The 525504-nt window shown below is 39.2% G+C and overlaps 3 protein-coding genes and 1 pseudogene across 4 annotated transcripts; 2 read left to right on the top strand and 2 right to left on the bottom strand.

The window, feature by feature from the left end:
• Nucleotides 1-28666: 28666 nt before the first annotated feature.
• ENKUR (enkurin, TRPC channel interacting protein) lies at nt 28667-54466 on the bottom strand (the record flags this gene model as incomplete). Its single annotated transcript, XM_079699832.1, has 5 exons — nt 28667-29158; nt 35112-35255; nt 43962-44185; nt 49470-49615; nt 54390-54466. 5 exons carry the CDS (start codon nt 54464-54466, stop codon nt 28985-28987), a joined length of 765 nt encoding a protein of 254 aa, XP_079555958.1. The 3' UTR covers nt 28667-28984.
• An 8146-nt stretch (nt 54467-62612) lies between these two features.
• THNSL1 (threonine synthase like 1) lies at nt 62613-64972 on the top strand (the record flags this gene model as incomplete). Its single annotated transcript, XM_079699578.1, has 1 exon — nt 62613-64972. The coding sequence occupies exon 1, from the start codon at nt 62741-62743 to the stop codon at nt 64970-64972; it is 2232 nt and encodes a 743-aa protein (XP_079555704.1). The 5' UTR covers nt 62613-62740.
• A 98535-nt stretch (nt 64973-163507) lies between these two features.
• GPR158 (G protein-coupled receptor 158) lies at nt 163508-471159 on the top strand (the record flags this gene model as incomplete). Its single annotated transcript, XM_079701301.1, has 11 exons — nt 163508-164409; nt 194669-194774; nt 313952-314054; nt 330059-330282; nt 371668-371736; nt 432497-432606; nt 446373-446611; nt 458551-458689; nt 464317-464422; nt 468764-468910; nt 469675-471159. 11 exons carry the CDS (start codon nt 163508-163510, stop codon nt 471157-471159), a joined length of 3630 nt encoding a protein of 1209 aa, XP_079557427.1.
• LOC307050818 (THO complex subunit 7 homolog) lies at nt 356844-357497 on the bottom strand (annotated as a pseudogene). Its single transcript has one exon. The product of its transcript is annotated as a THO complex subunit 7 homolog (transcript).
• Nucleotides 471160-525504: the final 54345 nt, after the last annotated feature.

The following is a 525504-nucleotide window of genomic DNA, read 5'->3' as shown; positions in this document are numbered from 1 at the left end:
CCCCGCGGGGACCCGCGAGACCCGGGCTGCCCGTGGCTCGGTTTTTACAGGAACATAAGGCGTGCCCAGGTCCCCCGCCTCCCTAGGTCTGTCGTCCCAGCTTTCAGGCTGACAAGGTCCTTGAATCCTTCCTGCTTTTAGGCGCTGTTTATCCCAAGTAAATCCGCGAAAGAGCCTGCGGTAAAGGATGTTCTCGAAGTACGGCTGTGGGCGAAGCTATGATGTGTTTTTAAAATCCTCGAACTGCCCAGCCAGGAGGAGTTTGAAAGAGCCGTGCGGTGGCTTATCCCTGAACCATGCCCGCAGTTACAGGATGTGGACTGGGAAATAGGGCCTTTCCTTTACCCCTTTCAGGGCGAAAAAAAGAGAGAAGTTTTGACACATCATCTACTTTCCCACTTTTGTAGGAACGTATGGTCAGATTTTAACTGTTTCAGGTTGCAGCTTAAAGCCATCGCTCTTCTCAGATTCTGAAGCCTTCTTTTATGAATCTTTTGTTAATTCATCCCTTGATCCCAGCCTTCCCCGGAATGAGGGTCCCGGTTCTTTGTCTGTTCCTCAAGGGCCCTGCTCTCCCTTTATATGCATTCATTGCCCTGGTCTTTTCCCTCCCGCCTCATCCTTTGCAGCCCCGCTCAGGTTTGAAGCCCCGAGCTGAACTCGGGCCCCTCCGAAAGACTATCTTGTTCATCTTCGGGTTCTGGCACAAGGGAGGGAGAGGAATGTTGATTTTGCTTGGTTTGAGGGGAAAATGGTTATCAATCAGTAATGTCACTCTGGGTTGGAAAAATGTTAGTCATTCCGACATGGCCGTGCTCAGCCCTGTTTGTCCTCTCCTAAGTGCCAGCACGTGGAAGGAAGGCAGCCTCGTGGATTGCTGAAATTAGGTGCTGTGCTTGTGGACTGGCTCCCATAAACTGGGTGACAGTGTTTCTTGCACAGGTAAACATTTTCTCTCAGTAAGTGTCAGACGTCCTTGTTTCGGGCCATTTTTATAGTCTGACCTCTTTTCTCAAAGGTGAGGGACCATCTTCTATTTTCATTGTCAAAGACCAGGCCCAGGAAGCATCTTCACAACCAAAGTCATTAAAACTTCCAGAAACTGAAAAGTGGTGATCCAACTTTAGAGTTCAGAAGACTCTTCTGGGGAGGCAGCCACCCGCCTACTCGGTAGGTTTTGGTGGAGAAGCTCTGTGTTCAGACTCAGACATCTGCACCAAGACACTCAGGTGAATGTGATGCAATGGTTCACCAACCATGCCTTAAGGAATCCCACTGTCTTACTACTGCAAAATCAAATTTACCCATAGGAGGCTCAGTGTTGGTACATGGCCTTAGGGACAAGAAACTTCAAACTAGGTTACAGATGTAGCTGCTCTACTGAAATCAAAAAGCTACTACTGGGCTTCCCTGGTGGCACAGTGGTTGAGAGTCTGCCTGCCGATGCAGGGGACACGGGTTCGTGCCCCAGTCCGGGAAGATCCCACATGCCGTGGAGCGGCTGGGCCCGTGAGCCATGGCCGCTGAGCCTGCGCGTCCGGAGCCTGTGCTCCGCAACGGAAGAGGCCACAACAGTGAGAGGCCCGCGTACCGCAAAAACAAAAAAAAGCTACTACTGTGTGCCCAGCCCAGGCACTGTGGAAGATGTAAAGGATATGGTAGATAAATCTTTTCTTAGAAAGGCCATTAATTAAATGTAAAATCCAATAGTTTCACAAGAAAAAAAAAAAAAGTCACTTACTTGAATGACAACAGGAATCTTAAGAATGCACAATCAAGAACATCCCGTAGAGACCCATAGGACATCCTATGAAGGATACAGAATGATGCACAAATCGTTTTTTAAAATTCAATTCATTTTATTTATTATCTTTTTATATTTTGGTAACATTTTGTGTGATCTAGTTATACTTCTATACTTTGGACAGCATTAATGTAATACAATATACATTTGCTATCACAAATAGCATTTGCAAGAACGGATGATACCCAAGAATAACAAATCATTTGTCCAGACTTTACTCTTAATCTTGCATATGAGGACTCAGAGGCAAAAATTCTTTTTAAATTTCAAATTTCTGTTATGTGTCTAGTGCAATGGCTTCAGACCAGGATTCTGATTTTTCTAGCATTAATCCATATGACGTGAGCCACTGAGGCTAAGCCAATTACATCCATCAATATGCCTCAATTTTCTCATCGGTAAGAGGGGCAATACATTTCTGCTCTACTGCATATGAAGATGAGATTAACATGAGCTAACATGCAAGAGAATCCTTTGAAGAGTGCTATAAAACTGTAAGGTGTTATTAATTGGAGATGCTGTGACAATGTGTGACCAAATGTTTATAAAGTTATTTGATGGGAAAATGACAGGGTAATTGCCTTTTTAAGATAGGTGTAGGGTGACCAACCACGGACAGTTATAATCTAGGGACAAGATGGGACTGGTATGAGAATGGATACAGTAGAAAGAGAAAATTATTAAAATAATGGAATTTTCCATAAAAAAGGATATTTTAGCTCAGATTGTCCATTTTCTGATACTCCCTTGAAGAAGCTGTAAGCATAAAGATGTAGATCTTTACAGAGTTAATAACCAGTAAATATACTTGCATTTTTTTGTCCTTCTCTTAATCCCCTTTTAGTTGGAGGTTCCTGCATTTTCAATTCCGAAACTGTCTAGTACCATTACCATGGTGTAAACACAAATATTTATGTTTACCTGAATTCTCCACCAGGCTAAAGACTTTGCCCTAAAAGTATATACTAACCTTTTGCCAGTTTGGTTAGTTCTTGACCTTTTGCCAATGTTAATCTGTTGTTGAAGGAGTGATTCAGTCTATGTGCTGAGTTGTTCAGAGCCAGTCACTCAGTGACACCAGATTTGAAATCCGGAAGGGCATTTAGTTTTTTGAGTCCTGAAACATGAAAATAAACAAAAAAACGCTCAGCCTGGGAATTGTGTTGAAATCCATAAACATGTGAAACTTAGTGACTCAGATTGTTAGTCACAGAGTAACTGATTAGAGTCTGGATGAAATCCATTGTGAACAAAGGCCAATAATAATGATGATGATATTTTGCTTTTTCTTAGTGCAGAACAAAACCCTTTACAAATGTTACAAGTACAAAAAAAAAAAAAGTGGCAAGATACTTTCTTCCAGATATTCAGGCTAAGTAAGAATCTTGCTACCTTTCAGGTACTTTTTTTCCCCCTCAACATAAATACAGAAAAAAATATAGTTGCAAATAATTGTAACACACAATAACTTAAGCAAAAGCCTAATTAATATTCAATTAGCATAGCAAGCCCTTTTTCCTGGCTTCTTGTTTGAAGCAGACTGGATCCCATGCGTAGTCTTAGAGTAAAAAAAATAATGGCTCCATAACGGTTCTTACAAAGAAACCCAGGAGCTACATTCAGAATTATGTTTTGCATTATTACACTTTCACTGGTAATTAACCACTGAAGAACATGGAGGATAAATTTGCCTGTTCTTCTGCAGTAATGTCAGGCATGAGTAGTATCATCAACAGTAAGTGCTGGGCTGCTTCAGAGATATCCTCCCACTATCTCCCCATCTGACCGGAACAGGAATTGGATAGCTTCAGAGTAGAGGAATAATGTGTCCATGTGTTCCTCCAGATCTCAGAGTCCTGGCAGGCGACCTCAACTCTCTTGGCCACCAAAAAGCAGTCATTGAAAGGACACAGCTGCAGGAACTAGAGGCTAAGGACTAAATAAATCCATAGTGCTGGAGGCACAAGTCATGTACATGACCCTAACACAATACCTTGTGGTTATGAATGAACGGATTAGCCTCTAATGGTGCAGTGGCAGCTTATGCAAAATTAATTGGTGCCTCAGCCAGTGCCAAGTTTCTAATGGAAAGATGTCCACTTCACACACACACACACACACACACACACGCACATACACACACAAAACAAGGAGACCTTAGTTGATGAAAACTTTTGCTGGTGTGGGGAGACTAAGGACCAAGTGGAATGGGAACTGAATGTTCTCTTGGCTGAACATGGATTCTCTTCAGGTCAGAGTTGATATACGAAACCCACCAGCAATATCCCAGGAACTGATCCAGTTCTTGCCAGGTTCTGGGTGGTATTTTAGGGTCGAGGTGGGGGGAGCTTGAGAAAGAGGCTGGGGAGAAGTAGTTTGAGGTCTGATGTCTCACATGGGAAAAGAGACTGAGAAAGAAAAAGAGATTTGGACACGGACATACCTAGAGAAACACTTCCCAAAGTGTGTTTCAAGTCACTTCTCTCTTTTTAAAATAAATTTATTTATTTATTTTTGGCTGCGCTGGGTCTTCGTTGCTGCGCGCGGGCTTTCTCTAGCTGCAGTGAGCGGGTGCTACTCTTCGTTGTGGTGCGCGGGCTTCTCATCGCGGTAGCTTCTCCTGTTGGGGAGCGTGGGCTCTAGGCACGTGGGCTTCAATAGTTGTGGCACATGGGCTCAATAGTTGTGGCACGTGGGCTCAGTAGTTGTGGCACACGGGCTTAGTTGCTCCACAGCATGTGGGATCTTCCCGGACCAGGGTTCGAACCCATGTCCCCTGCATTGGCAGGCAGATTCTTAACCACTGCGCCACCAGAGAAGTCCTTGATTCACTTTTCTTTATGCTTGAAAAAGATGTTGTGACTCATTAGGTTTGAGAAACAATGAGATAAGCAAAGCTAAACCCTTCTATCTTGTGGAATGCCTGGGAGCCTTTAATATGCCAACATGCACTGTCAATATCCAAGAAGACTGTAGCAAAATGGAGTGTTTCCCAAACTTTTTGTACCATGCAAACCTTTTTAGAGGGTGTTTTATAAAAGTTTAAAAAAATTACATTATTATAAATTATTTAAATTTATACTTGTTATCTTGAAGTAAGCAATTTATATGGTCTTAAAGATACATCTGAGAGGACTAAATATTTAAAATATTGTTTTCCAACTATGCACTGGGGTTTTTTTTCTCTTTAAAAACATGCAAAAAGAACTTAAATGGACACGGCTAAGGCCTTTCTCAACCTCTGAAAGGCCATGACTTTGCAATTTATGCCATCCTTCCAGTTGACATGGAACTTGTCCTAAAAGACAAGGAACTTACCCCCATGCCCACCCCCATTCCCTCTGCCATGCATACTTTCTTTTTTCCCCCAGCTATGAACAAGATCAGCCTTCAGAGTAGCAAGAAAGAGGCAAGGTATCTCATTGTGGCAATTCCCTTTGGTCTCTTTCAGTGATAGTGCGGTGGCTTCCAAAGGCCATTGCTTTGAGACACTGCCAGCATATAGGGTATCCAGATGAACCAAGTGGCAAAGTTGGGATGTGATATAGCAAGTCATACAAGGGCCTGGGCATACTGGGCTCGTGGTTGCTTCTAAGGAGCTACCACATCCAGGACAATGGGAATCTATTGCCGTGCCCACGTTAATAGTCCTGTGGTTTGTACTTGAAGGAGCTGAGTTCTCTCTGTGTTTTCTACCTCGGGATCTCTAACTACACTCACTACCTCAGCTGCACCAGTGGGATTCATGGCAAATTGAACTTGACTCACAGACGGTCGAATTTGCTAAGTTTTAGTTACTCTTGTTCATAACTTTTAATTTTAATTTTTTGTTTTTGTTCCAGCTTTATTGAGTATAATTGACAAATAAAAATTGTGTATATTTAAGGTGTAAAACGTGGTAACTTGAGATATACATTGTGAAATGATTACCACAGTCATGCTAATTAGCACATCCACATAGTTATCACATAGTTATCTTCGTGTGTGTGTGTGGTGAGAACACTTAAGATCTGTTCTCTCAGCAAATGTAAAGTGTACAAGATAGTATTATTAACTGTAGTCACTGTGCTGTATATTAGATGGCCAGAACTTATTTGTCTTATAACTGAGAGCTGTACATTTTGATCATTTCCCAATTTCCACCTCCACACCTTCAGTCCTTAGAAACTACCACTCTATTCTCTGCTTCTGTGAGTTTACTTTTTTAGATTTTATATGTAAGTGAGAGTATACAGTATTTGTCTTGTCTGTCTTATTTCATTTAGCATACTGTCCTCCGGATGCATCCATGTTGTCAGAAAAGGGAGGATTTCCTTCTCTTTTATGGCTGAATAATATTCTACTATATGTATATAGTGGAATATTATACATATATATGAAATAAAATATAATTTATATATAAAACAGGATATGTTGTATATTATAATGGAATACATAACATAAATATAATCGATAACATATAATATTACATTATATCCCATTAGATATAGGTAAAGGTATTTCACATTTTGATGAAGATTGCATTGAGTCTGTAGATTGCCTTGGGTAGAATGGACATTTTAACAATATTAATTCTACCAATCCATGAACAAGGGATATCTTTCCATTTATTTGTGTCTTCTTCAATTTCTTTCATCAATGTCTTATAGTTTTCAGTGTACATATTTCTTTCACCTCTTTGGTTAAATTTATTCCTAAGTATTTTATTCTTTTTGATGTTATTGTAAATGGGATTGTTTTCTTCATTTCTTTTTCACATAGTCCATTGCTGGTGCACAGAAACACAACTGATTTTTGTATGTTGATTTTGTATCCTGCAATTTTACTGAATCTGTTTATTAGCTCTTAACAGTTTCTTGGTGGAATCTTTAGGGTTTCCTATATATAAGATCATGTCATCTGCAAAGAGAGACAGTTTTACTTCTTTCTTTCTGAGTTAGGTGCCTGTTATTTCTTTTTCTTGCCTACTCTGGTTAAGATGTCCAGTACTATCTTGAATAGAAGTGGTGAGAGTGGGAACGTTTTTCTTGTTCTTGATCTTGGAGAAGCTTTCAGTTTTTCACCACTGAGTATGATGTTAGCTGTGGGCTTATCATATATGGTCTTTATTATGTTGAAGTACATTCTTTCTATACTTAATTTGTTGAGAGTTTTTATCAGGAAAGGATGTTGAACTTTGTTGAACGCTTTTTCTCCAACTATTGAGATGATCATATTATTTTTATCCTTTACCTTGCTAATGTGGTATATCATATTTATTGATTTGTGTATGTTGAACCATCCTTGCAACTCAGGCATAGAATTCACTTGATCATGGTGTATGATACTTTTCATGTGCTGTTGAATTTTATTTGCTAGCATTTTGTTGAAGATTTTTGCATCTATGTTTATCAGGGATATTGGTTTGTAATTTTCTTTTCTTGTACTGTCCTTATCTAGCTTTGGTGTGAGGGTAATGCTAGTCTCATAACCAGAGTTTGGAAGTGTTTCCATCTCTTTAATTTTTTAGAAGAGTCTGAAAAGGATTAGCATTGATTCTTCAGTAAAAGTTTGGTAGAATTCACTAGAGAAAACTTCTGGTCGTGGGCTTTTCTTTGTTCGGAGATTTTTGATTACTGCTTCCATCTCTTTACTCATTACTGGACTCTTCAGATTTTCTATTTCTTTATGATCCAGTCTTGAGATGTGTATGTTTCTAGGGACTTATCCATTTCTTCTATGTTATCTAATTTGTTGGCATATAATTATTCATAGTAGTCTCCTATGATCCTTTATATTTCTGTGGTATCAGTTATGTTCCCTCTTCCATTTATAATTTTATTTATAATTTTGTTAAATTATTGTATTATAAAATTATTATTTTATTTATGTTATGTATTTATTCTTTTTTCTTGGTTAGTCTCACTAAAGGTTTGCCAATTTTGTTCACCTTTTCAAAAAGCCAACTCTTAGCTTTATAGATCTGCTCTAAAGTTTTTCTGGTCTCTGTTTTATTTATTTATGCTCTTCCTTGCTATTTCCTTTCTTGTGCTAACTGACGGCTTAGTTTGTTCTTCTTTTTCTAGTTCCTATAGGTATAAATTTAGGTGTAAATTTGAGATCTTTCTTTTTTCTTAATGTAGGTATTTATCACTGAAAAATTCCCTCTTAGAACTGCTTTTGCTGCATCTCATAAGCTTTGGTATGTGTTTCCATTTTCATTTCCATTTCATTTGTCTCAAGATCTGTTTGATTTCTTCTTTGATCCATTGGTTGTTCAGGGGTGTGGGTCCGCAGTGGTGTTTCATGATGTTGGTGGGCCTGTTACCAGGCGCTCAGGTGGGCATGGATCCTGTTTGGTCTCTGGGTGGATGGCTCCAGGACCTTGGTCAGTAGGGCTGGTGCTGGGACAAGTGTCCACTTCAGGGTCTGCAGTTGGGTCTGCAGATAGCTGGCCTGTTGTCATGTACACAGACAGGTGTGTCTCCCACCAGGTTCCTGGGAGAGATCCTGCTGGGTCACTGGTCAGATCCCTGTGCATGCAGGACTGCCCTGGACCATGGCTGAGAGGGACTGAGCTGAGATGAGAGGCTGCTTTATGATCCACAGCTGGAATTGAGGTCTGCAGGCCTGCTTCCAGGGGCTTGGGGAGGCATGTCTCCTGCTGGGTTCTTGGGTGACCTGAACTGCCTCTGGACCATGGCTAAGTAGGGCTGGAGCGAGGTCACAGGGCTGCTTCAGGATATGTAAACAAAGCAAGGTCAGCAGGCCCACCATCAGGAATGTGAAGGACCACGTCTCCCATCATGTCCCTGGGTTGTCAAGACTCCTCTCAGACCACGGCTGAGAAGGGTTGGAGCCAAGTTGTAGGGCCACTTCAGGCTCCACCATCAGACCAAGGTTGGTGGGCCTTCCTCCAGGGTCACTGACGGGCATGGGTCCCTGGGTGCGCAGGACTACTTCTCGATTGTGGCCCAGAGGGACTGGAGCTGGGTCACAGGCCACTTCAGGGTCCACAACTGGGACTGAGGTTGGCAGGCCAGTTATCCTCCTGAGTCCCTTGGGGAATGGTGCTGTTGGCAGGCCCAAGGCCAAATGGGGCTGTAGCAAGTCCACAGGGAGAAGAGGCTGTTTCTGGGCCTGTCACTGGGACCTCGGTCCGTGGGCCTGCCGCCTGGGTGTGGGCGTGCCTTCTTAAAACGGCCCTCGACAATCTTGGGCCCCATCAGGCTTTCACAACCTCTTACCTGGATCCAAAGCTCCCACAAAGGCACTTTTGTCTGAGGATGACCAAATTACTGTTGTTGTGGGGGACACAAGCGGGGGAGCTCTCATTCTGCCATCTTACTGGCCTATAACTTTTTTAAAAGAAAATTAAAATGTGTTTTTTCATTTGAAAATTAGTATGTGCAGATTATTTTAAACTGGAAAATACAGAAAAATAAGAGTACAATATAAAGGCATTTTAAACATGTTTGGTATCTTCTAATTTTGCGACTCTGGGAAGTTTATCTTACACGGTTGTGACTAAATGCTTACTCTATAATGCCCTGCTTCTCTGCTTCACACACTAAGTAAAATAAACATATAACTCAAGTGTTTTTCCATGGTATAGTAAGCTCTTTATAAATATCACTTGAAATGGCAATGCCATCATTTATTTAACCATTCCTCAATATATTTTTATTACTTCCAAATTTTGATTTTATAAAAACATATAAATAACTATGTTTGTAATAAAATATTTATATGTATTTTAACTATTTCTGGAGGATAAGTTCTCTAGAAATTGAATTCCTAAGTTATAGGATGTAAATATTTTAAGGCTCTTCATATATGGTTCTAAATTTAGCTTGCAATATTAATGTCTTTCTTCAATGGAAAATTATAGTAAATCCCATGGGATTTTTAACTGAACATGAATAAAATTTTATTGCAAAAATACTTTGAGGTTTGAGGGAAGAGTATTAGCTAACATATGTTAAAAGCTTAGTAATTGGAACTAATAAGAAAAGCCTGTTTGAATTTGTGATTAATTCTTAACTATAGACTACTATAAAAACAATGTGCTTTTATTGTTGTAGTCCATAAAGTAATACCTAGACTAATGAAAAGTTTATGGTACTCTGTTTTAGGCTTTTGGCTCCAAGTCAGGCAGACTCAGCTTTAAAATCAGACGCCATCACCTACCACCTGACCTTGGGCAAGTTTCTTAACGTCTTTGCCTTATTTTCTGCACCTGTTCAGTGAAGATAATGTTAGTTCCTGCTTCTTAGGGTTATTGTGAGTCTTAAATAAAATAATGTATTCAGAGTACCAGATACTTAAGGAGTGCACAATACATTTTATCTATTATTAAAAAAGAATAATTTTAAATGGAATTCCTGGTCAGTTAGAATTTCTGCATTAATAAACAGATCAGTCGAAAAGTTTTAAGTAAATAAACCTACACTCTATATCATTTATAGTTTCTTTATGTAAATGAGCTAATATTTTCCATGAAATTATAATTCTTGTGTTATCAACTTTATATATATATATATAATCTATATATATATGTCATCTATGTAAAACAAAAGTAAGCTACAAGAAAAGCCTCTGTATAATTAGCACAAATAGTAATGGAATCCGAATTAATTAAGAGGTCTATTTTTTAATTTATTGCTTTATTATTTTTTATTTTATATTAGAAAGAAAAAAATTAGCTTGACTTAATGCTCTTCATGTTTGGAATATGAAGGACAACAATAAAAGTTAACTTCAAAATTAATGAATATACTTCAGATAAGTTTCCATCAAACATAAATACATTGATAATCTCAATATTTATAACTTACATCTAAGGAACAAGTATAAATGGATCAAATTTTAAAATCACTTAACATTTTTCTAATTTTCTCTGTAAGGAGCAATTGGGGAAAGTCTTTTAGTGGAAAGTTGCCCCCTCAATGCAGGACTGGGCATTGCATTAGTAATTTGGGTGAAGCCATGCTCTGTTTCTACAGGCCATTTTTAGATGCTATTTGGTTGCTGTGGTCAGTGGTTTTCTTGCTTTAGCACTCACTTTACCTCAAATTCTCCACTATTTCTGAGCTCAGCAAAACTATCATGATCCTTTTGAACTCAAAGCTCAGGCCAACTTTGTCATTATCTGAGTTTGTCTCTTGGCTTGAGAAATAACCTTCAGATTTTTGTTGGTTCATACCAAACCCACACATAGCAACAACCCTAAAAGTCGCACAGGTGAGATATTTTCAACACATCTTTAAGTTAAGATCATTTAAAGAAACAGGCGGCCAGAAAAATCTAGTTTGTATGATAAGGCCAAATGCGTAACCAGGAAATAATTTCTTTCTCACTTTACAACTGATGTCAATGGCTTTTTATTCTCAGATTTTCAGCATGTTCAGCACAGTCAGTCACAGAATATACACCCAGGTCACCTTTTTTACAGAGAATAAAGGAATGAGGGATGACTCAGTCTTCTCTATGAGTCTGGGGATTTTGCCAAAGCTTAAGTGATATAGACAGACTGTCTCAAAAATCATAAATGTCATACCTGGACTTTGTACTCATTACCTTTTCACCTTGATAGTCAAGTTCTATCACCTTTTGTATTATGTTTTCTTTTTTTCTTACCTGTGAACTTTCTGCATTCTTTATCAACATTTCTTTTTTAAGTTTTAAAACTAGTTTGTGTTTCTGAGTTCTTGCTTTCAGCATACTTCTTGGATTCAGGCCAGTTGTCTAATCAGATTGAATTTTTTAAAATAGCAGACTTTTAAAAATTATAAATATTGAAGGGCTTCCCTGGTGGTGCAGTGGTTGAGAGTCCACCTGCCGATGCAGGGGACACGGGTTCGTGCCCCGGTCTGGGAGGATCCCACATGCCGCGGAATGGCTGGGCCCGTGAGCCATGGCCGCTGGGCCTGCGCGTCCAGAGCCTGTGCTCCGCAATGGGAGAGGCCACAACAGTGAGAGGTCCGCGTACCGCAAAAAAAAAAAAAAAAAAAAAAAAATTATAAATATTGAAAATGGTTACTGAAATTGTCATTTGAGTAGTTGTTCAGAAACCATTTTGTGTTAATTCAGAAAACTTGGAACATAAATTTCCAATGATTGTTCTTATTCTTAGAGAGATCAGACATTTAAAAGTCTTTTTTCCAAATCTTCTTCCACATTTTCTTCCCTTTGTAAAAAAAAAATAAAATTAACGAAAAGGAAAAATCAGGCCTAAAAATCAAACCATGAAAAATGATGTAAAATAACAGACAAGCAAAAATCTCAAAATCTGGCTTGCCTTTGCATAATGAGAAAAAATAGAGAAAGAAGACAGTGGAAATAATTATCTAAGCCCAGTTTATGAACCTGTGAAAATTAACAGAGAATACAGGGAAAATGTTCTCTTCCCACAAAGCTCTAGGCAATTCCACTGTGCTGAGATTCCCTAGGTTTGGAGGCCTAGAAGATTTTGCCAGGGGTGTGCCCAGGTACGTAACTCCCAAGCATTTTACCAGGTCTTAGACCAGGGTTTCTCAACCTTAGCAATATTGACATTTGGGGCCAAATAAGTCTTTGTTGTTGGGCTGTTCAGTGCATTGTAGGATGTTTAGCAGCATCCTTGACTTTTACCTACTAGAAGCCAGTACCACTCCCAGTTGTGGTAATAAAAATATCTCTAGAAAGTGTCAAATGTCCTCCTGGAGGGGAGGAAAGGACAAAATCATTTCTAGTTAGGAATCACTGTCCTAGAGTAATAGATCTTATGCTGGTCTCAACTGTTTCTACTCTATTTTGAAGAGATAAAGGAAAAGGTTTGTTTGATAGCCAGTAGACCCACAGCTAATTAGTCTGTAGCCCTCTCTCAATGGAATAATGTGAGAAAAGTTTGTGGGAGGGTTTTCTTTCTTTCATGCTTTCTGGAATAGAGAAACATAACCAAACACAAAGAAAACATTGATTATGTTTCAGACATAGAGAAATATAAATCAAAGCTTGGGTCAAAAAGCAAAATCAAAACTTGGTTTCTACACTTTCTCTTTATTATGGAGTCTATCATTTTCCATTTTTTCTTAGTCCTTCAAAATGGAAATTTGAGTTTATAATATTAATAGACTTAGGGAGCTCCCTGGCAGTCCAGTGGTTAGGACTTGGCACTTTCACTGCTGTGGCCTGGGTTCAATCCCTGGTCGGGGAACTAAGATCCCACAAGGCACGTGGCATGGCAAAAAAAATTAATAGACTTATAGGATTCATTAATATTATTTCCATCTCATATAAAGAAAGGTGAGTTTCAGGTGAGGCTGAGCAACATAAAGACTTCCCAAAGTACTGCTGTTTTAAATTCATGAGGCTTATGGCAGGATATGGAAATAAGCTTCTCTTCTTCTCTTCTTTTTAAAAATTTATTTATTTATTTATTTATCTGGCTGCCCTGGGTCTTAGTTGTAGCACGTGGGATCTTCGTTGCCATGTGCGGGATCTTTTAGTTGTGGCATGCGGGATCTAGTTCCCTGACCAGGGATCAAACCCAGGCCCCCTGCACTGAGAGTGCAGAGTCTTAACCACTTGACCACCAGGGAAGTCCCAGGCCTGTCTTTAATACAGAGCCACCCATGCTAGGCTGAGCAAGCTACTGCACAGGTGAGTCACAGCACTGCAGTCTGTGCCCTGCCTCTGCCACTTACCGCATGGCCTTGGGACTCACGACCTTGAGATTCAGTTCCTCCACGTGAAAGATGAGAACATCCATGATTCTCTGATGTGACTGTTGGAATGATTACATTCGTATCAGGATCACTATCACTTGTATTATTCTTCTTTTCCTCCATCCCCTTCCTTCCTCTCCGCTGTATCTATTCCTTGCACTCAGGCCCTCAGGGACCACAGCCCTCACATACTTGGTCAGCCCCGATTCTGAGCCCCAGCACTGCAGAGGGCTTGCCAACTTATCCAGGGTATTTAGAAAACGAAGACTGCATGCTTCATAAAATTAACTGAGAGCTCTGTCTTTCAATTTCTTACTACTTAAAATGGTTTCATTAAATTTCCAAATGTTTAGATGTCCATGAACATAAAAAATCAAGTTCTCTGTGAAAATAATCACCAAAGTCTTAGCACTGGGGCAGGAGGAATATTAGAAGTCATCTGGTCCAGCAGGGATTCCTGGCCTATGGTCAGGATGCTTTTACTGATGGCTACTCAGCCCTTTGCAGGCACCCCATCTCATTTTTGAGAAGTTTTAATTACTGGAAAGTTCTGATCTTGCCTGAACCTGTCTCTTGGGTTTTCTTCTGGAAAAACATCGAGTGCATCTCCTTCTTTATCCACTAATGAGCTACACAGCCCTCAGCAAGTCATACATTTGCTACATTTAAAGACTTGATATGTGAATTTATCAAATACAAAGCAATGAAACTAATTCTATAGGTGCACAACCACCTTTGTAATTAGAGAAGAAAAATGAAACATGCAAAATCCTTAATACTTAACTGGCTAATAAAGGAGAGACCCCATTGCGTGTGGTATATGCAACTTTCTCATTAATTTTGAAAGCAGTGCCGACTTTCTCGTAGGCTGTAATGCCCTCCAGTTTCCTTCCTTTTTTCTCCCAGTGCCTTGGGGCTTTTTCTGGACACTTTCTTCTGAGACACTTTCCAGCACCCACTGAGCAGCCTATGCTGCCAGCCTGGTTCCTGGGTGCCTTCTCCATATGGTGCAATCTCGCTCTGTTAGAATGTGCCACTTCACTTACACTGGCATTCAAGTGGATGGACTATGGTTCAAGAAAGATGCTGGAGTTGAAGTGGAATCTTGGCGAGGTGTACGTCATTTACCCTTCAGGTGCCTGAGGGGATGCCTCTATTAATGGGCATCCACACTCTCCCCTGTCAACACTTCCACTGCCAATCAGTAATGGTGCATTCTTGGACAATTACCTAACCTCTCTGTGCCTCAGTTTTCCAGTTACTTGAAGAGGAGGAAAATCATACTTAACCATAATCATAAGGTTATTATGAGCATTAAGTGAATTTATTTAAGCACTTAACTAGTAACTGCTATATATGTTTGCTATCATTACTATTTTAGAGAAGCAAATGTGGCAATATCTGTTTCTCATTTTACTGGCTATTCATGGCTTTGAAAAGTCATGTAATAATTTAGCTTTTGGGGGGGCTAATTTAATAAACAAATTTACTCTTTACTGTGAGCAAGACCTGCTGCTTTGCCCACCATAACAGACCCAGGAGATTTAAGATTTAAGATTCCTTGGGTACTGCGTTCAATTCCTGCCTCCAGAAATTCAGAGTCTTCTTTTTCTGCTCTGTGTGTGTGTGCACATGTGCATGCTTGAAAAAGTGGCAGAAATGGATCCAGTTGGTCTGAACTGCCCATTCCTGTCATTACTCTGCACAATGAAATTCTGTGATTTCTTTCATCATGTGCAGCTGGTACCACCTTGTCTGCCTCTGAGGTATGCCATGCCCAGATATGATGAAAGGCTTTGGCTCTTACAAAGGAGAATAAACCTCCAAATGAACTGAATACTTATCATGGAGGTAGGGCATGAAAGATCATGAATTCTGTCTTTTCTTTCAGTTAAGCCCTAGTATTTCTCATTGCATTACTCTTTGCTTAATTCTACATTTAGATCCTTGAACAAAAATTTTACAAGAGACTTTTCAGCAGTCTATGATCCTGACCCTTCTTTATGCCCTAGAGTAATGACGTCTGTATACCTTTGTGTAAATATCTATATATGTATATATGTGTGTTATATATATCTCAGCTGACTGAATAATTACGGCTTCACACACCCAAGACTGAAAGAAATTAGCTGCAGCCTAAAAATATAAGAAAATGTAGTAAAGTAATATATAGTCTTCTAAAAAAGATTTTAACCAGAGATCAGGCTTCTAGTATTTCTGGCCATCAGCTACATCATCACTGGGACACTGAAAGAGTGGAAAATATGGGTGGAAAATGTTTTTACCTTGTAGATTTTTAAACCCACATGCTGTTAAGATCCTGGGCTCCCATTCCTTCTTCCTTCTTATCCGGATATAGGGAGCAGGGTGTTCCCAGGCCCAAGAGGAAGAAGAACTCCGTTTTCTTTCTCTCTCACAACAATCCTTTTCCGGGGCTGATGAACAAGGAAAACAAAGCATAAGCTGAGCCGTTCTGAGGTGATCCTGCCTGTGAGGTCTGAGACTGCACAAAACTGAGGTCTTGCAGAGCCAACACGGCAAACTTAGAAAGCAGGAAATGCTTTCTATGTCTTCCGCCAACCTCTTTACACAGATGCTGACACGCTGTCCCTCATCAAGCAGCTAATATCCTTCGTAATATCCTCTGCCGTCCACGCTTCCCCGGACCTGCCCTGTATGGTATAACTGCGCACCCGCGCTTGTTTTCAGTCCCCTATGCTACCCTACTCTCTTACGTGCCTTCTGACTCCTTCTATTGGGTCCCTCCTCCCTGTTTGGATAATCTAATTCAGAAGTACCCGATAAAACATGATGGTGGAATTTCAGACACTGTCACAGGTTGATGAGAGGGCAGGATGTTTGGAAACCCATAATATCACCTAGGAATCCTGCACATTCCACAGGGTTGACCTGTACTCAGGGACTGCTACCTTCATCATTACTGTCTATAAGTCATGTTTGCTGAGGATGGGGTTATGTGCTTAAGATATTATGAACATTTTTCCTAATTCCTCTTCTATCACAGAACTATAGAATCCACAGATCTCTAAGTAAGCTCTGGACCAAAATTCACACACACAAAAGGAAAGATAAAACAAAAAGGAGACCATAATGCAAAATCTTCTAGCGAATACTAAAAATTGTAGTTCTGATGTATTTGTTTCTTTGCTTTAATAAGATTGTAGCATATAATTTTTTAAATAAATTATGTATTTATTTTTGGCTGAGTTGGGCCTTCGTTGCTGCACGTGGGCTTTCTCTAGTTGTGGCAAGCGGGAGCTACTCCTCATTGCAGTGGCTTCTCTTGTTGCAGAGCACGGGCTCTAGGTGTGCGGGCTTCAGTAGTTGTGGAGTTGTGGCTCGCGGGCTCTAGAGCACAGCCTCAGTAGTTGTGGCGCACGGGCTTAGTTGCTCCACGGCAGGTGGGATCTTCCCAGACCAGGGCTCGAACCCGTGTCCCTTGCACTGGCAGGCTGATTCCTAACCACTGCGCCACCAGGGAAGTCCCTGTAGCATATAATTTTTAAAGGGAAAAAACTCATAGAGGGTAATTAATTTGAAGAAAAAAGATGGAGAAAGTCTCGTTTGCAAAAATACAAATAAGAACTGGGGTTTCAGTGATATCAATACTTACAAAAACCCTGGAACTGATTAATTTTCTCATGTGGAAGGACATTTTAGGCCATTATTGACATTTATCCTTTCTTATCATGAGCATTCTTAAATCATTCCCCAAGGAACGCTATAATTTTTCTGAGAAACTTTTGCATCATCCTAAACTTGCATTTTCTAAGCTTGATTGCCTTAGGAAAAAAACCCACTCTCTTATATCATTTTTGCATAGCAACATCCCAAACACAGCAAACATGATGAGACATGGAAAACAGAAAGAGTCTGGGAGGAATACAGCCATAGAGGGATTGGACATGTATTCCCAGAAGTTACTTGAGGACTGTGTTGTTCTCCCGTTGACAGCTGCAGGGGCAAGACCCATCCATGCTTCTCATTTCCTCAAGCTCTTCCTTAGCAATTCTTCCAAAGTTTTATTTTATTCTGAAATCAGGTGAAAATGGGGGAAAATATCAATCTTTATTGAAGGGAGAAAATTCTTTCAAGATGATGTGTATTCCCACAAGGTTGGGCTGCATATTTTAGAAGTATAGTAAGTATGCACTGTTCTACAACAGTTACCATAGGAACAAAACTTTCCCCCCCATTAGATGGTAGAGTAATCATGGTAGTAAGTTTTCACAGAAATATCTAAGCTACACAAATTAAGCATCGGTTAGGAGTCAAATCCAACAGATTGTGGATTTAATAGGCAGGTGTTACAGAGGGAGGATAAGAGCTCTAAATATAAGGGGAAATGTTTGCACATCGAATGATCAAACTGTAAGTTTGCTAAACTAACCATCAAAGTGGGCACTTTGATGCCCACTGCTTTTTATTCTGCTCTAGTTTCCCAGGAGGGCATCACCCCAGCTCTCAGCTGAAAGCCATGCTAAGCAATATCAAAGAGGATTCTTACAGCCTGGTTCCTAAGAATTATTCTGAAAAAGGGAGCAAATGTGACATACCACTGCGTAAGTGGATACTCGGGGTTCTGTGAGCAATGGGATGTGTTGAGTGGTGTAATAATCGTGGATGCTTCCACAAAGAGCTGGGTTTGAGCCGGGTTTTATTTTTATTTTTATTTTTTTTGTGGTATGCGGTCCTCTCACTGTTGTGGCCTCTCCCGTTGTGGAGCACAGGCTCCAGACGCGCAGGCTCAGCGGCCATGGCTCACGGGCCCAGCCCCTCCACAGCATGTGGGATCTTCCCGGACCGGGGCACGAACCCGTGTCCCCTGCATCGGCAGGCGGACTCTCAACCACTGCGCCACCAGGGAAGCCCTGAGCCGGGTTTTAAAAGAAAGGTAACATCTAGGGGGTGGTGTGATGTTTTAGAAGAAGGGCTACTACTATATTACATCTACTTTAAGATGCATATTTTTCACATCAAAACATCTCTGAAATGAGGCTGCCTTAGAATTCATGGTATCTCATAGTCACTATCGACTAGGTGCAGTTGTCATGTTTCATTATACACACATGAGCAAACTGAGTCATTGTCACTTCAGCTGAGTTTTTGTCCATTGTTGGCTCTCTATATATGTCCATTGTTGGCTCTCTATATATGTTGAGTTTAACTGACATTTATAAATGATTATACTACTATTTGTCCTGGAAATGAAAAGTTTTTGTGTCTACAGAAAAGCATGGAAACAAAGCAGAGATATGGGCATGAGAAGGATGAATAAGCAAAATATGATCTTAAGAATATGCAATAGTAAAGTTCAATGTGTAAGGTGGAAGAGGGGATAAAAAAATCACACTACACAAGACCCGCATAAGAATACTGGATAGCAAGTGTAATAATTTTAGAATTAGTTTTCTCTTAAACATTTGAATAAAATATCTTGAACACATGAATTCTAATGTGACTTTTAAAAGAATCTAACCATTTAAAATAGTTTTTAAAAAATCTCTTTTAAGATAATTAGCCTCAATGTGTGTATTAAAGGGATTGTAATAATAAAATATCAATCTGAACACTCACTATAATTAAGCTCCATTTACATGAAAAATACGTGAGTCCTAAAACAATACCCAAAGTGCCATATGATGAATCAATGTCAGATAACTGCTTAAAATATACTTAAACTTATGAGATATTACTAGAAACACAAGACTAAATGATGCTAGAATAATGCGTTTTTTTACAAAGAGGATTATTCTCTTTAAGGCCTGTGGCTTATATTTTTACTGTATGAAAAGTTTCCATTTTATTTAATTTTCAAAAAGTGTATGGGTCAACTGTCATTAACTTGTTTGGCTAATTCTGAAATAACTAGAAATTTTGAAAACTTGGAACCTTGGCACATTATTTTTTACGTTATAAAATACACTTAGAAGAAATAGAGTCTTTTAAGCTTTACTACTGTATTTTAAATCCCCAAAGGGTGTGTCACAGTGATTTTTGGAAAAGCTATGGGTGCACTGAAAAAGAACTACAGCAGTTTAATGATATAGCAAGATGATGTTCCAAATTCTAGATAATTTTATAATTTGAAGCCTAACTCACCAGTCTCACTGTCTACCACCCACATACTATAAGGCCTTCATGTTAGTGCTGGACACCATCTTACCACGTGGGTGGCAGCTGCCTGTCATCTCCATAATTCTGAAGAAAAGCCAGGGAATTTGTTTTAAAGTGTTTGTCCAGATGGAACCACATGTGACCTCCAGGGTGCTGGGCCTGAATCCTAGCCTGCTGGCTGTGTACAGCCATAGAGCTTACCCAGGAGAAAATTTCACTGTCTCCTCAAAGCCAATGAAGATAAAAGAAACCTGTGTTAGTCCAAAAAGCACAGCTCATACATGTGGGAATTGCACAAGATTAAGGTTTGTCCTTTGTGTTGTCCTCAAAAAGGCCAGGAGATAGAAAGGAAACCAGACAGCTGCTGGGTCCCTCTGTTTTGTTGCTTTCCTTGCTTAAAAGAAACTTTGAATCCTATTGGTGAATAGGGGGCCTTGAGCCTGTAATAGCAAACTCTGGTTATTATGTCCACTTAGGTGATACAAGAACCACATCATTGGAACAGGATCCTATGAAAGGTAAGACTTGACAGACTTCTGAGCCATGAAAGGTCCAATTCCTTTTAATAGTCATGAACAGGGTGGCATAGGCATGATAGGAAAGATTCTTGGGCAGGCTGGGAAGCTGTTGACCCTTGTTATTCCACGGCAAAATATTTGGTAAAATTGTCTCTTGTACTGTCAGAAGAGAAACCACATGACTTAGCTACACTCTCAAGGGGGACTGTTTGTAAAAACTTAGGATATTGTGGTGGGTCGACTACTCCTTGTTTTTAACAAGATACTAAGGAAGAGGAGAACTCAGGCCAGTTTGCACAGAAAGATGGGAGTGAATAGAGTTAAGGGAGGTTCTCTGAATGTGGCCTGCAATCTAAAGTTAATAAATGTGTAGGCTTCCAATGTTTCTAAGAAAGAGAAGAACACCAAACACAGGAATCAGTAGACTCAATGCACACCCCACCACTAGGAAGATGAAAGCAGATCTCAGATGGCTGCAATGAACCCAGATTGGAAATTCAACATGGTGTGGCCAAGGACAGGGCAAGGTCCCATATCCATGGCCTCTCTTCCATCCAGAATGAACACACAGGCATAGTGAAAGTCAATAAAACCTCTGCTTTCTTGATGGAACCTACAGATAATGGCTGATAATGAATGATGGGACGATAGAAAAGCTATTCCTTGCCTGAGTGCTTACACTGACTATATGATACCTCTCTTGGCAAGAGTCTTCTGATCTCCACCGACATAACAGAAGAAAACCACATATCTGTTGAATTGGAGTAATTCTCCTATAGACACATATATCATTACTTTTATCTTACACACATATGCCTAGAGTATTATTTGGAAAGTACACAGAGGCTGGTCACAGTGGCTGCTTCTGGGCAGGGAGATTCAGTGGCTACAGGAAAGAAGCATGAGGGAGACTTACTTCTCCTTACTCACCTTTGGGTAGTTATGAATTTTGAATTTTTGACCATGTATATACATCACCTATTCACTCACACACACACACACACAGAGCAAAATTTAAAAGAGTTTCTAATAAAATTACAAGTGTACATACCTTTTGACCTAGTTATTTTACTCCTGGGAATGATTTTCTACAAATATAGCCAAATGCATAAAATGAGGTAGGTTCAAGGTCAGTTACTTCAGCATTGCTTTTAATAGGAAATACTGAAAAAACTTAAATAACTTAAATGTCCATCAATAGGGTGCTGGTAAAATATATTATATACACCCATACAACTTAATACCATACATCTACAAAAAGGAATGAAGAACATTATGTACTGATAAAAAACGAGCTTACTAACTGAAAAGGCAAGTGTTATTGTGTGCTCTTAGTTGAGTTTTTAAAAAGTGAGAGAAATATGTATGTATATATAATATACATAATTAGGTGTATTTCATGATATATATGTATATATCCATCCATGTAAATATGTACATATATCATATATATACACACCCATATAGGTATATATACATTTATACATCCATATATATACATCCATATATTCATTTGCTTTTTTTTTTTAATTTGATTTTTTCTTTTTCTTTTTTTTGACCACGCTGCGAGGCTTGCAGGATCTTTTATATATATATATATAAATATATATATATATATATATAAATTTATTTACTTATTTTATTTTTGACTGTGTTGGGTCTTGTTGCTGCACGCAGGCTTTCTCTGGTTGCAGCAAGTGGGGGCTACTCTTCGTTGCGGTGTGTGGGCTTCTCACTGCGGTGGCTTCTCTTGTTGTGGAGCATGGGCTCTAGGCTTGCGGGCTTCGGTAGTTGCAGCACGTGGGCTCAGTAGTTGTGGCTCGCGGGGTCTAGAGCGCAGGCTCAGTAGTCGTGGCGCACAGGCTTAGTTGCTCTGTGGCATGTGGGATCTTCTTGGACTAGGACTCGAACCCGTGTCCCCTGCATTGGCAGGCAGATTCTTAACCATTGTACCACGAGGGAAGTCCATTCATTTGCTTTTATATTTCTGAAAAAGTCCATAAAAAATTGAAGCATTGGCTGTCTCAGGAAAGGAGAACTTGGTGGTAGAGGTTCAGGGGTGGGAGGAATGCTTTTTATTCCAAAAGAATTTCACAGATGTTTTCCACATCAGCAGCATCATTTAGGTAAGTGTATACCCTAACTTCACAGACAACACTCATCTGAGTGCCTAAGTGAAGGCAGGTAAACAAACAAACAAACACCCATCCAGTCTCATTTCCTATAGAGGCAGCATCTTTTAGAATAAAAAGTCTGTATCTAAAGGCCATATCTGCATGTGCAGTTTAAACAAATTATTATGTGCATGGTCTTTTTACACCAATCCTGTGAAACATTATCTTTAGTTTTCAGGGATAATTAGCCTTAACTTAGTCTGTTGCTAATGTCAGTTCTTTCTCATCAAGCACATTATGTGTGAAGAAAAAAATGACCTCATTCAGTTTTTTTTTATTATGAAGACAAGTTTTTTGTTTTTTGTTTTGTTTTGTTTTGTCCCAGATACCGTCTAAAAGCATAGAGGCTCTGGCACGGTCAGAGAGAATCTTCTTCTGTAACTGGAACCACTCTTTCTAGCTAAAGGGATATTATCCCATTTCTTTTTAAACTCTTCTCCTCCCCTCCCTCTCCCTGTCCCTTTCCCTCTCTCCTGTTCTCCCTTCCTTCCTTTTTCCTTTCAGCACTAGTTTTCTAGAGAGACCATCTACTTAAAATCCTTAGAGTGAAGACACACTGTGATTGAAAACCTCAAATGACTATTATTAAGAAAATTTTCATCTAAAAAGATCGGAAAACAAGTGATGGTTTTCACTTAACATTTTTTCCAGTTTGTCAAATGGTGGGTTGAGCTGAAGAGGGCTGGTGAAAATCATTGGCTCTGGATCCTCTAACGATTTTCTGCATTCTGATCAGTCTAAAGACCAAACTTCTGCTTAAGCCAGGTTGAAAATAGTCATATAGTTTTATCGTGATAGGTCATTAGAACTGGGAGGGTGAGACAGAATCTAGTTCAGTTTGCTTTATAGATGGATCTAAGGTTGAGGAACACTAAGTGATTGCCCAAAAGGTCACATACCTTACTGTCAGAGTTAGACCTGCTGATTTTTTTCACCATAGCACATCAGAGCAGGAAGAAAGAAATGCTCCAAAAAAACTACCTTGCTCTTTTTGTCCCTTATAAATGTTTGTCTCCAACTTGGAGTAATCAGTATTTATGAATAGACCACCTTCTGTGAAATTAGATTGCCCTCTTAAGAGTTAATTATGATATTAAGCAGCATTGGCTTCCTTAACTGTTGAAAAATGTCCTTGAGCTGCTGAAAAGTTTCCTTCACTTTGGTAGTCGAATTGTGTTCATGTGGGCTGTATTAATGGGCACCTTAAGTCATATGCTAATTTTGGGACATCGATCAATGAGATTAACATACCTAGAGGGATAAAAGATTTCAACATAAGAATTTGGACTGCAAATATAAAACAGGAGCGGAGGACCCCATATAGAAGCTGACCTGTATCCTGCTCAGAGCAGGGAAGAGGAAGGCGTGGCCAGGTGTTGAGAATTTCATTCCCATTGTCAAAGTTCTACCTTAGGAAAAGGGTACTCCTTTCTTGAATTTTCTTGGCTTCCTGGTTTTCTTCTGACCTCTTGGGTCGCTCAATCTTTCGTCTCCTTGCTCCTTCCTGCTCTCCCATCTGACTTCTAAACACAAGAGTTGATGGGAGCTCATTCACTGTCTCCTCACTCAATTCTTTGTCCCAAGGTGATCTCATTCACGTTGCTGAATTTCAAAATTTATCATTCTACCCCAGATCTCTTTTCTGACTCAAATATCTACCTACCTATCTAAATTTCCAACTAGATGTCACAAGATTATCATAAATACAACATGTCAAAAATCGTATTCGTGGGACTTCCCTGGCCCAGTGGTTAAGACTCCATGCTCCCAATACAGGGGACACGGGTTCGATCCCTGGTTGGGGAACTAAGATCCTGCATGCCGCATGATGTGGCCAAAAAAGAAAGAAAAAGAAAGAAAGAACACTAGCTTAAAAATTGTATTTTTCATTCTTCACCATAACCTCCTCCAATCTGCTCCTCCTTTAGATTTTTCCACCTCAGAAAATGGCGCCCTCACTGCCCAGTTGCTCAAATCAGAAATGTAGCTGTCGTCCTTGAAACCACTCTCTTCTTCTCCTTTCAATCCATCACCAAGTTACATTTTTATTTCTTAAATATTTCTGGAAGCCAACAGCTACTCTTTGCCTTCACTACCACAGCCTTGGTCTATACCACTATCTTCTTTACCTGGAGGACTATGATGGTCTCCTAATTAGTCTCCCCACATTCATTCATTCTTCCACTTTAATCCATATAGCAAGTGATCATTTAAAAATACTCTTTGGGGGCTTCCCTGGTGGTGCAGTGGTTGAGAATCCGCCTGCCGATGCAGGGGACATGGGTTCGTGCCCCGGTCCGGGAAGATCCCACATGCTGCGGAGCGGCTGGGCCCATGAGCCATGGCCGCTGAGCCTGCGCGTCCGGAGCCTGTGCTCCACAACAGGAGAGGCCACAACAGTGAGAGGCCCGCGTATCGCCGAAAAAAAAAAAAAAAAAAAAAACTCTTTGGGACTTCCCTGGTGGTCCAGCAGTTAAGACTCCGCAGTCCCAACACAGGGGGCCTGGGTTCGATCCCTGGTCAGGGACTTAGATCCTGCATGCTGCAACTAAAGATCCCACATGTGGCAACGAAGATCCCGCGTGCTGCAACTAAGACCTGGTGCAGCCAAATAAATATTTAAAAAATAAAAAAGTAAAAATATTTTTCGCATTGTGCCACCTCCCTGCTTAAAACACACCAATGGCCCCTGCTTCCCTCTTCATCTTCACCTTGCACCTTTCTCCCTTCTCTAAGTACTATCCAGCCCTAATGGCTGCCTTCCTCCTATGGGATCAGGGTTTCCTGCCCCAGATCCTTTACACATTTTATTCTCTCTGCTTGGATTCTTTTTCCCTCCACAATATTTCTCTTCCCCATCTCTCCTAACTTTTATTCATTTAGTCTATTAAGACTCACTTTAGTCTATTTTTAAATGTCAGATCCTCAGAAATACATCCCCTTAACTATAAAATCTGATTTAGGACTCACTTTATATTCCCTTGCAAAATAGCCTTCTATTTTTTTTTCTTACCAATCACTAATTTCAATTTCTAATTATAGATGCATTTGTCTGATTACTTCTGTCTTCCAACATAGTTATTTTGTTCACTTTTCTACCCAGCAATCAGAACAGTTCCTGGCGCATTATAGACAGTTAGTATTTGTTGAATGACAATGAATGAGCTTTGTTAGCTGAAGAGATTTTTATAATCTATATTACTATTTTTTTTACTCTGTTCTAGCCAAGATGCCCTTTTGATTATGATTTTTCTTCCCACATAGCTTGATAACTAGGAGAGAACACACTGATCATTTAAGAGATAGCTCTTAGTTTAAAAAGTGACGTTCACAACACCCTTTCATGATAAAAACACGAAAAAAAATACCAACAACTAGGAATAAAAGGAACTTATCTCGGGCTTCCCTGGTGGCGCAGTGGTTGAGAGTCTACCTGCCGATGCAGGGGACACGGGTTCGTGCCCCGGTCCGAGGAGATCCCACATGCAGCGGAGCGGCTGGGCCCGTGAGCCATGGCTGCTAAGCCTGCACGTCCGGTGCCTGTGCTCCACGACAAGAGAGGCCACAGCAGTGAGGGGCCCGCGTACCGCAAAAAAAAAAAAAAGGAACTTATCTCAACATAATAAAAGCTATATACTAAAAACCTACAGTGAACATCATGGTGAAAGACTGAAAGCTTTTCCTCTAACATCAGCAACAAGGCAGGGATGCTTGCTTTCCCCACTTCTATTCAATGTAGTACTGGAAGTTCTAGTCAGAGCAACTGGCAAGAAAAAGACATAAAGGCATCCAAGTTGGAAAGGAAAAAGTAAAATTATCTGTAGATTATTTGATATTCCATGTAGAAATCTCTAAAGATTTCACACACAAATAAAACTGTTAGAATTAATGACTGAGCTCAGCAAAGTAGCAAGATATAAGGTCAACACACAAAAGTCAGTTGTATTTCTATAAACAATGAATGATCTAAAAAGGAAATTACAAAAACAATTCCATTCACAATAGCATCAAATATACTTAAGAATGAACTTAACCAAGGAGGTGAAAGACTTGTATAATGAAAATTATAATATATTGCTGAAAGAAATTAAAGAAGACAAAAATAGATGGAAACACATCCCATGTTCATAGATTTGAAGACTTAATATAGTTAAAATGTCAGTACTACTCAAACCAATCTACAGATTCAATGCAATCACTAGCAAAATCCCAATGACCTTTTTTTGCAGAAATAGAAGAACCTATCCTAAATTCATGTGGAATCTCAAGGGACTCCGAATAGCCAAAACGATCTTGAAAAAGAAGAAGAAGACTGAGGATTCAACACTTTCTCATTTTAAAACTTACTAACATCATGTATAAACATTAACTCAAAATGGATCAAAGACCTAAATTTAAGACCTAAAACAATAAAACTCTTGCAAGAAAAAACAGGATAAAACCTTTACAACATTGGATTTGGCAGTGATTTCTTGGATATGACACCAAAGGCACAGGTAACAAAAGAAAAAATAGACACACTGCACACTTCATGAAAATTGAAAAATTTTGTATATCAAAAGGCACTATCAATAAAGTAAAAAGGCAACCCACAGAAGAAAATATTTGTGAATCCTATATCTGACACGGGATTAATATCCAGAATATATAGGAAATTCCTAAAACTCAACAACAAAATCAAACAATCCAATTAAAAAATGGGCAAAGGGCATTTCTCCACAGAAGATATACAAATGGCTAATAAGCACAAGAAAAGATACTTAACATCACTAATCAGTAGGGAAATGCAAACCAAACTAAAATGAGGTGCCACCTCACACCTATTAGTATGACTACTACCAAAAAACAGAAAACAACAAGTGTTGGCAAGGATGTGGAGAAACTGGGACACTTGTACAGCATTGGTGGGAATGTAAAATAGTATAGCTGCTGTGGAAAAGAGTATGACATTTCCTCAAAAACTTAAAAATAGAATTACCATATGATTCAGCAAATCTACTTTTGGATATATACCCAAAAGAATTGGAGGCAGGGTCTCTAAGAGATATTTGTATACCTATGTTCATAGCAGCCGTATTCACAACATCTAAAACGTGGAAGCAACCCAAGTGTCCATCAACAGAAGAAAGGATAAGCAAAATGTGGTATATACAGACAGTGGAGTATTATTCAGCCTTAAAAAGGAAGGAAATTCTGCATAAATGAGAATTTATCATATACAGTTGACCCTTGAACAACATGGGTTTGAACTGTGTGGGTGTACTTACACGTGGATTCTTTTCAATAATAAACACTGTGGTACTACACAATCTGTGGTTGGTTGACTCTGAGGATATGGAACCATGGATATGGAGGAACCAAACAGACAGAGGACTAACTATAAGGTATATGCAGATTTTCAACTGTGTGGAGGATCAGCACCTTTAGCCTCTTCATGGTTCAAGGGTCAACTGTACTATTCTTTATTTTATATCTGTCCTAAGGTAATAAAGGAATAAAGAAATGACACCTAGACAGATATGTGAAAAAAAGTTTAAAGTGAGTTTTCAAAAATATTTGTATATAAAAATTTTTCTTTAATGAAAGTTAGCTTTTCTACAATGCTCCCAAATTCCGTGTTTGTGAAAAAGCTTGAAAAAAATTATCATTTTTTTCTGTGTTGCCAACAGGATAAAAATCAGTGTAAGCAGTAAAAATTGTTATTGCTCTGATATTTTATAGTTTCACATATTTTACCAAATTTCTCTAATTTAAAATTTCATAAAAGAATCTTCTCCTTCTTGGACATTTATAGGCTCATTTATTTTGAGTTGAAGACAGCTCTACTTACATAAACTTATTGCTTAATAAATTATGTAACCTTACAAATAGAAACATTAGAATTCACGAAATAGAGAAAGCCAAAAAGAGAAAGTAATATCCATTTTAGTGAAATACACATAGTAAATTATGGAATAAAGCACCTGGAATAGCAGTTTTTAGAAGCTGGATGTCAGGAAGAAGGCTATTCTCTTCAACAATCCTTAGTGACACAATTTATAAGTTGTCTCCTTGATTTTATGTTATCTTCTTAATTTTTCTTCCTCCAAATGTAAACCTCTCAGCCTATATATAACATTATGGATATTGAAAATATTTATAGCTGTGAATAGCTGCAAATGACATAGGCTACCAGAAAATATATGTAATTTTTGGATCTCTGGAATAATATGTAGAAAATACTTCAGAGTAGTAAAAAAGCTTACACGACTATTTCCAATTCAAAATACTTTACAGTTTTTAACCTTGTATTCCTTGTATTACGCAGTGTAGAAAAAAATGTGAAGTTCTGAGTGTTGACTTTATTTTTCAGGGCCCAGAAATGAATGTTTATGTGAAACAAGTACATAATAATAATGAATTATGCCATCAAACTGGAAAACCTAACATCAAATTTTAATCAGGTTATACATGGAAACCCTGATGCTGGTGAAAAAAAATTTTTTTTTCTCTATGTAAGTAAATAATACAACTATTCTTTAAACATTGCCTAAGCGTTTTGGTAAAGATTATTTTTATACTCTTCATGGTATTTTACTTTTTGAAAAAAACTTATGATTTAATTTCTATGTTTTCCGTGGGTTTTTTCTATGTCAAAATGACTATATTTTTAAAAATCCACTATTACTTATTAGCAATATAAATAATTTTGTGCTTTTCGAAGACACCAATGTCGTGTTCCAGCTGCTTCATCTCTTCTTCCAGCTTCTGCTTGCGAATCTTCTTTGATATGGAGTCGATGAAGACCGGGAGGGACTGAAACTCCTTATGTACTTCTTCCCAGTTCTTTTTCAGCCCCTGCAAATGGTAAAGAAAACTGTACATAGCAAAGTAAACTGCAGAAGCAGAGTAAATAGCAAAGAAAATTGCACTGGGAAGGAAAAATGTAAACAGGTAAAGAAAGCTGACAAAAATAACTAAAAAATGATATGTGTTTATCAAGTTCTTGGCCACAGTAACAAAAAATACTGTACAGAGGCCAAACCCTGTCCTTGATTGTGTGCTCAATTCCCACTGGGAATATTTATTTTCTTTGTTTTTAATGTTACTGTACTTGTTTTTACCATCAAATACGTGTATGCAGAGTTATGAGTAGTATGAAACTAAGCTCATAGCAAATGCTTTGGTAAAAACAACTTAGAGTTGATGTCCCAAGCAAAAAAAACAATTTTGAACAGGAAATTATTTCTTATAAAAATTTACATTTTTTTCTTTAGAAAAAAAAATATTATCCTCATTCTTCAACAGAGAAATCACATCGAAACACTTGATTCTGACTTACATGGCCATGTTTTCTTATATCTGACTAAATGGAATTGTATAAAATGCCAAAATTCAATTTTTTTTTTTTTTTTGCGTTCCGTGGGCCTCTCACTGCTGTGGCCTCTCCCGTTGTGGAGCACAGGCTCCGGACGCGCAGGCTCAGCGGCCATGGCTCAGGGGCCTAGCCACTCCGCGGCATGTGGGATCCTCCCGGACTGGGGCACGAACCCGTGTCCCCTGCATCAGCAGGCGGACTCTCAACCACTGCGCCACCAGGGAAGCCCCAAAATTCAATTTAACAAAGGATGATCTTTTATGTGTTTTCAGTATTAGAAAGAATTCTTCCTCCATATAGTTAATGGATCTATACTTCCCATTAATTTATTCTAGAAATGACTGAAATATCATTACATGTAACACATATGCTAATTCAATAATGTAAGTTAACGTTTTATGTTCTCAGAAACCAACAAATTCAAAATTAGGAATCTCTTAGGAGCAATAAAGCTTATTTCCATCTCTGCACAGTTATCATTTCTTATCACAAGGCACTAGAGGCTCCATTGACAAAATGGTCTTAAACTAATTGAACTCATGCAATGAAATTTTATAAATTGACACTTTGTTATTCACTATGGGTGCACAAATCATTTTATTTACACAAAAATGAAAAGTAAAACTGAAAGTAAAATTTAAAATATTGCCTGGGGCTTCCCTGGTGGCGCAGTGGTTGAGAGTCCACCTGCCGATGCAGGGGACACGGGTTTGTACCCCAGTCTGGGAAGATCCCACATGCCACGGAGTGGCTGGACCCCATGAGCCATGGCCATTGAGCCTGCGCGTCCGGAGCCTGTGCTCCGCAACGGGAGAGGCCACAGCAGTGAGAGGCCCGCATACCGCAAAAAAAAAATATTAATAATAAAAAAATAAAATAAAATATTGCCTGGAAATTATGATCCCTGACACACAGATGGAAAAACATATCCCATGCAAATGAAGACCAAAAGAAAGCTGGGGTAGCTATACTTATGACAGAAAAAACTGACTTTGAAACAAAGACTGTAATAAGGGACAAAGGGCGTGACATAATGATAAAGGGGTTGGTACAACAAGAGGATATAACATTTATAAATATTTACGTACCCAACATAGGAGCATCAAAATATGAATGCAAATATTAACAAATTGAAAGAAAAAACCAGACAGCAATACTATAATAGTAGGGAACTTTAATATTCCACTTACATCAATGGATAGATCATCCAGACAGAAAATCAGTAAGGAAACATCAACTTTAAATGACAGGTTAGATCAGATGGACTTCACAGATATATATAAAATTTTCCATCCAAAAGCAACAAATACACATTCTTCTCAAGTGTACACAGAACATTCTCCAGCACAGATCATATGTTAGGCTACAAATCAAGTCTTAATAAATTTAAGAGGATTGAAATCATATCAAACATATTTTCTGACCACAATGGTATGAAACTAGAAATAGACCACAGTCTATTAAGTATGCAATAGCATTATGTTTAAAAAAACAAATACCTTAATAAAAAAATACTTTACTGCTAAAAAATGCTAACCATCATCTGGCAGTGCAGGGTTTCCACAAATCTTTAATTTGTAAAAATCTCAGTCTGTGAAGTACAGTAAAATGAAGTGCAATAAAACAAGGTATGCCTGTACCCTAATGAAGTGGGATTTATTCCAGGGAGGCAAGGCTGGTTCAATATTCACAAATCAGTCAATGTGATACACTACATTAATAAAATAAAGGATAAAAATCATATGATCACCTCAACTGATACAAAAAAGCATGATAAAATTCAACCTCCATTTATGATAAAAAAAAAAACTTTCAACAAAGTGCATACGGAGGGAACATACCTCAACATAATGAAGGCCAAATACAACAAGCTCACAGCTAACATCATACTCAATGGTGAAAAGCTAAAAGCTTTTCCTCTAAGATGAGGAACAAGACAAAGATGCCCACTTTTGCCACTTTTATTCAACATAGTATTAGAAGTCCTAGCCAGAGCTCAGGAGTAGCATAATTTAAAATTATTGATTAAAAAAAAAAGAAAGAAGATATGGTCCTTGAAAATCATGGCCATACATTTAGATTTATGAGAGAATTAGAAGTGTCTCATATAACAATACCTTCATAATAAGCCCTCACAGTACAAATTTAATCTTGTAAACTTTTCGGGGAGAAAATGGTTTATTTCCACCCTCAGGTAAAAATGACTACAAGTTTGGACACACTTTATAGAAAAGATTTGTTGAGAAAAAAGGCCACAATGTTGAACATTTCTTGAGTGAGATTATATCAAGGATTTGGGAAAGGGAAAAGGTAGAAGCGTCTTCTACATTTTAAAAAGAGGGGGATGGGTTAACACAGTTCTTAATAGTGTATGAGAAGTATTCCAATAAGAAGTCCTCAAAAGAATTCTGTTTTTCTATAGCCTTTCATTATGAAATGGGAATATGTTTCCACAGTGCTCCACAGGGTTGCCTATTGCAGAGAAGAAATCTATGTATTTATACACTTTGAAATATCAAAGGTTTTTCATAGCTCCTTGGGTGATCTTTCCCTATTCTTTGTGGTCACAGCAGCTACACGTTTTGCAGTATTTCTTTTTAAAGTATAGTTTTCTTTATCTTCCAGTGTGTACAATAACATTTGGATCAAAGTCCACCTCTAGGGATGGGAACTAAATGTGATTGATATTTCATATTATACCGAAATAGCCTCTTAGCGGTTTTGTGGTTATTTCATCTAAAAAAAATCTTTTATCCACTGCAGCGATACTGATTTCCCCTTATCTTTATTTCTTCATTTTTCTCTCTTCTAGTTTAATACTGAAATAATACTGCTAATTGTGGAAAAATTTCACATAGGGAGAAGCGGTCATAAAATAATAGGAAGTGTGTTCAGGTCCATGCTCCTCTGCTGCCACCCCCATCCATTCTCCACCTCTGGTTCTGCGCTGTGGCTGAGGTATTTATTCCTATGGGCTGCTCCTCCCCCAGCGCTGCTCCCTCCAGCCTCTGCCTGAATTCAGCCAAGGAAGGCACCGGTGGGAGGAGAGCGAGCTTGGGGCATTTCTTCCCCCATCCTGGACATCACCTGGACACGACTGGCCCTTGCATCTGTGACTACAGTGCCTGCCGGGGCCCCTCTTCCAGGCTCCAGCTCCCACCCGGCTCTGGTAATGCTGTTTCCTGCCCCTGCCCTTCCAGCCCAGGGTGGTGGTGATTCCCACTGTCCCTAGTCCTCAGTGTTCCCTGTTGGTCCCCTTAGCCCTGCTTCACTTCTGTAAATAGTTCCTTTGTAAATTCTCTTCAGAATCCCAGCCTAGTAGGTCTTCTATCCCCTGCTGGATCCCGGGTGGGAAGAGCTTCCTTCTGTCACCTCTGATGCACGTGCTTATCATGTGGTAGGAAAACACGGGCCTGGGAACTGGTCGATGTGAGTTTTAGTCCCTCTTCAGCTACTTGATAATGTTGTGACCAGGGGCAAATGTAAACCAACCTCCAAGTTCACTGACAGGAAGGACCACGTCTGTTTTGCTCACAACAGTATATCCCCCAGGCTGGGTACAGTGAGTGGAACATGGTAGATTAGATGTTCAGTAGATGAATGAAGGGATGAATGAACAAATGTGCCCACTTAATACTGATATATTTGCATTTTATATGCTCATCTGTGAAATGAGAAGTCTGGAATAATTAGACCAGATGATCCCTTCCTGGATAATGAGACTGTTATTTTATGAAGAATGAGCAGAATGTGCCCTCCTCAGGGACATATGCCCATCCTGTCATAGAACTACGTGCAACTCTTTACCAGGGAAGCGAGCAGGGCTCAGGGCTTGTCAGGAACAGAGCGCGTGGCTTCGTTACCATGGCAGCTACACTACCCAGCTAATAAGGCATCCAAGGGAGGGTCAGCTATTGTCTATCAAAGTGTCTACAAAGAAGCTCTGTAGTGACCACATCAGGAAGTTGAGGGCTGCTGACCCACTAAGGACGTGCCCGAGGGAAGAGCCTTTGCCTTCCCAGGGAAGTTCTTCCTTTCTTTTCCTATTTTTCTTAGATATAAAAACCTGGCTTTCACAAAAGCATGTATGTTTTAAGAACGGCAGAATCTGATGGAGGGAGGGAAGGAGGGAGGGAGAGAAGGAGGGAGGGAACCAAAGAGCAGTGCTTTTCCTGAAAATGACCGGCCGAGTTCCACTTCCACGTGGGCCAGCCTTCTTGCCTGTCTGTCTTCCTTCCTTCTCTCCAGCGCACCATTATTAATCACCTGTGTTTACACTGGGCACTAGGTTAGGCATTGCAGAGATTGCTGGCAACAAAGAGACAGGGTCCCTGCCCTCGGGCCACTCCTGCTGTCTGGGATATCCTCTTACTCTGCAGTTTAAGGCACAGCTAAAGACCTACCTACATCCTGCACTGGATGTTCATGCCTGCGAACCTTATAAAACATATGATCTGTACACACACACCTTTCTATATGTACATATATACGCAGCACCTCTCATCAATTAAATTACAATATTATCCATAGCAGAAATTTCATTTTATGCCCCTTGGGGCTTAGCATGATACTCTATGCAGAACAGACATTTAATAAATGTTTATTGATGATTGGGATGACACTGATAAAATGCTAAGATTTTATAACAGCATATGAATCCATTTTTCAATAGAAATTAATGTTGTAAAAATAGGTTTTTTTTCTGTTTTGAAAAGGTCACTAGAAATGACTTTGTAGAAAGCTTTCAAAGTAACAAAACAATGAATAAAGTACTATTTTTACCTCTGTAAGAGAACACAACTATAGAACAGTGTCAGTAGGTGCTTAATAAATACTCTCTAAAGATGATGGAGCAACGGTGCTCACATCCCCCAATATTTTAAATGCTTCAGATAGAAGTCTTGCATTAAAAACTCCAGTGTAAGTGTCTTTAAGTCTGTTTTACTCCAAATAAAGAAAACATATGTAAAGCCTAACACCTGGTTATTTTAAAATCTGGACACTTGCTTATAAGAAAAAAAAAGTTGGTCTAGGGACAGTTTCAATTATTCTAGAGCTCCACCTAGTGAAAAATACCTACCTTATGGATATTATTTTTGAAAAATTCAGGGGCATGGGGATGAAAATCAAAATGCTTTTTTACTTTATTTATGCACGTTCGTTGAAGGAGAAGCTTAGCTTGCTTATGACACTACTTCAGGAAGAAACAGAAGCTCACCTAGCTGGAAACAAATTATTATTCAACAATCCCTATATCACAACTTTTTGCTCTCCCCAGAGAGCCAGCTTTGTTGCATGCAGTTGTCACTATAAGCAAAAGAGAGTGTTCTGATTTCAAAATCAAAGTGCTGGCCTTAATAATCACTGATGGTGGACCTTTCTTTCAGAGATGTTTTAAAGAGTTACACATGAAGGTAAACTACAGACGCTTACCTGCAGAACTGCCTCCCTTTCTTCATCAGATAGCCTCTTCATAGCTGCTTCCCTGAGGTTTTCCTGGATATAGTTATATTCTTCCTGGGCTTTCTTCACTTCTTCATTTCTCTTACGTATATATTCAGGCGTGACACCATAACCCTGGTAAGGATTTTTCAGGAAAAAAAAATCAACATCCTGAAAGTAATCTTATATATGTGTACATACCAACCAATGATTAGGAGCAAAAGAAAAGTTACAGACCTAAAGCCTTTGCGCAAAACACTGCAAGTTAACAAAAGTCAGTGATTTTTTTTTTTCCTATTTGGAACTAGTTGATTCTGGTCATTTAAAACCATCTGTGCTGTTATCATGGCTGTTTGTTTTCCCTCTTTTGAATGTTCCCAGTGTCTGTTCTTGGCTGATGACTTGGCCCTTACTTTACCCCGAAGAACTGGATTTTCTTTATTTCTTTTAGGTGCTTCAGATTTTACCTTGAAATATCTCAAATATCTTAAGGTCTCTTGTGCATGATCTCGTTTAAAAAAAAAAAAAAAAGGAAGATAAATGCTTCCAATGCATTGTAAGAACAAACTCTTAAAGATACTAGGCACATCTGCTTTAAGAAAAAATTGACGTGGGCCCCTAAGGTTGTTTTTGGAACTACAAAATACAATCTTAGGCTCCTGGGCTGCTTACAAGGACTGACAGTGAAGCAATCAGCTATGATTCTTTCAAGTTAGTGAATGTGTCGATACCCCTGTGTAGAGAAACAGAACTACTCCCTGTTCATTCTTCAAATAATTATTTGAGGATGTACTTGGTGCTAGCTACACTAGTGAATAAGAAAGGCAAAGTTTCTGTCCTCATGGAATGTGCATTCTGTAGTGAGAGGAAACTCACCAAAAATAAAGTATAAAATAATATATATTAAGTCCTCCACAGTAAATACAGTAAGAAAAAAGAAAGTCATGAGAGCTATTTGAGATAAATAAAGATGTCAGAGAAGACCAGAGGGCAGATAGCAGAAGCAAGAAGAACTACAATCCTGCAGTCTGTGGAACAAAAACCACATTCACAGAAAGATAGACAAGATGAAAAGGCAGAGAGCTATGTACCAGATGAAGGAACAAGATAAAACCCCAGAAAAACAACTAAATGAAGTGGAGATAGGCAACCTTCCAGGAAAAAGAATTCAGAATAATGATAGTGAAGATGATCCAGGACCTTGGAAAAAGAATGGAGGCAAAGATCAAGAAGATGCAAGAAATGTTTAACAAAGACCTAGAAGAATTAAAGAACAAACAAACAGAGCTGAACAATACAATAACTGAAATGAAAAATACACTAGAAGGAATCAGTAGCAGAATAACTGAGGCAGAAGAACGGATAAGTGACCTGGAAGACAGAATAGTGGAATTCACTGCTGTGGAAGAGAATAAAGAAAAAAGAATGAAAAGAAATGAAGACAGCCTAAGAGACCTCTGTGACAACATTAAACGCAACAACATTTGCATTATAGGGGTCCCAGAAGGAGAAGAGAGAGAGAAAGGACCCGAGAAAATATCTGAACAGATTATAGTCGAAAACTTCCCTAACATGGGAAAGGAAATAGCCACCCAAGTCTAGGAAGTGCAGAGAGTCCCAGACAAGATAAACCCAAGGAGAAACATGCCGAGACACATAGTAATCAAATTGACAAAAATTAAAGACAAAGAAAAGTTACTGAAAGCAGCAAAGGAAAAATGACAAATAACATACAAAGGAACTCCCACCAGGTTAACAACTGATTTCTCAGCAGAAACTCTATAAGCCAGAAGGGAGTGGCATGATATATTTAAAGTGATGAAAGGGAAGAACTTACAACCAAGATTAGTCTACCCGGCAAGGATCTCATTCAGATTCGATGGAGAAATCAAAAGCTTTACAGACGAGCAAAAGCTAAGAGAATTCAGCACCACCAAACCAGCCCTACAACAAATGCTAAAGGAACTTTTCTAAGTGGGAAACACAAGAGAAGAAAAGGAACTACAAAAGCAAATGCATCACAGTTAAGAAAATGGTAATAGGAACATACATATGGATAATTACCTTAAACATGAATGGATTAAATCCTCCAACCAAAAGACACAGGCTTGCTGAATGGATACAAAAACAAGACCCATATATATGCTGTCTACAAGAGACCCACTTCAGACCTAGGGACACATAAAGACTGAAAATGAGGGGATGGAAAAAGATATTCCATGCAAATGTAAATCAAAAGAAAGTTGGAGTAACAATACTCATATCAGATAAAATAGACTTTAAAATAAAGAATGTTACAAGAGACAAGGAAGGACACTAAATAATGATCAAGGGATCATTCCAAGAAAAAGATATAACAATTATAAATATATATGCACCCAACATAGGAGCACCTCAATACATAAGGCAACCGCTAACAGCTATAAAAGAGGAAATCGACAGTAACACAATAATAGTGGGAGACTTTAACACCTCACTTACACCAATGGACAGATCATCCAAAGAGAAAATTAATAAGGAAACACAGCTTTAAATGACACAATAGACCAGATAGATTTAATTGATATTTATAGGACATTCCATCCAAAAACAGAAGATTACACTTTCTTTTCAAGTGCATATAGAACATTCTCCAGGATAGATCACATCCTGAGTCACAAATCAAGCCTCAGTAAAGTTAAGAAAATTGAAATCATATCAAGCATCTTTTCTGACCACAACGCTATGAGATTAGAAATCAATTACAGGGAAAAAACCCATAAAAAACACAAACACATGGAGGATAAACAATGCATTACTAAATAACCAAGAAATCAAAGAGGAAATCAAAAAATACGTAAAAACAAATGACAATGAAAACACGACGATCCAAAACCTACGGAATGCAGCAAAAGCAGTTCTAAGAGGGAAGTTTACAGCAATACAAGCCTACCTCAAGAAACAAGAAAAATCTCAAACAATCTAACCTTACACCTAAAGGAAATACAGAAAGAAGAACAAACAAAACCCAAAGTTAGTAGAAGGAAAGAAATCATAAAGAGCAGAAATAAAAGAAATAGAAACAAAGAAAACAACAGCAAAGGTCAATAAAAATAAAAGCTGGTTCTTTGAGAAGATAAACAAAATCGATAAACCATTGGCCAGACTCATCAAGAAAAAGACGGGGAGGACTCAAATCAATAAAATTAGAAATGAAAAAGGAGAAGTTACAACAGACACCGCAGAAATACAAAGCATCCTAAGAGACTACTACGAGCAACTCTATGCCAATAAAATGGACAACCTGGAAGAAATGGACAAAGCCTTAGAAAGGTATAACCTTCAAAGACTGAACCAGGAAGAACTAGAAATTATGAACAGACCAATCACAAGTAATGAAATTGAAACTGTGATTAAAAATCTTCCAACAAACAAAAGTCCAGGACCAGTTGGCTTCACAGGTGAATTCTATCAAATATTTAGAGAAGAGCTAACACCCATGCTTCTCAAACTCTTCCAAAAAATTGCAGAGGAAGGAACACCCCAAACTCATTCTATGAGGCCACCATCACCCTGATACCAAAACCAGACAAAGATACTACAAAAAAAGAAAACTACAGGCCAATATCACTGATGAATATAGTCAAGAAAATACTAGCAAACAAAATCCAACAACACATTAAAAGGCTCATACACCATGATCAAGCAGGGTTTATCCAGGGATGCAATGATTCTTCAATATATGCAAATCAATCAATGTGATACACCATATTAACAAATTGAAGAATAAAAACCATATGATCATCTCAATAGATGCAGAAAAAGCTTTTGACAAATTCAACACCCATTTATGATAAAAACTCTTCAGAAAGTGGGCATAGAGGGAACCTACCTCAACACAGTAAAGGCCGTATAAGACAAACCCACAGCAAATATCAGTCTCAATGGTGAAAAACTGAAAGCATTTCCTCTAAGATCAGGAACAAGACAAGGATGTCCACTCTCGCCACTATTATTCAACACAGTTTTGGAATTCCTAGCCATGGCAATCAGAGAAGAAAAATAAAAGGAATACAAATTGGAAAAGAAGAAGTAAAACTGTCACTGTTTGCAGATGTCATGACACTATACATAGAGGATCCTAAAGATGCCACCAGAAAACTACTAGAGCTAATCAACAAATTTGGTAAAGTTGTAAATAATTACATAATTAATGCACAGAAATCTCTTGCATTCTTATACACTAATGATGAAAAATCTGAAAGAGAAATTAAGGAAACACTCCCATTTACCACTGCAACAAAAAGAATAAAATACCTAGGAATAAACCTACCAAGGGAGACAAAAGACCTGTATGCAGAAAACTATAAGACACTGATGAAAGAAATTAAAGATGATGCAAACAGATGGAAAGATATACCATGTTCTTGGATTGGAAGAATCAATATTGTGAAAATGACTATACTACCCAAAGCAATCTACAGATTCAATGCAATCCCTATCAAATTACTAATGGCATTTTTTACGGAACTAGAACAAAAAATCTTAAAATTTGTATGGAGACACAAAAGACCCCGAATAGCCAAAGCAGTCTTGAGGGAAAAAAACAGAGCTGGAGGAATCAGACTCCTTGACTTCAGACTATACTACAAAGCTACAGAAATCAAGACAATATGGTACTGGCACAAAAACAGAAATATAGATCAATGGAACAGGATAGAAAGCCCAGAGATAAAGCCACGCACATATGGTCACCTTATCTTTGATAAAGGAGGCAAGAATATACAGTGGAGAAAAGTCAGCCTCTTCAATAAGTTGTGCTGGGAAAACTGCACAGCTACATGTAAAAGAATGAAATTAAAACACTCCCTAACAGCATACACAAAAATAAACTCAAAATGGATTAGAGACTTAAATGTAAGACTGGACACTATAAAACTCTCAGAGGAAAACATAGGAAGAACACTCTTTGACATAAATCACAGCAAGATCTTTTTTGATCCACCTTCTAGAGTAATGGAAATAAAAACAAAAATAAACAAATGGGACCTAATGAAACTTCAAAGCTTTTGCACAGCAAAGGAAACCATAAACAAGACGAAAAGACAACCCTCAAAATGGGAGAAAATATTTGCAAACGAATCAATGGACAAAGGATTAATCTCCAAAATATATAAACAGCTCGTGCAGCTCAATATTAATGAAACAAACAACCCAATCAAAAAATGGGCAGAAGACCTAAATAGACATTTCTCCAAAGAAGACATTCAGATGGCCAAGAAGCACATTAAAAAACTGCTCAACATCACTAATTATTAGAAGAATGCAAATCAAAATTACAATGAGGTATCACCTCACACCAGTTGGAATGAGCATCATCAGAAAATCTGCAAATAACAAATGCTGGAGAGGGTGTGGAGAAAAGGGAACCCTCTTGCACTGTTGGTGGGAATGTAAGTTGATACAGCCACTATGGAGAATAGTATGGAGGTTCCTTAAAAAACTAAAAATAGAATTAACATATGACCCAGCAATCCCACTACTGGCATATACCCAGAGAAAACCATAATTCAAAAGGACCGATGCACCCCAATGTTCATTGCAGCACTATTTACAATAACCAGGACAAGGAAGCAACCTAAATGCCCATTGACAGACAAATGGATAAAGAAGATGTGGTACATATATGCAATGGAATATTACTCAGCCATAAAAAGGAACGATATTAGGTCATTTGTAGAGACGTGGATGGATCTAGAGACTGTCATACAGAGTGAAGTAAGTCAGAAAGAGAAAAACAAATATCGTATATTTCCATATAGGTGGAACCTAGAAAAATGGTACAGATGAACCAGTTTGCAGGGCAGAAACAGAGACAGAGATGTAGAGAACAAACATATGGACACCAAGGGGGGAAAGTGGCAGGAGGGTGGTGGTGGCGGGATGAACTGGGAGATTGGGATTGACATGTATACACTAATATGTATAAAATGGATGACTAATAAGGACCTGATGTATAAAAAAATAAAATTAAGTTAAAAAAGAAAAAGATGTCAGGGAAGACCTCTCTGAGGAAGTAGCTGTTGCAAGATATGAGTCATTAAAACTATACACAAATATTCTGGTTCTTCTCCTTCTAGGCACTTGGTATGACAATATTTTCCTGCTCCCCTTCAAGTAAGATGCAGCCATGTGACCTGAATTTCCCCGTGTGAGTAGATGAAATGTCCTTTTTGGGTAGAAGGCTCATGAACTAATGGTTGACTTGTCATGTTCTTTTTCTCTCTGGTATGGTGATGGGTGATGTTTTGGGTTGTCTGGGTCCTGGAATGAGGACAAGAAGCAGAGCTCCCAGCAATCCTCAATGGACAGGTAGCACAAGCAAGCAATAAAACTTAGTTGCTTTTAGCTACTAAAATTTGGGGGTTGTTAACCACAGCACAACCTAACCTAATCCTGACAACAAGGGATAGAAATCCTAGCTACAAATGTGTTCTGGAAAGTTGCAAAGCACTATACAAATAGACTCTAAGAGCTCAGTATTCTGGTAAGTTAGTTTCATGGTAACCAGTTCAATCCATTTCAGGAAACACCGAGGGCAACACCTCATTTCAGCTCAGTACAATCACTGAGGTTCCCAATGATGACTGTGTAATCACAAGTGATTAAATTATATTTGGCATACTCTGCTTAGGAAAAAGAACTACCTCACAAATGGGTAAAAGCTGCAGTGATCTGAAATATTCCCATGTGCTGGATCATTGAGGGCTAATGCATACTATTAATATTAATAATTGCATATATTATAATATCTGCTCTTTACTGAACTTCTATTAGGTACCAGGTATTGTGTCAAGTGCTTAGTATATTTCATATCATTTAATCCTCACCATGCTGTGATAAATCTAATAACTTGTTAAAAATCACAGAGTTAAGTAGTGGCAGAGTTAGAATTTGAAATGCTTGTCTTCCTATTATTGCTATGTAACTTAGGCAAACATCCATGCTTCAGTTTGCTTACACAAAATACTCTCATGGCACAAATGGACATGTAATACTTTATTTGGAACTAAAACATGAGGTTCATTCACTTTTAAAAAATGGCCTTGCCTTTAAAAGGACTTACTATCTCACTTACCAATAATAGATTTTAAAGCTTAACTCAGATAAGTAGAAAGTAAGTTGAGTTAGTCCTTCGTAAGCCCTGACTGGTTAGCCATCGAGAGTACACTAGGAGCAGAGAATTTGCGTGGCTTCGTAGACAAGCACAGGTAGACTAACCTCGTATTTTTCTGTCTCTGTGATAGAGACTCTCAATTTCCTGCTCAAGGCAGAAAATGTATTGAAGTGGACAGCTTAGGTGGAAGGCAGCCAGTGTGGCGGTTTGTGGCATGACCATCAAAGGAGAAGGGTTTTTACGTGATGGTAGAGAAATGATGGATTGGAAATGGCTTTAAAGAGCCAGGAGAATGAAATTTCTGCTTTCCCACACCCTATGGGACAAGGACCCTGAAGAACCTCCAGGGGCCATAGAAGGAGGACGTAACCAGAGAAACTTGAAATCTTTCTAAGCATGAGCTGTCAACTCCCAGATTCCTACTAAGGTCTTCCAAAGGTGTCTCAGCCAGCTGAGGGACAAGGGTTTCTCAGGGAATAAGTAGTGTTCTCTGACAACAGCCTTGAGGTTCCTGTTTTGATGGTGAACAGTCATTGGATTCACCATGGTAGATCATTGGATGACCTCAGTACAAGCCCCTCTTACATCAATGTTACAATTTCCTCTTTTTCTCTTCTTTTCTTCCTTATTTCCTTCCCAAGTTATTATTATACATTATTATTCTTTAGAATTTTGTACTCATATTATACTATGTGTGTTTCCAGCACTTTTGTGCTCTATAAGTATGCAAAGTAAAATAGGTCTTATATAAGGTATTTTTCAAAAGCTTTTTAAATTTTAAAGTTCTATATTTAAACTGCTAAACCCAAGCTTCTATAATTTTCAACAATGAAATTATATGCCTATCTGATAAGCACCTTTTCAGATAGAAATGAAGGTCCTGAAAAGACTAAATATTGTACAGTACTTTCAAGGTCTGCTTTACTCCAAACCAAACACAAATGAGTTCAAACTGAAATAGTACTGTGAATTATTTACAGTACACTGATAGGACGGATGGTTCTAAAGTTGTTTTCCTCTTCATTTCTCTCATTCTGTTAACAAGATAATGTAAACTAATGACTAAATCTTAGGATCTTCTGAAAGGTTATTCCTTCTAGATTTATAGTAACAACTGTGCTTCTAGTGACAATTCCACCTCACCGAAAATGAGTACCTTTTAGAGAATGTTTGCTACAAATGTTAAATATATTAATAATTGAAATTACGAAAAACAATTATAGTTTCCCTCTACTGAACTATATGTTGTTGTTCATTCCAAATTCTCTGTAATTTCATCACACTAGATTTGGACCAAACACAGACTTCAGAGGAATGAGAACTGGCAATCTAGATAATTTGTCCAGTGAGAGCACTATTTTTTTTAATTGAAGTACAGTTGATTTACAATATTATATTAGTTTTAGGTGTACAACGTAGTGGTTCAAAATTTTTATAGATATAAACTCCATTTAAAGTTATTATAAAATGTTAGCTATATTTCCCTTGTATCTTATTTATTTTATCCATAGTAATCTGTACCTCTTAATCCCCTACCCCTTTCCAAACCCTTCCCCTTTCCATCTCCCCACTGGTAACCATTAGTTTGTCAGTGAGGGCACTATTAGTGATAATACAGACAATCATTATAATACCGTATTTAAATTATCTGACTATCAGATCTTATTAATATATCACAAGGCTACCTTTTTATTGATGTACTTTGGAACTAGTCCTGAAGTTTCAAGGTCATGCTTGTCTCCAGTTCTTTTGTCAACATAGATTGGCTTAGGTTTTTTAGCCACTCCCATAATGACATCGGCTGTATTTGTATTTATAAAATTTTTTTCACTCTGTATTCCCATGACTGGATGGTCCATCCTCAACGGCACAGGAGGCTTTCTGGGCTCATTCCATTCAAACTTTTTTTCTGTTAAACATAATATTTCCTTGTTAATATTAAACTATAAATGTGGCTACTCAGTACTACTTATAGCATCCAGATATTTTACCACTAGTATATTAGAGTTTTATTAATAATATATTCAAATATTTAAGATAAAAATCAGTAATCATAAATGCAAAAAATTAAACGTGACATAATCAATTAATATGTTGATATGTCTCTTGTATATAAAAATCTAAGGGAAGCAAATGAACACCCCAAATCATATGCTAGCTAAAACATTTTTATTAGCTATAATAAAAATATTTTCTTATAAAGATTTCAATGACAAATGTTCAGTATGCCCATTGAAAAAAGTCCAAATAAACATTAAAACTTTTTTCTGAGTACCTTCAATATTATGAATAATTGCCTCTTCAGAGGAAAGTTACTGTAAAATCACCAAGTAAATAAATCAAACTTGATGTATCTGATGTATCCAAGAATCTGTGGATGTTTTTCACTAAAACTATTATTATTATAAGGTATAAAAATCATGTAATAGCTATGTACCTAACATGCAGCTTAAGAAATTATAAATGACCAATACTACTGAGGTTTCCTATTCACTCCTCCCTGATTACAGCTCACCTCCTAAAATAACTGCTATCCAAAGTTACTTATCTCTACCACATTCTCTTCATTAGCAGTAGATGAAACTGGCCATTTTTACACAGTCTCTTTGACTTGACCGTTCCAACTTATCTATTTTGATACAGCCACATCAAAGTGGTTTGTCAAAATGTTAAAATGTAAAATAATTACACTTTATTTCCAAGAACCGAAGGCAACAACTATCTTGACAAAACCTTACTCAAAGGCTTCCCTGGTGGTGCAGTGGTTAAGAATCTGCCTACCAATGCAGGGGACAAGGGTTCCAGCCCTGGTCCTGGAAGATCCCACATGTCGCAGAGCAACTAAGCCCGTGAGCCACAACTACTGAGCCCACGTGCCACAAGGACTGAAGCCCACCTGCCTAAAGCCCACCTGCCTAGAGCCCATGCTCCGCAATAAGAGAAGCCACCGCAATGAGAAGCCCACGCACCATAACAAAGAGTAGCCCCCGCTCGCCACAACTAGAGAAAGCCTGCGCGCAGCAACGAAGACCCAATGCAGCCGAAAACAAGTAAATTAAATAAATAAAAAACAACAATAAAAAACCCCACTGTACTCAAATCTTAACCCCATCACAATTACTATGGACTTTGACTTTATTCATTTCTGTACTGTTTGAACTTTTAAATCATTTTATATAACTTTTATTATCAGAAAAAAACAATACTTATTATTAAAAGTTTATGAACTGGATTAATCTCTTATTATAGGCTGAATTGTGTCCCCCCCGCCATATTCATACGTTGAAGCCCTAAATGCCAGTACCTCAGAATGGGACTGTAGTTGTACATGCTTTTAAAGAGGGACTTAAGTTAAAATGAGGTCATTAGGGTGAACCCTAATCCAATATGACTGATGTCCTTGTAAAAGGAGGAAATTTGGACACAAACACACACAGAAGGAAGCCATGTGAAGACACAGGGAGAAGACAGTGATCTATAAGTCAAGGAGAGATGTCTCATAAGAAATGAATCTTGGAAACATCCTGATCTTGTTTTTTTTTTCATTTGTTTTGTTGTGTTATTGGTTTTGTTTTGGGGTTTTTTTGGCCATTCCGTGTGGCATGTGGGATCTTAGTTCCCCAACCAGGGATCAAACCTATACCCCCTGCAGTGGAAGCTCAGGGACCACCAGGGAATTCCCAGTTAGACCCTGATTTTGGACTCTAGCTCTCAGAATTGTCACAAAATAAATTTCTGTTTAAGCTACCCCATACCTGTTATGGTAGCAGCCCCAGCAAACCAATATACCCCCTGATAATTCTACACCCCCCCCAGGAAACATTATAAAGGAGGTTTTGAATGTTCACTTATTCATTAATTCATGCAATATATTTTTGTTAAGCAATTACTATGTCCCCAGGTAATGCTCTAGGAACTGCGGGTACAGGAGTGAACAGAAGAGACCAAGTCCCCTTTCTCATGGAGTTTACATTATAGTGGGGGATGAAAAAATAAAATATAATATGCAGACTATAATGTATATATTAGCTTGAACTATATGTAAAATTGTTTACTGTTTTTGACCTACAAAAATGGTTACCTTCTTCCTATTTAACATACTACTGAGATGTTGTGAGCATTGTCAGAAATTGAATTAGGGAGTTCTTCCAAAGCCCGGAGCAGAGAATAAGCCTGTTACAACCCAAATAGCTCCCTTCTACCAGATACACCCAAGTCAGGTTGGGTATATCAAGTAAGGTTGACATAATCCGTTTGCCTAAAAAACCAGAGGCATACATCTTACAGATGTTCACATGGGAAACATTTAGATTCCAGATTTAATTATGAGTTGAAAGCGCATGCAAAGGACTCCCATAACGATAGCTTTAGAAATGCGATTAAGAGGCAAAACTGAATTCTCAGAAAATGAGGCAACAGTTTAGAAAGACTGATAATTCATTCTTAGTTGAGTAAGTATATTATAAATCTTGGTTGGTTGTGTTTATGCACCGGATGGAGCCTAAAGCCCACACCCATCTTACCCTTATATTATATCTATCAATATCTAAACATCATATTTTTTTCATCCGAGCAGTAGGGGTTGGCAATGTGGGGTGGCTCGGAAAAAGGGGCGAGGATGTCTCTTTACAAATTATTCGGTGGTAATGTTAATAAGTCTGAAAGCCAAATGACTGGGTTTCTTTTTAGGCTATAATAAAATGGCAATATCAACACGGTCTGTAGTCATGCAGATGTTCTACTACTTAAATTTAGAGAAATCTTCTTGTACCTGTTAGGTATTTTTCAGTGTGTCTAGCAAATTATTGTGTTCAGAATGGCAGAATATTCACCAAGAGACTGGCAGTAGCCTTGGCCTATATTACCTTTAACTTTGTCTCATTGGACGGGGCTTTTAAAGCTCTTGCAATGCCCTGAATTTCTTAATTATTCTTAAGGCCAATGAAATTTTGTGTTTGTTTTGCCTTATAATGTTTATAAGAAAAGAGACAGAATTCTTCCCTTTCTCCTTATTTGAAACTTAGGATTTATACAGTTAGGTTATGTAATATGCTTAACCTTGGAGAGGATTCATGAGGACCTAAGTAATATCATTGGTTCTAAGGCACTTAAAGTATTAAATTCCATTTTAAGACTTTCCAGTGTTCTCAAGTGCTTTTGGGTCACAAAATAACAAGACTCCACTTAAGGGAGTTACAAGAGAGGCTTCTGAAGACATGAATTTCAGCATGAATGTTGTATTTTCAGACTTGCTTCTTTCACCTTTCCCAATAATGCCCTCATCCTCTGTCACGGCATGAGGGTTATGAGAGAGGGTTGTGCGACACATAATATTGTCATAGGGAGAAGTAGTTTCATTTTTGTCAAAAGGCACACCCTAGTTGGGCTTGAGATATTGCATTATTTCCCCGATGCCAGAAGATGGGAAGAGGCTTTTTTTGGGCTGTTGGGTCTTCATTGCTGCGCGCGTGCGTTCTCTAGGTGCGGCGAGCGGGGGCTACTCTTTGTTGCAGTGCGCGGGCTTCTCATTGCGGTGGCTTCTCTCGTTGCAGAGCTCGGGCTCTAGGCGTGCGGGCTTCAGTAGTTGTGGCATGCGGGCTCAGTAGTTGTGGCTCACGGGCTTAGCTGCTCCATGGCATGTGGGATCTTCCCCAACCAGGGCTCAAACCCATGTCCCTGCATTGGCAGGCAGATTCTTAACCACTGCACCACCATGGAAGTCACCAAGGCTAACTTTTTAAAATAGATAGACTCATTGCCCTCTTCTCTTTATTATCTGAAAACATCAGGGAAGACATACCCAAGATGGGAAGAAGTTGCTTCCATGAATACCAATAACAATTCCTTTTTCATCCACTCTCCACTTACCTGATGGCCTTTTCCCTTGATATCCATATTCTCTATGACCACAATTGACTACATAATTTGTGAGGCCCAGTACAAAATGAAAATGTGGGGCTCCTTGATAAAAAATTATTAGGCATTTCAAGATGGCAAAAGCAGAGCATTAAACCAAGTGTGGGATCCTCTGAAGCACAGGGCCCTTTGTGCCTGTACAGGTAGCATGCCCAGGAAACTGGCTCTCATTCATGAAGGCTCCTCCATTACATCTAACTCTTTCATTGTCCTAATGGTCTTAGAGATCGGAGAGAGTTAAAGCCCATACTCAAGGCTAAAGTGAGCCTGATAGTTGCTTCGACAACTGACAGTAATGGTTGTAGTTTTCATCTCTTTCAGAAAAGACCAGACAGGGTTTAGATGCTGAGCTATCTTGCCCACTGAGGTTTAGAACTCTTCTTATGATCATTGTTATTGAAGTCATATAGCTAGTTATGAAGATGGTGGGGCATGTGGTGCTGGAGGTGGGGTTTTATCAGATAGTCCAAGATGTAGCTCAAGATGCTTGCACCATCAAAGGAAAGTCTATTTAGGGGGCAACTTGGCATTCTCCACTCTCTTTTTCTACTACATTGTGGTGTTTTTTGAGAACTTTTATTTAAAATATTTTTTCACTGAAGTATAGTTGATGTATAATACTGATATTATATAAGTTACAGGTGTACAATATAGTGATTTTTAAAGGTCATACTCCATTTATAGTTATTATAAAATATTGGCTATATCCCCTGTGTTGTACGATATATCCTTGTATCTTATTTTATACATAACATTGTACCTCTTAACCCCCTGCTTCTGTTTTGCTCCCTCCCTCTTCCCTCTCATCACTGATAACCACTGGTTTGTTCTGTGAGTCTGCTTCTTTTCTGTTATATTCACAAGTTTGTTGTATTTTTTAGATTCCACACATACGTGATGTCATACATTTCCCTGGCTGACTTATTTCACTTAGCATAATACCCTCCAAGTCCACCCACATTGCTGCAAATGGCAGTATTTCATTCTTCGTTATGGTTGAGTAGTATTCCATTGTATACATATACCACATCTTCTTTATCTATTAATCTCCTGATGGGCACTTAGGTTGCTTCTATGTCTTGGCAACTGTAAATAATACTGCTATGAACACTGGGGTACATCTACTATGTTCTTGACTTCTGCTTTCTCCTAGCCTCTCAAATTCTGTTTAATATGAGGTAAAGTTGTTATCACTGTAAACATTTAATATTCACAGACAAAATAATTTTAAATTATCTGCTAACACTTTTAATATTAAAAAGAGTGATAAAACCTACTGGGTGGTAGAGTTTTTTCCTTTGAATGTTTCTTCAGGAAATCCTTTGGAGAAGGTACTTCAAGTTTTGCTGGTCCCATAGTTTTCATTGCAGTTTTAAATTTTTGCTTGTCATCTTTTACAGCTGCCTTAAAAACTGATACATACCTAAAATTAAAAGAAAAAGTTGTAGCATTTACATTTCTAGTAAAAACTATTTAAAGTTTAAAAAAAGGATATACATTTCTAATTTATATATATCTATATTCATTTGGAGATAGCCATAAAGCATAATTACCTGAATTATCTGAGCCCTGTCCATCAGGCTTAAGCAAGCTACATGGAACCTTTGCCCTAAGAAAAACGTGCCAGGATCAAGATGGTCATAGTATTTCCTTATTATCCTTTGAATATCTGTAGCATCTACAGTGATGTCCCCTCTCCCATTCCTTATATTGGTAATTTATGTCTTCTCTCTTTTTTTTTTTTTTTTTTGCTGATAAGTCTAGCTAAGGGCTTATTAATTTTATTGATTTCTTAAAAAACCAGCTTTTCATTGATTTTCTTTAATGTTCACGTTTTCCATTTCAATGATTTCTGCACTGATCTTTACTATTTATTTGGAGTTTAATTTGCTTTTCTTTTTCAATTTTTTTTTTTTTTAGTTTCTTAAGGTACAAGTTTAGATATTTGACTTTAAACCTTTATACTTATCTAATAGAAGCTATAAAATTAAAAAATACCTTTTTAATTCCCTTCTGATATCTTCTTTGGCTTAGGAGTTTGTTTAGATGTGTTTTGCTTAATCTCCAAATATTGGGGGATTTTCCAGATACCTCTTTGATTTCTAATTAATTTCTACTGTGGTTAAAGAATATAATTGTAAAATTTCAATCCTTTAAGATTTTCTGGCACTTGTTTTATGGCACGAAGCATAGTCTATCTTGGTAAATGTTCTACATACACTGGAAAAGAAAGTGCACACTGCTGCTGTTGGCTGGAGTGTTCTATAAATGACAATTAGGTCAAACTGGTTGGAAGTATTTTCAAGTGTTCTAATAATCATTGAAAGAGAGATGAAATCTCTGACTATAATTGTGGATTTGTCTATTTCTTCTTTTAGTTCTATCGGGTTTTGCTTCATGTATTTTGAAGCTCTATTAGTAGGTGCATAGCATTTAGAATACCTTCTTGAAATACTAATCTCTTCAATATTATGAAATAATATTCTATATCCCTTTTAAAATTCTGTACTCTAAAAATCTACCCTGTCTGATATTAATATAACCATTCCGCATTCCTTTGATTTATGGTAACAGTATTTTTCCATTCTTTGACTTTTTACTTACTTGTGTCTTTATTTTTAAGGGGATTTTCTTATGGAAAGTGTAGAATTTTTATCCTTTCAAAGGGTTTCATTTCTTTGGTGTATTTAGACCATTCACATTTAATGTGATTTTAAAAATATGTTTGTGTTTAAATTTTCCATCTTGCTATTTGTTTTCTACATACCCCATTGCTGGTTCTTCCTTATTTTATTCTGCCTTATTTTTTGTTTTTGTTTTATTTTGTGGAAGTTCTAAGGTTTAAAATATACATGTTTAACTGATCACAGCCTACCTTCAAGTATTATTATGTCACTTCACATAGGACATGAGAACCTTACAAAAGAATACTTGCCTTTACCTCTCCCCCACCTTTATCCTAATGTTATATGCGTGTTATGAAACCCATAATTCATTGTGATTACTTTCCCTTTAAAAAGCCAAATAAATTAAAAAGAAATTCAGAAATAAATTTAAAAAGAAGAAACTTTAATATTTACCCATATGTTTACCATTTTATGTGTTCTTTATTTCATTGTGTAAATCCAAATTTCCAACTCATACCCTTTTCTTATGCATTATGGACTTTTAAACTTCTGGCTTCCACTGTTTCTGATATCTTTCTTCCTCTGTATGTAATGTTTCTTTTTTCCTTGGCTGTTTTTAGGATTTTTCTCTTTATTACTGGTTTTAAGAAATTTTATGTTAATGGCCCTTGGTATGGTTTCCTCTCCCTCCTCCTTCTCCTTTTCCTGCTCGGGGTTCATTATGATTCTTGGATTTGTGGATTTAGAGATTTCATTAATTTTGTCAAAATTTCGACCATTATTCAAATATTTCTTCTATATCTCTCTACTCTCCTTCTGGGATTCTAATTACACTTGTGTTAGGTTGCTTGATGTTGTCCATAGCTCACTGATTCTGTTTTCCTTTTCAGTTTTTTTTCCTCTCATTTCCATTTTGTATTGTTCTAGTATTACTATGTCTTCAAATTCAACAATATTTTCTTCTTCAGTGTCTTAGCTGCTGTTATTCCCATTAAGTATACTATTTTCATTTTAGACATGGTATTACTTATGTCTTCAAGTTAGATTTTGGGTTTTATTTACCCTTCAATTTCTCTCCATATCTTGCTCATGTTTTCCTCTGCCTTTTTGAACACATGGAGAATATTTAAAATAGTGGTTTTAATCTCCTTGTCTACTAATTCTCTCATTGATGTCATTTCTTTGTCTGTTTGTATTGACTGATTTTTCTCTTGGTTATACATTGTATTTCTGGGTCCAGGAGCTTTTAGTCTATTTCTGATTTGGCCCTACTACTAAGGCAATATATTTCTGAGGGCACTACTCAATCCCTTGCATCTTAGGAGGAGTTTCCACTCTGGTTGATGGGAATATAAACTTTATCTGGCTCTGCTGCCTTCTGTTGGTTATTTCCCTGGCCTTGGTAGTTTCAACATATGAAAGTACTGTCAACCAAAGACTTCAGGGAAATTCACCTGCATACTTCTATAGTTCTCTATATATGTAGTTCTTTCCTCTCTAGCACTCTTGTGCTGTGAACGCTACCTGCCTTGACCACCTCAAACTCTGAACTCTGTTTAACTCAAGGAAACTGCTGGATTTTGTTTTAATTTCTCTTTCCTGGACTTTTGTCTGGAGATTCTCTCCATAGAGTATGTTGGGACAATTGTAGGGCTTGTTTCCTTTCTCTTAGGGATGACTGCTCTGCGTTGCTTGTCCAGTGCCTGAAAAACCATTGTTTTACATATATTTTTCTGGTGTTTTAGTTGTTTAAGGTGAGAGGGTAAACTCCACTCTTGATTGGAAGCAGAAGTTAAGCTATACCACTTTTAATACTTTGTATTCTCATCTTACTATGTAGGTAAGTTTGGGTGGAGAAACATTAAATTGTTTCTTGCTTTTAGAAGACTTTCCTTAATCATGAACTAAATGGCTGGGAATTAATTATGGTCCAAACTGAATGAGCTCACTAGATACCATCAGGAAATAATGTTCAATCCAAATCTGTGCCTTGAAATTCCCATGGAAGTTAGAAATGGCAGATATGATCCCTTAATAAAATAACTTCCTCTGCAGTAAAAAGGAGTGCGTATACTCTCACCTTTTTAAAATTTGCAATCTTGTGATTCATTACACTATTTTGTGTGAGTTGAAAGCTTACTATCCGTTATAGAAAACAAGATATTCTATTCTATATGAATAATAATTTTTTAATTTTTCCAAATTACAAAAATTTTTTAAAATGATGAAACTAATGTAATGGTATATGTCAATTATACCTCAACAACAGCAAAAAGGAATAAAGATCTAGGTTCCCTCCATCTCCTCAATTCATTTTCCAGAAAAAATTATGTTTTCTATATCTCTATTTATGTATGAATTGTAACTTGATTTTTAAAACTTAATATCGGGGCTTCCCTGGTGGCTCAGTGGTTAAAAATCCGCCTGCCAATGCAGGGGACACGCGTTCAAGCCCTGGTCCGGGAAGATCCCACATGCCATGGAGCAACTAAGCCCGTGTGCCACAACTACTGAGCCTCTGCTCTAGAGCCCGCGAGCCACAACTACTGAAGCCCGTGTGCTACAACTACCGAAGCCCACGCGCCTAGAGCCTGTGCTCCGCAACAAGAGAAGCCACCGCAGTGAGAAGCCTGCGCACAGCAACAAAGAGTAGCCCCCACTCGCCGCAACTAGAGAAACCCTGCATGCAGTAATGAAGACCCAATGAACCAAAAATAATAAATAATTTTTTTAAAAAATAAAGAGGGCCTCCCTGGTGGCGCAGTGGTTGAGAGTCCGCCTGCCGATGCAGGGGATACGGGTTCGTGCCCCGGTCTGGGAGGATCCCATATGCCGCGGAGCGGCTGGGCCCGTGAGCCATGGCTGCTGAGCCTGCGCATCCGGAGCCTGTGCTCCGCAACGGGAGAGGCCACAACAGTGAGAGGCCCGCATACCACAAAAAAAAAAAAAAAAAAAAAAAAATAAATAAATAAATAAATAAATAAAAAATAAAAAATAAAGAAAATGACAACTTGGTTTAAAAAAAAAACCTTAGAAACGATCTCATGCATTTATTTTGTTTCACCAATCAAAAAACTGAGGCTCAGAAACAAACAGGAATTTATATTTGACAATACTCTTGGGGAAAAAAAATAAGTATTATCCCTTTATAGAGGGAGCAGCAGTGTAGTCAGGAACAAAACAACGAACTCCTGAAACCAAGTTTCAAGTATCCTAACACAGGATAATAAAATTGTGATTTTCTCTTTTGAACCATAAGAAATTTCAGGCTATGTTGTATGCCACATCATACACGAACAATTAAATTACAAACAATCACACACGTATTAAAAGGAGGCTAACATAAGAAAACGGCCCTCTCACAGCACCAGGCCGCCCTCTCTGTGAATTGTGAGATGCTAAATACTTATATTTTGCAAATTCCTTTAAGAAGTTGTCATCCAAGGCTACTTCATTGAGACAAAAACACGTTATCTCGTTTTGAAAGTGATATGATGCTTATTTAATCCTGAAATGGAACAGTAATTCCCCACTCTTGTTTCAAGCGGTAATCTTTGCTTACCCACGTACCTAGGAGGCCGGGGAGGTTCCTTCCAGTCACTGGGTATGAGGTTATAAATGCTCTCAGAAGAGCACACTGGATCCATGGCCACCAAATGAGTCCTTAAAACTACTCAGCTTTTTTCTCATTATACCAATATCTCCATCCCTTTCTTCATCGCTTCCCCTTTCCTCTCCTAATCTCTTGCCTTCTCAAGGAACTAAGGCTTCTCTCTTTCACACAATTCCCCTTTGACGTCTACTTAGCTGTCCTCTCTTGGGAAGAAAATAAAATATCTCTTCTATTACTCTTGGGATCACTTAGCGTTGTTGACGGCGCGACTGCCCTGGAAACAGTTACTAGGCAACGGGGAAGTGGAAGGTGGCCCTGCAAACTACCTTTCCTCTCTTCCCTCTCTCTGCAGCTCCTTTTCTCTCAGAGAAGTTCAACCTAAAAACCAGTTTATATGTACCTTTGGGAGTAAAGGGGTGAAGAGTGGCGTCCCCTTAAAAATGTTGCTCTTTCCTGTTTCTGTATATTTGGAGAAAAAGATAAACTCTAGCAGAGACACGTGCTGCATCGAAGCTGGCGTGCCGGCGTCACACAATAACATTCTTGTGCGCAGGTGCCAACCCGGTGGGGGCGGGGCGAGCGGCTGAGGGCACGCTGACGCACGTCCGACGTCGGGAGCGAGACGAGGGAGGGAGGAGCCCTAGGAGCGGAGCCGGCTCAGGTGGGTGGAGCGCGGGACGAGTCACTTACCCGGTGCTGGGCTGCTGCGGCCGTGGGCGCGGCACGAAGACGCGGAGGCCGACCTCGGCGCAGGCGCAAAGGCCGCTGTGCAGGAGCCTAGTGGGCCTAGCGAGGCCTGGGCTCAAACCTGTGGGCCGTCCTGGGCGGGCGCCTGAGGTGTGGGGTTGCGGCCCGAGGCGGCACTGGCGGCTCCCGGACGCTCCTTCCCATTTCCTTTCCTTTCCCCCGTCTTCTCAGTGTGATTTCCTTGGTGAGTTATTTGAGGAGAAAGGGAAACTGTAGAAACCAGTCCGTTCCCATCGCATGCCTTTCCCGCTCCGTGCCTTCCCCTTTGCGCTGCTCGGCGGTGATCCCAGCGCTCTGTCCGCGCCCGCCTTCTCGGCTGCTTACGTCCCGGGCTCAGCCCTGCCGCCACCTGCGCGGGCGCGCCCGCGCCCTGCCGTCCTCCCGGTTCACCTGTCACGGCCCGTCCTCCCCTGGGCCACCTGCCTCCCTTTCTCCTGCACCTCGCCCCTTCTCCGCCAGTTTACCTCTTGATCGGGCCCCTCCTCTTAGGTCTTTGTTTTTTAAACGAGAAGCCTAAACCTGACGGAGAAGCCTTTTAAACGGGCCCTTGAGTTGTTGCCTTTTTTTTTTTTTTTTTTTGGTGTCCCTTTTTGAAAACGATCTTAGAAGAGGTTTTATTCCGTTTGAACCATTTGGTCTTCCGTGAACCTACTTATTCGCATATGACTGCTGAAGGAAGCTCACCATCCCGAGGCTTTGAAAGACATTTTGGCAATACAGTTTTGAACCAACCTTAGAGAGGCCACTCTGCCCGAAGGGACTAAGGATGCTCCAAGATAAGAGAAGGCCAGTTTTGGTCATCTCACTGCCAGGGTGCTCGGTGGAGGGATTAAAGCAGCCTGGTGGGGCTTCCCTGGTGGCACAGTGGTTGAGAGTCCGCCTGCCGATGCAGGGGACGTGGGTTCGTGCCCCGGTCCGGGAGGATCCCACATGCCGCGGAGCGGCTGGGCCCGTGAGCCATGGCCGCTGAGCCTGCGCGTCCGGAGCCTGTGCTCCGCAACGGGAGAGGCCACAGCAGTGAGAGGCCCGCGTACCGCAAAAAACAAACAAAAACAGCCTGGTGGCTTGGTTACCTTAAAAAGGTTTGCTGAATGTGTGGGTCCTTATCATCTTGGGCTCTTAGTGAATTTCATTAGCCAAGAATAAATTTAGTTTTTTCTTATCCAGTTGGTCAGGTTTTTATTTTTTATCCCAGGCGTTTAACAAACATTTTACTTCAGATGATCGGCAGCTTGTGGGTGATGCTCCTGTTCTTCACATCGGATTTTCTGTTTTGAAACAAAACAGTTTATATGTATATGCCACTTTGACCTTTTCCTTTCCACTTTTGAGTATTTTACGTTTTGGGGTTTTTTGCTTAGCATGTATAGAGAAGAATAATGTTCTCTATATATGCTAAGATTTGAACTAAGGACTCAGAATGATAATACCGTTAAGCCAAGTGGACAGTCATTGGCCAAAGTTTATAAATTTTCTAACTAGAAGGAACGCTTTGGGACTGTTTATGTGAATCAGTTCCTAAAAGAGCCAATAAAGGCAAAGCATGATTTCTCCAGTTAGTAAGCACCCACTGGCTTTAGCTAGTCTTGACTTTCTGCTGTTACTGAATACAGTAATTTCACTGATGTCAGTATATTTATTATGGTTTTAAAAATACTAAACAGAATTTAAGGTCTCAATGTAGTGTATTCAGTGCACCGTCTTAATGAAGTTGTTAAATCAGTTGGAAAGGAACTTTTTTTCCTTTAGATACTTGGTCTGTAATTCTTCTTGCATTTTGAAAGTATGTTTACAAAGAATGCATTTCTAATTTTTATAATTCCCTCAAAATGGCAGTCCTGTTCAAGGAAATGCCTATGTTCAGTATGTCCACAGAGAATTAGTATTGGTGTACCATCAGAGGTTGTGAACTTTTTCTGTAAAGGACTAGATAACAAATATTTTAGGCCTTTGCAGCCCAGATGGATCCTTTCGAAACTACTCAGCTCTACCATTATAGCTCAAAAGCAGCCAAAGACAATACTTAACAAATGAAAAAAAATGAATGAGCAAAGTTTTGTTCCCATGAAACTTAATTTACAAAAATAGGGGTGGGCCAAATTTGGCCTGTGGGTTGTAGTTTGCACAGACCCCTTATATGAATGAATGGTTGTACATACAAATTAGGTTTTTTCTCTAAGTATTATTTTAATCTACTTAAATGAATAAAATGGGCAGAGGTGGGAATATAAATAGGACAATTGGGAGGAAAATAAACCCTTTCTAAAGACATATTCTTTACAATATTTTTCTAAGTTATAGAATTGCAAAGGGTACTTAAAGAGGCTTTTGAATTAGATACGCAAGACCTTAAAAGATATCTAAAAGCGTAAGACTACCAACAGGAAAGCCTTAGTCATCTTGATTCTAAGATAAAGGCAAAGATGAGTGGTGAACTTGGAAAATGCTTTGATTGTAAGACCCCTGTGATTACCACATGGCACTGAAGTGTGGTCCTTCCTCCTCGCTGTTTCAGTCAGCTGACTGACTGAAGGCTTGTTAAGAGGATTTTTACTTAGTAGTCAGAAGCAGCAAAGCTTCTAACCTTCTGCTGGTTAGTTTATATCCTAATATATTTGCATTTTTTCGTATTATGGGAAAACAATTTATTGTAAAAATGCAGTAATTTTTAAGGAATTTTTTAAAAACCTTAGAATGTCTTTCTTCATAAAATAGTGGACTAGATTTAGTCATCCTTAGAAATGTAAATAGAGATTGTATTAAAACAGGATGACAAGTATAATCATGGCATAAATATTTTCAAAAGTTCATTGAACTGTAGCCAGTTCTCATCATGAAATAATTTTTGAAGTGCTATGTCTTATGTTTTATTTTGGGAGAGTAATAGCAAATATTTTAAATGGGTAACAAATGCTAAATCATTTTCACTAAATAGATTTTGACAATTTCCCAGAAGTATTCTAGGTAATTTTATAATGGAATTGAAATTTTCTGGACTATTTTGGAAGTAAAAATTGATAATGGGTTTAATATGATTTTGGCTGATTATCAATCATCTAGTGGTAAATGTAGAAAAATATCACTGTAAATAGTTTCCTGAAAATTAATATGTATTTCTGTTTTAAAAGTGTATAACTTTGTTATCATTCTTAGGAAATAATTTAAAAACCTTTAAAAAAGTGGTTTCTGTACTTTTTTTCCTTGAATTCTTCAGTTTTGACCAACTTGCCACATTAAAATTGTTAAATTTCATACTTCGAGGTCACACAGTACTTAAATTAATATGTACATGTGGACATTCTGTTTTTGTTTTTTAAAGTTCTTGCTGTGATACTGACACATCACTGCCTTTCCATTTATCTATTTGAATGGCAAGTGTCTTTCATGTCAAAAAAGTGTCCATTGGAACTAGTGGATCAAAAAACTCCACTGTAAGTGATAAAACCTATTTAAAAATTATTAATGTATAATGGAGTGGTATATATCTTCTATCCCCTGAGAAATTAGAGAGTTTACTAAAATATTTTTGTGTAGAACTTGGCTCTACAAAAAATACTTGAGAACATCAATGATTCAGTAAAACCTGAGCACTTAATGATCAAGAGATTTAGTCTTTAAGTACTGTTTTTGTTTCTTGACTCTTATGTGATTGACTTGCATTTAATTTGAAATAGTTTTGTTCTTGGGCTGAAGAAAAATTGCCTATTCATAACCCCTGTACTGAAAAACGTATTAAAATATAAGTAAATGAAAAAGTCTAATAGCATGGCTTTGAATCATAAAGGAAAATGATATGCAGTTGGTCCTCACTTTTCACAAGTTCTATATTTGTGAATTCTGCTAGCTAAAATTTATTTATAACCCAAAATTAATACTTGTAGCACTTTTGCAATCATTAATGGTCACGTGCACAGTGGTGAAAAATTTGAGTCATGAGATATACATTCCAAGCTGGAGTTAAACAAGGTGATGCTCTGCCTTCTTGTTTCAGCTCCTACTATAAACAAGTGTCTTTTTTGAATTCTATTTAAGTGCCACATTTTTTGCATTTTTGTGCTTCTAGCTGGTGATTTTGCTGGTTAAAATGGCCCCCAAGCAGAGCGCTGAAGTGCTGCTCGTGTTCCTAAGGCACTAAGGCCATGATGTCCCTTACAGAGAAAATGTGTGTGTTAGATAAGTTTCCTTCAGGTGTGTGTTAAAGGCTGAGTTCAATGGTAATGAATCACTATGTATATATATTAAATAAGATGTCTTTAAGCAGAAACACACATAAAACATTACGTATTGATCAGTTGTCAAAAATGTTGTGACCAGAGGCTCACAGGAACCTAACCCTGTACTTCCCCTAGGAGCAATGGTTCAGTATTCACTAATTCATATTCATGGGGACGTGATAGAACATAACTACCATGAATAATGAAAATTGACTGTATTACCTCTTAAGTAAAAATGCAGTTTCCAGATAAATGTTACATGCTGTGGGCATTATTCCATCTTCTCTTGTCTTTCGGCTTGCTTGCAGTGGATGTTGAAACCCTAAAATGAGTTAGTGGCTAAATATTACAAAATTTAGTATGTAGCTTCTTTAATTTTCTTTAAAACTGATAATGTTAGAGCACTTAATACCTGCCTTCTGCTAGTTTCAGGAAGATTTTTATGGTGAAGTAATATTGATACAGAATTAATAAGTTGAACTGTCACAATTTTCTACTTTGAATTCATATAAAACAAAGGAAGAATAAGGTTACGAAAGATAAGGTGAAAGATAAGGTGAAGTTAACATGCATAATGTTTGTGTTACAGTCTTCTGCTTTTAATGGAGTTGATGTTAAGCATTGTAGCAACCAACATAAAGTGGAAAAGATCAGATAAAAGATTTAATGTCCATAAAAACAAACCAGCTACTCAGGTAATACACAATTATTACCAATATAGACCTCAGAAAGTTATGCATTGGGAACTGAAAAAGAAGACACTCTGTGATGTTATAAGCAAAAGCCACCTGAATAGGAGGTTAATCAGGCTGTTGTATACAGTGTCCTCAAAATCATGTATTAAAGAAGAGTTCCAGAATAAAAGTAGTTTAATACAAGAAATTGCTGATAGGGTTCAAGTGTACAGTTCTCTGATCCTTGGTTTGTTTCAAGGGAAAGGATTAGACTGTGCTTGACAAAACAGTTCTTGATTCACGGATGAGTACCCCTGTTTTCTCTGAAGGTTTATAAACAAACCAAACCATAAAAAAATGCCTAGCTTTGTGCCTAGATATTTTGATTCAATTTATATGTTTTTAGTCTATTGTCATTGAGTGACAGTGGTTAATATTACTATATAAATGGTCTTATGTGCCAGCCACCATGCTATGTGCTTTGAATTTATTATAAAATCATTTAAATAGCCAAGAGGTACCCATGTGTGGCAGACACTTTGCACTTTTTACAGGAGATATTATTGCATCTAAATCATGTAGTGATTCAGATGGATAAAACAACCTAAAAGAGTAATTCAGATACTCATTTCATAGCTTCAGTCCACTGATCACTAAACATACAGTTAAATCATTGAAAGTTTTAGGTGTCATGTGCAAGATTTATATTTATCATTTGGTTATGTTGTCTTATATATTGCTTTGTGGCAGAAATTCGGTACTGTCTAGTAAAACTTTTTTTTTTTAGTAAAATTATTTTTTATCATAAGAGGCACATATTGGAAAAAAAGATAGTATTTTAATCTTTTAATAATAGTTTTAGGGAACCATGAAAAGGGTCAGTTTATTATTTTTCTGTACTTAAAAAATTTCAGATGGACATTTTAACAATAGACTGTGTGGAATTTTATGATACTGTTATGATTAACTTGAAATTTTTTCCCTTATAGATTCCACTTTTTGCAAAGATGGCTTTGCCTCAGCATCCACAAACTCTTCACCTAAGATTGGTCCCTGTGTGTCATATGTTTACAAGTCAGTGGGAGTTTAGCACATACAAGCTGAAAAGCCAAATAAGGAAATGTATTCCTTCTCTTAAAAGTTCTAATTTAAGTTAAATTCAGTGTTAGCTTAAAATAGTTTAAATGTTTTATTAGAGAACAGTTTGCGTAGCATAGATGATCAGAGTGGTAAATGATTGAAAGTTTTCAGAACATGTCTAAACGTATGATCTGACATTTAATGTGGCTTAGTTGCATATTGGTTCTACCACAGAACACGTGAAAAGCTCCACTACATGTCTGTAAAGTTACTTTAGTCAATTTAAATAAACATTGCAGCAGTTATTAAATGGTACTTTACATATGACTAAAACTTTGACTTGTCTTGCATACATTTGTGTTTTAATGGTGAGTATATTTCCAAAGACAGGGATTTGACCAGTATGGGGAATTACAGAGCTTCTCTGGATGCCAGAATAGTTTGTCCTTTTATCATTGGAAACATTCCTGAGTTTCTTTGCTATCACTCTGGAGTCTGGAATTTGAGTTAAGTCTCTCCATTGATGATGTTTATAGGACAGAAATTAAAGTGATGGTCCCATGCAGAGAAGGTTATAGATATGGAGCCTTTGACTTTGCTGCTGATTATCAATCTTTCTTAAGTATTTGCATAGTGTTATATCTTTCACTGGCTTTTTTTAAGGCCTTCAACATGAAAAATATGTAAGAATGATTCTTAACAGTGTGCATGTAAAAGGCATGTAAGAAAGAAAATGTCATACCTTTGCCCTATAGTTTGGAAAATTATTTAAGCATCTGATTTATTTATTTTATAAGCAAATATTTTATTCTGGCTTCTTGTGAATTCTTTGACTAAGAAATTTATGAGTAACATGATAATCTATCAATATTTTCATATAACTAAAGAGAAATTAAATATAAAGAGTATTGTTCAGCTTTTTGAATTGCAAGTAAATAGCATTCCAACTCCAAATAATCCTTATTTACATGGGTTATAAACCATGAGACAATTTTCATTATAGGAAAATACTAATTTGATTTAGTATCTTTTTGAAAAAGCATCTATGATACGGCACTTTCTTTTTTTTTTTTTTTTTTTTTTTGCGGTATGTGGGCCTCTCACTGTTGTGGCCTCTCCCGTTGTGGAGCACAGGCTCTGGACGCGCAAGCTCAGCAGCCATGGCTCACGGGCCCAGCCGCTCCGCGGCATGTGGGATCTTCCCAGACCGGGGCACGAACCTGTTTCCCCTGCGTCGGCAGGCGGACTCTCAACCACTGCGCCACCAGGGAAGCCCAGATATGGCACTTTCTGAATAAAGTGTTGCTCATAGTTACAAATTGTTAAAGTTTTGATTACTCAATGTCTTGAGACTTGAAAAGATTGTTAAAAGGATAATATGAAATAAATGAGAATTTGGGTTCGAATACTTTTTTAAATATCCCATAAATTTGGAAGAATTTTAAACAGTGTATGTACTGTGGGCATGGTTATACTTAATGCTATTGGGATAGTCTTTTGAAATTAGTAACCAAATGTCTTTTTTGTTGTTTTTATGTTTGAAAGGGCCAAAGCCAGTTTTTAGGTTGGCTTGCGCAGAAAAGTGAAAAGAGAATGCTCCACTTTAACCGATGTCAGCGTCTGAAACAAATAACTCAGAAATGCTTTTCTAGTACACATGTGAAAACGGATAAACATGCACAGCTATTTCTTTCAAGAACCTTTGCACTTGCAGAAATAAGGAAGTCATGGCACTCAATCTACTCTCTTGTTGGAGACAAAAATATTATCCTGATGGGACCACCCGGTGCTGGGAAAACAACAGTAGGCAGAATAATAGGTCAGAAACTAGGTTGTTGTGTCATAGATGTGGATGATGATATCCTTGAAAAAACCTGGAATATGAGTGTGTCTGAAAAATTGCAGGATGTTGGTAATGAGCAATTTTTAGAAGAGGAAGGAAAAGCTGTGTTAAACTTCTCTGCATCTGGAAGTGTGATTTCCCTTACTGGGTCCAACCCAATGCATGATGCTAGCATGTGGCATCTGAAGAAAAATGGAATAATTGTTTATCTGGATGTACCGCCAATAGATATAGTTAGTCGTCTAAAATTAATGAAAATAGATAGGATTGTAGGTCAGAGTTCTGGAACATCTCTGAAAGACTTACTTAAGCTTAGAAGACAGTATTATAAGAAGTGGTACGATGCTCGTGTTTTATGTGAAAATGGGGCTTCCCCGGAGGAGGTAGCTGACAAAGTGCTGAATGCAGTTAAAAGATACCAAGATGTGGACTCAGAAACATTCATTTCCACAAGACATATTTGGCCTAAAGACTGTGAACAGAAGGTCCCAACAAAATTCTTCAGTGAAGCTGTGACTGAGGGGTTAGCTCCTGATGGTGGACTTTTTGTTCCTGAGAAGGAGTTTCCAAAATTAAACTGTGGGGAGTGGAAAAGCCTTGTAGGAGCAACGTACATAGAAAGAGCACAAGTACTCTTGGAAAAATGTATACATCCTGCTGACATACCTGCTTCCAGGTTGGGAGAAATGATTGAAACTGCTTATGGGGAAAACTTTGCCTGCTCAAAAATTGCCCCTGTCAGGCACCTGTCAGGTAACCAGTTCATCCTGGAGTTGTTCCATGGACCAACGGGATCATTTAAAGATTTGTCTTTACAGCTCATGCCCCATCTTTTTGCACACTGTATTCCACCAAGTTGTAATTACATCATACTTGTAGCCACCTCAGGAGACACCGGGAGTGCAGTCTTAAATGGCTTTAGTCGTCTTAGTAAGAATGACAAGCAAAGAATAGCTGTGGCCACATTTTTTCCTGAGGATGGAGTAAGTGATTTTCAAAAAGTGCAAATAATTGGCAGTCAGAACGAAAATGGATGGGCAGTAGGTGTCAAGTCAGATTTTGATTTTTGCCAGACATCTATAAAAAGGATTTTTCAAGATTCTGATTTTACTGGCTTTCTTACTGTGGAATATGGAACAGTCTTAAGTTCAGCTAATTCCATAAACTGGGGCCGACTGCTTCCCCAAGTAGTTTATCATGCTTCTGCATACCTTGATCTCGTTAGCCAAGGATTTATTTCTTTTGGAAGCCCAGTCGATGTGTGTATTCCCACAGGAAACTTTGGTAACATTTTAGCAGCAGTGTATGCCAAAACCATGGGAATCCCTATTCGAAAATTTATTTGTGCTTCTAATCAGAACCATGTTTTGACTGATTTTATAAAAACAGGACATTATGATCTAAGGGAAAGAAAATTAGCACATACCTTTTCACCAGCAATTGATATTCTCAAATCTTCAAACCTGGAGCGACATTTACACTTGATGGCTAATAAAGATGGACAATTAATGACAAGATTATTTAATCAATTAGAAGAGCAGCATCACTTCCAGATAGAAAAGACTCTAGTTGAGAAAGTTCAGCAGGATTTTGTAGCTGACTGGTGCTCTGAGGGAGAGTGCCTAGCAGCTATTCACTCTACCTACAATACTTCCGGGTATATTTTGGATCCACACACTGCTGTTGCAAAAGTAGTTGCAGACAGAATGCAAGATAAAACCTGCCCAGTGATCGTCTCATCTACAGCTCATTACTCAAAGTTTGCACCTGCTATCATGCAGGCTTTAAAGATCAAAGAAATCAGTCAGACTTCATCAAGTCAGGTTTATTTACTGAGTTCATACAATGCATTACCTCCACCTCATGAGGCTTTATTAGAGAGAACAAAACAGCAAGAGAAGATGGAGTGCCAGGTCTGTGCAGCTGATGTGAATGCCCTGAAGAGTCACGTGGAAAAACTAGCACAAAATCACTTCATATAGAAGTTTTCTGAGTAAAAAAAATGTTCTGGTGATAAGCATACAATAATAGATCACAAAAGTTGATTTGGAATACAAATAACATTTTGTTTTTTATGTAAATATGTATGTCTATATGTAGATCTGTTATCTTTCGGAATTTCAATAGCCTAATCTCTAGATCTGAACATTATACCTACACATGCTCCTTGGATCCTTAATCTGGAAGTGACAGAAAGGTAGCATAGTGCACAGACCCTTGTGCTGTGCTTTGCACTCATGAGGGATATATCAGTTTCTACTCCTCACCCCCACTTTTAAGCAGACCAAAATGTCTGGTATTCAATTTGGCAATTAAAATATTTAAGCATAGTTGTTACGTAGTACATCTGTAACCATTACCAGTTCTCTATTGAATAGAAAGATAATTTACCACTCTAATGGTTAACTTCTGTGGAGGAAGTAGTAAGCTCATCTATTAAGAAAGGGCTAGTAGTGTTTTTGACTCTCCATTTCGGACTTGTAATTAATTATGTGTATTCTACGCCACCCAGATTAGATAAGTGCTCTGGCCTTCACTCCCCTTTGGATATGTATAGTTAAGGTGATGTAGTTTGAAAACCAAGGCATAAGATTTAAATCCACGATGTAATAATCAACAGAACTACTTAGTAGTGGATACGGAAATAAAATTATGTATCTATTTCAAGAGAAAAGCTTTCCAACATTCAGAGTATTTGAATAGTCTTCATGGAAGTATGTTTCTAGTTCTACCAGTTTTCCTGTATTATTTGGACTCCATTCCTATATAATTTGTCGATTGTCTCTCTTTTCAATGAACATTGTCTTTTTTGATAACTAAAATCACATACAGTTGATGCACATATTTAGTTTTTCCTTGTTTGTAGTAACAATACATTATAAATGTGATTTACATTTGTGAATTTCCTGGATGTTTTATTTCTGAATTAAAGATTATCAGTGAAAGGACCTGTTAGTGTAATGGACTACTCTCAACCACAAGATGGCATTCCTAACATAATTTGTCTTTGCTGATAACATTCTGCTTCATTTTCTGGGAGAACTACCTCCATAAAGAAACATATTACAAGTTGTCAAGAAAAAAATGTAATTGTTCAATGAACAGAATCTGTTTAAAAAATTAAACTAATTATGTTAACTTTGGATCTATGGCTTCTAAAATGTATATTTTAAAACCAAAACTTGAAAACCAAGAGCCGTTACAAGAAAATAATGGAAGATTCAAAGTTTACTTATTCACATAGGTCTTAGTTATTTTATCATTTGCTTTTAAGGATATTTGTTTCGGTACATGGTATGTTTAGAAAACGCATGTAAATTTTCCTGTGTGTATGAGAATGCACTATTTTTCTGAAAGTGGGAGGGACAGTGTTTAAAAAAAATGACATGGGGCTTCCCTGGTGGTGCAGTGGTTAAGAATCCACCTGCCAATGCAGGGGACACGGGTTCGAGCCCTGTTCCGGGAATATCCCACATGCTGCGGAGCAACTAAGCCCATATGCCACAACTACTGAGCCTGCGTTCTAGAGCCCACAAGCCACAACTACTGAGCCTGTGAGCCACAACTGCTGAAGCCCGTGGGCCTAGAACCCATGCTCCACAAGAGAAGCCACTGCAATGAAAAGCCCGTGCACCGCAACGAAGAGTAGCCTCCACTCGCCGCAACTAGAGAGAGCCCGCCCAACAAAGACCTAACGCAGCCAAAAATAAATAAATAAACTTATTTTAAAAAATGACATGATTTTTGCCCACAAGAACTGTAATTAAGGAGACATGTAAAATTAAATCATGTATTGATACAACACGGAAGAGTTATTGCAAGATAGGTCATGAGTAAGTGAAAAATGATAGTCAAGAGCTGTAGGATTACCATGGACCAGTCAGAAAAGGCTTCACAGAGGACATAGAAACAGAGGTAAGTCCTGAAGGATGGCAAGGTTTTCTAGGTGAAAAGGAAGGGGAAATACATTTTAGGCAGACAAAGGAAATAGGTATGGTGAGTTGTTCAAGAGGGCACCTGCCTTTATCTGTGGTTGGTTTGTTCTCTGTCCAAAACTTATTTCATGCCTTCACTTTTTCTTAAAACCAATGCTAGCTGTTCCCTCTCAGCTAAAAACCTTGCCTCAGTCAAGAGGAACAAGCCAGCAGTGAAGACATGGTTTCCCACCACCAAATGTCTAAATCTGCTGTACCTGTTTCTCTCCTCGCCTGCCTCCCGCTGGGTTGAATTGGGTGGTATTCCTTCAGGTGTGTCTTGGCTTCTGTTCCCGTCAGGGCACTCACATCACTTGCTTCATCAGTTCTCTCCTCTGCTGTTTCTTCAACCTCTCCCCTCTGATGGAACCTTTCTTTCTATGCCATTCAGATGCTCTATTTTCATATAAAGCATAAGAGCAAAACAAAACTCTAAACATCCACATTTCCCCCCATCTACTCTTTTATTTCTTTACGTTCCATTCAAGACCAAGCCTCTTCAAAAAGAGTTGTCTGCATATATGGTCTCCACTTTCTTACCTCTCATTTTCTCCAGAGTATGTAAAGTACACTTACAGTTTAAGGAGGAATAATAAACAACCATGTGCCCCACACCTTGCTTTAAGAAGAGACCATTCCTCATCTCTGACACCCACTGTGGCTCCTCTTTGATTATATTTACTTCTCTCCCTCAGAGATAACCACTATCCTAAAGTTTCTCTTCATCATTCCCTTGTTTGTATTACAATTTTGCACTGTTTAGTTTTGCCTCTTTTTAAATTTATGTAAATGGAATCATACTATATATATTCTTCCATGACCTTTTATTTAAAAACTTTAAAATTCATCCATGCAGATGAGTGAAACCATAGTTCATTAATTTTTATGAATGTATAATATTCTATAGTATGAATACCATAATCTATCCATTTGCCAGTTAGTGGACATTTAGATTGTCTAATATTTATATGTTCTTGTATCCAATAGGTATACTGTTTTGTAAAATTGTGTTGAAGGCTAGTGAAAATGGACTTCCAAACATTTGTGATTCTTTCTAATGACGTAAAAATAGATTTCATATCTTGGCTGTATTAAAATAAAAATGTATGGTCTGTTTATGATATGAAAAATTATTATCAGTTCTTAGGCTATGGTTATAATTTCTACCTTATCTTTGAAATTATTTTACCACGTCAAAAACATAGTGAACTTGTAAGATTTTAGAGAATAAAGGAGATTTTTAAATTACATATTAATGAAAATTGTAAAATATTTTTTCATCAAAATAGAGTTTAGAAGGTAATAAATTGTTCTCTTTGAAGTTTTTGTTAGATTTTAATAGCAACTCATTTCAAAAACAATCACGGCAAATACTGTTTCTCTCAATCCATTAAAAATTGCCATTTTTCAAAATGGAAACTTTAAGATAGATATTCCAGAGCTCATAAGAAATGTTAAAATAAGAAAAAAACGCTAGGAATCATTTTGAACAGAAGTTAAAAACATTTTTAAACAACAACAAAAACTCTTCTTGGCACTCTTTAAGGCACAAATATCAATGCACGTTGATGTTTAAATCACTCAATTTTATTTCAGATTAAACTAGGCTTGCTTGTATTCATGGCAACATTAAACTTTAATTTATAACTATGTGCCCAGCAATAGGTTTTCTTTTGAAGCCACATAAAAAAATACTGTTTGGGGGCTTCCCTGGTGGCGCAGTGGTTGAGAATCTGCCTGCTAATGCAGGGGACACGGGTTCAAGCCCTGGTCTGGGAGGATCCCACATGCCACAGAGCAACTAGGCCTGTGAGTCACAACTACTGAGCCTGCGCATCTGGAGCCTGTGCTCCACAACAAGAGAGGCCACAATAGTGAGAGGCCTGCGCACGGCGATGAAGAGTGGCCCCCGCTCACCGCAACTAGAGAAAGCCCTTTCACAGAAACGAAGACCCAACACAGCCAAAATAAAAAAATAAAAAAAAAAAAATACTGTTTGGGGTATACTTGACAGCACATGCCCCAGATTTGCAATCCATGTTGTAGTATATCATTTTCTTTAAAATTAGAGAACTTCTAGGTTTTCAATATTTTTTAAAAATATTTATTTATTTATTTAGGCTGTGCCAGCTCTTAGTTGCAGCACGTGGGACCTAGTTCCCCAACCAGGTATCCAACCCAGGCCCCCTGCACTGGGAGCGTGAAGTCTCACCCACTGGCATGCCAGGGAAGTCCCTCAATATGTTTTGTTTGCAGCACTTACTATCTCATGTTCTCACTGAGTCATTCACTTGCTTTCTGTGCTGCTGCTGGTCTTTTCATCTGACATTTTTGTCCATTTATGCCTTACTTTTTTAATGACTTTCCTGCCATTTTAGTGGTCCCCAAAAGCAATTCAATGATGTGACCTGGGTATTGTTTCTGGTGCCAACCTCTAAAGTTGATTCTCTGGTTTTCTGGAGATTCTTTGGTCCATTTATTATCTTTTAATAAATTTTTTTAAATTTAAGCTTAAACTTGTTCAGAGTAACTTCTGTTATTTGCAATTAACAACCCTGCTTAATACAGTTCTAAGTGATGATTACAGGTAAAATTAGTGAGATTGGCACCAAGTGATATAGAGTAGTTAAACATTTTTAGCTGGGCAAAAATAACTTAAAGCATTCGGTGGAAATTGACTGGTTATATACAGTTACAGGAAAGAGTATTGTATATTTTATTATTATTTGTAATTTTTGTGTTCTACATTGTTTAATCAATAGAAGTCTTAATAAACTTATGTATACACACACACACTTTTTTCAGAGAGCCATTTATTACTACCACACTGAATATATGGCAAACACATGACATTACCTTTCTAAAATCTTAAAATTTTGGAATTGCAAAACATTTAACCCATGGGTTTTGCATAATGGATTGTTAACTTGTTCATTTTAGCACAACACAGTTTCCTAATCTAACAGAAAAGATATGCAAGAAAATAGCATTTCTACTGGATCAAGTGGCCTGGTTAAAATGATTTGACATCCTGGTTTGACAAGATTGGAGATTATTCATATTTGTTTTGAATTTTACAAGGTTCAAATCAAATAGCAGAAGTTTTTAGAAAATAATTTTACTTGCCCTTGATATTACCTTTTTTTTCTGGGACTCTCTCTCCAATCTGTTTGAGATTTTAAATATAATTGGCTGACATAATATTTAAACAACTGCCAAATCAACATGGGTCATTACCAGAAAAAACATCATTTCTTGTAAATTCCACATCTGTTTAGGGTTCTTCTCTATTAAAGTCATGTAACTTAATCCTAAAAGATCTGAAAAGCTTATTTATTCACAGTATTCTGTATACTTTCCAGAAAAAGAGTCAAGTCAAAAGGTACCCCCTTTTCCCTTCAGTGTTGTAGCCGACTATGAAGAAACAGAACGTCTTTCTCTTGAGAAAAGTTGAGTATAATAATATTTTACTGGCAAAAGAAAGAAGGAAAATATTAGTTTAAATTGGGTCAAGAGCATAAAATGTCTACTGGCCAAAAGTCATACCGAAATGAAATTTTAAGGAGAAAACAATCAAAGCTAAAATATCCTTTGAAATATGCAGGTCATTCTTATCAAAGAGGAAAAAAATACATGTAGGAGCTTTATAACTTTGAAAATGATTACACATAAATTATTTGATTTTCCCAAGACCTCAGAAAGGGACATAGTGCCTTAATGCAGTCACCAGAGTGAGAAGTGCAGAAATTAAATTTTGTTCAGGTCCACAAAGTTTATCAGATTTAGAGATTTTTATCTTCCGCTAATCACACTTATAGAAGAATTAACATAAACTAAAATGTACATTTATTGATTTATAATGGTTGATATATCTTTCCAGTGACCACATATTTGGTTTTCTCCATCTAAGACTCTCCATCCCTTTTAAGAAGATACCCTGGAAATAGTAGTTTATTTGGTAAATATGAAGTCAAACCAAAGAGAGAAGGATAGTTTTCAGGGATGTTTCACTCACAATTAACTGTAGTTATCCCACAATATAGAATACCTCTTGAGTGAACAGAATATTCTTACCCGTTTGACTCAAGGTCATTCTTCTCTGGACGGTGCTAAATATACACTGCTAACTCTTGATCTTTGTATCATCATCCTTCCAGATCACACACTTTGAGTGAACATGTACCTTTTTCAGATTTGTAACAAAACAAAAAATCATAGTCTCAGTCCTTGGGAAGCTTATGGAGAACTTAGGCAAGTAATTCAACTTATTACAAGATCATATGATATATGTTATGATCAGAACCAGCCAGAAACATGGTGTACCCTGAGAAAGCTAGTTAGATATTTGGTTCCCCTTCAAACTGATGTTCTTTAAGCATTTGTTCCACTTTCCTTTTGGGGAGAGACCACAGTTTTTGCACAGACCCCACCACCACCACCACCACAAGCACAGTGCAGGGAAGGACAGAGAAGGACACCTATTGGCAGAGGTTCCCTCTCCTGGGCTGTCCTAAGCAGCTCAGCTTGGACTCCTAACTTGCATACCTTACTAGCAAAACAAAAACATGGAAACTAACCAAACTCACCCTCTTTGAAAGGCAGTTTAGAAATCCTTTATTGTTATTCAAGCATATTCTTGGGTCTTCTCACCTTCTGATTCCTAGAGCCTTGTTGAAGTAGTCCTTCTAAGCACCAGTGGTATTGATAAACACTACATCCTCTCTCTGCAATGTTCCTAACGACGTGTAAATCTTTTGAAGACTGGTGCCCTGGACAACTGCCTGGCTGGCTCTTGCCTAGTCTGCTTCAGGCCATGATCATGTTTTAGACCTGGGGCTATGGATGGGAGAGAGTCATCAGACTGAGGGATTAAAGAAGGCATTCTAGAAGAGATGATCACGTGGGAGTCAAAGTTTAAAAGTCAAGTGGCAGTTATGTAGGTGGATTGGTGAGCAGAGGAAACAACATGGTGGCAAGTAGGGACGTATCACTCAGCTTGCCTGGAACAAAACATGTATGTATGGGGTTGTGAAGATGAAGCTAGAAAATCAGGCAGGATCCATGAGTTCACACGTTTCTGAAAGCTATGAGATATCACTGAGGAATTTTAAGTAGAATACCATAATTAACTCTTTATTTTATAAAGATCATGCTAGCAACTGGGTGGGGTGGGGGGGATTAGACTCACAGACCTGAGACCCATTAAGAGGCCAGAGTATAAGCTGCAGTAGTGGAACCAGAAGGAGTATTTTCAAGAAATACTTAGGACGTCACTTTATAGGATTTGATGACAGATTAAATGAGAAGGGCATGGAGAAAGATTCAAGTTTGTAAACTAGAAGGATGGTTTTACCATTCACAGAGATCAAGAATATAGTAGGATGAGCAGACTTGGTGATGAATAGAATGGAGAGGAAATGGGGATGGTTTTGCATGCCTAACTCACTAGACACTTAATTTTCACTCTAATTTTCCATCACATCTTGAAATAAATAGTCTCCAAACCCTCTTCAAAGAAGAGAAAGTGACTCACTTACTAATGAAAGCATGTGGGGATTTGGAGAACTTTCACCTCCAATCAAATGCATCTCTGTTTCTCCCCTAACACACACCCAAACCTGTCTTGCTCTTCTTTCCTCCTGTCTTTCCTTATCATGTTCTACTAAAAATGCTTCCTAAATCCTGCCCATCTATTTGTCAACATTTTCAAGTTGCAAATCAGAATTCACTTCATTTAAATTATTCCCTGAGCAACCACCATTCCTGTTCATTTTAGCTTTAGCATTTATATGCTCTTCCGTAGTTAACTTGCTAAAATCCTGGCTTTCTTTCTTATAAATATGTATCATTTTTAAAATTTATTATAAAATTCTTTACAAGTTCAAATTCTTTGATATCAGCCAAAGTACCAGTGTATTATTGTCTAAAGGATAAAGTCTTAGTTAATTGACTTCTTGGTACACTTCATTCTGATAACTGACAATAAAACAGATAACACAATAAATTATTGAATTTTAAGCTTGTTGGGCAGCCTTCTATATGTAATGGAACATTTTGACTTGCAGTCACTTTCTAAGGTACAGAGTATTATAGGATATTTCAGATTATTTGTGGGTACCTTTTTTTTTTTTAATCGCTAATTTTTTTTTTTTTTGGCTGCGCCTCTCAGCATGTGGGATCTTAGTTCCCCAACCAGGGATCAACCTGTGCCCCCTACAGTGGAAGCACCAGGTCTTAACCACTGGACCGCCAGGGAAGTCCCTGTGGGTACCATTGTTGTTCAATATCTACTCACAATTCTTTGGTTTGTTTTCTAGGGTAAGGTGTCACAGGAAATGGTTTCCCTTTAAAAGGAGTTGTTTTACTTTTTTGGTTATCAGGAAAGATGATAGAAGTCTGATAGCTGTCTGAAGGTTTCCCATGAAATTTACACTTTAAACAGACATGGAACAGTGCTGTGTCCCCACTTCCCCATGTTATAGTGCTGCTAGCACATGTTGGATCTCCACTTTTAACAGTAAGGGAATTAGGCATTAGACATTTGTTTAACTCTTAAGAAACTTAGGTTTACATTTAAAAGATACTCTTATTACAGTATCAGTGAGTACCTTTCTGATCTGTACAGGCCTCTATTTTTTCATGTTTCTTAATCTTAATCTCTTAATCTTAAAATTGGTATATACTTGTTATGGGGATCTGGTAAATTGATGTATGTGAGAAGATTTTTAAGTAATACATCATATTATTCTTAGGGTGCTGTAAAAAAAAAAAAAAGTACATTGAAAAACAGGGACTTCCCTGATGGTCCGGTGATTAGGACTCTGCACTTTCACTGCCATGGGCCTGGGTTCAACCCCTTGTCGGGGAATGAAGATTCCACAAGCCACAAGTGGTGTGGCAAAAAAAAAAAAAGATATTCTTAGGGTGCCATTATGAATACTGCCTTAAATTTTCAGAGAACTGAGAAGCACATTGATTTTTTTTTATTTTTTATTTTTTTAGTAGTAGTTTTCTTTTCTGAGAACGATTTAATGCATTCAAGAAAAATCCCTGCAATCCTATTAGGTTGATTTCTGAAATGAATGCCAGTTTTTGACACTGGAATAGAATGGGACAATATGATCTTAAATGCACACTTTTGTTTCAAACTGTTTTTTTTTTCTTTCAGTAGTTCATGAATGGTATCTGTTTCTCATAATGTCAGTGATGTGGAATGACCTGGACATTATTTCCAGAAATTGTTTAAATCAGTCTTTGGTTTGATTTAGCACTGATGAAAGCTTTGCTCATCTTCTCAGCATCCTTTTTTATCAAGAGTAAAAGGATTAAAAAAAAAACTGCAAGAGGATGTGGAGCAGTGCTTAACCAATGCTATGGAGGGGTGTTTATTAATTATTAGGATTCAATCTGGCTGTTTTCTCTTCTTCACAGGGGAAATGAGAAATCTCCTGGTGGTACAATCAAAATGATACGAGAAGCCATATCTTTGCAAAGCCAAAATGATCTATTTAAAACTTAGATACATTGTATCAAGTCCAGAATTAATCTCACTGACACAAAAGAGGAATTCACCATCAATAGTATCATGGGTTTTTTTTTAAATAGATCTTCATTGGAGTATAACTGCTTCACAATACTGTGTTAGTTCCCATTGCACAACAAAGCGAAACAGCCATATGCATACACATGTCCCCATATCCCCTCCCTCTTGAGCCTCCCTCCCACCCTCCCTATCCCACCCCTCTAGGTCATCGCAAAGCACCTAGCTGATCTCCCTGTGCTACGCAGCTGCTTCCCACCAGCCAACTAGTTTACATTTGGTAGTGTATGTAGGTATCATGGACTTTTGATGAGAGCGTTATTTCAATCATTAGAACTACCACCTCCATTTTCTTGTGTGGGTGGTAAGCTCTAATTCCATAATTTAAAGGTTGTCTTGCATCTTACCATCTTTATAATATCCCAGAGGTGAAAAACTTTTCCCGTATGCATTATAGAGGCAGTTCTGAAGCTGGATCACCTGTATCCAGGCCCTGGTTCCAAAACCAGTTTTAAGACCCTGGGAAAGTTACTAAATCTTCCTGTGCCTCGGCTGCTCATCTAGAACATATGGATAAAAATACCTGCCTGGTTGGGTTGTGAGAACAACATGAGATAGTACATATGAAGCACCACAATCCTTTGCTTTCTCCAAAAACATGACCCTTCCAAAGGCTGAGCCTAAAATAATTTTGTTCCGTAAAATACTGAAATCTCACTATACCTTTCCTTAAACAGATTGACTTTTTTTTTTTAACCAAATTGCTGTGTCGTATTCCAGCCAAAACATTTATTTACTGAAGTGCCCAAAGGTCTTTAAATTAAGTCATATATGTTAGTTTCAATATCCTAGAAATTCACAGTGTTTCAGTAGAAGCTATTTTATTTAGGTGGAGAAAAAAATGACAATTTGTCATTTTCAAGTTTCAGCCAAATCAGTAGACTCTCATTTTGCTTTCTGCCAACTAAAATTAGTTTTTGGCAACAAGATTCAGGGTTATTAACTCTGAAGCTGCTGGCGGTTTAAGTTTTTATCTATCCAAATTCTTATAGTTCAGGGAACAGAAAAACCCAATTTTTCCTCTTATAAATTTAATCCAATGTGAACACAAATTTTCAAGTTTCGTTCAGGGATGCCAATTCTTTTCGTGTTCAGTTTTTCCACGACGAAGCTCCTCTTGGATGCTAGTGAACAGGATTAAACCTCAGGAGCATGTGAGGCCACCTGAAAGTGCCGCATTGTCTTGTAGTCTTTCTGGGTCACTCAGTATTTGATTATCCAGACTAATTGTGGGCAAGGAAAGCATGAATAATCAAATTGTACAGACAAGCTCTTGTATCTTATTTTGGCTGACGGCTTCATCCTTCTTCTCAAACCTTTTTTTCCAGAAGAGCTAACAAGGAAAGTAGAAGCTTTGTTTCCTGTCTTTGCTTGACTTCCTCTGTCCTTTCAAAGAAATATTTACAAATGACATGATGTCTTCCTCCTAAGTGTCCCCTTCCCAACCATAAAGAAGTGGCATCAACAATATGCCTAGGTAGTAATTCCCTGAAAAGGTGGACTTGCGTGTTCTAGAACTTTCTGGTATAAAAAGGAAGACAGAACTTAAGCCTGAACTTGGCTTCTGGCTTTTTCTTTTCTTGATCATTTTCCAACAGTCTTAAAGACTATTTTCTTCTTTCTTCCCATTACAGGATTTTTGGCACCTCAGAAGTAATAATGGAAATAAACATTTAACAGATGGTCCCAGCAGTTTCCCTGACATACACGCATAGTACAAAAGGAAAGCATGTATAATGGAGTTGATTAGATCTTATTTTATTTGTCACAGAATATGTTCCTGGTCACATTTTTCATTTTTTTGTTTATGCTTTTTATTTCCGTGGTCCCTTACACACAGTTTCTGAATCATTTCTCAAGGTCAAGACCCTGTTCCTCCCTTTGCCCCCTCTCTGCACCACAGAGAAAGTGTATCATAGTATCAGCACAAATGGCTTTGCCACAGCAGCTCTGCAGAGGTTAGGGAGTGTTCCCACATCTGCCTCTGGTTCTCTCGTGAAACCAGAGGTCATAGGGTGGAAGTAAGCCAAGGAAATATTAGCAACAGGGGGAAGAAAGGAAAGAATTGAGAGAATATGCTAAGGGGTTTTCACTGATAAGTGGGAAAAAAAAAATCCTAGGGTAAAAATGTCAGCCTCAGGTAAGAGGGACAACAAATACTCCTGGGTGAAGCAGTCTGTGTGTTCATATTCCCACAGAACTCTGTTGGGTCCCTTCCTGAAAGTTTGAGAGAGGTCACTAAGCTGTTGAAGCGAACAGGGCAGAAGCAGGGGTCTTGAGGGGCTGAGGACAAATCCAGCTCACCTTTCTGCATTAAGACCTATCCTGGTGATCCTCTGAAATGAGACTGTAATTCGCCATTGTGACACCTAGTGGCTGGCAGCTGTATCTGCATCAGCAATGTACACATTTATAAAATAATGTTTTTTGTTTTTCTGTTTTTTTGCGGTATGCGGGCCTCTCACTGTTGTGCCCTTTCCTGTTGCGGAGCACAGGCTCCAGACGCGCAGGCTCAGCGGCCATGGCTCACAGGCCCAGCCGCTCCGCGGCATGTGGGATCCTCCCGGACCGGGGCACGAACCCGTGTCCCCTGCATCGGCAGGTGGACTCTCAACCACTACGCCACCAGGGAAACCCTAATGTTATTTTTGATTTATAAAAATGGAAAGGGGCTCCCCTGGTGGCGCAGTGGTTGAGAGTCCGTCTGCTGATGCAGGGGGCGCGGGTTCGTGCCCCGGTCCGGGAAGATTCCACACGCCACGGAGTGTCTGGGCCCGTGAGCCATGGCCGCTGAGCCTGCGCATTCGGAGCCTGCGCGTTCGGAGCCTGCGCGTCCGGAGCCTGTGCTCCTCAACGGGAGAGGCCACAACAGTGAGAGGCCCGCGTACCGCTAAATAAATAAATAAATAAATAAATAAATAAATAAATAAATAAAATGGAAAAAAAACTTACCTTAAGCTGCAAGATCACAGTGTAATCACCCGAAAACAGAGCAGAAAGCCAGTTGTCTTTAATCACTGATTTGAAAGCTACATTTCTTAGAATTCTTAGAAAGTGCAGAAGCAGGTGGACAGAAATGTCAAGTCCTTGGCAAGGTCCATTACTATTTAATATCTGTCGTAGAGGCTAATGAAATAAGTGAGAAAACGTTCCCTTAGTTTAACAACTTGATAAGAGGAAGGAGACAAAAAGTCAACCTCAATCAAGCCTTCTCACCTGGAAAGTAACGCAGCAAGTATGCTAATAAAGGCTAACTTTTGTAGGTCCTGATAGCAGGTGGCCTCGCTTGAGCCTTTCAAACATTTCCTTCTTCATATCTCCTTGTTTAAGTATTAAATATTCTTATATGTGTGGGATGATGCACAATACTGACTGAACATTTCTAAATCCTCAGGAATACTCACCTAAGTGGATACATTTAGACTGATAATGGGCTTAATAAAGTACTGGAGAAAATGAAGTGGGAGGAATCAAATTTTCAATTAGGTGCCAATTTTCTGTCATCTTCCACTCTCAGTGGTAGAGGCAGTGGCTAGCTCAGTGAAACGAGGTGACTTAAAGTTCACAGGACAGTCATAATAATATTAACAATATTATCTTCCTTTTTTTTTACTGTGCCAAAATTTAACCAATTTTCTATTGTTGGACAGTTTAAAATATTTTGATTGTTGCAAATTAATAAGCATCCTTGCACATAATGCTTTGTACCCAGCACTGATACTTTGTTTTAAAAGTTATAATGAAATATTTAAAACACATACAATACAGAAATCATTAAAAAAACACTTGCGTACCCAGGACTCTACTCAAGAATTTTTTAAAAACTCTAATGGCTTTTTAAAAAATTATTTATTTAATTTATTTATTTTGCTTATATTTTTTGGCTGCGTCAGGTCTTAGTTGTGGCACATGAGATCTTTTTCATTACGGCCCGTGGTCTACTCGGGCTTCTCTCTAGTTGTGGCATGCCGGTTTTCTCTCTCTAGTTGTGGCGTACGGGCTCCAGAGCGAGTGGGCTCTGTAGTTTGTGGCACACAGGCTCTCTAGTTGAGGCATGTAAGCTCAATAGTTGTGGCATGCAGGCTTAGTTGCCCCGTGGCACATGGGATCTTAGTTCCCCAACCAGGGATTGAACCCTCATCCCCTGCATTGGAAGGCGTATTCTTTACCTCTGGACCACCAGGGGAGTCCCTACTTAAGAATTTGACCTTTACCACTACAGTTGGAGCCTTCACGCATTCTTCTCCATCCCATCTCCTTTCTTATCCCAATGGTAACTTTATCCTGAAGTCAGTGTGTAACATTCTCCCACATTCCTTTATACTTTCACTACATGGTGTGTATCTCTAAGCCACACATATATTAACTGGTTAATGTAACTTTCTTGATTGCAAATGTAATGCATGCTCATTGTGGAAAGGTTGGCAAGATAATGAGGTACAAACAGAAGTATAAATAAAAATACAAACAAAATTGTTGCCCCAAACACATTATGAAATAGTAACCATTGTTAGTATTTTTATCTATTTTGCTCCTCTTATTATACACTTTACAAAATCAATTGGGTTTAAAACAATTGCTTTAAAATGAATGGGGCTGGGACTTCACTGGTGGCGCAGTGGTTAAGAATCTGCCTGCCAAAGCAGGGGACACAGGTTCAATCCCTCGTCGGGGAAGGTCCCACATGCCGCGGAGCAACTAAGCCCATGCACCACAACTACTGAGCCTGCACTCTAGAGTCCGTGAGCCACAACTACTGAGCCCACGTGCCACAACTACTGAAGCCAACGCGCCTAGAGCCCATGCTCTGCACCAAGAGAACCCACCGCAATGAGAAGCCCGCGCACCGCAACAAAGAGTAGCCCCCGCTCGCCTCATCTAGAGAAAGCGCACACAGCAACGAAGACCCAACAGAGCTAAAAATAAATAAGTAAATTAAAAAAAAAAATGAATGGGGCTGTTGCATTTACAAGGTGCTTTTGTTTCCTACCTCACTCAGTTCCCCCGCATCCCTGTGAAGTCGGTGATGTACTTTTATCTCCATTTTAGAGATGAGGAACAGAGGTCCTGAGAGATGAGTCAATATCTGAAGTTCTCTCAGCTCTCTCAAGTGAAGGAACCAGAACTCACATCTGGATCTTTGGATTCGGAGTCCGGTGGTTTTTCTGTTATCCTAGTGTCACCACCATTCTCCCTCACTGAGATCCCTAAGAATCAGTGATGGCCCTTCCATCTCACTCTGTCTCCCTGCCCTCTCGTGACGTCTTTTTAGTTTAAGTGCCATCTTTATCTTAAATCAATTTTGCCTGTGTTCAAAAGTTGAGTGGGGAGAAGAAATACAGTGTAATTTACCTTAGAGGCCACATCTCAAAGAAATGGTCCTGGTTTTCAACTGTTACTGCTGTTACCCAGCTTTCTTCCCAGCTTGCATTCCAAGTAGAGGCACAGCTTTTACATGATGTTATCAGAAAGGCCCACGCTTCCAAAATATGCTTCAATTACTCCTATGTAGTAGAATCTCTCTCCGTGGACATGAGCTCCAGGGAGCAAATAAATTGGCAAAAAAAAAAAAAGTGGGGGGGATTTCCATTAAGATGGCTCTAGATTTGGTCTAAGTTGGAATGTTAACAAACAGAAGATTCCACAGAAATACTGATGATCAAAAAGTTATCTTTTTTTTTTGCAGGGGGGGAGATTTTATTATATTCCTTTTTGCCTGGTTGATAAAAGGACACGTGGTTGATAAAAGGCTCTTTTATGTATCTTTTCAGCTGCTCTTTTTTTACTTTCATTGAAGACATCTCCAAACATTATGATTCATCTGTCTATTCCTGCAGCACTGCCAACCTTCTTTTCTATTAGAGAAATTCCAGTCACCAACTAAAGCATCTCTAGCATGGCAGGTGTGAGAAAGACTCTGGAAATTCTTACGGAATAGTTGTTTTCTGGTGGCGTCAGTTTTATTATATTGCTCATACACAGAAGTTGAGGATGTTACATCTTTATCCACCATCATCATTATAACACGTGTCAGACAGTACAGCATAACCACCACATTCCTGGTACTGTCTTTAGACTCCTTTGAGGTAATTGTTATCTCCATTTTTCAGTTGAGGAAACTGAGGCTCAGGGTGGTTAATCAACTAGTCTGAGTTCACCTTGTTAGTAACAGTCAGAGTCAGAATTTGAATGCAGGTCTGTCTGCAAAGAGTGGTCCATTTGTGAAGCGCTTCTGTCACGTGCCATGTACTATAAGCTATACAGAGGTGACAACACCTGCCGTTACCCCAGGAGATCCCAGTTCAATGGGAAGAAAAAGACACACAGAGAAACAACTGCAGTGCAGACCCAGTGTGTGAATTGTTTTAAAGAAGGACTAGAAACATACCGTGTGAGCCCAGGGGAAAATTAACTCATATTTGGGGGAGGGTTAACCCATTTGGGGAAAATTAGGGATTGGAGGAGGGCCTTGAAAAGATCAAACTTCATCAGGTATCACTATGGAGTAGTTCCCATAAAGAGAACATTATAAATGTAAGTCTGGAGTTGGGAGAGTATGTCGTTGGTATTTAGATAATTGTAAGTGGCTACTGCCAGCCCCTCTGCCTGTCCTCTATCATTCAAGTTTTTAAAAATTTGTTTAAATTAATTTTTATTGGAGTATAGCTGCTTTACAATGTTGCATTCGTTTCTGCTGTACAGCAAAGTGAATCAGCTGTATGTATACATATATCCCCTCTTTTTTGGATTTCCTTCCCATTTAGGTCACCACAGAGCACTGAGTAGAGTTCCCCGTGCTATACAGTAGGGTCTCATTAGTTATCTATTTTATACATAGTAGTGTATATATCTATCATCCAGTTTTAAATAGAGCAGGGATTGGTTCTCACCTTTGACCTAATCCCACCCTGATTAGAAATGACAGAGCCGACCAATGACATCGAAGGCAGGCGGCAGGAAAGAAAGCTGTGGCCGGCAGATTGGGGGAGCGGGGCACGTGGCAGTGACCACTAAGGCTCGGAGACCAACCAGCTGCTCTGAGAAGCCCCTGCCCACTCCCTCCCCACGGCCCAGGCTTCCATTGCCAGTTTCCCCTTTGTAACTTATTTTTCTATTTAAAAGGACACTTGATTGACGTTCATTTTGTCCTTGTGTCTGTACAAAGTATAAAGAAAAACGTGTATAGCAAATATCATGGCAGCTTTCAACCCCTCCATGAGGGAGGAGCCTTGTCTGTTCTGTTCACTGCCACACCTCCAGGGCCTAGACCAGAGCCTGGCACACACTGCTTGGCCAAATGAATGTGAACACACACTTACCGTATGAAGCTCTGTATGGTGGGAATGGAAGAATATGCTGGCTAGTGCTGACATAAGGAGAGATGGGAAAAAAGTCCTGGATGAACTGGACATGTTTCACCATTTTGCCTAGGGCAGCCTGGTGTGAGTTTTGTAGGGCTGGAGGTGATAAAACCCTGTTACCAAAACCTGGCTGTCCCAGGTGAGTGGGCATCTAATATATGCAACCCTTTCATCTGCCCAGGCCTCTCTGCTTCCTGAAAGGAGAAGCCAAGGTACTAGAACGCTGCTGAGTTTAATGCAAAGTGATGCCAAGAAGAGGGCTCCCCTGGTGGCGCAGTGGTTGAGGGTCCGCCTGCCGATGCAGGGGACACGGGTTCGTGCCCCGGTCCGGGAAGATCCCACGTGCCGCGGAGCGCCTGGGCCCGTGAGCCATGGCCGCTGAGCCTGCACGTCCGGAGCCTGTGCTCCGCAACGGGAGAGGCCACAACAGTGAGAGGCCCGCGTACTGCAAAAAAACAAAACAAAACAAACAAAAAAAAGTGATACCAAGAAGAGAACGCAAGGTGACTCGGAGTCTAAAACTGTATTGTGCAAACAGACAGGGTGCCAGTCTCCTGGGTAAGAAAGACTCCAGAGGAGGAACGCTGGTCTCTGCTCTCAACATGCTCTCCAACAAAAGGCCAAAGCAAACCTCCACCAGAATTCAGTCCAGGCGGCCCTGATTTCTCAGATAGATCACCAGCAGAAACACAGCGCTCACGCTCAGCAAGTAAGGCCTACTGAGGACAAAGCACTTGCAAGCTTCTTAGCACTGAATGAGCTGAAGAAGCCATTAGCCCCGCCCACGTGCTCCCCAACCAAGTACACAGACTCACCACACCAAAGCCACGGCGCCCTTTTCCCAGGAGGAACGTCTCCAACTTCTGTGGTCTTAAGTCACAAAGCTTGAGTGGTGGTTGAACTTGAACCGAATGGTAGGCAGTTCACTGTGTTGCCAAAGTAGACAGCACCCCAGGGGTGTGAGGATGTAATGCAATGATTCTGTCAACCTTTCATGTTTCTTTCAATGAGACAAGAGGTCTCTCAGGTCCCCTAATGGGCTGGCTGCCCAGATGCAAGATCTTCGAGAATGTCAGTCTTTGCTGGGGAGCCACCTCCAGGCACCTGCTCTGTCTTCATGCTCCATGGCAACTGAGCACCACGGGAAGCTCCCAGGCGCCTGGCCTGTCTGTGGCTGCCAGACGCGCCCAGCTGACGAAGAGAAACCTCATCCCAGGCGCGGCGCTGAGAGTGACGTCAGGGTGCCCCACCCTCCAGCCACCTTCCCTGCTGGGGGCGGCCCCCTGTCTGTACCCGGGCTCTGGGGGGAGAAGCAACAGGGCAGCGGGCGGCAAGGCAGACGCTCCCAGCAGGAGCGAGCTTTCTGGTCCTGTCAGGCCAGTCTCGTGTTCCCCACGCATTTCCAGTTTCACCGAGAAGAGGAAGAAGCCTCAGTGAGCTACGAGCTTTGGGCGAGCTCTCCTTCGGCCTTTTTGCTTTTTCCTCACATTCCTGCTGAGCGGACAGGAGAGGTAACTCAGCCTGGTTTCTTCATAGCTGTTCTGGAACGTTTGAGGAAAACCTTGGGCTTTGCACAGCCGCTCCCTGTGTGGGAAGTCTCTTGCACTTTTTTTCCTTCTATTTTTCCTCTTTGTGTCCACCCGCCCAGTATGCTGTCCTGTTTTCTGAGGCAGGAATCTGTCTGCAGGCAAGGAGGCAAGGTCAGGGAGTTGATGGCACCTCTGGCAGCTGATGACGCAGCGGGCCTGGCCTCATCTGTTAGTAATCGTCGACACCTGGTCCAGAGGCATGCGTTAGCAGTCGTGCCCACCTCCATCAGGTCGCTCTCAGGCCTGGCCAGAGAAGGCAGGCCGTGATTCACATCATGGCGGGAGAGACCCAGCCACTCGGGCTGCAGGGAAACGACAGGAAAGGGAGGGCCGGGAGAGGAGGGCGTCTCTCTCCGCATCCCCCCGCCTCCTGCCCCACCTCAGTCTATTCCACAGCCCGCATCCCACCAGGCAGGCCCCTACTCGGCGTCCTCATAGGCTCCGCCCCTGGGGGGGGGTGTCTTCCTCTATAGGTACCTCCCTCCTCACGCCTCTGTGCTTTTGCATGCCATTTCCTCTGCCTCCAGTGCTCTTCCTTCAAGTCTACATTGGTTTGGTCTTGTGCTTCAAAGCCCAATTCAAAAGTTTTCTCTCTTTGGAAACTTTCCTCTGTTCCCCTTTGCAACCGGGAAGCCCCTTGGGCAAATCCACGTTCTGTAAGGCAATTATTAGATTGTCACGGCTTTTGTATCACAATTTCAGCAGATTTGGATGACCTGAGGGCAGGGACTGCTCCTGGTTCATCTTCGGATCCACTTTACCAACCAGGGGCTGGCACATAGCAGACACTCACTAAGTGTCCATGGGCTGATTGTGGATCGAAGCAGACATACTGTGCCAGGGACACAGGACGCTGACTTAATAGGTGGATGATTTGAGTCCAAAGTCTGAAATTCTAAAGAGTTTGCCATCCTCAGGCCCCTATAAATCTGTTCACTGTTCCCAGAAAGATCCTCGCACATATGTGGTGGTAGGAGGGGTCCTCTCACGGGTCTCCAAGCGCAGGGACTGCCAGTTGCAGGGTACAGCATTAGCGGATTTCCTTGGCCGTCATGTGTGCGCCGTGTCAGTAAGAATTTATAAACTACCTACTCAGTGCTCAGCTTTACAATAAATGAAGTGGAGGATCCAAAAGAGGTAAAAGATATAATCTCTACTCCTATTGACCATAAGGACAGTGTGGCTGAAATGAGAACACATCAGTCAACATTGGCCCACCCATGGTTGCTCGGGAGAATCACTAAATGTTTTTAAATAAAGAAAATCCTGCTTCTAATTTCCCTGGATCTTCCTATATGCTCACGTTAGAAACAGCTGGACTGAAAATCAGCGCTTGCATTTACGAGCACCTGCTCTTGAATTTCAGCTCAATGTGTTGATTCACCAGGCAAGGTGGAATCACAGGATGGAAACTCTGGTTTTGGCAGGAGGGAGGGATGAAATGGAGTCAGAGAATTGTCAAGAGATCCTTAGAGTAGTTCCCGCAGGAGATCGCCGAGGCTAGAGGAGGCTGCCACGAAGAGAATAAAATAGAAGTGGGGGACAACACGGCTTTTGTCAACCTCTCCTAAGACTACACACAGCTCTTGAAGGAGGAGGGAGACTGGAATTGTGCCGGGATAAAGAGAAGGTAGCACAGAAATGGAACCCCAAGCAAAACAGGGATTCTTCTATCGCTGAAGGCTGACGTTACATTTTAAAGTATATGTGCTCAGGTTGTGTTTAGACTCTATTTGGCAATATTCAGTTTGTTGGATGCTCATTTGCTTTGATGTATTGCCTATGCTTCCTGGCATTGGTGATTAGCTCCAAGCATCCAAAGAAACCAAGAGCCACTATTTCCCAGAATTACTTCATCATTAATATTAATTTGTATTAATTAGTTCATATTTATTATCATTAATTTAATTATTATCATGTCTGATCTTGAGTTATCCTACTGGGCCTGCATCCAACAACAACGATGGGTTGTATTTCTAAATAAGAACTTGCATTTTAAAATATTGTTATTGGGACTTCCCTGGTGGCGCAGTGGTTAAGAATCCGCCTGCCAAGGCAGGGGACATGGGTTCGAGCCCTGGTTCAGGAAGATCCCACATGCTGCGGAGCAACTAAGCCAGGGCACCACAATTACTGAGCCTGTGCTCTAGAGCCTGCGAGCCACAACTACTGAGCCCACGTACTGCAACTACTGAAGCCTGCGTGCCTAGAGCCCATGCTCCGCAACAAGAGAAGCCGCCACAATGAGAAGCCCACGCACTGCAAGGAAGAGCAGCCCCTGCTTGCCGCAACTAGAGAAAGCCCGCGTGTAGCAACAATGACCCAATGCAGCCAAAAATAAATAAATTTATTTTTTTTAAAAAGTACATTAAAAAATATTGTTATTGCTTTTTAAAAATATCAAATTGTTGCAGAAAACACAGGCAATCCATATAAAGATATGTATAAATACATGTACCAGAATTACTTATAAGCTCATAACCCCGAAGTAATTACTATTAACATTTTATTGTCCCCTTTTGGTGTTGTCTTAATGTTTGTGTGTATGTTTTACTTATTTATTCTTGGCATATGCATTCTTTTTTTCTTCAAATAAGAATCTTTCTACCCTCTCTTTTTGCCTGGGACTGGGAGTATATGTAGGAGCGGGTGAGGAGGAAACAAATTCCACCAGAAAACTGAACTTTGACCCCCTAGGACTAGACCTCTAGCCCTCAAGTACTCCTAATTGCTCACCTCTGTCTTCTTAGTCCTGGAGGAAGTTTGATTCCTAGGCTTGCTTTTCCTGCCCCTGGTCCCATCCCCCAGTCCCCACTCTGTGGGCCTAAGGGAGTTGGGAGTGAATAGACTTGGTAGGTAGGGGCTACTGACCTCATGAATGTTAGAACTGATCCTGATGGAGACCTAAACCTCAGACGACCTTTGACCTGCACGTGGGGAGATGAATTCTCCGTGACTCCTGAAGATCCTTCAGCATCTCCTTCCTTGGGGTCATACGGGTGTGTTGGAGCTCAGGGTGGACCAACCCAAAACATGCCACAACGGCATATTGACTATCTTGAAATGAAGTCGCTTGAGAAGCAGCCAATGCAAGAAGGAGAACTGACCTTCCTCTGTCCCTCTGAAAGCAGGACATCAATCTCTCATGAGAAAGGTGCCCTCACTGCATCTGGAAGTAGAAGGACACCCTTCCTGTCGGAGACAGGGAAAATCGGCGGAGAAGCCGATACAGACAGACGTGGTTACTTTTTTTTTTTAAGGGAACTTTATTTTTATTTATTTATTTATTTATTATTTTGGGGGGCTGCGTTGGGTCTTTGTTGCTGCACGCAGGGTTTCTCTAGTTGCAGCGAGCGGGGGCTACTCTTCATTGCGCTGTGTGGGCTTCTCATTGCCGTGGATTCTCTTGCTGCAGAGCAGGGGCTCTAGGCACATGGGCTTCAGTAGTTGTGGCACGAGGGCTCAGTAGTTGTGGCTCGTGGGCTCTAGAGCGCAGGCTCAGTAGTTGTGGCACACAGGCTTATTAGTTGCTCCGCGGCATGTGGGAACTTCCCGGACCGGGGCTCAAACCCTTGTCTCCTGCACTGGCAGGCGGATTCTTAACCACTGCACCACCAGGGAAGCCCAAACGTGGTTACTTTTTAAATTGACTACCCCAAGCCCAAACTCTGTTTAGATTTTTCACTAATCGGGCAGCCAAAACCCGAGTTTCTTTGTCCTGTGAATTCCTCACAAACTTATTGTTCCTTTGTCTAAAAAGTATAAAAACTGTCTGCTTTGGCCACTTCTTAGGTCCTGTTTCTATGAGACAGCCATGTACATGAATTAACATTTGTTTCTTTTTCCCTGTTAGTCTGTCTTTGACGTGTCAATTTCATTATTAGTCCAGACACAAGGACTCAAGAGGGGTAGAGGGGGGAACTTCCTCCTCCCCAACAGATAGTTCAAATGGAAGCTCAGAGACTCTTAGGGGTTGAAAGGCCTATGTGTAAGGCGTCTTGCCCAATCTGCCATCCAGTATAGGAATCCCCTCTCTAGCATCCTTGCCAGCCAAACATTACCAAGAATAAGGAAATCAGCGTTGTTTATGCCACCACCGGACACTCCAAAGACCAGACAATTCTGTTTTTATTTTGAGCTAAATTTGATTTGAAATGAGATGAAATTATAGAAAAGGTATTTACTTTATTGTGATTTTTTTTTTTTTTTGGCTGTGCCACATGGCATGTGGGGTCTTAGTTCCCCGACCAGGGATTGAACCCGTGCCCCCTGCAGTGGAAGCGCAGAGTCTTAACTACTGGATCGCCAGGGAAGTCTCTTTACCGTGACATATTTGCTGTCCCAAGATATTTCTATCTTAGGCTGCACTGAAAGATACATAGTTTTTTAGGGAAGGGGAAGGTCCATGTTCCTCCTGAAATTATATACAAAACCATGTATGTGCCTATGTGGTCTTTCATTGTTTTTCTGGGAATGGGGGCCAGAGCTTTCATGGGATTCTCTCAGCCCAAGGGTCCCACAGGGCTCTGTGCCATCTCTGAAGTGCTGTGTTAAGTTGATTTTGTCACATGTAAAAGAAAGACAGACGGGATCTTGCTCAGATCTCGCTCAGAGGAAGACATACTGACACCCCTGCCTGGCCTGCTTGTTGCAGGGGTGCCAGAGCTTCGTCTGTTTTTAGCCCAGAATAAGCTCCCCTTCCCCAAGCAGAGCCCAGAGACCGTGCCTCTCTCTCAAGGCCAGCCACGTGGAGACATGATGCCGTCGGAGCCTTGGTTTCAGATCCTGTTCTCATTTCTCAGATGTGTCAGCCTGTCTGCCTTGAATTCACGTCCGTACTTTGGAGCTACGGGGAAGGCGTGAGGGATAGTGGTCGTGTTTGTAGGGCCCAAGTGTGTCACGAGGGTTTTCAGACAAAGGGGTACAGAGGCTCACGCATTCCTAAGTCATCCGCACACCCGGTCAGGAAAAGGAAATGACTAGGCCACATCACTCAGAGCATGTCTCTGCTCGTCGTCCAACACACACACACAAAGGGACACTTTTCTCTCCTGTCTTTAGTAGCAAGCCCTATCTAAGGGCTACGTCGTCTCTACGTCGATTTAGTTTGAAATATTTTGGTATAATCTACATCCTGCAAGTAGTGAGGAAGCATCTGAAGTGTCTGAATCAGGCACCGACATTCCAAAGGTGGTTAGTTAGCATCTGAAATGCCCTAATTAGGGATTGACACTTCAGAGGGGGGTGACTTAGCACTTCAAATGTTATTACTGAAATCTACACCACAAAGGGTATGTTCATAAGCATAATGGATGTTAGGAGTAAACTTTTCATTGGTGGAATGGATGGTATTCAAGTCATGCAAACTGGCAGCACCAGGTCGCAAATAAAATAAAGGTAAACAAACTAAAGCCTCCATATGTAAATATACTCTTTTTTTTCCTGTCCTGTGTGGGATCCTTCAAGAGGTTTCATAGCTATGGGATTAAATGCAAAATACTTAACTTAGCAACTCTGCAAGGCTTGGCTACAGCCCGTCTACGCATGTCAGCGACCCTCACTTCTGCACATACTGGTTTTGCTTCAGATGCACAGTCCCACCTGTGTGGCTCACACGGGCAGTCTACTTCCCTTCTTAAGACCTCCTCATATGCTGTTTTCTTGGCGGGAGGCTCTCTCCTAGACAGAGCTCCGCTACTTGCTGTGTGAACTTGCTTAAGGCACTGACATTTCTAAGCCTCCACTTTCTCATCTATAAAATGGACGGGGAGGAAATCACTCTCTACAGTATTGCTAAGGATTAATGAGATTATGTCTATAACAGGTTTAAATGGGATCATTGTGGTTTTTTATTAATCACCTAGCTAACTCCAAGTTGATCATCAAAACTCATCTCAAGTGTCTTTTTTTTCTAGGGGGTTTCTCTAGTCACCCACCCCCAAACCAAGATAATGTGTCTGTGCTCTAGGCTTTCACAAAGTCTGGCCAACCTCTGTGGAAGTACATACCATACGGTATAGTAAATTTATTTTTATGCGTTTATCTCTACCTAAAACCATTAGTTCTATAAGGGCAGGAAGTGTGTCCCCCTCCCCGTTTTTTTTAATGTCCCCAGTGCCTAGTATATAATAGATACTCAATAAATATTTAATCAGTGAATGAACAAGTGCATGAATGAACTAATTAGGGATGTGTGGCTCTCTGCAGAGACACCTGGGAGGGGCTTTGAGAATTACCATCCAATGGTGGAATCCGCATCATGCAGAAGAGGAGTAAACCAAGTTTGATTTGCTCAATACATGCAAGCCCTTCTGTGACTTGAAAAAATGGAAGGAGCCGCCTCAGTGGTATTTCTTTCTCCAAAGTTATTTCAACAGAGGTTAATAACAAGGCAAACTGAATTTACCCACAGGATAACGTTATCTGACATTATCTGACATTCTATGAAAATTCCACTCGAGAAATAAAGTTTTGTGAAACATTTTCAAATGACTATTTAGGCTTTATTGCATATTGATTCTATATCTTAATATCCTTAACTCTTCTCCTAAGTATACGTTTTAGTTTTCAAATGATCTGTATCTCTTTTTGATCAGTTCTATTACTTATCCTATATGGAGCTAATATCAAAGCCAGTCTTATTGATAGGATGACACATTCTGTGAGACTTTTGCTTGGCTTTTGGGAAATGGAGGTAGAGTTGTAAATTATTTGCATCACACTGTTGGGTTTTAGGTCCATTTACTGAAAGCATAGGGATGGCAGAGGAGGCCATATTGGCTTTAAGACCAGAATGACTTTAAACCAACAAGGGCTTTAAAACCAAAAATCAAGTATCTTGAGCTGAACTAAACCTCTAAATTCAGTGTTATTGAATGTTGAAAAAAATGTTAAATTTCCAGAGAATAGCCAAACCCCAAATAAATCCAAAGCCAGAGATACTTTTTCCAATTTGCAGTAGCCATATTAATCATTGAATGGGGAATATTTTCAAGCTATAGCTTGTGTACAAGCTTCATGTAACCAGGCAATTCCCATGTTCCCTCTGGGGCAAGTCTTGCTTTCTTTAGGGGCTTTCCACTAAGTAGACAGTTTGTGAATATGTAAAAAAAAATAGATCTAATCTACTCATCAAGAATGATCTTGTCTTTTTATTGGCAACACTGGATTAAACATTTAGCAATTTTTCCTGAGGCTTTTTTTGGAAAAGTGAAGAGACTCATATTACCTTATGAAAGAACCAGATCACTCTAAGTATTTATATCTTACAAGCATTTTTCTTCATTACTTTATACATTTTTCTCTGCATCCATTGGGCAAGTGTCTAGAATAGGATAAAAGCTATGCCTTAAGACTAAGGTGGCTCTTTTCAGCACCAAGTAGAATGAAGACCAAAATAAGCAGCTGAAATGTGATGCTTTCTGTAGAATAGGTTTGAATAGATTTGAGAATTATTTGGCTCCCTGTTTTGGTCAGATGAACAGAACGTTGGCTATATCTTGACTCCACTTGTGGCCATGTAGGTCGGGTTTATTGATGTTCATTCCTAAGAATTTTCCTCGGCTTTAACGAAATATAAGTATGCTATTGTTCTTACGATGTATGTGACAACTGGTCACACCTTGTAGATTGCATTAGGAAGACCAAAATTCCTGTCAAAAGCCCACGAATTACTAAGAGGCATCACAGCCACAGACAAAAATAAGTCATTATAAGTTTTCTGTAGGTATTTCATTATCTGAAAATAGGTACCATATGGTGCTTAGGACAGGCTCATGATAAAGTTTACTAAATTTCTTAAAAGATTTCATGTTGCATAAAGTTGATAAAAGACTAACAGTCTCAATCTCATTATACCAAGATTCCATTTGTATTTTCTTTTCTAATTTTCCATGTCAAAAATAGAGTGAATAAAATGATAGCAAGCATCTCAACAGCTGGATAGTGAAATTAATCTTATAAGGGTGCCTCACTCACACCTATATGTCACTATGATTGTTTAATGGAATAATTTTAAGGAATACCAAGGGAATATCAGGCTCACAGTATTTTTAACTAGGGAAATAGCATGGACTTTAAAAAAATTCTCACAACTGTATTTTACAAATTCTCACCTTTTTTGGCCTTGGATACACTTAGAATTTCATTTCTTTTTTGTTTGTTTTTTCTTTTTTTTTCTTTTGCGGTACGCGGGCCTCTCACTGTTGTGGCCTCTCCCGCTGCGGAGCACAGGCCCCGGATGCGCAGGCTCAGCGGCCATGGCTCACAGGCCCAGCCGCTCCGCGGCATGTGGGATCCTCCCCAACCGGGGCACGAACCCGCGTCCCCTGCATCAGCAGGCGGACTCTTCAACCACTGCGCCACCAGGGAAGGCCCAGAATTTCATTTCTTGTTTAAAAGATTCCGCACTTACAAAGCAGGAGGAGGAGGAGAATGTCAATAGTCAAAGTCTGGCTGAAAATTAACCTTAAAATCCTATAAGTCTATACGAGGAACAATGTCATGTCTCTGAATTTACAACAAGTGCCCTGGAGGTAGTGCTTAAGAGGTTAGAATTTTCTTAGATTAAGCAATCCTGTGAGAATTCTAAGATACTGGCAGATGTGAGAAAGTCAAGTATCTGAATTACTTACCACTTCTCTTAAATACTGAAATCAACATAGCCTTGAGCTTTAAGAAGATATTCTGAAACCATGACCCATAGGATTAACAGAGGCTGGTGACTAGCAAAAATTCTTGAGCCTGTTTTGCAGAACAGATAAAGCAACAGCTTGTTAAAAACCCCTCTGCTTGTAAACTGCCTTCACTGATTAAGCCCCCTTTAGTTATTTCTTTATTTTCTATTTTCCTCTCTTTAACTGCATACCCTCCAAGCTTCACATAGCCTGTGGAATGGATCACAGGGCTCCTTAACCACCTCTATGGATAACACCTCTGACATATGGGTTGCTATAGTAACAAGACTTACGTTGTTTTTTAGGAACTTGGAGTCAGCTTTGTACAGGTCAGGCTAGTTAAGACGAGTTGGGACCACCAACCTTAAAACTGGGTCTTCAATAAATGACCTTCTGACATCAGAGGGCCAAAAACTCCACTGTCAGGTCATGTTAAGTGCCTCCATTTTCAAATATGCATCCCATGAAGAAGCACGTAACCCAGGTACACCTGCGTAGAACACCGATTACCTCACTTTTTCCCTACCTCCAACGACCTTTCCCCATGCCTAAGACCACCTTGCTTCTTTATCCCATAAATACCTCTAGCACCTCACCTTCAGGGAGGCAGATCTGAGACTTGTTCTCCCATCTCCTTGTTTGGTTGCCTTGTAAATAAACTCCTTCTCTGCTGCAAACCTCAGTATGTCAGCGCCTGGCTTGCTGTGCGTCTGGCAAACACACCTGGTTCGGTAACAATTCTGCATAATGCAACGTTTGGGGAAAAAATACATCAGTGTATCAGTGTATCTCTAAGCAGATACATATGCAAAATGAATCAGCTCAGGCACCATTCTATAGGGTATGAATTAAATACTCTGCTCATTCAGGGCACTATGAGAGTGACCACATATGCCATCTAGGTCCTCCCCATTTATTTACTGTTCCTCAAAAATATCTTAAGTTGAATACTAAATAAGCAACCTCACCCCACTACTGAGAAGCACTTTACTCTGTGGTGGTTCTTTGTGTTCTTCTACCATGTCCACTACGGCTATGGTAGTATTCCCTTTACATTTCATTGTTCCTTAAATATGTTTATTTATCTTGATGTAGTGCCATAATATTTAAAGTAGAAACGTTAATAATTTCCTTCCCTGGAATGATTTTCCCCGTAAAACCAGAAACAATTTTCAAGCTCAGGAACGTACAAACTAAATTGTCTCTGTAAATGTAGAAGACCATAATGACCTCCTAAGTTACTTGCGCAGCTGTATGCTTTAAATAGGGCTGGGAAGAGGGAGGTTGGAATGGGGAATCTTTGAAAACAGCATGGCAACCTCCACTGATTTGGGGACCTCTGGGCATACCCGAGCAAGTTACTGTTCCATATATGCCACAATACATATAAAGTTAGCTTAGAATGGCAATATTCAGTGCACTCTATTGTATTTTTTGGCCCCAGAGAGCTGAGATCTCTTACCCAGTTTTGCTGGGCAAGAAAGCAAAAAGAATATGGGGGAAAACCGCTCGAGGCTCTTGGCTACAAAACAGTGGCTGAGGTGAGGTTAAAGTGTGTGTGTGTGTGTATAATCAGATTTTTAATAACCCTTTCTTTAATTACAATGGTACTCACAGTGATACGTACAAGGTAATTTTTTCCATTTTAATGAAAGAACTGGGGATATTTACTTTGAAAAAAAATGGAGAACTGAAGGATGGTAAGGATGGTGTAGAAGGGACCAGATGGATGTGTTCAAGAGGAAAGGTCTGTCCCATGGCAGAGGGATCTGACTCACCTTCAAGGATATAGGGATGCTAAGGGCAGAGTGAGAACCAATGAGTAGATGTCATCATAGTGGAGAATATTTTAGCTCAAAATATGGACAAACTTTCTACCAAGTCAAGCTGTCTGAAGCTGATTGACTGAATGGTTACTTTTCAAGGACTCTGTAAGGAAAATTTACGCATCAGGTGGAAACGGCCTCTAAGATTTCTTCCAACAATGATGTCGGGGGAACCTATTATTCTAAATCTAAATGATACTTGCTCTCTGCTGAATTTCCCTCTGAACTAAGTTCTTTCAAAACCTGGGACAGAGATCAATTACATGGCTCTTAGAAGAGTGGCTTCCTAGAAGACTCACTTTTTCTTCAGCACATCCTAAAGCCTTGAGTGTGCTACTCAGTTGACTAGAGTAATCCAGACTAAGTATGACTTAGCCAGAAGCTTCTCTGAATGTCTCAAGGGAGACAAGATGTATCTTTGGCCCAGGAAGGTCAATGACATTCATTACATTAACACATTCAAAAGGGAAAATTAAAGATGAGGAAGAAATATGTGTGAACTCAACATCTTACATTGTTTCATCCACCAGTAGAACTCAGGCAAGTGGCAGATGAGCACATAATGTAATAAGAACTAAAGTTTGTTCTAATAATCTCTAATATTGCTGGAATGTCTATCATTTCACAGTATTGTTTAATTTTATCTTCAAAAAACTTTTATGAAATAGGTAGCTATTAGGCTCAGTTCTTAAGCACAGAGATGTTAATTATTACCCAAGCATGAACAACCAGTAAATGCCATAGCCGCAATCAAAACTCAGGTGTGCCTCCACTCCGACCGTCTTAACTACTATCTCAGAGGAGACTGGGGCCTCCCAAATATCTTGGATGCCTGCAGCCCAGGTATCCCTGAATCAGGTTCTCTGCGAAACATCTTCAACCAAGACCTTGAAAGGACAGCATCAATCCTGGATCACACAATCCCAGAACTATTTTGAACTTTGGAAACAATGGGTACCACCTATGTATAAATAATCATGTATAAGGAGGAATTGAAGAAATTAGTAATCTGTGATTATTTGAATTGCATGGGAGAAATTTGAAGGAGTAGACCAGTATCACACATAGGTGAAGGTGTACTATTGAATTGTATTCGGTAATATAATGTTCTTTATTTTTTCTGAGGACAAAATAAAGACAATTTTGTGAGAAATGGCCTAGATCCAATACGAAGAATTAAATTCCCGGAAGAGAAAAATTGTAAAACTTAGGAATAGATTACCAAGGAAAGTTGCAACTTAAAAAATTATTCACCTCTATGGACTAATTTGTGCTTTGACTACTGGAATGACTACATGATACTCAAAAACATTCGGGGCTTCCCTGGTGGCGCAGTGGTTGAGAGTCCACCTGCCGATGCAGGGGACACGGGTTCGTGCCCCGGTCCGGGAAGATCCCACATGCCGTGGAACTGCTGGGCCCATGAGCCATGGCCTCTGAGCCTGCGTGTCCGGAGCCTGTGCTCCACAACGGGAGAGGCCACAACAGTGAGAGGCCCACGTAACACAAAAAAACAAAAAAAAACCCATTCAGTAGGGGGAAAAAGCTAAATTGTTGTTTACTATCACGTAGTCTTAAAAATCAAAAATATATAATTTTTTTCTTTTGAACTAGTTATTGAAGAGAAAACTAGGACCCATCTCACTTTTCCCAAATGACTGTGCTGTGACATCAATGGCACATTGCAGAGCAATGCGTGTTCACAGTTTAGGTCTTTACACTTCGGTTGGCCAGTTTCTGAGGTGGAAGATTAAGTAGAGGCTATTTGGGTTGAGCCTCCTGCTGCCTCTTGCTGCTTTTGGATTATGGATCCTGGTGCTCAGATAAAAGGTATGATTCTCTCCAGTCCATGTGCTAAGCCTTTGTGGGTGAGCAACACGTCTGGCTCTGCCAGCAACACAGATAAATCAACACTTAAACCTTCGGGAAGCCATCGAATACATAATGTTCCCTTGTTGATTCAATGATTCTTTCATTCCAGGACGGATAAAACACTAAGTAGTACTTTCCAACATGAAATTTGGATGTCACCCAACCCCTTGGAAAAGCTGACAAATCTGCCCCCTGGGAGTTGGTACAACTTTGCCAACACAAAGAAAGCGAGATCTACAGGGGACTTCCAGCTTGTGGCAGTGTGTCCAGAGGCTTTTCCTGACATGCTCTCTGAGTTGAGTCTTTGTTTCTCTTCCTGTAAAACAGGGTCAATGAGACCACACGTACGAAAGCGCCAGTAACCAGCTTGGCTTGGTAACCAGCCAAGTCCAAGAGACATGTTATGTTAGGTATTGGTACAATTATTGGATTTCCCATTGATGGGGCATCATTTTACAATTCTGATCAGATATACACTGTTGAAAAATTGCCTTCCAAATTAATAATAATCCCCAATTATCTAGCCTTTACTATGTGCCAGGTACTGGGCTAAGCTCATTAAAATACAAGATATTGTTTAATAAAGATCTTGTTTAATACTTATCCCATAGCTAAGGTAGTATTATTATCTCTAATAATAAATGTATTTATATTTATTATTAATTTATAAATGAGAAAACTGAGGTTTAGAGAAAGTGAATAATTTGCTCCATGTTATAAAGCTTGAAAGAGTTAGTAGGCATCTGGTCCACATTTGTCTGATGTGTTATGTGAGAGTTCTACTATTGATTTAACTTTATCTCCTGCACTTCCAAAAAGGAAGGACTTTCATTCTGGTGAGGTGGGAATGGATCTGAGTGAATGTCCATAGTAGCTTCCTATCATGTTCAGCCACTGCTCTCTGCCCAGCATCTCCCCTACTCTGTGCATCAGGTCATGGCCTGATACTTGCTTGGTACTGTGGATGCCATGGGCGGCCCCATCCAGACCCTCTTTCCCAGCCAGCGCACCCATCCTGTAGCTGCTGTGACCCACAGCTGCCCCCATGCTGGGGGCCGCTCCATGCCTTCTGCTCCAGCCAACGCGGCACCCTTGTGTAGCCCCCACACACACCCTAGACCTTGGCAGCAGATGGTGGATGGGCACAAGCCAGCCCCCTCACTAAAGATGGGGCCTAATTCAGGTGGGACTTGTGCTCCACAGTGTCCCAGTGGCAGCCATACTGAAGCTGGCCTCCAGCTAAGACTAGATTGTTGCTTAGCTTCCCCCTCCACCCGCAGGCGAACTCTTTCCCCTTCTTCCCCTGTCCTGAGAGCAAGAGGCAAGAAGTCACTGGAGCAAGAATCCCCATTTTAGGCTCTGCTTCTAGGAAACCTGAGCTAAGGCAGCTGGGCATTGTTGAGTTTTTCTATGCCTTGTTCCTTACTTCTTACTCAAAGAATTCCATGCCTTTAAAGCCTTCATCTAAATACATTTTCTCCCTGAGCTTATTTAGGTTATTTTTGTTGTTGTCTGGAACTAATCCTGGTTTCTTTGTTTTCATATGGGGGGAAACAAACCATCTTACAGTGAGTGAAGGTGTGATGTTACGAACACTTGTGATGGAGGAGTTGCTGGGATGCAGTTGTTTCTGTGATCTAATTACTGACATAAGAAATGGCTTAATACCGTTTATTTGCATCCCTGATTCTTGTCCTATGTTTACACACTTGTTGAGATTCCTTCTCAGACAACCTACCAGATAGTTCCTACTTGGTGTATGTGGTCACTAGAGCACTAAGTCCCTGTGACTGCCAGGCATAGAAAGGACAGTTGTCTTTTTCCTTCTCACAGTGTCTGAAATGTCTTTTTCTTCCCTCGGGGACAGCACCTTCACCTTCTCATGGCTTTCTCTCTTCCTTCCCTGCATGCTTGCTCCTCAGGCTCCAAGGGAGGCTGTGGCGACTGCACTGAGGCATGACGACCAGGCTCTTATGTGTTACCCTGAAGCAACAACACAGCACTTCTTTGAGCTGAAGAAATAAATAAAATAAAAATGCACTCTCCAAAGGGACCAATCTTACAATGTGAAGGAGAAGTTTCTCTGATAAACAGGCACAGTATTGACTGTGGAGGGAAAGTATCTGCGGAAACCGCCAAAAGGATTAGGCATTTCATTTCTACTAGTTAATCATTTATAATTGTAAGCCTAGGCAGATCAGTAAGATCCACCACAAAGAGATAAGAAAGTTGGAAAGCAGCAGAGGAACACTTACAAGTTCAAAGTCTCGAGGTTAGTCTCTGTGGCCAATGCAGTCATTTCATGGTTCTGGTTCCCACCCCCCAACCCCATTTTGGGCTACGGGTTGAAGGCAGGGTGACGACGACAGGGAAGATGATTTCAGGTTCAAAATGGATGGCGCCAAGTTCTTAAACATGTTGCCGTGCCTCCTGACACTTAGGACAGAACTCTTTGTCTTCCACAACTTTCCCTGTGTTTTTAAAATAAATTTATTTATTTATTTTTATTTTTGGCTGCACTTGGTCTTCGTTGCTGCGCACGGGCTTTCTCTAGTTGCGGTGAGTGGGGGCTGCTCTTCGTTGCGGTGCGAGGGCTTCTCATTGTGATGGCTTCTCTTGTTGCAGAGCACGGGGTCTAGGCGTGGGGCTTCAGTAGTTGTGGCACGTGGGCTCAGTAGTTGTGGCGCATGGGCTCTAGAGCGCAGGCTCAGTAGTTGTGGTGCACGGACTTAGTTGCTCCCTGGCATGTGGGATCTTCCCGGACCAGGGCTCAAACATGCGGCCCCTGCATTGACAGGTGGATTCTTACCCACTGCGCCACCAGGGAAGTCCCACAATTGTTGTTTAGATTCCCATAGATAAATAGAAAAATCCTAGGTACTTATTCACATGTTTACAGATATACTAGTCAGCCATTCTAGTTTTCTCACCTCTTTCTTCCCATTTTCCTTCGATACACTGTCTCTCTGGGTTGCCCATAGTCTGCAAAAATCTTGGAAGGAAATTAGCTCTAAGAGAGACTTTCTGTGCCTGGAAGAGATACCTCTAAGCTTTCTTTCAAATTGTAACATATGCTTGAAACACCCGCTCATCCAGGTGGTAATTTCCTGCTAACGTCACTTTACCAAGTAATGGTCCCTTTCTTCCATGCTAAATATATTCGCTCCATGGTGTATAATGCAAATGTCTTTCTATATATAAAACACCCAATCATAGACACCTGCAAATGACCAAATGAGTTCTATGAAGGACAGAAAGCCATTTAGAGCTTATTAAACATTATTTGGGCCATTCATAATCAATGTGAATTGAGCTGAGCAGAGTAAAAATAAAACTTTAAATGGTAACTAATTTTTCTGTTCTCTCTGCCTTGCAAAGCCATCAAAGCAAAGATCTCAAAGTCCGTGTATTAATCTGTCTCTTATTAAAAGTGCTTGTTTTCATTAGGCAAGGTCTTCAATAATATCATTCTTTTTTTTTTTTTTTGATTTTTGACCCTGGAGAACAGTGATTGGCTGGGCCCAGTGCTGCCCTCTGACCAGGGAGGGAGGTGAAGCAAGGCCTTATAGTGACAAGGTAGTAGTAGGACAACAATTGTTTCTCAGTCTTTCCTTCCCATCCCCCTACTCACTCCTCACCCGCTCCCTGCAGGCCTGCCCCTCAGTTCTCCTGTCAACCATCCCTAGCTCTTGGTTAGCTGTTAAATCTCCCTTTTTCTTCTGATAATCCCAAAAAGTCAGCTATCACTTTCCCCTGGACTAATAGTATACAAAAAATTCTTTCTGATTATAAAACTAATAAATATTCATTTTAACAGGTTTTGGGGGAAACTACAAAAATTAGACAAAATGTAAGTCCATCTGTAACTCTACTTTTTAGAGATATTGATCTCAGGATTTTGGTGCCTTTGCTTTTTTCTTTAATTAAAAAATCGAGATCATTTTTTATATCAGAACTCCAATATGCTGTTTTTCACTTAACACTATTTGGTAATCATTTCTCATGTCATTAAAATTATATTAAAGCATGATTTTAAAGTTGTCATCATATCACATCCTGTGGCTTCATCATAGTTTATTCTGCTGTTCCCTTGGTATGGAGCCTCTAGTCCCTTTCCGATTCTACTATTGTAAATTATACTGTAACATACTCTCCCCCCACATATCGGTAGTGTTTTTTAAAAATTTATTTATTTTATGTATTTATTTTTGGCTGCGTTGGGTCTTCGTTGCTGTGCACAGGCTTTCTCTAGCTGCAGCGAGCAGGGGCTACTGTTGCGGTGTGTGGGCTTCTCATTGTGGTGGCTTCTTTTGTTGCGGAGCACGGCCTCTAGGTGCGTGGGCTTCAGTAGTTGTGGCTCAAGGGTTCTAGAGCTCAGGCTCAGTAGTTGTGGCGCACGGGCTTAGTTGCTCCGTGGCATGTGGGATCTTCCTGGACCAGGGCTTGAACCTGTGTCCCCTGCATTGGCAGGCGGATTCTTAACCACTGCACCACCGGGAAAGTCCTAGGTGGTGTTTTAATAGGGGATTCTTGAAGACTCCAAGGAATGTCTCTTTAACACAAAACTGCAGAAACTGGTTACAGGAAGGAGTTATAATTTTGAAGGGAAAAGAGACTTCATTTTCTTGCTAAAAAGGTTAACTACCTTTTGTGGCTGAAGTCGGAGACAGATGAAGCAACTGCTGGTTTTCACTTAGGTAGGATGAAAGTGGGGTGAAAGTTGACCAGTTTTCAACTAGTAAATCGAGTTCACAGGCTTCCTAGCTTCTACTTTCCATACAGCGTTTGAAAATGGAAGTGAGGCTGGCCCTTCCGTGTGTGTTGATGTCCACTGTTCCCATTGCCGACTTCAGACACACATGACATAGCCCTTCAGTGATTGTTTGTGGAAGGAAGAGCTAAGTCCATGAATTAAGTGCTCTTCAAAGAGAGGTATGTCCAAGGCAGAAGGGACACCTTCGTCCTCTCCCAGCTTCCATAGTTCTGTTTCTATTTCAGATGACTGCAGTTTGGGAAGTTCTTCCCTGTAGAAATCCACAGAAGGACCCTGACTCCCCCTAGTGGATGTCAGCACTAAGCAAACAGGCTGATTCTCCCCTGCGAGGTCCAGAAGCCAAGAATCCGTGTCCTTAGATGCCCTTCTGAAATAATGGCAGCTGTGTTTCTGAAGGAGACTCTTCCCACTCCATGGAAGTTTTTGTCTTTAACAGGCCATCTGTGTCAACTGCTGCCACAAGACAAGACATCGGGGGATGTTTTTTTCCTTCAGGGCAGTATCCTGGCCTCTTTTTTCTTTTAATTAATTCAGCAGTCTCCTGGGTTGTGCTTCTTTTTCACCAGTGTTAGAAACTTGTTACGTCCAGATTCATTTTCTGCTGTGTCATGAGCTAGAGGCCTTGCAAATATGAACAGAGCCCAGAATAAAGCAGCTGGGAACGTGAGAAGATTCAGATAAACTATTGGAAAATGTCATAAAATCACATTCTTTTGCTTTCCTGTAAATGTAAAATTTTAGGAATGTTGAGAAAAACAAAAGAGAATATTACAAGGGTTACCGGCAAATCACTTATTGAGGGCCATGTCTAAAGCCTCCATGGTATTATTTTTCAGAATTTAGCCAATCACCTCAGATAGCCATGTTGCTATTTTAAGAATGAACTGAGAAGCTTTCACACATGAATTGTCTAAATCCTATATTGATCTCTTCATGAGCTTATAAAGAAGTTGAGCTATAGCCTGATGAGGTGAACTGGTATCTGGTAAAGAACCTACCTACCTACTTACGGCCTCCCTCCCTCCTTGCATCCTACCCACCTATCTATCGCCTTCCTTTCTGCCTGCTTACCTACCTACCTACAGCAAACTGCTTGAAAGCTCTGAGTCTAGATTTTATTTGCAAAATTAGAGGATTGAATTAGATGAGATGTAAGCAGCTCTTCCAGTTATCATCGGCATGAAAAAAACAGCACTTAGCTTCTTCTTAGAGAGCAATCTACGAGAAAGTTCCTTTCCTCCCACCACCATTATTATTGTTTGCTTGTGATCTAAGGCAAGTTTGAACAGCAAAGCAGGAACTATTTCCTTTTTCTAATTCCTGGCCCAAGTGTCCCCTGAATAGGTCACTTCTGTTGCGCCCAGGGGGTCTGAGCATCTCAGTCTGCACCCTGACAAGCAGGCAGCCTCTAGCATTCCATGTGTAGTTGCAGGGGGTTAAGAAAACCGTCCCCCATGTCATGGGAATCTCGAGACCGAGACTGCTGTACTCAAATTCTTTGCCTTTTATTTAAACTGAGATCAGAGCGAACACTATAGCTCTGACCTGTGCAAATACAACAAGCACTTCAGCCCAGAAACAGTTTTACCTCTTTTATTAAATTGGGCTTTCAGTTTGTGTTTGAAGAGGAGCTATTTATGGGCTTGCAAACAAAGTGCTGGAGGAAAGGAATTTAAAGGATGTCCTTGAGCAAATTCAGGGGGTTTTATTTCAAGAGGCTAAGCTTCATATTAACCCTTTCATCTCCTGGTGCACATTAACTCCATGCTGCTTCCCTGGATGCCTGGGAGAGATGAGTGGTCCCGCAGTCTTGAGAAAGTCACTTCCTCAGTGTGCTGGCTCATACCCTGGAAAATGAGAGGGCTGATGGTGACCTCCTGACCACAGGGAAGGAAGAGAAGTTCAAGATGTGCAGGTCTGCTGTGGGGGAGATGGGGCCCGGTGACGGTGACTTGCTGTTTCCAGACCTTAGTCATGGCTATCTCATTGAAAGAATGCATGAACTTAAAAAATAATGATAATAAAGTAGGCTACTACTGCTTCGGTGTGCCCGATGTAAAGTAAGGCTATAGTTGCAGATTTTATAAATCAATCTGTTGGACCAAAGTGCAATTAGCCAGGGTGGAGTTAATGTGATCACCTGCAGATGACTCCTCTGGCTCTTGAGGTGTAGACAATGGGCACTGTGATTTCACCTTTGTTTTTAGTCTTTTTTTTTTGCGGTACACAGGCCTCTCAGTGTTGTGGCCTCTCCCGTTGTGGAGCACAGGCTCCGGACGTGCAGGCTCAGCGGCCATGGCTCACGGGCCCAGCCGCTCCGCAGCATGTGGGATCTTCCCGGACTGGGGCACGAACCCGTGTCCCCTGCATCGGCAGGCAGATTCTCAACCACTGCGCCACCAGGGAAGCCCTAGTCTTTTCTTCTGCTTAGTCATTTGACATCTCTGGGTTAGGGAAAGTAAGAAAATAAATCTTTTATTTGATCACTTGGTTACCTTTTTAAAAGTCGGATGGAGGAGGCAGTTGAATCTCCCATCAGAACAGGGCAGTACCGTAATTCCCCAAATTCTTGCACGTGATGTTAATAGAGTAGACTCCAGAAAAAGGGTTTGTGCTCAAATGAACTGAGTTAGCATTTCTCAGTGTGAACAAAGTAATACCTGTTCTCACCGGAACCTCGGTTGACCCTGCTGCTGTGTCATCCCCTGACTGGTGACAGAAGGAAGGAGAGCATCCTCGTGCCCCCTGGCACTTGGACTTGGTTGGAGTAAAGTGGCAGGTCAGTTGCTAGGGAGTATGTGTCTCCTGATCAAATGACTGGACTCCAGTGCTGAAAAAATGGCTGCATTCAGAGTTGCAGGCACCCCATCAGGCATTATCCCCTGCCATCTCTCAGGCTGCCTGGTATACCTTCTGCCACTGCCAAGTAGCCCTGGACAAGAGCGCCCTGTCCTGGGCCCCGTGTTTAAGAAGACCCTGCCCTGGCTCTCTTCCAAAGGGCCCGCCCAGAGCCCATCTTCTTTCTAGACCTGTGGCTCTCAGAACGCGGTCTCCAGAACAGCAGCATCACATCATCTAGGAATGTGTTAGAAATGCAGATTCTTGGACCCCAATCAGAACTACTCAATCAGAAACTCTGAAGGACGGGGCCAGCAATCAGTGTATTAACAGCCCTCTCGGTGATTCTGTCTGCTCCAGTTTGAGAACTGCTGTGCTAATCTGGATCAGGCTCTGGGGTCTAATACCCGGAGATTCCCCTCTCAGGTGGCTCTGGGCCCCCTCCAGGGCTTGCACAGGCCTCTTCCCCTGGTCTGAGGACAGATGTGCCTCCAGAGGCCAAACGCAGATCTTGGAGGAAGAGTGGGAGACAGAGTTTGAATGTGGTGGGCTGGGTTGTTCACAGTCATACCCCACGTACCTAAGTCATTATGCAAGTACATGTTTCAAAGTATGAGGATAAAACATACTTTATTTTACTAACATACAGTCTGTTAGTTTGACATATCTTTTAAATATTTAGATATATAGTAGGCAGGCCTCCATTTTTCACTCTTATCCTAGACTCTGCAAATGTTAGGGTTAGTCCTGCTGCTAAAAGTCTATTCTTTCATTTACCAGTTCATTCATTCATTCATTCATTCATATATTATTTCTTCATTGATGTTCTTTCTCTGATGTGATGTTATCATCATACCTTTCTTTACGTTAATCATAGTTTCCTTTCCTTCACTGAACAGATTTATAAGGGCTACTTTGAAGTCTTTTTTTTGTTAATTCTACCATCTGTTTGCTCTCACAGGCTGTTTCTGTTGCCTGCCCAGGATCTGGGTCATAGTTTCCTGTTTCTTTGCCTGTCTTGTAATTTTTTGTTGGAAACTGGACATATTGTAGCGACTCTGGTACTTTCCTCACTCCCCTGCGCAGGGGCTTGTTATTGTTATTTGCCAGTTTCATTTTTTAATGATTGGCTGGATTGTTTTAGTGAAGTTTCCTGCGCGCCCCCTGCCCTCCCACACACAGTGTTAAGCCTCTGATACTGCTCCTAGGGAAGCACAGCTTTGGGGGTGCCCAGTCACCCTGGGATGGGATGGGCAGGTCTTCTCTTTCCCTGACCACACCCAGCTATTAGGCTCCACTACAGCTGGCTGATTAATCCTTCTATTATTTTCGACAATACCCTAGAGGCATAAATTGCTCTAGAGACAAATTCAGTCACATTCAGGTTCTCTTGAAGGAAAAGTTCCCAAGGTCACTGGTATTTGTTCTGACCCCAGGAGGGGTCCACCAGCCACCTGCATCCTCAACTCCCTTCTGAGAATTAGCCAACCTCCTCCCAGTTACCCCTACCACAATGTCCACTGTCCTTGAGAGCTCTTAGGCTTGAATTTCTCTATACTGTGGGGCAAAAATAAGTCAATTCCTCTGGAAAGAGGTGAGGATTTATCAGTTTTAGGATCTGTTTCTCCCTCCAGGCAAAATTTCTGAGCCAGGGCTCTGGAGCTGGGAGCAGGGACAATGCACCCCTTCTTCAGCATGACACCCCCATTTGAGTTGTTGACTGCTTGCTACACCTAGCATGAACCACTGCCTTACAAGCTGGACCCGGAGTGATAGGGGCCCCAGGATTCTCAGCAGTATTGCACCCAGGGTAAAGCCTACCTTCCATCAGTCGGGGCTTGAGGGAGGCCCCACCCCTCCACGGCACTTACCCACAACTTAGCCTCAGCAATAGGAAGTTGAGGCTGGATGAGAATGCTGATGTCCTGCTGCTCCTAGGAAGACAGGCCGCCAACTGGGAGCTGGGGGGAGGAAGCCCTGCCACCTTGGCTCCACCAGCCTAGAGGAGAGTCTCTTCCTCACTGAACCCAGAGGGCCAGGAAGGGAATGGCTCAAATACCAGTGACTCCTTTTGCTTAATGAATTTTCATAGATTTTCTTGGATAGATGTTTTTTTCCTTTACTGTATGCCCATTTCTAGGGGTTTTACTTATTTATTTATCTATTTAAATTATTTATTTATTTTTTGGCTGCATCAGGTCTTAGTTGTGGCCCGCAGCATCTTTCGCTGCGGCGCGCGGGCTCTTCCTTGTGGGGCGCGGGCTCCACAGTGCACAGGCTCAGGAGTTGTGGCGGGCGGGCCCAGACACCCTGCAGCATGTGGGATCTTAGTTCCCCGACCATGGACCGAACCGACGACCCCTGCATTGCAAGACGGATTCTCAACCACGGGACCACCGGGGAAGTCTCTCTAGGGGTTTTAAATGGCTATTTAAAAAAATAATTTTCACCAATTTCACTGGGAAACAAGTCTGCAGAGGTCCTCATGCTGTCATGGTGGAAACTGATCTTTGTCTAAATTTATTGGGACATTTCATATTTAAAGTCTTTTAGCGCACCTTTTTGAGATTGTTTTTGAGTCACATTTATGAGTAATAAAATAATTACCTCATTGTCAGACTTCATATATAATGGAAGTGTAGTTGAAATCATACCCTTTAGTCAAAACAGCACTCTCGTTTATTAGTCTTGGTAATGTTGGACTGCGTATCAGTTTGAATGAAGAAAATATCAAACACCGAAAAAGAAAAAGGAAAAATGTTTCATTTCATATACTGAATTAATTTCCCCATCAAATTAAAAAAAATTTTATTTGGACATTCTACTGAGCACCTACTATGTGCCGGGTACTATACTAAGTGTTGGGAGTACAGTAGTGAACCAAAGGGACACAGTCTTTTAAGTTGTGATCTAACCAAATGCTTGGCATATGGAGGGATGTCAATAAATATGTCAAATAAATGTATGGATGACAAAAGTGTTTTTCTTTGATTTTGGTGCATTGGTTTGTTATTTACAGGAGGTCTGAGAAATTCCTGGAACATCTTGCTAGCTGAGTTTCTGGACATTTAGAGGCACTAGGCGTGTTATGAGGACAATAGCCTTGTTCTATCACGGAGTTCGCACAATCTTCTTCTAACCCCAACTTTATGAAAGAAGCACAGCTGGCAGTTGCCATCATTATTCTCTGTTATTTTTTTCCTTTGTCTTTGGGGACCTTTACTAAGGGTTAAATGTGTGCCCTTACCACACGGCCACAGGCTTGGTGACTACAAGGGCATCTTCTTGGCATGGTCCTGGCCAGGAAAAGCCCTATTTGGGGTTGTGCAATCTCAGAAGACCAGCCTGTACTCATTTCCTTGGAATCCTCTAATTCACGTTTTCTTGCAGCATCCGATTATGTCCTTTCCAATGACCCACGAGGCTACATCTTCCTAATAAAGTTCTCTTAGGGAAACACATCAGAAATGCTGGGGCTGAACTGCGGTAAGAGGAGAAGTGTGGTGTCCAGTCCCAGAAAACCCTTGCTGCCACGCTCTGACCCTTGCATTCCGTGAGTGGAGGGGACTCTGATCAGCTGTCCTGGTGGGTTTTGTTTAGCAGGATGAGGCTGAGGGCATATTAGAGTAACTGGGGAACTTTACCAACATATCTGCAGGCTCTGTGTAGGTTGACAAAGCTCTCCCTAGAAACACAGATTTAACTTCAGGGAATTAACTGATGTCTCTAGAAGCTTGCAGGTCAAGACTGATTTCAGTCAATTCCCAAACAAGCATGGCCTGTCTCCAGCTCACTGTGTCTCTATTTCTGCTCTGAACTGAGGTGCAACTAGACCCAGTGATAAGTAAGTTATTTCAGTGCCATGAGAAGTGCTAAATAAGCAACCCCGGAGAATAATGTCCTCCACGCACAAATGAGGGCGATGAGTCCCTTCCTGGGACTTGAGAAAGCCAGGCTAAGAGCGGTTAAACTGGCCCTTGGGCAAACTTTTCCCAGAGTGACCAGGGTGATCGCGTGTTCATATGACTTTGTTTTTACATAAAAGCAGTTCTTCAAATGTTTTGACTTTTCTAAGAATATATACTTAAGTCAAAAAAGCTACTTTGTCATTCAGATACTCACTTAATTCATTCAACAAGCACTCATTAAGGGCCAACTATGTGCCAGACACTGTCTAAGCACTAAGTAAACGAATAAGATCCAGTCTCTGACTTCCGGAATTCCTGGCTAATAAGGTTAATGGAACCATATGCATGTAATTACTATTTGAGAACATATAGGGAATGACAGAGGAGTCTCAGGGAATATAGAAGGGATGGACCTAATTCTGACTGGGTGAAGTGTTTCCAGCAAGGCTTCCTGTTGGAGGTGACTCTTAAATTGAGTCTTTTTTTTTTTTTTTTTTTTTTTTGCGGTACGCGGGCCTCTCACTGTTGTGGCCACTCCCGTTGCAGAGCACAGGCTCCTGACGCGCAGGCTCAGCGGCCATGGCTCACGGGCCCAGCCGCTCCGCGGCATGTGGGATCTTCCCAGACCGGGGCACGAACCCGTATCCCCTGCATCGGCAGGCGTACTCTCAACCACTGCGCCACCAGGGAAGCCCTTAAATTGAGTCTTTAAAGGTGAGTAGGAATCAACCAGAGAATGGAGGGTTGGGTAAGGGATTGGGGTATAAGGTCAACCTATACACAGACACAGAGGTGAGAAGCCTCATAGGGTGTTCAGAGAACTACAAGAGCTGGGTTTGTTAGATCATTAAGAGCAAGAAGAGGGACAAGAAATAGATGTGCTATCCTGGAGGGCCTATGTATGGCTCATTAAGGAGCCTGAACCTTTCTTTCTAGGCAAAGAGGAGCTACTGGAGCATTTTACACAGCGAGGGGCATGGTCTGACTACTGGCCTTGGGAAGGATGGGTGGTGGGACTGAGGACAATACTGAAGGCAGGGAAACCAGAAGGCTGTTGATTCACAAATGGATAGGAAGGGTTAGATTTGAGAAACAGGTTGGAGTTACAGTCTGAAAGAACTGGAGACTGACTGCATGTGGGGATGTGGGAGGGAGTAATCAGTGCCGGTCAAACCCAGGGTCCTACTGCCAGCCTCACCTTAGGAGCGTGGTGATCAGCTACCTGTGTTCCCTCCTACTGCCCCAATAACTTGGATTGCAAACCACAGAACTTGGAAACCTACCTTTTTATGTCTTCATGTCTTGAAATTCTTTTATTTTCCCTCCCTGAAAACCCCAAAATAAAATGTAAAGGGACTTCCCTGGTGGTCCACTGGTTAAGAATCCGCCTTCCAATGCAGGGGACGCAGGTTCAATCCCTGGTCGGTGAACTAAGATCCCACATGCCTCGGGGCAACTAAGCCCGGGCGCCGCAACTACCGAGCCTGCACACTCTGGAGCCCGCGTGCTACAGCTAGAGAGAAGCTGGTGCACCACAACGAAGATCCTGCGTGCTGCAACTAAGACCTGACACAGCCAAATAAATAAATAAATACTTTTTAAAAAGTAAAAAATGGGGGCTTCCCTGGTGGCGCAGTGGTTAAGAATCCGCCTGCCAATGCAGGGGACACGGGTTCAAGCCCTGGTCTGGGAAGATCCCACATGCCATGGAACAGCTAAGTCCATGTGCCACAACTACTGAGCCTGTGCTCTAGAGCCCATGAACCACAACTACTGAGCCCACATGCCACAACTACTGAAGCCCGCAGGCCTAGAGCCCATGCTCCTCAACAAGAGAAACCACCGTAATGAGAAGCCCACGCACTGCAAGGAAGAGTAGCCCCCACTTGCCACAACTAGAGAGAAGCCCACGCACAGCAACAAAGACCCAACGCAGCCAAAAATAAATGAATAAATAAATTAAAAATAAATAAATAAAAAGTAAAAAATGAGTAAGAAGCAAATATCTTTAAATCTGTTAATGTGGTAGCTCAAAAAAATTGTTCAAGTTGATGAACTGAGATCTTTATAATTATGATTGGATTACATAAGAGTATAGTTTGGGGACATTTTTCTTCCTCTGGGGACTTTTCACATCTGAACCTTTTAAAAGAATTTTTTTGTATTTTTTTTGAGGGGAGTAGATGAAGATGGAAAAGCAAAGGTATGTTGCCCTTAGCAACGTGACTTGAGCTAGCATAGCACCACTGAGCAAAAAGAACGACTTAATTAAAGGATACGGACTTGCAGTTCAAAGTCCACCCACTCTGGCTTCAAGGACCATCCAGAGGTCAGCATTTCAAGACTGGAATAGAAATTTGCCTTAAGTTTAGGTTGTCTAATTAATTAATTAATACAATAAATGTTCTTTAAGCACCTTCTACATACAGTACACAGACAAATACAGTCTCTGTTCTCCTGAGGTCATATTCTAGCTGGAGGCCTGAGGGAGAGAGAGGGAGAGAGAGAGAGAAAGGAGAAGAAGGAGGAGAAAGAGGAGGATGGGAGAATTTCAGACAGTGCAAACGCTGTGAAGAAAGGAAAACAAGATTAATGAGTGGAGAAGGACTAGTGAGTGAGTGGCAGGGCAGAGCTGGTCTGCAGTGGGTGCAGTGCTTTCATAGTATGATTTTAGTGCCCTAGATTTCCCCATGGCATTACTGGCTTGACATCTGAAGTGGATCACATTTTAACAACCAGCTCCTCTGTGCAACAAAACTATTTTCAGTAATAATTGTAAAATTAAAAGAAGAATAATAACATCCAGAAAAGAAACATAGTGGAATTTCTCTCTCCTTGTTATTAATACTCAACAATAAACTGCAGCAATTGCTTACAACTTAGACCAGCTAAAGATTTTTTTGTGGGGGGAAGAGGTATTTTATCAATGACATTAATATTGCTGGCTCGGGCTTCCCTGGTGGCGCAGTGGTTGAGAGTCCGCCTGCCGATGCAGGGGACGTGGGTTCGTGCCCCGGTCCGGGAAGATCCCACATGCCGCAGAGCGGCTGGGCCCGTGAGCCATGGCCGCTGAGCCTGCGCGTCCGGAGCCTGTGCTCCGCAACGGGAGAGGCCACAACAATGAGAGGCCTGCGTACTGCAAAAAAAAAAAAAAAAATTGCTGGCTAAGGTTATAATAAAAGTAAACCAATCTTGGTCAGATTTCTTATTGTTTTTAAATTCTCTACCGACAAGGTGCCGTCTTTTTGCCTGTATCCTGGGCTCGAAGGGCTCCCTGATTGGCCACGGGATTTTCCCCAAACTCTTCTCCCTCCCAATGACCTGGTGTTTAAAATTTTCCAGTTCCTTTCAGGTTGGTGAAAGGCTTTCAGGATGCAAATATTCTGTAGTAGTACCGCTTGGTCCTCGTGGTAATTTTCACTTTAATCTGAGTTTATCAGCGCCTATCCTGGGAGTTTAGTCAGTCATTCATTTATGACATGTTTAATCATCCCACAATATGGGCCAGTGACTATGGCTGGGCCGTGTCCTCAGGGAGCGCAAGGCCTTGTGGGCAGACGCATGAAGCAGCAATTGACATTCAGCGTGATCATGGCTGGGTGTCTGCCTGGCTCTGCACAGAGAAGCCACCGCTCTGCGAGGGGCTGATGGAGGGGGTGCTAACAGAGGAGAAACACCCCTGGGGAAGTGGGAAGCCCAGGCTGCCGAGCAGCATCCTGAGAGCCTGCGTTTGCAGCCAAAGGCACTGTGACTGCCAGCTGGGCCTCACTGCAGAGGTGGGTTCTGTAGGCGCTGGATATCCTGAAAAGACTCATTTCCGCTGCTGTTGGGAGACAATGGAGAGGAAAGTGCCTCATTAGCATGGGGAGGAGGGACAGAGACTTTGTGCGAGGCTCTGGAGGAAAGGCAGGACCACGCCTTCCTTCACGAACTCCCCCTACCTGCCCAACACGGTGACGCGATGCTCTTCAGATTCTGGCCTCCTGAGGGGGGCTTTGCTCTGATACGTGGCATGAGCCTCCTTCACACGAATTTCCCATTAATTAACACATTAACTTCCTCTGCATAGACAGCTGGCGAGAGTTCCCATGATCCAAGGTAACTGAACTGCCAAACTGCCCATCTTGTGTCTGCTTTGCAAAATGTGCCTCGTCTGAGGTTGGTCTTGGGTAGAGAAATGGCTTCTGGGACACCCTCCCCCAGGAGCTGATTTTCTAAGATGTGGTACGTGAATGGTTGATGTCAGGGAGCCCTACAGGGTGAGGCCCAGAGCTGGAGTGAAGCCAGCTTGCCTTGTTTTATGAATCCTGGAGCTGTTTTCTTTGGGGCAGTTGGGGGAGACGCAGAGGAAGTGGTTTAAATCAGAAAAGCCTAGAGAAGTCCTGAGACCAGTCATTTGAGGTCGGTGCCGGGCTGGACTCTGTGACCAGGAGCGTGGCCAGGAGGGAGTGGGTCAGGCTCACTAGCATCTGAAAGCAGGGGTGGGGAACTCATCAGCAGCCAGGCTCCCCACAGCTCCAGAGCGGGGGAAAAAGCAGCAGAGAAAGACAAACCATCAGACCTGCTGCCTCCTCCTCACTATCATAAAGCAAAAGGGAGCTGCCTACTTGATGAAGGCCGAGCGGTCCAGTAGAGAGCGATGATGTGGGTGACATGGACAGGGGGCATTTTCTGGGCCTCGGTTTCCTCCTCTGAAATACGGGTTGCTCTTCTGGTGTCCTGAGGTCTCTCCTCCCGTGCTGAGAAGCAGCCTTACAGTTCAGTTCTGCCCCGGGGTGGAGGGCAGAAGGGGCTTCGTGGGCTAGCTCAAGCCCAGGGCTATCTCATGTCCTTCAGTTCCGATGAGCAGAGAAGCACTCAGTGGACTTGACTGTCATTTTATTCATGAAGGGCTTATTCTTGCACGGAGATGACTGCATCTTAGGGCTTTAAAAACAACAATGCGTAGCCCTGGCTCTCAAGGAGTTCTAACTGTGAAAACAAGACATATACCTGTGACAAATGGAAAACCACTCAAGACTGCAAAGCAGCTTCCGAGTCCTCATAGGGTAGCGTCAAGTGCCAGCTGAGTGTTCAGAGGCACAGCCTCTCAGAATTCACAGAGGGACTGATTACAGCGTGATGATTCACGGCTCAGGAAGCAGCCACCAGGTAACGTTAACAGAGCTCTTCGGGGGGAAAATAGAAGTGGCAGAAGCTGGAAACTAAACTAATGAGGTCAAGGTCATGGAAGCCATGTCTTCTAACAAGGATTCAAAACGTGTTCCTCAGCCACACGCTGGGCCCGCTGTGTTGGGCCCGAGGCAGGGTGAGAGAAGGTAGGGGGCCCATCAGGACTGGCTCTTCTGATGAATGGAATGAAACTGCAAGGGCTGTTAGAACAGTGCCAACCTCCTGACCCTACAGGCCTGCTCACAGGACCAGCCTCCCGCCCGCCGCAGCGCTGTCTGCACTGGCTCCTTAAGGGGCCCCAGGCTCACTCAGTCCAGCCCACATCAAAGGACCCTACGGTGGGAAGTACAGCCAGGTTCCACTGGGGCTGAACAAGTCAGGACCTGAAGGTGTTCTCCCATCTCTGCAGGACACTCAGGTGCATCTGGTTGGGAACCAGCTCTCTTGGTCTCTCAGCTACACCGTCTGGGATGATCGTCTCTAGGTTACGATTCTAAGCCTCAAGGCAAAGCACCTCTTAGCTCATCTTGGGTCCCCTATCTAGTTCCGATTCCATAAGCTGTGGTCACAGGACACCCTGTCCCTTCAGCAGGGCCTGTGGGGAACAGCCAGTTTCCAAAGAAGGGAGTGTGGACAGAGCTTTTTCTCCAAGAAGCAAGATCAGAGCTGGTCTCATCTTTTTTTTTTTTTGTGGTACGCAGGCCTCTCACTGTTGTGGCCTCTCCTGTTGTGGAGCACAGGCTCCAAACCCGCAGGCTCAGCGGCCATGGCTCACGGGCCCAGCCGCTCCGCGGCATGTGGGATCTTCCCGGACCGGGGCACGAACCCGTGTCCCCTGCATCGGCAGGCGGACTCTCAACCGCTGTGCCACCAGGGAAGCCCCTCATCTTCTTAATTACCCACAGGCAGAACAGTCTCCTCTCTGGCTAAGCTCTCATAGATGAATTTCTGAGGCCAAAAATCCCATCTGAGAGTCTTTTCTGAAGCCCCAGGGCCTAGGACCAGGACTGAAACTCAAAATATGGAACATTTTCAATATTCTATAAACTTTGTAAACGGTGGCAGTGAATGAATGGTCACTCAGGGTCACATGGCTAATGAAGAGGGCAAGAAGTCAGCACAGAGGGTGACGCGTGTTTGCCATTTTTTCCTAATGCCGTGTCCCCCACCCAGCCCTGGAGAAGATCAAGATCCTCTGGCTTTAGAGCCGAGTGGCATTTGCTATGATATTTATTTTCTTCACACACATCTCCTATTAATTAACACAATTCTTCCTCAGCACAGAAGCTGGCAGGGACCTGCAGGGTCAGAGCACTTTGAACGACGCCAAACTGCATCTTGTGCCTCATTGGCATGATGGTCTGCATGTGAGGGCTGGCCATCCAGCCCGGATGCCAAAGAAGTGACACTTGGCTTCTGCTTTGACGGGAATCTCTCTACCTTGCTGTTCTTTCCCCAACACTAAGTTTACTCTTGGCCCTTCCCGAAGTTCAGGACCAGTTTGCACTCATGAATAAGCCTGTTGTACAGGGAAGGAGTTATCTTTCGGAGCAGGGTCCTGTCACATTCAGCCCCTGCTTTGGGCGGGTCGGGGCAAGTGTTAACCATTGACCATTTAATAGCAACTCCATTTTCGGTTGGTTTCTGTTTCTAGTACACGCCCCCCCTCCCCCCGAATTTACTGAGTCTCCATTTACAGAAGGCCGTCTTGTCCTTGTCATGGAGTAGACGTTGGTGCCTGACCTCGGACTAGCCTGAGTACCTTGAGTCCTCCTTCTCATCATCCTTTTGGGGAGCTGTGCTCTCCAACTTCACAGATCTGTTTTGCTCTGAGTGAAAGCTCATTGTCTTAGGCACACTGCTGTAGTTCACATGATTAAAGTCTGGATTACTTTTAGGGGGAGGGTGGTGACTGGGTAGATTGCAAACTCTTCTAAAAAATCAAAGAAGTCCAAGGCTTCCCTGGTAGCACAGTGGTTGGGAGTCCGCCTGCCGATGCAGGGGACACGGGTTCGTGCCCTGGTCCGGGAAGATCCCACATGCTGTGGAGCGGCTGGGCCCGTGAGCCATGGCCGCTGAGCCTGCGCGTCCAGAGCCTGTGCTCCGCAGCGGGAGTGGCCACAACAGTGAGAGGCCCGCGTACCGCAAAAAAAAAGCGTGTTGAGAAGGGTTTATACAGGACACTCAGTTCACCCTTCTGGAGAATGTCCTCATTTGGGGCATTTAAGGGAGGTGAGGTCACGATCAGGTGCAGAGATTCGCAGGGGCTGCGAGGGGAGGCATCTGGTGACTTTTGAGTGTATTTGGCTCCGACTGCAAATGCGTTTTAAAAATCCCCTTTTAAAAAACACAACTTTTCATACTTATAATCAATCACAAAATACAAGATAGTGCTTTTTTGGATGTGTCGTGGATGTTTTAAAATTGTCAGAGTTCTCATAATTGTTGGCTGTAAAAATCTGCATGGACATGTGTTTTTTATTAAGACATAACCTCACACATCATCCATTCATCACACATTACTGACTCTGCTCTCTCTATTAGCAGCTGGGAAAAGAAATGGAAAGTTGGATTGGAAACAAATTTATATGCTCATTTAGCTTGGTTAATTACCTGCTGAAATAATGTCCCCAATTCTTAATGGGTGCTCCCCTTGATAGATAAGGCAGCTGCCCGAGAGGAGGTGACGGCTCAAAAAGGCACCTGGCTTATGATAATGTTTGTCAAAAACAGGACAGGATAAACCGGGTTGGAATGTTCTATCTGCCAACACACTAGATGCTGCCAAGCTTGGAGGGAGCTGACTGACAGCCTGTTAAAACTGAGACTGCTTACATAATAATAGGACCATTTTGTATTCTTTTTTTTGGTTTTTTTTTGTGTTTTTTTGTGTTTTTTTTGCGGTATGGGGGCCTCTCACTGTTGTGGCCTCTCCCATTGCGGAGCACAGGCTCCGGACGCGCAGGCTCAGCGGCCATGGCTCACGGGCCCAGCCGCTCCACAGCATGTGGGATCTTCCCAGACCGGGGCACGAACCCGTGTCCCCTGCATCGGCAGGCGGACTCCCAACCACTGCGCCACCAGGGAAGCCCTACCATTTTGTATTCTTGATAACGCTAATGTAGGCAAAGTTACCAGTAATACATCCCCTTAGAATGCCCTGGACATGAGGGCGGACTGTGAATACCAGAGAAGCTGAGAGCCTTGCAATGGATGGAATCTGAAGCTCTCTGAGGGACTGGGCAGGATGCTTACATGTGATTTTTCAAAATTTTAAATTATCCATGTTGTGCTTTCAGTTCTATTAATTGACACGACCACTGTCAACTTTCTGAGGCCACCTCTAGTTTGCACTGGTCTTTTTTTATTTTTTTAAATATTTATTCCTTTGGCTGCATTGGGTCTTAGTTGCAGCACTCAGGATCTTTAGTTGCGGCATGGGGGATCTAATTCCCTGACCAGGGATCGAACCCGGGCTTCCGGCATTGGGAGCACAGAGTCTTAACCACTGGACCACCAGGGAAGTCCCCGCACCCCTTTTTTTCTAATGCAGATCTCATCTAAATGGTATAGTACACATTTCTGGTTTTTAAAAGTCTGCCCCACGTTGATTCAGAGTGTCTCCATTTTCTTTTCTTCAAGCACTCCAAAGTTCCTAAAGTTCATTTTACTAAGTTTCAATCACTTACATTCCCAAGGTTGCTGGGAAGTATGTTGAAGGTAGACAGTGTCCTTCCTCATTTTGGAGAGGGGATGGATCTTGGGGTACAGAGAACTTGTTACTTCCACCCAGTTGGTATTGGAGCAACAGGTAGAATCTGCTTCTCTGATTTATAGTCAACGCACTTTTCATATTCCCCTCACTAGGTCAATACTCAGTGACGCCTAATTAGACCAGATGAACTCGGGGCACAGAGATGGAGTCATCAGTTGGAGCCAGAGGAGGGATGCTGACATCTGTTTCAGATGAGGTCAGGGAAGGGCTGCGCTCAGCTCCACCACGCCTCGCAGTGCTGTCGGCTACCTTTCCTTCCAGTTCTTTCTTTTCCTCAGTCGCCAGACAGCAGTATTCACTAAGCTCCTGATGAGAGTTCGATCTTACCCGGCCAGTTGCTGCTCTTCGAATACAATAGAATGTTAGAGTTGACAGTTACCTTAAAGAAGAGCCAGCTCTAAACTTTTCAACTTATGGAAATTTTACGAGGAACTGGACCCAGAGGGTTTAAGCAACCTGCCTGGAGAGGCTGCAATTCTCATATCTAGTTAGTAGCAGTGCCTAGGCTGCTACATGCGTTGATTTTTCACCTTTTTTTGTTTCCTAGTGGTAGTTACTATTACTGCTAGCTTTGGTTGAGCACCTACTATATAACAAGCACTACACATGCTTTTAGTCCCCACCACGATCCTCAAAATGGGCCACATTATCCTCAGGACAGTATAGTCCAAAAAGGAATTAAAAACTACTCGTCCACATCAGGATTTTTATAAATTATTGTAAAAGAGAGCAGACAAATAATAATTTATACACCTAACACACAACAGCAAGAACAACAATAGTAACAGCTAACACACAGCACTTATAATGTGTCAGTTCTATTCTAAGGGCTTTATACATGTTAACTCATTTAGTCCTCTGGGTAACCCTATTAGGTAGTTGCTATTATCCCTGATTTACATATTAGAAAAGAAAAGCACAGAGAGGTGAAGTAATTTTCCCAAGGTCACAGAGCTGGTAACTGATAAAAATAGGATTTCATTCTGGGCTGTCTGGCACCAGAGCCCATACTCCCTCAAGTGATATTTATATGTTAATTACTATTAACTGTAAATAATGAGTAACATCTCTGACTCAGTCTCAGCTCAGAAACCAAGGGCCCGTGCGTCAATCCGCAGGGAAGCCTTCAGGGTCAGCCCTAGAGTCTGAGCTGGCTCTGCAGCTTGACCTCCAGTCCCCTTACCAGCATGCCGACCAGGAGAAGGGAAGGAAGCCTCTTTCCGTCTTCAGAGAGGTTCCAGCTTGTTTCCGGACAAACAGGCAAGAAATTGAAAGCTCAGTGTCCACAGAGGTTGTATCTATTAGCCTGCCCCAGAAACTACTTAGGGAGAAGGTCTGATAAGGGATAATAAGTTTTCTTGAAAATTCAGTGTGGTCTCTGCCTGGCAAGCATCTCATCCTTCCCGCATACTGTCTGGCAGAGGTGAGGCACGTGGCCTCTGGTACAGCCAGTTTGGCACACCCATTCATACCGGGGAGGGGAGAAAGCACATTTCGAAATAGTCTTCCCATCCCCTTTCAGGGTCCTGCCTGCCTTCCAGGTGGTGAGGGCTCTCTGCAGCCATGGCACAAACCTTTACCACTAGGGGGCGCCTAGACAACTCAGCGCGCTCCCTGGAAAGGGGCCCTTTCGGGACGCGAGCAGGGTTCTCTGATAGAATGGATTCCTGGTTAGGAGCTGTAGGTTATGGTTACAGCTATGCTAAGCATAAACATGGGGAAATGCTTCTATAGGATTAAATGAGGGCAGCTTGAGTCATTCCAAGAGACTCAGCAACTCTGGTAGCCAACTCATGCGCCCTCCCTGCCGCCAACCTAGCAGGCCCTCCCAACCCGCAGCCCCAGACTCCCACTTACACGGGCAGCTCTCTAAGCAGGGGGCGGGGTGGGTGAGGTTGGGCGTGCAGATACAGCACCCCTCCCCCCCAGACCCCCACACCAGTGTTGACTGGATTACTGGTGGAAGCAGCCATGTTGGAGGCAGGCATCACTCTTGGGATCACTGACTGCATGTGGCTTTACAGATGTTTGGTGACTAATTAGTTGGCTAACTTTTCTTTATTTCTCTCACATATTTGTCCGTGTCCTTTCCTGTTCCAGCAAAAACGATGACAATAAACCCAAGGAACCAGCCCTGGGAGGAAACCAGCAGGAATGCTGAGCAGGGCTGGAACTAGGGTGAGGCAAGTGAGGCATTCCGGCCGCCCTTTGATTGCCTGAGCCTGAGAGCAATGCCCCTTTTTACATTGTGCCCCAGGCAACTCTCTAGCCTCCCCCCTAGTCCCAGTCCAGAATTGCCATCGTGAGAGGTACCCAGCAGCACTGAAAAACAGCCAGCTATTTGTTTTTTCTTTCTTTCTTTTTTCTTTAAATTTTATTTATTTTTGGCTGCGTTGGGTTTTGGCTTCGTTGCTGCGAGCGGGGGCTACTATTCGTTGCGGTGCGCGGGCTTCTCACTGCCGCGGCTTCTCTTGCAGCGGAGCACGGGCTCCAGGGAGCGGGCTCAGTAGTTGCGGTGCGAGGGCTTAGTTGCTCCGCGGCATGTGGGATCTTCCCGGACCGGGGCACCAACCCGTGTCCCCTGCATCGGCGGGCAGACTCTCAACCACTGTGCCACCAGGGAAGCCCTCTGCTACTCTTTTAACCCCCCTTCTCTTCACCTCCAGCCTCCTAAACCTATGGCTCTTCTTGCTCTTTCCTATTTGGGTGTTGGTTGATAGGGATTAGTGAGAACTTCCTAGCCATGGGCCTCTACAGTAAAAGTTGCTAACATTTATTCAGTGCTAACTATGTGCCAGAAATGCTTCTAAATGCTTTCCAAGTGTTGGGTCACTTAATTCTCTCAACAATATTGTGATGAAGCTATCCATTTTACAGATAAGGTAACTGAGGCACTGAGAGGGGAAGACGCTTACTCAAGGACACAGTTAGCAGATGGTGGAGCCATAGTTTGAATCCAGGGAGTCTTTACTCCAGAGCCTGCACTCAGACATCACGACTTGCTCAAGATACTGAAAACCTTCCGCGAGGCTAAACAGTGGATTATGAGTTTCCAGGGGACTAAGAGGGGTTGTGATTTGATGTTTTTAACAGAGAATCCCTAAAATCACAAGTGATGTCTATTTGGCAGACTGGCCAGGCCTTAGAGCTTACTGCCTTTGGCTTACATTTGAACAGACTGCTGTTCTGAACAAACGGTTTGGCATTTTTTTTTTTTTAATTTTTTATTTTTTGCTTTATCACAAATTTAATCAGTTATATGTATACATATGTTCCCATATCCCCTCCCTTTTGCGTCTCCCTCCCACCCTCCCTATCCCACCCCGCCAGGCGGTCACAAAGCACCGAGCTGATCTCCCTGTGCTATGCAGCTGCTTCCCACTAGCTATCTACCTTACGTTTGGTAGTGTGTATATGTCCATGCCGCTCTTTCACTTTGTCACAGCTTACCGGTTTGGCATTTTTAAGGTTGGTTTATTACATCTCTAAAGACTGGATTCACTTATATCTTATTCCTGTTCTGATCTGGTTCCCAATACATGGCTGTGAACTTGAGAAGGGAGGAGTCTCTTCTTATTCATCTTTGTGTTTCCACAGTCTCCAGCCCTTGGGCTTAGTAGGTGCTCACTAAATGTTGGTCCATTGGAATTAAACCCCTTTAGTCTGTATCAGCCACCTTGAATTATGGGCCATGGTAAAGGTGCCCCTCTGGGACCACGAGGTAACCCTGTTCTGCTTGCCATTGACCTTTTTTCTTTTTCCCTGCACACAAAAGCAGCATTTTTGTCTTTATTCAGATTTAATGTGTGTGCGGGGGTTGGTTCTCTCTGAAAACTACAACAGAGAACATATCATGCATTTTTGGTTTCTCTACATCTTTTGAATGTATGAGTAGGAAGGACTAGAAAATTTACCCTTCATTGCTAATTGTTTGCCTTCAATTTAAAGAGTAAACTAAATCCTGTTATTCTAGCTCAGTCTATTTTATCTATTCTTTCAGATGCTTTCCTCTGTCATATCTTTCCTTTTTCTCCCTGTATCATTTTTCTTTTTTTCTTTTAAGTTCTCAGCACAACCTCCAGGCTTGACTAGCATTTCTATGTGCTCTCAGACTCCACCGAAGAAGAGGCAGATTGCTCTTCAATGATTTTATTATTTTAAAATTGTTTATTTATTTATTTACCTATTTTTTGGCCATGCTGCCAAAAAATCGGGGATCTTAGTTCCCCGACCAGGGATTGAACCCGGTCCCTCAGCAGTGAAATTGCACAGTCCTAACCACCGGACTGCCAGGGAATTCCATCTCCCTGTATCTTTTTTTTTTTTTTTTGCTATACGCGGGCCTCTCACTGTTGTGGCCTCTCCCGTTGCGGAGCACAGGCTCCGGACGTGCAGGTTCAGCGGCCATGGCTCACAGGCCCAGCCGCTTCGCGGCATGTGGGATCTTCCCGGACCGGGGCACGAACCCGTGTCCCCTGCATCGGCAGGTGGACTCTCAACTGCGCCACCAGGGAAGCCCCTCCCTGTATCTTTTTGTGAGCATTGCAGATCATTCATTTTGTACAACTTCTGACCCCCACCTTTTTGACAAACTTAATATCCATGCAAACATGAGTTTAAAGATTGAGGCACATTGACCAAACTCCCTAATCCCAGGCATCCCCGGGAGGCTACTGTCTCTCTGGAGCAACCTTATCTCTGAGAGACCCTAGGTTCCTGGAATAGGGCAGATTCTGCTTCAGAAAGGAAATTCAGTCATACTCAGAACATCCTGGGACCATCCCCTAGGCCGACCCAGGGCAGCCAGGGATCTCCATTCCAAGGCTGGCTCTGAGCAGATCTGCTCCTCTCCAGATCCGCGCATGAAGCGGACTGACCTGCCGCCTGTGGGCATTCCAGCCCGTGCCTGCTGTGGACAGCCTCACTGTCTTCAGACCTCTCTGCTGGTATGTTTCCAACACTTTCACAAGAAAATTCCTAAATCACTTCCTCCATGTGGCCTTCCTCCGATCAACCCCAAAGATCTGTGAGTCCTCCTTTATTCTGTATCCCATCATCATCTAAATCCCAAAATTTAATTAAGGATTCTCCAGACTTCTTATTTAGAATCTTTTCTGAAATAAATGGATTTGTGAGGATCTGGAAGTCATATATAAGCTTTCCTACAGTTATAGACTTTTAAATTTAAATTTAAATGAAGTTTGGCTTCTATATTATGTTGATACCTGTGAATCTGTTGCTTAGTATCAATAAAAGCTCCCCAGACTCTCTGAGTGTGATGCTTTTCTTTCCAAAGGCACAGACCTAGGCTTCCTGGTGTTGTCCTTCTGTATTAGCTGTGCTCAGGTCAGTGGTGATATCAGCAGCCTGCCCGGGGTGAGAGTCTCCCTAAAAGGGACCCCAGAAATTTATCTACCTTTCAAGAGGCTCCATCAGCACCCAGAAACACTGTACCCTATCTCGAAAGGCATCAGTCCTGCTGCTCTGCAAATTAATGTCCTCCAGGCCTCATTTTGGCAGCGTGGGCCCTGGAAGTCTTTCTGTGCTGTACTTCTGTAGCCTTCCTTGTTGTGCACCCGCACTGCAACCTCTGTAACTTCCGCTTACTTGGCGCTGGGATTTCAGGACCTAGGAATTTTCCATGATGTCCTTCTACACGCTTTTCATCGGCAGGCCTGGGCTGGCATGTCACACAAGGCTAGCTCCTTCAGCCAAACCCCTCTCTGTTTCTTAAAGGCTTTGCTTAGTCAGTGGCAACTCCACAAATGCTGGAGGGATGACTCAATGCATGGGAGCGTGCCCTAAATACTGCATTTGAAAGTGATAGTTTTCCTGAGCTTCTCATGACAATGATTAATCTCTTTGAATGTTTCTTTATGCCTGTGAATAGCTTATCGAAACGGATTAAGCATCCTTTTATGCACGTTCTTAGTAATGTTGGCAATATAGTTCTTTTTAGTTTGTTATGGAAATAACCCAAATTGGGAAAGGTAGCTTTAAAAATCCCCCGCTAACCAAAGCATGATCAGTTGGGAAAAAAATTTTGAATTCTTTTCTTTTTCTTGTGAGAGGCGCGGGAAATAATAGGAAAGGGAAAGTGGGGAGCACCACTCACCAAAAAAATATTTTAAGAAATGTGCTGGCTTCTATTTCAGGAAGGTTTACATCAACACTGTTAACACAGACAAATGAAGGAAAAGGAAATGTGGATCATTGGTATTGGTATTTTTCAGAAAGGCTGATTGATAATATTTTCTTGTATTTGAGATAATCAAGGACAGAAAGCAATGTCACAGGATGTGAATTACTCCTCATGACGGTGAGGAATGAACTTGATATATGGGTGCCTATTTTCTGTCTGTTGTACAGTATGTCTGGGAAGTCCCTCCCATACCGAGTCCTTGGTCTTTCTTCCTCTGACCCTTTGACATGACTTTGACTCCTTATTGGCAGGGCCTTTTCCTAAGATTCTTTTGCTGATAATCCAGTCATGCTGTTCTCACACAAAGGCGAGGGCTAGAAATAGGCACGTCAGGCTATGACACAGCCTTCCTCCTCCTTTGAAGGGGTAATGACCTTATTCAAGATGCTTTTATTAGGTCTTCTCTGCAAGTTACCGGAGAAAAGTCATTGCATTTCACACAACCATGCTGCCACTTCCAGTCTGGGTGGTTCTTCCAAGTCTCGGTCAACCCCGTTTTACATGGCTGAGGCACGGTAAGAAGTTGGACAATGAATTGTAATAACCTGGCTGATTTCTTACTTTGATTTAAAAAAAAACAAAACTAATTATTATTATTTTTTTCTGCCTGTAAAAGTAGTCATTCCGACTGTAGAAAATACAGGGAAAACATAAAGAATAAAATTAAAATCCCACAAAATATCATTGTTATTAAATTTTGGTATTTTTCCTTCTATATCTTATTTTCTGAAGACAAAAATATAAATACTTGACAAAGTTTCAGTATATGTATATATGTGATTTCTACTATAAGATTGGAACCATGTTCTGCATATAATTTTGTATCCTGCTTCTTTTCACTTAGCATTAGAAGGTGGCATAGCCTGCTGTCTTTAAATATGCCTCATCAATGTAATTTTTTTAAAAAATTTATTTTATTTATTTATTTTTAGCTGTGTTGAGTGTTCACTGCTGTGCGCAGGCTTTCTCTAGATGCGGCGAGCGGGGGCTACTCTTCGTTGTAGTGCGTGGGCTTCTCATTGCGGTGGCTTCTCTTGTTGCGAAGCACAGGCTCTAGGCACACGGGCTTCAGTAGTTGCGGCACGTGGGCTCAGTAGTTGTGGCTCACGGGTTTAGTTGCTCCGTGGCATGTGGGATCTATCCGGACCAGGGATCGAACTCGTGTCCCCTGCGTCGGCAGGCGGATTCTCAACCACTGCGCCACCAGGGAAGACCAGCAATGTAATTTTTAATAGATGTACAATACTCCACCATATATGACTGTACCAAGAGTTATTTAACTGCTCTCCTACTCGCAACATTTTAGTTGTTTTTATGGTTTTTACTAGGACAAAGCAATGATAAACAGCCTTTAGGTAAACCTTATTGTGAACCTCATTCCCTAGGGTAGATTTTTAGAAGGATAACCACTGGGCCAGGTGGTAGGAGCCCTTCTGAATATGTGAAAAAATATATATGCATATATGTATGTCCTGCCCAGTTTCCTTTGAGAAATCTCACCTGCCATGTATGAGCTCCAGTGCCACTGCAACTTCATTAGCACTGTTCGTGTGTGTGTATGTTTCTGTGCATGTAAACCTACCTCAGCAAATAGATAAAATGATATAGATAAGAAGATATGGTGTCTCATTTTTTCAAATTAACATTTTTAACTTGGCTCTATTGAGATATAATTGACATATAACTGATGGTGTCCTATTTTAACTTGCATATTTTTTAACTAGTAAGGTTGAGTACTTTTTTTTTTTTTTTTTTGCGGTACGCGGGCCTCTCACTGTTGTGGCCTCTCCCGTTGCATCCGGACGCGCAGGCTCAGCGGCCATGGCTCACGGGCTCAGCCGCTCCGCGGCATGTGGGATCTTCCCGGACCGGGGCACGAACCCGTGTCCCCTGCATCGGCAGGCGGACTCTCAACCATTGTGCCACACCTTTCGGAAAGCCCAAGGTTGAGTACTTTTACTTTGATACTTGCATAGATCAAATGATCAGCCATTGACCTGAATTATATTCATTTGCCCAGCAGGTTTATAAGGATGTTAAAATAAGATTTGTATATATATATTTGTCTTTATGTTCCTCTTTATAGCAGCTGATACAAAACTCGCTTTGCCTATTCAGGAGTGGGTACTCTATATGTATGCTGAGTCATAACCACCTGAGTAGCTCAGAGAACAGTAGTTAAAAGCATCAGCTTTGCATCAGGGTTGGCTTTGGGCCAGGTATTTTCTACTTATTCCCAAGATACCTAACTTCTCTTAGCCTCAATTCCATCAGTGGCTAAGTGGGCACAACAATGCCTACTTCACTGTGTCATGCAGATGAAAGAATTTATGTAGCACAGGGCTGATACATAATAAGAACCTGATAAATAGTAGCTGTCACTGTGATCACTGATGAGCATAAAATGTCATCTGCCGCTAGCATCTAGTACTAAGGTCACTGCATTGTATCTGTCACTCTTGGGCAATAAAATGATGGTGAGATAAATCTAATTTCTTCTTCTCATTAATGTAGATTTAGCCATGTGGCCTGTTAGCTGCTTTGATTCACAACCCACCTCCATCATGTTTCAAGTGATGCTGTTTTTCTGAACCCAGAAGGCAATGAAAATGATCCAATGAGAGGAAATGCAATAAAAAAGATCAATCACCCAGCAAGATACCAGCAGGCACCTATTAGAATGGCTAAAATTTAAAAAGACTGACCATCCCAAGTGTTGAGGAGGACGTGGAAGAAACGGAACTCACATGTACTCCTGACGGTATAATCATTCTGGAAAGCAATTTCGCAATTTCTTAGAAAGTTACCATACACGTACCATATGATCCAGTCATTTCACTTCTAGGTTTTTACCCAAGAAAAAAGGAAATATATGCTCACACAAAGACTTGTACACAAATGTTCAGGCAGCTCTGTGGGTAAGAGCCCCAAACTGGATACAACCCAAATATCCATCAACAGATGAGTGGATAAACAAATTTCAGTATATCCATACAATGGCATACATGCAGCATTAGAAAGGAACGAAGTATTGGTACACAAAACAACATGGATGAATGTCAAGATCATTATACTGAACAAAAGAAATCAGACCCAAAAAAGTACATACTGTCTGATTCTATTCATATAAAACTTTAGAAAATGCAACTGAATCTATACTGACAGAAAGTAAATCAGGGGTTGCTTAGGTGTGGGCCGGGCGGCGGTGTGGGGGCAGGAAAGGAAAGGAAGAAGAAATGACAAAGGGGCACGAGGAGACTTGAATATATTCACTTGATTGCACTGATGGTTTCAAGGGGGTGTACACACATCAGAACTTATCAAATGATACACTTTAAATGTGCTCCACTTATTGTATGTCAATTATACCTCAATACAGTTGTCTCAAAAAAGACCAGTCAATTATATACTGGTGTGTTTTTTTTTTTTTTTTTGCGGTACGCGGGCCTCTCACTGTTGTGGCCTCTCCCGTCGCGGAGCATAGGCTCTGGACGCACAGGCTCAGCGGCCATGGCTCACGGGCCCAGCCGCTCCGCGGCATGTGGGATCTTCCCGGACCGGGGCACGAACCCGTGTCCCCTGCATCGGCAGGCGGACTCTCAACCACTGCGCCACCAGGGAAGTCCTATACTGGTGTGGTTTATTCACTCTTCACTCATTAGTCTCTGGACATGACTAGTAGTTATGATAATAAACCTCAGGTCTCTGACTCCAAAGGCTGTGCTTTAATTGGGTCACATACTTCTTGTTACCAACAGCGTTTGGGATTCTTGAACTCATGCCTTTGGCTCCTAAAACAGCTCTATTTCTATTCATTTTTCAGTTCTTTCATAGTTCAGATGAAATTTTAATCATATAAATCACATACACGGGGCTTCCCTGGTGGCGCAGTGGTTGAGAGTCCGCCTGCCGATGCAGGGAACACGGGTTCGTGCCCCGGTCTGGGAAGATCCCACATGCCGCGGAGCGGCTGGGCCCGTGAGCCATGGCCGTTGAGCCTGCGCGTCCGGAGCCTGTGCTCTGCAACGGGAGAGGCCACAACAGTGAGAGGCCCACATACCGCCAAAAAAAAAAAAAAAAAATCACATACACGTGCGTAACTTGAATTTTAATATTTGAACCTACTGTTCTATACTACAACTACTCCCAGCTCCCAAGAAGCAAAACCCAGCTATCTGAATATTAGATTATAGTTAGTTGAGGGAGGTAACTGAGGAAACTCAAGAACTGAGACAGAAACAAGGAAATTCAGTTCAAATGCTTCCCGATGACTGAGCCACTGCCGAGAGGGACAGCAACTGTCCTCCTGTTTTCTTCAGCTGCTCCTTTCGGTCCTCCTGCTTCATCGGTGCTGTCCTTTCATGGAAAAGAGCCACTACCCAGTTTGTCCTTACAGATACTACAGGAAAGGGCTGGGCTCCCAGGGATGCTTCTGACCTAAGACGGACGCTCCCCATACAGCCAGAGTGGGAGCCCAGAGCTGGACTGGCAGCAGCGGGCTCCTCTGCAGCCCGTCGGCTTTGCTGCTCTCCCTCCTTCATGGTTTGGTGGGCAAGGAATCAGGTTGCCATGGCAACTTCCAGCATCCATTTCAGGCTAGAGGGAACATTCCCTAAGGCTCCTCTCCATCTGTGTGTCCTTGACGATTTCCCTGCCTTGGTGAAGTAGTAGGTGGGGAACCACTTCCTCCAGGGATCTCCCCCAGCTCACCGATGGTATAAATGGGCAGGGGAACTGCATTGCCATGGCAGCAACTCCTCCACTTCTTCCATTCGAAGAAAGTCTGGCTCAAGGGATGTGCCTGGTGCTCCCAATGGCAAAGTCAGCAAGGAAGGAACTGCATTATCTTAATGGTTTCCACATGCTCCTTCCAAGAGAGGGGTTGGCTTTGTGGGGTGGATACTGGGGGATGGGCAGGGAGTTTGGCTGAAGAGCCCTGTTCCCAGGGACCTCACTGCCATGACAACATCCCCAGCGGCAGAGACTGGGCAGGTCTCTCACCAGCTAAGCCCTGAGGTCACCTTTCAAATCTGTTGTTTGTTCTTCTCTGCTCCCTTTTCTCTTTTTCACAACCCCCAGGGATTCTGCTGGCTTCTCCGCTCTGGATTCTTGAGATCACTGATTATGCCTTCCTCGTGCCCAAGACTAGTTTCAGGGTAGGCTGCAGTCTTTGCATACATTCACCTTCCCTGATGTACACCAGAATTCCACAAAAAAACCTCCTTTGAAAGAGGCAGGCTTTGTATGCAAGAACATGGGGATAGAGGGAATCACAAGAATAATAACCACGGGAAAGTGGAACTACTTCTGTTCATTGTAACTGTGTCCAGCCGTGGGAGGGCAACCTTCCCTTCAGCCCTCAGACTGTCTTCCTACTCTGGACTTGGAGCCCTTGGTGGGAACAAAACTGGCTTTGGTGTTCAAACATCAGGGTTTGAATCTTGTTTCAAGCGATTCCTACCAGCTGAGAAGTCACAGGTGAGTCACATACCCTTTCTGGGTGTCCATTTTCTTATCTGCTGAAGGAGAAAGCAAAATGTCTTCTTTGGAGAATTGTGGTGAGGACCAAGAGAGGCAATCGATACACAGAAGTACTTTGTTCGTACTCAGGCACTTTACAAATCTTCATAATTTTGGTAATTTTTGTTCTCATGGAGCATTCTTAATTGATTGGCTCAATCAATTATTCATTCAATGAATGGATTAGGGAGCGCATTCTAATACTTCCTTTAAGGCAGGTTACAGTAACCTCCAGGAGGGTCACTGTCCTCATCTGTACAATGGGATAACCACAGTCTCAAAGTATGATTCTGAAGGTTAAATTAAGTACTGACTGATAAAAGTATACAGCAGTGCCGAGCAGAGTACCTGCTCAATTCATAATTACTCCTATCGTCTGCCAACTACATACTCTTCTCAGTTTCTCCTTGGAAGTCTTGAGTCATGCTGATGTGACTCGGGTCTGCTTGTGATGCTCTCTACCACTTGGAAAGGCCTAGAATTAGCAAAGAAGGGTTGGGGCCAGGAAGCCCCCACTGCAGATAGTGACACTGCCCAGGACCGGGGGTTATTTGAGATAACCAGAGAAGCTGTAATACTTCTCAACTCCCTTTATATCCCATGGAGGGTTAGCAAATTTGGCCGTGAATGTGCAGCAGGCACGGACTGCTTTGGGGGAACTTCCCTTCGGTTGGTTGCCTCTTCTTCCCTTCCTTGGGGCTTTCTGTCCATGTGGACCAAGGGTCAACCCCTCCTGCTGACACCCCCCAGGACTCTCACCCAGGCCTGCCCTTCCTCACGTGGCGCCTCCAGCTCTCAAACCTTCCCTGGGACCACCTCCCTCCAAGCTTACCTGACCCACTGTCGGCTCTTCCTTTTAAGGACAACTCAGTGTTCAGCGGTCTAATCAGTAATTTATAGGTAAGACATTAAAAAGTAATGAACACTTAAAACACCGCCCCTCCCAGAAAGTATTTTTGTAGTTCGACTGGGGCTTTCAAAGGCTTCACTCCTAACCCCTTAGTAAAAACATTCATATCTACATCAGCCTGTGGTTACTGGGCCCTCCCCTCCCTGAACTTCCACTAAATTTAGAGTATTTTAGATTTCATTGTGCTTTAATTAGCTCACGTGCTAGTGTGTTCTCCCCAATGAGATTATAATTTCTCGAGGGCAAGACATTTTTTTTAATACTTCTTGATACACTCTCCTCTGACCAGTACTGTGGAGCATAAAGTAGACTCTCAGTAAAAAATGTGCAATTGAGGGCTTCCCCGGTGGCGCAGTGGTTGAGAATCTGCCTGCCAATGCAGGGGACACGGGTTCGAGCCCTGATTTGGGAAGATCCCACATGCCTCGGAGCAACTAGGCCCGTGAGCCACAACTACTGAGCCTGCGCGTCTGGAGCCTGTGCTCCGCAACGAGAGGCCGTGATAGTGAGAGGCCCGCGCACCGCGATGAAAAGTGGTCCCCACTTGCCGCAACTAGAGAAAGCCCTCGCACAGAAACAAAGACCCAACACAGCCAAAATAAATAAATAAATAAAAATTTTAAAAATGTGCAATTGATTTATAATGGTGAGAATTTCCTCAGCCAAAAAAATGTCTTCTCATACACTGGAGTTACATTTGGAAAGCTGAATTCTCTTAAACTCCTGATTGATTCTAAAAACAGCTATTTTGTGGGTTCTGTCTCTACATTCTTTTCCCTGAACAACCGCACTGGGATAATTCTATTTAAGTGAGGACATCATTTCAAGTGGAGTGGTTTTACCAGCGTTCTTTTGATGGCTTTGTACAAATTTATATCCAAAGAGGCAGTTGTGGACGTGCAAATATACTTTATTCAAACTGTCTAATTATTTCTGATAAACGATTGGATATCTTAGTTCCGGAAGCCCAGGTTTAAAATAGGTCCTATTAAAGGAAGTGATGCATAATGGAATTGCATCTTCTTTATTGATTAGATATTTTTAAGATGTTTCTTTTGCTCAAAGCCAAAGGACAGAAATATAAGAAAAGCATATTCTAAAACAGTTAAATCAGAGAAAAATAGTGGGTAAAGGAAAAATGAATGTTAAAATTAACTACATTGTTTCAGTTTGTAAAGAACGCTTTTTTTTCACTCTCAGCAAAAGGCAGGCGAGAGTTCCTCACACATAGGGCCCCTCCAGAAAAAGGCTGTGGGCCTTTGGCTCCCCTAGGTATAAATTAAGAAAATGTTAATAATATCACTCTAGGGGACTGTCATGGGATATATAAGGGTAGAGCTGTTCTCAAAGGTAACATCCAACATACCAAATTCTTTTTTTCTGAGGGATAAATTAAAACACCCTTTGAAAAGCAGTGCTCACAGGGTCAAAGTAACATCCCCTGTACAGCTAAGGAGCCTGGTTTCCTCTGAGGGCTGTTTGCATAATTAAGTTAGGCTCAGTCACACCACCCATGAAAGCCAGGTGAGGGGGACTCCAGCATTAGTTTTCCTTTCAGAAAATCGCTAGAGGGAGAGTTGGGTACCTTGGGCCATCATACAGGGACAGAGACTAGGAAGGGAAGAGACATGGCCCCTCTTTGCCCTGGTCCCCATATTCAGAGGACACGGGTGAAGGACCTGCAGTGGGTGCTGTTGTCTGTCACTCAGACCCCCAAACCCCCCTTCAAGACAGAGGCATTCTGTCCCTGGTTTCCAGGGGTGTTGGCTGTTTGAAAGTTCACAACTGAGTCCTTCCCAGGCAACTACCAACAGCTTAGGAGAACGGCCTTGCCCCAGGTCTGGCGCTCTCTCTGCGGGGAGCTGCATCCTGTGCCTTGTTGATAAGAGACAGCCCCCTCCTCAGTGTGGGCCCTGAAGGTCCATTCAGCTCCACTGTTCCCTGTGTGATGACTGCGAGGGCTGCACTGAGACCGCACTGCAGGTCAACCTGTCCGCCTCCCAACCCTACTTCTTTCCCTCCCTCAGGAGTGTTGATCCTGAGAGCACTCCCCACAAAGTTCCTCACACGGATCTCTTTCCTGGGGCGCCAGAACTAAGATAGAACATCTTTTCAATCTTGAACATCCTAGTTCAAGAGACTCTTCTACCAGGGAAGTTTACCATAAAAACTTAGGCTCTTAAAATGTGATAGGGCAACGTTAGCTAATTTTACAAGAGGAAATGAGACCCAGAGAGACAAAAGGACTGAGGTCCCACACAGACACCGCACTATGGCCAGGTCCTGACCCCAGCTGTGAAGACTCCCAAACTGGGGTTCTTTTTTTTTTTGCGGTACGCGGGCCCCTCACTGTTGTGGCCTCTCCCGTTGTGGTGGAGCACAGGCTCCGGACACGCAGGCTCAGAGGCCATGGCCCACGGGCCCAGCCGCTCCGCGGCATGTGGGATCTTCCCGGACCGGGGCACGAACCCGTGTCCCCTGCATCGGCAGGCGGACTCTCAACCACTGCGCCACCAGGGAAGCCCCCAAACTGGGGTTCTTATCCAGATCGTGTGGCCACTATGATATCTCCTCTATGCAGGTGGCAACTGACATGCTCCCTTCAGAGAAGAGAGCCACACGAGATACTGAACCACGAAGGGCCCTGCCCCACGCCCAGAAGGTGTTTAGATTTGTGTTGAGAAGGGGCTAGAAGGAGGTGTATTGGTTCCATGGCCGCTGATCTTCCTCCAATTTTTTCTTTTGATGTTGAGGGGGCTATGTTAGGAAGCAGGTAATAAATGTCGCTGTGATGAATGAGGAGCTAAAGAACCCTCCAGGCTTCTACAGCTCAGCTGGTCCCATAATAACAATCCTGGCAAGGAGGGCTTGCTGCCAGAGTAACAGCAGTAAAATCACCCTGAGCTCAGGCAATCTGCAGAGTCAGTATGTGTACAAAGCATCCCAATGATTACACTCTTATTATTTAGTGGCTCATTCTTACAGAATGCTTTACAGGGACTGATTCATTTCCCCAGAGATCACTTACCAGCTTATTGCCTTCTTTTAGTGAATGAGTCTGAATCTTTCCAGTTTCGAAGGGTCTACCTGTGGTGTACGTCGTTGCTTTCCTTTCTGCCCAAATACCCGGGCCCCTCCCCCTCGCTTCCTAACACATTGTTTGTGGGTGGGACTGACTCCTGACTACCTCAACCCTCAACCAAAGTGGGGAGGTCCTGAACCAATCAACATATTCTCATCCCTTTTCCCATGGTGACTGGCCTAGAGATTACCTTCTTATTTCTAAACCTATGTCACTCAGCCCCTGACACACCCCTAATCTAATGATTAGTTCCGAGGGGTATGAGAACTAAGTTGGGTCAAATAGAGTGGAAGACTTTTCGTGGTTGGAGAAATAAAAGGTCCCTTTTCCTCCAAAATGGTGCCATGTGGAAACTGGAGGCCTGGGAATGATGTATCCATCGATCCATCCTGTTTTAAAGGAGTCTAGCCTAAGTTGAAGCTAACACACAGAGGAGAGCAGCGTGGAGACAACTACCACGGCTGTGCTGGAGTGATCAAACAGCATCTGAATTTCACTGTATCTCTGGACTTTTCAATGGCACATGCAACTTATGTTCTTGAGTTGGGCTTTCTGCTTCTTGCAACCAAACACATGTCACTGTACATGCTTCCTGTAGAGGCTACTTCCTCTACATTGGCCTCTCTCCTATGCAATCCTAAGCTGGACCTTCCTAGGGAAGAGCAATTCCAAATAGGAAATAAAACCCTTGCAAAGAGGAAGTTGAAGGACTAGCTCAAAGAGCATCCATCGATGGATTTTACCCCATAGTTTTGGCTCAGCTTAAGCTGGTGCTCAAGGCCTCAAGCTGTAGGTCATGTATGTTGACCTGTCCAAATATTGGCCTTTCCTAAGTAGTTTGTAGTATCTGTGAGGGCAGGGGCGATGGATTATATGACTTGAATGTAATCCTACAGTGCTGGATAAAATGTTTTGCACCATATAGGTGCTTAGGAAATGAGAGTTGAACTCAAGTAAATTCAGCTCCTGTCATTGCCATCAGCACATCTTCTAGAAGTTGGGGAGTAAGGACACTCCTCACAACACTGTCAAGTTTTGGGGTATAAACTTCCTTGGCCAGACTCCTCCCTGTTAAACCAGCTGCAACTAGCACAGGGTCTGGCCCAGAGTAGGCGGTCAAATATTTGTTGAATAAATTCACTTTGAATCTGTAATCACAGAACTTACCTGGTCACTTAACAGTTTTGAATTGCTTATTTGATATACTTTGAATCAGGCCTCTTTAAAAAGTCTAAATTGTGCTATGTCTGTATTTGACTGACTTCGCTTTCTGTCCACCAGCTGTTACTCTGTCATTTCACTCCAAAGACCAAGATGCAGTACATTGATGGAGGGGCTGATAGACAGGCATTTCTAGAATGAGGGAGGGATGTGTGTGTGGGGGGTGAAGGTGATGGTGGTAGTGGGGAGCACTGGTGGAGCTATCTACCTGCAAGCAATATTCCATGGAAGTGGCCCGTTGCTGACTGGATGATTGTTCTGCTGAAGGAGAAAACGTATACAAGGGTGCCTGCTGGGCTGTAGGAGGTGATAGTTCTCTAAGCAGTTGGTAAAATAACTCAGTCATGATTAATATTGAGTTGGGTAAGCTGTTTTATTAGGTGATAATCATCTTCTCCGGTATAATCTTATCTTGGCAGAGAACTGCCATAGCTTAGCGAGAGGAAGAGTGGTCTCTCATGTTTATCAGGCTGAACAGCAGAATAACAAGGGTTCAGGGAAGGCTCCTTGTTCAAGACTTTTTGCAAAAACAAGAAGAGTATTTTCTGGAGAAAAGTGACTATGATTGGCCAGCGGGGAGTGTTCTGAGTCTGATGTTGATGTGCCCTGGCCAGCTGGTCTTCAGGAGACCTGGCATGGAGATGTCTTTGTGTGAATCTTTTCTTTTTTTAAGACTTTTTTTTTTTTTTGATGTGGACCATTTTTGAAGTCCTTATTGAATTTGTTACAATATTGCTTCTGTTTTATGTTCTGGTTTTTTTGGCCACCAGGCATGTGGGATCTTAGCTCCCCAACCAAGGATCGGACCCATTAAGGCGAAGTCTTAACCACTGGATCGCCAGGGAAGTTGCGTGAATCTTTTCAAAACATGCATAAAGCTGTGGCTGCCCCTTGCTGTGACTACATCCCCAGTGAGATAGAGCTGCTAACCAGGTTGGTGCAGAGTTTGTCTAATCTGGTTAAGAGTATCTATCTGAGCTCATTAAAATGTAAACAAGATATACCTTGCTGTTTAAACAACATCAGAATTTGTCTTCCATCTGACACCCAGAAAAGAATCTACCCTGGATGTACCTTGCTTCTTCCTCTGAATTCTCTTAGCTCTCGTGTTTCACCTCTGCTCTTTCCACTGTTACACTCTTTGTCTTGTCTGCTTAATTCCAAGCTCTTGTAGGGCAATTCTTGCCTGATTTACCATCGCATCCTCCATAACGTGTAGTGCAAGGGCTTTTGGATATTAATTAATATTGAATATTAATTAATAGTAATGCTGGCAATAATTAACATTTATCGATCCCATACACTGTGGCCATGTGCCAGTTTCTGTGATTTATCTCTATTAACTTAATTCTTCCAACAACCACTTGAGATATGTATTTAAAATTAAAATTCCTGTTATCTGATGAATTGACTAAGACACAGAACTGTTCACTAACTTCCCAGTGTTCACACAGCAAGTATTTGACCAGGCCATTGACCCTAGAACCTGTGATCTTAACCTCTATACTATATAATAGTTGATGAATAAATGTATGTTGAGTGGTGAAGACTATTTGACTCCAGATCACAACAAACTTGGAGGATTCCTATTGGTTTTTAGCAATTTTGAGCATTATTTAATCTGGACGATTTCCAGGAGATCAAGTTAGGATGAACCTTTATGCTTATTCATTCACTCATTCAAATATTAATATTCAAATATTCATTCATTTATTCAATAGGTATTTATGGAACACAAAATATGTGCCAGGTATGAGGATATGAGAGTGAACAAAAGAAATATCGTCTGGGTGCTGGTACAGCTTACCTTCAAGTGGGAGTGACGGTGACAAAACAGTTATACTAATAAACATGTGAATTACTACAAATTGAGGAGTTTCTCTGAAGGAAGAAGATACTAGCCCCAGAGAGCACATAACAGAGGAACCAGACAGACCAGGGCCAGGTGTCAGCAAGGCTTCTAGGAAGAACGTATCTTTTACCTGTCTTCTGAAGAACGATTAGAGGGGGAGGACGGGAAGGAGGATAGGATGGGTAGGTAAAGCATTCTAGTAACTAGTCAGAGGAAACAGCACATGCCAAGTTCTGGGCCAAGAGAGATACTGGCACCTTAGGACCTAAACACTAACCCTGGCCACAGTGAGTGAGCTCACTCTTTAAAAAAATTAACTATAAATTTTTATATATATAAACCTTCTCACCTTCTCCTATACATATATAATATGACAAGAGTTGAAATCATATGTAATATTGTTCTATAAAGGGCCTTTCAAATTTAAGTAGAAAGTGAACATTCTTCATGTTTATATATCTTATGATTTTTAATATGCTCCATAATTTATTTAATAAATCCTTTAGGTATATACCCAGAAGTGGAATTGCTAGATCATATGGTAGATCTATTTTTCATTTTTTGAGGAACCTCCATACTTCTTTCCACAGTGGCTGCACCAACTGACATTCCCACCAGCAGTGAACAAGGGCTCCCTTTTCTCCACACCCTCACCAACGCTTATTATCTCCTGTCTTCTTGATGATGGTCATTCTAACAGGTGAGAGGTGATCGCTCACAGCGGTTTTGACTTAATTATTGCTACAATGGCAGTCATATTGCAATATAGAAATGGGTCAAATTAACATGTTTACGTTTTAAATTTATACAATGTTATATGTCAGATATACTTCAATAAGAGAAATAAATCTTTTAATGTTGTATATTTTTTTCTATTTTTTCACTATTATAAAAACAGTAAATATTTTTGTATAAAACTGTTTTGGCATATTTGTGATTGCTTTCTTTATGTAAACTTTTGTGAGCTCTGGATACATATTGCCCAATCTTCCAAAAATGGTTATACCAATTTATAATTCCACAAATAGTATATGATTATCTATTTTACCCCTTCCTCACAAATCTTGGTGTTTTCTCTTTTTGATTTTAAGTCTTTACTAATACAAAATGAAAAAAATGGCATTTATTTTTATTTTTTAATTTTTTTTTTTGTTCTCTTGATTACAAATGAGATTGAGTTTTTACTCCATAGAATGATCAGCCATGTGTGAATTAGCATTTGAATGTTTTGAGAATAGTCTCTCCAGACTGAAAAAGCCCAACCTCCCAGGACCTTCTGTACAGATGACAAACCAGGTTTTGGCCAATTTCTATATGATCCTGAAAAAAGATATAATAATCAAACTTTTCTATTAAAAGAGGAATAAGGTCATATTTGGTACTGAGCTTCTGCTTGCAGCAATTGTCTCCATCATCTGCCCCCCCTTTGCCTGAGAGAGTTCAACCTTGCTAGAGGTCACTGCATCGAGTATGGTACCTCCCAAGTTGGTTTGCAGAGTAAGGCACGCCAGTCAAAGGTCCACATCCAAGGTCAGAAGACAGGAGAGGAAGGAAGTGAAGGAGGTGGGGACGGAGACTAGGAAGGACAGGGGAAAGGAGGAAGGAAAGCAGCGAGGAAAGAAAGAAACAGATTGCTGAAAATACATGCCTGTTTGCCTCCACTGTCTATTTCTCCTGCCCCTTTGATGGAAGGGCTCCCATTCTATGTAATTCCTTCCTAGACACAGTCTCAGTGTCCCTTTTAGGGTTCTCCTTCTCAGCCTAGTCTCTGAAATGTCTTTGTTCTCTTGTCTTAACTTTGTAAAGCGTTCCCAAGACAGGATCTATTCTCTCTTCCCATCTCCCTTTCTGAAACCTTTTAAATACTCGCTTGACTAAAGTCAGCTCTTCACTTTTCCATTTGAGAAAGTTTCTTCCTATCTATTTCTCCTGACCAGCGCTGTTTAGGAGGCTTGTGCTAGAGCATCCCTCAGTGTCGAGCAGACAAAGGGAAGCTTGTGGGTGTTGGGGGTAGTGCCAGAGAACAGAACCCCTTACCACCGTATGCATCCTGCCCTGTGCCTGCCTGACTTGGCTTGGCTGGAACCCTGCCGGTGCTTTGTAACAGCTTGTGTATCCTCTACTTCTGACAATTTTTTTCTCGTGTTCAATTTCCAAATACATGCCCAGGGAGTCCCCAGCAGTAATTCCCCTGAGTCACGCCTTTCTTTAATTTTCACATTTCTCTTAGTTTCCAGGATCATTCATTACTATGTGCCCCCCATGCTCCCCTCCCCCATTTCTTTCTCCCTGTCGGTCAGGGGTGTGAGCAATGGCTCACGTCCTCTCCGGTCCCTCAGGCCATCCCTGGCCTCTGATGCGTCACTTGAATGACACTGCTGACACCTACACAGTTCTAAAAGTCCTCCGTTAGTCATTCATTTGGTCAGGGCTCTTAAGGTCCTTTTAAAATTCATAAATTCTCTCTGGAAGGTGGCACATCTAGCTATTAGTTTTTTTCATCAAGTAGGTTCAGAGAATGAGGCCATGAGGTGATTTTTAATAAAGAGGCTTGGGAGGTATGAAGCAATAGCTTGGAAGAGATGCTTCAGCGAGGCCTAAGCAGCCCTGCAGTGGTTCCAGGAGGAAGCAGGAGGTGCTGACAGCAGTGAAGAGTGACTCCAAGGCCAAATGCCAAAGAAGACGGGTGGGTGGGGACAATCATTCTGTTGCTGTCCTTCATTTCTTCAGACTGATTTATTTTGGCAAGGTGGCTTCTAGGTGACCACACAACCTATTGCCCAAACTGGGACACTTTTGAGGGTGAAATGGGGGGAGGTTGCTCCTAAAAATTATACAGCATGGACAGTTGTAAAGAAGATTGTCCTGGGAAAATGAGGACACATGATCCCCCTGATTACCGGAGGTACTGGAAAGGAATCTCTCTGTAAGCTCTAATGGGGAATTCTGCATTTTCCCCTAGAAGTCAAATTAACAAACAAACAAACAAACAACTCTGCTTCCTCCTCCCAGGTCCACACAGAGTCACAAGACAATTATTCATCTGAATGTTTAAAATGCACGGATTCCTATTTATGTATTCTTGGTTCAAAGTAAAAGGTGAAATATGAAAACAGAGGCAGATTGGGGGGTGAGCTGTGAAGGGCCTTGAGTGCCGAGCTGAGGAATGTCAACTTAATCCTGTGTGCAAAAAGAAACTGCCAGGGGAAGGGTGCAAAATCCCACCCTGGCGTACAGAATGGATGGATATAGCAAACACATCGTTAGCGGAGATGCTTTTGACAGAAAGTGCCAAGGATGTGAGTGACAGCGGAGTGGAGGACACACAGTGAGGACGCTACATTTGAGAGACTGTGGAGCTTGAATCAATAACACTTGGTGAGTTACTGGATGTGGTGAATGAGGAAGAAGAAATCAAAGGTGACTCAGGTTTCCAGAAAGACTGACTAGACGAAGGGCAAGGCTATATTAGCCCAGATCAAGGACGCAGGAAGACGAACAAGATTGGGGACAAGACATTTCATTTTTTTAATCTAAAATTTAAAGAATGTGTATTATGTGCCAGGGCTTTGCTGATACTTTACATGCCACCTCACTTAATCTTCTCAACAGCCTTCGGAAGGAAGTCTCGTCGTTATTCCCATTTTACAAAGGAGGAAAAGGAAGCGCAGAGAGGTTGAGAGCCTCGCTGTGGGCAGCCAGCCAATGTGAGTGGGGATGGGGGCCACAAGAGCTCTCGCCCTTTAACTATGCCCACCTCTCTGAGATGCACTTGGAGTATGTTGAGGGGGTGGTGATCTGGGGCTGTCTAACTGTTGGTATAAATTTGGCAGATGAAAATCTATTTCCTTTTATGATTTGTTTTTCTTTTCATTCCACTTAGGTGAGTATTTATGAAGGCTTACCTTTTCTTTCTAGATTATAGCCACTATTATGTCACATCCATGGGATGACTCCAAAGCATTGATCTCAGTCCCTGACAAACAGTTGTATATCTTCAGCTGTCTGTTAAATTGAGGATCTGTAACTAACTAGCTGCATTAACCTGGAACAGTCATATATCTTTTCAGAGCCTCAGATTTTCCTTGGCTGACAAGAGGTGGTTTGAAGTTGAACATCTATAGTACCAGACTTTAAGGCCTAGGAGAAGCCTTAGCTATCTAGTTATTGATAAAACCTCTTTACTCTGCCTAGGGCTCCTATAGTTATAACTTGTGCTATCTAATACAGTTAAAGTATATACAATTAAAAATTCATTCCCTTGGTCTCACTAGCCACACTTACATGCTCAGTTGTCACATGTGACTAGTAGCTACAATAATGGACAATGCTGATATAGAACATTTTTATCACTGCAGGATGTTTTACTGGATGGTGCTATAGACTAACCAACCATCATGTCTAAAGCCCAAATTATCTTCCTCTCCATCAGCTCAAACTTCGTAGTTCCTTTGTCTCATAGTAGCACATAACACCCTTGTTATGGACTGAATTGTGTCCCTGCCCCATCCCCTACCCCAGGTTCATATGATGAAGCTCTAATCCCCCCTCCCCAGTGTGACAGTATTTGAAGATAGAGCCTTTAGGGAGATAATTACGGTTAAATGAGATCATAGCGTGTGACCCTAATCCAATAGGACTGGTGTCCCTTTAAGAAGAGGAAGAAATCTCTCTCTCAGCATGTGCACATGGGAAGGACCATGTGAGGACTCAGTGAGAAGGCAGCCACCTGTAAGCCAGGAACAAAGGTCTCACCAGAAACCATCTGCGATGGCACCTTGATCATGAATTTTTGCATTTCAGAACTGTGAGAAAATAAGTGTCTGTTGTTTAAGCCAACCAGTCTGGTTTTCTGTTATGGAAGCCCAAGCAGACTAATACAACCATTCTCTAGGAAACCCAACCTCAAAATCCAGGTATGAGGAAAAGGGATGCCTACTTCCAGCCATGCCTTCATATCTTAACCTAACGCCCTTTTCTTCTGTTTTGAATTGATTCTTTTCTTTTGAATATTTCTTCAATGTTCTCCTTCCTTTCAATTTCCACTAACCTAGCATCATCTCATATCTGAGGTACTGAGCTACCTAGCATCATTTTTCCTACTACCGCTCTCAATTTATAAATTAACCTCACTAAAAGATTGTTTTCATTTATGTTATCTTTTTGTCATAAATCTTCAGAGGTTCTGGATAAACTCTGGGTCAAAGCCCAAACTTCCTATGCCAAGATTCACGGTGTGGCCACTATCTACTCCTTTTTAAAAAATTTAGATATAATTGACATATAACATTATATTGGTTTCAGGTGTACAACATGATTCAATGTTTGTCTATATTATGAAATGATCATCACGGTAAGCTTAGTTAACATCTCTCACCAAACACGGTTACAGAAAGCACATTTTTTACTATACACTCTTAATGCCTCCCCCTCAAGCTGCACACACTCTGAACAAACTGACCTTCTGACTCATCCCTGCCCTTTTAACAACCACTGCCCCTGCGCCTTGTTCCAGTGTCTTGCCCCAGGATGGAGGCGAATCCTGCTCTACATTCTGACCCTTCCAACTACTCACTGTCCGTCATCCATCATTCCCAACATGACCCACAACTCCCTCTCTTTCCTCTAAACTTTACTCATCATCATCAGCGACAGCATCACAACAGACATTACAATAAGAACACTTTACAGAGTGGTTACTATGGGCCAGCAACTGCGCTTAGGAGTTTAATTATTTTACACAATTTTTATAAAAACACTATGCAATCAATATCACTGTTACCATTTATAAATGGAAAAACCGAGGATCACATTGCTCAGGTTATGGCAAGCCTTAGCTTAACCCTCTTTGTTACACTCTCTCCTTAACACTGATTTGGGGCTTGGTGCCAGAATATTTACCTTTTCGAGCACAGATCTTGTTTCCCCTACTAGCCTGGAAGCTTCCCAAAGGCAAGTTCTGTGTCTAACACACTTTATTCAGTCATCAAAGCAGATCTCAAGCTGTGCTGGTTTTTGTTCTACTTACCTTTCTGAATCCCATCCCTCTGAAGGTTGGCATTCCGCAAATATCAGCCTGAGGCCCTCCGCTCTTCTTGCTCTATACACTTCGCATTGTAATTTCATGAGCTCTTGGCCCCATCTCCAGCTGTACACGTGGTCAGACCTGCCTGGCCGACTCCTCTGGTAGAGAATACCTGTGTGGAGAGAAAGGCTGAAATCCATCAGGAACACTGGAACTCTCTTGTAACCTCTGGCAGGGCCAAGGCTAGGAGGAGGACACCCTAGGAGACCCCTAGGGTGCAAAATTTAAAGAGGTGCTCACTCAGGATTGTTGACTTGCTGACACTGCACTTTCATGACCCTGAGAATGAGTCCTGGCCATGACCTCTGGGGTAGGCCTAGGGAGTATGCTTGGGACACCAACAGTGTCGGATAGTCCCAGAGCCCTTTAATGTTTTTTCTAAGAGAATACATTTTCCCTTATAGTATCATTAGTGCTATGCTGGGCTTTCCCTTTATTAGATATTAAGTTTCTTGAGAACAGAAACTTATTTATCTCTCTAACCCTTCCCTACCAGTGCTTTATAACACACCAGCCACTCAAAAAACTGGTTGTGATGTTGAACTGAATTCCCACTATTTTTGGCCGATCTCCACTGTGGAAGCCTGTGTGAGCGCTCCCATTCCCTTTCCCCCTCTGAGTTTCATCCTGGACCAGCAGAGATAAAATCTGTAAAAGATTAAGGGGCTAAAGGGAATCAGTGGTGGAACAGGCACAGGAGGTAGCAATTAAGGAACCAGAGCCAGGGCAGTGGTTCTCAAAGTGTGTTCCCCGGATCCACAGTCAGCCTCACCTGAGAACCTGTTAGAAATGCAAATTCCCAGGCCCCACCCCAGACTTACTGAGTCAAAAACGCTGGGAGTGGGGCCCAGAAGACTATGTTTTTATCAGCCCTCGGGTGATTCTAAGCTGAAGAATGATCAGGTAGTGAATCAACCTTAGGGCAGGAAAGGATTTCTTGGAGCTAGCCAGAGGGAAGAAACTGTAACCTTAGAATATTAGTCTCATTCAGTAGCAGAGCTGAGAAAGCCTAACCTTGGGGAATGTGGTTCTATTAAAGAAAAAAATTGAAATCTGAGATGCTTTTGACATTAAAGAGGAGGGTTTAGTTTATAGAGAGTTTCAATCTGTAAAATAAAAACTCAAAGAACGAAAAGGATCCTGAAGAGACTGGAGTGTTAGGGGACACTCAAGATGAGACAAGCCTGGACTTCCCTGGTAGCACAGTGGTTAAGAATCCGCCTGTCAATGCAGGGGACATGGGTTCGAGCCCTGGTCCAGGAGGATCCCACATGCCGCGGAGCAACTAAGCCCGTGCGCCACAACTACTGGGCCTGCACTCTAGAGCCCGCAAGCCACAACTACTGAGTCCCCATGTCACAACTACTGAAGCCTGCGCGCCTAGAGCCCGTGCTCTGCAATGAGAAGCCACGACAATGAGAAGCCCGTGCGCCACAACGAAGAGTAGCCCCCGCTCACTGCAACTAGAGAAAGCCCGTGTGCAGCAACGAAGACCTCACACAGCCAAAAATAAATTTAAAAAGTAAATTAAAAAAAAAAAAGATGAGACAAGCCTGCTCAGAGGAGAACCAGATGTCAGAGCATCACACAAGCATGGCAGGGAACCAGAGCCTGGCACAGATGACTCTCACCCAAAATGCAGACAGTCTTCAGTTTGGTCCCTATAAAGACACAGAAGAAATGGTGGAGCTTGAAAGACTGGGAGGAAAGGATGTGTTTAAGACTGATTTTCAGAGAGAAGAGAGGAACTTACATGGCAGGCTTCACTTAGGACCAGGAATGCAGTGAAGCCAGTACCATTCATGCCAGGCTCATCCAGGTATCCACGTGGGGGAATTGACTCTTCCCAGATATTAGGCTCTGTATTAGTCAGACTTTTCCAGAAAACGAGAGGGGGTGTGTGTGTTTGTGTGTGTGGGGGGGGGGCGGGCAGGGGGTGCGCATGCACACAAGAGAGAAAGATTGATTTTAGGGAACTGGCTCACATGACTGTAAGAGGCTCTGTGAGGCCAAAATCTGATGGAGTAGGTTGGCAGGCTGGAGACTCAGGGAGGAGATGCAGTTCAAGTCCAAAGGCACTCTGCTGGCAGAATTCCTTCTTGCTGCAGGAGGGAGGCGTGGGGTGGTGGTGGTGGTGTCTGTCCTGGTCCTATTGAGACCTTCAACCGATTGGATGAGGCTCACCCACACTATGGGGTGAGCCTCATCCATTAAATGAATTGATCAATTAAATAGTAATCTTATTCAAAAAAACCCTCATAGGAACATCCATAACAATGTCTGACCAAATATCTGGACACCACGGCCCAGCCAAGTTGACATATACAATTAACTACCATGGGCCTGCACCCAGGAAAGCTGCCTGCTACCAGGCTGGTGGTAGGGGTGCCAGTGGTGTGGTATGCTGCTATTGTGGTGGACAACCCAGAGGGACAGAGACCTGACAGGGAGCTCCACACTAAAGGATACACTACTTTGTGATCAGTCCATTTCTATTTATAAGCTGTGTGTGTATAATACTCTAGTTGGAGGAAAGGAATGAATTATATAAATTTCTACAAATAAATCAAGTAATAATAATTCCTTAATTATTTGGAATTATCCACCATATCTAAAATGTTAAATGTATTTCCCCCTACCATTGTCTTACTCAAGGCTGTCCTAATTTCTAGATCCTCTCCCTCAGCATAATTTGAGTGCTTTTTAGGCATTTCCTGATTACTCTTCATCCGTTTTGATTCTATTTTCCTTGCCTTATTTATCTCCTTATTGTCTATAAAAATTAACAGGCGTTTGGATTCTTCCAATTTTTTTGTTATTATGAATAATATTACTATGAACATTTATTCATAAGTGTTTTGGTATATATGCCCACTCATTTCTGTTGGGGATATTCCTAAAAGCGATATACATGCACATGCTCAATTTTATTAGACTATGTAATACCAGTTTCCTCAAGCTGTGTGTCTGAGAATTCCAGATGCTCTACATTTTCACCAACACTTGGTAGTGTGAGTCTCACCACTCCAATGAGTTTAAGATGAGTGTTTTACTGTGGTTTTAATTTGTATTTTCCTGAGTAATAATAAGTTTGAATTCCCTTTCATTTGTTTGCTGGCCATTTTGTCTTTCTTTCGCGGGGTGGGGGAGTACCTATTCAAGTCTCTTGCCCTTTTTTCTATTGGGTTGTCTAACTTCTTATTGATTTTTTGGTCTTTCTTTATATATTTTGTACACAAGCCTTTGTAGCTTATAGTTATTGTATAGTATTCTCCTACTCTGTGGCTTGCCTTTTTACTCTAAATGGTATCATTTGATAAACAGAAAGTCTTAATTTTAATGTGGTCCAATTTATCAGTTTTTTTCTTTATGGTTAATGCTTTTATCAGTCTTTTTCTTCATGGTTAGTCCTGTTTAAGAAACCCTTCCTTAACTCCAAAGTAGTGGAGGCTCTGTTATGTTAGAAACTCTCATAGAAATTTTAGTTTTTACCACTCACATTTAGATATACTCTCACCTGGCATTAATTGTATGTAAGGTATGTGTCAATGTTAATTTTTTCCAATGTGTTCCAGGTTGAGTTCCCTAGGAAACAGAATCTGGGCTATTGAGGTTTGTGTGCAGGAGTTTTGCTGGTGTAAACCTCTCAGGTACAATCTGACAGGGAGCAGAGGAAGCAGGATTGGGTGGAGGGAGACTTAAGCTGTGGGGATACAGTTGCATTAGTGACCTAAGCTGTTCCCAAGGGGCGCTCTTGAACTAGAACGGTCCTTCAGAGACCAATCTAGGCAAGGGCCAGGACTTTGCATCCTTGCATAGACCAGTCATTGGACGTGGGGTACCCTCAGCGAGAGAGAGTAATCTTGGGTGATGCAGCTGTCTTTGGCTAAGGGAAATTCCCAGAGCGAGATGCAGCTGTGAGCCGTGAGCAGCCACCTAACTTTCCCAGCGACTGGGAGAATGAGTGCCTCTGTCCTGAAGGTGCATCTGAGTAAGCCAGTTGATTCAGAACAATTTATTGAAAAGATTATCCTATTACACTGTTTTGCAGTGCCGCCTTTGTCATAGATCAAGTGACCACATGTGTGGGTCTGATTTTGAACTCTATTCCGTTCTATTGGTCTCTTTGTCAATCCTTGAGGCAATACCACAGTTGTCTCAATTACCGCAGCTTTATCTTAAGTTTGGATATCTGGGACATTTTGTTTTTCATGATTGTCTTGGCTGTTCTTGGCCCTCTGAATTTATATTGAAGTCCTCAAACTAGTTCATTAATTATCATATATACAAAATGTCTGCTGGGTTTTTGATTGGGTTTACACCGAATCTATAGGTTCAATTAGAGGAGAACTGACATTTTCAAAACACTGATTCTTGTAATTCACAAACTTGATCTATCTCTTCCCCTATTTTGGTCTTTAATTTCACTAAATAATATTTTGTAGTTTTCTGTGTAGAGTCCTTGAAAATCTTTTCCCTTCCTTTTTTTTTTTGATGCTGCTATAAATTTTTTTAAAATTTTCATTTTCAAACTATTTATATTGGTATAAAATTACAATTGACTTTTGTATATTGCCCTTGTATCTGGCAACTTTGTTAAACTTACTAATTCAAATAATTTGTAGATGATTTTGGATTTTATACATGCTTAATTATGCTGTCATTGGAAAATGACAGTTTTATATCTTCTTTTCCGCTCCTTATATCTTTTAACTTCTCTTCCTTACTATAGGAGCTCTGATTTAATGATGATTAGACTATCAGGTTTAATAGCCGTAGCAGGTAATTATAGCACAATTTATTTAATCAATATTTGATTAAAGGGCACTTAAATCAGTCCTCTCTTTATCATAAATAATACTGCAATGAGCACTGTTTTACACACGTTTTTGTGCAGTTGTCCCATTCATTCCTTAGAATGTATTCTGGATTTCTTGGAATAGTCCAATCAACAATTAAATTAAACACATAGAAATATATTTAAAATACTTCTAAAACAATATATGTGGTTATCAGACAACCATGCATTTTCTTAGTAACTTCTGTTTTGAGTTACAATGGGATGGGATCACACTTTTACAGAAAAAAGTCTAGGGTCTTGAAATATAAATTTAGAAAAAGTATTTTTGTGAGATGTGAGCATACCTACTCCTTTGTATTTGCGTTCTAAGGTACTCTGACTCCCTGGGCTTCATATAGTCTTACTGTATTTTCATAAATCTCTTTCATAGTGTTAGAACTGCCTGATCTCTTGACCTAAATAAAAATGCATTTTTCAGGCTTCCCTGGTGGCGCAGTGGTTGGGAGTCCGCCTGCCGATGCAGGGGACACGGGTTTGTGCCCGGGTCCGGGAAGATCCTACATGCCGTGGAGCGGCTGGGCCCGTGAGCCATGGCCACTGAGCCTGCGCATCCGGAGCCTGTGCTCCGCAACGGGAGAGGCCACAACAGTGAGAGGCCCACGTACCGCAAAAAAAAAAAAAAAAGGATCTCATGGTTATCACAGAGCGTTGGAAAAATACAGAAAAATAAAAACTAGGAAAAAAATGCATTTTCCTTTGATATTGCAAAAAGAAAGCAGAGAGGAGAGGAAGAGAGAGAGAGAAAGAGAAAGAACAAAAGGGAAAAAAGGAAGTATAGATAAACAACTTGAGACCTTAATTCCTGCCTTGCCACTTCAAGGTAGTAGACTAATTCACTGCCTCAGGGCAGTTATGTGGCAGGTGGAAAGCAGAACCATCTGCAGGATGTTCCCAGCTTTGTTTCAAAACATTTAATCCCACTGAGAACAATAATTCCCCAGAAAAAACGTTCCCCTGGTCTAGTATTAGAAGAGGTTCATAGAGACACAGCGACCCAGGTCCTGTTTATAGAAGATATGTTCCAAATATTGCATGGAGCACACCTACACTAAAAAATTAATTTGTTGTTTATCTGAAATTCAAGTTTAACTGGAGGTCCTCTTTTGTGTGTGTGTGTGTGTGTGTGTGTGTATGTATAATTCCCCCTAAATCTGGCAACCCTAGATCGCAGGCACTTCAGAGCTCAGCTTTGCACGGGACAGAGATTCCTGAGGCCCATGTGTGGTCTGGAATGCATCAGAGAGCCGCCAGGTCTGGGTCTATACAACCAGGAACAGCGGCTATCTTGGTAGTAAGTGGAAATAAACAGATGACTGAGGACCAAGCTCCCGCACCTTGTCACTGTGCAAAGCCTTGGAAACCTGGTCCGATCTGGTATGGGAGAGGCAGATCTTTCCAGAATGTCTGAGGCTGAATTTCTTTTTTTTTTTTTTTTTTTTTTTTTTTTACGGTACGAGGGCCTCTCACTGTCGTGGCCTCTCCCATTGCGGAGCACAGGCTCCGGACGCGCAGGCTCAGCGGCCATGGCTCACGGGCCCAGCCGCTCCGCGGCATATGGGATCTTCCCAGACCGGGGCATGAACCTGCGTCCCCTGCATCGGCAGGCGGACTCTCAACCACTGCGCCACCAGGGAAGCCCTGAATTTCTGATTTGCTCATTGAGATGAAATATTCAAGTAACAATTTGTTTCCTAGAATATTTAAAAGCCATAATCCATTCACATCTGAATTTGTAAACCACAATTATAACCTTGTGATGATACAAAAACAAGAAACAGAAAAGTCTGTTGCTTCAAAATCTGGGTGATTAGCATCTTGACTCTTGCTTCCCAATGGTCAGAGCTCAAGAAAAGGCTTTGTCTGTGTAGGTCAGGAGCGGAACTAAGGATTCAGGGGGAGGCGTGGTGACAGCTGCCTATTCCTGCGTCTAAATACCTCCTCATGGTGCTTCTGTTTTCCCCTCCGAGGTGTCTCTGAGTCACAGAGTACAGGGCATGAGGCAGAGACCCGTCCAGCTCGGCCCGCAGGACCTGCACCCACTCACCCTGCTTACCCATGGGCGGCACTCCCGCCTCCCACCATTGGTCACAGAGAATGTGGTCATGACCAGGACCCGCAAACTCAGCCCAAATGAATGAGGTTCCCCAGGGAGCTCTGTGTGGACGTGAAAACCACCCCCAAGTCCTATGTATTGTTTATTACTACAGAACTTTGACTCCAGTTCCCATGCTGTTCTTCTGATCCTGGTGAATTCAGCTGGACCTGAGCTGTTGGGAGGACTCCCTTTTGTTCTCTGTGACTTAAAAGCCTAGCCTGAAGGCAGCCAGGCTGTTTTCTTGGCCATTTTTCTCCTGGCTCACTGCCTAAACTTTAACGCCTTACCACTCCTACGGTAAGAAAACAAAACGAAAATGAAAACAAAACACAAAAGTCAAATCTAACCAGGAAAAAAGATAGCTTATGAGAGATAACCTTGAGATCTTAGAAAGATCCAGTGCAGCCAGGCCGACCTGCTGCTCATTGCTACTCACCCACCCTACCCCCTGCCTTCTGATTTCCTCTTGACCTTTGATTGGAGGCTGTTTTCATTGATTTCTTCTGGTGAGGATGCTGGAGAAGAGGTGCTTCTCTCACTCAGAAGGAGATCCTGGGCCCATATTTTCACTTCAGCTGCTCAAATGACAGGTTTAAATAAGGATAAAGAATCCAAAAGAGGAATTCAGGTGGGTACATCGTACAGAGACAGGATTTTATTTATATCCTCTTCACTCTTCATGCTTCGAAAGTCTACCCATCAGCACTTTGGTTCAGTGTTCTCCTGTTCCTTGTCCCAAACCTGCCCCCATCTTAGGAGGGAGTGGGTGCGAGGGTGGGGAAAACCCAGCTTCTTCGATAGATATTGTAACACAAAGCCAGTGAATTGGAAGCAAAAACCACTGCATCATAATTTGCAGGAAGCTCTGTCCTGGTTTTTAGGAATTCACCAATTCCGAACTCATTGGCAGCATAGAGACCTATTTCTGGGCTTTTTAAAAAAAAATTTTATTCATTTATTTATTTATTTTTTGGCTGCACTGGGTCTTTGTTGCTGCACGCGGGCTTTCTCTAGTTGTGGTGAGCGGGGCCTACTCTTCATTGTGGTGCGCAGACTTCTCATTGCAGTGGCTTCTCTTGTTGTAGAGCACGGGCTCTGGTGTGTGGGCTTCTGTAGTTGTGGCACGTGGACTCAGTAGTTGCGGCTCGTGGGCTCTAGAGCACAGGCTCAGTAGTTGTGGTGCACCAGCTTAGTTGCTCCACGGTATGTGGGATCTTCCCGGACCAGGGCTCGAACCCATGTCTCCTGCATTGGCAGGCGGATTCTTAACCACTGAGCCACCAGGGAAGTCCCTAGGCTTTTTATTATTATTATTATTTTCCCCTGAAGCTACTCTTTCCATAACCTCCAGGTCAATTTTAGAAATGAATTTATTGATGATCAAGGAACTGGTGTATGAAGTCTAAAATCCTCTGCCTGGGGCTTCCCTGGTGGCACAGTGGTTGAGAATCTGCCTGCTAATGCAGGGAACACGGGTTCGAGCCCTGGTCTGGGAGGATCCCACAAGCTGCGGAGCAACTAGTCCCGTGAGCCACAACTACTGCACCTGCACGTCTGGAGCCTGCGCTCCGCAACAAGAGAGGCCACGATAGTGAGAGGCCCGTGCACCGCGATGAAGAGTGGCCCCTGCTTGCCACAACTAGAGAAAGCCCTCGCACAGAAACGAAGACCCAACACAGCAAAAATAAATAAATTAATAACTCCTACCCCCAACATCTTCTTTAAAAAAAATAAATAAATAAAATAAAAATAAAATAAAATCCTCTGCCTGTATTTAAGAGGTATCCTGATCTGGCCTTTCTCATTTCAATTCCTAATTTAGTTGGAATGTGTTAAGTAGTAAAAAGCTTAGCTTCAAGAAAATACCTGGAAGTAAGAGTTATTATTCTGCTGCACTGAAAATATGGCTATTCTTCCAGGTTGCTTGTATATCTATCTAGCTGTCTTTCCCACCAGCTCTCACTAAACTGTAGCTGGTTTCCACAGTTTCCTGATATTTGATAAACGCCCCACCCTCTCCACCCCCTTCCCAGGTAGGGCTTCTCTCTGCTGTTATCAGAGAGAGATCTGACCTGATACCTTTGACTTTTAAATGAACACTGAAATCAGCCTCTCTGGGGCATCTCGCTAGTTTCTTCTTTCAGGTACTATGGGACACCTTCAATCCTTTTTAGAGAAGGAGGACTGGAGCAGTGCCCTGTGCCCTTCTGGCAGGAGAGAAGCTCATACACTTTACCTTTTCTCTCTCCCATCTTTTGTCTGAGGGAATCCCAGAAATAGCTATGATGGTAAAATATGTGAACGGCTTACTATTTATATCTGGTCTTCAGGTGCCATAATAATCATAATACATATAATTAAATACGTCCAATTAAGTTGGTGGTAAGTCTTATCTCATTTCAATGTTACTGTTTGTATTTGAAAATCCAGGATAGTTTCATCTGGAACCGGCTGTTCTGTCATTCATCAGAACTGGCTTTCTGGAGAATTCCGTTGTGCCTCTGTGATCATGCTGTGCACCCCATGCTGGAAGCTTCACTCCCCTCCCAGTGGGAGGGCAGCTTCTCATTTCCTCAGCCTTCTGTTCATGATTTATGGATCAGATGGAGGATGATGTTGGCTCCATCTGGAAAGTGGGTCAGGCAGTCTTTGAGGAGACACATCGGAAGTCTTGAAATAGTGCTCTGGATACAGACTCTGTAAGTAGAGAGACTGATATGGAAGAGAAGAAAGGGCTGGTCTCTCCGGAAGTGAAATCAGATTTCCCCTAGAGTGGACTTCGTCAAAGACAGAGGCTCAGCACAGTTGAAGGCAGGCATTAAAAACTCTTCCTGATCTCAGATACCTCCCTCAGAGCCCTGTGTGAGCACCCAAACTGGCCACAAGTAGATTGTTGGCCATTGGGCTAAGTCAGTCAGAAAAGCTGACTGTGTTATGAGGAGGAGTACTATCTTGGCACCTACTAGAACAGTTACACCATTTCTTTGCCAGACTTGTCAGTCCAATGAGTTGCAAAGGGTTAGGGGTACCCTATCCCATTCTCATACCTCCCCCCAACCCAAGGAGGTCAGCCATCTCCCTGAATCCTGTGTTCATAATCTCCTTGTTTTTATTTTCATCTGTGTGAGGATAACACAGTTTATTCATCTGTTCTCCTGTGGACAGGCATTCAGGATTTCCAGGTCTGTGCTGTTTAAACAGTGATGTTATTAACATTCTTGTATATATTATAGGGTACACATGGGCCAGAGTTTCTTTTGTGTATATATCAAGAGTGGAAGTGCTAGACCATAGAGTAGGCGAATGTTTGGCATTACTAGATAATCCAAAATTATTTTCTAAAACGATCATACTAATTTACATTTCTACCAGCAGAGCATAAGAGGTTTTGTGAATCTGCATCTCCTCCATCCTTTCCACAACCAGTGCCAACAACTTGGCATTACTGGACTTTTAAATTTTTGCCAATCTATAGATACAACTCATATGTCTCGTGTTTTGATTTGCATTTCCACGCTCACTAATGAGGTTGAACATTTGCTTGATGTGTTTACTGGCCATATATGTTTCTTCTGTTTTGAAATTTCTGTTCATGTCTTCTGCTCATTTTTCAGTTGGGATATAAGTACTTTAAACTGATACATAGGAACAGTGATTTTTCTAAGGAATAGAATGAATTTTTAGTCTAAAATTAGGATTCTACTCCCAAATGAAGTTGGCACACATTATTTTATATATTAATATTATTCTTACTCTAGGAAAACCTTAATTGCATCTGAAGTTCAGAGGGTATGAATGGGCAGCCACATTCCCGACCTTTGGAAAATTACAATCCTGAATTCAACAAGTTTCAACCATCTCAACCATTATCATCCTGCTTTCCCCATCCACTTCTAGTCTAAACCACCCTTGTCTCTCACTTTGACTAATGCAACAGCTTCCTAACTGGTCTCTCTGCTTCTATCCTTGCCCTCCTCAGTCAGTCTATACAGCAGCCCCCATGATTTTGTTACTCCTGTCAAAACCCTCCCATGACTTTCAGTTGCCCTTGTAATAAAACCAAAACTCATTGCCACAGTGCAAGAAGCTCTATGTGATTTGATTGTTGCCTTCACTCTCTGTCCATCTTTCCTTGACCTCTATCCACACAGAAATTTTTGCTGTTCCTGGGACAGACCAGGCTTGATACTCTTTCAGGGGTTTTATGATCATTATTTTCTGCTGGGAAAGTTGTTCTCCTGAGTCTTCCCATGTATCGGTCTTTCACACCACTCACTCTCCTGCTCAATGCTGCTTAACCAGAGGTGCTTTCCCTGACCTCCAATCTCTATATATCTTCTTATCCCACTTTATTTTTCCTCACAGTACATATTACATCTGAATGTAAGTGCCACAATGGTGGAAACTTGACTTGTTTCCTGCTGCATCACTTTTATATAGAATGGTGTCTGGCACATAGTGGACCCCCCAATAGGTATTTGTTAAATAAAATGAAATAATAACTAATATAGATGAGAATGCTACCCAAAACTTCTTCGGTTGTTCACCTAGACGTTCACAGACAGCATTAAATCAGCATAGGTAAACCATTATCATACAGAATCGGTTCTAAGAACTAAGATGATTCTAGCTAGAATCAAAGGCTGATTCTAGAAAATCAAGTCAATTTTGGAGAATACCTAGAGTTGGTAGTTCTTCTTATTTTTTTTTTTTTGCGGTACGCGGGCCTCTCACTGCTGTGGCCTCTCCTGTTGCGGAGCACAGGCTCCGGATGCGCAGGCTCAGCAGCCATGGCTCACGGGCCCAGCCGCTCCGCGGCATGTGGGATCTTCCCGGACCGGGGCATGAACCCATGTCCCCTGCATCGGCAGGCGTACTCTCAACCACTGCGCCACCAGGGAAGCCCCTCTTTTTTTTTTTTTAAACAAACTTTATTAGGTACCTTTTACATATCACCAGTTCCTAGTGTAAAACTCAAATGATTTTAAATAACTTTACTGAAAATAACTTTACTGAGTGGTACAGCTATCATCAGCTTTAGAACATTTTCACCCCCCTCAGTAAGATTCCCTTGTGCCCATTTATAGTTGATTCTTTTTTTTTTTTTTTTTGCTGTACGCGGGCCTCTCACTGTTGTGGCCTCTCCCGTTGCGGAGCACAGGCGCGGACACACAGGCTCAGCGACCACGGCTCACGGGCCCAGCTGCTCCGCGGCATGCGGGATCCTCCCAGACCGGGGCATGAACCCACGTCCCCTGCATGGGCAGGCGGACTCTCAACCACTGCGCCACCAGGGAAGCCCCTACAATTGATTCTTATTCCCATTTCCAGCCCCAAGCAACCACTAATCTACCTTTTGTCTCCATACATTTGCCTTTTCTGGACATTTCATCTAAATACAATATGTAGCCTCTGTGTCCAGCTTCTTTCACTTAGCATAATGTTTTTGAGCTTTATCCGTGACATAGCATGTGATGGCAATTTGTTCATTGCTATGGCTGAATAGGATTCTACCATATGGCTGTACCAAACTGTGTCTATCCATTCCCCAGTTGATGGACCTTGTCCATGGTTTCTGGACTTTGGTTATTGTGAATAAAGCTGCTGTGAGCATTCATGTGTGTGTCTTTGTGTGGACATAATGCTTTCATTTCTCTTGGGCAAATACCTAGGAGTTGTTGGGTCACATGATAGTTTATATTCAACTCTTTTGAGAAACTGCTAATCTGTTTTCCAAAGTGACTGTGCCACTTTACACTCCCACCAGAAGTATACGAAGGCTCCTGTTTTTCCACATCCTCACCAATATTTGTTATCATCTGTCTTGTTTATTATAGCCCTTCTAGTGGGTACGTAATGGTATCTTGTGGTTTTGATTTTCATTTCCCTAAAGACGAATGATGTTGAGTATCTTTTCATGCACTTATTAGCCAATCGTATATCTTCTTTGGAGAAATGTCTATTCAAAGTGTTGGTAGTTCTTAAAGGTCTTAAAGGAGAGGAAGCGTATTTGTGGAAGTTTTCTCAATACACAGAATTAACTTCTACAAAGGCAGACATAGGATGGGAGTGTGCAAATTACTTATAAAGGAAGAGTGTAAACAGCATAGCTTTGTTAGAATGGAGTATCTCCAAAATGTAGTGGAGGACTAGTGGGATGGGCAAAAAAAGTTAGTAAATGGCCTTGAATGCCAGGTTGAGTAATGCAGTGTGAGAGGAGTGGTAGCACAAAGAGATTGGATTTTGATGCCTAAAAGAAGTACTTGGGTTAAATATGCATGCACTAGTTTTCTTGTTTGTGGGGACATAACAGGATATATTCCTCAGTCTATTATAGGACTGTAAGAGAAGAATAGATTCCAATGACCATTTGGTTCATTTGTCTATCCAGGCAGAATTAAATATAACTCATTTCTGATACATGGATATAGTTTCTACTGGAGATCACAAATTATTCTTCAAGGAAAGATATTCTCTTCTGCTCTTGGCTAATCCATTTCAATTAAAAACAACCTTGACATTCAGAAAAGCCTTCTTATTGCTTTCTTATTTTTATTTTCTTTTCTTTAATAAATTTATTTATTTATTTGGCTGTGTTGGGTCTTTGTTGTTGCACGTAGGCTTTCTCTAGTTGCGGTGAGCGGGGGCTACTCTTTGTTGCGGTATGCAGGCTTCTCATTGTGGTGGCTTCTCTTGTTGCAGAGCATGGGCTCTAGGTGCATGAGCTTCGGTAGTTACGGCTCGTGGGCTCAGTAGTTGTGGCTCACAGGCTCTAGAGTGCAGGCTCAGTAGTTGTGGTGCACGGGCTTTGTTGCTCTGAGGCATGTGGGATCTTCCCGGACCAGGGGTCAAACCTGTGTCCCCTGCATTGGCAGGCGGATTCTTAACCACTGTGCCACCAGGGAACTCCCTCTTACTTCTTTCTTCACTTTTAATTACATTTTAATTTTTTACTCTCAAATATCTGATTTGAGACATAAAAACTAACAGTTGAGACAGTTACTTTTCATCACATTTGGTCTTCATGATACTGCAGATTCTTGAAAACTTTCTCTTTTTAGCCTTTGTTCCCTAGTCTGCTTTCTCTATGCTCATGAAGAACCCATCCCTCTGCAGACGCTGTGATAAATGATGGCCATATAGACTGGAAGCCAGCCCCATCACCCAAGAACATTCACTGACACAGTGAACAAAAGGAACTGAAAGCTTCTTGTGCCAAAACTTCTCTAAAATTCTCCTGCATTTGAATAGGGAGCTGTTGGTAAAGACCGGGCAAAGTTTTCCCTGAAACTATTGATTCCCAAGGGTACATCAAAAGGACAAGTGGAAATGATTTATATATGCCACAGGATTCAGGCTTCTGCCTCAGACCTACTTAAATGCTAGTACCGAAAGCAATCAAAAGAAGACACTTCTAAGTAAACGTCAGTAACTACCTCACAGGTATGGACGTTCTCTCTTCCCTTTCCCTGGGGACAACCCAGACTTACAGCTAATCTGTCATTGAGCACTTACTGTCTGTAAGAGGAGGAGAAAGAGGAGGAAGAGGAGGAGAGACCAACTGACCACAGATTAGATAGGAAATCTTTTTTTTTTTTTTTCTGTACGCGGGCCTCTCACTGTTGTGGCCTCTCCCATTGCGGAGCACAGGCTCCGGACGCACAGGCTCAGCGGCCATGGCTCACGGGCCCAGCCGCTCCGTGGCATGTGGGATCCTCCTGGACCGGGGCACGAACCCGCATCCCCTGCATCGGCAGGCAGACTCTCAACCACTGCGCTACCAGGGAAGCCCTAGATAGGAAATCTTCAAGTAAATTTCTTTGCCTCCTTTTTTTTTTTCTTTAGGGATAGCAGAGGTCTAGAGGAAACTTTTTTTTTTTTTTTTTAAGTAGGCATAGATAATTTTACTGTTAAAATAAAACGATAGATTTGCAGAACTGTTTTGTACCTGGATTCATACTTAGGTTTGTCATTTTCTTAGCCTGCGGATATTCCTGAAACATGTGCAGTGATTGTCTTCTTTCACTACATTTTGTTGGCATATATTTCCATGTTATGTTTCTTTGTTTTCCTTTTCCATACAATCCCGATGTTAAGATGATGTCTGCAATTTCAACAATATCAATGTTACTGGATTAATTTCCTTCAAGTACAGTTTATAAGCAGCTTACTACTCTAAACTTGTTCTTTATAAGTTTGTTTGGATTTACAAGTTTCTGCTCTTCTTCAAGGAGGCACCGTCATTAGTTAGTGTATCCTATGTGTGCATGATCCTGGGCACTTGAAGATCCCAACTTTCAGAAGCTTCTGTGTTCAGATGGAGAGACAAGTCCATCATGAAGTAAACTGATCATGAAGTAAACCCCCATTACGCCCAAGGTAATATGCTGATGAAAGCTACATCATGAATTATAACAACATATGGGTACATATGGTGTGAGGGGCTTCCCTCCAGCAAGGGAAGCAGACAAAATTGAGCAAAGACAAAAGAATCCATTTCCCATCTTTTGCTATCCATAAAGTCCATATTTTGCTCAACTTTGTTTCAAATTTTTTGGTTGTTCTTATTTCTTAATAAGAAACAGAGATGATCCTTGTATTGAATGGAGTTGAGCTTTGAATAATTAATTTGGTGTGATTTTTTTGTGAAGGTCATATTGGTCCTTTCCTGCACTGCTGAATGTCAGGTCAGTGTCATGGGACATTGTTTGGGGAACTACTTCGCCTCAGCATGTTCAGGATTCTCCTAACATAAATGCCATTTCCTGGCATTTTCTCCCCCTGTGGTCAGGAAGTTCTTCAAGTGTCTTTAGTTTACAGAACCATTTTGTGTGCTTGGGGGTAAGGGGATTAGGGAAGCTAGCAATTTGGGTCAAAGCCCTAGTGACTCTATAGATGATACTGTGTTTGCACTTCACTGGGAATGCAAGAACAGCCCAAGTCATGACTTCACAGTGAAAAACAGAGGCGCCGACTCTGGAAAGAGCAGGAGTGTTGTCAGAAGTGATACTGACAGGGAGTAAGAGCTTTAAGGGTAAACTGGAGGCAGATGAGAATAAACTGCTAAGTAAAAAACATAAACATCTTGAGTAAGCTTTCTAAGTTAGAAATAGAAATAGTTTTTTTTTTCTTGCTAGATTTCAGGCATATTTTCATCCCTTAATTTGACTTTCTCCTCCTTCCACATTAAATGGATGGAAAAGTGTTACCAAAAAGTCAGGGATTATAATGATGAAAAGCACATCTCAGAGCAGTGGTTCTCAAAGTGTGTTCCCTGGACCAGCAGTATTAATATCACAGGGGAATTTGTTAGGAATGCAAATTCTCAGGCCTTATTCTAGACCTACCAAGTCAGCAGTTTTGGGGCTAAGGCCACTAATTTGTGCTTTGACAAAAGTTCTCCAGGTATATCTAGTGTGTATCAACATTTGAGAACCACTGGTGTAGTGATTAAGGGTATGACATCTGGAGCCAGATAGCTGTAGTACTTAGGGCAATTCATTTGTTTGTTTGTTTCCCATCTGTAAAATGGTAGCTGTACCAAACTCACAGTGTGGTAATGAAGACTAAATGAGCTAAAGTGTGTAAAATCCTTAGAGCAATGCCTGGCCACTGTAAGTGCTATATAAATGATTAGGTGATGATGATAATCTCTTTATAGGTGTTATTTTCATTTTTTTCCCCCACAGGGTACATTTCACAATTTACAGCACAGCTTTTTGTTTACCAGGAGAGCTTCTCCCCTATTATCTTAGAGTTATTTTCCATGGCTCAAAGCAGCGTTTCTCAGCATGTGTTCCATGGATCATCTGCATCAAAACCACCTGTGGTGCTTATTAAAATGCAGATTCTTAACTTCCTCCCAGACCTAGAGCAGTGATCAGAATTCTCGAGTGATACTTCTTCACCCAGAAATTTCAAAACCACCACCCCTGGATAACAAAGACCATGATCTTCATTTTGCAAATGGGAACATGAGGCACAGGGGGTAGCATAAGCTCAGGGAAATCCAGAATCTCAGTAAGACCAGGAATAAGAACTGGATTTCTGATTTTGTGTTATATTGACAGATTATGCTGCTTCTTTGTGGCTTTATTTGCTTTATCAAGAATTTGATTCCAGTTGTGCCACTTGTTTACAGAGACCTAGCATTATTTAACCTAAAAATAACATTTACATTATAAATCTAGAACTATCAAAAATGATGAGTTCCTGAAAAATATACCTGGACCATTATCCATCACTCAGCTAAAATTGTTTCAGTTGTGGCTGTATCTAATACATCACTTTTTTTTTTAAGTTTTCTTAAAAATTAATTAATTAATTATTTTGGGGGGCTGTGCTGGGTCTTCGTTGCTGTGCCCGGGCTTTCTCTAGCTGCGGACAGTGGAGGCTACTCTTCGTTGCAGTGTGCGGGCTTCTCATCGGTGGCTTCTCTTGTTGCGGAGCACGGCCTCTAGGTGCACGGGCTTCAGTACTTGTGGCTCGCGGGCTCTAGAGCGCAGGCTCAGTAGTTGTAGCGCATGGGCTTAGTTGCTCCGCAGCAGACGGGATCTTCCCGGACCAGGGCTTGAACCCATGGGCCCTGCACTGGCAGGTGGATTCTTAACCACTGCGCCACCAGGGAAGTCCCTAATACATCACTCTTATATTAAAGATGAAGCAAAAGGGCTCAGAGAGGTTGAGGAAATTGTCAAAAGTCACATGACTAGATATCAGCAGTGTGGAAATTAGAGCTTGTTCTCCCAACTGCCAATCCAGTGTCCTTTCGCCATATCCCACTGTCCTAATCCTTGCTGATTTAAATGATTTAAAGGAGCACTTAAATTTTAGAAACAACTTTACCTATACTGCTCACATAAAATCTGGTCTCAGCAGTTTTTTTTTAACCTCCTTTAATTTCTTTTACTTAAAGATATGCTAATATCACATCTTCCTTTTTACAGTAATGACAAATCAATAATATACTGACAACTAATAACTCAAAGCTCCACTGCATAATGCTTTTTCATCAGTGCAAATTTGACCGTTCTAAAGCAGTTAGATTGACTTTTCAGGCTGTGATGAAAATGCTTTGGGCCTTTTCACACAGGGCCTATGGGTCTTGTATACACTGATCTATTACAGTCAAGCTCCCACACAGTATTAATATGCATTTAGATTACTTAGTTCTTAACTTGAGGCTACACAGGGATATTTATCTCCTCTACAAATCACGCTCATGTAATTGGTGGGACAGAGGTGCTATTCATGCCAGGATCACTTGATTATCCTATAAAATGATTTTCTTTTTGTCTCAATTGTTTGTATTTTTTATATTATATATGAACTTCATCTTAATGCAGTCATCTTTTTCCATTTCTCTTTCCTGCTAAGTTTCTTTTCATCTTACCCTTAGCTAGTTCACTACGACCTACTACCTAGTTAACTACTCCTCATTTTTACATCTTAGCTCAACTGTTACCTCCTCATAGAAGTCTTCCTTTTCTTTCTCTCTCTATATAAGAATCTCCCTGCCCCCATACCATGCACTCTTTGTAACTTTACAGCGTTTATTTCTTCATGGCACTGATCACAATATGTAATTTTAAAATTTATTTGTTTACTTTTTTATTGTTTCTCTCTCTACACACTTGAATGTGAGGTCCATGTGTCCATCATGCAGGTGTTTGCCTGAGTACTAACCACGATGCCTGATACACAGCAGAGGCTAAATCAACATTTGTTGAATGAATATGTCTGTGAGTTGCTGTGGAATTTTGTAGTCTGCTTAGAGGGGTATGAGTATGTGTTATATCTTGGTCCCCTATAATAACTTCTTTTGGATGATCTCCTTCAGTGACAGACACTAACATAGACATAGGGTTGTCTATCTCCTCAGTTAGTTTCCTTGACTCCAGACCTATTAAATGGACAGGCCTCCTAGACCATTTGGACCATGGTACCTTATCGTGAGTAAACCTAGGCTTTCTAGATCATTCTAGACCACAATGTACTATCTTCCAGAGCTTGTATTCTATGGTAGCCTCTGGTCACAGGTGGTTATTGAGCACTTGAAATGTAGCTAGTATGAAGTGCCATATGCTGTGAGTGTAAAATACACATTGGATTCTGAGGATTTAGTATAAAAATGTAGAATATCTCATTAATAATTGTCATACTGTCTACTTATTTTTTTTTTTTTTTTTTTTTTTTTTTTGTGGTACGTGGGCCTCTCACTGATGTGGCCTCCCCTGTTGTGGAGCACAGGCTCCGGACGCGCAGGCTCAGCGGCCATGGCTCACGGGCCCAGCCGCTCCGCGGCATGCGGGATCCTCCCAGACCGGGGCACGAACCCGCGTCCCCTGCATCGGCAGGCAGACTCTCAACCACTGCGCCACCAGGGAAGGCCCTGTCTACTTATTGAAATAACATTTTGGATCTATTGAGCTAAATAAAATATATTATTACATTTAATTTCACTTTTTTTCTTTTTACTCTTAAAATGTGCTACTGGAACATTTGAGATTATATATGTGGATCACATTTGTGGCTCACATTATATTTCTATAGGGCAGTGTTGTTCTAGACCTAAGTAGTTCACCTCTGTTGTTTGGCAATGTAGACTGAAGGTGATCCCCTGAAGGGAATGCCCAAATTGCAAAAGCCTCTCATAGCCTGCTCCATTCTTGTTAGCTGTGCACTAGGGGAAGGACTGGCACTCCAGGAGAGTGGCTCAGGTGTCATTTCAGTACTCCCTCAGTGTCAAATCATGAGGCCCACATACAGTTTGCATCCCGAGACACAGAAACTTTAAATATATTGCTAGTGTCCATACATCTTGCTTAAAATAATGACAGGACCAGAACCCAGGTCTTTCAATTATGCTAAGTCATTGAATTACTTATAGAAGGACCAACTAATAAAATTATATCTTCCTTTTAAAATGCAATACTAGAAAATTTGAAAGGATTGTTAATAAGTTACACAGGTTTTCTTAAAAAAATCAGTTAATGATGGAATTACACCAGTCTTTAGACAACTAAATAGAAAATCATATTGTATACTCTGATAAATTAAACAAGAGAAACTCCTATTATTGCCACATGTGCTATAGTAGAGGATTAAACTGGGATAACCTTTATTTAGCAAAAGCGTATACATTGCAAAGCAAAATTTAAATAAGTCAGATATGAACATGAACTCTACTTGTAAATAAATACAAATCTAATAACCATTCTTTGCAAAGCTATAAAAACTCCCCTGGAGACCATACACTGCAGTTTGGAAAACTGGTTCCTATATCTTATTCCAAAAGCCCTCACCACTGACACATCAGGCAGACTGCTCTTCTTAGGTAAGGAGATGGATTCCTAAATAATTAGCTTCATCATCATTATCTTCTGGTTCATTCATTAGTTTAGCAAATATTTAGTGGGAACCAACTATGTGCCAGGCATCTGTGTGTTCTAGGTGCTCAAGATACTACAGTGACCAATGCAAACAAACTTTTGCTCTTTGGAGCTTAAATTTTTGTGCTTAGGTATTGTCTCAACAGGAAGAATAAAATGAAATGATAAAGTAAATCTAAGCAGTGCTACCTTAGAATGCCAGAGGTAACTTTTTTTTTTTTTTTAAGTTGGGAATTGAAGTGAATTTGAGACTTTCTATCCTGTGTCTTTCTTGGGGAATTTGAAAGTGGAGGTGCATATGGAAGGTGGAGGTGCCTAAAACCACACCTATCCAAAGTACTAATTAGTATTTTCAGAATGAAAATGTCAGAAGACCCTCTTAAAGCTTCAAATTAAACCATTAGACTGTGTTAAGGGATTTTCCAATCATTCTGGGGCGTCTTGGCATACTTATTCGGCTCTTCTTTCTTCGGCTGGGACATCCCAACCTATAGTTAACCAGATGTCTTAGTTCTTACATCCACTAATTCTAGGAACTCCCAGTCAGAATGGCTTCCCTTCTCGCTCAACAGACTCATTCTCATTCTCTCACAGTCCGAGTCCTGCCCCGGCACATATTCTCTCCCTTCCACATATTCACTTGCTTACACTTCCACAGGTTCCCCTTCCCTTTCAAGCAGAGAGGTTCCTTTAATATGGCATTTTCCCCTCAAAGTTCAGCCAGTAGATGTCTCCATTACTCCCTTATAGCTAAGACCTCGGCAAGTAGGGTTTAATCATTTCTTTAACCGACAACAAGGAGGAAGATTTGATAATTTGCCTAAAATGAGCAGATGCTCGGGAGGACACGTCTCCATCCTACGTCCCTTCCCTCCGATTTAAGCCACAAATGAAAACTACTTTCCCCCTCTTTTCCAGGCAAAAGGAAAGGCTGATTTAACTAAGCATGCAAGATGCCAACACCCTCCTCCTCGGTACGTCCAAGTTTCCTTCGCTCTGAGCCACCACACCTCTGCTTCTCCCTTCACTCCGCCCACCCCACCTCTCACCCCCTCAGGTTCCCGAGTCATCAGGGAACGCGAGCGGGTGAAAGGACTCAGCGAAGCTGCATCCCGCACCACCGCCTCCTCCTGCGCCTCGGGTTCAGCACTGGACAGCTCCCGCACCAGCCCAACAAACGGCAGTCGGCTGATTGACAGAGGAGCCGGCCAAACAGGGCACAAGACGACTTGAAGCCGCCCTACAAGGGTTTGGTTGCGGCCAAGCTGCCTCTTTAAACCGGCTTTCCTCCCGAGAGCAGGGAGAGGCAGGAGTGTGGTTTGTGGCCAAACTTAAAGACTCCAATTAACCAGCTGCCTAGCCCTCGTGGTTCCGGAAAGACAAACGCCTTAAAAGAAACCCTAGCTGCTGCGCTCGCGGTGCGGGTCTGGGCGCGCGCGCTCCGCGCCTCGGGGCGAAGCGGACGAGGAGGAGCCTGAGCCGGGAGGCGGGAACGACCTGCCACGGGCGAGACGATGGAGCAGCGTCTTTGGCGGCCGCGGCGGCGGCAGCAGCAGCAGCAGCAGCTCCTGAACACACCTCAATGAGAGCGGCGGTGGAAGCTGCTAAGCAGAAAGACGTAAGCAGGCCAACCATAGCTGCCGGCGGCGAGAGGGGATGCAAGCTGCCGGGCTCCAAGCTGCGAGGTGCGCAATCCCGAGCCGACCCATGGTGGAGCGGGCGCAGCCGGCGTTGCCACAGGTGATCTGATCTCCTGCGACGGTAGCTCAGTCAGCCGCGCGTATTCCAGAAGATCCCGATTTTAAAGTCCTTTTGGACTAGGTGCCAGCTGAACAGGGGGAAGACTCCTAGTGAAAGTCCTACTGCTGATAGACTGACGACCAAAATTTAAAAAGTGACTCTCTCCGTTACCTCCTCTCCTGGCTGCGAGGCAGATGGGAGCCATGGCTTATCCCTTATTCTGCTGCCTCCTGCTCGTTCACCTGGGATTGGGAGCTGTCGGCGCCAGCCGCGACCCTCCAAGTCGGACGGATTCCCCTCGAGAGAAGACCCTGAGGGCGAAGCAGCACGCCCAGCAGCCGGCTCGAGCCTCTGCCCCGGACCCCTCGGCTCCCTGGAGCCGCTCCACCGACGGCACCATCTTGGCGCAGAAAATCGCCGAGGAGGTGCCCATGGACGTGGCCTCTTACCTCTACACCGGGGACTCCCACCAGCTGAAGCGAGCCAACTGCTCCAGCCGCTACGAGCTGGCGGGCCTGCCGGGGAAGTCGCCTGCCCTAGCCAGCTCCCACCCCTCCTTGCACGGGGCGCTGGACACGCTGACACATGCCACCAACTTCCTCAACATGATGCTGCAGAGCAATAAGTCGCGGGAGCAGAACTCGCAGGACGACCTGGAGTGGTACCGGGCACTGGTGCGGAGCCTCCTGGAGGGTGAGCCCAGCATCTCCCGGGCGGCCATCACCTTCAGCACCGAGTCGCTGTCCGCCCCAGCCCCGCAGGTCTTCCTCCAGGCAACGCGCGAGGAGAGTCGCATCCTGCTCCAGGACCTGTCCTCCTCAGCACACCACCTGGCCAACGCCACGCTGGAGACCGAGTGGTTCCACGGCCTCCGGCGCAAGTGGAGGACTCACTTGCACCGCCGCGGCTCCAATCAGGGGCCCCGGGGCCTGGGCCACAGCTGGCGGCGCAGGGACGGTCTTAGCGGGGACAAGAGCCACGTCAAGTGGTCTCCGCCTTATCTGGAGTGCGAGAACGGCAGTTACAAGCCCGGGTGGTTGGTCACTCTCTCCGCTGCTTTCTACGGGTTGCAGCCTAACCTGGTCCCGGAATTCAGGTAGGGAGGGGAGAAAGATAAAAGCAAAGCCTTCCTTCCGGTTTCATGGGTAGGTGCGCGTGTGGGGAAGGAACACTGTGGCTGTGACATTTAGGCCTCCCACCTTCAAAGCAGAGACCCAGGCTGAGGGACACCCCACGCAGCCGCAAGTGCTTAGGGACAAGAAGTGCCCCGCATTTGTCAGCTTCAGACACTCAGCAAAAGCTTTTCTCTCAAATCAGTTCCCCTGCAAGGGGCAAGGAACGGGAGCTCTTGGTAGAGCTGACAGATGCCCTGTGTTTCTCTCTAACCCTCGGGAGAGCAGGGAGGGGAGTTCCCGGTCAGGGGTGATGCACTGCACCCTGGCAAGCTCAGGGCATGCCAGCCAGGCACAGAGTGGCGAGCAACTCACAAGAGTAGAAAAGGGAGTGGGAAGAAGAGTTCGTTATTTCCGCTACTTCGGGAGAGCCTCTACCTACTTCCTCCTACGTGTGTAGTTTGAGGCGCCAGTCTGTCGTTAGTCAGTTAGCAGAGCGCATAAGGAAAACGCTGCAATGCCCTGGGCAGTCCTGTCCCTTCAGCAGTGAGTCAGTCCCAGCAGCACAGCTGTCTCTAGGATCCACACTTTGCAGCTGGATAGGTGCGCTCCTTCTACTTGTCTCTCTCCTTCCCTCCACCCATCTCCCATTCCTTGGTCCCCTCTGTCTCCTGTCTTCTGTGTTAGGCACACCTAAGTGTTCTCTGGCCCTTCACACACACACACTTTATAAATGAACCTGGTTGAGTTATCCTAGGGAGGGAGGGAGGGATCAGTTCTCACTGAATTCACTCAAAGAGCTCAGAGAAAATTTAGTAATAGTTCCGTATTTCCTGCCTCAAGGTATAGCATTTGTGGGAAGATGAGAATTTGCAGATTAGCAGGTGGTAACTTGTGCCCTGGGACCTGCCTGAGTTTTGGGGTGAGGGACTTTTAGAAGTAGCCCTGTTGAGTGAACATGAGGAACAGAAAGGAAAGGGTAGAAACTCCAAAGAGGGCCTGGGAGAAGGCCACAGATGTTATCCTCCCCAATTCCCAATGGGAAGAAAGTCTTGGGGGTTGAGGTTGCTTCTGTACTTTTTGGGAAACTGGGCAAAAGTGAGAAACCTGTGTGTGTTTTAATGCCCTTTTGGTACAACAAGGACAGGATGATGACCTGGTGAAAGTTACCAGGGGGAGTACTGGGTGGGCAAATGGGAGGAGTCAGAAAGCTTGTTTGTCTTGGCACTGTTATTTACTGCTGAATGACCTCAAGAAAGTCGCTTAATCTCTCTGGGCCTCAACAACTTACCTATCAAGTAAGGGAGTTGAACTAGATGGTCTCTAGGGAGCCATCCAGTTATAAAATTCTGTGGCTTTTAATGCTGGCAACACTTGAGAAGGTATAAATGAAAAGTAACCTCCTTTCTCTAATTCTGTATGACCATATTAAATGTTTTTTTGTGTGTGTCTATCTCTTTAAAGGATCTTGTCTTAAACCAGCGTAACTCTTTCCTACTTTAAGGATAATCTTATTTCCTCCTGATTTCTGCAGGATCCTATTAGTAAAAGCTGAGCCCAGCTTTGAGTCTTTGCTATATTATTTGCTCAGAAAAGATCTGCAGATGCCATTCACTGCTAGAAAATTGCTTTTGGCCTTCACATAAGCCTTTTCAGGGAGTCCCAAGTCCCAGGACTGAAAGATCGATCAATCAATCGATAGATTGATCTATCCATTCATCCATCTTACTAACGTATACTGATACTTTGTTAGGCTCTGTGCTAACTGCTTTGCATGTATTATCTTGATTAATCCTCACAACAAACCTGAGTTAGGTTTTATTAGTTTCCCTGTTTTACAGAAAAGGAACCTGAAGCACAGAGAGATTAAGCTTCTTTCCTAAGATCACGCAGCAGTTAAGCAGTAGAGTCGGGATTTGAGCTCGGTTCACACTTTTAACCACTATGCTAAACTCTGTCTCATGAAGGTGTCTTAGGAGTGCTGCATGTATTGCAGCTGCTGCATAAAAATATATGTATTTTTCAAGGGTCAGATGTGAGACTGGGCATGAGAACCATTTATTTTCAGAAGTATTTCTCATAAGGCTCAGAAAACATAGGTCACCTAAATGAACTCAGGCCTTCCGCGGGCCAAGATAAAAGGCTGAGACACCAGGGGTCATGTTGTGTAGGCTCACACGACCCTATCTGATTTTTGGACTATGTTCAGAAAATAGATTGTTTCCTCTGGCTGAGTCTCTTTAAGTGCCTTCATAGTCATCGGTGGTGTTCTTTAGCCAAGGCACGAAGCCAGGCCATTTAGTGTCTGGCTCTCTACAGAATCTGGCTCCTCCTAGCAGCACGCATGAAGAGCAGAATAAGTGCTCTCCTGTAAGTACTTCTGCCCCATGTCCCATGCTCCTCAAGTACTGTACTGAGGATTTGCACAGATGTTAATTATAGGAACTGGAAGAAATCTTAGATCAGATGGTTCTTCCTGTTTCATAAAGAAACAGATAAGAAAGGTGAAGTGACTTGTCCAAGAATCACATATCGAGCTTTTAGCAACAGCAGAAATAGGATCCAGGCCTTCTGCCTCTGGTTCATACTATGCCATATATACATACATATATATATATATATATATATATATATATATATATATATATATATATATATAAATTTCAATGGGCCTTTTCTGTCTCTTCATACTCATAAAAGGCAAATGTTTTTGATGTTGTTGATGTTTTATCACCTAAGATGTGTATTCTAAAATTTTATAACATTAGTGAATAATATTGTACAGGTATGGTAACAGGGTAAACCCCAAATGAATTTCTGAGAAACCATGACTAGGCTCTAATCATGATTTTAAATCTATTTTGAATCTATAGAGTATTATTTGCAAAAAGCCTTATCTGTAATAAAAAAAAATTTGCTAATGATTTCCTCATGGAAGAGAGGAGGAGGATAAACTTTGTAGTTAAGATTTTCATTTAACTTCAGTCACTATTTCAGCTGATATTTCCCCAGGTCTTACTTACAAGGTTCAAGATTTAAATTATATTTTATTTTTAGAGAATGCAAATCTGAAATATGAAATTCAAAAATAATGTGGAAAACATGGTCAACTACCTTCTTATATTAATGCTTATCACTGTAAAACACCTCTCAGAATAAATTTTATTCCCCTCTGCTTCAGAATGACACAGGTTTCTTAAATTTTAAGGCCTAGTATGACTCACATGTGAAGAGAAGTTTATTGCTCTTTTTTTCCCCCCAAAATGGCATTAGTGCTTTACCTAAATGGCTCCTGAGTCTTGTTATAGACCTATTGTATAAACACTTAAGTTCTCATCTTCTATCCCAGCGAAAAAAAGAGAGACTAACAATTTAAGGTATACCTTAAATTATTTTTATGTATCATATTAGGTTTGTGATGTCCTTGCAGAGTTTTCTTCAAAGTTAAGTCCTTTGCTTTTGTATACTAATTTTTCTGTGTGGAACTTAAAGCACTATGGAGTTTGAGCCCATTCTAATGAAATCATAGACACATTCCTGGTGGTGGTTGGAACTGTTTAGTGCCTAGGATGAATATAAGGTACCTAAGTGTTTGTTGAATTTAAATTAAGGTAAAGGAACCTTTGGGAATTCTTACTTGATGAGCCGTAAGGGATTTTGGAATTCATTTGGTTTCTTTCCTCTTCTCATTGTACAGTGGAGGAAACTGAGACCCAAAGGGCTAAAGGAATTTGCTAGAGTGGCACAGCTCTTTTGTGGTGGGTTAGAATTAATGGGAACCAATATATATTGAGCATCTGCTATGTGTCAGATGTTTTATAAATATCCCACTGCATTTAATTCTTAGTATTCTCAGGTAGTTACAACTTCAGGAAAGTTGAGCAACTTGCCCAGGGCAACACAGCTAGTAAATTAGGGAGCGTGAATTAAATTTAGATCTATCTAGCTATGAAGCTTGTATTGTCTTTCTACTACCCTATGCTGCTATCTCTTAATTACCAATTTTGTTTTCACCTTGTTATTAAAAATGTAACATGGTATTGGCTTGAAATAATTAATATATTTGGCCAAATAAGTGACAGTCACTTGTTTTTTTGGCCAATCATATAATCAAGTATGTTGTATAGAGAGAAGAGTATTAGACTTGAGTTAGAACTTTGCCCTAAGTCCCAGTTTTGTCTCTGACTGGCTGTATTACCTGTCTGAAAATCCGTTTCTGCACAATTAAAACGTGGAAAGAGACTTGGCGATATCCATATACCTTTATAACTCTTTGTTCTATGAGTTCTTAAGCAACCTATCCAACAGGCAACAAGGAGGCTTTGGAAACAGGGCTGATACACATAAATGCAGTACCTTGTGGAAATGATATTGATGGGGGAGTAACGTGCAGAAGAAGAGAACACCAAATGAATGTCAGACCTGCATTTTTCCACAATAGTGTGGAAACGCCTTTTTAGAAACTTACATAATTAACATTGGTGTCACTGAGTCACTGACTCCTGAGGGAGGGGTTACTTCTCTCTCCTTCACAAACATGTGCCCACACACCTCCATCAGAGATTCTGGTATAGATCTCTGCAGATGGCAATTTACATAGCATTAGAGAAATGACCATCTTGCTCTAGGCCAAACATATCCTGTCTCTCTTGTGGGTACTGGTAGTGGTGAAGAGGTTACCTATAGGAACAGGACAGAGTTGTCTACCTGGGTAATAGATCAAAGAGTTTTTAGATGGACTTCTGCTATTGAGGCTTTTGAGTCTCAATTAGTTCATCTTTAAGCTGTGAATAGTAAAGTGTATCTGTGGGATTTTGTAAAGACTAAATGAAGAACTGTCATCACACAGGAAGTTCAGTAAATATTTTGTGTCACAGCTTCTGTCTTCCTAAATACTGAACATTTTTAGTTGTATTAAAGTCACATGATTTGTAGTAATTTATAATTTATATAATGACTTAATTTCATTCCTATTATTGCGAAGGCTTGTAATTACAGTGGATCATGGCGGAAATACTGGCCTTGGAGACAGGAGACGTTGACCCCAGCCTGCACCACATCCTTGACTATGGTGTTCCCATGGGCAGCAGTTGCCTTTCTAATCCTGTTTCCTCATCTGTAAATTAAAGGGGGTTGGACTAGGTGACCTGTTGGGTTCCTTATAATCTAAAAGTCTATGATTATGTACATAATTAAATGTGTCACTTTAGCTTGTGAAGTTTCGATTGTTATGCTGAAACCAGTTAATGTATCCTCACTTAAATGCAGATCATGTTCATATATGTTCAGTGTTTAACTTTATCATGGTCATTTACTCATAAGATATTTAGAGAAAGCCCTCTTGGTGTACACTGAATTAAGTATATATACTAAGGGAAATGAGAACTCCATTTCAAAATAAGAATAAGCATGATCTGAGTGTCTAGATCTTGAAAGATCACCTGAAATTTACTTAAAGTCAACAAGAAGCTGTTTCCCAGATTTCTAAACCAAGGGCCTCAGTACACTTGTGTAATTTCCCCCAAGGTAATCAATGTTTAGGCATCCTGAAGCTCCTACTTACTGTTTAAAAACAACTTGTCTCTGACTTACCTCTGCAGTTGGTGTTAATACTTCAAAGGAGGCTATTTAGTGTGGTGTAGCAGTGGTACAGCATTATCTTGCCACCTTCTAGAACATGCATTTGGAAGCTGAAATGGGATTTCAAGACTGCTAAATAAATGACAAGAGTTTAGGCCTCCCCTCTAGGGAGAGAACTCATGCCTCCCAAGACTGATTTTATGGCCTCAGTTGCTGGATAAGTCAAATTTTACTTTCAACTTCATAAAAGCAGCAGTTTGTTGTTCACTGTTCAGGGTTTTAAGGCTAAGTTTTTCCAAGATGCACCGTGTTTTATGATTATATTGTAATATACTGGGATGCCAAGAAGTATGTTGTTGGTGTTATTTGTACTTGGTTGGTACAGAAGCATTAGGGCCTTGTTTGTTTTCTCTATTCAGTTCTGGATTGATGTTCACAGGGTTATTTAAACAGAATCACTGAAACAGTACATTGGAATCTTGATAACTTTGGCAGCTTGACGGCCACTATGTGCAAACAGGCAGTTCAGCGGTCTTGGGGCTGTGTTGGGAGACTTTGCAGACAACAGCACCATTAGGCTCTTGCCCAGCACAGCTATGGCACATACGTACATTGGCTTGTTTTGCTGGTCTTTTAGTACTGTTCGTTTTTCAAGTTTTAGCAAGAAACCTTTTCTGGTGTAATTTCTACTTTGGCTGGGCATTTACTCATCTAACAAGTCTTTCTTCCTAAAATTTGACCTATGAAAAGATTTAGGTGGGTAGGCTGTTCTATAAAATACTTCTTCAGTTTAGGAAAAAATTAATGCTCTTGGCTAAAAGTCTTTCTCAGGTACCCACCCCCCCAGCCCCATTTTCTACAATACCAAACTTAGTGTAGGAACCATGACTGACTTTCTCTTTTACAACAAAGGATATTATAGTGCCTCAAAGCAATCACAGGAGTCACCTAGTTTTATTACCTTCATTATAGGTAGAATTTATAGAAAACAGAGATTAGCTTAAATGTGATCTGACCCCAAGATCATTTTCTCCAAAAAACACTGTTTCCTTCCTTTTTATTAAAGAAGGCAGTCTCTTTCTCTTTTATAGTTAACTGATACTTATAATTAATTGAAATCCAGTTAATTTTTATTCATTATAATATCTCTTGTAACTTTCCCCCATTTAGAATACGACAAAACAGGATTAAAAAAAAATCCTGTCCAGTTAGCAAAGTACCCAGTGCACTTATAACCTAAAAGGGAACTTAGAATTACATAAGATGTTGGTTTACTTTCTTAACCTGGTTTTCTCACCACTTATGTGTTTTCCAACGTGTACGCCTTATTACATTATCGTGGAAAGATTTTTATAGAATAACAGGACACATGGCTTTTATCTCAGAAAAAGGAAAAGGTATTGTAGTACAAAATAATGTATTTTATCAATTCTAAGATGTACCTTTTCCACATTTTGATGTCTCTCAAACTGAGGTGTGTCTTAATGATTGAGGGCATGTCATTTCCAATTGGCATACTTTTAGTGGTACATTCTTTTAGTGGTACAGAATGTAATAGCATATCTTACAATTAATGGCGTCTTATATTTGATGAACTGTGATATTAGAAAATGGGAAATTAAATTCCAGGGTCTCTCCAACTATAAAGTTCTACTATCATCTATAAGCTATCAATATGCAGCAAAATATGCCTATATGGAAACAAAAAACCTAGACCTTACTGCTGTATATCAGATTGCTATTTGTCTTCATAATAATTTTTTAGACAAGACAAGCTATACTAAAACATGTAACCACACTGTCTTTTTAATATATGTGAAATACACAAAACATCGGGCCAGAAGCTGCAGAAACTTATTTTCAGAATAGGTGAGGTAAGGATTATCAAAATCTTTCCTACACCATCTGGCAAAGCGTTTCACTCACACTGTGGGGAGATGGATAGGACAGTGGGAATACAAGACCACTTATAAACTAAAAATAGAGGGACTAGATCTGTCTTTCCTTTCTAAAGTGCTTAGAGGTTTCAGGGCGGAAATAACAGCTTTGTGGTGTAGCCATGTAACTAGTTTTGGTTGAAGAGATTTAAATGGAATTGTGGAGGTATGTGTTTTTTCTCTTTCTTTTCTAGTCAGTTGCCGGGAATGGAATGAAGAGTCTGGCTGTCCCCTTATTTGATGCCTTAGACCACTGTGTAGAGCAGGGTGTCTCAACCTCAGAACTATTGACATTTGGGGCCAGATAACCCTTTGCTGTGGGGGCTTTTTAGCTGTAAGATGTTTAGCAGCACCCCTGACTCTACCCACAGGATGCCAGTAGCAACCTCCCTGCCCAGTGTGACAATCAAAAATGTCTACAAATATTGCCAAGTATCACCTAAGGGGTAAAAATGTCTCTGGTTGAAAGCAGCTGGTTTAGAGGGAACACATATAAAAATGCTATTCTGTGGCTATCCTATTTCAAGAGTTCTATATGTATCTGTGTGTGTGTGTGTGTGTGTGTGTGTGTGTGTGTGTGTGTGTGTGTATGTGTGTGTGAGTTTGTCAGATCACATTTCTATTTGTTTGTTTGGAACATAAGATCACTGCATATATAGAATCTGACATGAATGAGAACTGGAAAATTTTGATGAATTGATGGAATATTAATTCACATTTAGATGTCATTAGGCTCAAAAAGAACATCTGGCCAAATTATTTCCAGAACTTGTTGCTAAGCATGGATTTGCTACTTATATAGTTAAATGTCTCATATTTAAGATTTCCCATTAAAGGATGCATTTGGAAAAGAAAATGTGTGTGTGTGTGTGTGAACCTCTGTGGGGACAGAGAGGAGAGAGGGAAAAAGTAGGAGGTAGAGAGGAGTGTGGACAGGGAACAAATGGAGATGAATGAAACGATGAAAAACAGTTAGCAATCTATGATGCTATGGAATAGTGTTTTACTTTTTCATGAAGCTCTGTTTACCACTGAGCACTTTCATAGTTCTGATGAAACTGAATTATTCTTTTCTATCAAGTAATGAGGAATCAAGTTCCTGAAAATTTACTCATTATAAAGATAGGTTGACTGTGCTTGCAGTTCAGAACTTTATCTCAGGAAGTCAAAGCTATAAACAGGCTGATGCAGAGCTTATCCCATTAAAGGAATATTAATACCTTACAATATATATTCTTAAAATGCTCTGGTTTTTTTAATGATTTTTTTTTCTTTTTTTTTTGGCTGTGCTGCATGGCTTGCAGGATCTTAGTTCCCTGACCAGGGATCCAACCCAGGCCCCCTGCAGTGGAAGCTCGGATCCTAACAACTAGACCACCAGGGAATTCCCTAAAATGCTCTGTTTGCCACTTTACCTTTATTGATTCAACTAGAAGCTGTTCATAATTTGAACATATTATAAATGAAATTTCCTAGAAGAAATAATTAAAATGACATATTATATAGACATTATTTAAGGCTTTAACATGTTTAAAGACAGTTTTTAACATTACTAATGTTTAGAATCCTGTCAGAAGAAACCTTAAAAAATAACAATGGCTACATGATGGAAAAGACTGTTTAGGCTTTACAAATTACCACAGCACAAACTGATGCATGCCTGCTTCCTCCTGTGCCATCCATAAGCATGTAGTACATGTGAGCTTCAGGGGCAAGAAACGAGGAGCGTGCTGCTGTATATTGTGTTGATTAAAGAGAAATGAGAGATGATGTTGTGAATGTTAAGAGATGAGACCAAAGCTCATGAAGAGAAAGATGAAGATTACTATTTTTCTGGATAAGGCACACTTGAGAAAGTTGTTTCAGGTACTAACTTAATAATTAGATTTGTGGGAAGGCCCTCATATTACAGCCCTCTGAAAGTTATTTAGAAATCTATTTGTCTTTCCACTTTTTTGAGAAAGAAGCAATAATAACTGGGGCATTCTTGAAAGAAACAATGTTCTAGTAAACATCCTGGGAAAGCTCCTTTTTGAAGAATTAGAATTTTAGAAGTAAAAAGGATTTTAGAGATCATTTAATCCAACTTATTTTTACTTTTACACATGAGGAAATGGAGACCCAGGGAAGTGGTGATCATCACTTACACTGGCTACAGTGAACTTGTAGTTTAATAACAGGCACAGATAAAAAGACCCTGAGTCATCAAGTGAACATTAATTTACGGTCATTATTCACTGATTCCAAACTTGGCTGGGTATCAGGATCATCTGAAAAGCCTGATAGTACATTCCTAGGCCCTTCCAGACCCTGTGAAGGAGACACGTGGGGACAGCTTCAGAAGTCTGTATCAAAAACAAAGTCTTGGGGCTTCCCTGGTGGCGCAGTGGTTAAGAATCCATCTGCCAATGCAGGGGACGCGGGTTCAAGCCTTGGTCCAGGAAGATCCCACATGCCACAGGGCAACTAAGCCCGTGTGCCACAACTACTGAGCCTGTGTGCCACAGCTACTGAAGCCAGCGCGCCTAGAGCCCGTGCTCCACAACAAGAGAAGCCACCGCAATGAGAAGCCCGTGCACCGCAACTAAGAGTAGACCCGCTCGCCGCAACTAGAGGAAGCCCGTGCGCAGCAACGAAGACCCAACGCAGCCAAAAATAAACAAAAATAAATTTCAAAAAAACAAAACAAAAACCAAAGTCTTCATAATTCAGAAGAAGCTGGTCCTTAAACACAAACTGGGGAAAAAGTAAACAGTATCTGATAAGCTTGAAACACATAAAATTCCTTTTAAACGATTTTAAGAGGAAGAATTAAGAGTTGTAAATACTTGGCAGCTTCAGCTGTAGTCGTCCAAAACCTTTGGCTGCCGGCCATGACCCTACTGGCAGGGGCAGAATGACTAGCAGGTTATGAAGGCAGGCGGATCACAGAGACTGTCATGAGAGCAGCTGCCTCTTGTTGTTACAAGTTGTCTCTTCATGTAAACATCCTATTTCCCCAACCAGTTCTACAGGTCCTTCAAATGTAAGGACCACATTTCATGACTTCCCATATTCACTGCCTCTTGAAAGTGCCTTGCATGTTTCAGGAAGTGTGGAATACTGTCTAAGAAGAAGGGTTTTAGGATTATAAACCTAGATTTGAATCTATGAGCTTCCACTTTCACTTACTGTGTGATATTGGGTAAGTTATTTCCTTCTGTGACTCAATTTCTTTATCTGCAAAGAGTATAGAGTATACTGTAAAGAGTAAACAATCTTACCCATGTAAAGAGCTTAGCATAATGTATGGAATGTGTTATCTAAAAAAATAACGTGGGCTTCCCTGGTGGCGCAGTGGTTGAGAGTCCGCCTGACGATGCAGGGGACATGGGTTCGTGCCCCGGTCGGGGAAGATCCCACATGCCGCGGAGCGGCTGGGCCCGTGGGCCATGGCTGCTGAGCCTGCGCGTCCGGAGCCTGTGCTCCGCAACGGGAGAGGCCACAGCAGTGAGAGGCCCGCGTACCCCCCCAAAAATAAATAAATAAAATAAAAATAAAAATAAAATAGAAAAATAACGTATATAACACGCGCCTGGCTAGGAGTATGGGTACTGAGGATTTAATAGTGCAAATGACAGATAAAAATCCCTGTACCTGTGGAGTGTTTTGGTGGGTGGGGGGACATAGATGACAAACAAGCAAGATAAATATAATTCTTGATACAAACAAATGCTATAAGAAAATAAATATAATGTGGTAAAGAATGGCTGAGAGGTAAGGCGTGTTGCAGTAAATAGGGTGATTAAGGAAAACCTCTCTGAAGATGTGACTCTGAGTTAAGAAATGAAGGATGAGGAGACAGCCATGAAACAAGCTTAAGCTTAGGAATCATGCTTGAGATAGGGAACAGCGAGAACAAAGGCCTTGAGATAGGAATGAGCTTCAAATGCTCTAAGAGCAGAAAGAAAGTCAATGTTGCTGGAATGTAGTGAAAGGGGGTGGACATAGAAAATGAGAGTAAGGGATGTAGAAGGTGCTCAGTAAATGGTTAAAATACAGAAACATGTTAAGGGCTTTACAAATTTCTAGCCCTGTAGTACTATGTAGATTGTGGATGTATTTTTGTTTTCTTTACTTTCCATTTTTCTTTCCTCCTTCTTTCAGTCTTGGCCTTCCTGCCCAGTGCCTCCCTTAGCTCTGGGAGCTTGGGCTTTCCAGCTTCTCTGATGAGATTTCAGTCAAAGAAGCTATTTACAGCTGCTCCATTCTTGGCTGTGAATGAATACACTGAAAGAGTTGAGTGGTAAGGGAGGTAGAGACTGAAAATCTAGAATTTCTTGCAAAAATCAGCTGGGTGCTTTTCTTGCTCCCTGGCTTAAACCTGTACGGTGAAACCCTTTCCAAACACAGACAGCAGGAGACTAAAGGCAGAGGCACAACAGGCAAACTCAGGGGCAAAGCACTTTTCTCCCTCACCAGCATGCCTGAGATGAAATGCAGTGGGTCCCCTACCTCTCTCAAGCCTGTGGCTGGCAGGTCTTGTCGTTTGGTGTTTCCCGCCTCACTCTGTTGTCTTTTATGGTGAGGACTAAGATGTCAGGTTAGGGGCTGCCTCAAAAACTGCCAGTGGGAGGCACAAGATACAGAAGTGAGACTGGAAAAGCCAGAAGGGACACCACAAACATTTAGACATGAATTTGGAGGAAGCAGACTTTGCACCATAGGAAAGGAAGTATAGGCAGAAGTACATCTCTAATGAAGAGCATTATCAATGGAAAACTGGGATTATGAATTTTGGGGAGTAAAATCATCACCATTAGCTTCTCTGATACAACAAATGTGAAACTTAGCTTCTTTATATTTCACTTTTCCTTTCTCTACTCTCTCCATTGTTTTATTAATTATATTTAAAATTTTTCTATTGGTTACCTTGACTTTTATATCCATCAATTTTAAATAGTATCTTCTATTCTTTTCTTTCTTTACGCTCCTACTCCTATTCCAATATTTTTAGGTAATTCAGGATGGTAACATTTTCAGTCTGTCACTGCAGTAAAAAAAAAAAAAACCCCAAACCTACTTCTGTGTTTTGTCCATTAGTTGCTTCTAAAAATTAAAATCTGGGGCTTCCCTGGTGGCGCAGTGGTTGAGAGTCCGCCTGCCGATGCAGGGGACACGGGTTCGTGCCCCGGTCCGGGAAGATCCCACATGCCACAGAGCGGCTTGGCCCGTGAGCCATGGCCGCTGGGCCTGCGCGTCCGGAGCCTGTGCTCCGCAACGGGAGAGGCCACAACAGTGAGAGGCCCGCGTACCGCAAAAAAAAAAAAAAAAAAAAAAAAAAATTAAAATCTGAATATCTGAATCTATGCTATTTTTAGAATGTTCCAAATTTCAAGGACCAATGGATTATCTCTCCCTTTTTTTTAGATCAGTTGCACAAAACCATGTTACCTTTAGTTTGTGCATGTCTGCATGGAGACTTTTCACCTATTCCCTCCATGCAGCTGCCAACTGCTTTTCTTTTCACGTTAAAGAAATAAAAAGAAACCCTATGTTTTCTTATTTCTAAGATCATCCAACTTCTTAATCAATCATTGTTTGTTAAAGAAAATTTACATTTTTGTTGAAGGCATGCTTCTTGGAGTCCCATAATTTGTACAAATTGCTTTAGGTCTTCTGCAGAATAACTATCACGGAAATATTTTCAAATTATTGAAATTTTGGATCCAACTGTGTGTTGGGTGCTGGTCCTCTTCTTTCAAGAATTCTTCTTTTTTTCCCACCCCTAAAATGCAATTTCAAATACTTTTTCAGAAAGAATCTGTGGAAGGTAAAATTTCTAAGTCTCCCCATGTCTGAAAATGTCTTTGTCTTCATGCATGATTGATTGTCCGTATATACAATTATAGGTTCAAAGTCATTTTGCCCTCAGAATTTTAAAGACATTGTTATATTGTTTTTAGCATTCATTGTTGCTGGTGAAAAATTTGATATTAACCTGATTTATTATACCTTTGTAGGTAATCTTTTCTCCTCACGGAAACTCTTAAGATCTTTTCTTTTTCCGTGGGGTTCTGGATGTTCATGATGATGTGCTTAGATGTGATCCTTTTTATTCATCAACCTCATCACTTAGTTGGCCCTTTTAGACTTTTCCACTCAGTAATTTTCTTTTATGATGGCTTAAAACTATGTTCTGCTATGCATTTTCTCTTTCTGGAACTCCTATAGTTAGGTATTCAACTTTCTGGATTGATCCCTGTATTTCTTAGCTCTTCTCTCATTTTTCATCTCTTTTTCTTTTTACTTTACTTTCTAGAAGATTTTATTTTGTCTACCTTTTTGAAAAATTTAATTAGTTTTCATTTAGCAATCACTTTTACTTTCCATGAACTCTTTCTTGCTCTGATTATTTCTTTTTCATAATGGTATGTTCATTTTCTTAAATCTCTTTGAGAATATTAATTAAAATATCTATTGAATTGTCTTCTGTTCCCTGAATTATTGCTGTTTGTTCCAGGTTCAGTTATTTTGCTTGTTCATACCAGTTCTTCTCCTTTATGCTACCAGTTCACCTCAAATATGATCCTTATTAGCCATCAATTTTATGACTGAAGGGCTAGGTAGACATATATAGCTAGATGGCATGGATTCCTATGGCAGATGAGTAGGCCTAGTTCCTCAGTAGACCTCCCCTTGACTGTCAGGCTTTCAACGTTCATTTTAGGATGCCTGAGAAGGAAGCTGGCAGTTTCTGGCTCACCCTAGACGTTTACTCTGGGAGAACTACAACCATTTAGAAGTTTTAGTTCTTTCCAGACATTTCTTTCAATCTCTTTACAGAATAGATCTTGGTTTTTAGCTTGGGAATAAATGTCATCACTGCATGCAAGGAGAGGATGTGCCAACTCGTGTAACTGTTTAGAAGGAAATCCTTCAATTCATCCCCTTGATGTCTGCCTCATTTTCTACTTCCACTCTTGATACCTGTTGACTTTGAGCTTAAAATCTTTCTGGAAACTCTGCTTAAAGAATAGTTTCCACCTCTGTTCCAGCCTTCTCCTGAGCATGTCCTGGGCTTAGCTGCCACCACTCTGGCTTATCATCAGTATGATCCTGGAGAATTATGTCAAATCTCTGGTCAACTACTTCTTCTCATTCCCTCTTGTATTTATTTACTGCCATTAAAGTGGAGGGACGAGGTGGAGAAACATAGGCTCAACTCACCAACTTGAACAAGAACTCAAACTTAGGTCTTCTGACCAGTCTCCTTACCCTTATACCTAAGTTATGGACATCATACTCAGTTATTTTACTTATTAGGTGTGTATCCTTAGGTATGCTATTTCACTTCTTTGTGTCCCAAATTTCTCAACTATTATTTAGGAGAATGATATTGACCATATATAGTTGTAATATAAATTGGGGAGAATAATATCAGTCACGTAACAGTTCAGTGAGGGTGTTTTAAGGGTGTATAGCATAATGTGTGACAAACAATGAGTACCCAATAAATGATAACTTAAAACACAGGGTTCTAAGCATACAAGTACATCCTATATTTAGTTCAAATCTTGGGTATCTAACCAAAGTACTTTAATTTAAATTCCAATGGGAACATTTTAAATTTACTTTATAGCCTTGCTTACTGTTATTATTTCTAAATCAGAATTCATTGGCACAAGCTATATATCTTTCTCTGAAAAGTTACTATGAACGGCTAACTTGTACCTTTTGTATAAAATATTAGGGTCTACAAAGAAGTCATTTAGAATAAAAAACTGTGCAGATTATCAGATGGGTAATTTGACTTGAAGGGCTATATGAATAAGAACCAACAGAAAAAAGAAATTTAATGATTTTAAAAATTACTAACAAAAAAGATTATTTTCACTTAGCTATTGTAGCCAAGCATAACTGACTTGTTTAATGAAATCACCAGGAAACTCAAGGTAGGAAATCGTTATATTTTAAGACAGGTTAGTGTCCACATTAGACATTTATTTTCTCTGACAGAATATACTTTCTTCTCATTTTTTCTCCCCTAGCAACTAAAAAAAGTATGTCTTTGGACATATTATATAACTTTTCTGAACCTTATTTTCCTCATCTATAAATCAAGAAAAGTACTTGCTCTTTTATAGAAGTGTTATTTGAATAAAACGAGTCAAGACAGGTGATCTCTTTGTAGTGGGTTCCCTGATAAGGGATTTTCCACCCCATTTAGAAATGGTCATATTCAAAGAGGTGATATAAAGAACACTGTGGATGTGTTTGATAAAATAAACTGTCCTCTCTTCATTTAAAATTGAAATAGAATGTAGCTCAAAATTATTGCAGTGAAAGAAAACCATAAAATGAGACATTAGTCAGCTACTTTGGCAAAAGCAGCAAACTCAAAATATATTTTTCAGGGGGACAATCATCTATTATCAAACTTTAAACCCTAGCACTTTTAAGATATGTGCTGCACTTAACTTTGAAAAAGGATCACCTTCAAGAGCCCCAAAGATTGTATACTTGTGGATGGAGAACTGATGTTCTGATTGATCTTACTTCATATTTATTGGTTCTCTCTCTTTTTATAAATCAAACTTGAGTTATTTTCCCCACACAAAATACATAGATCTTCCCAAGGAAGGTGTGACCTGATTGCCAAATGCCTTCCAAGAACAAGAAGCCAGACAGAGGAAGACATTTGTCACTATGTAAAGCTTTGGCAAGCTTCTATGGACATGGCAGCTGCAAAGTAGTGTCGGAGAACATTTTCTTGCTTTAAGACAGACTGTTGTCAAATTCTTCAAGATAATCTAGAGGGAACCAGACTGTGTTCTTGGTTCTCCTGTACTTCTTGTAGTTACGGGTTTGAGCTAAATGATAGAGATGTTTTTGTGAGCAGTGTTTTCTGAGGATGAGAGGCCCCAAGTGAGGAAGTTACCCAAAGATGATTGAAACATGAATCTACAGTCTTCTACAGTTATAAGGAAACAGAAAGGAAATCGCTCTTTGTCCCTTAAAAAAAAAAAGTCTCTTTTCCTTGATCCCACCCCACTATGAAACTAACCTGTGAAGTGTGCTCATCTGTTCATGTGCTATTTGTGTGCAAATCATTTCAGTTAAATAATTGCTATATTTCTCATTATTCTGCTTACTTTTTATTTATACAATTCTGTTTTAAGAATCTCTTCCTGCTGCTATGTATACAACCAGTCCATTTCCTTATTGATGCCTAGGACTCTACTGCTAAATAGCATGTAGAAATTGTCCAGTTCTAGGGATAGACAACCAGATTGTCTTCAGTTCCTTGCCATTACAATGACACTTTGGTAAGCTTATATGCCCCTTTATGGACCAGCATGAGAATTTCCTTGAAAGATAAACTGAATTGCAGGATTTCTGGGTCACAGGGAGGGGTAAATGTCATTTTACAAAATATTGCAAGATTGCTCTCTAGACAGGCTGCATCAGTCTACATATCCACCAGCAGGGCATAGGGGCTCCTATAGCCTCACTTTCCTGCCAACACTTGGCATCATACAGCTTTCTAATTTTTTGTCATTTTAATGAATGTAAAGTGATATCTCACTATTGTTTTACTTTGCATTTCTCTGACTACTAATTAGCTTAAGCATCTCTTCATGTGTGTGTAAGCCTGTTGGGTTTACTTTTCTGTAAACTGCTTGTTTATAGCCTTTGCCCATTTCCTATTGTGATTCCTATATTTCTGTTTTGCTGCAAGAGATCCTGGTGTATTCTAGATATTATTTGCTTGTCAATTTTAGATGCTGCAATATCACCCAATCTGTCATCTTTCAGGTAACTTTGCCCATAATATCTCCCCTTGAATGGAATTTTTAAAAATTTCTGATGCTACTTACTTAGTCAAAATTTTGCCTTACAGTTTATGCTTTTGGGTTTCATTTTAAGAAGTCTTTCAATGCTTTGCCACAAAAATATTCTCTTATAATCAACTACTACCATTAAAGTTTTAACTTTCACAGTCAGGTCTTTAACACTGGGAGTTCACCTTGGTATATGGTATTGGGTAGGGATACAGTTATTATTTTTATCCATTTAGTGAGCCAGGTTCCCAACATTATCAGCCTTTATCATACAAATAAGTGCCTTATATGCATGTGTATGTCTCTGAGCTCTCTGTTTTGTTCCACTGTTTCCCATGTCTGTTTTCTGGTCAATACTATTATGTTTCATTGCTGTGGTTGGGTAGTATGTCTCAATATTTGCTTAGGCAAAGCCTACCTCTTTCCCCTTTTCACAGCTGACTTTTATTCTTCTACTTAAAGTAAGCTATCAAGTTTCTAAAAAAAATCTATATAGAATTTTGATTGGTTCTGCATTAAATTTATAGCTCCATTTGATGAGAACTGACATTTTTAATACAGTAAATTATTCCCTTTCAGAGCATGTGATGTCTCTCCATTTATTCAGATCATCTGTTTTGTCCTTCAGTAGAGCTTCAAAATTTCTCCATAAAGGTTTTGTGGGGCTTCCCTGGTGGTGCAGTGGTTAAGAATCTGCCTGCCAATGCAGAGGACACGGGTTCGAGCCCTGGTCCGGGAAGATCTCACATGCCGTGGAGCAGCTAAGCCCGTGCACCACAACCACTGAGCCTGTGCTCTAGAGCCCGTGAGCCACAACTACTGAAGCCCATACGCCTAGAGCCCATGCTCTGCATCGAAAAGCCACCACAATGAGCAGACCAAGCACCGCAACAAACAATACCCCCCGCTCACCGCAACTAGAGAAAACCCCCGTGCAGCAACAAAGACCCAACTCAGCCAAAAATAAATAAATGAATAAATAAATAAATTTATTTTAAAAGGTTTTGTGTATTCTTGATTAAGTTAACTTCTAGAGAATTTATGGGTTCTGTTGCTATTTTAAATGGCATCTTTTTAGTTATAACTTTTGTTGGAGATTGTTGGTGTAGAGAATGCTATTGATTTTTGTACATTGATCTGGTATCCATCAATCCTGCTGAACTTTCTTATTCTCATATTTGTCTGTTGATTTTATTGCTAAACAGTCATATCATCTACAAATAATGACAGTTTAATCTCTTCTATTCTGATCTTTATATCTCATTTCTTATTTTTTCTTACAGAATTAGTTGTGACTTTCAGTAACTATGTTAAACGGTATCAGTGATAGTAAACATTTTTGACTTAAAGGGAACATCTTAAAGAAAAAGTTCTTCCTTTAAGTATAGGGTTGATAGAGGCAAGTTTTACCAAGTTAAGAGTATCCTTCAATTTCTAGTATACCATTAAAAAAAATTAGGTGTTGGAACTTTGTAAAATGCCTTTTTACATTGATTAAAACAATCATATAATTTTTCTAATTTCTTCTATTATTGCTGTGAATTTCATTGATATACTTTCTGATGTTAAAACATCCTTTTATTCTTGAGATATACTCCAATGGATCATAATGTATAATTATTTTAATATATTTTAATATTTGCTTAGCCAGGATTTCCTTTAGGATTCGTGGATCTATATGCAGAATTAAAATGGGACTTTTTTTTTTTTTTTGCGGTACGTGGGCCTCTCACTGTTGTGGCCTCTCCCGTTGCGGAGCACAGGCTCCGGACGCGCAGGCTCAGCGGCCATGGCTCACGAGCCTAGCCGCTCCGCGGCATGTGGGATCTTCCCGGACCGGGGCACGAGCCCATGTCCCCTGCATCGGCAGGCGGACTCTCAACCACTGCGCCACCAGAGAAGCCCAGGGACTTTTTTTTTTATATTGTCCTCATGTGGCTTGGAATCAAAATCATATAAAATAAATTGGATAATTTTGGGTTTTATTGGTTTTAAGAACTTGTAAAAATAAAAGAACTTTTCCTTAAAAGCTTGGTAGAATTCATATACAAAACCATGTTCGTAGGCCTGAAGCTTTTCTGGGAAGTGAATGATTTAAAACTCTCTATGCTTATGGTTGTATTCAAGTTTTATATTCCCTTTGTGGCAAATTTGGCATTGTATATTTTCTATCAATTTATCCATTTTTTTCATTTCCTCTAGTTTTTAAAAGTTTGTTACAAAATAATTAATCATATATTTTTTGTTTCTGTTTGTTTTTTTGCGGTACGCGGGCCTCTCACTGTTGTGGCCTCTCCCGTTGCGGAGCACAGGCTCCGGACGCGCAGGCTCAGCAGCCATGGCCCACGGGCCCAGCCGCTCCGCGGCACGCGGGATCCTCCTGGACTGGGGCACGAACCCGCGTCCCCTGCATTGGCAGGTGGACTCTGAACCACTGCGCCACCAGGGAAGCCCCATATATTGTTTTTTAAATAATAATAGCTTTTAAAACATTCCTGTGTATCTGTTCATTCTGTGTATTGTTTATTTGCCTACTTCCTGTTTATTTGCATATTTTCTCTTTAATTCTTGAGTCTCCCTTATTTATCTTTCCAAAGAAATTTAGTTTTTTTATAACTAAAAATTTTTAAACTATTTTGAAATACTTTCAGACTTTCAGAAGATTAGCAAAGACAATACAGAAAGTTCCCATATACCCTTCACCCAGCTTCCTAAAACATTAACATCTTACATAAAATAATTAAAACTAAGAAACTAATATTAGTACATCACTATTAACTAAGCTACAGATTTTATTCAGATTTCCTCAGTTTTTCCACTAATGCTCTGTTTCTCTTCCAGGACCCAAAATAGGATACCATATCTTATGGGCTGAATTATGTTTCCCCAAAATTCGTATGTGGAAGTCCTAACCCTCAGTACCTCAGAATGTGACAGTATTTTGAGACAGTATCTTTAAAGAGGTAATTAAGTTACAATAAGGTCATTAAGATGGACCCTAATCCAATATGACTTGGGTCTTCATAAGAAGAAATTAGGGCACAGGAACACACAAAGGGAAGACCATGTGAAGACACAGAAAGAAGATGGCCATCTACAAGCCAAGGAGAGAGGTCTCAGAAGAAACCAACCCTACTGAGGCCTTGACCTTGGACTTTTAGATTCCAGAATTATGAGAAAATACGTTTCTGTTGTTTAAACCACCCAGTCTGGGTACTTTGTTATGGCAGCCCTAGCAAACTAATATATCATTTGTTCTTCATATTTCCTTAGTCTCCTCCAATCTGTGACAGTCTCTCAGTCTTTCCTTGCCTTTAAACAATACTCTCTTATGTTATCAACTATCAGTTGACACTTTTGAAAAGTGCTGCTAAGATATTTTGTTGAATATCCCTCTATTTGGATTTGTCTGATGCTTTCTCATGATAAGACTGAGGTTATGGACTTTTGAGAAGAATACAATAGAGGGGGAATGCTCTTCTCGTTGCATCATACCACAGAGTACATAGTATCGATATGTCTTATTACTGGTGATGTTAACCTTGGTCACTTGGTTAGTGGGGTGTTTGCCAGGTTTCTCCACTCTAGTTACTATTTTTCCCTTTCTGTATTTTATTCTAAGTGAATCACTAAGTTAAGCTCACACTCAAGGGAAGGTGAATTCACTTCTTCCTGGAGGGAGGAGTATCAAAGAATTCTGGACATATGTTAAAACCACTACAGTAATGAATAAATGTTTTGGGGGAGATGATTTGAGCTTATTCAAATATCCTGTTTCTTCTTAATGTTTTTCCCACTAATTTTAGGATTTATCAGCAGGTCTTGCCTGTAACAATTATTTTTTACTTATTTTTTTTTTTGCGGTACGCGGGCCTCTCACTGTTGTGGCCTCTCCCGTTGTGGAGCACAGGCTCCGGACGCGAGGCTCAGCGGCCATGGCTCACAGGCCCAGCCGCTCCGCGGCATGTGGGATCTTCCCGGACCGGGGCACGAACCCGTGTCCCCTGCATCGGCAGGCGGACTCTCAACCACTGCGCCACCAGGGAAGCCCCCTCCCTCATTCCTTCTAAATGTATGAGTTGGAATTCTTTTGTAACAAAGAGTTCTGTCTTCTTCCTCATTTATTAACTTAATCATTTATTCATATGAGTATGGACTTATGGATATTTATTTTGGGGGTTGAATCGATATTCTCATTATTTATTTCATTGCTCAAACTACTCCAGCTTCCACAATTGGGAACTCTTTTAAGTTGGCTTGTGTGTCTTTTTGACATGCCCTTGTTCTTATTTTATGAAAATGATGCTTTAAGTGTACCTTGCATTTTCCCTGCCCCAGCCCTAGGTTCAGTCATTTCTCTAACCCTTGTTCCAGAATTTTTTTTTTTACTTGTAGTGTATTCACTGCCATTCAAATCTAAGTATTCATTAATTTTCTTTTTCAGCCTAAGGGTTATTTAGGAATTTGTTTTAATTTTCCAAACATGTGAGATGTATTTAAGCTATCCTTTTAAGAAACTTAATTTATAATTTAATGCATTATGACTAAAGGACATAGTGTGTATGACACTGATCCTTTGGAATCTGAGGTTCCCTTTGAAATATTATCTCTGGTTTATTTTTGGTAAATATTCAGTAAATATTCTGTGCATGTTAAAACAAAAAGTGAATTATTTGTCACATGAAGAGCTCTATATATGCCTAAATAGCTTAAGTCTACAGCTTAATTGTACTGTTGAGATATTTGCTAATTGCTTCTTTCTGTTCAATCTATCAGTTTCTCAGAGGTATGTCAGAATTTCCAACAGTTATTTCTTTCTTATGTCAATTGTTGATAAATATACACACATACACACAAGCACACACACGTGCCCTTGGCAGCATATATGCCCTTGGTAGCTATATCCTCTAAATCCACTGTTTCTTTTCCGCGTATACAGTGTCTATATTGGTTAGAGGTTCCAGTTGCCTATTTCTGCATAACAATTTACTGAAAAACCTAGGGGCATAAAACAAGCATTTTTCTCACAGTTCTGTGGATCACAGATCTGGGAAGAGCTTGGCTGAGTGGTTTGTTTCTAGTGTATGCAGTGTCAGCTGGCATGGCCGGGGCTGGAAGACCCACTTCTAAGGTGGCTTCTTCATTCATATATCTGGCAACTGGGCTGAGAAGTTTGGAATAGCTGGGGGATGCATGGGCACTGCTCAGTAAACTCTCTTTCCACATTTACTCCGCCTGGCACCTTGCATTTACTTCCAGCAGGGTAATAGGGTAGTAGGGCTTCTTATCTGCAGAATACACTTACTCCTCTCAAGTCTCCCACCCCCAAAGTCTTATCTCACTGTGATATTGTCTTGAAGTCAGGACTTAGCCAACTGAATGAGACCCAGATGAGCATGAGTGCTATGTGTATAGTTCAAGTATAGTACCTCTCAATTTAAAGACCTGTAAAGAAACATTATCTGTCCCCTGCCCCCAGTATCCCTGAAACATCCACATGTGATAAAGAGATAGGACAATTACAATAACACTTCAGTTGAAAAAGCAGGGGAACAGGATACACATAGCAGTTACTAGTCTATGGCAATTCTGAAATTCATTTCAACACATATTGCCAATTTCTTGATTAGGACCAGTCCTGCTCCCTGGGAAAATTCTCTGAAGGTCCTGGCTTTACCCTCTGGCCTCTTGATTCTGTCCTCTGAGCTACCCTTCCTTTTCCCTAAGAAACTGACTATATTTGCAATTGAGTGGCCTTCTCAGCTGGCTTCTTGCCCATAGAAGGGTGGGGGTAGGGAAAGTGTCTTAAAATTTTGGACTATCTCTTTTCTTTTTAATTCAAGATGATAGTGCTCCTACCTATGCTATTCATTGAAAAACGTAGGTTTCCTATGAATCTTACTGGATTTCATTCTACTAGACAGAAGTTACATTTACAAATCTCTTTAAGACAGGAAGTTTTCTATCTTGGGTCCTGTGGTTACTGTGCAATAATGCCTTGAGAATCTTAGAATCCCCATTGTTTGACAGTGAGGGTCTATGAGGCATACACATAAGACCATCAGAAGTCCTTTAGTCTAGCTGAGAGCCTCTATGAAATACTGCCTTACACCTTTCTTAAGTCTTAACAAAGGATTTTCCAGACCCACCCTGAGGTGGTTCTTTGCTCTGAAGCCATTTCATATTCTGAGAATCTTTTGCTAGAATAGACAGGGGATGTACAACAATTTTATTTCCAAATCCTGACTCTAATATTTCCTCTAAATTTCACCCCAAAACTAAGCAACTCCACAACAGCATTATTCACAATACCCAAAAGATGGAAGCAACTCAGCGTCTATCAACAAATGAATGAATAAACAAAATACAGTATATACATACAATGCAATATTATTCCATTAAAAAGGAAGGAAATTCTGACACATGATACAACATGGATGAAACCTGAGGACATTATACAAAGTGAAATAAGCCAGCCACAAAAAAGACACGTATTGTATGATTCCACTCATGAGATGCCTGAAGCCGTCAAATACTTAGAAGTTAGAATTGTGGCTCGAATATAGGGGCTGGGCAGAGGAGGGGGATGGGAAATTTGTTGTTTAATGGGTATAGAGTTGTAGTTTTGCAAGATGAAAAGAAGTCTGGAGACTGCATAACAATATGAAGTACTTAACACTACTAAACTGTACATTTAAAAATGGTTAAGATGGTAAATTTTGTTATATATATTTTACCACAATTAAAAAATTTTAAAAGCCAAAAACAAAACAAGACTAAGCAACTCTTTCTTTAGTTCATGCCTTTCTCTTTGTATTCTATCACAGTCAGCTAGAAAAAGCCAGGTAGTATTCTCTGCATTTTACCTGGAAACTTCCTTAGCCATATCCACAAGTTCATTGGTTTACAGGTGACAGCGTTGCCAAACTTTCCAACTATTACGTACCAAAGGCTGCTTTTTCTTCTGTCTCCAGTATCATTCCTACACTGTCCTTAAGACTCACCAACATATTCCCACTTTTATTAACCATTTCTTTGAGGCCCTTCTAGCTTCTGCCTCTGCCTGGGCCCAAAGCCAGTGCCATATGTTTTAGGCTTCTGTTATGTAAGCTACCCCCTGCTAGGCACCTGGTCCTGTTCTGGTTATCTATTGTCTGGAGGAAATGACGGATGGCAGCTGGTCTAACAGCATCTTTTTTTATCAACTCTTTATTTTGGCAGAACTTCTGCCCTGATTCCCCATCAAAATTGACTAATGGGTTGTTACTGTCAATTTCTGTAGTGATGAAGAAGGAAAATTATGGCCCAAGATAACGTGGTGAAGAAACAAAAGGAGAATTTCAAAACGTTCCTTCAACATATCCAGTTTTTCTTCCCAGTCATTCACCCATAGCAGTCCATGATAGTTTTGTTTCCTTGGGTTTTCACACGTGCACGTGCTCTCTCTCTCTCTGGTCATGGTTATTTTAGCTACTATTCACATCTCTCTAGCATCTGCAATTTTTCAAGGTTAATTTTGGGGGGGTGGGCGCTGATTTAGGAGCTGAGGGAAAATATTACAAAGACATGGGCTATGGAAATTTTAGTCTGGTGGGAAAAACAGATCATTAAAAATCCAATATTATAATAAAAGGTGCTAATGAAATGAAGAAGGTAAGCACAGTGTATTATGGGGAGAACAGAGAAGCAGTTCCTAAATGAGACTTGGAGTTCACAGAAGGCTTTAAAAAGGAGCCAGGTAGGAGCTATGATAGGTAAAGCACAACTGAGGCAAAGGAACTTCAGATATAAAGGTATCTATAAAAGAATGATTTTTTGAGAGAGCATGAATTATTTAGGACCCCACATGTAATTCTGAATTGTCTGGAACAAAAAATATATGCAAGTGAGTGGGTGGAGAAGTTAGAAGTCGGAGGGGCCTGAATATAATGTTATGGCAAGGAGCTTGGATTTCATTCTTCAGGAGAGTGGGAAATATTGATTTTAAGCAGGGAATTGTGAGGATCATATTTACAAATTTCAAAGATTAAACAGACAGCAGTGTTTCATGCTTAAGCTCTACGGCCCCTTGCTTGCATGGGAATGTTCTAAAGCCCTGGAATAGGCACTAACAACGAATTTTGTGGTCAATTGTTTTTTGTAAAATTTGCAAAAGGAAGATACAATTGAATAGTCTCTTTCTACTATAACTTGCCTCCATTACATTTTCCCTAGGCTGTGGGCATTACTGGAAATTGGTTAAGGGGAAGTTCTCGATTATTTAGTAATATATATTAAAGTAGTCTGTAGTCACTTCTGTCTATAGCTAAGTTCTGGTATAGAAATGCCTTCTGGTAATGATCTTACTACCCAACCAGCACTTGTAACACAAGCATGTAGGGCCAAAGGTCATATTGTGATAAAAATGTATATTCATAGTTTTGTATTTGTTTCTTAAAGAAGGACCCTAAACCGTATAAACGTGAGAGCCTACAAACCGAGATCTTCACCTGGAGCAATGCCAGACAGGACCCAATTAGTAAACTATTATAAAAATTTTTTAGCTCTCTGAGAGATGAAGACCTGAACCAGGCAGAAATAGCAGAAATGGAGAGGAGGGGTCAAGGTGCATGCAGGGAGTAGAATCTATGGAACTTGGCAATTGTTTTGATTTGGGGGGTGAGTTTCAGAACAAACAAGTTATCTACCAGATAACTGTAAGGACGGAAGCCCATTCATGGCGAGAGAACGTCAGGGAAATTCCAAATTTGGTTGGAGGATAAATCCTGTTTGGTGCTTTTGCTGCCTTTCAGGAGTCAGAAAGAGAAGTGGAGGAAAATGCTAGTCTGCGGCTCAGCTAAGCACCTAGAGGTTTGGGGGATGTTATTTGCTATATTTTCCATTCTCTGGATGCCACTTACCAGGCTCTTCTTGGCCCTCGTCTTCCGGTCCTCAAGCCACCTCACGTCAGCCACTTCCGCGCCCTCAGAGTTTCCCGGTGGCACCCGCTCACCGGATGTGGGAGCAGCACTTCCGCCCCAGAGGGGCTTGCTCAGGAGACACAGTGCGCAGGCGCGGCGGGGCCTTCCGCGGGCTCAAGTTCTTCCGGCGCGTGTGCGTCCGCGTTTGAGTGTTTGCGTTGCTGTGGCTGAATGCTTTTCCCAAACCGAGAGAGCGTTCTCTTTCTGCTGAATGCCCCAGGCCTCCATTTCCTCACCCCCCACAGAAAGTCACGGCGCCTTCCCACGGGCTTTGTAGGTCTCCAGGCACCGAGGCCCAGGCGCTAATGAAGAAGAGTCAGCGCTGATTTCCAGCTGCTAAACGCACGGCTCATTACATTTGGTGGGCTTAAAATTTTATTTATTTATTTATTTAATTTTTGCTGTGTTGGGTCTTCGTTGCTGCGCGCGGGCTTTCTCTAGTTGCAGTGAGTGGGGGCTGCTCTTCGTTGCGGTGTGCAGGCCTCTCATTGCGGTGGCCTCTCCTGTTGCGGAGCACGGGCTTTAGGCACATGGGCTTCAGTAGTTGTGGTATGCAGGGTCAGTAGTTGTGGCTCGTGGGCTATAGAGCACAGGCTCAGTATTTGTGGTGCACGGGCTTAGTTGCTCCGCGGCATGTGGGACTTTCCCGGCCCAGGGCTCGAACCTGTGTTCCTTGCATTGGCAGGCGGATTTTTAACCACTGCACCACCAGGGAAGCCCACCTTTGTAGATTTTACTCTGAGCCCAGAGAGCTTCATGAGCTGAGTTTCAAGTCTGCGGTGACCTTTTGTTTCCCGTTTAGGAACCTGGAATTAAGGGGGGAAATTCTCAGCCATTAAGATACCAATTTCTTAAGCCAGGTTTCTCAGGCAAGGGACCAGAGTAATTGCATCCTCCTGGAGTCCCAAATTAACCCGTGTCCCTGAGCCAGCTCTGGAGGATTTGGAGATTTCCACTATCTTGCCCTCAAGGGTAGCAAGATAGTGGAGGAAAACTTGACCTTATTATTACTAACGATTGTGGAACAAACAAATACATATTTTTATTAGTTTCCTACTTACATTCTTTTTTTTTTTTTTTTTAGCAAACCTGTCTTTTTTAAAATTTTTATTTGTTTATTTATTTATTTATGGCTGTGTTGGCTCTTCGTTTCTGTGCGAGGGCTTTCTCTAGTTGCACAAGTGGGGGCCACTCCTCATCGCGGTGCGCGGGCCTCTCACTATCGCGGCCCTCTCACTATCGCGGCCTCTCTTGTTGCAGAGCACAGGCTCCAGACGCGCAGGCTCAGTAGTTGTGGCTCACGGGCCTAGCTACTCCGCGGCATGTGGGATCTTCCCAGACCAGGGCTCGAACCCATGTCCCCTGCATTGGCAGGCAGATTCTCAACCACTGCGCCACCAGGGAAGCCCCCTACTTACATTCTTAATAAGCCGTTCAAGTATACCAAAATGTAGTGGATAGTGGTAGTCCAGCGGGAAATTTTATGTTGCTGAGGAAGATGGCTGGTAACTTAGAGTGTGAATACGAATCTGCTGTGATTATACCTTGAACCATTGACTTAGAAATCTTACTTCAGTGAGGCTTATCCTGACCACCCGTTAGAAAAAGTTTAACCTACCCTCCCTCTACTCCCAGCCGTCCTTCTTACCTCCTTGAAGGTGTTTTTTTGTTTTGTTTCTGTTTTCTCCATTGCACTTTTTAGTCTGTAATACGAAGTGTAATTTACTTATTTATTATAGCCCTGGTTTATTATTTGTCTGTCCCACACTAGAGTTAAGCTCCATGAAGGCAGGAACTGTTTTTTTCCTGCTTACTAATGTATTTCAGAGACTTAGAACAACTTTGGCTCAGAGTAGGTGCTCAATAAGTAATTTATTGAATGAATGAAAAACTGAATATGTTATTTTCCAAAGACCATAAGTAGAGCCCAGAGTGAGCTTGCCCTGATTGCCATGACCTATATGGAACACAGTTTTATGGGAAGTCCTGGTTGGTGAAGACAGCAAGTCAACCAATGTTTATGGAATACCTGGTCTACCCCAAGTGATAACTTTCCACATTCCTCAGAATTTAGCATCCGTTCTCCATGAAATATTCTGATACTTTTTAAGGCATCTTAAATCTTTGGGGTTCCTTGGGCAGGACCTATGTGGTTCATCTCCATAGCATCTCTAATCTTGATATGCACATACTAGACAATAAATATTTGTTGAAAGAGCTAACTGGTTTATGGCATTAGGTCACTTGGGAATTCAGTTAATTATCACATGAATAGTATTTGTTTTATGGAATTATGGTCCACAATAGTAGCATTTTTCAAACTGGGGCTATTTCTCTGAAGGATTTATCAGGTTTTTATGATAAATTTTTGGGTCTTCCTTTCAGTGATCCTCTGAAAAATGAACTTACACATATTCTGGGTTGTCTGGATAACCACATACTGATGGGAGGTTTTGGTGTGCCTGTTTGTTTTTGTGTCTCTTTTGAGCATGTTAGCACTAGGTAACACAGTACATACGTTGTCACAGGTTAATAAGAACAGAGGCAGCCTTAAAAAGTAAATGATTTATTCACTCTAGATGAAGCCCAAATGACATTAAGCCACCTTGTCAGAAGCTTTCACAGTAATTTAAAAGGAGAAAAGAGATGAGAAAAATGAGTCATAACATGTGGTAAAACAGGCTTGCTGAACTAGCAGTTGGTACCATATTTCTTTTCTGAGAGGTAATTTAGTTCAGCAAAACATAATCATTGGTGTTTTTAAAGTAATTTTTTAAATTGAAAAATTGTTGGCTTTATAGTTTTTCATTTGTTTTGCTATTTTGTGTGTGTGTGTTTTGTAGCTAGAAAAGCTATAATATAAGGAATTTGAGCCCACCTTTATGTTTGTACGTATTTAATAATATCATAATGAAAATAGTTTAAGTTGGAGACATGGGACCTTGAAAATGTGTTTTTACATTTAGTGAGTTTTAGTGGGGTGTTTATGCTTTACTCACCTGGTGAAAAAAAGTCATTAGAGCTTTGGGCTTCAGGGCCAGTCCCCAGAATACTTATTTCAAGTAAGTCCAGGTGTGATAGCTCAGTGTAGGACAGTTAAGTCTGTTACTGCTGGTGCTAGGGGTGCTAGTGGTGGTGAAAAATAGAAGAGAGTGATCTTAGGAAAATATAGGAAGATTGATTGGCAAATATGGAGGAATTTTAGGTAAAGTTGGAGCTTTCTTTGCAATTTTGTGTTTGGCCTTGAATTTGTGAGTTCTCTTTCTTAGTGACCTTTCTCAAATGGGTAAGTGAAATGCAGTGTTTTTATTTCTAGATTTAAAAGAGTAAACACTGAACGGCACTTCTGTGGATGGTGCAAATCTGTTCAGTGTGGAACACTGGAAGACCTAAAGAACTACTTAAAGTCATTGTGATAGAAGATCAGAGGAAAGAGATGCTTATTTTCTGATACCGTCTTCCCCTCTTAGCTCATTCCCCCGACCCCTTGCCCCAACCTTCCCATCCCAGGCCCTGCATTGGGAAATAGGAGTAGAAGGAAATAAGGGCTTTTAAAAAAATTTACTTTAATAGAAGGGGTACTGGGAGCAGGTGTTATTTGAGTCGACTTTGCTACCATGTCCAGAGTAATACTGTCCGGAGTTCAGTCAATCAGCAAATATTTATTGAACACCTACTGTGTGCCAGGCATTATCCAGGGAGCTGAAACAGTGAACAACACAGAGTCCCTGCTTTCGGACGTACATAAAACTAATTCTTTATGATTCTGTTCTAGTCTGTCTCTATCTACACTCGGTACACTTTAGATGAATATGAGTGGGCAATTTGAAGAGTTTTAGTGCATTCTTTATGCTGATTTGGCTGATTTCTAGGGTAGAATACAGAGTTAGATATTGTAAAGGCTCAAATTAATTTGTTCTTTTTGTCTTTCTCTGTTTTAAGGGGTGTCATGAAAGTTGACATAAATCTTCAGAAGGTGGACATTGACCAATGTTCAAGTGATGGCTGGTTTTCAGGAACTCACAAATGTCACCTTAACAATTCAGAGGTAAGAACATGGAGATAAAGTTCTCTGAAATCAGAAGCTCAGAAATATAATACTTTTGAATAAACTGTATTTGTGTGGGTAGGTGAACAAGAGGCATCTTACTGGGTAAAAAATCTCCTATGCAGGTCTGAATGTTGCCAAATGAACTGAAAGAGAACTAGAAAATGAAATTTGTGCAGAATAACTGTTCATTTGGGGACTAAGAGAAGGCTGAAACTAAAATTACGTCTGAAGTTTGGCTTTAGTCAAAGGCTGACCCTATTCAAAATGGGCTGGAAATTAAACTAGCCCTGAAGTGAGAAACCAGTCCCAAGAGGGGTCAACCAAATTATGCACATTTTTATGGAGTATGATGCTTGTTGAAACATTGATGGTATTCATTCAGACACCCTGCCATCTGCTAGAAAAGCAATAGAGAAAGTATGGCTAGGAGATTTTGTAAAAAGGGAGAAAACTGTACACAGGAAACTGAAACAGAAATGTGTGTATTTGGTGTGTTGTTTCCAGTTTGCAGTCCCTATCCATACTTGATTTCATGGAACTCTGGTTGGCGAGGGACAGGCAGAGAGATCATACTTCTGGAAATAAGGCTGTCACTTGTCATTTTTTAAATTTTTTTTTTAATTGAATGAAAGATTCTTTAAATTCTGTAGTGCTTTACAGTTTTCAAGTTTCACACAGTTGATTTCATATAATCCCATAATAACCCTTTTTTCCCCTCTACTCCTATATTGCACCTCTCCCCATTCCCTCTCTCCACTGGTAACCACTAGTTTGTTCTCTGTATCTGTGAGTCTGCTTCTTTTTTATTATATTCACTAGCTTGTTGTATTGTTTAGATGCCATATGTAAGTGATATCACACGGTATTTGTCTTTCCCTGCCTGACTTATTACACTTAGCATAATGCCCTCCAGGTTCAAACATATTGCTGCAAATGGCAACATTTCATTCTTTTTATGGCTGTGTAGTATTACATTGTGTGTGTGTGTGTGTGTGTGTGTGTGTGTGTGTATATATTTACACACCACACCATCTTTATTCATTCATCTGTTGATGGACACTTAGGTTGCCTCCATATCTTGGCAATTGTAAATAATGCTGCTATGAGCGTTGGGATGCATGTATCTTTTCAAGTTAGTGTCACTTGTCTTTTGTAGTTTCAGAGATGACATGTGACGACATCCTCATTTCATTTTCAGTAATCTATCTCTGAGGTCCCAAAACGCTCTGAAACAAATGTACAGTAAAGCTCCTGACCTTCAGTACTTGGGCTATCTCAACTTTCCATGAATTTATGAGGAAAGGCAGCTTGATTTATTTAAAATAGGGAATATTCCCATAAATGTAGTAATCTACATGTTCAGTTTGAATTTTTGCCACATACTCCCGCAGCCCACCACTACCCAAGTCATCTTCCACAGTTCCCCACATTCCCCTACATTCCACGTACACCTCCACCTGCCCTCCATACTTCCCACCACAATATCCCTCAGTCCTCCCACCCCCGATGAAACCCCCCAAATCCCCCACATCCCTCTAAGCCCATCGCACATCCCCACCGTGTTTCCATGACCCCCTCTTCCTCAGTACCCCACACATCCCCACTCCCACATCTCCATACACCTCCACGTAGCCAACCCTCTGCACAGCCCTGACTTCCTTCACTCCCTGCCCCCAGATTGGGACCCAATTATGTCAATGAAATGTTTCTGTCTTGTCAAGTCACAGAGGTCAAGATCCTCTTTTCATCTCCCTTCACTGTTTGTTCTTATGGTTTTGAACTTTTCTGAGTTCCCACTTCCCTTTGGATGGTTCTGGCATTTCTAAAGATACGAATTTCAGTCACTGATTTGGTAAATATCTTTAGCCTGATTCTTATCTCCATGCCAATGGCATATAGCTACAAAGCTTTGTCTTTTAGCCAGAGTGGAATTTTTTCTGCATGGGTGTCATATTGTGGATATTGATGTGTACGTGCTCATTTCTGTATAGCCTTGTTTCAGTGGTGCTCCTGGGTGGTTCAATAAACAGTCTGTCTAGAAACAAGGAGATATTTTTTTTATCAGTCTGTTACAGTTGCTGCTTGCCTCTAATTATCTGGTTGTTTTTTTTCCATATAGCACATCTATGTATTTGACTAGATGGTCTTACTGGGTGGCCTTTTGAAAGATTGATTTATTTTCATTGCATCAGGATTATCAATTTTCTGAGGGTTGTGTCTTTTTAAAGCTTTCAAATAAAGCTAAGTTATTTCAAGATAAAATATTATCCTCTATTCTGGTAAACAAAGATTAGGGTGAATGTGTAACTTTTGGCTTTATATATGGGAGCATTGTATTTATTCAATTCCTATAGGAAAAAAACAGAAAAACATACCCTGTAAGACAACCAACAGTTCAGTGAATCTCATTTGAAAATGTTGTACAAAGAGGTTTAATGATCAAAAAATAACATCAACAAACACTGAATCTACAAAATGCATGTTTTGAAAACTCTGGATCCCTTGACCCCTTTACTTGCCCAGGTCCTAGGGTTGGGAGTCGAGATCTTGGTGTCCTAGGCTGGGCCCCTGAGGCCCTTGGTGGGTAGTCTGATTGACACAGGGCTGGCCTGGAACTTCTCTAAGGTTCTGGAGTTGGTTCTGGTCACTCTAGGTACCTGCTGCTGGTCCATACCACATCCTCAGACTTGGGACCAGCAGTGGTCTTTCAGTCCTTCCCTGTAGTGATGTGAATTGGAGACTAGGAACTGGCTTTTACTGATGTTTTTATTGCTTGGGAAACAAAGAAAAGCTCTTGTTCAGGGCGTTTTTCATCTGCACTGGCTCACCTTTGTTCCTTGTCACAGATTTTCTGTCACAGACCCCAAGGATCATTGTGTAAACCAGCTTGTTTTGGGACCTATCTACCACGATTCATATTTGTAAGGTGTAGGGGCCTGTCTATGAAAATCCACATCACTAGAAACAGAGACACTCATCGTGTTTACTGGGTTTTATTTTGCCAATATTTAACGTTCTTCTCTTGTAAATACCACAGGGAGTTACAAATTTCAAAGTTATAATTGAGGCAAACTTTTTTTTTTTTAAATTAGTTTCTGCTTTATAACAAAGTGAATCAGTCATACATATACATCTGTTCCCACATCCCTTCCCTCATGCATCTCCCTCCCTCCCACCCTCCCTATCCCACCCCTCCAGGCGGTCACAGAGCACCGAGCTGATCTCCCTGTGCTCTGCGGCTGCTTCCCGCTATCTATCTACCTTACGTTTGGTAGTGTGTATATGTCCATGCCTCTCTTTCGCTTTGTCACAGCTTACCCTTCCCCCTCCCCATATTGAGGCAAACTTTTAACTTAAAATTTTTTTTTTCCAGTGTGTTGGCTTTTCAGCCTCCAAGGTATCTTAAACTAGTATAGCGAGTCTGATGTTGGAAACAGATAAGTGGTATGTAACCAATGAGAGAAGCCTCAGGAGAACTTTAGAAAGGCATGGGATAGTTTGTGAGGAGAATAAATTCTCAACAGGTTTGGGTTGTTATCGAGTCTAGGAGGCCAATAAGTATTTTTTGAAGGGCATAGTAAATTGAGATCTGAGTCGACACCCTGAACTGGATTGCAGGATTTTTCTGGCTGTTTTTATGACTGATTCACATCACTGCTACCTGGACTTGATCATGTTTTCAGTATCCATTTAAATAATTCTTGACCTATTTCATATCACTGTTTGCTTTGAGTACACAAAATCTTCTCCTACAGAATAGTTTATTAAAAACATTCAAATAAATTGATATTGTTGTTTTAAAGGTTTTCTTTTGCTTTGTTTCCATTAGAAGAATTTTTAAAACACTATTTAAAGTAGGAAACATTAGGACAGTGGCCTTGAAACTTTTTGATTATATTCTATTAGTAAAAATGCTTTAAGCATTCACCAATGGTATTTGTATATTTTTTATGCTATAAAGTATATGCATCTTTTTTTATATATTCTGTATATTATAAATCAGAAAACTTAATTGGGTTGAGATAAATATGAAATACGGTTTTAATGTAGATTATATTTTATAAAAATAAATATATCTTTAATGAGAGCAATGTAATTGACTGATTTAAAGTTTTTGAAAAATTTTCAGTGACAGTGTTATGATTGATTATGCTTCATCATTTAAAAAAAATCTTAGTTTAGTCATTTGCAGAGACGTGAATCGATCTAGAGAGTGTCATACAGAGTGAAGTAAGTCAGAAAGAGAAAAATATCGTATATTAACGCATATATGTGGAATCTGAAATAATTGGTATAGACGATCTTTGTAAATAGACGATTTACAAAGCAGAAATAGAGACACAGATGTAGAGAACAAATGTATGGATACCAAGGGGGAAAAGTGGGGGGTGGGATGAATTGGGAGATTGGGATTGACATATATACACTATTGATACTATGTATAAAATAAATAACTAATGAGAACCTACTGTATAGCACAGGGAATGCTGCTCAATGCTCTGTGGTGACCTAAATAGGAAGGAAATCCAAAAAAGAGGGGATATATGTATAGCTGATTCACTTTGCTGTACAGCAGAAACTAACACAACGTTGTAAAGCAACTATACTGCAATAAAAATTAAAAACAAACAAACAAAATCTTAGTTTAATACTTAGTAATGCAATGATTCAGAAGTCTCTAAGTTCAGTTTATTTTTATATTTAGTTTTAATGTCTGTCATAGTTGAAAATATGCCTCACAAGGATATGTCAATCCCAACTGAAGAAATTAATTATTGACTATATTTTCTAAATAACAGTGTTCATTTCTCAGTTCCATCTACCAATTTTGCCAAGGTTTTTTTCAGAAATACAGCTGGCAGTTTTTCATCTTACCTGAAGTCACCTGGTCCCTACTAATTGGAAAGCTGGGCATTTTAATATTTTAAAAGAATAGGTTAAAAATCCACTCAGACTTTCATGGGGAATATTTTGAAACAGATTAGGAAATTTCATTTCCAAGTTTAAACTGTATGGCTATGTGAGTATTTATAGTTTTTGGCAACAAAACCCACATAACACTGAAAATATTTCCAAATATCCGTTTTCAAAGTGCTCACTTCAGAAGGCTTTCACATGGATTATTGAAATGTCACATTTACTTTGAAGGAAGAGCTTATATATTAAAAAAAAAAAAAACCTGCTACGTAGACACTACTGACATCCACTTGTCATAGAGCAGGTCAGCAAATTTAGAACATTTGCCTTTTTTGTAAACAGCAGTGCATAACTAATCTTCGAGTTTAGAAGCAAGTAGTTCACTCTGATAATCAGAAAATCTTTGTGTGGGAAAAGGTTTTCCAGGTCACACACCATCTTATTATGAAGAGTTGTAAATATTTTACAATTTAAAATAATATACTCTGTAAATCCATGTAGATGGTCATATATAAAAGGTAATACATTGAAATGTGAAAACAAATATAGGAACCAAGTAACCACTGTCAATATTTCTGTCTTAAAACTCCCAGTTTTACCTCAGGTGCCTTATCAGTATTATGGTCATATGAAAATGTGGATTGAGTGAAGGCATTAATGTCACTCCAAGTCTTAAATATTACTAAAGCTAAATTTATTTCTTATTTTTTTATTAAAAAAGTTAAATATAAATAGAACTTTTAGTATTTTTTTCCCACATGTGTCCTCTGCTTTGGAGACCACTTCTTGAGGTTATCAAATTCACTGTTCTATCCAGAATCACGGGAATGGTTTTGTTGTCAGCTCAGCCAGTGATTTTATATAGCGATAAGACAATTTTTGGATATCTCTTCTTTTCCATTGAATGCACTGAACGAGAGCCTATGTATAACTCCTTACTACTTCATTAGATGTAACTCAATGAATCTCTAAAGAAATATTTTTAAAAAGTTAAAATATAGGAAAGGATATAATTTAGTACATAAGAAAAGAAATTTAATGCAAAAATCTAAAGAAAGCAGAACGAATTTATCATTCTCTTTTGAAAGCCCTCTTATATACAGAACATAGCTTAATCATTTGGCTATGGCAGGATTTAGAGTACTTTCCTAGAGCTCTTTTATTTAATTCAATTTCTGATTGAGTGAAATTGTTTAGAAACCGTTATATATTAGTTTTCATCTTGTGGCTGAAATCTCAGCATTGCTCTTCTTATCTTTAGAAAGGTTCTGCATTACAAATGTTATCGTTCACCTATCTCTAGAACTGTGCTGTTCAGTATGAGAAACACAAGCTACATATGGCTACTGAAATGGAAATCAATTAAAATTAAACAAAATTAAGAATTCAGGTCCTTAGCCTCATTAACCTGATTTGAAATATATAGTAGCTACATGGAACCATTGGACCCTGGACAATTAGTGGACAAGCTGGGCTCTTGAATATGGCGTAGCTTATAGTGTAGTCAAACCACACAAATTATTGAAACCTTTCAAATGCCTGAATTTCCTTATATGGGTGAATCAGTAACATTGCCTTTAAATTCACTAAGGGACATTTAAGGACAAACTTGAAATGAATTTTGGCTTACATAATCATTCTTAAGATCTACTGTGTTAACTCAATTGAAAGTAAGTAATGATAAACCTGCAAGCTATTTTTAATGCCATTATTTTACACTGAAAACTGTAAAAAAACTTCCAGTAAATGGGGAAAAGTAAATACTGGTAATCTTCTAGACATTTAAATTTCCACTGTGTTTGTAGTAAAACTTCTGTTTTCTCTCATTACCAATACAGAATGTGGTTAATGTGAAATCACACTCTTCTGCTAAGATGTAGGGCAGTGATCAGGTGTTCATTGGTGCCTAGCACAGTGCCTGGTACATATATTGAACTAATGGAGGCAACCTGCTCTGTGGGTAGATGGCCTCCTTATAATAATATAGAGTTACTGCTTTTGATTTCTCCCACTGGAATTGCTCAAAATAAAGTTAAACTTTTTTTTTTTCTTCACAGCAGCCACTCAGATATTTGAAGACTGCTGCCAGCCTGCTTCTAAGTCTTTCTTTTAGGCTAAATATCTTCTGTTTCAGTCAAGTATCGTTTTACTAGGTTTAACCAAAAGAGGCCATACCACTACTGTATGACTCCCCATTTGTTTTTGAACTTGTGAAGACCTAATTGTTTGATTTTGTTACATAGTCCTTTTAAAATTAATGGAAAACTGATGATATTTTCAGAGTTTTCATTGTGCTCCTGAAAGTTATTTGGACTAGATATTCTGGACTTGCTCCAAAACTAGAGTTAGGAAATAGTATTCCAAAATAACTGTACTGGGGTGCCTAATAAGTCAGTTAAGGGAAAGCTGACTCTCTCTTTTTTTAATTTTATTTTTTTTAACTTTTAATTTTATATTGGAGTATAGTTGATAAACAGTGTTGTGTTAGTTTCAGGTGTACAGCAAAGTGATTCAGTTATACGTATACATGTATCTATCCTTTTTCAAATTCTTGTTCAGAGCTGGCTCTCTTGTTCAGAGAAAGATGTTTCCAGCAACAGAGCAAGGGTTCACCAGTGGCTATTGCCATCTTGTGGTTGAGGGAAAGGGAGAAAGAGAGAGGGGATTTTGCAGGGCTTATAAAAACTTCATGCAACATTGGCTGTATGGTTGGAGTAGGTGCCTCTTAAGTATCTTTGCAACCCTAAGATTTTATACTTCTAGCAAACTGTAAAGGGAACAACTGAAAGGTGTTTCCATCGAAAGGCAATGCTCTGACTATCCTTGCATTGGCAATACCTTGAATTCTTACATTGCATGTGACTGTGCCTGCAAAACTTGAGATTTTCTTATTTTGCTCTATGGTAATGCTAAAGCAAACTGCTATTCATCATTGGCGCCTTCATTCAAGCTAGCTTATAGGATTTGATTTCCACTTACTCATTAAGCACTTTGGTGATGGTTATGGACAACTAACACATTCTGACGGAAGTGAGAAGGAAAAGCCAAAACATGTTTAGTTGACTTTAGGTTGCGAATCTGGGATGATGTGAGCCAGAAAGGAGGCAATATAGGGGAGTATCATTATTTTTTTCTCTAATTTGCTTCTTTTGCTTCTGAAGGAATCAGATACCAGATACCTTAGAGTAGAAGATAAATCCATTTTTTCCACTGTGACAAGGTCATGATATTCGGTATCTGCTCCTGAATAGCACTCATTTGTATACATTCCATGTCACTGGATTGTATCACCAACCTTCTTGAACTTGTTGATCTAATGTTGGGACCTTTGAAGTATTTGCATTAGAATGTACAAAGGGTGAGCACATCCTGTCTATTTAAGGTAAATAGTCTCTTTCTCTAGATCTGTCTGTCTATCTCATGTCTATATCTCTATCTGTCTATTTGAGACAAAAAAACTATTAAATCTTGATTTATAGCTTTCTACTTTATCAACTTTATGGACTACATAAAATGTTTTTTTTTAAAAAAAACCCTTACAAGATCTTATTCATAAGATCTCTTACCAGTAGTGTAGGTAAAGGCACTTTTGATAATATTTGCTAGTAATTAAGTTTTCTTTAGCCCAAGCCTGAAAAGTCTATAAGATGCCAAAAGTGAAGTGTCCCTTTGATACAAGTTTGTTTTTCAATCTCTAAGAAAATAATTATTTCGTAATAAAAAAACAAGACGTATCCATTTCGTACTTAATTATAGTGTGAGTTACATATTATTGTTATTCCCATTATCTAGATGAGAAAATTAAGACTTAGAGTGGTTTAAGTAACTTGACTGAGGTCATAAATCTAGTAAATGGTATTTCAGGAATTTAAACTATAGGGAGGTACTATGGGTGACATAGTTGTTTGGAAAGAGAATCACTGACTGGTAATGGCCCATGGGCTGGTACTGTTAGTCTTGTGGTTTTACCCATGTGAGTTCAGCCAAGGGGCACGCTGGAATCTTACTTAACTAATTGGTTAGGAGTATACCAGTCAGGAAGAACTGATCTAGCTCTCAGGTGGCCGAAACAAATTTCCAAGAGGGTATGGCAAGCTCACATAGAAATTTGGATTAGGATCAATATACAAGGGCTTCCATCTTGTAGGTGTGTGAGCGGCAGCAGCAGAAGTTTCTTGCCAGTGGTGGTACTCTTGTTTCAACGTATGGCAGTGATTTGGGATGGTAGAAATGTCCAGTTTGAAACTGAACCCAAGGGATAAGATCCATCTCCTTAGAAGTTGTTGAGGGCTGTACACATTGTCTGGGCATCAGTTAAGAGGGCAGGTGTTAAGGAAAGGGACCTATTCCTTGCAGGGAGTTAGAATACAAATCAGAATGTAGGAATAAAGCTAAGGTGAATATGGAGGATTGCAACTCACTGGGTACAGGGATGCCAGGGGGATCTACTGTGTTTATCATAATATATAAATACATTTTAGACTCTAACTATTGCTGAAGATAAACACCTAAAATACTCCCAAACTTCTCTATGATCAGGGGTTAGAATGGGGCTGAGCTTAAAGGTGGGCATATGCATATGCATATGCATATGTAGCATATGCAGCTAGGCTAGGGTAGGCTGGGGCAAGGAGTTTGACTTACATACAACAATGGATATGAACTCAAAGTACTAGATTTCTTGATCTTTTCAATGCGGTGAGAGAACATCTGATGAAATATGAAGTTAGTGAACAGATTTGGAGTATGTAGCTAAATTTATAATGGAGTCAATCAGGGGAAAAAACCTCTACCTATTAAACCATTGCTTTTGTCATTTTCAGTAGCAGAAAAATTGCTACTTGTCCAATTCTAGATATGAGAGGCAATCAGAATATACAGTGAGTGCCTGAGGGTGACTTTTTTAGGGGTTAAATATAGCTTTGCATCATTAGCTTATGTGGGAAAAAATCCCATTATGACAGCAAATCAGATCTAATCTGGCACTCCCTCTGCTACAATTATATAAAATATGGTGGAAGCTTGTCAAAGCTTTCAGTGAGAAATGAGGCTACTGATGCTTGGCAGCCCCCTTTTGAGCACAGTGAAGAATCATGTTGCTTAGCTACAGCCCTTGGCTGATTTAGAAAGCTTTAACTGACTGTATTATACAAGAGTTAAACTCTATTCCTTGATTTTTTTTTCCCTAAGAGAAAAAGCCTTATTTACCACCTTCTTATTTTTGGGGTATCTTTACCAAGTCATTTATGTCTATTCACCCAGGACACGTTTTGATTTATCATTGTTTTTCCCTCCCCAGGGTTTATAGATTGAGAGAGAACAAGTGGGTGGTTGGTGATACAAGGAGAACTTAAAGTATTGAAATAACTTAAATGCTTTTGCCGGCAAAGTAATGTGCAAGTGTCTATTTAAATTTTTTTTTTTCACTTGAAGTCATTGTATGTTTCCCCTCTTTCTGCTTATTCATAGTTTGAGTTGCTATTGTCTTTATAATGCACAAGAATCTCTAACATTTAATTATATTTTTGTATTTCAAAATGTAAACTGACATAGGTGTATGGAGAAGTATAGGGAACAGTGAATGAAACAAGAGTAAGTGTGTGGGTTGGAATTGGAACCAAAACACTGAAAACAGAAGGATTAAGGGGAAAAACAAAGAAGAACTGTAAATGGAGAGGTTTACAGCAATTATTGTACGTGAAGTAGAAAAGTGTGTAAAGGGGGAAATGTCAGATGTGTCAGAGACCATTTCAATGGGGTAAAAATACTCAAGGACTCTTAAGTCTGGAGGAGATTCTAAAAGGCTTTTGGTACATGCTGTCTCCAGAAGGAATATTTTTTATACTGTTCTAAATATGTACATATCAACTTATTTTTACAGCTCTTCAGGAAAGAGAGCTGTCCCTAAGCAATGCTTTCTAACATCTTACCATAATTATTGTAATGAAGTAAAGCCATGACCTAACCTCGATTATGTAATTATTCAGTAGATTTTACTATTGACTTGTCAGTACAATCTGTTTTATACATGCAAAAGAAATTTTTCCTGCTTTACAGTTCCCTGACTACCTGCAGGAAAGCCTATAGAGTTGATTCTATATTTACATTCAGAAATAGGATAGTGGTTAATTGTCGCTACAGGCTTGGCTCCATCATGATTCTAATTCTGTGGAAGCCCAGATTTCATAGACTTAGAAGCTAAACCACTTCGTTTATGGGTTTTGTTTTTATGCTGGTCTGCAAATCACCTTCATTTGCCACCTTTTAAAATACGTTTGTGTAATATCATCATTTTCAAAGTGTGGTCCTGGAACCCTTCAAGTGAGGACCCCTGGGGGTCCTCAAGACCCTATTAAGGAAGTCTGTGAAGTTAAACCTTTTCATAATAATTTTCATAATAATTCAGAGACATTATTTGCCTTTTGAACTCTATTCTCATGGGTGTACAGAGGCTTCATAAAATTTGATATAGAAGCAGGTTGAATGCAGAAAGGAATATGAGAATCTGGTTGTCTTCTAATAAGCCAGACTTTAAGGAGATTTGCAGAAATGTAAAACAATGATACTCTTCTCACTAAGTTTTTTATTTTTGGAAAATATTGTTATTTTTCATAAATACATTCTTTATGTTAACATGTAATGAGCTTATCGCTATTTTTAAATGAATTAATAAATATTTTGGAAGTTTCTCCATTTAATATTTAAGATGGTAAATATCAATGGATATAGCCAACATAAATAAAAGCTCTTTGATAGTCTCAATAATTTTCAAGAGTGTAAAGGGGTCCCAAGATCAAAAATTTGAGAGGTCCAATCTGGTGTGTTCCTCAGCTCCTGCATGATTCTGACCTTGACTCCACTTCCTGATTTCTATGCTTTCTCTTCCTTACTTTGATGATTCTACTGACAGATTTCTGTATCCCACTTCTCCTCTCCGTCTTCTCTCTTGATAATTTCAGCCTCAGACTCCACTGAACCTTTAGCCTAGTGTCATTAGAATTGGCGGATGACAGAAGGACAGTGAGCACATTAGTTTAAATGGCAATCTGTCTGAAATAAAATTTCCCATATTAAGTTTGATATGTATTTCTAACTGTAGTGACTGCATTACAGGTAAAAATTTTCATGTATTATTTCACTTATTAGTTTGAATAAAAAAGACACTTTGAGGATTTTGATTTCATTTTTTAACAAATCTGACCAAAACGTAAAATAATGGAATATACAGTATTTTATCCTCTGAATTTCGTGTTGAAATTTTAAATGCAAATTAGAAGTCATTTATACACTAAAGCACATAGAACTGTGTAGGATTCTGCAGCCTTAAGTATGTATAAAGGCCAGTGTGTCTGTTTAGTTAGTGCCGTTTATTAATAAATGGCATATTGAAGTTATGCCTGAAAACTTTCTTCTTAAGATTGGTCTGAAGTTTAATCGTATCATGTAGTAAGCTGGTCAACAACGATTTAATTTTTGTTTTTAATTAACGAAGAGCAAATTCAGTAAACATCATTTTTTTTTTTTTCTGTTCAGTCAAGATCGTCTTTGGACCAAATGAATACCATGCATGTGTAAAATTAAAAGTCAATTTAGTATTTTATTCCTCTGTTGAAATAGAGATCCCAGAATCTTTTTTTTTTTTTTAATGTGAAAGACTTCAAAAAGCTTTCTTTAAACACGTTAAATATTTGGTTGACAGCTATACAATGTTTTGTTACCCCTGCAACAATGATACGTATGTTGTTGAATGAGGGTGACTGGAAATGAAATTCTGCACCTTTTTTCCTCTGTCAGGGTTGATTAAATTTTGAATTACAAAAGTGCTTGGGGAACTCTACTCAATACTCTGTAATGGCCTGTATGGGAAAAGAATCTTAAAAAAAAAAAGTGGATGTATGTATATGTATAACTGTTTCACTTTGCTGTACACCTGAAACTAACAGAACATTGTAAATCAACTATACTCCAATAAAAATTAAAAAAAATAAAAAAAGTTTGATAGCCAGGTCTCTCTGGTGGAAATGTGTTGAGCTTTTTCCCTTTTGCTCACTCCCACAACCAGTCACTTGTGAGTTCTTGTCAGTTCTAACTCAGTATCTCATCAATTTGTTTTCTTCCTCATTCTTCTTTTTTTCTACAAAAGTCCTTATTCTTTATTAATTTTCTGATATTCATATGGTATTGCTAAATTTCCAGTTGTTTTCATTCATTTATTTATTTACTTTAACATCTTTATTGGAGTATAATTGCTTTACAATGTTGTGTTAGTTTCTGCTACATAACAAAGTGAATCACCTGTAAGTATACATATATCCTCACATCCCCTCCCTCTTGTGTCTCCCTCCCACCCTCGGTACGAACCCCTCTAGGTGGTCATAGAGCACTGACCTGATCTCCCTGTACAATGCAGCTGCTTCTCACTAGCTATCTATTTTACATTTGGTAGTGTATATATGTCCATGCTACTCTCTCACTTCGTCCCCCTTCGCCATGTCCTCAAGTCCATTCTCTAGGTCTGCGTCTTTATTCCTGTCCTGCCTGTAGGTTCATTAGAACCTTTTTTTTTTCTTTTTTTTTAGATTCCATGTATATGTGTTAGCATACAGTGTTTGTTTTTCTCTTTCTGACTTACTTCACTCTGTATGACAGACTCTTGGTCCATCCATTTCAGTACAAATACCTCAATTTCATTTCTTTTTATGGCTGAGTAATATTCCATTGTATATATGTGCCACATCTTCTTTATCCATTCATCTGTCGATGGACACTTAGGTTGCTTCCATGTCCTGACTATTGTAAATAGAGCTGCAGTGAACATTGTGGTACATGACTCTTTTTGAATTATGGTTTTCTCAGTGTATGTGCCCAGTAGTGGAATTGCTGGGTCGTATGGTAGTTCTACATTTAGTTTTTTAAGGAACCTCCATATTGTTCTCGATACTGGCTGTATCAATTTACATTCCCACCAACAGTGCAAGAGGGTTCCCTTTTCTCCATACCCTCTTCAGCATTTATTGTTTGTACATTTTTTGATGATGGCCATTCTGACTGGTGTGAGATGATACCTCATTGTAGTTTTGATTTGCATTTCTCTAATGATTAGTGATGTTGAGCATCCTTTCATGTGTTTGTTGGCAGTCTGTGTATATTCTTTGAGGAAATGTCTATTTAGATCTTCTACGTATTTTTATTTATTTATTTATTTATTTTGCGGTACATGGGCCTTTCACTGCTGCGTCCTCTCCCGTTGTGGAGCACAGGCTCCGGATGCGCAGGCTCAGCAGCCATGGCTCACGGGCCCAGCCGCTCCACGGCATGTGGGATCCTCCCGGACCGGGGCACGAACCCGTGTCCTCTGCATCGGCAGGCGGACTCTCAACCACTGCGCCACCAGGGAAGCCCCCTTCTACCTATTTTTAGATTGGGCTGTTTGTTTTTTTGATATTGAGCTGCCTGAGTTGCTTGTATATTTTGGAGATTAGTCCTTTGTCAGTTGCTTCGTTTTGCAAATACTTTCTCCCATTCTGAGGGTTGTCTTTTCATCTTGTTTATGGTTTCCTTTGCTGTGCAAAAGCTTTTAAGTTTCATTAGGTCCCATTTGTTTATTTTTGTTTTTATTTCCATTTCTCTAGGAGGTGGGTCAAAAAGGATCTTGCTGTGATATATGTCATAGAGTGTTCTGCCTATGTTTTCCTCTAAGAGTTTGATAGTGTCTGGTCTTACATTTAGGTCTTTAATCCATTTTGAGTTTATTTTTGTGTATGTTGTTAGGAAGTGTTCTAATCTCATACTTTTACATGTAGCTGTCCAGTTTCCCAGCGCCACTTATTGAAGAGGCTGTCTTTTCTCCATTGTATATTCTTGCCTCCTTTATCAAAGATAAGGTGACCATATGTGCATGGGTTTATCTCTGGGCTTTCTATCCTGTTCCATTGATCTATATTTCTGTTTTTGTGGCAGTACCATACTGTCTTGATTACTGTAGCTTTGTAGTATAGTCTGAAGTGAGGGAGCCTGATTCCTCCAGCTCCGTTTTTCGTTCTCAAGATTGCTTTGGCTATTCAGGGTCTTTTGTGTTTCCATACAAATCATGAAATTCTTTGTTCTAGTTCTGTGAAAAATGCCATTGGTAGTTTGATAGAGATTGCACTGAATTTGTAGATTGCTTTGGGTTGTATAGTCATTTTCACAATGTTGATTCTTCCAATCCAAGAACATGGTATATCTCCCCATCTATTTGTATCATCTTTAAGTTCTTTCATCAGAGTCTTATAGTTTTCTGCATACAGGTGTTTTGTCTCCTTAGGTAGGTTTATTCCTAGATATTTTATTCTTTTTGTTGCAGTGGTAAATGGGAGTGTTGCCTTAATTTCTCTTTCAGATATTTCATCGTTAGTGTATAGGAATGCAAGGGATTTCTGTGCATTAGTTTTGTATCCTTCTACTTTACCAAATTCATTGATTAGCTCTAGTAGTTTTTTGGTAGCATCTTTAGGATTCTCTATGTATAGTGTCATGTCATCTGAACAGTGACAGCTTTACTTCTTCTTTTCCAATTTGGATTCCTTTTATTTTTTGTTTCTTCTCTGGTTGCTGTGGCTAAAACTTCTGAAACTATGCTGAATAACAGTGGCAAGATTGGGCAACCTTGTCTTGTTCCTGATCTTAGAGGAAGTGGTTTCAGTTTTTCAACATTGAGAACCATGTTGTCTGTGGGTTTGTCACATATAGCCTTTATTATGTTGGGGTAGATTCCCTCTATGCCCACTTTCTGGAGAGTTTTTATCAAAAATGGGTGTTGAATTTTGTCAAAAGCTTTTTCTGCATCTACTGAAATGATCATATGGTTTTTCTCCTTCAATTTGTTAATATGGTGTATCACATTGATTGATTTGCATATATTGAAGAATCCTTGCATTCCTGGGATGAACCCCACTAGAACATGGTATATAATCCTTTTAATGTGCTGTTGGATTCTGTTTGCTAGTATTTTGTTGAGGAAACTACTACAGTAGTTTCAGAGAATTTTCGAATTTACTTTCTGACTCATCTAGTTCTTCATTTAAAAATGCACATACAACTTAAACCAAATCAAGAATAGAATGTATTAGAAAATATGATTTGCTTCCATACGTGCCATGCGAAATAGTAATCCAGCAGCAGATCTTCCTTAAGCCTAGTAATATACCTCCAGAACAAGATCCCATTTAGGTCTCTTGTTCAGGACTCCACAATTAGAATATATTCCATTGAATTCCTTCACACATTTAGCTTCACATATTTTGCAGGTGTCGTGGGCATGAAGATCAAGGAAATTTGATCCTTTTTGAGTTTTACAACTACAGAAGAGCTCAAGGAAAATATTATGAGGTCTGATCATACATGTCAATCACGTATTATAATTCTTAACTGGAAAGATTATCCTCTGAGAATGCACATTTGTCTATGTGTTGCAGAAGTGCAAGTCAGTGGTGCAGGGGGGAACGTGGACTATTTATGGAGTGAAGAAACTGGAAGGGAAATTGGAAGGGAAAGCCTGCCTCTCACGTGAACTCCTTTTAATTTTCTTGAACTCTTGCTAATAAAGAGCTAGGTTTGAGCTTTCTTTAGGTGGGAGAGAGAAGATGAGGGGAGCTACTAGGGGGGTTTCTTTTCCTTTATCAAATTCAAGGAGGTATTGAGTGGGAGATAGGGGTGAAAGCACCAGCATCAGTGACCAACCTCAAGATTGACCAGTTATGATTCAAGAAGTATTGTTATCACCAAGTTTGGGTATTACGCTATATTTTCTTTTCTAGAGAAGCTATAAATTGTAAAGCTAATCTTGTTTAAAAGTTTATGCCAGTAAACTTTAAAACATCTTTGTTTGAAACGTTTCCGCCAGTAAGATTTAAGACATCTTTCTACAGTCTTAAATGTTGGGCGTGTTATGGTCAGTTACACTTAAATTTATTTCTAATTTGGAAAAGAATGTTTGAATTGGTCTTCCTCTTCCAGCTATTTTTGTATTATTACTCCAGTGTCAGTGTCTAAAGAAGCAAATGTGATTTGAAAATCAGTCTATCAATAGGGTGTTACCACTGTTGACTGCATAATTGGACATTTTATTTTTATAAAATTCTTCCAAAATTATAAAAGTAATATTTATTTTATTCATTAAAACAATACAAAGACTAAAAAGGAGAAAAAAATTACCACCTACATTTCCTCTTTTCACCAGCTTCGAACTGCACTCTCTCCCATACTGTTTCCAGTACTAAATGCTAGTTATTTTTTGTCAATTTGATGGGTAAAAAATACATACTTAATTGTTCCTTCAATTTATATTTCTTTAATAACTAATAAGGTTAAATGTGTGTGTATATGTATACATGTAAATAAGTAATTCTGTGAATATAATGAAAAATATTACAATGTATATTATGTATCATTTCATATATATCATATATCATATCATATCATATCTGGGTAGTTGGGTCCCAGTAATATATATTTTCCTAAGACTTCCCCATTATGCTATCTATAAGACTAGAAATAAAGCCTGGAAAAACAGAAATGGATATGTGACATTTCACTAGTAAAATATGAAGTGAGTTGTGCTTCTGTTCATTAGAATTTCACTGTCCTTTTATCTAAAGCTAAAGGAGACTTAGGTTTTTTTATTGGTGAACCCCCAAGTTGAGTCTTTTCTGTCAGAGGTGGAAATCAAGAGATTTAAATGTTTTGTATATTCCTTGTACCAGTTATCAACTTATTTCCTCACTCCAAATCCATCGTTTTTTGCCCTGCTTTTGTGATACTGGATCTGAGCCCTGTAAGCATTTCCCTTTTGCCATCTGGGACAGTATTAAGCTTTTCAGTAGTTGGCATTGGAGAGACACTGTGTGAAGAAGACTTTTCTTTCTGGTTCCAAAATGCTTTTTTCCCTGCTCTGATGGTGAGCTGCAGCCAGTAGAATGCAGGATACCCAGCGTCACATGCATACTCTCCTATGAGTTTTGATGGCACTCACAGGCATCTGAGGCAGAGGTGACTTGCCCACTCAAATGTGTACATATCAATGCAAAGCCATCAAAACACAAAAAACAAGGAAACATGACAACACCAAAGAAACACAATCATTTCTCAGTAAGTAACACCAAAGAATTGGAGATCTACAAGTTACTTGAAAAGGAATTCAAAATAATTATTTTAAGGAAGTTCAGTGAGATTCAAGGGAACACAGAGAGACAATTTGATGATCTCAGGAAAAAAATGCATGAACAAAATGAGAAGTTCCTCAAAGGGATAGAAATCATAAAAAAGAACTAAACAGAAATTCTAGAGCTGATAAATACAACAAATTAAATGAAAAATGCAATAGAGAGCTTCAACATTAGGCTCAATTATTGCAGAACAAAGTATCTGTGAACTTGAAGACAGACCCCTCGATAATATCCAGTCATAGGAGAAAAAGGAATAAGAATGAAAAAGCATGAAGAAAGCCTATGTGAATTATGGGATACCATAAGGCAAAACAACATTCTCATTATAGAAGTCCCAGAAGGAGAAGAGAGAAAAAGGGACAGAAGACTTATTTGAAGAAATAGTGGCCGAAAACATCCAAAATCTGGGGAGAAATATGGCCATCCAAGGACATGAAGCTCATATATGCCCAAACAGATTCAACCCAAAGACATCTTCACTGAGACACATTATAATCAAACTCTTAAAAATCGAAGACAGAATTTTGAAAGTAGCAAGAGAAAAATGAGTCATCACATAAAAGGGGACTCAGCAGATTTCTCAGCAGAAATCTTGCAGGACAGGAGAGAGTGGGATGATATATTCAGAATGGTCAAAGAAAAAAACAACCTGCCAAACAAAAATACTTTACCCAGCAAAGTTGTCTCTTAGAAATTGAGAAAGATTTTTCCAGACAAACAAAAGCTGAGGAAATGTATCACCACTAGACCTGCCCTACAAGAAATGCTAAGGGGAGTTTTCATGCTGAAAGGAAAGGGCGCTCATTAGTAACATGAAAACATATGAAAGTAGAAAAGTCACAAGTAAAGGTAAACATATAGTCAGTTTCATATTGCAGTGGTGATGTATAAATCACATTAAATTCTAGCATATGAGTTAGAAGACAAACACGTTAAAAATAATTATAGCTGTTTTGTTATCAGTACACAATATAAAATGATGTAAATTGGGACATCAACAATACAAAATGTGGAATCATGTAACTGTCTAGAACTTTTTTTATGCAGTTAAAGTTAACTTGTTATAAACCTAAAACAGACTGTTATGACTGTAAGATGTATTATGAAAGCCTCATGGTAATCACAAAGCAAAGGCCTAAAACAGATAAACAAATGATAAAGAAAAAGAGTCAAAGCATACCACTACAAAAAATCATCAATTCACAAGAAAGACAGCAAGAGAGGAAAATGGAGTTTAGTTCTCAGTGAACTTTGAAATAACATTCCATATTTCATGGCTTCTTGGACATTACCTATCTCAGTCATTGCTTTAGAATTCTTATTCCTAAACTGGTCTTTCATCTTTCAACTACTAATTCTGCAATTGCTTGTGGATATAAATATAGAAATGTTTTTAAAAGCATCTTTGTCCACCATGATATTCAAGAGAAATGCCAGTTCAACTGAAGGACAAGTAAAGGAGGAGCCCAAGGAGGGAATCAGGGTAGTTGTTAGCCAAACAACCTGTCCCAGGGACACACTGACGAGGCCCATCCTAGGTCAGGTCTTCAAGGGTGGACTCAGCTCAGGCCATGGCTCCTGTCAGTGAATCCTGTGAGTGAGTCATAGGATCATGGGATTCAATGATTACTTTTTTATTAGCACATAAGGTAGAGAAGAGGCAGAAAGGATTAAAAAAACCCCATAAATAGTCACCTAGAAACTGTTGATCTATTTCTGGAATATGACCCATTCTTCAGCTGAAACTGACTTCTAGTTCCATTGTGTACGCAAATGTGTGTGTGGGGTGGGTGGGTGTAAGACTGTGATTCTCAACCTTGGTTTGTGACAACTTTGACAATCTCCAAGATTGTGACAAAATTCTTTTTTTCAAAAAGCCTATAAATTTAAAAAATGTACTTACTAAGTCCCTGTCATGGAACTTTTTTAAAGGGGAATCCTAAATCTGTGATTCTACCTTCAACTTTAAGGAGATTGGAAGGAAGTTCATAATTATGGATAATGTCACTCAGAATCTTCTTTGACACAGGAAGAATATAATTATAGAAAGCAAATTAATTTTCACAAGCCTACTGTGGAGAAGCTACAAGATGTGATAAATTTTTCCAATGAACGATGCTCCATAAGTGTATGAGCCATGATGAAACCATTGTGTGTGTGTGTGTGTGTGTTTATAATGGTTTCATAGTTTCTGGCGTGTTCTGCAGTTAAAAATGTGTAAAGTGGTTCTGATTTGTTGATGGGATAACTATCTGAAAAAAAAGCTATCCTTTTGGAAGAAAATTATAAAATTTGCCTTGGGAAAAAGTCAGTGAACTGAATATTGTCCACTGCTCTTCGCAAGTTTAGTAATCATAAAACCAATAGGTCTGAGTGGTACAATTTTAGAAACCATAAAAAAGGTTCTATTCTTGATATTTCCAAATAGTTGTCTTAAGCTAACTTAATTATCATTTAGCTTGCTTTTTCCGATGGAAGGATAATGTATGTATGAATTCAAGAGCTTTGACTGTTTTGTGCCGTTCACTTATGGATCATTAAAAAGAACTTCTGTGGCTAAGGACTAAGGAACATAGGGTACTTAAAATGTTCATGCTACCACCTGTACTTTGGGCTTTGGATTTTTCTTTGTAGTATTTATAAAATACTCTTTAAGAAAACCAAGACTGCCTATACGTGTTGGTTATTTCTTTTGTCCGTTGAAACATTCACAAAGGTGCCTTGATACAAGTGTTTTTCTTCATGGTGAAACAGGAAAAATTGATTACAAAACCATCTGAGCCTATATGAATTCTAAAAATGGATTTACAAAAACACTGTATGATGTAGCAGATCCTGAAGATAAGCTTCTTATCACATGACAAGAACATAACCTTTAGTTTAAAATTGTTATTGAAGAATTCTGTTTTGCCTATTTTTAAAAACGGCTGGTTAAAGTTTTCTTTACATATTTTAGCATAGTTACTGAATCAGAAAGTTCTGAAAGGCTCATAAAAGAGTAAGTTCATGGGAGTTCGCTAAATTATAAAATAATAAATAATTCAGAAGTGAAAAAATAAATTCTACTTACAATACTCATTGCATTGATATCATCATGTTACAGTATATACAAGAAAACAAAGAAGGTCAAGAAGTGTAACGGGAACGGAAACAGATTTTAAAGATCCAGTTTCAGAATACCTTGGTATTCTTGCTAGAGAAAAGTTGAGAATGTGATTGTTTGGAGACTAAAAATGCATTTGAAAGCATATTGGAGTTATGTATTTGATTATTTCTGGTTATTGGTTGCTGGTTATTTCTAAAGCTGTTTGCAAATTAACTTTCTCCTCTTTTATTTTTTTTTTATTTTTTATTTTATTTATTTATTTATTTTTTTTTTGCGGTACGCGGGCCTCTCACTGTTGTGGCCTCTCCCGTTGCAGAGCACAGGCTCCGGACGCGCAGGCTCAGCGGCCATGGCTCACGGGCCCAGCTGCTCCGCGGCATGTGGGATCTTCCCGGACTGGGGCACGAACCCGCGTCCCCTGCATCGGCAGGCGGACTCTCAACCACTGCACCACCAGGGAAGCCCACTCCTCTTTTAAAAATATCCAACTACTAGATAAATTCTACATCTACTTTTTCAAGAGAGTTAGCTGATTGAGAGGCTCAATACTTTAATACTCAGTCCTTGAAATAAACATAGGAAGTCTTAGGTCTAGTCGTGCTGAGTCTGTTACTTCCTGGAAATTCTTGCTGTAGCTTTTATAATGACGTCAAGTGTTCTACGGGTTGGACGCCCTGCTCTTCGTGGACACCCTTTTCATCAGCCTCTCCAGTTACGTAAATTATTCCTATTCATTCTCTTCCCTGCTCCTCCAGCGTGTCTCTGACCCTCTCTCTGTGTCTTTCTCTCTGTTGCTCTCTGCAAATAGCTCTTTTACGGAGAGCAAACCAACACAATACTGCTTCCAGTAGATCATTTTAGTATTGAGAGTTTTGTTTTTCTCTCAGGATCCCTTACAGCTTTCAATATATCTCAATTCAGCTTTGTGCATCAAGTCATCAGGTACTTTGTTTGATGGCAGGACCAGAAAGACTGTCTTATTTCCTATGTACTGTATTAATTTTGTATTGCTGCATAACATGTTACACAAAGTTAATAGTCCATAACAGCAAAAATTTATTATCTCATAGATTCTGTAGGTTAAAAGTCTAGGCATAGCCTAACTGGGTCCTCTGCTCAGTTAGGACCCTGGTTCCTCAGGGTCTCACCAGGTCTCAAGGTGTCAGCTAGGACTGTGTTCTTATCTGGAGTGTGGGGTCTTCCAAGCTTCTTCAAGTCATTAGCAGAATTGACTTCCATGTGGTTGTAGGACTGAAATACCTGTTTTCTCGCTGGCTGTCAGCCAGAGATCACCCTCAGCTCATAGAGGAGCTGTCTCAGATCCTAGCCAAGTAGGTGTCTCACAACATAAAGGCTTAGTTCTCCAAAGCCAGCAGGAGAATCTCTTTTACTTCAAATCTCAGTCCCTTTTGGATAACTCGTGCCAGATTAAAGTCAGGCCCATCCAGGATAATCTCCCTTTTGACTCAGTCAAAGTTGCATCCACAAAATTCCTATGTCTTTGTCATGTAAAATAACTTAATCATAGGAATAAAATCTGATGTATTCACAGACCTGTCCATACACAAGGTGCAGGGGATTATAAAGAATGTGTGCAAAAGGGAGTGGGAATCTCGGGGACCATCTTAGCACTCTGACTGCTGAGTATGCTATATCTTTTCAGATAGAGTTTCTATTTTCAGCATTGGTTCAGGATCAAAGTGTGCTGAGTTGTAGGTGTATCAGTGAGTGCTGTGACTAAAGACCTTATGGGTCCATAGCTACAATGGCCCTGTGTCTACCATCTGCATTCATTACCCAGTAGCCCTTTCTATACAATTAATGAGTACTTTTTTTTAAACCCTATTTTTAGCAACTAAATAAATATTAAACACCTTCTTTAATTACTATCATAAGCTGAAAATATTATGAAGGTGTTTAGAAAAAGATGTGTTTTTATTTAGAGATGACATTCAAGAATCTGTTGGACTTCAGTGTACCTTATACGTTCCACATGAAGAATCTGGTCTTTAAAAGTAGTGTGCTTTAATTGTCATCCTTGGTTGTCCTCTTTCATGCCCTAGTTAAACATAGATATGCTCAGCAAATCTGCAGATGAAACAAAGCTAACAGCATTAGTAAATGTATTACAGTTACAGAATTGAGATCCAAAAATATTCTAACAGAATAAAAACAGTTGGCTGAAATTAGCAAGATAAATTTTGATGGGGATAAATTTAAAGCCCTGCATTGCTGTTTTTCCTAAACAAAAAACATTGTCTCAGGTACAGGTTGGTGAATAGATGGCTTAGCATACCTCTTAATAATGTGAAAAAGACTTGGGGATTTTGGTTAACATTGAGTTCCTTGTGAGCCAACAGTAGTATATGGCTGCCAGATAAAGCTGATTTTCTCTTTAGAAATAAGGGAGGTAATAATTATGCTCTATCTTCTGATCAACAGAGTAAGTAAACTACATCTGCTGTCTTTTTTCCCCTTTTTTATTTATCCAGAATAATTTCTCAAGGTTTGAAAACATTTTTGACACCTATTTATGTGTTCTCATTTTGTTTATTCTGCTTTTTAAGTGTAAATCACTTTGTATTCACATTGTATCATTAATTTGTATCAACAGTTATTTTTGAATGACCCTTAATTTTTGGCTAAATTTGGAAGTTTCATAGGTCCATTTTCGTATATCTACTTACACAATTAAGCTTGTTTTACAAGTTTCTTGTCCTTGAACCAAGCATCATCTCCTGTCCAAGAGAGTTAGGGAAAATGAAGAGGATGAAAAATCCTCCCCTCTGTTGCTCCTCCTTCCTCTCTTATATGCCTTCTGACTCTTCTACAAAATAGGAATAAAATGTGGTTTTACCAGCTGATTCCAAGGTTATATACTATTAAGAAATAAAATTAATCTAGTCTCTTGGAAACTATTTTTACAAGATACTTTTAACTACCAGAGAATTTTACCAGGTGCCTAGAGCCAGATGGAGAGGCCTAAGACATTTAAGATAAAAGACTTCAAGTAGATTTTTAAACTAGGTGTAAGAAACTGCTCATTCAGGTTACTAGAGCACCGCTCCATAAAGCGTGCTTGCATATGTTCACTCGTTCACTTTATTCCTTTATTTATGCACTCAAAATATACTTAATATAGAACTTAGTTGCAGTATAGGCCCTATAATAAGTCCTATATCTTAATTTTCCTATCTTAAGAATGCTTCAGTATAGCCAATATCCATTGAACCGGAGGCCTCTTTTAGCCTTTAAACAAGGCTGTTAGACTGGCTGACTTCCTCACTGCCTCCCTCCTTCTTTCCCTCCCTTCCTACCTTTCTTCCTTTCTTTTATTATGAAATATATCGTGCATACAAATGAACGTATATAACGTATATTAACAGGGTTAATAATAATGGTAATAATAATGATAAGATTTATGTAAATACCATTCAGTTTCTAAAATAAATGTTTGAAGCCTCCTGTGGGTTTCTCCGCAAATGCATCTTTCTGCTACTACCTACCAATGAAAGAACTCTTGTTTTTAGACGGTTTTAAAAATCTTTTAAATATCCTCCCTTTGCTGCTTTTCATAGTTTTACTATATGCCTATGTATCTCTAAACAATAACATTTTTAGTTTTGATTTCTGAAATATTTTATGAATGCAATTTGTACTTATTTTGCATCATATAAAGTTTTTGATGTTCATTCTTATGGATGTGTGTAGCTCTATTCATTCATTCAATTTCAGTGTTGTGTACTATGCTACTATATGAGTATATGATTATTTATCAGTTCTTTGGTCAGTGAACATTTATGTTGTTTTCAGTTTTTTCTTTTTCTATCAAAACAGTGCTTCAATAAGCATTCTTAGCCACATCTTGTGGTGCATGTGTGCAAGAATTCCTCTAAGGAATGGAATTGCTGGGTCATAGACCATACCCATGCTCTACTTTATCTGTAGTGCCAACTTGTTTCTTGAAGTGGCTGTACCAGTTTGTACAAGAGTTCCAGTGTTCTGCCACCTCCTTGGCTCTTGGTATTGTCTAATTCTTTAATTTTGGTTTATATGGAAAATGTGAAATGGCATCCCATTGTGGTTTCAGTTTTCATTTCTCTGCCTACTAATGAGATAAACTTTTTATTTTTATGTTAATTGAGCATCATGTTTCTACTACATGGTGAAATGACTATTCTGTTTTCTTTGTATTTCTATCTGTCTTTTAGGTTGCTAGTATTATTGATTTGTAGGATTTGATTATATATTGTATATATTAATCCTTTTGTGGCTTAATGTGATTAAATATCTTACCTCTGGTTGTAGGTTGTTTTTATAGTGTCTTTGAGGAGCCAAAGTTAGTTTTAATTTATTATTTTAAAAAACATCCTTTATAGTTGGTGCTTTTTATATCATTTTAAACAAATCCCTCCTTACCCCATAATCATAGGAATATTTTTCTGTAATTTCTTCTGAGTCTTAAAGTTTTGCCTTTCGCATTTACATTCTTTATGTATTTGGACTTGATTTTTGTTATGGTAGAAGGTAGGAATTCATTCTAATTTTTAAAAAATATCAATCAGGGGCTTCCCTGGTGGCGCAGTGGTTAAGAATCCGCCTGCCAATGCAGGGGACACGGGTTCGAGCCCTGGTCTGGGAAGATCCCACATGCCATGGAGCAACTAGGCCCGTGAGCCACAACTACTGAGCCTGCGCGTCTGGAGCCTGCGCTCCGCAACAAGAGAGGCCGCGATAGTGAGAGGCCCGTGCACCGTGATGAAGAGTGGCCCCCGCTCGCCGCAACTGGAGAAAGCCCTCGCACAGAAACGAGGACCAACGCAGCCAAAAATAAATAAATAAATAAATAAATAGATTAATTAATTAAAAAAAAATCAATCAAGGGTCAGCACACTTTCTGTAAAGGATAGGATAGTAAATATTTTAGGTTTCTCAGGTTGTGTGGTCCCTGTTGTAATACTTAACTTTGTCATTGTACCACAAAAGCAGCCAAAGACAAGTTGTAAATGGATAAGCATGGTTGTGTCCCCATAAAGTTTTATTTACAAAAGCAGGAGACTTGTTGGATCTGGTCTGTGAACTGTAGTTGCCAACCCCTGATATGGACGACTAATTGTCTCAGAAAATTTTTTTTTTTTCTTTTTCCACTGATGCCCAGTGTCTGCTCTGTTGTGTAATGTTTCCATGTATGTATGAGTCTGTTTCTGGGCTTTGTATTTTTTTAAAAAATTGTTTTAGTCGTCTATCCCTGCGCTTACATCCCACTTCCTAATTACTGTAGCTTTATTATCAGGTTTGATATCTGGCAGGAAAAACTCCCTCCTGATTCTTCTTTAGATGTGCCTTGGCCTTTCTTGGCTTTCCCTCTTCTACGTAAATCTTAAAAATCAATTTGTCAAGTTCCACAAAAACTCCATTTAGAATTTGGTTGAATTGTATTACATCCATTTGGGGAGAACTGAAATTAGAATATTGTATTCCTGTTTGGGGGCACATTATATTTCTCTTTTTATTTGAGTCATCTTTAGTGTCTTAAAGTTTATAATATTCTCTAAGTCTTGCACATCACTTTTTAGGTTTATTCCTAGCTACCTTATTTTTTGTGTTACTATGGTAAATGGCATCTTTCTAAAAATTGCATTTTCTAACTCCTTATTGTTGATGTGTAAAATTTCAATACAAATTTATATGCTGATCTTATATACATTTACCTGGCTAAACTCTCTTAATAATTTTGGGCTTCCCTGGTGGTGCAGTGGTTGAGAGTCTGCCTGCCGATGCAGGGGACACGGGTTCGTGCCCTGGTCCGGGAAGATCCCACATGCCGCGGAGCGGCTAGGCCTGTGAGCCATGGCTGCTGGGCCTGCGCGTCTGGAGCCTGTGCTCCGCAACGGGAGAGGCCACAACAGTGAGAGGCCCGCGTACCGCAAAAAAAAAAAATAATAATAATAATTTTAATATTTTTCTTTGGGGTTTATTGTCTGTATACAGTGATAGTTTTACATCTTCTTTTCTATTCCCCATATTTTTTATTTATCTTATTTTACTCCACTGACTGAAACCTCCAGTACAACGTTGAATAGAAGTAACGAGAGTAGGAATCCTTGTATTTTCCCTGCTTTTTAAAGAATGATTTAACTGCATATGATATTTGTAATAGATTTTTTTGTTTGTTTTTTTGGAAGATATATTTTCTTAGGTCAAGGAATTTGCTTTATTTTCCCCTTTATACCTGATAATTACAGTTTTTGGTTTGATTCTTTACCTTTTTTTATATGACTTTTCTTATTTTTTCCATGTATTACAAGGCCCAATTTCTCAGAACATCATCTGCAGATTTTTTTCAGGCCTGGGTTGAGGTGTGTTCTTCAGAGAGGCCTTGTGTCTGCTTCTACTAGTGTGGTCACCGCTGTCTCAGGACCCCTTTGACTAAATTTTTGGCCTGACACTTTTTAGGCCACACAGTGAATTCCTAAACGGGGCATACGTCTTCCTCTTCTTCCAAAGAATCCAGAGTTAAGGCTAAGAATGACATGTATTATTCTTTTGGTGAAACAGGTTTTTTTTTTTTTTTGGTTTGTTTGTTTGTTTTTCTGGTTTTGTCACCCCCCTTTCATGTTCTGAGGATGTCACTCTTCAAAGGCATCAGGTTTAAGGGAGCGTCTCTAATCTGACCTTTCACTCTAAAAGGGCCCTTGGCTTGGGCTTCTGTTCTCCACATGTAACTGATTAAAACTCAGGGTCTAGGTTAGCAAGAATTGCCATAGACTTCAAAGCAGCTGTCAGTTCCCATGCTACTTATTTCTGAGGATTTGTGCTTTCTTTTCATTCTGGCCTTTGAGAAGTTCTCTTAATTTCTTGTCAGGTGGATAATACATTAGAAAAGATGTTTTAAAATATTTCATCTAGCATTTTAGTTGTGCTATGCCACAAGGGGGTTCTCTGAAAATCTCTTCTGCTGTGTTGCCAAAACCAGTATTTCCCCTTAACCTTTACCAGGGATGACAGCCTCCTGTCCTGAACTGTATCCCACCTGACCATGACCAACATCTAAATCAGTGGTTCTCAAATTTTGCTGCACATTGAGAAGCTTTTAAAAATCCTGAAGGTCAGGCCACACTCAGATAAATTAGATTAGAATATCTGAGACATCAGTGATTTTTAAAGCTCCCACAGGATTCCATTGTGTAGCCAAGGTTAATAACACCCCTTAAAACATAGCTGCTCATTTTGATTCATGTCTATTCCTGTTCACCTGCCTTTTCGCTTTCCTCAGCTGAATAGTTTGCTTTGGAGGACAGGTGACCACGTTCACATAAAACACCAACTTTCTAATACTGCCAACCCCCCTCAAACCAATATGCTTTTTGTGTAACTAAATCTACTCTACCTCTGGTCAACTGAATAGGAAGATCTTCAGCTTGTTTTATTTTTCTTTACAACATTCTATTTTTTTTACCTCTTTCACAGTATCCTGATGTAATTTTGTTTTCCTCTGCTGAGAAATTTTTAGTGCAATGTCTCTTAATTTGCTAATTAATTCTGATAGACTAGTTTCATAGTTTCAGCAGATCAGTGTGTGATATGCTTGGATTATGAATAGCTTAGCACGGAAAATGACGTAATTTCAATGGAATAAATTAGAGTCAATTAACATAGCAGAGTCAGTTATCTTTTTGAATAATGAAGATTTGTTCAGAAAAGCACTCTGTTTTATCTGCAAAATGATCCATGCTTTTAACCATTATGACTGCCATAGCCCTTTTCCCTTTGGAGCTAATAATAAAAAAGGAGAAGATAAATGACAGGAGTAGCGAGGCCAGATGTAGCAAAGCAGAGAGGTAGGTTAGTCACCATACTTTGTTCTAGGTCAAAGTATGTTAATTGACCACAGCATGTTATTAAAATGCTGTATTTTATGGCTGTCTTTAATAAAATACTAGGGCATCTAAAAATGTGATACAATTATAAGCTTATAATTATTTCTTCTGGAGAAGTAATGATGACATTTCCTGCAAGTCAAACAAGTTGGAGCTTTCTTATATATCTTTATTTATATATCTTTAGATTTAGGGCTTGAGACCAAGTTGAGTAAATAGAGATCTAGCTACAATATTAGCAAATGATTAGTTTCACACATTAATTTTAGTGTCTGCAAGATAAAATATATCTTCCCAAGTGAACAGATGGCTTAACCAGGAATGGCAGACTTTGTATGATTTAATAGTGAGAGTTGAGGTTTAAAAAGCTTTAGGGAAAAATCATATTCTTTGGGTATGCACTTGGGCAAGTTGGTCTTTAGAAGCCTGCTATTGCTTTCCATAATAATGGATAATTATCATTATTTTCCTCAGGGGAACATTGTGTGGAATAACTAATTAATGATTGTAATGCACTTTGGAAGACATTCTGAGTAACTTTTAAGTATTTTGCGTTTGAGTATCAGGAGAAATTAAGCATGGATAAAGGAAACCTGGAAGAAAGGTTTTATTTTTAGATTATGAAATAATTTTTCTGACATTTTATGTTAATAGGTTTATTTTCTTTCCAAAAATGCTATTATAATTTTATTTTATGTTTACAGCCTTTTTTTTTTTTTTGACTGTATGGCTTGCAGAATCTCATTTCCCCGACCATGGATCGAACCCGGGCCATGGCAGTGAAAGCCTGGAATCCTAACCACTAAGCAACCAGGGAACTCCCCTATTTCATGTTTAAAGATGCTGTTTATTACTATTTATTAAAAGATTCTGCTGCTGCGTCATGATTGTATGTGCCTAGAAGTGGCTGTGAGGTCCAGTACATGGCGCAATAAATTTTATAAAATGTTGTCTGTTGGTTAACGCCATCTTTTGGTATATGGAGACCTGAATTTTCACCTTATTGCATATATGACAGATATATGGCTTTCAAGAAAGCCATTCCTAATTGTCACATATCAGGTGTTTTTGACTGTGGCTCTTACTTCTCAAATCAGTTATGTGGCAACTAGTTTCCAAAGATCCCTCCCTCCCAGTGAATCACAGCTCTTGGTGTTTATGCCCTTGTCTATCTTTTACACACTGAATCTGAGCTGGCTTTTTGTAACCAGATTGATGCTTCACGTATACCAAAGACAGGTCATAAAAAGCCCTGTAGCTTCCACCCTCATTTCTTGGAATGCATGCTCTGGGCCAAGCCAGCTGCCATGTAAGAAATCCAATTAACTTTGAGATTTCCATGCTGCAAGGTTACTCAAGTGAGGCATTTGAAGAGGTCTTGTGGAAAAAAAAATATATGTACTTATTTATATATCAAGGTATTGTATATATTTATATATGCATGCATTTGGCCAGTCCACAGCTGTTGCATCCATTCCATCTGAAAGGCCAGGCATGTGAGTGTAGAAGCATCTTAGGTGTCCAGACTAGCCTTCATATGGCTCAGCTGTCATTTGATTGCAACTACATTAAAGAACCTAAGCAAGAGATGCCCAGCTGACCCAACTCCATACACAGAACTGTGAGAGAGAACACAGCTCTCTTGTTTTAAGCCCCTAAGCTTTGGGGTAGTTTGTTAAACAGCAGAGAGAACCAAAACAAAGGGCAATGAAGACCCTGACACTGTTAGCTACACTGGTATCATAGTGTTTCTTCATTTTAATTACCTTTGCTGATAGTATCATGTAGATCCTTCATATGCTAAGAGGATGTTCTTAAAACTTGCCACAACCACATCTAAAAGAGTACCTTTTCCAGTCTCCAGTGCTATCTATGGGTTTCATGCTTGCTTGAAAATAGAATTGGCCCTGTGACCTATTTTTAATATTTCAAGAAGCCTAACCAAAATGGTACATTTACCCAAGATGAGGCTGTTTGGTTTTGCTTTTGCTTTGGTATGTATCAACCTCTCTGTGTATCTCATTGAAATGAATTATACTTAAATGCAGTGGTTGTTTGTTTTTGTAGGACAAAACACCAAAGCATAAGTTTTTTTTTCTTTTTTTTGCAAGCAGTATGTTCAAGTGGAGTGTATGCAAAAAATATCTTTTATATGTAATCTGAATATACATTTCAGTATTACATACAATTTTCTAAATACTTTATATATGAGATCAAGTGAATACTTAATCAAGTGAGATAAAAGAATACTCTTTAACTTATGAATAGGATAAAGAGTAAACTGTTCAACTTGAAAAGAATGTTTACTTGAGCGTAATTCCCTTAAGGTGCTATTTCTTGATCAAGGGTTCTTAACCTAGGATCTAGTATGAGGGTGCATGGATAAGCTTTAGGATACCTGTGTATTATGTATTTTATATTATAATTATATATTTGTTTATGTGATGATTTTACTTGTGTGTCTTTCTTCCAGTAAACTCCAAGGTATGGGTGTCTGTTCTGCTCCTAATTTTATCTTTAATGGTTAGCACAATGCTTAGCATAACAGTGACTCAAATATCAAAGGAATGAGAGAAATGATATTATATGAAACCATCTTATTTACATACTGCCCCATTTTCAGAGAGTTGTCTGCTTTAAGTTGTGTGCCTTGAAGTGGTGAGCATACTCTGATTTGTAATATGGCAGGTGTAGTTAAAGCTTCATAGTGTGGCTACAGAAACCAAGGACTTTTGAATGCTGTCTATACAGAGTTCTATTCCAGAATAGGTAAGTTAGAAGCATGGTATTTATACTCTCAAGATAAGTTTCATTGTGACCAAAAATGCCCAGTAGTGCCCTCAGTTGGTTTTGGGGATCAGGGATGCCTCCCAGGGCATCTCAAACCAGCTCGCATACATCTTATCTTCAAAGATCGCGGAGGGTAGCTGTCTGATATTCAGGTGAACAATGATGAGTGAGGGCTTCTGATACTCAGAGGGCAAAGAATCACTTCTGAACTACAGAATAACATAGCCACTTAGTCCAGTGGTATTAATGTAATTTGGTGGTGTTGCTAAATTTACAGTTAAAGTTATTTAGGCTTAAGCTTTCCAAATTCTTGCTAAACTTCTGAAATGTTATTTTTAGTAATATATTGTTTGCTTATTTGCCTTTTTGATTCTCTGTACCAGTGAAAATTTTGATATGGTGCTTATTCAGGTAATACAGATAGCATTATGTCTCACTGCTCTGGCAGGTGATTTATTTTCTTATTTTCCCTATTTTCTATTTCCTCTCCTTTGCTTTCCTTGGCTTCCTTGGCTCTCCTCTCTCTAGCCCTTTTTTGTTTAACCTGTCTCAAGACCCCATCTCTTATTTATGTGCTTTCATGCTCAAGTCAATCCATACGTATAGACAGAAAGATGTACAAATGTCAGCTTTCTATTTTGAGCAGAAATCACCTTCCCAGAATGTTTATAAAAATGGCTTACTTCTCTCAGGAGATTCATTCATCAAGAAGAAGTTGGTCCTCCTGTACAAAATGGAATGGCAATAGAAACAGTCAAAATGTACTATGATAAACACAGCAATCAGAGATAGGATGGGGAAGGGAAGCCTAAATTGGAGGGAAATGTTGGCTGCTTGTGAGGCAAAGAAATAGAACAGCAAATGTTCCTTCAAATTGCAACATGAGGGGAAAGTTATCCAGGGATGTACTAGACTTAAAATTTTATCCAGGACTGCCTTGAACCAAGGCTGAGCTCCTAGAATTATAGGTAAGATCCATGCATATGTCAACATCATAATTTCATGAGATTCTAGAACATAAGAGCTGGAGGACTCTGTAAGACAAGAAAGGCATGTCTTATCCAAAGTCACACAATAGGTCATAACTGGAACTGGAATTCAGATATTCTGATTTCCAAGTCACAATTAAAATTCACTGCTTATAAGCACTATAATCGTTTTCTGGTTCCTGGAGATGCACCCCTTACATCACCTGTGTTCTTCCCTATCCTCTCTAGTTTGCTCTGTGGGATGTGATCGTCAGGCACCATTTCAGTCACACTTCGAGCACTAGCCCCCTCATTGTCAATGGCAGTATCTCTTAAGTTAAAAGAGAGTGACATAGCATATAATGCAGTCTAACTAGAGAATCCTCACTTTCACACAGAGAGAAGTAGTTTATTTGACAAATGGGCTGCCGTTGAAATCTGTCCTAAGAATATTCAAGGACTGTCTTAAGGGAATTGATATCTTAACTTTTTTGGTACTAACAAAGATTTCCATTATGTGTGGAAAATAGCATTCCCTTTACTTGAAATATATTTCAGGGATAAAAAGATGAGTTGATCCATACCTACTATGAGGTACTTCAAGAAGTCTAGCTAGGCAGGTCTATTATGAACTTTAGCTATAGAGAGAAAGCATTTATTTGCTTCCCGATTCACTCTATCTCTTCAGTATCTTCTTTATGCATTGAAGAAAATGGTTTTTACTCAACATGATTTTTCTCTGGTTTATGTGGTTTAGAAAAAGAGGCAAGCTTGGTAGTGCACCAGTTCCTCTGTGATTGTCCTTTTACAGTTGGGATGTTTTTCTGTCCACTTAGCCCATGATTATTCTGCCTTTGAAGTCAACATTTTTATTATAGTTATTTACACAACATCCGAGATTGTTTTGATTTCATTGCGCAACCATTTCTAAACCTTTTTTTCTTTAGGACATATTTATTTCCCTTCTATATTCAGAAAGCATATGTACATGCACACACTTCATGTGGTCACACCACGTCCTACATAACCTGTGGATGGTAAAATAGGCTTGCTTCTAAAATAAGCTGTTCACTGTGTCTTCAAATAGTAATGATATAAAAAGGGAGCATAAAAGAGCTTTATTGAGGAGATAATTTTATGTGAAAATTAACTTATATGCATCCTGCAATAGGTATGCATTAGTTAACAACATCAGTGACTGTGTCCCACTTGTAAAACGACTTACTCCTCAGTGTTCACTACATGTAGACCAGCACAGGGAAATTGGTGACAGCCGAAAAGCAAATTATCAAATTCCAAGCTAGATGAGCATATATTTCTGGGATCAGAATGTGATCCACTCTTTTGATGTATCTAAAAGCCCATTAATGCAGATGTTTTAAAAATTAATTTTGCTTGATGCCACCAAACCATCAAAGCCATATAACCATTTAGATAGGCACTGCAGAGATATCATGAAGTATTTTAATTCTACCACGTGTTACAGAAATTAACTAAATTACCTTTATTGTGTTTTCTGATGTAGTATAATCAGTTAAGTAAATCCCTAACAGCAAATATAGATTCTTTGTCTTCCATATCCTAAATTCTGATGTTTGTGTGTGCTGAGGAGTGAAGCTTTATAAAAGCTGAGTTATGGAGATGAAGAAAAAGGAATTAAATTGTCAGGAAAACAATATTGCTAGAATTATAGAAATTTATTCTTGTTTGAAAAAGTGGTTGGGGACCATTTGTTTAGGAAAACTATATTAAATTATGCTAATTTAATAACATTTTTAGTTCTAGAATCCTGATTATACCCTCTTGGTATTAAAGGGTTATGTACTTGGATCTTGTTTAAATCATCTTAAAACATTTCCATAAACTTAAGCTCTGTAGGCACTGTTCCAGAGTTCCATAACAAATTTTATAATTTGAGCTTTGTTGAGAGATATGGTTTTTTTTAAATTTTTATTTATTTATTTATTTTTGGCTGTGTTGGGTCTTCGTTGCTGTGCGCGGGCTTTCTCTAGTTGTGGTGAGCTCGGGCTACTCTTCCTTGTGGTGCACGGGCTTCTCATTGCAGTGGCTTCTCTTGTTGCGGAGCACGGGCTCTAGGTGTGCAGGCTTCAGTAGTTGTGTCACGTGGGCTCAGTAGTTGTGGCTCACGGGCTCTAGAGTACAGGCTCTAGATCGCAGGCTCAGTAGTTGTGGCACAAGGGCTTAGTTGCTCCGTGGCATGTGGGATCTTCCCAGACCAGGGCTCGAACCCGTGTCCCCTGCATTGGCAGGCAGATTCTTAACTGCTGTGTCACCAGGGAAGTCTGAGAGATATGTTTTTAAAATATAGCCCAGGAGTGTCTTCATTAAAATCATCAGTGTTGCCACTCAAAAACACAGATTTTGAGGCCCTTCTCAAACTGACCAAATTCCTGACTCAATAAGAATCCCAGGTGATTCTAATATACACTAACCATTGAGAACCACTGCTTTATTAAGTAGTAATCTTTTTCCTTTTATAGACCCTCCTCCCCCTGAACTCTTGAAACATCCCCTGTCCTCTACCTTAGCCCCTCATTAGCAATTAAAACAATATCAGAGGAGATAAATGACTTTCATACCAATAACAGTCTTTTCAACACCCTTCCTTCACATGTTGCAGGGAAGAGAGAAACTGGGGAGGTTTTCGAAGGGGAAATCGAGAAGTGGATTCTTCATACTTGAATGCTGGCAGGCCTCTTTATCCATCTTTCATTGCCCCAATCCAGACATGGTATCAAAGAATGGTCATGATAGTGACTTTCATTTATATAGCACTCTTCTATTGAAAAAGAAAGTACACATTAAAAAAAATTCATATAACTTCCAGAAGGAAACCTAGGTCATTTTGCTCTGTCATTTTACAGGTGAAGAAAATGATGCCTAGAGAGGTTATGTGGTTTGTTCAAGGTCAAACTCCTAATTGTTGTCAGAGCTAGAATAGGGACCCAGGTATCCTGACTCCCAGACCATTGATCTTTTTAGGGCATATTATTATAATAATATTGTATATTGCAATTATTTACTTGAAGAGCACATTGTTTTGTGGCTAGAACATCATGATTTATTGTTCTTAATGGTCTCACTGCTTTCTCAGGTCTGTTTCTATTTATTGTATGTTGTGGGAAAACAGCTAAAAATGCATTTCTTCTTGAGTGAGCTTTGGTGCAAATTGTAGCTTTCAAAGGGAATTAGATCCCTTTTGCTTGAGGTTGAATTTGGTAACACTTTATTTTAGGTATCAAGGCATGGTACGTTTAATTAGCATTCACTGTAATAGCACTGATTAGTGTGAATTCTGTTGATTAAAATCTGGATGGTTGTATTACTGTACTTTGAGCAGAATCCACCCACATGCTGTTATATTCACTAGACTCTTCTCTCTCTTGCTCTGTTTTGATTTAGAAAAGAAAAAAAAAAAACATGAGAAACCAAAAAATAAAAACTGCTTCTGTTTCTTCCTTTGGAATGTTTAATCGATGGTTGTTGGATATATTCAAAGTATCTAGTGGCGGGGACACAGTAATGAGGTCTTTTGCCGTTCCTGATTATGTGACAGTTCAATTGGGTAGTTATTTAAATTTGGATGTAGCCCATTTTGGTAACATATTATGGTGATAAAAATTATTCTGCTCTAAAAATCTAGACAGAGAGCTAAGAAACACAGAACATTAGTCCAAACAGATCAGTAGGAATCATTGTAATTGGACCTTGTCTGTAAAGAAATAAGGCAAGAGGAAAAGTTTAACTTGAGTGAGAGAAGTGTCACATTTTTTATTTTTTTTATTTATTTTTATTTTTATTTTTATTTTTTTTATTAGTTTCTGCTTTATAACAAAGTGAATCAGTCATACATATACATCTGTTCCCACATCCCCTCCCTCATGCATCTCCCTCCCTCCCACCCTCCCCATCCCACCCCTCCAGGCGGGTCACAAAGCACCGAGCTGATCTCCCTGTGCTCTGCGGCTGCTTCCCACTATCTATCTACCTTACGTTTGGTAGTGTATATATGTCCATGCCTCTCTTTCCCTTTGTCACAGCTTACCCTTCCCCTTCCCCATATCCTCAAGTCCATTCTCAAGTAGGTCTGTGTCTTTATTCCCGTTTTACCCCTAGGTTCTTCATGACATTTTTTTTTTTTAAATTCCATATATATGTGTTAGCATACGGTATTTGTCTTTCTATTTCTGACTTACTTCACTCTGTATGACAGACTCTAGGTCTATCCACCTCATTACAAATAGCTCAGTTTCGTTTCTTTTTATGGCTGAGTAATATTCCATTGTATATATGTGCCACATCTTCTTTATCCATTCATCCGATGATGGACACTTAGGTTGTTTCCAGCTCCGGGCTATTGTGAATAGAGCTGCAATGAACATTTTGGTACATGTCTCTTTTTGAATTATGGTTTTCTCAGGGTATATGCCTAGTAGTGGGATTGCTGGGTCATATGGTAGTTCTATTTTTAGTTTTTTAAGGAACCTCCATACTGTTCTCCATAGTGGCTGTACCAATTCACATTCCCACCAGCAGTGCAAGAGTGTTCCCTTTTCTCCACACCCTCTCCAGCATTTATTGTTTCTAGATTTCTTGATGATGGCCATTCTGACTGGTGTGAGATGATATCTCATTGTAGTTTTGATTTGCATTTCTCTAATGATTAATGATGTTGAGCATTCTTTCATGTGTTTGTTGGCAGTCTGTATATCTTCTTTGGAGAAATGCCTATTTAAGTCCTCTGCCCATTTTTGGATTGGGTTGTTTGTTTTTTTGCTATTGAGCTGCATGAGCTGTTTATAAATTTTGGAGATTAATCCTTTGTCAGTTGCTTCATTTGCAAATATTTTCTCCCATTCTGAGGGTTGTCTTTTGGTCTTGTTTATGGTTTCCTTTGCTGTGCAAAAGCTTTGAAGTTTCATTAGGTCCCATTTGTTTATCTTTGTTTTTATTTGCATTTCTCTAGGAGGTGGGTCCAAAAGGATCTTGCTGTGATTTATGTCATAGAGTGTTCTACCTATGTTTTCCTCTAAGAGTTTGATAGTTTCTGGCCTTACATTTAGGTCTTTAATCCATTTTGAGCTTATTTTTGTGTATGGTGTTAGGGAATGATCTAATCTCATACTTTTACATGTCCCTGTCCAGTTTTCCCAGCACCACTTATTGAAGAGGCTGTCCTTTCTCCACTGTACATTCCTGCCTCCTTTATCAAAGATAAGTTGGCCATATGTGCGTGGGTTTATCTCTGGGCTTTCTATCCTGATCCACTGATCTATCTTTCTGTTTTTATGCCAGTACCACACTGTCTTAATTACTGTAGCTTTGTAGTATAGTCTGAAGTCAGGCAGCCTGATTCCTCCAGCTCCGTTTTTCGTTCTCAAGATTGCTTTGGCTATTCGGGGTCTTTTGTTTTTCCAAACAAATTTTGAAATTTTTTGTTCTACTTCTGTGAAAAATGCCAGTGGTAGTTTGATAGGGATTGCATTGAATCTGTAGATTGCTTTGGGTAGTAGAGTCATTTTCACAATATTGATTCTTCCAATCCAGGAGCATGGTATATCTCTCCATCTATTTATATCATCTTTAATTTCTTTCATCAGTGTCTTATAATTTTCTGCATACAGGTGTTTTGTCTCCTTAGGTAGGTTTATTCCTAGATATTTTATTCTTTTTGTTGCAATGGTAAATGGGAGTGTTTTCTTGATTTCATTTTCAGATTTTTCATCATTAGTGTACAGGAATGCCAGAGATTTCTGTGCATTAATTTTGTATCCTGCTACTTTACCAAATTCATTGATTAGCTCTAGTAGTTTTTCGGTAGCATCTTTAGGATTCTCTATGTATAGTATCATGTCATCTGCAAACAGTGACAGCTTTACTTCTTCTTTTCCAATTTGGATTCCTTTTATTTCCTTTTCTTCTCTGATTGCTGTGGCTAAAACTTCCAAAACTATGTTGAATAAGAGTGGTGAGAGTGGGCAGCCTTGTCTTGTTCCTGATCTTAGTGGAAATGGTTTCAGTTTTTCACCATTGAGGACAATGTTGGCTGTGGGTTTGTCATATATGGCCTTTATTATGTTGAGGAAAGTTCCCTCTATGCCTACTTTCTGCAGGGTTTTTATCATAAATGGGTGTTGAATTTTGTCGAAAGCTTTCTCTGCATCTATTGAGATGATCATATGGTTTTTCTCCTTCAACTTGTTAATATGGTGTATCACATTGATTGATTTGCGTATATTGAAGAATCCTTGCATTCCTGGAATAAACCCCACTTGATCATGGTGTATGATCCTTTTAATGTGCTGTTGGATTCTGTTTGCTAGTATTTTGTTGAGGATTTTTGCATCTATGTTCATCAGTGATATTGGCCTGTAGTTTTCTTTCTTTGTGACATCCTTGCCTGGTTTTGGTATCAAGGTGATGGTGGCCTCGTAGAATGAGTTTGGGAGTGTTCCTTCCTCTGATATTGTTTGGAAGAGTTTGAGAAGGATGGGTGTTAGCTCTTCTCTAAATGTTTGATAGAATTCGCCTGTGAAGCCATCTGGTCCTGGGCTTTTGTTTGATGGAAGATTTTTAATCACAGTTTCAATTTCAGTGCTTGTGATTGGTCTATTCATATTTTCTATTTCTTCCTGAGTCAGTCTTGGTAGGTTGTGCATTTCTAAGAATTTGTCCATTTCTTCCAGGTTGTCCATTTTATTGGCATAAAGTTGCTTATAGTAATCTCTCATGATCTTTTGTATTTCTGCAGTGTCAGTTGTTACTTCTCCTTTTTCATTTCTAATTCTACTGATTTGAGTCTTCTCCCTTCTTTTCTTGATGAGTCTGGCTAATGGTTTGTCAATTTTGTTTATCTTCTCAAAGAACCAGCTTTTAGTTTGGTTGATCTTTGCTATCGTTTCCTTCATTTCTTTTTCATTTATTTCTGATCTGATCTTTATGATTTCTTTCCTTCTGCTAACTTTGGGGGTTTTTTGTTCTTCTTTCTCTAATTGCTTTAGGTGCAGGGTCAGGTTGTTTACTCGAAATGTTTCCTGTTTCTTAAGGTGGGATTGTATTGCTATAAACTTCCCCCTTAGAACTGCTTTTGCTGCGTCCCATAGGTTTTGGGTCGTCGTGTCTCCATTGTCATTTGTTTCTAAGTATTTCTTAATTTCCTCTTTGATTTCTTCAGTGATCACTTCATTATTGAGTAGTGTATTGTTTAGCCTCCATGTGTTTGTATTTTTTACAGATCTTTTCCTGTAATTGATGTCTAGTCTCATAGCATTGTGGTCGGAAAAGATACTTGATACAATTTCAATTTTCTTAAATTTACCAAGGCTTGATTTGTGACCCAAGATATGATCTATCCTGGAGAATGTTCCATGAGCACTTGAGAAAAATGTGTATTCTGTTGTTTTTGGGTGGAATGTCCTATAAATATCAATTAAGTCCATCTTGTTTAATGTATCATTTAAAGCTTGTGTTTCCTTATTTATTTTCATTTTGGATGATCTGTCCATTGGTGAAAGTGGGGTGTTAAAGTCCCCTACTATGATTGTGTTACTGTCGATTTCCCCTTTTATGGCTGTTAGTATTTGCCTTATGTATTGAGGTGCTCCTATGTTGGGTGCATGAATATTTACAATTGTTATATCTTCTTCTTGGATCGATCCCTTTATCGTTATGTAGTGTCCTTCTTTGTCTCTTCTAATAGTCTTTATTTTAAAGTCTATTTTGTCTGATATAAGAATTGCTACTCCAGCTTTCTTTTGATTTCCATTTGCATGGAATATCTTTTTCCATCCCCTTACTTTCAATCTGTATGTGTCTCTAGGTCTGAAGTGGGTCTCTTGTAGACAGCATATATATGGGTCTTGTTTTTGTATCCATTCAGCCACTCTGTGTCTTTTGGTGGGAGCATTTAGTCCATTTACATTTAAGGTAATTATTGATATGTATGTTCCTATTCCCATTTCCTTAATGGCTTTGGGTTCGTTATTGTAGGTATAGTCCTTCTGTTGTGTTTCTTGCCTAGAGAAGTTCCTTTAGCATTTGTTGTAAAGCTGGTTTGGTGGTGCTGAACTCTCTCAGCTTTTGCTTGTCTGTAAAGGTTTTAATTTCTCCATCAAATCTGAATGAGATCCTTGCTGGGTAGAGTAATCTTAGTTGCAGGTTTCTCTCCTTCATCACTTTAATTATGTCCTGCCACTCCCTTCTGGCTTGTAGAGTTTCTGCTGAGAGATCAGCTGTTAACCTGATGGGGATTCCCTTGTGTGTTATTTGTTGTTTTTCCCTTGCTGCTTTTAATATGATTTCTTTGTGTTTAATTTTTGACAGTTTGATTAATATGTGTCTTGGCGTATTTCTTCTTGGATTTATTCTGTATGGGACTCTCTGTGCCTCCTGGACTTGATTAACTATTTCCTTTCCCATATTAGGGAAGTTTTCAACTATAATCTCTTCAAATATTTTCTCAGTCCCTTTCTTTTTCTCTTCTTCTTCTGGAACCCCTATAATTCGAATGTTGGTGCGTTTAATGTTGTCCCAGAGGTCTCTGAGACTGTCCTCTGTTCTTTTCATTCTTTTTTCTTTATTTTGCTCTGCATCAGTTATTTCCACTATTTTATCTTCCACCTCACTTATCCGTTCTTCTGCCTCAGTTATTCTGCTATTGATCCCATCTAGAGTATTTTTCATTTCATTTATTGTGTTTTTAATCGATGCTTGATTCATCTTTAGTTCTTCTAGGTCCCTGTGAACTGTTTCTTGCATATTGTCTATTCTATTTCCAAGATTTTGGATCTGGGAAATAGAATCTTGAATCAGCTTTACTATCATTATTCGGAATTCTTTTTCAGGTAGACTGCCTATTACCTCTTCATTTGTTAGGTCTGGTAGGTTTTTATCTTGCTCCTTCACCTGCTGTGTGTTTTTCTGCTTTCTCATTTTGCTTATGTTACTGTGTTTGGGGTCTCCTTTTTGCAGGCTGCAGATTCGTAGTTCCCGTTGTTTTTGGTGTCTGTCCCCCGTGGCTAAGGTTGTTTCAGTAGGTTGTGTAGGCTTCCTGGTGGGGGGGACTAATGCCTGTGTTCTGGTGGTTGAAGCTCGATCTTGTCTTTCTGGTGGACAGGTCCACGTCTGGTGGTGTGTTTTGGGGTGCCTGTGGCCTTATTATGTTTTTAGGTATCCTCTCTGCTAATGGGTGGGGTTGTGTTCCTGCCTTGCTAGTTGCTTGGCATAGGGTGACCAGCACTGTAGCTTGCTGGTCGTTGACTGAAGCTGGGTGCTGGTGTTGAGATGGAGATTCCTGGGAGATTTTCGCTGCTTGATATTATGTGGAGCTGGGAGGTCTCTTGTGGACCCGTGTCCTGAGGTTGGCTCTCCCACTTCAGAGGCACAGCACTAACTCCTGGCTGCAGCACCAAGAGCCTTTCATCCACCCGGCTCAGAATAACAGTGAGAAAAAGTAGAAAGAAATAATTAGTAGAAGAAAGAAAGAGAGATTGAAAGAAAGGAAGAAGGGAAGGAAGGAAGGAAGGAAGGAAGAAAGAAAGAAAGGAGGGAGGGAGGAAGGATGGAAAGAAAGGAAAGAAAGGAGGGAGGGAGGGAGGAATGAAAGCAAAAGGAAGAGTGAATGGAAGAAGAGAGGGAGGGAGGGAGAAAGGAAAGAAAGAAAGAAAGACAGGAGGGAGGGAGGGAGGAAGGAAAGAAAAAGAAAGTGGAAAGAAGAAGGGTGGGAGGGAGGGAGGGATGGAGGAAAGAAAAAGAAAGAAGGAAAGGAGGAGCGGAGGGAGGGAGGGAGGAAGGGAAGGGAGGAAAAAAAGAAAGAGCAGGTAAAGTAAAATAGAATAAAGTATGAAATATAGTAGCGATATTAAAATTAAAAAGTAATTATTGAAAAAAAACACGGACCGAAAGAACCCTGGGACATATGGTGGAAGCAAAGCTATACAGAGAGAATCTTACACAGAAGATTACACATACACATTCACAAAAAGAGAGCAGGGGGAAAAATCAAAAATCTTGCTCTCCAAGTCCACCTCCTCGATTTGGGATAATTCGTTGTAAAAAGAGGAAAAGGGCGAAAAGTCTGAAATCTTTCTAAGTCCACCTCCTTAATTTGAGATAATTCGTTGTAAAAAGAGGAAAAAAAAAGGGGGGGAAAGTCTTAAATCTTGTCCTCAAGGACCACTTCCTCAATTTGGGATGATTCGCTGTCCATTCATGCACTCCACAGACGCAGGGCACATCAAATGGACCGTGGAGCTTTAATCCGCTGCCTCGGAGGCTGCACAGAGAGATTTCCCTGTCTCTGCTCTCACAGCTCCCGGGTCTCAGCCTTGGACCTGGCCCCGCCTCTGCGCGTAGGTCGCCGGAGGGCGTCCGTTCTTCGCTCAGACAGGACGGGTTTAAAGGAGCCGCTGATTCGGGGGCTCTGGCTCACTCAGGCAGAGGAGAGGGAGGGGAATGCCCTCTCCTCGCGCACCAGGCAACAAAAGGGAAAAAAGTCTCTTGCCTCTCCGGTAGCTCCAGACCCTTTCCCCGGACTCCCTCCGGGCTAGCACTAACCCCTTCAGGGTCTCTTCCTGCCGCCAGCCCCAGACCTCTCCCTGCGCTCCGACTGAAAGCCGATACCCGAGCCTCAGCTCCCAGCCCCGCCCGCCCTGGCGGCCGAGCAGACAAGTCTCTCGGGCTGGTGTGTGCCTGAGGGCACCGATCCTCTGTGCCAAAATCTCTCTGCTTTGCCCTCCACACCCCTGTTGCTGTGCTCTCCTCCGCTACTCCGAAGCTTTCCCCCTCCGCCACCTGCAGTCTCCGCCCTCGAAGGGGCTTGTAGTGTGTACAAACCTTCCCTCCTTCACAGCTCCCTCCCACTGGTGCAGGTCCCGTCCATATCCTATTGTCTCTGTTTATTCTTTTTTTCTTTTGACCTACCCAGGTATGTGGGGAGTTTCTTGCCTTTTGGGGGGTCTGAGGTCTTCTGTCAGCGTTCAGTAGGTGTTCTGTTGGAGTTGTTCCACGTGTAGATGAATTTCTGATGTATCTGTGGGGAGGAAGGTGATCTCCGCGTCTTACTCTTCCGCCATCTTCCTCCGGCTCCACCGAAGTGTCACATTTTTGTGCATAAAAAATGGTAGTCCTGAAGAACAGAATCTGCTGAGCACAGTGACCATTTTGAATCAAGAAAAATGCTTTCTCTATTAAAAGCCTAAGGAAGAAACTCACCTGAATTAATTTCAGATTTTGAATCAAGAAAAGTGAAGGAAAGTAGAATGATTAGGGAACAGGTTTGTCACAGAAGCAGTAAGAGCAGTGAAATATATATCCTAGAGACTTTCCCCCCACACCCAGAGTATTAAAATCCACCTATTAATTTGATTTTAATTGAAGCTTTTCAAAGAAAACTAAAAAGTAACAGGAGTCTTTGAGCAGAGTTATAATGAGTAGGATTGTACTGTCAGCTCCTACAGAGAAAAAAGTCAATAAAAGACTTCTGCTTCTGGCAGAATGATAAATACGGTATTCCAAAAAGCTGGATAAAATAAAATAAACATAGTTTTAATTGAAAAGCTGACTTTGTAAAAAAGTAAGGGAAATCTCCAAATGCCAGAAACAAAATTTTAGAAACAAAACCAAAACAAAATTTGGATCTCAAGCAATTATGGAATTGAAACCAGGGAGTATGATAAGCAAGCTTGGGAACTCAGGTTGCTGTGGGAACAAAGGCTGCTATGAAGAAACTTGTCTTGGGGATTAATAGCTTCTGGTGGAGAATTCTGTGGAAATCTGACCTGAGGCCATCAAAAAGTGGCTAAACCTGGACCCTAAAAGGGACAGCACTCTTCAGAGAAAGTGGCCTAGAAGATACCCACTTGGCTGGCAGATTTAACAAAATAACCTGACATCTTGGTGACTCTGGTTTGGGGAGTCTTTCTTGAGAATTTGCAACTACAGATCTCAGGCCTGTCCTCATCTGGATCTGGAGCTTGAATTTAAATTATCTGCATAGTAGGACAAATCCAAGCTAAGACATTATTTTAAAGTAATTCTTGTTTGGAGTCCCTCGTATGGTACCTAGCAGAAGCAAGTACCAAGCTTCCCTGATGATCCACCTGCCACCCAAGACTCAGAAATGCCAGACACTGTGTTTTGCCAAATAGCATATGATGAAAAATGACAACAACATTGGGAAACCATGAGAAAGTTAATGAAAATGACAAACAACAGATTTAGATTTCTAAATACTTGAGGTATTGGCATTACCAGCAAAATAATATAATATACTTAATACATAAAATATAAAGAAAGAAAAAAGATGAGTACATGAGAGAGTATCACATATGTCATACGGATTTAAAGACATACTTCTAGAAATGAAAATATGGTTAATAACTTTAAAATTCATAAATTAAACATATTAGACTCAGGTGAAGAGAGAATTGGTGAACTGGTAGATTGATATAAAATTATCCGGAAAGCAAAGCATAGAGAAATAGGTGGAAAATATGAGAGTTTAAGACAAATGGAGAATTAAATAAGTACTAGTGTATGGCTACCCACATTAGTAGATTGGAAAAATAGAATGAGGAAAAAATAATGCCTTAGAAATTTCCAGGACTGATGAAAGAAAATTCTTAGATTCAGAAAAGCCCAGTGTATCTCACCTACAATAAATAAAAAGAAACCCATACTAAGATACATCATGGTAGAACTGTATAAAATTTAAAAAAGAAAATACTAAAAGTACACGGTAGTGAAAAACAACTAGTACAAAGGCATAATAGTTAGAAAATCAGTATCTTCAAAATGCTAAAAGAAGAAATGGTCTATCTAGAACTGAGTGCCCACAAAGTCTATATTTCAAGAATGAGGGTTAAGTGAATAACATGCTGAGAGTATTTACCGTTAGCAGACCTTCACTAGAGGAACTTCTAAAGGATGTACTTAAGAAGAAAAAAGATCCGAGAAAGATGACCTGAGATTTAAAAAAAAAAAAAAAAGAATGGTGAGCAAAGAAAATAGTACATATGTGGGAAATTAGAAATAAACTTTATGTTGAAAACAATAATAATTTGTGATAGAAAATATTACAAGGTATAATTAAAATGCTGGACACAAATATGTAAGCTAGGAGGGAGTTGGTTAAGTCTGAGCTCATTGTATGGTTTCAGATGATGGTAAATGATAACAATAACACTCCTACTAGCTTCATGAATTTAGTGCTTGTGATATATCAGTCATGTTCTGATTGCTATGTGTATAGTTACCCACATTAGGGTGCACAATAACCCTATGAGGTTAGTGATATTATTTGCGTTTTATGGATGATAAAACTGACAACCTGAAGCCACAGAAGTGAGACAGGATTTGAAAATCCAGGTGATTTGGTTTGCGTCCATGATCCTAACCACTAGGTTGTCCTACTGATTAATTTCAAACTTCTATGCATGGTAAAATTTTAAAGGTAACCACTAAAAGAAAAACAGTGCACGACTACTTATGCATTAGAGGAGAAAAATGGAATAAGTGGGGAAGATTGTTAGCAATTCCACCTAAGCACAGAACAATCAGACCAAATAAAAAGCACAAAATAAGATGGTATAAACAAATCAAAAGTTTTCAGTAATACATAAATGTAAATAGAAGTTTCTTGTTAAAGGAGGTTGAGATTGAATTAAAAACAGAAAATCCAGCTATATTGTGTTTAGACAAAACACAGTCAAAACACAAGGACACAGATAGTTTGACAGAATAAGGATGAAAAAAGATATATCAGGCAAATACTAACTGAAAGAAAGCTGAGATAGCTATCTTAATGTAGGATAATACAGACTTGAAGGCAAAAAACACTATTGGTTATAGAAACAGTCACTATATTATAAGCAAAGATTCACTACACCAAGGAAGAGATAAATAGCATTTTAAAGTTATATGTGCCTAATAAAATAGTTTTAAATTATATTAAAAAATTGATAGAAATGCTTGGAGAAATTGACAAACCTACTATAACGGTGGGAGATATCAGAAACTTCTGGGTCAGACAGTTAATAAGGAAATAGAAGGTTAACGACACAGTTGGGAACTTTGACTTAATGCACATACACCAAACTCTTCGCTTCCAAACTATGGACCATGTTATTTTTCTCAGTCATTTACAAAGAGACAAAACATTTACAAAAATTGACAATGAAGCCGTAAGTCACCTTCAGTCAACTTTAAAGAGCAGTATTATACTGACTACACCACATGCACTGCCCATGTAGTGAAATTAGTCATCAGTTAAAAACAAACAAACAAACAAAATGAATCCCCTAATTGTCTTTTAATTTAAGTCATTCTAAATAACTCATGGGTAGAAAAAGAAATCAAAATGGAAATTTAAGAAAATACTTAAACAATAATGAAAATGATATATATAAAAATTTGGGGATATAGTAAAAGTCCACTTGGAAATGACCCCACAGCATTAAGTGCTTGTAATAGGAAAAGGAAAGGCTGAGAATGAGTTAAGTGTCTAACATAAGAAGCTAGGAAAAAGTAGAATAAATTAATAAACACAAAGAAAGTAGAAGGAAGAAAATAGTAAAGAGCAGAAATTAATGAAATAGAAGGCAATATAGAGGACCAATAAAACCTAAAATTAGATGAATAAAATTGCCAAATTTCTGGTGACATTTCTCACCTGAGTATAAAATGTGAAGAGACCCATCACAAGGATACCAGTATAGATATAGAAATGTAGTCCAAATAAGGACAAGTTTATTTAATTTTTTTCTTTTATAAATTTAAACTTTATTTAAAATTTTACATATATGAAACTTAACTGTTTTTAGGATTTATATCTATGAGTTTTGATAAATTCATAGAGTTGAGTATCTATTATCATAATCAAGTTACTGAACAGATCAATCACTCTCCCAAATTTCTTTGTGTTGTGTCTTTTTAGACAGCTACTCACCCAATCCCCCAAACTTCTGGCAACTGGTGATTCTGATATCTGTCCCTAAAATTTTGCCTTTTCCAGAAAGTCATGTAAATGAAATCATGCAATATTTAGCCCTTTGTGTCTGGCTTCTTTCATTTAATGTAATACATTTGATAAACATTCATATAATATGTATCAGTAGTTTGTTTCTTTTCTTTGTTAAGGAGTATTCCCTTGTATGATTATACCACAGTTTGAGTATCCATTCACTAGTTGAAGAACACTTAAGATGTTTCCAGTTTTTAACAATTATGCATAAAGCTGTTATAAATATTCATGTACAGGTTTTTGTGTGAACAGAAGTTTTTATTTCTCTTGGTAAGTACTAGGAGTGAGATTGGCATATGGTAAATGCATTTCAAGTCTTACATATATATATATATATAAAAGACATACTGTTTTCTAAAGTAGCTATATCATTTTGCATTCCCACTAGCAATATCTGAGGATTCCATTTGTTTTGCATCTTCACCAGCACTTGAAATTTTCAGTTTTTAAAAAAATGTTAGCCATTCTAATAGGTATATATTGGTGTGTACTTGTGGTTTTAATTTGCATTTCTGTAATGGCTAATGATGTTGAACATACTTTCATGTGCTTATTTGCCATCTATATATCTTCTTGGTGAAATTTCTGTTTAATTTTTGTTGTTGCTGCTCATTTTCTAATTGGGTGGTTTATTTTTTTAATTTGAATTTTCAGAGTTCTTTATATATTTTGGATATCCTTGTTTGTGATGTATTATCCTTATTATATATTGCTCAATTTTATATTTAATATTTTGTTGACAATTTTTGTGTTCATGATAACAAGAGGTATCAGTCTTTAGTTTTGTTGTAATGTTTGGTTTTAGCATCAGAGCAGTACTGACTTCTTAAAATGATTTGGGAAGTGCTTCATTCTCTTGTGTTTTCTGGGAGAGTTACTGTAGAGTTGGTATTATTTCTTCCTTAAATGTTTGATAGAATTCACCAGTAAAATCATCTGGATCTGGAGTCTGCCTCCCTCCCTAATTTCCTCTCTTTTTCCCTCTCTTTCTTTGCAGTGATTTTTGTTTAAAAAATTATTGAAATATATTTAATATATAACATTGTGCCAATTTAAGGTGTACAACGTGTTAACTTGATACATTTATATATTTTTATTTTTAAATTTCTTGTGGAACCTCCATTATTGTTTTCCATAGTGGTTGGACCAATTTAAATTTCCACTAACATTATACAAAGGTTCCCTTTTCTCCACATCCTCACCATCACTTGTGATTTCTTGTATTCTTGATGATAGCCATTGTAATAGGTGTGAGGTGATATCTCATTGTGGTTTTGATTTGCATTTCTCTGATGATTAGTGATATTGAGTATCTTTTCATGCACCTGTTGGCCATTTGGGTGTTTTCTTTGGGAAAATGGCTATTCAGTTTGGCTGCCCATTTAAAAATCACATTGTTTATTTTCTTGCTGTTGAGTTGTATGAGTTTTTTATATACTTTAGATGTTAACCCCTTACCTAATACATGGTTTGTAAAATTTTTTTCCCATTCTGTAGGTTGCCTTTTCTTTTTTTTTTTTTTGCGATACGCGGGCCTCTCACTGTTGTGGCCTCTCTCGTTGCGGAGCACAGGCTCCGGACGCGCAGGCTCAGCGGTCATGGCTCACGGGCCCAGCCGCTCCGCAGCACGTGGGATCTTCCCCGACCGGGGCACAAACCCGTGTCCCCTGCGCCGGCAGGTGCACTCTCAACCACTGCACCCCCAGGGAAGCCCTGCCTTTTCATTTTGATGATTGTTTCTTTCGCTGTGTGAAAGCTTTTAAGTTTGGTTTTGTCCTATTTGTTGAATTTTGCTTTTGTTGTTTGTGTGTTTTGTGTCAATCTAGAAAATCATTGCTAAGACCAGTGCTGAGGAGCTTCTGCCCTAAGCTTTCTTCTGGGACTTATATGGTATTGGAGCTTATTTTTAAATCTTTTATCTATTTTGTGTTAATTTTTGTGAGCAGTGTCAGATAGGGGGCCCCTTTCATTATTGTGCATGTGTTTATCTAGTTTTTCCAACACCATTTGTTGAAGAGTGGTTTTCTTTTGGAAGATTTAAACTAAAATTTAATTTCTTTAATACATATAGCATTCTTCAGTTTATTTCTTCTTGAATGTTTTTTGTCTTTTATCTAAGTTGTCAAATTTAGGGGCATAGAATTGTTGATAATATTCTCTTATTATACTTTTAATATCTGGGGTTTTTAATAGTGTCCCCTCTTTTATTACTGATATTGATAATTCATGTCTTTTTTCAGTTTGACTAGAAATTTATTAATGTTATGATTTTTTCAAAGAACATCCTTTTGATTTCATTGATTTTCTATATTTTTGTCTTAAATTTAATGACTTTTGCTTATTTTTTATTTTTTTATTTTTTGCGGTACATGGGTCTCTCACTGTTGTGGCCTCTCCCGTTGCGGAGCACAGGCTCCTGACGTGCAGTCTCAGCGGCCATGGCTCATGGGCCTAGCCACTCCGCGGCATGCAGGATCTTCCCGGACCGGGGCACGAACCCATGTCCCCTGCATTGGCAGGCGGACTCTCAACCACTGTGCCACCAGGGAAGCCCCCTGCTTATATTTTTATTCTCTCTTTCTCCTTGTTTTGGAGTTAATTTGCTTGTATTTTTCTCATTTCTTAGGTCAGAAGCTTAGATTATCTAGTTGACACCAAATCATTTAATGTTATTAATTTCCCCCTAAGCATTCATTGCTTTAGCTGAATTTAATAAATTCTGATGTATTGTGTTTTCAGTTTAATTTAGTTCAAAATATTTTCTAATTTCCCTTGAAACTTCCTGTTTGGGCCATAGGTGATTTATAAGTGTATTGTTCAATTTTTAATATTTAGGGATTTTCTTGGTGTTTTTCTACTTTTGATTTCAAGTTTAATTTTTTTGTAGTCATAGGACTCCTTTGTATGATATATAGTTGACCCTCGAACAACAGTTTTGAGCTGCACAGGCCCGCTTATATGAGGTTTTTTTCCAATAAATGCATACTGTATTACTACATCATTCATGGTTGGTTGAATTTGCAGATACAGAACTTTGGCTACAGAGAGCTGACTGTGAAGTTATATGTGGATTTTTGACTGTGTGAGGGGTCAGTGCCCCTAATCTCAATGTTATTCAAGGGTTAACTGTATATTTTTAAAAAATTTGTTAAGGAAATTTGTGGCCCAGAATATAGTTTATCTCAGTGAATGTTCCATGACCACTTGAAAATAAGGTATATTCTACTGTTATTGGGTAGAGTGTTCTATAAATGTCAGGTCGATCAAGTTGGTTGACAGAGTTGTTCAGGTCTTCTGTAGCCTTACTGATTTTCTGTGTACTGATTCTGTCAGTTACTGAGTGAGGAGTCTTGAAGTCTCCAGCTATAATTGTGGATTTGTCTATTTCTCCTTTTAATTTCATTGGGGTTTTGCTTAATATATTTTGAAGCTCTGTTGTTAGTTCCATACATTTTTACAATTTTTATGTCTTCTTGGAGAGTGACTTCTTTACCATTAATTATGTGATGTTCATCTTCAGCTCTGTTATTTATTATTCCTTGCTCTGAGGTCTATTTTTCCTGATGTTAATGTTGCTATCCAGCCTTCTTTTGTTTTTTGTTTTTAATTTTTAAATTTTATTTTATTTTTTATAAATCAGGTTCTTATTAGTCATCAATTTTATATACATCAGTGTATACACGTCAATTCCAATCGCCCAATTCATCACCTCCCCCCCCCCCCCCCGCCGCTTTCTCCCCTTGGTGTCCATACGTTTGTTCTCTACATCTGTGTCTCAATTTCTGCCCTGCAAACCAGTTCATCTGTACCATTTTTCTAGGGTCCACGTATATGAGTTAATATATCATATTTGTTTTTCTCTTTCTGACTTAATTCACTCTGTATGACAGTCTCTAGATGCATCCACGTCTCTACAAATGACCCAATTTTGTTCCTTTTTATGGCTGAGTAATATTCCACTGTATATATGTACCACATCTTCTTTATCCATTTGTCTGTCGATGGGCATTTAGGTTGCTTCCACGTCCTGGCTATTGTAAATAGTGCTGCAATGAACATTGGGGTGCATGTGTCTTTTTGAATTATGGTTTTCTCTGGGTATATGCCCAGTAGTGGGATTGCTGGATCATATGGTAATTTTATTTTTAGTGTTTTAAGGAACCTCCATACTGTTCTCTGTAGTGGCCATTATCAATTTACATTCCCACCAACAGTGCAAGAGCATTCCCTTTTCTCCACACCCTCTCCAGCATTTGTTGTTTGTAGATTTTCTGATGACGCCCATTCTAACTGGTGTGAAGTGGTACCTCATTGTAGTTTTGATTTTCATTTCTCTAATAATTAGTGATGTTGAGCAGCTTTTCATGTGCTTCTTGGCCATCTGTATGTCTTCTTTGGAGAAATGTCTGTTTAGGTCTTCTGCCCATTTTTGGATTGGCTTGTTTGTTTTTTGAATAGTGAGCCCCATGAGCTGTTTATATATTTTGGAGATTAATCCTTTGTCCATTGATTCATTTGCAAATATTTTCTCTCAATCTGAGGGTTGTCTTTTCTCTTGTTTATGGTTTCCTTTGCTGTGCAAAAGCTTTTAAGTTTCATTAGGTCCCATTTGTTTATTTTTGTTTTTATTTCCATTACTCTAGGAAGTGGATCAAAAAAGATCTTGCTGTGATTTATGTCAAAGAGTGTTCTTCCTATGTTTTCCTCTAAGAGTTTTATAGTGTCTGGTCTTGAATCCATTTTGAGTTTATTTTTGTGTATGGTGTTAGGGAGTGTTCTAATTTCATTCTTTTACATGTAGCTGTCCAGTTTCCCAGCACCACTTATTGAAGAGACTGTCTTTTCTCCATTGTATATTCTTGCCTCCTTAGTCATAGATGAGTTGACCATAGGTGCGTGGGCTTATCTCTGGGCTTTCTATCTTGTTCCATTGACCTGTGTTTCTTCTTTTGTGACAGTACCATATTGTCTTCATTACTGTAGCTTTGTAGTATAGTCTGAAGTCAGGGAGTCTGATTCCTCCATCTCCTTTTTTTCCCTCAAGACTGCTTTGGCTATTCGGGGTCTTTTGTGTCTCCATACACATTTTAAGACTTTTTGTTCTAGTTCCATAAAAAATGCCATTGGCAATTTGATAGGGATTGCATTGAATCTGTAGATTGCTTTGGGTAGTATAGTCATTTTCACAATATTGGTTCTTCCAATCCAAGAACGTGGTATATCTCTCCATCTGTTGGTATCATCTTTAATTTCTTTCATCAGTATCTTATAGTTTTCTGCATTCAGGTCTTTTGTCTCCCTAGGTAGGTTTATTCCTAGATATTTTATTCTTTTTGTTGTAGTGGCAAATGGGAGTGTTTCCTTAATTTCTCGTTCAGATTTTTCATCATTAGTGTATAGGAATGCAAGAGATTCTGTGCATTAATTTAGTATCCTGCAACTTTACCAAATTGGTTGATTAGCTCTAGTAGTTTTCTGGTGGCATCTTTAGGATTCTCTATGTATAGTATCATATCATCTGCAAACAGTGACAGTTTTACTTCTTCTTTTCCAATTTGTATTCCTTTTATTGCTTTTTCTTCTCTGATTGCTGTGGCTAGGACTTCCAAAACTATGTTGAATAATAGTCGTTAGAGTGGACATCTTTGTCTTGTTCCTGATCTTAGAGGAAATGCTTTCAGTTTTTCACCATTGAGAATGATGTTTGCTGTGGGTTTGTCATATATGGCCTTTATTATGTTGAGGTAGGTTCCCTCTATGCCCACTTTCTGGAGAGTTTTTATCATAAATTGGTGTTGAATTTTGTTAAAAGCTTTTTCTGCATCTATTGAGATGATCATCTGGTTTTTATTCAATTTGTTAATATGGTGTATCACATTGATTGATTTGCATATATTGAAGAATCCTTGCATCCCTGGGATAAATCCCACTTGATCATGGTCTATGATCCTTTTAATGTGTTGTTGGATTCTGTTTGCTATTATTTTGTTGAGGATTTTTGCATCTATATTCATCAGTGATATTGGTCTGTAGTTTTCTTTCTTTGTGACATCTTTGTCTGGTTTTGGTATCAGGGTGATGGTGGCCTCATAGAATGAGTTTGGGAGTGTTCCTTCCATCGCAATTTTTTGGAAGAGTTTGAGAAGCATGGGTGTTAGCTCTTCTCTAAATGTTTGATAGAATTCACCTGTGAAGCCATCTGGTCCTGGACTTTTGTTTGTTGGAAGATTTTTAATCAGTTTCAATTTCATTACTTGTGATTGGTCTGTTCATATTTTCTATTTCTTCTTGGTTCAGTCTTGGAAGGTTATACCTTTCTAAGAATTTGTCCATTTCTTCCAGGTTGTCCATTTTATTGGCATAGAGTTGCTTGTAGTAGTCTCTTAGGATGCTTTGCATTTCTGCAGTGTCTGTTGTAACTTCTTTTTCATTTCTAATTTTATTGATTTGAGTCCTCTCCCTCTTTTTCTTGATGAGTCTGGCTAATGGTTTATCAATTTTGTTTATCTTCTCAAAGAACCAGCTTTTAGTTTTATTGATCTTTGCTATTGTTTTCTTTGTTTCTATTTCATTTATTTCTGCTCTGATCTTTATGATTTCTTTCCGTCTGCTTACTTTGGGTTTTGTTTGTTCTTCTTTCTCCAGTTCCTTCAGGTGTAAGGTTAGATTGTTTATTTGAGGTTTTTCTTGTTTCTTGAGGTAGGCTTGTATAGGTATAAACTTCCCTCTTAGAACTGCTTTTGCTGCATCCCATAGGTTTTGGATCATTGTGTTTTCATTGTAATTTGTCTCTAGGTATTTTTTGATTTCCTCTTTGATTTCTTCAGTGATCTCTTGGGTATTTAGTAACATATTGTTTAGCCTCCATGTGTTTGTGTTTTTTTCTAATCTCATAGCATTGTGGTCAGAAAAGATGCTTGATATGATTTCAATTTTCTTAACTTTACTGAGGCTTGATTTGTGACTCAGGATGTGATCTATCCTGGAGAGTGTTCCATGCGCACTTGAGAAGGAAGTGTAATCTGCTGTTTTTGGATGGAATGTCTTATAAATATCAATTAAATCTAATTGGTCTATTGTGTCATTTCAAGCTTCTGTTTCCTTATTTATTTTCATTTTAGATGATCTGTCCATTGGTGTAAGTGAGTTGTTAAAGTCCCCCACTATTACTGTGTTACTGTCGATTTCCTCCTTTACAGCTGTTAGCAGTTGCCTTATGTATTGAGTTGCTGCTATGTTGGGTGCATATATATTTATAATTGTTATATCTTCTTCTTGGATTGATCCCTTGATCATTATGTAGTGTCCTTCCTTGTCTCTTGTAACATTCTTTATTTTAAAGTCTTTTTTATCTCATATGAGTATTGCTACTCCAGCTTCCTTTTGATTTCCATTTGCATGGAATATCTTTTTCCATCCCCTCACTTTCAGTCTGTATGTGTCCCTAGGTCTGAAGTGGGTCTCTTGTAGACAGCATATATATGGGTCTTGTTTTTGTATCCATTCAGCAAGCCTGTGTTTTTGTTGGAGCATTTAATCCATTCACATTTAAGGTCATTATCGATATGTATGTTCCTATGACCATTTTCTTAATTGTTTTGGGTTTGTGTTTGTAGGTCCTTTTCTTCTCTTGTGTTTCCCATTTACAGAAGTTCCTTTAGCATTTGTTGTAGAGCTGGTTTGGTGGTGCTGAATTCTCTTAGCTTTTGTTTGTCTGTAAAGCTTTTGATTTCTCCATCGAATCTGAATGAGATCCTTGCTGGGTAGAGTAATCTTGGTTGTATGTTCTTCCCTTTCATCACTTTAAGTATATCATGCCACTCCCTTCTGGCTTGTAGAGTTTCTGCTGAGAAATCAGCTGTTAACCTTATGGGAGTTCCCTTGTATGTTATTTGTCGTTTTTTCCTTGCTACTTTCAATAATTTTTCTTTGTCTTTAATTTTTGCCAATTTGATTACTGTGTGTCTCAGTGTGTTTCTCCTTGGGTTTATCCTGTATGGGACTCTCTGCAATTCCTGGACTTGGGTGGCTATTTTCTTTCCCATGTCAGGGAAGTTTTTGACTGTAATCTCTTAAAATATTTTCTCGGGTCCTTTCTCTCTCTCTCTTCTCCTTCTGGGACCCCTATAATGTGAATGTTGTTGCATTTAATGTTGTCCCAGAGGTCTCTTAGGCTGTCTTCATTTCTTTTGATTCATTCAAAACAGGTGCCTGTTTTTCCTTAGATTTTAGGTTAGAGTCTATTGCCCTACCACCTCAGCTTTCTAGTGAGTTGAAGAAAAGTTGGGAGTTTTCAAATTGTCCAGAATTTTCTTTGTTATTTTTATTGTATTAAGGGTGGGAGTAATGCTGTTTCCAACCTTATATGTCTCAAGTAAAAGCTGGCAGTACCTATCTGTTATGTTTTAATGGGAGAATATGAAAATATGGAATTTGTAACCACTGTGCCACCGGGGAAGTCCCATAGGCCGCAGATTTATCTTTGAGCAGCCACACAAGGAAGGAAATAGGATCAATTCCTGTTTTATAGTGAACTGTAGATTTTAAAAGACCATTTGTTTGGAAGTGAGAAATATTCGTAATCCTGAGGCCATATAGAAATTTCTTTTGTTTGTCATCATAAAGAGGATACAATGACTTCAACATCACTCTGGTATCAAATATGCAACTCATCTGTTGCATGGGGCTTTTCATAACATACATTTTTATATATTTGGTAAATACTATAGAACCAAAGTTAACATAAAATAATGCATTTTAAGGAAACATTTAAATTAATAATTCTGTTTGCTTTAGAATTTTGAAAGTCTGTTTGGAATGAGCTGGTTGTTCCTTTTGTCTTAAAAAAATCTTTCAAGGTTACTTTGAAAGGACATTTTTTTCTTTCCTTTTGGATAAATTTTCCCATGATGAGCAGACAATTTAAAGCATTTCATTGACTTTAGATCTAGTTATGCTTTTCAACACAACCTTCCCACACTCCCTTTTCATTGCTAGTTTATTAGCTCCATATAACAGAATCATTGAACGAGGGAGTAAAGGACTTGGAAAAGAGAAATAGACAGAGCTAAGTTGAATGTAATGACTTGTGAAAAGAGCACAGATAATAGATTTGAAAGATGTCAACCTAAATTATACAAATTTGAGCCAAATTTTATACACAGAATTGCTGTTATCCTTCTCCCTACACATACACGCACGCACACACACACACATATATGTATGGAAAGAAGAAAACATTTATTTCCTGGACAAAATTCAGTATTTTCCTGGTTAGACTGATTTATTTTCTCCAAGAATTACTGTGTCATTTGCTGTAAAAGACACTTATCTGTCTAGAATTATGTGGTTCATTAAGAAAGTAAACAATAATGGATGATGATAAAAATAACAAGAGTTTTAAGGAGAAATCAGTCACAGTGAGTTGGATGTGATTTTCCCCATCAGGAAATGGATGAGATATTTGATCAGTTGCAAAGACGGTATGCAAAAGTTATCTTTCGCTATTACTAAAAATAAAATTATGTCTTCTACCATTCCTGACCAAAAATATTGATATAAGCTCATTGATTTCTAAGTGGCCCTTTGAGATTTTGCAGTTTTTCCTTTGTGGATCAACTGTAAAAGATACATCTTTCACACACTACTGCTTCATGAATGTTCCTTTCCTAATAGAGAACAGAGGGATTTGCACAGTTATTCATTCTCTACTTTTATTTTTTTATTTTATGAAGAAAAATCTATATTATAACATGGCTGGTGTATGGAGTCAGGGAAGATATCTGACCATGAAACTGAGCCTGGTTCCTGATTCTCCCACTTATGTAGTAGATATAGTCTTCCTAGGATCAGTAAGTTTTAAGTAAATGGGGATAATCTTCACAATGAGTTTAGTCTTTGTTTAAAAGATACAATAAGATATGATGTACCTAATCTGTTTGTAGGACATATATTAAGTTAACCTTAAAAATGCATTCCAATATACAGTAGGTGCAGACAAATACTGTTTGATTCCACTTACACAAGGTACCTAGAATAGTTAAGTTCATAGAATCAGAAAGTACATTGGTCGATGCCAGGTGCCGGGGGGGTGGGGGTGGGGTGGGGAGGGGGAATGGGCAGTTAGTGTTTAATGGGGCAGAATTTTAATTTAGGAAGGTGAAAAATTCAGGAGATGGATGATGGTGAGAGTCACACAACAACGTGAATGTACTTAGTGCCACTGAACTGTACAGTTAAATATGGTTAAAATAGTATGTTTTATATTATGTGACTTTTACCACAATAAAAAAACATTAAAAAAAAGGTATTATGTACCTAATGCAATGACTAGTAAATATTAATCTCTCAAAAAGTGGTAGCCGTACTATTATTGCTGCTGGTGTTATTTTTTGATGGAAATTGGCAAGAATAGTGACCAAATTTCTTGCAAGGTGCCATGTTTTCTAGATAAATGTTAGGATTAGAGGGAGAATATTATACATAATTTTTTCATAGCAGGTTATATTCTTGCTTTTATGGACCATGCTGTCTCCTTGACCCTGGTTTGGGGATTTAAAAAATTTCTTTAAATTTATAACTTCTCATATTTTAAATAATGTAGGTTTACTAACAAATCAATTAATTTTCTTTTATCTTGTCACTGTTGCATCAACTACCTTGATATTGCTGTTGTGTAATCAATCAACTAATGAAAGATGAATGAGATTCTAGTTATTTGAACCAAGGGAAAGACAGCTGACTAAAAGTAAGCAAACAAAACATCTTTAGTGGGAGCACCGTGGGAGAAACTTTGTGAGTCATTATCATTTAACAAAATTTTTAATCAGTATTAAAATCATGTCTTAATAATCTCTTGTAATTAAAGACAGGAGTGGAAATCCCTCTTTAAATCAGCCTAGTTTGCTCAGCAAGATAATTTCAGTTCATAAAGGCATGTTCTTGCTGAATTTTCTGAGTCGTGCTTCTGACTCACTGGGCTAGCTTTGATGATGGTGAGTCATTTCATATTTTCTGGGAACATGGCTACCTGACTATCATTGGTTTTATCTTTGGTTTGTATTGAGTTGAGAGAGTGCACCGTCCCAGGTGACAGAATAGATAACAAGAGGAATATGGAAAGAAAAGCCAACCCCTATGATTTGGGTATAATCTCATCTGTCAGGTAAAGGGCCAGTGATTTGTGTATTAAAAGAGATAGTCATCCAGCAGGTGATCTAATAGTGCCAAGAATTTCTTTCTTTGCCTCCCAGCTAAGAACGTGGAAGCAAAAATTTCCGTAGGCAATAGCATTCTCTCTGCCTTTTTAAAACAAGTTTGCACTGGGACAAGATATTGGTCCTCTCTGTGAGTCATATGGTGTCAGATTCTTAGGATGTCTAGCTTGTCAGGTGAGCATCTAGATGTATAAAATGCAGAGAAGCCGAAAGTAAAAGTAGAAGACATTAACATCTGATAAAATTCTCACCCCTACTGATTTAATACTTTAAAAAGAAAAGGGCGTAGAAGTTGACTGCTTTGTCATTATTTCATTTGGAGGTTTCCTTTACTATCCCTTTCTCAGCCTCCTCCTTTCCCATCTTCCCCGTGTCAGCACCTCCTCATGTCACCCACCTGTACTCAAAATCCTACGAATCATGCTCAGCTCTTGTTTCTGATTACCTTCATTAATTCTGTTATCGACTTCTCTTTCTTCAAAATACATCCTAAATCCATGTACTTCTCATTATTTTCACTGTTAAAGCCATGGTCCAGACCTCATGATATACAATGTGGTCTTGTCTAGTAGTCTCCTAACTGGCAGTCCTACTTCCTGCTTGCCCTTTCTAAAGTCTGTTCACCCAGCAGCAGGGTAATCAATTTAAAAAACAAACCAGATCGTGTCTCTCAGCTGCTTAAAATCTCCCAATGGCTTTGCTTCCCTTCCCTTTGCCCTTCAGACAAAACCTGGAAACACTTTTCATGGTCTACTGGGGCCATGAACCTGAACCTGCTAAATTTCTTCCAGACTGAGGTGTTTGCTTTGCCTAACATACTCTTCTTCTTTGTACTATGCTCTTTACAAAGCTCTCTTCTTCTGGTCTCTGCTCAGATATCAAAAGAGCCTTCCGTGACACCCTTTTAAAAAATAACATCTTAGGTCAGTGATGCTAGAAGCAGAACCTGCAATAAATATTCTTGAGAAAGTCATTTATTGAGGGAGTGCTCTCAGGAGAGGGGGAATGAGAGGAATACTGTAGGGCAGGGAGAAAAAAACTAAACGAAGATGTGGCTCAGCTGGGGACTTGCTTTAGTCTGGTTGCATCGGGAGTATTGGAGCACAGATCTTATCAAAGCCTTAGTCCTACTTGGAGGCATAGAGACTGGCCATTTGTAGATCACGTCCGTCAGTCACTGGCTGCTCCTGGGATGGTGGTAATGGGATGCAGTCTTCTGCATGAGGCAGCTCCCATTCAGTGGAGGACAGTTATCTAGGGAAGGAGGTAGCTGTGAACCCTTAGCAGCCAACGCTGACTGAAGCTGACGGTGGGTACATCGTGTGGTGAAAGGGGGTCTGGGTGAGTCACCAACAGCATCCCCACCAAGTAGCCTCCCCAGCTGTGTACCCGGCTTAACTTTTCACTACGTTTATTTATCCTGACTTGCTACTGCATTATCTAAGTGTGTGTATTTGCCGTCTGTCTTCCTTTTTTTAAGATTAAAATGAAAGCTTCATGAGGAAAGGGATTTTGTCTTGTCTATTGCTATTATTTCTAGTGCCCCATACATTAGAAGTATCATCAAATAAAAATAATCATGACTAACATTTATTAAGTGCTTACAATATGCCAGGTATTAACTCATTTAATTATCATAACAATTTTGTAAGAAAGACACTATTATTATCCCCATTTTACAGGTGAGGAAAGTGAGACACAGGGACAGAGTAACTTCCTCACAGTTACGTATGTAGTAAGTGCTGGGTCTAGGATTCAACTCCAGGCTGTCTCCTGACTTTTCGATAAATATTTGTTGAGTGTTGAAGGAATAAGTCAACTGAGTTCAATTCATCAAGCATTTTCTAGGTATTATACCTTTCTGTCATCTTGTTTCAGCACAGTAATGACATGGGAGTTCAGTAAAATCCACCCTTCAGTGTCTTTCTGTGCCTGTGTGCTGCAGCACAGGCTTAGGTAGCAAAAGGCTGGCACGCTACCTACTCTGCTCATTGCTTGTGGCCTGTATTTTAATTAGCTCCTTGTGGCTTAGTCACTTGTTTATCGTACTAGGTACTCCGTAGCATAAGAACTTTGCCAGGAGTTTAAAGAACTGGATTCTACTTCTAGATCTGACATTGCTATCTTTGCAGACCAGGGCCACTTTGTCAGTCTCTCTAGCCTCACTTTCTTGATTTGTGAAGTGACAGGTTTTTGCCATATGAATAAATTTATGGGTGTGAGGCACAGTAATGTTTGACAGTGGTCTTGAAGGGGTATTGTGTGAATGAATCAGTAGATGAGTGAATGAATGTGTGAGCGTCATCTGAGATTCCAGAGAATTGTTTTGTGCTGTTTGAACTGTTTGGGCCAGAAAGCCAGAAAACATAAGAAGGTACGGCCCTAACCAGAAGCATTTCTCATCTGTTGTCCTCAGTACATGGTACCTATTTCTGTCCTATCACCTGGGTATCATCATTTCAGAAAACAGGAAATATGTTCTGTTTTACCTCTTAACCCCCATCTTCCCTTCAGGTTAATATTACCAAAGCTCGGATGAAGATACAAGATTTTGAGGGTCAGTCAGTATAATGACCAGACAACATAGGTTATCAGTGGCTTGTAGACCATAATCTTAGCAAGAAAACTGGATGTGGGGGCAAGAGACATAGATGTGAATTTCTTTTTCTGTCGGTAGCTGTGTAATTGTGTTTTGAGACCTCTCCTGTTGAGCTGCAATGTGTACTGTAAGAACAGTGAAATCTGAGGTCATAATATAATACTTGCTGTGTTGTACGTTGGGAAGAGCATACATAGACTTGGGAGCCAGTCATATGTAGGTTAAAATTCCATCCCTGCCCCTTAATAGCCAAGGTGCTTTGACATCTCTGAACCTCAGGTTGCATCTGTAGGAAATGAGTAAATGTGCGGATATTGTAAGGATTATGCCCAGCAGAGTTGCCTGTTGAGATTTATGGACACTCCATAAATGCTAGCTTTTATTATTATTATTATTTATAAAAATTTTAATTAATTTATTATTGTTGTTAGGATTATGTTCTGTAATATTAATAGGTTACTTCTTCTTGTACACTGTTCCTATAATTTGGCTATGCTCTATACTACGGCTTAACTCCAAGGTTCCAGATAATAGAATTTAGCTGCTGTAATTCTAATTTTCCTGTGTTGTTTTATTACTAAATATTTGTTTAACTTAGCAAACTTTTGACCTTAAATGGTATTACCCAACGAAATAAATAATTCTCAGAGCATGCTTTTAAAACAGGTATTCTTTTTTAAAAGTCTGATTTGAACTGGCATCATTATTCTATAAACAATGGATTTTGCCATTAAATTTAAAAAATGCTTGTTATTAAATTAGTTTTATTAAAACAGAATGATTGCAAATTATCATATCAATATATATTTGGAATCTAAAAATGGAGCTTCTAATTTTCTTAAGGGTACAATACAAGTTTGTTCTCAATCTTAAACAGTTTAAGGTACATTTTTATCTTTCTCATTAATTTTTTACTTTTTCCTTTATCAGCTTAGCCAGAATCCTGGCTTTGAATTAGAAGGTGGGTTGTTCAAGTCTTTGAATGAATCATAATCTCAAACATCCTGGCCTGTGTATTTCACAGCTATTTGGCTTCTTTTTATTTCTTCTTCTTTAAAAAACAATTTTCTCTCTCAGTAACAAGTCTTCTGTTTTTCCCTGCCTAGGCATTTGAGCTAATTAAAAGAAATGTTTTAGATGGTTCCATTTCTCTGCTTTTACAGCCCTTAGTAATGTTGCCAAGAAAATGAAATCTTGGGGCTTCCATGGTGGCGCAGTGGTTGAGAGTCCACCTGCTGATGCAGGGGACATGGGTTCGTGTCCCGGTCCGGGAAGATCCCACATGCCGCGGAGCGGCTGGGCCCATGAGCCATGGCCGCTGAGCCTGTGCTCTGTGACAGGAGAGACCACAACAGTGAGAGGCCCGCGTACCGAAAAAAAAAAAAAAAAAAGGAAAATGAAATCTCCATGTTTATTTATTTACTCTAATCAGAAGGAGCTTTTCACTTTACCTTTAAGTTTCATTTTCAACTTAATTTCTTTAGCTGGAGCTAAATGTAACTTGATGTATATAGAGTACTTGTTTATTTTCTAAACTGTTTTGTCAGCAATGATTTGAGATTGTAGTTAGCATAACTGAAAAGGTTTCTTTCAAATTTATTTGTAAAAGAGCTATATCCTTCACTTGGAATAGTTTGAACACGTTTTCAGTACAAATTTTGAATGAAGAGTTTAATTTATATTATTACATGTTAGAAGCATTTTGTATCCGTTTTCTATTGCTTCTAGAACAGAGTAGCCACATTTAGTGGCTTAAGATAACACAAATATATTATTTTACACGTCTGTAGATTAGAAGTGTGACACAGGTCTCACTGGGCTAAAGTCAAGGTGTCAGCAGGGCCGAGCCCCTCTCTGGCAGCTGTAGGGGAGCACCTGTTCACTTGCCTCTTCCAGCTTTATGGTTTGCCTGCATTGTTTGGCTTGTGGCCTCCTCCTCCTGTCTCCAGAAGGTGCATCTCTCTGATCGTTCTTCCGTAGCCACATCTCCCTTTGACTTTCTTCCTCTGCCTCCCTCTTTCACATTCAAGGACATTTGTGATTATATGGTGCACCCCACTCCCCAGACAATCAAGATAATCTCTCTGTTCTAAGGTAAACAGCCTTAGCTGAATAGCAACCTTAATTCCATCTGTAGCCTAGTTCTCCTGTGCAGAGTAAAATAACATTCACTGGCCCTAGGGATTAGGACATGGGCATCTTTGTAGGGATGGCAGGGGGGATTATTCTGCCTACATACGTTCTTAAATACAGTTTTCTTTGTTCCGTTTGAGTAAAAGTAAGCTAAGAAAATTTTGCCTCATAGAGGTTCTCACGTAATTTTCTTTACTGAATACATAAGAATGATTTTATTTAGTCTAGTAATGTCTGTTTGCACATGTATCCTTTTGGCCTGATTGAGGGTAGAAGAAACCAGTGTATTCGCTTAAATTGGATTAATACCGAAGTAACCCCTTCTGCTCCAAAGAAAGAGAAACATGGAGGAAAAAGAAACTTCATGGGGGGGAGGCAGAGACAGAGAGAGCGAGACAGACCTTCGACAAGGGTGGGTTGAGTAGCAAAAGTAAAACCAGTGGAGTCCATGTGGTTCTGTATTAGTGAGGTCTTATCAGAGAGGATGGAGTATAGACATTACTACCTCATTAACTGGCATTCTTCGTGCGGAGGCTGAGACTAACGTGGTGGTTTAGTGGCCCCTGAGCTTATCTCATTGAGCTGTTCTTTCCTCGCGTCACCCATTTGTGCGCTATTATTATAAGCTTTATATGGTACCTACTTATGGTTATACCTGCCATTCTTAATGCCTTCAAAATGTATTGTGAGAAGTTAGAAAAAGGTATGTGAATCTATGAATTGGAACATTAGCAAGGGAAGGAGCTGTTCAGAAATAGTGTTCCTTGATAAAATTTTTCAATTAATAAAAACTATATCACATACCTTAGTCTCTCCATCTCTACAATAAGATGGTCTTGACTAGATAACTTTTTAACATCCTCACCTGTAGTTTTAAAAATCTAGTCTTCTGAGCCAACTCTCAATCCTGGCCACTCTCAATCCTGGCCAGAAAAGAAATAGAAAATGTCAGTGTCTGGGCCCCAATGTCAGAGATACTGATTTAATTGGTCAAATTCTTCAAATTTTATTTCTATTCCATATTCTTTTCCAAAATAAAGATCTTCAAGCTAAAAGTTAAAGTGAATATTAGCAAGGGAAAAAACATACCCAGAATGAATAAAGAACTTATAAGTGAACACTTATTTGCTTTGGATTACTTCCTGTCCTAGATAAATCATATCCTGTGTGTTGGGGTTTTGAGGGATTTGTGAAGAATTGGAAAGATATTGAAAGTTTGGATGGAGAAATGTGATTTTCAGAAAGGGAAAGTAATTGAATACTATGTATCACAAATGGATACCTTTGACATGGATTTTTAAAAAATGAGATTCTAGAATAGATTTTAAAAATCAACTTTATTGAGGTATAAATTATGTATGATAAAGTACATTGTAAGGTCAACTACTTTTTTTTTTTTTTTTTTTTTTTGCTTCATGACATGTTTTATGGTCAGCTACTTTTGACAGAGGTATTCACCTGTGTAATCACCACCCAAGTCAGGGTGTGTAGGATTTTCATCTCTCAAGAAAGTTTGCCAGTGTTTCTTTGCAATCAGTCACTCCCCGCCACCTCTGCCAGGCAACCACTGACCTACTTTTATCACTATAGATTTTCTTGTTCCATAATTTCTTATAAATGGAATAATACAGTGTGTACTCCTCTGTGTATGTTTTTTTTTGTTGTTGTTCAGTGTAGTGTCTGTGAGATTGATCTGTTTATTGCATCCATCAGTAATTGTTCTTTTTTCTTGCTGTGTAGTGTTCCATTGGAAAGCCTAAATATTTCCTGTTACACTGTAATTTGGTAGGACTCAATCTCAAAACTCCCCTGTGGATCTTATTGGGGGCTTGCTTTTAGGCTTTGCTAAGTGGCGTCTAGAATACATCTTACTCTTGGATAGGGGTTGGCAAATGTTTTCCTTAAATGTCTAGGTAATAAATATTTTGGGATTTATGAGTCACATATGGTCTCTGTCACATATTCTTCTTATTTTTTAAACAACCCTTTAAATATGTAAAAGCAATTCCCAGCTCGTAAGCCATGTAAAACAGGCTGCAGGAAGGATGTGGCCCAGTTTAGGCTGTAGTTTGCCAGTCCCAGCTCTAGGTCAGTGCTGTTCAGTAGAGCTTTCCGTGGTGAGATCTATATCTGAGCTGTCCATTGAGGTAGCCACCAGCCACTTGTGGTTGTTGAGCAAAGAAATCTAGAATGGCTTTTAGGAACTATTTGTGAAAAACTTGAAGAAGAAACAGAAATCAGATGATACCAAAATAAGTTCTGAAAAAATTATATAGGCTACTCTAATTTATTTCTTTGACTCAGTTCCTAACCTGGTAGATAAATAAAATGTAGTAATCATAATACATGACAGATTATTTCATGATAGCCTCATGTCAATATGGAGAAATTCGATTTGGGGACAGTTAAGTGTTCTTAAATGGAAACCAGTTGTAGCAATCAGGCCAAAGCTTTGGTCCTGTGGATGGCAGTAGTTCATGGTGTGTTGTTAGTTGCTGTGTTATCCCATAAGCAACATTTATAGCTATATAAACATAAATTACAATTAAATTAAAAATTCTATTCCTCAGCTGCACTAGCCATATTTCAACTGCTCAGTAACTGTACGTGCCTGGTGGTTGCCATATTGGACTGCAAAGATTTAGAACATTTCCATTATCACAGAAAGTTTCACTGGACAGCACTCCCAGAGTGAGGTTGCTAAGGGCATGTAAAAAAAAATTCTGTCCTTAACCTTGTGTTGTCCAATATTTTTACCATACTTTAGATAAAGATTACGCAGATAAAAAAATGTGATTATCCAGTTTATGTATTTAGAGACAAAGCTGGTAAGGAAAACAAATATGTTAAAATGACTATCAGCTTCCTGAAAGATCTTGACAGCATCTTTGGAATAATAGTACCCCAAACTGTTAATTAGTTGGTGTGTTATATGGAACATCTCTTTCTTGGACCCCCAAATTTGGTAATTAACCCTTTTTTTTTTGAGTCAAAAAGCATATTAAAGGCTCTGAGAAATCCTGGATAAAGCAATATGTTTTATTTATTTTTTTTGTTAACCTAGAGAGATGGACTAGATCTAACATGACAAAATTGAAAAAGGATAAAGGGAAAACCCTGCCTTTTGGATCTCTATATTATTTGTATAAAATCAGGAATGAGTGAGATCTGGCCTAAAAGGACCATGCGTGTAAAGGGCTTGGGGATTTTAGCCACTTATAGACTCAGTGCAGTCAGTAATGCAATTCCCTCCTCTCCTTTCCCCTGGCAAAAAGCTATTGTGGTTTAGGCTACACCCATATATGTGTGTAGTGCCTATACATGAAGAGGTGGTAGTGTGTTACTTAATTCAGTTATGGGTGCTATATTGGAGCTTTCTAAGCAGCTTCATGTTTATTCTTTATAGTGGACTTTTCCAGGAGTTTTCATTAAAAGAAAGAGTGTGGCAAAAAATTATTTTGAAAAGTCACCATGTGGCACACAGAGCCTGAGTTTGGAAATATCTGGCTTGAAATCTTAAATTCACAATTTGCTGAAGTTACCTGAGCAGGTGTCCTTGCCCTGTAGGTCTCAGTTTCCTCAACTATAATAATTTTAGATACTGTTTTGTAGTATTATCCCCGTGGACCTACACTCAAGCTTACCAAAGGGGATATGTGAGATATAAATGTTTCTTCTTATAGAAAACTGGGGTGGGCAGATGGGAGAGGTGAAGAGGGATAAGAAGTTTCACCCCTTGTTTGCACAGTGTTTCAGATTGCTGGCTCCAGAAGGAGAGAGCCAAGTTCATCTACCACTTTTACCATCTGTGTGGCCTTGAGCAGGCTGCTTAACCTCTCTGTGCTCCTGTTTTTACATTTGTAAAAGAAGGAGGGTACCTTACCTTATGGGGTTGTTGTGAGGGCTAAGATAAGAGTTAACTCCTTTGCGGCTCTTGGACAGGGCCTGGCACACAGCTAGTGCTTAAGGGTTTAGCTGGTGTTATTTCACAGTTTAGTAGGTTAGTAGAGGCCTATGCTCACTCTTGTGTGCTCCAATTATTGATATCCCTTCTATACCAATTTCTTTCAACCGAAAATATATACCTTTTCTCCAAAGCTAGAAATATTTTTTTAAACAGAATTTGTTGACTTACTATAATTTTTCTGTGTATTCCTACTGTCTTCTTTATCTAGAGAAAAAAATGTGTCTAGTCTTGAATTGGGAAGTTTGTAGTAATGTCTAACAATAAATAAATAATAAATAAGTGATGCAAGGATGAAACCATACATATTCAGAAAAACTTTACCTAAGGCTGAAAATAAAAGAAAAAATTAGTTGAAACCACAGAGCCATTTGAAATTTTCCAAATGACTGTAGATTGAGAGGGGAAATTAGAAGTTTCAAGTGTGATTTTTATAATATCACATTATTTTCTGTTTCAGAATAATAATACATGGTACAGAGGAAGCAATACTACTTATCACTTATAACTATCAGTTTACTTTTGCCTCAAGACTCCTTTTCTTTATAGAGAAACTAAGTGCACATACAAATGAGAAGAAGAATAATAGCTTGAAAACAGCTGCTACAGTTTATTGAATGTGTGTGTGTGTGCCTCCAGTTATGTGATATTTTTCCCTTATATTTCTCCAAGTCTTCAAAACAACTCTGCAAGTGAGGATCGAGAAACTTAAAGAGTTTTCCCAGAGTCACGCTGGCTAATAGGCTAACAAGTAGTTAAGTGGATTTTAGAGTCACCCACTCTTCTTTGACATTGCTTCTCAAAATATGAGAGAATCGAAGGACTGTCAATTGTCTCATAAGCCTCAAGCTTATGAGGTGTGATGCTGGTAATATAATCCAGCTACCCTCTGATTCCTGGATATGCTCAGTAGCGATTCAACAAGTAGATATGTCGTCTGTGTCTGAAGAGCTCACCCTTTTGGAGGTGACACATTCTACTCTTCTGTAGTCCCTGACTCTTAGAAAGTTTTTCTAAGAACTTATAGCGCTCTACCTGTTCAGATCCTCCTACACCCTTGGTGGTGACATCTTAATACATTCAATCAAGCACAGTTTGAAAATAATCTTCCTATACTTTGTTGCCTCATTGACCCTCTTTCCCTGTAGAATTTGGTAAGGTCAATTAAGATGGAGAGAACTGGTTAACAGAAATCAGTTTGTTATACTGCAGAAGTAGTGTGGTAGCAAATTTGTTCCATTTTGATGGGTGTGTAATCTCTTTCCCTTAAGAATCCCTTCCCAGATTCTTAGCGTTGCATGTTTAGGTCAAGGACATTTAATAGTTCATTCATCAACTATTTATTAAGCTTTTACGCTATGCCAGGGACTGTCCCAAGTGCTAGGGATATGGACAAGAGTAAGATTAAATCACCATTTTCAGGGAACTCAAAGAGGTTATACATATGCCAACATGTATACATATCATAATTATGATAGTTATAAGATAGTGTGATGATGCTGTGAGGCCAGAATCCTCTGGGGCAGAAACAAGGGTTTCATCTCCATTTGGTTGGATCAGAAAGTGTGTCTTAGTGAAGGAGATGCCCATGTTGTGCTGAGAAGGAGTTGGAGGTAATACAGTAAAGGAGAGGAGAAGGGTACTCCAGATAGCAGGAAACCGTGTGTGCCTCTGGGAGTCTCTCTTGGCCTTGGTCTTTAACTTTACTTTGGCTTGGTGATTTTGCACAGAGCAAACAAACCAACAACAATTTATAAGGCGCCCTAAGACCTCAGGGAATTGTCATGGTTTGAGGTGGCTCAAATCTTCTTACATTGTAATTGTTAGCGTTCCCAGAGGTAGAAGTAGAGACAAATGAATCATAGGAGAGAAGTGGTGTTTTAGTAGTTAAATTATTACTCGTGGTTTAGTGGTTTAAGTTTATGGCTCAGTCTCCAAAAAGTGAATCTAAGTAATTGCAAGTGATTTTAAAAGTGACACTACTGTTGAATCTGTTTTCGTTCTTCATTCGAAGTGCCTCTTTGGGTTTCTGCTTCCTTCCTATTCCTATTATTATGACACTAAATTGGACTCATCACTTGACACTTGGACTACAGTTATTGCCTCCCAACTTACGTTCTCTGTTTTTCTGCTTGTTATCTGTTATATCCCTACCATTTCCCTAAAATGTCATTTTCACGAGGTCATTTTCCTGATCAAGGATGTACAATGAATCCTTATTGTCCACTCCATATATTCCTTTCATTTGGTTTCTTAGTTGACTTTTAAGACCCTCCATAATTTGACTTTACTGGGCTCCTCCCACCTTACTTTTCACTTGGTACTACATATCTCTCATTAAGTTTCAGCTTAGTCAGACTGGTTATTATTATTATCATTCATTGTTCCATAAATACTTGTTGAGGCAACGTGGATACAACTGAGAGCAAAAGAGATGTGGCACCTGTGGTCATGATGCATAGAATCTGGAGAAGACAGATATTAACAGAATAATTAAGAAAAAGTACAGAGACATAGATTAGTCTTTTCCTACTTTTTTTTACAGTATGTGTGCATGCATGTGTGCATGCACAGACATGTACATGTACACTCTTGTTTTTATATCTTTGTATCTTTACTGTATGCTGTATCTATATGCTATATGTTACCTGGAATTATTTTCTTCCTTTTCTACATCTGTACATATGCTGTAAGTCTTTTGGAACTCTAGTAAATTGTGCATCCTTAGTTAAGCTCATGTTGAGCTGAAGGTATTGCATTGGTCTGCAAAACACAAGTTTGGAAAACTGTTCAGTAGGAATTTAGACTTACTTTCCAAAAGGCTGAAATTCAAGACTTTAAACTGAATCACAAATAGCAATGCTCCACTGACACAACCAGCTCTGATAATGATGGGCAAGTTAGAAATACTTTGTGCCATCTTTTATTTATGAAAGAAACATGCAGGCACATTATATAAAATTTTTATCACTGCCTACTTGGGAGAGGTTTCAATTATGTATTTTGGAATGGTACCAGTTGAAGTTGAACAAAAAGGATTTATATTCTTTTTGACAATTTCACTTTGAAACCACAGGAATGCATTTTGTCGTTTGAAAAGTTGACAATATTTGAAAAAAAAAAATGTGAAGAATGTATATCTAATCCAGGGTGGCGATGTCAGAGGAAACAGTGGAAAATTGGAATGGTATTTTTTGAGGTTGCCTTTAGGATTAAACCCATGGCGTTTGAGATGGTGGTTAGCCATTGCTCTTCTTCCAGAGGAAACCAGCAACCAGTACACGTCTGAGATATATGCTATATGACAAACTCTCATGTAAACCTCTTCCCTCCCTCCCGCCTTCCCTCTTTCAGCCTCTCTCTCTCTCTCTCTCTGGCTTATGTTGTCCTGTGTCACCATTTTCTGTCAGGGTCACCTATTAGCCTCTAGACTCTAGTTCCTGGATCCATTTTCTGGAGGCTTTCATTTTCTCCCAGTGTTAGTAACTTCTCTGTGATCTTGCCCCCCTACCCAGACCGATCTATAGAGCTGATTATATGAACTTTATTTTCATGAGTACCCTCATCTTTCTTGCCCTACTGACCTTTCATTGAACCCACAGAGCTCCCTTATACCAATCACATAAGTGAACTTCTCAGTTCATAGAAATTCAACCTAGAAAACTAATGTATAATCCATTACTCTAATTATATATTTTGATGTTCCAGTTGTCCCATATGTGGCCAGGAGGAGTTCCTTCAGTCGATGTTCTGTGTCCTTTTGACTTGTCCGCATTATTCCATGAGCATTTTCTTATTTTCTGACATAAGATGTTACAGGCTCATCTTGTCCTTTTTCTACGTTGGCCCTGGAACCAGCCATTTCTTCATGAAGCCCTGATTCCTCCTAGTGGAGAATGGTATTTAGAAAGTGAGATCTGCATGTTATGTGGGTTCATTGCTACTAGGATGGTATTGATTCTGGGGTCTCTCAGGAAATCTATTTGTGGTTTCTCTTCCCACCCTCTTTCTCTGTCTCTGTGTCTACACATGTGCACACATACGTAGCTGAGTTCATGTTTTCACCTCTTCTTCCAAGTCAGCACCTCAGAATTCCCTCTACTCTTCTCGCTCCGCATGTGTAACTTTCTTCTCTGACAATGAGACACTTAACTCTCCTCATTCTCCATCCTAGGACACACCAAAGTAGTTCATAATCACTAAGTCATCCTCTGTGATAAATAAACCTCCTAACTAAAGTTTAATATTTGTTTATAGTTCTTTTTGTCTTTAGTCTGAAAATATATAGTCCAAATATTGTGAGGTGATGTTATTTATTTGAAAATTTGTTTGTATTTCACTTTAGTGATTTTTAAAATCCCCAGTCTCATAGATTTTTTCATTTTTTGAATGTTAAAATATTAATATGGTTCAAAAGTAAAAATTTTATAAAGAGGAATTCTGAGAAAAGTTTAATTCCTACTCTATTCCTTTCAACCCTTTCCCACCTCCTTTTTCCTACCCTATTTCTACCTATTTCCACTTATCCCTGTTGGTAACTAAGTTCATTAGTTTATTTGGTTTATCTGTCATATGGTTCTTTTGTTCACAAATGAATAAATTCTCTCTCTCATCTCTCTTTCTCTCTCGTCTCTCTTTCTCTCTACTCCTCCCCTCTTTTTCTTATGTAAGAGGTACTGTAGTCTCAAGGCTCTTCTGCACTGTGATTTTTCATTTAGCAGTATATTCTGAAAATAATTCCATATCAGTTTTAAGAGTTCTTCATACTTTCAGACAGCTGTATAGTGGACCATTGTGTGGATGTTCCATGGTTTATTTAACTGTATTTCTATGTTTTACCTTTTATATTGTTTCTAATGTTTTACAGTTTCTTAGAGTGTTCTCATAAATTACCTGGTGTGTGTATATGTATTTTTATATTATTGGTAGTATATCTTTAGGAAATATTCCCTAAAGTGGGATTATTGCATCAAAAGGTAAACACATATATTGTTTTGTTAGATATTGTCCAATTCCACTCCACATAGGTTGTGCCATTTTGCATTTGTACCAGCAAGGTATGAAAGCCTGTTTTCCCACAGCCTTGCTAACATAACAAGTTGTCAAACTTTTTAATTTTGGCTAATATGACAGGTGAGAAATATCTCAGCCCAGTATTTATTTGTATTTTTTAATTTTTAGAGCTTATATGGTTTTATTTTTTTTATCCTGGCTGTCTGATATACATGGAATTCTTTATGTCATGAGGTGTGGATCTTATTTTATCTTCTCCCAAATGTCTCTCCAATTTTCCCAGCACCACTTATTAATACATCTCTTTTAGCTCCAGTAATCTGAGATATTACCTTTATTTACTAAAATTCCATATTGGGTTTACTTCTATTCTAGTCCCCTCTGTCTATTCATACATCAGTGCCACAGTGTTTGAATTATAGAGAATTTAGAATTTAAATAGTTAGGCTTGCTTCCCACTTGTAACTTTTCTTTTTCAGTTTTTCTTAACTTTCCTTACATGCTCATTTTTCCACATGAACTTTTTTTTTTTTTTTTTTTTTTTTTTTTTTTTTTTTGTAGTACGTGGGCCTCTCACTGTTGTGGCCTCTCCCGTTGCAGAGCACAGGCTCCGGATGCACAGGCTCAGCAGACATGGCTCACGGGCCCAGCCCCTCCGCGGCATGTGGGATCTTCCCGGACCGGGGCACAAACCCACGTCCCCTGTATCGGCACGCGGACTCTCAACCACTGCACCACCAGGGAAGCCCTCCACATGAACTTTTATAGCTCCATTAAAAAAAAAAAAAAGAGGGACTTCCATGGTGGCACAGTGGTTAAGAATCTGCCTGCCAATGCAGGGCATATGGGTTCACCCCTGGTCCAGGATGATCCCATATGTGCCACAACTACTGAGCCTGCGCTCTAGAGCCCACGAGACGCAACTGCTGAGCTCACGGGCTGCAAATACTGAAGCCTGTGCACCTAGAGCCCAAGCTCCACAACAAGAGGAGCTACCACATTGAGAAGCCGGCGCACCCAACAAAGAGTAGCCCCTGCTTGTCGCAACTAGAGAAAGCCCGCACCCAGCTTCCCAGTGCAGCCAAAAACAAAACAAAAAAACAAACAAAAAGAAACCTTTTTGGTGTCTTTATTGGAATAGTTTTAAATTTATAAATTAACTTGAGGAGACATTACATCTCTATGATGTTGAGCCATTCTATCCAGGAACAAGGGACATCTTCCCATTTCTTCCAGGCTGTTTTTGTGTCTTTCAGAGGTGTTTTAAAGTTATTCTCACATTGGCTTTCACTTTTTGTTAAGTTTATTCAAAGTAATATTTTATTTTCTGTTTTACTACTGTAAATGCATTTATTTTACCGTTGTATCCAGTCTACCAGATTATTGCTTGTGTATAAAAAGGGTATTGATTTCTGTATGCTAATTCTGTATTCTGATTCTTTATTGAATTCTTTTATTGCTTAAAGTAGTTTTATCATTGATGCTCTGTGACTTTTCAGTACCTCTGCAAATAGAGGTAGTTTTATTTCTTTTCACACTCTAATGCTATAATTCAGCAGTTCTCAAACTTTTTGGTCTCAGGACCCCTTTTGCTCTTAGATATTTTTGAATATGCGAATTATAGCTATCAATATTTACTGTGTTAGAATTAAGACTCGGGAAATTATATTTGTTAATTCACTTTAAAATAACAGTGATAAATCCATTGCATGTTAGCACAGCTTTTTAAAAATGAGTTACTGGGACTTCCCTGGTGGCGCAGTGGTTAAGAATCTGCTTGCCAGTGCAAGGAACATGGGTTTGAGCCCTGGTCCAGGAAGATCCCACATGCCGCGGAGCAACTAAGCCCCTGAGCCACAACTACTCAGCCCACATGCCACAACTACTGAAGCCCGTGTGCTGCAACTACTGAAGCCCGTGCTCCTAGTGCCCATGCTCTGAAACAAGAGAAGCACCGCAATGAGAAGTCCGCACACCGCAACAAAGAGTAGCCCCCGCTCGCCGCAACTAGAGAAGGCCTGCACGCAGCAACGAGGACCCAACAGAACCAAAAAGAAAATCTTTTTTAAAAAAAGAATATATTCTCTAAAAGAAAAAAAAAGAAATATACAATTGTTTTAAAAAAATTAAAAGAAAATAAAAACGTGTTACTTTTACGAACTTAGTGACAAGATTGACATTGTTGTGCATTTTTATAAATCACTTTGACATCTGGCTTAATAGAAGACAGGTGAATATTTATATCTATTTCTATATTCAATCTGTTGCACTATTTTTTTCTGGTTGAACTATATGAAAATTATCTGACTTTATACAGATATGTAGCTGGAAAACAAAGGAATATTTTAGTAACATTTTCAGAGAATTATATTCTTCCTTATACTCCAAAACATGACATGTGGTAACTTCTTAATGTTATTTGTAACATGGAATCTGAAACCATTTCAGTGTATTTTTTATGCTATGTTACATTAAAACCCCTTAGTGTGTCTTGCAGTTTGAATGGGTCTTTTACCCATGCATGACTTTGTTACATATGTTTTAGAGATACTGTTTCACTGATTTATGCAAATATTCCAAATGTTAACACATTTCATTAGAAAGTATTAAAGAATCACATTTGTTAAAATTACTACTGATCTCATCAGAAAAGTCTTTAATTATTGGGAAACTGTCAAACTCATGGTGGTAAATGTAAGATTTCTAAAACTTGAATTTTGTCTTTGGCAGCAAATCTTGCCAGTTGTTTTCCTTGAAGTTCACTTTATGCATTTTCTAAAAAATGTCTGCCAGATATCCAATCTGAATAACTGTAATTTATCTGTCAAATTTTCTTTCAAGGGAAATGGTGTTCCATGAAATAAGTGCTAATTCAGCTCACAACCGAAACAATTGTACAAGTGATTTTACTTGAGACAAATGTTATAATTTGGTGTGCAACATACTTTATGCATAGTTTCCTCTTTATCACACTGAATATTAAAAAGAAATGCACTTGAGGACTGAGATTTAATAATATTAATATTTTTTACTGCTTGATTAAGGACATTCTTAAGTGAAATTGCAATTTTTTTCTTCTAGTGCCTGACAGTAAAGAATACAATAGCTGCTAGTCAAGTTTGATGCCACTGCCCTGATTCATGCTAAGATGCCAGCAATTTTAACCCCTTTGCTTTTGCACCATCAGTACCAGTATCAGTACAGTAGAAAAAGCAGGTAATATCTTAGTATTATTGGGGGAAAAGCTCTGACATTGCCAAACCCCTTGAAAGACTCCTGGGAATCACCTGGGGTTTATAGACCACACTGTAAGAACCACTGATCTAATAGATTTTTCTTTTCTAATTGCATTTACTGTTGCCTCCACTGCAACATTAAATAGTAGTGGAGAAAGTGGATACATCTCTATCTTGCTCCTAATCTTAAGAGAAATATCTTTTGTGCTTTCCTATTAAGATAGTGGTTTTAAGACTAAGGTTTACATGTTTTACTATATTAAAAAAGTATATATCAATTCCTGTTTTCCTGAGTGTTTTTTAAATCAGAACCTGATGTTAAATTTTGCCAAAAGTATTTTATTTTTATTTTTTGTAATCTAGAGCAATAATCCAATCATTTTTCTCCTTAGATGTTTTGTTATATTGTATTATATTAATGGGCTCCCTAATTCATTGAATAATATATTTCTTGGAATAAATCTCACTTGGTTATGTTGTATACATATCTTAATGTAGCATTAGATTGTTGGATTTAGTTAATATTTTTGTAATGCTATTGATAAGTGATATTGATCTGTAATTTTTTGTATTGTATTTACAGATTCAGATTTTAATGTTATACTTGCTTTACACAAAGATTTGGAAGCCTTATTTCATATTTTGTGCTTTGGAATAATTTATGTGACATGGGGATGATCTGGTCTTTTAAGGTTTGGTAGAATTCTCCAATGAAACTATAAGGGCCTGCAGGTATTTCGTTGGGAATTTTCTTGAAATTTTCTTTATTTATGAGTTATAACTGTCTTTTAAAGCATTGTAACTGTCTTGTAACATTCTTTATGTTAAAGTTTATTTTATCTGAGTATTGCTACTCCAAGTTTCTTTTGATTTCCATTTGTGTGGAATATCTTTTTCCATACTCTCACTTTCAGTCTGTATGTTTCCCTAGGTCTGAAGTGGGTCTCTTGTAGACAGCATATATATGGGTCTTGTTTTTGTATCCATTCAGTGAACCTGTGTCTTTTGGTTGGAGCATTTAATCCATTCACATTTAAGGTAGTTATCAATATGTATGTTCCTATTACCATTTTCTTAATTGTTTTGTGTTTGTTTTTGTAGGTCCTTTTCTTCTCCTGTGTTTCGCACTTAGAGAAGTTCCTTTAGCGTTTGTTGTAAAGCTGGTTTGGTGGTGCTGAATTCTCTTAGCTTTTGCCTGTCTGTAAAGCTTTTGATTTCTCCGTTGAATCTGAATGAGACCCTTGCCAGGTAGAGTAATCTTGGTTGTAGGGTCTTCCCTTTCATCACTTTAAATATATCATGCCACTGCCTTCTGGCTTGTAGAGTTTCTGCTGAGAAATCAGCTGTTAACCTTATGGGAGTTCCCTTGTATGTTATTTGTCGTTTTTCCCTTTTGCTTTTAATAATTTTGCTTTGTCTTTAATTTTTGTCAGTTTCATTACTGTGTGTCTGAGCATGTTTCTCCTTGGGTTTATCCTGCCTGGGGCCCTGTGCGTTTCCTGGACTTGGGTGGCTATTTTCTTTCCCATGTTAGGGAAGTTTTCGACTATAATCTCTTCAAATATTTTCTCGGCTCCTTTCTCTCTTCTCCTTCTGGGACCCCTATAATGCGAATGTTGGTATGTTTAATGTTGTCACAGAGGTCTCTTAGGCTGTCTTCATTTCTTTTCATTCTTTCTTCTTTATTCTGTTCCGCAGCAGTGAATTCCACCATTCTGTCTTCCAGGTCACTTATCCGTTCTTCTGCCTCAGTTATTCTGCTATTGGTTCCTTCTAGTGTAGTTTTCATTTCAGTTATTGTATTGTTCATCTCTGTTAGTTTGTTCTTTAATTCTTCTAGTTCTTCGTTAAACATTTCTTGCATCTTCTCGATCTTTGCCTCTATCCTTTTTCTGAGGTCCTGGATCATCTTCACTATCATTATTCTGAATTCTTTTTCTGGAAGGTTGCCTATCTCCACTTCATTTAATTGTTTTTCTGGGGTTTTATCTTGTTCCTTCATCTGGTACATAGCCCTCTGCCTTTTCATCTTGTCCATCTTTCTGTGACTGTGGTTTTTGTTCCACAGACTGCAGGATTGTAGTTCTTCTTGCTTTTGCTGTCTGCCCTCTGCTGTCATCACATATTATTATTCTTCTTTATATTATAAATTCTTATATTATTATTATATTATTATTCTTTCTTGTGTCTCTATCACCTCTCCTCCTCTTATAAGGATACCAGTCGTATTGGATAAGGTCTACCTTAATTTTGTATGACCTCATCTTAACTTGATAATGTCAGAAAGACCCTATTTCCAAGTAATGTCATATTCATAAGAACTGAGGATGAAGACTTCAACACATCTTTCTTGGGGACACAATTCAACCTATAACAGTCTATCTTATGCCCTCCCTAAATTCATATACTTTCTGTGTGTATAATACTTTCACCTAATCACACTGTCCTCAAAAGTCATAGCTCATGCTAGCATTAACTCGAAGTCTAAAATCTCATCTAAATATCATCATCACAAAAAGTCCCAAATATCATCACTTAAATCATCTGAATCAGTTATGGGTGAGACTTAGGGTGTGAATTCCTCTTTGTGGAAAACAAGTTTTCTGCTTCCAAAATACAGTGGTAGAGCATCCATAACATAGACATTTCCATTCCAAAGGGGGGGAATTAGAAGGAATAAAGGGATAACAGGACCCAAGCAAGATGACAACTCAGTAGGGCAAGTTGAGTTTCAGGGCCATAGAATAATTATCTATGGCCAGATACTCTGTCCTGTGGGACTGCTGGGATGGCAGCCTTGCTCTTTGGGCCCATCAGGGCGGTGGTCTTATTCTCTTGGCCCACCACTGGCTCAGGCCTCTGCATCCATGGCTCTGCACTCAAAGTTACTCTTCTTTCCTTCACCATGATAGGGCTAGTTTTTATATACCTTTTACATACTTTTCTTCCACTCTTCTCTACAATTTCCATAGATAAATCTATACAATAGAGGAAAAGCAAAAGGAAAGGAAATGAGGAAAAACGGAAGGAATTAAGGTATAAAACCTGTGGTTGGAATTAAGGTATAAAACCTGTGGTTGGAATTTAACATTTGTTTTATTCATTCAAAAGTGTGGGATGGAGAAAACCTTTTCCGAAGTACGTGCAGAGCCATTCTACGTTATGTACCTGGGTGCATTCCTTTAAACCAGCATCCTGAAGCCTTGATTCAGAGTCATGCAGATAACCTGATTTCATTGACTTCTTCAGTTTTTCCATGGCCTTAAGTATTTGCTAACATAATGCCGCACAAATGGCTTATATATTGCTGTGCTAAGCAGCATTTCTGCTGTCAGCAGTGCACCAGCAAATGAAGTGCCTCATAAGGGAACCACTGAATTAAATGGTACACATGGGACTGGCTTTGTACTCTTCCACTTTGGAATGACTTCACCTTCTCAGTTCCCAAGTGAGATAAAACTCCTTCCATCTGTGCTAGACTTGCATTCTGAAGGGGTTTTGGGATTTATGATTCTTAGATGTGGAAGGCAGGAGCAGTGAAGCACTAACCAAATGTAAATTGCTACACTGGCTTTTATATCTGTTTCTGTTGACTGGGGAGTTAATTGCCTGTGTACTTTGTTTTTAACTATTGGGCTTAACTGAAAACTGAGAAGTTGACAAAACTACAAAAAAGTTAGAAGAGAATAAAAGAAAAGGATGAAGAAAACAGGTTGAAATTCAGAATGCATTTTCAGAATTTTCTGAACTGAAGACGAAGATTTAAAAGATGACAGTGTTAATAGTGTGTCCTATAGATAATGGTAAAATGTATATAATTTGTCCCTATAATTTGGTTAGCGCATTGGGTTTCAGAGTTAATCCCTTGAAATGTTCCTGAATGAGGAGGCACTAATTCTTGTCTTGATAATAAAGGAAGAGAAATACATGCAAACAGGTGTTAGACACTAAGGAATCTTCACAATTTTTTATTCTAGAACCCACCTGTGGCAACGTTTGGAACTGTGGTTACAATGGAGGTCTCAGATTCAGACAGACTAGGGCCTGTTAATAAACTTTACTTATTTTAGTAAGAAATTGTTGGGAAATATCAATAATAGTACCTTATTAAATATACATTCCACTTTGTAAATATTTGTTACCTAATGTCTGTTTGTTGGAATATTTTCCTCTGGAAAACCTGAAGAACATATTGATAGCACTACATAATCTTTAATGCTTTAGAAGCCAGTATGTCTAGTAAACCAATAAAAGCTATTCTTTCTTTTCAGAAATGAAACAGTATAGCATACTAAAGAAAAATGTAAATGACATTTCATTCATCTTAATTTAGTAATAATGCCGTACATGATTACTTGCCATTTGCCATCCCTAGCTCACTGGAAATGTTAGGATCATTCTGCCTGGTACTTTGATTGAGACGCTTATAAAGTAGTTTTGCTTTGTTGTAAATAATGTGGATACTAAGATGCGTTCTATTTCCATTACTCATCCTGCTGTACAAATATTCAGTGGTTTTCAGACTTTTTGATTTGGCCTTGCTAATCCAGCTCCTGGATCCCACTGTGTCTCTCCAGGTACAGCCCCAAAGGTCAGGCTGTTACCTCTTAAATATATTATCCAGCCCACTCTTTTTTAACAGGTGTAGGATTGTGTAACATCTGAGTTTATTACCTTTAACTTTTAAAAACTTTTCTCTTCTAGCCGAGCTCTTCTTTTACTTCTCATTTCTGTTCCAAGCACTTCCCTTCTTTTTATAGTTGTGCCCTATAGTAATGACTCACATTTATTAAAACTAGAATTTTTATGGTTGCTGAAAAAAACACAGAAGCAAAGCCATGTATACTGAAATTTAGCATAAGGGAACTCAAGTTTGGGGAGGCATCTCAGTGTTTCTTTCTGCTCCTTGGACAGTTTAATAAGTAGCTGTAGAACAGAGACAGACAAAAATCAAAGAACACCAGCCTACCCTAGGGATACCATATAGGATTTTTAGTCTAGTGAGATTGATCCTACTGTATCTCTGATAAGATGATGCTTAGAAATTAGAACCTGGGAATGTTTAGGAAACAGTTAACGGTCTGTGCTATTGGGTTGAGGGTTACTTTCTGATATCCTTCTTTCCTTCATAGATGAAACCAAGTTGACTCAGTGCTAAGTTGTTTCACTTTGACTAATTGATGTCTGCATGGTTAAGGTCTTAACCTAGCTTTTGGAAAAACATCTTTCTTTTAATTACCAAAGATAATCAAGCAGAATAGAATGGAATGCATCAATCTACACCATATTGGAAGGACACCAGACTGTCACATACCATGTCTGGCATGCCCAAATGATGATAAATGCCCAAATTATGATAAATAATAATATAATAATAAATGTCTGTTTCCATTTTTAAAACAATACATTCTCTCTACTGGGTAAATACTGCTTTAGATCTGCCACAGAAAAGAGAAAGGAAGACCATCTTTTCTTAGGATGTAGTATGACACATTCAGCTGTATTTTCAGTAATTTTTTTTCTTTGCTGACTTGTTTGTCGTTTTCCAGTTAGTTAGACAAATGTCACACTTTTCTACCAACTAGTGTTGTTTTGGTGTGATCTACTAGTTTGGATCTATCTAAGCTTTATCATAATTAGAGATGAAGATGAACAAGATAATTGTATCTATGAACCTATAGCAGAAAACCAGACTGACTTAAACAGTACTCGAAGAAGTGTGATAGCACATTAAAATATGTAGGGAATAACATGAACCTTAAGAAGGGCTAAAAGCAATGACTCTGAAGAGAAGTTGCCACCACTGTCTATGGCTTTTGTTAGTATTTCTGGCCTGTTTCATCCCAGGCTCTGCACTCCAGGTTAGAGACTTGGGTTACGCAGGCTGTGTTCTCCACAGTGTTAGAATGTGACATTATTTTGAGAAGAACCTATTTTTACCCAGGTTCAGAAAAGATCCTTTGCTCTCTCTGGGGTTTGGTTCAAAATAATATATGGGAGTGGCGGTACAGAAAAAATAAGACTGGCAATGAATTGATAATTGTTGAAAGTTACATAGGGGTTTACTCTTTGCTCTACTTTGTGTATGTTTGAAATACTCTCTAATAAAAGGTTAAAACAAAATAACAAAAACAAAAAATGTAATCTAAAAAATTATAAAAAAAAGAAAAAGTCTTTTTTTTTTTTGGCCACATCATGCAGCTTGTGAGTTCTTAGTTCCCCAACCAGGGATTGAACCCAGACCAGCGGTAGTGAAAGTGCCAAGTCCTAACCCCTGGACCACCAGGGAATTCCCCCCCAAACTCCTTTGTTAACACATGGCATCCAAGAATAGAGTATGTATATATAGTTCTGTGGTTTTAAACTTAGAGATTCATAGAATGCCTTTATCAGAATCACCTAGGGCACTTTTGGCAAATACATTTCTGGGGTCTCATCTCTGGAGATTCTAATTCAGTAGATCTGAGGAGGGAAACAGCTTTCCAGTGATTCTGATCTGCTGACACATTTGGGAACCGTTGTTAACTGGCTGGATTGTGTCACGAAACTCATTTGGCAAAAACGGATTTTGGTGAAGATGTGAAAAAGATAAAAAATGGTAAAACTAGTGAAATTGACAGTGTTACTTAAGGTAGAACTATGGCACTTTTTCGCAATTTACAGCCTCTGATGTTGGTTTCCTTGGAATGAGATCTAATGAGAATTCATAGAACATTAAAGCTGAAATTTTACATAGACATCTCTTGTCCAGTCTCTTCATTTTATAGACAAAAAATTTTTGGCATTCAGTTGATTTTATTTTTTAATGAGTAAACAGTGTAGGCAAGCGGGGACACATTAGAAATTCTACTTTTGCCTGTTAGCTAGGGATTTAATAGTTGTCTTAAGACTGGTTTGAATGCACACACTTCTGCTCTAGTCTTTCTCTAGGTTCTTTTTTTCAGGTATCTCAGCGGTTCTCAAGTTTAATATGTAGAAGAATTACCATGCAAAGTTGTATATACATATCTATACACTGTATTTTAAGGCAGATTGAAGGGATTTTCTTAATTTTAATTATGTAACATTTGACTACTGGTGACCATAGAGCTCATCCCCAACGTAAGATGTGAGTGCTGTAGTAAAATACCTGTCTCACTGTCATTAAGTGATTGGACATGTTACAATGGAGGAGGGAGAATAAATAACCGGAAATGGATATTCCTTCAAGAAGAAAAGAATAATTACTGACTAGTTCCCAAATTTCCTCTAAAATGAAAAGAGGCCAAAGACGTATTAACTAAGCATATAAGCAGAAGTTATATATCAAAATATTTTACTCTCAAAGGACACAGTGGCTGTTCTCTTTTGCTAAGAGGAGGTAGTACCAAGCATCTAGCTGTAGGGCAATTTCCTGGAACTTTGACAGAAAGAAAATGACTGGGCAGAGCTTCTGATTTGACATCATTTGGGTTTAGTGTCACGTGTTCTGAGCCAATTACAGACAGGCCATAGACAGCCTCCTCCCTGTACTCTCGACCGTGTTGCTCAGGTGTTGCTTTATTTTTTAAACCTATACATTATAGTTCAAATATAATATGGTTCCCATGGAGGAAATGCAGTAGTTCCATGTATAAAAACATTTAAAGAGAGTGGTTTCCTACTAGAAATCAAAGGGAGTATTTTATCTATAAGAAACTAAAATGGAAATTATTGAAAGGACAGTAGGCCACTTGTATAAAATGACAACTAGAAGTGACAGATTTATTTCAAGTTTTGGCAAATAATAATAATACCCCCAAAGTTTAGGTATTAAACTAGTCACTGTGTGGATAGTTAAACATTTTTATGAATTTAAATAGGGAGTGTATTATGAGTAGAATTTGGAAGAAGTATTAAAATAAGAACCTAAAATTGAATTAATTGTCATCTCATTCTGTTATTACCATTTACCCCAGACCTATAATGATCAATTTTCTCCTACTGGAGACATATCCTGTTCTGCTTTGCTCAGTCTTCTGTCATCATGAAGCTTCAATGCATCTGACAATAGAATTGGCAGCAGGAAGTGCAAAAACTGCTGGGACAGGTCAGTTTCAGTTTTTAGATAAGCAGTGCGATTTCTTTCATACTCTGTAACCAGAGCCAGAAAGTACACTATCTGAAGGAAGCAAGGTCCGAGTGGGAAGAACCTGAGCATTGAGTCAGGCCTGGGTCCAGTTATGATTGTTTCTGAAGAACTGGGTCACCTCAGGCATTCAGCTTCTGTGTGACCAGTTCTCCTTATAAAGTGGTATAAATACTACCTCCTTTACTACTGCATAAAGTTCTTGTGAGAATAAAATGTGATACTACATGTGAAAAGGGAAGTACAAGAGAAATATGAAGTGACATTTTTTACTCTGCTTTTATGTATTTGACTTTTCCATCCTAAACTTTTTTTGTTTTAATTTTAAATAACTAAAAGAACTAAGAATAGAATTACCATGACGCAGCAATCCCACTACTGGGCATGTACCCTGAGAAAACTATAATTCAAAAAGACACATGCACCCCAATGTTCATTGCAGCACTATTTACAATAGCCAGGTCATGGAAGCAACCTAAATGCCCATCGACAGACGAATGGATAAAGAAGATGTGGTACGTATATACAATGGAATATTACTCAGCCATAAAAAGAAACAAACTTGGATCATTTGTAGAGACGTGGATGCATCTAGAGACTGTCATACAGAGTGAAGTAAGTCAGAAAGAGAAAAACAAATATCATATATTAATGCATATATGTAGAACCTAGAAAATGGTACAGATAAACCAGTTTGCAGGACAAAAATAGAGACACAGATGTAGAGAACAAACATATGGACACCAAGGGGGGAAAGCAGCAGGGGGTGGGGGTTGGGGTGGGATGAATTGGGAGATTGGGATTGACATGTATACACTGATGTGTATAAAATGGATGACTAATAAGAAAAATAAATAAATTAATTTAAAAAAAAAGTTAAAATCCTGTCGTATGTATCTTCATTCCAGATGTGCAAGTTGGGGAATGGGCAGGAATTGGTGTGAAGTGACAGAGAGGCCAGGACAAAAGGATCTGTCTCATGGTGAAGAGCTGACTAGGTAGAAATGGCAATGCAAATCTCTTATTTTTAAAACAGTTTTTCTTCATATTATTTTTAGAGGGAATATTGTACAAATCTCTAGGATACTGGGAAATTTGGTCAAGTATTATAAATAATTTACTTATTCAGGATATAAGTGCAGTCTACAGATATTTGCAGTGTTTTGTTTCTAGAATAATCCAACACATGCTTTTGAGTTAATACTGAACAGAGAGAGCAAATGAGTTCTATACTTTTATTTTTTGGCATAAATACATGATTTACTAATGGCTTAAACCTGGTTAGATGCCAAAGAAGCAACTACATTCTTGCTATTAATATTTCATTGCTCACTAATAGCTTTTTGCATAGGAATAGAAATTTCTAGTGTTGTGAGGTGATGTAATAACAGTTCCTTTTGTTGATGTTATAAATGATGGAATATTGTTTTTATAAATAACTTGACTTTTAAATTTTATTCGTGAATCTGACCTAAAATATCTCAACATGGTAAGTAGAATATTTTCTAGCCTATATGTTATATAAAATGTTCCACTGATATTGCTTTACAGTCCTGTGGAATTTTTCTAAACACAGGAGTTTAGCCTTGTTGTGGTGTTTTGTCCAGTAACTAAGACCTTTTCTCTAGATAATTACTTCCTCTCCTTGTCTGGGGAGTTGCAGAGTCTGAAGAAAGGCTATTCTAATAAGCTCGTCTGTTCTTCTCTTGAAGCTTCTTGAACCATGTTATCGTTTTGTTTATAGTCTGTTGGTAACCCAGTACCTTGGCTGTATCAAGTTTGCTTCTCTGAGACTAAGTCATTATATTGTAAAAAACAAAAACAAAAAACAAAAGCTTTATATCCCCGGGAATTAATTTATTATATTGGATGCCTTCTTAATATTTTAAAATTGCCAATCACAAATATGGCTAAATGACTCCACCATTTACTAGTTATGGACCTTGAGAAATTTAAAGAACTTTTCTGTGATTCTGTTCCATTGTTGGTAAAAAGGGAGATAACAGTAGTACCTAAAAGATTTGTTATGAAGATTTAAAGAGTTCCTTACGTTTAAGTACTGAACATAGAGAGCACATAGTAAGCACCTGATAAAAATTAGCTGTCATTGTTATTATTATCAAGTGTGAAGATAGTACTGTTATTGTAAAAGATATGGATGTTGGAGCAGTATTTGTATTTACTCAAATACTTGAATGGGCAAGTATTTAAAAAAATGAATCATTGTGTTTATATTGTTTACCTGTCTCATAAAAATAAGATACAAAATGTGGATAAGCCAATCTCTACTTGAATTTTTATATTTGAATTCTGTATAATTCTGTATAATTTGTTGTGTAAGACAAAAAAATACATAGATAATAGATCCAGAGAGAACATTTAAAAATTAATAGCATTACAAACATTTTGAATGATACCAAAGAACCATTTATTTTGTGCTTCCTTAATTGTGATTCAGTTGGCTATTATAGTAGATGATTTTGGTTGTCCCCAAAAACCAGTCCCCACCCCCTCTTCCTCTTCCTTGTTAACAGAGTTCTGATTCCATTCGGGTATCTGCTTTTCTCTCAGTGACGCAGAGTTAGATCCTGATAGATCTTATTCAATTTGATGCACCCTCCTATTCCCCTTGCTGGTAATTGATTTAAGCAAGCGTGTGTTATAAAGCTGTAACAAATGAAAGGGAGGGAAAGTCTGCTGAAGGGATTCTGAGAAATGTTTTATTTGCTCTAAAATGGGAAAGCTCTCCTTTCCTGCTTCTGGGCACTATGATGCTTGGAACTTTTGTAGCCATCCTGTGATCATGAGGTCATAAGCTTCAAGACAAAATTGATACGTGAAGATGGCAAAGCAGTAAGATGAAGCTAAACTTGGGTCCTTGAAGATGATGTTAAAGTATTGAATTAACCAACATTGGAATCACCAAGCACTTGAGATCTTTTGTAAGATAATAAATTCCCTATTAGTGTCATTTAGTTGAGTCAGAGTTTTCTGATACAGATAAAAGCATCCTAAATAACATTAGCTGAAAGCATCCTAAATAATATTACTCATCGTATATTTTTGTTTTCTTGTAATGGCATGTTAAAAATTATATAAATGGAAAATATAAGTAATTTATAACTATGTGGGATTCTGTAGATGCTTAAATACTTATACAGAATATTTTCTGAAAATATAGTAGCATTTGACATCTTAAATAGAAGTAGAACCACTTCCTATAGTGTTATCATAGCAATACTTGACAATATTTTTTAATTTAAAAAAACTATGTTAAATTTTTTAACTTTGAAAATTTATTTTTTAACTTTAAAAATTCTTTTACTATATATATGCTATATGTATAGTGAACTGCATAAATCTTAGGTTAAACTTTTATCAGTTCTTATAAAGTGAACACACCTGTGTAGACCACCACCCAGTTCAAGATATAGAACATTACTAACTTCCCAGAAGTCTTCTCTGTACTCCCTCAAGTCAACATGGTCCCTTCATCCCAGGGTTAACCACTTTTCTAAACAGAAAAATTTTCCTATTTTGAGTGTTATATATTTGAGTCATAATACGAACCCTGACTTCTTTTGCTTAACGATTTGGAATGAGACTTATTTACGTTATGTGTAGCAATAGCAGTTTATTTTAGTTTCTACTTAGTATCCTATTGTGTGGCTATACCACAGTATATCCATTCTATTATGTCAGATGCTGGATTTTTGACTACTATGAATAATGAAGCTATGAACATTCTCATACATGTTTTTCATTGTATATATAGCCATACGTTTCTATTGCATATATTGGATATAATTAGGAGTGGGATTGCTGGGTCATAGAGTAGCAAATGTCCCTCTTTAGTAGATATTGTCAGAGAGTTTTCTTTTTTATATATAAATTTATTAATTTATGTATTTATTTTTGGCTGTGTTGGGTCTTCATTGCTGCGCGCGGGTTTTCTCTAGTTGCAGATAGCAGGGCTACTCTTTGTTGCTGTGTGTGGGCTTCTCATTGTGGTGGCTTCTGTTGCAGAGCATGGGCTCTAGGCGCGCGGGCTTCAGTAGTTGTGGCGCACAGGCTCAGTAGTTGTGGCACACGGGCTTAGTTGCTCCACGGCATGTGGGATCCTCCTGGACCAGGGCTTGAACCCGTGTCCCCTGCTTTGGCAGGTGATTCTTAACCACTGCGCCACCAGGGAAGCCCGCCACAGAGAGTTTTCTGAAGTGATTATATCAATATATAGTTCTGCCAGCCATTTTACACGAATGTAAAATTTGTTCCACATGCTTGCCAACATATAATATTGTAAATTTTAATTTTAGCCTATCTGATGTTGTATGGTGCTATCTCGTAGTTTTAATTTTCATTTTAATTATCATTTTCCTGATAACTAATGAGGTTGAGTGCCTCAATCTTTTAGAGTTCTTATGTACACAATTTTGTGATCTCTGAATAATATGTTTATTTCTTCCTTTCTGATTCTCATCCCTTCAATTTGTTTCTTCCTCACTGCACTAGTTAGGAATTCAAGTACAATATTGAATAAAAGTAGTCATGCAAAGATAACAGACATTCTTTTTTTTTTTTTTTTTTTTTTTTTTTTTTTTTTTTTTTTTTTTTTTTTTTTTGCAGTAGGCGGGCCTCTCACTGTTGTGGCCTCTCCCCTTGCGGAGCACAGGCTCCAGATGCGCAGGCTCAGCACCATGGCTCACGGGCCCAGCCGCTCCGCAGCATGTGGGATCTTCCCAGACCGGGGCACGAACCCCTGTCCCCTGCATCGGCAGGCGGACTCCCAACCACTGCGCCACCAGGGAAGCCCGATAACAGACATTCTTGTTCCCATTTGGGAATATTGGGAAAGCCTCCAGTATTTCACCATTAAATATGACATTTGCTGAAGGTTTTTTGTGGATAAATTTATCATATTAAGAAAGTTTCCTTCTCCTCATTTGCTAAGCTTTTTTTCATGAAGGTGTTGAATTTTATCAAGTTCTTTTCTGGATTTGGTGCACTACTAGAATGATCATACAAGTTTTATACTATATTCTGTTAACATGTTGAACTGTATTGAATGGCTTTTAATATTAAACTGATCTTGTATTTCTGGAATAAATCCAATGTTTTCTAATAAATTGTCATTTTATGTATCGCTAGATTCATTTTGCTTCACATGTGTGCAGCTTAGAAATCAGAAGTGCTTTTGGGAAAAGTGTCTACAGAAAGTTAGCTTACTTCTTTTTCGTTCTTCTACTCTTGGGTCTAAATCCCTCAAGTTCTGTCTGCTTTAGTAGCATGGAACTCCAGTTTTTGTCACCCTAGGTCAGTAAGACCAGTGTAGCCTCTAGGTTACACATTTTGTTTGAACTCTATGTAGACTTGCAAGTATCTTGAAAGAAAAAAAAATGTAATTAGAGCATTCACCTCAGTGGAGTTTCTTTTATCAGGATCTTGGCCCCTCACGTCCTGGTTGTTTTGGTTACTTTCCTTCAGACAGTTAGGATTTTTGTTGTTTGTTTGTTTTCTTTTATATAGGTCTTAGAGTTAGCCTCAGCAAGAGGGTTAGTTTGAAACAAGTTATAATTTAATGGCTAGAAGTGGGACTTCCACAGTATGTTTTAAAAGGCTCTGTGCGAATCTCTTGCAGCATTTATCTAAAGTTCAGTCCATCCGTAGTATATATTCTGAAAAAAATACAAACAAATGAAAAGTAAGCATATGAAGAATCCACTTCCTGACTCCCCTTTCCCTTAGATGCCTCCACTTTTCCCTCCATAACCAACTGTGATTGTACTGACAGAGTTCCTGGTACTTAGTTGCTCCTGTTTTCTCTCCTAGCATCTTTGATGATAAAAATATACAGTACTTCCATGTCTTCTTGAAAACTGCTAAAATCTAGCATACATATCTGAGTATAATTTATTTTGTTTCTTGGGTAATAGCCCTGTAAAATAGGGTGCTAAATTACTTATACAGTTCTTATTTCTTGCACTTCATTTTCATTGTTAAGCCTTGAGATATGTATCCTGTCTCTGGCCCTTTAAATACCTAAAGGAGCATTTAGAAGTCTAGATGGCAGCAGTGACCCTCCGGATTTGCTATTAGTCCCTCCTGTTTCTTCTTGTTGTTTCTTCAGCTCTGTAGTCTCTTGCCTTCTCTGGAGCCTAATACTTAACGTGATACTCTTTTTCTTTAATAACTCACAGAGATGTAGACTATTTTTCAGTTTTACTTTTTACAACTGTTTTTTTAAATAAGTAATTTAGTTTTTTTGTAAAATTTTGGAAGGCACAGAAAATTGCAACAAAGAAAATAAAAAGCACCTGAATCTTACCATCGTAAGAGAATCACTGTTAAAATTTTGATATAGCGGGGGGTGGGGGGGTGGGATGAATTGGGAGATTGGGATTGACATATATACACTAATATGTATAAAATGGATAACTAATAAGAACCTGCTGTATAAAAAAATAAAATACAAAAATTCAAAAAAATTTTTGATATATACTCTTCAAGAAAAAAATGTAATCTTTTCTGTTGTTTCAGACAATTGTTCTGTCTCTGGAATCTATCCTTTTTTGCTGATGGTTATATGGGAACAGAGATTAATACCCTTCTTTTCCCCCAAGATTTGTTGTGTATAAATTGTAGTGTAAGGGTGATGTCTAAGTTCTTTCATTTTTCCAAATAACTCATGTGCCACAAGGCTCATAATATTGCATACTTATTGGTATCAATGCAGTCATAGTAGCTCAGTGCCTCTAATGAAGAGTAGTTTTCATTGCCAGTCTCAGCCCTATGGGATAAGTGAGTCTCTACCTTTCTTCACCTAAGGAAGGAACTGCATCTTCTTAGGTCTTCTGCTTGATAGGTAAAATACTCATCAGGTCAAGTAAGCATCAATGAAATTCTCTCTTTGAGCAAAATGGGATTTGTTCATATGACTAGCAAACTTTCTGTTTTCTAGGAGAGTGAGATTTAGATCTTGGTCATACGGAGGTAAGTTCCAGATGCCTTAGTAGCCCCTTTTAATCTGCTCAGGTATTAGAAGTGAACATTGTTTGCCTCTTTAAGCAATCACTAAATATCTAGGATTTCTGAAATTTGATGTTCAGGCATTTTAAGAGGTAAAGAAAATCATGACTCCCACTTCTAAAGTTTCACTTAATTGGAGGAGAAAGAGAGTAAAGCAGATGACTAAAACCTGATAAGTTTCCTGATTCATTTAATTTTTGTTCAAACCACTTAAAATTCAATATAAAAGACCTGTTTTGACTTTATCTGTTACTATCTATATGTTCTCATGAAGATATTAAATTGCCTGAATCTAATCAATACTAGCATAAGTCAGTTATTCTGCTTACAGATATAATATTACTAATTTTACACCACATGACTTATTTAGTGTATGGCTCTATGTCTAGTTTGATCATAAAATCGTAGAGTTGGGATTTTTACAAGTCATCCTTGATTTATCAATATCTTTTTTCAGTAGTTTCTAAACTTTAGAATGCAGAAAGATCATCAAAGGTGCTTTTGAATAGTTCAGACTCCTGGACTTGGTTCACAAAATATTTTAAATAGATCTAAATGGGTCTCAGAAAGCTTGACAAGTACTCCTGACAGTTCTGAGGGAGGTGTTACATGGACCATTTTTTGAGAACCATTTTTTGTGTAACTTACATGACTCCTAGCAGGTGGTTATTTACCTTGCTAGAAGATGCACATGCACTATGGCTTCTGGATCATTGAAAATTGTCAGTACATTTCCAAGAAAGAGAAAAAAATTTCATCATTTCACAAAGAGGGAGGAGCTATTAAATTACATTTTTTACTTAAGATCGTATGCATATCAAAGATAATTAGTAATAGAGGCTAGAATATAACTCTAGAGGCTAGAGTATAACTCAGACCTCCTACACTAATCTGAAACTACTAGGTCACCTTTGTTTTCATTGGTATCTGAGTTTCTGTTATTGCTTTGTGCTTGGCATTCTTCTCAGAAGAGACATTCATCAAGATTCACTACTTTAAAGGTTCAACCATCTGGAAACACTCTTTATATTGTGCAGCATTAAATTCAAAATAGATCTCAAAATATGGAGATGTGGAGAATTCACTGATGGTATTTTTGAGTTATTTTGTTTGGGGCTGGAGATCAAAATAAGAATTAATTACCTTGATTTTTTTTAAAAAAGAGGTTGTAGAATCTCAGACTCCACCTGCTTTACGGTTTGATTCATTCATGGATAAAATATTCCAAAGGTTTTATATTTTTAAAAAGTGTCTAAACTTGAAGCATTTATACCATGATTAAGCATAGGAATGCTAGTTTTATTCATAGTTATTATATTCAAGTAATGCAGCTGCTTTCTCTGAAATGAATACTATTTGCTATACATGACTTTGTCTTGAGGTAGAGGCCAGTGTCAGTTTGACAGGTAACTATGGATAGACTCCATTTGTCCTGTATTGCCAGAGCAGATATCTAACCTATCTCTCAGTGGTCCCATCAGGCAATATTCTGCAGACAGAGGCGAAAAGAACCCTCCTGCTAGCTGATCAGTGGGAGTTCTACTAAGCCTCTCTCTGATGAAGGTCTTTCTCTTGCCCATCTTACTGTGTGGCAAGGCTCTTGACAAGATTTCTGACTTCTATCATAGAACAGAAGTTAAAGACATCTTGGTAGTACTTTGATCTCTTGTGAAGTCAGGCAGCAGGAGCACCCCATGTGATTTGCCTGGAAAATATCCATGTTTCTAGTGTGGATTGTAGCCTGTAATGTAGCCATTTGTATTTTTATAAATAACAAATTTAAACAAACCAGATTAAAATATTACAAAGGAAGTAAAATATTTGTCGATTAAGCATGGAGAGATATCAGCTCTATTTTCATAATTCTTATAATTTATGGCCATTCATAATGCAAATATACTAATGACATGTCTGCTTGTTTTTTGTTTGTTTCTTTTTTGAGGTTATTCATATTAGCTAAATTTCTCTTGTGAAAATTGAAATTTGCTGGCTCATATTGGTTTTTCACCGTAGTTTGTATTTCAGCTATATAAGATACCCTAATAGAGGATTTTCTTATTTTACAGATCGGGAAACCAAGGCAGAGATAGCCCCAATAACTAAGTGTATCCCAGAAAACCCTCAGATGAGGTATTGGGTATTATCATTCATTTTAGCAACGCTAAGGCATTGGGCAGCAAGATATCTGTGTGGAAGTATGTGTAGGGGGGCAAGTGATAGGTTCCTAGAAAAGGAATAACCTTTGCTAGGACTCATCTGCCTTTCTTTCCTCATCCTCCTATACAAAACAAGAATACATGTTTTCATATACATGTGCTCATCCTGGACTTCAGTTTCTTTCATTCATTCATTTGTTCATTCATTCACTAATTCACATAACAAATATTTGGTTGTCAGGTACTCCCAGTCCAGAAGACTGTAGATAAATGATTTAAAATGAGTATTACAAGACATAATAGAAATACCATCAAAATGCTAAGAAAAAATAGTCAGTTCTATCTCCGGGTGAGATGGGGACTCTTACACAGAAGAGTCTACGAGCCTGAACAGGTGTTTGCAGAGAAAGCTGGCATCCTACCTGTGCTCTCACTCTAAATCTCTCCTAAGCAGGAGATACGCCTGTGAAGAGAAGGAATTCTTGGCATTCTATTTAAAACTTGCTTTTCTTTGTTGCAAGTAGGGTATCTAACATTTGAAATTAAAATGCGACCCCTTTCAGAAGTCTCCTACTGAGACAGAATGAGGGAAAATCTGTGTGGCCGCTTCAGCAGAAGGCTGTGGATGGCAGAGGTAGCAAGTAAACAACCTTATTTTCATGTTAAAGTGTCCTGGAGAGCTGGGGTGGGGGGTGCCAATGGCTGTCCTGGGACAAATGGTAAAACCTCAAAGTCAGACAATACAGGATTACGAAGATTTGGGGAGGGGAGGGAGTTGGGGGTGGGTTCAGGCTTCCCGAATTGCGCCAAATAGTGTCAGATAATAAAAGGACAAGGGACAAAGGCGTAAAGGTAGCTACTCTCTCCTTGTATTTGAATTTCCACGTTTCCTTTGAATCAGATGGGGACTTGCTTCTGTTTAGGCTGACACCCAGGTCTGATATAGCAAAGCAGCCATATCCATAGTTTTTTTGTTTGTTGCTTTCATTGTTGTTGTTGTTTTTTAAACTGTGGATAAATAGCCACTTCTCAGAATCACTCAAATACCTACTTCACTCCTCTCCTGGTCCTGGCCCTTTGGTATGAAACACCTGGACATCCCCAACTAAAAGAGGATCTCTGGATCTGCAGGGGACCCCCCAGGACCATGCTCTAGTACTGTGGCCAGCATTGTTTGGTATCCATGCCATACCGTCATTAAATATGTTGAATATCAGTACAGTGAAACCCATGGTGATAAAGTTAAGGCCATCAGTTTAGTTAATGAAGAACTAACACTACCATCTTCACAGTGAGCTCAGCAGTGTCCTACAACTGTGTAGGGAAGTCCTTGAATTAAGTCTGATAAAAAAGTGAATTTTTGAGGTAGAAATTAAAATTAAGCAGACAAAGAAATTCAGGCAAAATTCTAGGATATTTCTTGGCATTCATTTTGCTTTAATATGGTATCTCAATTTCTAGAACCTTTTTTTAAAGTATATAAGCTTTTTAATATGTTTATGTTAATATAATTTTAATAAGTCTATAGTATTAAGAAAAAAAGGCAAATATGGCTTTGCTGATTGGTTGCTTCTGCCTTTCCAGCCATCAGAACCTGAATATCAAAGGCTCAAATTATATATCCTTATAATCCTTCCCACCATTAAAGAGATGCTTGTCCCAGATTAAAGGCACAGATTCTAGAGATCTCTTTCATTTCTAACAGGATAAAGCTGACTAATGAGATAATTTCACAGTATGTTACCAGCCATCGAATTTTTTTTATTGGTATCTGATGTATCTGACTCATGTTTTAGATATCTAAGGAAGCAGAATATGTGTTGAACGGCTACTTTGTGTATTACATTCCTGATTCTTTCTGAAGTTTCTTAGTATTGAACATGGCCACTGTAAGAATATAAGAGAATTAAATATATGCTCAAAGAAATAGATAAAAATATAAACCAGATGACATATACAGTGCTAGAAAGAAATCTAGGGTAGTCGTTTCTAAACTAATACTCTGCAGCTTTGCTTGTATTTCTTCCTGTCCTATTACAGTATTGCTGTGACAATACCTATTACATCTCCACTTTTAACAACCTTGTTAAAATTCTGCAGGAGCAGAAATGACTACAACTGTCTCCAGTTTAGGGGAAATAGATTTCTGCCGTTGATTACTTTGTTCTTCAAGAAAATCCAATTTTTTATTTAACAGTTAATTTTTATAGTACTTAAGCTTATTATTTAACACTTTTGTAGCACTTGCTACTTAAAAAGTGCTTTACAACAATTATTTCCTACACCTCACTTTTCTAAGGTGGACTTAGCCTAATTAGAGCTGTTGAACCTAGTGTAAAACTGAGGCCAAGTTTTCTGTTTTAAATCATTAAAGGTTCCCATTACTGATTTTTTTATAATAAAAGTTGAGACCATAGCCTAAAAATGAAACAGAATTCAGAGCTTTGAATGTCTGCCTCCCTGGGCACATTATGCTTGCTGTGTCTTATCGTGGGATTGGAAGAGGATCTTCCCCTCACTACTGAATCACAGCATTGTCTTCTGCAGGAAGGCTCAAAAGTGATGAAGTGGTGATTTACCAATGTCAAGTAAATCTTTTCAGGTCGAAAACACAGATTTTTAATTCAGTAATGAAGTGCTTTCATTTGTGAAATCCTTGAATATCTTGCTTCAATTACCTTGGTGACTTAGGCTCTGTCTAGAAAACTAGGAATATTTTTTCATGTGAATAACTACTTTATTCATCTTGTTATCCTCATGTTAAAATATATAGTGAGTACTTAATTATTTTATTAAAAAGTGATAATCATGATCATCTTTGCTTCCTGTTCCTAAACCTAAATATAAATTTTCTTATTCACGAAAGATTGATGTAATTAACTAACATTTGTGGCTGATCATTTGTTTATTTAATAGGTTTATTTAAAGTACTTCTTTACTCTTACCAAATGTAGTTCTTACCTGTTATCACTGGAACAATACCAATTTTGTGTTAACATATTGTTAGAAATCACCAATACATTTTCTTCATGAAGTTTAGCCTTATTTATAGCAACTTGCAATAAAAATTGGTCAATTATACATTATTTTAGGGATGAAAATCAGGAAATCATTGTCATTTTTCAGATATCAGATCTTCCTCATCTCCCAGTAGGAAAACAAATTGTTGACTACAGTTAAATTGAATTATTTGGGTATACTAGGGAAATAACCAATCCAAACTGGTAAAATATTTTGGGTCTTGGATTATTTTCTACATTTTGAAAATTAGGTTGAGGCTGTACCAGCATTCTTCTAGTCCAAACCATTTATCTAGTTTCTGTTTCTTTTTCAGAGAGTCTTGCCCTTCAAAATGTGGATGTTTGTAAGGGACAGAGAACTCATCACATATTTGTATTAGACCATCTCTTACTATTAGATTTTCATTTATATTGAACCAAAATATGGTTTTAATCAAACGAAGTAACCCCTTTATGGTGAGTTGAAGAATTTGGGGGCAGATCAAAGAAAAAACATGGCCATGAGGTGGCAGGAACACAGAATGGCTTTATTTGGGTGGCTCAGTTGCATGAGAGGGGAAGTCCCAGGTGGCAGACGTTCCAGAGTCAGTGGGTCAGTGTCCCCTCTCAAAAGGGAAAGAAGTCAAGAGAACTCCTGGGAGAGTGGGGAAGTGGAGAGAGGCCTTCTTGTCCAGGTGATGCCATGTCGCTCAGTTGCAAGACGGGGAGTCTCTGGGTCAGAGAGCTCTGAAGGGCGGCGGAGGCTTGGGATCTTTTATAGGGCCTGCGTGTGTCTTACCTATGGCTAGCAGGTGTTGGAATGAAGTTTTGCAGAGTGTGCAAAGCAGGTAGGCTCTAAATGGCTAAAAAATGCTTATTGAGGCAGTATTTAAATTGGGTGTATAATCATTTGAGTTTGGCTCTGGTGGGCTTTGAGCTAATGGTTGAACCGGCTGTGAAGAATTGTAACATAGGAACAATATCCATGAGCCGTCATTAGCTCATTTACATAACACTCTTAGAGATGATTAGAAGATATATTAATATATCTGTACAATATAGATACTAATATCGATAGCTCTGTCTTTTTTTTTTAACATCTTTATTGGAGTATAAGTGCTTTACAATGGTGTGTTAGTTTCTGCTCTGTCTTATTTTAAAGATTTTTTAGGTAGTGTTCATGTCTTCCTTGAGTCTTTACTTTTATCTGGCTTAAATATTTCTGGTTTCTCCAGATTTAACTTATGGTCATTCTTTATTTTTTTTCTTTAAAGTTTATTTTTTTATTTTCTTAAAATGTACAATCCAATGGTTTTTGATATATTCACAGAGTTGTTAAACCATCAGTACTGGCTATTTCTGGAGCATTTTTATCACTCCAGATGGAAAGGTCATACCCATTAGCTAGCAGTCACTCATCATTCCCCCCATCCCTACCCTTTGGAACTACTAATCTACTTTGTTTCTGTGGATTTGCTTTTCTGGATATTTCATATAAATGGAGTCATACAATATGTGGCCTTTTATGTTTGGTGTCGTTGATTTAGAAGCTGTCCATGTTGTAGCAAGTATCAGTGTTTCATTACTTTTTATGGCTGAATAATATTCCACTGCATAGATATGTCCCATTTTGTTTATCTGTTCATCAGATGGTGGACATTTGGCTTATTTTTACCTTTGGACCATTATGAAAATGCTGCTATGAACATTTGAGTACAAGTTTTTGTGTGAATATATGTTTTCAATTATCTTGGGTATATAGCTAATAGTGGAATTGCTGGATCATATGGTTAACTCTATTTTTAATTTATTGAGACTTTTATTTTCTTTTATTGTTGAGTTGTTACAGTTCTTATATATACTAGAATCAATTCCCTTATCTGATATATGATTTTCAAATATTTTATACCATTCTGTGAGTTGTTTTTTTCACTTTCTTGATAGTATTTTTGGAAGCACAAAATTTTAAATTTTGATGAAGTCCAATTTGTTTTTTTTCTTTTGTTTTTCATCCTTTTGGTGTCATATCTAAAGATAGGTTTCCAAATCCAAGGTCATGAAGATTTATCTCTATACTTTCTTTAAGATTTTTATAGTTTTAGCTATTACATTTAAGTCTTTGGTTCATTTGGGGTTACTTTTTGTATATGGTGTGAGGTAGGAATGTAACTTCATTCTTTTTCATGTAAATATCCAGTTATCACAGTGCAATTTATTGAAAAGACCATTCTTTCCCCCACTGAATTATATTGGCACTCTAATCAAAATTCAGTTGACCATAAATGTAATGCTTTACTTTTTGACTCTTCAATTCTATTCCATTGATCTATATGTCTGTCTATATGTCAGTACCACATTATCTTGATTACTTTAGCTTTGTAGTAAGTTTGAAATCAGGTAGTGTGGGTCTTTCATCTTTGTTCTTCCTTTTTCAAGATTGTTTTGGCTATTCTGAGTCCCTTGCATTTCCCTATGAATTTTGGGATCAGCTTGTCTAGTTTAAGTCTTCTCATTCCTTTGTCTTGGTCAGTCTAGCTAATGATTTGTCAACTTGGTTGATCTTTTCAAAGAACCAACTTTTTAGTTTTGTTGATTTTTAAAAATTAAAAATATTTTTGTTTTACTTATTTCCAGTCTGATATTTATTTCATCCCTTCTGTTTTATATTTAATTTCTTCTTCTTTTCTAGTTTCTTAAGTTAGAAGTCTAGGTTAACTTGAAATCTTCATTTTTAAGATGGGCATTTACAGCTATAAATTTTCCTTTTAATACACTGCCCTAGGTATATCCACTTATCTCGGTGTGCTGTGTTTTCATTTTTATTCATCTCAAAGTGTCTATCTGTGATACTTTCTTTGACTCATTGGTTAACTGTGTTGTTTTTTTCCACATATTTGTGAATTTCCAAATTTTCTTATGTTACTGATTTTTTATTTCATTCCATTTTGGTCAGAGAACATATTTGGTGTAATACAAATCCTTTTAAATTTATTGAAACTTGTTTTTGGTCTGTCCTGGTTATCCTGGACAATGTTCCATGTGTACTTGAAAAGAAGGTATATTCTGCTCTTGTGGGATTGAGTGTTTTCTAGATAGATGTCTGTTAAATCTGGTTGATTTATAATGTGGTTCAAGTCCTTTACTTTCCTATTGATCATCTACTTAGTTATTCTATTCTTTATTGAAAGTAGGGAATTGAAGTGTCCTACTATTGTTGAATTTTCTATTTCTCCCTTCAATTTTGTCAGTTTTTGTTTCGTGTATTTTAGTGCTGTTTTTAGGTACATACATGTTGACAATTGTTATGTCTTCTTGATAGATTGACCTTTTCATCCTTAAAACTTTTGTTCTTCTTTGTCTCTAGTACCAACTTCTGTTTTAAATTGTATGGTATTTGATATTAGTACAGCCACACCAGTTCTCTTTTCTTACTGATTTCATGGTATGTTTTTTTCTGTCCTTTTACTTTCAACCTATTTGTGTTTGAACCTAAAGTGTGCCTCTGGTATACCACAGGTAGTTGAATCATAGGTTTTTTGGAGGAAGGTAATCATTCCTTTTTAGATCTCTTCAGTTGGACTATAGTCTCTTTAAACTGAGGTTCTAAATACTGAAATTAATAATCTATCTGTGAATGATTGTTTATTCTATATTACTTTATTGCCTTTAATGCAGTCAACTGTTGTTTTAGTATTTGGGGGGCAGTCATATCATAATTTGGCAACTTATGTGGCTGATTTTTGTGAATCCAGTCACAGGACCCTATATTTTTATATTAAATCTTATTTTGTTCTAATTAACCTATTGTCCTTTCAGTTTCTGCTTTTATCATCTTGTATATTCAGTGTCATTCCAATGATGATGATTGTGATGAGTGCTAACATTTAATGAGTATGATTGGGCATTCTATTTACCTAATATAAACTCCACTCTGTCAGTTGTTAGATGTGTGATCTCAGACAAGTTATTTAACCTCTTTACCTCAGTCTCCTCATCTATAAAGTTGGGATGCTGATAATCAATCACATCTAGCTCACTGGGTTGCTTTGAGGATTAAATGAATTAATATATGTAAAGTGTTTTAAAAATAATGACTAGCATATAATAAATACCATACAAGCATTTGTAGAATAAAATAACTCTATGATGTAAGAAGTATTATTATTCTCATTTTATAGATAAGGAAGATAGGATTTCAGGAGACAGTAATTTGCCCAATGTTCCATTGCTATTAAGTAGTTAATCTGGGACTTGAACTAAAGTGTGTCTCACTCCAAAGTCTGTGTTCTTGTCCACTAATTCTTTAATATCATCCGCTCAATGCTTCATTCAAACTGTCATTAAACACATTGAAGAAAAGAGTGCCAAGAGTGGGGGCCTTGGAATTCACTACCACAAATTTCCCTCTATTAATCAGAGCCCTTTTTATGATTATTCAATAATATCTTCAAATCTTTTATCCATTTCTCCTTGAGTTTTAGCAACTTCAAATAAAATCATGGAAAATACTTTGGTGAGTCTGTATATATGCCTTGTACCTATATATCCCTTATTGGCCATTGCAGACATTCTCAAAAAGAAAATGAAGGTACTTTAAAATTTTCAAACTTTAGTGCTAATGCTTATTACTCCTGTGAACTCCTCAGTGTTCTTGAATATGTTTCTTTTCTGAACTTTGTGTTGCATTGGAGAAATTTTCCTTCTGTTTTAAAAAGTCTATCTTCTTAAAGTCTAGGGCACATGTCAATTTTAGTTGACATTCCCACTCATAGATATCAGGGATGCTAAAATTAAATAGCTATTTTATATTTCCATCCAAATTTTTTTGTTGGTCAAACTAGGTTGAGAGTCTCAGGTAAGGCAAAGCATACTAAAGTTCTGTGACTTGGAAGAGTGTGTGCAGGGCTTTGAATGTTGTGCCATAGAGATTATTTAGAGGGGCCTGTTTCGATGATAAAATTTATAACCAATATTTTTACTGTTTATATAAAAATGAATATTCCTAAAGTACTTGGAAACATTTTTTAACATTAAATATTTACTTAAAATTTGTCCTGTTTTTTAAAAAACTGTTTTTGTGGTTCAATGATGAACTAAGGACATCTATGCATCTTGAATTTTTTTCTAGAATAAGATAAATTGTTTAAAAAATCTTGCATGTTTTTCAGCCGAGAATGATAGCAATTATACCAATTAAAATGATTTTCTTTGTGAGTGATAAATAATATTTTATTTTTCTCCATAATAAAAGAAAAGCTCAATGCCATTTGAGAATATAACATTTAGTTTTGATTTAGCATTTAATAAGCAGTATAGTTCCTAGCTTTTGGTTTAGCTCTATGCCCTTTATTCTTTAGCTGATTTGCTAATTACTATTGAATAACCCTCTAAAATTTCACTGGGGAAATGCAAATGTACATTCAGATTCTAAATACTTGAGAGGCAGCCAAGAACTGAGTGCATGCAAACACATTCTGAATTTTACATAATTTTTGTATAATTACTTTTAATTTCCAGAGACTTCCTCCTTCAGTATCAGTACTTAGATTCCTTCTCTGTCAGCAAAAATGGAATGGATAAAATGCTCCAATTGTTTCAAATAAATCAGAATGATAAAAAAATAGAATTTATATGATAGGTGAAAGAGAAAGGAAATAAAAACTGGGGGCGTGAGAGGCAGAAGTGTGGCATAACATTAATTCTGTAATTTTTATTGAAATAAAAAACATTGCATAAAAATATAGAATCATAGGTATACAGCACAATGAATCGTCACAAAAGGAACGCACTTATATAAGTACCACTCAGGTCAAGAGAAAAAACATCACCAGTACGTTAGAAGGCTTTCTTGTGCCCTTACCCATCACCTCCTCCCCACTATTCCCCCAAACTAAAAAATACCCTGATTTTGAACACTACATATTGCAATATCCTGTTTTAAACATTATTTAAATAGAATAATACAGCACGTGACTTATTTTGTTCAACATTGTTTGAGAGATTGAGAAATTCATCCATGTTATTGTATATAGCATTGGTTTATTTTCCTTGCTGTATAGTATTCTATTATATAAATAATATTAGATAAATGCAATTTATTTCTCCATTCTACTTTAGATGAACATCTGGCTTCTTAACAGTTCGGGATTATTGCAAACAGTGCAGCTGTTTTTTCTTGTCTATTAGAGCATGTTTGCATATCTTTCAGTTGTGTATACATCTAGGATTGAAATAGCTAGATAATAGGATATGTTATCTTCATAGTAGTAGATAATGCCAAATTCATTTACAAAGAGATTGTATGTCTTTATATGTCTGTCAGCACTATATGAGGGTTCTACTTATTCCATATCCTCACTAACACTTAAATTGTCAGTTGTTAAAAGTTTTAGCCATTTTAGTAGTATGTATTGGTTATCTTAAATTTGTTTTTCTTTGATGACTAATGAAGTTGGAAATTTCTTATATGTTTATTAACCATTGTGATACTCTATTTAAACTTTTGCTCATTTTTAAATTGGAATGTTTATTTTTTTCTTACTGATATATGAGTTCTTTTATATTGGGGTTTTGAACTTTTTTATCATTTCTAGTTGCCTTTCCTCTTCTGTCCTTTCTGTCATTTCTCATCACTACTATCAACTTTGTATCTTACATCCTCTTGGGCTTCTTTTAGGGATGTCCCTAATAATACATACATAATTACATCAGTGATTTAAATAGTAAATATTAATTTAGATGAGCCCAGATTTTACCCTTTCCATGGCTTTTGATTCCTTTCTGCATCTTCAGTCTTTCATTTGAGATCATTTTCTTTCTGTCTAATAAACACTCCCTAGTATTTTATGTATTATTGGTTTGCAGCTGAAAAATTATTTCAGGTTTTGGTTTGCTGAAAATATCTTTATTTCACTTTTTAATTTTGAAGTGTATTTTAATTGTATATAAACTCTAGATTAGCAGTTATTTTCTGTTGCACTTTTATTAGACAAGCCATTGTCACTTTATTTTAATAGTATAATAATAAATACCTAATAATATAATATTGAATATATTCAGATTATATAGAATATATATTTTAGTTATATATGAAGCCAGCTTTAAGGATTATCTTTGCATTTGATATATCTAGGTGTTATTTTCCTTGTATTAATCCAATTTAGGGTTTGTAGTGCATCTGGAATGTGAACTTAATTTTTTTGGAAAATTTCCAGCCATTATCTTTTAAAATGGTACTTTTGCTTCTTTGCCAGTCTCTGCCAACATTATCAGTCTTCTCTTCTGTATTCTTGTACACATTAAATGTATTACGGACTGAATGTTTGTGTCCCCCCAAAGTTCATATGTTGAAGTCCTAACCTGAAATGTGGAATTTGTAGATAGGGCCTTTAGGAGGTAATTAGGTTTAGATGAGGTCATGAGGGTGGTGCGCTGGAATAGGGTTAGTGTCCTTCTAAGAAGAGGAAGAAGGACCAGGGCTCTCCCTCTCTCTCCACCATATGAGGACACAGTAGGAAGGTGGCCATCTGCAAGCCAGGAAAAGGACTTCCCCTTGGAACTGAATCTGTCAGCACCTTGATCTTGGACTCCCCAGCTTCCAGACTGTGAGAAATATCTGTGTTTAAGCCATCATGGTGGTTTGTTATAAATATATAGCAGCCCAAGATGACTAAGACAAAGCATTGCCAAAAGTGTTTGAGTTTTATAGCTCCTTTATCTGCATCCCATCTACATTTGTTTCTATAGGCTGCATTTTCTCAGTTTTCAAGGCAATGTCTTCTCTTTTTACTATAATTCACATACTATAAAATTCACTCTCCTAAAGTGTACAATTCAGTGGTTCTTATTATATTCAGAGTAGTGCAACCATAACAATTGTCTACTTTCAGAGGCTCTGTGTCACCCCAAAAAGAAACGCTGTACTGCTTTGTACCTGTCCCCAACACTTGGCAACCACTGTTCAACTTTCTGTCTCTATGGATTTGCCCATTTTGAACATTTCATATAAATGAATCATATAATATGTGCTCTCTTGTGACTAGCTTCTTTAACAGCATACTTTTTCCAAAATTCATTCATGTTGTAGCATGTATCAGTACTTCATTCCTTTTTATTGCTGAATAATAATTTATTATATGAATAGACCACATTTTATTTATCCATTTACTAGCTAATGGAAATTTGTGTTGTGTCCATTTTTTGGCTATTATGAATAAAGCTGCTGTGAACTTTTCTATGCCAGTTCTGTGTGGGTCTGTGTTTTAATTCTCTTGGGTATAAACCCAGGAGTGGAATTGCTGGGTCATATGGAACTGATAAACTGTTTTCCAAGGTGACTGTACTGTTTATAATCCCTCCAGCAGTGTACAAGGGCTCAATTTCTCTGCATCCTCACCAACACTTGTTATTGTTTCCCTTTTTAATTTTAGCCACTCTAGTCAGTGTAAAGTGGTTTCTCATAGTGCTACTTGATTATTTTTTAAAACTTTTATTGGTATGCAAAATACATACAAAATAATGCACAAAATGACCATACTTGTTTAACAAGCACTCAGGTGGGAAAGGAGAATATTACCAGCAAAAAAGTCAATTTTTGCTCTCTTCCAATCATTATCCACCCCATTTCAAAGGTAACATCCTGATAAAAAACATTAGTTTTTCCTGCTGTTTTTCTTTTATAAAAATGTAAACATACATCATATTAATCTAATGGCCTTACTATACAAATGTAATTGGTTTCTAATCATCACTGGAAAAACCACCTAACAATGTTTGCAAATTTTAAAGAAATCACTGTTAGAAATCAGACAGCTGCTTCTCTTTCTGTTTTCCTTCTTCCCTTCCTTGTTAATTTTATTCACATATATTATCTTAATATCTTTTTCTGTGTGTCCCATTATATTCCTTTCTGTCTCTTTTCTTGCCTTAGTTGGCATTAATCTATTATTTCTTTTTATTAGTATTCCACTTTTTTCTTTGCCTGTTATAAACTATTTTTCTATACTTTTAGTAGTTATTCTATGGATTACAACATATATCCTTAGCTCATTACAAACAAATATGTTATTCCTTTTACCTTTCCCAGATGAAATAGGGTATCAGCACCTTTTACCTGCATTTACCCTTCCCCCTGCCTTTTGCCTTGCATTTTAATTCAATATATATCTTAAAGCTCACGAGACATTATTATTACTATTAGTACCTTGTACTATCTATTTTAGATTTACCCACATATTTACTTACATTGCTGTTCATTCTGTCCTACATTTTTGTGCCTCTGTCTGGCATAATTTTCCTTTTGCTTGAAAATTCCTTTAGCATTTTTTTTTGTCATAGGTCTGTGATAAGGTTGTTTTTTTTTTTCAGGTTTTGTTTGACTTGAAATACCTGTATGTATTTCACATTTGAAGGGATATTTTCTCTTGGGAAACAATTCTAGGGTTTTCCCTTCTTTTAGCACTTTAATGATGTCATTCCATTATTTTCTGGTTTCTTTTATTTCTGTTTTGAAGACAGTTGTCAGACTTGTTGCTACTTATTTGTAAGTAGGGTCTTTTTTTTTCCTCTGGCTATTTTAAGATTTTTGTGTGTGTTTGGCTTTCTAGTTAGACTATGGTGTGTGTTTATCCACTTCGGGGTGTATAACTAGATATATTTTATCTAATATTGCTTCTGTCTTCTCCCTTTATGTGACTCTAAGTACAAGTATATTAGATCCCTTTTCTCTGATTTGTTATGTCCTTTGTGTTCTTTTGTATATTTCTATTCAGTTTAGTTTTCAAGCTTCAGTCTGGACATGTTTTGCTCATCTGTCTTCTCTTTGACTTACCCTGTCTTCTCTGGTATCGTATCTTGGTTTTGTTAGTTCTGGACTATTCCAGAATATTTTATTGTTTTTTTAAAAATTAGATTCCAATTTTTCTAAAAGTTGTCCTCCACTTTCTTGCACATGTCGATTATAGTTATTTAAAAATCTGTCAGTAGCTTGAGTATCTGGTCATTTGTCGGTCTGTTTATACTGTCTGTTTATTTCTTAGTGTTTGGTAATTTAAGAGTGAATGCCACACATAATTTTGTTGCAGTGGTTCTGGATGCATTACCTTCTTCCAGAGAGGTTTTACCCTGTCTCTGATAAGTAACTAGATAGAGACAGATCATCTTAACCTAACCAGGACTTGATCTGTCCCACAGCTGGACAGAAGTCTATGAAAGTCTCAAACTGCTCCTTATTTACTCTTACTTTAGGATATAGCACTATGGGGAGCTCACTGAGATGTTTACTAGGGCCCTTCGTCCTCAGAAATTCCTGAACTCCAATTTAGGAATTTAACATTGCGATACTACCAAAAACTCAACCCTGTCTCTCTTTAGCATCTGCTTTGCGTCTTTGATTTTCACTGCAGACAGCTTAAGAATTCAACAACAAATTTTGAGTCTCAGTCTTATTTCTTTGTTATTTCATTCTGTCTGAGATTTTGTCCTTAAGGCTTGAGTATTTTTGAAGTGCTCAAATTGATTTTTTTTCTCCTCTGGGCTGTAAGATTACCAAAATTTTGCTGGCTTCTCTACTTCTTACCAGCTTCTGTTTGTCTGGATTCTCAGTCTTTCCCCAATGCCTCATCTCATCAAATACTCAGTTTGATACATAAATAAAGAATATAGTATATCTGTGCATTTTTCTTCTTTCTGTGATCTTGGCTTCTCAATTTTGGCTACATTGGCAGCTTTCTGACGCCTCCTCATAGGTAAGTAGGTGAGTTCAGTCATTTGTTTGTTCCTTCATTTCTTTGTTTCTTTCTTCCTTCCTTCCATTTTATCCAGATATTCTAATTGTTTTTGGTGAAAACTTCATCCTGCTATAAAATAATGTATCACAGCCAGAAACTAAAGTCAGTTCCTTCCTTCCCTCATTTCAGTAATAGATTGTTACCATTACCTAAGAAGCCCCTGTATTCTCCTCTGTCATCCTATACCCATCTGCCCCCCAAAAGGTAACCATTATCCTGAAATTTATGTTATCACGTCGATTCTTTATCGTTTCATGTATGTATGTATGCTTAAATAGTACTTTATAAAAATTTTACATGTTTTTGAATTTTATAAAGTTGAAATCGTATTATATATTCTTTCATTGATTTCTGTTCTTAGTACAGCAATTTGTATTTTAACAAACAGTTGATGCCAGAAAAATGTGTAAAGATGGACTACTCAAAAACAAATGTATGTGAAGCCCTTTAGCTGTGAACATGGTAGAGTACCATACAGTAACTTTGATTTTACTTTTCTACCTGTGGGTGGTAAGCTCTCTGAGAACTAGACCATGATTTTGTTCCTCTTTGTTGCTGTAGCAAAGAGCACACAATGGGGCTCAGTAAGCAAGAGCTAAATTAAGTCAGTAATGAGAAGAACGTTCCCATTGCTTATGACCTGTGACCACAGGAAGTGCAGGGTGTCAAAGGTAGAACGTAGTGAATTTGTGGTTTAGTGGGGGGCATTGTTTTATTTTTTTTTAAGTGTTGAGCATATTAAGAACTTATCTTTATCGAGCGTTTGGGACTTTTTTCTGTAAGAAGGTCTAGAAAAATTGGCTTGCTCACTCAATGAGATACAATCCTAACGTTTTCCTGAGTCAGTTTCAACCTCACACAAAGCATCTTGCTGTGTGTCAGTACTTGTAATGCGTCTGCTCCAGATGCTGCATTGGCACCCTTAGCCCTGTGTTGTGAGAGAGGGCTCCACTGAATATAACGAGAACGTTTCAAAAATTAATAATAGAAAACAGTTTCTTTTTTCATTTTTAACTATATCATAAAAGAAAACATCCTTCCACCCCCAACCCTGCTCCAGTCCATCAAGCTTTTTAAACTATGTTATCTGGCAGCTAATGAATAATAGAGACAAAATGTAGTTCTTTTTCTCCCTGGTGAAATACTGCACTATTTGTTATTCATGAGTTCTTGTTTTCCTGGAAGATTGTTTGATGAAATATGTGGGTGATGTGTACCCTATCATTGCCTGGGGGCCTTTTAGATTTCCTCTGTTTCAGTGTTTTCCTTTTGTTTTAATAAACTGCTGATAGTTGTGGAGAAGTCACTGGATGTTAGGATAATTAACCTGTTTTAATACCAAGTCCCCCCAAACCCACTCGCAAATTACCAGATTCAACATTTTACAGTGTTTCTTCACAAGTTTCATTGAAGCAGTAAAATAAAAATAAAGGTTGCTGGCTTTTAAAAATAATCTAGAAGCCCCAGTTGCTACTTTGTCTTGCCAGTGTCAGGCCTTTCACTTTTCTCTATGCCTCTGTGGTGTTGCAATCTGCTTTTTTGAATAAGGTTCAATAAATTCATTATAGTAGGAAACTCTTTCTGGAATTAGATACATCTTCTGTCAAAGCAGAGTGGAACCGTGTTTTGGCCACCAGAGAGAAAGAAGTGACAATCTGGACTGCCGTGAACTCCCTGGTTTCCATTGCTTTGCTTGCTGAGTTTAGTTGGGGACTAAGCATCTGTGAACCCACATCCTGATTCTCCTTAGACCCAGAGGGCTTCTATTTTCAGGAATTCAGGTAGAGAAGAGTTACTCTACTTATATGATCTGAAATGAAGATTTGTTTTCTAAGATCTGAGCTTTGGGAACTCTGCTTTGGGAAGGGAGAGGCTTATTTTTTAAATTTGTAACAGATGTAAGAATTAACCACATTTCTTTTTTTAAAATTTATTTATTTATTTATTTATATTTATTTTTGGCTGTGCTGGGTCTTCGCTTCTGTGCAAGGGCTTTCTCCAGTTGTGGCGAGCGGGGGCCACTCCTCATCACGGTGTGCGGGCCTCTCACTGCCGCGGCCTCTCCCGCTGCGGAGCACAGGCTCCAGGCGCGCAGTCTCAGTAGTTGTGGCTCACAGGCCCAGCCGCTCTGCGGCATGTGGGACCTCCCCAGACCAGGGCTCGAATCCATGTCCCCCGCATCGGCAGGCAGACTCCCAACCACTGCGCCACCAGGGAAGCCCAACCACATTTCTTAAAATACATTTCATATATGCATTTAAAAATTAATAACTTTCACATACCCGAAGCCTAATGATCCAGCAAACTGATCCATTTGGAATATTGCTTAAAAACAAGAAGAATGGAAAAATAAAATTCTTGAAACAATGTAGATTCCAAAGTGACCAGACAGTAGCATCCACTCCTGTGTATGGGAGAGTAGTTATTACTCTCTTTGGAGCCAGACTCCTGGGATTGAATTCTGGCTCTGCCAGTTAAAGCTTTGGGCAAGTTACCTTAGCAGTCTATGCCTTAATTTTCTCATCTTGAAGATGGAGATAATGATAAAATTGATGTAGGGTTAAATGTGTTAATACTTACACATTGCTTAGAACAGGACCTGGCATATACCAAACACTCAGTAAACATGAACTATTTACTATTATGTTATTTACTCTTACTTTGTTATGTATTATCTCATGTACTCTTGCTTTGTATGTTTGGTGATCTAGTTTCCATGTATACAGGCAATTATAACCATAATATAGGAGAGAAGAGACATATCTAGAAGTAACTCTATATTTTACAATTAAAATATGATAAAGAAGGAAAAAGAAAACATAAAAAGTAAATAAAAGAAAGAAAACAGTACAGCAGTCTGGGCTATTTGTTATATGAGAAAATAGCCATATACTTTTAACAGCTTCAGAGGGCATTAGTGTATTTCAGCATAGCTCAGTACCTGTTGTTCAAAGTAATGATTCTGACTCATGAAGAAAATGTTAAATTCTGTTTATGGTGTTCAGTTCAGAGAAGCCAGAGAGTGTTTCACATTTTAGGAGGATTCCAAAACAAAGTAAAAAAAAAAAAAAAAAAAAGGTATTTAAAGGTTTCTGGAGAATTTTGAATTGTATAAGTTTTATTATATTTGCATCTTTTGCCTACTTCTTTCAGTTAAATTAGTTTTCTTCAGAATGACATGTAAATGTGATCCTTGGGCACAAGCATGGTTTCCATTAAATGCCGAAAAAGACTTCCCCTGTACGTATCTAATTTTAGCCTTCATTTTTAGCCATTTCACTGCTCAATAGTACCTCTATACAAAATCTTCATGACTGTCAAGCTGGCCAGGTTTTGCTCTGCTATTATGTTTTACCAGGAGTTGAGATGGATTATATGTCATGCCAATTATGTGTTGCAATATGACCTGTAGTCTTTACATACATATTGTTGGGGGAGAAAGACTATTTTGCTCTAAACTCTTTTTTTCAAAAATTTTTAATTGTGGTAAAAAATATGTAATGTAAAGTTTACCATCTTAATCATTTTTAAGTGTACAGTTCAGTAGTATAAATTAGATTCACGTTGCTGTGGAACGGATCTCTAGAACTTTTTTATCTTATAAAATTGAAACTCTATGCCCATTAAATAATTTCTCATTTCCCTCTTGCCCTAGTCCCTGGCAACCACCATTCCACTTTAGTTTTCTGTGAGTTTAATTACTTTAGATACCATATATAAGAGGAATTATAAGTATATGTGTTTTTTGTGACTGGCTTATTTCAATGAGAATAAAGTGCTCAAGGTTCATTTATGTTGTAGCATGTGACAGGATTTTCTTCTTTTTTAAGACTAAATAATAATTCCATTGTATTTTCTTTACTTATTCTTATTTTCTTTACATTTTCTTTACTTATCCATTGATGAACATTTGAGTTACTTCCACCTCTTGGCTGTTGTGAATAATGCTGCAGTGAACATAGGTGTGCAAATATCTTTTCAAGACTCTGCTTTCAATTCTTTTAGATATACACCCAGAAGTGAGATTTTTGGATCATATGGCAATTCTTTTTTGGTTATTGAGTTCTATATATCAACCCCTTTATTGGATATATGATTTGCAAATATCTTTTCCCATTTAGTAGGTTGCCTTTTCATTTTGATGATGGTTTCCTTCTCTGTACAGAATCCTTTTAGTTTGATGTAGATTCATTTTTTTATTTTTATGTCTTGGCTCTCTATTCTGTTCCATTGATCTATGTGTCTGTTTTTATGTCAGTACTATACTGTTTTTTAAAATTAATTTTTATTGGAATATAGTTGCTTTACAATGTTGTGTTAGTTTCTACTGTACAGCAAAGTGAATACCATACTGTTTTGATTACTATAGCTTTGTAGTATAGTTTGAAATGAAGGAGCATTATGACCTCCAGCTTTGTTCCTTCTCAAGATTGCTTTGGTTATTTGGGGTCTTTTGGGTTTCCATGCCAATTTTATAACTAGTTCTAATTCTGTGAAAAATGCCTTTGGAATTTTGATAGGGATTACATTGAATCTGTCGATTGCTTTGGGTAGTATGGACATTTTACCAATATTTAGTCTTCCAGTCCATGAGCATGCACTGTCTTTCCATTTATTTGTGTCTTCCTCAGTTTCTTTCATCAGTGCTTTATAGTTTTCAGTGTACATCCTTAGTTAAATTTATCCCTAAGTATTTTATTCCTTTGATGTGATTGTTAAATAGGATTGTTTTCTTGATTTTGCTTTATGATAGATCATTATTAGTGTATAGAAATGCAACAGATTTTTGTATATTAACTGAATTATCAACTGCATCAACTGATATGCATTTATTAGTTTAACAGTTTTTTGGAGGGGTGTTTAGGGTTTTCTATATATAGTATCATGTTATCTGCAAATAGTGATAGTTTTACTATTTCCTTTCCTATTTTGATGCCTTTTATTCATTTTTCTTACCTAATTGCTGTGGCTAGAACTTTCAATACTATGTTGATTAACAGTGGGGCGAGTGGATATCCTGCCTTCTTCCTGATTTTAGAAGAAAAGCTTTCAGCTTTTCACCATTGAGTGTGATATTAGCTGTGTGTTTGTCATTTGTCATATGTGATCTTTATTATGTTGAGGTATGTTCCTTCTACACCCATTTGGTTGACAGTGTTTTTTTAATCATAAATGCATGTTGAATTTTGTCAAATGCATTTTCTGCATTTATTGAGATGATCATATGATTTTTATCTTTCATTTTGTTAATGCGGTGAATCATGTTGATTGATTTGCAGATGTTGACCCATTCTTGCATCTGTGGAATCAATTCCACTGATCATGGTTTGTGATCCTTTTAATGTATTATTGCATTTGGTTTGCTAATATTTTGTTTAGGATATTTGGATATATGTTCCTTAGGGATATTGGCCTGTGATTTTCTTTTTGTAGTGTTATCCTTGTCTGGTTTAGGTATCAGTGTAATTCTGACCTAATAAAATGAGTTTGGGAGTGTTCCTTCCTCTCCAGTTTTTTGGATAGGTATTAGATCTTCTTTGAAAGTTTGGTAAAGTTCACCAGTGAAGTTATCTTATCCTGTACTTTTGTTTTTTGGGAGGTTTTTGATTACTGATTCAATCTCCTTGCTATTTATCAGTCTCTGCTGCCATCTTGGACCCCCGTTCCTCTGGATGTCATTTCCTTTTTATGTCTTCTTTCATTTCTTTCAGCAATGTTTCATGGTTTTCAGTTTATGAGTCTTTCACCTCCTTGGTTAAATTTGTTCCTAACTGTTTTATTCTTTTTGAAGCTATTGTAAATGGGATTGTTTTTTAAAATTTCCTTCTGGATTGTTCATTGTTAGTGTATAAACACTCAACCAATTTTGTATGTTGATTTTGTATCTTGGAATGTAGCTGAATATGTTTATTAGTTCTAAAAGTTTATTTGTGGCAGGCAGTGGGGATCTTTAGGGTTTTCTACATATGGGATAATGTCATCTGCAAACAGAGGTAATTGTACTTCTTCCTTTTGTTTTGGATACCTTTTATTTCTTTTTCTTGCTTAATTGCTCTGGCTAGGACTTGCAGTACTGTGTTGAATAGAAGTGGTAATAGTGGGCATCCTTGCCTTGTTACTGATCTTAAAGAAAAGTTTTCAGCTTTTCACCATTGGGCATGATGTTGGTTGTAGGCTTATCATATATGACTATTATTATGTTGAGATAGTTTCCTTCTATTCCTAATTTGTTGAGGTTTTTATCATTAAAAGGTATTGAATTTTATTAAATGCTTTTTATGCATTAATTGAAATGATCATATAGTTTTTGTCCTTAATTCTGGGGATGTGGTATATTACATTGACTGATTTTTGTAACATGAACCTCCTTGTATCCCAAGAATAAACCCCACTTTGTCATGGTGTATAGTCCTTTTAATGTGATGTTGAATATGGTTTGGTAGTATTTTGTTGAAGATTTTCACAACAATCTTAATCAGGATTATTGGTCTGCAGTTTTCTTTTCTTGTAGTATCTTTGTCTGGCTTTGATATCAGGGTAATTCTGGCCTCATAAAATGAGTTAGGAACTGTTCTCTCTCAATTTTTGGAAGAGTTTGAGGAATACTGATGTTAATTCTTTTTTAAATGTTTGTCTATTGAGGCCATCTGGCCCTGGGCTTTTCTCTGTTCGGAGGTTTTTGATTACTGATTCAGTCTCCCTGCTAGTTATAGGTTTGTACATGATTTTTGTTTCTTCATGACTCAGACTTGGTAGGTGGTTTTTTTTGTTTCTTTTGTTTTTTTGTTTTTTTGCGGTACACGGGCCTCTCACTGCTGTGGCCTCTCCTGTTGCGGAGCACAGGCTCCGGACGTGCAGCCTCAGCGGCCATGGCTCACGGGCCTAGCCGCTCCACGGCATGTGGGATCTTCCCGGACTGGGGCATGAACCCGTGTCCCCTGCATCGGCAGGCGGACTCTCAACCACTGCACCACCAGGGAAGCCCAACTTGGTAGGTTTTATACTTCTAGCAATCTATCCATTTTTCTCTAAACTCTTAACCAACATCTCTTCCCATTTGGATCTGGATTACTCCTAGGAAGCTAACTTTGATTGTGGGCTCTCAAGATCTCTCCTTAGGAAGTCTCTGCTGATGGCTTGGTAAGGTTCATCAAAGAAGGTATCTAATCTTTTGAGCACCTACCTCACTCACAAGGGTGCCTTAACTCTTAATATGAAGAGCTTAATTTTTATCAAAGGCTCTCATGGAAGAGCTACGCTTATGGAAGAAGTGCTGCTTTTTCCATTTCCACCCTTTTGGACCTCTGTGAAGATAAAGTAGAAAGATTTAGATTTGAGTATATAAAATAAAGATCTTTAATATCTAAATTGAACATCTTAATGTTATGGTAAAATTTTGAAGATTTTTTTCTCCTGTATCTAGTGAGGATCTATGTTTATATTCTAAATCCCTCAGGAAAAAAAAATATAAAAAGCAGTTACTCAGTCCAATTACAGTAAACATAGGTTGAGTAGTCACCATACTTACGGAGATTAAAAAAGAAATTAGCTAGACTAATAAACTAATTGCCTCATCTTGAAAATGTATAAGTTTGGTTGGGAGGTGGCCAAATTGGAGTAGCTACAGAATGGCGGTGGTGGATGGAACACAAAAGTATGGCAAGTTGAGTGCAAAAGTATAATCATTAATAGGAAAATAATCTAAGATCACTTCTACACTCCAAAACAAGTGTGTGTAAGCAACAGCACATTCAGTTCCACACAGAGTGTGTGTAGCGGAATGATATTCTTTTTTAAATTTTTTTCTCCACTGTAACATGATATTCTTTTATTGAATTTAACTGGTTGAACATTTTAAAATTTTTCTTTAAGGATATAAGATAATTTAAGACTAGAACAAAGAGTTTGAGGTAACTAATAATTCATATTTCAGTGTTTCCCATAATAAAATTAGGAAGCATTTTTTTTTATGTTCAGGGGACTTTATATTTGGTGATGTTTATCTAATCAACTAATTATCTAATCAACATCTATTGATATTTATCTAATCAATAGATTTTTAAAAAAACTTCATTTTCTTTCAGCTCTATAGTTAGCTTATATTAAAGAGATACTCTTATTCCAATAAACTTTCAGATCTGCCTTAAACATTTAAAATTCTCAACTGAGTCAGTGTTGCAGTGCCGAGTCACATTACCAGGGAATTAGTGCTGATTAAATGAATAGCATTAACCTTCAAATTCCAGTGAAGCAGAATATTTAATGTGCACTGCTATATTCTTAGTATTTAAGACTTAGTTTGCTTGGATATATCTTGGCTGGATGAATGTTTAATGAATGTAACTCACAAGAAATTCCATGTTATGCACTTAGTGTCACAATCTAGTTAATTAAATAATGGTACCTCACTGAATTGCTCTTCTCAGTGTCCTTTGCTTCTTCCTTTCTGCCTAACCTTTTAGCCTTGTAGTGTCCTGAGTCTCATCCCTTTGGACCTATTAACTTCACTGCCTACAGGCACTCCCTTAATGATCTAGTCTTATCTGATCTCATGGCTTTGTCTATCGTCTTTATGCAAATGAATCCCAAATTATAGAGCCCAGACATCTCTCCCAAACTCCGTACTACTTTATCAGACTACTTATTTGATATCAGGAATTATATTTCAAATAGACACTTCACACTTAACATTTGCAAAACTGAACTTGTGTTCTCTTCTCCAAATCAACTCCACCTGCAGCCTTTCCCAGATCCTTGATGGCAATTCCATTCTTAAGGTTGCTCAGGCCAAAAACCTGGAAGTCATCCTTTATTCTTCTCTTCCTCTTATACCCCGTATTTCACCTATTAGGACATCTTGGTGGTTCTGCTTTCTTCAAAGTGTTCCTGAATCTTATTGAATGATTGTTCTTACAAGTTAAAAAAAATAAGTCTCAGAGAAGTTAAGAGAACAGCCCCAAATTCACATAACTAGTAAGTCAGAATTCAAGCGTATGTTTTCTGACTGACCACAAACAATATGATCTCTTATAATACTAGTGCTTCTCCAAAGTAAGTGTTATAATTGCCTTTTTATTTATACAATTCAGAAATAGGATCTGACCCACTATATCACTAGACCTTTATAAGTAGGATGTGTTATTTCATTTAGGTCCTGGAGGAATTCTCTACACACACAATAGTTCTTTCATAACTACTTGCCAACCCAGTTGAATTGATTGGTACTTATCTGTTCTTATATTTTGCTCTGGGTCAAGAACTCTGTTTTCAATTGCAAGACATAATTGGATTATGAGTGTGTTGGGTGAAAAAAAAAAGGGTATTAATGAAATAAAATATTCAAGGTCTTTTAGAAAGCTCTTTTTCAAAGATTTTCTTGCCATAACCTATGAATTTAGAGCATGTATTAGCTCTTGCTACCTTACATATAAATAACTTTATTGTTTGCTGGAATTTTCATGATATGCAATTTTGATCTTATTACTAAACATTAAAGCTTAGATTGAGGGATTATCATTTAGATAATTTAGAATTTTCTCTCAAGGGCCTCTGTATCAGAGGGTCACTATTTGTAACTTTCAGATTCACTAAATTCTAAGCTCCTCTAATAGATTATAATGGCAAAAAGGTAAAGTGTTGGGATCTTGGTAGAGAGCTGTCAAAAAAGAAATTTCAGTGTTGATCAAATTCTTGAAACACCCTGTTTTACTGATAAACTGTATTTTAATGGAAGTTATTCCATCCTTATGTAATTGAATGTAGCAGAAATGAAGAATGTATGGTATTGGCACAAAAACAGAAATATAGACCAATGGAACAGGATAGAAAGCCCAGAGATAAAGCCACGCACCTATGGTCACCTTATCTTTGATAAAGGAGGCAAGAATATACAGTGGAGAAAAGAGAGCCTCTTCAATAAGTGGTGCTGGGAAAACTGGACAGCTACATGTAAAAGAATGAAATTCGAACACTCCCTAACACCATACTCAAAAATAAACTCAAAATGGATTAAAGACCTAAATGTAAGGCCAGACACTATAAAACTCTTAGAGGAAAACATAGGCAGAACACTCTGTGACATAAATCACAGCAAGATCCTTTTTGACCCACCTCCTAGAGAAATGGAAGTAAAAACAAAAATAAACAAATGGGACCTAATGAAACTTAAAAGCTTTTGCACAGCAAAGGAAAACATAAACAAGACGAAAAGACAACCCTCAGAATGGGAGGAAATATTTGCAAACGAAGCAACTGACAAAGGATTAACCTCCAAAATTTACAAGCAGCTCATACAACTCAATATCAAAAAAACAAAAAACCCAATCCAAAAATGTGCAGAAGACCTAAATAGACATTTCTCCAGAGAAGATATACAGATTGCCAATAAACACATGAAAGGATGCTCAACGTCACTAATCATTAGAGAAATGCAAATCAAAACTACAATGAGGTATCACCTCACACCAGTCAGAATGGCCATCATCAAAAAATCTACAAACAGTAAATGCTGGAGAGGGTGTGGAGAAAAGGGAACCCTCTTGCACTGTTGGTGGGAATGTAAATTGATACAGCCACTATGGAGAACAGTATGGAGGTTCCCTAAAAAACTGAAAATAGAACTACAATATGACCCAGCAATTGAGTCAGTTGAGAAAACCATAATTCAAAAAGAGTCACGTACCACAATGTTCATTGCAGCTCTATTTACAATAGCCAGGACATGGAAACAACCTAAGTGTCCATCGACAGATGAGTGGATAAAGAAGATGTGGCACATATATACAATGGAATATTACTCAGCCATAAAAAGAAACGAAATCGAGTTATTTGTAGTGAGGTGGATGGACCTCGAGTCTGTTATACAGAGTGAAGTAAGTCAGAAAGAGAAAAGCAAATACCGTATCCTAACACATATATTTGGAATCTAAAAAAAAAAAAAATGTTCTGAAGAACCTAGGAGCAGAACAGGAATAAACACGCAGACGTAGAGAATGGACTTGAGGACATGGCGGAGGGAAGGGTAAGCTGGAACGAAGTGAGAGAGTGGCATGGACTTATAAATACTACCACATGTAAAATACATAGCTAATGGGAAGCAGCCGCATAGCACGGGGAGGTCAGCTCGGTGCTTTGTGACCACCTAGAGGGGTGGGATAGGGAGAGTGGGAGGGAGATGCAAGAGGGAGGAGATATGGGGATATATGTATATGTATAACTGATTCACTTTGTTATACAGCAGAAACTAACACACCATTGTAAAGCAATTATACTCCAATAAAGATGTTAAAAAAAAAAAGAAATGAAGTATGTTAAACTGAATTTTGCTAAGGTTCAGTGATGTTCTTGAAAGAAGCCAATATTAGGCTTTTGGGATGTCCATCATGTCTATTGGTGTGATATATTTGGAAAGCCAATCATTATTTTTCTTCATGTTTATGTACATGTAGAACATTTATCTATGAAACAGACTTTAGGTAAAGAGCACTTCGGATCATTAATTTGTCTTTTTTCCTCTTCTAAATTGAACTTTAAGGTTTACTTGTTTTGTTATTCCATCAATTTGTATTTTTTAATCCGAGGATGAAATTTGATGAATATTTAATTCTTAAAGACAATTTCCACATCTTAAATTCTATGTATCTGTCTGTCCATCTGTCTACCTACCTTTGCTTTGGTGGAAATATTTAGCATGGAATCACTTTTAAAAATATTCTTATAGGCTTAAGAAATATCTCTTAAGGCAATAAGATGATATGTGAGGCATTAAAAAAAACTATGTCTATAATTACTTCCTATGGCAACTGAATGAGTTAAAGATGTATGACAACTGCAGCTGTAATGGCATATATTTAGAAAGAAAACTACTCTAAAAAAATGTCTGTTGGCAAACAAACCTAAAGTTCAAAAATGAGATATTTTATTTCTGGAAAATGTGATATCTCTGTTACCATTTGCAATGATGGATATCTGTGAGTCTTTATACTGTGAAGTAAACTATGATCAACGGTACTGCTGTCTTTTCTTTCTCATAGTGTATGCCGATTAAGGGCCTAGGATTCGTGCTTGGAGCCTATCAGTGCATTTGCAAAGCAGGATTCTATCATCCTCGAGTCTTCTCAGTGAACAACTTTCAGAGTAAGTGCCCTTTGCTTCTGTGCATGTATGTGAATACACATAATATCTATCATAATTAATTATTTAGATTTTCTTTTAACCTTGTTGGAGTTAGATGATTAAATCCCCACTGGTTTGGCATTCTTTCATCACTTAAGGAGTTTTTGCTTTAGTTTGTCATCTCCAATCCTCTGGAGTACCACCAAAAAATGTGGGGGGTTTTTTAGGTATATTTTTGTTTTCAATACATTTTAAATGCCTGGAAATACTGTAGCTACTCAGTGAGACCAATTGGGATTCAGTTATTGCAGAAAATTCCTAAAGCTAATTTTGCTAGTTTGCTTATTTTATTTATGTTTCAATTTGTTTATATGTTAGGTCTCTATGCTGCATGAAGAAGTGCCACAAAGTTAACACCTTAAGGCAACACAATCATATTATCACACAGTTTCAACTGATTAGCTTTTCAGTCAGAGGTTAGCTGGTTCCTCTGCACAGGGTCTCACGGAGCGAAAATCAAGGGGTCGCCTGCGATGTGATCTGATCTGAGACTCAGGGACTTCTTTCAAGTTCATTCAGGTCATTGACAGAATTAGGTTCCTTTCAGCTGTATGTGTGAGGTCCCCATTTTATTGCTAGCTGCCAACCTGGGCTTACTCTCAGCTCGTAGAAGTCTCCTCAAGGCCTACTCATGTGACCCTTACTTTTCAAGGCTACCAAGAAAATCTCCCCGGTCTGTTCAGATGGAGTCTTATATAGTATAATCATTATATAAGTCATGGGAATGACTATCCCATCACTTTGCCATGTAATGTCACTTAATCAAAGGAAAGCCTATCTCATCATACTTACAGGTCCACCATCATTCAAGGGGAGGTGACTATACAGGAGATATACAGGCATACCTCATTTTATTGTGCTTTGCTTTATTACGCATCAAAGATATTGTGCTTTTTACAAATTGAAGGTTTGTGGCAACCCTGTGTTGTCAGATGATGATTAGCACTTTTTTATGAATAAAGCATTTTTTAATTAAGGTCTGTGTATTGGTTTTTTAGACATAATGATATTGTACACTTAATAGACTGCAGAATGCTGTAAGCATGACTTTTATATGCACTGGGAAACCAAAAAAATTCATGTGACTTGCTTTATTGCGATTTCACTTTATTGCAGTGGTCTGGAATAAACCCACAATATCTCTGAGGTATGCAGGTATTCCAGAATCAAAACTTGCTCACTTGGTTGTTTTAATCTTACTCCAGAAGATGTCAAAGTTACTATTTGAATATTGATTTTTTTTTACTGTACCTCTAGAGAACGCAGTGTTGCCACGTTGGCTTGTAGCCAGCTATTGGGTATAACAAGAAGGAATGTAGTGGAGAAAAGAGGTACAGGGTTTGGGGTTGCCAAAACTGAGGTACAGGTATCATTTAGGTAGTCACCCATAAATCTTTGTCAGCCTTATTATCGGTCTGTATAGGAATTTGCATCTCTACTGGGCATAGTTCAGAGTATACAGTGAAATTTAGACCTGAGTGTCTTCCTCTGGGAAACTTGGTAGACATTTATGGATTTTTTTCTTCTTTTTTTCTTGGAAGGCACTGTTCTTCATCTTGAGACAGTTTACACTTGACTTCTAGGTTCTGGAAGTGAGTAACATTTTGCCCTCTCCTCAGTCATATAATTCACAGGGTTCAGCCCTTGTTCTGAGTAATAGTTGTTGTAGGCATAATTCTAAGGTGGCCTCCAAGATTCTGTTCCCACACGTGCCGTACAGGTCTCCTCCCCTTAAGGGTGGGTGGCATCTGTGAATACAACGAGGTACTCACTCCCTTGCTAGGCTATGTTATGTAGCAAAGGTGATGGTATAGTTGCTCAAGTGATTATATTGCATTCAATGACTCCTTCCCATAGTAGCAGACTGGAGAGAGATTCTAGTGCCAGCTTTGAAGAAATAAATTAGCTTTTTGTGAGAGGGCCATGTGGCTAGGACCTGAGGGTGGCCCCTAAGAGCTAAGGCAGCCAGCAAGAAAACAGAAACCTCAGTTGTATAAATGCAAAGATCTATAGGTTCTTCCAACAGTGTGAATACATTTGGAAGAGGACCTGGAGCTCCAGATAAGAATATAGCCTGGCCAAAACCTTGGTTTTAGTCTAGTGAGACCGTGAGCAGAGAGCCCAGCTTCACTGTGCCAGACCTCTGATCAACAGAAACTGGGACGTAATGATAGGTGTTTTCAGCCCTAGGTTTCCAATAAGTTATTACACAGCAATAGAAAACTAATACAATAGCAATGACGGTAACATATTTTCAGCATGGATATGATTGTGTGTGTGTGTGTGTGTGTGTGTGTGTGTGTGTGTGTACAAGATCATGGCAATAGCCCAGCTACTTTGGCATTCTTCACATTTATGGTCCAGACATAACATATGATTCAACACTGAAGGATTAAGGGAATAGGTTTTAGCTTATGTTCTGTGAAGGTATTTTGTATCTGGTTTACCCACATTTGTTCTCAGCTCCCACTATGTGACTGAAATAAAACATTTAAATATTGTAGAACTAGAGAATGACTATGCCATTTGCTTATAACACCACCAGGAGAAACTAGTTAACCTTTAACAACTTATCTTTATTTAATTTGCATACTCCTACTTCCCTCCTTATTTTAAAAGCCAGTGTTTTTCACTGGACCTACTCTCTCTAAGAAGGGGCCCCTTCTCTGCATAAGGCTAATAACTCGCATGTTGTACACACAGCAGCTGTGGAAAGGAGGCCACAGTTTTCAGGAAGATGAGCTATGTTTGGGCAATACCTGTGCTTCAGCTTTGACCTCAGCACATACTTAACTAGAACTGGCCTGCCTCAATGACAGAAGAGAAAGCTGGCTACATGTTATGATTTGAAGTCAGTAAAGTGCTCTTTGACCAAAAATATCTTTCCTGACGGCCTTGCCAGGTTGCATGAAAATCTAACAGTATTCATTCCTTGTCCTAAGGACTAGGAGTTACAGCTCAGTAGGGTATTCTACCAAGGGCTAGCCAAACGTTAAAAAAAATTTTCGTTTACTATTAGAATTATACTACATATCTCTGTTTTAATATGTTAAGTTTTTAATCATAGTGGCCAGGCAATTCATATGGGCAGTCGTTTTCATATATTCTTGAGGTGGTTTCTGTGAAGTAAGGAATGACCACATGTATCCCTTGGGCCAAAGGTAAAGAAAGCATCGAAGACCCAATAAATGAGATAATTTATGCAAAACAGCTAGCATAGTCCATGGCACATAATAAGTGTTCATAGATTTAGTTAAATAAGTGAATAAGCAAACACATATATAAACACACATCAGTGATACATGTAAAGAGAGACTCCTTAAGTACCATTGGTATTTAGCACTTTGTCTCACATATTTTATTATATTAGGATAACCAGTTTTTTAAACTGGAATTCTTAGAGGATGAATTCTACATGGATCAGAAGGAAGATGGGATAGCAAAAGTCTGTAACAACCAGTGCTGCATTGAGAAGGACAATGCAGAGAAGACTTGGGAGTTAAAGGCAACAGGAGGAAATCAGTTGCTTGGTAGGGAAAATGGGATATAGAAAACAGAAAGGGATGCCTCTCAGAGGTAAAATTTACTTATTTATAGCTGTGAATCTAGAAAAAGACCTGAAATTCCCACATATAGTCTTGTATCCCATTTGGAGAGAGGAGCTAAATGCGGTGTCGATCTCTTAGAGAAAATGTCAGCGTGACTGTTAAAAATCCTGTTAAAATATGAAGTGATTTAAAAATCTTTATTTAGACCTAGGCCCACAGTAAACAAAGGGCTTGTAAAGAAAAACAAAGATACATTCAGATGACTTGATTTAAAACTGTGCTGACAGCCGAGAGACTGTGTTCCTGGCATCTCTCTTTAGATTGGTGGTCATAGGAGAGCTAATAGGATCTGACATCTGGATAGTAGCAGGATTTCAGAATCGCCAAGTACTGATGTGTAACTGTCTCTTCAAATCCAGGTTGTTCACTTCCAGGTTGTTGAAATACAGGCTTATGACAAGCTCATCTTCCTCAAATCCATCTGTCACAGTTTGAACTCTGTCTTCAGTACAATCTCCTTTCTCTTTCATGGGACACATTACCAGCCTCTCAGTCTTACCTCTCTTGCCTTTTGGATCAACTTCAGCTCACGTGCATTTCCAGATAAACCCATCTAACAAATGACCCACATCTAAAAATGACAATCCCTGCTTTGCCAACTCTGCTGATGGTGGGGAAAAAATGGCCCCCCAAAAGCAGAGATTTAAAAAATGTGTAGTCTCAGAAGAAAGAAATGGAAAGCTCTTTGAAAGCAGGTACAGTACAGGGATGCGGAGCTCCAAGCACACTGCTCAGCAAGGCTAACCTGTCTCTGGGATGCACATCTTTGTTTTGCACTTGGGTCTCACACTCCCCATCCCTCTTCTGTTTCATGACTGGAGAGCTGGAGATATTTGGCTTTTTGCAGACTAAGTCCAGTCTCTAGTCTAATCCCAAACTTGGAATGGATTAAAAGAGCTTCAACATCATATTCTCATAATCAACATCATTACTTTTGCTCTTGGTCTTACTTAAGCCTTGTGACCTGGTTCTAATCACTTCAGTTGTAGTAGCAAAATTCTCCATCTAACTGCCTGGGCATATACTTTTGTCTGTCATTTGCCTAATTTTCAGTTTTAACATCTTCTTTCATTAGTCCTGTTTATAGGGATTGGAGTCCAGGCACTAAATGTCTGGCAGATAGGGTTATTTGCCAGTGGAAGAGTTCCCAGTGTGGCCAATCTTCTTGGACTATTGACTATCTCATTTACCTTGTTTGTCTTTAACTAGTTCTTTTCAGTTATTGGAACACTCCATACCATGTTGCATTTCCCTGGTTGCCGATCTCAGAGCTGTATTTCTACCATAGTTTAATATAATAATTAGGAGCATAGTCTTTGGAATAAGTCTAATTTAGGTTTGAATCCTGGCTCTATAACTTACTTACACTGTGCTAAATAATTTAACTAACCTAAACTTCATTTATGCCATATATAAAATTGGGATAATACCATCTGCTTTATAGAATAAATAAGGATTCAATGATGTAATGAATATAAAGTTCTAATCATAGTAGTTGACATGTATTAAATGCTCAAAAATATTGTTACTTTTATGATAACTATTGGAAAGCTTGTGTTTATTCTGCTTATCCGTTTCCTCAGATATTCTGCCCATTTTCATCCCTTCCGTCTAGTATTTGCTCCAATTCCCAGCTGAGGAACACATTTTCAAGTCCCAGAGTTTTTCAGCTTTATCCTTAAAATGGGCCCTGCTATGAGATATAATACTCAGTCCACTCAAAGTCTTCCTTCTCCCCTACCAGCTGAAATTTTACTTTGTTAGATTTTCCCTTAGGTATTTCATTCTTTTTATTTGTTTACATTATTAGACTGCTAATTAGAGATTCACTTGTGTTAACAATCAGCTTCCCCCAAGTATTAAAAAACCTCTGGCAGGGGAATTGGACTGTCAATTATTCATACATTAGCTCATTGTAGTAAGCGGAATAGTGCCCCCTAAACCCCAAAAGATGTGCATGTTCCAGTTTTCACAACCTGTGAAAATGGTACTTCACATGGCAAAAAGGGACTTCTCAGATGTGATTAAATTACAAACATTGAGATGGGGAGATTATCCTGGATTCTCCAGGTGGGTCCAGCCTAATCATGTGAGTCCTGAAAAGTAGAGAACCATTCCCAGTGGTAGTTAGAGACAGATGTAAGGACACAAGGAGGGACGCTGGAGAAATGCTACATCACTGTCTTTGAAGATGGAGGAGAGGGTCCACAAGCCAAGGAATGAAGGTGGCCTCAAGAAGCTGGAAAAGGCGAGGAAATACGTCTCTTCTGGACTCTCCAGAAGAAAATGCAGCCCTGCTCACACCTTGGTGATAGCCCAGTGAGACCCATATCAGACTTCTAAGCTATAGAAATATCAGAATGAATATAACTGTAGTTGACTCTTGAACCACACAGGGTTAGGGGCACTGGCCCCTGTGAAGTTGAAAATCTGTGTATAACTTTATAGTCGGCCTTCCTTATCTGTGGTTCCACATACATGGATTCAGCTGACCATGGATCATGTAGTACTGTAGTACATATGCAGTGAGAAAAATCCACGTGTAAGTGAACCTGCACAGTTCAAACCTATGTTGTTCAAGGGTCAACTGTGTATTATATTTCATGTAAGAAGCAGTATAGATTTGTGTTGTTTTAAGATACCAAATTTGTGGTAATTTGTAATAGAAAACCAGTACACTCAGTATGTTTGGTTCCCACTCAGCATTCATTCCAGTGTTCACAGTAGGCCATATGTTTTTTCTAGAGGAAACTGTTCATAATTGCAAATGATTGCTGACTTAGACAATTTATAATCCAGCAGGCTCTTTGTATGAGGATGGCCTTTGAGTCAGACAGACGGATTTGAGTCTTATCTCCACTTACTCACAGGAGACTTGGGAGGTTTCTCATATATTCTGAGACTCCCCCCTTATTCATACATCAGGAAGAGTGAAATCTATGCCCTTGGTAGTTATGAGGAGTAATTGAGATAACATGATATCCCCCAAATTATAGTGATTATTATATTAAAGCGAATATGGAGAATTTAGTCTTTTTATTTATGGTACTTATGTATTGGGTGTTGTGGGGATTGAATAAATAGTCCATAGGCAAAAAAAAAATCCATTCATGTTTAATAATTTTATAATTCAGATCAGAATTGTTCCAAGATCTATCTAAGGTGGTATTTTTGTCCAAAGAAAAATACTACTACAGTCACTTATAAGAAATAAAAATCTAGAAGACGATAGAAAAGTGAATATAAGATGTATATGTAAGCATATAGAAATACAGGGAAAGATTGACTATATTCATAGTGAGGAAATATAAATTAAAAAATTTTTTCACTGGGCTTCATTTTGAGCTTATTGTTACAGCTAGCCATTCATGATATAAGTGCATGAAAGCATATTAGCTAATCCTGATTTTAGGATATGCAAATATGTATTCATGTCCTAACAGTAGCAGTCATTTTGGACAACAGTGTGAGCATAACCACAGTTTGCTAACTGTTCTCTCCTCATGAATATTATACATATTGAACCAAATATGCTCAGAAATCTCCTGAGTGTATTGGAGCTACTCATGTGCATGTACCTATTTCCACTTAATTTTTGGATGTGATTTTATCAAGCTGGAGACTGGAGGCAGATTACTTCATCATCTTAAACAGATGAAATAATGAACAAATATATCTTCCCATGGTTAGCTCATTGCAGCATTTTAACTCCAAACATTGATTGATGAATACGTTCCCTCCAGTTCTAATGAAAAATCAGATATGTGTATGGAAAAGAAGAAGATGTTTACCCTAATAATGATGTCAGATGAGCATTATTTGTATGGAGAGCTAATGCTGAACCCTCAATGTCTGACTTGATTCTTTGTTACTTCCAGCTGAGTTATGTTCATTGTCTGTGACTCATCTTTTCCTCTCATGCCTGTTGAATGGAAAGAAGAGGGGTCTGTGACATAAACACATGGGGCTGGTCTTGCAAAGGTCCAGGCTCTAAGCTTCTGCCTGAACCAGTTCCTAGCACTGAGGGCCACAACACCTCCAAGAAGGGACCTCTGATCAACTGGTTTGTTGATTGGTTTATGTGTCTGAAAATCCATCTGTCAAAAATATTACTGGGCACTGCCTCTGTGCCAAACATTGTTTAGAACTGGAGGAAAAGAAGTGAGTAAAAAAAACGAGGTTTCTAAGCTTTTAGGACAGACCCATTATCTTCCCAGAACATATTGCAATACCCGCAAACAACAAATGAGGGCAATCTTGAGTAAAATACAACTCACTCTCCAATATTAGTAAATTAGGTCAAATGTAAGAGCTTTAAGGTTTAACAGGCTTTCAAGAGTAGGTATGGTTTCTATCCAGACACTCAAATGTCCAAATGTTGTGTTTTTGCTATTGTGAAAACACAAGTTTATACTTCTGGCACTTAAGTATCTTAATCAGCAAAACCCTTAATAGTGATATTTCTACATAATATTTATACTATGAAGACCTGAAATATATGACTTCTGCTTCAATCCACCTTCCCCCCCTCAAACTCATTCCTCATTCTTTTCTAAATCAGAAACGCAGTGTTTTTCCTCCATAAAATATAGGAAGAAAACTTTCTGGGGTACATTTTGAAATATGTGCACAAGTTGTAAAAAAGGTAAATACATTTTGATGTACCAGTTTGGCACTTCTATAATTTATCCCCAGGGGGTATCAATCTAAGAGATTAAGAAAGATGTATGCTTTTTCTATTAAAAAAAATAGAGGAGGAGGAGCAGAAGTTCCCCTTTAGTTTGTTCATTTGTTAAATCTTCAGAAAAATTTTTAAAAACTAGTATTTTAAGAAAACTTCTGAAAAGTTTTAGTGTTTCATCAGCAGTGACTGAAATTACCACTTGGATTTTTATGACAAATGAAATTTCTCAATGTATACACAATGTAATTTTTTTTTTTTTTTGGCAGCCGGCATTCAAATAGAATTTTGCCCCATGAGTTTTCTAATGTTACCTTCTAATTCCGTTTGCAATTCCCTTCAAAGGAAAAGGATGGTATAACCTTGTTAAAGGAAAAAGTTTGATATTTCTACTTAATATTATATATAAGGACAACTTTTAATTAATGAGTAATGCAGTTTATTCTTTGCTGAACTTTTTTGTGGAAACAGGTATGGCTAGGTAGGAATGACAGCACTATTTTTTTTTTAATCTTTATTGGAGTATAATTGCTCTACAATGTTGTGTTAGTTTCTGCCGTATAACAAAGTGAATCAGCTATATGTATACATATATCCCCATATCCCCTACCTCTTGCACCTCCCTCCCACCCTCCCTATCCCACCCCTCTAAGTGGTCACAAAGCACCGAGCTGATATCCCCTTGCGATGCAGCTGCTTCCAACTAGCTATTTATTTTATATTTGGTAGTGTATATATGTCAATGCTACTCTCTCACTTTGTCCCAGCTTACCCTTCCCCCTCCCCATGTCCTCAAGTCCATTGTCTATGGGAATGATAGCACTGTTAACTGAAATTCAGATTTCATAAGATAGGATGTCTAAGCACATTATTTAAAACTGTATCTCCTCATTTTTTTTTTGTTATTTTGAATTGTCTAATTTATTTCAATAGAAGATTTTTTAAAATCCCCAAATGGGGTGAAATATTTAGAAAGACATTATTAATAGTGTTAACTGCCCTAATTTATTAGAATATCATAAGCAGTACAAAATTTAAAAGAACAGCATAAAAATGAAGGACTCTCTAAGAAATAATCTTTATTTCCTGATTTAATGATGTAAAGTATTGCACTTTATTATTTCATGTAAAAAATGTAGCCAACAGTAACATACAGATATATAATTTAGTATTTATTATATGCATTTAATATACTTTTTTTTTTTGGCGGTATGCGGGCCTCTCACTGCTGTGGCCTCTCCCATTGCGGAGCACAGGCTCCGGACGCGCAGGCTCAGCGGACATGGCTCACGGGCCCAGCCACTCCGCGGCATGTGGGATCTTCCCGGACCGGGGCACGAACCCGTGTCCCCTGCATCGGCAGGCAGACTCTCAACCATTGCGCCACCAGGGAAGCGCCAATAGCTTATATTCTTAATGTATCTTTCTAGTTTACGTCTAGCATCTTGAAAAATATAATTTTTATGCATAACTGGTTTGAGAACACACAGAAAGATTTGAGTTGAATGTTATTTTCAACTATACATTCGTATTACAGGTCAATTAATTTATTCTTTTGAGAGATCACTTTTATCATTATCAATTATTTCCTGACTATCCAGTATGTATAAATTACTGTGTTCGGTGCTGAGTATATAAAGAGGTATATAAATCACAGTCCTGTTCTCTAGGAACTTAAAATTTTAAACCATCATAAACTTAAAGTGCCATTCAGTAGATTAACAAAAAGCCCATTATTATTATCTAGTAGTAGTGTGATTTCTACTAACTGCATGTATTCTCTTGTTCTAGGTAGAGAACTTCAGCATAAATTTATAAAATATTTTTGGAACCAGATTATTTAATCATGCTTTGCGTCCTACAGGAAACAGTTAAATGTAAAAAGCTCTATCCTTAATTTTAGCTTTTTTGAGCTTTAGAAATCAAATCTCTGACTTTCAGTTTTGCTTTCTCTCCATTTTAACACGGTGTCCCTTATAGAATCTCATGATTTTTCATATCAAATAAAGTGAAGGCAATTATTAGAGAGGAAGTTTCTCATGGCAGCACTTCACTGTTCGACATTTGTGAGTTGATCTTGTGATTATTTTGAGCACAAAGGATAAGATGTTATCATAATTTATCTTCTAACAAATTGCTTTTTATCAGTGAATATTTACACTCATTTAACCAACATAACTTAGTATTACCTGTATCAGGAAATATAGAATTGTTTGGAATTATGTCAGTTTACAACCCTGAATCTAGCTATTACTATTTCAGTAGACATAATACCCATTAGCTATTATTTCAGTCCTACCTGAGGAAGATAATGGGCTTCTCTGTGGTATGTCCTGTACTCATGGTCATATTTTATAGCCCAGTATACGCTGGGTCTTTTGCAATTTTAATCTAGGTTGGGAAATAAAAATATAAAACTATAGTCTTATTTTAGAGAGTTCACAGTTTATTTGGGTTCAGCATGTGGATGTGTGGAACTCTAGCAGTACGCACAGCAGAGGGACTTAGGCAGTTAAAGATAGTCCTAACGGCGTGGAGCAGCAGGAGGGGAAGTGAACAGAGACAGAGTGGATCAGGCGTGAACAGTTCTCTGTGTTGGTGTGGAGCTCGAGGTGATAGAGAATAATGGTGAAGAGAATAATGGGGCAGGGTAGTTGCATTTGGACAACAGGGATGAGCTCTTCAACAGACTGTCTGAGATTCTTGTGTTCCTGAATTCTACCTCCCATTCTCTGCTTCAACAGGTTGAATCTAAACAAGTAACAGTCTCTCCAGTAAATCAGAATTGGGGGATATTGTGATCACTATGAAAGAACCTTGGTTTATGCGCAGGAAAATATGCCAATGTAGAGGCGGCCATAATTAGGAAAAAGATAGGTGTGCAACAAAATTGCATTAGTGAAAGAAATGTATATCTTCCTCTCTTATGCAGAAATGGTATATAAGTCTGATTTAGGAATAAGATTTTCTAGTAAAAGAACGAAAGCCTAATCTAAAAATATATATATATTGAATTTAGTTATATACATTTAATATACACAAAATAAATTTCACAGAGAAGGTACTTCATTTTTAATGGCAGGAGAAATTTTTTTCTTTTTCTTTTTTAATCCTTGGATATGTCTTATGAAAAGGAAACAAATAACTAAACCCAAATGTTTAGAGTGTTGCAGAATGCCTTATGGATCTTTGACAGTACTCTAAAAATATCAGTTGTTGAATTTGGCAAAGTCTGAGAAGTGAAACTGTTTTGCCTTTTGTTTTTTCCTAACATGAAATTAAGGTTTTTCCTTTGGTGATGATTTAAAGCTCATTGAGCTTTGGATAGTTTGATCAACCTAGTTTATTAGAGCATCTCGCCATACTGTGATTTGTTTACAATCTGTATAATAGGGAACTGGAGAGAGTTCTACTCATTATTTTTTTTTATATAATTTAATTTATTTTTTATTTTTTATTTTGGCTGCACCATATGGCATGCGGGATCTTACTTAGTTCCTTGAACAGGGATGGAACCTGTGCCCCCTGCAGTGGAAACGCAGAGTCCTAACCACTGGACCACCAGGGAATTCCCCAGGTTCTCCTCTTTAAGTGTGATAGTTTAAACTGGGAGTAATTCATTGCATTCTCTACTATCTTTAGGAAACGGATTGAGACATGTATTGTAAAGGAAAGAAAAGGACCACAGCCAAGGATAAACTACTTCTGCAGAGTAATTTGCTTTGTAAACATGTAGGAAAGTGTTTAACAACGCAATTAGGGTTGTCTGTGAGATCTACTAGTCCTAGGCTTGCGACCTCTCTAAGTCCAGCTTATGGTCAGCATGTTCTTCAAATCTAGGGGACACCATTCAAATTGTATTCTATATGACTTTGGCACTTAGAAGCCATCTTGTGTGTGTGTGTGTGTGTGTGTGTGTGTGTGTGTGTGTGTGTGTGTGCCCTGCATCACAAACTCTTGATGTACCTCAGATTTTAGCTACCTGTTGGGTTCAGAAGGACTATTTCATAAAACAAAGATTTTCTATACATACTTTTTCTTTACTGCTTTAACTTTTGTTGTGGTTCTGTTTATGGTAGTTGGTTTATTTGAAGAGTGTTTGCACTTGTTAGGAATCACTGTCCTTTGTTACAAGTGTCCAGTGTCTGTAAAACCATTACTTTTTAAATATTTTGCCCATTTTTTCATCATTTCTGATGAAAAAGTAAATTCAATCCCCATTTTTCCATCTTGGCCTGAAGGGGAAATCCTGACCTCTGTCTCCCACATCTGTTCTTAGAGCCCTTGACATTTTTGTCAGCCTCATCAGACCATCTGAATCCTTGACAATTTTCTTAATCTTTCTCGGTACAGTGACTCTTTCTGGCTTCACCTATACGACTCTCCACTTTTTACTCAAGAGTTTATTAATTCATTGTTTTCTTCTAACCTAGGTTTTCATACTTCATAGATTTTGATTTGTGTGCCTGTTATTCCTCAAGTTTGTATCTGTATTACATACCTGTTCTTCATCCTTTACATGCCGCTTGGCCCTACCTCTTACTCTAGCCATTGCCATGACTGTTTTCTGAAAGCTTTGAACAGCTTTGCATAAGTACATTTGTACTACTCTTTGCCTCAGACTGGCACCTCAGACCATACTTCTGACTTTCTGTTCTGCTGTGGGCACCACTGAAGTAATTTTTCAGGGTGCAGGAACCTGCTCTGGGCTCATGAGTGCATAACCCAGAAATGTGTGGAAATTAATGACTCTGGTGGCCACCCTTGACCAATGAGTAAGGTTGATGATGGGGAAATGTTTTCCTGTTTAATCCCTTAGATTGACTCACACGCAGGGGGCCCCTGGAAGACTGAGCACCGGCTACCCCGAGGGAGTAAAGGCAGCAGCTCCGTTTCACAGCCTTGTATTGGGTTTCCTCCTCCCCAGCAATGCCATTGTCACAATCCTCTTTACTTTCTCCCCTCGACTGCTTTATCCTCCCCATTCGTTTCTATGCTACTGAAAATTGTAGAAAATAAAAAAACTCTCTTGACTAGATCTCCCAGTAAATCATACCATCTTATCCAGACTGGGTTCATTTTCTGCCAAGTGATCCAACTGGTCATCTTGTGTTTAACTGCTGCCTTAATCTTTCATGTCTTCATACTCAAAACTGGCCACCTCCACACATATTCTTACCTGAGCTGTTAAGAAGTATAAGACTTTACAAGATGAGCTTCCATATTTTCTTTCTTCAATACATCAGAATGATTTTGAACTGATTCCTCCTCTGTACAAAAAATACTTAAAATATCTTTAATATACCTCTACTTTCTAGTGTTAAAAGAAGTGACATCAATTATTAGAGTTAATTTCCCCAACTATGCTCTTGATTACCTCCAATCCTAACTTCTCAAGTCTTTACCAATCTTCTCAATCTTTTTTTAATTTCCAGTGCCTCCTTTTGCTGACTATAGCTATGTTCAGATCTCACCTGTAATGGGAGAAAACAAAACACAAAACCAAAACCCTTTTTTTTGACCCCATTATTATTATACCTATTAACCATGAGCTTTTCTTGTCTTTTGTATTCAATGGAACATTTACTGAAACAGTATTCTATTTTATTACATATTTATTCCTTAAGCCCTGACAACCTAATTTCAATCTCTACCACTTTCCAGAAACTACTGTCTTTTAAAGGTCAGTGAAGGATGAAATAATCATTAAACCTCATAGTCTTTCCTCAGGCATCCTCTCTGATCACATTCCAGCATGTTCCAGTAAATTCCAGTTTTCTTCTATGACATTGTGAAAACGTCTACCTATTTTTTTTTTTTTTTTTGCGGTATGCGGGCCTCTCACTGTTGTGGCCACTCCCGTTGCGGAGCACACGCTCCGGACGCGCAGGCTCAGCGGCCATGGCTCACGGGCCCAGCCGCTCCGCAGCATGTGGGATCTTCCCAGACCGGGGCACGAACCCGTATCCCCTGCATCGGCAGGCGGACTCTCAACCACTGCGCCACCAGGGAAGCCCTGTCTACCTATTTTAACTTCTTCCTCTTTGCAGTTCCTGATCAATACCTTATGTACTCCCTGAGTTCTCTGTAAGTTCTTTCACTGACACTGATTCTTCTCCCACACTCCATTTTTGTATTATTTCTCATTTCTTATTGTATATTTCTCCTGGACAATGAGTTGGATGTCAAATTTAACTTGTCTGCAATGGAGCTTGTCATTCCCACTGACTCCCTTCCTATCTCAGCTGTTTCTTGTAACTTCCTTGTTTTTGAACAGTAGTGCCTTTCTTTAAGACACCAGTGGATTCCTAATTCCTCTTTGTGTCTCCCATATTTGGAGAAGAGAAAGCAAGGCACTGTGATTTACATACACTATCTCATTTAATCCCCACAGTAATTCATATTTCACATATAAATAAACTAAGACCTGAAGTGGTAGGGTGAGTTGCCTAATGTCTCAGAGCTGTCTAGGGATGGGAACCATGTCTGCTGGACACTGAAATTCATATGCTTTTCAGTGTGTAACAGAATGAAGACTCTTAAACAGCAGTGTATCCTGAATCAACAAAGAAATATTCAATTATGTTTGCTACTGTATTTATTAAGGAAGGAATGAAGACAAAAATACATCTTAGAAAGACTGTGAACCTTCAACAGGAGATGAAAATAATAAAGATTTTCTGTTAAACTTTGTGTTATTAAAATGGTGTTAACCAGAATAACTCCTTTCCCAAATTCCTCAATCAAAGTTGTGTTATATACTGAGCTGTATGGTTGTGTTATATACTAAACTGGGTATATATTTACTAATGTCTTTCATGTTGAGGTCAGGGTTAGAAATAGGTTTGGGTTTTTCTTTTTAAGTATGTATTATTAATTAGATATTTATCAATGCTAAACTCAACTCAACATTTAAAGAGAATTCTTACCTCTTGGGCTTCAGAGCTAAGTTAAGTTTGATAACTGAGACAGAAGAATCTAAAGCTAAAGGGAGATCAGTAGCAGGAGTTAGTTAATAGTGTGGAAACGTCCTGTAGGTGTGCAGAGTGGGAAATTATGTGAGAGCCTGTAAGTATGGATTGTACTCTGGGCAAATGATGCATCCTCATCAGGCAACTGCACACTGAACAACTGTCGATTAAGTACCATTTTATCCAATTTAGACCTAATGAACTTGGTAGACGAGATCCCTGCTGGATTAAGGAGCAATCAGAGTCTTATTTTGGGTTCTGTGCCATCTAGGTCAAGAAGTTTCCAAAGTGTTGTGTATATTTACTTGGTACAAGAATGACACAACTTTCTTATCCTTCCTTCTGTTAATTCCTTAATAAATATTTATGGAATATTATTTGTGCTATAGGGAGTTTCCATTGGCGAGTGGTAGATAGTGAAATAAAAGACTTAGAAAACTGTTCCTTGCCTCTGAGGAGTTTTAGTTCCATTTTTGCTAATTTTCCTGAATTAGTCTGAATGACAGTTTTTTTCCTAATCAAAAGGATAAAAAGAATTTTGTTTGAGTCTAAAGACAAAGTAACTCTCTCCTCTAGCAAGAAGATTGATGAGAGGTCTTTAGTAAGAGGGAAAAGGAATGAAGACGTGAGGATGTGTTTTGACTCTGTACTCAGTCTCACCTGCCTCAGAGGTGCAATGACACTGGTTTTATTTGGAACTTTCAGGAAGGGGTCCGGATCACCATTTTGCAGGAAATGCAAAGGATGTGTCAGAAGAAGCCCATGTCTGCCTACCCTGCAGGGAGGGCTGCCCCTACTGTGCTGATGACAGCCCCTGCTTTGTCCAGGAGGATAAGTATTTGCGACTTGCTATCATCTCCTTCCAAGCCCTGTGTATGCTGCTCGACTTCGTGAGCATGCTGGTGGTCTACCGCTTTCGCAAAGCAAAGGTAAACCCAGGTACCCTGGTTACCTTTCTTTTTATTATGAAAGGTACCTTTCTTTTTATTCTGAACTGACTTCTTCTTAAGCAAGTAGAATTGTTCCAAATCCCAGTTGCTTCTCTCTTAAGTAGAAGTCTTTCTATAATATGATTGGACTAGAGTGTGAAAGCTATATTCTTCAGCTTCCCAGGAGAAATAGGAATTGAAAATGTGAAACTTTATTATAACGTTTTCTTCTACAGAATGTTTCTCCCTGTTTACCCTGAAGCTCAAGTACCTCATTGCCTTAAAGGACTCTTTTACATCATCTCTTCAGACTCTAGAAGAACTTATTTTGCCAGTTCCCAATATATTGTTAAGTTTTTCCTATGTAGAAAGCTTTGTGATACTTATTGTATTTCATTTTTATTTCTCTTAGCCATATTTGAAAAGGGTAAATGGACTCAACTATTTCTGAGCACATTATACTTTGAAGAATGAATTTATTCATGACCATACATATGGTCTTGCATTAGTATCCCAGAATGATGGTGATCCTGCACAGAGCTTATATGGCTTTTGAGAGAGGCTGTCCTTTGGTTCTGTTCTGAGGAATCAGAGAGTAGTATAAGCATTTGTATGCTTCTGAGTTGGGGGTGGAAGAAATGCCAAAATGTTCAGGGCAAAGCTTTCTGGGGAGCTGTCTTCAGTTGGTCACCCAATTAACTGTATGCAGCCAGTGTTGTGTCAGAACTTGTGGTTCTGTTGCTTTTGGAAACGTATTTGTGCCATTGAAAAGAAAAACAAAACTTAAAGTTTCCACCTTTTCTGAATTTATATGACCCCTTCATGTTAGCAAAGTTGTAGAGATCGGTTTAGATTACAGAACTCATTGAAAGTATAAAGTGTTCCCATTAGAAATTAAAAAAAGAAAACAACTCTCGGTGAATGGCATGTGTTACAAAGCCTCAAATTAACATTAAAAAAACCCACCTCTTTTGAGATTCTAGGAGAATGTATCCATTATGTTAATGTTATAGACTTTAATAGTTATTTTAAATAGTTTCATTAACAGAAGCATACAACAAATTAGAATCAAACTTTATATCAGCAAGAAAGTGCAAACTGGCAAATTGCTCTTCATTTAACCAATACTTGTCATTCTTTTGCAACAAAATATGTATTATATGTTAGATTGTATATATAATAAAGTAGCTGGCAAGTGGAATTGGGAAATATATAACCACTGTTACCTAGATAAAATTAATTGCTTATTAAAAAGTCTATCACTGGCAGAGCAGGTAGAATTGAAAGGTCTATTTAATAAACTGCTCTGAAGTATCTCTATATAATGTAACTCATTTACACAGTGGATACCACAAAATTCTTTATGAATTTTAATTGATTTTAATCATTAATGATTGTTGTGCTAAATTGAGTTAGTGATATATGACGGTAGAATATTACACAGGATATTAAAAAACTAAGATAGTGCTTGCTAGACCAATGTCTTAATCTATGGTAATGTTACTTAACATTTCCAAAGTTATTAACCTTTTGAATTTCTCTGCACCTTCATATGAAATGCTGCTTTACAGGGCTATCGTGAGAATAGATATCTTTACATATCATTTGGTGAAATTTCTATAGATACAAACTAGTTGGAATACATAAATTAGACATTATCTAGTTTTAAGATGGTCACCTTTTGAAGAATCAGTTGGTTTTCACAGAATGTGACATAAGGGAGAGAGATTTTTAGGAAAGAAGTTTAAAAAGTCAGTGAACATAGGTCTCATATAGTGAGGAAAGGAAACATTTGGTGAAATTTTCTCTTCCTATTTCAGTTACCAAAAGCAATGGATTAATTGTAAAAGCGATAAACCATTTCCAGGATAGAGATTGCATATTTAGGGCATGTAGACTTTGGCTTTGCTTTTTCACATGCCTTTGCAACATTTCTTTGGATTAAGCAAAAAACTGATGACCCCTCTTGGAGCAAAGTTGATGTTTTCCTTATGAGTTTCCCATTACATTCTTTACCCACTGATAATTAAAAGAACAAAACCCACATAATGTGTCAATGTACGTCTATTCTGACAAAAGAGAAAAAAACCTTAGTTGCAATATAGAAGTAACATTGCGGACAAGTGTGTAGACTCTGGAACCAGATAATTTAGCCTAATTATGAGTATTTTAAGTTAAAGAGGTTTGCTCATGCCTAAAATATCAACTCTGCAGTTGGTAGTTACCAACGATCATTGGTCGAAGGTTAGTTAACATTTTATCATTTTAAACAACACTAGATTCTGCTAAATTTTGGGGTGAGGCTGGTGATAACAATGCCACAAAGAGTAAATTAAATTTTACTCTGCACAAACATTTAGGGAAATAACTATATACATTTGCCTTTGTCCCCTGGGTTAAAGATTAAATCTGTCAATAAACTGTGAGTGATTTTAAACCCAGTAAGGTCTTCTAAAGCAACAGCAGTTTTTACAACAGTATTTTAAAGATTCTGAATATTAAATATTTGGAACTTATTTCTATTTTTATTTTTTTTTACCAAATATTATGACAAGTCACATCTTTTTCTATTAGCTATTCTGAAGAGGGAGCATAGTTTCTTACAGCTTAATAATGTGAAGTGTTAGTACAATTTATTTTCAAGTGAAAATTTGAATGAAAAGAAGGTACACTGGAAGGAACAGCAGCTTATTCCACTTCTGAAAATAATCTTTTGCTTGATTTATTCTTAGTAAATTTTAGCATGTTTTGTTTGAGCTTAGTGGTTTGGAAAAAATAGTGATAGTCATTTTTTAAAGTGAACATACTGCAGCTTGTATTTTCCCTTCCAGACCTGTAATAGTTCTTTTTTTAAATTAGAAATTAATTGACAGGTGATTTTATAACTGCTCATTTTTGGTTTGGAAAATTAGATGTTTTAATGTAGAGTGTGGCTGAAATTCTACTAGGCTAATTATGATGTTTTAATGCTTATTTTGTTGGAAAAAAAGGAGATGTATTACTTTTTTATTGTGGTAAAATATACGTAACATAAAATTTACCATTTTCTACCATCTGAAAGTGTACAATTAAGTGGCATTAAGTACATTCACATCACTGTGCAACCATCACCACTATTCATTTCCAGAACTTTTGCATCATCCCAAACCAAACTCTGTAACCATTAAACAACTCCCTATTCCCCTAACCCCTGGTAACCTTTATTCTACTTTCTGCCTCTATAAATTTGTCTTTTCAGAGTACCTCATATAAGTGGATATACTATTTGTCCTTTTGTTTTTGGCTTATTTCACCTAGCATAATGTTTTAAAGGTTTACCTATGTTTTAGCATGTATCAGAACTTCATTTCTTTTAATTGATGAATAGTATTCCATTGTGTGTATTTACCACATTTCATTTATCTGTTTATCTGTTGAAAGAGTTGTTTCTACCTTTTGGTTATTGTAAATAATGCTGTTGTGAACATTGGTGTACAAGTATTTGGTTGAGTCCCTGATTTCAGTTATTTGTATATAACCTAGGAGTAGAATTGTTGAATCACACAGTCATTCTGTGTTTAACTTTTTGAGGAACTACCCAACTGTTTTTCACAGAGGCCAGGCCATTTGATATTTTCACCAACAATTCATGAGGGTTCCAATTCCTTCACATCCTCACTAACACTTGTTATTTTCTGTTTTTGTTTTATAATAGCCATCCTAATGAATCTGAAGTGAATTCTCATTGTGGTTTTGATTTGCATTTTCCTAGATATTAGTGGCAGTTGAGCATCTTTTCATGTGCTTATTGGTATATCTTCTTTGCAGAAATGGCTCTTCAAGTCTTTTGTTCACTTTTGAATTTGTTGATTCTTCATTGCTGAGTTGTAGGAGTTCTTTATGTATTCTGAATATTACACTTATCACATAGATGATTTGGAAATATTTTCTCCCATCCTATGGGTTGTCTTTTCATTCTATTGATAGTGTCCTTTGATGCCCCAAAGTTTTTAATTTTGATAAAGTTCAATTTACCTACGTTTTCTTTGGTTGCCTGTACTTTTGGTGTCATATCTGAGAAATCATTGCCAAAGCCAATATCATGAAGCTTTCCTGCTGTGTTTTTTTTCTAGGAGTTTAATAGTTTTAGGCCTTATATCAGACTTCAATCCATTTTTAGTTAATTTTTGTATATGTTATACGTTAGGGGCCCAACTTCATTCTTTTGCATTTGGATGCCTAGTTTTCTCAGCACTATTTGTTGAAGAGAATATCTTTTCCCCATTGTGTGGTCTTGACACTCTTATCAAAAATCATTTGACCACACACATGTGGGTTTATTTCTGGGCTCTCTATGCTGTTCCATTTGGTCTATGCCTTTATGTCATGATCACACTGTTTTGATTACTGTAGTTTTGTAGTAAGTTTTGAAATTAGGAAGTGTGAGGCCTCCAAATTTATTCTTCTTTTCAAGGTCGTTTTGGGTCCCTTAAGATTCATGGAATTTTCATGAATTTTAGAATGTGTTTTTCTATTTATGGGAGGGAGGTGCAGCATAATACATGAAAAGGAGTAGAATGGTTAGAAACCAAGAGCTAGTACCTTCAATGCAGCTAGCTGTAGGGGTATTATGGAAGATCCATAGTGGTTTACAAATTTTTTTCTTAAACCTGTTCTAATACTGGCTAACTACTACACTCAACATAAGATGATGTTATATATTTCTGTCAATTTATGGTAGACAATATTTCCCTCAATTTCCATTTTCCTAAGGGCTACAATGTTGATCTTGACTCTTACCAGATATTTTAACTCTACTGAACTAATAAAATATCACACAATATCACAACAATAATATTTTCACTCCCCTTTATTGAATATGAATGAGAAATTTGGTACTTTTATTTTCCTCATTTCCCCCTTCCCATTTTATTAAAATTTAATCTATGATTAATTTGCATCAATTTTCAGTAAAAACCATCATTAGTTTCAAAGGAAAAGCAGTTTAGTATATTTTGGCTTTCACTCCATTTAAATTTATCATTTAGTCTTCTTCCTAGATATTTATTTGGTTTAGTTGCTTATCATAAAACCTTTCCAAATGTGGTTTTTTGCCTTTGAGTTCTGACTTTTGACTAATCTTTTATCATTATTAGATATCTATATCTTCAAATAGTTTGTTTGGAAAAGGGTAGTTTTGTACCTATGTTACATCTGAACTCCCACCCACCGACTGTGGCTTTTACAGGACAGCCCCTTGGCTAGGGGGAGCACTTGGGGGTTACTGTCTTTTTCTTTTAAAGCTCTATTATTGCTGCTTCATTTATCTTTTAGAATTGAACATTTTGGACAATTTCCAGGATTGCCCACTTTTTGTCTCTTATGGAACAAAATCTCCCATCTGAATGCTTATTGACTTCTTTCTTTACTTTTACCATCATAATATGGTTCTTCCTCCTTGCGTTTGCAAAAAATATGATCCATACTCTCAAATTTCAGACTGAGCTTTCTTCTGATACTGGGAAGTCTCTTGTGTGTTAGTTCTTATGTTATCTCTTCTGCTCTAGTTTTTCTAGGCTTCACTTTTAGGACTTCCTGTTAAATACAGGTTGGGTCTCCAGACTTTCTTTTTTAAAATGTTCTCACTGTATTGTATTTTAAGTGTTTCCTCTATGTTTTGAGAAGCTATTTAAGTTTGTCTTCTATTTTACTCTTCCAGTTTTTAGCGCTGTCTAAGCTGCTGTACCCTACCTTCGTGATATTCTAAAATCCACCTGTTTTTAATCTCTGTACAATTGTTCCTTATGGTTTACCTCCATTTTTACAAAGGTTTGGGGTCAAAAAACTTGAGGCAAATCCTAGTGATTTCATATTCTAGTTATGTGACCCTAAGGTTGCATAGTTATATACCTAATCAGCAAGTCAGTTAGTCTCTCTAAATGGCCTTTATCTTATGTAAAAATGGGGACATTCAAGAATTTGGAAAACAACAACAGCAATAGTGTATGTACTCTAAAATCAAGCCTGATTAATGTAGTAAGCAGTTCGGGAGGATTGAATCTACAAATAGGAACCTTATCGTACTAGCTAATGTGAGATAAATTTTTTTATGTCTTATGTGTATGAAAGGACTCATTCATTGAAAGGATTTCTGGACCATTCCAAGAGTTACCAAAGGGGAAAGTATCACAACTTTTAATTCTACACTTTTGTTCTTATGGGGGGTAAGAAGAATTAAGTAAAAGGTTATATCATTTGTAATGAAATGGTTGATTTTGTAACATGATGCCTGATATTATTTGCATAATTTTTTCTTTCCATGAAATATATTTAAACATATATATGAAGAAACTTGAAGTGCTAGGCTTGAAAGTTAGAGAAGTATAATCATGCTTTCTGAATTACCATTCAAATAATCTTCTTTAGGACATAAGAAGCCTGAAAAGGCCCAGCCGCAACATTACAATTAGGTGCAGGGCAGCATGTGATCAAGGAAGCATATGCTAAGCGTCTCTATTCCAAACATTAATGCCACTGTGCCCAAAGTGTTAGGGCTTCACATATTTTAGTCTTGAAAGATTTCCAGGCTTTAAAGCCTTCCTATTTAAAATACAGATACTGTTTAAGTAAGATTAGTCATCGTTCTAATGATGAGTGGGACTTGAGCTAAAACATGATTGCCACCTCCCATCAGTTTATTGGAGCACTGTGTTAAAAAGGGTTCCAATGCAGCAAATGGATTTATTCTGAGAAGTGATTGTTTTATTGGCTAACTTTAGCAGCCATAGGTATTATCAGGGAAACTAATGACATATGTACCACATGTTTGTCACTCCTTGACTAGGAGTTTCAGGCTCAGGGGACAAGTGAAGGAAGAAAAACTACCGATATAGGATGTTGGAGGGCCTTTGTGGTAAGCGCAGCCATAAAACCGTTTTGTCTAGGGATGACCCACTTCTTAAAGAATTATATCAAAATTCAGGGTTTCTACAGATGATGAACTGCTCTATCTATTCAAGATATAATGGATTTACTAGGAGTTATCCCATTCCATAATTTACTAGCCAGTTCTCAAGTAGTTTGAACTTGACACAGTCTGAAATGTATTTTGACAGGTGCTTTTCCCTAAATATTTAAAGGCAAGTGTATTTCAAATAGAATGTAATGCTTTCAACTCTTACTCATTTTTACTTTTCCTCTGAGAAATATGTGTGGTGTATTATTAATACAAGTGCCCTAAGAAATTTGATCTTAAAAAATTACGGCCTTTATTCCAGCACACAACTTGTATCCCCCAATGTATTTTGTTAACATGAAAATATTTTATGAGCTCTGAGTAGCGCTTAGTCTCCCAGCTCAAGTTTAGAGTTTCAAATCTTTTCTTCCTCTTGTTACTGTGGAAATTATTTAACTCGTTTGTAGGTTACCTTTCCTTAAAGCTGCTTTTATTAGTGGTAAGGAATGTCTACTTTTTCTGGTCACTAGGCTTTCGAATTGTAAAGGGTGAGCTTTAGGACTAAGTCTAGCATTTAAACAATTAAAGCAAAATTAAAAAGCAAATTGGAGAAAAGTGTTTTGATACGATATGATAGTGAAGGATTAACATTCTTACTCTAAAAACAGACAAAACCCTCTTAGGAATCAATATGAAATAGAAAAATATCCAATAGAAAAACAGGCAGAGAATATCCATCAGCAGTTGGTAAAACAACAACAACATAAAATATATATTCTCTATATCCATGAGTAATAAAAAAATGCAAATGAAAACAATGACATGTACTTTTATAACAATAATAATTCTCTGTGTTGGTGAAGGCGTTAGGAACTAGGTGTTTCCATACATTGCTGATGGTTGTGTAAATTAGTAGAAACTTTGGGATGAGGTTTGGGATTATGTGTAATAAACATAAAAATGCACAGTAGTTTCAATTCTAGAAGTCTGTACTAAAGAAATCATACAGGTGCACAAGGACTTACAAATATAGTCATAGGTGTATGTATGTGCATTACAGTGCTATTTATAGTACAAACAAACTGGGAACAATTAAGTGTTCAAAATTGGGTTAGGTCATCCATGCATTTAAATATGGGGCCATAAAAGTGATCGTGTAGAATACTAAATGATGGGAGAAAATGGTTTTAATATAGTTACTTAGTTCATCAGCACATTTCCACCGTTTTTTGAAGTTTTAGTTTAGTACTCTCCATTTTTCATCTTTCCCTCTCCTTTTCTTCTCATTCCATCCCTTTCTGCCTGCCTCCCTCCATTCCTTCTTTCCATTCATCATCCATCTGCTGAGCATCTGTTGAGTGCTTGGAACTATTACCCATACTGGGAATGCAGTGATGAACAGGACAAATAATATCTGTGCTCTTAAGGGGTTGATATTCCAGTGTGGGGCTGGTAGTCATAGACAATAAAAGAAAAATAAAGAAGAATATATCAGGTGGCTAGCAAGTGCTGTGCTCAGAGTGAAATATATAAAATGAAAGGCTGTGACTTTGGAATAGAATTCTTATGGCCACCATGTAAGTTGGTATTATCCTCATTTTATATTTGAATAAGCAAAAGCATAGAGAATTTAAGAAACCCATTCATTGTTACTTAGGGAATCTAGGATTACCAGTTCATGTCTGTTTGACTTTATAACTCATTTTTGCTCTTAACTACTGTGCTATACTATCTGTCATATGTTTACAGTGCAATTTTTTCTTAAATTTTAAAAAGTAGACCTCGCCAACTCTGGCCCCAATGTAATAATCCAAGTTCTAGGCCTGCATGCATTCTTCGTTTTTCCTCATACCCTTATGCCTTATCAAAACTTTACATGTCCAATGCGTCATTCTTGCTAGGTGCCTACTAGTTAACTGAATAAATTAAGTTCTTGCGTGGTACCATTTAAATGGATTTATATGTTCCTTGTCTCTGCTCATTTGTGTTACTACACAGTTTTGCAATTTTTTTTTAAAGTTGACTCACAAGACACTTCTTTTTTTTTTTTTTGGCTGCGTGGGCTCTTCATTGTGGTGCATGGGCTTCTCTATAGTGTGGCGTGCGGGCTTCAGTGCCCACAGGCTCAGTAGTTGCGGTGCGCGGGCTTAGTTACCCCTCGGCATGTGGGATCTTAGTTCCTCGACCAGGGATCGAACCCGTGTCCCCTGCATTGGAAAGTGGATTCTTAACCACTGAACCACCAGGGAAGTCCCCAGTTTTGCACTGTAATGGCATCCTTTAATGCTTTAACCCAAGGAGCAACTCATATGTAATGGTTTAGGGGTATGTATGTATATGTGTGTATGTGTATGAATGTATATGAATGTCAGGGTGGTGGTTAGGGTACATATGGGAAGAAAAATAGTGTAGCTGAAGAGATTTCTTTCTTTCTGTGCTTCTTAAGAAATATCATTTAAATAACTTCCTACTCCATCCGGTGGCAGCGGTACTAATTATGAGTTACGAAAACAGCTAGAGTGAATATAACATATTTGTGTATGCCTTAAGAGACACAAAATGCTTAATGATTACCAAAACTCGATTCCTCTTTTGAGGCACTTACGTTTACTTATGCTTATTTGAGTGGTAAAGCCAGTTACATATTAAGTATGCTAAAAATAACTTTAAAAATTAATGTACTAGTATACTGAATTGCTTGCCAGTTGAAAAATATTCTGAGAGACCAATCTGTCTTTTCTAAATTCCTTAGATCTTCATTTTTAAAGCCCATTCAAATATCATGTAGGCAAAGTACTTTGCACAATTATAAACTAAGGCCTTTAGTAACTATTCCATGAACATTTAGCTAGATTTTAAAAGATGATTTTGATACTGGCTTGCCCATGAGAGGCTCACAATCTAATGGGGAAATGAATATAAGGAAATATAAGGTATATGAAAACAAGTACTACAGTTTATTGCGTGCTTGACAGGGCAGTAGGGAATAGTCATTAAGGTCATAGGCTCCAGAGTCCCTTTATGTAGGTGCCTCTCCTGGCCTCACACAAAGGAGTTCCTCAACCTTAGGTTAAGTTACCAGCCTCTCTTTGTCTCAGTTTCCTTTTCTGTAATATGGGGACAATAATAATAAATCTAATAATAATGAGTCTCATAATAATAAATCTCATAGGGTTATGGTAAAGATTAAAGTGTGTGGAATGCTTATAAACTTATTACAGCTAATGATCTGTGGAGAATGCTCAGTAAATGTTAGCCATTAATAGGGGTATGTTCAGAATATGACAGCATAAAATAAGAGTGGTTGAGGGTGGTGTGAGAAGACTTCCAAGAAGATGGGACACATGGGAAGAATCTTGAAAAGTGCATTTCATTTCACAGACAGATAGGAGGTAAGAGGGACAGGCTAGGCTGAGAGACAGACATGTATGCAAAGACGTTACAGAGCCCAGGATACATTCAGGGAAGTTGAAATATTTCAGTATGAATCCTGAAAAGCCTGACGAAGCATTGTGGACTTTATCCTGTAGGCATTGGAGGTAAATTGTTGAGCTGGCAAAGGATGTTAGACATATGGGTCTGGCACCATAGAAGCAAACTTGGAAGTCACTCTTTCATTTATTCAGTGTTTTTTGAGGGTGCACTAAGTTCCCAGGCATTGTTTATGGATAGTGAACAAAACAGGATGGTCTGTAATCCTATGATCGGAGTTCAAAGTCTTGTGGGGCAAAGATAAGTGAGTAAATGAATGAGTAAGTGCTGGTAAGTGCTATGAAGGAAAGTAACAGAGTAAAATGAGGGAGGATAATGGGGTTGGGGAGACTGTTTAGGAGGACGTCCCGGAGTCAGTGTCATTTAATCTGAGGTCTCAGGGATAACCAGGAGGCAGAGAACAAGGACAGGAGAGCATTCCAGGGAGAGAAAAACCACATCTTTAATGTACCCATGTGTGAAGAAGCTTGGAGTGTCCTAGGAAGTGAAGGAGGCCAGCATGGCTAGCAAATCATAGCAGAGTGGAGAGAGATGAGCTCAGAGAGAGTCAGGTGCCAGGCATTCAGAGTTCTATAGGCCAGAGTGAAGTGTGTTATTTTATTTGAAGTGCAGTCAGAAGCCACTGAAGGATTTGAAGCAGAGGGATAAATGCTCTCATTTAGGTAGTAAACTAATTTCTCTAGCTGCTCTGCAGAGAATAGATTAGTAAGGGGCAATGATGTAAAAGTGGGGGCAATGATAAGAGGCCTACTGAATTAGTCTAGGTAAGAGACAGCGGTGGCCCTGGGATGGAGACGAGTGCCTAATTTGAGATACATTTGGAGGTAGAATTGACGGGACCTGCTGATGGACTTGATGTGAGAGGTGAAGAAAAAACAAAAATCAAATTTGATCCCTTCAGGTTTTATAGCTTGGGGAACTGGGTAAAGAGTGGTGCTATAGGACTTCTCTGGTGGTGCAGTGGTTAAGAATCTGCCTCCCAATGCAGGGGACACGGGTTCGAGCCCTGGTCCAGGAAGATCCCACATGCTGCGAAGCAACTAACCCATGAACCACAACTACTGAGCCTGCGCTCTAGAGCCTGCGAGCCACGACTCCTGAGCCCACATGCCTAGAGCCCATGTCCAGCAACAAGAGAAGCCACTGCAATGAGAAGCCCACGCACCACTATGAAGAGTAGCCCCCGCTCACCGCAACCAGAGAAAGCTCGCACGCAGCAATGAAGACCCAACGCAGCCAAAAATAATTAAATAAATAAAATAAAATTTTTTTTTAAAAAGTGGTGCTATCTACTAAAATTAAGAAAATGTGGGACTTCCCTGGCGGTCCAGTGGTTAAGACTCTGCGCTTCCATTGCAGGGGGAGCAGGTTCGATCCCTGGATGGGGCAGTAAGATCCCGCATGCCGTGCTGTGTGGCCAAAAAATTTAAAAAAGAAAAAAAAAAGTGAAATACTGGAAAGAGAGTGGTTTGAAGGGTAAGGGAAGGAAAAATCAAGAGTTCCATTTTGGACATAAGTTCAGCTGTTGTTGCCAAGTTAGCACATAAAAAACATGATGCCCAATTAAATTTGAATTTTAGATCAACCATGAATAATGTTTTAGTATACGTCTGTGACAAATATTGCATACTAATACTAAAACATCCTTTTTTGTTTATATGAGTTATTTTTCTGGCAACCCTGATGGTTCAGCCACCTGTGAGAAGTCAAAGTGGAGATGTCAGGTGGGCAGTTAGATATATGAGTTGGAAGCTGAGTGCAGGAGTTAGGCTAGAGTTTAGGAGTTATAAGCTGGGAGACATAGGAATCTAAAGTTGTGACTTAGGAAATGTACAAAGAAGAAAAAGAAGAGAATGCTCAGGACTGAACTCTTCAACATTTTGAAGAAAAAGTAAAATACAGGAACTCTTTTTGAATAATTGAGGAGTGGCCAAAGAGATTAGAGGGATGGCAGGTCGGAGTCATATTACAGAATCCAAAAGTAGACAGTATTTTTTTTTTTTTCAGTTGCGCTGCACAGCATGCAGTATCTTAGTTCCCTGACTGATCAGGGATCAAACCTGTGCCCCCTGCAGTGGAAACATGGAGTCGTAACCACGGGACCGCCAGGGAATTCCCAGAGGACAGGATTTAAAAGAAGGAGAGAGTGACCAACTGTGGGGAAAACTACAGAGTGATAGAATAATATGAGTGGAAAAAGTATGCAACGAATTTGGCAACACAGAGGTCATTGGCAACGTTAGCAGTGTACTTTTCTGTAATGATTGAGGAAGTAGAGAAAGCATGGTTATCTAAAACTTGAAACAATCTTATTTGGGAAGGGAGCAGAGAAATAGTGTTGGCCAGACAGTGATAGTTAAAACCATGACAAATTCTGAGCTTTCCCAGGGGAGTGTTTACAGTAAGAAAAGAAGACATTTGAACCAGTATCTTTGGAATAGATAGAAGAAAAGGAAAGAGGAAAGGGGACAAAGGAGTGAGAGGTATGAGCCAACTCCAGTAGGGAAGTTTTATAGGAACGAAGAGAGAGGGACTCAAAAGAGAGGGAGTTGTTAACAGTAGCAGATAATACAGAGCCACGAAGAAAATGAAGCCTAAAATAGTTCATTGCTGTACCCATGTCATGCTGTTTTAATTATGATAGTTTTACTGGGACTTAACTGTTTGGTAGCTGGTCGTCTTAATCTTTAAAATCTTTTGGATATTTTTAGTCTCTACTCTTCCATGTTTAACATTTAGGGAAAGCTTGTCAAACTCATTGCAAAAGCCTGTTGGGGTTTTGATTGAGGTTGCATTTAATAGTATAAGAATAATTGTCCAGTCATATAGAAAAATACATCATTAGGTCCTTCTCTAACAGCATTTGCAATAAATTCCAGATGAACATAACTCTATGGATTTGATGATTATGAAGTTACTGAAAACTTTTACCTGGGCAGTTTCTGAGAAGTCAGATTATAGTGGCCTCAGAGATGGATTGGACATAGAAAAGTAGAGAATATAAATATACAGCATTATTTCAAGAAACTTGGCTCTAAGGTAATTAGAAAGATGCTAAGACTAAACGGCCAAAGAGGAGACTCAGGGTTGAGGGAGTTTTATCTCAGAAGATGGGAACATCTTTATAAACCGCTAGAGAAATGAGAGAAGAGCAGTTTGAAAATACAGAGAAACGTGGAATGGGGTCCCATGAGAACAGAAGGGAAGAGGATATTGACTTTGGACAGAAGATCTTAATTGTATCTGAGACTAGAAAAACGGTGATTCTGATGAAGTAGACATCAATAATTTGGGGTTGAGGCAACAAAGTTGGAGAAATTCTAGCTTGAACTTTCTGTCTGAGATTTGGAATAAGGTCATTTACTGAGCGTTCTTGAATAGAGTGGGGCAGAGAGCTGAGAATACTATGCAAGTTTGGCAGTAGCCACTGTAGGGGAAGGATGGGGGATGTCCAAGTGCACATCAAAGGACTGCTGAGAGCCCGGATCAAAGAGGACAGCACAGACGTTTCCCTGAAGTTCTTTTGAAAGGAAGAAAAGACAGAAAGTTGAAAATATGGGAGGTATTAGCATAGGTAGTTACGTTAACTGAATGTTTACCATTCAAGGAACTACAAATATTTTGCACGTCGCGTCTTGCTTCATGTCCATTTGTTTTTTCTTAAGTGGATTTACAAAATGATCACTCTCCAAGTTTCTTAGTACATTTACAACATTAATATGTGTGACCATTAATTAATTTGAGAGAAATGCCCAGGAGGGAAAGAAATAACAGTAATTAGCATCTTCAGCCACAAATGGAGAAAATAATGCCTAAAGATACTCCTGAGATCATAACGCAAGCCATTCTTTATCCATAATTAAATGAACAGCATCTTCCAGATTCAATGAAAAGGGCATATTTTATTAATAGAAGACTTTAGCGTGAATATTATAGTTGTGTGGCATCTTGACCCATTTCTGTGTCAGGAGCTCAGTAGCTAGTTATAGTTGATATATCCCAGTTAGAACTGAAGTCAGGGAGATTTATTTTGTGAGTTTTATTTCCTAATCCAGCAGGGATCAGCAAACTATGGCCTGCTGACTGTTTGGGGAAAAAAATCAGAAGAGGAAGAATGTGTCGTGACACGTGGAAATTACATGGAATTCACATTTCAGTGTCCCTAAATTAAGTTTTATTGGAATACAGCCATACTTGCTTATCTGCATGTTGTTTCTGGCTGATTTCACACTGTAGTGGCAGAAGTGAGTAGTTGTGATGGACATGGAAAGCCTAAAATATTTACTCTCTGGCCCTTTACTGAAAAAGTTGGCTGTCACTTTAAAATACAGCACCTGCCTGGTCCAGTTTCCATCCCCACTTCTCCCATCTCTCAGTGCCTTGCTTATTGGTGCTATATATTCCAGGGGTGTTTGTCTTTTCATAAGGAACTCTTTTTTAAAAAATTAAAAAATTAATTAATTAATTTTTGGCTGTGTTGGGTTTTCGTTGCTGTATGCATGCTTTCTTTAGTTGCGGCGAGCGGGGGCTACTCTTCGTTGCGGTGTGTGGGCTTCTCACTGCGGTGGCTTCTCTTGTTGCGGAGAACGGGCTCTAGGCGTGCAGGCTTCAGTAGTTGTGGCATGCAGGCTCTAGAGTGCAGGCTCAATAGTTGGGGTGCATGGGTTTAGTTGCTCCCGGCATGTGGGATCTTCCCAGAGTAGGGCTTGAATCTGTGTCCCCTGCAGGGGCAGGCAGATTCTTAACCACTTTGCCACCAGGGAAGTCCTCATAAGGAACTCTTAAACACTGAAAAGGCTAGAACCAAATGAATGAATGTACAGTGCTGGGATTGCAGGTACAGGTCAGGATGTCTGGATATATTTTGGCTAAAAGGTCACCTTGGCATCCTTTAATTCCACCATACAGTCACTTGTGTCAGCTATAAACATGATTCTAATTGCGAGCATTTGCTAGTTTCCTGACCTGCTGTTCTCTTTGTGATATGCCAGGCCCTTCAGATCCTGAACTTAAAATTTCAAAACAACTTTCACAGGCAGAACAGTTGAGCAAGGTGGCAGGGCAGCTAGGCCTCAATCTGCCTTTCAAACATAGCTACAAAGAGCCCAAGTCCTTTGCTCAGTTCTGGGTTCTGTGGGCCTGAGGAGCGTGGCTTGGCTGCCTTGGATCATAATGTTCAATTTTATTAAAGTTTTTACTTTACCAAAACAAAATTTCATTTGGCCCATGAGCTCTTGGACCACTGCTAATTCATATTCAATTTAGCTTTGTTAGTACATTCGAGGGTGGATCTTGCTCAGCTGGAGTGCAGTGTAGTGTGTGTCTCCTATACGTTTGGAAGCCTCTTAGACTTTCCTGTATCCGTGTTCCTCAAACTAGAGGTCACAAGCCATCCTTTGAGGGGCCTGCAGAGCTCATTTGCCTCCCCTTCCTCGTATTTATGTCTATAGTACTTCCTGTCGTTTGGCTTTCTCTGTCCACCGGGATAGAATCACAGGGCTCTAAGCCACAGGGCAGGCAACCACGACAGGGAGTTTTCTTTCCATTGGAGATCTTTAGAGATGAGCTGTCATGAGGCCAAGGTTCTCTCCTGTCTTCCTCTTCCACATCTATGAAGATCATGCTCTTCTTCACACACCTGTAAATATGTAACCTGGCTTCCTTGGGGGCAGAAGGTGAACCTGTTCTTGGTAGGTTTTCCTGTCTGCAATACTGCAAAGCGATGAATTTCTCTGGGGCTTCCCTTCAATGTTGGATCTGAACTCTTCCTCCAGATTTTCACTCTTGTCTCTCGGCACAGATCAGAGAAGAGAAATGGATTGAAAGTGAGCTGAGCATGTGAGCCTCGGCCACCATCTTCAGGCTGAGCCCAGCTCTGCCTAACCCTGAGAGACAGGGTTAGGCTGTCTTAAGAAAAGACACTCTTGGCTGTGCCTTGAGCTGGGTTCCTTTGCCATAACCAGTAAGAGAGAAAACAGAGCCTCTCAAACAACGACTTCATTAATTGACTTGCTAGTTGATGTTTGTAGCAGAAAAGCATGGGTTTCCATTTTCCCGTTTAATTATCCATAATAGCACCCTCTCAACTGTGCCTAGGAAATGCATCTGACAGGGAGACATTGGTTTCATTTGGAAGGAAGCTGAGTTGACATGAGAAAAAGTTTAAGTTGAGGAGAAGTAGGATTCTCATCGACCCTTTTTCTCTTCCTTCTCTTGCTTTGCAAAGTCTGTGAGACTTAAATTATCTTTATAATGCTATAAGTAGCAAAGCGACAATTTCTTATTTATCACAGATCCTAGAAATATGAGGGATTTTTGAGAAATTGAAATGTTTTTAAAGCTTGTTTGCCCATTCTAATGACTTGCCAGTTTATTTTATTATTTCTCCATAAAATATTACTAAATTTAAATATAATACTGTTTTATAATACTGCTGAGGGCTCTTAAGGATATATGTTATTTTCTATTTCAGAATGTAATATTCAGATAGGATCATTTTTGACATTTCAGTAATGCAGTCAATTTTTAGCTCTAGGATAGAAATTTAAAATAGATTAGAGGTAGGACTCCTAGTCTCATTTCTAAAACATTTGGCCTCATTTTCCTTGTGAAAACTAGGAAGGATAGGGAAGAAAGGTGAATAATAATAGCAGAGAAGCTTAAAACAAATAAAAAAGGCCATAACCTTTATTGGCCTATGGCAGTAGAAATTTAATTCATAATTATTATGGGAGCTCTTACCATCCATACCTACTGTTTACTCAACTTTCGTCTTTGAGCTTCTGCACTCCTTTATTTCTAGAACTTTTTCTTCTTACTCAATTCTACCCCCTCCACTTAGCACACACAGACGCTTCACTAAAGCCATGGTTCTGCTGCTCTGCCCTGGCTACTTGCTTCTATTTAAAGGTGTCTCTACACCTGATTCAGTTTGTGGTTAGAAAAGCATGTGCTGGCGATGCCCAGATAACCAGTTTTCCTGCTTCTGGCTCTTGTGACTTGGGGTTTGCTCTTTCTGCTTTGGAATTCATTCCATGATTCTCCTCCTCATGACTGCTAGGCCCCGGCTAACCTATTTAGACACTATTATTAGATACTGACTGCTGGTGGGTGACTACTTTTTCCAATGAAGTGTTGTGTGCTTTGCTTGGGTGGGTGTCACTTAAATCTATTAGGCTATCAGTTTCAGAATCCCCTGTGCAGCCTTTTAAAATTTGGATGAACATACCCCTTCTCAGATCTTAGGAATAAGTTCTTAGAATGGGGTCTATATGCAGGCATAATTTTTTAAATTGTCATAGGTATTTCTAAGGTACCTCTAGGGTTGAGAACCATGGACTTAAAACCTTGAAAATCATCCTTCATGCCCTGTTCTATGGCTGGAGGTAAACCCTAAAAACACTTCATCTGGGGGAGACATGAGACTTTTCTTTATTAATCTTGTGTTCTCACAATCACATAGACAACATAACCTATACAAACCATAGTTAATCTGTCTTTTTGGCTTTCATGGACCAGGGAGATATAAAACCAAGGGGAGATGTATTCTGGAGGGCAGTGACTTTCAGAGACAATGGAGCATGGTGGAGAGAGACAGGGCCATTTGAACTGTTCCAGATTCACTTGGTGAAATGAAATTCCTGAGCTGTTTACCCCAGACCATGAAATAGCCAAAATTTATTTTTAAATGTCTGTGAATGTAGAGAGAGCACACATGTGAAAGCTGATTCTAAGAGAAGTCAAATATGGAGAAAGCCATTGATTAATCTACTCTGGTTGTTAGCAGCATGAAGGGACTAAGAGAGACCATAAATGCTATACAAACTACAAAGGAGGTTGAGGGTTTTTTTTTTTTCCTTCGACACAAATAAGCAAACAGAGAAATGCTTGCCTGAAAGTAAATGAGCAGTTGGGCACAACAGCAAATGAACCAACAATGCAGAAGGCAAACACTAGTGGCTCACCAGTGAGATAAATATGGGCAATAAGCTGAAAGACATGACTGCTTGAGGCAGATGTGACAGAAACAGACAGCAGATGAGAATCACATATAAATCACAGAGGCAGCTGGAGTTCACAATCCCCTGTCTTCCCTGTTATTAGTTCACCCTCTCTTTCCCTATTATCTCTTCCTAAACAACCTCAGACATTTCCTCTGCACTCCGGACCCAGAGTCCCAGCTCGCTGACTGGTATTCCTGCTTGTGTCTCTATACCTCAGTATGTTTAAAACCAGCTCCGGCTCTTCCTCTGCCAAACCTAATCCACTCCCTCTCCTGCCACCAGCATCCATCAAAGATAGAGGCTGTGTTAGATCCACAGCATCGTCCTTGACACTTCACTCTCCCTCACCCTCCAGAGCCAGCCCATCACAAATTCCTGTCAAGCTGCACCTCACATGGACTCGCTTGTCTCCGTCTCTGCTGCCACCATCCTGGTCCAAGATACTATCATCTCTTCCCCGGATGGTCATACTGTCCTCCTGCACTCATACAACTTCTTCTTCAAGATCTTCTCTACCCTGCAGCCAGAGAGATCTTTTCTAAATTCAGTTTAATCTTTGTATAACCAGTCTCTTTCCTTAGAAACCCTTCGATGGCCTTTTACTGCTGTAGGATAGAGAACAAAATCCTAAACCATACTTGTACGTACTGGCATGATTGACACTGGCTGTCTTTACAACTTCAACATTTACTTCTCTCTCCTTCTTTTGGCACTTCAGCCAAACCCCTCTGTCACGTGATGAGACACGCACCCCAGGGGCGTAGCACCTGTGGGTCCTCTACTTGGAACACTATCACTTTTCTCCCTCCATCACCACCCACCTACTCAGCTCCTTTTTCTCCTCCCAGGCTTTCAGATCTCAAGCATCCATCACTCTCAAGAAAGCATCTCCCAAGCTCTCACTCTTTGTCAGTTTTCTTTTCCATATCCTTTTGCAGTTCTGAGTAGTCTTCCTATGGAACAGTGTTTCCCAGCCTTGGTGCTATTCACATTCTGGACTAGAGAACTCTGTGTTGTGGGGAGCTGTTCTGTGCATTGTAAGTAGCATTCCTGACCTCTACCCCCTGGATGTAACTTGTGACAATTAAAAACATCTCCAGACATTGTCAAATACCTCCTGAGGAGCAAAGTTACCCCCTTTGAGAACCACAGCTTTAGAGCAACTACCTCTACTTCAGTCTGTGATGTACTGAGTATGTTTTTCCTAAAAAAAATTGAATACTCCATGACATCATGAACTCTGTGTGTGTGTGTGTGTGTGTGTGTGTGTGTTTTGAATGAAATAATGGAAAAAAAACCCAAAACACCATAGGAGAATAAGGTCACTATTTGATTTTAATCTCCAAAGTTCATTCTTTCTTTCTTGTCTAGAAGGAAATTTGAGAACTACATCCATAATATTATTGAATTTCAAATCAGCATAATCTTGAGGTAGAGTTCACTAGAGAACATTAGTCATGGGGTACATGCTTCTGGTCCACTACTGGAAACCTCCAGATCATTAGGCTTCTTGAGGAAGAGGGTCAACTTCTCTATATCTAAACAAGCATTCTAAAAATTATATACCTTCTTCATCTAGCTAGGTGGTAACTTGGTATTATTAACTATTTGGTGGAAAACTATACAGTATAGCTAGAATTTAAGCTTGAAATGGAGTACAAAGCCTTTCTTTCTAGGGGAATGTACATAGAGGAATGTACTTTATACCTTCTGTGATATTTTCTAGCAGCTTCAGGTAGCTGATGAAAAAGGTAGATATAAACACAGTAATAATAAGCAGAAAAGTAAATAAGAGTGGGTATACAGAGGGAGTAACACTTGATTCTAAATGGAAAGAAACATCAGGAATGTCTTTCTAGAAAAGGCAATATTTGAACTGCTTTGAAAGATGAGTAGGAATTTTCTAGGTAAAAGGACAAAACCTGCAAAGTTCTTGGGATTAAAAAGAGCGCAGTGGAACACAGCATGTGGTCTCTAGAATGTTTGAGATGAAGCTGGAAAGGTTGGAAGAAGCTAGAACATGAAGAGCTTTAGATGCTGAGATAAGGAATTTGGATTTATTTATAGAAAACTATCCCAAGGATTTAAAAAAGGAAATGGTATGGTTGCATTCGTATTTTATTAGAAATCTCTGGCTGAATGTGGAAGATAACCTAGAATGTATGAGACTGCAAGTTTAGAGACCAGTCAGGGATCTGTTATACTAGTTTCCAGGAGAAATGGAGACAAACATGACTTAGGACAGTGACATAGGGGTGGGAGAAAGGGAAGTAGAAATGAAATGGTAGAGAGACCTTCAAGATGACAGAGGAATAAGACGTGGAGATCACCTTCCTCCCCACAGATACATCAAAAATACCTCTGCATGTGGAACAAATCCTACAGAACACCTACTGAATGCTGGCAGAAGACCTGAGACTTCCCAAAAGGCAAGAAACTCCCCACGTACCTGGGTAGGGCAAAAGAAAAAAGAAAAAACAGAGACAAAAGAATAGGGACAGTGGGGAGCTGGGAGCTGAGGCTTGGGCTTCGGAGGACAGATCCCAGGGAGAGGACGGGTGTTGGCTGTGTGAACACAGCCTGAAGGGGCTAGTGCGCCACAGCTAGCCAGGAGGGAGTCCGGGAAAAAGTCTGGAACTGCCGAAGAGGCAAGAGACCATTGTTTCAGGGTGCGCGAGGAGAGGGGATTCAGAGCTCCAGAGACGGGTGCGAGCCGTGGCTATCAGCGGGGAACCCGGAGACATGAGATGCTAAGGCTGCTGCTGCAGCCACCAAGAAGCCTGTGTGCAAGCACAGGTCACTATCCACACCTCCCCTCCCGGGAGCCTGTGCAGCCCGCCACTGCCAGGGTCCCGTGATCCAGGGACAACTTCCCCGGGAGAACACACAGCGCACTCCGTACCCCGCCCTCCCCCCTGCCTGAGTGAGCCAGAGCCCCCTAATCAGCGGCTCCTTTCTCCCCATCCTGTCTGGACGAAGAACAGATGCCCTCACGGGACCTACATGCAGAGGCGGGGCCTGATCCAAAGCTGAACCCCGGGAGCTGTGTGAACAAAGAAGAGAAAGGGAAATCTCTCCCAGCAGCCTCAGGAGCAGCGGATTAAATCTCCACAATCAACTTCATGTACCCTGCATCTGTGGAATACCTGAATACACAATGAATCATCCCAAAATTGAGGCGGTGGACATTGGGAGCAACTGTAGACTTCGGGTTTGCTTTCTGCATCTAATTTGTTTCTGGTTTTATGTTTATCTTAGTTTAGTATTTAGAGTTAATTATCATTAGATTTGTTTATTGATTTGGTTGCTCTCTTCCTTTTTTTTTGTATATAGATATATATTTTTCCTTTTCCTCTTTTTGTGAGTGTGTATGTGTATGCTTCTTTGTGTGATTCTGTCTATATAGCTTTGCTTTTACCATTTGTCCTAGGGTTCTATATGTCCTTTTTTTTTCTTTAAAAAATTTTTTTAAACATCCTTATTGGAGTGTAATTGCTTTAAAATGGTGTTAGTTTCTGCTTTATAACAAAGTGAATCAGTTGTACATATACATATGTCCCCATATCTCTTCCCTCTTGCATCTCCCTCCCTCCCACCCTCCCTATCCCACCCCTCTAGGTGGTCACAAAGCACCGAGCTCATCTCCCTGTGCTATGCAGCTGCTTCCCACTAGCTATCTGTTTTACGTTTGGTAGTGTGTATATGTCCATGCCACTGTCTCACTTTGTCCCAGCTTGCCCTTCTCCCTCTCCGTATCCTCAAGTCCATTCTCTAGTAGGTCTGCATCTTTATTCCCGTCTTGCCCATAGATTCATCTGATCATTTTTTTTTTCTTTTTCTTCTAGATTCCATATATATGTGTTAGGATATGGTATTTGTTTTTCTCTTTCTGACTTACTTCACTCTGTATGACAGTCTCTAGGTCCATCCACCTCACTACAAATAACTCAGTTTTGTTCCTTTTTATGGCTGAGTAATAAATACTCCATTGTATATATATGCCACATCTTCTTTATCCATTCATCTGTTGATGGACACTTAGGTTGCTTCCGTGTCCTGGCTATTGTAAAAAGATCTGTAATGAACATTGTGGTACATGACTCTTTTTGAATTATGGTTTTCTCAGGGTATATGCCCAGTAGTGGGATTGCTTGGTCATATGGTAGTTCTATTTTTAGTTTTTTAAGGAACCTCCATACTGTTCTCCATAGTGGTGGTATCGATTTACATTCCCACCAACAGTGCAAGAGGGTTCCCTTTTCTCCACACCCTCTCCAGCATTTATTGTTTGTAGGTTTTTTGATGATGGCCATTCTGACCAGTGTGAGATGATATCTCATTGTAGTTTTGATTTGCATTTCTCTAATGAATAATGAAGTTGAGCATTCTTTCATGCGTTTGTTGGCAATCTGTATATCTTCTTTGGAGAAACGTCTATTTAGGTCTTCTGCCCATTTTTGGATTGGGTTGTTTGTTTTTTTGATATTGAGCTTCATGAGTTCCTTGTATATTTTGGAGATTAATCCTTTGTCAGTTGCTTCATTTGCAAATATTTTCTCCGATTCTGAGGGTGGTCTTTTTGTCTTGTTTATGGTTTCCTTTGCTGTGCAAAAGGTTTTAAGTTCCATTAGGTCCCATTTGTTTATTCTTGTTTTTATTTCCATTTCTCTAGGAGGTGGGTTAAAAAGGATCTTGCTGTGATTTTGAAGGAATAGGTTTTGAAGGAATAGGTTTGGATGGACAAAGGTGAGTTTGGTTTTGGACATGCTGAGATTAAGTCATCCATGAACCCTAGTTGGAGAAGCCTGGAGTGGTGCTCAGAAGAGAGGTCAGAGCTAGAGATAGATTTGAGTTACCACGATGGGGTATTCACTGATGCTGTGGTCATGAAATAGGTATTCCAGAGAAAGGATGTGAAGAAGAGGGGAGGACTTAACTGTGTGCCACTGAGGAAGAGTTTAGATAAGAAAACGCTTGTTCTAAGTCTTTATCCAAAACTTGGATCACCTGAGGGATTTATATTTTAAGATTCAGGAAGGGAAAGTAATCGAATTATTTTCATGTCTATGTGCTCTGATTTATTTATTCTGCTGGTATCAGGAGAACTGATGTTGAAATGCCTTAAAATAAGTTCTATCTATTTACAGCTCTCTGTGAGTCTGGAAGTCACAAAATCTTTGTAAATTTTCCAAGTCTTTGAGAACAGCCTTCACGATATGTGCTTTCAGACCACAGGCATATGGTGAGAGTTTGCTTGCCTTGCGAAAGCAGACATTGAGAAACAGGAGAGTTTGGATATAGTTTAGACAGTTTTTGAACTGATTTAGCAGTAATGGGTCAACTCTGTTTTAATGACTATATTTTATTTTCTTGAGAGCATACATTGTGGATGTTCTCATGGATTTCCATATATATATTTCAGAATTTTTAATATTTTATCTGGCATGTAGTCCATTCATATTCATGACTAGACATGTGAATATGGTCACTTTAATGATGTAAAGCAAAAACACTGTATGTAATTCTCTTGTAATTGACGAGCTCAAGTTCTAGCCTATTTTTTACTTGAAATAGATTTGACATATAACATTGTATAAATTTAAGGTGTATATGTTTTTTGATACATTTGTATATTGTAGTATGATTGCTATTGTAGTAATAATTAGCACCTCTATCACATCACATGAATTGTCTTTTTTTAGTGGTTAGACTCATTAAGTTGTAGTCTCTTAGCAAGTTTGATGGTTGTAATACAATGTTGTTACCGGTATTCTAGCCTATTTTCTTCTTATATTGGGTTACTATAAAAATGTGTCTGCCAAAACCACTTGTAAACAAATAGGTAATATGAACATTCTCCTGTGAATTGACCTGAATGTTTACCAGCAAATAGATACATTTTCTTATAAGACAAATAAGCAACTTTTTTGTATTTGTAGTGATATTTTAAGTTGGTAGATAAAAATAGGGATGATAATACAACAAAATCTTCTGTCAGTTTTAATAATAGCAAATGGGGTTTTTGTTGCTCTGTTTGTTTTTATAGTGCCCTTTTGGAAAAAGGCATTTTCTGAGGCCAGAAAAAACGTGATTTTTGAAAGGCCATACAAAATGTTATTTCAAATTTAAACATAATTGAAATATATTAGCAAAAACTTACTCATATCAGAAATGAATTCAGGAACTCATTGAATGACAAAATTGTTTATACCTAAGAAGAACAGAATCAGAACTTAGCAGTAGATTTCTAGACACTATTTTCAAAATAATTTTTTGTGTGCAATGAGAAATTAGCAGGCATATATGTTTTATATAGTTATGGTACATTTTCCTGTAAATAGTGTATTCTTGAAGAATTGAATTTAACTTGAATTTTTAATAGATTTTATTGAATAGAATAAATAATAGAATATTATTTATTAGAATAATAATAGAATAAATAGAATAAACTAATACTAATGAAGTTTACCCAAAGACACTGAGCCAGTAAGCAAAACTCAGATCCTAAAGACTTCAGAGCTTACCTATTTTTTAAATTTTTATTTTATATTGGAATATAGTTGATTTACAATGTTGTGTTAGTTTCAGATGTACAACAAAGTGATATAGTTATACATATATCTATTCTTTCTCAGATTCTTTTCCAATATAGGTTATTACAGAGTAATGAGTATAGTTCCCTGTGCTATTCAGTAGGTCCTTGTTGATTATCTATTTTATATATAGTAGTGTGTATGTTAATCCCAACCTCCTCGTTTATCCCCCGCCCCGTCTTTCCCCTGTGGTAACCATAAGTTTGTTTTCTATGTTGTGAGTCTATTTCTGTTTTGTAAATAAGTTCATTTGTATCATTTTTAGATTCCACATATAAGTGATACGGCATTTGTCTTTCTCTGTCTGACTTACTTCACTTAGTATGATAATCTCTGAGTCCATCCATGTTGCTGCAAATGGCATCATTTCATTCTTTTTTATGGCTGAGTAATATTCCATTGCATATATGTACCACTTCTCCTTAACAGCTTACGTATTTAATTACCACCCTATGTGTGATATTCCTGTTTCTTGGAGTGTGGGTAGAGAACTCTGAGCTTCCTGTCAATTTCTTGCTCCCTTTCTTGTAGGGCTGTCTTCCATCTTTGTAAAGTGATCAGATAGAAGTAAATGAATGGGAAGTATGGGAATGTCATTGGCTTAAATGTAAATTAATAGAATATACAAATTGAAGGTACAAATGGTAGAAGTACCAGAAAGTTATATACTGTTGCTTTCTTTGTGAGTTTACCCTTTGTGTGATAGGTCTTGCAAATTGGTGGCACCAATTTCATGAGATTTGAGGGGTAATAAAAGGTCTGTTGATTTTTATCTTTATCCACCTTAGTGTGAGTTTCAAATCCTTTGTTATTTATTTATTTTTATGAAGGTACAATTTACATAGAGTGAAATGCATTAACATTAATTGTACAGTGCAGTGTGTTTGACAAATGCATACACCCATGTAATCTATGCCTTTATCAAGATGTAGAAGTTTCCATTCTCCCCAGAGAGTTGTCTCTTGCCCTTTCCCAGTCAATCCCCACACCTCCCTCTCAGATTTCTATCACTGTAGATTAGTTTTGTCTGTTCTAGAACTCCATATAAACAGAATCATGCAATGTGTTCTCTTTTGTATCTGGCTTCTTTAATGTATACTGTATAATCTTTGAGATTCATATTGGCTGTGTGAATCAACACTTTTCCCCTTCTATTTCTGAGTGGTATTTCATTGTAAGAATATTATTATAATTTGCTTATTCATTTTCCTGTTGGATGGATATTTGTGTTGTTCTCCTTTTTGATTATTATAAATCAAGTTGCTGTGAACATTCTTTTTTGTTTTTTGACTTGAGAGCATTTTATTAAACATTTTTGGATGGTGCTTCCTACTGTTAAGTATAAAAAAGGCATTTCAATATAAACAAATATATAATGAAGTCATCTTCCTTTATGTGAAGAAATATGAATGAACAGTGCATTAATATTTAAAGGCAAAGTAGTTCATTGTCAAAACTTTAAATATCTCAAGAGCACAACAAATTCTGAACACACTAAGATCATGTTGCTACTTCAGTATCCTTGGGAATGGTGAGTGATTAGTTGGTCTGTGGTTTAGGATTGGTTTCCATGCTTGTTTCTTGAGCTTCTTCTACCTCTGAGAGCTTTTTATCATTTTCCAGTGTTTGTTGAAGTTCATGGATGGTGCTAAGAAGAACGTGAAACTGTTTCCTTCTCAATTCCAGCTTATCTTCAATACTTCATTTAATATGTGAAAGATGCTCTAATTCCTTACCCAGAGCCTGTAGTTCCTTTAATGTCTCATGCCTGTCTGGATGACACAGAATCACTTTTGCCAATGCATCATATTCTTGGCTATCTTTTCGCATTCATTTTGCTTGAAGAATTTGCTTTTTGCACTCAGCAATTTTTTCATGTGCTCCAGCAATACTACCTTCTATTTCTTTGTAAATTTTTTCATAATTTTCCATTTCTCTGAGATTCATATCATATACCAGCAAACTTTTGCCCATTGAAAATTCACATTGGGATAGTGTGCTCATCATACGTTGGTACTGGCTGTATCCCTCTTCCTGGGATCCAGAGTTGTACCACTTAATGAAACTTTTCGCTAGCAGATTAATTTCCCCATCATCTCCAGTGCCATTTCCATCAATGAGGAGACGCTTCCATATGACTTCATTATCAGTCACGGCTCCCACGTGCGCGGTGGTGGTAGCCACTGTGAACATTCTTATACAAGTTTTTTTTTGCAATCAAATGTTTTTCTTTCACCTACGAATAGAATTGCTTGGTCACAGGGCAGATGTATTTTTAACTTTCATAAGATGATGCCAAACCATTTTCCAAAGTGGTTGTACAGTTTGAAATTCCCATTTTATATTCCCATTAGCAATGTATGGAAATTCCCCTTGCTCTAAATCCGCTCCACATTTGGTATTGTCAGCCTCTTTAATTTTAACAGTTTTAGAAGGTATCTTTTTATAATTTTAATCTTTTCAACCTTTCTGTGAGATTAGAGTTTTAAACTGTTCTGTATTGTAAAAGCAATATATTTTACAGAGTTTGGAAAAGACTGAAAATTTAAAGCAATAATGTAAAAATTACCTATAAGTCCGCAATTTAGTTTTCTAAACATTTAGTATAAAATTATTTTCATATATATAAATTATAATCTTATACTCTTTTGTCATTAAATATGCCCCCAAACCTTGAATTTTATGACATAATATTATTACACTATAGAGTATATTATAATTCATTTTACCATTTGTCAACTTTTTGGGATGTGGATTGCCCCTAATTTTGTCCCGATATAAATAATACTGTGTGTGAAACATTCTTTTTTTTTTTTTACATTTTTTTAAACATATTTATTGGAGTATAATTGCTTTACAATATTGTGTTAGTTTCTGCTGTATAACAAAGTGAATCAGCTATATGTATACATATAACCCCATATCCCCTCCCTCTTGTATCTCCCTCCCTCCCACCCTCCCTGTCCCACCTCTCTAGGTGGTCACAAAGCACCGAGCTGATCTCCCTGTGCTGTGTAGCTGCTTTCCACTAGCTATCTATTTTACATTTGGTAGTGTATGTATGTCAGTGCTACTCTCTCACTTTGTCCCAGCTTACCCTTCCCCCTCTCCGTGTCCTCAAGGCCATTCTCTACGTCTGCGTCTTTATTCCTGTCCTGCCCCTGGGTTCATCAGAACCTTTTTTTTTTTAGATTCCATATATATGTGTTAGCATATGGTATTTGTTTTTCTCTTTCTGACTTACTTCACTCTGTGTGATAGACTCTAGTTCCATCCACCTCACTACGAATAACTCAATTTCATTTCTTTTTATAGCTAATATTCCATTGTATATATGTGCCACACCTTTATCCATTCATCTGTCAATAGACACTTAGTTTGCTTCCATGTCCTGACTATTGTAAATAGTGCTGCACTGAACATTGTGGTACATGACTCTTTGAATTATGGTTTTCTCAGGGTATATGCCCAGTAGTGGGATTGCTGGGTCATATGGTAATTCTATTTTTAGTTTTTTAAGGAACCTCCATACTGTTTTCCATAGTGGCTGTATCACTTTACATTCCCACCAACAGTGCAAGAGTGTTCCCTTTTCTCCACACCCTCTCCAACATTTATTGTTTGTAGATTTTTTGAAGATGGCCATTCTGACTAGTGTGAGGTGATATCTCATTGTAGTTTTGATTTGCATTTCTCTAATGATTAGTGATGTTGAGCATCCTTTCATGTGTTTGTTGGAAATCTGTATATCTTCTTTGGAGAAATGTCTATTTAGGTCTTCTGCCCATTTTTGGATTTGAAGCATTCTTATAACTAAATCTTGTGTGTGATTCAGATTACTTCCTTGGGGCAACTTCCTGCCAGATCACAGTGTTGTCTCATTTTCTCATTTGCAGTCTTTATAGCTCATTGTATTTAACAGAAATTCCAGAATAATTTAAAATCCCACGGTTGCTATCAGGTGTCCTTATCGTTTGCCTGCTTAAGAAGAATTCCTTCCTCACCACTATAGATGTTCTTTCTGTTAGGAAGTGATGCTCATGAATGTTGCTTTCCACATTAATTTCAGTTGTGATAAGTGTTCCACTCATGGAGGCACTCTGTGTGATGAGCACAGAACATGGAAACTTACCCAGTTTGGGTAGTTCTATGAAACTCCTGTGTCTACCGCCTGGTGTGTTACAGTGAAGACACTTAAAAAACCCTATATTGTGTGAAAAGTCAGTGAAAGTAAGACCTGAGGAATGAGTTGATGTGAGCCAACTGAGGGTTAGGGAGGGCGGTGGAAACAGGCAAAGGTGAGGGAACAGGATGCACTCTGACAGCGCTAAGGTGGGGAGAAGCTGCATCTTAGAACTGAAAAGTGGCCAGGTTGGCTGAAGCATAGTGAGTGCAGGGGACAGGGGTTCTGGACGGGGCTGAAGGGGAAGCAAGGCCACGAGGTCCAGGCCTCTCACCTGATTCAGGATTTTGACTGTTACAGCTTGCAAGAATGTGATAACAATGACTGATATTAAATGTCCTTTTTTTCACTTTTTCATGCTTTTTCACCTGAAATTTCACCCTGGCAGATATTGGCGTTGTGAATTTTTTTTTACATGATAAATTTTTGTTTATTCCCTTTTTCTCTGGACTTAACTTTTTCCATTTTTTTCTTCCTCTCTATCTTCACTATCTTGCTTTCTTCCACCATAAATATAAATGCTTACTACATGCCAGACCCTGGAGATGATTTTTGAATACCTCTCCTTTTGAAGCTTGTGGTTAAGTCTCTTGTAGACAGACTCTAATTTGGTTGTGTTTCATCATTTTTTACCTATTCTGAGTATCTGCCTATCTCCCTCCATTCATCCCTTCTCTTCTTTCTTCTTTCCTTCCTTTTTTGGCATTTAGGATATTTAGTTGGTTATTACTTAAATAATAAATGAATACATTGTTGTACAAAATTAACACATAAAGAAAGATATAAAAGCAGTAATGAAAGGTATGTTTTGTCTCACTTCTACTTCTCTTCCCAGAAAATATGTACCATCCATCAAGAGTTTGATCCATGCATGTACACTCATACCATGCCTTTCACTAACATAGCTTTTCTATTTAAAAATTATTTCTAAAAAGTCCCTGGAACTCTTTCTCTGCCTGTACATATGTATCTTTTTCATTTTTTAAATAGCTGCATAATAGCATGGCATGTGGGTGAACCATAATTTGTATATTCTCTGTTACTGATGGATATTCCAATTGTTCCAACTTTTTCACTAGGTATTATACCAATAGTTCTTGGTAAACATTCCTGTGCATATATTTTTGTGCAAACATGCAAGTAATCCTTAAGGATAAACCCCCTAGTTGTGGAGTTGTTGGTATAATCAAGTATAGACACTTAAAATTTTGATAGATACTTCAAAACTGCTTAATCAAAGGCTTCATCATTTTATATTTCTATCAGCATGAAAGTGCCCATTTTCTAGCATTCTAACCAGTAATTGATATTATCATTGTTTTTAACTTTTTGAATCTAATGGATTAAAAATGATATATTTTAAATTTACATTTCCCAGTTACTTGTGAGAGTGAGTACTTTTTTCTCATTTTTATTTCAATTTGTATTTCTGCTTTGAATTTCCTGTTCGCAACAGGGCTGTGATTTTCCATTTCACATGTGTCTTTATATTTCAGTGGAGGTTAGTAAAGGTTGCTTCGGGAGCTGCTATCCAATGCTATTTTAAATGACAGCTTTAAAAGTTGGATTTTGAAAGTGATAGGGGCAAGGTTGAGTGATACCATTATATAATGTCAGTTTTGTCAATTTCCCTGGGCAAGTTTTTTAGCCTCTTTAAACCTCAGCCTCCTCATTTATAAAGTGGGGATAATAATAGTACCTACTATTTGTCATGAGGGTTAAATGTTTTTGTGAGGATTAATTAATATAAAGTGCCTAGGATAATGGCTGGCACAAAAATTCGACTGTCATCATTTGTTACGTAATGTTGTCACTGTTGTTACTTATTACCACTTTTATTATCAACATTTTGTTAAAGTCAGAGGTGTCTTTGGGAAAAATGCCACTGAATGAGCAAATTAGCAATACTAGGTACAATTTCAGGTCTCCGTTATAACCCAGTACAGTGGTTGTGGATTTACTCCCTTTCCCCAGAGTTGGCTTTTTCATTCCCAGAATTTATGCATTTATACTTCCTTCATGGTCTTAAAGATGTGGTCAAAAAAGAAACAAAGAGAAAACCATAGTAAGTGGATTATATTCATGGGGGCGGAAGGAAGCTGCTCTTTTGGACCTTGAAATCACACCTATACAGCATGTCGTGAAACCTGTCACGTGATGAAAGCTGGATTTCAGAGGCACCTTATTATACAAACTTCTGCTTCAAAGAAAGAAAGAATAAAGGGAAGCATACCTACTCGCTTAGCTTGCCCTCAACAAAGGCTTAGGGGATTTTCTGAGGCACAGATGTGTGTAGTTACGGTGAGATAGACTGACTCTTAATGGAATTTAAATGCGCAACTGGGAAGAAAAGACTTTTTTGAAATATGAATTTCTTCTTTAAAAAATCTTCAACAGAAGATGAGGATGATGGGGTTCCTCTTATTCCTAAAAGGAGTCTCTGCATTCCAGTTTCTGATTGAATGTAGATACCTTGGTTTGCTTCCCTATAGGAACAGTCTCTGAGGAAACGGTCATAGACAACGAGGTTTGGGGGCACCAGGAGGCCCACTGTGCTGAGAGCCTTGCTCTTAACTTGCAGAGTTCAAGGTCTTTGCCTTTAGGTTTTAAGTGTTGGCCATCTACTTTGTCTTCCAAGTCCTACCTGGAGGAGCAACCATTAAACTACTGTTAATCACTAACACCCTAATTGGCATTTATTGTATCCCTTTTATTTAAAGAAGGTGGGTAAGATTAAGGCCCAGAAGAAATTAGAAGTTGGGGATTAGGAGAAATAAGGGAATTCCTTTGAAATGTATGCCTAACTTGAAGAGGGCAGGCCTGGATGAGATGACAGAATTGATTGAAGTGATGGAAATGAAGACAAGAGTGAATACAGAGGCAGGTGTCTGTGAGGAAGCTGAGAGGACAATGACCCCACCCATGCCTGAGTCCGCTCTGCCTGCCCCCATTTCACCGCCTGGTCCAAGAATTGATCGTACGTTGACGGTTTCTTCTATTTCCCTCCTCTCTCCTTCTCCCTCCTACCTCCTCTTCTTAAGATTTTGACCGTTTAACTTACCCTCTAAGTTGAAGAGGAGCCCGTGGATTAAAAGTGAAGGATTTTCTCTCCACTTGAATGTGCATCAGCATGCATTACCTTCTCACTCATTTACTCAGGGAAACAGTTGGTCAACAAAATTTGGAGGGGGTTCTGGAAAATACCAAAAGTAAAACCGGGAATATTTCGTAAAATCCACTTTTATTTCTAGCCTATAGATGTAGATTTTAGATAGTTTGACTACAAAATAGGCAATTGATTACCATTAACCAGGATGGGAAACATGAAGAGAAAAGCAGATTGCAAAATGGAAAAATTTAGTTTTTGAAATCTTGAGTTTGAGGTGCCTATGGGTCATTCAGGTAGAACTGTTTTATAGCCAACTGAAAATATGGCTCTGGAGCTCCAGAAAGAGGCTTAGGCTGAAGATACAGATTTGGAGTCATTACTTTAAAAAGCTTCAAATATTGATTATTTATAGAAAACTGCTTTAGTAATAGTTCATCTTTCAATGAGGTTAAACACAATTGCTTTTTAAAAAATCTATTACATTGTAAAACTTTTTTCTAAATTTTGGTTTTATAACATTGTTTTAACTTCTCAGTGATTCTCTACTGTCAAATTTCTGCTTGTACTTAAATATTTCTCTTGTATCTTTTTGATTTGATAGTCTAATTAAAATGCATTTGTATGATATATTTTAGAGCAAAGAATAACTAAGTAGGATCCAACAAAGAGAAGAGAGAAGACTAATTAAAATAACCCTCAGTTAGTGTGACCTTTTTGTATTCTATATTAAAGGGTTAGCATCTATTTCTAATTAAAATATGAATTTATTATTTGAAAATCTTTCCTGAACCATGTTCATAATATAAAATATAAAACTTTAAAATATCAAGATAATTATTAATTGCAAATATGTTATGACTTGCTAATAAACATTAAGACTAACTGAGGTAGCAGAATTTAGTGAAACAAATGGTTAGAATTGACAATCACAATGTAAACAGGATGTTAATTAATATGACTCCCATTTTTTCCACTTTGTCTTTTGCTAAACAAGTTTAAGAGTGATACACTCCATGTGAACTGAATTTCATAATACCCATTTAACAGATCTTCTTAACGCACCCAAGTTTGACAAAAATCAGAATCCAATTTACTCCATCTAATCTAGAAATATTTATACTATTTTAGAAAGAGTTTCTGGGCTTCCCTGGTGGCGCAGTGGTTGAGAGTCCACCTGCCGATGCAGGGGACGCGGGTTCGTGCCCTGGTCTGAGAAGATCCCACATGCCGCGGAGCGGCTGGGCCCGTGAGCCATGGCTGTTGAGCCTGTGCGTCCGGAGCCTGTGCTCTGCAACGGGAGAGGCCACAACAGTGAGAGGCCCGCGTACCGCAAAAAAAAAAAAAAAAAAAAAAAAAAAGAAAGAGTTTCAAATTCCTGTTTCCATCATCTTTGCATCTAAGTAGCAGTCATTTTCCCACAACCCTTTATAATCTACCTTTGTTTTTGCCTGTCAGATATAATACTGCTATTTTAAATTTCTGAACCGCTTACTCTTCTTGCAAGTAGGGGGCATCTCTTACTCCGCATTAAATCATCTATTTGTTTATCCACCAAAATGCTCATCATATTTCTTTGTACATTTGTAAATGTCTTATCCGAATGGAACTTTTTGTTAGACTATCTCCAAATATCAGACACAGTATGAAATATCTCTTCATTTTACACTCTGTCTAGTCATTCCATGCACTTCCAAACATGCTATAGAAGATAGACAATGTGTTAAAGACAAGCTTAACAGTTATAAGCAATTCTGTTTCTGTTCTCACATTTTTTCCCCCATTTAAGAAGCCTGAGGAGAGTTGATTTTGTCCAGCTAACATCTAATGGGCCCTATTGCCTGTGTGTGAGCAGTAGTATTTTAAAGTAGTCACCTTATAGATCACAGTGTTCAACATACCAAATTAAAAAAAAATTCTGAGATTAGAAAGCTCAAATGATGAAGAAAGATTGCTTAGATTTGTTGCTACTTAGCAATCAGGTGAAACTGAGCAAAAAATGTCATCTCTTGAATTTCTCTGGGTATAAAATATACTTAAGTTTAAAAAAATGATTGGTGTCAGACTAGATGATATTTGAGTTTACCTCAGTGTAACTAAGATTGATTTTTGAAAAAGTAAAGTGTTTTGTCTCATTAATATCAAATTTTAAAGTACTTAATACTTTATGTTTTAATTATTATCATTCCATTCCATTTTCATGAGGGGGAATTTGTTTTTTCAGTGATCTAGTTTTTATTTGAAAATATATCCATTACTCAATAGCTTTTAATCAATAATAGAAGACTAAGCAAATGACATATTTTGTTTCAATAATTTTGTGCCACTTTACTTAAGTAATCCTTCTCAAGGCAAGATTCTTTTTATAATATTTTGGTCTGTACCATTCACTTCGGTGTGCTTTTTTGACACTTGAGAGAATTCATCTCCATTTTGTGAAGTATGAATTACTCTATTTATTAGTATTGAAAAAAGGGAATAGGAGGTTGCAAATAGATTATAGAGAAGTAGCAGCTTTTTTTGCGAAGAAGCTGTGGGAAAAATGAGGACAAATCAGGACATAATCGTCTGCATTTTGGGAATGCATTCCAGCGGCATCTTGCTGGGGAGGCTGAGTGCGGGAATGCCAAAGTCTAATAGGAAGTGCTTTGGCATTTAAGTTGCTTTGGTCATAAGCACAGACGGGTGGCCCTGGCTGAGTAAAGGTGATCCAAAACGTTCCTTCTCATGCAGCCTAGTTATTCTGCATCTCTGCAACGGCAGTGAGAGTCAACCACTTTGCGTTATAAAATCAGGCACTGAACTCCTAAAAGATGAGACACTTCTAGGTGTCCACATCATCTGAAACAAAGCAAAGGAGGAACAAGGCAAGCATCTCACGAAATCCTGCAAAGCAACCAGGAGACGTTTCTGCCCAGCAATGCATGGTGAACCATAACTAACAATGAATGACTGGTTGTTTTTTATTTCACATATATAAAATGTCATTGACTTTTTTCTTAGTGTGCTATACTGTTTTAAAGAATATGAAACTATGTATACGTTACTCTGAATTTTATTTTTGGATAAGCTTATTTTTCTAAAAGGTCTTAAACAACACCATTGCAACTTACCATATCATACAAAAATGAGCTTTCTTATGAAGTCTTAGAAATATAAAAGGATTCCTAATTAAGGCCACGTGACAATTTGTTTCAATGTTTTACATAAAACTGTCAGGAATTTTAAATCAACTAGCAACTTTTTTAAAAATTAATTAATTAATTATTTTATTTATTTTTGGCTGAGTTGGGTCTTTGTTGCCACGCGTGGGCTTTCTCTAGTTACAGCTTGCGGCGGCTGCTCTTTGTTGCGGTGCACAGGCTTCTCATTGCGGTGGCTTCTCTTGTTGCAGAGCACGGGCTCTAGGCGCGTGGGCTTCGTTGCTCTGCGGCATGTGGGATTTTCCCGGACCAGGGCTCGAACCCGTGTCCTCTGCACTGGCAGGCAAATTCTTAACCACAGCGCCACCAGGGAAGCCCTACATTGACTAGCAACTTTAAAAACTAATATCTGAACCAAATTCCTTAGTTGTAGTTTATTTTTAAATACTCTAATAATGCTACATATTTTTTTTATTGTAGTATTACATTCAGTTCTCTTCCTTTGGGTAAGAAGGTGACTGAGGGACAGATTAGATGTACAGAGGAAATCACCCTGACTTGGGACCAGCAGCGGTGGATGATGGGACCTTGTTCTGTTACTCGTTGGCTGAGTGAGCTTAGATCTGGCACCACCTCATCTATCTGCCCATGAAAGATTGTCCATGTCCATTGACTGAGATCCTGCTCTGTGCCGGGCAGCATGATTACTAATCTTTACAGCAGTACTTCATGATGGGCATTATTACATCCATTTTATAAATGAAGAACGTGAAGCTCAGAAGGTCAAGCAACTTGCCCAGGGTCACACTGCTAGTGAGCTGCCAATGCTGAGATTCTGAACTATCTGCATACAAAGCCCATGTGTTCATTCCACAAATTTATAATTCTCTGAGTTATTTATACTTCACTTTGGGAATCTCTATCCTGACCATATTCTGCTTTTTTATACCTTTTTTACTGCTGAGAATTCTTCTAAAAACCTGTTATTGATTTTTAACTAACCACATTTTGAGCAATTGTTCCTTGACACATTTTTCTAAATCTGATTGGTTTTTCAGTGTTTCATCACAGATCTTCTCAAGACAAACTGATTTCATGTAGTCTGTCAAACTGGATGAGTCTGTTCTCATCCCTTTATATAATTGTAAATAAAATTATTGAAAATAGTATCCTCTTACCTCTCAATGTCAGGATTCTTTTCAGGACATCTTGCCTCCAATATACTGTTGTGTAATTATTTCATCAGGTGGTTGTCGGGTTTCATTTGTAATCTCCCTGTCCATGGTTTTCTCTACAGAAATAGAAGAATTAAAAGAAAAAGTGCAGCTCGTGAGAATGTTCTGCCAGAACGGCAAATTCTTTTTGTAAATGATGTAGAGTTAGAGTCCTGGTTTATCATCCAAACCTATGCTAGTTCATTCTTTTCAGAATCTAATTCTCTTGCTTTCTTATGTTTGCATCGTACATGCTGAGATCCAGCTGTATAAAAATGTCTTCAGCTTCAGAGGTTCCTTTTGTAATAGAAAGAAACTTTAATTGCTGCAAGGCTGAAGATATCAGCTGTGTTCAAAAATAGCTACACTGTTTTAGCAAGATATACATTAATTTCCCCAGTGGTGAAAAATGTTTAAAAAATATAAATGAAGTAGTTAGTCCCTATAGGATCAAGGAAATAATGACAAACTATTTTAATTATTTTTAGAATTTCAGACTTTAGCATTCTTATCGTCTTATTAATTCCAGTAAGTTAGCTTCCTCTGGGTGCTTACTTCCTAGGCAAATCCTAGGCAAATTCTGTGACAAGCTGTGCTGCATCTTATGCCTCTGTACTTTACATCTGGAGATTATGGAATTTAGATATTGACTTTGACATAATTTTATAAAATTGGTGTAGTAAGATTAGCCCTTCTTTTTTGTCTCCAGGTTTGATATCTGGCTGCTGTAAATCCTCGTCAGTCAGTTCTGAAAGTTTAAGAACTGGGGAAAGCGGGGTGGGGTGGAGTGAGGTAGAATCTACTCTCCTCTTTTGTAAACTCTGGAATGATGTTTATTAGGCTGTATGGAGTCTAAGCCAGAGAATTAGGGTCAGTGGCTCCCCCAGGTTTATATTCACCTATAAGTGTCATACATACATTGTTGGATCATTTTATGCATGTTGTCAGTACTGAATAAAATTTATTAAGTAGGTATTAGTTAGGAAGGGCTTTGTTTAGAATTCTTTGCATATTGTGATACCTAATGGTGGAATTTTCTAATAGTTGAGTTGACACATCTTAGACGATTTTTCTTTAATTTTATTTATTTAATTATTAAAATGTATGTTACACAGCAGTATATGACTACATCTCCAAAGAAAGTAAAGTATTTCCAGATAAGTTGATCTATCCTCAAGTCTACTTCTCCAGGAAATAAAATACATTGTTATCAGTTTGGTATATATCCTCCAGACCTGGATTTTATACACACACACACACACATACACACACACACACACACACACAGAAAACATATGGTGTTGCTTTGTATGTATGTGTTTTATATAAATAGTACCATACTTTGTATTGTTGATCATTTTTCAAGAAAGTTTTTCAAGCGTTTTCCAGTTAGCAGCTCTGGTTAAAAAGAGTTCCATACTACCATTTCTATCTCAGGCAAAACTGTGAAGGGGATGAAATTTTTTTCTTGGCCTCTATTATTTTGTGCATTATCTTTTTCGTCCATCTTTATTTTTCAGTCCCTCTTCTCTCCTTGCTCATCCTATCACTTAGACCTTAAGGAAAAGATTCCTATCCTTCACTTTGAACGTAAGTCAGTGTATTACTTACAACACGTATATTAATTGTTAGCACCAAGCACAAAATAGAACGCTTTGTTCCAGTTAAAAGAACTTCCAGTACCAGTAAGACAGTGCGGAAATGTTTTAGGGAGCATGAGATTTCTTCTTTGTCCCTGAAGTCCCACCTATTAGGTACCTGCTCATTCTGTGAGGCCATGAGCCAACTCAGCCCAAGCATATTTTGAAAGAAAAAGCACACATTTTGAACAGGGCTTACATTTGATTATGGAACCATGTGTCGGAGTTCCAGTTTATAATTTGAAATCATGGGGCTCCTCTACTCAACCAGGAGGAGGGCAATGAGGTATGAAGAGTTCGGCATGTCCAAATGAAAAGGAGACAGATTATTTGCTCTGAGAATATGTAACAGCATGTACCACTGCAACTATTTTTATGTGGTAGTGATGGTTGTAACATAGTTAAGAGCCCAGTGTCCCTAAACAAAGAACTTCTGTGTTCCCTACCACCAGGCTTTTGCTCCTCTGGGGTCATTTTGGACCCCAAACTTTAAAAAAAATGTTCACAGCTACTTACATATACCTCTGTGGTTTTCAAATTCATGATCCTGCTGCTGTTTTCTACCTTAAGGAATGCATGCCTACTTATTACATATCAGGCAAGATGCCAGCCATTTCTATATACTTTATATTTTATCAAAGATGTCAGGTTTAATAAGGCAAAGATGAGGATACCCATTTTACAGGTGAGGCCATTGAAGTTCAAGGTCACCTAACTAAAGTGGTTGTTTCATAATTCAAACTGAGATGACGTTAACTGCAAAGTCTGTCTTTTCCATTAAGTCTTGCAGCTTCTTTTTATATCCCTTGTTTTCAAACAATATTGCATAGACTTTTTTTTATAGGCAGTCTTGCATTATATTTTGGATTCACTCTAAATTAGTGTCATTTTGGAGAAAGTTTAAAAACTAAACTATGGAGTATTCATAATTAGGTATGAATGTAATTTGCCGTGTTGGAAATTCTGCCAGCCAAAACCCATTTAAAGTCTTGCTGATAGAAGTTTTCTTTTCACTAAGAGCATCTGCTAGCTAAAATAATGACCAAAAGGGAGAAGCCACTCGAATAATCAAGTCTGTTCACTGACTAAACTTGTTTCTCTGTTCCCAAATTCTTAGATTAATGAAGACACTGAGTTGTTTTGAGGGATTACACAAAGTATTCCTCTGTGTCTAGCAATGTCCTCCCAGTGTTTTCAAGAGGAATTAGAATTTTCTTTCCCTGGCTGTCCAGTTATCTGACACTTTTTTTGTTTTTAATGTAATGGACTTGTGGTTTAGCATTTCACTGTCTTTTTGTGGTTGCAAAATTAATTGAACTACTTAAAAGTATTTCCCTGTTAAGATATCATATTTACACCAGGTGTAATTTGTGTTTACATTTTACGTTGCATTGAGTGAAAACACTGGTGTTCTAGAACGACCTGTTTTTGTGTTTGTATTCTTAACCAATATGTTTACTCTATAGTGATATTTGAACTCATCAAAGCAAAATTTATTATTCTAAATAAGATTGATAGTTTGGTCTTTCATTTCTTGTCACAGCTCTAAGCATTTTGCTTTGGGAAGAGAATACTGTTTTGAGTCTAACAAAATATCTTAAGATTATTGAATATATTTATGCTTAGCAAACTTTAAATAATCAGGAAGCTTATTTAAAAATCAACTTATTCTTTTGAATTTTGAGTTAATAATTTAGGCATTTCATAAAGTGAGATACCTCTGTTTTTAAATGTGATTTATGTTATTTAAATAGTGAAGCTCTGTTAATGAGTTTTGGGAACGATGTTTTGACATGGTGCAAGATGTACCACTGAGATGCTAAAACCTTGTACCTATTTTTGTTTTATCCACTGAAACCATTGCTCAGGTATTTGTGAAATGGCTTAGGGATAGCATTCAAAAATGCATTTGTGGAAGTCTCACCTCACACTAGTCAGAATGGCCATCATCAGAAAGTCTACAAGGAACAAATGCTGGAGAGGGTGTGGAGAAAAGGGAATCTTGCTACACTGTTGGTGGGAATATAAATTGATGCAGCCACTATGGAAAACAGTATCAAGGTTCCTTAAACTAAAAATAGAGCTACCACATGGTCTAGCAATCCCACTCCTGGGCATGTATCCAGAAAAGAAACTAATTCAAAAAGATATATGCACCCCAGTGTTTATAGGAGCACTATTTACAATAGCCAAGACATGGAAACAACCCAAGTGCCCATCAACAGACAATTGGTTTAAGAAGATGTAGTAAATATACAATGGAATATTACTCAACCATTAAAAAGAATGAAATGTTGCCATTTGCAGCAACATGGATGGACCTAGAGAATATACTAAGTGGTGTAAGTCATAGAAAGACAAATATATGATATTACTTATATGTGGAATCTAAAAAATAATACAAATGAGTCTATATACAAAACAAACTCACAGATAGAAAACAAACGTACGGTTACCAAAGGGGGAAAGGGAGGAAGGGGGAGAGATAAGTTAGGAGTATGGCGTTAACAGGTACATACTACTATACATAAAATAGATAAGCAACAATGATTTACTGTGTAACACAGGGAACTATAGTTACTATCTTGTAATAACCTGTAATGGAAAATCTGAAAATATATGTAAGTGAATCACTTTGTTGTACACTTGAAACTAACAATATTGTAAATCACCTATACTTCAATTAAAAAATCAAATTAAAAGAATATCCTTTTTGAAAAAAAAAAGAAATGCATTTGTGGCTGATGTTTCAGCAATACAGGCAAGACTTTCTGTGTCTGTGAATTTCTTAGATTGGAAGGATCTTCTGAATAGTGTTCTCAGTTCAGTGATTCAAATTTTAGACAACAAAATTCCATGAAGCCACTGGCAATATCATTGTCTACCACCACCTTTATAGTCAGTCTTATTGCATGTTTCAGTTAAGTCCACCTGTCTGAAATATAAGGCAATTTCTTGTTATTTCCCCCCACCAAAGAATGTTGTTCTGCTTGAGGCATTGTCACAAGAGCTTAAATTCTTCCATGCCTAGAAATGTCAATTTACATTGACATTTTAATTTTTGTTGTTGTTTTTAGAGCATCAGGGCATCGGGCCTTATCCTGTTGGAAACAATCCTTTTTGGGTCTCTGCTTCTCTACTTTCCGGTAAGTAACATATTTTTATAATTGCATTTAAAAAATAGCAATTTTATTTTTCTATATGTGTATACTATGTTATATATACTGTATACTATATGCATATATGCTTATATATATTTCTATATCTGTATGCAAGTTTGTATACCTATATCTATATTGTATACAATGTAGATGTAGATATATGGTAGATATATAAACAAGGGCTTTACAGATATTTAAATCCTGGCTCTTACCTATTGGGTGACCTTAGACAAGTTGATTAGCATTTCTAAACTAACCTTGGTTTCCTCTCCTAAAATGGAGCTAATTATTCTTTTCTTCCCAAATTTGTGAGAAATGTTAACTGCTTAAGTGAGCTCACATATGGAAGGCATGCTTGGTATGTACATATAAGCACTGGTTTCCTTCTTCTTCTCCCTCTACCTGAATCAGAACCACGAGACGCACCAAGTAGTTAATGCTGAAAATTTCCAAATGGTTACGTAGACAAATAAGCAGAATAAATGTGTGTGTGGTACTAGTGGTGTGCATAATCATAACAGACCTTCCTATCACGCTAGTTACATATCTGTAACCAGAAGATAAGTATTGATTCTACTAATTCAATTCAACCACTTGTATTCAGCAGTTCTTGTGTGTTAAGCACTTTGCTAACCTGGGAGTACTCTGTAAGTGAGAGAAACTTGCTTTCTCTTCTCAAGAGGGTTACAGCTTAGAAGAGGAGATGAGGAAGTACAGGTAATTATAATATAATGTGACAAAAGTTAGGAAGAGTAAAAGGGCAGGATGCTCTGGAGGCACTTAGGAGAGACACCTAACCAAGTCTGGGGAATAAAATATCACTTGACCAAGATCTGAAAGGTGAAAAGATGTTAGATAGAGAAGGAAAAGGTAGGCCTTCCAGCGCACCAGATTCTTTTTGGGTTTCCCCTTACCTCACTAACTGCTCCATATCAGCCTTCGTTGCTGATTCTTAATCTCCTTTCCCACTTTTTACTACTTGAGTGTCTCAGGACTAGTCCTTGTAGCTTTTCTTAGTCTACATTCTCCCTTGGGATCTCGTCTAGCCTCAGAAGCTTTAAATGTTGTTGAATTGACAATGACTCCTAAGTTTATATCTCCAGCCTAGACTTTTCCCCCAAGCTCCAAACTCACTTTCAACTGCTTACCTGACAACTCCATTGGAAGGTCCAGTAGAATTCCCTGTCATGTTCCTAACTGAGATACCTCCCAAAGTCAGCCCGTCTCTCTGTCTCCATTGACGGCAACTGCATCCTTCTGGTTACTCAGGCCCAACACCTGGGAGTCATCCTTAACAACTCTCTTTCTCTCACATCCATCAGAAAACCATTCAAAACATAGCAAAGATCCAGCCACTCCCCACCAGTACACTGTTACTGCCCTGGCCTAAACCACAGTCACTGTCTTCTGAGTTATTGCCACATCTCTTCTTCCATGCTTACCCCCTGCGATCTGTCTATCTTCAAAATATCAACCAGTTTGAATGCCAAAGTTAGACCATGGCATTCCTCTCCTCAAAACTCTGAAAGGTTTCTCATTTTACTTACAGTAAAAGCCAAAGTCCTTAGGATGGCCTTCAAGGCCCGACATGATTTGGATCCTGACCCTGCATTACTTCATTTTCTGATCATCTTTCCTGACTCACTGTTTACAAGCGTTCTTAATCTATCCGGGTTTTCTACTTCTTGAATTACATTTTATATTTCTCCTTAAGATAGAAATGTATTTAGGTATAATCATTTTTATTTTTCCATACAATTATCCATATTACTTAAGTTTTCTAATTTACTAGCATAGAATTGTACACAGTAATTAATAATAGAAGCAATATAATAATACAAAGACTGTTTATCATGCCTGGTACTGTTCCTGTATAAATGGCATGTTGTACATTGTAACATTTAATCTTCCTGGTTGAACTACCAGGCAGGTATTTAACCAAAGTCATAGAATCACCCAGTTACAAAGTGAAAGCCTAAAATGACTGCAGTAATCTGAGTAATAATCTTAATCATCTGACTATCTTTTCTTGCTGTGCCATCATCTTTTTCGTGAATCTCTGCTATTTTAAAATATGTTTTCTACCCAGTAGCCAGAGGGGTATTTTAAAATATCAAATATAACCTCTCACCACTTCTATAGCTTCTCAGTGTTCTTAGAATAAAGATCAAAACCCTGACATGGTTTATGATGTTATGTAAGTGTGGTCCTTACCCCACCCCTTCCCCCCAGCCTCATCCAATACTACTTTTCTCCTCACTTTCTGTATCTACCTACCCTGACCTTCTTTCAGTTTTTAAATGAAACAGGATCTCTCTCATGGTAGGTATAATAATGGCTCCCCAGAGATGTCCACAGTCCTAATTCCTGGAACCTGTGAATACATTACCTTATATGGAAAAGGGAACTTGGCAGATGAGATTAAATTAAGGACTTCAAAATAAGGAGATTATTCTGGATTATCTGAATGGCCCAAGTTTCCTAAGTGAAAAAGAGAAACAGAAAAGAGAGAGTCAAAGAGACAGCATCATGAAAAATATTGGACTGGCTACTGCTGGCTTTGAAGATGGGGGAAGGGGCCACAAGCCAAGGAATGCAGGTGCCTCTAGGAGCTGGAAATGGCGAGGGAACAGACTCTCCCCTTGATTTTAGTTCCATAAGACCCATCTGGGACTTCTTACTTCCAGAACTGTAAGCTAATAAATCTGTGCTGGGCTTCCCTGGTGGCGCAGTGGTTGGGGGTCCGCCTGCCATTGCAGGGGACACGGGTTCGTGCCCCGGTCCGGGAGGATCCCATGTGCCGCGGAGTGGCTGGGCCCGTGAGCCATGGCCGCTGAGCCTGTGTGTCCGGAGCCTGTGCTCCGCAACGGGAGAGGCCACAAACAGTGAGAGGCCCGCGTACCGCAAACCCCCCCCCAAAAAAATAAATCTGTGCTATTTTAAGCCACTAAATTTGTGCTATGTTACAGCAGCAACAGGAAGCTAATGTGCCTCTTCTCATAGGACCTCTTTGCATGCTTTTCCTTCAGTTTTGAAGAATCCTCCTCTCTTCTTTCCCCCCATTCCCATCTCACCAATTCTTCTGCCTATTAACAACTAGTCATCCTTTAGATTTCTACTTAAATATCACTTTTTCAGGAAAGCTTTCCTTGACTGCCAACTAAGTCAAATTCCTTATAATAACTTCTCATGGAATCCCTTTCTTAACCACACCTATCTCTAAGTATACATTCAAAAGTGCAATTATTTGGTTAGTGTCACTCTCCCACACAGACTCTAGTTCAGTGAGAGCGATGGCCTGTTTCTGTGTGGCTCACTATTGTCCCTGCAGCACTTAGCCCAGTACCTGTCACCATAGTTGAAGCACAGTAAATACTCAGTGAATGAATGAATGAGGTTATATTTGGATGCATTTAGAACTGTACCCTAAACTAGTGGCTATTGTCCTATTGAAATAGCCTCCAAAGAATCTGCTTGATTGTGGAAGACCAAGAATGATAGTCCTATTCATACTACTTTATTTAGTGCCTACAGCTAGGCATTAAAACACTTTTTAATGTTATTTTTAGGTGTTAGCAAATTTGGGTTTATTTTTTACTTATTCAAATCAAGTGGCCCTAATAAGGAGCATGGCCTAAAAGCTATAGAATTTTAAAGCTTCTTAAACAGAAGAAGTATTCTAGAAAAGAAGGACGTTCGAAAGAATAGTAAATGTTAGGCTGCTAAATGTTCAAAGCAGCTGTTAGAGACCCTTTCATTGACTGGAATCCAATCTTGAAAGCCACCTAATGGACCTATACTTGTGATGATATCAAGTACAAAGAAAAAGAGGAGAGAGAAATGGAAATTGAAAAAGAATAAAAGACAACACTTCTGCTTGACAATTCTATTGTGCCTGGGAGGAAAAAAAACAGAAAAGAAGACTTACCAAACCAATTCTGTCCAACAGGAGCATTAGGATGCCTCATTGTGTTGACTTCATGTTTAACTAGCTGTCTAGTTCATCTTTCATAGCACAAATTCTTTCTGCAACTGCTTGAAATATTAATGTGTAGCTGTCAATCTCATGCTGCATACCTTGGTTTTTAAGTAAGTTAGTGTTCATGCTCTGATGGCAGAAAGGGCCAAGTTATTTATTGAAGATTTGGATGTAGCATAAGTTACAGGAGGAGAAAAGACATTAAAAAATTATTGATTGAGTATGGAAAGGGAAGTAATTTTATTTTAGGTGAGAGAATAGAAGACGATGTCTCAGAAATTGATAATAAAATCTTTGGCTGCATAGGGAATGTTTATGCACATGGGTGTATGTGCATAGAGCATTCTTGACAAGAAGAATAACTGGTCATTAGACCAGAGCCTATTGGCTTCCTTGGGTGTTGCAGAGCGAAGTTTATGACTTTGGGCTAGAGTTTTTGCTATAAGGAGGACCTCTATAATAAGTGATAAAGGTGATTAAGTAAACCTAATACAGCCAAATGATCTAATTATTTGATGGTGTAAATGTGACCTATATTTATCTGTTAAATATTAATATCTTATTACTTTCTCTGTTCCTTGTGTGGCCTGTACCAGAATTGCTCATAAAATTTTTACTTGGGGTTGCAGTTTTTTAAAACAGTGTTCTTGAGTAAAGTAGAATTGTTTTTCGGGCTGGGTAACTCTGTGGAAGGACGCTTTGAGGAGATTCACGGTTATGCAGTGAGCCTTTTCTTCTTTTTATGCTGCATATTGTTGTACAGATTTGCAAGAATTAAGGTTATTTTTGCCTGTTCTAAGCAATCTTAGACTACAGACGATTTCATAACAATGCTTATATTGGAAAGTCCAAATTAGAGATTATCATCATTGTCTAGATAAGGACAAACCAAAATCTGACTAAATTTAGCATTGTTATAATTGGGTAGCAGAGAACTGAAGCTTTTAAAACATTTTCTTACAGATTCTCAAAAGAGACTCATGATTTGAAGTCCACACATTTGTGAACAAACGATTAGTCCTCATAATCACCTAAAAAAACTTTCATAAAATTTATAAAAGAAAGGAAAAAAGAGCTTTAAAAAAATCAACTAAAGTATATTTTTCTTGCTAAATCACATAAAATGACATATTATGGATTAATAAAACATATTAAGTAATATGGAGTCTAGAAGTTTATTTCTGGCTTGACCAAACCACCGGTTTCAGCTAATAAAGTAAGTTTTTTCCCTTTAATCTTCGTTATCTATTTGATTGATGGATGTGCCTTTCTATACAGCACACCAGTACATGTATAAATATGGTACTTATTTTCAGGTTGTTCCCCCCACCCCAGCCCACCCCAAGTCTTATAAAAAAAAAAAGAGCTGCAAAATATTAGTACTGGAAGGGACATCAGACATAACTTAGTCTTGATTCAACCTCTGTTTTGCAAATGCAGGAAGAGAGGCTGAGAGAAATTTCAGCTCCTCCAACTTTCCTCGGCGAGGTGATGAGAAAGCCAGGACTAGACTCCAGTCTGTGGTTTCCTGGTCCAGCACTCTCTTCACCCTAGGACAGTACTTCTGATGGAGGGGATGGATGTGAGATGCAGATGGCATTAAACTGCGTCATCAGGGAGGCTCGTGTTCTTGCCCTTCCTCAGTCACCTTTCCTCCTTAGGCCTCCAAGGAAGTAAAAGGCACAGAGGATAAAACAGGGAACCAATCTGAAGTAGCTTTAGGTTGGGCACTAAGGAGTTTGATGTAAAACTCCTGTGAGCTCGGATGGACCGAGCTGTTGAGCCACGTGATGTTTCTGATATTCAGTTGTTTTACCTACAAAAATAGAAATTGTGTCTTTCAAACTTAATAAACAATCCCCTTAGACCATGTCAGGTTAGTTTCAGTGCCACAGAACCTCACTCAGTTAAGAGACTGCTTTTTCTATGGTCACCCCAAAGCCTAAAACTAAAACTTGGACTTTTTTACTCCATCGTAGAGCATGTGCAGCCTCCAGAAGCAGAGAAAACACCGGGAGCATGTTGCTTCCTCGCATAGAGCTTAAAGGGCAGGAAATAAAGGAGAGAGAGTTGAAAGTGGGGAGGGAGGGTGAGAATCAGACCGTGAGAATACAGTTGAAGCAGCCAAGTTTTTCATCCGTTACTCTTATTTTTTATTTTGATGCTCAAATTAACCCAGAATTGGCCAGTGAGAGTCCCTTCAAGCTGGCTCCTGCCTTCTTTGGATATGGTTTTGCCATTCTTTGAGCACTTCCCTCCTTTCTAGTGCAACAGAAAGTACTTTCCCTACCCCAGCCCTGGAATCAGCCTTTTCTCCAAGGAGCTCTGGTGCTTTTTAGGAGGAAATGGTAGCAATTCAGTTCTGAGACAGATTCACTTCCATTGTGACACACGTAGGGCAGAAAGTTCCCAGTTTTACAGCTAGGCCAATGTTACAGCTAGGCCAGTGTTTCTCGAACCTCAGTTACCTAGGAGATTTTGTAAGGAGATTTCTCCTCAACTCTAAGATTCTATCCTTAAGACTTAAGATTCCATCCTTTAAACTGATCTAGGCTACATCTTACTCAGTGCCATTTAGATCCATTTGGCTTGGTACCAGAGCAAAAGAGAAAAAGGAAATCGGAAGGAAAGTTACGACTCATGAGCACAGCAACGCTGTCAGAGAAAACAATAACATGGGGATGGCTGTTTCATGCTGAGATAGCTCAAAGCGTGTGGGGATAGAAGACTCTTAATCCACAAACAGCTAGAGGATTTCAGGAATATTGGCCAAAATATTGAAATCAAAAGATGTCAGAGAACCAGACCGCCTCTTCAGGGGAGTTGGAAGCATGTGATGCCAAGTCACTTTGCTCTCTTCTCTAGTGTAGTTTAGAGGAGTAGAAGGAATGGATGTAAATGCCCTGGGGTTCTGTGCAGTTCTACTTCTCCCCTCGTTCCTATGCTCCTCTCCCCTCCCAGCCTCCAGACAGAAGTCTGACCTGATGGGTAGGGGGAATGGTTGTCTACAGGCAAAGGCACGGAGGGTATCCAGTGTGAGTATTCTAGGGTATTTGGTGAAGAGTCTTGGGTCAGCCATGTGTCAGGAAGTAACTAATAATCTTCTTTTAGCTGAAAGACTTTTAATAAACCGAGCCTTAAAGAGTTGAGAATTGGACCCTTAGTTTGTCAGTGAAAAACAGCAGTTTTCATCTTTACTAAAATAAGTACCAATTCGACTATATGCCTCTTAAAAATACTTTGTTGTTTTTGTGAAATATAATAATTTGTTATTTACAAACTAGGACAAAATGGAAAAATACAAGGAAAAGGTAAAAGATCAACAAAAAGTTGTAATTATCCAGAAATAATCATTGTATACACTTGATCATTTTAGACATCTGTATATGCACGTATGTAAATTGAAATAGAAAATGGATGGATGGTGGAAATTGAGATACAGACAAGATTACTCTGATGTTTTTTTAACAAAATTTTAATTGTAATCTTTATTATTTTAATTAAAAAAACTGAGGTGAAACAAGTTACTACTGATGTTTAGATAAATGAATCTTCACAACAAGGATTATTAATTCTAAAAGATCTTTCTAAAGTTAAATTGGGTTAATTTTTTTTTTTCTTAGCTGTGTGTTTCACCTTTAGATAGTATCACTTGAATTCAGCTGACAGCTAAGAAATTGAACTCAGTGTCTTTTGCCCCATCCTCCCACTCTTTGAGTTTTGTTAGTTAATAATTTTTGAATTGTTAATGTTTATAATATGTAATTTTGAAACTATAATTCACATAGTTGTTCAACCTTAGGTCTATATTTAATGTCTTCCACTAATCTTTGTAACCTGACTTCTTCAATCCTCAGTTCTTTATTTTGATTTGTCCCTTGGTTTTCATGCAGGAGTATTGAGTTCTATAGTTGTTGAGTTCTTACATGCTTGAGAATCTCCACTCATTGTCCTTAAACATGAAGAATAAATTCCCTGTTTATAAAAAATTCAAGACACACTTCCTATTGCTCAGAATTTGTGTCTTTTGTCTGACTATTTCCAGATCTTGAAATAGCCTGATTTCTCCCTCCTATGGATGACTTGATATTTCTGCCTTGATGCCAATAAGTCGTTTTTTAGTCTTGCAATTAAATGATCAAACTAGGAGTTACCTTGACATTTATCATCCTGTTATTTTTTTTTCTTGGATCATGGTGTTTCTTTTCAATATATAGATGTAAGGCCACTTTAATTCTTGGAATGGTTTTAAATTATATCTTTAATTTTTTGTTTCTTCTTCAGGAACTTGAATTATGTATACATTGGATTTTCTTTTCCATCTGTATCTGTGTTTCTAGTCATTAGTGTATCTTGGTCCTTTTCTATTTTGTTTTGTGTGTTTCCCTCAAGATTTCATGATCTTCACACTATTCTCAATTGTGTTCTGCTTGAGTTGATCCCAATATTCCTTTGACCTCTCTTAAGTTTTTAATTTAATTTAATTTTCATTTTTATATTTCCCCCTTCCCTGGCATTTTTTGGAGTGATTTTATTTCTTTCTGTTTTTCTTTTCTCTTCTTTGATCTCTAGTCTCTTTTTCTTTGAGCTTCTTTATCAGAGGAAATGTTACCTGTAATTTTTTTGAGGCTATGAGAATTATTTATTTGAACTTTCATCAGTTTTCTTGGGTAATGTCACTTCTGTTATCCATTCTTCATTTGCCTTTTCCATCCAGTATTTAAACAGAGTCTATGCTGTTTCCTTTCTGATTTTTATTTCTTTTTCATTGGGATAATTCTTTTTTATTGTGGTAAAATATACATAAACTTACCATTTTAATAATTTTTAAATGTACATTTCAGTAACATTAAGTTCATTCACAGTGTTGTACAATCATCACTATCTATTTCTATAACTTTTTCATCATCCCAAGTTAAAACTGTATCCATTAAATAATAACTTCATATTCCTCCTTTACCCCCAGCCCTTGGTAAACTCTTTTCTACTTTCTGTCTCTATGAATTTGCCTATTCTTGGTGCTTCACGTGAGTAGCATCATAACACTATTTGTCTTTTTGTGCCTGGCTTATTTCACTAAGCATAATGTGTTCAGGGTTCATCCAGGTTATGGCATGTGTCATAATTTCATTTCTTTTTATAGCTGAATAATATTCCACTATATGTATATACCACATTTTGTTTACCATTTGTCAGTTGGTGGACATTTGGGTTGTTTCCGCTGTTTTGCCTTTACACCTAAGCTGCTATGAATATTGGTGTACAAGTATCTGAGTCCCTGCTTTCAGTTTTTTGGGTATAGGAGCAAAATTGCTGGATCCTGTGCTCATTTTCTGTTTACTTTTGAGGAACTGCCAAACCATTTTCCAAAGTGGCTATAGCAATTTACGTTCCCACCAGCAATGCACGAATGTTCCAGTTTCTCCACATCAGACTTTTTATTTTCTCTTGTTTGTATATATATATATATATATATATATATATTTTTTTTTTTTTTGGTGGTACACGGGCCTCTCACTGCTGTGGCCTCTCCCGTTGCGGAGCACAGGCTCCGGACACGCAGGCTCAGCGGCCATGGCTCATGGGCCCAGCCACTCCGCGGCATGTGGGACCTTCCTGGACCGGGGCACGAACCCGTGTCCCCTGCATCGGCAGGCAGACTCTCAACCACTGCGCCACCAGGGAAGCCCTCTCTTGTTTATTTTTAATAGTCATTTTAATGGGTATGAAGTGGTAGCTCATTGCGGTTTTGATTTGCTGCTTTTCAGTTTTGAATGAAGCCGTTTTTTTTCCAGCTATTTTATAAAGCATTAGGTGGAGAGCAGCAGGAAGAATCGGTTGAGTGCAGCCGCCTCTTCATTTTGAGATCACACGAAGCCCCATGGTTAGTCTGTATTATAATCTGGGGCTGCACCTTCTTCTTTCACCCCACTTTGGCTCTGGCTCTTTTCCTTGGCTAGGGTGCTGCTTAGGTCCATCAGCGGGGATGGCTTGTCTCCAAATCTCTCTCCCATCTGGGATGATGCTGTGTTTCTACAGGAAACTTCCCCAGTTCTCCTTTGGCCCCCTATACCCTAAGATTCATTCTCCAATGAACAGATTGCTTCCTGACTGAGCTCTGGATTAGGAATGTAACAGCTCTACTTGTATTTCTTCATTTTGGTGCAACTTTAACTCTTGGGGCTTCTCTTGTCTCCCTTAGTGATTCTCATCTATCCTCATAGCTTAATATACTCTCCACATGCCAAAACCAAATAAATTTGTATCTCCAGCCTAAATCTCTTTCCTGAATTCCAGACGTGTATGTGCACCTACCTATTCAACATTTCTACTTGGATGTCTGGTAGACATCACAGACTTAATACATCCAACACTTAATTCCTCATTTCATCACCACCACCAGACCTGTTCTACCAGCATAATGCCCCTTCCAGTTGGTAGCAACTCCATCCTTCCAGTTGCTCAAGACAAAAACCTTGGGTTTATCCTTGACTTCCGTTTATCTCTTGCATCCTGTATCAAGTTCATCACGAAATAATCCTGTTGGTTCTACCCTAAAAGTATATCCAGACCCAACCATTTCATACTGCTCCCACTGTTAGCACCCTGGTCTGAGGCACCATCGTTGAGCATTAAATTATTGCAATGACCTTCTAACTAGCCTCCCAGCTCTCCACTCTTGTCCTCCTGTAGTCTGTTCTCCACACAGCAGCCAGAAATTTCTTTTTAAACCTAAGTCAGCTACTCCTGCTCAAAACCCCGCAGTGGCTCCCCGTTTCATTCAGCATGAAACTTAAAAACTTAAAAGCCTACATAATCTGCTCACCTATCTCCTCCTCTTCCTCTGGAAGCAGAGTAAGCACCGGGCTCTTCCTTGTTCTCAGACAGGCCAGGCACCCTCCCATCTCACTGACTACACCAGCTATTCCCTTTGCCTGGAACACACTTCTTCCTCTTATCTATGTGACAACTGCCTCACTTCCTTCACAACTTTGCTGAAATATCTTCTCGGTGAAGTTCACCCTGTGGAGACCCTACTTGAAACCGCAGACTGCCTTGTTCCTCAGAGGACTTCTGGTCACTCTCACACTGGTAATATATATATATTTTTTGCATAGAATTTATCACTTTATATATGTTTTATTATCTTTATTTCTTACATATATATATATATATTTTTTAAATTTTCTGTCTCCCTCCACTAGAATTTAAGTCCACTCCTGTATTTCAGCACCTGGAATAATGCCTGGAGCATAGTGGGTGGTCAACAAATATTTTTTGAATGAATGAATATTTTTCAGACATTCTTTATTGATTAACATATGGAGTACAGCTCTTTCCGTGTATTATTAATGATGTATTTTCATACCTTTTAAAAATTATTTTTTACATTTTTAGTTATAATCATATTTTTAATTATAAATCTTTCAAGAGCAGGACCATGTCTGTTGCATCTGTTTCCATCACAGCACATTAAAAATGTGTTGAATTTCAATATAATTCTAACTAAAGCCATTATACATAGGCACATACATGTATATGAACGTATAGCTGTTTACCTCTGTCTTTATCTTTGTGTCTCTCTGCTTCTAGTTCGCTGTCTTTATCTCTGATTTCCCTATGGGGAGGTGGAAAGGAATGTAGACCAATAATGAAGAGTCTTTACTTCTTGCTCACATAGTCTTTCTTGACCCGGCCCCTCTTTACCTCTTGGACCCTGTACTGTAGTGCACTCCACCTCTCTCACTCTGCCGCAGCGATACTGGCCTCACTGCTCTTCCATGAGGAGGCCTGGCATGCACCCACCCTACAGCCTTGGCATTGGCTGTCTCCTCTTCCTGGAGCACTCTTAACCCACATATCTTTGTGGCGAACTCCTGCATCTTCTTTAAACCTTTGCTTAGATGTCAACTCTTCCATGAAAGGAAGTTAAGGAACTCATTATTTTGGAATAAACAGGAAGAAGTTAAATAAAAAATTATGACATTAAAGTGAGAATAAGCCACCCCAATTGCAGAGAATTTCTAATGGGACCAAATGGAGACAGATTCAGCGATGATGTGGAGGCAGGGATGTCACAATTTGGCAGTAGACTAGGAACATAATAAATTATCCCGAGAATGCCTTCAGAGGAACAGATGAGAGGTGCCGGCTCTGGCAATGACAGAGAATTTGACAGTCAGATGGTTTGAGTTGAAAGATAAGAAATTGTACCTCTGCAGCGATGTCATAGCTAGCCTGTTTTAGCTCTTTAGTAACAAATTATGGAAGGGGTAAAGTATCAGTTCATTTCTAATTCCCTTGCCAGAGATTGTGGATTAATGTCTTTACCCATGGGAAAAACATGGGTAAAAAACAAAGAAACTCTGTCTCTTTTTCAGTGGTTACTATTTCTCCCGTGCTTACAGAAATACACTTGAATTTTCCCGTGCAGGCCCAAGACACATAAGTAATTAGCTATTTCTGAAGTTTGGTAAGTTATTTTCAGTGAATAAATGGCTAAGAAATTTATACTTTAGGTTTTAGGTGTTATATGTGAACATGTGGTTTTAGAGAGCTTTAGTCTGTGGGAAACATTCTCAGAATTGTCAGACATTTGTATTAGCTGACTGCCACTGCTGTGACGTCCGAGTTTATCTCTGGGGTCTCAGTTGTGAACAGTTGACATAAGAAGCTATGAAGACACTTAGGTCTGAGAGATAATTAGGAAAATAGCTACAATCAGAATAAAAGTTGTTGGAGTCAGAATTAGCAAAGTGTCCTGAAAAATGGTTTCTTTTCCAAGTTAGCTTCTGGGGAAAAAATTGTAGAAGACTTAAAAACACTATTTAAAATGGTAGTAAGTATTCTTTTAAAAATGACAAGAAGATGACATTTTGACAGAGCAGATCACACCTTGAATGTCAGGGACTACACAGTGTCACTGAAGAGTCACAATTCAATAAAGTAGATATGTCACTTAAACAAAATAGCAAAAGAGCGAAAATATAAAGAAATAATACTAACACGGAATCATAGTAATAAAAACCCCATCTCACAATATACAGATCCTAGTATAAGTGCGACTGAAGGAAGAATTTGGACTTACCATTTAAATGAGGTCAATGTGAACTTTTAGGAGAAAGAGCAGATTACTTTCCTAGAATATATCTGACAAGTGTGTCACCTGACACATTTATTTTAATTATACATTTATCTAAAAGCTGTGAATATGGTATATGAATATCGCTTCATGTTATAATTTCTATAATATGAGGAAAATAGACCATATTTTCTGAAAATTTAATCACTATTGGTGGACTTTCATAAATATTTAAATTATCTAAGGGAGATGTCATTTATGATTCGATGTCTATCGTCTCCATGATTTGTTTATCCTTGAGTTTTCCAAGTTGAGATTTATTTTGAATGTCTCCTCTAAGCTTTGGAGATCATATGATTAATTCAAGTATAGACATGTTCAGATGACATCCTAATCCAAACATTACTTTCAATTCCACTTTGACTTTCTTTATTCTTCACACATTCATTTCTGCAACCAACATCTACTTTTCATCATGCTTACAGAAATGGGAAAAAATACTTGTCTGCTCCATGGTCTTGTCCACTTCACACAATCAGTTGTGCTGTTGGGGTCTGGAGGTGACCTCACCGCAGCCCCCATACAAGTGCTCTTGTTCTCTGTGAGGAGGGATGAGAGGCTTTGCTGCTTATACGGGATTCTCTGAAAACAACTGCCCGTTTCACCCTTTGATGTAAATCATAGCATCTCATCAGATGTTCTGAAGTAAAGGATGCTCTGAAAAAGAAGAGGTCAAGTACACATGGCCAGTGCTCCTATCTGAGAAGTCATAGTGAACATTATTTATTAAAGGCTTTGAGATCTGCAGTAAAAGAATGCATTTAAAACCGAGTGTTTCCCCATCTTCCTTGATTTTATTATACGCTTTTATACATTACACCTATTAAAATATTTGTAATTAATAATGTAAGTCCCGGGCTTCCCTGGTGACGCAGTGGTTGAGAGTCCGCCTGCCGATGCAGGGGACACGGGTTCGCGCCCGGTCCGGGAAGATCCCACATGCAGAGGAGCGGCTGGGCCCGTGAGCCATGGCTGCTGAGCCTGTGTGTCTGGAGCCTGTGCTCCGCAACAGGAGAGGCCACAACAGTGAGAGGCCCGCATACTGCAAAAACAAACAAACAAACAAAAAATAATGTAAGTCCCATAATATTTGTCTTAAGTATACATAATAAAAATCCTGTAACATTGCAGAAGTATTATTCCATTTATATAGAGTGAAGTCACGTGCGTGCATGTGTGTGTGTGACATGAGCATATGAGGTAAACCATAAGAAAGCAGGAGAATGACAAATGCAAAATCCAGGATGATGGTTACCTGGAAGAGGTAAGTGAAGAGGTTGAGATCACAGAGGAAGAGGGGAATAAAGGGAACTTCAAGGTAATAGTAATATTAAACTGAGTGGGTGGGTAAATGGGTATGGGTATTCATTGTATTTATATATAAAATCATATATATAATTACATATATATCCTGAGATGCTCTATTGGTTAGAGGTCTGGAGATGAAGAAGATTGAGCAGAAGAGACTGGGAATGACCTAGCAGGGAAGTAGGAGAAGGATCAATTGAATGTACACATTTCATTTCAAGAAAAAGAAGAGAGAGTGGTCAGTTTCTTCACATGCTGCTGATTGGTCTTGTAAGATCAGGAACGAGAATCTCTACTGAATTTGGTGATGTTGAGGTGGTGTTGACAAGACCAGTTTTGGTGTGGTGGTGGATAATAAAAGCCTAACTATGATTCCAAAGAGGGAAGGGATGAGGTGACATAGAGACAGCAAGTAGAAACTATTTTTTCTGCCGTCTTTGCAGTGTAAGGAAGAGTATCCGGGTACTAGAGGAAGTTGTAGAGCAACTGAGACTACTTTTAATGAGAAATAGTACAACATGTTTTCATGGCTATGGATGGCCCCATAGAGATGGAAAAGAAGAGAAGTGAATATTGTCGTTAGGGAAGCCCTTAAATAGACCAAAGCATATGGGATCCATTGAGTAAGTGGAGGTGTTGAACTTAGGTCAGAACAAATCCATTTCATTCATTGTGATCGGAAGGAAGGAGGTACCAGGCCTTCTCTTCCATAAATATCATATGGAAATCAGCGGTCAGGGCAAAAATGAGAACTTGGGACATCTCTGAGAATGTGACATTTTTAGCTATTTCTCTCATTTTCCTATTGTTCAGAACTTCACACTAGAGTCAGTATCTCAGTGCAGTTGAAGTTGGGAGCCCTGAGAAGTAAACTACAACATTCTAAATAATTGGTAGTGACTTCCCAGACATTGTGAAAACTGTTCCACAGTATACAGCGATCTGGCTTCATGTCTGCCCTCCAGACAGTGTACATTCCACGGCAAAATGACTGTCTCTGATAGAACAGTGACTCTAGGTGATAGAACTGCCTGTCAAGTCCTATTCAGTTCAGATTCAGATGTGTTTGGATCCGTGTACTCTTCAGGGCTGTCATTGTATCAGCTGTTCAGTCACTTAAGCTATTTCTGCTATCATAAAGCAAATTGAAAATTTGACAATTGTCTACTTATTCTAATCTGTGTGGACAGATAGTACAGATCTTCAGGACTAAAACTGAATTATCTGTCACATGAGCTCAGATAGAATTTTAATTAAAAAATTTAAGCTGCAAAAATGGATTAAACACTTAATAACCCAGGCTTTTCGGCAGCTCCTGAAAAAGTTGAGTAGTGCTGGAATCTTTTCCCTTCACTTGGTCAACCTTTTGCCATTTTATTTCACCTTCCTCTGTCCTACTCTATTTATTGATAAATAGAACATTGAAGGTGAAAGTTGGATGCTGAACACTGGCAAACTGCAATTTTTAGGTAATGTTTAAATGGCATTATTTTCATCTTGGAAATCTTAGCTTCTAGCAAGTGGCATATTTATTTATCACTAGGCATATTTTCAGTTCTTCCTTAGGAAAGCATATTTTATTTCTGTCCCTTTGTATTTGAGAAAAATGAATTCATGATTCAGTTCTAGAAGGAGCCTTAGGATGACATCCCGCAAACATTAAGAAATGGAGCCCTGCGTGCAGAATGCTGAACTTCAGGGAGGAGGAGGAAAGAGAAAGGAAAGGGAGGAAGGAGATTATCTCTCTTATTAATGCTGTTAATGCATTTAGCGTGAAAGTATGAGTATCACAGAACAACAAAGTATCATGACTCTCATTTCTTTGCCACAATATTACTATATTCTATTTGGGTTTATAGTTGGGTTCCTGTGTTTCACTCTTTTAAGCAACAGCAGAAGGATCAGCTTAATGATAATGAGAGCCAACATTTATTGTGTGGTTTTCCATCCTCTGTACCACATTACACATCCTAGGTGCTTTATGTGTGTTGTCTTATGTCTAATACATCTTTGCCACCCCCCCCCCCCCCAGTGTGTAGCATAGTGCCTGGCATATAGTAAGAATCTAATAAATATTTTTCTAATTGCCTGTAAACAAGAAATTAAATGAGCTAACAGTGCAGAGCTTTGACATGACATAAAGGTTACTGCCCTATAATATGATATGAAAGGCTCTGACAGACCATATTACCAAGTATGTGTCCGTGGTTGACATGCTAATAAAATTAGAATTGTTCCTTAACTTTCTAGAGACACATGATTAAATTGTGTTAAAGCAGTTGTTTCCTGAAAAGCTTAATACACTAGCTAGTGAACACCTTATTTCTTAGTATTTGCTTATGTGATCAGTCTTAGGCTTTACTGTGTAATGGTTAAGAGCATGGCGTGAGGAGCCACTGTCACTGACACATTAGCTGTGTGACCTTAGGTTAGCCCTTCAACCTCTCTGGACCTCCATTGCCTCATCTGTGAAACAGGGATAATAAAAGTACCTTTGGATGATTTTGTGCATGCAGGATGCTTAGCACAGTGCCTAACACGTATTATGAAATGTGTAAGTGTTAGTTAACAAAGTAACATATCCTGAAGCAGTGGTTCAACTTCACAAGCATAAGAATCACCTGAGACCTGTTAAATCCCCATTGGTGGGCCCCACCCCTGAGTTTCTGATTCAGTAAATCTGGGGTCAAGTCAGAGAATTTGCATTGCAAATCAGTTCCAAAGGGATGCTGATTCTGCTGGTCCTGGTCCTTGAACCACACTTGGAAAACCTTTGGCCTACGGTAGTGCTTTTCAAATTGTGTGTGGTGAAGGAATTGTTGGTTTTTACTTGCTTGTTTTGTTTTGTTGATTCCAATCTGTCATAGACAAATTCTTTGGTAAAATACAATAAATATGAATTTCTAGGAAAGTAAAATGAAAAAAAAGATATTCCTTTAGTTTTCCAGTTGATTTTGTCTTCAGATAAATATGAATTTTTTATTCATACCTACCTTCAAAAAGGGAGAAATTTCTTATAGCAAATGAAGTGGATGTGTCATTAATGTTTCATGTTAGGCTAGTACCTTCTGGTATTTTCGCAATCCTTTGTTTTATGCTCTTCTAAATGGAGACAAAGACATACCATATTCACAAATTCCTGGGATTAAGATATAGATATATTTGGGTGCTGTTCTACCTACCACAACAATTATCAAAAATCCAAATTCCGACTTGATCCAACCAGAGCTACCCCAAGTCTTTGAGACACTCTAATATCCAAAGCCTGATTTTATTTATTATTTATATTTCTTACAAAGCCTGGCTTTAATTGTAATCAGCGGCCCAGACAATAAATTTGTTTTATAGTGCCTTTACTATGAATTTGCCCTTCACATAAGTTTGCTTTCCTGCATAGGGATTAATTTATTTTTCCATAATTCCCTTCCAACATCATTTGAAAATTAGCAAAGTTCATATTAAAAGGCCGTTTTCCTCCTTGATTGTAAATACTGGGCCGATACTCCCTCAGTGCCAACCATCTATTGGACTTGAGCAGTGGATCCTGATTAGGAAAGTGCCTGTGTTTTCTCATTTTTCACAGTCTCACCCGACCCGTTTTATTCATACAGAGTAAGTTACTGCCTGGCTTTCAGTACAGTGTTTGATTTTGCTGAAAGTTTTGACAATAAAAAGGAAAAACATCCTTCTTCTGACACCTAGTTAAAACTCCAACTCAAAAGAATAAAACTGTATTTCAGTTAATTAAAATTTGGAAGCCTCCCATATGGTACATGAGTTCCCAATGTGAAATAAACAAACCAAAATGAAAATAAAAATTTAAAGAGGTAGTGCATACTTGTGAATATACAAAAACTCAAAAGGTAGGTAGCAAAAAATTTAGTGCTATTAGGATTTGATAGCTGTCAGGGTCAGGCTTAGCTGCAAGTACCAAGGAACATAAGAATAGAAGCTTTAGAAAGCTAAAGTTTCTTTCTGCCATAAAGAGAAGTATGGAAGTGACTAGTTCAAAGCTAAATTGGATTTCACAGTTACAGGGATCTTGGGTGATTTATTCCCTGTGTCCCTTCCAACCATTACATCTTTTCCAAGGAAGCAGGCAGGAAGAATGGGGACTGGAGAGGGAATACTATACCTCTCTTCCGTTTAATGTAATTAGTCAGAATTTAATGACATGGTCACCCTTAGCTTCAGAGAAGTCTGGGAAATGGTCTTCTATCTAGGCAACCATGTGCTCGACTGAAAAACTGGGAGAAGGAAATTATGCCCGTTGTGAGATCTCATCTCTGCCGTGCATGTGGTTTTTATCTTCTTTTAGTTGCTGATTTATATTTTCTGCATTTCTTTAATGCATATGTATATATTATCTTTATTTAAAAAATTAAGTAAGAGAAGTCCTGTCTCTGACTCTGACTAGCCATGACTTTTGGCAAGAGAACTAAGGTTGCTGAGGTACTGATTATATAACTCACAATGCAGACTTCATTGTGCATTGTGGAAAACTGGTGGAAAACTGCCTATCATTATTAATTGTAATCTTTATATAGCTCTTCCTTCTTGTTTCTTTCACTTGCCTGAAAAGAAAGTAATTGTATAATAGATGTGATTCAGACAAGAAAGAAAGTCCTTATTTAATCTATGGGGCTATTAGATAACTACTAAAGAGGGAGTCACCTAAGATGGATTTTCTCATATGGGTTTTTCTTTTGACAGCTCAATTCCTTTTAGGGTACACTGATTTCAATGGCTTAAAAACCTTTGGAAGTTATTTTAAGCTATAGTGTAGGCACAGTAAGTATAGTGAGCTAAATCTGGGGGGAAAAACAGTAATTTTACTCTAAGCTTTATTCCCTTTGCTATGAGGTTTTTTTAAGAAAGATAATATTGCCAGAAATTGCTAACTTCAGTGTATAACAGAATGCTTAGAGTTTCTCTGAAGTCAAAGGAGAAAAGAAGACAGGAACTTTTGTTGGCCTGATATCCTAGTTATAAGGAAAAATAATGAAACGAAACAAAATTTTTCTTCCAAGTGATTTTTCTAAAATAAAGCAAGATAAATACCTACTGAAATTTCTGCCAATCTAGGAATTAGAGATAACCTCACATTGGAAGAGCTGCTAAAGAAGTTTGTTTAAGGAAGCTTCTCATTTAAAACTCTGGAAATTTTATCTGGATTAGGGTTGGGACCAACTTTTAGCAAGTGGTGGTTATCATAGTATATATTTAGCCTTTGCCTGTATTTCTGTTAACATTCCACACTTATAAATTTTCTTCAGTCACTAAGTAGATGGCAGTGGTAAGGTTCATTACTGTGTAGAGTGATGGTAGGAATTTTAAAAATATTAAGAGGACATATTTTGAGAAGCCATTTACAAAGTGAATTCATAGATATTATGGAGCACTGATGAGGTACAGCATTTTCAAAGAATACAAGGGTTTCAGGCTGGAATGCCTCTTTGAATAATGATCCATCTTCGGTCACTCCCTACTCCTCACCTCTACCTGTACCCTTCCCTCTTCACCTGTATAACTTTTCATTATCCTTCAGGCCTCAACTTAAACTTCATGTCCCCAGGGGGAGACCTCCTTAAACTGCTCCCTTCAATCACCTTCTTTCGCCACCTGCCTCCACCTCACTTCTATATGCAAAGAAGGCAACACTTAAAAGTAGTGGAGAAAGGAAAGAGTCTATAGTGAATGCTGTTGAGACAGGGACTTCTATGTGGAGAAAATAAAATCTGATCATTACCTCACACAACAGACACACACACACACACACAGAGAGAGAATATCCAGATAAATTGGAGATATAAATATGAAAAAAATTTAAAAATTAGGCTGTTAGGAGAAAATATAAGACTATCTTTGTGACCTTGAAAAGACTTCTTGACTAGTACATAAAAAGCAAAAACCATAAAGGCAGATTTTTATCATCAAAATTCAGAACTTCTGTGTGAAGAAATACATAAAGGCAAGGTAAAGTAAATCAAAAGAAAATTTATGGAAGAGGGAACCCAATTGGGCAATATATATTTAAAGCAATGCCCAACCTCAAGGGCAGTTAAGAACATGCAAATGGAAATGGAGGTACCAATGTCACATCCATCCGCTGTGGGGATAAGTGGAAACCAAAACCAAAATTCTCACTTGCTGTATTTGTATGCACAGGCACTTTAGAATGCAAATTGTGAGCACTTATACAAATTTTAAAAATATATACATTTTTGCATATGTATACATAAAATTATATATGGTGTACAACCCCAAAATACTATTTATAAACATATACTTTAGATAAAGACTCACACTTGTTTATAAGTAGGCATGTTTAAGGATGTTCCTAGTGAAAATTAGTGGTGGGTTCCCTAAATGTTCACCAATTTGGAAAAGAAAATAGATATCTGTTCATTTTAGAAACTTTGGAAACTGAAGGAAAGCATGAAGAATTGAGCTTTGTGAGATTCAGGGTATATTTTCAGTATGGATATGTGTGATGTATGCCGTGTGTGTGTGTGTGTGTGTGTGTGTGTGTCAAAAATTATCATGACTCAATTATTTGGAATTAGTGTCTCTATAAACCACTGTAGCAGAGACTTTATCGTACACCAAATATCCATGTATTTCTTTACGTTTCCCATTCTCCTTTGCAGTTAGTGTGAGAGCCACATGAGTAGATTGGACAGTGAAATTGTAAAATTTCACAATGATTTGTAAAATGGATTGAGCCGGTGTGTCTCCTCTGTCTTTCTCTCTGCTGTGACACTTTTGAGGACATGTTTTCTACACGGGGTGTCTGTAAGATGGAGGAGGACTGCCTGAGACAAATTGGACTTCGTAGGAGTGAGATATAGCTTTTTTTAAGTCACTGGGATTTCCGAGTTTGTTTCTGCAGCTTAGCCTCATTGAACATTGACTAATAACTATCTCCAAATAAATATACACTTCTCAAAATTGTTGAGATAAATTGTCATTTATCACTCACTATAACCCACCTAGATTCTCCTTACATCCCTAAAAGTACTCAGATTTATTCTCTAAATTTTAAATGTAATTTGAAAGTTTTTATTGTAAAAATGTTTATTTTTAGAAAAGTTAGGAATTGAAAATAAGTATAAAGATGATGAAAATTACGCATAATTCCACAACAAGGATAATGGGTTGACAATTTCATTATTATCTTGTCTTCCTAAATGTATATTTTTTCTTCTTAACACTGAAAAACATTCTGTTTAATAACTGTTTAGCTTACCATTATGTGAATGGACCAAAATGCATTTAACAGATCCCCACACTTTAGACATTCATGTGGTTTCCTGTATTTATCATTACAGTTAATGCTATGAAGCACATCCTTGAATCAAAAACACTTCAAATAGAAGAGATGGTGGTGAATTTCTTCTGTAAAACACTGTCCCTTGCTTACAGACTTAAGTCCACCACCTCTAGCTTCTTCAGTGGCACTGTTTATTCTGTCACATGTGGTTTAGGACATATGACTGTTAAAATGTGTTGTTCATTGTCTCCTGTGAGTGTATTGTAGATAATGAAAGAGTTATTCTTTCTAGTCCTCTCCTTTTTCATCCTTTACTCTTAGATTAAATATTACCTTGAGGGGGCTTCCCTGGTGGCGCAGTGGTTGAGAGTCCGCCTGCCGATGCAGAGGACATGGGTTCGTACCCCAGTCTGGGAAGATCCCACATGCCGCGGAGCGGCTGGGCCCGTGAGCCATGGCCTCTGAGCCTGCGCGTCTGGAGCCTGTGCTCCGCAACAGCAGAGGCCACAACAGTGAGAGGCCCGCGTACCGCAAAAAATATGTATATGTATTACCTTGAAAAGAAAAATGGTTTCATATTTGGACTCTAAGTTCTTTCCTAATGCTCTAATCCAAAACATTACAGACTTTTGGATTAGGTTTTTATCTGCACATGGCCAAGGCTCTTTGAACATTCAGTGCAAAGAAGAGATGAGAACAATAAGCTGATACATTTCACATGAAAGTGAAAATGAAATTAATCATACTGCACTCCTCTTACTGGCCTTGTAATGAGTGTTACAGACAATTCAACCTGTCCAGTCAATCAAAAATGAGCTTTTTCTATTTTGATACTAATAATACTCATTATCCAATATGGCACATTTGTGTTTAGAAGACTTGTTTTCCTAGATTTCCCTTTCTGTTTTTATTTTTAACATTTGAAAATGATTTATCGTTTTGAGCAAAATTAGCACTTACAAAGATTGAAATGACGGTGAGTACAAAAACCTGCACGTACAGAATTGCAACTTCAGAGAAAACCGTATTTCCTAGTATATTTTTTAAAAAGTATTGACATGCAGCCCTTTTACAAAGAGAGAAGTTTGGGGTGTGTTCATTGTTGAATCACAGATGCCTTTGCTGAGGCCTCACTGAAGAGCTGGACTTTGAGAGGCCCCCTAGAGTGGGGCCTCCTTAAGTACAGTTGCAGCGAGAGCCCTGTGCTCTGCCATTGTCCCCTCTGGTCTGACTTCAGTGTTCCTCACTCAGTCCCTCTTCCTTTTATGTAACCCAGCGCCATTCTATTCTATCCAAGTTCATCTCTCAGCCACTCAGAGAAGCCCCTTGCTGCTCTTTGTAAATGTCACTCCTACAAGAATATAGTCTTAGGGTATTTTCTGAAAGAATTGTTTTTTTTTTAAAGGGTTCACTGACTGAATGCACTCTGAAGGGTAGTTTGGGTAGGGGGCTATTTTTTTTAACCTCTCAGGAGAACATCTGGAGACAGAGCAGGGAGCCCATCATTGACTCAGGAAACTCACTAGACTTGTTAGGTGGATGAACACAGAGTGGAAGAGCAGGTCTGATAGATGCTCCTGCAGTGTCTAATGCAGCAGCTGGATTTCTTAGGGACCTCATCTGTCACAGATTTTCAGTATCTATTTTGGGAAATTATTCAAGCAACGTTAACTATTTAGACTAGTGAATTAATTGTCTATAACATAACTAATAATTTGAGTCTCACAGCTGTGAAAACATATTTTTTGTGACAGTTTGGGCAGCTTTAGATTGTTTAGTCAGAGTTGATAATATAGATGACTTTTGAGGACTTTCTTCTTTATTTATAAGAAGGTATATGGGATGATTTTGTAGTTACTTGTACATTGTGTATTCAAAGGGAATGCCATTTGAATGAAGTGTTATATGGTTAAATAAACTTGGGAAGTGTTGCATGCTAAGTGTATATGCCCTCCTAGTGACTTAAAATGCATATTGGTATTTAGAGGCTTAAGCCAGCATTTACAGATGCATTTGATCACAAGGTAGGTATGGGGGGGAGGGTTATGAGGAAGAAAAACATGAAGTTTTTATTAACGTAAGCCTAACATAAACTATTAACAGTCAGTAGAACATCTTAGAACTTGCAATTTTATGAAAGGGAAGTTTTGACCATGTTTTTACAACAGGAAGTGGTATTATCAGAGAGATATTTTAGTATCAGCTTGTAGACAGATTAGAAAAAATACACAGTTGACCCTTGAACAGTGCTGGAGTTTAGGGGTACCCGACTGTCAGTGCAGTTGAAAAATCCCCATGTGATTCCCCTCTGTACCAGGGTCCTCCGTATTCATGGTTCCATATCTGGGGATTCAACCAATCGCGGATCCTGTAGTACTGTAGTGTTTACTACTGAAAAAAATCCAAGTATAAATGGATCCATGCAGTTCAAACCCGTGTTGTTCAAGGGTCAACTATACATAAAATATTCAACATACAGGGCCCTTAAGGAGCAAGCTTCTGTTCCAGGTATTCATGAATTTTTTTCATTCTTTCACCCCTCCGCAAATATTTATTAAGCAAATACTCTATGCTGTGTGCTAAGCAAGGTAAATAACATGGTAAAAAAGGGAGAAATGGTCTCTGCCATCATGGAGTTTAGGTTCCGTAAGAAGGAGACAAATATAGGTTTAATGTTTTATGAGCACCATTTAAAAAAAAAAGAAACAGAATACCCTTCTGCTTTTTGTTGAACAATAATGCTGAAAGAGACCTTTTAATATCCTCTTAAATATGTCAGGAAGCATCTATTTTAATATTTGCAGTATCACTAAACCTTGTTAAAAGAATTTAACTTTGCTGGTTTCAATGTTGAAGTATAGCTTTATTGAATCTTGGACTAGTTTAGCATTTTGGAAACAACATTTCAAGATACCAATTTGGAGAAAGGAAAGAAAGTATAAGCAGAGAGAGAAGTAGTTTTTATTTGCTTTGTTTTTACTTTTGTTTGACATTTTATATGCGCAGAAAAGTACACGTATTATAAATGTGCACCTTAATTTTCACAAACTGAACACAACAAAATTTTACCAGCCCCCCCCCACAAAACACCCCTCAGTTTCCTTCCAGTTGCAGCCTTCCCTGCCCACCAGTGTGACAACCATCCCAGCTTCTTTCAGCATAGATTCAGTTTGCCCACGTGTGCGTGCGAGCGTGCGTGCGTGTGTGTGTTGTGTATAAATAAGTCATTCATTACATAGAGCGTTTTAAAGGAAACCAAGAAGGCACATTTGGTTCTAAATACAGATCTTTCTGTAATTCAGTGGTTCTTAAGCTTGGTCACACATTCATTGGAAACAACTAGGAGCTTCGAAAATTACTCACATCTAAATTCCACCCAAAGAGATACTTAATGTAATTGGCAAAAGGTGGGGCCTGGGCAATAGCATTTTAAAAGCTCTCCAGGACTTCCTTGGTGGCGCAGTGGTTGAGAGTCCGCCTGCCAATGCAGGGGACACGGGTTTGTGCCCCGGTCCGGGAAGATCCCACATGCCGTGGAGCGGCTGGGCCCGTGAGCCATGGCCGCTGAGCCTGTGCGTCTGGAGCCTGTGCTCCGCAATGGGAGAGGCCACAACAGTGAGAGGCCCAAGTACCGCAAAAAAAAAAAAAAGAAGCTCTCCAGATGATTCTACTGTGTAATATTGGCATTAGCTTTAAGCCCAACGGTCTAATATTTGTAAACCTGGGCTTCCTATGTCCAGATTTTAGGTTGCAGTTTAGCAGAAGAAGTAGACATTATATGTGACTAATCACCCTCCTGTGATCTGTCACCTGGGCAGTAAACCGTTTTTGAATTTGGGACGGTGTGGGAGTTAAATAGGGTCGCCTTGCTTTAGAACAGCCTCTGCTTATAAGATGCTGCATTGTCATCAGGCACCGGATTGCAGAACTGTCGGATTTGTGTCAAAAGGCATTACATCCTGGCATTGACTGGAGAGCAGTGAATCATTTGCTTGAGAGCTTTAGGGACCCCTGGAAGCCTACAGGGCCTGGGGCTGGCCGTGGGGGCTGGAAATGATTTTCTTCTCAGGGCCAAAGGAACCCTCAGGGGTGACCAAGACATTTCAGACTTGGAGGAACACAGAGTTGAGCTCTCAGGAATTTGGATCAGTGGAAAGTGCAGAAGCATCTGAATTCTATGAAATTATTTTCATTTTAGCCTGAAAACTGACTCAGCAGCAAGCTGATAAAACTGAGTATGTTTCATTTCTTTTCCTTCATCTTTTCCTGAAAGTTTTTTGATGTTAGTAAAATTTTGGAAGAATTTTATTTTACAAATGACAACTTGCAATTTCAAGAGTCTGGAAGAGGTTCATTATGATTCAGTGAAAGGACAGTTTGCCTTCCCTGGAATACAGTGGATCTGCGGGTCTGCACCCAGAGGTTCCATTTTGCACAGTCTCCTTAGTGAATGCTTCACCCCACCCTTTAGAACGTGATAGGTCAAACCTCAGCCGTTCAGGAGCCTGGGGTGTTCCTGCCTGTCCTCTGAAGATCACGTGTTGTTTGTTTCTTCCCTTTGTATACTTCCTATGGTCTGAACTAGTCATCTGTATGCTTTTTGAGGATATAGCAGCTAATGAGAGACAGAACCCCTGCTCTCAAGGAGCTTATAGTCTAGTACAAGAGACAGAAAATAAAGTTGGCTGATAAACAAATAAGGATTTCAGAAACTGGTGGGTGCTGTGGAGAATACAAAACAGGAGAGAGCATGAGAAGACCACTCTGGGAAGTGGCATGTGAGGTGAGACTTGGATGAAGAGAAGGAGCCTTTTCAATGAACACACAGCCACAGCGTTCCAGGCAAATGAAAGGAGCTGGAGGTGGGAATGGGCTTGACATGTTTGAGGATCAAAAAGAAGCCCAGAGTGGCTGGAGCACAGTGAGTAAGGGGAAGAGCTCAGGAGGTAGCCGGGGCTACGTTACGGAGGGCCTTGCTGGCAGAAGGCGTTGGATTGTATTCTCAGTTCAGCGGGATGTCTTTGAATCCAGTAGGTTTGTTGCCTTCACTTGATTTGATTTGAGCATACAATTACCCAGATTTTTAAAATCAGAATGAATCCATTTTTCTCAGATCAGACATTTGTGACTTTTCTTTTAGGTCCATGTTAACCCCAGGAGTATTAGTGCCCTTATCTCAAAAGAAGATATGAGAGAGACATGGGGCTGGAAAAGAAGATATGAGAGAGACATGGGGCTGGATTCTTGCCCTTTACCTTGGGAATGACTGAGCTCATGGTCTGAGATAATCATTACTTTAATTGAATCTGATTTGCTGAGAGCTAGAGATTTCTTTGAAAACCTATATTTTATAAAATCATGTTCTCTATGTACTGCAGATAAATATGGAAGGAAGCACTGGTATGAGACCTTCGTTGGATTCTAGGCTGATATTTGCTTTTAATTTGATGGTCTACTTTGACTTTTTCAAAACACCTGGGGATCACTGCATGCCTTTTGGCAGGAAAAAAAGGAAGAAATGAAAGCATAGATTGGCTTCCTATCACTTTTAAATCCTAAAAGAAAGTCAGACAGCACCCTTATTAAGTTACTGTAGAATGCAACACATATAACCTTTTTTTTTTTTTTTTTTTCGGTACGTGGCCCTCTCACTGTTGTGGCCTCTCCCATTGCGGAGCACAGGCTCCGGACATGCAGCCTCAGCGGCCATGGCTCACGGGCCTAGCCGCTCCGCGGCATGTGGGATCTTCCCGGACAAGGGCACGAACCTGTGTCCCCTGCATCGGCAGGCGGACTCTCAACCACTGCGCCACCAGGGAAGCCCAACACATATAACCTTTACACAGTGATTTATTTGAGATGACCAACTTAACTAAATGACCAAGTGTTCATTTGTTTGGTATTAAAGCATAAATGCTGGTGGAGTTTTTCTGGTTGTTTCCTTTGTTGACACATAGAACTGGCTGGGCTCACACTGAAGCAGATGCATGCATTTAAATCTTGGAGAGGTATACACAGTGTGAAGTGACTGATAAATGAACAGGGCTTACAATTGCAAAGTTATTGCACACGGCAGCTTTTTGGCATATAAATTGAACTGCTGCAAGGTAGAAGAATGGAAGAAAAAATGAGGTTGCTGTATGAGAGCAAGCTGATTTGGGAATCATTTGGACACTTTATTCCTCTGAAAACAGTTTGCTTGGAGATCTCCAGCTGTGTCTGGCATCAGGCCACGTTCACATTGAAGGAAACGTGCTTTAAGACTTGAAGTTACCCAGCACACAGGGCTTTCAGTCTGTCATGCACATAAATAGATGGATGCTTTATGGAAACCATTTCTGGTAGGACGCAGAAGCCAGAAAGGGGCAGAGGGAAGAGCAGGGGCCCAGACCTGCCTCGGGCAAACTGGGCAGGAGAAATCCCCCTCGTCGCAGCTCAGAACAGGGAAAGTCAGGGCTGCTTTGGGGAGAGGATTGCTGGGGGGAGAGTGGAGGTTAGCCCCAGGCAGTAAGGGGATTCCTCACAGCGAGGCTGCATGGCCGCACAATCCCACGAGGGGGCACAGCATCCTTCCCGCTCACCCTCCAAGTCTCTGCCCAGATGCCTCTCTTCTGAGGGACCTTTCCTGGCCATCTTACCAAAAACCTCTCTTTCCGTTATTTTCTATCACTGAACCTAGTTATGTTTTCCTTCATGATAATTTGAAATCACTTATTTGTTTATCTATGTGTTTATGTATTTATAGTCTCTCTCCCTTACTAAATTAACCACAGTTTGCCGGAGGGCAGCATCCTGTTTTCTTTGTCAGTGTATCCCCAGCAGGGCATTCAGCACTTAACTCTGCCTGGCAGACTGTAGGCAGGTAAGAAATGTTTGTTGAATGAATATACAGACCCTGGAGGAAAACGGTCCAAAAATGGCTATGAACTGGGTTGTAGCCCTCGTCTTGGGGATGCAGCCCTGGTCTGGGTGCACTCAGAGAGACGCACAAAAATCCCACACTCAAGCAGACTTGAACCTGCAGGATATCAGGTTGGTGAGGGTGCCTGGCACTACCTCATTGTTTCTCCTAATATCCCGTGACTTAGACTGAGGAAACCATAGTTCCCGTTTTAGTGTTGAGAGAACAGGACCCACCGTAAAAGAAGCTGCCCAACTTGCCTGATATATTGAGCCCCCTACTTAACTTTCTTTGATCCTCGTTAGAGCCAAGAAATTTCCTGCTTTGGTCCTGTGGCCCAAGAAGAGACCCCGATCTCAGCCTTGCCTGGTTCCTTTCTCCCTAACCCCTGGCCAGCTTCCATGTGGTGATCACTGCCTTACACAGTCCATCACCTGGGAGATGCCTTTCAACCCTTATCACCTTCAGAGGCAAGACCAAAAACGGCAGATCTCAACTCTGTGGCTACCTAGGCCATTCCTACTGAGTTCTGCTTTGTGTGGGAGAGGTGGTCTTCCCAGTGATGGACATTATTAAGGACCTAGCTCTTTAGATGATGTGTCACCTCCTACATGCCCGAATGTGGCTTTTCTCTACTGATCCAACCCCTTTTTATCATGGCTGGGTATTCTCATTCTAAATTCATGTAAAAATGTTTTTATCTTTTAATAGGAAAGTTTTCATTCTATCACATATTGTAATGTGCACCGGATTAGAAATCTGAATATTAGTTTTGGATAAACCATTAGCTTTGTGGCTTAGATGAAGTTAAATATAGAATTGAAAGCACAAGCTCTAAAGTAATACTGCCTGGAATTGAATCCCACTTCCACCACTTAACTAGCTGATCAATCTTAGGAAAATTATTTCGGCTTTATATGCCACAGTTTCTTCATCTGTAAAATGTGAACAGTAATGGTACTTACCTCACAGGGTTGTTATCAGATTAAATGAGATAAGATGTATAAGGTTAGAACAGTGTTTCATACATAAGAGACAGTATAGAACCATTAGCTCTTGCTTCGATGATGATGATAACAACTAAAGCCTATCTGTGTATTTTCTGCCCTCTGCTTTTCATTTTTAATGTAAAGGATCTATATGAGGTCAGCTCTAAGGTCTTTTCCAGATCCAGCCAAAATTCAAGAGTCTGCTCTGCTCTGTTCTAAGCACAGAATTCTAAATTGTAGGATAATTCCTTAACGTGAACCGAAGAGAAATCCAGAACAGTCTCTTTCAGGTAAACAAGCTGTTTTTACACTTGTCTCATGCTTTAAATAAGACCGTTTTCCCTGAATAGAAGTTCTCTGCCTTCCTTTCTGCCTTCCAGTGTTCTGTGGGCCATCTTCTGATTCTCCAGGTCCCTTTGGTTTCTCTCATCTGTGGATTTCTTTTGCACCTTTTACCTCAGTTCCATCCACCTCCCACACAATGGCCAGGATGAATTTTGAAAAACATAAATTCAACTCTGGTGCTCCACTGTGTAGAACTCCTTCATGAGTTAGGATTTCAGTTCCTTGGGATGGTGTACAAGACCCTCAAAGGCTTGGCTCTGTCTTCAGATCCAGCCTGTCTCACCACTCTCCACCTCAGACTTCGTGCATCAGCGAATAATTGAGTGTTGTCCTTGCCTGCGATCATAATGCCACCTCATGCCTTCGTGCCTTTGTACCTGCCTCATGCAAACACCCCTTTCCTTTTCTTCACCTGGATAATTCCTGCTTATCCTTTAAGACTCATCAGAGTTTTTCCTCATCAAGGAAGTTCTCTCACCATTAGGCTCTCTTCTCAGTGCCTGCCCCTCAGGCAAAACCCGTTTGTCTACTGATGTGATTTGAGCAGAAATCTATTCCCTCCTTTAGACTCTGCTTTCCTCCATGGCAAATACAGATCTTAGTTTTCATTGTGTTCTAAACACAGTGTCTGAAACATTTTAAGCAATCAGTCAAGTTGGATTGAACTATTTTCTATCTCTTTGAAAACTTGATGCCAGGTTCTATATGTGTCACAAAATTGTGATTTGTCTTTAAATGCTACAGTTCCACTGCAGGCAGTCACAGGAAAAGTTTTGTTTTGTGGCTTATATACTCCTAAAAGTTACCATCAAAGAGGAATTGCAGAAAATGTTTAAGGCAATGATAACATTAAGAGAATAAGATATGCCTTCCACAAATATTACTTTTAAGGGTACATTCTCTGAAACCTTATTAAGTTATAGGCATACAGAGGTCATTTAAAAACTGTCTTCCAGAAAGTGGACCTCAACTCATGTTGAAGGAGTCGGTATCCACTGGTTTACTCCTAATTTCACCTAACAGCAGAATAACAAAATAAATGAAGGTAATTTTTGAAGCGTTCAACAATATTTTTTTGAAGCAAGAAATTAACAGTCTGTGTTTATATGATAGGACTCAAAATATAAGTGTATCAAATAACAAGTATCAGTCTACAGTGATAGACTTAATTTTTATGCTGTGATGCACCCCCAAACAAAGATTTGGAAAACCGTACAGAAAGCTTTCCAAAAATAATAATTCAGAAATTACAAAACACACAAAAAGGATTTTTTAAAAGTTTATAGAGATATCTACAGAACAACAAAATAATAAAAATTGTTCACAAATTAAAACAGCAATTTAGTACAGAAATCAAGAGGAAAAGAAAGTTTGGTAGGAAAAAAATGATAACGGCTTGTTAGTCCCCTAGATATATCCCATATGGTTTTGTGGTTTTATAACTTGACTAGAAATGGACCAAAATTTGACTTGGAACTTGCTAACAGCTAGCACAAAGTGGGAAACATATCAATAGTTATACAATTGAGAGTTTCCCTGAGATAAGAAAGCAAACCAATTTTATCATACCGAGTCCCAGAGATTCTCATAAAGAGACAGCTCTGTTGTTCTTTTATGCTCCTCTGACAAGTGCAATTACGAGTTTCTTAGGGGTGTTTCCGAATAGTCATCAATTGAGGCAGATAGCATGACATTAAAATGCAGTTCAGCAAATCTGTAAGGCCCCAACCCGTGGAGCATGAGTATGTAGGGCTCTGATCATACGCCTTAATTCAGATACTTAAGAGTATTTGGAAGAGTAATTCTTATTATTATCCTTTCTTGCAACTTAGCTTTTGCTACATATTGGTGAGCCTAGAATTTGGGAGTTTATACTCTGACCCTCGAAGTACAGGTGTTTTGTTTTATTATTTGAGGATCTAGTTATCACAAAGGATGTTTGCCTAGTATTCATTTTATCAGTGTAGCATGTAAGAGACTAGGCTGTGCTGTGCTAATGAGCAACCCCAAACTCTCAGTAACTTAAAACAAAAAAATCTAGTTTTGATTCATGCTGCACATCTATCATGGATCAGCCGGGGGCTCTGGTCTATGTGCTTGTTTGTTGTCCTCGTTCTGGGACCCAGGCAACTATGTGGGACATTGCTGGCCATAAGGACGCATGGAAAAGAGAATGTGGCAAAAGCACACACTGGCTCTTACAACTCCCTACCAGAGGCGAATACCATTCCTAATCTTAAGAGTGGAAGGAGAGAGAGGAAGATCTGTGATCAGCACTAATGACTACTGCACAAAGCTGAGGAACCCGGTTAAAAAGTCACCAACCTTCAGGATGAAGATGGAAGCAGGAAGTACACACTCAGAGCTAATATTTCTCTCTGAGACAGTGTGGCGTCTAATACTATGTAGAGAATATGGGTGATTGAGAGCCCACCTGTATATACTACAAAGCAGTAATTTTCATGTTGCGTTTTACACAGTTTAAAAAATTCATGCCATGCTTCACAGATTCTACCCAAAAAACCATCAATCTGACTATAAAAATATTTTTTGTTGAAGTATAGTTGATTTACAGTATTTCCTTAGTTTCAGGTGTACAGCAAAGTGATTCAGTTATATTTTTATATATATGATATGTACATACATGTACATATATGTATATATTTCAGATTCTTTTCCATTATAGGTTATTACAAGATACTGAATATAGATCCCTGTGCTATACAGTAAATCCTTGTTGTCTATCTTAAAAATATTTTTATAGCATCCTTCAAGGCAAGTTATATATCACAAATGAGGAAAAGATACATTCTACCACGAAGATCTTTTAAAACTCCATTTAATGGCATTGCAAAAATTATCTTACATGGCGTTATCACTCAAACATTTTTTTTTTTTTTTTTTTTTTTTTTTTTTTTGCTGTACGCGGGCCTCTCACTGTTGCAGCCTCTCCCATTGCGGAGCACAGGCTCCAGACGCGCAGGCTCAGCGGCCATGGCTCACGGGCCCAGCCGCTCCGCAGCATGTGGGATCTTCCCGGACTGGGGCACGAACCTGTGTCCCCTGCACTGGCAGGCGGACTCTCAACCACTGCACCACCAGGGAAGCCCTCAAACACATTTTTAAAGATGAAGCTACTAGAGTCATCAGTTAATTTGTCTTTATGCTAAAGAGGGAAATTCCAATTTTTTTGACTAATAAAAACATGCAAATATTTGTACTTCCAGAAATCTAGGATTCCCATCTGAATATTATTACCCAGGTAATCAATTTAAATACTCAGAAAAAATTCCCCAAAATTCGGAAGTTATGTCCATAGAACGTGGCCGTAATTTCTGATGTATGAGTTTCTTTAACTTAGTATTCTTCATTACAGAAACTTTATAAGGTGTTTTCTTGTTTCTTTCTTGCTTGCTTGCTTGCTTGCTTTAGGGAATAGAAAACAGAAAGGATGATCCCAGCTATAAATTTTCACCTGAACTCCCATATCAGACAAGGGAGTGTAATTGGTATTTTTGTGAACGCTTTTGGTCCCCAGCTTCATATTAATGTTTACATTTAGAAACTTGGAGTTTCATCTCCTTTTGATAGGATGCCTTAGCATCTTTTTTCTTCCACCTATCTGTTAAGAATCTCTTTCACAAGCAACTGCTAATTGATCAGTCCGATACACACAAGGCTATTGGTTGGCTTAGTCAGGGATTCTCAACACTGGCAATATTGACATTCTGAGCTACATACTTCTTTGTTGGGGTGGGAAGGCCTGTCCTGTGCATTGACTGATGTTTGGCAGCATCCCTGGCCTGCACTCACTGGATGCCAGAAGCACCGCCTTCCGATGTGACGACCACAGATGTCTCCAGACATTTCCGATTGTCCCGTGGAGGCATGATTGTCCCTGATTGAGAACCCCTTGCTTACTTCAGTTAGAGGCCACCCCTCGGGGTGGATATAGAGTTAGTGTCCCCTGAATATCGGGCTTTATTGTGCAGTGTTGTTCCAGTTAGTATGGCTGCATAACAAATTACCTCAAAACTTAGTGGCAAAAAACAACCACTTAGGGCTTCCCTGGTGGCACAGTGGTTGAGAGTCCGCCTGCCGATGCAGGGGACACGGGTTTGTGCCCCGGTCCGGGAAGATCCCACATGCCGCGGAGCGGCTGGGCCCGTGAGCCATGGCTGCTGAGCCTGCGCGTCCGGAGCCTGTGCTCCACAACGGGAGAGGCCACAGCAGTGAGAGGCCCGCATACCGCAAAAAACCAAAACCAAACAAACAAAAAAACTCACTTATTATGCTCATAGAATCTGTGGGTCAAGAATTCTGACAGAGTACAGCAGGAATGGTTTCTCTCTATTCCTCCATATCTGAAGCCTCAGCTGGAGGACTTAAAAGTTTAGGGGGAAATTTTTGAAGGCTTCTCACTCATCCATCTAGCACTGATGCTTGCTGTTGGCTGGAAGACTAACAGCTGGACGTATGGCTGGAACATTTACACCTGGCCTTTTCTTGTGGATGCCTGTTTTCCTTACAAAGTGTTCCAAGGGCAAACATCCCAAGAAAAAGAGAGCCATGTGTAAGCTGTATTGCTTTTTTATGACCTAACCTCCAAAATCCCTTAACACGCTTCCGGCATACTCTATTGGACAGAGCAGTTACAAGGTTCAAGGAAACATGTAAACATCACATTGTAAGAAGAGCATGTGGGCTGGGACAGAGATAAATGTACTGACCTTTGGAAAATACAGGATGCCACAGAGATGGGCCCTTGGATAACATCTGAATTCTGTTAGTAATGAAGAAGGGAATTTTGTTTGTGTAGACAACCAACAGTGTTCGCTGGTATTACCATTATTTGATAAAACAGTCCAAAGGGGAATAAAAAAAAAATCCTATATGTATAGTAAATAAATCACTTCCAAAGATGATATTATGTAAAGCTTTATATTTTAACTAGACTAAAATAACTATGCTGTAAATCCCTCCATTTTACTTATTTTAGCATGATATGTAAATGATACCAAGGTGATAATAATATTACTTGGTAATGCAGCCCAGTAAAATCTAAGTGTTTAGATGAATTTTTGAGACACCATCAAATTAATTTAGCAAGAAAAATGGCATCTTGCTTATAGTGTGAAAGCAGTGACAGGAAACTTCATACATTCATAGCTCAGATGAAAATGGTTGCCAGCATGCATTTAAGGAGTCACTGCAGCCTATTAACTGTGAGAAGATAACAGTTACTGAAAGTCGAGGCACGCTGGGTGAAAGGAAATGGGGCCTAGCAACCAACTTGCTTGATCTCCTTTGACCCTGAGGATGCCTCCACAGAGCCCAGTTTAGTAATCAGTAATTTCCATATGACGGGATCCTGGGTAGAGAAAATCCTAAGCAATCCACAATAAAGCTATTAGAACTAATAAACAAGTTCAGCAAAGTTGCAGGATAAAAATCAATATATGGAATCAACTTAATTTCCCTATTAGCAATGAACAATCCTAAAATGAAATTAATAAAACAATTCCATTAAAAGAGCATCAAAAAAGAATAAAGTACTTATGAATAAATTTAACAAAAAAAGTGCAAGACATATACAGTGAAAACTATAAAAGAGATTTAAAGAGATTTTAAAGAGACCTACATAAATGGAATTCATGGATTGGAAAACAATATTATTAAGCTGTCAAACTGATCTACAGATTTAATGCAATCTCTATAAAAATGCTATCTATCTTTTTGCTGAATTTCCCAAACTGATCCTGAAATTTGTATGACAGTACAGGAGGCCCAGAATATTCAAAACAATGTTAAGAAGAACACAGTTTGAGGATTCACACTTTCTAGTTTCCAGACTTACTACAAAGCTGCAGTAATTAAGATATACTGCAAAAAGTACTGGCATAAGGATCAATCAATGGACAGATCAATGGAATAAAATTTAAAGTCCAAATGTAAATCCTTATATTTATGGTCAGCTTTTTTTTTTTTTTTTGCGGTACATGGGCCTCTCACTGTTGTGGCCTCTCCCGTTGCGGAGTACAGGCTCCGGACACGCAGGCTCAGCGGCTATGGCTCACGGGCCCAGCCACTCCGCGGCATGTGGGATCTTCCCGGACCAGGGCACGAACCCACGTACCCTGCATCGACAGGCGGACTCTCAACCACTGCGCCACCAGGGAAGCCCCGGTCAGCTTATTTTTTTATAAGCATATGAAGACAATTCAGTGAGGGAAAGAATAGTTTTTTCAACAAATGGTGCTAGAAAAGCTGGATATCCACATGCAGAGTAATGGAGTCAGATCCTTATCTCACTCCATATACAAAAATTAACTCAAAATGGATCAAACGCCTAAATGAAAGAGTTAAAACTGTAAAACTCTTAAAAGGAAACATAGATATAAATCTTCATGACTTTGGGTTAGGCAGTAGTTTCTTGTATATGATACCGAACCATAAGATAAAATAGATAAGCTGGACTTCATCAAAATAAAAAACTTTGTGCTACAAATGATACCATCAAGAAAGTGAAAAGAAAAAAACAGCATGGGAGAAAATATTTGCAAATTATAAATCTAATAAGGGACTTGTATCTAGAATATTTAATGAACTCTTACAATTCAATGATAAAAAGACAGATAACCCAATTTTAAAATGGGCAAAAGATCTGAGTAGACATTTTTCCAGAGAAGATATACAAATGACCAATAAGAACATGAAAAGAGGCTCAACATCATGAATCATTAGGGAAGTGCAAATCAAAAATTATAAAATACCACTTCACAACCACTAGGATAACTATAACAAAAAGATAGGCAATAACAAGTATTGGCAAGGATATGGAGAAATTGGAATCCTCACATATTGTTGATGGAACCTAAAGTAGTGCAGCCATGTTCTAAAACAGTTCGGAATTTCCTCAAAATGTTAAACATAAGCTTACCATTCACAAAAAACTTGTTTGTGAATGTTCACAGCATTATTTATAATAGACAAAAAGTGGAAACAACCCAAATGTCTATTAGCTGATGAATGTATAAATGATGTGGTATATCCATTCAATGAAATATTATCAATAAAAAGGGGTGAAATATGACGTATGCTACAATGTGGATGAACCTTGAAAACATTGTGCTAAATCAAAGGCAGTTACAAAAGACCACATGTTGCATGATACCATTATGAATTGTCCAGAATGGGCAAATATATAGAGACAGAAAATAGATTAGTGGTCGCCTATGACTAGGGACAGAGGAGGAATGGGGAGTGACTGCTGATTGGTATGAGGTTTCTTTCTCGGGTGGTGAAAATGTTCAAAAATTGATTGTGGGGCTTCCCTGGTGGCGCAGTGGTTGGGAGTCCGCCTGCCGATGCAGGGGACGCGGGTTCGTGCCCCGGTCCCGGAGGATCCCACATGCCGCGGAGCGGCTGGGCCCGCGAGCCATGGCCGCGGAGCCTGTGTGTCCGGAGCCTGTGCTCCGCAGCGGGAGAGGCCACAGCGGTGAGAGGCCCGCGTACAGCAAAAAAAAAAAAAAAAAAAATTGATTGTGATAATGGTTGTACAACTCTGTGAATAGAGTAAAGAACCATCAAAATGGACACTTTAAATGAATGTATGTTACGATGTGTGAATTATATTGTACTAAAGTTGTTTACAAAAGTTACACAGCAGTTCTGGTTCCAATAATAACAGAGTAGCTTATGTTGAACTAACCTTCCAACAGATAATAATTAGAAATTCTGGGCAACATATAAAAACAAAACTGTTTGAAGGTAATAGAAAATTACCCGAAGGAGGCAGGAAGTAGAAGGAATTTAACCTTTGGATAACAGAACTGCACCGGATAGGTTCCATATTATTTGACTTTCCCCCTGAGGGTGCTCTCCAGTTTATGTAGTGTGTGGAGCTGTAGCTCAAGCAAAAAGCTGCAGCCTAAGTGTCTGGAAGTGTTGGAGGATGGAGTTCAATTCTGCTAGAGAAGTTGGAAATTGAGGGGATGAATTGTGAAAAGGAGGCATCCATAGGAGGGGCATGACCCAGTCTGAGTCTAATCTGGAGAGAAACTGTACAGTAATTTGAACAGTGGAAGTTCAATACAAAGAGTTATTAAACCATGACAGTGGAGTAGCTATAAAGATATAAAGAGAACGCTAAGTGGCCTCCTAAGGCTGAGGGAACGTACCCAAGGAAGGACAAACTTGGAAAAGAGCTCTGTCCCCGAGGCAGGAATTCAGACCTTGTTGTAGAAGGTGTGGTTACAGCCCACTGAGTGGTAGAGAAATTCACTGGGTTACCCAGGAAGAGTTGGACAGGTGCCAAGCAAAACAAGAAACTACCTTCTCAGACCCAGGTGAGATAAGGCTGATGCGGAGGCATGCAGAGAGAGTAAAGGCTGTGGCAGCTTACGCACAGACTAGGCAGCACCTGGGTAAAAATTGCCACACTTATAAAAAAGCAAGGCCCAACTATATCCTGTCTACAAGAGATGTACTTTAAGTAGATAAGATAAAACTTAAATGCTTGAAAAGGATATACTAAGCCTAAGAAAATTGGAGTGGTACATTTTACCAAAATGATAAAGCTGTTAATTCATCAGGAAGTCATGACAATCCTAAATATATATGCATGTAATAATAACTTCAAAATAAATAAAGCAAAAAAATAGAAAGCTAAAAGGATAGTGAAATGAATTCACAATCAAATCAAAGATTTTTACACCCTGTCTTGATAAAATTATACAACCATACCAAAAAATCAGTTATACTGTGAAAGGTTTGAAAACACTTGACATTGCTATTTATATATGCTACACCCAACAATGGAAGAATACACATTCTTTCAAAGTACATATGCAGTGTTCCTCAAGATAGCCAAAAAAACTCAATACATTTTTTAAAATGGAGATCATCTGAAGTACATTCTATGACTTCAATTGAGTTAAGTTAGTAATAAATAATATGTTAACTGTAAAGGCCCCAAATAATTGGAAATTAAACAATATCTAAACCACCAGTTTGTAAAATAAGAAAATCACAATGGAAATGAGAAAATATTTCAAAGTGAATTATAATAAAAATACAAGATATCAAAATTACTGAGACACAGCCAAAGCAGTGCTTTAAGGACATTTATATAATTAAATGCTAATGTTAGAAAAAAATATGACTTGTGCTTCCACTTTACAAATCTACAGAAAGAATAAATTAAGCCCAAAATAAGTAGGAGAAAGGGAATAATAAAAATAAGAATCTATTAAATAGAAAACAGACAAACAATAGGGAAATCTAACAAAACCAAAAGCTAGAATTTTATTTTTAAAAGTACTAAATTTGACAAGCCCCTAGCAAGACCAATCAAGAACAAAAAGAAGAGAACACACACAAATTTAAGATTTTAGGAATAAAAAAGAATATATCACTAAAGATTCTGCAGACGTTAAAAGGATAACAACAAGGATACAATAAAACTTTCTGCCAACTAACTCTAAAACTTAGATGAAACAGAGAAATGCTTTGAAAAATACGACTTACCGAAATTGACAGAAGACGAAATAGAAAATCTGAATAGGCATATTTATATTAAATATATTAAATTTGTAATTAAAAAAACTCTCAGAAAGAAAATGATAGGCCAAAATGTCTTTACTAGCCATTTCTATCACGCATTTAAGGAGGAAAGAGTGTCAGTCTTAAGCAACTGTTTCAGATAATGAAGAGGGAATACTTCCCAACTCATATTATGAGGCTAGCATACCCTGATACCAAAACCTGACAAGGATATTATAAATACATAAAAAATAACCCTCATGAACATATATTCAAAATTCCCTAATAAAATATTAGCAAATTGGATCTAGAAATAGGTAAAAGTGATAATACATTGTGGCCAAGTGATGTTTATCTCACAAATTAAAAATTAGGTTAATATGTTTTTAAAATAACAAATAATATAATTTACCACATTAACAGGGTAAAAGGAGAAAATTCATATGACCATGCCAAATGATGTAGAAAAAGCATCTGACAAAATTCAACACCTATGTATAATAAAAGCTCTCAGAAAAAAAAATAGAAGAGCTCTTTCTCAGTATGATAAAGGGCATCTATCTAAAACCATACTTAATAGTGAAATATACACTTTTTCCTTAAGATCAGGAAAAAGGCATGGATATCCGTTCAAGCCAATACCATTCAACATCATACTGGAAGTCCTGGCTAGTTGTAACAAGGCAAGAGAAAGAAACGAAAGGGTACAAAATGAAAGGGAAGTAGCAATATGGTTTTTATTCATAGACAACATACTTATTTACAATAGACAATCTGAAGAAATGTACACAACTATAATGAATAAGTGAATTTGGCAAACTTGTAGGATACAAAGTCAATATACAAAAATCAATTGTTTTATAGATAGTAGGAAACAATTGAAAAATGAAAAAATTTTAATTATATTTGCTGTAGCATCTAAAAGCACTAATTACCTAAAAATAAATGTGTCAAAAAGTGTGCAAGACATCTACACTGAAAAACTACAAAGTATCACTAAAAGAAAATAAAATCTAATAAACGGAGGCATGTACCATGTTCGTGAATTAAATGGTGTCGATTTTCTTCCATTTGGTCTGTAGAGCCATTGCAATTGTAATCAAAACTCCAACAGGCTTTTCTTGTAGAAATTAACAAGTTGATTCTAAAATTTATATGGATAAGCAAAGGATCTAGACTAGCCAAATCAATATGTAGGAAGAACAAAGCTGGAGGTCTTATAGTATCAGATTTCAAGAGTTACTCTAAAGCTACAGGACACAATACAGTGTTAATTGGACAAAGGATAGATAAATAGATCAGTCAGACAAAATAAAGTAGCCAGAAATAGATCCGCACATAGAAGGTCAATTGATTTTTTTTACAAAGGCTTCGAGGTAATTCAACATGAAAAGTAAAGTCTTTTCAACAGATGGTGCTAAAGCAACTGGATAAATATGTCAGGAGGGTGGGGAAGGGTCAGGGGAGGACACACGAATCAGTGAACATGAAAGCAAAAGTGGATAATTCGGAATTCATGAACGTAAAAACCCTTGCTCATCAGAAGGCGTCTCTGGGAAGCCTTGGGTTACAGGGAGGGGTGGGTGGCCGGCTGTCCTGGAGGTTGCCATGGCTACTCAGGCATTGCCTTCACTTACAACGTGTTATTATACTAGCTCGCACAAGCAGAAAGTAAAAGCGTAAAGGAAGGGTAACTAACACAAAACGATGCCAAGATATTGTAGCGAAACACATGAACACCTCAGCAGCTATGTTGTGACGGTTGAGATAAGGTTAAAGGGAACACAGGAATCTTCCGTGCTGGCCTGGTGACTGCTCCAGTGAACAGCCACTGTCAAAACAGCCTGCCTTCCTGCCAGTGGAGGTGCCGGGAGCGGGGAGGTTGATCTGTTACTTTCCTTGACTTCCCTCTGTTTTGTATGAGACCTTGGTCCTGCATCCCAGGTCTGCCCTGTTCTTCCTGTTGTGTTTTTTTTTTCTCACTCCTCTCTTTCCAATAACTGGCAAGTGAGCAACAGTAGTTTGCATATATTTTTTGTTTTACTCTTCCATCAGTTTGAGTTAAACAAACAACCCTACAGGCCCTTCTTACCTAACTGCCTTAGTGTGACACCACACAAGAGTTCTAGTTTCGTCCCGCTCGCACAGGATCAGTGTCTTTTTCTCCTCACCCCTTAATATGTTTAGGCTGCAGGGGGAGAGTCAGGAGACTGGATGGCAGCTAGAGGTCTGGGTACTCATTCTCTCCTCGGGCCTCTGAGGGATTCTCCCTCTCCTGAGCCAAAGTGGATCTGTTACTGTGTAGCTTCTAAAATGAGATAATGTGAAAATTGTTTGAAAATCCAAAAGGCTTTCCCAATACGTGGGCAATTTCTATATTTTATATTTGGTATAAAAATACATTTTATATTTCTAATTTAATCTATTATTTTTTCAAAGAGCAAACAGATCTCTTTTCCTTTTATTTTTTAGTTCCTATAAATAAAAGTAGAGGTGCTTAAGTTAAGGGAAAAAAAAATCAGTTCATTCCAGTGCAGCAGTCCCCACCCTGGGGCTGGAGGGGTTAGCGATGGTGAGTCCACCGTGTAACGGGTTGAATGGTGGCTTCCAAAAGAGGCAAAAGGTAAGCTCAAAACAGGGCAGAAGCATGCCTGAGACAAATTTTAAAAGCCATAAACAACAGTCATAACACACACAAGAGAAAGGGCCTTTCCTTTATTTTTTTCACAACTTAAGTCAGAGGCTAAAAGCACTCTCATGCCAACGTGAAGCTGGCTCCTGCACCAAGAATGTTATAGTCATTCAGTCTCACAAAAGAATATACACTTAATGATTCCATTTCTGTGAAGTTCAAGCACAGCCCAAACTGACCTATAGTCATGAAATATTGTTGCAGATGAGAAGCCACAGAACTTAGAACCTGTCTAGACACTGCGGACATGTAAGAGGCCTATCTGACAGCCCTTTGAGGCCTTTGCAGCTACGTGCCCTCACCCCTCCTCTCTGCAGACAAGGCTGCAGTGAGAGCTGCTACTGCTAGTGAGTCAGCACCAAGCAAGACAGGTTAAAAATATACCCAATAAACAGTGTTCCTCAGTTATCCAGATAAATAAGCACATACGCGAGAAAATAAATGCAGACGAAAGGCCTGTTTAAGGTCTTGCATAAATTAAGGAATTCTGATGTGACATCACTCCTGGAGAGAGAAAGCATCTTTACAAGAAGCAGCAGGAAACAGGCCCAAGGTCCGCGCCTCTCCTTTTCAGCACCTCTTCCAGCATCAGTACCAAAGCCTTTCCAACCTAGGCACCAGCTCTCTCTGGCATCCTGGAGGCTGCCTCACTCAACGCTTCCAATCTGAGCAGTAGGCCGTGTCATGAATAGTTTCTTTCCTTCTACTTTCCATCAAAACTTCCCTGTCCTGCACCTATGCTTTCTAGAACTTATTCTATCCTAAGTGGCTTTCAGTTAGTTGTCATCACTCTAATCCTTTCAGATACATTTCATTAGGGATTTTTTGAAGATATAAAAAGTGATTCTAATGGTAGATATTTTAGGCACTGTGACAACCAGTAAGAAAGATGTGTTTAAATTATCTTTTGATTAGTGCCTTTAAAATTAAACTATTTATGACACATCCTAGTTATACTTGCCTTATGAGAACTTAGTGGCACATCTTATTCAGTGACTCTTATCAAAGGTTATTCCAAGAGCTCCTCCTTTTCTTTGTGACTTGTTATCATGCTTCTGAGTTTATCTTAATGCATTTAGTTTGTTAAACTTAAGAAAGTAGCTGAATTTGTAGCTAATGATTCCTAAATGAAAACCACTTTCATTCATTCATTCAATTAGCACAAATGGAACATAATGCCCAGTGGAGGAGATATAGTGTACAAATGGTATTGCAATACAAGGTAATATGTTCTGTAATAAAGGAAAAAGGCTCTGTGAGCACAGAGAAGGGGACTGTTACCTGTGGAATACAGAAGAGCCTACAGAAAGAAGTAAATATGTGCTCTCTGGAGTAACAATTAGGGAGGTTGCTGGGAAAGGAATATTCTAAGATTGCTGGCACAAATGCAGGCATGGAGTTGTAAAAGTCTGCTTGTTTAGGTCTGCAAAATCTATGTGGCTGGAATATGGGTAGATGTAGATGGCATTGGAAGAGAGGACAAATAAAGGATGGTGGGGACATAGAAGAAGGGATTTTGTACGCCATTGTAAGCAATGTAGTTTTTATTTAATGAAAAACAGGAAACCAAGAGTGGTTTCTAGGCAGGGGTAAGATATTACCAGATTTATATTTTGGATGGAAAACCTGTAGCAGAATATGGAGTATAACTTCTGTTCACCAAGATAAAGATGTTCTCAAGGTAGCAAGCAAGTAGTATTCCTCGAAACACCTTTCTTTCTGTGGCCTTGAGCCTGTGGCATGTGGTTCAAAAGACAGCTTTTCCAGGTGATACCCACTTTCCACGTGATCCAGGACACGGCCATGTAGATTCCCTCTAGTCTGAGGAAGGCAAAAGGGTAGAGGAAGTCGAGGAATTGTGACGTTAGGGCGCCTGGAACTGCAGAGGACAGTGAACGGCAGGAGTGGATGGAAGAAGGTTCTGTGCATGGGAGAGACCTCAGAGTTCAGTTCTTGTAGAGGCAAGGGTGGAGCAGGGGGCAGAAGACGGCAAGAATTTCAAAGAGAGAAGGCCTGTGTCTACATGTAGAAGCATAATTACCCGAAGAAAACTGACTTCAAACTACTTAGGTTGTGAGGCAGTTAGTAACTTGACTTTTACCAATAAGGAAGTGCAAACTTTGGATACCAAACAGCTTTTCATTAAAAAGAAGAGGGAATAGAAAGCCCAGAGATAAACCCACACACATATGGTCACCTTATTTTTGATAAAGGAGGCAAGAATATACAGCGGAGCAAAGGCAGCCTCTTCGATAAGTGGTCCTGGGAAAACTGGACAGCTACATGTAAAAGAATGAAATTAGAACACCATATACAAAAATAAACTCAAAATGGATTAAAGGGGCTTCCCTGGTGGCGCAGTGGTTGAGAGTCCGCTTGCCGATGCAGGGGACGCGGGTTTGTGCCCCGGTCTGGGAGGATCCCACGTGCCGCGGAGCGGCTGGGCCCGTGAGCCATGGCCGCTGAGCCTGTGCATCCGGAGCTTGTGCTCCGCAATGGTAGAGGCCACAACAGTGAGAGGCCCGCGTAACGCGAAAAAAAAAAAAGGATTAAAGACCTAAATGTAAGGCCAGACACTATAAAACTCTTAGAGGAAAACATAGGCAGAACACTCTGTGACATAAATCACAGCAAGATCCTTTTTGACCCACCTCCTAGAGTAATGGAAATAAAAATAAACAAATGGGACCTAATGAAACTTAAAAGCTTTTGCACAGCCAAGGAAACCATAAACAAGACCAAAAGACAACCCTCAGAATGGGAGAAAATATTTGCCAATGAAGCAACTGACAAAGGATTAATCTCCAAAATTTACAAGCAGCTCATGCAGTTCAATATCAAAAAAACAACCCAATCCAAAAATGGGCAGAAGACCTAAACAGACATTTCTCCAAAGAAGATACACAGATTGCCAACAAACACGTGAAAGCATGCTCAACATCACTAATCATTAGAGAAGTGCATATCAAAGCTACAGTGAGGTATCATCTCACACCGGTCAGAATGGCCATCATCAAAAAATCTACAAACAATAAATGCTGGAGAGGGTGTGGAGAAAAGGGAACCCTCCTGCACTGTTGGTGGGAATGTAAATTGATACAGCTACTATGGAAAACAGTATGGAGGTTCCTTAAAAAACTAAAAGTAGAACTACCATACAACCCAGCAATCCCACTACTGGGCATATACCCTGAGAAAACCATAATTCAAAAAGAGTCATGTACCACAATGTTCATCGCAGCAGTATTTACAATAGCCAGGACATGAAAGCAACCTAAGTGTCCATCGACATATGAATGGATAAAGAAGATGTGGCACAAATATACAATGGAATATTACTCAGCCATAAAAGGAAACGAAATTGAGTTATTTGTAGTGAGGTGGATGAACCTAGAGAGTGTCCTACAGAGTGAAGTAAGTCAGAAAGAGAAAAACTAATACTGTATGCTAACACATATATGTGGAATCTTAAAAAAAAAAAAAAAAGAAGGTTCTGAAGAACCTAGGGGCAGGACAGGAATAAAGATGCAGACACAGAGAATGGACTTGAGGACACGGGGAGGGGGAAGGGTAAGCTGGGATGAAGTGAGAGAGTGGCATGGACTTACATACACTACCAAATGTAAAATAGGTAGCTAGTGGGAAGCAGCCGCATAGCACGGGGAGATCAGCTCTGTGCTTTGTGTCCCCCTAGATGGGTGGGATAGGGAGGGTGGGAGGGAGACGCGAGAGGGAGGAGATATGGGGATATATGTATATGTATAGCTAATTCACTTTGTTATACAGCAGAAACTAACACACCATTGTAAAGCAATTTTACTCCAATAAAGATGTTAAAAAAAAGGGAGACATTCTTTCAAAATGTTGACAATTTAGAGTAATTCCACCTTTGACGTGTTTAAACTATGTCATCTTGGCCAAGTCACTGAACTTTCTAAGTTCCTCCATTCAGGAAAATAGATAATCAAGTATGCAATAAACAGTGACAATTACATGTACAGATTCCTTTTTTATTATCTGTGATGGTTATATGTTAAACCGAGCACTGCAGAACAAGAAAGTGAATAGGAGGAGGATTAAAAATATATTGAGAAGTCCATTGGTTAATGCTTACTGACAAATTCTTGAAGAGCTTTTGTGGTAACCTACAGTTAAACTTAGATTTTTATTTTCAGCCCTTTATTTGGAACTGAGTAATACGAATGTCTCCTCTCCCAGAGGAGTGAGGCAGTGGATGACTCAGAGTGAAACAGGCTGCTAAAGCAGTTCCCTTATCATAGCAGTTTGATGTTTATGTTAATTTGCCATCGAGAGATTATTTATAAAGATCAGGTGTAATCACCTAATGCTCATTTTAAACAGAAAGAAAAAGGATTTTGCATCATTCCTGAAGGAATAAGTGTAGGAGAAATAATTATACCACTCTAGTTGATATAGTGCTTTCACATACATTTTTCCCATCCTGGGAGGGAGAGAAGGGATTATTAACTCAGCGGTCCAGATGAGGAAGGAGATGGTCAGAATGAGCTGCTCAAGGTCATGCAGTTAGTAAGTAGCAGAGCAGCCCCTTTATGTCTACAAATGCTAAAATCTTTCCCCTGTATTCCTCTGCCTCTCAAGAAATCCATGCTTCTTTCTGCCCAGGGCATTGAGAATTAGTCCTGGCACTGGTGACTTCCCCACAGAGGGAGATGTGACTGACCAATTCCAAGCGTGGCTTGTGACTGTAGCTTGAATAATTACTTTTTTAGACTTTAAGTGTGGTTTATTGAACCTATTGTTTTATACGTTCTGCACACTTTCTTCAACAAATTGGGAAGAATCTTCAGACTCCGAACAGAGAGACAGTTTTTTCCAGTGAATGGTGGATGCAAGAGTCTCAAGGGAAAGGATGACCAACAAAGCTCAGGTAGATGGATTGGCCTTGGCCAAGGGCTAGGGGCCGCCTTAGGACCAGGATATATAAGCACACCGAACGAGCATTTTGTGTATTTTCTTCTCAGCTTTAAAAAAGCTTTTGTTTTTAATCATCTTATTGTATATTGTGTCTTTTCACCATTTTTTTTGCCTTTCTTCTCAAAATACTGTACTTCAACTCTTTTTCTGTGCACTCTGTTGCATTTTGTTTCTTTATTGAGGTCTGGGGTTCTTAAGATCCTCTGGTTTCTCTGAGGTCATTTTTCTGTATCTTGCCAGCTCCATGTGATGCCAATTCATAGATATCACATAGGGTACCTCTCCATTTTGCTCTCAGATCCCCAGTACTTAGGAATAAACCTCCAGACCCCATTAAGAGCCAGGCATTTATACTGATTACAATGAATGAGTTAGGAATCTTTTCATGCATTTTTAAATTCCTTTATTACAAAAGTAATATATTCTCATTATTTAAAAAAAAAAGTCAACTAGTACCAAAAGATATGTTAAAAAGTAAAAATCCCCCTCTCCTTCCCGACCTCCTCAGCTGCCAAACTGGCTACCCAAAGGTAGATAGTCTTAATAGGCCATTGAGCGTGCAGCCAGATGTTCCTTTTTTATGTATATACAAACAGAATCACATTTTAATAGTTTATGCAGTTTTTTTCATTCACAGTTTCTCTTAAAGATGTTTTTACAGCAACAGAATCAGATCCATTTATTATTTTAAAGTTCACTGTTGTGCATTTTGTAGGGATGTAACATGAATTACAGACATAAACCTTTCCCTCTGGGTGGAGAATGTTTTCGTTGTTTTTCTGTTGCACACAATGCTTTTGTGAATATTCCTGGAGATACATCTTTGCATATTTTGTATGCATGTATATGTACAGCATTTTTCTAGAAATAGAATTCTTACTGCATTTTATTAGGCATTGGACACTTTCCTCACCCTTCCCGGTCTTGGTCTGAGCTGTGGTTATCCCAGGTCCATGTGTGGCTTGCTGCTGGGCTGTAAATGGTTATCAGCAGCTCTTAACTCTTGCTAAGTTAAAACCACCTGCAGAGCATTTTAAAGAAGCAAATTATTCAGGCTGTGCCCTGGAACTACTGAATCAAAGTTTTCAGAAGGGAAACCTGGGCTTTCATATGTTTTAACACCACCATAGGTGATTCTGATGTTGAAGACTGCTGATTTGGTTTCTGGTTTCCATTTTTTCCCATGATTATGGCTGTACTTTTCTCTCTGACTCAGTGGTTCAAACTCTGGGATGTCACTCTTTCCTTTCACAATTTCTCTTCATGAATTACCCCAGTTTAGTTTTTTAGCATTCATTTCCCCATTTGTTAACTACATTCGTTTATCTTTAGTTATAACTTTCATTTCTTTTTATTAGATTATTTTTACCCTATAAACAACATTATTCAATTTAAGCCCTCCTTGTTTACTACCATGAATAAGCTGGTCAGAGTCCTAGGGCACCAGGCATTCGACAACATTCAGCCTCCATCAAAGATCACTGTCCTGGGCTTCCCTGGTGGCACGGTGGTTGAGAGTCCGCCTGCCGATGCAGGGGACACGGGTTCGTGCCCTGGTCCAGGAAGATCCCACATGCCTCAGAGCGGCTGGGCCCATAAGCCATGGCCGCTGAGCCTGCGTGTCCGGAGCCTGTGCTCTGCAATGAAAGAGGCCACAACAGTAGAGCCCTGCATACCGCAAAAAAAAAAAAAAAAAAAAAAAAAAGATCACTGTCCTTACCTGATTACTCTATCTTTCCTACGTAAAGGCAGACAGTAACACGTAGTGATAACTTGGGCTCCAGACTCAGGCTCAGTTTAAACCCCAGCTCTGCCACTTATTGGCTGTGTGACCTTGTACAAATTCCTTAACTTTTCTGTGCCTCAGGTTTCCCACAGGTAAAGTGGGGATACTAATGCCTGCCTGAAAGGATTGTTGTAAGGAGCAAGTAAGTTGTTCGGTGTAAGACCCTTTAAGAGTAACTGGAGTATTGCAGGCACTCATGAGATGCTGTTGTTATTATTATTGTCCAGTTCCCTCCTAAAAGATGACAGACCTCTGAGTGCCTTCCCTCTCGGGTGCAGGTTTCTTCTTTCTTTGACTTCTTCATCTGGTTATACATTGCCATCTGCTTTACATCTTCCAGAATTTTGTTGATAGCTATCATCTGTTGTCATTTTTACTCATACTTTCCTTGGCCTTCAGAGTTTTACAGTCATTAACTAGAGTTTCCAGAAGTAACAGACATAAACATGTTCCATCTGCCAGGTTGAACATGAAAGTCTTCATTCTTTGTTAGTCACAATTTAAACATAGATATAAATACTTGAAAAGATCCAAATTATTTCTCCCAGTGCACTGTGACCATATCATGTTTTTCTTATTGTTTAAAAATATTACAACCAAAAAAGTCTTTCCTCAGCAGCATCTAGTCATGAGCCATGTGCAATAATCTCAGAATTATGAACTTGATGATGAGTTAGACTCCACTGGGGAAGGCAGCCTCGGTAGGTTTCTTTTCATCTTTTAAAAATGTCTTCTTTAAAATTATTTTTCACATTATTCTTTCTCTAAATGCATGCTCTGGGTATTTAATGGCTTTTTGTTCTATACTCTTCTTAAATCATTTGCTTTGAACACAGGTAGATAATAGCATTTTTGATGAGTTCAAAGTAGAGTCTCCTTTGGTGGTAGATAGCTTCTAAGGTGGCCCCAGTGATCCCTTCCTCCTAGTATTCACAGCCTGTTCAATCCCCTCCCATTGACCACCCTGTTTCTAGTTAATAAAACACATCAACATTGAGAGCATGTCACTTGCGCAATGAGGTTACAGAAGATTATGACTTCCATCTTGCTAGCAAACTCTCTTTCGGGCTTTGAAGAAGAAAGTTGCTGTGTTGAGAGGTCCCCATGGCAAGGAACTGAGAGTGGCCTTCAACCAACAACCTGCAAAGACTCAGGGTCTCAGTTTCCTCATCCTTCAAGGAGCCAAATCCTGTCAACAACCACATGAACTTGGAAGTGTATCCTTTCCCAGCTGAGCCTTCAAATGAGACCCCAGCCCTGAGCAGTACTTTTGTTGAAATCTTGGGAGAGACCCTGAGACTGGCAAAGCCTAGATTGCTGACCCACAGATACCATGAGATAATAGATGTGTTTTTTAAGCCACTAAGTTTGTAGTAATTAGTGATGTAGGAATAGGTGATTAATACACCTGGCTTCCCCTGCTTTTACCATCATACTAATAGCTCTGTCACTGCACTAAGGACACTCAGTTTGCCTTCTCTGTTTCTTTCCTTTCCCTCTATATTCCATTCTGACGTGACAATATTCAGAAGCTTCTTTTCATTTGAAGATAAATGTACAAGAGGACTAAACAGACTGTTGATTTAAATGTGAAAAATATAAAAAGTCATTTGCCTATATTAAGAATAAAACTGACATTTCTCCATTTATCTGTGGTTTATTAAGTGCTTCCATAAATAGTATAGGAGTTTGCATTATTTTCATTAAACTGCTGAGGAAACTGAGACCCACTGAACTTCAGGTATTGATACTTGTCCCAGGTCATGTGTCTAATTAGTGGTAGAGCCCAGACTTTCACTTAAGAAAGCTAACTCCAAATCTCTCTTTTGATCCACTGCACCAGGCTGCCGTCTCCCTCCACCTGACTTGTAGGCAGCTCATATGTTTGCACTATTTGACAAATGAAATTTTTAAATTTCCTTTAAAATTTTTTTATCTTATCTCTTCTCTTGCCATATACATATGGCATATATATTTTGAAGCAGGTGTATCATTCTGACAGCAGTCACAGCAAAAATTTCTAAGATACATGTTACAAATATTTTTATTCTGAAGTAAACTCTCCCAGTTTCTAATGGCCTTTCATTACTATTCTATTTACCAACTCTTGTACTATTTTTGTCCATTATACAAAAAAAACCCCAAAACCCTGAATCATTAAATCACTGATCATATTCAGAACTCATTTGTTTCTGAACTTGTCCATTTCTCAAGAGATTATTTTTTACCTCTCTGCCAATTTATTAGCTCATAGATAAACTGCATCTTTCTTATAGTCACATTTTAAGAGAGGACCCAGACGGTTTAATTTTATGCTCCTGCTATCTGCATGGATTAAGCTAAAAGATTCAGTTATCCCATGCTGTCTTACTATTTACTGAGCTCCTGTAGCAGATATTAGGATAGTTTCTTATTTAAATTAACCTTTTTTTTCTAATTATAGAAATAATTTAAATACTAGGAAGTACATGCATACCTAATACTGAAAGCGGAGAATCACTGTCAAGACCATTAACTTTGTGAGAGATATATATATATAAATTTATATATATTGACATATACACACGTGTATATACATTTATATTTATTCAAAGTCATTCCTTGCTTAATACACACTTACAGTAAGGTTTTGAACTGAAGCCTAACAAGAACTTATGCCCATTTTAGAAATATAAATTTTTTCATAGTAACAAACCAAAAAAAGTTAGCTATGATGCTTTGGTCATAATCTCACCACTGTGGTCACTGATGTGTTTTTCTCTCAGAGGAACATGCAGTTTGCTCATGAGAGCATTGCAAGAGAAAATGGGAAGCAAAACCATAGCTTCAGATTTTTTGTTTCTTTTTTTGTTTGTTTTGCTTTTTTTTTTTAATTTTACGTCATTTTTATTTATTTATTTATTTATTTATTTTATTTTTGGCTGTGTTGGGTCTTCGTTTCTGCGCGAGGGCTTTCTCTAGTTGCGGGGAGCGGGGGCCACTCTTCATCGCGGTGCGCGGGCCTCTCACTGTCGCGGCCTCTCCTGTTGCGGAGCACAAGCTCCAAACACGCAGGCTCAGCGGCCATGGCTCACGGGCCTAGTTGCTCCGCGGCATGTGGGATCTTCCCAGACCAGGGCTTGAACCCGTATCCCCTGCATTGGAAGGCAGATTCTCAACCACTGCGCCACCAGGGAAGCCCCTTGTTTTGCTTTTTTGATGATTATAGAAAGTATAGCTTTTAGCTGGACTTCTTAATAGGAACAAACAGAACAATACATTTTCCCGTTGGCTTTTATGTGTATCCCCTTTATGCCCTGTTTTCTGGAATAAATTAAGGATGTTAAATTAAGAATAATAAGCAGGTAATAGGTATACTTTTACTTATGTGTGTATATATGTGTACATATATATATTCATGTGTACAAATACATTTTAAATACATTTACCAATATCATACTGTGAACGTATTTTATGCACTCCTTGTTTTTTCACTTAACATAAATCCTGAGAGAGTTCCTGTATTCATTAGTATTTTTCAGAGCACAATTATTATGGATGGTATAATCTTCTATCATAAGTCATGTACCATAATCTATTCTTGACCAAAACATTATTTCTTTTGAACACATAAACTGAAGTTATAAAAGTTTAAAACAAAAAGAGTCATTTGTTTCTACATTTATTGTTTGTTAGGATAGGGTATTTCCACCAAGTGCCTTTTCTTGTGGAGCAATGGGAAGACAGACTAGAGAAGCTCCCTGTACTTTCTAGCTGCATCTTCTTTGTTCCCTTCTCTCCACCTTGCCATGTTTTTCTGCTTTTCCGTGGGGAGCTAAGCATCACATTTCTGAGTGCTGCATCCTGGGAGTTCTAACCTGTGAATGGATGGAGAAGAGAGGAGCTGATGGGGAGGGGTGGTGATGGACTGGAAGGCTCCAGGACTGGCTGACGTAGAAAGAGTTCCTACGCAGTTAGGGCACGACCAGATTTTTAAAATTTGTTTGTTTTGTTTAGTAAAAGCCTATGGGTCTCAGAGCTAGACCCTGACAAGGAGTGTGAATGAAAATCTTTCTCTGTTATCTTTGGGCCTTCAGATCTTACTCTGGTTCAGGGAATGAGGCATGTGGTGTTTTGTTTAAAAAGTGCTTCTTAGCTCTATACTGTCTATACCAAGCAGTGAGTGGACTCACTACTGAGACTGTGGGATCTTGTCATGTTTGCCTTTAGGTTTTAGATCTGTCAGCCTTTAATTTCTTTTTTTTTTTTTTTAGGAGTATTACATTGGGAATTTTAGAGGGGCTGTGGCATATCTCATCTGCTGTCACAATAACCCCAAAATGTTCTTGTATGTATTAATAAAATTTTTAAGTTATGTATGTATTTTATATTTTTAGTTTATTAATTTATCCCTTTTTTGTTGCTTTGGAATAATAGGAGCCAAGTGCAAAGTAATATGTTTTAGTCCATGGTTGTGGAAAGTCTTAGTCACAACCATAGACCCCTTCATGTGTGTAGTAATTTGTATTAAGTATTTTTCTATTTCTTGTACTTTGAATCCAACTTTAGATATTTCGTTAAACATTTACAGGACATGCATTTTCATCCTAAATAAATATCCTGTGGATGGAACCATATGTCTTGCCAAATATAGAAAAATAATTTAGAATACATTCAAGGACTTTGAATCTACTTATTTTTAAAGCAAATCACGTATAAAAGTGCTTTAATATACTTAGTCCTGCCTAAATGATTCATTTCCAGCCTCCTAGTTCAAAAGATAGCAAACCTGGGTAGATTAAGTACTGGGTTTTAACACTAGATATTTCCAAGTATTACTTTTGTGGACTGTCCTCCATCAAGATGAGATATAAGCTTCATTCTCCCTTGTTCAGTAAGGAGGGTTGGGAGCACAGTAAACCTGAGAGGGATGAGTGGGCCTGGAAAATATTTGACGAGCAGGACTTTTCCTTGTATGGAGCAGAAGGAAATTGTAGACACGGTAGAGAAAGTCCTGAAAGCCCCAGGAGTCCCTCAAATCCTTACCAAAGGGCAGCTTCATCGACAAAAGTCTCACCACCGGCATCTGTCCCCGTGCTTCTGTTACCCAGGAACCTTTCTTTATAAATAAAACTGTTCATACACACCAACAGAAACCCCAATGCATGTAACACCTTCTTCACCTATAAAAGTGGTTTAATTCACAGCCAGTTTCACTGAACTGAAGCAAATAACACTTGACGAGTCAATTAGGAAAGTGGAACTGCTGTGTCCAACACTATTAGGAAACTTGCTCAGATCCTTAAAATATCAGGCCTAAAACAGGAGCTTCACACCTTTCAGTGTCAGAGCTTCAGGTAAAGCAGCAGACTGTGCTGACTGCTGACGGTTCCACCTTCTAAGCATTATTCTTCCAGAAGCACCAGGCCTTGTACCTTCTGAGCAAACATAGCAGAGGTCAATTTTCTGCCTCTGGTGTTGTGTCTATATTTGCAAAGGAAAATCATTTTAAAATTTTCTTCTATTTTGTACATATTTGAAAAGACTAATAGCCTTTTCTCTGTGATTCTCTTCTCTTCCTCATTCATTGTGTTCAGTATCCAAAAGGTATAAGCAATCAAGCTGACTTCAAAACTAGCTTAAAAAATCACATTTGATGAAATGGGTGGATAATCTGTGCAGATTTGTTTGGAATGAGGGGAATGCTCAGAAGGCTATTTCCAAAACAGCAATACTTTAAAAAATCACAGTGCCTAGAGCATCCCACCACTAAGATCAGCTGATTGAATTTTGTAAGCAACTGAAGAAACTTCCAGTGTTGAAGAGCCAAGTTGTTAAAATGCCCATAGGGGTACGTCCACCTTAGACCTTCACACTGAAGGCTTCCTCTCAACGAGATTGGGGGAAACAAACCTCCAGGCAGAGTATAGTGAGTTCCCAAGAGGCAATATTAAAGGTAAAAGAAAACCAGTGGTTTTGCTGTGACATGTTTTCTCTTGCTGGCCCCGAATGTCTCTTTTCCTCTCACCCCACCCTCCTAACCCTAACAGTTTATACACTGTGCTTATTCGCCCAGCACTTGTGCATGTTCTTTGGTCCTTAGATGGTTCACTTATATCCTGCTCCTCACACATTAAATAAAATATCTTAATATCTATCATTAGCCTCTAGTATTGGAAAGAAAACAGGAAAAGTTTTTCCTTGAAATATGTACTTTGAAAATACACTTTAGGCAGCTCTTCCAGTAAAGGAATTTTTTTATGGGTTTCCTATTTTGATAACCATAGGCAAATCAGTGGACCCCATTAAAATTAAGTCTCTATCTTTAAAATGGGGATAATAAAGTATATCTTGGACCTTAAATATAAGTAACGTGTCTAGCACAGTGATCAGTGGGTGGGCATGAGCAACTATTGTTGTCATTTGTACAGAAAAATGACAGCTTTTAGTATTAGCATCATTCATAAATCTTCAGCTCAGTGGCTTAGTTTTTCTTCATTTCTTCTCCTACTAAGGTCTTTTATGAAATGTGTTATTAACTTGGGATTTGGGAGGAGGTATTTATTTTACAATAATTTGTTATACATTTATATACATTATATTTAACAAGAAAAGGTTAAATACAGGGATGTGAAAAACATTGAAACATCTTAGCCTTGTTTTTGTTTTTTTCTCATTACAGATTATATTAACTAATACAAAGCTAGATCTGAATAAGATGTCTTAACAGGAAACTTACACTCAGTATATCCCAAAATGAACTTACTATCTTTTTTCCTTCTTCACTTCCTCTCTCCTCTCTCCCTCCCTTCCTTTTTTAATCTCATTCCTTCCACATTGGGTTACCTCCTGTTACAACATACAGCGCTAGAGAATAGGCATGCAATCGTGAATAAGGCAGTTACAATCCCTGCCCTCATGTCTTACATGCTAGTAAGACACATTCAACAAAAGAATTACAGAAATAATTATATCAAAATAGATTTGATGAGTGTGATGAAGGAAAGCTCAGAATTCAATACAAGTAAATACCGTGCAAGTGAGATGGAAACCTGACTTGGTCTGGGGGTGCTGGGGAGCATCATGGATGCCAACCCTGACCTGAGACGTGAAGGACATGGTGGGAGTGGGGAGAGTTTTAAGCAGAGGTAACATAATTTTTTCAACTTATGCATCTTTTTCTTTTATTGGTTTCTTTTCAAACACAATCATCCTCCCAGTCACCCAGGCTTAAAATCTTTACATTATCTTTGACACTTTATTCTCTTTTGCCTCAACAAATAATCAGTTGCTCAATTTTCTTGATTCAGCATCATCTTTTCCTCTGTTCCCATGCGTGACTGAATTCCCACTCTCACTGTATTTGTTACATCTTTCTTTACCTTTTTCCTATAGCTTTATTTTTTCTTTCATTCAACAAATATTTCTGAACATTTCCTGTGTGCCAGGGCTCTGCCGGTGCTAGTGTTACAGAAGTGAACATGATAAACATGGCTGTCACAGCGCCTACCATCCAACATGGTGCCATGGGTCCAGTGCTGCCATAAGGCAGGGACAGTGTCCTAAACCACAGGCAAGGCTTTGTCCTCCTAGAGGAAGGGATATTCAGGCTGAGGCCTGCGGTTGAACAGGAGTAAGCCAGGTACAGCTGAGACTGTGGGGCTGTGTAAGGAACGTCCAGTGAGAAGGGACAGCATATGCAAGGATTCGAGGGCTTGGGTGGAGGAAAAGCAATGATGTAATAAAGGCAAGCTACTGACAACCAGCTCGAATAATTTTGACTTTTTCACGGGAGCCAGTGAAAGGTTCTAGGCAGGAGAGTGAGGTGTCAGAAACATCACCCTAGCTGCCATTTGGGAGCTGGAGGAAAGAGGAATGGTGGAATAAGATATAAGAAGAGGGAAAAGGCTGGTGGGAAAGATGATGGATTGGGATTGTTTTTCTTTTTTCCAACTGGTCTTCTCACCTTCACTCTCCTTCACTCTCTTCTCTTTCCAAGGGCAACCAGTCTTCTTGCATGCTGCTACCAGAGTAACTTTCGGGAACACACTTCTCATCTCAACTCAAAATTTAATGGCATGTCTGCTCTTGGAACAAAATCTGAATTCCTCACCCTGTTATTCACAGTTTACAGTGAACTGGCCACGTCTCTGCTTTGAAGCTTGATATTCTACACTCCCCTGGATGTCTTCCCGCTGTGCCTGTCTATACACTCCACACTCTGAGGCATCCCCACAACCATGGCTCTGTCTCAGGCCCCCATCCTCTTTCCTCTTTGCTTCCATACTTAAACCCACTCCTCCTTCATGCGCTTGCAGATGTCCAGCCTCCCGGGATAGCTTTGCTTGTTTCCACTGAGAGAAATTTCCCTTTTCTCTGAATCCTCAATATGATGCAATTCATGGTATTATGGCATTTGTCATCTCCCCACATGGTAGAACTATTTGGAGAGGCAAGCCAGTGCAGCTCTTATGAGCATGAACTCTGGAACCAAACCACCTGGATTCAGATCCCAGCTCTGACACTTCCTAGCTCTTGTGGCCCTGAGCATATCACTTAAATTCTCTGTGCCTCATTTCTATAAAATAAAAGTCCCTACTTCATAAGGTATTGTGAGAATTAAATGTGCAAATAATGCAAAAATGTATAAGTTAGTATCTAGCAATAATGCTGGATAAATATGTGGTATGATCATGCCAGTATTTTTATCATTTACATGTAACATCCACTCTTCTAAATGATAACTTGAGGACCTAATCTGCATCGGATTTACTTTTATGGCTTCTAAATCCCTTACTGCCTCACACAGAGTAAATAACTAGTGAACGTGTAAGTTAGAGTCACAAAGACCAGTGAACCCTAATGGGACTTTTCAAATAGTTTATTTTGAAGATAATATTGTATTTATTAAATTAACTAAAATAGATCATTGAGCAAATATTTTACATATAAATGTAAAGCACATAGGATTTTACATTTGATTCAGGGAGAGACCCCTACAGATAGCTATAATATAAGGTAGAAAAAATATACAGTCCAAAAGTGATTATAGGAATTCAAAAGGAGTGGCTAGAAGCATTAGTAAGAATTCATTGAATTCATGAGATGCAATTATACTGCATTGCAGGGGTAACTTTTAGAACAAAGCATTCATAAATCAACTCTCATAATAATATTAGCCAATACTTACTGAATACTAACTGTAGCAGACACTGTGTATTGCACTGAAACTTCAAAACAGTCCCATCTGCAAGTATTATTGCTGTGTTCATTTTACAAATGGGAAAACTGAGGCATAGCAAGGCAATGTCTGTCAAAGTCATACAACTAATAAAGAATAGATCCAGGATTGGACCCAGGGAGACTGGATTCAGAGCCTGTATTCTCCACCACCACACTGCAAAATTGAGAGTTCTACTTCACTATTTGCTGAACTGTTTCTAATATGTTTTTATTAAGTTCACTGGAATTTTGTTTTCTATTACTTTTTAAACTTATACCTGTTATTCTTTCATTTATTTCTGACCGACTCAATCTTTCACTTACAGTAACAAGTCCTCAGATTCTTTATCTGTGAAATAAAAGTTTGAACCTGTATCAATAGTTCCCAAACAGTTCAAGAGCAATTCTTTCTTTCAAAATAAAAAAATCATGCAGACATCTATAGTATAGTTGTTCACCTTTGCTTATTCATTCTCTTAGTTGTTGCTTGTTGTGAAATAGAAAAGTTTGCAATAAGTCTCAGGCTTTTGCAGCCCCCAGGAATCCACTGTGCTGGAATAATCTCTAAAGCCATTTCTAGTGGAAATATGTGAGATTTTATATATTCTAGACTTTAGGTTCCTATCTCTCTAGTTTCTAATCTATCATTTCTCTCTGCCACGAGAAGGAACACTTATGCTTCCCTAATCCCTTAATCTTATATCAAGTTTTCTCTATTTTTCTTTCCCATAGTTTTCTTTCTCTAGTTTTCCCTTCTTCCTTGAGCTCCAATTCCTTAGTAAACAGTACAGCTTACTTTGCAGAACACATAATTACCACTGGACCCTTGTGCATAGGAACTATGTCTGAAACATATGAGCTAAAAGTTAGAATACAAAGTTACAGAATTTTAACTTGTTTTGTGAAAATAGAAAATAAAAGAAAGGTTTTATATCAAGTTTTGGATGCAGTTTCCTGGTAGATTAAATTCTGAAATCAAATCTTTATCTCTATCTTCAGCATAGACTTAGTGAATTAGAAAATTAAGGACAAGTACTATATACACACAGAGGAACATTATCTCCTGTCCACGTCTATTTTTTACCTTCTTCTCATTTATTCTTGACACTTTTGTCCAGTCTTTTCTCCAGTCCTTGAGAATTTAATCATAATGGTCTTGTCAATGCTTAATTTAATACTTTTATATAGTAGAAATATTAGAGAGATGCCAGCATAGAGTTATAGGTAATGTCATGCTTGGTACTGCTGGAGAGTGGGGCTCCAATTGTCAGATATCAGCAAGAAAATGTCAGCACCCACCCCATCTCCCCCAGCTATGCTTTCTGTTTTCCAGTATTCACATCTTTGGGATGAAAAACCAAAATAACACTGGAGATTTTAGGAGTGGGCATACTTTTCTGTTACGATGACCTTATGCTCAGCAGAATCTGTTCAGGCCAGCTGCTCCGGCAGAAGAATGCAAGGCCACATTTTTCAACGGCATTAATCCTTTAGCAGGTCCAAACCATTTCCTAATGAGGGCTTGCTCAAAACCACGCAGTAGCAGATGAAAGGCTGTGCATACTGTGCTTTCACAGGACTTTGGACCATCCCCCAGAGTTGGCCACTTGTTCCTTTGTGTCCCATGGAGCCTGCACACATGTTTATCACAGCACCTATATTTATTTATTTATATTTAATTAATTAATTAATTAATTTTATTTTTGGCTGCGTTGGTCTTCGCTGCTGCGTGCGGGCTTTCTCTAGTTGCGGTGAGCAGGCTTCTCATTGCGGTGGCTTCTCTTGTGGAGCCACGAGTTCTAGGTGCGTGGGCTTCAGTAGTTGTTGCACACGGGCTTCAGTAGTTGCGGCTCACGGGCTCTAGAGCGCAGTCTGAGTTGCTGTGGTGCACAGGCTTAGTTGCTCTGTGGCATGTGGGATCTTCCCGGATCAGGGCTTGAACCCGTGTCCCCTGCATTGGCAGGCGGATTCTTAACCACTGCGCCACCAGGGAAGCCTCCAATTTCTTCTTTATATGGCTCTGTTCCCTTTCTTATTGGCCTTTGTACCCATAGCATCTAGTATATTGCCTGGCTCATGATAAATGCTTAATTAATATTTGTTGAGTGAAAACTCTGGAGTGAGAAGCAAGGAGTTAGTGAAGTAATGGAGCCAAGTACTAAGTGAGGTAATAAACATGGAGTGATAGATGATGGGGGGATGGGATGGGGTGCAGTACAGGATAATCCTCTTAGGATATTTCAGACAGGGGAAAGGTATTGCCGGAAGTGTGGAGCAGGAATAGGCACGGCTCCAGCTGAGAAAAGCAGTGGAAGCTCGCCTGGCTGGCCCATCTGGGGAAATAAAGGAGAGTGAAGCTTGGACATACCAAAAATTTAGAGGCAATTGCTAGAAACTCCTGAAAGCTAGAATTAAAGACTTTAGATCTGATATGTAAACAATAAGGAGACTCTATAGTTCTTTGTTTTGGACAAAGAATGATCAAAATAATATTTTAGAGTTTTATTCAAATAAATATGTTCTCATGTCAAAATTCATAGTATTAAACATCAGACTGTGAAATACTGATTTTAATCTGTGGGTCATCAGCTGATCCTGAAGTTCTCTTTCTTTCTCTTCTCATCCCACAGGTTGTTATTTTGTACTTTGACCCAAGCACATTTCGCTGCATTCTCCTAAGATGGGTCCGTCTTCTCGGTTTTGCTACTGTTTATGGAACTGTCACTCTCAAGCTTCACAGGTATATTATGTTTTATTAGTTTTCATTCCCATGGGAGGATCACAGTGTTTGGTTTAGCATGTAATTGCAAGCTCAGTCAGCCACTTAAATGGTTAAATTTCAGAAATTTAGATAGGAAGATGATATATATTTTTCATTTTCAAGACAATATTCTTCAGGATTCTCTAGGAAAGTCTTTAATACAATTGAATTTGAACAACATGCTTTAATAGAATGTGCCATTGGTTATGGAAAGGTTAATTCTGAATAAAAAATAAATTTAGCATGAATGTGAAACAGTATTTACTAGCTAAGAACAGGAAGAAATACAAAGACAATATAGCTGAAATAATAATCTAAGTCCAGAGCTACCAAAGAATCCTGTATAGTAGAATTCAGCAATATGCTTAGCTGACAAAATCTATTCTCCTCCATTCCCGAGTTCCACGCCCCAGGGTAATCCCACTGATATTCTTTGGATGAATTTCCAAAAAATAATATTCTTGGTTTCCCTCCTTAACCAGTAGGCTCCAGAGATTATCAGCCGTATAAATTGGAGAACACTGTAAATTCCCTTATACTTTAGTTTCAAAATCACTTACTTCTAAGAAGTATATGATAAGTACTAGGAAGAAAGACGCAATAAAATAAATTACCTATCCAGACAGGCTGGGGATAGCTGGAAGTGATTCCAGGGCTTTCCCGTGCCTCCTCTTTCCAAGTTTTCTCAGCGTAGTGGTGCCAAAGAGCATAGGAGATAAAGTATAAATCTCTCCTGCAGGATAACACTGTAGTTCTATAGAGGAAACCTATTACGCTGATCAGCTTTAAAGCTGTTTTAATAGTCACAGTAAGCCATTCATGTTTTCATGCTAATTTGACCATAAGTATTTCTCAATAAATGTATCTTGATATGACTCATAAAACAGTTTATCTTAGATGCCATAATATGTGTCGTATTTGTCTTTAAATGCCACCCCTTCACCCTTTCTTGAAATGTGATCCTTATACTCTCCATTACACAAGCATCTCCATTTCTTTTACTATTTTTTTGTACTTATTTTAATAACTGGGAATGCTCCAGATTATCTTTTTGGAACAAATGTAAATGTCTTTAACTCTCAAGATCCTTTCTCTTATATGTCATATAGTACAAAGTTTATTGGACTGGACTTCAGGAGGTCCAGTTTAAATCTCAGTTTAGCCTAGGAAATCATAGCCCTCTATTTACTACAAAAAGAAATGATTAGACTAACCCCTAATGGTCTTTCTGATGCTCACTTTATTCTTTCCACATCACAGCACACTTTGCTCTTGGGTCCTGTTCTTTAAGTACTTTCCGGTTTCCATTCCTTATAAGATAACTACCTTTCAGCTGGTGCTCGCTAAAGGAAATGAGAAATCATTGCCAGCCTATAATGGACAGTAAGACTTCTGGAATTCCCAGAGGAATGGGTGGCCTCTTGAGATTTGAAAATGACCTCTCTCCCTATGAGTCTGGCCCTTAGCATCTATTGGGCCCTCTATTATATGATACAGTTTGCTTATGTAACTATCTTCTTCATTTTTACCTAATTTACCTTCTCCTTGAAGTGAGGTCATTCACAAGTGAATCCCCAGCTCTTAGCACAATGAATGACACATGGCAGGTGCTTAATGCATACTACTTGATAAGTGAATGAATGAAAATGTCAGATGCAGACTTGGAAGCTGCTTCCCACAGTTCCCTCCACACATAAAGCATTCCTATTTCCCTGAATCACTGTGCGTTCTCAAGTGCCTGAAACAATGACACTGCAGTCTGTGAGGGGCTGTTTGTGGGACAAAAACACCGTATTAAATAACACTGAATCACAGAGTAAGAAAATTCCTTCCATTCAGGTTCTCTTTCCATCCCTCTGATTATTTCCAGGAGAAAAAATAGTTTGGAAATAGTAGGTCTTTAACACCTGCCAAACAGTTGCTAATTTTCCTTTACAACGAAGAGTGGATCAAGCTTCAGGCTCAGAGCTTCCCACTGCAATACTATCTAGATGAAATTTATTATCTTTATTTCACTGTATTTATTTTCATAGTTACATTCTACTTATGGATTACCTACCAGTTTTTCATTGAAAGTAGCAATATAAAATATTTTTCTTTAAAATATTTTAAAGATTTTTTTTTTGACGTGGACCATTTTTAAAGTTTTATCGAATCTGTTGCAACACTGCTTTTGCTTTACGTTTTGGCTGCAAGGCATGTGGGATTTTAGCTTCCCGACCAGGGATCGAACCTGCACCCCCTGCATTGGAAGGCGAAGTCCCAACCACTGGACCACCAGGGAAGTCCCTTTAAAATATTTTAAAGCAATAAATAGAAGTTGATTTAAAGAAAATATTAGTTGGTACACAGATACAGGCAGAAATCTTGAGGGTGGCATACAAATGATTGGGATTTGGGAAACTAGATTACTTCATCATTCTTTTCTTTATTTTAAAGACTGTAATTAAAACGATTTTCTCTCTGACTGTGTGTCTCTAGGAGTCATTGCAGTGAAGAATTACCTACTGAAGGCTTAAATCGAGTGGAAACTATTTCTAATTTAATGAGCTGAATTATTCTTATCCTGTCTGAACCATATGGCTGTATATTATATTGTTTTTCCATATTGTTTAAATTTAACTGATTCCAATATTGTTTAAGTCTATAAACTGAAGAATCAGCATCTCAGAGGAACGTGAGCAACCCGATGCAAGTGACTGGCTGAACCAGCTTTGTATTCCCCATCCTTAGTGCTGCATCTTGCCCATTTAATGTATTCAGATATTTGTTAAGTGAATGAATGGGTGGAAGGTTATAGTGAATGGAGCTGCAGGGATGTCTTTGGTTGATATCTCTTATAGTCCAGCAACGTGTTGTCCTCAAGAAAGGACTTTGAAGATTTTGTAGTAACATGATAAAGAGGAAAGACATGAATCTTTACAAATCCAAATTTGAATTTCAGTTCTGCCACTAATCACTTATACAACCAAGAAGAAATTATTTTAGCTTCTGAGAATCACTTCTCACCTCACCTGTAGAGTTGCTGTAAATCTTAAACATGATTGAAATATTTGTAAAATATGTCAAGTAGGGTGTTTTGGTTACAAACCACAGACACCGAGGGTGGCTAAATTAAGCAAAAAAGGAATTGATTGGAAGGATATGGAGAAGGTCACAGACTTGAAGAGAAAGCTAAAGAACCAGGCTTTGTCGGACCTGACCCAGGGTAGCTTGAGGGATCAAGGTAGCCTGAGCTAAGGGATAAAGTCCCTTGAATGCTATATTCTCATTTTTATAAGAACTTAATTTTTTATTTCAAATTCTTTTTAAAAAGTAATACCTCTCTAGGCAGAAAATTCTAAGGCAATTATCAGTACTGATAAATAAAGTGACTGTTCTAGTCCCTTGAGAATAGGATAAGCAGGAAACACCTGAGTTCTTGTTTTATTTCAGCCATTTCCCTCAAGGCTTGGTAAAATTGTTTAACATTTCTTTTTCTCTTTCCTGATCTCTCACTGATGAATTTTAGTGTTTACAGAATTCCAGTAGCTCTGAAAACTTGAAGAAAATATGAAAAAGGAATAGGATCTCAGTCTGTCACTAGAAATGATACTGTTAGCCTAGGATGGGAACTTGAGGGTTTCATTCACTTTTGTCAAATCTTCCACCTTTTTCTTTAGTGGTCTCTCCCCACATTTGAGAGTCATACAGCCAAAGACTACCATACCAATCCAAAGGAAAATTGCAAGTCTTTTCTTTATTAACAGTGCAATACAGAGGTGTAACAAGTTAGGGGAGGGTGGTGAAAGTGGTCCAATCCTTCAGGGAGGAGTATTTTATCACTGACATTGTTTAGAATCACCAGTACATGGTGATGATAAAAAGCAGAACAGCTTTGAGTTGTCATTTTTATTGCCTTAAATTCTCTACGGACATTATTACCTGCACCCAAGGCAGACAAGTCCCACCGCCCCACCTCACTGGCAGGCCATTCATGCAATGCAATTTATTTGAACCTGAAACTGTTTGTTTCTCTTTGGAGAAAGAAAGAAGGGAGAATGGGACAGGTTTTAGCTGGCTCAATATGGATCATAAGGAAAAATAGAGCTGAAATAGGCAAAAATGAAGAAGGTTCATTTATAAAAAGAGTTTCCTCCAGTAACCATAGATATGTTTGACTTAGTACATTAATGATGTAGGACAGATCTAAACATCTGGCACGTCCATGCATGTGTGGGTTCACAGAATACTTGCTGTAGGTTGGTTGGTTGGTCGTTGGTTGGTTTTAAGAAACCTGGAAAGGCAATATCTCTAGGCTCAGAAAATCTGAGTATATTATCAGGAGGAAAAATGAGGAACTGTTTTAAATGAAAGGGGGTAGAGAGAGATTAAGAAACTTAATGCTAGAAGAACATTTTCCTATTCCCTGTAATATGATTTCTGAAAACAAATTGCCTTTTCCTTTTTCTAAGGCTAATCAAGAAAAAACAAAAGACTTTTCTGTACTATATTTAAAACAAGTATTTAAGCAGGCTGCAAAAAAACCTTCTTCTGGCTCTGGCCTAGGGATTTTCATTTCATGCATTATTCAGTACTGCTCGCTCTGGATACAGCGCAATTTGTAGCAGTTTTCTCTACTGCACTCATTAGCACCAAATATTTACACTTTGTGGGAACAGATAGATAGATAGTTTTGTTTCCTAGTAAATTTTTTTATTGAAGTATGGCTGATTTATAGTGATGTATTAATTTCTGCTGTACAGCAAAGTGATTCAGTTATACATATCTACATTCTTTTTTATACTCTTTCCCATAATGGTTTATCACAGGATATTGAATATAGTTCCCTGTGCTATACAGTAAGACCTTGCTGTTTATCCATTCTGTATATAATAGCTTACATCTGCTGACCCCTGCCTCCCACTCCACCCCTCCCACTATTAAATTTTGAAAGTGACTGGAAGATATTTATATTTATTTATTTTATGTATTCTTTTAAAGATATATAAAATACAGTAAGATACTTTAAATTTTTTAAAGGGCAAAAGGAAGAAAATCTTTTTATCCATTTTCCCAATGACTAATGATGTTGAGATTATTTTCAGGTGTTTATTGGTCATTTATATATCACTTTAGAGAAATGTCTATTCAGGGTCTTTGGCCTTTTTTTTTTTTTTTTCCTGCGGTATGCGGGCCTCTCACTGTTGTGGCCTCTCCCGTTGCGGAGCACAGGCTCCGGACGCGCAGGCTCAGCGGCCATGGCTCACGGGCCCAGCCGCTCCGCGGCATGTGGGATCTTCCCGGACCGGGGAATGAACCCATGTCCCCTGCATCTGCAGGCGGACTCTCAACCACTGCGCCACCAGGGAAGCTCTATTTTTTTTTTAAATAAATTTTTATTTATTTATTTTATTTTGGCTGTGTTGGGTCTTCGTTTCTGTGTGAGGGTTTTCTCTAGTTGCGGCGAGCAGGGGCCACTCTTCATCGCGGTGCGCAGGCCTCTGTTGTTGCGGAGCACAAGCACCAGACGCGCAGGCTCAGTAGTTGTGGTGCACGGGCTTAGTTGCTCCGCGGCATGTGGGATGTTCCCAGACCAGGGCCCGAACCCGTGTCCCTGCATTAGCAGGCAGATACTCAACCACTGCGCCACCAGGGAAGCCCCCTTTGGCCATTTTTTAATTGGGTTTTTTGTCTTTTTGTGTTGCATTGTATGAGTTCCTATATGTTCTGGATCTGAGACCCTTATCAGATAAGTTATTTGAAAATATTTTCTCCGATTCTGTGGGTTTTCTTTTTTACTTTCTTGATGGTGTGCTTTGATGCACAAATTTTTTATTTTTATGCAGTTCAGTTTATCTATTTTTTTCTCTTGTTACATATGCCTTGGTATGATATTTAAGAAACCATTGCCTAATTTCAGATCAGGAAAATTTATACCTCTGTTTTGTTCTAAGCATTTTATAGTTTTAGTTCTTACATTTGGGTCTTTGATTCATTTGGAATTAATTTTTGTATATTATGTGAGGTAGAGGTCTAAATTCATTCTTCTGCATTTGGATATACACTTGTCCTTAGGACCATTTGTTTAAAAGATTTATTTTTTGGCCACACCATGCAACTTGTGGGATCTTAGTTCCCCGACCAGGGATTGAACCCGAGGCCACGGCAGCGAAAGCACCTAGTCCTAACCACTGGACTGCCAGGGAACGCCCTTTTTTATTGAATAGATTTTATTTAAGATAATTTTTTCTTTATTTAATGGTCTTGGCAGTGTTGTCAAAAATCAGTTGACTGGAGATGTAGAGGTTTATTTCTAGATGATCAGTCTTATTCCATTGTTCTGTATGTCTACCATTATGCTAGTACCACACTGTTTTGTTAAATTGACTTGAGCCTGTAGATCAATTTAGGGAATAATGCCGTCTTAGCAATATTAAGTCTTTCAATCCATGAACACAGAATGTCTTTCCATTTCTTTAGATCTTTTAAAATTTCTTTCAGTGATGTTGTATAGATTTCAGCATACACATCTTTTACCTCCTTGGTTAAATTTACCCCTAGGTATTTTTTTGATGCTATAGTAAATGGAGCTGTTTAGTCAATTTCATTTTCAGATAGCTCATCGCTAGTATATAAAGATAAAACTGATTTTTTAATGTTGAGCTTGTATCCTACAACTTCACTGAATGTGGTTTTTAGCTCAGATTGTGTGTGTGTGTGTGTGTGTGTGTGTGTGTGTGTTCTTTAGGGTTTTCCATATGTAAGATCATGTCATCTACAGAGACGGTTTTACTTCTCCCATTCCAATATGGATGCATTTTATTTCTTTTTCTTGACCAATTACTCTGGCTAAAACTTTTGGTACAATGATGGATAGAAGTGGTGAGAGCAGACATTCTTTCCTTGTTTCTGATATCAGAAGAGATAATCCGCAAGTCCCTTCTAGCTCTATTTGACTTGCAACAGTCCTGTAACCCTTCCTTCTTCCTTTATTTTTTCATCATTCTGCCTTATTCTATCTACTTACAATCAGGTCAAAAGAAAGGAAGATTAGTATGATATATGAGAGCACAAGCAGGTCACTGAAATGGACAAAAATACCCATATTTGGGAAGCTGAGTTGTGACTTTTCCTTCTTATAAATAGCAATAACTTAAGATAGTCACAACAGTTTTACTGAACTTCATTTCTGATAAATGTTAACAATCTATTTCTGCCTAGGTGCTGCCAATCCTTTTTAATATATACCTAACATCTACCCAGTGACCAAGAAGCAGCTTTAGGTTACTTCTGAAAATGAAATTTTAGAAATTGTTGAAAAGCTTAATAAACATGAGGGCTTGTGACCATTTAAAGCAAACTGAGAGGGTGTGACTTCAGCCCTTTTTGTGTTGTTCACTCTTAAAGCTCTTTTGTCAAGAATTGAGTGGCTTTATATTTATAAAAGAAAATAATCACCTCCTACTTTTCATCAGAAAGCATTTATTCTCTGGAGTTTCTAAGTAAGTAGTAAAATATATAGATATTCAAGTCTAATGGAGAACTTCAAGACTTTAGGATTATTCCGATTAATTTAATAGAACAGAAGACTAGATCGCTTGAGGATGTATATGTTTATTCCCGTTTAGTACACAAAAAAGATGCTGCTAAATCACAAACAGATGCAGATGTTCTGAAAATGGAAAACTTTCTGTTACTAGAGGCTTTAACTTTTTGTGTCAGCATAACAAAAACTCAAAAATTTATCTGACAGTTTAGAGCAGTCAGCCCATTAGAAAGACACCTGCACCAGTCTTAAGCCTTTTGGGAAAAAAAGCTCTCAAACTATAGCCTTCGTCCGAATTTACCTAACGGATTTGTTAAAATACAGATTTCTGGGCCCTAATCCCCAGAATTTCTGACATAGTAGTAGGTATGGATGGGACCCAAGAATTTGCATTTCTAACAAGTTTCCAGATGGTGTTGATGATAGTGGTTTGGGAACCACTAGCCCAGAGCAAGTGGCATCTCAAATGAGCCATGAAGAAATATGCAGGAATTAGCTAAATTAGGTGTTTGTATTGATGGAGGGAGGGGCAGTGCAGGAAGCTGAGGGCAAAGGTTCCGATAGAGGACACCTGCATATAGTCCCCAGGGACCCGCAGGACCCTAGGAAGGGAAGAATGGTGAGAGATGAGCATGCTGAAGCAAGGAGGAGCCAATTTTTAAAGGTGTTTTACCATCATAAGGTAGCTAGGATTTAGGTGGAGAGCCACAGAAGGACTGTAAACAGGAGAGAGACATGATCAGAGTGCAGTTTAAGAAGATCATTGTGGCTTTAGCATGCAGTGTGGACTGAAGGTGGGCAAGACCAATAAGGAGACTGGTTAGGAAATTACTGAAGACAGAGGTTGATGACCAGGAGCTGTATAATGGCAGTGAAAATGGAGAAAAATAGAAGGATTTGAAAGATATTTAAGAGGTAGAAATTAAGTTCTTCATCATGCATTTGGTGTCTGGAATGTAAATGAGGGAGAAGTATCAAAGTTCATTCCTAGGTTTCTGCTTTGAGCAATTAACTGGTACTGGTCATTGAGACAGGTAACACAGTGGGTTAGAGGAGAGAGGAGTGGAGAGAGTGACGATTGTATTTGGGGAACCTGTTGATGTCCCATAGGTCACTGAGTATACAGACCTTGAGCTCAGGAGAGCGATCTAAACCGAAGTTACAGATTTGGGACTCGCCAGCATGTACGTAATTGAAGCAGAATTGTGGATGGAATTTCCCAGGTATAATCTGTAGAGCAAGAATAGAAGGTGACTAAGTTTAGGAGATCCTGAGGAACACTATTATTTAAGGGGAAGACTGAGGCAGAGGACTCTGTGACAGAGACTAAAAAGCTGCTGACAGAGGAGTAGGCAGAGAATCAAGAGAACGTGACATAATGGAAGCCAAGTGCCTCCGCCACGCCAAAAGCTGGAGAGAGATCAAGTTAAATAAGGAGTAACAATATCAATTAGATATTTGAAGCAGATAATCAATAACCTAAGTACAAGTCCTTACAGTGGAATTTTATGAGCTCAAACTAGAAATGTGGAACGTGAAAAAGTAGAGGCAGACATATAGTGATAGCCAATTCCTGGGTTCCCCCCCCTTTTTTATCATTTTAACATGATTTCTATGAATTTATCTACTATTAATAATGAGAACTGAATATATACTTTAAATATACCTTTTTATATTAAATTCTGGAAATTTTTTGCAGTCCTCTTGTGTACATTACTGCTTTCCTTTATAATAGTGAAACCTTCTGAACAGATGGTAGCTTAAAAATTTATCTGTGAAAAAAATAGTAGGAAAAATAATCGATATAAGTTTAATGATTGCATTTTTTCTACAGCTGTATTTCATATAAATGCGGGTCTAAGGATTTCATTTTTAGAACTTGGTTTCTAGGCAGTGAACCCTACACTAACAAGAGCTCATTTTTTAAAGATATAGCAGAATTTTCTCATTTTATTTTAAGGCAATCCTAGAAAAATGCATGTTATTCCATTTTACAAAAACCAATATCCTGAAATGCTTAGATTGCCGTGCAGAGTTGTGTTATTGTATTTTCTAGTGTTTGAAAGCCAGTAAAAGCAGTAACAGGAGACTCATGAGGGCTCTACTTTGGCTTTTCCTCTCTGGAAATGAGATTTGGGGATCTATGACAATCTTGAGTTCTCAGATTTTACAATAAATACCCATGGGGTCATCTGGAAAGCATGAAAATTTCTGATAATTTAGAAGTTGGATTTCTTGATTAAAAGATTACCATACTGGGATCATGTAGATTTCCTCTGCAAATGACAAACTCATCTGGTTAAGAAGTATTTTAAAGATAGTTATTTTAAAAATTCAATATTTCCTCTCATTGAGGTTTAGAGTTTCTATGTGAAAATCTTCAAGTATCAGAAAAATAAATGATTTCCCACATATTGGCCATGGAAAGAAAATATAAATCATAACTATTTTTCTCTGAAGCAATGGTTCTCAACCCAATGAAACCCTTCGCAGTAACTTGAAAAATCCCTAGGAGTCCCTGTGGGTTGAAAAAAAAACTTCCCCCTTGCCAAACATTTCCACCCACTGTCCCTCAAAGACAACTTACATTTCCCTGCTTTGTACTTTGTTATGTGATTCCCTTCAGCTAGAATGTCTCCTTATATCTTCTCCACTTTCCTCCATTTCTACCTGCTGATATCCATCAAGACCCAGACCAAATAGCACCTATTCTATTAGGTTCCTGGACTTACCAACTACACACAACAACATATAATATATGCTGTTTTATATGGTAGCTATTTACATACTTATTTCTAGTTAGATTGTAAGCTTCTGGAAGACAGGAATCATATCTTATGCCTTCCATGTTGCCTAGTATGATACCTCGCATATGGTTGTCACTACGTAAACCTTTGTTCATTATAATTACATTTCAGATATTCAAATATAGTCAAGCTAGAATTTGGAACAATTCTCTCATTTTCTTTGGGCGCTAGCCAAAATATAGAAGACCAGAAAAATGGTTCAGATTCCCTCTTTTGAGATCCTAATCATTCAAAATTTAGAATTCATCCAGGTGCAACCAGAAACAATTATGTGCACATAGTGGCTACAGGTTTCTCCTACAAAAAATAAGATTGGCACTGGCAAAAATATTCGTTTTCCGAGAAATTTCTCTCATTCCTAGGATAGAGTTTTTGAATCTTGATCTGCTGATTATAGTAGAAGCCTTCTTAATGGATTAGTGATTGGTCAATTAATGAATAAAATTTTTTAAAGTAGAAAGGGGTTAAAGAAGTGTATAGATACTGTAATTTAAGATACAAATAATCATTCACCAATATTTTTGAAGTAAGTCCTCTTCTTTGACTGTGGATCTAATTGTTCCCTTTGTAGCATAAATGACTGCAATGTATTATCTATTGTTCATAGTTTGGGTTCTTTCAGTAGGAGTGAGAATCTAAAGAGTTTTTGTTTGTTATTTTGAGGTAATCTAAGTGTAGACTCCTGGATTTTGGTTTGTTGACCACCGCAATATATTAAAATTTTCCTTACTTTCCCCTAAGTTAACCGTTTCTTTTAGTGACTCACCTTTATGGAGTCCTTCCAAAGCATTCAAAATAGAATTTTGTACAAATGTCTCCTTTGCTTACACAGTCAATTTAGTTAAATTATTATAAAATGATAACAAATACTCTTTTATCACTTATATGTGGAATCTAAAAAATAAAACAAACGACTGTATATAACAAAACAGAAACAGACTCACAGATACAGAGAACAAACTAGCGGTTACCAGTGGGGAAAAGGAAGGGGGGAGGGGTAAGTTAGGGACATGGGATAAGTGATATAGACTACTATGTATAAAATAGAGAAGCAACAGGGTATATTGTGCAGCACAGGGAAATATAACCATTATTTTATAATAACTTTAAATGGAGTGTGATCTATAAAATATTGAATCACTATGTTGTATGCCTGAAACTAATATAATATTACAAATCAACTATCAGCTATCAAGAAAAAAAGATGATAACAGTGGGCATAATCTGGGGACAAGTACAACTGATTCTTAACAAGTAGCAATTCAGCTAGTTGGAGCAAAAGTGTCTGAGGCATACTGGAGAGAGGCACTGTGTTCGCTGCCAGTACTAGCGTTCAGCATGACACGGGCCATACTCAGTATGTTTCACCCAGGGAATGGAAAGTAACTGCTAATCTGGTGAACCACAGATCTTCCTTGACTTTCAGTGGAGTTATGTCCAGGTAAACCCATTGTAGATTGAGAATATTGTAAAGTCGAGGATGCATTCAGTACATCTAACATCATAGCCTAGGCCAGCCTACCTTATCCGTGCTCAGAACACTTACATTGGCCTCCACTTGGGCAAAATCATCTAACACAAAGTCTATTTTATAATAAAGTGTTGAATATCTCATGTAATTTATTGAATACTGTACTGAAAGTGAAAAACAGAATGGTCGAATGAGTACAGCATGGTTGTAAGTGGGTCAGTTGTTTACCCTTGTGATCGTGTGGCTGCCTGGAAGCTGCAGCATCAAGAGAGAATATCGGGGCTTCCCCGGTGGCACAGTGGTTGAGAGTCCGCCTGCCGATGCAGGGGACACGGGTTCGTGCCCCGATCCTGGAAGATCCCACATGCCGCGGAGCAGCTGGGCCCGTGAGCCATGGCCCCTGAGCCTGTGCTCCGCAACAGGAGAGGCCGCAACAGTGAGAGGCCCGCGTACCGAAAAAAGAAAAAAAAAAAAAGAGAGAATATCGTACCACATATCACTAGCCCCGTAAAAGATCAAAATTCAAACTCGAAGTACAGTTTCTACTGAATGCTTATCACTTTATGCCATCATAAAATCAAACTATCGTTAAGTCGATCCATCTTAAGTTGGGGACTATCTGTAGTTAAATGGTGAGTAAAGTGATCTTCTTTTGTACTCTTATACTAATACCTTTCTCACATTGTTCCACATAAAAATTGAGGATAAGTATTTTATTCAGAATTAAGTAACTTCATGCTGTGTGTTAGGTGAAGGACAGCGGGGTTAAAGATATGCAGGGGGGAAGGATAAATAAGAATCTGCTAGAAAATAACTTTCTTTACTGGATGTGTTGTGTTAATTTGGAAGAGCTATCAAAGCCCAGCATTGAGAGAAAAAATAGTAAAATACATCTAGGTTATTTCAGGTGTGTATGTTTCATTTCCATATTTATAATGATTTTTATGAATAGTGCATATGAATATTTCATTTAAAATGTTGAAAGAATCACACAGGAGGAAATAGAAAAGTTGGGAAGATGAATTCATTTTTGCCTTTTGGGAATTGATTATGGATACCCTTATAGTATCATAAACCACTCATGGTAGTTTATGTCAAGCCACAATATTGTGACCTAAAATATCAGAATGAGAATGGGGAGTTAAAATCAGCTAAGAATATTTTGGAGATGAAATTAAAGAAAGGATGGCTGGAAAGATCCCTACAGTAAGGTTGGATTTTATCTTCACACCATTTTTAGAGATGGAACAGTTCTTAGATATCATGTAATCCAGTAGTTCTCAACTCTGGCTGTGCATTTGAGTCATATATACAGAAAAAAAAACCCAAATTTTAAAAATTGCTACATTTCTTATAGGTCATATCCTCTTCCTTAATGCAGTAATCTTATTCAGGGGTATTTAAATACCCTTCTTATTGTTTTCGTACTTATTTTTGGTAATGTGACAAAATGACTATAAAGGGAGGCTATATAAAATGATTTTCAGAAAATACCTTTTATAACATTCTACTGTAAAAAAAAAATAACTGGTTTAAGGAAGTCTTTGACTTAGTATAATACTGTAAAACCCAACTACTCACTTTTAGGACTATTTTTTGATCCCTCAGAAACCCTGTTTGAGCAATGTTTGCCTGTGGATCTTTCTAAGGTCCTGAGAATTTTCCTTGAAATATTAAAACATACTCAAAAGAATTCCATCCTACACAAATCTGTTGACTCACTGACCCCTAATGCAGGATATTTGTTCTGCTAGTGGAAGGTAAACTAGAATGAAATTCAGTAAAAGTATAGGCAACACTGTTGTTTGTTTTTTATGTTAAAACTCTGCCTAAGTAGGTTTGGGTTGGTTTAAATTTCACCTAGAAAAATGAGATATTTTAGAATTTTACTTTCTGGTTGTTAGGTTTGCCTTCACATTTTGATGTCTTGCTTTTCCAGGGTTTTGAAGGTGTTTCTTTCACGAACAGCCCAACGGATTCCATACATGACCGGTGGGCGGGTCATGAGGATGCTAGCAGTAATACTCCTGGTAGTGTTTTGGTTTCTCATTGGCTGGACTTCATCTGTTTGCCAGAATTTGGAAAGGCAGATTTCACTCATTGGCCAAGGGCAAACATCAGATCACCTCATCTTCAATATGTGCCTCGTTGAGCGCTGGGATTACATGACAGCAGTTGGTATGTGATCACTTGCTTTGTGCAATTTTGTCGTTTGCCCACTAGCATTACAATGGACTTCGTTAGAAGCCTTGCCAAGCCCTTTCACAAACCCTAAAGGAATTTCACCTAATATGGTTTTGGTGAAACAATATTATGAAAAGATAATCATGACATGTGGAATGCAAACTTTTTCTGAAGAGTTTCCATCTTTTTCAAAGGTGTGTAGCTTTGTTCAGAAATGTAATCAAGGAGAAATACAGTCAGTAAAGGCAACTTCTTTGTACAGAGAGACTTTCTGCTTTCCGTCCTATCAGTGTGTCCCTATTTGGCTAACAGTAGCTGTTCTCTTGACTTATTTCTTTAGCTGGGAGGAAAAAGGAAACGTACTGGTATTTTATATAGTTTTGGTCCTATGATATATCAGACTTGGTACCTAGAGCACTCTGGGCAAAATTTCTAATTTATCTTTCCTCTAAAGATAATTTATTGGGAATTCTCTGGAGGTCCAGTATTATACAAACACAAAGCCATGCTCCTTGGAGATAGTAAATTATGTGACTGAGAAACTGGAGAACTTGGAAGAATCCCATGATGAGTTGGGCCAAAAACAGATTATTTTTCTGGTAGCTCAGTTTTTTGAAAAATGAGGAAGAGAAAAATCCATAGGAATTTTTCTGTTGTTAATATTGGGCTATTTTAAACTAAGCCTCCAAAAATACAAAAACCCTTTATTATTTTGTTGTCATTCCCCTCAGTCAACCAGGGACACATCTTAATTTTATTTGGCAAAAATAAACCCATGAATTTAATTCCCATTTTCTGTCTCCCCCATATTTGGCAATTGTTCGTTGAATGTTCACATTTACTATTTTGCTAGAAGCTAATGTGTATTTAGTTTACAATTTAAATGGAATAATATTTTTCTGGATAAGATATTGTAGGAATCTTATAGGCCTGATATCTGTAATAATAAAGCAATGTGGGTACGTAAAGGGAATTGTTATAATGATAATATATAAAGTCAATCATCATTGTTTTGATTAATATCAAAGAAGATATCAGTAGTTTCATATCAGGAGATATCAATATCAGTATCAGAAGATAAAGCATAGAACTAAGGTAAGAAGCAATTCCAATTCTGACTTTAGTCTGGATATGAAAATTAAACAAATTGTATAGATATAAAATTTCTACTTAATAGAAACCTATAACATTATTTTACGTTCTTCAATCCAAGTTAACCAAACTAGGGAAAATCATTTCCCAGTATTACTATGAAGAAAAGCCCATTATATTTCTTTTATGTTTTACAAAGACTATAATACTCAAATTCATAATGAGGCATCATTGGGTAGGCAATGAGCAAGTGGAAATGCGCCCAAGAATTTGCACTTGTAACAGGTTCCCAGGCAACGCTTTTGCTCCTGGTCCTGAAACCGCACTTTGAGAAGCACTGCTCTAAGTCTTTCTCCATTCTAATGATTCCAACTCCACAATCCCTGAACTTGGGGGTGAGGTGGGGGTGGGGGTATGTGTGTGTGTGTATCTCCTAAAAGCAATCTATTAATAGATTGAATTTATTGATTTATCACATCACTTTCTGGTTCTCCAGATTCCTTTAACAGGTTTTTAAGACTCCCATCTCCCCCAAAATGCCCTAACTGTAAAAAAAAAAAAAAAAAAAAAAAAAAAGACTCACAATAAATGTAACCATCCAGCATTATTTACAATGTATTTCAGCATTACCCTCTTTTCCAGTTAGGCATTTCCTTCATGCTTCACACAATTCCCACCCACCTCCACCACTGTTCCTATCAAAGGAAATGTTCTCTATACCTCTTTACAATATTCTAAACTTTACCATGCCTCAAAGAACTTCTCTTTTATAAAGATTCCTGGGTTCAGGTCCGAGTGGTTGTCTTCCATTATTGAACTGCCATTGTACCAAGAGTCTTTACCACCTAATTTTGCTTTTTAATAATTTTTAACAATTCTCACTTATCTATGTAAACCAATAGTAAACTACCTGATGAGAGGAATAAGGCCTTTATATATTTTATATCTCCCGTAAAGTGTTCAACACCTTACTAGAGACATTATAGGTATTCATTGGATCTTGTTTATCATATAAAATTCTTACTTATATATAAAGCAAGTTTATGTAAAATAAATTGCAGGTTACTGTCAGTTATGTGTTCCTCCTTATTTCTATATAGAAATCACAGTTGTGACCTTCTTTAGAGTGTAAAATACTGGAAAATAAAAGACTAATGATAGGGTGCAGATCAAGAGGTAAGAAGTTAAATGTTTGCTGGTGGTGTTTTTGCTGTCTTCCAGTCATTGTTTTTGTCCTGTAAACTACTGCAACACCTTAGTTTCAAAAATTACACTTTTCTTGCAGTAACACAATTCTGTAAAGAAAAGTCAAGACACGTGACTTAACAACAGGAACAAATATTTGAAATTAGGACCATCTTGAAAACTCAGAGACATGTGGTTGCTATAAACTTTTTTTCACACTGCCCTACAGCGATTTCATTTATTTCTCTTTATGTGGTATTAGATATTCCATATTTAACCTCTCTTAATTTAATGTTTGCTAATGTGTAACATATGCCTCTTTTCAGTCCTCTTTATATATTTCTATAACTACCATGTTTACCATTGGATTTTTTTTATATCCAGGCTGTTATTCAAGAATAAATTCATGTATCTTCAGTCAGCCAGAAAGAAACATGTACTGAAAGCTAAATTATTCCCCGTTTCCTAAACAGAAATGTTTCTATGCAGGGGGAAGGATGTGGAGAGGCTGGAGATAGGTTTTACCTTAAAGTTGTTGTGAAAAATCTTTGTCAAGAAGCTTAGTGTCAGAAGTCAATTTAGAAAAAAAAAGAAAAGTGATGGTTAATTTATTGATAAACATGTGTTCTGGATCAGAAACAATCTATTTTTTTAAAAAATGCAAAATAAAGAACCATTTGAAAGAGTGTGATACTAGCTTTCCCACTGAAGTAGAACTCCAGTTAGAAATGTGAGCCATAAATTTAAAGAATGGGTCCTTTCTATTTTTGCTTACTGCATGGGTCTGCTCAGACCTGCCCAGGTAGGTGATTTTCCTACCACAGGTGTTTCAGAAGGAGGAATCAGGTATAGAAAACTACTTGGAAAAACCTCTCAACCTCTATGAGCCTCAGTTTCTTCTTTGAGGAAATATCTGAAAACATAGGAAATATTTCAAAACATAGAAATGGAAGAAAAATGACTTTCAGAATCCCATTATTATTTATATCTGTTTATAATTCTCAATAATCATTGTTTGTCCTATATTAAAAAATGTGAAGTAAACTTTAATGGAAAGCAAATAAAGATATTTCTAAACATTGCGACTGGGAAAGACAGGTGAACGTTGGCCAGGGTGAGAAATACTTTACAGGCCCAGTAGTCTGTTTTTTAAAAAAAAGATTTTATTTTATCTCTTGGAAAGAGAACATCAAAATTTGGATGTTCCAGAATATTTCTAGATCAGATTAGAATTCCTGGAAAAACTTAAGCTGGCATACTTCTTTGAAAATTGTCTACATCTATAATAAAGATAATACCGCAGTACTTATCCTAGTCACCTTTATATGACTCAGCACTTCTCTAAGCGTGTTTCAGTATCTTATCTGTAGCTCACTGAAGGCAAAAGGAAGGATTCTCACATCTGTTCACTCTCTTTCCTCTCCCAACCTAGTAGCTAGCTATCTGTTCTTCACAACATCGCCTGGATGGTTCACCCTATATCCCTAGTACCTAACAAAGTATCTGTCAGTTGTAGGCTCTCGAGAAATATTTGCTGAATGAACAAAGAAGGAGCTCAGTTCCCTTTATTTTGTAATATTTTCTATGGTCAGGGTTAGACCAGTGTGAGGAGACACATTAAAGCTAAAAATCCAGGAGTTACACAATTGTACCCAAATCAATTTTAACGGTAAAGTGTATGTTCAGATTGGGGAAGGTGTTTTTGAGCAAATTATATAAACTAAAATGACAGTCCCCAACCCTATTATGAAATTTGACCTCTGACTTATCCAAACTATCCAGTCAAAATAAGAGCTTGGTACAAATTTGGCATGACAAATCAGAATTGTAATTTTTAAAATACTGCATAGTGCATTTACAAATATTGAAGTAGAATAAAACTGATTTGCTTTTGATAAAAAATTTTATTATTTCACCATTCTCCTAGAGCTGTGTAAAGAATAAAGGAGTTGGGATGGGCAAACATTCCCCTAAATTAATGGAGAAAGCCAATAACTATCCCAAGTCATACTCATTTTGAAAAAAGTTGGTAGTAGGATTATGAGATTTTTTTTCTGAATCTGTGTATGCCAGTTAGTGAATTGGTAGCCAGCTATTCATGTTCAGGATTTTTCACAATAGCAATCAAATTTATCATGGTTAAAAAGTTAAAACTTCATTACCCTGTGAGTTTTCTAGTTGGTTGGTACAAACTGACAAATGATTGGAACTGACTTCTCATGTCTGAATTACCTTCCTAATGTCACAAGACCACACCTTTACACCTAGATTTAGAGCTTGCGGCCAAGGTCCTCCAATATATAGCTTCCAAGTGTGGAATACATAAATTCGATAGCAGAGGTGGTAACACAGTGGAGTTCATTCTTCTGTATACTTAGTTGGTTAGCTGTCAATTTCTGACTACATGTTCAGAACATAGACAACATACTGAACCAGCACCAGTGACCAAGGTAAGTTAGAGTAAGTGGGCAGATTCTTACCTTTCCTACGAGAAAAAGCAACAGCTCTGCAAAAAGTTGACTGCTGAGGGGTGGCAACCTCAATGACATTTAGAATTTCTGCTCCATGGCTAAATCTCTGGGTCAAACTTTAGTTCAGATCTAGGCAAGCACTGAAATGTTTTCTTGATTTCTTTCAGAAGTTAGGTGGTGATAATCTAATGTGATTAAAAGTGGACATAATTGAGAATAAAGCTATTTTGCTGCCTTCCTTAACCAGCACAAGAAGATATACAAAAAGCTCGATCCAGGCTTCTCTTTATCTTCTATTATTATTTGTATCTTTCTGTATCTCTGATATGGCCTAACTCTTCTCAACTGCATTTACATGTTCTAATAACTATCCCTCGACAAGGACTGTTTTATAAATTAGGATCTTCCCCCATCTCTTCCTGGTTGTGAAAAGTCCACCAGTATATGAGGTATCTCATGGTTCCGAAAACCCCTTAGAGCTTGACATCCCTTGCTTTATGTTTTATTCACCAAGTTTACAAAAAGACATAGAGAGAAATCTAAGCAGTGATTAAACAGGTGTGATAAGCTTGGGTTCACGTATTCCACTTGGGAATTTTAAAAGATTTGGTTGCTTTCAGAGAATTCCAACATTGATTTCCTTACTGTTCAAAAGTACTCATTTATTTCCATGAAATTTCACATGGAATGTTTTCACCACAGAAAACATAGTCTTTTCTCTTCTTCATTAACATGCTCTTTTTTGTTCTCCTCTTTCCTGGTATAATATTTTAAACACAAAAAACAGACAATGTGTTCAGTAATTTAATTAGTTGTACACCAGTGTTTAGAAGGAACTGAGAAGAATACAGTAACTCTTACTGAGTTATATAGGGAAATTCTAAAATAGCAATTGTTTCTAAGGATTAAGATACTTAATCACCCCAGAAGATTAGGCTATGTTGTGACAGGTGAAATGTGATATAAGCACCCTCTAATGAGTATTGGGGAAAATAGATTAGACTTCCTCTCCATCTGACTTAGATTAATGTTCATGATTTAGGATCATTTACATACATCTTTTTTTATTCTAATGTACCATATGCCTTAATCCACGCTGCATCATTGGTTACCATTTTAAAAATGTATTTTTAATTTTCAATCAAAGGATAAAAGCTTGACTGCTTTGACAGGCTTGGGCTATGTCATGAGAAACTCACACATACTTTCTGAAGGTCTTGCTTGAGTGTTTTTAGAATGAGTCAAGTGGAGGTTATTTTTCTTTCTTATCTATATACTACATCTTCTGAAAAATATTTTACTTCTTTGAGGAGTATTTATTTGATGCTAAAGGTCTGAGAGAAAGGATAAATTAATTAATTTTTGTTCCATAATTTTATCCTTACAGTGCCGTTTTTATTCCTGGAAGTGAAAGGAATTTTGTGATGGGGTCAGGACTGTCTTGGGACAGTCACCCCCACTACAGTCATTCTAAAACCACTCAAGCTAGCCCTTCAAAAGTACATGTGAGTTTCTAGTGATGTCGCCCAAGCAAAGGCAATTCTCAATGCCATCAGTCTTCCATAAAGGATTGAAATTTTAAAATACATTTTTAAAGTGGTAACAAATAACCCCAATTCCAACTCCCACCTCAAACAAACACACAGGCAAGTGGCAGGGAGAGAGAAATGGAAGGGACATTCCTGGGAGACCCAGCCTGCTGCCCTGACCTTGACCTTGTGCCCTCAGAGGCCCTGACCTCATCCTGTGCCTCTGTTCTGTCTCTTCTTGCATTCATGACCTTTAATATGTGTCCATAAGCTTGGAAGAACCTTGGGTTCACTACATTTCTGTCACCCCACCTCAAACGTTAAAGATCTTAAACACATGCCAGAGAGAAGGGAAAGTACACTTCCTGTCCCTTCCCCAGTCCAGTGGAGCTTGTGAAAAACTTGACCCCAGGTCTAGAGCTCTGTGAAAGGGAGCGGTAAAGAAAACCCAACCTGCAAATGTACTCAGGGCAGTTCTGCCTAGAGCTCCCGGCAGTGAGTGGGGAAGAGGGTAGGACAGTTAAGTTGCTGTATGAACTGTAAAGTTTGTTTGATTAACAACAGTGTTCCTTAGTATCGCCACACAGTGTCTCTGACCCAAACTTGAAATTTCAGCATTCAAAATTCTGCCCCAGTCATTTTTAAAGGAACCAAGTGTAGATAATGTACAAAATGCATTCAGCACAGCACCTGGCACGTTCAACAGATGTTAGCTATGAAGTCAGACGAAATAAGGGACAAAAAGTACTTTTGAGTAGAACCCTTTTAACTACCACTGGCTAATTCTAATTAGTATATTAGTTGTTTAAAACACAAACAATTGTTGCTTGGAAAAATGTTTATTTTCTTCAGTAGTATAAAAATACTTCCAAGGATTTTGTCCACCTCTGTCAGTAATAAAGCAAAAGAAAGTCTCAGGGATCCAGGCCCTGTTCTGCTGTCTTCACTATGAGTCAGCAGGGATGGAGCTAGCTTCTCCATGGGCGTATCCTACTGCCCAGCTCATATCCTTGAGCTCTAGTCTGAGTGGAACTAGAGAAAGCATCCTTTTCTTTGCTTGATGCCCAGCTCTGCCCAGCTCTGCCCATCCCTGTGACTTGCTGCTCCCAGGAGCTGAGAAGGGAGCAGACATTCTGGCCCCCGGTGTCCTAGTTGTGAAATACACTGCAACATCCATCTTCTCCATGCTTCTCAGGTGAACAAACTGACTTCACCACAACCAGGATAACTGCAATTCACCAAGCAACACTTTCACGGCCACATGCACACTGAAAAATGTACCCGCGGACCACGTGGTCTCACAAAGTCACTTCACCCTTTAAGATTCTACCAGGAGTATCATTCTCATGGTTTTCATCATTGTACGTCTCATAACTGTCTTTATTTTAACCAAAGAAAAGGCAGAAAGCCTCCAGAATATCAAGGCTTCTGTTTGCAGTCAAACCCTGGAATGATAGAATTTGAGCTGTTCTCAAGCATTATTGAAGTTGTTTGACTTAATACTTAACCATAACTTCTATGCAGCCCACTATACTATTAGAATAAAAGCAGAGTAAGTTTCCTTTGACCATAAATTTTCTAAGTGGATAGGATTTAGAGAAAAACAGAAGGTGACATTAAAAGACACACTTGGAAAATGAAACCTAAATGCTTCCTGTATGTATTTATATGTGCCATGTAAGCTAATTTTTAAACAGGCTAAGAGGCATAAAATGTTATTAAATACAAAATGCCTTTGCAACATGGCAAAGCAGGGGACCACAGCTTGAGAGATATTTGTACTTTGACGTTGTGTTTCTCTCAGCCCTTGTGGGTGTTCTAAGATCACAGATCTGGGACATCTTCAGTGGCAAAGAACTGATATTAATTCTCACTTCTTTGCTTGACCCAGGCCTTTGGAAAGATAACTTGAAATTACTTTCATTATGGCATATTAATTTTTTTAAAGCTATGGTAGTTAACTTTTAAACTAAGTGTTATTCCTTATAGATTAAAAATAGAATACCTCAGTTTTCTGAAAGCCCTATTTGAATCTTTAAATATGAATGCAATTCCCTTTTTAACTATACCCATGCCTCCCATCAAAATCATTTACCACCAGAAATTATTTTTTAAAGCAGAAGCAGAGCACATATTTCAACTCCCATGTAATAACACTGCAAAATTTGGTAACATCTGCATATTTTCTTTACTAATTGCAGTTAGTCCGAAGTTAATTACATTTTTTTTCAGCCAGAGCATATTGTTTGATATTGCTAATGAAATGATTTTAATGTTCAGCTTAGCTATTAGGAAGAATCTTATTTTGTCTTATATTTTTAAATGTAATTCTCCATTGTAGCACACTAATTAACCTGATCACTACTTTTCTTAAAAAAAAAATCTTCAGTATAACGTTATATGAAAACACTGCAATAGGTGGCAGGAGATAGTGTTTTCATAATTCAGCTACATGTGAATCCTTCAATTACAGTATATTTTTGTACTAGCATTGTTTAATAATATTTTTTGGTTCTGAAGAACCTAGGGGCAGGGCAGGAATAAAGACGCAGACATAGAGAATGGACTTAAGGACATGGGGAGGGGGAAGGGTAAGCTGTGACAAAGCGAGAGAGTGGCATGGACATATATACACTACCAAATGTAAAACAGATAGCTAGTGGGAAGCAGCCGCAAAGCACGGGGAGGTCAGCTCGGTGCTTTGTGACCACCTAGAGGGGTGGGATAGGGAGGGTGGGAGGGAGACGCAAGAGGGGGGAGATATAGGGATATATGTATATGTAGCTGATTCACTTTGTTATAAAGCAGAAACTAACACACCATGGGAAAGCAATTACACTCCAATAAAGATGTTAAAAAAATAATATTTTTGCATTCATCATTCTTGTGTGCCAAGCACAGTACCACACACCTAGTGGTCTATCAGTAAGTAGCAATTGCCACTATTAATAATAATGCCAGTATGATCTTTAGATCATGTATATAGATGGATCATGTATATAGATGTTAGATTGATCTAGACAGCCATCAGTGTTAGATGGAGTGGTAAGGTAACAGAAAGCCTGCATCTCTAATGACGTGAAACTGATATCATTTATATTCATTCAATTCAACACATATTTGTTAAATCTTATCCATGTGTGATCAGTACTGTTGCTATCATCTATGTGGGCAAAGACAGAAAAAATAAATGAAAGACTCAATTCTTGCCCTGAAGAAGGTCGTCACAGTCGGGGCTCAAGACTCCATGAACAATTTTCTCCCAATTATATATTGTGTGGCATTATTAGTCTCTGCATTGTGTAGTATAGATAGTTAAAAATTGTAAGAGATTAGAGGAAGGAAACTTCAGTGTAAGTTAGAATCAATTTAGGTGGCCTTGTGATGGAGGTGGGACCTGAATCAGACATTGAAAAATTGGTTAATGTTTAGGAATGTGGGTGAGAGGAGATTTCATATGTGAGCAATAACATGAACAAAGACTCAGAAGCAAGAAGAATCTTTGGAGTGTTCAGAGGACAGTGCGTCTTCCTGGGTCAGCTCCGAGTTCATGATGGGGAGCTTTGGGAGATTGTGTTGGATGCATAACATGAGGTCATAGAGGGCAAGGAGTAAAACAATAGTGAGCTACTGAAGATTTCTAAATGAAGATGCATGCAGCTCCTCACAAAAGGCCAACCTGAGGGCCAGAGACTAGACAAGATGTCAGAGTCTAAGAAATATACAAGCACAAAAGAATAAGGCCAAGCAATGGGACAGCTAACAGGAAGCCTGGGTCGCAAGAAAGTCTTGAAACTTGAAATATCTCTGCCCTAGCAGGAACCCCTGTAGTCTTCCTTTGGGAGCAGGAATTATTCCAGGGTCCTAAGTGGGTGTGAGTGAATCTTCTCATGGAAATACGAATCAGGTAACCCAAATGGAGTGGCAGAGATTTGGACAAATCCTGATATGTTCAAAATGGAGCTTCAGAAAAATGAACTTGTCACTGTTATGAAGAATGAATGAATAAAGGGTGAATCCAGGTTTAGGTGGGACAGTTGATACATAATTGTAACAAAGGAGTAAACTGGTAGGAGCTTAGGCAAGGATTGTAACTGTGGACATTGAGAGAAGTGATACACATGAAAAGTAACTCAGGGTGGAAATGTGTCAGTGAAAGGTGGCACTGAGATTTCAAACCTGAGTGAAGAGGCAATAGTAGTAGCAGGGACAGAAGTACAGCCTTAGGAAAGAAAGTTACACACGAACACGTCAGTATTTCCTGATCCCGTAGAGCTCGGCTGGAAAGAGCATTCACAGACATGGCCAGTGGCCAACATACAGAATAATTGTGACCTCCGCTCTAATCCCATGGAGACCTCTGAGTGCGGTTCATTTTCCCTTTAACTTCTGACCACATCAGGGTTTTAGAGTAACTCTTGACAGATGTGTTTACTTAAGGGATTTCCAATGAGTAGGGCACTGCTTATTGTTTAAATATGGTAGAAATATGCTGAAACTGTGTCAGGTAAAACACCTGGGCGTATGGGACTGGAAATCAGTGTTTCAGTATATAAGTAGGTTACCCCTAGGTAATGCATTTGGTGAAATGTTTTCTCCAAATTAGAGCTCTCTTTTTGTTAATTAGATATCATCTTCCCATGAGGTCATGTCCCTAAGACAGATAAAATGGATGGCAACAGTTACTGCTCAGAATGAATTAAAATAACGACATTCAGTTTGAAAAAAAAAAGTCTAAGGAGATGTTTAACAATAAGCACCAATTATTTAACATCTGTGTTTATTTATTTATCTGACCTCTACTGTGTCAGAAACTCTTAAGTGCTTTATAGCCATTATTTGATTTCATTAGCAAATAATCCCATGAAATATGTACTTTTATTATCCTCATTTTCCAGGTAAGGAAACTGTGACCAGAGAGGTTAAATTGCCTCAAATTATGCAAAGTTAAATAGGGATCCAGCTAGAACTCCCCATCAGGTCTAGTGTGACTCTGAAGCCCTATCCTTAACTGCTACACTATGCTTGTCTCTTCTGGCTTGAGCAAGCAAACAAGGTAATTGTGAATTTCACTAAGCCTTTAGCATATACCTTCCAAAGAAATGATGTCTGTCATGTGTGAAGAAATAATGGTTCAATTGTAAACTAAGCCACTGAATGTTTAGTAGCCTATTTTCTCACATTTCTGGCAATGGAGGTCTTTATGTATTGAACCAGACTCAATGCAGTAAGAATTTAAATTTCTAGGAGCTGCATATAAACACGTTATAAACTTTTGTTGCCTTGAGGACTTTATTGTGACCCAGATGCTCTGTGAACAGCTTAAACTTAGGTTGGGAATGTGGAAAATTATTTTACAATTGTTTTAGGAAAAAGCCAGGTATTAGCACACACACACACACACAAAATCTGAGATGCCAAACACTATTAAAAAATTTTTTTATTAAAAAAACACGAAGTGTACCTGTGAAAAAATCCTCTATACACTGAATAAAAATTTTAAATATATGGCATAGGTATTCATATATGAACATTTTGTATGCATCCATTTCTATGTTTCTATCCTAGACACAAAATGCATGCTAAAGAGCTTAAATTTTACTTCTTTCTTCACCTATAAGACTAACAGAGAATTGTTTGTTTGTTCTTCTCACAGCTGAATTTTTATTCCTCCTATGGGGTGTTTATCTCTGCTATGCGGTGCGAACGGTCCCATCAGCTTTTCACGAGCCGCGATATATGGCTGTTGCAGTTCACAATGAGCTCATTATCTCCGCTATATTCCATACAATTAGGCAAGTGATCTGCAGAGCCACTCAATAACTGTTTTATTTTTCTGATGTGTTACAGTTTAATTTAAATAGGAAAATTGGATAAGATGCATAATGGAAAGATGTAGGAAGGGTAGTGTTTTATAAGTTGACTGATTTCTTTGTCACAGAAATGGCAAATGAATCTTTTTTTTTTTTTTTTAAACTCTGCTGTTCTTAGTTCCTTCTGATGAGTTGTTTATTGCCTTCATTTATTTGGAAGGGTAACTCAATGTTATTGTATGTGTTAAACCACTTTTGGGGATGTCATTGGGTATATTGTTTATGATACATAATACTGTTCTGAAGATATAAAGCAATACATGCATACATTATAAAATAGATACAGGTAAATTGTCTATGTTTCCATTCATGTTTATTATGCTGGTTTATACTTTCAAAATTTTAACACTCAGATAACTTATGTATGCGAAATCTGTTGAATTCAGAACCAAAAAACCACTCCAAGTTGATGACTGGATTTTTGTGTGCAGTGGTGTTCTTTCATCATTACACTGTAGTGATGACTTTCTGTGGTAAGAAAATATGGCCTGGCCCTCCGTTTCTTATTATTCCATGTACCTCCATAACCAGTGAGTACAAAGGAGGAAGAAAGTGGCTTATGATAAGTGAACAAAATGAAATATGTATGACTTATCTTCTGAGAATTTTCACCTGATTCATATTTGAAGATGAAATAAAAACCTCAACAAGAACAACTACCAAACAGGAATCCTATAGTCTGAAAAGCAACAAAAAGATGCCATTTAATTGCTTGACATATATTAAAAGTTAGGACACACTTAAGAATGTAATTAGAAATTTTGAATATTAGTCTTGGCCCGCAATGGAAAGATAGAGATTAATAATAGAGTGAAAAGGTGTGGATCTGCGGAAGTTTTGCAGGATGTTTATCACCTCTCACTTTAGTCAATGATCATAAAATGACATCTTGCACTTCTAGGAATAGATGATGCCAAAGAACAGTTGGGGCTCAGGCATAATCTACACTTTTTAAACTCTTAAAGTAAGAGAAAGAGGTATTTATGATCTGACAACCCTGGAAACTCCATCAGAGATGGCCAGGAATCAAGGGAATTTGCCCCCTTGCTTTGTCTTGCCCTCTCTCAAGAGAGAGAAAAGAGAGAAAGAGTAGAAGAGGGAGGAAAGATGAGACGCAGAATATGAAATCATAAATAAGCAAAGAAAAGGATGCTTTCTCTAGTTCCACTCAGACTAGAGCTCAAGGATATGAGCGAGGATGCCCTGGTCTAAAATGCCGTGAGCACCAGAGGGCACTTTGTCATGGTGCCAGAGCTCCAGAGCCTTCACATTTCTTCCAACCCCTCTCCCCAAAAAAGCTGCATCATTTTTGTTGTTTGTTTTCAGAATATCAAACATATATGTTTCAAGATCTAACAAACATGCTTATCTAGAACCATTGATAAGTTAAATGTTATATTAACAAACCAACTAGAGAGTTATAAGCATGTAAGAAGGCTTATCACACGGACTTCCCTGGTTGTCCAGTGGGTAAGATGCCACGCTCCCAATGCAGTGGGCCCGGGATTCGACCCCTGGTCAAGGAACTAAGATCCCACATGCTGCACAGCGCAGCCAATAAAATAAATAAAACAGTGGCTATGTAAATCAGCCATACTTCAGTCAAAAATAAAAATTGAAAAAAAAGGCTTATCACAGATAAGTTTAAATGTCTTCTACTGTCAGAATGTAACTGTCATGCAGAGTTTCCCACTTGTGCCCTAAAATTAACTGTTATGTTTCTTAGAACCAAATTAATTGCCCAAGAAATTAAATCTGTTCAACACAGTTGCCAAAATTCATCTATATCTTTTCAACCTGTTCAATTTTACTCTGTTCAATTTCCATCATTTAATGTGTTTTTTCAATAGTTTTTCAACCCTCAACTGGCCCAAGTCCTTTCAGAAGTAGGCAAGGTAAATGATTTTTAAATGAACTTTAAAACAATTCTTAATAGTAAGGCAATAGATGGTTATTTCAAAAAAAATCATAAAATGATAAAGAGAAAATAAACTCCCTAATCCAACCACCCAAAGATAAGCACTAGTAACATATTAGTAAATCACTGTTAGATGTTTTTATATGCGTGTGTATTTGTGACACATCACATTTGATAGCTCCGTTCTAGGCATGTCACAGTGAAGCTAGCATACCGTGAAGTCCTGCTTTACAGATACCTGTTTAACTTTGTTTAACCAGCATTTTCCAAACGTAATCGACCATGGAATCCCCACAACCCTTACATCTGATAACAGCAGCCACGCTTCAGAAAATACTGTTTTATCACTGAACCAGGGTGATAGGAAATATGTTAAATACTTGTTGAAAATAGCTTTCTTACTTTGCTTAGGTCTTTCCTACAGAGTCCCAGACAACCCAGCCAGAAGAATCATATAAACCATGAGCTGGGTTCATGTAGACGCAAGCTCTGATTGAATGGTTCATGGTGAACCTAGTAGGTTTGGTATTGAGCAGACATAGCATACTCTTCTTCCAGACAACTCTTTAATCCCCTATCAGTTTTGAACAGGGAGGACTTCAAATGGTAGCAGAGGGACCAGCCTTGGTATCTTTTGGTATCTTCTTAGGCAAGGCTAAGCAAACCTGAATGGGAAGCTCTACATTTCAAGTTCCAAATTTGACTTACCTTTCTACATAGACCAGACTCGATTAGATGGTAGCACATTGGCTTCAGAGAATCGAGGCTACTCTCTTGAATGTTTAATTTGTATGGCCATAAGGACCAATGATGGAATTATAGTTTAACACATTAAATCTACAGAACACTGATTTTAGGGGGATGAGCCAGGAGCAAGTAAAAGGCAGTGATAATTAAAGAAATCAAGTATGCACAATTTCTTATTTACATGTGGACTGAATTCATATATGCTGTGGTTCCAGCATTAATAAAGTTCAAGGATAAGAAGCAATAACATAAAAATTTTAATCAGCTGGATCCATCTTGGCAATTTTTTCCTAGAATGAAATAATATTAAATAAGGCATCCAACATCAGCAAAGATATTCTCTATCAATAGGATATATATGTTCTTCTTGTCTGCTTAAAATATAAAATTATGTATACATATATGTATGTATTCATATTTATACATACACATATGTAAATTAAAAACTATGACTACATATTATGTACAGATTTACTTTCTTTCTTACCAAATTGTCAGACTGAGCAAAAATAACCTAAAAGGGTTAAGTGTAGAAGGATAAATGATGAGAAGGCATTTCGCTCAGTCTGTTCTAACCCTTTACTTATTTTTAGTACTAAGCATAAAGCAAACCTTTGGGAAAGTGCAAGGCTTTTAAAAAGTTTGCCTTTATTCTTAACCTCAATTTTCAAATATTTCGATGTGCCTGATTTTTGGACCTATTTTTTAAGTTGAAATACTATTTTTTAAAATGAAGCTTTAATACTATTTCAAAACCCAATTGTTCTTAAGGTATTTCTAATCAAAACTGCAACCTAAAAAAATCTGGCAGTAATTAAAAGCTGATTAAGGACAATTGATGTTAGCATATCTCAAAATTATTTTTTGGAAGATTCACTGTTTTAATTCAAAATATATGTACCCATTCTTTTTTCCAGATATTGTCAGGCTAGTTTCAAGTTTACCTGTGGTGGCATTTGAGATAGGAATTCCCAGTACATAAGGATGCTTTTTGACTGTAAATCAATCTCCTTTGATGTAACTGTCTGCTCCAGTACTGGCAGGGGCCCCAGAAGATTGGGATTGTATTATTTTCAGGGGTACATTTTCTACTGCTTCTGTGCCTCAATACTCTGTCTCAGAGACTATAACTTTTTATTGAGTAAGATAATCCTATTTTAGTGCTTTAAAAAAATCTTACTTGACCCAGCACAGACTGTATAGTCAAAAGTATCCCATCCCTGAACAAAGTGAATATTCAGTCACATTCAAAGCAGGTATGAAGCCACTTTTCTCACAAAGGAGCTAGAAAAGATGTTAATTCAGAAAATCCCTTTTAGTTGTCTGTGAAGTATCATGGCCATTCTGCACTTCTGTGTATAAGTCTATATGTTTTTTATATCTCCAGACACAGTGGACAAAACTCTATCTCCATTTTGATGACTCCTGAGCTTCCATTTTAGCTTGATTTTTTGGGGGGTGGGGGGGATGTAAGTGAAAATGAGGAAGAAATATCCTTGCTGGAAATTTTGTTTTAAATATTAATAATATTAATTTACTTAGTAAATTTGTCATGAATATGGTATAATGCAGAAATAAAATTAGTCTCTTCTCTTTTTAGATTCATATATGTTTATTTCATGATTATATCATAAGCATTTTCTTAGGATATGAGCTTTTCAAATTTGATGATGTATATCATTGAAACAAAATGCTAATCCTCTAATTCCAAAAGCACTAAAATCTCATATTTAGCTTTCATGGATAAACAATAGATGGGAAAACATTAAAAGAAGAATATGAGTGCAAAATGACCTTAATAAAAGCAATATCTGGTTTCTGCATAAAGATGAGTCCTTAAAACATGAGTTTTAGGGCTTCCCTGGTGGCGCAGTGGTTGAGAGTCCACCTGCCGATGCAGGGGACACGGGTTCGTGCCCCGGTCCGGGAAGATCCCACATGCCGCGGAGCGGCTGGGCCCGTGAGCCATGGCCGCTGAGCCTGCGCGTCCGTAGCCTGTGCTCTGCAAAAGGAAAGGCCACAACAGTGAGAGGCCCGTGTACCGTAAAAAAAAAAAAAAAAAAAAAAAGAAATTTAGTTTGTACATGTACCTACTGATTTGTGAAAACATTCCAAAATTACCAGATCAGATATTAATAATGAATTTTTCCTACACATGTTACTTGAAGGGCCATCCTGGAACACAAGTTTATAAATTCCTCAATAAGATAAGATTTTAAATAATATATTTTAAATTATTTTAAAATAATTTGATGCTCTATAAAAACTAAGATTTGTATTTTAAAAGATGCACTTTGTCAACTATATTGCAATTTTTAAAAACAATTTTAAAAAGATGCATGTTACAAACCATTAGTACATTCATTTTATCCATTACATTGCTTATCATTTAAACTTCTGGGATCATTCACTAAAACAGATATTTACCCATTTTTTTCCTTAGTTCTAATTAATATTTTTAAGTGAAGAATATTATGATCAAGAGTTATTTGGATGTGTCTTATAACCTAAATTTCCCTGAAACAATCATTTTTTAACCTACTCTTCTTTTGAATTCACATGTGTTCACCGCTTTTGCTTTGCACATTCAACTTACCTACAAAATAATAATCCAAGGAAATGTTTAGCACATTATATATGTATGTGTTATCTTTCTTACTATTGATAATTTTAAGAACTAAAGAGTTCATATCTTATGCATCTAATTAGGGTTGCTTAGACGCTTATTCTTCTGTGATGAAAATATATGTTATAGAAATAACAGTATGACTTCTTTCTTGCTTGCTTTCTTTTACTAATACATTGAGGAAAAGAGTTTCCAAGTATCCTAGTGTTTTAAATAGAGATCTTGTTGGGTTGCTAATGTGGTGAATTCTCATTTCAGATTTGTTCTTGCCTCAAGACTTCAGTCTGATTGGATGTTGATGCTGTATTTTGCACATACTCATTTGACTGTGACAGTCACCATTGGGTTGCTTTTGATTCCAAAGGTATTCCTCCAACATTACTTTTCTCTTGCAAGATAGTTGTTTTAAATGAGAGTGGAATTGTTTCTCCTTTAAAAAATATCTGGCAATATAGGCAAAGGGAGGTGTGAAGATTTGCTTGACATGATACAATGTTTTTAAAACTCCCTCCTCAGGAATCTAGGTGTCTCTTTTATTTGGGGATTTATTAAACATCTCACATAATTTTTAACTGCCTTAGTTTGTACAAAACCCATCATCCGTTTTAGTCCTTTCCCAAATACTTTGATATCTACTTATGTTTTAATTATTAGGGGTTCAAGGTGGCCTTTCATTGTAGCTGTAACCTCAAGCTCGTTTTTAAAGAGAATTATCCTAGTCTAAGAATCCTCTTGTTTGGATTCATATTCAGGGAAGAATTGTGTTTTAAACATTCAGAGAATTTTTATGTAAATAGAAATAATTATAATGTTGTATAAAAAGAGTCTTGCTTAACAATGATGGATTCTGACAAAGACTTATCTACACAGCATTCTGACGTGGAGGGAAACAGGCCAGGACTCAGAATACAGGGATTCTGAACTCATACCCACCCCCAAGTTAGCTGTGTAATGTAACGTTAGGCAAGGCTTTTCATCTCTCTGAGTATGTTTCCTCATCTATGACATGATAGCAGTGAGGCTGCTTGTAATAAAACAAAATGATATCTAAGTTTTGGAAAAAAGATACTATACAAATTATCATTATTTTCCTCTTTTACATGTAGAAAAACAAAATATTATGTGTAGGAAAACAAAAATTATCATTGTTTTCCCCTTTTACATGTAGGAAAACAAAATACATCTTTATCAGTGTCATACAATGTAACGTTAGCACAGCTGAAACCAGAATTGTGATTTCTTCCTTTCACTCTAGGCTTTCTTTACCTCACCTCTCACAGTTAACCAAAACATTGAACTTCAGCCTGACTGTAAAAACCGAACAATTGTAAACAGAGCAAAATGCCTATTTTCTTCCTTACTTGAATTATACCAAATAGCCATAATTTTCATGGATGTGTCTGTTCCTGCAATCTATCTTAACCATCTTTATACTGTACATAATATGATTACATTTTTATTAGATGGGTATATACTCAGACTATTTATTTATTCATTCAAAAAATTGTTATTGAGCTCCAGAGAGAATTGAAAACATATGTTTACACAAAAATTTGTTCTTAATGTCTATTACCTTGGTAGTGATGGCATCACGGGTGTTTGCATATGTCCAAACTCATCAAATTGTACACATTTAATATGTACATTTCTCTGCATATCAATTATACCTCAATAAAGCTGGCTTAAAAAATTTTTTTTTAATTTGTACATGAATGTTCATAGCAGCGTTATCCATAATAGCCAAAAAGTGGAAACAACCCAAATGTCCATCAATTGATAATATATAAACAAAATGTGGTATACCCACAAAATGAAATATTATTCATCAATAAAAAGGAATAAAGCGCTGATACATGCTACAACTTGTACAAACCTTGAAAACCTTATGCCAAGGAAGCCAGATAAAAAAGGCCACATATTATATGATTCCATTTATGTGAAGTGTCCGGAATAGACAGCTCTAAAGAGGCAGAAAGTGGGTTAGTGGTGCCATGGGCTGGGGAAAAAGGGGAATGGAAGTGACTGCTTCCTGGGTTCAAGGTTTCTTTTGGGGGTGATGAAAATATTCTGGAATTAGATGGTGGTGATGATTGTGCAACCTCATGAATATACTAAAAATCACTGATTTGTATAGTTAAAAATTGAGAATTTTATGGTATGTGAATTATATTTCAATAAATAATTTAAAACATTATTGAGAAGCTTTACTAATCACTGTTCAGTATCCTAGAATAAGAGTAGTGAACAGATATAAATCTGTGCTGTCATGGTACTTATATTCTGGTGGAAGAGAGGAGGAAACAGAAAAGATAAACAAAATAAATATTTAAAATAGTATTTTAGATAGAGATAAGCATTAAGGAAAAATCATAAAGCAGGAAATGGACAATATCTGACAAATAACTGTCTCTTAAACTCATGATAATCTCTAAGACTTTGCTCAAGAAAAATAATTTCTTTCTTATAAATAACCTCCACTAGCATGTGAGATTTTGGAGGACCAGGACTCTATTTTCTTCACCCTATGGCCTTAAGTTTATGGCACATGTGGCTCCCACAAACTTAAGTAGAAGAGTGAGGGGAAAGTTCATCAGTTCCTGTGGTTTCTCAGCGGGTCCCAAATACAAAAGATTCATTGTTACTTAAATAGAGAACTACCATCTCACATGTTACCTCCAATTTGTGTTCACCTGCCTAGCTGAATATTTTAACAATAGTTGACATTAAAATATCTCTGTGGCTCTGTATCAAAGGGCAACCTGTCCTGTTTTTTTCTTTTATTATATTTTGTTTTTTTAAGTATCAAATGTCTTTATAGAGAGTGCATAATAGTATAAAGGGTAAAAGATTTGTCAAGAATCACACAAATTAAGTGGAAGGACCCCTGTCACATGTATATTTTGGAAGTCTATTCCATTTGGATTACTGCTAATTTCTTATCATGAGATTAGCTACTTCTTGTTGTTGTTGTTGTTGTTGTTGTTGTTATACGCGGGCCTCTCACTGTTGTGGCCTCTCCCGCTGCGGAGCACAGGCTCCGGACGCTCAGGCCCAGCGGCCATGGCTCACGGGCCTATCCGCTCCGTGGCATGTGGGATCTTGCCAGACCGGGGCACGAACCCGTGTCCCCTGCATCGGCAGGCGGACTCTCAACCACTGCGCCACCAGGGAAGCCCAGCTACTTTTTTTTTAACACTAGGTCCTTGTTGGTTATCTATTTTAAATATAGCAGTGTGTACCTGTGAATCCCAAACTCCCAATCTATCCCTCCCTCCCACCCTTCCCCTCGGTAACCATAAGTTCATTCTCTAAGTCTGTGAGTGTGTTTCCGTTTTGTAAATAAGTTCATTTGTGTCATTGTTTTTTAATTCCACATATAAGTGATATCATATGATATTGGTCTTTCTCTGTTTGACTTGCTTCAGTTAGTGTGATAATCTCTAAGTCCATCCATGTTGCTGCAAATGGCATTATTTCATTCTCTTTAATGGCTGAGTAATATTCCATTGTATACATGTACTACATCTTCTTTATCCATTCATCTGTCGATGGACATTTAGGTTCTTTCCATGTCTTGGCAATCATAAACAGTGCTGCAATGAACATTGGGGGTGTATGTATCCTTTCGAACCATGTTTTTCTCTGGATATATGCCCAGGAGTGAGATTGCTAATTTTAGTTTTTAAAACCTGTTCCTTATTTAAAGAAATATTTTACCCGATGACAAGCTAGGAGAAGAGAACCCAAGTTCTCTCAAATTTCATAGGACAGTCACTTGGTTTATATGTTGTGTAAAATGTGGCTGGATGCTTTTGATTCTTCCTGCTCTCCATCATTTACCCAATTCATTCGTCCTCACTTTTCCACTTGAAGAAGAGTAGAGGTAGCAAGAGCCCATGAAACTGAAAAATAGCAAAAGACTACATGAAGATAATTAAAATATATCAAAATGCAATGAAGGAGGAACTTGAGAATAATGATGAGCTTAAGAAAAAAAATCTATAATTTCAGTGAATCTTGGTATTTTAAACTTAGATACCATCCAGCACAAGCCCTTTAGGCTAAGAGGGCACTGTGCTCCTGAGAAGTTCCATGGCCTGGTTAAGATCTCACTGACAACAGAGTCGAGGCTGGAATTCAGATCTCCTGTCCCCTGAGTTTTGAAAGTAGTGTTTTTGAAGCTCTGTGTGACAGACTGAAAGTCATATTCCTGTGATCAGTCCAGTTGTGCCCATAGATGAAATACAGCCTCCTCTGTGTAAAGTGAAATAACAGGATACACACCACCTCTCAAAAAAATAATTCCCATTCAGCTGCCAGTGGGTCTAAATTGCTACTCTTAGAGTACAGTGTACTGAGTACCCTAAGAGAACATGTCTTTGGATTCTTCTACTTATTTTCATTTTCAAAATGCAAATATCGTTGAAGAGGAATAATGTGAATTAACCCTTGGAACCTGGAAAAAAGACAAGAATGAAAATAGGAGTCAAAGAGGGAACCAAGTGTTAATATTGCCTCACTAAGTGCTCCAGCATGTGAGGTGGGAAACAAAACACAAATATGGCAGCAAATATTTTGTAAAGAGTTCAGTGAATGAATTCATCTAAGCTGAAGAAATGATGTAACATTAGAAACTTTAGAAAATTATTATGTTGTGTCCTACCGTGGATTAATGGCTACAGCTCATATTGAATTTCTATCGCAGTTTTCACATTCAAGCAATAACCCACGAGATGACATTGCTACAGAAGCATACGAAGATGAGTTAGACATGGGCCGATCTGGATCCTACCTGAACAGCAGTATCAATTCAGCCTGGAGTGAGCACAGCTTGGATCCAGAAGACATTCGGGTAATACCAGTATTTCTTCTTTTCTGTTTTAGATTAGACCCGTTCATACAGGCTCGCACGTGTGGGTTGATGTTCATGTGTGCTTCTTTGTGTTAGAGAGCATGTGTGTTTGTGTAAGAACTGAAGGCACCACATGCAGTTAATCCAATTCTAAAACATAGAATCACAGTATAAGTTAGGCCACACAGGCCAGTCTTGATAGTCTTAACTGACTTATTGGGCACCATGATGATGAACTGGTCGTCCATATCCCATGATGACGGTTTATGAGATCTTGCTGATGGGAAACGAGGATAGATCTGTGAGCAGAGAGTGTGAATTATTTAAAATAATCTGTGACAATATATCAGCATTTGGAGGAAGAAGACGCTTTTGTATTTGATGGTCTGTTGTACACTAATTTAACATTAGGTGTAATTTTATCAGTGGCTACATGATGCTTCCCATATTGTTCAGGGATATGGTTTATCAGTAGACAACAGGCTGTGTTTTGTCACGGTCCAGGCTCAGCCTGGTCCACACAATTCACAAGTTCAAGGTGCCTGTTGCATGAAGCAAGTGCAGAATGCAGGAGTTCACGTCTTAAAGTTTAAACGCTGTGTGAAACAAGATACAGAGGAATCAGAAAGTGAGAGTGCGGGGAAAGTTGATGAGCAGAGATGTTAGGAAGAACCCCGCTCATTGGCTTCACTTTACAGTTAGTGATATTAGCCGGCCGAAACGCTAAATTCCGCACCTCTTTGAATCTGCTCTTGTTATGGCAGGACGAGCTGAAGAAACTCTACGCCCAGTTGGAAATCTATAAGAGGAAGAAGATGATCACAAATAATCCCCACCTCCAGAAAAAGCGGTGCTCGAAGAAGGGCTTAGGCCGTTCCATCATGAGGCGGATCACCGAGATCCCGGAGACGGTCAGCCGTCAGTGCTCCAAGGAGGACAAGGACGCGTTGGACCACGGCGCGGCCAAGGGTGCCATCCCGGGCAGGAGGAACCCGCAGGAGGCTGCAGGCGGCGCCGGGAAGCCCAAGGAGGAGTCCCTGCGGAACCGAGTCTTCTCGCTCAAGAAATCGCACAGCACATACGAGCACGTGCGGGAGCAGCCGGGCAGCCCGGGCAGCCCGCCCGCCCCGAGCCGGGAGGAGGAGGCGGCGGCGGCCACGGACGACTCTGTGCTGGGGTCCCCGGCGGGAACGAACCGACCGCGAGCCCTGCAAGACGACAGCCAGGCCGTGTCCACCGAGTCCATGCCTCTGGTGTGTAAGTCGGCCAGCGCCCACAACCTCACCTCGGAGAAGAAGCCCGGGCCGCCCCGTACGTCCGTGTTACAGAAGTCCCTCAGCGTCATCGCCAGTGCCAAAGAGAAGACGCTCGGATTGGCCGGGAAAACCCAGGTGTCCGGCGTGGAGGAACGGGCCAAAGCCCAGAAAGCTCTGCCAAGAGAGAAAGAGACAAACAGAAAATACTCAAATTCAGATAACACAGAGACTCAAGACTCTGCCCCCCCAAACTCCAATCATTCAGAGGAGCCAAGAAAACCTCCAAAATCTGGGATTATGAGGCAGCAAAGGGCCAACCCCCTGACTGCCAGTTCCGACCTGAGTCCAGGCACCCCCCAGATGAAGGACAGCTTTGACATAGGGGAGGTGTGCCCCTGGGAGATCTACGACCTGACCCCCGGTCCTGTGCCTTCAGAATCAAAAGTTCAAAAGCACGTATCGATTGCGGCTTCTGAAATGGAGAAAACCCCAATTTTTTCCTTAAAGGGGAAATCTCATCCCAAGCCTAAGGCAGCTGAACTATGTCAGCAGTCCAATCCGAAGAGCATAGACAAAGCTGAGGTGTGCCCTTGGGAGAGCCAAGGTCAGTCCCTCTTTGAAGATGAGAAGCGTGTGATTTCCAAGACTCAGGTTCCCCCAGGAAGAGCTCAAGGGGAGAATGGCGGCCAGCACTCTGCAGCCACTGTGTGTGCTGGGCAGTGTGAAGAACTGCCTCCCAGAGCCGTAGCATCAAAAGTGGAGAATGAAAACCTCAACCAACTAGGAGACCAGGAGAAAAAGACATCTTCCTCTGAGCAAAACGTGCCTGACTCATATAACTCAAGTAATAACTTTCAGCAACGCTTAACATCACGAGCTGAGGTGTGTCCCTGGGAGTTTGAGACCCCAGATCAACCAAATGCTGAAAGAAGTGTAGCTTTCCCTGCCTCTTCTGCTTTAAGTGCAAATAAGATAGCAGGGCCTCGGAAATAAGAGGTCTGGGATACTTTGAAAGTGTAGCATCCCCAGAAAGAAAAGGAGAAGGAAGAAACGCTGAATTCGCTATAAGAAGATACAGGATCACAAATTCCCAAGGAGTATTGATCAATCAAGGGAAATGTGAAAGGCAGGGGTGGAAGAAAACGCAGGAGGCCAGGGCAACGTCGCAATGGAGAAGTTAGACTGGCCAGGAAAGTCTTGCCCCAGGGAACACTGGGAAAATCCTTACACTTTAGCATATGTTTGGGGGAAGTAGCCCTCAATGTCTGCCCCTGATCAATACTTACCCTTGGGACTTTGAAGATCCCAAGCAAGGCAAACCAGAAGACACAGAAGAGGGATGAGATTTTGCAAAGGGCAGGAAGGTATTGACGTATGTGACCGACATTCTAAGTAGCTGACTAAAAAGAACTGACTTTACCTATTTAACCTTGATAGCACTGCTAACTTAATGCATCCAAAAATACCTTTTATATTAATGATTGCTTTCATTTTCTTATAAATGTCTGTTTCAGTACATTGTTGTGTCTCATTCCAGCATTCCAGATTGTATAATTTTTGCAAATAACTTTGATATTACGTGACACAACACATTTATGCAATCTGCAGCTACTCAATTGTTATTGCAACTTCCAGAATACCTGCTCTCTATCAACTTTAGTTGATTCTTGAGGTACAGTATGCTTTCTCTGGCTTGGGAAGCCATAACTGTTATGATAAAACCTTTTAGTTTTGGCTGTGGTTTATATATTGTGAATTGGGATTTGACTCTATTATTTCACATCATGGTTTGTTATACTGTCTTAATAAGGATTTTTTATACACGTTGAGTTTCTTGTTTTGCACTTCCTGTTAGGACTCAGAAGCTTTATTAATATTGGAGGTCAAGTGGTCCTACTTAGTCATACATCTCATTAAGTTAAGGACAACTTATCTATTGTTTGTTCAGAGTCAGGGATAGATAATGCCTTCATTCCAATTAATTGTCCCTTTTAACTCTTTCAGTATTTCATACTTAGCAGCATTTCGTAAGGAAGGAAGAAGCTAAGAGTGAGAAAAATATACTGTGCATTATTATTACCATTGGCAAGGGAAGACTCTGGGAATGACAAGAGAATTAGAGTACTGCAGAGCCAGGGGATTTGCCTTTAAAACAAAGACAGAAAGGGAGCTCCCAATAGCACTTTCAAGGGATTATATTTTTAAAGAGAAAAATTATTATAGCATCAAGATCATTATATGGATATATTTTTATTATGTATACTAAATATATAATATTTTACATTACCTTAAACTACTTATTCTCATAAACTCTTATTCATTGCTTCAGGCAGGGGTAGGACTTGCTGGGCTTGAATCCCAAAGAGGTTTATAACCAGAGTTACTCAAAGCCTGTGAGGCAGTGTGGGCTCTTCATTCTTCCAAGCTCTGGAAAACTTCCAAGTCCTGCAAGTGGCCTAGGTGAGCTACCAGGTTCAGAATTCCAAATGTAGGGGTTATTTGCAAGGCACAGCAGCCCCCAAAGCATGTTTTATAAAACGTATCGCATTCCACACTGATCACCTGGCACGGCAATCCGAAGCTGCTGATTTAGCCCCACTGATGTGATCATGCAAAGAGATTCCATTGCAAAACTCAGTCTCATTTTATTTTAAGATGAATCACTTAAAAATAGAACCCAGACTTCCTTTCTCTCACGCTAAATGCTGAAGTATCACGGCTTGTTTGGCCAGGACATTTATAGCCTAAATAACCGTTTTTCATTTTCTGAGCAGCAAGGAGAACGTGCTAGGAGGGTAGAAGTTGAGAAAAGGGCATCAGAAGGTGGATACGGGGCTGTTCTTAGGAATATTACTCTCAGTGGAAGATAAAAACTGGGAATTCTCCTATTCATCATCAAAATTTTCCCAGTGATTTGTATTCAGGAGTAACATGCATTTCACCATTTTGCAAAGCTGTGCATAAATCTCCTCACCCATTTGCTTGCTTCGTGCATTACTCAGGATGGTGGGGTAGGTTTGAAGAGACGTAGAAATTCTATTTGTTTTTGCTTTCTTCATTTACTTCCTTCTCCGCTTCCTTTTCAATCAAAGCCTATCCATCTACTTAGTGACCTTGGACTACAACTTTAAGGTATAAAGTTGTGAACTTGGTTTGGAGTGTCCAGACCCACCTACTTGTTTCATTTACATCTGAGATCTGTTAGTACTTTACTGACTTTTTCAGAAATAAGCAGTCAGGCATCAGTGACTTTTTATTGCACTTCAGGATGACCCTGCTAGAGATGTGGCCTAAAGAAGACTTGCCAGTTTCTACCTTAGTACAGTCCATAGAGTCTCTTCCACCAGCATAAATCAGCAAGAGCGCCTGGGGTCCTTCCTAGACTTTCATTGCCATTATTTATCACCAAGAGAAGTTTAAATCTTCAATCCTTGAGGTGGTTTTCCCAGATCGATAACAATAAGCAAGTGGAGAAACACGACTAAATTCACAAACATTTGCTAGGTTGTCCTTCTCAGTGCATGTGCAGGCTGCATCCTGTCCTTGTTTTTAAGCCAGGGTTTATAAATAAGTAGATTTATAACAGTCTTAATAGAACTGTATATTTTATGCAAGAGTTAAACGCTTTACGACATGAATTATAACCCAACCCATTGTAAACTTTGGTGGCCATATGGATTTGAAACTCGACAGTTCTCTTGTATTTGCTTCCTAGGTTTCTGCATGCAAGTGATGACAGGTAGGACTGAAAAAAACACTGCCTTTTGACTTCTAGCATTTAGCAACCGAGAGATGTAGAGTCAATAAAGCTGTCAGTCTCTTCACTTAATCTGTGGTTCTTCTGAAACTATTATCTGAAACCTACAGCATCCCACCACAAAATATTTGGTAAATTTATGTCGTGATGTGTTGCAGCATGTAAATACTTATAACTTCTCTGCAATAAAACATATTTATATGAAAGCAGTTTGGGGCGATTTGTGTGTTCATCTATCAAAAGTTGAATTCATTTCACCTAACCAACTTTAGGAGGAATCCCATATATCTTTGGCTTTGGTACACTTATGCACACACGTCCCCACATTGCCTATATATAGGAATGTAGGAATGTGTGATTAGTCAAATGTGGCCTCAAACATGCAGGTAATCATTTGGAGCCAATAAAACCTGTTAGGACTAGTGGTTTTGATTTAAGGATGCTCTAGCAAAATGGGAACTAATTCAGCTACCTTTTAAATTTTTATTTATTTATCGACTTATTTACTTATTTATTGGCCACACCACGCGGCTTGTGGTTTCTTAGTTCCCCGACCAGGGATCATACAAGTGCCCCCTGCAGTGAGAGCACAGAGTCCTAACCACTGGACCGGCAGGGAATTCCTCAGCTACCTTTTTTTAAAATTGAAGGTAAGTTGATTTACAATGTTGTGTTAGTTTCTGGTGTACAGCAAAGTGATTCGGATATATATATATATATATATATATATATATATATATTCTTTTCCATTGTCATTTATTAAAGGATATTGAATATAGTTCCCTGTTCAGCTACCATTTTAAATTTACTCAACAAACATTCCAGGCAATCTGCTAAGCAGTGATGATGATCTTCAGATGAACAAGGTGCTCCAGTAGCACTGAGACCCATAAGAGTATCCAGGCCCTGCTATGGTATCACACAGGAGAGCGTGACTAAGTCTCGGAGCCAGGGCTGGCTTAATAAGGAGGGCACGTTCACCAGGCTGAAATTCTGCAAAGCCATCAGGTATGAAAGGGAAAGAACGTAAGACCAGAAAGGTAATTGTGCACAGCATTGCATGTCTTGCTTCAGATAACTACAGTGTATCCTTTAGTACTGGGAGCTGTCAAAAAGCTTTAAATAGGGGCATAATCAAGTCATATTTTAGAAGGAAATGATTTGTTCCCCAAATGATGGGGAACAGCCCAGAAATGGCCTGAAGTGGGAGGAGACTAGAGGCAGCTAGATCAGTTAGAAGACTAGTACAAGAGTCGGGGTAAGGGAAAGTGAGGGCCTAAAGGGGAGAGGAAAAAAATATTGGTAATTTTTTTTATCAAAATAGCATCTTCCAATGTGTTTCCTATTATGTTATACTCCTAGGAAGCCAGAAAAATCAGAGTAATTAGGTAACTATGTCAAATATAAATGTTCCTTCTAAGTTTGTTAACATTTTGGATAATTTCAAAAGTTTTCAAAGCCCTCTCTGAAGGTCAGTGGACCTCAGTATCCTCTACTCATGAGAAAAAGCTGGATGCCAGGTTCATGCTCTGGGAAACCTTGATACTGAACTGGGCTGGGAAAGGAGCAAAGGGCTTGCCTAGATGCGGACCTAAATTCCTGCCTGGAAGTGGCAGCTCTGAAGCAGCTCCAGAAAGAAGCAGGTGTGGCAGGAGGTCAGAGGAGGCAGCTGGATCCACCCTCTCCCTGCATCACCTTTCCTTTAAATGGTTCCTGCGATGGTCCTTTCCCAACTCTATACACCATTGTGTATTGCATATTTGCATATTCTGTATTCTCTCGGTACTTACACGTAGAATCAGTGGTTTCAGGTCTTTGAATGATCCTAAAGAGCTGAGACAAAAGCCTTTGGGGATTAACAGGCCATGGAAATCAAGTCTACTTATGTGATAAGGAAGAGAGAGCCTTTTCAGTGTTTGTTGGAATTGCTTGGTTGATGGCTGTATTACTTTTCATATATTTATGCACAGGGATAGTCTTGTTTCTTTGTGCTCCATTTAGAACCTTTTTGTTAAAAAAGAAAATACCTAAGAGGACTATTCCTATCAGAGATTGACTTTATCACTCCAAAAAGTAATCATGTCAATCTCTTGTTCTAAAGCAATGCAAGTTAGTTAAGATTTTCGTTATTATTTCAGCATATTCTGTCCTTTTTCCCCTGAATAGTTATGAGGACAGAAATAATGTCTCTCTAATTTTGGTTATTTTCTCTTTAAACATTTGTTTCTTGGAAAGTACAAGGGCAAACTCGGAGCACATTGTATGCTTTAATTCAGTGTTAACTGATCAGAAGGCAGACAATGGAAAGTCTGAATTGGTTTTTAATTTCCCTTTCTCTGCGATGTGAATATACTACTTTGCCAGAAATAAAACTGTCTGATCAAATGAAAATGGAAAATGAGAGATAAATATGGGAAAAGTCTGTTACACAACAGTCACATTCCTAGAAAGAAAAATAAGTATGTAAATAGCAGGTCATGACAATTCTTATAGAACATACTTCCATTTCAGTTCAAACAGCAATAGAAAAGACGGCAAATGCCCTCTTCAAGATTTTAAGCCCAGTTTTTCCCCTAGCATACCATGGGATTTTATTCCTCCATGCCTTTTGTCTTGCTGTTTGGTCCATCTGAAATTCTCACCCTCCTTCTTCTCTGTGTCAGCATCTTATGTGTGCTCCAATACTAGTATGATCATATAATTTATTGTCCAAAGAACACCTTGGAGAGTGAAAGTGCAGTGCTAATAATGAATAATTATGCTTGGAAAACAGTGTAAACTGGGACTGTCCCAGGCAACCCGGGATGTTTGTCTGTTTAGCCTATTCAAGGAGCAGCACAAATGCTATGCTCCTTCCATGAAGCATTTCCTACTGCCACAAATCAGAATGACTTTCTCCTTCCTCTGTGCTTGCCTTAGGAATTTGCTTAAGTCTATGACTGCAGTGACTCACAATTTAGTTAGTTACGTAGTCCTCTGTATCATCTGCTAGAATAAGAGCTCCTGGGGGCAAGAAATTTTTTTTTGTTCACCTCTATATCCCCAATTTCTAGCCATGGGCTTTGCTCTGAGTTCAATAAATATTTGCCGAATTGAAATGTTTGATTACTAATCATTGTCTAAAATACACTTGAAGAGAAAGAGAAACTCAGGAGTTGGATGAAGATTTGCTGCAGAATTTCTAAAATGTTCACTACCAACTGGTCTTCCATCCACATCCTGGCAGTGTGTGGAAACTTCAGATTATGACTGAACCGCAGTAACTGTCCAGCATTACAAGGTAAGAATTGATTTGTCACCCTAAGGAGGGAGAAGCTGAAGGTTTGGGACATGGCCCAGTTTGTTAGAGCTCTAAAAAATATTTCCATATGTCATAAAAAGTAAGAAATGTTTAATTTGGCTGTAGGAACTTACTTTTAGTTATTTGAACTCTTCGGAAAATAAAGCTTGGTGGGGTCTATATAAAATATCCACATAAAAATAAATACTGATGCTAGAGTTTCAGATGTTCCTGAGACATGAGGGTGTTTGAACAAACTGAATGTTTTACTGGCTTTAGAATTTCATATCCGTATATTTCATGTTATGTAGTAGTAGTCATGATATGCATGCATATAACTATAAAGTTTCCATATGTGAACAGAAGTATAAAAGTTGTTTGTGGATTGATTCAAATCCTCTTGAGATGAATTTGTAAGTGTTAAAACCTACTCAAGGTATTAATATTTTGGTAGAAATTTGCAACCTTGTTTATCCACCTTGTGTGTGAGACTCCTTTTAAACTTCCTCCAAATGAATGGGTCTGGTCCACTAAAAGCTGCAAACATTCTGTTCCCTTTGGCTAATGCTTGACCTTTTTGGAGCATCTTAAGTATCAATGATATAACCTGACATTTACATAGCACCTCTCTCCTCAGCTCAAAGAGCTCATTGTTATGGGAATTCTCACTGGCATCTTACTCATCATTGTGTCCTCCGAAAGGCACATCCCCTTCTAAGACCTAATCTTGTTTATTCCCATTTTTTTAGTTTATTAAGAGAGTATATGCTTGTTTCCAGATTCACGTAACATAACAGAATTCTAGTAATCCAGTTGTTTCATTTGTATCCCAAACATAAATTAAATAGAAGTAAATTATTCCATATCTATTACCATTTAGCGGCTACATTTTTTCCTCTGGAGCAGCCCCAAAGCTGGAAGTGAATCAGTGCTTGACAGTGACTGGTGGCCAAAATGGCCAAGAAATGCTGAGAACACTAAAAGTACAGGAGACCCAGTGTGGAAGAAGAGGCTTGATGTACCTAGAAGAGGGTGTTGAAAACCAATGCCAGTAGCATTAAGCTGAGAAGTATCAGAAAAGGGGCAAAAAGGGGGGAAATAGGAGGCATCCAGGAAGAAGTGAAAACAATTAATAGAAACAGCTGAAACTGTGGATGGTGCAAATCACAGCAGAGGGGAATAGTTACGGGGTTAGGAAAATGCAGACGGTCTGACTGTAGTACCAAGTGTCCTCAACAAACACTTTGTAGACGCGATCACTCTCTACAGTCTGTTGACTTTAAATAATGGAGATCACCCTTGATGATGTGGGTGGGCCTCATTCAATCAGTTTAAGGTCTTTTTTAAAAAAATTTATTTACGTTTGGCTGCATTGGGTCTTCATTGCTGCGCGCAGGCTTCTCATTGCAGTGGCTTCTCTTGTTCTGGAGCACGGACTCTAGGTGCACGGGCTTCAGTAGTTGTGGCACGCAGGCTCAGTAGTTGTGGCTCGCGGGCTTAGTTGCTCCGTGGCATGTGGGATCTTCCCAGACCAGGGCTCGAACCCGTGTCCCCTGCATTGGTAAGCGGATTCTTAACCACTGCGCCACCAGGGAAGTCCCCCGTTTAAGGTCTTGAGAACAAAAACTGAGAAAGAATTCTGCTTCAATACTATGGCATAAAAATCCTGCCTGAGTTTCCAGCCTTCCAGCCACCCCTATAGATTTCAGACTTGCCAGCCTCCACAGTTGTGTGAGCCAATTCCTCAAAATACATCTCTCTCCCTCTCTATCCATCCATCCATCCATCCATCCTATTCTGTTTCTCTGGAGTACTCTGACTGATACTGATTTTGGTATTGAGAGTAGTTCTAGAGGAACAGAATCTTAAGAGTGAATTTTCTGAATCGGTTCTGAGGTTCCTGGAATTGGTTCCCTAATTTGATTAGATTTAAATGCACTAATGACTCTTTCTGGTGGGAGAGAGGGTACTGATAATCCATGGTGTAATGTGGCAGTAGAAATGTACAAAATCTCACCACTGAATATTCCTAATCCAATACCTACAGGAGGCAAGGTTCTGGGTGACCATCTGTTTGGTACCTTAGAACGTTTTGTCAAACTAGCAAGTATAAGGAGATTGGCTTCTGGCTCCTAACTGCTAGGGGCAGTGTGGGGAAAGAAAAGTATTAGTTCCGGGATTCAAATTCCCACTTCTACCACCACATGAATCATCTGAAAGTTTCTATGTCTGTCTTGAAAGAAATCCTTACCTCCTGTAGCCCTGGAGCTGAGCTTTATAAAAACCAGACACAGAATCTCTGCAGTTAGCAGCTGAATGACAATGCAAATTAAATTTTCAGCTTTACAAGGTGTTGCAGTAAAGGCACTGATTGGGAAGGAATGGAGTCCTGAAAACTGGAATGGGGCATACGGCTAGATCCTGATGAAGCTGGGGACAGTGAGTCTTCTTCACAGGTACAAACAGCCCTTAAGCCACTCCCACCTGAGGAGATTAACTCTGCTTTGCCTGATGAAATTGTAATGGCCTCCCCTGAAGGAACTGCCTTGAAAAACATGGCTGATTCTCCTAGGACATGCCCCCACCACTCCTCTTTGCTTCTAGACCCATAGCTAGACTCAAGTTCCAGCGAGCCCCAGATGAGGTGCAAAGAGTGACCCACAAGATGTGTCACACCACAAAAGACCACATAATTTTTCCAATGTATCCAGGCAGGAATATGGGGAATATTTATGGGAGTTGAAGTTGTGTGTGATGATGGTGGAAGAAATGTAAAGTTGGATCAGGCTGAATTTATTGAGCCCACTAAACAAAAATTCTGGGTTCAATATTGTAACTTAAAGAGTTAGAAAAAGCTCTGTTTTTTTTTTGCGGGGCAGCTGGGGCAGGGATGGTGTTGGCTGAAACATAGACTGAAATGTCTTCTACGCTAAATGAAGTTGAAATGCCAGAACTTCTTTGGTATACTATAGAAGAATATATCCAAAGGCTTAGGGAGATTAGGATGTTAAAGTTGACTTGTCATATAAGATCTGCTCACCCCCATGACCAAGGGGCCAGAGGACACACCTTTCACTATGACTATAAAAAAACAAATTTGTGAAGGGAGCCTCAGCATCCTTGAAGAACTCCGTGGTCACTCTTCTCTGTAGGTCAGAAATCATAGGGAGAATGGCTACTACTGACTGGGATCCTTAAATGTCATGGGGATAACTGGATCCCAGGGTGGCAAGGGCCGCTGGTGGCACTTAATCACCAATACAAGGCAAGAGTTGTTACTGTAATGGATAGCAGAGTCAAGGCAGCAATCAAAATATCTGACTCGCAGAGACCTATGTCATTGGCCGGTTGAACAGTTTCCCTAAAAGAGAAATAGACGGGCAGTCTCCTGAATTCTGGCTTGATTTGCATATGTGGAAAAGCTCTAAGTCAAATGACAGAAGTCTAACTTGAATCACCAAAACTGAAGAGTCATGGCCCTTGAGTCAATTCCCAGCCCTGAGCTAGTTTCCAGACCCAGAACCCCTTGAATAAAGAGGAGACTGTGTCCCCTGGAGAAGGACCTCATCACACTGCCAAAAATTTATACTATTAATCTTTCTCCCAACCTTCTCCAAACATAACTACTGCCTTTTACAAGGGTGACTCTGCACTGGGGAAAAGGAAAAAATCAGAGTTCTCAGGGATGACTGAACCCTAGTTCTGAACTGACACTGTGGGTCAACAGATTAGGGGCTTATGGAGGTCAGGTGATCAATGGAATCTTAGCTCAAGTTTATCTCACACTGAGTTGCCAAACCCATCCTGTGGTTATCTGCCCAGTTCCAAAATGCATAATTAGCATAGAAATACTCAGCAACCAGCAGAAGCTCCACACTGTTTCCCTGAACTGTGGAGCATGGTAGGAAAAGGCCAAGTGGAAGCCACTAGAACTGCCTCTACATAGGATTAAAGTAAACCAAAATCAGTGTGAATTCCTGGAAGTATTGCAGAGATGAGCATCATCATCAAGGACTTGAAGGATGCAGGAGGGTTGGTTTCCACCACGTCCCCATTCAACACACTTATTTGGCTTCTGGAGAAAACAGATAGTTCTTGGAGAATGGCAGTGGGTTATCATAAACGTAACCAGGTGGTGACTCCAATCACATCTGCTGTTCCAAATGTGGTTTTCTTGCTTGGGTAAATTAACATATCCCCTGGTACCTGGTGTGTAGCTGAGCTATTGATCTGGAAAAAGCTTTTTTTCTCCATACTTACGAGTAAAGACCACTGGAAGCAGTTTGCTTTTAGCTGGAGAGGCTAGAAATACACCATCCCTGTCCTCCTTCAGGGGTACATCAATTCTCCAGCCCGATGTCATAATTTAGTCTGCAAGAACCTTGATTACACGAGATCTCTTTTCCACAAGACATCACACTGATCCTTCACCTTGATTATATGGTGATTGGAATGACTGAGCAAGAAGTAGCAACTACTCTGGACCATTGGCAACAGACGATGACATGCCACAGGGTGGGAAGTAAATCTGAACAGAAATTCAGGGGTCTTCCACCTTCGTGAAGTTTCTGGGGTCCACTGGTGTGAAGCATGTTGAGATATCCCTTCTCAGGCGAAGCACAAGTTATTACATCTGGTCCCTACTGTAACCATAAAACAAGCACAGTGCCTAGTGGGTCTCTGGATTTGGGAGCAACATATTACTCATCTGAGTGCATTCCTCTGATCCATATATCGAGTGACTAGAAAAGCTGCTAGCGTTGAGTGGAGCCCAGAACAAGAGAAGGTTCTCTAACAGGTCTGTCTTGCTTGCCAGCTGCTCTGCCCCTTGAACCAATAGGTCCAGCAGATCCAGTGGTGCTTGAATTGTCAGTGACAGAGATACCGTTTGGAGCAGATCATTCGCAGCTCAGACCCTTGGGATTTTGGAGCAAAGCCTGCCATCCTCTGCAGACAACTACTTTCCTTTTGAGAAAGAGCTTTTGGCTTGCTACTGGGCCTTAGTAGAGACTGAATACTCAACCGTGGTCCACCAAGCTACCATATGACCTAAGCAGCCCATCATGAACTGGGTGTTTAGCTGGATGGTCAAGGGCTTGGAAGTAACATGATCGGAATATTGGTGACAACATAGTCTGGGGAAGAGGTATGGGGAGAGACCTCCCCGAATGGACAAAGAAAAATGAACCTGTTTGTGTCCCAGTGCTTACCAAAGGGTGACCTCAGCAGAGAAGGATTTTAGTAAGAAGTGGATAAGATGATCTGCTCTGGATACCTCAGGCTCTTTCCCATTCACCCCTGTTATTGCCCACTGGGTTTATGAACACGCTGGCTGTGGTGGCAGGGATGGAGGTCAGGCCTGGGCTCAAAAACATGGACTTCTTCTCTCCAAGGCCAAGGTGGCTACAGCCACTGCTGCATGCCCACCTTGAGGCCAACACCAAGTCTTCAATATTCCATCATTCCCTAGAGCGATCAGTCAGCTACCTGGTGGCACGTTGATTACACTGGCGATGGTGACAAATTATTTGATCAAACACTAACCTAGGTGTTGCTGTTGAAGGTAGTTTGTAGATGTGATTAACATTTACAGTCAGTTGACTTTAAGTAAAGGAGATTATTCTCATTAATATGGCTTGGACTTATCCAATCAGTTCAAGGCCTTAAGAGCAAAAACTAAGGTTTCCCATTCTCAAGACACTAGCATAGATCTTGCCTGAGTTTCCAGCATGCTGGCCCGCCCTACATTTCAGACTTGCCAGCCTCCACAATTACGTGAGCCAATTCCTTAAAATAAAGCATCCTCTCTCTCTCCCTCTCTCTCTCTATATGTATATATATGCATATATATATGTATGTATATATATTATTCTGTTTTTCTAGAGAGCCCTGACTGATACAGATGAGGAACTAATAGCTCTTACATTATTGACTTGCTATAAGAATTAAATAAAATAATGTGTTAGTAACTTAATATGTTCCTGGCACACAGTAAGCCTTCAAGCAATGATGATAGCAGTGGTGACGATTACTGTTATATTACCTCATACACATCTTCTAGGAGTTCTTTAGCTGCATTTAGCTTGTATTTGTTAAAGCAGCAACAGAGTGATTCCAAGAACTGTTTCAATTTCTTCTCTTCAAACAGCAGTGAAGAATCAATCGATCCTTTCTGCTTCTGCGGGTCACACAACCTTATAGGCAGATCATATCATTCGGGCTTCTTGAACGTGACTCACCACTCTTCCCGGACAAGCAGAGGTGAGGAATGCAGAGGGTGGGAGAGAACCACTCAACTTGGTTCACGGCACCTGGAGGAAAATGAAGGCACAATGTAATATGAGGTCTTTGTGTCAGTACCAACGAGCAAGGTCCAAAGCCCAATCATAAACACGGCCAAGCAGCAGAGGGAATCCGCAGTTGAAGCCAAATGGATCCGAGGCTAAAGGCTGATCTATTCTTGAAGGGGTTCTGTATCAGTCAGGGTCCCGTCAGAAAACAGAAACCACACTGGTTATTTGGACTGGGAAAATTTAACATAAAATTATTAACCAGTAACTAGCGATTGACTTCAAGAGGGGGAACGAGAACTCTTCGTAATGCAGAAATAGCAGATGCAGAGTGCAGCCCCTGCCTCTAGGGCTGAGAGAGGGTGCCCAAGGAAGGAACAAACATGGAAGCAGCCCCTGCCCGTGGCTGAGACCCCCTGTTGGAGAGGATGTGTCTGTGCATCTGTAGCCCACTGGATGGAGGAGAAGTTTCCTGAGATGCCACAGGGCAGGACTGGCTGCCAGGAACCTCCCCATGGAACGCATTGGGTAGTGATAGAAATCATGGGAGACTGTGCACCTCCGGCTCTCCCGTGCCCCCCTGCAGGAAAGGGGGCCATGCCATGAGAGCAAGAAAAATACAGGCCCAGAAAGAAAAAGAGAAGCCTCTTCCTCTTCCAGTGTCTCTCCCACGTGCTCTAATGTCAAGGACTAACGTTGCACCAGCTGACAAAGGAGAAGTGTTCCAGGGTCCATCTCCAGGAGCACAAAGCAGGGCAAAGAAGGAGGGTTTGGAGCTGAGACAGTGATAACCAGCAGAGATGCAAAGTAGGTAAAACCAAGGCACAGGTTGGGAGAAAAGTCCTGAGTCCATCAAGGTCATTGTCAATATCATGCTCATGACCTCTGATGAGGGAGTATTGAGACTATAGCAGAATATTGTGGACATAACAGCTCTTGAATTAATCTGCTCCTAAACGTGTAACTGCACATTCTCTAAGGCTGCCCTCCCCGACCCAGTGCTTAAAAGAAATGAAATCCACCAACTCTCTATTTGTCTTGGGAGGCTGGCCTAAGTCCTAATGAGGTGTCTACGGCATGCTCTATGCCAGGGGCTTTGTGTCATTACTAGTAACTTCCCAGAGCATAAGCTGGAGCTAAACAAAGGGAGATTTGGAGTCAGCATTAGCTACAGGAGCATATAAACCCAATTTGAATATTTTAAAATTTAATTAATCCCTACTATGAATTGTATGATGGAATTCACCAACTCAGAGTCAGACCAGTTCCTACCACAATTTGATTGGGCTTCTTAACCATATGGTCACGTAACAGGTTCATTGAGGGACACTGGGAAATCTTTCCCAGCGAAATGTTTAAGAGAATTTTATCAACCCCAGTCTCAAAGGACTTAATTTAGGTATAATAACTCCTTTTTCTCTTTCTGCTGCTGAAATATGGAGAGTCTATGAATAATTGGAGTTGCACACGGCAACCCACCCGCACGACCAGAACAAGACTTAAAGTGGGCTAACGCCCTGGAGACATGCCATCTGTTAACTCCAATTCTGGGAGAGTCTTCTTTTCTGGCCTGGAGGCTTATTCTTCCTGAATTAAACTAATTAGCCTACTGTGGACCCAGCTCTGTGCCAGTGTTGAGGGAAACCATCTAGCCAGGACATAAAACTATGAGAAGGCTACAAAGAACTAAGGAAGGGGCCTCAACTGTGTGTCACAAACACTAAAGAAATATTCAGACACAAGGACAACCAGTGTATGTGACTGTCTCTGGGCAGGACCCATGAAGAAACCAGCCCAGATTTTGTCTGACGTTTTGGTGTATTTTCTTTGGTGGTGAAGTGGGGTGGAGGGTTCCAGCAGAAGAACGACTTGAAGTGGGTGATAATACAAATCCTGGGGTCCAGTTCTACTTCCTCGACTCATTAGTTCTGTGACTTGAGGCAAAGTGCTCATTTAGCCTCAACCTGCTTTATTCCCAAAGGGAGAATGATGACAGATGATTTGTCCTCCCAAAATGAGACTCTGTAAACAGTCAAGTTCCATCAGCGTTTATGATTATTCAGAAGGTATATTTAAAAAGACGTGATGTGTCAGAATATCTCTTTTCTGGGCCATACCCCCTCATGCTCACCTTTGAAAAGAATTGCATTTAAACACATTTGAAAGAAAAACCACCTTCAGCTGCATAATTCACCCAGAATAAAGACAATAGGAAGTGAAACAACATTCCAGGTCCATATACATATATTTGTTTGCTCCTTATTTTAACCCAAGAACGGCAGTGATTCTTTCAAAGTCACAGGCAAACATGCCAAGTGCCCAGGTTTCGACGGCAGATGACAGCTCAGAGTACAGGACGAGTTGAAGGCTCTATTTTTAGTTTTGAGTCAAAGAATAAAAATCAGACCTTCCTGTGGGAATCATCTACACTGAGTCATGCAACATCATCAGGCCGGAATAAAATAGCTCTATAACCCAAGCATTCATTACCTGAAATAAAGAAACAGAAGCAGATTTTGAGATTCCTCTCTCCATACCCTTAGACTTTGGGAGCATTTGCTGAAATGAGCATGGTGCCCTTAGTCAGTGTAAATGAACCCAGCAGCAGACCTGGCTGTTCAATGGGAAAAGCGGGGGAGGATGGCACTTAAAAAATCAGTACAAATTAGAAATTAAAGATTATTTAAATCCAAGGCAAGGAAAAAAGCACCAGCCACTCTAAATATTATTCAGTCAGTTTTTTGACTGATAATGTCTAAGCTTTCTGCCCAACCTGAATTGATGAGTCTGTTTTCATCTTCCAGGGCCAAACACACAGTACTGGGTTACTTCAAGAATGTATGGAATGTGAACACAAAAACAATATTCGATATCGTCTAGGTATTATGGACTTGGACTCAGGAATGTAGATGTCATCTGATTTAAACCCCGTCATTTTTAAAGTGAAGTAACTGATGGGACTTTTCTTTTGGTCCAGTGGTTAAGACTTCACCTTCCAATATAGGGGGTGCAGGTTCGATCCCTGGTCGGGGAGCTAAGATCCCACATGCCTCGTGGCCAAAAAGCCAAAACAAAAACCAGAGCAATATGGTAACAAATCCAGTAAAGACTTTAAAAATGGTCCACATCAAAAAAAATCTTTAGGGCTTCCCTGGTGGCTCAGTGGTTGGGAGTCCGCCTGCCGATGCAGGGGATGCGGGTTCGTGCCCTGGTCTGGGAAGATCCCACATGCCGTGGAGCGGCTGGGCCCGTGAGCCACGGCCGCTGGGCCTGCGCGTCCGGAGCCTGTGCTCCGCAACGGGAGAGGCCACAGCAGTGGGAGGCCCGCATACCGCAAAAAAAAAAAAAAAAAAAAATCTTTAAAAAAAATGTAAAAAATAAAGTGAAGTAACTGAGACCCATAGAATTGTAACAACTTTCCCCAGTCAACTAATAAGTAAGTAACAGGATCTAGACCACACAGAACAGAAATACTCAAAGACTATATGGTTACGTTCCTGATTTTCAACAGGGGTAAGAGAAGGTTCCAAGATCCACAGACTAAGGTAATGAAGGAATCCTAGATTCATAGCTGGAAGCAGCATAGAGATCATCCATTCTGACCCTCTCAGTTTGGAGATGAAACAGGACAAGACAGGGTATGGTGCTGGCCCAGCGACTAATTCCATTAGTTGATGACAGAACCCGGACTAGAACCTGGGTCTCCTGATCTTTGCCTGGGGATCTTTCCACTTCATTAGCATTGAGATTCTTCTCAGGCAGAATTCTAGAATAGATTATTAAACAGATGGCTTGGGAGCCTTTAAAAAGGAAAGCAATCAGCAGCAGCCAGCATGGGTGCAGTGAGAATGTCAGTCATGCCAGCTAAACTCATTAACTCTTTTTTTTTTTTTTTTTTGTGGTACGAGGGCCTCTCACTGTTGTGGCCTCTCCTGTTGCAGAGCACAGGCTCCGGACGCGCAGGCTCAGCGGCCATGGCTCACGGGCCCAGCTGCTCCGCGGCATGTGGGATCTTCCCGGACCGGGGCACGAACCCGTGTCCCTTGCATCGGCAGGCGGACTCTCAACCACTGCGCCACCAGGGAAGCCCCTCCTTTCCTTTTTGATGTGGTTACAAACAAGTGTACACATTATTGTAGGATGTGAAAACGGGGATACTCCAACAGAATTGAGGTGAGCTCCATTTACCCAGCTTAAGGTCATAGCCAACCTATCTTGGTCTATACTTTTCCCCTCCTTGTTTCCCTGGCCCATGCTGTTTCCAGAACTCTAGAATCCTCCATTTCCCCACCCAAGACTGGAGCCAGTGAGAATCTACATCCTTTCTCATAGAAACTTTGTGCAGCTGGGATCCTTTAACCTTTTCCAAATCAAAGATATGGGACTTACATATTTGCAGAATTTGTTTTGCTTGTGAAACTAAATACTGGGGAGAAGGCACATAAATATAATATCCTGAGTGGAGGAAGACATTGGGAACATTAGATTCACTCGATTTTTCTAGTGCTATTGGGAAAATACCATGCATCCTTAAATGCCAAGAGCCCCAGGAAAGGAAGGAAGATATCATTACCAAGTGATACATGCAGAGATGAACATCTCTCAATTTGTAATGAAATCAAAGTGTCAGGCTGTCCCACGGTTAATCATGGTATGTATTATTATGGAGATGCGATATAGATGAACTTTGAGTGTATTTTGAAAAATTTGTGTGAAGGGAGAAGGGGTTTTAATCTATATAAATCTTTATCAAACCCCTGCCTTAGGCTGAGCTTATTTAATAACATTGCCCACCACCAGGATGTCAGAGGGCAACCTGAGGTGACCAAAGTTTTCTAGATTAGGGAGGGTAACCCAGGAATGTTAATAGAATGTATAGTACGCCTTGATTGTCAAGACTTCCATGGTCTCCTCATCAATCACTGTGACCAGATTTTAGGACAAAGCCTGTGTTGATTAATGGTTCTAGAGTTCTCTAGAAGCTGACCACTGCTCTATTCTTGGCTCTTTAGTGTTTAATTGATGTCCTGGATGAAAACATACATTCTTTGTTGATCAAGTTAGTAGCCAAAAATTTAGTCTCAACTTAACTTCCTACCAGTTAATTCCATGCAAAGATGGTGCAGCCCTAGAAGAAAGTCAGTGCTCCCTGCTGAAGGTGGTTAAATAGAGGCTGGATGAAGCTTGGTGGAGACACAGCCCAGGGCATTTAATGCATCTATGAGGCTATGAGGCTAAATAGTCTTTAAAAATTCTATTTTGTGATTCACTTGTTCTAAAATAAAGGGGCATGAAACTATCTGAAATGCAAATGAGTAGCAGGTATTAATGGTTAGGAAAAGTAATGTTTGGGTTTTTTTCATGACTTTCTCTTGGTTTTGCCTGTCCAGGGTGACACATGCCATATGTGTTCAATATGATTCAGACCCGGATGAATAACTCAGAGGAGGCCAGCCGACACCAGGGAGTCTTCTAGGTTAAAAAGGTGAGAGTGAGTCACAAATTCATGTAGAAAATTGTATTTGCAAGACAATGTTTGGATGAGAAAAAATATCCCAGAGGAAAAGTGATCTGTGTATATACCCTAGTTTAGAGGAAATATTATTGTCCTTAAGGGTAGAAATTGGTCCTATTTTAAATTCCATTTTAAATCAAAGAACTCACGATGATGTTTTCTGATCATCTTTCAAATGGAAGTCTCCAGGGTGCTTTCAAACAGCTATGTAGCAAGAGGAGCTCTCTCCCCTTTGAAAGGGAGCCCAAGAGTGCCTGGCTCCACGGGGGCTGGTGAGCATGTGTCTTTGTCAATTCTCAAACAAAGTCCCTCCTGCCAGAATCAGCCTCAACCACTCGGGAATTACTTACCATCAGCAATATCTTCCCCATTTTCCTAAACATCGTAGTCAAAAGAATGCAAACAAAACAAAAATAGAAAGTGTCCCTATAATCTATGATCTTCCTAGTGACTGGCAGAGAAATGGATGTAAGTCACAGGCTGACATCAGTTCTGGCAGGGGTGATGCACGAGGGACCAGGACCGCGAGGTTTCTTCCAGTTTTCATGCTTCCATCGCTTTGGGTCCTCATCTGAGTCTCACATTCTCCATGAATCCCCACTTTGGGGGGAAGGATTCTTAGAGACGGGCTATTTGAGCTAAAGCCCAGAAGAGGAGAATTCAGCCCCAGGAAGAGGTTTTCAGGCAGGCGCATCAGCAGGTGCCAGTGTCCTCGGGGAAGGCAGCTTGGGGTTGTACTTGAGGAGCTTACAGGAGCTAGAGGGGCCACGAGAGAGGAGAGAGCAGAGTGGGCTGCAGAGGTTGGAAGGGGCCAGGTCATGCAGGGCCTTTGTGCCATAGTCAGGCATTTCAGATCTTTATCAGCACTCTGAAAACAATAAAGGAGTTTAAGCAGAGACATGTCGTGAAGATTCCTCAAGCTGTTCTAGGGAGAATAGGTTGCCAACAGCCTCAGGAGGGTAATAAGTAGGAAGACCAGCTTGGTAGCAGCTCACGATGTGGGAACAAGCATGATATGTTTTCAGCTAGAAGGGCAGAAGGGGGTAGTGGGCAATTGAGATGTAGTTAAGAGGTACAACTGACAAGACTTGCAGCAAAGGGCTGAGATGTTATTGTATAGATAATCCAGTGAAGTATAAGTGGGTTTAAAAAACTCTGAATATCTGTACAAATGCAGGACATGGCTATTACTATAACAACACAGACCAACGTGTGTGGTTCAGGCTATAAAACGCTACTATTGGTAAACATGCCTGCTAAATTTATTCCCGAACATAAGGAGGAAAGGGTCCCATATATACATTTACCCACCAGGCGATTCAGTAGACAGGACAAAAATCATCCACAATAATTACTGTTCCAACTACTACCCACTGTAACTCCCCATTCCCCGCCCCCCATGGAAAGGCTAGGATGGCTCCTTTTGAGACAGAGATGCCCTTGTATATCTGGGCAGCATCTTGAAATTGCCAGTACCATGCTGTTCCCATGACTGGTGCCATGACTTGTTTCCAAGAGGAGCATTCCCACTCCTACCCAGGGAGTCATCTAGGACATCCTTGACAGCCTTTCTCCTTCTACAGGGCACTGGGAGTTGCAAAAAGATGCATCCATAAAGCCAAAATAGCCGTGCAATTATGGAAGCCCCAAATCAAGCCATTTGCATGATACTGTATGGAAAGATGAAGTAGTTCATCATCTGAATTTTTTGTCTTTGACTATAAGGGTGAGGTTTATTTAGACATAGCCAAAATCACTGCTCCATAAAGAGCTTAGGGCTCCCCTGATTCTGGAGGATGCTATATAAAACTCAGTTCTATTTCCAAGACTGCTATAGGACCAAAATAAACCATCAGCAGTCTGTACGTTCATTTATACATACATACTGTACCTTCTCTAACTGAAAATATTCACCCAACAGATTGAATTCAATATGCTTTCCCTGAAGCTGTTATTCTGAAGAAGTGCTATTACCTAAAATTAAAAAGATAAGAACATTAATTGCACGTGATTCCATTGCCTCCACACTGTCTCCACTGATGAGTCTCTTAATTGCTCCAGTCACAAAGTGAAAGAATCTCAGTTTAACGAGAAAGTATATGGTTGAATCCTTATATTTTGGGCAGGCTGCATTCAGAAGTCAGAAATTAACAGCTGTGTTTCAGGGAAAGTGTCTTTAGAATATTTCCAGTCCACTTGGGATCAGTGTTTGCTTTCTAGGTATTGCAAAGCAGGAAATAGATACCAATATAAAGTGGGCAATGTGGAGTCCTTTGGAATTGCATTGGTACATTTTTTTCAGTTAAATAAAGAAAGACTATTTTAAATGATATTACTCAAAGTTAGTAAGAATACTATCAATTGCTAATAGCATTACTAATTATTCTAGTCCTTTTTGAAAGCAATTAAGCAATATGAATCAATAAAAAATTTATACCTTTTACATACTTTTATCCTCAACTAACGAAATTATAGCCTAATAAAATATTCCAAAATATGGGGAAAAATCCCATGCATAAAGAAGTATTTCAGATCATTCATAATAGTAAAAAATTAGAAGAAACCTATATATCTAACAACAGGGAAATGATTAAATTATGGAGCATCCACTCAATCTAATATGAAATCTTTCTAAAATTAGGGTTTAAAGACTACAGAACAGTATGAATAATGCTTATGATATGATATTAAATAGTGAATCAAGCTTTATAATTACTTGACTTCAGTAAAATATAAAAAGGAAATGCCTATATTGGTAAGGACAACTATCTAAACTGGATTTAGCATTTTTAATCAAAGAAATAGTATTAGATAAATTATATCTGCAGAGACTTTGGCTTCTCCAAGATCTTGGTGTCTTACTTAAAGGCATTTATCTGTCAGGATTCAATATGGGAAGCAAAAGCACTAGGATTGATACAATAAAGGGTTTATTGTGGGGTTGCATTTTATGGAATTTTGACTGCTGGTGGAGGAGGCTCTGCAGGGCTTCGTATCTCTGTATCTACAGAACAGCCAGCAATGGGGGGAGAAAACTGAGTAGATGAGAACAAGGGCAAACTAGAACCTGAAAGGATAAACAAACACCTGAGGACTCAAGTCCCCTGGAATGGCCTTTCTGTCACTTGCACTAAAGAGTTGTAATGATCAAAGCAGATCAATCATGGCACTGGGATATGTCCAATTGTTTGGTAGATACCCCACACTGGCAACAAAACCCATGGAACTGAATGACAGCCTGCTCCAGAGACCAAAGGGGCAGGGCCAGGGTAAACCTGGGAAGACTAAAGGAATTAAAGAGGTTGAGGGGCCATGGGGGACAAAACAAGAAAAGTCACATTAAAAATTGGGAGATTATGGGCTTCCCTGGTGGCGCAGTGGTTGAGAGTCCGCCTGCCGATGCAGGGGACACAGGTTCGTGTCCCGGTCCGGGAAGATCCCACATGCCACGGAGCAGCTGGGCCCATGAGCCATGGCCGCTGGGCCTGCGCGTCCGGAGCCTGTGCTCCGTGGTGGAAGAGGCCACAACAGTAAGAGGCCCGCGTACCACAAAAAAAAAAAAAAAAATTGGGAGATTAGCAGCTTTGAGGGTCTAGGAAGAAAACTCTTCCTGTCCATCAAGGAACTTGGGAATCAAATGAATGGAGTAAAGCAGCCACTCTCCAACCGCCACCTTCTGTGCCTTCTGTGAATGCTATACAGTAGAACTGAAACTTGACCCTTGGCAAAAAGCTGCTTTGTGTGCTCTTGCAGGCTCCATCTGTGTTTGGGGCCCACTGATAAAGGGGTGACGCATTGTGAAGACAGCCAAGGCTAAGCACTGTCCATCAAGGGTGGTTCCTAGTACAGCATCCATGCCTCTAATGTACCACTGTGTGCAAATCCATAGAAATAGAAACCAAGAAAACCAAGATTATGTGTCTATAATGCCTTCATGTCCACTAGAAAAATGCCAATAATCAGTCCTTTCTGGACATAATACATGCTTCCATATGACTGATTTTTTTTTCTCTGCCAAGTTCACCAGTTAATAATAATGACCTATTGCTATACCTTGAAAGTGAAGGTAATCTTGTAGTTATTTCCCTCTGAAATGGATTTCCTTCCCTTCCACTACCCTCCCCAGTGTATCCTTGTCCTCCAAGACTCTTAATAGAATATTCTGGTGCAAATATGCCATTGTGGGAGAGGGAAGCTTTGACCCCAAACCCCTTTGTCTCTGAATCCTGGGCTTATGTCTGTCCAGGCTCTGAGAAATAAGCATGATTTGTGAGTAAAAGCTACCTACCCTGGGGCTCACCTAGACTCACAATATAGCTCTACAGTTTTCATGTTACCTTGTTATCTGGGTGTTGCCTTGAGGCCCTGGAAAATAACACTTTAAAAGATTCACATTTCTCACATCTAAAGGAAGTTTGTTATTCCTTTATTCACACTCAAACTTGTTGGAAAAGGAGTGGTGGAAGCTTGTTATAATACAACAGAGTTAAAGAAAGAAAGAAACACATCAGGATAAAGAGAAAACAATGGGGAAAAAGTAAGTTGCTGTGAGGGTAAGGATAGAAACCATAGTGTATTTCTAACATCCTAAGAAACTGAGCTGTACATTTGACTCATAGCCCCCCAGCTTACAGGGCAAAAATGGAGAAGTGGTTATTATCACTAACATTTATTTTTTATAGTTGCTCAGGGGATGTTTTAAAATCTCATGTTAAGTATTCTTTTAAAAAAGCTACAAAGAAAACAAGGAAACCATAAACAAGACGGAAAGACAACCCTCAGAATGGGAGAAAATATTTGCAAATGAAGCAGCGGACAAAGGATTAATCTCCAAGATATATAAACAGCTCATGAAGCTCAATATCAAAAAAACAAACAACCCAATTAAAAAATGGGTGGAAGACCTAAATAAACATTTTGCCAAAGAAGACATACAGATGGCCAAGAGGCACATGAAAAGATGTTCAACATCGCTAATTATTAGAGAAATGCAAATCAAAGCTACAATGAGGCATCACCTCACACCAGTCAGAATGGCCATCAGGGAGGGAGACAAAAGGGGGAGGAGATATGGGGATATATATGTATAGCTGATTCACTTTGTTATACAGCAGAAACTAACACACCATTGTAAAACAATTATACTCCAATAAAGATGTTAAAACAAAAAGTCTAAAAAAAAAATCTACAAACAATAAATGCTGGAGAGGGTGTGGAGAAAAGGGAACCCTCCTGCACTGTTGGTGGGAATGTAAATTGATACAGCCACTATGGAGAACAGTATGGAGGTTCCTTAAAAAAACTGAAAATAGAACTACCATACGACTCAGCAATCCCACTACTGGGCATATACCCTGAGAAAACCATAATTCAAAAGGACACGTGTACCCCAGTGTTCACTGCAGCACTATTTACAATAGCCAAGACATGGAAACAGCCTAAATGTCCAACGATAGTTGAAAGGATAGAGAAGATGTGGTACATATATACAATGGAATATTACTCAGCCGTAAAAAGGAATGAAATTGGGTCATTTGTAGAGATGTGGATGGACTTAGAGGCTGTCATACAGAGTGAAGTAAGCCAGAAAGAGAAAAACAAATACTGTATATTAACGCATATATGTGGAATCTAGAAAAATGGTAGAGATGAACCTATTTGCAGGGCAGGAATAGAGATGTAGACATAGAGAACAGACATGTGGCCACAGAAGGGGAAGAGGAGGGTGGGACGAATTGAGAGATTAGGTTTGACATAAATACACTACCATGTGTAAAATAGATAGCTAGTGGGAACCTGCTGTATAGCACAGGGAGCTCAGCTCGGTGCTCTGTGACGACCTAGATGGGTGGGAGGGAGGTCCAAGATGGAGGGGATATAGTATATATATAGCTGATTCACTTCATTGTACAGCAGAAGCTAACACAATATTGTAAAACAATTTTACTCCATTAAAAAAAAAAAAGCAAACAAAAAGCACAAAGGAACACGAGGAAACCCTGGGAGGTGTAGATATGTCTATTACCTTGATTGTGGTGATGGTATCACAGGTGCTTATCTATATCCAAACTCATCAAACTGCACACATTAAATGCATGCAGTTCTTTGTATACAAAGTATACCTCAACAAAGCTGTTTAAAAAACCAAATAAACATATCTACATTTTAGCCATTTCCTAGTATTATCAAGCAATAGGTTTGCTGAACAGAGATCCATAATATGCCATAATCAGAACAAAACATAATCACGGACCATTAAAAGAGTACTGAGTCTAGCTTATAGAATATGGATGATCCATGATAACATAGGGATAGAAATAAAGTCACTGGGGTTCGGGGTGGATAGTACCTCTGCTTCATATATTTCCACAGAAGTCAGTGCCCTTCAAAATACAGGAGCAGTGAGTTAAAACAATCTTAATTACAGAAGTGAGTCTGATCAGGAGATACCATGTAGCTTTTAGGCTGACCAAGAACCACTTAACATTCATTCGGTGTGTACTCACACCCTAATTTTTTAAAGGTAAAATGAAATTTTAATATAATAAAGTTGCACCTGGTTAATAACAAGGCTACAGTTCCATGTACACTAGTCTGCGTGTGAGGATAGCCTGGCTAGTTACCCCTAAATCATATATATATATATATATATATATATGTTTATTTTACTGTTGGTTTGCTTTGCTTTACAACTTTTTTGAGGTACAATTGATGTAAATAAATTGTCCCTATTTAAAGTGTATTATCTGATGAGTTTTCACATAATAAACTCCCATGAAACCATCACTACAGTCCAGTTAATGAGCCTTTTTATCATCCTTAAAAGTTTGGCGCACCTTTTTCTCACTGTATCTTTCATTATCCTTGTTTTTTATCTGCCTGTTTCCACTCTATAGCAAATGATTTACTTTTTAGCACCACATTCATTGCGACTCGATGGATAGTTATCATTTACCTTTTAAACTGGGATTGATGATTCTGTCACTTTTATAGGTATTGTAAAAGGGATTTCCTCTTGGGCAGAAAACGTAGACTCCTCAAGTGAATTAGTCTCTATGTATTTAAGGTGGGCTAAGATGACTGGGAGAACTAGCCAGTCATCTCTTATCTCTCGGCATGGGAGTAAAACATTCAAAATGGAAAGGATGTGAGCAGCTGTGGGGAGATGGTACCCCCTCAGTATGAGGAAACTGCGTAGGGAAAAAATACCCAAAGCCTGAAGTGCTAGGCAGGAGCCAGTCCATAATCTCACCATAAAAGGGGCATAAACTTTAAAAGATGCTAAGCACTGGTGAAGATCTAAACAAAAGAGAAAAAAAGGAAGGATGGGGCTTCCCTGGTGGCACAGTGGTTGAGAGTCTGCCTGCCGATGCAGGGGACACGGGTTCGTGCCCCGGTCCAGGAAGATCCCACATGCCGCGGAGCGGCTGGGTGCGTGAGCCATGGCTGCTGAGCCTGGGCGTCCGGAGCCTGTGCTCCGCAACGGGAGAGGCCACAACAGTGAGAGGCCCGCGTACCACAAAAAAAAAAAAAAAAAGAATAACAGAGAGGAGGGCCTTCTCTGGCAGTCCAGTGGTTAAGACTGCACGCTTCAATGGCAGGGGGTGTGGGTTCAATCCCTGGTCAGGGAACTAAGATCCCACATGCTGCATGGCCAAAAAATAATAATAATAATAACAGGAAAAAAGACAAACAGAAAACACGGCATTAAGGTTTTTGGGTAAAAGGTATGCTTAGAGTGACTTTTGTAGTAAAGAAACCAAAGAAGCTCTTGTAAACAAACAAGCAGATGTTGCCCACCATTCCAGTTCTACAAGGATCCAGTTGTTAACCACTGAAGTCATGCACTGACAGTGTGCCCTGTGGGTCATTCAGGATAGAAAAAAAATGGAAGCATTTTGTGTTTTGGATATACTGGCCCCTAGATAGTTAAGCTGCATATCTGAGGAAGTGTTTCGAGGTCCTCAGATTCTTGCATCTTCCCATACATGAAAAGCACTAAAATTAATATCTCGAGATAGCTGTTTTCTGTGATTAGCAGTCCTCTTTCACCAAGATGCATACTTAACTACATCCCAGCCAAAAAATTTCATCAGTTCCTCAGAGCTATCATCTCCTGGGCTAGAGTCCCCAGTAAGGTTCCCCAGTAAGACAGAAACTCACTGCTCTTACGTTGTGCATGCTTTTCCAGTGGATAGTCTTGAAATGGGCATCCACAAATGGGGCAGTGTGTGACACTGCAGCTGGGAAGGGAGCATTCAAGACAGGGAGGCGACCACTGTAATAAGCCTCTTCACCACTTCTGCCCATAACCAGAGGTGGAGGCAGAGAAAAACTCTTCCTACTCAGAAAAGAAGGAGCTATTTTTATCAAGTTAAATGAGCCTGAACCTGCAGAGCTGAACTGACAGACGAATATATATTTTTAAAAATTTTTTATTTTTATTTTATTTATCCATTTTTGGCTGCGTTGGGTCTCCGCTGCTGCACGCGGGCTTTTCTCTGGTTGTGGTGGGCAGGGACCACCCCTCGTTGCAGTGCACGGGCTTCTCATCGCGGTGGCTTCATTTGTTGTGGAGCACAGGCTCTAGGTGCAGGGGCTTCAGTAGTTGTGGCACACGGGCTCAGTAGTTGTGGCTCATGGGCTCTAGAGCGCAGGCTCAGCAGTTGTGGCACACGGGCTTAGTTGCTCCACGGCATGCGGGATCTTCCCGGACCAGGGCTTGAACCCATGTCCTCTGCATTGGCAGGTGGATTCTTAACCACTGCACCACCAGGGAAGCCCGACAGACGAATATTGTTAATTGGTGCCATTTCTTCAGTGCAGGAAAGAATTTCCAATCAGACTAGCAATTCATCTGCCACGCAAACATTGACTTATTAATGAAAAGATGAAGTTTTGGAATCCTTGTTAACGATGAGTTCATAGTCTGGGGCCCCTACAGTAGTAATGCCACTTGACCTCCTCCTCAGGCCGTTCTTTACATGGTAACAAGTCAAATGGTGATTTTTCCCCCTTAAGAACTTCTACATTTAGATGTCAAATCAAGCTGCTCTAATCACCTCACTGTGATTCTCCCTTCATCAACAGATTTTCAAGGAGTTTCTGATTTAAAGGAACCAGGCAACTCTGCTGGATGCATCTTATTCTGAAAAGAAAGATTTTATAATCTTTTATAATTTTATAAAAAACTGCCAACTGTTTTCCAAGCTGGTTGACCACTTCACATTTCCATCAGTAATGTGTAAGATTTCCATTTGTTCAGAGCCACTGGAATGCGTGTAAAGTTATATCTCATTATGGTTTTAATTACACTTTCCTTATGACTAGTAATGTTGAATATTTTTTCATGTGTTTATTGGCCATTAAGTTCTTTAGTTAACATTTATTAAAATGTTTTGCCCATTTAAAAAATAGGGTTATTTGTGCTTTTATTATTGATTTGTGAGAATTCTTTATTCTTGACACAAATATAAAGAAGATGTGATAGATGTGGTATATATCTTCTTTATCCATTCATCCATTGGTGGACACTTAGATTGTTTCTATATTTTAGCTATTGCTGCAGTAAACGTGGCAGTGCAGATACCTTTTTGATATCCTGTTTTCATTTTCCTTTGGGCATATACCCAAAAGTGGGATTGTTAGATCATATGGTAGTTCTAGTTTTAATTTTTTGTGGAGCCTCCATTACTGTTTTGTACAGTGGCTGCACCAATATACATTCCCACCAACAGTACACAGGGTTCTCTTTTCTCCACATCTTCAGCAACACTTGTTGCCTCTCATCTTTTTGATGACAGCCACAGGTGTGAGGTGATATCTCACTGAGATTTTATTTGCATTTTCCAGATGATTAGTGATGCTGAGCATCTTTTCACGTACCTGGTGCCCATTTGTGTATCTTCTTGGAAAAATACCGAATCAGTTCCTCTGGCCATTTTGTAAATCAGGTTGTTCACTTTTTTGTTTTGAGTTATAGTCAATTGTATTTTAAAGAATATTGGAAAAGAATTTTTAAGTTACTGCATATTTATGGTTTCTGACAACCTTCATTACTTTGTATAGATCATTTTCCATCTGGCATCATTTTCTTCTGCCTGAAGAACCTCTTGAAGGGCAGAATTGCTAGCAGTGAATCATCTGGGTTTCCTATTTGCCTGAAAATTCTTTATTTTGCCTTCATTTTTGAAGGAAATTTTTGCTGGATATGAAATTCTTGGTTGACAGTGTTTGGGTTTTTTCCCAATACTTATAGATGTTTTTCCCACTGTCTTCTGGCTCCCATGGAGATATCCATGCTCTTTCTTATTTTTGTCCCTTATATACAACGCCTGTTCCCCTGCAACTGATTGCTCTCCAGATGTCTCTCACTTACCGTTTTTTAACAATTTAATTGTAGCCTGCCATGGTATAGTTTTCTACAGGTGTTTAGTCTGCTTGGAGTTTGTTGAGCTTCTTGGATCCGTGGTTTTGTTGTTTTAATAAAATTTGGATATTTTTCAGCTATAATTTTTAAAAATACTTTTTCTAGTCTTCTTTTTTTTTTTTTTTTTTTTTGCGGTACACGGGCCTCTCACTGTTGTGGCCTCTCCCGTTGCAGAGCACAGGCTCCGGACGCGCAGGCTCATCGGCCACGGCTCGCGGGCCCAGCCGCTCCGCGGCATGTGGGATCTTCCCAGACCAGGGCACGAACCTGTGTCCCCTGCATCGGCAGGCGGACTCCCAACCACTGCGCCACCTGGGAAGCCCTAGTCTTCATTTTTATGGGAATGAAACTGTGCATGTTTGACTCCTTGATATTCTCTCATGGGTCACTGAGACTCAACTTTTTCTTTTTATTCTCTCTGTACTACCTTTCTGATAATATGTATGCAAATTCATTGTTATTTTCTTTTGTAGTTCTTAATCTGCTTTTTATTGCTTTCAGTAAAAATTTCATTTTAAATATTGCATTTTTTAACTCTGTAAGTTTCATTAGGTTCTTTTAAAATATATTTTGCATATCTCTCCTCATGATCTCCTATTTTCGTTTAAATCCTTTAGTGTATTTAGAAAACACATTTTAAAGTCCTTGTCTGCTAATTGTACTAGGTCTGTCTTTCGTGGATCTTTGAGGCATTTTTCTGCAAATTACAAATGACATTTTAATGCTTCTTCGTATGTCTAATAAATTTTTTATTGGAAGCTAGGCTTTGTGATTAGTGTGATGTTGAGTGCTAGATTTTGATGTCTTTATAGAGTATTGGACTTTGTTTTCTACTAAAGTGACTTGAGACTCAGCTTGATTTTTTTGAAGTTTGTTTTTTTTAGAGTAATTCTTTTTCTAATCTAAATTTTTATTTTATATTGGAGTATAGTTGATTTACAATATTGTGTTAGTTTTAGGTGTACAGCAAAGTGGTTCCGTTACACATATATCCATTCTTTTTCAAATTCTTGAAGCTTGTTTTAAAGCTGTGTTAGGGAAAGTCTGGCACTACCTTTACTTCAGAGGTGGTTTCACTCCACTGCTAAATTGTGAGCTTTCAGGGGACTCTCCTGAATGTTCCAGTTGTTCAATCCACTCTGGCTGGTTGAAAGTTGGACATCTCTCAGCCCTGGGTGAACTGTGGGGATTTTTAGCATACAAATCCCATGCCGTTCTTTTCTCAGCCTCATAGACTTTTACCCTTTTGCACGACCCATTTAGTATTCCACAAGACTAAGGGACCTCAAGCGTATCTCTGGGACCCTTTTCCTGCGTACCCTTCTCCCCTCTGGTCCTTCACAATGCAAACCCCAGTCACGCCTCAACCCCTACAGACTCTGATCTCTGCTTTCTCAACTCACTGAGACCATGATCTTCTCAAGTTTCTCCTGCCTGAATGCTACCCCGAAAATGCCACCAGGCAGAAAGCCAGAAGGATGGTAGGGCTCACTTTCTTTGTTTCTCTTTTCACTAGGCTATCAGTCCTATATTGGTTTTCATCCAGTGACTCATAGCAGTTTTCTAGTTGTTTATGGCAGGACAGCAATCTGGTACCCATTATTTTCATCATGTCTTGAGTGAAAAGTCCCTTTTAAAAAGATAAAAGGTAGAGTTACATAACTAAGGCTACAGCAGATATAGTCAAATTGTAATTGCTTGTGCCTTTTCCAGTTGCACCATAGAATTAGAGTTGGTTTTATCCTACAATTTTACATAACCACAAATATAAGCACAGTAAGTCCTCTTTTTCCATTAAAAGTTCCCCAAATTGTGGATAGAGAAACCAGGCCTAGACACTTAAATGAAAATTAAAGATACTTAGCCTATTGGGCATTTGCATTTAGAGTATTTTTTTACATTATTAAGCAATTCTGTTCTGTCAAAATGTGACACTCTCACTAAGGACAGAATTTATTGTTCTATTTTAATGGATAGGGAGTGTCTGATCACTAACAGACAATGATAAAGGACAGTTTTTCTTCTCTGTCTTTGCCTTTTTCCTTTGCATTTGATGAATCTTTAATAAATATTTTGAGGTACAACTCAAGTCCATTTCTCCATGGAGTCTTACCCAATTACTTCATCCCTGTTTAAGTTACGATAAAGCTAAACAACTGCCAGAAAAGAGGCCATGAAACACAGGGCCTTGAAGGATATGGAAGTTTCTCTCTCAGTTGAGAGTTGCAGGGTAAGCAAGGCAATTCCTTCCAAGCTTCCTCTCCAGTCATGGTGCTATCACCCTTAGAGGCATCCCCTCAATGGTCAAAGCTGGACTTCTGCCACTTTCTGTTCCAGAACAGCCAGTTTTAGGGGAGAGCATACAGCGGAAGAGGGCACATCCATATGGCTTACATCCAAAACTCACACTTCATTGCTGAGAACTTAGTCCTATGGCCACACCTAACCACATATAACCACAGGCTACAAAACAGGCAGTCTAGCCCGGGAGCCGTGGCCAAGATATATTAACATATAAGAAGGGGAGAGTGTATTTTCGTGGACAGTTAGCAGTCTTCTCATTTAATTATTCATTTCAGATCTAGCAGAGTGGCATCTCTGTGAATCGGATGAGTCAGAGCAGATGTTCAAAGTGGGAGGGTCTGTTTAACAAACTTTTTAGCCAAATAAAGATTGGTAATTCTGACTCTTGCTTGATGGTTTTCATCACTCCTTTATGTGAAGTCACACGTTCCTTGGGTCTACTAGGAGACTTCCTAAGCCCAGTTTCCATTTAGACAACACAGATATGCAACGTAGCTCATGCATTGATAGGTTTGGCGGACAGAGAGACCAGGTTCAAATCTTGGCTTTGTCATTTCCAGGTTTTGTGACTTTGGGTGAGTTGCTTCTCTGAGCCTCAGTTTTTTAATAAGTGTAACAATATCTATATTTCAGATTATGGTAAAGATGAAATAACATTTGCAAACACCTAACAGAGTACTTGAGCACACAGTTGGAGTGCAATAAATTACACTTCTTGGTAAGATTCTTTTTTTGGGGGGCTGGGTGACTTCCCTGGTGGCACAGTGGTTAAGAATCCACCTGCCAATGCAGGGGACACGGGTTCGAGCCCTGGTCTGGGAAGATCGCACATGCCGCAGAGCAACTAAGCCCATGAGCCACAACTACTGAGCCCACATGCCGCAACTACTGAAGCCCGTGTGCCTAGAGCCTGCACTCCACAACAAAGAGAAGCCACTGCAATGAGAAGCCTGCGCACTGCAATGAAGAGTAGCCCCTGCTCGCCGCAACTAGAGAAAGCCCATGCGCAGCAGCGAAGACCTAACGCACCCCAAAATAAATAAATAAATAAAATTTTAAAAAAAGATTCTTTCTTTTTGAGAAATGAAATATTGTTTGGGAGGGATCCACAAACTAGTATTATATACTGGTAAGAGCACCTGTCTGGGAATTGCCTTACTACTCTGAATTCTTCCACAACTTGCTGTGTGGCCTTGAACAAGTCACTTAGTCTGCCTGGGCCTGAAAGAAATAATAATTATAACAGTTACTGATGAGAAATTACTGTACCAAACACTATACATTCATTCTGATATAAATTTATTTTATTTTGCAATCAAGTCTAAACGATCTTAATTGTCTAAGGTTTCTCAGCAACGGAGCAGTGGGGTTTTTTTGGTTTTAATAAATTTATTTATTTATTTTGGGCTGTCTTGGGTTTTCATTTCTGCGCGAGGGCTTTCTCTAGTTGCGGTGAGTGGGGGCCACTCTTCATCGCGGTGCGCGGGCCTCTCACTATCATGGCCTCTCGTTGCGGAGCACAGGCTCCAGACGCGCAGGCTCAGTAGTTGTGGCTCACGGGCCCAGTTGCTCTGCAACATGTGGGATCTTCCCAGACCAGGGCTCGAACCTGTGTCCCCTGTATTGGCAGGCGGACTCTCAACCACTGCACCACCAGGGAAGCCCCGGAGCAGTGGTTTTATCCAAATCTACTTTACTCAAAAAATCTTTGCTCTTCACCAAATGGATTGGTTAGACTAGCGTATCTTTCAGGTTAGATAAAGCTCTAAAATTCAGTGACTTCATGAATTTGGGTCAAGGAAAGATCAAAACAGAAGACAGTTGCCTGGAAAACACCACAATGAAAGCTGTTTTTTTTTTTTTTTTGAATAAGGCAAATACATTGGCAGCTCAACTGTGCCTTTTAGCACATGTGAAGATACACAAGATCTAAAATAACACACTCAAAAAGGTGTTCCCTTTCTCTTACACTCAGGAGTCAGGACAGTTGAAGGCAAGGAGGAATTCCATGGAAAGCTCATGATTTGGGAATTTCCCCTAATAGAAGGCATCCATTCATTACCTCCCCAGACTCCTAGTGTGGAACCCCTTACATTTATTCTTTCTTGCATCCCATTGTTTTCTTGGCCATCATCTGTCTCCTTCAACACTGAGCAGTAAAAACTGCATGTGAGTAAAAGAAGTCAACAGGTAGGGAAACACAGCAAATATGAGCAGTGTAGCACCACAGGTAACTAAACCAGCACAACCTGGACTTTCTTCACAGCCTGAAGTTTTTAGGAAGGGAGAAAATGATAAGGGAAAGAAGCCTACCTTCCCTAACTTGAAAAAATTATCTTTTATCTATCATCTATCTATCCATCCATCTATCTATCTACCTATCATCTATCTACATACCTACCTACATATGTAATTTCACCAAACATGAAGCAACTTGAAATGATATAAGTAACATTCACAAACAGAAAAATATAAGCCACTCAGAATTAGAGGAACTATGGATAAAAGAGAAATAGTAGGATTAAAGATTGGAGCAGATATCTGGATATCTTAGAGAATATAGAAAAGTCATGTCAGTTTATCAGCAAAAGGAACACTTTTCCTTGCACTTAAGCTTGCAATAAATTTCTTTTTTAAAAATATTTATTTATTTATTTATTATTTATTTATTTTGGTTGCGCCAGGTCTTAGTTGCGGCACTTGGGATCTTTAGTTGCAGCATGCGAGATCTTTTAGTTGCAGCATTCAGACTCTTAGTTGTGGCATGCGGGGTCTAGTTCCCTCACCAGGGATTGAATCCGGACCCCCTGCACTGGGAGTGCGGAGTCTTAACCCAGGTGAAACTTAAAATGGAGAGCACTGAGTGGAAAGTGGATGATATTCTTAACCATTTCCTTCCATATGTGAGGAGAGTATGTATGGCTTTCTTCCAATAGTCAGCTAGAGGCCCATTGCCAAACTAGAAGTTTGCAGGATGTTAAAACAATGTAGTTTCAGTCTGCAAATCTCTTAATTCCAACTTTATCTAGGGACACATTCTAGTTTTTCTAACTGAATCATATTTTTTATTTGCACATAAATATTGGATCCTTCTTTGGAGACTTTTGATAAGAAGCTGAGCTGCTGACAGGTCAAGGTTACTCTCCTCTGGAGTGCAGGTATGGGTAGGTATGTGTGACAGCACAGCAGTTGAAGGTGAGGCCATCTGTTAATAAGACATTTTAAAAAACTGAGGCACCTGGAACTTCCCTGGTGGAGCAGTGGTGAAGAATCTGCCTGCCAATGCAGAGGACACAGGTTTGAGCCCTGGTCTGGGAAGATCCCACATGCCATGGAGCAACTAAGCCCGTGAGCCACAACTATTGAGCCTGCACTCTAGAGCCCACGAGCCACAACTACTGAGCCCGTGTGCCACAACTACTGAAGCCCGCGTGCCTACAGCCCATGCTCCACAATAAGAGAAGCCACTGCAATGAGAAGCCCACGCACCACAACAAAGAGTAGCCCCCGCTCACCACAACTAGAGAAAGCCCGCATGCAGCAAAAAAGACCCAATGCAGCCAAAATAAATAAATAAATAAATTTATAAAAAACAAAAACAAAAAACAAAACTGAGGCACCTAAGCAGGACTCTGAACTGTGTGGCATCACATCTCTCTACCAAGTCCTGCTCTTAGAACACGAGCAAGTGGACAACAGACCTGTGGTGAAAGGCATAACGTTAATATTATGTTCTGACACTGATTCCAATGTGTGCGTGTGTTTGTTTTTCACACCACCAAGCAACTCTCTGACACAACTGGGGGTCCTACTATCCAACTCAACTCTGAAACTATCTACCTGGAGACAGCATCACATTCCACTGTTAAGGGCTTAGTCCCACAAGGCTGCCCCCTCCTCTTTAGACATCCATCCAGGTGGTCACCTGGGCTTCTGATCCACAGGCTACAGATTGGAGGTTGCCACAAGCCCCTCTGTTTGGGTTTGATTAATTTTCTAGAGTAGCTCACAAACTTAGAGAAACTTACTATCAATAGATTACCTATTTATCATAAAAGGATATAGCTCAGGGACATCCGGATAGAAGAGATGCACGGGCAAGGGATGTGGAAAGGGATGTAGAGCTCTCATGCTCTCTGAGCTCAGCAGTCTCCCTGAATCTCCATGTGTTCACCAACCTGGAAGTGCTCCAAACCCAGTCCTTTAGCATTTTTATAGAGGTTTCATACACAGGCATGATTGATTAAATCATTGGCCATTGATTGAACTCAATCTCCAGCCCCTCTCCTCTCCCTGGAGGTCTAGGGTTGGGACTGAAAATTCCCACCTTTAGTCACGTGGTTGGTTCCCGTGGCAACCTAAGCCTCCACCCTTAGTGATGGAGAGGTTTTCCAAAAGTCGCTTCATTAACATAACAAAAGACACCTTTTATTGCTCTCAATACTTAGGAAATTCCAAGGATTTTAGTGGCTCTGTGCCAGGAACAGGATAAGACCAAACCTACATTTCTTATTATAATCACAATATCACAAATATTATGAGCTACCTTCACCTCTGAAGCTGGCAGAGCCTCAGATGGCCTAACTGCAAGTTCCTTTCGCTGTGTTGCTCCTGTGGATGAGACTCACTAGCCAAACAGCCCTCCTTATCAAGAGGACCAGGCGAGTCTCTGAGTAGCAGGTTTTAGTTTTCTGCCAGATGGTGATATTAGTCGAACAATCCAATCACATCCTCCTGCAGGAACCAGAGGGCACCAGAGTAGACCTCCCTTGACTCCTGGTTGTTCACTTTGATTCCCAGTACGACCTCTGTGTGGCCCTGCATGGCGATCAAACCATGGCCCCCAGATGATATCCTGGTCACCTTTTTTTGGCCATCAGAAGTCATGCAGACCAGGGGTGATATCCAATGGTCCTTTTGTTCTTGTTCTCAGCTGAAGAAAGAGGCAGCAGAGGAAGGACCTTTGTGAACTAGCCTCATCCCTTTCCCTGCCTTCTGCATTCATCATTTTCCTCAGTTTTTGTTTTCTCCTCTTTCCCTCCAATTTTGAGGTCCATCTCTGTGCTGCTCTGCGTGATTGATATTTTTCATTTTTCAAAGTGTTATCTTCTGTTCCAGTTATATCCATCCTAGTGATAACTCTTTTCTCCACCAGTTCTTTCTCAAAGTGTGGTAATCATACCACCTGCATTGAACTCACCTGGAATCCTTCATAAAATGCTGGATCCTTGACCCCACTGGACAGAATCTCTGAAAGTGAGTCCCAAGGGTTTTTATTTTTAACACGATCCCTTGGTGATACTGCAGCACCTTAGGGCTACTGACCTGGACTTTGGGCTACAGAAGAGCGACTACGTCCTTGACTATATATCACTCATACACCCACCTCTCATACACCTTAAAGTGAGACCTACGCAGAGATCCTGGCTGCACTGGGAACCTAAGGGCAACAGCTCTTTGCCTCCTTTGCTACCCCGTTTTAATGGGGTGTTTGAGCACTGGTAAGGGATTTGATTGTCTTGTATCCTCCCACCCCACATATGTGGCTGGAGAGACTAAAAATAGACCCCACCTGCACCGAACATCCAAATGGAGCTGCTTCTCTCTTTCTGATGCCAGGGACACTGCTCTAGAAACATTTGTTCTCAATTACTCTCGCTGTGAAGTGATACGTGGGTTCAGACAGCAGTGTGACCTCTTTTTTTGTTAAAAGACTATGTGAAAGAAAAAAAAAAAACCCTGCAATTTTAGTCACACTTATTGACATTATTTGTAAATTAATTAAGGAAATTACCAAATACTGTGTATATTCTGGCATATTTGATTTTCTATTTCCTGGGGATATCATTTAGTAATCTATAGTCAGAGGTTAATGATTTTTAATAAAAATTCCTTTTTGATCTTACAAATAACTTGACACAGAAACAAGCTAAGCATGATCTTCATATACATTCAATTTCAAGATGTTCAGAAAATCATGTAAATCAGTGATTCTAAACCTAATGTGTACAAGAATCATCTAAAGAACTAGTTTCACAGTGTCTAAGAGTGTTTTTAATTCCAGTTCTGGTTTTGAATCCAGATTTTGCCAGTTATTAGCATGTAGCCTTGGGCAAGTTATTTAACCTCTCTGTGCCTCAATTTCTGCGTTTGTAAAATGGGCATAAGAAGAGTATGTAACCCATAGTGTTGGTCTAAGGATTAAATAGTTTAATATACATATAAAGTTTTGCAAAAAATCTGTCTAACAACACACGTTCAATATTTATTATTATTCAATAAAGATTACTGGACTGTACTTTCAAAGACTTGAAAAAGTTTCATCCAAAATAGACCCTGGAAATCTATATTTTAAATAATTATATCTCACAATTCTGATGCCAGTGACTTATGGAGCAGTTTAAGAGACAGTGATCTTAAGCCAGTGGTCTTAAGATGGGTGGGCAAGCAAGTACATGAGATTATTCACTGGGGTTTAGGAGGAAGTGTTTGTATTCTATTTCCATTTGCCTTCTTTATCTAAAGATAAGAAATTCTTTTAACACTATTTAAAATACTAGTTGAGACCAAGACCCTCATTGGTCTCACATGGTTTGGATGCCACACTGTGGGTTGGAGGAGTCCCTTGTCAGAAGGAATGGGAATCCCACAAGATAAGGGCTGGTGGTGTGTCCTCAGTGATGGTTTGCTTTCAGTGCATTTTGATGCATTGCAATTTAGGTTCATACTGGATGAAGTGACTTCATAGATTACATTTCTTAATTCTAAAATAGATGTATCCTGGTACTTCCCTGGCAGTCCAGTGGTTAAGACTCTGTGCTTCCACTGCAGGGCGTGCTGGTTCAGTCCCTGGTCGGGAAACTAAGATGCCACGTGCCTGCCGCGGGGCCAAAGAATAAATAAATAAAAATAGATGTATCCTTATAAAATGAGCAACTGACTTAAGAAGGTTTTTTCTACGAAATTATATGTCAGTGATGATGCTAACCATTCAGCAAAGGTAAACAACAAGAAAATGGCAGAGTCTCTATTTGCTTTGATTTTTACCCAATCCCTCTGCCAACGACACCTCCAATAAAAGCAATCTCCATACAATCCATCTCACAAAAAAGAGGCCCCCAGAAGTGCATTTATCAAAATGACTACTTGAAATAGAAATTACTTCTGCTCTCGTTACTGGTTATTTCACCCCAAGTATATATTATGCCTTGATTTATTAGAGAATGTTACCAGTGCATTTTAAAAGTTTGGAGATCATTAGAATAAATTTTAAAATTTAAGATTTTTTTTTGGCAACTAGTAAATTCACATGTATGGAGTTAAACAACAAAAGTATGCAGCTGTTTTTTTAAGTTGTGGAAAAATTGATCATCTCACTAGAAGTAAAGTGTGGAAGTGTAGTATGAAATCTAAAAGAGTCTACGTTTTTTAGATTCAGTTGTTTCCTTGGAGCATAACATAAGATGAAAAATCCAATTACTCAATCTGAGTCCAGTGGCAACTGGCTTCCTGCTCTGGTTTGTCCTTATAACGCTTTTTAAAATAAAGCTGCTTAATGAGCGATCTGAATATATTTTCCATGGGCAGAAGTTAGTTTCCTTTTAGCTCTGGGAGATGACGTGACAAAAGAAATTGTGTGGGGTACAGAAGAGCTAAATAGATGACAGAGAAATATTGGTGTGATTGATGCCTCACTGTAGGCCGAATAGAATTTTTGCAGACTATATAGTTTTGAATGGCATTTACCGTGCTGCGTGTAACTCTGTAATTATATCAGAGGGTCATCATTTTGCTTTGTACCTAATGCAAGCACGTTGTCAAAACAACATCAGCCCTCAGTCTAACACTGCGTTGGCAGAGGAGTTGGAGAAAATAACTCTTTTTAGGCTTTTTATGGTAGAGAAAGTATCAGGTACCCACGATGCTTGGACCCCCTGGGGGCACATAGGCTACTTTAGATCCAAACTTTGGTATTTGTATTTTATGACATTTACTTAGAACTCAAAAGCATAGGCTGTACTCCTGAACTTATAAATGGTTACCTATCTTCTGTTCTATAGTACTACCGTAACTATGGTAACCTGCCCATGAAAATTAAATATTGGTTTGTGCTTATAATTTTAGGCACGAGCCTAAGGCAGCAGAGCTTAAAGTTGAGTTGAATCAAATGAAACTGCCATTTTTGGAAATCAGAAACGGTCAAAAATCAGCTCCGGAGCCAAGGACTCCTGAATTCAGGTGGGACCTGCCGGCGTTGGTGAGTGAGCTCTGCGCCAAGCCCAGCCCAGGCTGCCTGGCCCCAAAGTCCGCCTCTAAACTCTTGAATGCTGTACCTGCATTTATCACCCTCTTAAATGTCATCCCTCTAAAATTCTGGGCTAGAAACCTCCTGGGCTGAACTTAGTTACTCAAGAAATCTCTGCAAAGAGAAGTTGAATGCTAACTTTTGAAGTCTTTCAAATGGAATATATTCACTTTCCAAAAGTGATCTATGCCTATCAAGGTCCAGAAATTTGTGAATTTGGGGAAATGAAATTGACATATGAAAGCACAGAGCACACAGCTTGACCGAACAAATGTATTTTGTCTTCAACATAGTCTCTGTGGGCGCCTATACAGTCATTCCCAAGATAAGGTTATTGTTTAAAATGTAGTTGGTACCGCTGTGGGTATACTACCCCGAGAAGGTGTTTATTAAAAGCATCCTCGTCATCTTACATTCACATCTCATAAATCAGTTTACCTTGGGGTATTTGAATGGAGGCCAGCACAACATACACCACAGGCTCAGAATATTTTAATAGTGATGAATCCAGCAAGAGGTGTGACCACTTACCATAGTTTAAAGGAAGGCTTTCTGGAGCTAAACAACTCAGGGCTGGATCCTGGGATTGTTTACAGATGAGTTGAGCAGGACAATCGTGGCTATTAATATTCACTAGTGGGCTTCCCTGGTGGCGCAGTGGTTGAGAGTCCGCCTGCCGATGCAGGGGACACGGGTTCGTGCCCCGGTCTGGGAAGATCCCACATGCCGCGGAGCGGCTGGGCCCGTGAGCCATGGCCGCTGAGCCTGCGGGTCTGGAGCCTGTGCTCCACAACAGGAGAGGCCACAACAGTGAGAGGCCTGCGTACTGAAAAAAAAAAAAAATTCACTAGTGAATGGAAGGAAGATAAGCAGGAAAAAATTCATTGTGAATGTGATTGGATTTTGGTATTTGGTGTCTATTCTGTACTATTTTCCAAGAAATTCCTAAATTTTCCTCTATGATTGTAGGGAAATTCTCTAAAATTTGAATCTGGAAGGATAAAAGTGCCTTGAATCTGTCAGATCAGACTTATAGGAGCCTTTTAGGGTTGTGGGTTTTTTCCTGCCTGGGGATGCTCAGAGGTGTCCCTCCTCAGGACCTACCAAGCGGCGTGTCCACATACTCCACTCGGCTTTCTGGAAAACGGGAGATAGAGTTGAGAACTAGAAGGTGGACCCTTCTTTATTTTCCTTCCCTTCTGGAAGTTGCAGCGCCCAGTTCAGCCTGTGTGTCAGCCAATGGACAGCCTCCCGTCCACCGCAGCTTTGGTTGTCATGGAACCCTGGACGCCTCCCATGAAGCTGGCATTTGATCCAGGGGTACAGTGTCCTGCACAGGAGCTGCCTCTTTTCTGGAGTGTTCCTTATCCACAACCACTTATTTTAGCCCATCTCCGTGCAAATGACAATATCCTGATTCCATCTTCCAGAGACCCCAAATGAAGCCCAATCCAATTAGATTTTATATGGCAGTTTTGATTGATCTGCAGTAGATAGGCTGATAAATCCTCCTGAGAAAACCTTGTTCCTACAGATTTTCCTGCATTTCTGATCTTATAGACCAGAGGTTCTTCAATGGCCTCTCTCCAGGCCACAGGGTCATCTGACTATTGGAAACAAGAAAGGTGGAACGAGAGCTAGTAGGGCAGGAAATGTGCCTCAACTATCCCCTTGTTTAATTGTATAACAAGCAGCACTGTGGCCACGCCGACCGATGGGGTGTCTTCCATGGAGATGTTATCTGTTGGATGTGTTACAGAAGAAAGTTTCAGGATAACTGACACCAAAACCCACTGAGTTTAGAGAAAGTGCAGTGAGGTGAGGGCGCCTGGGAGGGGTGGTCAATGCAGGTGCAATATTCTAAGAGTTCAGGAGCTGGCAACCCTGGATTGGAGCACCCCGTGTGTATTCAGGATCGCTTGGCTCCAGAGCCATCTGATCCTGGCCAAACAGAAGCCATTTCACGTGGTCCAATGTCATGCTGAGTTCTGCTGCCTGAGGTGTGTTTTCAGGCCCCTCAGGGCTCCCTGCATCCCCCTCTGACACCAACCATCTCCACGTGCCAGGTGGCTGAATGGCCTTTCCCTGGATCCTCTATTTTGCATTGCCCTTGAGCTTGGTTTCCTTTCCCTGCATCCAAATTCACGGTTCTCCACTTAGGGATCACACAGAGGTAGGCTGCAGCTTCAGGCACTATTCAGCTTCCACCCCCAGATCACAATTTAACCCAAAGGGATTCACAGTGGGAGAATTTTAATTAGAGTAAGAAAGTAGAAAGGATACCTTTGGATACATCTAGTGTGATGGGGGCCCCTTTCTTGGACCCCAATTGTAATCACAGCCAGGGGGCCACCTCTCTCCTCTAGACGCCGGACAGGCCTTCTTGGGGGTGATTATGAAACTGGAGAAGATACTACACTGTTTTCCAGGTCACAGTCAAGATGTGTATATTTTTGTCACTCGTTTTGCAATGGCTTTAAATAGACCATCTGGAGAAGCATTTGGAGATCCGGGAGTTTACCTTTGAGATAATTTCTCCTCTTTATCAGCTTTGGGGCCATTCTTTGGCACAAGATATATGCTGTTATGATACTGCAATCTACTGGGATAAAAATAACTCATGATGTCAAACCCTTGGCCAAGGAGAGCTGCCCTCATGAGGGGAAGCAGTGTGGGCCCAGCCCAGAGACTCCGCGGGAACAAAAATAGAGCGCTAATCGCCTGCAGTGACATGGAAGAAGGTGGGAAGTGGACAGAAATATTTATAAAGAAAAAACGGCTCTGAGCATCTGCTAAGTCCCCATTCTCTTATTTTCCCCCAGGTCTATTTCTGGCTTCTCTTTCCACGGCACAGACAGCTCCTTCAAATAAAGAGCCTTGCTCCTGCCGGCCCTGGCCTCCAACCGAGCTCTGAAGGAGGCAGGCCATGAATGATGAGATTGTCTGTGTCTGGCGTTTTAATTGAAAAACATTCCCCGAAGTGGAAAGACACACGGAGGAAGTGATCTCATCGTCATTTTCCCCCCAACTTTCAGTTTGGTTTCTCCGAGGTGGAACTCGGTACAGCAGCGGCTCTTAGTGGTGAAGCTCAGAACTGCAGGGGAAAGAGGGCTGCCTGCCAATGACTCAGAAGAGGAAACAGCGGTCCCCGGAGGCCACATTTCAAACCTGCGGCAAAAATGTTAAGACTCTCTCATCAGGGGAACTCAGAGTAGCTTCTGCCTTCTGTGCTTCTCTCTCGACCCACTTTTTATAGTTTATTATCCAATGGGAGTGACCCCACCCGACCTTCAGGTTTGTGCCAGATGCATAGGAGGAAGACGAGGGAATTACGTGCTGCACATGAATTTGGAACTTCCGTCCAGAAAAAGAAAAACTCAATGAAAAGTGTATTACCCTCCACGCAAATAAGAGTCTTATGAAGCAAAGTTTATTTGGGAAAATATATTAATGTGATTCTTTTGTGCTCATAGTGTGTGGCCCTACCTTATTCATCATTATCATCGGTGACTGTACTCATTCATCAAAATTCAAGCTTTCTTCTTTTTTTGAAAAAAAAAAAAACCTTTCTATATATGAATAAATATGAAATCATAGAAGCAAAAGAGTAGATTGTGATTCTGCCTGTTGTGGAAGAGGCAGAGATAAAACATGCTCTAAATTAGCCATGTTTCTAGTTTTATTCCACACCTTTGATGCATCCACAAGAAAAAAGTTTTCTTTCTCCCCTTAATATCCAAATGATAAACCTCACAGGATGTAATAGGGGATTTTATAAATTGCACAAGTCATGGGATTTGACCCCAAATCTGGATCTCTCTCTAAAGATTCTAGCCAAAGAATTGGTCTGCCTCTCAGAGGAATAAGAGAAGGAAGGGATCGTTCTCAAGGAGGTGAAGGAAACGTTTACAATCCGTGTTCTCAGCTCTGCCTGGTCAGGAGACCAGCACATTGAAGCTTCTGCTGGTTAAAAAGTAGCCCAGTAAAGAAGGTGCCAGGAGAGGCCGGTGGCTTTCAAAACACGCCCTCTCAAGGTGGCACCTGGTGTGTTTCCAAGATGTCTGAGTTGCAGGTTTTGAAATACAATTTGTCAGTTTCTGAGGGATGGTCTGACTCTTGGCGACAGAGTTGCATTCCTGACATCAGAACTCTAAATGGACGGTGAGAAATAAAACTGCCAAAATGAACTTGAAATGCTCTTTCTAGCAGATAAACATCTTCTCTGCTTAGAGAAAAGCCCAGTGGGAAGATGAGTTATAACTGGAAGGTGGTTTGGTGATCGTGGAATCAAAGCGTGGGGGAGGGGAGGAAATGGACGTATCTCAATGGCTAAGATCACGGAGCGGTGAGAGCCTGGGTCCCCGTCTGGACTGGCGTGTGCCTGCGAACACCCTGGGTGGCCTGTTGTCTTAGGTTGGTCTTCCCAGAAGCAGACAGACCCTGAGACAGAATTCATGCAAAAGCGATTTTTTTAGGAGGCGTTTCCGGGGAAAAACTGGCAGGTAAGTGGGGAAGTGGATCAGGAATGGGCAGCAAGGTAAGCAAAGATGAGTTATCAGGCAGGTTGGGTGCAATCCCACAGGAGCGCTCTAGGGACGGTGTCGTCCCCACATCAAACTGTCCCAATCAGGGGTGAGGCCGCTGGAGTACTTGTACTTCCAAACCCAGAGTCATTGGGTAAGAGCCACCCACGTGTGCAGGCAAAGTAGGCTCTGGCAACGGAAATTCAAGGTCAGTACTGGCCTAGGGTCAGCAGTTAGGCGAAGAGATGAAGGTGCCGGCTGTTGGAAAGGAAAACACGTCAGATGACCAAGTGCGGGGCTCGGGCATGGCGGGCAGCATCTCTGGAAGGTCCGTGCACCCTCCTCAGGACCGCTTTGGACCCCATCACAGGCTTACTCGCCACCAGCCTTCAGGTTTGTGCGCCCGCTAGAGGCCAGTCCTTTCCTTAACCATCTCCTGGTCTCTCGACTTGGGTGTTCATAACCTACATCCACCCTTTTATCACGTGTAACAGGGTGACTTCTTCTACATATGGTTTAGCTTGATTTGTTTTTGTTTTTTCTTTTTAAATCTTTATTGGAGTATAATTGCTTTATCATGTTGTGTTATTTTCTGCTGTACAACGAAATGAATCAGCTACATGTACACATATATCCCCATATCCCCTCCCTCTTGAGCCTCCCTCCCTTGAGCTTGTTTTTGCATGGCTACACACCTTATAATGTTCCCAAAGAAAAACCTTCTTATCACTCCAGGTCCCCACAGCCTGTACTGCCTAGAGGGGCAAAAAAGAGGATTGGGAACTACATACACTGCGTGGTTGGTCAATCCTCGCAACCCTGCCCTCCGTGGGCCTACGGGGTGAAAGTCATTTAAGTATAGAAGCTCGAATGTTTACTGTATCCAACTTTTCTCTGAAAAGACAGCTAGACTCTAAATATTTCCACTTTGACTTTGATATACTGGGAGGGAAAATTATCCCCAGGTGAATAGCCATGCCTAGACAGGGTTAATGCAGTGGAAAACACCCCACAAAGACCTTTTGCCCGTGTGTCCAGGGTCTCGGAACCCTATACAAACGGACTCAGACTTGTCAAATTCTTCTTCCCTCAGCCTTGGGAAGGGAGCCCAACTTTATACATAATACTTTATCCAGTTTTTTCCTTTCCTAACGCACGGATTTTTCTATCCTGTAAACCAACCTGCACTCCATCTCTGCCTCACTCTTTACCCCTCTTTTGATGTCAAATTCTATTACTATTTTAGTTCCAGGGAATTTTTTTTCCCTAACAAGTTTAAAGTGAACAAGCTGATCTTTCTGATAAAAGGACAAAAATCTTTCTCAACCCAGATATTTCTAGTACTCTTCCATGCGGGTCTAACGTGGAAGATTATTGAAATCAGCCATCGGTGAATTTGTATCCAGCTTCCTGGACACAGAGGACAGCGCAGCAACTTGAACTGCTTATGGTAAGATCCACCGGGCTCTGCTTCAGATGGAAGATGAAATGAAGAAAGAAAAGATACAGCAAGGTGAGCAAGAGAAAGTTCCTAGTCTTGAGGATGGATCATGGAAGTACTGCCAAAGGAGGACGGTATTTCAGGATGCAGCCCTGCTAAGCCGTAGCGAGGTTTCTGAATAAAAGAGCAGAACTCAGAGGCCTCGCCCATGACCTGCAGCAAGTCCTGTTTTAGGAGCCAAGAGCTGACGCACGGATCCCACTCCTGGGTTAATCAGAGGGAAGGCAGGCGCCTGTGAGCAAACATTGCGCAAATGTGGGGTGAGCTTCCCTACTTGCACACCTTACTGTGATGACCTTGGGCCCAAGGAAAGTTACTGGAGAAGCTGTTAGAGATTTCCCTGGTGATATCCAGGACCAGACAATGAAAGTACTCCATGTTCAAGACAGGACTTGGTTTCCATAATTTGTTGTAGGCCTAAAAAAAAAAAAAAAACCTTTTACAAAGATCTCATTCCCATACTTTATGGTCCGTTCCCTGGCAACTTGGGAAATGCAGTCAGCCAGTTGAACTGCCTGGTGAAGAGACCAATTCAGAGTTCAAGGTGAGGCCTCAAGTCCAGCAAAATGTTACATCCCTAGAAACACTGAACCTTGGTGGGCATGGGCACTTCCAACACGGGGGCCTCTATGGCAGTTTTGGCATGACTAAACTGTTGAGGATTTTGCTGCCTGGAGTGACTTCCTCCTCCTCCTCTCTCCATTCTTCTCCACACACCATCTCTGAGTCTATAATTCCTTTAAGATATTTAATATCCAAAGCAAATGCTCATCCCTCCCTAATTCCCTTGTCACAGACCTTTTTATCCTTGGTCCTGTAATAGCTTGAAATGATCTTCTACAGAATTTGTTATTTTCTGTTATGTAAGTGCCTTGACTTAATTTTATTACTAATACTTATTACCTCAGCATCTATGAGTACCATCCTGTGCTTTATTTTCTTCATCTAAAATTGGGAAAAATAATAACGGTATCTGCCTCATGGGTTGCCATGATGATTAAATGAATTAATGTACATGAGGTCCTAGAACAGAACCAGACACATAATAAATGTTCACAAAAGTTTGCAATTATGATGATAATGCTCGCTGTTATCCTACGACCCTGATATGTGGCCTCAATAAATATTTTGGAATGAATAAATAGCAAAAGTAATTATTAATTACCCAGAATCATGGGTGACTTGAAAACACAGTTAGTCCTAAGTGCCAGACCCCTCTGAGAATTATTCCATCATCACTGGGCTCCTCTGGAGAACCTGGATTGTGTCTTGTTAGGTTTGTGTAATGACCTCCAAAGTCTTGCATGCCTGTTAGATAAAATGCTAGATAAAGTTAAATAGAAGAGACCTAAAGATATTAAATTCTTCTCAGAAGGAAAAGAAGTTGCCATTAGTTGTATCACTGTTGGCTCAGAATAATAGTGGTTTGTGCTGCCATGGATATTTCTTAAATTATCTAAATTTGAGAGTCAGGGAAATGGCAAAGAGCCTTATTTATTACTCAATTATAACAGGGGTTGCATAGACCCAGGAGACTTAGAACCTCTTGAATTTTTTTTAAACAAGGGCTGACCGTAATCGCAGTATCAGTCACCACTGTTGCATTCAGTTTGCATGATATTGTTTGCTTCTACTTTTTTTTTTTTTTACATTATTCTTTCTCTCTCCTTCAATAAAAGGCAGTCAACTGCCTTTGACTGAGAAGGAACTCAATCGTCTGCATTGTCCCCATTCTCTCTTGTACTCATTCTTTGACAGGATGTGACAGACCCACAGATTTCAAGCTTTGGTGAGAGGATCACTTGAGAAATTTGCTCAAAATACAGATGTCAGAGCCCACCCCCAGGCTTTCAGACTCAGTAGCTCTGCCCAGAAATATGCGTTATAAACAGTCACTCTAAAGCAGCCATCCTCTGGTCCTCAAGTTTAGAAACACTGTTTTCTATAGACACATAGGAATATATAGGCTGCTTTTAACTGGAATATCATTGTTTTATTGTCGTCCATGTATTGATTCATTCACCAAATATTTATTGAGCACTTATGCTGCGTAGTAAAGATACAGCGGATACAGCAGTTAAAAAAAAGAAAGTTTCTGATCTCGTGGAGCTTAAAGTCTAGAGGATAGAGACAATAAAAAATAAAGATAGATAGATAGATGACTGATAGATAGATGGAAAGAGAGATGACAGTCGAAGATAAGTTCTTTAAAGAAAAATAAAGTAAGTTACAGGAGATAGAGCCTGACAGTTGGGAGGTTTATGTAGAGCAATCGGAAGATCTTTCTGAAAGTGCGCATTTGAGGAGAGATCAGAAAGAACGAGGGTGTAAGTGTCGTGGCCCAGAAGTGGGCATGTTCTTCAAGGGATGAAGTGACGTCAAGGGGGCTGGTGGGGCTGGAACAGCACAAACCAGGCAGGAAAGCAATGCCGTAGACTCGGAGGGGCGTCCGGAACAGCTCGTGACAGACCTCAGAGACAATCGGAAGGACTTGGGGTTTCTTCTCAGCCAGATGGAAAGCCACAGGAGGATTTGAGCAGAAGAGAGATGTGACAGATGTGTTTGTTAAAAAGGATCACTGAGGCTGCTGGGAGGAGAGTGTGGATGAATGCCAAGAAGCTGATGGCAAGTTCTCGCTGCTCAGAAAAGCCACGCAAAAGCCACAAAGCATTCTGATCTCCTTAATAGAAGTAAGTCAAGGAAGGAAAATGCAGTATAAGAGGAGACCAAGAGCCTAGAAAATGCACATCAAAGGTTACTGAGGGAGGATTCATAAGATCAAAGCAATTTTAAAAAATCACAGTGGATTTTTTTTTTTTTTTTTTCAGTACGCGGGCCTCTCACTGTTGTGGCCTCTCCCGTTGCGGAGCACAGGCTCCGGCTGCGCAGGCTCAGCGGCCATGGCTCACGGGCCCAGCCGCTCCACGGCATGTGGGATCTTCCCGGACCGGGGCACGAACCCACGTCCCCTGCATCGGCAGGCGGACTCTCAACCACTGCACCATGAGGGAAGCCCCACAGTGGATATTTTAAGCCAAAAAATAACATTGAAACCCCTCCACTCCATGCCAGGCTTCCCCTTGAGGGGGGCAGATTCTGAGTTCATTGTACGGCGGCTACACACAAGCAACATGAATGGACAGAGAGACAGCCTCTAGGCGGCCCTTCTAACTGAGGCTGGATTTGTTTGGCCCATCAGTGCCCAATGGGCCGTGAAATCTGAACAGAAATGGGTCCTAACATCTTCTATATGCGTCTCCTCTTCGTTTGCCTCAGTCCTCTTTCTTCTTCCTTCTTCTCAGAAACTCCCAATTTGTTTTGAAAAAAAAACGGGACATGCTCCTTTCAAAGAATCTCAGCAATACTTAAAAGTACAAAAAAGAGAGAGAGAGAAAGTTAAAAAAAAAAAAAAAAACCTACTCCAACACCTCTCTCAAAGCAGCGAAGATGACCAACAGGGAGAGTATGGAGGACATCAAAAAGAATCTTTTGAAATAACAGGCTGTTACACAAATGGCAAGAGGTCAGGAAAGAACTAGGCCTGTCTGTGCTGCCCAGAAGGTCCCTGGGTCTCCACAACAGCCCCTCCCGCCAGCAGCCCCCCAGCCCCTCAGGCCTGAGTCTGGGGAGGGCAGGGCCAGCGCTCTCCGCAGGAACTGAAAACAGGGCCACATCTTTTTAAAAAATTTTTTCTTGGAGTATAGTTGTTTTACACTGCTGTGTTAGTTTCTGCCGTACAGCGAAGTGAATCAGCTGTGCATAGACATATATGCCCTCACATCTTGCCTAATGCTGCTTCATCTCCTGAGGCAAGAGCCCAAGGAGCCTTGGTTCTGCAGGGACCCATGTGTATTTCAGGGGAGAAAGCTTTGGGATTTGTGACCCCTGATGCCCACCTGGAGAACCTGACCTCCCAGGAGCCCTCCTTCCTCCAAATCTGACCTCCTGTGTCTCCACCATAAGCCTGGACTAGATCCCTGGTGGATTTCCAGGACAATGTGGCTCTGTATGGAACTCAGCAAAAGCTTCCAGATAGTTCCCAGGGGCTGGGGGGTGTGGAATGCGTACAGCGAGCACAGCTCGGCTTTTGGGGGAGATGTGGCCCTGTCCCTGAGTGAGGCATGGCTGGACCCATTTGATGAACGAGCCACAGGTGGTAGAAAACATGCCAAACACTTAAGGTTTCATGAGCTAAAAAGCTAACCCACGACCTCTGAAAAAGAAAGGGGGTCCTAACTCTGGCTGTTTGGCTGTTAGAGTTCGTGGCCTCATCAAATGGAAACCCCCCCACGTTACAGTTGGGGAAGTCCTGCGTAGGAAATTTAAATCCTAATTGTGGTAAAGAGGTTAGGAAATAATCATAGTAAAATTAACTTGTCCCTGATAATTTTGTTGTTCATTTTTAAGTGGTTATAAAGAGAGGCTTTATCTTCTGGGAGGAGACAGAAGTGGTGGGCCCTTCTCTGTGAAATTAGGAAACACGCGTATGCTGTCTTGACACCAGTGGAAACAAAATAAAACCAAGCGGAGGGAGGAGCTGGGTGAGGGACCCTGGGGCCCGAGAAGAGCAGGGGCGAAGCTGGAGGGGAGGCAAGCAGCCCCCTGCCGACCCGTCCTGTGGCTCTGGAGTCTCTGCGCCTTCGGGTCCGCAGGCGACATCAGGAGGCTGGGGCGAAGGCCAGAGCCAGCCCCGGGGGTTGCTTAATCATCACGGGGCCGGCGCCGCCTGGGTCTCGGGGCCACTGCTCTCAGCCTGGCGACGTGTTCCCGGGGCCTTGAGACTTCCCCACTGCGGCCTCCAGCCAGCCCTTGGCGGAAGGGAACAGGGGCCCCCGAAACTCTGCGCGTCCTTGGGAAGAGCTCCGTCCCTACCCCCAGCCCTCCATCCCCACGGCCGCAGTCTGTGTTGAGGCCGTCGTCGGTGGCATCTCGTGGCGCCCTTTCCCCTGTCGGAGTCGTCTGCACAGGAAGGCCTGAACCCATGTCACCCGCCTCCCCGTGGGCCTTGGCTCAGCTCCCACCTGGCCCCGCCTTCCATCAGTTCCAACTTTACTCTCCTTCCCCTGCACCCTTTGGGATCGCGGCCAGCCTGGGGCCAGATGCCTGTGTCTTCAGTCGCCTCTCTGGAAGGTCCCTTGACTGTGTTGCTGCTGAGGCCGCTGCCCCTTTTATTCCCTTCAAGGGGGCAGCTGCTTGCCCTCCACCGTGGCCCTGGAGGTCGGGTAGCGCCCTCTACTGCCCTCGGGGCAACTCCAGACCACCCGCCCTTTTCCCCGTGAAATTCGCGGGTCCTCCGACCCCCAACCCCTTCTTGCTGCTGCCCCTTACGGATAACAGAGTCGCCGGCCCTGTCACTTCCCCAGGAGGGGACCGCCTTCCCCGGTGCTTTCTTCCGCACTGTGCTCGTCAGCGTTCTTGCTGATGCCCCGTCTCCCCCCTCCATCCCCCCTCCCCTCCCACAGCAGTCGGTGCCCTATTTCCCGTCTCCCCATCACGCCTGGCACTGAATCGTGCCGCTGGGCCGCCTGTCACCGCCTCGGTGGCCACCGTTCTGCTCTGAGACCACCTCCACCTCCTTTCTGACTCGGTTTACTATCCTGCCTTCAAGAATTCTTTGACGCTCTGTTGACATTTTGTTTTCCCCTTGGCTTCAAGGGCCCTAGACTCCTGGATAGAAGTTGGATAGGTCCCAAGAGGGGGAAGGTTTGGGAGTGTAGATGTGGGACCAGTGTCGGGGCAGAGTGCTGGTTGGAGATGGCGGAGATGCAGCGAAGAGCTTAAGGAAGGGGTCAGGGGAGGGTGTGCTCACCTCGCCATGAGGTCAGGATCTGCTTGCCTGAAATTAAGGGAGAAAAAATGTCCAACACAACCCGATTAAATGTAGGCCCAGCTCAAGCTGTAATTCATGCATGAGGCATTCGCAGACTCTGCCAGTCTCCTGGGCGTTTTTAATGCACTCAGCCTCATGCATTTATGAATTATCTGACGCATGTCAGGTGCTGTGCTGAGCGCTGGACAAAGCAAAATGCGACGTGGTTCCTGCCATCAGGGTGACTGAACATCTAGCAGTCATTAATGTTACCGTAGAGGTTTGTGTTGGGGTCATGAAAGAGAAGGTCATCTAAATCTGACAGGAAGGTCAGGGAGGGCCACTGGAAGAGAGGATTTAGGGGAGTGTGGGGGGAAATAGATGTGTAATTCACAGACCAAGCCTCCAATGCTTGCCAGGCTCACCCCTCACTCAGGGAAACTGCCCCTCATCCATGGGGCAGGGCCTCATCCATGGCCCTGTTACTGCAAAGATCAGTGTCACAGTCCCCACCCTGCCCCCAGTCCCTCCCCAGTCCAAATCAGCCCTAGGAAGTCAGCCTCCTTCCACAGAGCCTGGTTCAGAAAGGCCAGCCAGACAGCGGTTCTCAAGAGCTGGATTGATAAACACAGAGAGATGGGGTGAGCCGAGAGGTCAGGAGCTCTAAAGGTAGCAGGAGACGGAGGCTGGGCAATGACAGCCCAGCCCTGTGAGAGCTGCACGAGGAGGAAACAGAAATGACGAGGCTGAAGGAGCGGCAGGTAGCAGGGGATGGAGCAGCTGTGCAGACAGGAGCGGGGACGCCACAGGAGAGACCCAGAGCCTGGGAGACACGTGGAGGGGGTGGGGCCTGTCATCCCCCCTTTCTGTTCCAGCTTCAGCCCCCTCCCCCATGTATCTTTACACAAAATTCCATTTTCTTAAGCCTCAAAACGATCTAACAAATACACTTCCAAGAATAGACCCAAAGAACAGTGCTATGTGTGTACATAAGGAAACACATACAATGATGTTCATTGGAAAAAAACCATCAACAAAGGGGTGAATAACTAATTGTGATATATTTATGTGTTGGACTAAGATTGTGAAGTAAAAAGAGTGAATATGTTTTCTAGAGATAGATAGGTAGATAGATGAATGATTGATTGATAGATGATAGATAAATATAAATATGTATGTACACATACAGATGCTTCACACACATCACACATACATATATATATTGACAAGGATAGATCTTAAACTCTAATGGCAAATTTTAAAATCACATTTAAGATATACATAATACCATTTCTCTATATTTGAAATAACAGGAGTCCATGTTACTTGCTCCAGTTATATATATCTATATGGAACTGTAATAAAAATTAATTTGAAGATTCTAATCTAAATTTGACATAATACTATGGCCATACCACCCTGCACGTGCCTGATCTTGTCTAAATTCAACATAATTGCCTCAAAAGATAATGGAATAATTTTGGGAAGCAAAATATTTATTAACTTCATAAGGTTTAAGTAATTTTAGGATTTAATAAGAATTAAATCAAAAGCAGCCAGCAGTCAAATTCTTTTATGTTAATTCTTGTGGTTTTAATATTTTTAAACCTAAGAGAATGAGCCAGAAACTGAATCCAACAACACATTAAAATGATCATACACCATGATCAAGTGGAATTTATCCCAGGGATGCAAGGATTCTTTAATATATGCAAATCAATGTGATACACCATATTAACACATTGAAGAATAAACACCATATGATCATCTCAATAGATGCAGAAAAAGCTTTCGACAAAATTCAACACCCATTTATGATAAAAACTCTCCAGAAAGTGGGGCAGAAAGAGAAAAACAAATATCATATAATATCGCCTATATGTGGAATCTGGAAAATGGTACAGATGAACTCACTGGCAAAGCAGAAATAGAGTCACAGATGTAGAGAACAAACTTATGGTTACCAAGGGGGGAAGGGAGGGGTGGGACGAACTGGGAGATTGGGATTGACTTATATGCACTACTATGTATACGACAGATAACTAATGAGAACCTACTGTATAGCACAGGGAACTCTACTCAGTGCTCTGTGGTGACCTAAATGGGAAGGAAATCCAAAAAAGAGGGGATATACATATAGCTGATGCACTTTGCTGTACAGCAGAAACTAACACAACATTGTAAAGCAACCATACTCCAAAAAAATTTAGTTAAGGAAAAGAACATGAACGAGAGTGAAAGTGAACAGAAAGGAAGCAAGAAGTGGAGTCATCTGAACGATGAGGTTAGAAACAAGGGCACAAACGTGGAGAGGAAAGGCCTGAGGGAGGGAGGAGGGAAGGATGAATATAAATTGCACCCAAGAGAGAGAAAACACAGGTTGGTGAGTGTTTGAATGTGGGACTCGGGGAGGGGGGAAGTGTCACTTGGCTCTGTGCTCTCTGCTCTACTGATGTTGATCTATGGAAGCTGGAACATGGAGCAGACCTGGGGAGGAAGAGGGCTAATCTGGCTTTGGACATGCCGAGTGTGAAGGTCCCTGTGCTTTATCCAAGCGGGAGATGTTCAGTGGACACAGATTAGGAGTTATTTGCATCAAGGTTGTAGTTGAAGCCACATAACCTGGGTGATCCAGGAAGAGCATCTAGAGTGACAAGAACAGATGCTGAAGGAAGGAACCTTGTGCTAAAAATGGGCTGGAGGTGGCCAGACAAGGGGTTTGTGAGGTAGGTGATGAGAAATGGTACACAAAGCTCAGAGAGGAAAGTCGGACGGGAGCATAGGAGATTGAGCGCCTTAAAGGGGGGTGGTGGTGCGTGTGATGAATTGGGAGATTGGGATTGACGTGTATACACTAATATGTATGAAACGGATAACTAATAAGAACCTGCTGTATAAAAAAATAAATAAAATTCTAAAATTCAAAAAAATATATATGTACACCATCAACAGAGGAATGGATAAAGAAGATAAGCTACATATATACTGTGGAATATTACTCAGCCATAAAAGGAACGAAATAGTGCCATTTGCAGAGACGTGGATGGACCTAGAGAGTGTCGTACAGAGTGAAGTAAGTCAGAAAGAGAAAAACATATATCATACAATATCACTTCTATATGGAATCTAGAAAAATGGTACAGAAGAACTTATTTGCAAAGCAGAAATAGAGTCACAGGTGTAGAGAACGAACTTATGGTTACCAAGGGGGGAAGGAGGGGGTGGGATGAATTGGGAGATTGGGATTGACATATACACACTATTGATGCTATGTATAAAATAGATAACTAATGAGAACCTGCTGTATAGCACAGGGAACTCCACTCAATGATCTCTAGTGACCTAAATGGGAAGGAAATCCAAAAAAGAGGGGATATATGCATATCTGATTCACTCTGCTGTACAGCAGAAACTAACCCAACATTGTAAAGCAACTAGACTCCAATTAAAAAAATAAACTACAAAAAAAAGAGGGGTGCAGCCAGGCAGAGAAGTCTGATGATATCATACCAGGAGACTGTGAAAGGGTTTTGGCACGAATAACTTTCAACAGTAAGTGTAATTTGGGGCTTCCCTGGTGGCGCAGTGGTTAAGAATCCGCCTGCCAATGCAGTGGACACTGGTT

Source organism: Hyperoodon ampullatus (genome assembly GCF_949752795.1).
Source record: "Hyperoodon ampullatus genome assembly, chromosome: 3".
Taxonomy (NCBI): Eukaryota; Metazoa; Chordata; class Mammalia; order Artiodactyla; family Ziphiidae; genus Hyperoodon; species Hyperoodon ampullatus.
This window is presented reverse-complemented; position numbering and strand designations above follow the sequence as displayed.